General features: G+C 34.4%; 7 protein-coding genes across 31 annotated transcripts; 5 read left to right on the top strand and 2 right to left on the bottom strand.

The window, feature by feature from the left end:
- The first annotated feature begins 45,317 nt into the window (after window positions 1-45,317).
- Hdc (histidine decarboxylase) lies at window positions 45,318-75,460 on the top strand. The gene is made up of 18 exons (XM_089648253.1): window positions 45,318-45,345; window positions 52,601-52,773; window positions 54,241-54,354; window positions 55,174-55,296; window positions 55,855-56,023; window positions 57,459-57,568; window positions 62,387-62,526; window positions 63,829-63,918; window positions 64,511-64,581; window positions 65,390-65,409; window positions 66,557-66,655; window positions 68,217-68,295; window positions 69,440-69,604; window positions 70,962-71,069; window positions 71,423-71,593; window positions 72,100-72,264; window positions 72,416-72,538; window positions 74,703-75,460. Exons 1-18 carry the CDS (start codon window positions 45,318-45,320, stop codon window positions 75,458-75,460), a joined length of 2,706 nt encoding a protein of 901 aa, XP_089504379.1.
- Window positions 75,461-127,361: 51,901 nt separating this feature from the next.
- On the top strand, window positions 127,362-217,492 carry LOC149410455 (uncharacterized). Its single transcript, XM_089648252.1, has 5 exons — window positions 127,362-128,559; window positions 186,043-186,154; window positions 195,256-195,509; window positions 209,169-209,336; window positions 214,911-217,492. The coding sequence occupies exons 1-5, from the start codon at window positions 127,362-127,364 to the stop codon at window positions 215,138-215,140; spliced, it is 1,962 nt and encodes a 653-aa protein (XP_089504378.1). The 3' UTR covers window positions 215,141-217,492.
- An 8,979-nt stretch (window positions 217,493-226,471) lies between these two features.
- On the bottom strand, window positions 226,472-321,551 carry PIP5K59B (Phosphatidylinositol 4-phosphate 5-kinase 59B). Of its 11 annotated transcripts, none has more exons than XM_089648020.1 (21): window positions 321,257-321,551; window positions 321,079-321,116; window positions 318,081-318,186; window positions 315,419-315,630; window positions 312,685-312,849; window positions 312,411-312,563; window positions 309,138-309,290; window positions 308,828-308,970; window positions 305,404-305,454; window positions 302,719-302,811; window positions 298,427-298,559; window positions 292,319-292,406; window positions 289,480-289,542; window positions 281,120-281,191; window positions 265,015-265,053; window positions 260,943-261,116; window positions 254,913-255,085; window positions 254,336-254,433; window positions 253,737-253,852; window positions 252,457-252,554; window positions 226,472-231,075 (listed from the first exon to the last, which is right to left on the bottom strand). In XM_089648020.1, exons 1-21 carry the CDS (start codon window positions 321,360-321,362, stop codon window positions 231,064-231,066), a joined length of 2,286 nt encoding a protein of 761 aa, XP_089504146.1. In that variant the 5' UTR covers window positions 321,363-321,551; the 3' UTR covers window positions 226,472-231,063. The 11 variants fall into 11 exon arrangements, with proteins under 11 accessions (XP_089504146.1, XP_089504147.1, XP_089504143.1 ...); XM_089648021.1 differs by having other exon boundaries at window positions 253,746-253,852; XM_089648017.1 differs by lacking the exon at window positions 226,472-231,075 and adding an exon at window positions 244,651-247,860.
- Window positions 321,552-321,689: 138 nt separating this feature from the next.
- On the top strand, window positions 321,690-326,586 carry LOC149410453 (uncharacterized). The gene is made up of 4 exons (XM_089647978.1): window positions 321,690-322,569; window positions 324,189-324,305; window positions 325,556-325,651; window positions 326,390-326,586. Exons 1-4 carry the CDS (start codon window positions 321,850-321,852, stop codon window positions 326,528-326,530), a joined length of 1,074 nt encoding a protein of 357 aa, XP_089504104.1. The 5' UTR covers window positions 321,690-321,849; the 3' UTR covers window positions 326,531-326,586.
- Window positions 326,587-329,488: 2,902 nt separating this feature from the next.
- Window positions 329,489-338,854, top strand: LOC149410452 (uncharacterized). The gene is made up of 5 exons (XM_089647868.1): window positions 329,489-330,249; window positions 331,861-332,152; window positions 332,954-333,070; window positions 338,089-338,178; window positions 338,549-338,854. The coding sequence occupies exons 1-5, from the start codon at window positions 329,642-329,644 to the stop codon at window positions 338,669-338,671; spliced, it is 1,230 nt and encodes a 409-aa protein (XP_089503994.1). The 5' UTR covers window positions 329,489-329,641; the 3' UTR covers window positions 338,672-338,854.
- Window positions 338,855-349,012: 10,158 nt separating this feature from the next.
- Window positions 349,013-492,204, bottom strand: tou (bromodomain adjacent to zinc finger domain 2B toutatis). Of its 15 annotated transcripts, none has more exons than XM_089647984.1 (49): window positions 491,501-492,204; window positions 445,295-445,410; window positions 439,708-439,830; window positions 437,591-437,788; window positions 429,039-429,293; window positions 428,008-428,094; window positions 426,084-426,257; window positions 414,834-415,024; window positions 413,505-413,626; window positions 412,329-412,346; window positions 409,930-410,023; window positions 403,402-403,533; window positions 402,455-402,611; window positions 401,802-401,963; window positions 399,732-399,872; window positions 398,550-398,687; window positions 398,046-398,159; window positions 395,455-395,615; window positions 394,651-394,840; window positions 394,166-394,290; window positions 393,088-393,215; window positions 389,763-389,898; window positions 386,179-386,265; window positions 383,425-384,183; window positions 380,807-380,872; window positions 379,150-379,194; window positions 376,957-377,010; window positions 374,795-374,964; window positions 374,289-374,437; window positions 372,392-372,508; window positions 371,794-371,940; window positions 371,216-371,534; window positions 370,270-370,555; window positions 369,839-370,051; window positions 369,119-369,252; window positions 368,062-368,240; window positions 366,713-366,886; window positions 365,391-366,603; window positions 365,145-365,274; window positions 364,788-364,943; window positions 362,928-363,204; window positions 362,489-362,619; window positions 360,000-360,121; window positions 359,212-359,377; window positions 358,019-358,149; window positions 357,319-357,929; window positions 355,983-356,094; window positions 355,610-355,753; window positions 349,013-354,594 (listed from the first exon to the last, which is right to left on the bottom strand). In XM_089647984.1, exons 3-49 carry the CDS (start codon window positions 439,808-439,810, stop codon window positions 354,453-354,455), a joined length of 9,060 nt encoding a protein of 3,019 aa, XP_089504110.1. In that variant the 5' UTR covers window positions 439,811-439,830; window positions 445,295-445,410; window positions 491,501-492,204; the 3' UTR covers window positions 349,013-354,452. The 15 variants fall into 15 exon arrangements, with proteins under 15 accessions (XP_089504110.1, XP_089504111.1, XP_089504112.1 ...); XM_089647985.1 differs by having other exon boundaries at window positions 358,019-358,146; XM_089647986.1 differs by having other exon boundaries at window positions 409,939-410,023.
- Window positions 492,205-533,489: 41,285 nt separating this feature from the next.
- On the top strand, window positions 533,490-550,849 carry LOC149410450 (cytochrome P450 9e2-like). Its single transcript, XM_089648251.1, has 10 exons — window positions 533,490-533,728; window positions 536,801-536,950; window positions 537,464-537,627; window positions 539,499-539,620; window positions 543,190-543,408; window positions 543,849-544,080; window positions 544,801-545,022; window positions 545,469-545,569; window positions 549,283-549,451; window positions 550,677-550,849. Exons 1-10 carry the CDS (start codon window positions 533,490-533,492, stop codon window positions 550,847-550,849), a joined length of 1,791 nt encoding a protein of 596 aa, XP_089504377.1.
- The last annotated feature ends 10,456 nt before the right edge of the window (window positions 550,850-561,305 follow it).

The following is a 561,305-nucleotide window of genomic DNA, read 5'->3' as shown; positions in this document are numbered from 1 at the left end:
ACCTAGGTAGTCATGACCCCCCCTGGGCTGGGGCCCAGTGGGGGGGTCATGACCACCGTGACCCCCCCCCTGGATCCGCCACTGATTCTGTGTACGTTTTTTTATTGCAAAATAAGGAATTATACAATTTGTTCAAAGAAAAGTCACCATTTCAATGACAATCCTTTTTCAAACTTTCTTCAGGCCGGTAGATACCATAATATTGATTATTCCGATTTATACGATCGTGCGAACTCTGGCGTGATAAAAAGGTAGTATCCAACACGGCCACCATGTTGAACTGGAACAGATGATGAAATGCCCAATGGTCGAGGTAAAATAGGACTTCACTGAGTGAAATAACAAAAAAAAATTAAAATATGTAAATAGATATATTTATCATTTATATTTATCGTCATATCTTACGCAACCTGCTATAAACTGTGTGGGTACATAAAATGTATAAGTTTTGTATATTTATGAACGCATATTATGTGACTTTTGAAAACAGTTGGCGATCACAGGTTTTGAATAGAACTGTAGGAAATATGTGAAAAACTAATTATTTGTCGCATCAAGTCATCAACTGCTAAGATATGAATTTTATTTAAAAACATTTACAAAATGTAATAGTAATTTTATCGCAAAATCACTCCAATTGGCACAGATTCAAGCCTATAGGGCCACACGAAGAAAAATGAGTATTGTTAATTAATTAAGAATCTCTTAAAATTATTCTTAATTCGATAAAAATGGCATATTAGGCCCTTAACGAAAGAATTGATCGGTTGCCTGATAAACTTTTACAAAATACGTATTATTATAGGTATGTATTATTAAAGCAAAAGCAGGCCCATGAACACTGTTCTCAAATATATTATGAATTTCCTAAACGTTTAACAGTAAACGGAATGCAATTTCGTTTTAATCGGATTACTAATAATTTGAACAGATTCTTATTAAATTAGCAATAGTCATTTTTCTCCGTGTAGAAATACTACAGAATCACATAAATAAAAATGAGGTCGTATTTAAAATAGCCATTTCAATGGCATCCATATGTATACGGCTCAACATATAATTTTCCCATTTTTACATAAACTTCACCCTTAATTCCTTGAGGGAAATTATCTCCCAGGACCTGTCACATTTTTAGGGGATGCTGTGAAAATAAGGAGAAGGAACCTGGGTTGTGGAAACCATTGATTACACATAATAACATAGCTTTAGAAAGAGTCACGGAAATGAGAGATCTTGAAATTATTATGGACGAAAAACTAAGTTTCAACAATCATATCCATCAAATTGTGAACAAAGGTATGAAAACACTAGGCTTAGTATTAAGAACAACTAAAAACTTTAATTCTTTACAAGCCATTAAACTATTATACTTATCTCTAGTAAGAAGTCTAATTGAATATAACTCAGTAGTTTGGTCTCCATCTTACAAAATTCACATTAACAACATTGAGCGAATACAAAAAAAAAATCTACGTTTTATAAATTTTAAATTAAATATCCCTGTCGAAGACTTAAAATACAATTTCTTATTAAATACTCTAAAAATACATACATTGCTTAGATAGACGTAAAATAAACGATTTAACGTTCTTATTCAAAATACTTTCTTTCACAATCTTTCACAGAACTTGAAAATGAACGTTGAAATTTGATGAATTGTTAAGATTCTCCGAAACAACCCGTCCTAAATTCGACTGTTGTGAACTCCTGCAACTTATAAACACACAGTAACAACACGACAAAATACAATATTCTACGGCAGCACACATAAGCGTAACTACATTGCCCACTCTCCGATACAACGACTTCACACCATGGGAAATCATTACTTGGGTGATGTTGACATATTCGTCACCTCAGTGCTTAATTGTCCAAACGACCATTTGCAAATTTTACAGGAGGAGGTTTTCTTTAATTATTTCAATGAAACATTATGACAGGTGTTTAAGATGAAGATATTTCCGTCAAGCTAAAGGTCTCATCAGTTGAAGTAATTCTTTGTAAATTGACTAAGGATAGTTTTTGATACTTTTTTTACATTTTAAAATGGAGATTGAACAAAAACGCACCACCAGAATTTTGTAAAAGGAGATTGAACAAACTGGAACTGGAGATAGGGCAACTTTTGCGTAGAATTTTCCGTGCTTGTTTGTTCAAACGACCACCTTTAGTTATACAGGGTGTATCGGCACTAACCCGACAAACTTTAACCAGCTATTCCTTAGCACATTTGGAGTAAAAAATGTTATGGGCACTTTGCTGTCCGGTAGCATTTTTTTTCAATTAAAAACAAAAAAAATTAAAATTTCCACACTACATCACTGTCATTGGCATTGCGTTTCGTGTTCAACAGCTGTTATAAGCAAGTATGTCAAAAAGCGTCTTCGCTCTTTCGCACACACTAAATAATAATAGTTAAAAATGCGACGAATGGTGCCGTGCCATTTCGTTGTGATTGTAGAAGTGCGCCAATATAGGTACACACGTGCATTATTCAACGGAATTCGAATAAAATATTTGCCAGATGGGTTTTCAAACTTTGACAAAGGATAAAACAGTGGTGACATGTGGTGAAAATATGAATAGTAATTTTTTATTAAAAAAAAACGTTACCGGACAGCAAAGTGCACATAAGATTTTTTACTCCAAATATGCTAAGGAATAGCTGGTTAAAGTTTGTCGGGTACGTGCCGATACACCCTGTATACAGGATGAGTTTATTTTCAATATTTCTATTTTGGATACTGACAAATCGTGGTGGATTCTATATATATATTTATAATGGTGATTTTTTCTTTGTTCGTTCCTTCTTATTTCCTATACCTTTTCTATACATAAAAGTGAGCTCTGGCGTTATGAAATTTATATACAAACTCAAATCTTATTTCCCATACCACTCTACCAACTGCGATAAAACTTTGTAACTTTGAGTTGTGCGCATGCCCGCGAAGGTTTCCCTATATTATATTGAACTATGGCGTTGTGAAATTTGTATAAAGATTCTCTTATTATTTCCTATATCATTCATCCGATTGCGATGAAACTTTGGTGAGTTGCTTTGCGCACGCCGGCGAAGGTTTCCATACATAAAGGTGAACTCTGGCGTTATGATTTTTGCATTCAGATTGTATAAGAGGTGGCGATCGAGTTGTTATAAAAACGTGTGCATTATTTCTTTTAGCTTAGCAGTAGGGACTGAAAGAGGGAAGGGTGGGGGTAATCCGTGAGGGGGGAGGGTTCGTGGGATGCGGGACAAATATTTCTTTGAGTGGCATTGAAACGCGTGCCAGGTACTCGACAGTTCCATTATAATAATTTACTTCCATGATAATAATATATTAAACAATGTCCAACTTTTTTTTATTTCCGACCGTGACCGGGTTTAGCCTATCAACCATCTTTAGACTTCCATCTTCGTTGTTACGACATAGCAACGAAAATAGGATATCCATATAATTTGAATAAAATCATTGCATTCCACCCCTTTTAATCCCCCTCCCTAAATTTAATGTATATAAACCACAGTTTAAGGAATATCTGACCAGTATGAAGATGACCTCAGTAGGCTGAATCCCTTACACCTCACAAGAGCGTCCCTGCCAGTGTACATACAGGGGAACTATGTAACCACCTGGTTGGGCGGTGTTATGAGGCGGGTTAAGGTAGGGGCTGTAGGAAGGGATTTATTAATGCGGGCCTTGAAGAGGCTCGGATTATAGGAGAGAGATGCCGGTAGCTCGTTCCACATACGAGCCGACTTACAAAAAACGAGTCGTAAAAACGACCCGTTCTCATGAAGCTAACGTCAACCGTAAACGGGTGTTCCGCTCGTGTCTGTCGAGTTTCGCGCACGTGCACCGGTGCATTAGGGATCAATGCTGCTAGCTCCTTGGAGCAGGCCCATTGAAATACCTGTAGAACAGACACAGCATGCCCACATTGCGTCTGTGGAGTCAAGAACTGTCAACCAACCTAAATGATATTTTTGCATACGGAAACACTGATTTGGGGATAGCAACCCGAAAGCAGAGCTCGCTGCTAATTCGTTACCGACCAACATTCCTGTTTCTCCGGTCTACCCTGGCAGTCGACATTTCTTGATTCCGACTAAATCCTTCTGATATTAATTTCGTGTTATAGTGTAACGTGTTTTCATTAAACTTAAATTATCAAACTACATCTTTTTACTTTATCACAACCTACACTATACACATTAATTGGCCAGCTATAAAGGTAAGCATATAGCGCCAAACGTCTATGCATTAGAGAAGGCAATCGGTCTGTTAACAACGGATTGTCAATCAGACGGATCGCCCTCCTTTGCACAGATTCAAATAGGTTAATTAAGTATTTTGGGGCACCAGCCCAGAGGTGGCTCCCAAATTCAACTGTTGGGCGGACTTGAGACTTGTACAGGGTCAGCAGCTGGTCACTGTTGAAGAATCTCCTAGCCGTGTACAAGACGTCCAGCTTCTTGGAAGCCTGATTTACTTGGGCTTCTATGGATCCCCGATACTTGAGCCGGTCTGATATACTAACTCCAAGCATTTCAATGGAGTCTTTATTGGGGAGAGTGCTCCCATAAAATTGCACCAGACTTTATCTTCAATATATCAACGATAGCGTCGTCATATACTTTCATGATGGAGACTTTATTACCTTTCTTTAAAGAAAGGTCATCATATAAAGAAGGTGGATGCGAAGTATATTGATCTCCCTCTTTGCCGAAATCAGACACGCTTGGGTTTTTGAGACGTTGAAACTGACCAAGTTGGCCTTACCCCAGGCACGAACCATCTCGTTTTTACTTCAAAACTCCCCGAGCTGTTCGGACATCATTGGTGAAAGAAGCCTGTCAAAAAGATAACCCTCGTGAACGGTGCTGTCATCAGCGTAGCAGTGAATTGGTGCACATTCAACGAGATCGTTGATGTGCAACAAAAACAGCGTCGGTGACAGCACAGATCCTTGTGGCACCCCCGCATTGATTTGGTGCGGTGAGGAAGAGGAGCCGTCAACCACGGTTTTAATTGTTCTTCCCCTCAGAAAGTCTGCAGTCCAACTATGCAGGGTTGGGTGGATCCCATACGATGGTAACTTCCCTACAAGCGCCCGGTGCCAGACTCTGTCAAATGCTTTGGAGATATCCAACCCAACGGTTTGGGTTTCACCAAAACGCTCCATGTACCGCCCCCAAATATGCGTCACATATCCGAGTACATCGCCACTTGATCGGTTTCGACGAAATCTATATTGCCTATCGCTTAAGATATTGTTATTCTCGAGATATGTGAGCAATTTGTTGTTAACCACATCAGAGGGTCAGAGCTTTTGATTTTATCTTTAACAGAGCTCGTAGTAAACCCAACGGACTATACATCTCTTGGTGTCTCAAATTTCTTTCAATTAAGATATGCACAGCATCGACCTCCTGGACATTACCGTGACCGGGTTCCGAAAATTTTTGGATAATTTCTATTATGTTCTTTGAGTCTTCACTCAGTAGAAATTTCATAATTGCCATACTCATGTGAGAATTGCGATTTTGTGGCACGCGCGAATCTGACCATAATATTAATTTATTAATAGTGGATGGTAAATGTTCTATAACGCTCTTTAAAATTTTTATTAAGGTGCTTGCCAGATCGTCTCCAGTTCTGCCATTTGTTGTTTCATCCCACAATGCGTTAGTTGCCGACTTATTTATATTGCAGTGTCCTGTTAAATTATATACTGTTAATTTGCTTGAGTAGTAAAAACAAGACACTGTAGCTTTTGGTAGGCTAAATATGTTTTCAAAGTCAAAGGTAACCACGGTTGTATCTGCATTCATATTATTATCTCTATCTTTGGCTCTTTCTTCGTTTCCTTCTATTTTGCGCTTAATGTGCTCCTCGTGTTTATGCATCATATCATCGCTTGGATTTTTTTGAGCTTTAAATTGTGAACACATATCACAGACATCTTTTTTTGGGCGGTGAAAACTTAAGTTAAACTTTTCATTGAACATTTTCCCGTATATGTTTTCATTTACTGGATCTTTATGTTTTTCCACATATAAAGCATACATCTTCGCAACGCTCAACTCACAAGCCAAGTATTTACGTTTGGAATTCTCTCTACAAAAATGTGACTCTTGCGTTGGGAATGACTGAATGTGACTTACCACCTCTTCAATTTTTTCGGTGGATGTCTGTTTCTTAGGGTGTTTTCCTCTAGCGGGAGTGGGTACTATATGCAAGCATTTCTTATTTATTTTATCATGAAAGTAATAAATCCTGCGCGCTGAAATATCTAAAGTTGTACAGAAAAATGTTTTACATACTCTCTGTTTAGGACTGTTTGGAGTCAAAAAGTAATAATTAAAAGTATGTTTCCTTCTGCTTTGTTCCTTATTTGTTCTTTTTCTATTTTTTTTGTTCTGTATACTTTTTGTAATATTTATTTTTTTGTGCATCAGTAAGTTTGTAAAAGGCGTTTCTTATTTGTTCTCTTTGTTCTCGAGAAAAAAGTGAAGTGCATTTATACGATTACAACATTACCAACAAGTCTAGTGTTGACGTATTTCTATGTCTACATAAAATTATTAAAAATTACCTAACAAAACAATAGTAAACTAAGTTTAAAGTGCTCTTTTCTTCTAAATCGTAGACCGCGCGTTTAACCAGCTAATTTTTATTAAGTGGAGTGGCTTGTTTTAGTGTTTTTTTTTACCTTCTTTCCAAAACTGCCACGAAGTGTCAAACTCTACCTACTGGAAAAAAAAATCAACATTATTTTTCTCTTATTCCGCTTCACGTGACGCAATAGTGATTACCGATTATTATCTTATCCACTTAAAAATAACTCTTTGTACGTAAAGATCGCATTAAATAACATAATCATGAATACAAAGTGCATTGTATGCGAAAAAAACATTGACACTCCGTCAGATTTTATATGCTGTAGTGTCTGTGAAATGAACTACCATCTTGGCTGTGCGGATATTACTGAAACCACACGCCGTAGTGCAAGAAGTTTACAATGGAAATGCAAGAAATGTAATAGTAAAAATGCTAAAAATACCAAACCAAAACAGACTAATAACGATATACTATTGAACAACGAGCAAGAACCGCCATCTATCATCAAACAAGCAAAACAGTCTACTCAACTGCCGAAATCTGCAAACCAACCAAACGACACGGACAACTTAACAACCACAAATATAGATGGCGCTAATGGTCTTTTAACTTCTCAACTGTTTATTAAAGAGCAGACTGATTTCAAAACATCCATTATGAAATTCGTGGAAGACAAATTTGATTCATATGTACGCAAATATGAAGCTCTCATCTCACAAAATAACGAAATAATAAAATCTATCCAATTTATGTCAGATCAGCAAGATGACCTAAGAAAACGTATAAATGTTATCGAAAAAACTCAACAAATAGCCAATGAGGAATTAATTACACAAAAAAATCATAATAATATGCTACTAAGTACTATCTCTAAACAAGATGAAAAAATCGATAAATTGGAGTATTTAAGCCAAATCTGTAATATCGAGATAAGAGGTGTTCCGGAGTCCGACATTGAAAATAATGCAGAAGTACTCAAAAAAATTTCTAAAATTATCAACTACGAAAATACCGGCGTGCATTCTGTATTTACAAAAATCTACAGGCTGGGACCGAAGTTCTCCGACAAAAATCCAAGACCTATCGTAGCGACGTTCAACACCACAACATCGCGGGATGACTTCCTATCCAAATTCAAAACTTACAAAAAATCCACAACCACTATGACAAATAAATTTCCGCCAAACACATCTATGTATCCGATCAATTAACTCAAAAAGGAAAATTTTTGCTATCTCAAACAAAAAATTTTGCCAGAGACAATAATTACAAACACTCTTGGTCCACTGGAGGGCGCATTCTTTTGAGACAAACGGATACTTCCAAGATAATTTCTATAAATAATATTGCTGATCTGGACCGTGTTAAACGTCAATTACTGTGACTGACGATACAAGGTACTATGCTGCTATATCACTCCATTATACCAGACATTCATGATTGTATTATAAAATGCTTCTACCCGATATTCTATTATACTCAATGTGTATTCTTACTTTCCCTAATGGCTATTGGTATGTCTTCTAATATTATGTCACATTGCTTTCGAACATATATATATCTCATCTATTGCGAAAATACATAAAGACATTCCAATAGCATTTAAAACTCATAAACAATCTTATTGCAAAATCATATGCATCTTTTCATTCGCATTGTGGTATGTTTCGCTTGTTAATTTAGTTAATATCTTTTGAGAATCAAGTATATAATCTAATTATCACTACTTTCCTGGCAACTTTTTATATGAGTCATAGCAATAATAATTATATGTGTACTCAATATAAATTCTTACACTCCGAACTAGATTCCTCTGCTTCTATCATAATAACCTTAAAAAATGTCTTATTTCATATTGTATTGCTCAATATTATCACCATACAAAAAAATAAGAAAACAATTTTTGTCATAAAAAATGAGTGATATAGTGAATAAACAACTATGTACAAGTAGGCATGTGTATATGTGTGTATGTATGTATGCATACATATATATATGTGTATGTATGTATGTATACATATATATTTGTATATCTTTGTATGAATATGTATGCATCTATAAATATGAATAAGTGTGTGTGTGGATGTATGCGTGTACACGCGTATTTACGCGCTCATACATGCATGTACACTTACACAACCAGAAAAGAGAGTTATGTATTTGATCTTTTCCTGCATAATAGCATGTCTTAGACTTCTAAATTTTTTAATTTTTTTGTTTTTCTTTTATTTTTATTTCTTCTTTATTCTTTTTATTTTCCTTTTTTTTGTCTTCTGCTTTCTACTTTAACATTTTTATATTTTCTATTTCCATTATAATTCATTCTAATATAATCTTTCATACTTTAAACATGTATAAATATTTAATTCATATGTTAACACTAGACCTCACATACTAACTATATACCATTGGTCGCCACGAGACAGGCAGTCGCCTAGTGTGGTGATTTAATGTATCACATGTAAGAAAATGTATTATTGTATTATCATGTATTCTATAAATAAAAAAATAAAAATAAATAGTGGCAATTATTGTCACATCCAGATTTTACTTTTTTCTCTGGTCTTAATTTCCCTTCAATATTTATATATTCCTCACCTTCTTCTCTAAGTTTTTTTAATATATCGGCTGATATCTTTTTTTTCGCAAGTTTTTATATGTGCCGGATCTCTAGTAACAAAGTATATACAAAAATAATGCATCTTTACTGTCTTTAGTATTTTTATCTTGTAACAGAACGATTATTGTAATAATTGCTAATCTTGCTACTTACTATTCTTACTATATTTTATCTCCTTTGTTTGAAACTCGAGTTTTTTCAGTACCCTTTAAGAGGACATAAGACGTCAAAATAATATCAGTTATGGGCGTTTTTAGTGGGCGCGGCTATAGCCCTTAGAGTAATACTATAGCCCAAAACATTTCGTTTACGCCCCGCGTTGGTCAAAATTTCGCACAGTGCGACATAGTTTGATTTCACACGGACAAGTTTTATAATTATAAATTTAAAATGATAATAATAATTTTCATTATTGTTGGCATTAGTTAATGAATTGCATAATTTGCATGGTGTTTTGAAAATCGTGGTATCTACATACAGTATATAATCATCTGCAGTATGCAAGGCATCCCAAATAATCATAAATCACAAATACTTTTTTGTTACTATTTTTTTTCTTGATAGAACAATCCCGATGAGTTAAAAAACTCACTGTAGGACGGGAGGAACTTACAATACATAGGTGGGAGTAATTAGGTACAATTTTACATTGGTATTTTGATATCAAAATTATAAGTTTCACATACGAAACAGTACAAAAATAGAAAAATAAAATATTTTTACTAATAAAACTTTGACATAGAAAATAGTTCGTACATTACAGTTTTTTTACATCTCAGATTTTAGATTTTATTTCTTGCTAGAGCAATCCCGATGAGTTACAGAACTCATTGTAGGACGAGAGGAATTTACAATACATAGGTGGGATTTAATGGGTAAAATTTTATGTCAGTATTTCGATATCAAAAAACCTTCACCGTCCAATGCTTTGTTTTTCTTTTGAAGTGGAAAAAATATGTCATCGGAAACCAAAATGAATGTACTTCTTATACTCCAAATTGAATAAGCTCAGGAATCGCTGGAAGTTTATCGAGTGCGTATACATGTATATACCTACATATTTATAGATATATAAAATTAATTAAGCTGTCATTTTACAATTATGTTCTGTAGAAAATTTAGCCCAAAAATTTACTTTTAAGTGTTTATTTATGTAGTACCGTCTCAATTCCGTTAAGCATTTTCCTTGGTGCCGTCATTTTGTTCGGGATAAAACTCATTTTGTCTTCTGTTTTCCCATATTTAACTGAAACGTACGTATATATTAGCCAAGAGATTTATTATAAATTGGTTCAATTTTACCTTAAATTTGAAAATCATTTCAACCTAAGTAAGTGCAGTAACTTGGGGAGATAATTGTACAATTCTATCTACAACGAATGATCTAACAATCTAAACTTAAAAGATGAATAACTCTTTTTAATATTCGAATGACTTTAGGTACTTTATAGGTAACATATGTCTAATTGTCTGTATGGAGAAAAACTTTCGATGTAGAGTATTTGTTTTATGGAAAAAAAACTTTCGAATTTCCAAAATTTTATACCGGTCACTTTGTATAATACCTTATACTAGGGCAGACCCAGTTAATTCTTGAAAAATCTGTTTGCATTTTAAAGTAAAGCAATTTTTGGTTAAAATATTATATTAGGTATTTATGGCATGTCTGAGTTCTTCACAATCAGTTCCAATTTTTCTGTGCCCAAAAATTGGTGTGACTGAAACTCAAATAATATAATTTATATGTTAAAAGAAACTACATTGTTTATAATTATTATATTTGAAATACTTTTTATATGAAATAAGTTTGACTTGATAATCATTTTTAGGTGTGACAATTACAAATAAAAATAGCACATAACAGCGGAACTTTTTATTCAAAAAAATATTTAAGGTAATATTTAACTATTAAAATAAAGAAACTTAAGAATTAAAAAAACTTCTACCAAATAAACTGTTTTCATATTTTTTTAACAATGTCCAAATTTATCTGAAACATGACCACTGTGCACATTTTAAGTATAAACAATTGAAAAAAAATAATGTTTTCTTTTATATTGGTGAAACATAAAAAAAACCTTTACTCACTTGACGAAGGAGTTAAATTATAAAAAACAGAAAATTTCACTAATAGATTTAAAAGTAATCGTTTGATTAAATAAATAAATACGTAAAAGAAATCACCGTACATTCGGGCCGGAACAGAGACGACCTTTCCGGCATGAGCTCTGGCCGACACTGAGCTGGAACGGTCTAAGTACTTCAGCACCTGCACACGAATACAGTTGCGTGCGTTACAGTATTAAAGTACTTACGGCTGTGTTTCCTTTAGCGGTATAGAAATTGGAAATTTCAGAGTGTTATATTTTAATTAATTCTTATGAATACATTAATAAAATCTCTAATGTTTCTAGAGGGATTCGTCGGGAAGTTACTAATTCATCGTCTACAAAAGTAAAATCTGGTGCTTGCCGCTTATCCTACAACATTTTACAATTAATAAAATGTACATACCTTTTTACATAGTATATTTAATGATAATGTCCTGTTTTTATTAATCTTAAATATAAATAACTTGCATCCCTTCGAATCCCTCTAGAAACATTTAACATTTTAGTAATAAGCTCATCAGAAATAATTAAAATGTGAGCGTCGGGGCAAATCCCCGTTATCAGGGTATTGTGTCACCTTAAGGAAAAATTTGTTCATTCCGTAAATATTATTTTCCTTGCAAGTTTCTCTTTGTCTCGTATCACTCTTAACAATTTAAATACTCTAAATAATGTATTCTTACCTTCTTTAGTAGATTTCTCTTGTATGAACATAATTTTTATAATCACTGCTAATATTGTTGTTAAACATTTTCACCATATTTTACTTCTTATCATCCAAACACATTATTTTTTAACATTATTCAAGAAAAAAATAGATCATTCTGTAAATATTTTTTTCCTAACATGTTTTTGTATGATCCATACAACTATTTTCCATTTATTAACCATTCAAATTAACATATTCGTACTTTCTTGTAACAGCATAACTACTGCAAAAAATGCTAATCTATCTTGTAATTACTCTTACCATAGTGTATTAATTTTGATAAAAACTAAAGACTCTTTAATATTCTATAAGAAAACAGTAGATCATTCCATACGTATTGTCCTACTCACATGTTTTTATATGATTTACACCACCATCAATAATGTATTTACCCAAAATAATGTGTTCATACCTTCCTTAACAGATTCCTCTAGTTTTGACATAACTACTGTCACAAATTCTAATGTTTTACCCTATCTTTCGATATTCTCACCATATAAACAAATAATACCACTTTTATTAACACGAATATTTCTCACCAGTATTAATATTTGCGGTTGTTTCTTGACAACACTTAATAATTTACCTCAATACTATTTAAATCTTGGAAAGAAAGTTACTGGAAATGCTCCAACTCTGTTTTAATTACATCTTTGTTCACTAACCTTGTTCTTATCTATCCATCACACTTACCCATACTCTTCATACATGCTCGTGATACAATTAGCTGGTACTAGTCAAACGAAATGATTGATATTAATCTACAAATAGAAAACTACGGTAACGTGATTTCTCCTGAAACCAATGATGCCTCAAAGTGCATAAATATTCTAAAACCCTATAAACGATTAAAAATATTCTCAACAAACATTCGAAGCATTGATAAGAACTATAATGACCTTCTTGTAACACTTGCCGATTTGAATAATATTTTTGACATAATAATTTTAACTGAATGTTGGATCAAATCAAATTACACTCACAAAAACATTACAGGATTTACAGTTTTCAATACACAAAATAATAAGACACAGTCAGATGGAGTAATTGTCTATGTAAAATCTGAGCTGGACCCGATTATCTCTGAATTAATCATTGATAATGCCAACTGCCTTAAAATAAAAACCATCCAAACCACAATTCTTGCACTATACAGGTCACCTAAACACCAAAATATTTCATCCTTCCTTAAATCCTTAGACTTGGCCTTATTTAACTGTACACCAAATGAAGAGCTAATGGTGATCGGTGACATTAACATAGATTTACTTAAACCAAAAGCATCACAAACTCTCGACTATAAAAATCTCATGACTCAACACGGGCTTATTTCTTATATTAATGCTCCTACTAGAGTAACTGATACTAGTAACTCATGTATTGATCACATATTTCTACGAACAAAAAAAAATGCAAAGGGAATTATATATCAATCAACCATAACGGACCATTTCTCAATAGCAATTGGTCTTATGCATAATAAACCCACTACCAGAACGTCACGTAGTAATATAAAAAAGAAACACATTAATCTCGAGAAACTAACTTCTAAAATTATTTTAGAAAATTGGCTCTCCACTCTAAACTCCACAGACGTAGACATTGCTTTTAATACCTTCTCTGAAACTCTCTTGCAACATATTGAGGATGTCACTTTAGAATCTCATGTGAATAATTCAAAAAATAAAAAACTGAAACCATGGATAACAGATGGTCTAATTTTTTGTATTAAAAAACGGGACAAGCTTCACAAAAACTTACTCAATAATCCAGACATTCAAGCCCAAATATTTTATAAAAAGTACAGAAATATATGTAATAATATCATTAAAACCACAAAAGAAAACTACTACAAAGAAAAACTGTCCAGAGTCGGTAATAATAACAAACAAATTTGGAATATCGTCAAAGAAATATCTAACACTGATCACCCAGTACAACCAATCAATAAATTAAACATCAACGGCCAAGACACCTCCCTAAATGACCATCCAGACACTGTGACCAATCACATAAATGAATACTTTTGCAATATCGGTAAAAATCTAGCATCAAAGATTTTAAATAAGACATCAACCGATGAAAATGCCCTTGCCGACATTATCAATCAATGTGCCAGTGAAACAGATAATATACTCACCTTAAACCCGACCAACTACGATGAAATTTCTCAAACCATTAGACAGTTAAAGCCCTCTCATTCGTGCAATCATGACAAAATTTCCTCAACTATACTAAAAACAGTTGAACCCTTTATAATCCATCCATTAGTACATATCATAAACCTCAGTCTCACTAAAGGTGAATTCCCAAACAAACTCAAACTTGCCCTAGTTCAACCAATTTTTAAGTCCGGAAATCCTACTGACATAACAAACTACAGACCAATTTCTATATTATCATCACTATCAAAAATTATTGAAAAAATAGTAAAAAAAAGACTTATCGACCATCTTACAAAATATAACATACTCTCGTCAAACCAGTATGGCTTTAGAGAAGGACTCAATACAGATTCAGCTATTTTAGAACTAACATCACATATAACACAAGCCTTAGACAAAGGTGATAAATGTCTGGCAGTATTTCTGGATTTAGCTAAGGCATTTGATACAGTATCTCATCCAATCCTTCTAGCCAAGCTCAAAAAAATCGGAATAAAGAGTAAGGCATTTGATTGGTTCAAATCGTACCTCACAGACAGAAAGCAATGTGTTAAGCTACCATCGCATAAACCATCCCATTCAACTAACATTAACTTTGGTGTGCCACAGGGCAGTGTACTCGGTCCCACACTTTTTCTCATTTATATCAATGACTTATGTAAACTATCTATTATTGATGGCAATATAATCACTTTCGCCGATGACACTGCCCTAGTACTAAAAAGTAAGACATGGGAAGAAACATTTCACAGAGCGGATCTAACATTGAAAATTATTAAACAGTGGTTGGATGATAATCTACTCACCTTAAACATAACTAAAACGAAATATATAACGTTTAGTCTTAATATTCCGAGTCAGCCTTCAATCAATCGTACACTAAAAATACATTCTTGTAGAGATAACTCTAGTTGTCTGTGCAATCCACTAGAACGAGTAGATTCCATTAAATATTTGGGTGTAATAATTGACAATAAACTACGATGGGAAGATCACGTAATAAATGTTACAAACCGTATACGGAAACTGGCATATATTTTCAGGTCATTACGAAATATTCTAAATAAAAATACACTAAAAACGGTATACTTTTCTTTATGCCAATCAATTATATCTTACGGTATAATAGTCTGGGGAGGATGCTCTAACACGATATTAGATCCATTAATTAAAGCTCAAAAATTGATAATGCGGACTATTTACAAAGTACACTATATTCACCCCACGAAGGACTTATTTAACGACTTCAAAGTACTCAACATAAAATCCTTATACGTCAAAAACATATCCTCCTACTATAAATTCAAACATACGAAAAAAAATATTTTTGAATCGACCCATAATACAAGATATTCCAACAAATCGAATTATACTATTCCCCCAATAAAAACCTCAATGGCACAAAGACAATTTAACTTTCTTGCTCCAAAAATATTCAATAATTTAACGTTAGAAATAAAATCAATAGCCAAATACGACAGTTTCAGGAAAGCGCTCGGGGATTTTTTGATGTGTGATTGTTATAGTGTTAGTAGCCTATTCCAAGTACTCAGATAGAGGTGTATATATTGTTTATATGCGTGAGGATGCGTCATATGGGTGTATGTATACATGTGCTGTTATATGTATATAGGTATGTCTGCTGCTATATACACATGTGTGCTTGCATGCACACATATTAAAAATTATATATATAATTATGTACATTTTTACAATCTAATGCTAATTTACTTCTTTCTAATTTCTATCTTCTACTTTTTATTACAATTTTTCCAAAATTTTAGCTTCATCTATAGTTACTAATTTCATATGTTTACACTAGATTTCATATTTCATACAAATTAATTACACTCAATTGGTCACCATGAAACAGGCAGTCGCCTAGTATGGTGATTCATTATATCTACTTTATATAAATTTCATAATAATGTAACATGTATTAAATAAATAAAAAATAAATAAAAAATATTTCTTTTCCATTTGTCCGTTTGCCTTAATCTTTTTCTCGTTGGTGATATTATCTGTTTATTAATGTTTGTTTCGTTATTTACAATATCATCGTGTTCATGTAAACCATCATCGGACAACGATGGAATATTATGTGATGTTTCTATAGGAAGGAAAATAACATTATTTTGACAAACAGGTTCAGGTTCACCGGGTCCATCGTTGTTTTTGTCGTCAAAAAACAATATTTTTTTCACTTTTGTGATCCTGTAGACAAAACACACAAAAGTGATGAGAATCAACACTAATAATACAACATTCTTACAAAATCTGATAGTACTCATTTAGGTAATTATTCCATAAGCCGCCTACTTTTTGGTATAACTTATTGAAACTACACTTCGCTTCAACAATAACTATATGAAACAACTATTTACAAGCACAAAATAGGTTATTAGGTTCGTGGTTTGGGTAAATTAAGTAAATACATCACATTTAAGCAATAGGCGGCTTATGGAATATTTACCATTAAAAAAAAATTAAAACATAATTCTATTTTTTATTTTTTATATATTCAATAATATTATTATTGGGTTTATAAAAACAGTTTATTTTTAAACAAGTTCTGCTGTGTAATTATTATTACGCGTGACAGCTGTTTCGCCCTCTGAAGGCATTATCAAACCTTCAGAGGGCGAAACAGCTGTCACGCGTAATAATAATTACACAGCAGAACTTGTTTAAAAATAAACTGTTTTTATAAACCCAATAATAATATTATTGAATATATAAAAAATAAAAAATAAAATGGAGTTCTACAAATTAAACTTAATAACAATAAATACATAATTCTATGATTAGGTACAAAGGTAGGAACTGACTTACCAAGCCACAAGTAACTTTTTTAGATTTTATTATTTAGGGTGGATTTCATAAAATATAATATGTGATATTTACACAGAAAAAATAAAATTTAGTACTCGTTTTCGTTTTTGCCGTCAATTTCAAATTCATTCATCAAACTTCAACTAGGAATTGCGCCTAAACAGTACGCGTGGCCAAAAAACTAAATCACTTAAATTATATGAAATTTATGCAAATTATTTCAGTGAATAATATACCTATACATGTTTTTTTTGGCTATAAATTAAAATCCTACCCTTTTTGTTGGTAATACTCAGATTCGTAATCAAAACCCCAAAACACACAAATGAGGCAAAAATCAGAATTTATTATATAACTATAATTTATTATATAACTATAATTTGTTATATAACTACAATTTATTATATATCTATAATTTATTTCAACAAACTGCCTAATCACTTGTCACGTAACGAATCGGACACGTTCAAAACTCCCGCGAATTCAAATCAGTAAGCGGTGGTTGTTACCATTGTCACGGCCAAGTTGGTAAAACTGCTCCACGCCACACTCGCCGGCATTCAAACCACCAACGGCCTCACTCACAATCTAGCTTTGGCCCTGCCTACATGTCTGTTCTGCTATCAACGAGGACGCCGTGTTTGCGCGCCTAAATTAACGGCCGCGTTGTACAAGTATTTTCAAAGCCTGTACCTAATCGCTGTGCCTACTCACCATGGAGAAATGTACGCGTAATAGTGCGTACAGTACGGAAGATAACCCTCCTTTTGTGGTTCATCATGTACGCGAAACCTACTACAGATTCATGTAAGCGGACTAACTATCTTTACCTTTTATGTGCCTTTTGTGACTTGATCCATGCCTACACCCACGCTTGCCAGCCAGAACCTAAATTATCAAGAGAGATTGTTCCTAACGAAACGCTAGGGATATTTAGGATGTAAATGACCCATCTCATTTGTGTACCTGTTTGTAATTGTGCTTTGTGAATATACCATCATACCCCATTAATGCGTTTCCTTTGACGAATTCGAAGTGGTTTGTTTGTTAATCAGTTCCCCGTGTAAAAGCAGAAGCTGACCTGACCCCTGATGATCATGACCTCACCTTCTACCACCTGAGCTAACGCCGATATGTACTAAGGCACCCTTTTTGCAATGGACCTCTCACAGGGAAATTGCGCCCTTTTACACTGTCGCCGAACATGGGGCAATTTTTTTTTGTCATCCCTTCATAAGCCAACAATAGACTACCTCGTGTTCGTCAATTGAAATTCTATTCATGTACATTATTCTTGTAACAACATGTGATTTCCTTAGCAAATGTCCACAAACCGTTTTTTTTGGCGCGCTCGCAAAAAACTGGGTCCACAAAATGGTGGCCGCGCGTGCTCACACCTTGCCGCGTATCGTGAACACTCACGACAACTACAAACAAACACAACAGAGTTGTTTTTGTTTCTGAACAAGCAATAAACATCACGAATTCGTGTTTTTTTATTTGTTTTCAACGCCCATTTCAAAACCGTAATGTTCCCTTTCACATAGCGAACATTACCAACAAATCACCTTCCTTCAACTAGTGTAAATAAAAACACGGGTTTGTCTCAACACTAATTATACATTTATTCCTAATAAATTATAGGTACAACTGTTTTTTTCCTCTAGTGTGCAAATACGAGTGTTAACCTTCCAAGTGCCTTCGACGAGTGTTAACCCTCCAAGTGCCTTCGACAAGTTTTAACCTTACAACAAGTGACGTGAAAAGTGAAATTAAATTCATTCATTTTCTTCAACACCCTCAATTTCAAATCAGTAAATCTGTGGTCAATTTTTTCTCAACAAGTGAAAGTGACTAGTGAAACTAAAAAACACAGTTTTACAAAGCAAAGTCCTGGCCAATTTTTCTTCTCAACAAATGAAAGTGACTAGTGAAACTAAAAAACACAGTTTTACAAAGCAAAGTCTTGGCCAAATTTTCTTCTCAACAAATGAAAGTGACTAGTGAAACTAAAAAACACAGTTTTACAAAGCAAAGTCCTGGCCAAATTTTCAAATTTCAAAACACTTCAAAAAAATTCCGGAACACAACCATCTTCCTTCTTCAAACATCAAGCAAACCTTCAAAATGGACTCACCCACTGTACCCCCAGAAACTACATTTGGTGTAATCACCAACATTTTCCAATCAAAAAGAGAAACATTACTACAAGCTCTTCGTAAGAGGGACCTGTCGCCAACTGACAAATCAACGAAGTCGCTTGTAAATTACGCCTTGTACTTCAACAAGAAATACATCAGGAATTTACGTTTTAATTGCCCCGAACCAGTGGAAGCAAAAATAATTACACCAGTACCACCTGAGTCAAAAAACATACCAGCACCGGTCATTCCACAAAATAAAAGTTACGACCTATCATCCTGGAAAATTAAATTCAACGGTCGCACCGATGTGGAAAATTTTATTGACAGAATAGAAGAAACTGCCCAAGTCAGAGGAATTCCCATAGAGATCCTACATCGCAACTTTATCGATCTCATTGCACCCGAATTGCTCTCGTGGCATAAATCACAGAAAAAAAGGGCAGATTCTTGGCCCAAACTAAAATCAGCCCTCATCAGCAGCTTTGGAAAAAAGGAAGCCCAACACAAAATAAAACTGTCGCTGCTTGCAATCAAGCAACTTTCAAATGAATCAGCTGCCAACTACATACAAAGAGCTGAATTCATAAACGCCAGGCTCTCTTCACCTGTTTCGGACAACGAACTGCTGCCGATTATAATCGATGGTCTCCTCCATAAATATGAGAACATCATTACTTCACAAAAAATCCTCAGCATAAACCAACTCAACGACGTTTGCCTTCTATTGGAAACATACCAAAACAGAAGAAAAGACTCTAACGATGCAAACGAAATCACCAAACCAAGCAGATCCTCTGATATCAAACCAGAATATAATGAAAGAAAAACCTGCTCATTCTGCAAGAAAACCGGTCATTCTCAAACTACTTGTTTTAAGCAAGCTAACCTCCAAGAACCCCGAGACACCAGAGCACCTAAGAGGCATTCTTCCCAAAATCGCTCTCAACCTCGTGACAATCTACGAGAAATTTTCAAAAAATCAAGACACAATTACGAGAGATTACACGCTCCCAATAAAGTTGTCAAACCTCCACCGGACTTTTCGAAACCCCCTCCAAATTGGGTAAACAAGAAACAAAAAAACTAATACCCAACCTCTCGGGAATCCATTTCACTCCAAGGCCTAAGGAATGGATAGAGTGGTTGAGACACGTAAAATACTTCAACCAGGCCTTACATCTTTCAACTGTTAGTTGCAAAGAAGCTCAAGACGGAAGACCCTATGCTCAATTCTCCGTCAATAATGTCACCTTTTCGGGACTTATGGATAGTGGCGCATCTATTAGTTGCCTCGGCAATAATGCACACATACCTTTCGTCAATTGCGGATTTAGAATCAAGATGCATTCTACACACGTCACAACCGCAGACAACACAGCACAAACTGTCACAGGTTCTCTAGCACTACCTGTCAGTTGCGGAAACAAAACAATCACGATCAACTTCTTAGTGATTCCTTCAATAACCCAGAACTTTATCCTCGGTGTAGACTTCTGGAAGGCCTTTAATGTCGCCCCCCAGGTATTTAACACTTGCAACAACACCTCTCACTCCACACAAGTCAGTGAAATTCGTACAGTAATACCTTACGAAAATCTAAGTTCTGCTCAGTCACAACAATTAAAAAGGATGATCAACAAATTCGAATCAATATCCTTCGAAAAATGCGGTTTAGGTCTAACTAACCTAGTCGAACACCACATCAAAACCAACGGACCACCCATCAAACAAAGGTACTATAACCTGGCTCCCCAGAAACTTAAACAATTGGAAAAAGAGTTAGACGAAATGTTGAGTTTAGGCGTTGTAGTTCCTAGTAGAAGCGCCTGGACCAACCCAACTCTACTTGTATCAAAAAAGGACGGCTCTGCACGATTCTGCATCGACAGTAGAAGGCTTAATGCTTGCACTGAGGCTGACGCCTATCCACTTCCATTTGTTCACGCCATCCTCGACAAACTACGAAACGCCAAGTTTATATCCTCAATTGATCTAAGCAAAGCTTTTTGGCAAATACCATTAGATGCTGCATCTTGTGAAAAAACTGCGTTTGTCATACCAGGTAGAGGTATGTTCCACTTCAAAAGGTTACCATTCGGCCTCAAAAACAGCCCTGCCGAACTACAAAGGTTAATGGATAAGTTATTCGGCCCAGAATCGGATAATAACTTATTCTGTTACCTAGACGATCTCATCATCATAACTGACACTTTCGAAAAACACATTGAAATGCTGGAAAAAGTCTTCCAACAACTCAAGCTCGCCGGTCTCACCATCAACTTGAAGAAATCAGAATTCTGCAAGTCCCGCTTGCGTTATTTAGGCTTTATTATCGACGAAAAAGGTCTGAGAACGGACCCAGCTAAAGTCGAAGCCATGGCAAATTTCCCCAGACCCAAAAACGCAAAAGAAGTCAAAGGTTTTCTAGGACTGGCCGGTTATTATAGAAGGTTCATCAAAGACTTCTCCAACATTGCAGCACCCCTCAACAAAATCACTGGTACGCGCAAAGGCATCAGTAATTTCTTATGGTCTCCTGAAACCGAAAAAGCCTTCATCACTTTGAAATCTGCTCTACAAACAGCACCTGTGCTGAACTGCCCTGATTTCACACTTCCTTTCACGCTCCATACTGACGCTTCTAATGTTGGAATCGGCGGAGTACTAACTCAGGAATTTCCCGATGGAGAACACCCTGTAGCTTACTTTTCCCGAAGTTTAAACAAACACGAAAAGAACTACGGAATAACGGAAAAAGAGTTACTGGCAGTAATGGATTCTATTCACCACTTTCGAGGATACATAGACGGCAGCAAATTCACTGTAATTACTGACCACAGCAGCCTAAAATGGCTAATCTCCTTGAACAACCCATCCGGTAGACTCGCTCGTTGGTCATCACGCTTGTCTCAATACACTTTCGATGTCATACACCGCAAAGGCGCCGACAACATTGTACCTGATGCACTCTCAAGAATCGAGCTTGCTCTCCTAAACACCGAACCAACTGCTCCCATTTCTTCCACTAAGGACACCTGGTATCTAAAGATATTCAACGGTTGCATTAACTCTCCTCAACAGTTTCCCAATTTTATCATAAAAGAAGGACAATAGTACCGTAATTGCAAACCTCCTTTATCTATTCTCGAAGACCATGCCTGGAAACTGGTTGTTCCTCCTGAAGAAAGAGAACAAATAATATTCAACAACCACAGTGCCCCGGAATCCATACACCCCGGAACCTTCAAGACATATAAGAAAATATCCTTGAAATATTATTGGCCCGGTCTTTTCAAACAAGTGCGAAATTATATTTCTAAATGCGACACTTGCAAAGCTTATAAACACAGCACTGCACCCCCTGCTGGTCTTATGGGTAAACCCAAACGCGCCGATAGACCACTGCAATCACTGTCAATGGATCTTATTGGACCTTTCCCCAGAAGTTATGCTGGACACATGCATATACTCAGTATAGTGGACATTTTCACCAAATATTGTTGGATTTTCCCTTTAAAAAGAGCCAACGCATCTGCAGTCGTAAGCCTTTTGGAAAAACACATATTTATACCTTACGGAACCCCCCGTACAATTATTGTGGATAACGGAAAACAGTTCATCGCAACCGAATTTAAGGAGTTCCTGTCCAAATACGGCATTAAGGACATTTTTTATAATACTCTCTACACACCACAGAACAACACTGTAGAGCGTTATAACCAAAACATCAATACTGCCCTGGCTATCCTAGTCGATAAAGACCAACGCACTTGGTGTAAAAACTTGGAAAAAATTCAAGCAGCTATAAACAACACGGTAAATCTTACAACCGGTTACACCCCATTCTTCCTCAAACACGGCATGGAACAAATTGTTCACGGCTCTCTACATTGGAATAATGATTTTCCATCATCGGTCCCCTCATCTGAAGACCCTGTAGAAACATATGCCCACCGTTTAGAAGAACTCTCTGCTATCTACAGCGAAGTAACAGACGCTTTATTACTGGCCCACCAAAAAAGTGCGGACAGATACAACTTACGCAGGAAACATGTCACTTTTAATAAAGAGGATATTGTCTGGAGAAGAAATAACACATTGTCACAAGGTGCCATGTACTTCTCTGCCAAATTGGCACCCCGCTTTATCAAGGCTAAAGTACTGAGAAAAATCTCAGATTTGGTGTACACCCTGTCCGACATTTCTGGTAAACACATAGGCAACTACCACATAAAGGACATTGTCAAGGCTGGAAATATGGAAACAATAGAAACCATCACTCCTGTCCCTACGTTTGTACCTCATTGGCAGAAACAACCACTGCCATACACTACAAACTTTTCTTAAACAACTATCTATGACTTCTACTATTGATCTCACAAGCCGTCTACCATAGTGTTATTCGTTTTTTGTTGAAATCATTAGCCTTTTTAACCACAATGTTCTTGATTTTCATAAGTTAATCATCCATTATGGTTTGTTGTAAGTAAATCTTACACGACAAGGTACATAAGTGTCAATTGTAACCTTGACCTCGGTACACTATTTCTTTGTATATAAACTTTTGTTACTATTCTTTTTCTCACGTTTCACTTTTTCTCATGTACACACCTTTTTTGAAACTGATCATTTCGGAAAAGAGACACCTCCTCAATGTCGGTTTGTATTTTTGGGTACGCGCGATACTCGAAAATGTTCTCCATTTCCTGTTCCCAACACACAAGTTTTCTTGACATATCATTATATTTTTTGCTCTTGTTCTTCCTATTGTCCTTCATATTTGTTCTAATGGGTTCCATCGTATAAAAACAATGACCCTTTTTGCAACATGCACCCAATTGAGGTGAATGTTCTACCCCTGTAATTTGTAATCAAAATGCGTGTGTAATTCCAGTTCGGTATCGTCATTTGATTCAAGTTACACAGGTGTAACAAATATAAGTTACAATTATCATGTTAAAGTTTTTTCAGTTTTTCCAAAATTGAATGGCGCTCAACTATCCCATTTGCTCTTGTCTTTTTTCAGAATTTGACATTGACACTTCATTTCTGAAAAAAGTTGTTGTAAAGAAAAACAAATTGCATTTGTCTTCCTAATCAATAACATTGTACCATGCATAACACCTTTCGGTCACATTGAGTATGTAAAATCATAGGATCTCAACTTCCTGACCCAAATCTGTTATTTTGTCGCACTTTTTTGTCTTGAATGACATTAATTTGCCTTGTTAAAATACACCAAGCCAGGTCACTCATATTAAGTTATCCTGTGTCTCAAGGTGCCCTCCTTTTTGTATATAAAAATGTATAACATGTAAAGTTCACAACATTCGTGTTTGTGGCAATTGGTAACACCAAGCGTGTTCCCTTGCTCATTTTGTTTGGTCATTTTAAGTAGGTAAAACCCAATCAGGTCTTAAATAAACCACTACAAACCTTTATATTATAAGCAAAGAATATGTAAAGCCAAACAGGCCTCCTTTGCTATATATATATTATTTTTTTGTCTTGTATAAAAAATTCTTGTTCACATATGTCTTGTATTATGTCATCACTTACCGTGTAAACTCAACTTTTGGTTGTGTCATCACAGTATATTGTAAGCAAAGAGTAAGTAAAACCAATAGGTCTCTTTCGCTATATTTGTGCGCTGTGTAAGTAATTACTACCATCACACCACATGTCTTGTACAATTGTATCTGCTTGTCATGTTACTTTTGTATTATGCTGGTACCAATAACTATCGACATCACCGAGTATGTTTATTGTGTATTTTGTTCATATGCCGTCTGTATTGAAATGGAAACTTCTTTATCAACTTAAACGTAAATTTGTCTTCCACCATGATACGAGAGATCGTTATAAAATCCACCATGATACGAGAGATCGTTATAAAATCCACCATGATACGAGAGATCGTTATAAAATCCACCATGATACGTGCGAACGTTATAAAATCCAACGCTATACGAGAAGCTCGTCATAATCACTTAATTCTTTCGCCAATACAGCGAATAGGTAATTTGTCTCAATGTTTTGATATAAATACCTACTGTCTTACACCCTTGCAATACTAGGCTCGACCTTTTTTTTCAAAATCGTTCAAATTCTAACATGATACGTGAAGACGTCATAATACTTACCGTGATTCGTGTGAACGATATAATATCAATTGGCCTTTCTTAATTAAGATTGCCACCTGTTTATACTTGAACTACCTGACGTAGATCATTTTACCCGGATATGTCTTGTCATTTTTAAAATATTTGACACTTTTGTTAAACTTGCCAAACAGCAGGAAATTTCCCTCTTGGAAGAATTTAAAAAAAAAAAAAAATAACATTGAAGCTGTGCATTCAGCAAATTTTGGTTGAACTGATGCCTGTAGACTTCTTGTAACTAAACCCAAGAACTATCTACTATCCATTGACCATGGACTAATCATCGGCTTCACTTTTGATTATGAGGTATCGTGTCGTAGGAGGTCAATCGGGACATGACACAAAAACACCTAACTCGTCGGCTGGGAAACGAATAAGAAAACTCCCAGGTTTGTGAAATTTGAACAAGGGTCTGTCATTTTCTCACAAATTTGTAGAAGATTAAATCGACCCCTAGTCTTTCATCCAATACACATGAAAGACTAGAATTGTATTATGTTATATGTTATGTTTCATCACACCTTCTTGTAAATGTAATGAGTCGGGAAACCTGCTGTCAAATATATTTCGCTCTCTCCTGAAGATCGAATCCGGACTCTAGCCAGTTTTCAGCAGATTTCTGTACTCAAACATCTTCTTTCGTCATCACTTTCACCATGTACATATTGTTAAAATTATTCACGGATTTGGAAATAGTACGATAAGCATTGGCTTATCGTCTGTCAAACAGGACAAACCTCATCCACGAATCTTTTTTCTCACCCCTTCTTCCATCATCCCTTCACCTTTCAATGAAATATATTCACTACGTTTTCTTCCTTGAAAGCCTTACGTTGTTACCGCTTTAGCGATGACATTGACCATGAAAGGTCAATTGCTTTCAAAAAAGTTATTTTTTGTCTCACTGCACAAACATGTTCTTGTATCAGTGGATTTGTATTCAGTACTATTGCACTGAATGGACTATACAGAGTCACCTCTTGATACGAAAACATTTTTTTTTTCACATTTGTAAAATATCAACTAGTTAGGAACATCTCTACCTTTCTCTTTCTCTGGTTTCTGGCAAGCAAATCTCTTTCTTCTACCCAAGGCACATTTGTTTCTCTCCAACCATTTTTGCATCATTGGTCTACCAGGCAGGTAAACTTCAAGAATTTTGTTCTAATAATAATTCACCCCTGGACTAAAAAGAAGCCCAGCAGCCTCTCTCATCACCAGCTGAGCCCTCTTCATTGCCGCCTTCACTACCGTCACGGAGGTCCCCTCTCTTCAGCCTCGTTATATAAAAAGCACCCGACCACACTCAACTCAATCAAGTGTGAGCCGTTTGTGCAGTTGCGAACAAGTTGTCTCACAATATAATGACACTTTCCAAACAACAACCTCCGAGCATGTCAGCTCCAGGTTAGTTGTCCGTTCCTGCCAAATCAACAGTTGTCTTTTGCCCCATCAAGCACTGACACAAGCACTGTCTTGCAAATACTAAAACATGCAGACCAACCAGTCGCCGTTCATGCAGACTCACCAAATGCCGTTTGTGCATACTCACCACCAACCTCCATTTGGCACCAACCTATGTTACTCGCAGCCCTGCACGCTTTAATAACCAGTACAACCTTGCTTACTACCAGCATGGACCCACTCTGGCACCTCTACAAACCTGAAGCACCTATTTTGACCTTTGTGATAGTAGAACCCCTCCGCAACAACAAAGTTCCACACCGTGTTCTTTTCCAAGACCCTAGTGTTCATTTGAGTGTAATCTCAAAGGGTCATGTGTTAGTGAAAATAACAAGTGCTACGCAAACTCCAACCCACTACGCAAACAAACTACGCTTCGCAAATCTTAGCTTCCCGGACCAATGATAAACTTAGAGTCATTTTTTTTCTCTCTCTTTCAAATGTCACTGTATTTTGTCTTGTCTTGTCATGTCACTATGTGTTTTAATGTTTGTCATCAATTAGCTAGCACACCCAACAATCTCTCTCTCTCTCTCTCTCGCAAGCCAGTGGCATGTTGTAAGTAAAAGAGGATTCTTAAGCCTATTGCTTCATTGCCACGTCGCTTTTTCTCGGGCGGGCGGGGATGTGTCACGTAACGAATCGGACACGTTCAAAACTCCCGCGAATTCAAATCAGTAAGCGGTGGTTGTTACCATTGTCACTGTGCGCGCGCACCTGCCTCGCGCACGGCCAAGTTGGTAAAACTGCTCCACTCCACACTCGCCGGCATTCAAACCACCAACGGCCTCACTCACAATCTAGCTTTGGCCCTGCCTACATGTCTGTTCTGCTATCAACGAGGACGCCGTGTTTGCGCGCCTAAATTAACGGCCGCGTTGTACAAGTATTTTCAAAGCCTGTACCTAATCGCTGTGCCTACTCACCATGGAGAAATGTACGCGTAATAGCGCGTACAGTACGGAAGATAACCCTCCTTTTGTGGTTCATCATGTACGCGAAACCTACTACAGATTCATGTAAGCGGACTAACTATCTTTACCTTTTATGTGCCTTTTGTGACTTGATCCATGCCTACACCCACGCTTGCCAGCCAGAACCTAAATTATCAAGAGAGATTGTTCCTAACGAAACGCTAGGGATATTTAGGATGTAAATGACCCATCTCATTTGTGTACCTGTTTGTAATTGTGCTTTGTGAATATACCATCATACCCCATTAATGCGTTTCCTTTGACGAATTCGAAGTGGTTTGTTTGTTAATCAGTTCCCCGTGTAAAAGCAGAAGCTGACCTGACCCCTGATGATCATGACCTCACCTTCTACCACCTGAGCTAACGCCGATATGTACTAAGGCACCCTTTTTGCAATGGACCTCTCACAGGGAAATTGCGCCCTTTTACACACTATAGATTAATTTGTAAATCTCAAACGGCTACATACAAATACGGATATTATGAAAATTTCGAATTGAAATACTAAGTTTAATATGAATCGTCAGTCAACAAAACCAATTTTGACAGCAAAAACTTGCAAAAAGTAGAGTCTGAGCGAAAACAGAAAAGTGAACACGCTGTATTACACAGTTCATTGCAATGTAAAAAACAAAACAAATTTGGTATTGATAGAGATATTTAAAACTAACACTTACCGCTCTATTTCCGCACTGCTGCGTATGTACCTATGCACTTTTGTAATTAGTTATTGACATTTTCCTGTTGTTTTGTCAATCAAAAACTCCTTGGTATATATTTAAATGCTTTTTTACTTCCGCGTAACACCATAAAACAAACACCGTTGGAATGTAAAAACATAAGATGGCGGCATCACGTGATGCTCGCGGCGTGCTGTAATTGGTCGGTTGGTGGAGTTTGAACAAACTAGCACGCAATTTTAATTCTCGACTCTAGGGAGTTTGGCCTAATAAGGAGATTGGCCAAACAAGGACTCACTTTTAGAATATTGTTGTGGACATTGACATTTTAAAATGCTTATAATTAATTGTAGCAGGCTGATAAAACTATTTTTTCTTCATCGAACGACGCGTAATTTGATCCTTAACAATATTGCGTTAAAAACTCATTTTCGCTAAAATGGTCGTTTGGACAATTAAGCACTGGGGCGACGATATTCAATACCAACTTGGCAAGTTTTGTGGATCATTTAAAACATTTATTTCAACAATACTCCTAAACACATCATGTAAACCTACAGTTATCTGTAATTTTCTGTTTTTGTTTCTTGTGTTTGTATGACTTGTTGCATAGCTTTTATCAAATGTAATTTTATTCTTATTTTTCATGTTTCAAAGTATCTGTCAAATTAAAATTATACTACCAACCATGTAAAAGCCCTCTGGGCGTTAAATAAATAAATAAAATAAAAATAATTCGGTGTATTTTGCAGCGTAGTGGAAGCTACTCTCAACATCGCCCTGGGTGTATTCAGAATTAAAACATTTCTTGAAAAGACTTTTGTGAAATGGATCCTTTCTGAGGAAATAGCAGTGTAAGGTTAGGAAGCGTTTTGGAGATGGTACTCATAAAATTAACATGTAGAATTTTAAAAAAAAATGGTGTGTTCATTCTTACCTGGAAAGCGAAAACTCCGATATCATTGACTGAAGACGAACTTACTCGTACTTTTCTCGTCAGGATACTTCAACAAGGCGCTAAGGCAAAACCTATAAATAAATGTGAAAAAAATATTAATTAACTCTTTAAAAGATTCGATAGTTTAACTGGATGATGAATATGTTGGGGCAAAATTTTGCAGAGTGGAAGATAACCTCAGTATCGTCCTGTTGTAAGACTACCATTTAGAATTGAAACGTTGCATGAAATGACTTTGGCCGTCTTTGATGAACAGATCTGAATATCCTGGTATTTCCCCAACTTCCTCTTATCTATCTTCTTCCTCTCCCCACTACCCACAGCCTTAAAACGTAGCCTAATTGGAGATTTTATAGTCTCAAAATTATTATATATCAAAATTCGACGCCAACCTTTCAAGAGCTCACGACTTATCAGAATAATGTAATGTTTGGAAAATTTACACCTTTGGTCAGTATTTTTAATGCCACAACTATAAATTTAAATATTTTACAATTATAATTTCTATCATGCAATCCTGAATGAAACATACTGAACAAATATGTATTGCTGTAAATAACGAAGTTTTTACCATAATACATCTTTTGTAAAATATCTTTTAAAACATAAAAAATATAAATTTGTTTGACAAGGATTAAACCTTTCACCCAGGAACTAGAGTCAACAACTCTAAGTTTAAGACCGATATTTAATGCCTGTATTAACTGCTATACTGTAATTGAATTTTAGAGAAACGCGTGTTAGTGCGCTTGTGTATACGTGATTGTCACCAAGTTTATAGAATGCATTGCCATCGACAATGAGTTGATCTGACGAGTTTCAGTTCGATCGGATGTCGGGAAGTGGGTTAATATCCACTTCCAAGTTTTGCATTTATTCTCATTTCTTATTTTTTCAGAAACAGAAGTTTGGATATTACAGGAATTTGGAATAGCGACATCAATGATATAGGTTAGTTTTTTTTTAAATTTTGTCATGTAAAACTATATCGGGTCTATTATGACTAATCGTTTGGTCTGTTAGTAAAGTTCAATCATAATATATTTTATAAAATATATTTTCTAAAAATGAATTTGGTTCGTATTCATAATATGGTACCATATTACGGCAATCAATCAAGTTATGTTTAAAAAACTTTAGTGAATTATTTTTAAAACTTGATTGTGCTTAAATGTATACTCGGACTATTATAGGACTGTATAGGTTTATTATTATAAGTTAATTATTATATACTTCAATTAATGTAACTTTTTTCAAAACACCTTACACACTTATAAAAGCAGAAATTTAACATCAAGTAACGATATGGTGGGTTTTTATCACACAAAATAAAATCCATTGCCCGTATACAATAAATTCTTTGTCCGTGAAAAATCAATCAAACCTTATTCACTACCCCCGCAACAAGTTCCCACAACCCCCGCTAGGGGAACTTTTGCCTATAAAAGGACACAACGAAACAACTTGTTGCTACATTTGAATTCATTTGTCGAGCGGCGATTTTCACCAGGAAGTGCATCCGTTTTCTAAATAAATCCAGATTTTTCAAACTAGTGAGGACTTCGGCTGTATTGAGAAGAGGTTAGTAATGTAATTTATTTATATATTTATTCTCACCTTGAAGGCTTTTACATTTATACATTGTTATAATTAAAATATATATTTTATAATTAAATACTAAATTTATTTTTTAAATATTTATATTGTGGGATCAGTAGGATTTGTAGGTCTAGTGAGAATTCTACTGAGCCAAACCCTCTGATATGAAAATATCTGGAGTCGGTGAATTATTTTCCCATGTGTTCTCTGGTGAGTTGACGTGTTGTTCTTGTATTATTTTTTTTATTTTTTATTTTTTACAGTATTACCGCACAAGAGTCCCAACTGCTCCCGTCTGGAGCCAGTGAGACTATGGCATCCCCAATTGGGGTATGTTGTGAGGCTGAGGGTATTGGGGAGGGGAGGTAGATGGGGAAGAGGAAGGTGGGGAAGTACCTGGCTATTCAGATCTGGTCACCAAACACGGCTAAAGCCATTTCAAGCAACGTTTCAATTCTGAATGGTGGTCTTACACCAGGGCGATACTGAGAGTATCTTCCACTCTGGAACGTGCCGCAAATATACTATATATTATTTTAATTAATTAATTGTGAAATAACACAAATTAATCAAATAAAATTTATTTGCGCACGCCGGGTTCGAACCCGCGACCTTCGGATCTGTAGTCAAAAGCTTATACCACTAGACCACGCCGGCCGTCATTTTTGTCAATTTGGTATTTATTATAGGTGGATTGACTAGATGATCATTTTTGGAAAAGTGTGTGGAAGGGTTTAGTTTTTCCTGTGGGGAAGATTTCACCCGGACATTAAGTCGGAATTATTTAGGCTTATATTTTTATAGCGCCGTTTTCGTGAAAAATCACCTCAAGGGCGCTGTACAATATTAAATAATAAATATAGTTGGCCTACACCTAGAATTCAGAATAACTAGTGACTTACATCTAAGACCTATAACTAGTGACTTACGACTAAAGCCGTTAACTACATATGTAGAAACTTACAACTAACATACTAACGTTTAAAAATACATAACTTAATAAATTGAGTATGAACTATATAAGCAGTTACATTACAAGTTACCATAACGGAGTTCTGTTGTACAAAGAAGTTCAATAATTGTATATCGTAACAATCTAAGTACAAAGAAGTTCAATAATTGTATATCGTAACAATCTAAGTACAAAGAAGTTCAATAATTGTATATCGTAACAATCTAAGTACAAAGAAGTTCAATAATTGTATATCGTAACAATCTAAGTACAAAGAAGTTCAATAATTGTATATCGTAACAATCTAAGTACAAAGAAGTTCAATAATTGTATATCGTAACAATCTAAGTACAAAGAAGTTCAATAATTGTATATCGTAACAATCTAAGTACAAAGAAGTTCAATAATTGTATATCGTAACAATCTAAGTACAAAGAAGTTCAATAATTGTATATCGTAACAATCTAAGTACAAAGAAGTTCAATAATTGTATATCGTAACAATCTAAGTACAAAGAAGTTCAATAATTGTATATCGTAACAATCTAAGTACAAAGAAGTTCAATAATTGTATATCGTAACAATCTAAGTACAAAGAAGTTCAATAATTGTATATCGTAACAATCTAAGTACTTAAGATTCTATGAAAATAATTAGAGAGCAATAACTTTGTTATTATCTATTTAAACGAACAGTTTGTTGTAAAGCATGTTTGTACTGGGCAAACATTTATTACGTCGAATTGAGTGTTTTACAGAACATAGCTATGTGCACAAGAAGAAGTATGAAAGATATATCGAAAGTTTTTCAATGGAGTTTAATAAGAATTTAATAACAGCGCCCTTGAGGTGTTTTTGCACAAAAACAGCGCTATACAAGTCATCCAAGTATTATTATTATTATTAAATCCAATAAAACACTTTGTTTATTAACCACGACTTTATTATTATTACATCTACCGGTTTCGCTACGGTCGAGCTTCATCAGGATGTGAAATATAACTAAAAAGTTATAGTTTAAGTTTAGTTATATTTCACATCCTGATGAAGCTCGACCGTAGCGAAACCGGTAGATGTAATAATAATAAAGTCGTGGTTAATAAACAAAGTGTTTTATTGGATTTAATATATAATGTCTAACCACAAAGTGATTGCTTCCTACGAAAAAAAAAAAAAAAAAAAAAAAAAAAAAAAATTATTATTATTATTATAAGTATACTCAAAAATTGATCCTTAAAGTTAAAAAAAATTCTGTTATCCATCCAACCTACTTTATAAGGCATGTAATATTATGTGCATAAAACAGCTATATATCACTCAAATACTTTGTCGATTTTTTATCAATATTAAATTTGCTGAAAGAACACAACAAATGCGGACAACTAGAATTAGCTCTACATTGAACTTTGTGGCGGTACATACTAAAACTTCTTTTGGTCAAAGAAATTATTTATATCAGGCACCACTTGTGTTTAATATTCTTCAAAATCATATTAAGTCTACCAATTCCTTAATTAAATTTTAAAAAGTTAATTAAGGTTTTTGTATTGACAGACGATTGTCTTAATATTTTTTCATCCTTGTCCTTTCAATAATAAGATTTTATTTAAGTCCCATTTGCTAAAAACTGAATGTCACCCTATCTGTCTTTATTATCTACTTTGCTTCTTCTTTTGAATAATGATTAATGATTAGTTATGGTTCAAATATTGTTACAATATACTGTCAAATTACCCATCTGGTAACACATCTGATACTTATTTTTTCTTTAATATTGAAATATTTTGTGTTTGTATGTAGAATTACTTTATGTTTGTGATTACTCTTATGTTTGCTTCACTCAAATGTAAATTGTTAACCTCGATACAGGCTTAATCCTAGTGAGGTTGGTGTTTGTTGTGAAAAAGTGTTTTATGTATAGTGAGATGCAATAAATAAATAAATAATATAGCAACACAATAACGTGGTTTAGGTAAGTTTGTCAATATAATTATAAAAATAAACATGAACAGTTTGTTATTTTGATGTATCTCATAAGGTTTAGACAGCGTTAGCGATTTAAGCACCCGAAAATATTTTTTAATACTTGATTTCAAAACATTGACTTTTCTCTACATTTAATAAATATAATATGCATGTATCGTATATAACTATATAACTCTAAATGATAGTGACAACCTTATCAAAATACGTTGTGTAGTTTAGAAGAACTAAGCGCACAAACGAACGGACGCGGATAGCGATTTTATTTTATACTATTTAGAGATTTGGTTTCAAATCTAATCATAATTCAATGTTTTACGTAAGATTTTTTTTCATTATGTTGCCTACGTAAATTTGAGTTATTTATTAACCTTTTTCATAGCCATGCTCATCTAAAGTTAACGTGAAGGGAAATGAGATATTTTTTCAAGAATTAATATCAATTTTTTTAAATCAAACAACACGATTTTTTTTATTGTATTTTTTAGAAGATTGCTAGTTTTTATAACACTTTTATGAAAATATTTAATTTGAATTCCGCACAAGAGTCCCAACTGCTCCCAACCGTCTGGAGCCAGTGAGACTATGACATCCCCAATTGGGGTATATTGTGAGACTGAAGGTAGTGGAAAAAAGAAGGAGATGGGAAAGATATATGTAGGGGAGTACCTGGCTATTTAGATCACCAAACACGGATAAAGCCATTTCAAGCGATGTTTCAATTCGGAATGATGGTTTTAAACCAGGGCGATGCTAAGAGTATCTTCCACGCTGTATAGTATAAAATAAATACTTCCAAACGATTGCTCCGTTTTGAGAAAACTCCAGAACCAGGAGAGTCGTCAAATTAATCATATCTAAATACTTTTTTTTTAAATCTTAGCTAGTAATTAATTTTTTTCAATTTCATGCCCATCTGAACTTATACACATTTCAAAATTTGTTGACACAAAGTACATCTGAATTAGTATAATATCACAAAACAAAATAAGTACTTCACAATTCAAGATGAAAATTAGTAGATTGGGAATACACGGTATTCTAAATAAATTAAATAAAACGAAGTACAACTTGACAGCATTTTTCTGCTATCCGAGATAAATTACGTAACGTTAAAAACGCAACTTATTCTATTTATTTTCATCTTTATCTTTACTAACTAATACAGGTTCCATCGATATAGTTTAGAAATTTGAAAAAAAAAACTATCTGCTAATTCACTATTAATTAATGTGATTGAAGTAGGTACTTTTAAAGCATATTTTTTTTTAATATCCACACAGAAGGCTCTGAGGAAAATAATTTACATCGGGACCTATGTCATCTTTGGAGGATTCTGTGTGGTGGGTCTTTTTAGAAATTAAGAATAGGATGTTCTGGGATGGAAAACGTGTGAGAGGTGGGAAGAAATCTGGGGGTTAGTATGTCCAGGAATGATGTGTTATTCCATCCCTCCCACGCGATGCAAGACGATGGGTCGAGAGAGTCCAGCAAAAGACGTCAAAAATAGACAGCAGACAGTGTCTATCGGATGTATAATCTAACCTTGTTTTATTTAATTTTTTTTAAATAAAATCTAATATTCCCAGGTTTCGAATAACCTGACAATATTTGAAAATCGCCTACTACCATCACAGTTAGCGGAAAATTTTGCTTGTGTTGAAATGGAGGACTAGGAGCCCTTGGATTCCTGCATTATACGGACAACCTAAAATTCACAAAGATAATATCCCCATACGTCCCGTCGTTTCTTTTATAAACGCCCCAATGACAATACTCGCCAAAAAACTTAACTTTCTTTTCAAACAACATACTAAATTCTCCCCAAAACATAGCGTTAAAAATTCTGTCGAACTTGTAAATAAAATAAAAACATAAATCTACCGCACAATTGCCAGTTCATATCTCTAGACGTAGTAAGCCTCTTTAGCAATATCCCTATTCAAGAATGCCTTAAAATCATTGAAAATATTTTAGACTAATCTAATATAAACCCAGTTACTAAAAAAGAATTATTCGATCTATTTAAAATTTGCGTGGAAACCAACTATGTACTTTGAGTTTAACAATAAATTCTATCAACAAAACGACGGATTACCAATGGGATCACCCCTCAGTCCACTTCTTGCAGAAATATTCATGGATTACATTGAAAAACAAATTTTAAATTCAATCTTTAGCAAACACATAATTTACTATGTTCGTTATGTTGACGACATTTTGGTCTGTTGAAAGGTACCAACAGACAATTACATCTTTTTGTCACATTTGCAAACTCCATCAACCGTAAAATCTGCTTTACGGTTGAAAGAGAGTGTAATAAGAAAATTAACTTTTTAGACCTAACAATCGGTAGAGAAAATAATAAACATACGTTTGAAATTTTCCGTAAGCCTACGTATACAGACACGACCATCAATTATAAATCTTTACACCCATGGTCACATAAAGTATCTGCCTACCACGCAATGATACATAGGCTTAATAACATCCCACTCGACAAGAAAGCATACGAGAAGGAAAAAAATACAATCCTAACTTTAATAATTTAATTTCTAACATTTTACTTAGAAATCAATTAAGAAATCAGTAATTGAAATTAAAATACATATCTACAAATAATATAAATGTATCGTCTGTAATGGGCTACCCACAGTTTGATAATGCCTTCAGAAGGCGAAACAGCTGTCACGCGTAATAATAATTACACAGCAGAACTTGTTTAAAAATAAACTGTTTTTATAAACCCAATAACAATATTATTGAATGTATTAAAAAAAAAAAAATCTAAATTTAATGTGAAAAACGAGTAGGTGGTCAGTATCATTGTCATAATCATTTATCGATTATTAATTTCTATTAATTAATAATTTGATAGCATCCAGCATTCATAATTATAATTGCATACAGCCGTTTCGACCTTTAAGACCATTTAAACAATGATATTTGTACTATGTGATACCTAACACTGATGTCAAAAGGCGTGGATAGATCTGGTAACTCTGTCAACGTTGCTAACTTTGTCCGCCCTGATAATACTAAGTCAAATAATGCATTTAGTTCTGACGCGCCGCGCATATTGGCTTAACTGACCCTACTTTACTCTGTTGGTGCATTCTAATATGGCTTAATTGGATAGGAAAACTAAAGGAAATTAAACCTTCAATCCATTCATGGTCTTAGAACCTTGTATATAAAACGTATGACGGCGTTGATGGAAAAGGTTCTAAGACCATGAATGGATTGAAGGTTTAATTTCCATTTTTGGTCTTAGAACCTTTTATATAAAACGTATGACGGCGTTGATGGAAAAGGTTCTAAGACCATGAATGGATTGAAGGTTTAATTTCCATTCATGGTCTTAGAACCTTTTATATAAAACGTATGGCGGCGTTGATGGAAAAGCTTTAAGTTTATTGTGCGGCAATGAAAACCTAATAAATATTTTTAAATATTAGACAATAACATTTGTCAAATTATAATCAACACCTTTGCCATAGGTCGCCCAAAGTGGTTCGCTACGTTTAGTTGCTTAGCAGGGGTGCCCGGGTTCATGGGTGAGGTTTGTTTCTCTGAATTTGGATGATATTACAGCAGTTAATATACTAAATAAATGTCGGTCCTACTCATTCGGGATTTGGCTCAATTGTTAGCGCGGTTGAAGTCCCTGCAGAGGAATATTCATTCCTCAATGAAATCAAAAAATACATCAATAAAAAAATAGATTTACTATTATGTAGTTTATTTTTTTAAATTCACGTGCTTGATCTACAGGATCTCTTGTCTATTCTGGACAGGCGTCTTAAACCACTCGACCATTAGGACCTATTTATTAAGCGTCAGGTTTGTCGATATCATATTTCAAATTCAGAATTAAAATATCATATTGCATCTAATTTTTCCCTTATTTTTATAAATGATTACAAAGTTTTTAATGAAATTAGTTTGCAATCTAGACAGTGTCTCGGATAAAAGTATCCGATTTTTTTTATATTTACTATAATGTATTATAAATTCACGTTCCCAATCATGTTGGCCTAGAACACCGCTGAAGGGTAAAAGTCAGAAAAAAAATTTTTTAGCGCTTGTTTTCTTTTTCATACAAATTTCAAAACCATCGGTGAGTGCGAGATCTCACTTAGGTTGATTTTCATTTTATTATTTGATTGAAAACTATTTTATTGAAAATTATTTTACCTATTGTTAAATTTAAATTATTTTACCTATAATTTTATTGAAAATGATTTAACCTATTATTTTATTAAAATTATTTAACCATTTATTTTATTGAAAATTATTTTACCTAGTATTTAATTGAAAATTATTTAACCTAATATTTTATTGAAAATTATTTAACCTTTTATTTTATTGAAAATTATTTAACCTTTTATTTTATTGAAAATTATTTAACCTTTTATTTTATTGAAAGTTATTTTGCCTAGTATTTTATTTAAAATTATTTTACCATGTAATCTTTATTTCGGTAGAGCTATCGTGTTAAGTAACTTTTTAAATGAAAACTATATAGGTAATTTTCCTAGCTACAGTGGTAGGTACTTTTAAAATGGCTGACACTGCCATTCATTCTGACAGCTAGAGTCAACTGGGAAGCCATGCAAATGCCATCGAAAGTCGCGCCTCGGTGGGGCACTGGTAAAAACAATTTTTCATCCATCATCAACCCTCATTTTAATTTTGTTAGGTCATTGCCTTTTTCTAAATTGTTTCTATTATTCGATAAGAAAAAAACATCATTGTAATCTTGGGTAAAGCCGTGTGTAACTACTAATTGTTTATTTGTAAATTCACACAAGAGATGAATAATTTACTGAGTGAAGGTAGGTTAAATGAAAGTAAATAAATTATCGTCCATATAAATCAAAACTGAATGCTGAAGAAATGAGATCCCTGAGGCATATGTGTGGTAAAACCATGTATGATTGTGTGAAAAATGTGGAAATCCGCAAAGAGTGCAAGGCTGATGTCAACGTAATGAGTAAGATTAAGAAAAGGACGCTTAGATGTTTTGGGCATGTAAAGCAAATGAGGGAAGAAAGGAGTGTAAGGGAAATATATGACGCAAATGCGAATGGTGGGGAAAAATTCGGGGACGTCCGAGGAAGACATGGCACGATCAAGTGAATCAGATACTCGAGTCGGGCCATGTCAAGAGTCAGAACAATAGTAAAGTATGTATGAGACGATGTATGAATGTGAATGAGGCAAGAAGTGTGTGCCAAGAGGTGTTTGGCGGTCCTCCGTTCTTTCTGCTTACCCTTGCGGGGAAATGGTATGATGGTTAGTTAGTTAAATAAAAGACAATATCCTTATGTGTGCCGTATGGCCTCAAAACTACTGGATCGATTTCGCAAAACATTTCAAATTTTGTTGTTGGCCGTGAATATCTAAAAACTTACCATTTCAAATTTTGTTATTTTCTTTGGATTTTGGTTTTCGCTTGTGTAATTATTAGTTTGTTAAATAATATTATCAGATTGACTGAAAATGCAACGCTCTTTAGCGTTAGATGCCAATGATCTATTCACATTCATTAAAATAAATTAAAATGGGAGATCTTGCTGAAAAAGTTTATTAATAAGCCTGTAGTTATAAAATAAAAGATACAAATCAATATTGATTGATATCGAAGAAAATAAATAATTACAATTAATTGTGGATGTAAAGATGAGTTAACACCATAAATTCACTTTAATCCTAGATTACCAAAACCAACCACAGGTGCACGTTTAGAATACAGGGTGATTATTACATTAAAAATAAGTTTTATTATATCCACCATCCTCTTTCACAGTCTGCTGTAGACTAGTGCTTCCACCCACAGAACCTTCATTCTCAAAAAATCTCGTTGTTAATTTTTCACCCAAAACTGTTTTACGATATTTTTTACATACATCTAGTAGAATCAAATTTGTTTTTGTGTACGATTGCAAAACTTGAAAGTAGGAATTACCCCATTTTCCGACATACGATCAAGCTGAAGCTCGACAGATAGATTCATTATCGATCACAATGCAGTCTTTCAACTTCTTGTGTCAATCACGTACTCATTACATCCAATATTACGTAACGTTTCAGGACTTAAAAATACTTCATACAGGTTATAAAACATCACAAATCAACAATTTTTTAATTTTGTAAACAAGAAAAAAATTTAATTCCGAAACAGATATCATTAATGGTTCTTGAAAATCAACTGTGAAATTTGTTGAATTGTTAAAATTTTCTGAAACGACCCATCCTAAGTGACCAGTTCATGCACGGGAGCCCCATCGAAGCCAGCGTCAAGTTAGCCTCTAAGAAACTGGGCGTACTGTACAGGGCCAGCAGATATTACAAAACTGCTTACACTTTACAGATCGCAATTGAGCCCCACGGTCGAATTTGTCAGCTACCAAACACCTGACAAAAACCCTAGACGCTGTGCAGAAACGGGCGGTCAGTTTGATAGAGTATCCTATCTTAACAAACAGATTGCAATCTTTAGAAAACAGGCTTCGGGTTGGAATGCTGTCCTTGTTCTACGGGTATTTCAATGGAAGATGCTCCGAGGAACTAGCGTCATTGATTCCTTCAGCATCATTGCCCAGTCGGAAAACCATTTTATTCTAATAAATTTAAACACATTTGAAATTTTTCATATGAGAACGGGTCAGCTCAGCTGTCGAACAATTTGCTGGTCTCTTCCCTATTCACTCCTTTTTTTAACCAAAAAACCCTGCACACAGCATCCTCAAAGATGATATAGGCCCTAAGGGAAATTATTTTCCTTGAGTGAATATTATCTGCAAAGTATTAGAATAATATTAAAATCCCTACGATGTTCAAAATACCTAAAAAGAATTAAAATCAAAGAGGAGTGGGGAGAGGAAGGAGATGAGTTGGAAAATGTTTAAGGAAGTCCACCACTGCTCAAATAATATAAAATGCAATTTCAAGTAACTTTCCAGTTCTCATTGTGTGAAACCCTTGGTACCCGTGTTATCTTTGAGGTTTTTAAGAAAACAATGTATGTCGTGTTTAAAAACTACCATCATGTTCATATAATTCTGAGAAATACATTTAACAATGTAAGTCGTGTTTAAAAACTACCATCATTTTCATATAATTCTGAGAAATACAGTTAACAAAGTCGTGTTTAAAAACTACCATCCTGTTCACATAATTCTGAGAAATACATTTAACAATGCAAATCGTGTTTAAAATCTACCATCATCTTCATATGAATTTGAGAAATAGATTTAACAATGCAAATCGTGTCTATAAACTACCATCATGTTCATATAATTCTGAGAAATACATTTAACAATGTAAGTCGTGTTTAAAAACTACCATCATGTTCATATAATTCTGAAAAATACAGTTAACAAAGTCGTGTTTAAAAACTACCATGCTGTTCACATAATTTTGAGAAATAAATTTTACAATGTAAATCGTGTTTAAAAACTACCATCATGTTCATATGAATTTGAGAAATAGATTCAACAATGCAAATCGTTTCTATAAACTACCATCATGTTCATATAATTTTGAGAAATACATTTAACAATGTAAGTCGTGTTTAAAAACTACCATCATGTTCATATAATTCTGAGAAATACAGTTAACAAAGTCGTGTTTAAAAACTACCATCCTGTTCACATAATTCTGAGAAATACATTTAACAATGCAAATCGTGTTTAAAATCTACCATCATCTTCATATGAATTTGAGAAATAGATTTAACAATGCAAATCGTGTCTATAAACTACCATCATGTTCATATAATTCTGAGAAATACATTTAACAATGTAAGTCGTGTTTAAAAAATACCATCATGTTCATATGAATTTGAGAAATAGATTTAACAATGCAAATCGTGTCTATAAACTACCATCATGTTTATATGATTTTGAGAAATACATTAAACAATGCGAGTCGTTTTTAAAAACTACCATCCTGTTCATATAATTCTTTTTAATGCGAATTATAAGATTACTTTGAAACAGAAGTTCAGTATCATGTAAGTTTTCTTTCCGTGCTATCGTCTGTCTATTCGAAAACTGTGCCTAAGAAAGTAAATTGTGAATTATTTAAATAAATGATCTATTAATTCTTAATTTCTGTGTTACCAGATTGTTAAGTTTAATAATAATTTAAGATTTTAATTAACTGTGCAACATAATTAAGTTTTTAGCTGCCATATAGATTACATTATACAGGTGGAAATTACCTACATATAGTAAAATTTGGAAAAATAGAAAAATGGAAAAATAGATGGAAAAATTACACGTTGAAAAAAAATACACTTTTTTAAATGAAAGATGAAATAATAAACATGAAATAAAAATTTCATACGTTTTGCGTTGAATTTTGTAAGAAGGTGTTAATATATATTGAAAAAAAATCTTTCTTTATTAAAAACAATTTTTTCTGTTGAAGTTAACTTGAAGTGTAATTTTTAATTAACTAAATCCATACAGGTACTTTGAAATCAGTATTTTTTATAAAAAATAATAATAATACAATTTCAATAAAAAAGTAAAGATTTTCAAAATCCATGGATCAGCGATGAAGTGTTGTACTTATCTGATAATAAAACTGACCCCAGTCTATGGAACATAGGTAAGATATCAATTTGTTCTTTATCGTTTTTTCGTGTTCAAATATTGGTTTCTGGCGTTGAAAATACAAACAAAAATATATATACCTCAAAATTTGTCATCGCTTACGTAGGAACCTATATTAAAGGTGCTTCAATATACTTTATACAGTGTTCATTAGATGCTAGACTTAAAAAATCAACACGCCCATGGTATGAAATAGTATTGTAAAATCCCAATAAATATACAAATGGCTTCATACGTATGCAAAGTGTATTTCATATAATAATAATAGGTAATATTTTTTACATTTTTTTTGTCATGGCAATTATTAAAACGGTTATTCTGACAATAGATAGGAATATGAGTAAAAAATATTTACATTTAAAAATATATTCATTTATATCAAAAACACTGATCCTGAATATATCGTTCTTTAAAATGATTTAAAAGCTTTACTGTGTGTGTATAAGTTCCAACGCATACTTTGATAATGAGAGAGAAAGGTGACTATACAGTTTTATATTGGGTATGGTGATTGGTGATCTGAGTTTTTGAGATGATTTGTGGTTGTCTTTTTAGTTTTATTGATTGTTTTAACTTACATCGTAGTATCTCCTGACATTTTAGAAGGTTTCGTTAAATTGAAAGAGGTAAAATTGAAGCTATTCCATAATAAAATGCAACTCAGATAACTAGCGCACCGCGACTAAAATCGCTTACATGCCAATTTAACGTATTTGTAAAAATGAGTAAGTAGGAACTCATTTCAAATTTACGTAAAATTTTAGGGTATTTATGGTTTCTACAGTTTGGCATCATCGTCAAAAAATCATTTAGGTTATTTATGGTTTTTACAGTTTGGCATCATCGTCAAATAATCATTTAGGTTATTTATGGTTTCTACAGTTTGGCATCATCGCCAAATAATCATTTAGGTTATTTATAGTTTCTACAGTTTGGCATCATCGCCAAATAATCATTTTGGTTATTTATAGTTTCTACAGTTTGGCATCATCGCCAAATAATCATTTAGGTATTATTAAAATATTATCTGGCATATTATTAATTTTTCCCATATTTTTGACAGCCATCTCTTTGAATGATTTACAAAGTTATAATAAATACGAGATAGACTGAAATGACAGATAATATTTGGGTCCCAATGGTCGAGGGTTAAAGACGTTGTCCTGTAAATAACGAAAGAGAACTTAATTATTATTTTTGTTGGTAAACTAATGTTTTTAAGACAAGATTTTTTATGCATAGCACAAAGGGTAACAATTATTTTACAAGCAATAATTATTCGCCTGAAACACTCATCCACATTGAAAAATCTCCTGATAAAATCCCTTCGATTTCCGGTCGACAGCTCTGACCACTGAGCTATTGCGGCTTATCTCTTACCCGCGAAATAATTCAATATATACTAGTGTTTCATTCAACAATTACTGCTTGTTACATTTTTTTTTTTTTTTTTTGCTTGTAAAATAATTGAAAGAGAACTTGGTTTTGGTTACGGGTTGAGACCGTTATCTGATTATTTTTCTGTGTCTTTTTCTGTTTCATGTTTAGTTCAGATTTATTAGTATTATTTTCTTCTTTAATATTAATAATTAATAAATTAATAATATTTTTTTTCCTTTTGTATCTTTTTTGCTATTCTATATTCAAAACTGTTTATAATAATATGTGGCGTCGAGAATAATCCATTGAATAATTAATAATAAACCGCTCGACCTACTTAGTACCTACTCCCGAATTATGTACCTGCAGTCCAAATCACATCGTAAACAAAGCAACCTACGTACTGCAAGTACCTACTTGTCTACCAGGTGACAATACGTCACGGGCCGTCTTACACATTACGAGAACTCGCCAGAAGGAACGAGTCTGCCGCCTATGCATAATTGCCGCGTTGTCGAAGGTTCCTGAAACATACAGTCTGTGCGAGTGCCTAGGATTTAGTTGCCATCCACCTACCTACTGCTACCGTCGGCCGTGTAGTATAAATAAGCCCGACGCAGCGAGTCAGTCAGTCAGTCATCTATCAGCCGTCAGTTAAATCAACGAGTGATCACCCGCGCTCTTCTTACTAGCGCGAAGGACAACGTACCCGGCTTCGCCCGTACCATCATGGACTCTATCGGGACATCATCTTAGCGCCTTGTCCAGATCGCCGTTCCTGGCAAGCGCTACTCGGATTACAAGCGCCCTGGTTCCAGTGTCTCTGACCAGCGCTTCTTCCACGCTACCATGACCACCACGAGGACACGCAGCATCCTCACTGGTCACACCGTTCCCGTTCAACCGCCTACAAGGTCCGCCGCACCTTCGGCCGTCTCGTCAGCACTGGAGTGCCTGAAGACCTACGTTCTTCGCCAGTGCCTGACCTTCATCGAGTCCCGGTCACCAGCGCCCGGCGTCGACTCACTGACCCGCGCCTGACCAGCACATCACCGCAGCGTCCGGAGTATTTCAACTTTTGTCCTACATCATCTTCTCGTCACGGCAACTGACTCACCAATAAACACTGTGACCTTCACGACACGCCTTTTATTTTTGCCTCTACATTGATCCCCAAAAATATTTAGATGATTTGTATAGCGGCGTTTTTTGTGCAAAATCACCTCAATTTAATTTATGTTAATGATTCATATTGATAATATTATAAAGATACTAACCAAAAAATATATTTCAGATTCCAAGCGTTCAGAGGATAACCGGCGTACATAAAAGAAACTATGGATTCCAAAGAGTATCGACAACGAGGTAAATATATCTTATATTTTTTTCATTTACATGACTTGAACATTGAAGAGGAACATTGTCTGAGCATAATTTCGGCTGGCATTGACCATATGAAAACCTTACGTTACAACCCCTTAGGCAAATTTATTCGGTTCTGCGAACAAACAGCACCCGTATAGTCAATTTGTTTGCTTTTAGGAACAGCTCATATGGTCTCATGGAAATAGTTGTGTCTCCTTTACTGTCATGGTGAGAAATATAATCTAAACGGTGTTAGAAAGAAAAAAAACCAAGCTTTATATTCAAATCTAGAAGTTTCACAGAAGAATTCAAATGTGCACTCCTTCTGTGAAACCAAAGATTCCGACCGCAATTTGAGAAAAATTTATGAAACTTTCTAGTTTTTTTTTATTTATAATTTTTGTATGGAACGATAAAAAGCGATTCGACTGTAATTTTTATAACACATTTATATATTATCTAAATCGGCAGTTTTCAAGTGTACCTAGCAATACATTTAAATGTATAAAAGATCACGGAATACATATAAAATTGCTCAGGTTGCTAAACTTGCCGGAAATCGGCAGTTTCCAAGGGTACCTAGCCACACATTTAAATGTATAAAAGATCACGGAAAAAATATAAAATTGCTCAGGTTGCTAAACTTGCTGGAAATCGACAGTAAAGATCACGAATAAATATAAACTTGCTCAGGTTGCTAAACTTGCTGGAAATCGACAGTAAAGATCACGGATAAATATAAACTTGCTCAGGTTGCTAAACTTGCTGGAAATCGACAGTAAAGATCACGGATAAATATAAACTTGCTCAGGTTGCTAAACTTGCTGGAAATCGGCAGTTTCCAAGGGTACCTAGCCACACATTTACATGTATAAAAGATCACGGAATAAATATAAAATTGATCAGGTTGCTAAACTTTCTGGAAATCGGTAGTTTTCAAGGGTACCTAGCCACACATTTAAATGTATAAAAGATCACAGAATAAAAAATAAATAAAAAAAATTAAATAACTTTTGAGTAAAACCTCAAATTGTAATATTAAATTATTGAAGACAATATTTGCGATTCTTAAACGAAAATTTGAAACAGAAAAATCAGAAAAACATTCTGTCACATCTAGGACTCGAACCCAGGACCTTTGCCTTGCCGGGGCACCGCTCTAATGAGCGAGCTAATGGGACTCTATCTCCTTCGGTCATATTTAACTGTATCATACTTTGAATAAGAACTACCAATATTATCTTCATTTTTCTCACCGTTCATTTTTACCGTCAGCTATCTTTATGTATGATCGCCAGATTCAACTCGAACTAAATGCAATCTATACTGTGTCTTAGATGAATATATCTTATTTTTATTTTAACGTGCGACATCTATCCAATTTTCGTTTAGGAATCGCTAATATTGTCCTCAATAATTAAATATAAAATGGTTCAGGTTGCTAAACCTGCTAGAAAATGGCAGTTTCCAAGAGTACCTAGCAACACATTCAAATGTATAAAAGATCACGGAATAAAAATAAACTTGCTTACAGTTGTGTGCAAACATATATATTTGTAGAATTCTCCCTTTTCTCGGTTCCCAGAATATAAGGTTAAAGCGTATTAGGGACAAATCCCGCGTGTTTATGTTCATTGATTCTGTGACACTGCGAAGCTGAAACGATCTGTGAACGAATGAATTCCAAATCTCATATCATTGTCTGCACACTCAGGGATAGTCAACTTTTCTAAAAAAAACTGTAATGTACTGGTGTACTCTTTGGTTATCTTTTTAGTATGAAATAAACTTGTTATCAGAAGTATTCAATAAATGCTTTGGTTCTTCAAAGAATATTTTATTTTTGTAAGATAATTACAATGAATTTCTAGCAGGACATACGTTCGTTCAATCAGAGGATTTGAGTTATTCTAATGAGGGATGCTACTAGAAGTGAGCTCCTTACCTAGTGTTTGACTAGCATCGGCTGTACCATTCGGGTACAACCGACATGCTATCTCTGTCAAATGGTTCAAGTACCGTCATCTATGGAAAACCCTTAAAACTACGTTAACTGGATAATAATATCTAAACTAAACTACAACCAAATAAAAATTGTCCATGTGAATCTTTCTCAGATGCTTCCCGTTACAATAATAATAACAAATGTGCCTGAAAGAAGTTTAAAAAAGAAGAAGAGGAGGGACTTTAAAATACCTATCCCACTAGCAATAGAGAGATGGGTATTTTAGTTTTGTTTATACATATATGTTATCGGGAACCGAAAAAAATGCCTGCGACCAGAAAAAATATCATGTTTAGTTTAAAATTAGGGAAAATTAGATTGTTTTAAAAATACTTTCCATTTCTCATAAGTTTGTAGTATTCCCGATTTTCATGGATTTTTTATTCTGTACACATTTTTAAATCTATAAACAGAAACTAGCTCAAATATTTCATTTGATACTGGAAACAGTTTAAAATGTGATTTCCTCGAGAAGGCAGATTTTTTTTTGAGCATTTAAATTTTTTTACTGAATTTAGGTTGTATTTATAAGATCCCCTCCAACTTTTAATGCCATAGTTAACAAGGCCACAGTACACATTTTTTACAGTAATTTAATAAGCAGGTATAAAAATACTGTAGGAATTAGCAGTCTTGATATCGCGATTAAGATTTTTACGCTGAATTCACCGCATTAACATGCTTATACTGATAAATTATTGTAAAGAATAACAATGAAGCAAAAACTTAATAACAATATCAATTACGTGTCCGCCCCCGAGTTGAGCGCCCCTTACCAATATATAAACTGTAAAACAGCACCTATGGAAAATAAACCCGGCGAGAAATAAATGGAGCAATAACTAACTGTTAGCGCATTTGCCAGACGGGAACAATGAAATCGTGTATAAATTTTTTTAAACCCGTTTACTCGGAATAAATATTTTATTTTTTTCATCGGAACATCATATAAACATTAAATTACTATGACAACACCTTAACGAATAAACTTTTTTTTAAACAAACTAACTTCCTACATGTGCAATTAATTTTTACTTAAAGCGAAGCTTAATGCTAAATTACTATTTTGATTAATCTTTATAACGAATTGGTTTACATTGTAAATACCAAAAAATATGCTTTAGATAAATTTAAGGTTTTCCTATCGTTTCTCTTGAGTAGAATACAAATAAAAAAATAAATTACTCCATAAAAAATACAAAATACAATATTATAGCTAAAATTGTCTGTGACAGTTTCACTTGATCAACCTTTTTGCTTTCTTATAAAATTATTTACAAAATAAATAAAATAACGTTTTGTGCTTGATATCGAACGTTTCTAGACTCCGTTTGTCAAGCAATTTTAATGCCTATTACCTACAATATAAGGTATACCAAGAATATACACATTTTTGGCTTGTAGCTTCCTCTTAAGGCCCATGTAAATACGAATGTTAGAGGGAGCGCGCTAGTATTAAAAAACGATAATAATTAATATAAAACACGACTCGTTTGAAATAGAACACAAAACTCTCTTTTAATGCTTTAGTTGCATTTTAAGATACGCTGTGAATTTTTTCATGCGTATTAAAAATTAAATAACAGAATAAAACGTGTTTTAAATAATTTTCGGAGCTTACTTTTCAATGTTTTTCTATCGAGGGAATTTCATATAATTAACGTTTCGGCATAACACATGTATAGATATTATCTTTAAAAACATATATTTGTTTTGGAACTTAAAAACTTAAAGAGTTAACGAGAAACTTGGTATAAATCGGTAGAAATTAGGTATGCGTAAATTTTTTTCTGAAATCACAAGATTTATAAGTAGGTACTTCTTTACTAGGAAAAGTGAGTACCTATTGCTAAATAAATAAGTTTGTGAATTAACAATTACCGCCAGCTAGCGATGAAAGAGTGAAGATGTTTTGACAGTTGGGAAATTTAGCTCATTCTATAACAAGCTCCTTAAAATTATTCGTAATCTGGTTAAAAAAGGGATTGCAGGTCTTGAATTAATGAATGAATTAATAAGTTTCCTGATAAACTTTTAGTAAATGACGAATATACACGGAGAAAAATTATCATGTTAAAAAAAGTGGCAGCCTGCCAACTTCCTGATAAAATGTTAGTCAGAATATATCGAGAACACGTGTAATTTTCCTAAAGATATCATGACGGAATGTGACAATATCAGTATGTCAATGTCAATCAGTATTTGTATGAGCACGTGTACCGCCGTTTTCATAAAACATTCACTTTTCACTGATACTTTGTTGGGAACTCTTTCAATCCATTCGTTATCGGTCTGCAGTCCCATTTTTAACAGGAAAGAGAATAATTTGACAAGAAATTTAATAAATTAACAATATTTTATATCAGTAAGTTTTCTCCGTGTATTATTACAATGTAATACTTTTGCATTTCGTCATTATATATTATCAAAGCAAATTCACTTGAGCAAGTGTTCCAATATATTAGGATTAAAAGTTTATCAGGAAATGGCCTGCAATCCCGTTTTAAACTGGATTATCTATTTTAAGAGATTTCTAAATACTAATTTTTGTATCTACTAAATTATAATACTATATATTTGTATAAATTTAAAATAAGTACAAATTGCTAAAAGAAACGTCACTATCTTAATGACATTTATACTTTTAAAATTGTCTTGAGGCAGGCAATAAAAAAGTCCAAATAAATGACGATTTACATTTAAAAAAATAATTCATACTGAACCATTGAAACAGTCACCAACTTCAAATGGAAACGGAACAAACAAACAAAATTTCAGACAGTTAAAATTCAAAACGGTCGAGTTAAAACTACGCTTAGTCAATTGAAATCGGTTGAGATTCTGTTTTTCATAAATTGGAACAGATTGTGGTAACAGTTCAGAGATGCGATAAGGTGATCATTTTAATTAATAATTATATTATATTTTTTGAAATGTGCATTTCATTTGTTAAAATTTGTGAAAGATATCGTAATGTTTCATGTTTTCTAATGGTGTTCATTCGAAAATTAAATTTCTGATTGTCGTTAAAATTGAGAAAGCTTGTTCAGCTTCAGCTTCGCAAATCATTCAATTATAATATCCCGTGATTTGGCCCTGGTCTGCGCTATAAAATAAATTAAATTCTGGAGAATTCTTCTAAATTCATAAGCCCCACGCTAAGAAATAATACGCCTTTAATTTTTTTTCGTATTTTTAATGATTTTCAAATCTTCCCCATTTGGTCCATTCTAATGACTTGTTCCATCCCACGTAGTCAATTTAAAACGTAACAACTTCCTTCTTATTTACCCCACCAAATGGGATTCCTTTGTACGAGATACATCCTTATCTGGACTCCTTTATTTTAACAACTGATCGATTGTCGATGGGAAGTCTAAGGTTCCTTAGAAAAAAGAAACTTAACTTCGATTGTGACAATGTAACAATCGTACGGTCACTTCTCTGCGAAAGAAAAGTAACAATTACTATTTTTGCGAATAATAAGTGGAAACCCAGTTTGGTTATATCTATTACTAGCTGGAGCCTCCGGTGATGCCCGGGCTTTACACAAAGATTTTCGAAATGTATTATTTTTTTAGCAATGAATGATGATCAATGATCTCCAGCAATGCTTCGCTATTGTTAATGTCTTTCTCGGGCGCTTCTCTGAAGAGAAGCTTTGGACTTCCTCTACTCTGCCATTCACTACTGTATTCCATAATATTACTGTTAAAAAACTACATTACATCGGCTTTTATTCAACTCCGTATCTCATTGCAGTGCAGATATATTGCATTAAGTATTCCTCGGGCACCCCCAATTTTTTATGTCATTTAAATATCTCTAAATACCCCTGGCACTAATAACAACAAACTTTTTAATTTTCATCGATGTGTGGCGAGTACTTTTCGAGTTTTGGGAGCTCAAACATAATCAGGCAGAATTTTTATATATTAAGATGGTCCCGAACGTTCCAGACTATTTCCAAACATTCCAGAATGTTCCGGGATGTTCCGGCATATTGTGGAATGCTCTTGAATGTTCTAGAAGTTTATATGGATGGGGAATAGAGAGCTACCACACCTCATAACTCTTTAGATAGTTCCGGGACTCGTTTCTGACTTTTAGCGGCATACACATTGTACACTTACTTGTGTAATATATATTGATAATATTTTATTGGTTATTTTGTACTTAGGCGCTATTCCACACGCTCAATGCAAAACAAATGCAGCATCTAATTCGCCAATCAGCTGTGATCTTCTTACATTTAATAATATTTGTCTAAACTCGAACATCGATATTTTTCGGCTTCACTGCCCAAATTTAAAAGGAGCATCATGTCAATAATATTAACTGTTTAATGCGCATACATATACACACACTAACACATTAAAACAGAGATCTATACAGTAGTGTATACGTCACACAGTAAATATACAAACATATCACAATAAAGAAATATACATACATTATAAGTCAATACATGGAAAGATATCTTAGGTAATTTACGAGTACAATAAAAATATATAAATTTGTTTAAGACCACTTTAATTTTAATTACACTCTACCGGTTTCAGAAGCACCCTTCCTTCGTTAGGAGAATATTAAAACGTTAAGTGTTAGTTAAAATTAAGTTGGATATAATTATTAGCCTAAAACACAAATATTAATTGAAAAAAAACGCCTTTACTACAAACATTAGCGGTTAAAAATAAGCCCAAGTGGTTCCGTGCTCCTGACCGGCAATCAGAAGGTGCGGGTTCAATTCCCGTCGGCGGCATTTATTTTTTATCGGAAGATTTTTTTCAATTTATATTTGTTTTTCAGGCTAATACTTATTGCTTATATAAATTTGTTAAATAAATAAGCTATAACACTTAGGACGGGTTGTTTCACAGAATTTGAACAATTTATCAAATTTCAAGTTACGTGAAGGTTCTATTCGTATTGTGTTAATAAATCATTACTGGCCAGTTCTTTCACAAAACTGAAATAATAACAGAAGTTGAAGGAAACCTTCACATAACTTGAAAATCAACCATGAACTTTGATGAATTGTTCAAAATTCTGTGAAACAACCCATCCTTAGAGTTAGTACGATTGCGATCACGTGCGCGAAATTTGATTCCGTTCGCGTCATTTGTCTTCCGGCTATGTAAACAAGTCAGCTCCGCCAGAGTTTGCACCAAGAAGGAATAGCGAGAGTGGAAAGAATAATGTGTTTCTGCTTACATTGTTTTAAATAGATACCTGTTTACTGTTTAGGCAAGGAGATGGTGGACTATATCGCCGACTACCTGGACACCGTGGCTTCCAGGAGAGTGTTTCCAGACGTCAGGCCTGGCTTCCTTCATGCCATGCTTCCAGAGTCAGCTCCTCTGGACGGAGAACCCTGGGACCAGATCATGGCCGACGTGGATAGGGTCATTATGCCTGGGGTAACAAATGTTTTTTGATTCAAATATCATTCGGATTCATCTCTATATATCCAATTACCTGAACACCGTAGCTTTGATTGGCTTATTTTAATATCATCGGATCATTCCAATCGCAGTCCTTCCCAAACATAAAATCACGATTACCATCCTACAAATTATCCAACAATCAACCCACACTAATATCAAGCTACTTTACAATCAAGACATCTACAACCACAATACTCGGAATAACAATAAAATCCGCATTCCTCTAATACACACAAAATATGAGATAAAATCTGTTAACTATATTGCCTACACACTCTATAACTCTCTTCCAGATATGTATAAAAACAGCCGGCATTTGAAAAAATTAAAAGAAAAATAAAAGTAATGATTAAAAGAAAAAAATTAAGTACATGTAAAAACGAAAATACGTAATTCTTTTTTGTTGTTTGTTTTTGGGGTGTTATGCCGTGTTGCGCTAACTCCTTCTTTAGCCGACGTTTCGGACAGCGTTGCAGTGTCTATCATTAGGGCAGATCCGGTAGATCCGAAGATGTTCTTGTCGTTTTGAGTTTTGTCTTGTTTATATTTCTCTCCTTTTCTGCCCACTGTTTTTGTGATCGAGCATAATCTATTGCCTTTTTCCTACCTTGGATTTGGGCTTATGTGTATATCCCTGTTTGTTTTACTTAACCTCCCTTTTTCTATTTTTGTACTGTTTTGTATTTGAACCTTATAATTTTGACATCATAACACCAATGTAAAATTGTACCTTTTCAGTCCCACATATGTATTGTAAGTTCCTTCCGTCCTACAATGAGTTTTGTAACTCATCGGGATTGCTAGAGCAAGAAAAACAAATAATAAATAAATTAAATCTGTAAGATGGACTGTTGTTCTAGATTTTGACTAACGAGAACTACCATCTTCGGATTGAATAATTAGATAAAACCGTCAACAATCAGAAAAACTGAAGACATTTTAAAGAGGCTAGTCATATATCCTGAAGATGTTAGTGATAAAGGGGATGAAAGATAAATAACGAGATGGAGAATACATTTTTAAATGTCTTGATTTGACACTACAAAAAAGTCTCCAATTCACAGTTGATATATGTGAGCAGTATACAACACAATTTCATAATATCGACATTCTTAACAGTAAATAACCTTACAGGTAATATCCTTCGGAAATATCGAACCAAAGTAATGCGTATGATCACAAATTAACGCATGAGCACAAAACGTATCGAGAGCAACTCCTATCCTAATCCGATATTCCTGTTCCCTTTACATCCTTATTAGTTTTAAGGCAAAATAAACCACCAATTTCTATCCATAATTAGTATAACAAACTTTTTTGGTTCAACCTCGTATTAATGTATCTTTGTATTACAAATTAAAATTGGTTTTATTCTTACAAAATTAAGAAATTAATGTTTATTACAGTGAATAAGTTTTGAATACGGTTACGTTGTTCTAGGTAACCCATTGGCAGAGTCCTCATATGCACGCTTACTTTCCTGCCCTCAACTCATATCCATCTTTACTGGGGGATATGTTAGCCGACGCTATCAACTGTCTTGGCTTTACTTGGGTAAGTTCAAATACCAGAAGAAATCAAATACAACTAATAATTATAGAAATCAATCATTATGCTCTTTTTTCGAAATATTTGCTGTGCTTTGAATCCTTACATCTTTACATGTTTATAGCTGGACGAGATTTGTTTAGTCCATAGTCCAAAATTATCCACACTATTCGTTTTACAAGGTATTTATACTATATAGAACAAGTATATGTACATACTTGTTCTATATAGTCACCCCCCTTGTCAATGCATTTGGTCTAGTGGTCTACATGCTTGGGTATTCTTTCCAAAAAGTTTTTTTTTGGTTGGTTGTAAAGCATCCTTAGGCAACTCAAATATGAAGAAAGTCGAAGAGTCCAAGATCTGAGCTGAGGATGTTTCAGTACCCAGTACCTCAAAATCTATTCGCCATCACTGATGTCCAAAGAAGACCCTACCTCACCGATGGTAATTCTTCTATTCGCAAAAACTGTTTCTCGAGCTGAATCTTGCTGTCCGTGGTGGAGGTTGATGGTTGTCTGCTCCTTCTTCGTGCATCACACTCACCCGACCACTTTTAAACTTCTCGATCCACAAAAAACCTATATCCCCGTATGATGATAAAAGTCTGTGATGAGTTTCACTCCCTATAGCACTCACTTCACTTTCATACCCTGAAACCAGAGAAAAGGGATCACTGCTCGATATTCCTCCTTGGTGCAACTTAGTGTAACTGTTGGCGTAGCGGACGTGTTTAACTAACTAACACGCGTAATAGTCGGAAGGCAAATTACGCGATCGGGATCAAATCTAGCAAATAACATAATTAGACTTTGTTCCCTTTAGGCATCTTCTCCGGCCTGTACTGAGCTGGAGACCGTGGTAATGAACTGGCTGGGCAAAATGATTGGTCTCCCTGATGAGTTCTTGCAGCTCAGCGGAGAGAGCACTGGTGGGGGAGTTATACAGGTAAACTTCATTCTCAACCTAATTCCCGACATCTTCAAATCTTACGACCACTAAACTTGGCAAATTCCTTTGCTAGAGTTGTCAAGAATACAGTGTCACTATTGTATTATTAGTTTTCAGAAACACATTATGTAGTTCATTTCTCACTCTCCTGGCTTCCAGGTTTGGTTAACATGGCAGAAAAAAAATACCCTTTTATGGACTTTTTATTTGCATTAACCTCGCAATTGATAACGTCCAGTTTTCAGATCATGTTATTGTAATTATTACATAGTCTGTTCAAGGCATTTTATTTTGAAATTTATATGTAAATAACGCATCTGTGTGATACCTTCGCATACTAAATGAATTCATTTTTAAGTACGAAGCAGCCTAGTTAAAAAAATCTTACAAAATTCTGTTTTGAACTGTTCCTATTTCATTAATTATTGAAGACAATATTAGCGATTTCGTTAATATTGTCTTCAATGATTAAATATTACAATTTGAGGTTTTACTCAATAAAGTTATTCCGAAAAATAAATGTTCCTATTTCGTTAATTTTAATAATTTCCACAGACAACAGCCAGCGAGTCCACTCTGGTGTGCCTCTTGGCAGGCAGGACCCGGGCGATAAAGAGAATCCAGGAGTCGAACCCTGAGCTTGAAGATGCTGAGGTGAACGCTAGACTGGTAGCGTACTGCTCTGACCAGGCCCACTCCTCGGTGGAGAAGGCTGGACTGATTGGTATACCCAACAATTTTGATTTTCGATTTTATATTATTTAAGAGTTCGGTTGGCAGATTACCCCAAATCAAATCAGTTCTCGGAGAAAAATCAGATTCGTAGGGAGAGCCACGCACTTCCTTATTATTTTTGATCAAATTATCGACATGTTTTTTTAATTTCCTACAACGCTCTTACAAGGTTTTTTTCACTGAAAATACATTATATAAACGGTACACTTATAACGATCTAGACCCCGATCTGTAATGTTATAAAAAAATGCTGTACAAATTGAATAAAACATATCTGTGCTGAATGCAGTGACTCCCGTCGACTGGCTGAATATTGCTGTATCACACTTTTATCTCCATCAACTCTCTCCTCCACCGTACGAAAGAGTCCTATTTTATTTTCAATTTTTTATTTAGACACCGATCTGGCCTTTACATATAAGGATATTAAAAAAATAAAAAGAATACTAAGTAATAATAAACTAATAATCTACTATTTTTCTCTTTACTTTGGATTTGTTGCAAGTTGATTCATTTTGTTCCATTTGTTATAAAGAAAGCAATGCTTAAATTAAATATATCGACAGAGCAAGATTAATTTCCCACACGATGTTATCTCTGTGAACAAGATTTGTATATTAGATTAGTGCGAGAAGCAAACACATTAAAAAGAGCATGGAGTCTGGTCTTGGATTTATTGGGTACGCGATAATTTAACGTACAATTGACCAGGCCAGGGTTTTATAAATGTTCAAAGGATAACAAATTATTAAACATTAATACCCTTACAAATTGAAAATATCTCCCGAGTAAAAATAAATGCCGCCGATGGGAATTGAACACGCAGCCTTTTGATTGCTGGTCAGCTGCTTTAAACCACTGAGCTAGGTCAGCTTATTTTCTAGTATTCCATTCAACAATTATTACTTTCTACCTTTTATCACCTGTAAACAAGTTAAAAAAAAATTGTTAGTGCAGAATTTCGCACTAGCTGGTTTTACATCATATTTTATCTACCTTTGTTGGTGAAATATATTAGAAATAATTGTATAAAAGTTCGTTAATGATTTTCAATAAAATGGCTATTGACCACATCCACTTATCTGCAAACTACAGAATCCAAAAACTACCAAGACGTTTCGAGACGTGCGTCGTGCATAGAGTGCGAGAGAATTTGAATTAGAGTATTTAGCAGACAGTTTTTCAATTATTCCCACTACACAAAAGCCATGCAGATTGCAGCGACTTTGAACGAAAGGCGTCACGGATGTTGTATCGTTTTTCCAACCTCGAAACCGTTTGATTCCCCTTTATCATTTATTCCTATAATTTAAAGCCTTGTTCTCAATTTTAGGATCAACTGGTGTCAAGAGTTGAATTGTTTGTAAGTTCAAATTCAAATTTACCGATGTTTTTTTTACAATATAATGTGTTTGTTTCAATAGGACTTGTAAGGATGCGATACATAGAGGCTGACGAGAACTTGAGCCTCCGAGGAGAAAAGGTCAAGGAGGCTTTACAAAAGGACAGGGCCAAAGGATTAATACCTTTTTGGGTGAGTGATTTTTCAAATATTATGCCTATAAAATAAACCACTGAAGACTAGTATAATTCATCATTATAGAAGAAGATAATATTAATAAATCTTAACGAAACAACAAACAGAACAAGACACAGAAAAATAAAGAGATAACTAACTTAGGATCTCTCTCTTACTGGGACAACCTCTTTGACCTCCCGACCATGGGACCTATGTCGATCTCATATTTCTAATTTAGAATTAACAATATCATCTTGCAACAATTTTTTCTCATATTTTTGTCAGCTATCTTTTTGAATTATTACAAATTCTAAACAATTGGTTTGTTACCTAGATAGTGTATTTGATAAAAATTTCTGATTTTTATTTAGATGGGGGAAATCGAAAAAATATCAAATTAGCCTGAGGAGTTTTAGATTTTTTTTTAAGTGATTTTTTATTTTGAATTACGGTTATCTTTGTAATATGCTTGCAAAGAAAGAGGTCCTGTTTTTCATATCTTATTTGTACGAAACATTCAATATAATATTTTTCTATTCTGGTTTTGAGATAATGAGTAAAATAATTAATTTGACAATCAGATTTAAAAGCTTTTTCATCTCGACCACAGATGGTAGCAGCGAGCGCTTGATTAGTTTCCCATTGATTGCAAGGCTTTTGTCGTTGAGGAGAGGAGACCGGGGTAAATGAATATGTGTATTTTTTTATTTTTGAATTTTAAAAGAGAATATAAGCATTAACACGTTATACATATTCTGATACTATTTGAATTCCTACTGCTGCTATCATTGTCAAATCATTGTTTGTGCAGTGATGGAGGACTTACCTACTATAGCTTAGACCCATGGAGGAAAAAAAGAGATTGAACCCATGATTGAGCCCACAATGCCTGGGTGAAAAACCGAAGTTTTGGACCACTCGACTACTAACTGGTTATTTTTTGATTTGTCTCTAAAACCCTTTAGATTCTTTCAATATTGATCACCTGTTCAATATCGATGACCTTTTTAATATTGATGATCTTTTCAATATTGATGACATTTTCAATATTGATGACCTTTTCAATATTGATGACATTTTCAATATTGATGACATTTTCAATATTGATGACATTTTCAATATTGATGACATTTCCAATATTGATGACCTAAAATTTAAAATCTGAGGGTTTTCAAAAGAGATATGAAAACGATGCTAAGGAACGGCTGGCTTCGGCGTTATAAAATCTTTACAACATTTTGTTTCTGGAATATCCACGCTAACGCAAATATTGAAAATACCCATTTGTCTCTAAAAAATAAAAAAAATTCATAACTTTCAATAATTGTTAGGTAAAAAAGTGGTCTCAAAAACTAGTCTCGAACCTTAGATTCCTACCTAAAACGTACAAATGCAAATTTCTACAAAAAGTTTTCAACTCATCATCACAAAAGTAACTTTAACCAGCTGACCAAAAATGAGGCAAATAACAATTTTCTACCATTGTTTGCCTTCTCTCATTCTTCTTGAGCAAAAGCATCAGCATCGAACACCTTGACAGTATCAGTCATCAGAGCAGACCATAGACATTCAAATTAATATCTTTGGGGCAGAGACTATTCTTTCATGGACCCAAAGAGCCCTGGACAGAGCAATCGTGGATTTTGTATGAATGACATTGAAGCCAAATCAAGGGTGAAGGGAAATTGTCTGGCAGCCATCTTGTATGACTAACTTTTCAACTGACTTGTGTGCAAAGTGGTGCATAATGAACGATTATTATTTTATTTTTGTATTTACAGCTTATAATTTTTTGGTGTATTTGATGAGACAGGGAATGGAATACGTCATTAAAAAATTTACGTAGCTTTTGGCATTTTATCATGCATTCCACTTCACCCGCGGCTTCAAATTGTTCCGTCCAAGGCTTTGTAGATCCATGATAACATAGTGTTATTATGTTATGTTAAAAATTGCTAATGCTTTTTTCGCGGTAAAATGTGATAAGTACTTTTCTATGTTTTTGCTTTCATTATTCAATGTTATTAATAGTGCTAAAATTATTCTGTCGTCATAAGCAAAATGCAAGTTATACCACAACGATCACAAAACAACTAAATATGATAAAATGATTACTTTTTAGATTTCTTAATTGATTGAATTGATAGAACTTGGACTGTCCAATTAGGAAGTTACCGTTTTAGACCATTCATATTTGATAAACAGAAAGTTCTATTTAAAGTAACAAAATAAGAAATTTTAACAGAAAATAATAAACAGAAATAAGATTAAAATAAAATTACAGTCGTATAAGTACCTACCCATGTATCATAAAATGTGTTTATAATGTAGAGCTGATCGGGGCCGGCCTTGAGCCAAACAGTGCGCCTGGCGCAAGTAAAATTTGGGCGCCCCTTGTCAAAACCAATAGACGTCTAGGTAGGTGATCACTGTAATCAATAATATTCGGATGATTTTTATTATTGTGTAGCGCCGTTTTCATGAAAAATTATTCTCAGGGGCGATGTGTTAGGACTGTTCGGTATTATCAGCGCCTTGGAAATTCGGCGCCCGGAGCGGACTGCTCCAAGGGCCGGCCCTGGAGCTGATGATATTAGAAAAATCATTATATGTGAGTAGTATAAAATGATAAATTGCTACAAAAAACAAATTACTAAATAAATTTTAGAAGCAGTAATTTCGGAAAGAAAAAAAATTTTTAAGGGTAAGTACCTTTATGTTTTTTTTAATTACCAAATAGTTTATTTATAACTCAAAAGATATACGAATTAAGTGGGATAGTCAATTTATTGAATTTATTATAGTATAATTATTTTTTACAGTGAATACTCTACAAAACGTCTTACCCACATCTCCCCTAAGAAATCAAGAAGCAAGATACAAAGTACTTGTTTATTTCGATGCCGGGAATAATAATAAGCGTCTAATAAGTCAACTTCCCTCAGGGACCTATTAGCGCAGTATCCCCTGTGCTATTTACTATTGACTGTGTTGTATAGGCGAGGATTAAGGAACGAGCTGCCAGCGGTAATAGGGCGCGGGCCTCTGTCGGTTAGAGTTGGAACCTCTCAGGAAGGAGGGTCTGTTTTATTGCTGGCTTTTAGAGGTTTATGTTTTTTCTTTAGTATATTAGCTAATTTTATTCTGACAACTTTTCATTTTTATATTAAGAAGTTTGTTGAGCTTGTTTAATACTTGTTCGAATATAGTCTGGAAGGTTTGATAGAATTATTTCGCCCGCCGTGGAAGAAAAGTGGACAAAGACAACATTCTCAGTCAGTTTAAACGGTTGAATTTTTTATCAACATTATCGATGATTTGTCAACTATCAAGACCGTCCGAACCCAAGATAAAGTTGTCTAGATTATAAGTAGACAATTTTTTTTTTCGCAATTTTGAAAAAAAAGATATATTGAGCAGTGCTGGCTATATCGATAAACTAACGTCATCAGTTTAGTTTTTCGTATCTACTCTTCTATTAATGACATTAATAGCATAATAGATAATTTTTTGGTTTTTCTTTATTCATTTAAGTTTTTACGAGTTTTTCGACTACCACACTAGGCACTTGGTAGTCGAAACGGTATTGATAATTATATGTTGGTAGATGGTGGTAATAACCAACGTAGATTCGTCGATATACTAACGAGTTATTGGTCAGTGGAATTAATGCAATGACGCCCTCCACGTTTGTTAGACTTACATCGAACAGAAATAACAATTATCTGACGATTTTTTCAGTACAAGAAAGTTAGAGCATATTCTGACCGTCTAATGGAACAAAACGTTTATTGCAAATACGCGAAATATTTGTCGTTTTATATTTGTTTGTTTTATAGCTACGATGTCCGTAACCTACTTTATAGCCACGATGTCCATAATCTACTTTTATAGCAACGATGTCCATAATTTACTTTTATACCCACAATGTCCGTAATCTACGTTTATAACCACGATGTCAATAATCTACCTTTTATCTTTACTGTTCATCACTTGGAAACCTATGTCCAGATGTTCTCCAGGAGCTCACTCGAGTGATTTTAGGCATTTTATGCCGATTTTGCCAAACGTCTTGAGTGATCGCACGCCATAATATGTCATTATTGACTCGCAGAATTCGCGCATTAACGAGTTTTTTCAATTCAGATACAATATTGAGACATTATAATTACTAAATATTAAGCTTTTGTAAAAAAAAACTGTCGTCACTTCATAAGAATAAACAAAGATTGACAGCTGGTTTGACCGCCAACCAGAGGCGGATTTGCCCTTAGGCCTGTGTAGGCCCGGGCCTAGGGCGGCCAGATATTAGGGGCGGCCAATCGTGACAAAAAAGTCACAGATGATAACAAGAAATTACTTCCTAAGTACCTAAATATTCTACGTACGAAATAGCGATATGCAAGAGCGTGTTCACACACAGCACACAGCGCGCCCCCACGCCCCGCAGCCGCCCTCGCCACAAGGTCAAAAGGCCTCCCTCACCCAGTCTCTCTCGATCCGGCCCGCCACACAGCAGGTGGGCAGACGTATCCGCCGCCAAGACCTGGATAAATCTCACCCCATGAACCATGAATGATAATGGCAGGAAAATTAAAACGGTTTTGACCCTAGGAACTTACTGAAAAGTTTGGATACTCCTGGTCAATATGATGGGTACTGAGAAAGGGGCGGCTACATGGTCTGGGGCCTAGGGCGGCCAAGACTGCAAATCCGCCTCTGCCGCCAACACATTAGAGTCAACGGCTGATTAGATCTTACCTCTCATTGGGCCTACGTTTGACCAAGCCTAGTATGACTGTACTATGACTGTATATTTATCTTTATGTTTAGCTCTGTGCCTCACTGGGCACAACCGGGGCCTGCTCCTTCGACAACCTGCAGGAGATAGGGCCTATCTGCGAGGCGGAGGGCCTCTGGCTGCATATTGACGCGGCCTATGCCGGGAGTGCCTTCGTGTGTCCAGAATTCCGGTGTGTATTCATTTAAGCATATCTCTGGCTATAACCTTGAAGCCATTTAAACAAGTTCATCAGTAAATACTAAGACAGTGACAAAATAATATGTGATATCCTAGAGGTTACTCATAGGTGGCACTAGATAGTAGTTTAAAAAGTTACTCAGAGATGGCACATAGCTGTCGATAATGCAGGGACTGCGACCATGATAATACTATTGCAACCTCAAGGTCGAGACCCAGAATAATTCCTATCGCCTGCTAAATAAGCCAAGAGCTTGTTGTTTTCCATGACAAATAAAGTGTTGTTGTCCCCATAGTTTTTACAAAGAGTTTGTTAGACAAAGCCGGAGTTACAACGTAATACAATGCGATAATATTTGTGTTGGTATTCTTATGTTATTTTATCATGTTTTGTGTTTACTTTCGTTTGTAATGTTTATGAAAACTCTATCATTAAATATACACAAATAGTCTAAAAAAACTAAATTACTAGAGAACTCTTAAATATTTCAATTTATGGGGACATATTTCAAACTATATATGTATTTGACAATGTAAATTGTGCACGTTTATCTAAGTACCCAGATATACTTAAAAATATTTGCTTGGTACATGTACACGGTATCCGGAAACTCGTAGCACAAACGGAAAATCATATTGTGATTCGAATTTGTAATAGGTATAGGTATTTTTTTTAATTTGATCTTTTGTTTTTGATTAAAGAGTCGGAAGCAGGAATTTTAGGACAGTTTTTTTCAATAATCGGTATTTGAGACTCATTTGTTTATTTGTGGTATGTTAAATAGGTACATAATTATCCATGTCCTAATATAATCCTTTTGCAGTGTGTAAATATTTCCGCTTAGAATTCAATTTTAAAAATGTTAACGTATTATTAACATCTCTATTTTTATTATCTCATATTCATCGTAGTATTACTATATCTTTCTAAAATTATTTATATCATATTGTACATGTTTAACCATAGCAAAAAATAAAATACGTTAAGATAGGTAGAACGAGTTTTATAAGGACTCAGTTGATGCCACATATGACACAACGTTACTCTACCTCTATTATTATTATTATCTCTTTCTAAAACTGTTTATATCATATAGTACATGTCTAACCATAATAGAAAATAAGATACGAGTTTTATGAGGACTTAGTTGGTGCCACATATGACACAACCGCTATTGATGTTGTGTGCCAAATACGGTAATATTTGACAGGTACAAGGAAAAACCTTTTTAAAAAATAATGTCTGTACCAAAAATATTTAATGCAAGATTAACTTTTGTGAATTTTGAAACAGGCATTGGATCAAAGGTATAGAACTGGCGGACTCCATCGCATTCAACCCTTCCAAGTGGCTGATGGTGCATTTTGACTGCACCGCTCTTTGGTAAGAATATCGTAATGTCATCACAACAAAAACTAAAGCTTTCTAAAACCATAAATTATCAAATGATTTGTATTTGGTTGGTGATATTATGACGTAGGTTCCGCATACGCAGTTTCCTAGCCGCCAACGCAAACTGTTTCGGAGACCCGGAAAATCTTAGTAAAATTGAAGAGAGTGACGTCACAGCCGTCTTCCCAAGGCCGACCAGAGTCATATTACGAAACCAATGATCCAACCGAAGCTAACTCTATTGTTTGAAATAGTCATTTCAAAATATCATAAAACTTATTTTAAATATATTTTTTAAGCCAGTAAAAATTACATATCCACGTTCGAAGAATTTTTTTCCAACGAAATAAATCTTCCTAAAAGAGCCCCAAAAATCATTTGCTCAAAAGATTAATGAAAATACACTAATATTATAATGTTCTAGTCATTTGCATGTTGAAATGGAGACCTTCTTGGAACGTAACATCTAAATAAGCATCTGATTGCCTGATTTAGTTGCAAGTCCAGTCTCCTGTACGTTTTCTCCGTATTTTTTTCTGTAATTCAGTTAATGATGAATAAAAAATTATGTTTATTATTTCAGGGTTAAAAATAGTAAATCACTCCACAGCACTTTCAACGTTAATCCAATTTATCTGCAGCACGAAAATACTGGTACGTTATATATAATTATATACCTTATTTATTTTTTTATTTATCACGCATTCCTTCCACACATGGACAATGTTAAAATTCCTATTAACACTGACTGCCTGTTTATGGCTATGGTTATGCACATGGAGAAGCTTCCTTGTTAATTTATTAAAAATCTCTTCAAATTATTTGTATTTTCCTATTAAAAACGGGACTGCAGGCCTTTAACAAATGAATTAACAGATTTACTAATAAATTATCACTAAAACACGAATGCGTTTACATATTGTGATGTCGGAACTCGTGTTCATAAAAATAAATATACTCTCGCATTTCGTCATTTTATAATAACAGGATAAACGCAGATGTATTAACACGTGTTCCGATTTGGTATGAAAGCACTTATGGATTTAAATGGCCTATTATCGCCATTTTAACAAGATTTCAATAATTCGGCAATACTCATTTTTCTCAGTGGCAGAAGAAACACCGCCAAAATGTATTATACTTTGTAAAATTTGGACACAAATCAAGATCATAATTTAATAAACTTAATCTGCCACATTGAACAGTAAAACCATAATGAAATGGGGTTCGTAATAATGATTTTACAGGACTGATTCTTTATTTTTTCTGGGCTTGTAAAAATACTCGAAGCAATGACCAAGATGTAAATAATGGTCAAATTTTCAAACCAAAAACCCATGATTTTGCATTACTTATAATACAATTTAAGTACGGTTAAAATATACGGTTTAATTAACAAAGGAAAATCATAAATAATTAAATTGTTAATCAATAACTTGTAATCAATAAATGTTTTTTACAGGTCATGCTATTGATTACATGGTAAGAATTTTTTTTTCATTTTCTTGAAGTACGTAGAGCTTTTCAGCCTTTGTAGACTATACGCCACTGCTCTCTAAACTAACTAATGATTTATTTGCAAAATACATTTAAAATAACGATTTTCGATATACCGTCAACATGACATGTTCGTTTTTTTTGTGAATTCGGCGGCGTTGACATCACGCCAGGCAATGTTGGTGACAGCCTTTCGGCCGTTGTTCCCAACTTTTTGAACGTTCAATCTCAGGCCTCGATCAGCCAAGTCATTTGCTCAGTAAAGTTCAAATCACCGGTTTCCAAAAATCTTTACCTTTGATTATCTTAAATGGACCGGCCCTCTTTCACAGACAATAAAATGAAATCAAAGTTAAAATTTAGAATGTTAAATTAACATTGAAGATTTTATTGATTGTATTTATTATTAAAGGATATATTTTTTAAATACTGTAATATTAAACCAATATTTTATATTTAAAAAAAAAACTTATGTGATATGTTAAAAATAATGTGTTACCTTGACTTTAATGCACCGTGTCTTGGCATCGTCAATATTTTTCACTCTGTTGACGTTTTTTTATAGCTAGTCATTTACTGAGGCAAGTTTAATCCGCTAGTTTGGCTTCTTTAAATTAGTTGATCGCTCAGTCGTCCTTTTCGTTGGAAAGAGCGTAGTTTGTCTTTAAGCTGTGTTGATTTTGGCTCAACAGTTGATCAGTAGGATTGGGAACAACAGCCGTTAGAGCATGGATATCATGAATCATAGTTCCATAGTGACAGCCATCTTACCAGCCAAAAGCTTTTACTATGTATTAATGATGTAGTAGCCAATTGGAATGCGAGGTTTTAGATTGTTTTTTTAAATCAACAATTATGAATGTAAATATTAAAATTACACATTTTAAGTACGATTATCAGAATCAGAAAAATAAAAATTTGAAAATTTTCCACACATTTTTAGCGGTTTTATTTTTAGTTTGCGAAAATACCATATTAAGCTTCAAATCGTTCAATAAAACATTTCAGTTACCCTTATGCTATAACAGATTATGAATTTATTTTATTGTACGAATACCAAACTATCAACATATTCAATATCCGTGTTAAAATAAAATTATTTTAATGATTGCTTTTAATTAATGTATTCCAGCATTGGCAGATCCCACTTAGCAGAAGGTTCAGGGCCTTAAAACTGTGGTTTGTGTTAAGGAACTACGGAGTTAAGGGACTTCAGAAACATATTAGAGAGGTAGGTATTAAAATATTTTTTTTAAAAACCAACGATACTTGAAAAGATGTGGAATACCACAGGGAACAGTAATTATCCACATTTAAAATTTTCGTCATAAAATTAATCAATTTCAATTGAAATCGTTATTTTCATATCATAATATGCAATTACTTAAGTTAACAAGAAATTTGAACAATATTTAGTGTATTAAACTGTTATATTTTGTTTTTAGTATCTCACGGGAACCCACTTTTTAATATTCATGTACACGCTATTGAAAGAATGCAAAATAAATTTATTTATTTTCTATGTTTTAAAATAAGTGTTCCAGCAATTTTGTTGAACAACAGCGTTATTTTAAATGAAATGAAGATGCTTAAATTCTCGGACAGAAAATTTCACTGACTTAGTATTTCTATATAAAATTCTAAAGTATGCATTTGATAGTCCAGAATTACTTGCAATAAGCTTTCGGATTCCACTGCGTAAGTGTACGAACACAAAGAACGCGTGTTCCGGCTTTCAGATTACCAGCACTCAGTGCTTGAGTCCGCCGGAGAAGATAGGCGCCGAGTTGTGGACACATAGAACGCCGGTTAAATCCGCGCCATTTGCGCGGTAGCCTGATAGCAGCTGTCAGTTTTAACAAAATTTCAAGCTCGTCGGAAAAAGATTTTTTATTTTTGTAGAATTCTTTCCTGAAATTTAGAAATAAAACAATTGGTACTCATCCAATTAATAGTAGTAGAAAAAGTCATGGTGAATTTATGAATTTTATTTATTAATGAAAGATTTTTTAAATATACCTTATTTCACTCGTGACATTTGAGGTTATTATGAAATTTTCTTAGTTCGTACTTTTGTTCGTACCGTTTTCATTCATATCCTTACTGACAACATCCTTGTCGACAACATTTCTGTTGCTATGTAAACTTCTTTTATCCCAGATCGGCGATTTGTTAAAAACAGCAGCAATTAGTAAGTCGCTCATTTTGACAGGACTTGTTTATTTATGTTTTGACACTAGCTTCCAAAACAAGCTTCACTAACCGGCCGCACCGGCGAGTAGGAATTAAGAATTCATTCCGGTAAAGCTTCACGGCGCGCCAGCGCGCGGACACAAGTCTGAACCTGCCTTCACTATGTGCGTTCTCACAAGTTTAGATACAAACATTCTTATCGGCGCGCCTGCGCCAGTCGGCCGCTTACTCGCCGGCTAATCTGAAAGCCGAAACACGCGTTCTTTGTGTTCGTATACTAATGCTGGAAGTCGGGATTTAAATCAGTGCAGACATTCTGGGACTAACTACCATATGTATTTCTCATTTCCTAGAATACTTATGGAGGGAAATAAATAAAATTATACCGAGTCAGTATAGTCATTTAACAAATACTGAGGTTGTTACTGAGTCAGTTTAGTTATGAATAATAAATGCTGTATAATTTATCGATATCAATAAAAGTCCCTAAAAAGGGCGTTAATAAACAAATAATAATAACTCCGCAGTTGTTTTTATGTGACTCAATATTATATTGTATAACGTAGGTAAACATATAAAATATCTAATCGTATTTACAGGGCGTGCGACTGGCTCAGAAGTTTGAAGCTTTGGTACTGGCGGATCCTAGGTTTGAAATACCAGCTGCGCGACATTTGGGTGAGATTAATCATAAATTGATATATTATTTATAAAATTATATACATTATTATCAAAGACTTTAATAACTTAACCATAAAATTACTATACACATCTCTGGTTCGAAGTAAGGTAGAATGTAATGCATGCATTTGGTGTCCTTATTTGAACTCCCTTGGCTCACAAATCGAAAAAAGAAAAAAAATATGTAATCTCCTTTTATTGTATAAAATTGTTAATTCAAGGTTTATATATGTTTGTCACTGCAAATACCTCCAAAACATACTAGATGGAATATGTTATTTCATAACAATAACTTTTTGTTCAATTCTGTTATGGAGATAGTACATAGGCTAGGCAATGATTATTTTTAAATTTGAAAAAATTGTTCATATTAATAACGAATCATAATTTAGGCTTAATATTGCTTAATTATCCAGCAGTAATTTATTAAAATTTTCATTGTTTATTACACTATTTAAATTTTAACAATTTTTTAAAGTTAGTGTGATAATAAAAAGTTTATTGTATTTTATGCATTATTTTTCGTTCTTTTTATTTATTTAATTATTGAAGACAATATTAGCGATTCCCAAACGAAAATTTGAAACAGAAAAATCGTAAAAAGATACGGTCACATCTAGGACTTGAACACAGGATCCTCGCTTTGCCGGGGCACTGCTCTACCCACTGAACTAATGGGACCCTATCTCCTTACGTCATATTAAACTGTATCAAACTTCGAATAAGAATTACCAACATTGTTTTCATTTGAATTCGGCTGCTATCTTTGTGTATGATCGCAAGATTCAACCCGAAATAAATGCAATCTAGACAGTGTCTCAGATAAATATATCTTATTTTAATTTTAATGTGCGACATCTATTGACTTTTTCTGCAAGGCAAGTGTCCTGAGTTCAATTACCTACTGGATGTGACCGTATCTTTATCTGTTTCAAATTTTCGTTTCAAAATAATTAATAATTAAATATTACAATTTGTGGTTTTACTCATTCAGTTATTTCAAATATTTTTTAATGTTATAATTTTGTTTTTAATTTAGGGCGTTAATAATTTTCATTTATAACATTTTGATGTATTTTGTAACATCTGATATAAAGGCGATTGGTTATTTTATTTTCACTTAATATACGTATTTATTAAGGCATGGTGGTATTCCGTCTCCGTGGAGCCAATGAGCTTACTGAACGTCTTCTCAAGTCCCTGAACGCTCGCGGGAATATCCACTGCGTGCCAGCCTGCTTGCATACCAGATACGTGATTCGCTTTACTGTCACCTCTGCCAGGACTACTAATGATCACATCATTCGTGAGTATTTCTACTATGCCTTTTCTATTCTATTCAATTAATTTATGATTATTTTTCATAAACATTCTGAAATTGTTCATTTAATTCAACAAGCTTGTCTTAGGCTGCTTCATTGGTACTAAATTTGTATGTCAATATACAAATTGATTCTGTTTAACAGCAAGACTGTCTCCCCACCGGCATTAGTCGTGCAGGGTAGGAGATAAAACAATCTATGTCGGTGACAATGATAACCATCGGAAACGTAGAAATGAATGCTTTCGATGATAGTCTAGTTTTCAAACCATCCACGAATCAGTCTGAACTAATGTGTAGCAATGTGTGCATCCCTTCCGACGTGTAAATGGTTTATTCCGAGCATATATATACCACAAGAACAATAACCAACGGTCACTACAAAGTACTTTCACTACATACCACGTCAGCTCAAAGACAATTTTTCTTCCTAGCTCCTAAAATCTTTAACCTTATCCCTGAAAACCTATAAACCGTGAGTCAACCCCATTCCTTTAAAAAACAAATTACGAAATGGATCCTTACACACGGAATACATTACAACTACAATACCCATTCATTCTACACTATATCAATTTAATCACCTTTCAGACAAAACACAATATATCCTTATTCCCTAACTAAGCGGTATAGTATGTAGGTACATAATTAATTAGTGTGATCTATTTACTAATAATTTCTCAACTTTTGCATCTTCTTATAATTCTCTAACTTCTCCATCCTCTTTTTGCAACCCAAACTAGCTGTACATCATTTTTCATATTTCTCTATTTTACATTATAATAATGTATGGATTCTATGTCCGCAAACTGTAAAATTCACCCGCCATAACACAGGGTCATCCCTAGCATGGAGGGTGAAATATCACAAAAAACCACATGTACTCTCTAAATCATGTATCAAAAAAATAAATAAATAAATATTCATAAGACAGTCGGTAGGATTGATACATGACAAGTAGCCATACTCTGCTCAGGTAGAGAAATATCATAAATTTCTATCTGCCCATGGGTTATTGATTATAAAAAAAACTCCTTCACAACAAAATGTTGTCTTTATTTAAACTAACAACTCTTATAGATAGGAAAAGTGTTTGGGACGGCCTGGAGGCTAATGTCCTCTCTATTATGTCCTCAAAAATTTATCTGATTCATGAAACCTCACGAATCTTCGTACCTTGGTGTCCACCAAGGAAATGCGACCCTGTGTACTACCGACGTCTATCACTTCTAAGACCTATCTACACTAGATAAATATATCTCTTGTAGCTCAAACTATCATAATTATGGTAAAAAATGAAAGTGTTGAATGTGAAATGAACTTAAATACATGATGTTTGCAGAGGACTGGGCAGAGATCCGCACAGTGGCCAAAAATGTCCTTATCGATGAATACGGAGCAGAAGACGGCAACATTCAACCAATCAAGAAGAATAGAGTCACTCTCAAAGGTAACAAAGGATATATCTTACTACCTACATATCAAGACAAGTTGCTAAAAATTGTCGTATGATTTTTAATTTAATAAGCTAGGTAGCCACAATCAACTCTTCAGCCAAGCGAAGAAGATAGATCATTTCTCCCGCATGAAGAACTTTAATATTTTAGCTTCTCCTTCATTGTGGTGAAGTCATAATGATCAGTCACCCGATCGATTATCTGCCGTTAACTGTACTTAATTTTATGCTTACAGCTTTCTCCCGCATCTTTCCCGACCATAACACAATTTTCTACTAATACTCAATCCCCAATCTACTAATTGCACTCCCTCCCACCTAACTACACCTGATCCGTCGCATTGCAGAGACCCGGGAGCTGAACTCGGCTTTCGGCACCAGCCTGCTCTTGGCCAACAGTCCTATGAGCCCAAAGATCGTGGATGGTAGCTTTGTGGCTATCAGGGACTATGGGGGTCTGCTGAACAAGTTTGCAGACACGTTCAGCTCGCTACAAATCGAGCCTAAAGATAGTCCAGGTTGGTGTTTCTATTTTACTGTCTGTACTCCTTCCTAAAACTCCTTGCATTTAATATTGCTAAACACATTTTTGAAATTTTCATATTCATTAACATAAAATCAACTTTATCTAGGGTGTAGATAGTCAACTTAGCAGCTTTTAGTCAATGCCATTGCCAATTGTTGACATGCTAGCAAAAGTCAACTTATCACCAATAGTGTTAAATTGATAAAAAAAAACCTTTATCGCGTCAATATTAGTTCTTTGTTGTCGTGCTAGTCGTCTAGTAGAAATATGGTACAACATGTGGGCTCTTCGAACGAAATGATTCGTGTTTTATCCAACTTCCCGCGCAAAGAAATGTGTAATGGTTTTTTTTTTATTTTATAATTTACGAGCACTGGTTTTGAGCTATCATAGGATATGGTTAAAATCACTTACTGTTAATTCGTACTAATATTTCCATGCAATGAAGAAGTTTAAAATGTTCACATGTTGATGTGTCTTATAAGACCTGTGTTGCAGCCATGAGGAGGCGCATCCGTGGGATAATGACCACGGGCAAGCAGTTCTCCCTGGACTCATGCATGGACATGGTTCAGGGCATGCTGGCCTCAGCCGCAGAAGGGCAGGATCTGCCACTGATGAATGAAGAAAAGGAAGAGCAGCACACCCCACACACATCTGGAGGTATGTAAGTCCAGTCAGATCCTAGGCACGGTACTTAGACATGGTGTAGGGCATGCTGGCCTCGACTGCAGAGGAGCAGAACCTGCCGCAGATAAGTAAATAAAGCGAAGAACAGCACACCCCGAATACTTCTGGAGATATGAACGACCAGCCAGATCCTATGCACGGTACTTAGACATATTGCAAGGGATGCTGGCCCCAGCCGTAGAAGGGCGCGAGCTACCACTGATGAGTGAAGAAAAGGAAGAACAGCACACCCCGCACACGTCTGGAGGTATGTAAGTCTAGCCAGATCCTAGGCACGGTACTAAAACATGTTGTAGGTGATGCTGGCCACAGCCGTAGATGGGCACGACCTACCACCGATGAGTGAACATAAGCAAGAACAGCATACCTGCACACGTCTGAAGGTATGTAAGTCCAGTTAGATCCTAGTCATGTTATTTAGATATGGTACAGGGCATGCTGGCCTCAGCAAAAGAAAGATAGGACCTTCCGCTGATGAGTAGAAGGAAGAGCAGCATCCCGCACACGTTTGGAGGTGTAAAAATCCAGCCAGATCCTTGGCACGGTACCAGTGTTTTTGACGATTCTAAGCCGAGGACAGCATGCACGGTACCTAGACATGGTGCAGGGGATGCTGGCCTCAGCCGCAGATAGGTAGAACCTACCGCCGACGAATTCTCTAAAGATCTAAACCAAAAAAATAACGGGATAATAAAAAAAATATAAATACAGAAGAATAATTATAACTGGCAATAATAATTACCTACTGAACAAAATGTCTCTAATGAAACTTTCAGAAAGAATAATAAGCACCGACCTAACACTATTACGTAAAATACTGCATTACTAAATTGACTGTGCTGAATTGATTCAATTCTTCAACACCTGGAAAAAAATACAATAAGCAGTAATCTTTGATTAAAGTACTAGTACATATTAAATTATTTGGCGTGTTGGAAATCAGCCGACGTAGCTTAGTGGTCCAGAGCACCTGACCGGACATCAGAAGGTGCTGGTTCAATTCCGTCGGCGGCATTTATTTTACTCGGGAGATATTTTCAATTTGTATTGATATTTCAGGCGACTAATTATTGCTTATAAATTTGTTACTTTTTTTCATTTATGTTTACATTTTCCTAAATTATTTTAATTTTATGTGTAAGTATCTTATGTTTATTTATACTTATTTTTAGTATTATGTATATGGAAGTATTTACAGTGATAAAAAACTTGTAAAAACATGTTGTAAAAGCCCACTAGGGCGTGTAATAAATAAATAATAACAAAGATTGAGCACAACCTAAAATGAAGGTAGAAAGAATTTTGAATTCGGCATAGATACATATTATATGTTAATTTAGTAATGCAATAACACACGTTGATCAAGCTTCATGATTTAAACACTGGCTTTATAGGATAAACAAAAACTAACTAGCAATAACGAAATCTTCACAATCCAATTAATTAACTCATAAATACAAAACACAAGAAATAACAACTAACACATATTTTGGGAACACTAGATCTCAGGGACAAAAACATATCCAACAAGCAACTACAAATACAACATTTGGGCAAAAAATCTTCTCATACTATGGTACTAAACTCTACAACAAAATCCCACTCTCATTCAAAACTAACAACAACATTATAGCTAATAAAAAGCTGGATACAAAACATAGGAGGATCAGAAAAAGAAAATATACACCAAATACACACTGAATCCGAAACCACTCAAATGCAGTAAAAAACATGAAAGGTACATAGCTATTTCAGAAAAAACACTAAATAATATATTTATAATTTAGTACTTCATATTATCCATACTTCAAAATGTGTCTAATGTAAATGAGATCCTCAGCACGGGAGATCCCAATCACAATATCATTAAATCTGGTTGTTACAAAAAATGGAGATGAAAACAACTATTTTCATTTTTGTTGTTTGTTTTTGGGGTGTTATGCCGTGTTGCGTTAACTCCTTCAAGTAAATAAGCACAAACTCGACAACCAACAAATTACACATCTTCGGATCTATCGGATCTGCCCTGATGATGGACACTGCAACGCTGTCCGAAACGTCGGCTAAAGAAGGAGTTAGCGCAACACGGCATAACACCCCAAAAACAAACAACAAAAATGCTTTTGGCCGTGAAAATCTAAAAACTTACCTACTATTTTCATTTTTAATTAAAATATACTTTATTTTCATTATTACTTATATTTATTTTCTATGTATCATAATATCAGTAAGCACCTTATTATGAAGGTGCCCCTTTAAATAATGTATTTTCTAGACGCTAACATACTATCCTGCTATGCATGATCTAATAGCCTCCATATGCTAGTCAATAATTACTAGCTTCTGCATTGAGATATAACAAAACCAACAGTTCACACAATTTTGTAATAATTACATTCTGTTATTTTCAGGGTCTAGTCCCGGAGATAAAGTCTCCGCCAATTCTTCACAAGAGCCATCTGTGCAAGAAGATCTAAACTACCAACAGCTTTCCATCATAGATTCAAACCAACTTTCCGTTCCCTCCCAGTCCGGTCGGCATTACAGATCGCGTTCCGTCGACACAACACTTCCTGGATACACCAAAAATCAAAGCTTTGAAAAATCGGATGTAATTATTTTGCCTGAATCCCTTAAGAACTTCGAATCAACTGATGCTTCATTGAGCAAAGATGTTGACACCATAGTTTTCATCAATAATGAAAATAATGAGCTTGCAAAATTGTCCGATAGAGGTCAATGTGATGCAGAAAAGACGAATGGAAATAAAGAAACATGTAATGAAGACATTTTAGTTCGTGGTTCTGCCGCTAAGAGCGTTGTTCTCAATCCAAACGTCAACATAAAACACGCGGGAAACGACGAATCTACGCAAAACGTTGAAAATATGTTTAAAAAATGCGAAGATGATGAACGTAAATTCAATAAACTCATGCAAGAGGAAGAAATGGACATGTTTGTTCCCATTTCTGTTAGGGAAAAGAGTACGGGTGGATATATTAAACGTTTTTTTCAGCAGTTCAGCGAACAATCTTTCGATTCTGAGGGAAAAGGCGATGCAACTCCCGGCATGTCGAATGAAAAAGCTTCACCAATTAGAAAGAAAGTTGATGATATCTGTAAGAAGTGTTTGCATTACAAAGGTCAAGTCAATAATAATAAGGAATAAGATCTAAAATTCTAGTTGAAGTCAAATATAACGTCTTTTAACTAATTAGATTAATTAACTAAACATCGCCAAAATAATTACGTATCTCTCACACAAAATTTCTTCCAATTCTCTCGATGAATGCGACGTTTCCAGTTACCACCTGAAAAAAAATGCCTTGAACTATAAATTCAAGGTACTAAAACCAACGCAAATTTCATAACTTTGGACCTTTCCGTAATTTAATTTTAAGAATATTTAAATATACTAGTAAACATATATGCCATAAAGTATGTCTGCTAGTTTCCAGTTTAAAAAAATCTATGTCGCTCCATTCCTTAAAAAAAATGTTTAGTATACCTAAATACAAAATGCATGTTTAGCTTATAAAATAATATAAAGGTAATATAAAATATTTCTTGTGAGTCTAAAATGCATTGCTTATATCTTTATAATTTATTTAAAGTAAAATGAACAAATAATATAATTGTTTTAAGATTATGATTTGCAATCACATTATGCAAATGTTTTTAATAAATAGAGTTTTAAAATTTCCCAGCAACAAATTTACCTGAATTATACCAGAAATTTTAAGATATTATTTTATGTGATGTTTATGAATTGAATTTTCAGAAAAAATAATATTTTACAAATATGAATGTTGTATGTAAGGGTAGGAATTAAGTGCTTGAGATTATAAATTAGTCGTATAAATTAATATATTTTCAAAAATGTTTTAATTGTAGTGACGCAAAACGCTTCTGCGCTCTCAACTGCTGTGTTTGACTAATAAATCCTTGTAGATTATATATATATATTTAATTCAATTAATCCTAACATATTTACTATAGAAAATAATAATATAATTATAACGTTCCATTCCAAAAATGATTATAATTTACTTGTAGCGATGGTTCGGGAGGTTTAGCACGGACGACCGATAAACCGCTATGTCATTACGATAAATTCAGTCAGTTATCGATATTTGCGAGCACGGTTAACGATTGATAAGAAATGTTTTGATGGCCGATAGACAATTTTTAGCGCGGCCTCGATAGTGTCACATAAGCTTCGTTTAGCTGTCAATATACACACATTTTTTTTAATAATGTCGTTCGTTGTACAAAATTACTGGTTTATTAATAAACGGAGTCGAACTAACGAAGCTCTTAGAATTGAAAGAAGTCGTATAATTGAATCCGTTTGGGCCGATGAACCTATATTGATTCGGGCTCGGAGAAACGAAATTTGTTTACATGACAATTTTTTAATAAAGACTTTATCAACTAATTAACTCAATTTTTAGGGTCAAAAAGTAAATGCGTAATGGCAATATTTTTTCGTAGCTTTCGACGTTTGACGTTTGGGAAGTATATTTCATAACAGATGCGCCAGTGTTGCCAACGTATATCAATTTCTTAGTTATTTCCTTATCTATATTGGTCTGGCTATCAACAGCGCGACCGTGCTCGGGAAATCGGTATTAAGTCATTGGTAGCTACGCCTATCGATCCGATATTGTAAAGTTATCGCTTTCATTGTGCTAGACCCCAGAATATTAAATGTATTTTAGGAAAGTATAATTTGTTGTGTCTCCGGGTTTCTCACTATTTTTAAATAAAACTGTTCAACAAAACACTGTTTCAATGTATGTTTCAATGTTATAGATTGACAACGGGCTCCGATATCTTATCCACTCGAGTGATTTTCGGCATATAATGCCGAGTTTGCAAAACGTCTTGAGTGATCACACGCCATAATATGCCATTATTGACTCATTTTTACGATTTTTTTAATATTTTTTTCAATAATCCTAAAATATATGATAAGAGGTGAAATAAAGGTGAATTCATTGGCTATATAGAACTATAATCAGTTTATTTATCTCCGTATTAAAATTCAGACGTATGATTTATTGAAATGAGGGCGAGAATTCAAAGATTCAACTCATATTCCAGTTATTGACTCGAACACTCGAGTGGTTAATTAGCAGAAGGTTTGAATTATATGTACACTGACCTAAAGGTTTCTACCTTATTTAATATACTCTCCGTATCTACAATACTCATCAGCTAAACGCCATCTATGGGTGGGCTCTTACACTAATATCTAGGATATTACAGTTTGTAAGAATCTTGTTCTCGTAAAAAATTTCAAACAACTTAACCGCAGTATTGGATCATTTTCCCTAAGTACCTAGTAGACGCGAAGCTGATAAGATTCTATATTCTTAAAATTGTATTTATAAAATTATATTCATAAAATGTATTGTTCTCTATTGCAAATTATATTCCAAATTATATCATGTATGTGTAGTGTAGATAGGTGGAACTGTTTTTGTTAATTATGGCTAGCTGAAATAAATGGCATCAATTAAAATACAATGATTTGTTTTATCTCATTATACCCCTATCAATGATTATACCACTTTCCCGCAAAGAAGATGGAACTCCAAACGACACAAATTCCATTCTTAGGGGTAAACGTAACGTACGTTATAATCTACGCGTTCATAGATGGCGTTAATTGAATTATTATATGAAAAAACACATTTTGAAAGTTATGCCTTATAATATCAAGACGAATTATTTGTTGGGAACATACGCAATATGAATATGTACCTACCGGTGATTCAATCAAATGTTGTATTTGTATGTCTTTTTATACGGACAAAACTATTTATTAATATTCATATTGCGTATGTACGGGCGCAAACAAGTAATTCATCTTAGTATTTTAAAGTATAACTTGGAAATGTGTATTTTAATAAAATATTTCAATTAACGCCATCTATGGACATGTAGATTATAACATACGTTACTTTTACTCCGACTGTTGACCAAGATACAGAGTAATTGAGGCCGTCATATATAGGCTGTCCGGGGGTAAAGTGGGCTAACTTTGGGGGGGTGACGGCAGTACAAGTAAAAAAAGATTGATTCGAAAACTTTTTCGAAATTCCAACGTTTTAAGGTAGTTTTTAGGTTAAAAAAAAGTTTAATTGTTAGTACGGGAAAATAAAGATTCCTCTAAGGAAAAATATTTTTGTATTGGAAATAAACATTATTTTTTTAACTTTTACCTTCATGTAGAATCACCTCCCGAAGTTAGCGCACTTTACCCCCGGACACCCTGTATTTTCCTTGCACTCTCTATTACCTAAAAACTAACTGTTATACTCGGTGTCCGAAAATCAAGAACTGGTGAATTTAAATCATATCTGGAGTTGATTTTTTGGTTTAATTTTTTTTTTGTTTTTCGAGTAAATGGAGTGCTCAAATATCAGATTTGTTTTCAAAGTGATATAGATTGACCGGTTTCCCGCTTATACCACGAGTTTCAGGACAACGTGTATAATGGTGGAAATTATGTTTCAAGTAGAAATTAATAACAAGTGACATATATTTCAATTACATATTGCAGTTTTGTAGTGTATACCTTCTCCGGAATACTGTACTTAAATTTTTGTAAAAACGTTCGGCAATATTGTAGTGATGTTCGCCGTTTATTGGTTCATATTATTTATGCGTTCAATTGGTTCATTTTGTTCTCTTATTGAGTGATAGCAACTGTGTTGTGTGTCATTTCTTTATTGGTTTTTATTGTTTTTAATAAACACGCTACGATATGCCGAAAGATGTAGAGAGAGAAATGAGGATAATGCTGTATAATTTCTAAGGAAGGATGTGAAGATTATTCCACTGGTTTCAAAAATTATGTGCAAGAAACAATTATTTTATATTCCGTGTGGGGGTGTTTTTCAAATGTGGATTTGAGTGAAGTGAACCCATTTGTTTTGTGTGCGTTACCAATGGCGAAATAATATTATGCCGGGAGACAGTGGAACTAAGTCATCATTTAAGAGTGGACGATAATCTCAAAATCGCCCTGGTGTAAGACCACCGTTCAGAAACCGTTTTAAACATTCCTTGAAATAGCTTTAACTGTATTTGGTAACCATATCTGAATGTTGTTGACCTGAAGAAAGTAAGGAGGAAAAGTGGAGAGGGGTATACTATAACCTGAACGATTGTTCATCTAAAATGTTTTGTGTTGGTTAATCTGTGGTTTCGAGGGAACCATTGTTTTTTTTATTATTATTAATAGTTCATTTTATTAAATATATTTCTTTCTATTTGTTTATTTAAATGTAATAATGTTAAATGTCCTGAGGCATTTGGGGTGTTGAGGGCTTACAAAAGTGGTGGAGCGAAAGAAGAAGAGGAAATTTAGAAAGACTATGACTTTTTTTAATTTTTTTTTTTTTGTAGTGAATACCTCACAAGAGTCCCAACTGCTCCCGTCTGGAGCCAGTGAGACTATGGCATCCCCAATTGGGGGATGTTGTGAGGCTGAAGGTAAGTGGGGAAGGGAAAGAGGAAGGTGGGGAAGTACCTGGCCTTTCAGATCTAGTCACTAAACACGGCTAAAGCCATTTGGAGCAACGTTTCAACTCTGAATGGTGGTCTTACACCAGGGCGATACTGGTAGTATCTTCCACTCTGTAACGTGCTGCAAATATACTATATATTATACTATATATTATTTTAATTAATTAATTGTGAAATAACACAAATTAATCAAATAAAAATTATTTGCGCACGCCGGGTTCGAACCCGCGACCTTCGGAATGGCAGTCCAATGCGTTACCACTGGACTATGCCGGCCGTCATGACTATTCAGACGCAGTCATTTTTTTACGTTAGCTCCACATAGTAGGACTATTTCATCGTTGGTGATGCTGTGTGGAGGGTATTTGTTGGCACCTTTCCTTCTGGAGAGTGTGAGTATGTGGTGTGGATAGGAATCTGAGGATCAGTGTGTCCAGGAGTGACGGATCTATTTATGCATCCCTTGCACTGCAGTGCAAGGCTATGGGTCGAGATAGTCCTGCTGGAAGGGTCAAAAGATTCCCTCGGCCAGATTCCCAAACCGGCCCGCAATGCAGTCGGCGGGAACACACATCCGCCGCCAAGACCTAGAAAAACCTCACCTCATGAACCTGGGCAATCTTACTAAGTCGCCAAACGTAGCAAATCACTATGGCAGAGGTGTTGGTTACCCAATTAATGGTTCCCTGGGCAGCAGACCCACACCCACCTCCCTAATTGCCATTTCAAACAACGATTCGATTCTAAATTAAACAAATATTTTCCATTCTAGAACAAGTTGGACGTTGGTATTCGAATGGTAAAATGTACCTGAAAAGTTTTAAGAATTAGGGTTTGGTTGGTTACCAATAATTATCGATGGTTAGTACTTTCCTATAATTAATCGAGTCTCTCCAAACCTTCGAAAGGCGGAGTAATTCTATCTAATAAAATACTTACTATGAAGATTCCCAACTCATATTGATAAATTACTGGCGTTATACCAAGTAAACCAGCGATCAATATAACCTTTTTGTTTATGTTGTTTAAAATGTGTTTTTTTATTTGTTCCACGTTTCCCACGTATTTTTTACATTCACATGAAAGCGAAATGCACGTGAAAGGTACAAATCACGTAATTGATGCGTTTACGATTATATTTGTCTCGTGGAATCCTTTCATACGGAGGTTAAATCACAAACTCAGTGCTAACTTTCAGCTGGTTTCCGGAAATATAAAAAATATTGATTTCCGAAAATCTGTTATTAGACACACTTATTCAAAATGTTGGCATGAAATAGATAAACTTTAAATTAACCGCGAAACATTTAATTCACCGAATCGAAGTCATTCCGTACGTTATATTTAATATTTTAAATTAAGGGCAAAAACATGGAGGTGTTTTTAAAATAAGCTATAAAGGAATCCGAATTATGCAAGGTGTCCGGGGGTAAAGTGCACTAACTTCTAGAGGTGATTCTACATGATGGTAGAAGTAAAAAAGATAAATATTTTTTTTTCCCATACTAAAATGTTTTTCCATAGAAGAATATTTATTTTCCCATGTAAACAATTTTACCTAAAAACTACCCTAAATCGTTGCAATTTAAAAAAAAGTTTTCCGTTTTTTCTACTTGTAAAATCGTGTAAAATCACCCGCCGAAGTTAGTGCACTTTACTCCGAACATCTTGTATGTTAAAAATGTGTGTCGTGTGACAGCAAATACTTTTAATCTACACTATTTTTAACATCGAGAATTATTAATGATGTATTATTCATTGAATTAGAAGATAATACTAATAAATATAAACGAAATATGAAACAGAACAAGACACAGTAAAATAAAATTAAATACTTAGTAGGTGTGCCGGGGTTCATGAGGTGAGGTTTGTCAAGGGCTTGGCGGATGCGTTTGCTCACCTACTGAGTGGCGGGCTGAATCGGGAGAGATTGGTTGAGGGAGACCTTTTGACCACTCCAGCCGGATTCTCTCGATCCATTGCCTTGCACCGCTGTGGGAGGGATGGATTCATAAATGGCCATTACTCCTGAATACATTGACCTCAGATTTCTACCCACCCATCATACCCTTTTCGTTCCTAGAACTTCCTATCCGTTCTAACAAATCCTAACAGATACTAACAGATCCTGGCAGATCCTACCAGATCCTAACAGAACCTAACAGAACTTAACAGATCCTAACAGATCTATAATTTGTTTTACAGCTGAAAGTTTTGTCTTTATATTCATTTTTCTATGTTCTGTAAAAAACCCAATCGGGCGTAATAACGGTTTGCTAATTACTATAATGCTTTACAACAAACTGTTCGTGTTTCGTTTATAATTATGTTAACAAACTTACTATAACTACTTTATTTTATTACCATAATAAACTTATCAAACTCCATTATACAACTTTTGATTATATCTTTCATACTCATCGTGTGCACCTTTATACGCTGTATTAATTTAGCTGTTCTATAAAACACCCAATCTGGCGTAGTAAAGTTTTGCTAAATACAAATTTTTCATGTTTATTTTTATAAACATCAACAAAATGACTGCCCATTGCTCTGTAACTACTTTTACAGTTCCTTAAGTACTTATTTTGCACTCGAGTCATTTATATACAATTATTTCAAACTCCTTTGTACAACAGAGCTCTCTATTTATTATTGGATAATTTGTATAGCGCCGCTTTTGTGAGATATCACCTCAGGGGCGCTTTACAGTTGATGCAGGTATTACAGAAAATATAAATATTACAAAAATAGAGTGAAGTTAAGTTAAGTAAAATGAAGTATAGGAACAGGTGACACGAAGATAGAAGATGGAGACTCTGCAGCAAGAATCCTAGGTGGTGAAGAAACTGGGCCAGCCGCTGCAGCGAAAGAGTCCACCGCGTCCACCAACAGTGCCAGCACGAGGTTCGTCATCCGTCCAGGTATGTGTCTGCTGCTAATAAAGCGCTGACACACTATCCTCTCACAGATACCAGACCTTGGCAGCACCGCTGTGACGTTCTACGAAGATAGAAGATGGAGGCTCTGCAGCAAGAATCCTAAGTGGTGAAGGATCTGGACCAGCTGCTGCAGTAAGAGAGTCCACCGCGTCCAACAACAGCGTCCAGGTATGTATCTGCTGCTAATAAAGCGCTGACACCTCACATAGATAAGAGAACCTGGCAGCACCGCTGTGACGTTCGGCAAGTCCATCATTTATCTCCATGTAATCCTGTTCCTGGTAATTGTTGAAGTGGTGCATTCTGTCCGCAATAAAAAGCAACGGATGGGGTAATAGATTACCCTGGGCTTAGTAAAAAAAAATTTGCAGGGTCCAAGCTTGCCCAGTTTCCGAGAATTTTGTTGAAAACATCTGGAGTGCATTTACCGATCGCCGTTCGTTTCGAATGTCCAGTATTTTTGAGCAAATTTCCGATTATTTATTCACTTTTAAAACACTGCACTCAAATCACATATTATAAAGTTCTAAAAATTATTAAGTTTATTTTTATTTAAGTTCAAATGTTGATTGATTGATTTTAAAAATAATTTCAAAGGGATGTTGCCTCATTTTCCTTGAAAATACTAAAAAAAAACACAAAGCGGTTGGAGGAAGCGTTAGGACGCGTCCTGCTGCCACGAAGGGCGCTATACTTATCTCTATGTCAGTGTAGTATTTTGTGTTTACTACACTTTTACTGAAGCTCAAAGCTCGTTATGTGATTGAAACTACGGTGGTTCGTATTCAGATTTATTACGATAAAATGCTATTACAACCGAGCTGTACAATCTTAGTTTGGTAACGTGTGCAGGGTAAATTTCCGTCTCGCGGCTGGCTCCGCGCAGCGCTCGTTGTTTACGCGACTAGATCGGAACCGCTCGGCCTTTCCGAGCGGTTCCGATCCGCCTGTTCAGTGTTGCTCTACACTGCAGTCAGCCTGTATTGTACCTGATTATAATGTTTATACTCAATTTATTATCTACTATACACATATTATACTCCTAAACAGAGATGTGCAAAATCGGTACCCAAAACCATTTGAAATGCAAAATGGAAATGGGTCAAAACTTTTCCATTTGAAAATGCAAAATGCAAAATGGTTTTTAGAAAAGCATTTCAAATGCAAAATGCAAAATACCTATTTTCAAAATGCATTGAATATGCAAAATGGTTTCTCATGTCAAACAATTAAAATAATTATACAATTTTTTCATTTAATAATGGACATAAATGTAGAACAAACATATTACATGATGGTAAATCCAAAAACACCACGACTACAAATTATGAAACCACAAAAAAATTGCGCGGTACTAATGTTGCTAACGTAAAAACATAGAAACTGCTATCTAACATTTAATATTACAGCGTCATGGCCCCATGTTCAGTATTTTTTGTAATAGTATCACTCAATTGCCAGGGCTCCTACCAGGGAGCAACTTGACAAATGTAAATTATCTCTCATAGCGAGGTTGAGGACCGACTATTTGGGGCTTATGAAAAAAAGATGAGTGGAGATAGTAGGAAGAATGTTGCGAAAGCATTTAAACTGGAAAATGCATTAAGAAAAGCATTTAAAATGCAAAATGCAAAATGGTTTTTAGAAAAGCATTCAAAATGCAAAATGGAAAATACCCATTTTGCATTTTGCATTTCCATTTGAAATGGATTTATTTGAAATAAAGCACATCTCTGCTCCTAAACAACTCAGCTATTACAATGTATACACGTAAATAGCTTTGAGGAAGTGAATAAATAAATAATTAGATAAATTTCTAAGATTGTAACAAAAAAACCCAAAATCATGTAGCAACGAAACTAGGTGTTTAATGTTTTCAAAAAATTAGAAGGCACGAATTAGTGACACATTGACTGAAAAAACTGCATACAAAGGATACCACGCGTCCAAAGCGACACTCTCGTGGAAAGCTGACACTGTTCTTGAATCAGATAGAATACAGTACCAGCCCAATAGCTCGTTAGAGATAATAAAAAACTCTTCTTTATGTTAAGGTCAATGCTCACAATGAACAGATTTACAATACTGAACGTAACCCTTCGGCTTCCATTTCTAAATATTTATTTAAATTTGACTTTTGTTTTTCGGTGATAATTTATTGTTTTAATCTAAATCTTGGAAGCGGAAATTAACCTACTTCTTGACTTCCGATCGAGCTGAAACTTGTCAGATAGACTCGTTTTTGATGAAAATGCATTTTATCAAATTTTGGTGGTAATCACGTACACACACGCGAAAATATGCGCATTTATCTGAAATCGGGTGACATTACAGCAGTTGATATACGAAATAAATTCCGGTCCTACCCGATCGGCCTTTGGCAAGCTTAAGAAACTCAGGTAAGAAGATTGAAGAAAAATGTGGTCAGAGCTGTCGACCGGAAATCGAAAGGACACGTGTTCAAGTCCCCTTGGCGTCATGTATCTTTTATCAGGAGATTTTTCAATGTGGATGAGTGTTTCAGGCTAATAATTATTGCTTATAAAATAATTGTTGCCCTTTGTGCTATGCATAAAAAATCTTGTCTTAAACATTAGGTTACCAAAAAATTAATAATTAATATTTGACAAGTTCTAGTATCTTCACCAAAAATGTAGACAATTTGTCTCGACGCCATCTAGTGAGAGAGTTAGCACTTACAATGCCTTTCTCATATAAAATAAAGTTGGTTGTTTCAGGTGAAAAAATGTAACAAGCGGTAATTGTTAAATGAAACACTAGTATATATTGAATTATTTCGCGGATAAGAGATAAGCCGCCATAGCTCAGTGGCAGAGCTGTCGACCGGAAATCGAAAGGACACGGGTTCAAGTCCCGTTGGCGTCATATATCTTTTATCAGGAGATTTTTCAATGTGGATGAGTGTTTCAGGCTAATAATTATTGCTTATAAAATAATTGTTACCCTTTGTGCTATGCATAAAAAATCTTGTCTTAAACATTAGTTTACCAAAAAAATAATAAAAAATAAAGTCTTTGAGAATTTCAACATTTCAACTATAAAGTCGATTTTATTTGAATCTATGGAATATTAATAATAAACTGCCGAACTGTGAGCTCAGGCGTCACTAAATTAGCACTATAGCCTTTCTGTCAACTCAATTTTGTTAAGTCACAGCGACATTTTAATAATATTCATGCTATCTGGCTTTGAAATATTAAATGCAAGGCAGCATTTTTTACATTAACTCCACATGGGAGGCCCTCAGGAAAATAGTTTCCCTCAGTTATCTTTGAGATGCTGTATAGTGAGTCTTTTTGAGGAGATGAATGACTGGACATGCGTCTTGAAGAGACCCATATTGTGAGAGGGAGGAAACACAGAGGCTGTCAAATCATTCTACAGCCGCGCTGTTTAACTTAATAACGAGTCGTGAAAACGGGCCGTTCTCATGTGACAAATGTCAACTGTAAGCAAATGTTGAGCGCGAGTTCGACATATCAATGACGCTAGCTCCCCGCAGTATTTTGATTGAAAGACCGGTAGAACGAGGAGATAATTTCCACCTGACGCCATCTTCTAACCTATACTACATCCATATCAAATTTTAGAACTTAAAATGATTGTGTTAAACAATAAAATTCGGACCGAAAATCTGCAATGCGAGAGTTTTTGATGAGAAAAATAAATTTGAATCATAAAGACAATATTAGCGCCTCTCAAATAAAGATTTGAAACAATAAATAAGAAAAAATATTCAGTTACATCTACATTAGTAAAAAAATCAATAGATGTCGCACATTAAAATAAAAATAGAAATATTTATCCAAGACACTATCTGGATTGTATTTAGTTCGAGAAGAATCTTGCAATCGTATGATTATGTATATAAAGATAGCAGCCGATAATATTTGCGTTAAGAGAACGAAGATGATGTTGGTAGTTCTTGGTCGAAGTATAAAACGGTCTTCACTAATATTGTCTTCAATGATTATATTACAACGTAGACTTGTAAAAAAATCAATAGATGTCGCACATTAAAATAAAAATGCATTTATTTATCAAAGACACTATCTGGATTGTATTTAGTTCGAGAAGAATCTTTCAATCATACATGAACATAGCAGACAATAAAATATGTCTTAGTAAAATGCAGATGATGTTGGTAGTTCTTAATCTAAGTATGATACAGTTATAATGCTGAGTTCCTGGGTCTTTCCGTTTCAAATTTTCAAACGGAAAATATTACACTTTGAGATTTTACTCTTTAAGTTATTCCAAAAAAAAACAAAGATGTCTGCTGCCGTAAAGACTTTTTTTAATATTATTTCCAAATAATGTAAAATGTTGCAATGTTTTCGTTTCTTATTGTGGTTTTGGTCATTAGGTCTGATTGGCTTGGTAATCTAGTAAGCACAAATGTTAACAGTTGGATTGGAAAGGGTTAACACGCCACAAGTCTCTACTTCGACAACAATTGGCGTCGATTCAACCGTGAAATTGTTCGACCGAACCGTTTCACAGCCGTAGTGCCAGACACAGACACCTCAGCTGTTTATCCACAACACTTTTCCAATAACAACTAACAACCAATAACAACTTACAACAACTGACAACAGAACTGTAAACTGAAAGGTGTAAATGAATTCAATTTTAAAATGGGGGCCAGCTAGGGTTGCCAGCTCCCGTTTTATGAATTAGAGGATTTGATACGATTAAATAAAGGACATATGATGAAAATAAAGGACATCAATATTTTTTTAATAAAATGCTCTTATGGTATCAGTAGTTGCATTTATTAATAAAAAAAACAATGTGAATACACAATGTTAATCGAAGCCAAGTAGGTAGTACGACCTTAATTATTCATTTTGCATTTAAAGTAATAAATAAAGTTAATACTTGGTATTACTTTTGGCTGCTCTAAGAGCTTCTTCGTTTGCTATAATGAAATTATAATTTTTTTTGCATTTCATGTTGAAGTTCGACTTTATTTGTAGTTCTGCTTTTACAGTATCAATATTTAACTTATTTCGGTTTTTGGTCCACGTATTCGTACACAAGGAAACAATCCTTTCGGATTAAGCATTAGAAACGGGGATGGAAAATACGTATTGTATTATTTTTAGCAGATTCTTGTTTTCATCCGTAGATTCGAATTTCAAGAATATTTTCACATTTATTATCGTCTATAATTTTCGTCAGGAGAGGCTTTAATATACAGAACTCTTCATACAATGCATCAATTTACGCTGATTCATTTATTTTTGCCAAATTAAACGATAAAGTATTGTCCTCTATTGAAGATTTTAAATTAGAGGACAAGATCAATTTTTGGGTCTGAAATAGAGGACGTCCTTTAAAATAAAGGACGTCTGGCAACCCTAGGGCCAGCACAGGCAAAGTATCCAGTGAGGCCCACATAAAGTGTTTGAAAATGCATAATATTATTTTATCAATAAAAAAAACGTTGACAATGACTCACGGTAAAGGTTCGAAGGACTTATTATCTATCAATTAAATCTCACAGAAACACTATAATATTTAAAAACAGAAAACGAAAAATACTCTCGTCCAGGCCGTCGCAAAGTGGCAGGGCGCGCCCCTACACCATACATGGAGAATTTCCCTCAAGCCACCGTTACAAAGTGTTAAATAGATTCCTAATTATTATTGGCAATAATTTGCCTAAAATTTCCATACAAATTTAAAATATCGCCCGAGTAAAAATAAATATTTACATGTGATAAAATATAATAAGCAATAATTATTCGTTGAAATTATTGCTTATTATATTATATTGAATATTGAATTATTTGGCGGATTGGGAATAAGCCGAAGTAGCTTAGTGATTCAGAGCACCTGATCGGCAATCAGAAGGTGCGGGTTCAATTCACGTTTGCGGCATTTATTTTTAATCGGGAGATATTTTTAATTTGTATGGATGTTTCAAGCTAGTAATTATTGCTTATAATAATTTGTTATCCTTTGTGCTATGCATAAAAAATGTAGTTTATCATTAAAAAAATCCAAATTATATGCATTTCATTTTCTATATTCAATTTTATATCTTGTATTTCATTTATATTATACATGGTTTTCCAATAAGAGGTGTTATTTTGAATAGCCCGCTATTTCGGTAGATGTTACTTTTGAAGCTGTAATTTTTTGACATTTGACAAGTAGAAACTACGTTATTAATAAAAATGGAATAATACACGCTTCAACAACGCATTGAAATTATTAAAATTCACTTGAGTGAATCAAATGCAAATGTTCTTGAGTGATGATGCCCGTTTCCACCTCGGTGGCTTCGTCAACAAGCAAAATTGTCACATATGGGGCTCGGAAAACCCAAGAGTTATTGTTGAAAAGCCTCTCTATCCTGAACGTCTGACTGTTTGGTGCGGTTTATGGTCCGGCGGAGTCATTGAACCATACTTTTTTGAAAATGAGGCTGGAGCAACAGTTTCGGTGAATGGATTGCGCTGTCGAGAGATGATTAATGATTTTTCATGGCCAGAATTGGATGGTATTAATCTGAACAACGTTTACTTTCAACATTCGGTGCTACGTGCCACACAAGCAAAGAAACCATTGATCTTTTACGATCGAATATCAAAATAACACCTCTCATTGGAAAATCCTGTATATGCTCTTATATGGCAGACAGAGTATTACACTCACCGCTCTGTTCGTAAGAAATAAACAAACATTTTTATCATTAACTAGCTTACTATCCACGCCGTATCTGCATAGAAGAAGGCGGAGAGATGGACCGTCACACTTCTTGCTTCATTCGTACATAGGTTCATACAAAATATAATATTATTCTTACCATAGAATTTTTGCTCAGGTTATGTTGTATTATGTAGTGTTTTTTTTAATACTTCATTCAGGCAATGCCTACTATCATCAGAAAAAACTGTGAGTCCTCAGTTGGGTTGTTGGTTAGTTGGAATGATTTCACCCGCTGATTGTTCGGCGATAGTGTTTTGTGTGGACCTCTGTAGAAGTGAAACCATTTGTCCCGACACTGGGACGTGTGAACTTAACATCCAATTGAAAAAAAAACAAAATCATCGAGCCTGCCGTTGGGGCAGGGCAGAATGACTCTCGGAAACCGACAAGAGCCGAGCTGCCCAGAACGCTGCGAGCATCGAGAAGGAATCACTTCAAAGTAGCTGCATAGTTTGTGGCAAAGGGTCAAAGGAATGTGTGAAATGATTTGTGACCGATACTATATTCGTTTTCCTTTTTTATTAATGGGCAAATAAATGCTTGGCGAAGGGAACTTTTTTTATTATTAACGCAGATGGAGTTTTCAAACGTAAATACTAATAATAGTAATATCACAGTAAAACAGAGTGCAAGGTATCAGTATCGTCCTGGGTATCGATTCTTCAATCCAGGTCGCTCGCGATCGTCTTCAAAAATAGATACATTGCTCGACATTCTTATTCTTGAGTCTCGTTGATGGTATATACGAATAGCTGCCCAAAATTTCACTGTGGTAAATGATGGTGCAGAGTCCCCATACACATGAGTCCAACTCATCTTTGATTTAGGTAGGCGTATAGCCTTTCAAAAACAAAAATTTTGTAACAATTCGATCCTAATTTTTTTCCATTTTCACAAAAACACACACATCGACTCACTCAAACGACTGTCAACTAAAAACTTTGCCTCCAAAATGGCCGAAACTTTGGTGAGTAACTATCAAAAAATGCACAACTACATTCACTAGCTTTTATTGACGATTACCGCCATCTTTGCGTTGAGGTCGGAAACTTTTCAGACCACCCTCGTACTTACATATACTAAAAGTCGTTCCACTCGAACAACGAGTGGGTCGAACCAAACGTTGTTCGAGTGGAATGACTTCGTCGTATTCAGTATTGAAACGTTGATTGAAATGGTGACCAGATCTGTTTAGCCAGGTATTTCCTCACCTTCCTCTTCCTCACCTCCTAATCACCCTTCTACCTTCAGCCTCGCAAAATACCTCAATTTTGGATATAATTATAATAAACCTCCGGAAATAGTGATAATGTCACGATAATTGATTTAATTCACTTTATTTTGCCATTTTGACTGCTTTATTTAAGAATTTATTTGCTCGTTGGGAGCGGCTTGGTGCGTTGTGCGGGCATCATATGGACATAGCAATACAATCGAATATTATGGCTCGGTTAATTTGAAGGATACTAGGTTTAACCTTAAAAAGAAATGACGTCTATTCTTCATCCAAGATCCAACTAAAGCTGTGGAGTGACTTTTCTTTATATATATTATGTAGTTACTCGAGTGGTTCTCAGATCCAACCTCTGAAGAAATATAACAATTTTCTACCTGAGATCACTTAAACAATGGCAGATAATTTAAACCATTAGTGTTTTTTACACTTCAAACTATCATCTTTAATTGAATGGATCATTTCTCTTTTATTTCCTCAGAAGCAATTTGATTTTTTTTTCTCTATCCAATGAACTTTAATATCTCACTTTAGCAGTTTTATTTATTTGTTTAATTGATAGTAATAATTTCACTATAATTTATATTTTAATCAACGTGTGAATATAATTCCCTGGGGATTCGTATAGCTTGGTATTCTTTCTGAGTTTTTTTTTTATTTTGGTTTGTAGGCGCTGCAAATGTTGTCATCAATACGAGATGTTTTAATATTGCTATCAATACGAGATGTTGTCATGTTGTCAGCAATACAAGATGTTGTCACGTTATAATCAATACGAGATGTTGTCATCAATACGAGATGTTGTCAAAAATACGAGATGTTGTCATCAGTACGAGATTTTGTCATCAATACGAGATCTTGTCACCAATTCGAGATGTTGTCAACAATACGAGATGTTGTCATGTCGTCATCAATACGAGATGTTGTCATGTTGTCATCAATACGAGATGTTGTCACGTTGTTATCAATACGAGATGTTGTTATGTTCTCATCAATACGAGATTTTGTCATGTTGTCATCAATACGAGATGTTGTCATGTTGTCATCAATACGAAATGTTTTTATGTTGTTATCAATACGAGATCTTCTCACGTTGTCATCAATACGAAATTTTGTCATGTTGTCTTGTAAGTTTTATTATTATTTCAGTTACAAAAATCAAATTTAGATTTCGTCAGTATACTAATACATTATCCCCTTTCCAAACACGATCCTCGCATTACGGGAAAGGAACGAAACAACTGCATGCGGTGTTTCACGCTATTTGAGGTTTCTTTGTTCTTTTCCCACCAGTAGAAGTTCTGCTCGGCAGTTCGGCTCGCGTATCTATACGTGGCACAACGTGAATGATTGTAACGGCCTTTATCATACCAACGCTGAACCGGCGTATAAGAGTTTAATTGCACAGATAAAAATGAGTATGGCTGGTAAGTTTTTTAGATTCTCACGGCCAAAAGCATTTTTGTTGTTTGTTTTTGGGGTGTTATGCCGTGTTGCGCTAACTCCTTCTTTAGCCGACGTTTCGGACAGCGTTGGCTGAGTTATTATATATCATTTTAAATTATCCATCAATACATTTCTTAGTAAAATATTAGACCATTATAAATCTGTACATGTGTTCATGCAGCTGTGCTTTCCTGGTGAATATAATGAGGAAATACCACAATATTAGAATTTTTATGAACACGTTTCCCCACATCGTAATAAGATATTCCTGTGTTACCGGAAGTTTGTTAGGAAACCTGTCAAATCATTCGTGAAAAGCCCACAGTCCCATTTTTAACAGGAATACAAATATTTTGACCAGATATTTAATAAATTAGCATTACCTTACACATCCTAAGTTTTCTCCGTGTTGTATGACGGTATGTATTTGGCAATAAAACATTATAGGTATTAGATGTATTATATTATAACAAGAAATAGCCCATTGCATTTATCATTGCATTTAATCTAGTTTGGTTTAGTTGGGAAATGAATACATTTTAATAGAGATTTTATATTTATTTTCGTTGGAATTGAAGATATCTACATCAGAGAGAATGTTATTATATGTTGAACACAAGCAGCTTATAGGGCAAGTATTTTGATTTGGTTCTGTTTTATAGTATTTTTAATAAAAAGATTACACGAACGCGTTTATACTTTCACTTCAATTCGGTTTAATAATTATTTTGTACCTTTAAATATGACTGCGTCAGATCAGTCGTCTTGGCTTCAAAACCTGTGACGTTTCAGCTGCAATTAATCGGCATTGATGATGGAGAGTGCACAGGAAAAAATTTTAACTCTTGACAGGCCAAGATGCCAAACAAAACGTCTGTAACCAAGTGGGTCTTTCGACGACCCCATGATTTTTGTCTTATGGGCTTTTAAACTGTAGAAATCCCTATTATTCAGTCAATTATTAATGGTAACTTATGTATTTGCGTAGGAATACGTAAAATACTAAAACAATATATCAATTAGCTAATATAAATAGGATATTAATTTTGGGTACTACTTACTCCTCCACTTGGCTGCGGAATAGTTAAAGAATTCATTAAGTTTTAGTAATATTTTTTTCTATTTCTAAAATTATTATGTTCTTCATTCTACTATATAAAATGTTCTCACTAGCTATCTGTTGCCAATTGAAATTCCTTCTAATTTTAATTATTTTATATATTTATTTTCTACCGATTAAATTTCCTTTGCAAATCCGCCTAGTATCTTCGTTGCTCCGTACACCAACGACTTAAGCCTTAATGTACTCAAAGCTGAGTACCCATTCATCACACATTGAAAAAAAAACTAGAATAGTGATCTGTATTATTTACAGAAAACTGATGTTTCCTGTTTATACAAGATCTTTCGACCGTTAAGCGTTCTTTAATTTTTACACAGCTGATAAAAAAAAACATTTACGCTACAAGGCCTATGAAATGATTAAACCAAATAAATGAAAATATTTGATAATTTTTGCCAAAAGTAATAAAAAATTGAGCTTTCTTCGGGCACAAATCACATTTCTATGAGTTTTTCCCTTCGGTGGTCGCAGCAATGTATATATTTGTTATGCAAATGCGTTTTTTTTTCAACAATCAGTTGAACAATGGAACGCGTGTGATATAGGCCGGGTTAGGTTGATAGTCTCCATTAGTCATCGTTTTTAAAACACGCGGTGAGAACTGAACTTTAAGTCTATTTGACGGGTTCAGTAGACAATGTAATGTATTTATACACGTGTTTTTGATAAAATCAGATCGAGATATACTAAAGGCCGCTTTCACCAATCAAAACTGAGCAAAACAAAAACGTAAAGAATGTCAGAAGACCGAATTCCATTGAAAATACTGAATGTGATTCCAAAGTTTGAATGAAATACACAAATACTGAAATGAAATGCTGAGATGTTGCATATCAAATGAGATGTTGCGCAAACGGCCTGCAATGCCATTTTTAACCAGATTTCCAATAATTTGAAAAGATTCTTAATAAATAAGCAATACTCATTTCTCTCCGTGTATTATTGATTATTTAGTAATATTATGAATTGTGTAAAATTTAGATGAGTCTCATGTCGGTAAAAACCCAACGAACGTTCAATAAATACCCGTTTACTTGTTTTGAGAAGTTTCGCCAATATTTTGCCGGCGCCGTTTGGCTCAGGGCAGTTCCTGACACGAACACTATACAAGACAACATAATAGACAAATCGCGCACTAATACAATAAAGATTGAAAGTGGTAAGAGAAGCATAGGCCATGAGGGTATCCAAATTTACAATCTCCTCCACAATAGCCTCTAAACGGACGATGGATCAATCTTAAAATAAATGAACAAAATTATAATGTCCTCTAATGTAGAATAACTGTTAAGATAAGATATTATGTGTTATAGTTCTACTAGCTGACTTTTACCCGGCGTTGTTCGACTTTTCGCTACTTTCAATAAATATAATATCCATGTATTATATAAATTCCGAAAAAATTCTTTCACTCTCAGAAATTCACTCCGTGGCATAGTTTAGAAGAACTAAGCGCACACACAGTCGTGGATAGTGACTTTGTTTAATACTATTTAGAGATGCCAATCTATTGTCACGATTACGATTTTAATAAAAGTTTTTTCCGTTTTTCGTTAATTATGATCTGGGATGTTCCGGGATATTCCCAAACGTTTTCAAGACTATTCCCTAATATTACACAATGTTCTGGAATGTTGTGGAATCCTCTAGAATGTTTTAGGCTCGTCTAGACATTTTTAGAGGGCGAAACTTCTAGCCCTTATATCTTCAAAAGCACGCGCTTTAAGTAAAACCGGGAACATTCTTCATGGATGGGGGATAGAGGGCTACCACACCATATAACTCCCTTGATGGTAATGGGACTCATTTCTAAGTCATATTATATAGCTAGTGTTTATATAGTAAGTTAGAATTTTTTATATTACTCTATAATATATAAAAATAATCAAAAAAAACTATTAAATTAAATAAGAATTTTACACCTACCTACCTAGCTTATCACTTGTCTGATGATTTAATACTTATCAGTTGTAAAGCCGTGTTTAGTGATCACACTTGAATAGCCTGATACTTCCCCACCTTCCTCTTCCCTCCCCACTACATCCAGCCTCACAAACATATCCTAAATTGGAAAAAAATAAAATAAAGAATTTAAAAAGCTTAGCATGCTAACTTTAGAGTTGTTTATAAATGAGATAATTTCATGCAACTGTATTCCATTTGTAACTAAATCGAATTAAATATTAGGAATCGAAATAAATCAATACAGAAGCATTTTTTATACGAAAAAATATCATTTTGATACTGAGTAATACTTTCTTATACCAATTCAAGACAAGTTGTTCACTAAACCTTCGTGAAAGGTCCGAGTGAAAAGAAACAATGGCGAATGCAAAATCACCACAAGAACGAGCGAAACAAGCATACATTATCATACCCATCTTCAATGCTTGCGACGAAATTCACACCACGATGAATAATCGAAAGAGAATAATCAAAAAGGTTTGTAAATTAAATGAAAAACAATTCTAATTCCAGAACAAACACAAAGATTTTGTTACTATTTCTCTACTTTGATGAAATTTCTTTTCAGATTGTAGATCGTGTGATATTCACTCTCTCTAAAAGTCTTGAAGTAAAAAAATTATATCATTTGCTCTAATATTTAAAAGCATTGCAATGAAAAATGTATCCTTTTCATAATTTTTTTCATTTTATTTGTTTTTGTTGTCATAATGAAGATCGTGTGTTATTCACTCTTTCTAAAAGACTCTGAATAAAAAAGTTAAAATATTTGTATCAATGATTAAAGTGCTTTCTCGCAATTTTTGGCACCTTTTTATATATTTGTTTACTTTAAGTGTATTGAATTGAATTTTTTTGTGTTATTGTGATGGTTTTCACTCTCTCTATGGTTTCTGGGATTTTGTCAGTCAGTTTTGTTTTTTTACCGAGCGGGCGGATTGCTCTGAGCAACTTGTGCGCGGTTTTTGGTTTCGTTTTGATTTTGGATTGTGCTTTTACAACCGGATGGACGTTACTCAAAGAGGTAGGTTTTTTCAATCTATTTACGTAAATACATTTAATGAAGTGTCGCTTTGTGACATTGAATTTTTCAATGTTGACAATGGATTGAAGTTCAGTCAGCTTAGATGCGAAAAAATGACGGTTGAATCAGAAGAGAATGCATTAGAAATGAAGTTGAAATTTGTGGGAAATTATGTGCGTTCTTTGTGGCAGATCACGATTTAAAAACTCTTAAATGTTAATTAAAAGTTACCTCGGACTTTTCGCTAATTATCCATTTTTAATTTTTAATAATCTACATGAATAAAAAAACAAAACACTTGTTTTGTTCAAAATTGTTTGCTTAATCTGCTTCCAAGCGTCAGGATCCAGAGACTATATCATCTCTGATAGGGTAATTTGTTAAGGCTGGAGACAGTGAGTAGGAAGGAGGCGGGAAAGAGGAAGGTGGGAAAGTACCTGGCTATTCAGATCTGGTCACCAAACACGGCTAAACCCATTTCCAGCAACGGTTCAATTATGAATGTATTCTTACACCAGGGCGGTACTGAGAGTATCTTCCACTCTGGAACGTGCGGTAAATATACTTGACGGCCTCCGTGGTTGGGGGGTAAGCCTCTCGACTAGCAATCCTGAGGTCGCGGGTTCGAATCCTGGCGTGCGCAAGTACATTTTATTTTATTAATTTGTGTTATCCCGCAATGTATTGGTTTAAAATAATATACACTCTCAATTCAGGCTCAAGGCCGGCTTTAACATGCCAACGTTAAACCGGCGCGGGGTGTAGGAATGTTTAATTAATTAATTGTTTCCAATAATAACGAAACAAACGTAGATTTTTAAGTTTCATACAAATTATATCAACGAACGGTTAAGCGACAAACTCGTTTTCGAAACGTTTTTCAATGACCGTATTGATGAGATGACAAATGGTGTCGTTATGATTTGAAGTATCATAAAGTTAGAGAATTTTAAGAGCTTGATAAATAATTATGTATTTGCTCGTTGTTTAGCGACACTGGTTATGATTACGTTACCCGCATCAGAATTCTTGAGGTTCTAAATCAACGAAGTTGTAAAACAATAACTCATTTGTCAGGTTTTTTGTGGTATAAATTCATTCATTTTTTGATATGTTGGTACTTGCAAGTGACAGTGAAGTTTTATTTACAAAACTCATTTTAGTTTGAGACGAAATAAACAAAACCATAACCAGTAATTAAAGTAAATTTTAAGCAAGACAAAATCAAAATGAATCGATATATTTCTTTATCAATTAAAGTAAATCAAATTTAATAATGTTTGTTACATAATATTGTTCTACAAGTATTTTGGTTAATCACAAATAAATGTTGCCGTTATAGAATCAGCAAAAAATACTTAATTCAATAAATTAAAACAACACAATCGACCTGATTGTGTTATCGCAAATTAAGACTAGCCTTGTGCGCCGCGAATCGACCTCCGGAGATTGTTCATGCCACCGAGATTGCCTGAGATCTGTCGCGGCCCTGCCAGCTGGTTTTAACACAATAAGGAAGCAATATTATGTTATGGTATTTAATATTCTATAGTAGTTGTAGTAAGTTTATTACTTTTTTTAGTTTCTTGCTCCTGCATTTTTCCAACCGTTTGCTTAATGGCAACTGTAAATCTACTAGTAGGATGAAAAGATTTTAATGTAGGTATCTATACTAATGTTTTCGTATTTAAAATTCAATCCTTTTCTAAATAAGATGTCAAATTATTTTTAAGAAAGTTTCGACAAGTATAAGTCGCTAGTTAAGCAATATTGTGTTGAGCTTTCTCCAGTATTGTTTCGGCTTTGAAATTGAAAGCAGTTGCGTTAACTGATTGTCGTGAAAAATATTGTCATTACTGTGTAGAATATAGTGTTGTGTACATAAAAAATATTTTCCAATAATGAAGTCTCACCAAATTTTCTTCAATGACGAGTATGTGACTGATGTTGTATTCAATGATTCGATGATAATAACAGTACATTTTGATCAAATATATCTTCTCTTAAATTTCTGAATCCCCAGTTAAAAATACCAATAATATCACGCCACTGGTCCTGCGTAACTCAGAAACTCGTAATTGCCTTGAATATAAGTGTAATTATCAAAAATGAAACTGAGTGTGCGAAGAATTCAGACAAGGAATAAAAATTTTAAGGGACAATTATATTTATCGTAATTTAAAAAATTGGAACTGATTTGTGAAGAATTCAGATTACGTCGTAATTTTTCACGGGTCTGCGCTAGTAAAATACATATGAACGTATTTGAAAGGTGCATACAAGCGTAGGAAACTTCAGAAATAATTTTTTCGTGTTGATCACAGTGAAACTTTTTTTTTTTTTTGACTTCTCAAATTTCCATGCAGAATTTAAAAATGACATTACAATCTGAAAATAAATCCGTTGATTCTATTCAAAAAGATCTGTGTAAATTTTATCATGGTTAACCTGCCGTTTGAAGGTAATTCACACCTCAAAAAAAATTATTTTCACCTATGGGTAAGATTAATTTGTTTTCAAGCACGTGTGATTTTTGCGAGCACATACATACTGAGTATATTTCTGTTCAAACTTGTAAGGATAGTATAGATAGAACTGATTTACTTAACCTCGTTTAATTTCATATACCTACGAGAGCTACTCGTTCCAAATCCTGTTTAAATGTAAAAAATACGAGGATTCAGCATTTCAAACACTCGCTTGTATCTAGATTACATAATAATTTCCCTCGGGGCCTATATCACCTTTGGGAATGGTGTGGGGAGGGTATTTTTTAAGGAAAGGAAGTAGAGGAAGTTCTGGGAAGGTAAAATGCATGATGGTTGGATAGGAAGCTAAGTATCAGTGTGTCCAGAAGTTCCTACGCACAAGACGATGGGTCGAGAGACTAGTTGGAGAGGTCGTAATGGATACGTAAAGTTGCGGACCTATTTAACCGCACCGAAGGCTATACTATCATATATTTTCAATCCATATTAATTTAAACTAAGTCGAATTATATATTTTGTATTTTCTTGGATCTTTTACTTTAAAATCCTTCTAGAGTTTGTATTCATTTTATACTTTCTGCTTTCATTGTACGATCTAATATCACATTTAGTTGTTATTATTTTTATCATTTTCTTATGCTTGTATAATTTAACTATAATATGCAATTATTATTTATGTTATATTTATACCGTTGATATTAAATAAATGCAACTCTTTTTGGAAAGATGGTCATCAAAGAAATATGATTCTTTCAGATGTCGAATAATGCTTACTTGATTTTGTATTGCGTGCCTGGCTACATTCTGAACATCACTTAAAGGTCTTGTAAAAAATATAAGCAGATATTGAGTTCTGTGACATCGGATGTTATTCCTCTTATTGACTAGTACTTGTATGTACCAACGCGTCAACTTTACGTAAGATTATCGACATTTTCCCATGAAACCTGAACTTTGTAGAGTCGTGGCTACATTTTACCCTGTCCTAACTCTCGGCATTTCCTGTTTGAAACGGGAAGTAGACACACCATACGGATGACCAACATCCGTTTCCTACTGGATATTGGATAGCCTCCGGCAAGTGGCGGCTGCCATAACCTGATAATATATTTTCATAAGATCTTACATAGTGAGAGTAGTCACTCTCGTAGATCTCGCAGTCAAGTGTTAATCATTCAGGAAATATCCATGCCTCAGCCATTAGAGCCAAATAGGTTATGATGGCTCGGGTAATTTAATTGACTTTTGTTAAATGTCAAGTTGTGTTGTGCAACTAAATAAATACCTATTGTGTAATAGCTTCTGTTTATGTGAACTCCGAGAATTTATTTAGTACAATTATTATGTACTAGCAGTTAAAAACCCGCTCCACGGGTTTTTCGCTGCTAGGCCCTGCGGGCGGCACTTGGTTGGGCTTCGCCCAGTTTCAGTAATACTAACAACGGTTAACCTATAATAACCCAACCTAACCTAACCTAACTTATCATTTTATTATACATTTAAGTACATGTACAATTTATTATACATATAAGTACATGTCAGATTAGAGATTTGTTGTCTAATTTTACAAACAAAGACAAGCGCGAACTTCATATCCGTGTTGTGTAAAATGGCGCGAAATTATTATTTACGTAAATAATATTCAATATCAATATTTTTTTAAATCGTAAATGCAAACAGTTGTTGTTATTGTCATTAAGTGGAATCAAATGTTTGTTTTCTTTTAAAATGCGTATTAAAACGGTAGATTGGTAGTTAGAATAGATGAAATTGTACGTATTTGTTATGAATTATTTCAAATGAAATTATTCGCTATTGTGCCGCCAGAGGTGCGCTCTGTCGGCCAATGGGGAAACTACCCCTGCGGCCGGTAAAGCAGGGATTGAATTTCTCAAGGAACCGTAGAATGCGTGATCTTTTCCTACGCGGAATTTACCCGAAACACACGATTTGAATTCGACCAATCAGAGGGCCTAAACCATCCAGACGATGGCATAATAATACTATCAGATTAGTGTCGTGTGGGATATGCTTTACTAGTTCCGGGGAATATATTCTGTTAAATTAGTCAGAATAGGCTGGTTTTTGGAGACCCTTTGACCTCTCTCCGGTCTCTTTTGACCCATCGCATCGCCTTGGGGGATCCAGTGGGATGGATAGATTCATACGTCCATCACTCCTGGATACTCCGACCCCCAGATACCTACCCACCCTCTGAGAAAAGATCCTCCACAAAGCTTCCCCAAAGATGACATAGGTCAATAGAAAAATTATTTTCCTCAGGACCTCCTGTGTGGAGCTAATCTAAAAAAAATCTATAGGACCCAAAAAAAAAAATTTCAATTTTGTCGTATTCTGAATTTATCAAGAAGTAAATATTTTCAGTACTTGGGGAGGGTAGAGTTATTTGATAGATATTATTTAATACAGATCGATTCCCCAAAAGTCCTTTCAGGATAACCTAAATTATATCGTATGTAATTGTGTAAAAAAATAACTTACATATGGCACAACACTCTCGTTTGGGGTAATGTATTACCCCCCTTCGGTATGGGAAGCTTAAGAGTTAAAACTGCAACCAATACAACTGTGATTGTAGTGAGTTTGGGAGATGTTTTTTTTAAATATTATTCTTATATATTTATTACTATACGACAGTTTATTCATCCTTTTAGAGTACAATTTTCTCATTCTGACACTCTTAACATCTGGGATGATAATTATGCATAAAAAATATTATTTAAAGAGGAATTAAATACATCCATTGTTTCAAATATTACATTCATCAGCAGCATTTTTCGTGTGATGCTATGATATATTGAACAAGTCGTGGTGAAGTTTTCATGCACAAGCCATATCATTTCAAGAGGAATAGACTATCAACAGATTTATGAATTATATTAATACTAAGGATTGCAAGATTTGCATAACGTCTGGTTTTTTAGTCTATATCTGTTTGTTGCCTTAAGTAAGTCTATATGGTACATGAACCTCGGATAAGTTCCATGCGTCCGCATATAGACGTACCTGAAAACTGGATATATTCCAGCATATTTATGGATTTGATGCGGAGTCCACATACCTCTAGCATACTCCAGCTTACTTCTTATGCCGCCATCGAACATAGCTATCAAGCCTATGGTCATTGTACGGGGCGTGTTTGCCTGCACAAGAAAAGACTGTAAATTATAAGCACCGGCACACATCAGTTCTCAACCTGGGCAATGATTTAAGTAAAACACCGTGAGGTGTTCTATCCAAATCATCATAAAAGAAAGACGATTCAAATCAAAATTCAAAGTATTGCACTGGTATACAGAACGTATACAGGGGTTTAGCTTAAAGGTACTTCCTATTTTTTACAGCCAACCCGGTAACAGATTGATGCATTTTTCAACTGGTAAATATTATGATTTGGAAAAAGGGGTCATCAAACTTGCAGTTGTGCATTTTAGCTGCAATTGATTTTAAATGCAATAAAATAATTTTTCATGTTCGATACAGTCATTGAACTTTGCAGATATTCTGATAAACCTCAGAAGTTTGTAGCATGCTGGAGTAATCAGTGATGTGTGGTCCGAGGACGTTAATTTGTGGGTGAAAGACAAAACCGAGATCAAAATTTTGTGGGCGAACTTATTAGATGAAGAGATTCATCTTATCGTATTTTATTTAATCTTCTTGATAGTAATCACAATTACTCATTGCAATAGCATCCTTAACAACCGACCCAGTTGCTTCACAGACTCTTATATTTGCGTAAATTCATTACACTGAGTACAACTTCTCCATTGTTAGCTGTTTCCCAATGGTGTCTTTCTTGTCCTCAATTCGCTCTGCAGCCCGAGGACAATGGACACGGAAGATGCCACCAAATCTATCTGCCTACCTCGTTAGGTAGTTGATATTAGACCACATTCTCGACCACTTGTGCGGCAATGTAGAAATGTCAGACAAACACCAGATATCATTATTTATTAATCAGGTCTTTGATGACGTCTTATGAAATTGGGTTTCAAAATATTTTAGATTGCAACTCTAAAACTAAAAATTTAACTTCTTATTAAACACCAGAAAAAAAATTATTATAAGGTTTTCAAATTTTTAATTTTTCAAGCCTCTTAAAAACGCACCAAATCTGTGGACATGACGTGTGACGTCACCAGTCTCAAAATCCTACGTTTTTTTTATCATTACTTTTATAAAATATTAATTATAATAGGCGCTTAAATAATGTTTCAATTCCACCAACACTGAAACAACAACAAATATAATTTTTAAAATATAAAAAAATACTTTCATTGGTTCAAACGTGGACATTGTAGACCACAGATATATTACTCAAGTAGACTGGTTGTGATGTCTGAATCAACATATTTAGTCGTACCAACCAAACGATGTGTTTTAATGCCATGGTTTTTTAATCGTTTTTAAATGACTACTAGTTTGTTAGTATCTATTGGAATGTACATATTTTTAGTCATAAAATTTTTCACCAGAGTTCCTTGTTTTGTCACAGGAGAATCATCGTGCTTTATAGCAAAAAAGCCTCAAGCTAAAAAACTCTTAAGGCACTGGCCAACGGGAAATTTTTTACAGGTAAGTTATTTCCGTCAAGATTTTCATGTTCTCGATCAAGATTGCGCTAGATTGTCGTATATTGCCTATTCTTGTCGTGTGAAGGTGAGTTCGCATGGCTACCGATATTACATCAAAATTGCCAATATCTTATTTCTTTCTCGCTGTGTTTCATATGTGTGTCTCTGTTTGCCACTTTCCCGCTACGACAACTATAATAATTTCGAACGCGATTAATTTTAGTAAATTATTTCGCGATTTTTGGTTTCAAGTTTATACAAGTTTGCGGAGTTATTCCGGTAGTGTTTTTATTGCATACATCACGGCAATCTTTTCGACCAAAACTGTGCAATGCCACCAAAGCAATATATTGTTCGGCAATAGGTAATGATAAGCAATCTATCTCGCTCGTTTACCAGCTCCTTTAGATGGTGAGCTTTGATGTCAAGACATTCTTATCAGAACCCTGTTTGGAACAAATACTCTGCTTTATGTCTTATTTTTCATAGATAATTAAATACTTCAATGCTTCGAAGCTCATGATGGTATTAACAATTCTAGTTGAGGAGTTGCGATGGCCCAGAAAATACTGACAGGAACAGAAAAAATGTAGGGCCGCAAAGTTATTGGTAAAAAAATAATGAAAAGAATAGAAGAATAATAAAAAAGATTCGATTTGATTTAGGTACATTGTTAGGTTAAATTTTTTTATAAAGATTTAAGAGTACAGTGGAAACTATCAATATCTCTTAGGGAATTGTAAGTTTTGTAGATACGTCTGAGTAAAGAATTTTGGGCGTATTTTGATTTAAAATTTATGTGTAAAATAACGTAACGATCTAGTATCGCGTTTAGGGCAACGAAATACAATCTTTTCTAATATCTACAGCTGGTGAGTCAATCACGCAGTTCACGATCTTATACAAAAACAGTTCGTCAAATATTTTTCTTCATTTGTAAGGGGTTATATGGTTACACCGGTGATTTTCAAAGCGATACGTCAGATATATATATTTTTTAATATTTTCAATTCGGTTTATATAAATTTGGTATTGGGGATTCCAGATGTCAGAATCAAATTCGAGATAAGATTTTGCGTATGTCATATTTATCAATTTTCCGGGAAATCGACAGTTTACATTGATTTCAGTTTGTACACAAGTATTATATAGCCAAAATAAAACCAATTATAGATTTCCTCCTTGTGACTTTACCTCTACTGAGACAGCATTATAAGGAATAAGTAAATTAAATTAATAAGAAAGAAATATGAATTCAAAAATTTATACATAAAGTTTATATAAAATGAAAAATTTACAAAGCAAAACATTTATCAATACATTTATAGCTATGGAGAGAGGTTGTAGATATAAATCAAATCTAATAAAAATAGACACATAACATTATTCACAAACCATCAGAAAAATATTATTTTATGGATCTCTTGTATTTGGTTTGGTTCTTGTATAAGTTCGCAACTGAAAATATCAACCTTGGATAATACGCTATTGTAATTATTGCATAGTCTGTTCAAGCAAGAATTCTGCTTAGAGTTCGTTTTGCATTGATCCACCCTGAACAGGACAGAAGAGCGTGTTGAACACGCAGGTACATATATAGTAGTACAAGTGTAAATGGTTTATTGAATGGTATTGTGATGCGTAGAATGAAGCCCATTTGCTTGTAGGATTTTTCTAAGATGTGTTCAACATGATCTTTAAATAGCAATTTAGAGTCAATTAATACTCCAATGTCGCTGATTTTTTCAACTCGTTAAGGGGGGATGTGGTTCTGGTGGTAAGTATGGATGATTGGGTGATTTTTACGTGAAAATTATATCGAATTAAATTTATTTATGTTTAGATATAATTGATTTTCTATGCAGTTTTCATTATCTTTTTCATATCTTTTTGTAATTTTATATTTAACCCCTCCAGAGTTTGAGGCTCATATGACCGGGCGTTAATATTTTATGCGAGTATTTTTTTTATCTTGTTAAAAAAAAAATTTACTTCAGAAAGGGAAATAATAATTTTTCCATTTTGCTTCAAATATTTATAATGGAATCCATTAATAAAATCCTAAAAACACCCAAATGAAAAATTTTTAAAAATGAAAATGTAATTTTAGACAATATTTTTTTTATGTTAGATATTAAAATTTTATTTTTTGTAATGTTTAATTTAAATGCATTCATCTTAACGATAATTTTATCTAGTTTCTAAAACAGTTTGTTTTTGCGGAATTTACATTTTAAATACACAGAAAACATTGCAAATTCAACATATATGATGAAAATACTGAATGGATAGAAGATTTTCCCCAACTTGGTTTACCAACTTTGTGTAGTAGCTGTTATCTAATATCTCTGACTCTAAATCGGTGCAACTTCTAATTCTGATTGATTTATGGCTAAAGAATCAAAGAACTTATTAATCTGTGAGAAATTGTCGTGTGCTTTCTCCAGAACAAACAAAAAAGTATGTTTGTTACGCATTTTTAAATGCTAGAATCGCAGACCATTTTCGCATGAAGGTATGAAATGCACCTGGATGTCGTAAATCACTATTATCGTTATTAATTTGTGGGTTAGTATGCCGTATTGCGATTCCTCCTTCTTTAGTCATCGTTTCTTACAGCATTAGTGTCCATTATTAGGGCAGATGCAGTGAAGTGTGTTTGCAGAGTTGATTCCGTATTGTGCGCGTTAATTATTATCCTAATGATAATTATAATATTTTAGTATAATAATTAGTTAAATTAATGTGGTTTTCGGCGTTTATTATTGATGTAGTCATAAAAATCAAGTACCAGAAACCAAGAACTGAAGCTATTTTAATTCCCGAGACAATGAATTAGGATTTAAAGAAAGTTTGAAGAAATATGATTTGGCCAGGTCTACTATACATTTTTTAAAGTGAAGGTATGATCACACTTTAACGAATTCTGTATTCAATGTATAGTATTGTTGTAAATAAATAGATGCTTTTTGGCAACATAGCAGTATTCGCCAATCAGGCCAATTTTTTTATCAAGGATGGTTAGGTTATGTTACGTTATTTAAGGTTGTGTTTCGTTAGGTTTGTTGTTTTTCGTTTTTTGTTCCACTTTTCACCAATGTTCTGTATTTATCAATGTCATATAACCATAGATCACACTATTCATGGGTTAGTAATGCTGTAAGCCAATAGATGTCGTTGGGCAACATAGCAGTATTCGCCAATTCGGCCAATTTTCATCTCAAGGAAGTGTCCATTGTCTGCAGAGAAACAAGAGATACAACGGTGAATTAGTATCGCCACGGACCTATTTGTCCGTCAAAGCACTATTGGCAATGGGGGTACCTAATGCTATGCTAATCCTCACGGCGTGTTTCCTGTCTCCTAGAGGCAGATCGGACTGATCACTAATCAAAAGGTTAGGGTCCATTACTGTGGTTTAGTTTTAGAAGAACTTGTGGGCAGATAAATAATGAATGAAAACAGATTTAAAAACGTTTATAGCTCTTATTTATAAGTATAGTATAATGGTAGTTAAAACCCTTATAAACTCATTTGCATAGTTTAGAAGAACTAAGCGCACAAAGAGACAGACTCGGATAGTGAATTTGTTTTATACTATTTACTAGTTGACGAGTACCCGGCGTTACTCGTAGACTTTTCTCTATTTTCTATAAATATTATGGTTCCATGATAACTCAACACAGTGACAATTCAACACACTTTTAAAAAGTGATAAAAAGTCTTTAGAAACGATGAAAAAAAATAATTTTAACCTAACCTAACCTACTTAACCTAGTTAATAAAGTTTTTGTTTCATCACTTTCCATGACTTTATATAACTTTTTAAAGATGTGATGAATTATCATTTTGATGATTTATCCGGTTACCAAATATAATATGTAGGTATTATATATTTATTTTTATTTATTTATTTATTTACTATACGCCCATAAAAGCTTTTACAAACATTTGATAATATGAACATAACAATTCAGTGAAACAGTAATCAATATTGCATTATTATTTGCATTTAAAATTCTACATAAACCAAACAGAAGAAAGGTATTATGCTAAACTTAATTGTTATTATTACTGAGGTATGTTATTATAGCCTTCTTGTTACTATAATGCTTGCAGTTGAAAACATATACAATTTCTGAGAAAACATTGCCAACTGCATGCAATCTAGGTACAAGCGAGTATCTAAATGACTCAGTTCTTATATTTTTATTGCAATTAAAATGAGTTTTGGATCGACTAGTTTTTATATGGTATATGGAACGCAATTAGACTTAATAAATCAGGGCTGTCTATAATACCATTAACAATTTTATAAATAAAAATGATGTCGGAAACAAGTCTTCTATCTGCGAGTTTTAGTGAGTTTAGTTCTTTCATCAAGTGATTGTAGTTTATTGTTTCAATTTATATTAAAACCTTCCGGAAAAAATTATCTAAATGATTCTTAAAACCTTATCAAAATCCATTGCGTAGTTTAGAAGACCTTAGCGCACAAACAGACAGACAGAGATAGCGGCTTTGTTTTATACTATTTAGAGATATAGATACCAGTGTATTGTCACGTTTACGAATTTACTAAAAGTTTATCTGCAAACGGCCTGTAATCCCGTTTTTAGTTGATGTTCCGGGATGTTCCCGGACGTTCCAGACTATTCCCAAACATTCCAGAATTTTCCGAGATTTTCTGGTATGTTGTGGAATGCTCTCGAATGTTCTGAACTGTTCTAGAAATTTCTAGAGGGCGAAACTTCCTGCCCTTATATCTTCAAAAGCATGCCCTTCAGGTAAAAACGGGAACCTTCTTCATGGATGGGGGAAAGAGGGCTACCACACCATATAATTCCCTTGATCGTACCGGTACTCGTTACTGACTTCTAGTGGCACGCACTTTGTACCCTTACTTTTATAATATATATAAGTAGTTCTGTGAACACGTCAAGTTTCTAATAAAACCAATGTTTCCTCTAAAATTATAAAACTTGGAAATAGATACTTTAATAATTGTCCACATAATTATAAATCATATATATCGCTCTGCAATCTTCGATAAATATATTATATTTATTAGGTGAATATGTTATTGCTTGCCCGAATTTGAAAAGATATTTTGTATGTGAATACCGCACAAAAGCCTAAACTGCTCCCAACCATCTGGAGCCAGTGAGACTATGGCATCCCCAATTGAGGCATGTTGTGACGCTGAAGATAGTGGGGTGGGGAAGAAGATGTAAAGAGGAAGATGGGGAAGTACCTGGCTATTCAGATCTGGTCACCAACTACGGCAAAAACCATTTAAAGCAACGTTTAAATTATGAATCGTAGTCTTAAACCAGGGCGATACTGAGAGTATCTTACACTCTAGAAGGTGTTGAATTTTTTTTCAAATAAAATTTACTTGCGCATGCCGGGATTTAAGCCCGCGACCTCAAGCTTGCTAATCGAGAGCTTTACCCTTCTACCACGGAGGCCATCAATAATGGCAATTGAACAATTCGTCAAATTTCAGCGTTAATTTGAATATAACTATCACAGAAGAAAATTAACTCCTGAAAATTAACATTTGATGAATAGTTTAAATTCCGTGAAACAACTCACCCTTAGAAATGCATTACTTACTCTTATAAGTAGGTACCAATTATGTAAAATTGTACTTCATTACTCAAATAGTTTTTCTAAAGAATTCATGTTAATTAAAATCAAATAAAAACAAAGGCGTTTTTATTTCGAATATGGAACGATTCAATTTGCATTTGAAATTAGAATAACATTGCGAATTTGAAAATGGAATAATGTTTCGTAATTCAAACGCTCTTGAAACGAAAGGAAATTCGACACTTCTCATAGAAAGTTTCGCCCGAGAGAGACGGCGCCATAGTAACAATCGTTTATCCCTCTCGCACTAGAACATTTTCACGACATTCGTGGGAAAGAAAAACATAATATTTATTTATTGTAAAATAATTTATTATTATTCTTTCGCCATCTGTTTCCCTTCACAACTCCCTTCAACCTCGTAACATACACCAATTATGGATGCTGTAGTCTCACTGGCTCCAGTATGGTATTCACATAATAAAAAATACGTAAATAACATCATCAATCTCACTAAACGATATAATATGAGAGTAAGGGAGCCAAAAAACATCATTTTATAGCTTTGTTACTTTCGCACGATCACAAAACCTGAAGAAATGCAAATTAATCAGTCAAAAACAATCTTTCCTTCAAGAGTGAGCGAGAAAAACTCAATATCATACAGCTTTGTCCCTTTCGCACCCACTAAAAACTGTAGAAATGCAGATTCACTTGTTCAAATCATTTTATTATTTTTTCGTTCCATTTTTCCAGCGAGTGCGAGCGAGAGATATGTATGTTTGTATCGCGCCATCCCCGTCACTCTTTACTTTCTTTCTGTTTCATAACACGGCCATGACATTAGCGCCGTTTTCACATTTCAAAATGGCGCAGGTAATGAATGGCTCAATAATATACGGTGATTTTAATTAAATGTTTTATTATGTATTTAAATGCGCGTGTTGTGCAATACTTAATGGTTGTATACGTTTCTACGGATTTTTTGCAGATTCACTTAGCGTCATTTTCAAATTATTTATATAAAAATACTATAAATATTGTAATACTAATAATGTTAAGAAAAAACTGTTTGCAGACAAATTAATATATAACCCAAAATGGCAACCGCCGTCGAATTAAAAAGAAACGAAAGGTGATTATTCAATTTAAAAAAAAATTTAAGGTTATATCCATCATATCATTGAAGAAGTAGATAAAAAACAGAACAAGAAAATAAAAATATAATGATCTTAGCTGGTAGTCAAACCCAGGATCTCTGTATTACCGGGACAACGTCTTTACCCACTCGACCATTGGGACCTAATTATTATACTTCAAATTTTACGATCTCATATTTCACATTCAGAATTAATCATGATATCTTGCAACTAATTTTACACATATTTTATGCAGCTATCTTTTTGAATGATTGTAAAGAATTGTTTTGTAACCTAGATATTGTCTCGGATAAAATTTTCCTATTTTTACATACATGGGAAACATTTGGATTTTTAAATGAATGAACATTGTATATTTAATATGAATAAAAATAATAATCTTAATTTTTATCCGAGACACTATCTGGGTTACAAACCAATTCTTTAAAACTTTGTGATCGTTCAAAAAAATGTAGGAAAAATTAGTTGCAAGATAATATTGTTAATTCTGAATTACCTACCCAACGAAAAGGAATCTTTAGAACAAAAAAACTAGCTAACTGACATAAAGAATTGACATTAACAAAACTCTGTTACAACACAACTACACCACCAGAACAATAACCAACGTTCACTACAAAGTACCTTCACTACATACCACGTCAGCTCAGACATTTTTTCTTCCTAGCTCCTAAAATCTTTAACCTTATCCCCGAAAACCTAAAAACCATGAGTCAACCCCATTCCTTTAAAAAACAAATTACGAAATGGATCCTTACAAACGGAATACATTACAACTATAATATCCATTCATTTTACACTCTATCAATTTAATCACCTTTCAGACAAAACATAGTATGTACATAATTAATTAGTGTGATCTATATACTAATAATTTCTCAAATTTTTCATCTTCCTATAATTCTCTAACTTCTCCATCCTCTTCTTGCAACCCAAACTAGCTGTACATCATTTTTCTTTTTTTTATATTATAGTAATGTATAGATTCTATATCCGCAAACTGTAAAATTCACCCGCTATAACACAGGGATTATCCTATTATTTTTTTTTCTTTTTTTTTCTTTAACTTCCGATTTAGTTGTCCGGGTTAAATCTTCCCCAAAGGAAAAACTTAACCCTTCCACTCACTTTTCCACAAATGATCATCTAGTCAATCAACATTATGTAAGTGCATTATATAAGCAAAATAAATACAAAACAATACAAGAACAACACGTCAACTCACCAGAGATCAAATGGGAAAATAATTCACCGACTCCAGATATTTTCATATCAGAGGGTCGGCTCGGTAGAACTTCTAACAGGGCCTATAAATCCTACTGATCCCTCAACATAAATATTTAAAAAATCTTTTGTTATCCTACATGTATTCAAAATGACCGACTTTTGCATCTTTATATATAATTTTTTTGATAGATCTAATACGCCTAAATTTTTAATTAGAGAGCTAGGTACTAGCCAGTAGCCGAAATAACGAATGGTAATATTTTTATAGTCTGAGAATGCCAAATTCTTTTTATTTCATTTCCTAAATCTGTGTATTTTCTTATTTTTTCACTAAGGGCCCGTTCCCACTTCCGTTTTCAAATCGGGGGCGGGTCCCGTTTTAAAATCGGATGCCCTAGTGGCTGTAGTGGATGTATGGAGCTGTTCACACTTGTCCGACACGATTTGAAAACGGATCCGACATTTTTTGTCGGATGGCTCGCCTACGCAGCGCGTCCGTTTTCAAATCGTGTCGGCACACGCTCGCTCATAGTGTTGTATGGAGCTGTTCACACTTGTCGTCCAGTCGTTCCGGCAGAGTCCCCGCCAAACCCCGACCCCTCCCCGCCCGCTCCCTGTCGCAAGGAAGCAGGCACGCTGCGTGCTTGTATTTGGTTATTTTGTTAAGTAAATAAATCAAAACTACAATAATGGATAAGGAAATAAATCCCGAAAATTTAATACCACTGGTCGAAGAAAGAGTATGGTAATATTTTATCTTTAACTAAATAAAAACAAAACACTTGGTGTACACAACTTTTGTACATCAAAATTATTATTTTATTTTATTTAAGTTTACTTTTTTTTAAATTTTAAAGCTTTAAAGAGATGCACGGAAGAGCGTATTAGTTAAATAAACACATAATAAAAAATATTTGAGTGTTTATTGTTTTCTTACTTTAAAATATCGATAGCCTTTCTTCAGGACAAATGCACTTTCTCAATTTTGTATTTTGATATGTTAAGCTCTCTGAAACTCATTCCAGTAGATGGTTAAAGGAAGTGATAGACATTCTCTTAAGCCATTAAGCGCCCTTGAGGTGATTTTTCATGGTGAAAACGGCGCTATATAAATAATCCATTCATTATTATTCTAAAATAATTAAAGAACTTTAGTTCATCACTTCTTAACTCACCAATTAACACTTGGAAAATTCCTACAGAAAATCATTCGGCTATGATTGGGTGTACTCAAAATTTTCTTTTCACTTTTTTCCTTCTATTTAATAAGTACCACATGACAACAAGAGCTTCATCGTCGTCCATTGCGCACCATTACTGAATAATGAGCAAATAACATGTTTTTGTTGAATCGACAATTATTTTTTTTCGTAGAGTATGGTCCGTTTTTAAAACGGATCCGTTTTTAAAACGGTAGTGTGAACAGGGCCATTGGCCGTCCGTTTTTAAAACGGGACCCGCCTCCGATTTGAAAACGGAAGTGGGAACGGGCCCTAACAGATTTTTGAATATTACAGGAATTTGGAATAGCGACATCAATGATATAAGTTATTTTTTTAATTTTGTCATGTAAATTATTATTATTATTGTGATTTTCATATCTAATTATTTAATGAAATACATAAAAAAAATTAAAACCCTTACATATATAATGCGATTCGCAGTTCAGTCAGTAAAATGAATAAATGAAGTACCCTAAAAGTCAGTGTGTTTAAAAAATCATTTCTTTAAATATAACTAGCTCTTCTGGGTTAACTACATAATGGCAGATTTCATATATTTAAAACATATATATATAAACACATCTGACAAGACGTAACAATTTACAAAAATATAATTTTGCAAGAAACAAGTAACTTTTGACGAAAATATAAACATAATAACTAAAATAAAATAACTTTGTTTGAATACCACTCTATTGTATATATTTATAACCAACCGGTTTCAGTTCAACCCCAACCTTCATCAAGGATAATAAAAACATATTAAATTGTATACAATAACATAATCAATATGTTTTTATTAACCCTGCTGAAGGTTCGGGTTGAACTGAAACCGGTTGGTTATAAATATGTACAATAAAGTGGTATTCAAACAAATTTTAATTATTATAATTATGAATACCCACAAAGTGTTTGCGAGAAATAGAAAAAAATATATATACATAAACAGATGGCCAGTGTATTAAATGTTTTTTTTTACTTGTTGTGAATACAATAGCACCTTCCCTAAATCACAAAAAAAATAACGTTACACAATTTACCGAAAATTAAACCTAGAATTTCAGGTCCCTAGTTATGAGTCACTTTAAACTTTGCCACCCGATATCTCGACCACTTTATATAACTAATGGCAATTTGCCTCTATAATTATTCACAATAAATGGCAGCCTTCACTGAAACATTATTTCTCTGTGGTAACAATAACGATCTGCCATTACCCAACCAACCAAGCAATCAAATAATAAAGTAACCTACCAACATGAACTTGGTGCTTGAAGAATTTATTATAAAATCATAATATTTTTTCATCAATTTTCGAAGAAATCATTTATTGGATAAGCAATGCTCTTGCCATAAGTCACCCCAAGTAGTTCTCTACGTTTGGTTAATTAGCAGGAGTGCCCAGGTTCATCGGGTGAGGTTTGCGTAGGTTTTTCGGATCGGGAGAGGCTGATTAAGCGAGACCTTTTGATATCTCCATCCAGACTCTCCCTCGACCCATCGCCTTGCAATGCAGTGAAAAGGATGAATTCATTCGTCCGTCGTTCAAGAACACATTTACCCCCGGATTCTTACCTACCCATCATACTATTTTCCTGCCCAGAACTTCCTCTCCTCCCTTTTTCAAAAAAGACCCTTCACACAGCATCTCTAGAGATGCCATAGGTCAGGTCATAGAACTTAAAAATTAACTTAGTTTATTTATTTATTTATTCATGCCTTGAAGACTTTTATATGTATGCATTGTTATACGTACGTTGTTCAGGAGTACAATAGGTGTATAGTACATAACTTAACTGTATGAGTATGAACGATATATGCAGGTACAATACAAGTTATCATAAAGTGTTCTGTTGTACAGAGGAGTTCAATAATTGCATACAATAACAAGCGTACACAAATATGAAAGTAGTTACAGACCGATGTGTACTAAAATTAACAGTTTGTATTTAGCAAACCTTTATTACGCCAGATTGGGGGTTTAACAGAACATAGCTAAATTAATACAGCTATAAAAGTTGCACATGAAGAAGTATGAAAGATATAAACATGTATTGAAAGTTGTAAAATGGAGCTTGATAAATTTGAATCGTTCAAATTCTGTGTAACAACCCGTCCTTAAGGGCGAATATTTGACAATGAAACTTTCCCGACTTTAAATCCTGACATTATTTATTTGAATTTATCATACTACCATCTTGCTTGTGCAATAATGGATGTGACTATTTGAGTTCCTCACAATACCTTCATAACGAAAGGAATACGTCGTTTGTGCAATGATGTAGGATAATATTTAAATTTCTCCTGCTGCAATCACTGTAAGCTGAAATTTTCGCCAATCGTCACCAAACACGGCTAAAGCCATTTGAAACGAAGTTTCAATTACAGCAAGGTGACACTGAGAGTATCTTCCATATATTATTTTGAATGATTTGAACCCGCGACTTACGGATTGTTAATCGAGAGCCTTACCCCAGAGAGAGTCATGATCGTCTTTGATTCTGGGTTAATAGTTGCCTCCCAAATAGCAAGTACGTTAATTATAAACATCAACATTGATAGGAAGGCCCGAACACACTATTATAGTCTCAATTGATTTCATACACTTTATTTTTCCCTTTTGATTGCTTAATTATTTATTTGCCCGTCTGGGGCTACGAATGATAAACACTAATTTTAGATCGAACGGAATAGTTATTGCGTAAATCTTTATAACTGTATTTTTTCACAACAGATGGCACGCGGCGCATTATTGAAGAAAGTTTGGCGGGAACTAGGCAAAAAGGTCAAAATGGCGACCGTTGTTTCTGACAGCTGTCAAATTTGAAATCAAGCCTATTTAAACTATATGTTTCTGGTTTCCACATGGGTGAAACAACTTGAAACTATCGTCCTACCGCTGATAGCTCCATTTGGAACCTTTTTTATATTAAATAATGGTCACCGAACTCAATGAAAATTCAACAAACCCAAAGTCATAAAGAGTCATGAAGCAAAAGAGTACTATTCAAATCTCTTAATATGTAACAACCAAATGTAAATACGATTTTATATGTACTTACTGTATTTCTTTAATAAAAAATAAAATATAAAAACTAGGTTGAATATGTTAGGTTTTTAGGTTAGATTTTCATCACTTTTGAATGGTATGTTGAATTGTCATTATATTGAGTTATCATTAAGACTTTTTAAATACGTCTCTTATTCATTAGAAAGAGGGAGGTGTCGATGTAACTTGGGAAATAAGGTTGGAAAATACCTTGCTAAGTTCTGGTAACTAAACATACCCAAAGCCATTCCAAGCAATGTCACAATTTTGAATGATTGTCTTGCACCAGGGCGATAGTCAGATATTATATATATTACTGTATCTATAAAGATCGTTCTTTCGAGAAAAAATTTGGACGGGTTGTTGAATAAGAATTTTAATAATTCATAAAATTTCAAAGTTTATTAAAAACTTGTATGAATGTTCTACTCAAGTTCTGTTTTAATATCGTTATGGGCCAGTTGCCTCACAGAACTGCATTAATAACAGAACTTTAATAAATAAAAGAACTTGAAAATTAACTTTGGAATTTGAACAATTCATCAAATTTCACAGTTAATTTTCAAGGACTGTGAAGGTTCTATTAATGTTCTATCATTATTTTAATTCTGTGAAGCAACTGGTCCACGTGGATATAATAACAGAACTTCAATAGGATTTTCACAGAACTTGAAAATTAATTGTGAAATTTGATGAATTGTTCAAATTCCAAAGCTAATTTTCAAGTTCTGTGTAAGTTTTATTAAAGTTTTATCAAATGTTCTGAAACAACCCATCCTTAGTCTCTTGAAAATTTACTTCCTTTTACTTAACTTAACTTCACTTTATTTTTGTAATATTTATATTTTTTGTAATACCTGCATCAACTGTAAAGCGCCCCTGAGGTGATATCTCACAAAAGCGGAGCTATAAAAATTATCCAATAAATAATAACCTTTAAATATCTAAGTATATACATAACTTGAACACAATTCAAAATCAAAAAGACCATACATAAATACGAAATCAAAAAGACCATACTGATAGTACCCATAAGAACGCCTTCGATTGAAATTTTCAATAGTTTTGATGTACCAAATGTACAACAAATATATGCTAAAAATATACTTTTGAAACTATTCAAAAATACTGAATCCTCTACAATACCGCGTATTCATCAAACTAGGTCAAATCACAATGACAATCACAATATTCCAGGTCATAAAACGACATTCGGAAAAAGAAATAATATTTATTTTGCGATGAAACTCCACAACATTCTTCCCCCTGATATAAAGCGAATAGAGAGTTTGAATGATTACAAATTAAGAATAAAAATCTGGCTGAAAGAGATTAATGAAAAAAACATTAAAAACCAGAAATGATTTTTTTTTTTTTTTTTAATATATACAATAATATTATTATTGGGTTTATAAAAACAGTTTATTTTTAAACAAGTTCTGCTGTGTAATTATTATTACGCGTGACAGCTGTTTCGCCCTCTAAAGGCATTATCAAACTGTCTGATACAGGGCATTATCAAACAGTTTGATAATGCCTTTAGAGGGCGAAACAGCTGTCACGCGTAATAATAATTACACAGCAGAACTTGTTTAAATATAAACTGTTTTTATAAACCCAATAATAATATTATTGTATATATAAATAATAAAATGGAGTTCTACAAATTAAACTTAAGAACAATAAATAAAAGAAATGAATATCTTTAGTTCGCCCTAGCACAGGTCACCATAGTAAGGAAAACTAAGAAATACAATTTACTATACATATATTTAATATTATATTTTGTATGAACAATGTTTAAATAGCTATAATAAAAAAATATATCTTTTAGAATGCGTTAACATTTGGAGAAGACAAAACAAATAATTTTACTCAAAAGTTGCAGATTTTTTTATATCCATGTGATATAGATTCACCAGCTTTCCGATTGTATACTAAACACAGTTTGTATATTAAACACCAGTTGTATATTAAACACCGCTTGTATATTAAACACCGCTTGTATATTAAACACCGCATGTATATTAAACACCAATTGTATATTAAACACTGTATTTTGTTTATTTTAAATTGCTTGTTAATATTAATGCATTTCACGAGATTGAAAATGTTTAAAAAAATCGTTTAAAACTGTCTGACCACTGTTTAACGCATTGAAGGATTCCATTCTATTTACGACTCATACTTATTTACTGTACAAAAACTTTGCATACTTATACATCACAATAATCTGTCTTCCACATCCGACAATTTCTCAACAGCATACTAAAATATCACTTGGAATTCTTGGGTAACGAAAGAGACAGCAGTAGGTATTACTCATGCTTTTCTCAACTTGGGTTTAACCCGTGTCCGTGAGTTTATGTCCAAACTATACACAACTGATAAGTTAGTAGTTAATAACATATGGGTAAAGTAAAACTTCTGTATGTCTCATAATGGCGGATTTGGGATGTTGGTACACTGGCTGGTAAAACCGAAGAATTTTGTAATCAATGAATTAATGGCGATTATTTTGTGAATCATAATAATATTTGTTATTATGATGTAATTTTTTAGGCCGAAGTCTCTTAACTAAATCTTTTAACGCGCGTTTCCTTAATTATTAACAGCTTTTTCAACGGTATATTTGTGGATGTATGCATATTCGATTCGTTACATTTGAAGCATGCTAGGAATACAAATCTTCAACTCTCAAACAATATACAAAAATAAGTACTTTGAAATTATAAAAAATATGTTATTACACACAATATTATAAATTTAAATGAATTAAATTTACATTTTGAAATTTTCTTTAAAATGATACCAACTCTGATAAAAACGTCGATTCAAAGACTTAGGACGGGTTGTTTCGCAGAATTTGAAAAATTCATGAAATTGATTTTCAAGTTCTGTTATTATATCATTATTGAATTCGTAACTTTATTGGTTACTAGCTGAATTCCCGGCATTGCCCGGGTTTTTGGCAGAGTTTTTTTTTACATCAAATTTAGACACTAATATTCTTCTTATTATGAACGTCAAGTGTGCAAAATTTCATTAAGAAATATCAAAATTCTGCTTCAGGGGTGGAAAATTGGATGGGGCTAGTTTGACCTTATTCTTATTTTTTAAGGTTAAGTGTGCGAAATTTCATCAATCTCGAAATAAAATCATGCCACCCGGGACATTCTTCTTTATAAAATATAAACATATAGATAAAGAGAGGTGGACATTATAAAATGAAAAACCGTAACAAGAAACACCACAGTGGGTTCGACACAACTTCGTCTTTGTCAGGGCATATGCACGATGTCTGCAAACTCGCACTAAATGAGGAAAAATTGTTAATTCATGTAGCATTTGGAGTCGAGTATTACTTTTTCATTTGATCTTTCGGTTTCGATTAAATCGATAGAATTTAAATAATCGATAGAATTCAAATAATCGATAGAATTCAAATAATCGATAGAATTCAAATAATCGATAGAATTCAAATAATCGATAGAAATTAAAATAATTGATAGAATTTAAATAATCGATGGAATTTAAATAATCGATTGAATTTAAATAATCGATAAAATTAGAATTTATAAGCTCGAATTTGAAAAATAAATCGCACGCAATATCAGATGTTAAATGGCCTTTAAAATGCATCGAAGCGTCGTTTTCTGACTCTTTAATGTCAAAAAAAAGTTTTTTTTAATTATTAGACCGAAAAAATGTTTTTTGGGTTTTCTGTGTGACCAGCTTACCGGTTGAAAATAAACTAAGGAAAATCAATATTTAGAAATTACTACGTATAATGAAACTGAAACATATTTCAATTGAATTGTGATTACTTTTGTGATTACACTGATTGAGGCAGTTTTAAGAGAGGCGGGGATGATGGAAGACAAAAATTTGTGGACTCAAATCAAATATTGAAAAAAAAACCTTTGAACCCACAAAGCATGCAGCTGTCCAGTAGCTTCAAAACAACCTCTCAGTACTGCGAGAGAACAAATAATGCTACAATGATTTCATCTCCGTGTTCTGTGCTTGGCGGAGAAAGTTTATTTTTCACGGATAAATCAAGAAATGATTTTACACGTCATGTTTGCCAGTAGCTAGTATTATTATTTTTTTCTCGTGTAAAGGGGCGTTCTTACTACATAACCGCGCTTTAGCCATAACTTTATGATCTCACGTGTGTGTATTTATATTACTTGCTGTGTGCTGTAATGCTGTATCCTAGTAATGCTCACCCCAAATTCAGGTTTATTTTTTTAATGTTTTTTGCTTTCACCCTTCAATGGCGATCTACGCCATTATTTCAAATTATGAAGACAGAGAATGTAAATATATATTTAAATGGTCAAATTTTGTAGGCGTCATCTTCTAAACCTATACAAATCTCAAGTACGCCCAACAATTGAATTTGTGAAACACCTCTGGGCTGGAGCCCCACAATACTTGATAAAACTACTTGATTTTGTGCAAAAGAGTGCGTCCGTCTTATTGACAATCCATTGTTAACAGATTGTCATCTCTAATGCACAGACGCAATGTGGGGATACTGAGTCTGTTCTAAGGGTTAATGGAGCCTGCTCTAATGCGTGAAACTCGACTTACAGGAGCGGAACACCCATTAACAGTTGATATTGGCTTCTTTAGAACGGGTCGCTTCTTCGACTCGTTTTTGTTTAAGACGACTAGTATATGTGCACGAGCTACCGGCATCTCCTTCTTCATGTAGTCCGGGCCTCTTCAAGATCTTCATTAATAAACCTCTTCTAACAGCTCCTTCCTTATAACACCTCACAACGATGCCCGATCGGATCGCTACATAGCTTCCATGCTTTTACCCTGTAAAAAGGGATCTTAGGGACCTTAAGGCGATCTTTTGAGGTGTCACATTGTAGATTGAAGTCGAGTTCAGACTTAGAAAGATGAAAGGATATTTGTTCAGAGAAGGACAGCCAAAAAAATATACGATCTAAAGTTCCCACTTCTAGAGACCACAGAATGTACAGAAAGGCGCCCGGAGTACTCCAATTGTACAGACACAGAGCCGGCCCTGCATTTCACTGCACCAGTGACTAGTGACCCAGCAACCAGGCACAATTTGGCGATTGATTAGCGTCTATTTCTAATGAATAATATAATGTTTTAGTTTAAAAAAAACGTTTTAAATGCGAAAATCACAATTTACGCGAAAAACTGTTCGTTTTTATCTACATGTAATTGAATTTCGCTTTAATTTTTTCATGAATACACGGAGAAAATTTACTAAAATAAAATACTGATAGTTTATTAAAAATCTGGTCATATTGTTATTATGTAGTTTTCCTGTTAAAATCGGGACTGCAGACCTTTAACGAATGATTTGACAGAGTTTGCAACAAATTATCAGTTAAAAGAGAATGTTTTATGAGGACGGCGGAACACGTGTTCATACAAATAATGATATACTGATATTGTCGCATTTCGTGATATGATATGTATCAAGAAAAGAACAAGTGTTCTTTATATATTCTGAATTACTAATATTTTATCGGGAAATTGTTTTAACAGGATCATTTTGCTCCGTGTGAAAGCAAATCTGGTGGAAATTAAACTACTTCCCGACATTAATTTGATCAAGCTGAAACTTGTCAGGTGGGCATGTGACTTCTAACGCACATTACAGTGCATTATAACGCACACCTACGCAGTTAATATTAACGTATGTACGCAAAAAATAAATAAATAATTATTGGTCTTTTTTTAATTTTTTTATTTGTTTTCGGGGTGTTATGCCGTGTTGCGCTAACTCCTTCTTTAGCCTGGATATTACTGGTCTTATCCAATCGGGTTTGGCGTGATTGGTAGATTTGTTAACTCCAGTTTCTGGGTAGGATGTTTCAATCCTCAGTCAAAACCAAAAAAATATATGTATATTATCATATACATATATTTAGTAGAAAAAACTTTGTTTTCTACGGTTTAATATTTGTATATAAAAAATTACATGTTCAGTAAATAACTTATTTAAATTAAAACATGATATTAACTGCAAAAATATAATAAATAAAACTAATGAAAAATTGTTCACAATATATTTTGTAAAGCTTGTGTGATAACTAATTAACAATCACATTGTATTTTATTTTTTAAATATTGTTTACTTATGTTATACTGTTGTTTTCAATATAATTTATAATCTTTATTGTAAATGTAGGTTTACCCAATAAATGAGATATTTTACCATCTTTCAAGAAGTTTCCACTAAAACACTCAAAACATGAACATAAAACCTTTAAAATATTGTTAAATATATATATTTTTTAAATTTGATTCGTTTAAGGCGATGCACTACGTAGTAATGAAAAATCATGTGTTTTTGGTTTGAAAATTTAATCGCCTAGAAATGTTTCAGATGATTTAATTAAATACTGCGAGTAGAACACATCTTGGCCTTTGAAATAATCGTAAAGTATTTTTTAGATAAGTCTTTTTATAAGCCCAGAAAAAAATAATGTATAAGGCCTACGAAAACTGCTTTAAAGTTCAAACTCTCCTACTTACGAACCCATTTTCGGTTATGATTTTATTGGATAATATGGCAAATTAAGTTATTTGTAAAATGATCGGAAAAAAATAAATATTTATGCCTGAACTTCCACAAAATAAAATAAAGGCAGTTTTTGGCCATTTTTTTTCTTGCCTAAATCAAAACAGCTGGATGGTGTTAATCTTGAATTTAAGCCTTATCGCCATCTACGTAAGGAGTGTTATTGATGGCGGCTCAATTCAAAATATTACACGACGTAGTGCATCGCCTTAAGGCAAATTTAGCGATCGCTCAGTTGGATTGGTGAAAGCGGACATCATCACAATCCATAAAGCACACTACCCCACTTGCCGTGACCCACCATGCGTACGTAACAGCCTAAAACCGAGGCATCTTTTAACACATTTACGTGATTGCATAACTACGCATGGCATTACGAAAACTCTCCTATGAATAATGTATGCCCTGTGTCCAATGTGTTATTAAATATATACACAATACTCACTGGTTAGTGGCTGGCATAGTGAAGAAATTAAGAAAAAGGTTTTTAAAATATTCAACTGTACAAAGTAAGAGGTAACGTTTCTCATTATTTTTTTTGTACCCGAGCTTATAAATGGTTCGGGATAAAGTTTCGAGGTTGTAAATTCTAGCTTACCTGTTAACTAGGTGCATTAAAAAAATGGATATTCTATTGTTGTATTATTATAAGTATTAGTTTTACTTGATCGTGTTATATTTCTCGGGCATCCTCGACTCCTTCAACCATTCACTTCCAAGTCGTGCATTGCTCTCACACTTCTTTCTTCGTTTATCACTGACGCATCATTTTATCACAAATATTTTTTTATTCGCTTCTTTTCTACCATTTACTTCATGTAATATCATGAAATCCACATTTTTACTACCATTTCTGCCATTTACTTCATGTATTTTCATGAAATCCAGATTTTTACTACCATCCACTTCGTGTAATATCATGAAATCCACATTTTTCCTACAATTCACTTCATGTAATATCATGAAATCCATGTTTCTACTAACATTTCTACCATTCACTTCATGTATTATCATGAAATCCAGATATTTTACCACCGTCCACTTCGTATAATATCATGAAATGTACATTTTTCCTACCATTCACTTCATGGAATATCATGAAATCCACATTTTTATTGCCATTTCTATCATTCGCTTCATGTAATATCATGAAATCCACATTATTACTACCATTTCTACCATTCACTTCATTTAATATCATGAAATCCACATTTTTACTACCATTTCTACCATTCACTTCATGTAATATCATGAAATCCACATTTTTACTGTAAAAAAACATTATATCGAAAATAATTCTATTTAATGTAGTTTTCGACTTCATATCTCGTTTCAATGCAGAAATATGACTTTTGTCTTCCTTGGGCGTCCCCGAAATTTTCTACCTTTTGCTACTAAATACCAGATGGTTACAATTCAAAAACTACATTATTCGACTCGGTATCCCAATCAATATAATGAAGCCCTGGTGAAAGAACACTATCCAGAATCGAAAAGTTTAGCCGTGACCAGATCTGAATACCAGGTATTTCCTCAGCTTCCTCTTCCACATCTCCTTCCCTCCCCACTACCTTCTTTCCGCAACACACCGCAATTGGGGATGCCATGGTGTCACAGGCTTGGGATCAGTTGGGACTCTTGTGCTACTCACAAAAAACTAGGTAGAAAATTATCAGACAGTTTAACAAAAAATATCTCTCAGCTTTCCACGAATAAAATTTTCTTTTCTTCACGCGTTAAAGTCAACTAAAAAGCCAATAAAGTAACACGTCCATTGTTCTTCGGTCGTGAGATTTATAATTGAATCATATTTATTTAATTAACGCGCGATGAGTTTTACGGTGTGATCCACCCAGTGGGAGGGTGGGAGGGGGGGGGGACGCGCATGCGCATATGGCGTAGCTCGTTAACTTCTTTCTCGGTGACCTTCTGTCTGCTTTCTTTTCAACGCCTCGAGGCTAACAAATACGTAATGATAAAAAATATATTTATTTACAACAAAGTACCTACCTACCTAGTAAGTTATAAAATACTGTAGAATACAATTTTTAAAATTTAATTTAACTCCGTATTTTTTTAGTTTGTCAAAATTTATAACAAAAAATTACGCTTGCATACACAGGTAAACGAATATTTTTAGTTTGGATTTTTTTGACTGAAATTATTTTTGGAACATTTTTTATCCATTTTAACATTTTTAAACTTTGTATATACCTACAGAGATAGCATGAAAAAATAATTTCCACGGTTGGGAGCAATTGGTCTTGCGCAGTTTCACCTAAAAATAAAGAAAATTTAAATAATTAACAAATTAATAGAAATAAACTAAAAAATTAAAACATTTATAGAAAATAAAAATAATACAGTTACATGAAAAATTCGAATATTTAAAAGAATACTGATGGAAATAAAATTGTGTAATATTTATGTGGTTTGCTTTTAAAGGAGCCAGTGTCAGTTTTTCAAATTCACGAGGCCTATACAGAATTTCTATTGTAACAATGGCACTTGAAAGCCGAAAAATTTTTTCTCACAGTCAAAAAATGTTCTTTTAAAATTTGGAAGACAACACAGTTTTGTGGCGAAATTTAATAAAAAAACATATATTTAAATCCACAGATTTTACGATGTGTTCATTTTTTTCAAATGTACCTACGTAATTATGCACTATATTTATCTCAAACATTCCAGACTTTCCCAAAGTGGTCGATTTCGACCTGCAGTGGTCCATGAGAACGACAAAAAATGGGGGTGCATGAGATGCATATGGGGGTGCATGAGATGCATATGGGGGTACATGAAAGCCGTTTAAGACATTTTTTTAGAAATGTGTTTTTGTGGTTTCACGTGGAATACGAGACATTCAAATTATCTTGTGGGGAATTAATTATTACGAAATTCCCTAGCCACCCCCTCCACATAGATTTGAAAATATTGTGGAGAATTGGGGAATTTGTGTCTTCTCTGATATTCTCTAGCGACCCCCCCCCCTCCCATTGGATTTGAAAATATTGTGGGGAATTGGGGAATTTGTATCTTTTCTGAAATTCTCTAGCCACCCTCTACCAATGGAATTGAAAATATTATGGGGAATTGGGGAATTTGTGTCTTCTCTGAAATTCTCTAGCCACACCCTCCCCATGGATTAAAAATATTTCTTATAATCGGGGAATTTGATATTCTCTGAAATTCTTTAGCCACCCCATGGATTTCGAAATATTGTTGGGAATTGTGGAATTTGTGATTCTCTGAAATTCTCTAACCACCCCTCCCCATGGATTTGAAAATATTGTGGGGAATTAAGGAATTTGTATCTTCTCTGAAATTATCTAGAAGAAATAAATAGGTACATTATATTTTTTAATCATTCATCAAATCATTTCAGCGAAAATTCATTCAGATTAATATTTCGATTTCAAAGTGTTAAGAGTCAATAATTTTAATAGAAAATTTATGTTTTTTTTTATTTCCTTGAAATGGTTAATACCATATTCAACAAACATAATTTTAATCATAGAATACATTTTTTGTTGCATCATGTTACTGACGTGTCTTTAATTTCTTTGTTTCAGATATCCAGTCTCCAAAAACACAAACAAAATTAACCACAATCTTCAAGAAGGTTTTTAAAAATAGAATAAGACGTAAAAATAAAACAGATCAATTAAAAATCTAGCTTAAATTTGTTTACTGTGGTGTAAAATGAAAATAACTTTAATCGTATTTCAAAATTGGAACAAAAATATTTTAAATTTGAAACACAAACTACTGTGTTGCTATTTACAATGAATTTGGTGTTATGTCGGTGTTGCAATACGCAAAAATAAACACATCTAAAGTGACACCAAATACCGTATTCACTTTCTCTGCAAATATTGGATAAGAACCACCAATGAAAAGCGGAGATATTTGGAGAACCAATTGACACAGTGATGTCGATGAATCAACACAATTTTAACGGTTAATTAATATAACGGATGGAAAAAATGATGTCAGATAAATTTGATTTGCATCAAAATTGAATTTGAATTGTAAAAAAACCAACAAAAACAAAATCACTCGATATTTCCAGTAAGATTCTATTTTTTAAACTAAGTAAGATTTTATGAAGCTCGGAATTGTATTTGAAAAATTTGAGACGGAAAACACAGATTTTTTGATATGACAAGGAATTCGATCAGATACAAGGCTGATTGAGTGGAATATCGTGCTGATTGGAGTGCACTGAATACAGTTGCAGGTCTTCAATGCTAGCACTCGCATTAAAGCGACGCACGTCACCACGGCGTTATGTCTTTGAGTGCGGCGTATAATAATAACGATATGCCGTAACGTTGTCTCATCAGCACACATCTAAGCGTTGCACAACCGAAGAAAAAAACGCTTTCCTACGAGCTTTCGCAACGGAACAAAACCGAAAGTCACCTCCCCCTGCAGTTCCGACAGTTGATTTTCGGCCTCCGCACCGCACGGATGTGTCCGCAAGTTGAAACATAACCTCACTCGAAGTCAGTCAGTTGGCGAAAGTAAATCCGAATGAAAGTGAGCGTACCGGTCAACCCGTTGTCTCTTCTGCGCTTGTGAGAAAGTGGATGACGTTTTAACACGCGTGGTTATGCAACTAGCTCGCTGGTCGATCATAAGTCCGTAGAGGAAGTGGATTATCAAGGATCCAAAAGAAACCAAGTGACACAATAAGGAAATAAAGGAAACAGTAAATAATATAATAAGGAAACAAAACAAATTAGTGCTCTTCTAAAAATATTATAAGAAATGGTCACTTGGATTCAGATGATACAAAAAGCGGTTTTTAACTCAAGGAAGCCACAGATCAATACTTTACGGAATTGATTACGGGAATTTAATATATAATAAGAATTAAGTAAAGATTTTAAGGAATTGTGGGTCTTTTACACACAAAGGAGATGGTAAAAAATTGTGACACATGGATAAGTGATTTTTAAAACAACGAGGTTATTTTAGATTGAGAGGCATCGAAGGGCAAACTGGAACATAATACGGGTATTTGAGTCATAGTGTGATTGTTTTTAATAATCTAAATGGATGAAATAATAAGTGTTTGATTTTATTAAGGGATACAGTGATTGACACAATAGTTAACAACAAAGTGAATGATGTTGGGAGAAAGCAGATGGAAGGTTCTTGTTTTAATAGCGGGTCTACTGCTGGCTCAGGCCATTGACAGTCCTGGCAGAGGGTCACCACAGCTGAAGGAATTTAGGCATCTCAGAAGGATTAATTTACAAAGTCCTTTTAGACAGGAACCCTTCGCAAGACAGAAAACGAGAGAAGCGAGATCCTTCGATGATCAGTTTTTGGAAACGACTACTGTGTCAGTTCTGCTGACAGAAACAGGACTGACTGAGTTCCAAGAAGATTCCATAGGAGCAAGAAGATCCCAGATAACCTTCAGGGATGAAGGGTCTTCAGAAGATGTCTCTTACAGAGATGAGCCAAGAGAGTTTAGACCCAGTCAAGCCGGACCTAGCGACGATTACATTAATCCGTCTCCAAGGAATCCAGAAGATTATAATCCTTCTTCGAGAAATCCATCGAACAACGTCCCTTCTCAAAGAAATCCTAAGATAACCTTCCAGGATGATTCTGATTATAATGACGAGAGAACTCCAATGCAAGAATTCAGCAAGCCTGAAAGCCAAGGAGATCAAATATCCAAACCTTACACAGAAGACACGTACAAGTCGCCTCAGGTCGGTTTCGTGTTACCAAACCGAGAAAACAACCAACGAGGCTATCAAGATGAATACAATCAAAACCCTAATCAAAATAGGTTTGTGGACTATCCTTCAGTATCTCAGAGAAGTCCAAGAAACCCTACAAGTGTGGGTTTCCCTGGGGTTTCAAAAGCCTTTCATCCACGATACCCTTTCCACAGCCCTTACTTTGCACCCCCGAAATCATTCAGCAATCCTGAATACGAAAACTATTACAACAACGGAAACAATCACCCCAACCAGGAATTCTCACCAATTGTTAAAAACGGATATTTCAACCCTGGCTTTTCCCCTAAATCACCGACAGCGCAACCCTTGTGGAAATCTAGAACTCCGAGAGTAGTTTTTCCCTACGCAAACGAGAATGGACCTCCTTCCTTCCAATCGAATTCGCACCAAGGAGGAACGGGGAATTCTTTGGCAAATGGCATCAATTACAATAACGACAACGTAGTGTTTAGGGATCAAAATTTTGGATTGAACGATCTGTCTGCAATTCAGGACATCAGGGGTGACTTCAATCTACAGGACATTGGAACTACTGGAGCAGCACAGGAGGACAACCTTAAAGACAGAGGTAGGAATTAAAAAATTAATAACACCAAATATCTTTAGCTATAATAGTCTAATCTTATTTTATTTTCCGCTATCGACTTTGCACAATGTATGAAGCTTTTACCATTTTATCATTTCTTTGTTTAATCTTAAGAATTCTTTCAGGCCTTTTCTTGTGCTTACATATTCAGTTTTCTCTTTTATTTAAAATTTCTTTTAGACAATATAATTTGATTGGCTTCCGTGGATAATTCATTTCACTAAATTGGTAGACTCAGCCAGAAATATGCAACTTTAAGCGGTTATAGAATAATTTTACTTTTTCCTAACTTTTAGATTTTTTAAATTCAAACGTATTTGAAAACAGATTTCTAAACCATTTACGATTAAAATTTCTGTATCTGTTTCTTGATTGTGTTATTGTTTATAATAATCTCAATACATAAACTTAATACATAATCTATTACAGACAAACTGTTAGAATTATTCACTGTCTAATACCATCTCGCTGTGTTTCTAAAAGGAGTAGGCAGAGAAGAGAAACAAATTACAAATCTTTCCTGATGTTAATATGTGTCGCTGTTTTAACAAAAATTCAGTTAAAAAATAGCTACTTTTTTATAATAAATCATTTTCCTTTGAAATAGTTAGTGCTTATTAACTGTTATTAATCTTTCTTAAAATAAAGACATAAAACTCCACTACTTTCGGTCCTGACAAATGTTCAAATCTTCTTCAAATTCATACAACGTAGCTTTAATTGTTTTCAGCATTTTTGTACTATAATATCATTACTTCGTGGATTATTTCAAATATTCTTTATGTTTCGTGATTTTTCCGTTCTCGTGATTTTTCCGTTATCATAAAAAAAATTGTGTAGGTTTACAAAAGTATAGAGGAAATAATGATATTTTATAACGTCAAGGACTTTTATTTATCTAAATTTATGGTATTAACGCTGTTTCCGACACAAAAGAATGTAATAAGGAAATTGAATGGCATTTTATTGTTATTGTGAATTACATAATACATAATTAATATAGTATATAGTATTTGTAGTATATAGTATTAGAATTTGTCACTTTTAATTTTTCGAAGAAAAGTTCTTCTCAATACATTTCATATTGTAGTGGCATTATTTATTAAATTAAAAGACAAATAACTTTTTGACATCATTTTATTTTGATACACAATCAACAAGTTTCGTGAACGTTGTTCACTTTCAGGAAAAACTGTAGATTGATATTATTATTGATATTGAATAGTATTATTATTTCATGATTTTTATTATCTTCAATAAAGCAACAGAGTTTTTGTTTTAGTCAATTTTTTATTACGAGGGGATAGGTAAAACTTTTTATTTTTTGATTCAGCACTGATAAAGGAGTTGATTTTCACTCTACATTTTTTAAGCAAACAGTTTACGTTTATTAATTTGCTGTTTGAAAGAAATTTATTTATTTATATTTTACGCCCATACGGGCTTTTACAAACATGTGATATAGATAATAATTTAGTTGTACTACATGAAGTAAAATTTGCTTTAAAAATTATATAGAACCCTTGCAGAAGAATGCTAATCTTAATTGTTACTATCGAGGTATGTTATTATAGCCTTCTTGTAATGAAGTGCAGTTGAAAACATCAATGAAAAGTATTCCGAACTGCCTGCAATCTAGGTACAAGCTAGTATCTAAATGAGTCAGTCCTGATATTGTTGTTGCAATAGTAGTTCTAGTTAGTATATTGAAGGTGATTAGGGCTCAGTATATCGGGGCTGTCTATAATTCCATTAACAATTTTAAAAATAAATTTCTATCCCCTGGCATTGAACACTTGATCCATATAAGTGTGAACTATACCGATTTAACTGCATCACAGGCACAATCAAGAAACAAGAAAGCATTTCGATATTTGAATACGTATAAATAATTTCAGTAGAAACACGCACAATTTGAACTAACTTCGCTCACACGGATACGTCAATAACAAGTTTATAATATTTTCTTTGAATATAGTTACCTACTTAGAGATTTTCAGAGTTGTCAATTAACTTAAGATACATAAGAAAAATTATCCCTTAACTCTTAATTCTTCCTTGCCGGTGCTGTAAACTGATCCAGCGCTCGGTGGATTTCTAGCACCGAAAAGGAAAGGTTAAAGTCGACATTAAACTCTGAGGGAAATAGGAGGCCTATAGAAGGCACATAAGAGGCCTGGGGATCAATACAGAAAAAAATGAAATTAGAAAACGTTATTAAAAAATATATAAAATATAAATACGTTATATAAAATATTCAAGATTCATTCTACTGTTTTACATTAGCGCTAGACAGAAAGCCTTAGAAAAATAATTTTCCTAAGAGCTTATGCCAACTTTGGGGATGCTATGTGAAGGGTCTTTTTAAGGAAAGGAAGGCGGGAAAGTTCTTTAAACTAAAAAGGTATTAAATATTTGTAAGAATCTGGGGGAAGTGTATCCTGGAGTGACGGATATATGAATCAATTCATCCCAATGTGATGCAAAGCGATAAGTCGTGATAGTCTTGCTGGAGAGGTCCAAAAGTCTCCCTCAACCAGTCTCTCTCGACTACCAAGATTTATACAAATCTCACACAATGATCCCACACACCCAACCCTTCCTGCTACATCACCAAACGTAGCAAACCACTCAAGGTGACCTATGCCGGAGGTGTTGGTTATCCAATAAATGTTTCCCGGGGAAGCTTAACATATTTCGATAACACAACCTTCGTTTATTAAAATGTTTCGCTGGTAGTTAGTTAGTGACAGTGACTGCGATCGACCATCGACATTTTCTCACCAGCCGACTGCTCGCACGACTGCGCACCAATCAGCCACGCATGACTGCTGGAAAATCCATGTCTCCGGTTTGAAATACCAAATTAATACATCCATTCATTCTACATACTACGCTGGCAGCCATCACGTACCAACTTTTTATCGGCTTGATAACAACCACCAAACTATACTGTTATACGTTACAAGCTTTGATTGGTTTCATTTCCTTCAACGTGTGACATGCAACTAAACGTTCTTTTATGAAATAAGGAAGTATTATTTTACGTGTGCGTTTATGTGGATTATTGATTTCGAACAACAATTTAGCATGATCTGGTGTGCAACAAGCACTAGTTCGTCCGGAGTCAAGTTAAGAGTCAAGAAAAACACCAATTAACTAATTAATCAATTATAACGGATTTCATGTTGAAGTTTTATTTTTATGTCGGAATCAACGGGTTTGATTCCAGCTTAGTGAAAAATTATCTAAACATTGGCGCAGACCCGTGAAAATCCGGACTTACAGGCAGAATCACAACAGAAATTATATTTTTCATTTGATGGTTGTGATAATGACCGTCAAGTTTGGTAGCTATTAAACTGACGCCACAACTATTATAATATAAACAGAGATAGAGATCACTTTTTATATTACGTTATCGTAATTTTGTATATGTTTGGTAAGTTTGTAACTCGATTCAATATGTTTATTTCAGAGCTACGTAATTTTTATGTGAGTTGAAAAATGCTCCCAACCGTGTGGAGCCAGTGAGACTACGTCATCCTCAATATGGTTATATTTTGAGGATGGAAGTAGATAGAAAAAGGGTGGGGAAGTACCTGGCTATTCAGATCTGGTCACCAAACACAGCTAAAGTCATTTCAAGCAAGGCTTGATTCTGAATGGTAGTCTTTCACCGGGGTGATGTATCGTTACTCCTGGGACGCATAGGTTTTTTTTAAGAGAGACTATAAGACCATTGTAAGTATTGACCATTGTAAAACTGAAGGTATTGGAGAGGGAAAGTATATGGGAAAGAGGAAGGTGCGGAAGTACCTGGCTATTTAGATCTGGTCGCCAAATACGATTAAAGCCATTTTTTAAATAACGTTTCAATTCTAAATGTTGGTCTTTCACCTCCGATACTAAAAGTATGTACCACTTTGGAACGTGTCGCGAATATATAATTTTTTTCTATAATACATATAATAATAATGTTATGGGGTGTGAAATCGCTGATATTTCAGAAAGTCGACCAAATCTTGCCAATTTGAACAATATAATATAAAGACTAAAGTTTTTTTTTCCTTCTAAATAATGGTTACTTAATTCTTTGAAAATTGTCGTAATTCATAAAAATGTCGGTATTTTCAATATCACGTGCTGTTAACTTAATCATTACATAATCTGATTGTATTATCATAATTACTGTACAGTTTAGGATTATTGTAAACGGAAGTGGCGCCATCTGTTATTTTCAAATATTATACAGTGCTTATTGAAAACATGTTTTAAATCTTACAAAAAATCCTAAAAGCCGAAAAGTCGTCACTAAAACTGACAAGTGCATTTTACATTGAAAAGATGAAGAAAAAAATGTTGTTTTTGCGGCCCTGAACTTCTGAATTCCATATCGAATCTTATAGGAATTTTCTCATTTACCAATGCTACTGAACTTCGCTTGCATTTTATTAGTTCAAGTTTCTTGCAAAACGAGAACTTACCGATGCTGTTGGTAACTCGAGCGGAATTACAACACAAACCTTAGCTGAGAACCGAATTTATTTTTTATCAAGCAGTATACAATCAAAACACAGACAAACTTGCATGTCAGATTTTAGAGATATTGATAGAAATAACATAAAAACATACTAAATACATTCAAAAACTGTTTATTTTTCATAACATATTTCAGTTAAAAGATTGCTCTGAAAAGCAGGACTAACTTGACCGAACGCCTCGTACCGCAGTGGGGGCAAGGATCCATATGTCCGTCACTCCTGGATACCCTGATCCCTAGATTCCTACCCACCCCTCTTACCCTTTTCCTTCCCAGAACTTCCTCTCCTTCCTTTTCTGAAAAAACCCTCCACACAGCATCCCCAAAGATAACACAGGCCTTGAGGAAAATTATTTTCTTCAAATTCTTCGGAAATCCCGAAGTATAAATCATTTTAAAAGTAGGTAGGTAGATATAATTTGAGAAATTTGAAAAATATTCAAAAATAACCGGTCGGTGGCTGAGTTGACATCGTAGTGTGTTCAATTCCTCGGCTGGCTAAATCCTCCATCACAACACAAGCAACATTTTCAGCTTACTGTGGTGGTAGTAGGAGGTTTTCAAATATTGTCAGGTTATTCGTAACCAGGGAATTTTTGTCTTTCTTTTTTAAAATAAAAAAAAAAATAAAAAATTCTGTGCACTTAGGACAAGTGGCTTCACAGAATTCGAACAAATTGTCAAATTTCAATATTAAAATTTAAGTTCTCTGAAAGTTCTTTTCAGGTTTGTGTTATTTTCCAAGTAGGTACTGTTAATCAACATTATGAAATAATAACAGAACTTGATTTTTACTGTCAAATTTGATGAAATTATCAAATTCTGTAAAACATCACGTCAGTAAGCGGCAAATTTAGAAATTGCGAGGGGATATTCGAAAAATAAATAAAATTATTAAACCGCAAAATAATGTAAGTATTACTTTTAAAATGTTATCTTTTTGTCAAGTAGTCATGATGTGATCGATTGTCAGGTTATTATGCCGTGTTGCGCTTCCTTCTTCTCTAGCCAACGATTCGGACTATGTTACATTGTCCGTCATCTGGGCAGATGTGTAGATTTTAGTGAAATGTGTGTTTAGGAATGTAGAAGTGACATCGTATTGCGCGCGTTAATCCTCTCAAGGTCGATATTTCAGTATAATATTTAAAAGTAATGTGGTTTTCAGCGTTATACACATCTGCCCTGATCAAGAACACTGTAATGCTAAATGCAACACGGTGTAGTAACCTAATCATTAATCACGACAATCCTTATGTTAGGCCGTGGAAATTTTAAATAACAATTACATTGATTGTTTAATTTTTGGGTTATTTAGAAATTCGTTTATGGAAAATGGAAAAAAAATCATAGATATTATTTAATACATTTTCACGTGCTGTTAATTGTAATTGAATGTAAAAATGTAATGTTATATTTATGCAAGATCTGTCTCGTAATTCGCTAGCTATGTCCATAACATTGAATATGTACTGCTTTCACTCGACCATACTACATAAGTACTGGTTCCATACAGAGGAGCATGTTATCTACTTGGGCGGAATAACTGCAATGATGAATTATTGAAGAGGATATGTTTAACCTCGGTTTTAGTAAGAGAGAGAAAGAGAGCAATTTGGACGAGTCCAAATTGCTCTCTGGTGCCAGATCAATGCGCCGTATCTAAAGATATTGCTTTTTGACTTTGAAGGGCTCAATCAATTCCATTCGTGGAGTTACATCATTGCAACTTAAATTACAATGGCTTTTCAAGTTTCGACATGGTCGAAAAAGGGTGGCTCCGTAATCAGACACAGCTTAGATGTTGACAGGACGATTTTTTCAATTGAACTGAAGTTACACTAAGTCGACATAGGAAAGGTAGGAATTGGGTAGGTGGGCAACAATAAGATTCATCAAGGAAATCAAAGGAAAGGTGTAGGTAGTACGATGCTAGGTATCAACACCAACATTCTGTTAGGACGACCCCATAAATACGCTGTTTTGCCATTACATCGCCGTTGCGTGCGGGAGATGTTTGAGATGTAGCGTTCAGGTCCAGTAAGAAAATGGTGAAAAACAGAAAACAGTAACAGAACAGTGACGAAACAGAACAATGATGAAACAGAACAGTGGCAAAACAGAACAATGACAGAACAGAACAGTGATGAAACATAACAGTGGCAAAACAGAATAATGACAGAACAGAACAGTGACAAAACAGAACAATGACAAAACAGAACAGTTATGAAACAGAACAGAATAGTGACAAAACAGAACGGTGGTAAAACATGATAAGACAAAACTGTTATTTTTAAATATATTTCACAATTTAAAGCATGAAAAACAAAGTACATTCTAAGGCAACATCACGTTCATTAATCAAATGCATTGTACATGTAGTTTTGTATTGTTTTGCGTATGCAATCTGTCTACCGTAAGTTGATCACAGAATGACTGTCTATAGTTAGTAATAAGAAAGATCATTGTAGACATGTACTCTATACTTGTACAGCGCCCTTGATGTGATTTTTTTCTTTTTTCTTTCAAATATTATTATTTACTCATAATGATCATTGCTGAAGACAGAAATTTTTTGAATTTTTGTAAAATACCGAATATTATCGGAGATACAACTCAAATTATTTGAATTCATTATCTTTTTACGAATTGTAATTCGCGACGTCACTAACGGTCGTTTTACCAAAATTCACTTTAAAAACTATTTTTTTTAAATCCGAAAACTAATTTTACTGTTGTTATATAATATTATGAAAAATAATAATAAATAAATTAGGAGACAATCTCATGATAAAAATATAAATGATTTCATCCTTCACCTGCGTCCAACACTTCTGTAATCATCGGTGTTGGCTGGCAATTGTGTAAGTTGTATAAGTTAGTACCGAGAAGCACCGTAGGTAGGTACTGACAACAGCGGGACACTTCACTTTCATTTTCCTCCACTTCGTTTCTCGCTTCATTCGCGCCCCGCGCTTGACCTTCGCTTTTTTTTAAATCTGACAGTTCTTTTTTTAAATTTAAACCTTTCAACCAGAATGTTTATTTTGATTTCATTATTTTAACCTGTGTCTATATTTTAACCTTCTGGAGCCAGTGAGACTATGGCATCCCCTGTAGGGTATTTTCACTGTATTGTATTTTTATTTATATTGACGAATAAATTTTCAATTTATTTATTTATTTTTATTTATTTTAATATTACATTTAGTTACAATAGTGAGGTATTGCCCATCTCACTACGTGTGGAACGCCTGTGTCGAGATGGCAATTTACATAGTGGTTGTTAACTAGGTTTTAGCTAATACAATATTGTGAAAATGCCAGATAAAATCAGTATTTTTTTTAATTTTTTTTTTTTTAATTATACAATTTAAGAATGAATGTTGAAGGTGGAGGCGAAGCAATAATAAATTAAATTAATTAATTAATAAAGTTTCAGTTTGACCAAAAGGCGTATTATACATATATATATACACAGTAGGCACAATTTTTAGTACGTTATGAAATAGTTCAATGTATATTTTTATTGGAGGTAATCAATGATTTTATTTTTGAATAATGTTTTGATTTGTGTGTTTCTAATGTCAACAGGTAAAGAATTGAATAGCTTAATAGCATTGTATTTAAAGCTTTTTTGTCCATAAGAGGTTTGACAAACTGGGATGTTTAAAGATTTTACATGTGAATGTCTCACGGCTCTAGTGCTTGTTCGTTCTTCATACATATGGGTATTTTTAAATTGATGAAGCGGGATGTTTTTTTAATATAATCTTTTTAGGTTTGGAACATTTAGTGTCTTAACCCTTAAATGCATACTGTTGCAAAACTGCAACATACCGTTCAAACCACCTTTAACTCTTTGGTGTATACTTAATGCATGCCGTTTTAGAATTATTAAGTTCACGGTAATATATTTTATCGAGTGGCATCACCTTTTTTTTTCTTTCGCGAATGTCAAATGTCACTTTTTCTTTAACAAAGTGAAGATTCTCGAAAATTGGTTGGAGGTTAGAATTACAGTTTGGTTTTGCTGTTATTATTTAAATTTTCTTAGGTAAGTAGATGCAATAATACAATACTTATATGTAATAACTCGTATTTTTCCGGTAGTTTTGAGAATTTTTTTAGGTTTTTTATTTTTTTTTTCATAGGTAAATTGTTCATATTATTTTTTATTAAATACATGGTGTTGTAAATCTGCAACAATTTTTTTTTTATCAAATATCATTAAAAAATTACAAAAAAAAAATTCTTTATATTTCCTTGCATATGCATGTAAATATCTACAAAATATATTTTTTTCCAGAAAAATTAATAAATCATGCATTTAAGGGTTAAAAATAAAATCAGTATTCGTTCTTAATGGGACTTTTAGAATAACCTTCAGAATAACTCAATAGTAAACTAACTAACTTTCTTAGAACGAGAATATATGGAACAGTGCATTACAGATAGTCAATGCCCCGCCAATTTGTGTGAAATTGCAAAAAGCCTTGTAAAAAGGTGTGTTCAGCATGCGCCTGCCTACCAGCTTCGTGGGTGCCAGATCCATAGAGGTTGTTTTGAGGAGACCCTTTGTCCTCTCCAACTAGTCTCTCGACCCATCCGGGATGGATATACTCATATGTCAGTCACTGATTCCTATTCACCCCTCATACCTTTTACCTTCTCAGAACCTCCTCTCCTTCCTTTCCTCAAAAAGACCTTCCACACAGCATGACATTATTTTCCTCAGGGTCTCCAGCTTTTTTGTTGTTGTTACTACTAAAATTCTTATAATATTTTTAAATAAGGGGTGCTGGTTTTTTGTCTTCAGAACAAACATACAGGGTGAAAAATGGGTTCCATGATAACTCAACACAGTGACAATTCAACACACTTTTAAAAAGTGATATAAAGTCATTAGAAACGATGAAAAAAATTTTTTTTTTACCTAACCTACTTAATCCAGTTAACAAAGTTTTTGTTTCATCACTTTCCATGACTTTATATAACTTTTTAAAGATCTGATGATTTATCATTGTGACGATGTATTTCCTGATAAAATATTAGTCATTCAGAATATATCGAGAACTTTTCCTAATACATATCATGAAGGGATGCTACAGATATCAATATGTCAATATCAATAAGAGTATTGAAATGAACACGTGTTCCGCCGTCCTCATAAAATATTCACTTTTGATTGATATTTTCTTAGGAACTATTTCAATTCATTCGTTATAGGCCCGCAGTGACATTTTTAACAGGAATACGAACAATTTGACAAGATTTTTAATAAATTAACAGTATTTCATATCAGTTTTCTCCGTGTACAAATAGGTTTTTTTGTTTTATAGTCTGCTCTTCTTTATCTACCAGAAAAGGCATTTTTGTTTTCTATTCTAATCTGATATAAAATTCTATTGTTACGTGTATCACCCAAATCTCTTCCACTCTGTTTGTGCCATCATTTTTAGCATCAAAAAGAGACATAACAATGAAGGATTTCTTTTAAAAATAATCTAAGTCTAGAGTCTACAATGGATCACTGATTTTGTATTTTTTATCGTGTTTTATGATGAAGACTTAAAAAATAAATAAATTCTAAAATATCAAAAGCAACATGATCTAAAAATCTAAACACTCCGGATGAGTTCTACCTCATAAGAATGGCAATATTTTTTGTGATACAAATGTAATTCCACAACCCGCACTTAAAATTTGTTAACTCTGTGGAACTGCACTCGTACCAGTCACGCAAATTACAAGGACATCAAGGGTGGTGTCCTATTTATCTTTATCACCATCAATTTCCTTTGGATTAACAATAGGGAACTCTTGTAAAAATCCAAATATTCAAATAAATACTTACGATCCTTCCTTTTCCCATCTTCTTCCCTTCAGCCTCATATCAGAGCCAATATGATGAGAGCCGAAATTATGCCATTGACCAACTGGCTCCGGAATGATTGGGACTTATATGTGACATTCACATGAAAATAAAACGGTGAAAACGCCAAAAAAATACTAAATATTATAACCGTGTTTGATGACACGATCTGAATACCCAGGTAATCTCCCCCCATCTCCTTCCCCTCCCTGCTACCTTAAGGCTTACAAAATACCCCAGTTGAGGATGCCATAGTCTCACTGGCTCCAGCTGGTTGAGATCAACTGGAACTATTGTGGTGCATTCACATAAAATGATATTAAAAAGTGAAAACTTGCTTTGTATGGTGAATTAATTTTACAACTTACCCCTACCCGGATATAGCGTGATGGTACCTTATAGCACCAAAAAAACGCAACATTGTTCGAACTAACAACATTTTTTAATTGCGGCTATCAACAACATGTTGAAAAAGAAATTGACGGAATAACAAGCCATAGAAAACGATAACACAAAGAATGAAAACATATATCTGATTCTGTGTTCAGTTATTAGTATTTTTGTATCGGTGTTTTGCTACAGCTGTTTGTAGGTAGGTTCCCCAAAGATGTTTGTATCCGAATGATAATTTACAGGGTGGTACGAACGTATTATAATTTATCATTGAACACGGAAAATAATGAATATTGCTAATTTAGTAAGAATCTCTTCAAATTACTGGTAATCCGATGAAAAACGGGTTTGCGTGCCGTCTCCTGATAAACTTTTAGTAAATTTCGAGTAAATCGGAACACGTGTTAGCAATACTGAAAGAATCGTTCCCATTTCCATTGATTAAAACGCCATTGCATTCACCCAAATACTTAAAAAATAACAACGTCTATTTTAGCCCTCTGACCTATATGTGTCGACTATATAATAAGATATAGTGTGCTGAAGTAGACATTTTCGTTGATAATTTACAAAGATTTAGAAAAAATGTTCTGCTTTTGCCAAAAAATATGTTGCGTTATATTACGTATTACTTACGTCTCCAAAGAAGCGAAGCTAGCAGTCCACAATGGAGTGCTGGTACCTACCCTAATGTATGGAAATGAGGCACGGAACTGGCAGAGAAAGGATGAAAGTAGACTGAATGCTGTATAAATGAGATCCCTGAGGAGTATGTGTAGTAAAACCATGTATGATCGTGTGACAAATGTGGAGATCCGTAAAGAGTGCAAGGTTGATGTAAGCGTAATGAGCAAGATCAAGAAAGTGACGCTTAGATGGTTTGGGCATTTAGAGCAAATGAGCGAAGAAAGGAGTGTAAGGAGAATATATGATGTAAATGGGAATGGTAGCAGAAGTCGGGGACGCCCGAAGAAGACTTAGCACGATCAAGTGAATTAGATACTTGAGTCGGGCCATGTCAAGAGTCAGAATAATAGAAGAGTATGTATGAGACGATGTATGAATGTGAATGAGGTAAGAAGTGTGTGCCAAGACCGAGTTGTTTGGGGGTCCGTCCTCTCTGCCTATCCCTGCGGAGAAACGGCGTGATGGTTATTTAGTTAGTTACTTACGTCTCTATTTGTTTATCTTGTGTCTCTATTTGTGTCTCTTTTGTATCTTACTGTTTTAAACTATTCGTCATTTGAGTGAGCTTTCATATAATTTTGTATTTTTATTTGTTTTATATTCTAATCTTTATTTAGACGTATGAAAATTATTGAATTCTACGTTTGAGTAGATTTTTGTAATTGTTGTACCTATTTGTATATTAACTGGGTTTCAATAACTGGATTGTTCTTACGTAAGTGAAGTTAGGTGAAAAGAGTTTATGTTTTAGTCTATGGAGATTTTCCATGAGTTTAGAAGTTCATGCTTATGCATATTTCATAACGCTAGAGCCCACCATTCACGTGTTATTACATATGAACATATTGTCTGTTTCGTAGATACATGTCGTGTGTGACAACGGTAAATATCGCCGAAAAACAACTTCATCAAATTAAACTCATGGAAATATAAAATTAAGGAATGAATTAATTTATTAATGAATTAATTGAAGGTCACATCACTTTGCAGTAACCCTGTACCAGAACAATAATACGTAATTCTCGTTTATGATGCATGCATATAATTTCTTTAGGCGCCATTTCAAGACCTCACAAACACACACATAAAATACAAGAGCATAAACATAAAATATATATATACATACACATAAAATACACATACAAACACCAAGCCATTCAAAAAGGCGGAGAAAGTTGATTTAGTCCAAAAACCAGCTGACTCATCCATACAAAATATAAATAAGACATTGGGGCGAACTACAAACCGACTAAACGCCTCAACGTTGTGTCCTAAAGGCGAATCTGCATACAGACCGAGAGGCTGAGCAAGCTTGCCGCAACAGAAAGCTGTGGTGTAACGCTATGAGATAATCGAAAGAGTTGGGAGTGATTTTGAATTTGAAAGTTGAGCAGAATTGGTGACAATCGATGACATTTAATGATTTTTTAAAATTATCTGTATTGCTTGTAAGAAAGTACGCAATCCAGAGGTCGCGTAAATCAAATTGAATTTTGTCTCAGCCAAAAAACCATTCCACGTACTTGAATAAAAAATTATCGTTTGTTTTTTTTTTCTGGCGGTCAGTTTTGGCGTGATGAAATTTACTCAGCAGATCTGCCTGAAAGTTGAGATCAATTCGCAAATTTTTAATTCACCCTGAGCTGTGCAGCCTCGAAATATTCGTTTAGTTGTCAAAACAAGAAATACTCCACATGTTTTGCTCCATATTTTTCTAATGTTAAAAAATAAGAAAATGTTAAATATCCTCTTGCATAAGATATCTAGGCCTCCGGCAGATTAAAAATAATGTAAAACTGGTCAGTTGTTTATAAAGTTCATAGAAAATAGTATAATACTATTAAGAAACACTAATTTAGGTTGTGACTCCGTCCATCTGTTTGTAACTCCGGTTCAATGAACTCTAGCACTCGAATTTTCTTTGCATTTAAAAGCGTCATTTTCAAAATTAGAAGAGTTTATTTGTAAAATTCTAATTGTAATTTTATTGCCATTTTCAACATTGGAACTGATTTGTCGACAATTCAAACTAACTGAGGTATTTAATGATAGTCAAAACGTAAACCTGTCGGAACCAAATGCCAGGAGCACATAAGGGCTAAGGAGCGTAGGAGCACATAAGCGCTAATGTCACTATTATTCTTAATATACAATGTCAAAACGTGAACCTGTAGGAACCAAATGCCAGGAGCACATAAGTGCTAAGGAGCGTAGGAGCACATAAACGCTAATGTCACTATTATTCTTAATATACAACGTCAAAACGTGAACCTGTAGGAACCAAATGCCAGGAGCACATAAGTGTTAAGGAGCATAGGAGCACATAAGCGCTAATGTCACTATTACTCTTAATATACAACGTCAAAACATGAGCCTGTCGACGAAAACAAAATACGAGGAGTACAGAAATATGATTGAGTATTTCTTTTTGGTTATTATATAAACATTGCTCAGTGACAGTAAAGTTGTTAAAAATCACGCTACGAAGTAACCATTCGACTAACTAACTATCACACCGTTTTCCGCAAGGATAGGCAAAGGGCGGGGACCGCCAAACAACTCGGTCTTGGTACATACTCCTTGTTTCATTTATATACATACTCTTCTGTTATTCCAACTCAAGCACTTGATCGTACCATGTCTTCCTCGGGCATTCCCGACTTCTACATTTCACATTTGCGTCATATATTCTCCTTACATATTTCTTCGTTCATTCGTTGTACATGCCCATACCATCTAAGCGTCCCTTTCTTAATCATACATGGCTTTACCACACATACGCCTCAGGAAAATCATTTCTACAGAATTCAGTCTACCTTCGTCCTTCCTCTGCCAGTTCCATGCCTCACTGCCATACATCAGGATAGGTACCAACACTCGATTGTGGACTGCTAGCTTCGCTTCTTTGGACAATGTTTTGTCAGCGCTAACCGCGTTCAGTTCTCCATTAATGGAGTTACCTGCATTTACCCTTCTTTCAATATCTCTATCAGCCTTCCCATCTCTCATTAAAACATACATATTTTCTTTCCTTTTTAATATTCCCGTGATGCATGAAAAACTTAAATTTCAAGGATAAGGTTGCAACTACCATTGCCAAAAGTTATTAAAATTTGAAAAATGATTGAAATAACTTCTGGATTATGTAGGTGGGAAGGACAAACAACATTATTGTTAATAATGTTAAGTGACGGAGCATTAATTTAAACGTTATCATCCTACACGTATTGGCGCTAGGTCATTGAATTTTATCGTTTAAATTTTGACTTTGATCATTTTTGGCATTGCTACAATGCCTAACTCGCAAATTAATTTCTGACGTATGACGTTCAAATTAGCGACATTGAATTTTTTAATGAAATTCGCAACAATTCGTTCCCTTATTTGATTTGTATTGCATATCGTAGCTAGCAGTGAACTTGAGAAGTGAATTTGCATAGATTTTTCCTGTCTATATCAAATTTCTAGAATAACTCTTTTTATCGAAGAAAGCAAACACTTTTTGTTACATTATATAAATGAAAAAAAGTTCTTTGTTTATATAACCACTTTATTTGATTTATACACGTCGACCGGTTTCGGTTGATCTCAGCCTTTATCAGGACAATAAACATATAAACAAAGTTACAGTACAGAGGAAGATTATAAGGTAAATAAAAGAGAAAGAGAAAGCATATAAAAGATGGAGAAAGCATCAGACACCGGCTGGTAGGGAGGGGGTTACATAGGGAGGAAGAAAACAACTTTAAAATCGGAACGTTTGTTTAAAATTTGGAAGTTAAGCTCTTTTTCGCTCGTAAAGCTAATTTCTTGATTAACCGTGTAGGGCATCATGGTAGAAGTAAAACAGAAAAATAAGATATACTCGTATATAATTTATTTATTTTCCAAAAAAAACAATTAAAATTTTTTACCTGAAAGCTACCTTAAAACATCGGAATTTCGAAAAACAAAAAATCTTTTTTACTTCTAAAATCATGTAGAATCATCCCCCGATGTTAGCGCACTTTACCCCCCGCGGACACCCTGTATACTGAAATAATAATGTAGCGGATAATGAACCTTGTTCATGAATGGAATTTTTTTATGTGAGTGCCGCACAAGAGTCCCAACTGCTCTCAACCATCTGTAGCTCGCATGTAGTAAAATAGTGTCGAGAGTGATGAGATAGAGAGGAGGAAAGTAAGGAAGTACATTGCTAATAGGATCTGGTCACCAAACACTGCTAAAGCCCTTTTCAACGCAAAGTTTCGATTTTAAATGATCATCTTTCAGAAGGGCGATACTAAAAGTATATCATATGTATTATTTTAACTAATAATTTTCGAAATAACACAAAATTAATCAAATGAAATTTACTTGCGCACGCCAGGATTTGAACACGATATCTACAGATTGGAAGCCACGAATATTAACCACTCAACCGTAGAGACTATCAAAATTGACACGAGCTGAATAGCCAGATACTTCTTATCCATCCTCTCCCCCCGTAACGTCCATCTCAACATTCCAGCAAATTGGGGAGGCAATATGCCATGCTAGCAGAGATGTGCAAAATGGGTATCCAAAACCATTTGAAATGCAAAATGGAAATGGGTCAAAACTTTTCCATTTGAAAATGCAAAATGGTTTTTAGAAAAGCATTTCAAATGCAAAATGCAAAATACCTATTTTCAAAATGCATTGAAAATGCAAAATGGTTTCTCAGGTTTAAAATAATTATTGAAATTGTAAACAACTTTGTCATTTAATAATGGACATCAATGTAGAACAACTTGTGGAATAACAAATCATACATACTGATATGTACTGTGTAAAAAACAATTGAATTTGAGTGGAATATAGGATTCAACAGATCTGATAAGTAAGCTCAAGAAAGTTAAGACTGAGGAAAGAGATATTCTGGTCAGCTTTGACGTCGTGTCACTTTTCACAAATGTGCCTCTAGAAGACTCCATGACAATGCTCAGGGAGATATATGAGGAAGACATTTGCAAACTTTTTGAACACTGCCTCAAAACGGGATACTTTGCATTTCAGGGTGAACTATTTGAGCAATTGGAGGGAGTTGCGATGGGCAGTCCGTTATCGCCAGTACTAGCCAACTTTTTTATGGAGAAGTTTGAAGAAGTGGCACTCGACACAGCTTCGGCTGTCCCTAAAGTATGGTGGCGCTACGTCGACGATGTCTTCGCCATTTGGCCTCATGGAACGGAGAAACTAAACGAATTCCTGGACCATCTTAATTCTCTCCACAGCAAAATTAAATTCACAATGGAACTGGAAAACGAAGATAAAATCCTGCCCTTTCTAGATGTGGAGGTGATGCGGAAACACGATGGTAGCCTAGGGCATACTGTATATAGGAAACCAACCCATACGAATCGGTACTTACACGCTGATTCGCACCACCACCCAGCGCAGAAGAGAGGACTTATCCATACATTGGTGACCCGAGCGACCAGAATATGCGAAGAACATAAAATCGGAGCGGAACTTACGAAGCTGACCGATGCACTGGAGCGTAACGGCTACCCAGCAAGTCAGACAAGGCAAATCATAAGAGCCAAATCTGCACCAAACGAAGACAGAGTTGAACAAGAGTCGAAAGGCTGTGCCTTCCTGCCTTATGTGCACAATGTGACAGACAAAATTGCCAAGCTTTTGAGAAAGGAAAATATCAAGACTGTCTTCGGAACAACAACAAAGATACAGGACTTACTGAGGTCTGCAAAGACTAAGTTTCCTCTGGAAACAGATGGAGTGTATAAACTCAGCTGTTCCGGATGTGACAAGGTCTATGTAGGCCAGACAGAGCGGACTATCTCCAAAAGAATTTCGGAACACTTCAGAGCTTGTAAACTCGGCCACCCTGACAAATCGGCAATTGCCGAGCATTTGATTGACACCGGGCATTACTTTGGATTTGTTCCTGAAATCCTGGGGAGACCGAAAACTTATAGAGCACGGCTGATTACGGAGGCCATTGAAATTCATAAAAATCCCGTAAACATCAATAGAGACGATGGAGCTAAGCTTAATAGTTCTTGGTATCCGGTAATTGACGGATACACCAGAGCTAAACGAAGAAAACCACTTTAAATAAAAAAAATGATACGTTAATGTTAGCTCAGAGGGTTGGAGCTGGCAACACGGTATCACAACCTCATACTTAAGCTCACATTTTAACACAACCTCAAATAAGACATCTGCCCTGATGATGGACACTGCAATGCTGTCCGAAACGTTGGCTAAAGAAGGAGTTAGCGCAACACGGCATAATACCCCAAAAACAAATAACAAAAATATAAAATGTTGTTTTCTAGTGCGCACCCATTATTTGACCATAGATTGTCACAGAAAACTCCAAGCAGGCGCACTAGAAAACCCACAGATAATATAATACAACTTTGAGAAAACCAATATATATTCTATATTATGTAGGTATTATGTAGCCTTAGCCATTATTAGATTTTCGAAGTACGACCTTCTCAAAAACATCATCACTCATCTTTCTTCTATGAAGTCTCATGATTATACCTCCATTTGAAAAGAGACATTCAACTTGTGCTGAACTCGGAAGACAAGTATTGCATTTGATGAACATGTGCTTAACAGTAGGGTAGTCATGAAACATTTCAAAATCGGTTCTTTTGTCTTGAAGGTATTGCAAGGCTTCTAAATCTGGAGTTCCTGCTGTTGCTGCGGAAGAATCAGATAAATCTTCATTATCTTCGAAAAAAATAAGATTCATCTTGTACTATTAGTTCCACTTTGTGGATTTATACATAACATTTTTGGTACTTTCTTTTAATTTCCTTAGTTGTAGTAAAAACACTGAACGGACTCTGTCCTTCTGTTCTTTAGTTGTGTAGGTACTTCATTTTAAAAAATGGATGCGACACTGTAGCACGAATTTTAGGTACTCGTAGTAGCGACCATGCTTCCTTTTAAAACCTTTGAACAAGTTGAGTAAGTGGCCGAAACATTTCCATTCTCAATGCTGCCAATGATGGTAACATCTTTGTAGCAAATACTTCATATTTGTGGTAATGTATTGATATCTCTCAAAAAAAAAATATTTGTTTAAAATGCAGTTCGTACATATATTTATATAATGAAATAAGATAAGCAATGCCATTCAAATTATCCATCCAAATCCATCTTCACTTGTATATTCTTAAACTACTGAATATACTAACATAGCATTCTACAATTCTAGCCTAATATATTGGTTTTCTTTAGGAAGCGTGCATAGGTAGATAGTTCGACATGAGATATAATAATAACAATTACAGTACTTACATGATTTTAAATTCAAAAACACCACGATCACAGATTATGAAACCATTGAAAACGCAAAAAAAATTGCGCGGGACTAATGTTAAAAAAAAATAAAAAATGCTATCTAAAATTTAATATTACAGCGTCATGGCCCCGTGTTCACTATTTGAATCTGTATTTTTTAATGGCATCACTTAATTGCCAGTGCTCCTACCAGGTAGCAACTTGACAGACGTAAATTATCTCGCATAGCGAGGTTGAGGACCGACTGATATACTGGGCCTATGATGAAAAGATGAATGGAGATAACAGGAAGAATGTTGCAAAAAAGCATTTAAAATGGAAAATGCATTGAGAAAAGCATTTAAAATGCAAAATGCAAAATGGTTTTTAGAAAAGCATTTAAAATGCAAAATGGAAAATACCCATTTTGCATTTTGCATTTCCATTTGAAATGGATTTATTTGAAATAAAGCACATCTCTGCATGCTAGGCACATGCACTTGCGCAGTGATCAAATTTTAAAATAAGTTTCTTACACTCGGATTCATTCTTGGCTGGATTATGGGAATTAAATCATTGTACTTAAGTTCCGAAACCATCCCTTTCTCTTTTTTACCTATTGTATTTTTTAAGCTCTCAAATAATTTCTCGATTATTCAGTCGGTTGGTTCGCTGACAAAGAGGTGGGCGAACCAACATCCTGGACTGATCAAACGAAATAAATTTCACTTACCTACTTATTATTGTGATAGTGGGTGGAGGCTTTTGTTTAAATGTTTTATTACTGACAGGCTATCAACAAAGCTATGTTTCATTGTGGTGATGCAGAAGAAAGAGTGCACCACATATCTTATCCCGGATACTTGGTAATTGGGCACTTATCGTTTATCTGACTTTTACCAATGATTGGGTGAAGTTTGAAAGGGACTGAGGGATCTGTTAGTGTAGATCTTAACCCGTAATGTGCCGATAAATCCACCGTGGATTTCTGATGACTGTACCCGTAGTATGCCGGTGAATCCATCGTGGATCACCGCACTTTCCTCGATGTTATTGAATTTTGTAACATATTGGCATACTTAAGTATGTTTTATTCAATTATTTTATAAGCAATAATTATTAACCTGAAACACTCATCCACATTGAAAAATCTCCTGATAAAAAATACATGACGCCAACGGGACTTGAACCCGTGTCCTTTCGATTTCCGGTCAACAGCTCTGACCACTGAGCTATGGCGGCTTATCTCTAATCCGCGAAATAATTCAATATATACTAGTTTTTCATTCAACAATTACTGCTTATTACATTTTTTCACCAGAAACAACCAACTTTATTTTATATATGCTTTTATATTTTATATTTTATAAAGGCATTGTAAGTGCTAACTCTCTCACTAGATGGCGTCGAGACAAATTGTCTACATTTTTTGGTGAAAATACTAGAACTTGTCAAATATTAATTTTATTTTTTTTGGTAAACTAATGTTTAAGACAAGATTTTTTATGCCTAGCACAAATTATTGCTTGTAAAATAACTGTTACCTTTTGTGCTATGCATAAAAAATCTTGCCTTAAACATTATTTTACCAAAAAAAAAATGTTTTATTCGCCTGGCAAGGAAATAATGTATCCTACTATCTAGACGCTCGCATCGAGAGCAAATTTATTCAATTTAATTTTGATATTTATTTACTAGAAGTCTAATAACTTTTTTAAAATTATAAAGTTCACTTATTTCGCTTTATGGAAAATATAATAAAACCCCACATTTTTAATAATTTTTTTTAAATTAGAAAGAAAAAATATATTTCCAAGTATAAATAGATCACGTGGAAAATATATAAGACAGATATGCATTTTTTTAATATATAAAAATATCTGGTAAGACGTTACAATTTACAAAAACATATCGCAAAAATCAAGTATGTTATTAAGAAAATAGTGTCAGCCCGCGTACGACCGGTGATTGGTATTTTATCCCTGGTACACGGAGGAGAACAAGATCGCAGGAGTTCAGCATTCCAAGGGTTAATGAAGGAGGAATGTCGTTTTTTAAAACATCCTTCTTGTTCTTATTTACACGTTTTTAAAGTGAAGGAATGCGCATGCGTTTCAGTGTGGCGACTAAAAAAATGTTGCCATCGTTCAAAATTAGATTGATAATAATAAATAGTTCCTACGTAAGCATAGACGTACATATCCATCCTGGAAGAGCTAGGTATCCAACTGAGAACTAGAATCTAGAGAATTTCATGGTCCCTGACAAAGGCAGGGTAAGCAGATGACAATCACTGGTGTGTTGGAGTGATCAAGCATCACAGAGGGGCCTGGTTCGCCAGTGCTATTGGAGTGGGGATCACAATTTTACTGTATCTCCGGGTTTTCTCACAAACTCTCTAATTAAATAAAACACTTGAATGTGATAAATTGACAATGGGCTTTGATATTTAATTATCAGGCGGATGGAATAATATGGACCCCGACCTTGAGGTTCCCACCTTATTTATTATACACACGGTCCCTACAATAATTGACAGCTAACGCCATCTATGGGTAACGTAATAGACCAATCTAGTGCCATTTGTGGGTGAGCATTACAACAATACTCAGTAATCGAGAAACAGTAAGCTCGATTGAGGAAATGCGTATTGCCAAAATCAACTGAGAACTATTTATTAATATGATTATTTTATAATAAAAAGTTATTCATGTGTCTTATGTAGTCTTATTCATATAATTTGTGCACACCATTTTTAATACCTCTTGTAACACAATCTTAGCATACCAACATCAGATATTGACGTCCTGTTTTAATTCGACCATTTGGCATTTCATCTATGGGTAATTTTGTTTGTTCCGTTCGGGTTACGGCTCAAGTTGGTGGCCGTGTTGGATACTTCTTTTTTATCCCGCCAAAATTCGCACGATGATGGTTCCTACTACGAGCTGTTAAATCGAAATAATAAATATTTTGGTACCTATTGGAAAAAGAATTATCACCGGGATGGTGACATTTCAATGTACAAATTTTAAAATTACGTATTGGAAATTTTTAGTTTTTTTATTAAATAAGAGAATATAGGAAAAATGCTTATTGGACGTGAGGTTTACTGTTCACAGAATTTACACAATCATTCTGCAAACAACGAACAGATTAAACTCCAGCTTTCTGCTTATAGTCATGCTGGTAAATAGAATGTTTTGGAGCTCCATCCCAGAGGTGGCTACTAGATTAAATTTATGCACGTACATGAGATCTTTGAAGTGTTATAATTGAAGAATTTGCACGCGAAATAGTATATTAAAGTATAAGTGGATAAACAGGTCTTTAAAACACGCGCGATTTTTCGAGCACGACGGCGTAGCCGAGTGCTCGAAATAAAGCAAGTGTTTTAAAGACCAGTTATCCACGAATACTTTACGCTATTTTTTTATTGGTACACTTTGAAAACATAAATATTGATAGTATTATTAAAAATTTGGAAATAAGAACTATTAATGAATTCGTGATGTGACATCACAATATCTTGTTGTCATGGAAATGAAAATCACAAACATTAATTTGCAATCTGTCACATAAGATTAATAGTTGACACAAAGATATTAGAAGAACGAGATATGCTATGTTGGCCGCCGGACCGTAGCCGGAGTACTACCTAATTAGGGTACTTTGAACGGTATCGGGACGTGTACGCACAGAAATCTGTTCTATGTATTAGTGCGGATACCTTAGCGTAAGCGAAGGTTTGCAGTAGTATTGGTGAACAAAACCAGCGACACTCGGCAAAACAATTCCACACAGTATGAACTGCTCATAGCACATCTCGAGTTGACATCACAGTTTTTACTAGTTGTTGTGTGTTGTAAAATGAGTTCTAACATTCATAATTTAAATACCAAAGCAGAATCAGACTTCACATTTTGTTGATTTGTTGATGTTGCCATGGTAACTTTAAAAAACGCGCGTTCCATAAAGTGCGATTTAAACACGCTAGAGCGTACTTTAAATGAGTAAAAAAGGGCACCAATAAATTTTTTTTAATTATTAACGTTCTAAATTTAAATGAAGAAAGAAAAATGAAGTTAGAAAACTTCATTGGTCTTGTATTGAAATTGGAATATATTTTAGACACTGGCAAGATCTTGTTTGTCGCTACACAGAGACGCATGCGCGTTCGGGCGAACCAGCTGTGCATCTTCAATTAAAACACGTAATTCCAACATAACAACCCCTCGCGTTTTCCAAAACCTTTTTATAAATCGCTTTGTTAATTTTGAGTGTTGAATAAAGTTAATCTTTAGAAAAATATGATCGCTTCATTTAAAACGCATCCTTAGCAGTAAGCATTTTTCGTCTAAACACTTCCGTGATAATAGCGCAGATCCGTGAAAAATCACGGGATATTATTAACTTAAACTTTTAATGCAGGCAGAGCATTGCACACACCGCTCTGTCCAGCTGAAATAAACATATTATTATTATAATTCTAAGATTTGTGAAAATATTTATAAAATATTTGCCTATGGATTACTGCCTTTCTATAACAAATATTGTAAATTTTCTTTATAATTTACTTAATACGTTTTTATTGAGAAATTGAAAAGACGATCAGAAATTTACCTTTCGAATGAACATCATTAGTAAAGTTAATAAACCGCAAAATTTGTCAAAAATTTAAACAAAAGAAACACTTTTTTTTTTAAATTATATATTTATTAATTATTATTAATTGTATGCAGGTACCCACTCTACAGCTTTTCTGAAAATTTAACACAAAAATTAAACATAAATTCAAAGTAAATTTGAGTTCATTGAACATGAAAAATATCACGCACAGACAACCACCCAAACACATAATTTAAACATAATCATTAATCTTCAATCAAAATTATGTTATTACATTTTATGTGTTCGTTTCCATGAGTCATTAAACAATTTAATTAATGTTTAACTATTTTCAAAACAACACAAACACTTTTTTCATCACTTTCTAAATTAAAAAAAAAACATTTAATATGACATGACGTAAGGATGACAGTGAAATATCTATCAACTTCTTAGAAAATTGATGTTTTTATTCAACCAATCAAATCTGAACACAATGATAGTTAATCATCGATGACATCACGGTATATCCTCCTCTGGTATGTAATCAGTGATCACAATACTAAATGTTAAACTCTCACTTTCTAAAACTCGATGGGATGCGGGATCTAATATTGTACAGTTTTATAATAGATGTTTATGGTTGTGTAATTAATGTATACAAAAATTTTCTCCGAGTGTTTTGAAAATGATTTGTTTATGTAATATTTATCGGTTTGTGGTCGACTGGTCACAATCTTGCGTTCTTATCCAAACGTCGCGTGTTCTAACTAACTAACTAACCATTACTCCGCGGGGGTAGCCAGAGGGGATGGACAATAACTCGGTATTATGACACCCTCATTGCATACATCATCACACATCACCCTTCTGTCATTCATATATTTCTCCTTTCGTCGCTAACTAAATAAGAGTTCTTTTCTTAATCTTAATCATTACGCTTACGTGGGCCTTGTATTCTTTGCGAATCTCTTAATTTTTTACACATTTATACATGGTTTTACCATACGCTCGCCTTAGAGATCTCATTTTCACATCATTCTGTCCACTTTCATCCTAAATCTGCCAGTTCCTGCAATACATCACTTCAATACATCAGACTGTATACTAGCACTATTATGGACTGCTAGATCAGAAGATAAAATTATAATAATAAAATAATAAGGGTAGGTATGAAGCAGGATCAGTATGTCCAGGAGTGACTGACATATGGATCGCGATGGGTCGATTGAGTCCGCTGGAGAAGACAAAGGGTCTCCTCTACAGGTCTTTTCCGATCCGGCCCGCCACACAGTTGGTGGACAGATGCATCTACCGTCAAGACCTGGAAAAACCTCACCCCATGACTCCAGGCAAATCTACTAAATCACCAACAACATCGGGGTGACCTGTGGCAGAGGTTTTGGTTGTCTAATGAATGGTTCCCGAGGCGGCTGTACCCACATCCGTCTCCCAAATTGAATTTATACGTTGTTCTCGCGTAACTTCAGTTCAACCAAAGTAACGTAAAATCTAGCCTCTAAGCTTTCTGGAATTCCCCGTGAGTTCACTTATCGAAGCCTATTCATGGGTTCAAGATACGTTTACAGGCCTTTGACGTCGAATTCAATACCCGCCTACGCAATAAGATGAATACACTTGTAGGCTTATTTCTTCAATGTTATTTTTTCTTTTCTTTTTTACATTAACCCCACAAAAACAATTTCCCTCGGGGTCCATATCATCTTTTGGAACGCTGTGTGGAGGGTCTTATTTAAAGAAAGGAAGGAGAGGAAGTTCGGTAGGAATCTAGGGAAACAGTGTCCAGTGGAAAGTCCAGGAATGACGGACATATGAATATACCACTGCAGCGCAAGGCGATGGGTCGAGACACCATTTGGAAGTCAGAGGGTTTCCCCAAACCAGCCTACCCGATCTGGCACACCACGCAGCTGGAGGGCAGGCGCATCTTGAACATGGCCGAGGTGTTGCCTCGTCAGTTCTAAACTAATGCTTGTGTTATTTATGAGTTGTTGCTGGGTGAAGATTGCGCTGTTGATAGCTAACAACCGATAGGAAGTTAAGAAAAATAAGTAACCGGTGTTTATCAGGAAACAAAATCAATGTTTTTAAAGCGTAGGAGCCTCTGGGTAGTTCTCAGAGATTCATACGACTTCACTGTAATTCTGAATATATAAAAAATGGTATAAATAGGATTATTTCATATGCAAGAAGTACCGTACTTGCTAATAAACTAGATTAGATAAGAAGAGTTTGTGTTTGTTTAAAAGTGTGCGATTATAAATAGGTACCATTAACCAAAATTTTCCATCTCTAAATGCGAATATCAATATAGTAAAAGTGTTTAAAATGACACCCCGGCCCAGGACTTTAAAAAAAACGAAAAAAAGAATCTTAATCCGGTAGAATATGTATTATTTAATTAATCGGGTATTAATTATCAACTGACTGAACTCCATCAGCTGTTGCACAAAATCGCATTGAACACAAATAGTCCAAGCTTGGTAGAAAATATTTTTTATTTTGAGTAAAGTTTTGATGTTGGGAATTCTAGTGTACCTGAAAACAGGGTTTATTTTTAAGGTGGAGATTATATTATTCTAAACAATTGAAAACTTTACACTTTATAATTTTTTTATTTCACTTGATCGTGCCTCGTCTTCCTCGGGCGTGACCGATTTCCACCATTCACTACTGTATACCACATTGATACTACTAAAAACACTACATTTTATCGACATTCATTCGACTCTTTATCTCATTCCAGTGCAGATATATGCGTTAAGTCATTATCAGGCGTCCCCACTTCTTCTACCATTCTACTCTCTAAACACTCCTAAAAATAATAAGTACAAACTTTGAAATTTTTAGCGAAATCGGTCCAGTAGTTTTTGAGTGTATAGGGGACAAACAAACAAACAAACAAACATTTATTTTTTAACTTAAACAAACTTTAAATCGGTAATTTAGTATAAGTGGTCATGTTCTTAAAATTATTCCTACAGTGTGCCTTACCCAATACAGATCTAATAATAAAACACTAAATGTACAGTTTATACAAAGCGATGACAAAATATAGAATAACAATAACAGCAGGACAGGACAAAACAAGGACATAAAAATTAAAACAAAATATAAAACAGGAGGCAGTTTATGAACCTCATTGCAAAATTTAATCATAATATCAACAACTCTCAATAAAAAAAGAAGAGACGAAGGCACCGGAAATAAAAGAAAAATATTTAAAGTAAATTTGATTGTGTTAATTTGTTTTGTTTCACGATTAATTCATTTAAATAATATAAAGTATATATTTTTTCTGCATATTCAAGAATGGAAGACCACTATTCATAATTGACCAGATCTGAATAACCAGATACTTCCTTGCCTTCATCTTAACCATCTCCTTCTCTTCTCACTACCTTCAGCGTCACAAGATTGTCACCAATTGTTTAACCAGACCCAGACAGTTTAGAGCAGTTGGAAGTGTTTTGATACTGGGATAAGATCAAATAATTTAAACTGTATTCAGAGTCAAGAAGCTTAGCGATCTTCCCTGGAGATCATCAGAGATGAAAGTAAGAAAATACAAACTTTTCTATTAAAAATACAGTATCTATTCCACGTAAGAATTGTAGGAAGTGTCTATTTGAAGATTCCACTTATACTAGAGGTGTGTTTGTTGTTTTTCACGAGCCATAAAGATTCTAATTGCTCGTACCTTCCCACCGATTATTATTTACGTAAGGCTGTCCATAAAAACATTCATAATTTCTCCGATTAAATAAATCAAATTCGATTTCTTTTATGAATAAAAATAATTTCATTTACATTTGTAGAATAACAGTGGTGTGAATAAGTCTGTATCGTACCGCGCGATACCTTTTAACAGATTATAATATATATTGTTGGCATTGTTGCTAATCTTTTATTTTTTTCTCAAAGCACACTTTTTAATCACTGACTAACTTAATCAGCAATCAATTATCGTCTTCCATTCTGGTTTAATTTCCCTTTCTTTTGTTTCTGTCCGCTAATCTGACAAAATAACTATTTTATTTTGTTTCTATTTGCTAATCTAACAAACTATAAAATATTCCATATTTCAAAAAAGCACTAACTTTGTGGCTCTCCGTAATTTACTATATACGCATACATTTTTTTCGATCACGTTATTTTAATTACAAGCAACCGTTTTTTTTAAATATTCTCCTGGTGAAGGGAGGGTGCTTATCAAACCGGTTGAGTTGAGTGTACCTAATTAAAATAAAGTAATATTTGTTTTTATTTTGTTGCTATCCGCAAATTTGACAAAATAACTATTTTCTTTTGTTTCTATCCGAAAATTGGAAATTTCATCCATGTTTTTTTAAAAACGTGTTCAAACATGTTTCCAAAACCTCACTTTCTCAAAAATACCCCTGCACAACATCCCCAAGGATGGCATAGAACGAATTTAATTTCCTCGGGGCCTCTTGTGTGGAGATAGTATTTAAAAAAATATTTGTTTCCTGATGGTTAATCCGAATTTCACGACTTTCACAAAGGCGATGCTAAGAGGATCTACCACCGTGTGCGACTCTTTGTATAAATATAATTATTCTGAATACTTTCCCCGTCATATCCTTGTCATGGTAGTTTTCTAAGTGTAATAACCTGGTTCTACATCATCAATGCATACGTAACAATGCAAATTTCACAAACGAAATTAAGATATGGATTAAAGAACGAAATTACAAAATAAATGTATCTTTAAAATATACATAAATATACCTACATAATACACATATTATATACACAACCAGATCAAGAATTGTATACATATATTGCTTTTTTTTAATAACTGTCTTCATTATTCCATTTTTACTGCTTTACTTTATATTATTTTATTCAAATAGATAAATAGGCTATGACTGGACTAACTCAAAGCGGAACATTCGAGACTTATTCACACCACTTTAATATCCAATATGGCTAACTATTTCCACACCATCCAACTGCCCGTCGACTGAACGCCGTTTAAACTGACTAATGATTTAATAGCTAAATCCATTGCATCACAAGCCATAGCTTATCCATTAAAACTAATACAGGATGTGTCGCGTGTGTCCATTGGGTACACAGTACACAGGTATGTTGGTAGATACAAACTGTAGAGGTAGCTAACGGTATTACTCAATAGAAATACATAGATTAAAGTCTTAAGAATATGAACGGCCACTTTCTCTCGCAATGGGCGTTCTCTTCTTTGTGGTCTGTTCAATTCAAATGTCAAGATCAATGGTATGAATGCAATTTCCTGATTTTACATCTGAAATACTATTTTAGGAGCATTATAATTTAGCTACAGAAGACATTATAAGAACTTATTTAGTATTGTATTGAATTATACACGGTCTCCGGGGGTAAAGTGCATTAACTTCGGCAAGTAATTTTACGTGGTAGTAGAATTAAAAAAAGAACACCTTTTTTCGAAATTTCTATTTTTTTATTCCAAGTTTAGTAGACATGTATATATTTTGTACATGTAACCAACTCGGTACCGCCACACCGGCAACCATTTATTGGATAACCGACATCTCTGCCATTGGTCACCCCAAGTGTTTCGCCACGTTTGGTGGAGCAGGGGGTGCTTTGTACCGTCCCTGATCTTCCTCCCCTTCCTTTCCTAAAAAAACGCTACACACAGCATACCCAATTATGACATAAACCCTGAGGAGAATTATTTCCATCAGTTGTGTGGAGCTAATGTAAAAACAAAAACAAAAAAAAATACAGTGTGTGGCAAGTCTACGCACGACGGAAGTGAAACTTTTAGTATTCTTCTCTCTCTTTTCATTTCATTCTCTCTTTTTTTCTGTCTATTGACATATTTATAAGTAGCATGTGATAAAAAAAATTAAAAGTTATAAAAATATGGGATTCGAACCCGGGTCCTGCATAACGAGTGTCGAACGCTCTGCCTCTAGACCGCGAGGAGAGGTATCTCGCGCGACGAGAACCGCGTATACAACGTGTACTCCTCAATTGACTTGTCCCGCGTAAATTTTCGTTTTCAAACACGGCAAATGAATAATATCACATAACGTCTTGTTAACGCTTTTTATAGGGTCGAATCGAAGATATATCGGCAGTGTGAAGTCATATCTGTCGTTTTTCAAAATATTTCCGTATATTTGTCCGTTTCGGAAAAGATCTATCGTGTTTTAACAGTCTCATACCCGTATGGTGTCTGAATTCGAAAAACATTTCTAAATTGTGAAAAACTCACTTACGGCTGTGTTTTTTAATAAAAAAAACTTGTCACGCACGTCTGCGAGGGTAATTAGTCGCGTTATCGGCCTTTATTAGTAATTTTAATGATTCAAAATAAAAATAATAAATCAAAATACCTAGCGACTCTACCGGCTCGATTTGTAAGCTATATTTCGACCAAAATATCATATGGTCAAAATATCTAAAAGTCGCAGCACGAGAGCATTTTATCACTTTTCATCGTACTAAAAAAATCACAAAAAGAAAAAAAAAATAGTTAAAGCGGGGATTCAACCTCGGTTCTTCACGACGACAGTCGGGCGCTCTCCCTCTAGACTGCGAAGCTGAGTTTGGAGAGTGACCTAAACTAGGTATACAATATTAGCTAGGCTCCTATAGCGAAATGATCACGGTTTTTCGTGACGGTCATGAGTCGGTTTTACTCCGGTCCTCGAAATTGCATGACGCGCGTAAAGAAGTTTCATTTCAAAACTTTTTATCGTGAAAGCTACTGTAGGAACTATTAATAATCTAAATTTAGACACTGGCAACATTTTGTCAATCGCCACACTGGGACGCATGCGCGTTCCCTCGAACCAGTCTGTGCGTCTTAAGTACTTGTCAGAAGTGTATTCAGTAGAATAAAGAAATATATATAAACTGAATAAAATAAAGAAATCTTTAACATAATAATATCGCTTTATTTAAAACGTTTCCCTAGCAATAAGCTTCTATCGGTAAACCTTACCGATAAGTTGATAAATAAGTGATAAACGCGTTATTGGCATTCAATTAAGCGATTTTATTATTACTCTACCATAAAACTTCGGAATTTCGTACAAATTTATTCTTTTTTTTTTAGATTTTGATAGCACAAATAGATCTGATTCAAATAATACATAGGTACGCAAGATTTGTGTATTGTTGTGTATGTATAAACTTCCTAGAGTGGTGGCTTTGAAAAAACAGACTAGTGTTCGTTTTTTCATTACATTGAAAGGGGTTTTCTGGAGGAGACCCACCACTTCCCCACCCTGTTTTAGGTACTGATGGTACCCCTTCAGAGCTTTCGCAAGGACGCTATTTTTTTTGATATAACGAGTCTACATTTAAAATTTCAAAACAAGACCTCCAAAATGTCCATGCATACAATGTTATTCGCAGTATGCAAGTGCTGCGTATTAGTAACTTGTTAGTAAAATCTACTCTATTCGGTTAGTTTAATAGGTCATATGTACAAGGTATCAAAAATAACAGGTAAAAATAATAATTTACAGCCACCTGCAAAAATTAAAAATTATGAGACAAAAGAAAATGGTGAAATGTACACCTCATTTTTTGTGAGGGGGTGTCGTCACTCGCTCCCAGGCAGTCCTAGGGGGAGAAAGCAGGGCATTGGATAGGTTTCACGAGGATCAGGTTCCGCGCCCCTAAGCCAGGAAACCGGTTATGCCTCGACGAAAGATGTAGGTTGGGGTTGGGGTTGGTTTAAAGACCATGAGGAGAAAGCGTCGGAGAACCTGGAGGCAGGGCGGAAGGTTTAGATGGGAAACATCTTTTGGCCTAGGAGAGAGTAAGACCCACTTTTTGCGACAGAACGACACTCTTACACTCTTTTTTCATTCGGCCAGCTTCTGTTTGGAGCCAGTGAGACTATGGCATCCCCAATTGGGGTATGTTGTAAGGCTGAAGGTATTGGAGAGAGGAATGAGATGGGGAAAAGGAAAGGTGGGGGAGTATCTGGCTATTCAGAGCTGTTCACCAAACATGGCTAAAGCCATTTTAAGCAACGTTTCAATTCTGAATGGTGGACTTACACCAGGGCGATACTGGGAGTATTTTCTACTTTAGAACGTGCCGCAAGTATACTTTATATTATTTTTAATTGTTAATTTGTGAAATAACACAAAAAATCAAATAAAATTTACTTGCGCACGCCAGGATTTGAGCCCGCGACCTTCGGATTGCTAGTCGAGAGCCCAACCCCGCGACCACGGAGGCCGTCTGAAATAATTTTTTGACTTTTTGGAGTTTTGTGCTTCCTCCTCCTTATTTTTAAAAAATGTATTAACCTTTCGGACAGCCTTGCTGTAATCAGCATCAAGACAGACTATAGATTCTGGAAGGTTGTCAGAAAAAAACTTACAAATATTACACGATAAATGTAGATATTTTGAAGATACGTTTCTATAGATATTCGTTCAATTGAGCGCTCGGTTCCTGGTTCCTTGCCATACAGACGGATAAGAAAAACAATTACAACGAATGCTTTTTTACTAATTGCGTTTGCTAGCTAAGTTCTCCATCATTGCACAATTAACAGTTTCCCACTATAATGATGGTAGTAGGAGTTTTACAAATATTATCATGTTATTCGTAATCCGGGGATGTTTGTCTTTCTTTTTTCTATAGTAGAGATTGTTCATCTTAACACTCCCGTTCCGAAGGGGGTAATAAATTTCCACTAAACGAGAGTTTTGTACGATATCTAAGTTGCTTTTGACATCACGTACTCTATGTATAATTTAACTATTTCTAGAAAACTATTCGGTAAATAATCTACTGTTAAACTTATTAGATATGAGCTCATCAGCAGAATGCTCATTAAATAATAATGGATCAGCATTAAAAAAAATTATTCCGTTAATATTTACCGCAAACGAACCGGGAGTGCGGTCCTACAGTGTAAAAGATGTATTAAACTGCAAAGGGATATAATAATAGTGTGATTTGAGTTATTTTCGATTTCGTACAATCTCTTTTACCGTCTTATAATACTTAATGATTTAGCGCTGGGCGAAGATGGATGATTTCCGATTAAAACGTTTGGTAATAATTAATATAGGACTGTTACTGGAAAGGACAAGAGGGTCATTAAGAGACACGGTCGCTTCATGATTTTATGGGGGTCCCTAATGACCCCCTCTCGGATCGTGCGTAATTATTTTCCTGGAGGTACGTAAAGGTTAAAGGCGTCCTTGGCCACATCAGTTAGTCCCATAGCCTGTAGCCATGGTGTAATTAATATTCTCAGCGTTTCGAGACCCTGTCATGCTTCATCAACATCATAATCTCCGCCTACGCTATTTCAGCTTCACTATTCTAACCCTTGACCTTTTACTAAACAGTTCTTCTCTACAATAATTAACAAACTAATAATTTGAATAATCTACCACATTCCTTACTCAACTGCAGTTGCCTATGCATGGGGGAAATAATTATTAAAGATTAATATCAAATTACTGATTAAATTTTCGATTTTTTTTTTTAAACTAACCCTGAAAAAGCCTGTTTCAAATGGTAATTTAGGATGCTATGCGGAATGGGCGTGCCCTTGCTTTAAGGTGTTGATTATAAACGTCAAAATTCTCAGGTCTGGGATATTGATGGAATAACAGAACATTTATTGTTTTGGTGTTAGTTTTTATCTTACAAAATTACTAGGGCGATAATGTGGTAATATGAAATTAAAACAGGTTTAATTCCCGGATAGGGAACTTTTTTGTCACCGAATTTTACCGATTTTCACACCTTTGGACAATTTTAAAGTTTTTCAATAGTATTACCATTCAATTTAAATGAACGGTTTGTTTATAAACAAGGTCTGCTGTGTAATTAAAAACTGTAATTATTAGGCTGTTTCACCTTATGAAGGCATTATCAAACCGTTTGATAGAAGCCTATAAAAGTAGAAACAGCTGTCACGCATAATAATAACTAGGTACACTATTGTTATTAATTTTAACAATTTTTCGTTAAAATTGACGCAAATTTCACCTCATTGAATGAATTTTGCAATTTTTTACAAAAAATTACGATTTATGACGTTATTTAACAAAATTTCACGATATTTTTTTTTGTGAATACCCCTACGAGAGCCATGTCTGGAGCCAGTGACACTATGACATCCCCAATTGGTGTATTTTGTGAAACTTACGGATGTGGGAAGGGGAGGGAGATGGGGAAGAGGAAGGTGGGGAGTACCTTGCTATACAGATCTCATCACCAAATACGACTAGAGCTATTTCAAATCTGAATAATTGTGGTCTTCCACTACGGCGATAGTGAGAGTGTCTTCCACTCTGGAACGTGAAGCAAATATCATAAATACTAATCAAATATACCAATCAAAATGTTCAAACCTCATTCACATTAAAAAAAATATTTAAATTTTTGCTCAATTATGTTTTATCTCAAGTAAACTACTGATCCCTTGTCGAAATTACCCCCAGATAGCACTTCTTTTAAAGACTTCCTGATTGTAGACAAAGCTTGCGAACAGAATGACGAATAGTCATTCTCCATAATCGATTACAGTCCGTGATGGAACCAACTTACTTCCTCAAATAAAATATTGCCTTATTACACGTTGTCCCGTTTTGCCTGTACAATAAATGCAACGTGTACGCCATACTAATATTTATTTGCTTAATGCAATCGAAGATATTGTTCACAATCTTTTTTTAAATTATGATCACACTCGACGATGAATTCAGTATGTACCTACAAACATTAAGTTTTTTTTCAATAAAACCTCATAGTAGGCCATGAGGAAAGTAATTTTCCTCAGTACCTTTGTCGTTCTTTTAAATGCTGTGTGGGGGATATTTTTTAGGAGAGCAAAGAGTGAACATGGATCTTGATGATACCCATGTTGTAGGAGTCATAAAAACGACCCGTTGTCAAATGTTAGTCGTATCAAATTCATTGAATTAAAAATTATTCGTTTACCTGTCTAAAGAGACAAAAGGCAACCAAATACAATAATTAAAACCACACAACCAAAAACAAACTGTCTAAATTCTAAAAAAACCGGAAACAAACTCTCTAAATTCTAAAACCACACAACCAAAAACAAACTGTCTAAATTCTAAAAAAACCGAAAACAAACTCTCTAAATTGTAAAACCACACAACCAAAAACAAACTGTCTAAATTCTGAAGAAAAAAACAACACAAACGTTGAGCCCTGGGTCATGAAATTTGCACAAATTTTTCTATATCAAATTTCTAGGTTGATGAAACTGTTCTTATCTTGCTATATTATTTTCATAGTGAGCTATGGAGTTACTAAATATCTATTTAACTTTACGAATAAGCAACAGCCCATGTTTTCTCCATGATTTATTTCTATCCTGCAAAATTCTCTAAGATATTTCACCACTTCCCAAGTAAACAGTTGATTAACGCTACTCGTCGAGTAGATAATTAATTAAATGTTCCATTACTTCTGTTAAGCCTACCCGTCAATTAAATTTCTATTTTCACCGTCTTGCTAATCCTATGATTAAAGTAACTTGACGATTAGTTACTCAGAGGTTGTGAAATACCTACTTGTTTTCTACAGCCCACTGGCTCCAATCAATATTAAAACTAATAGGGTTTATGTTTAAAAAAAATACATTTTTATTTAAAAGAACTAATATCTGAATAGCCCTCATGGATTTTCACTCTTAATTATTTTTTGGCGACCCCATGACCGTGAGATCCAAAGTGAAGGTTCTAACCAATACGCTACGGAAATCAAATAGTTTCGCAATGAAATATGTATTAAAAATGCACATCCAAGCGGAACAAATCGAAGGATGATGGAAATTTTGACAAAAATACTAATTATTTTTTTACGAAACAAGGTCTTCATTATCATTCAACAAAGTGCTTACGCTGTGATTACTGATTAGTAACGGAGAGCCAGATTTTCAAGATAGAGTAAACAGTTAAATTACAAATAATATATTTGAATATTTACATAGACAGAAATGTACCGGCACTGTTTAATCTTCCGGGCTTTATCGGTTCCAAGGCTCAACCGAAACCAGTCAGTTAGCCTTTCAGATGCTGGACGTACTGTACAGGGCCTCAGATTCTCTAATCGTAGACAACTGTTGACCCTGTACAAACGGTAAGTGCGCTCATCTGTTGAATTCGGCAGCCACCTCTGGTCTGGAGCTTCAAAATATCTGTATTAACAAAGGAATTGCAAATCTTTAGAGCACAGGCCTCAGGTAGATGTGCTGTATTACAATCGATGATTCTCCGAGGAACTAGGGTCAATGATCCCTTCGGCCTCGGTGTATAGTCGGGAAATAAGACAAACACGCGCCCAACATCAGTGCATGGTTGATATTTTTCACATGAGAACGGGTCGCTTTAACGACTCGTTTTTGAGTTCAACAGCTCGGTTTTGGAAAGACTTGTCGGCATCTGCGTTTCCTCCCGCCTACAATATGAGTCTCTTCTAGACCCATGATCAGTCCTTCCTCTCCTCAAAAAGACCCTCCACACGGCATCCTCAAAGATGATATAGGCCCTGAGGAAAATTATTTTCCACGTGGCCTGTGTGGAGTTGTTGGAAAAAAATGAGAATAATTTCGGATTTCTAAAAATCTTTTTTTTTTCACAAGGGATGCGGATTTTCGGATTTTGAGAAAGAGTTATTTGCAACACAAATAGGAATGCAATACTGAAGGGGTCCACACCCGAACAGTGACTTAAAAATTAAATAAACGCTTTAGCTACCACTTATCACTGCCCTTGCTACTGGCTACGTGTAAACTAGGCATTAAGTCACTACCAAATAAATGAAAATAAAATTTATAAATAAGTCTGCCGTCCATTTGTCAGGACTGAAACGAGTGGCGCTGTAGCTTCTCTGCGTTCTCTTAGTTGCGAGATGGTGTGTAGATCAGAGTTGGTCTAAAGCCCGATGGGTAGGACGCTCGGCTTGCTGTCGAATGGATCGAGTTCGATTCCCCAGCGGGTATTCCCTTTTAAACGCAAATTATACCTAATTTAGATTTAGATTGTAAAGTTCTTATATCAATTGACTGTCCAGAACTAGTTGGATGCACCAGCGATTGAACATGGCGTGAGAGTGAAAGTTTAAGTAATTTATACCAATTATTATTGGTAGATACTAATCAATTATTGATAGATTATACCTTAGACTGAGTACTGATTGGTAATCGCACCTAACTGCTGTGAAACATAACATTACTATAATTAAAAACATTTATTAATTACGTTGCATTACTGGGGCTTTATTTGTTCAATTCATATATGATAATATAATGGTTCTGTTATGCAGATAATTTTACAAATATAAATTCTTTAAAACGTGTTGAAAATCTACAAAAATGCTTTTGTTAGCCTGTGGTCTAACAGAAGGACGAAAGTAGGATAAATGCTGATGATTAAGATCCCTGCGACACAATTCAAAGAATGCACGAAAGTATCACGAATGAGAAGATGAGAAGGAAGCATAGTGATATTAATAAAATCGTACTTTTAATGTGTTTAATGTGTTTGATAACCCGCTAAAACACATCACGATCATGGGTTTACATAATAAAATAATCTTGTATAACAGAACCTTCAAACCATTATTTTGCGTTTTAAAATTTGATATTTTTGTGTGAACCAATTTAATGAACGTTGCATGTATTAAAAACCATTTGAAAATTATTTTTCCATTCCACAGCTCTACAAAACAATTTCTTTCAAAATAAATCCCTGTCATCGGAATTCATTTTACTTCTCTTTCTTCTCACACTTTCTTTTCCTTTAAAACTCTCTCAGAAAACAACGAACGAGCTTCAGCAACAAACACTCAACAACGAACATCACCAAGGATATCGACTCAACAACGAACCCCGATAAAAATGACAACAACTCTTGAACAACGCGCTAGCAAAAAGGCAACGGAGTATCAGAACGAAAACAAACGAAAAACAGACAAATTTAAATTTCAGCCAGTGAAAGTAATTGGTAATCAAAGTGAAAGGACTTTTTTGAACAACAGTCATATTGAAAATGAAATGTTTCTCGAAAGGGAGAAATTTGGTAAGGACGTTTACAAAGATAAAGATGAAATTATGTCACTGAGTTCACAAGTATTATCTTCGAGATCTGATGTTTTTGAAAGGAGAAATTCTGTGCTCGTACAAGGTAAGCAAATGTTTTTTCCTAGACGTCAATCTGATGATCAAAATGTCAGATTAAACAGAGCGATATTCGCCCAAAGTAATAATATGAACATTCAAGGTTCAAGGAGTCCAAAAACACTACAGTATCTATTACCGCACTTGACAAAAAATGAATTAGGTTCTTTAAAACACCTTGCAACTAATCCACCATTTGATTCATTATACCTTGAAGGAAGCGAACAGTTTGAATCTAGCGAACACCTTGAGATTAAGCCATCTTCTGATGCTGCAAAGTTCCTTGCACCCAGCGTGCCATTCGAATCCGCAAATTACCTTTTAGCTAATCAGCCACCAGAATCTACCAAATACCTTTCTCCAAGTACGCCATTTGAACCACCTAAATATCTCGGAGCTAATCCACCATTCGAACACCCTGCAGCAAATCAGGTATTTGATTCAAAATACCCAAATCCATCGTATAAACCAGAAGAAGGAATGAATGACTTCCCTTCTACTGAGTCAAATGATTTAACAACAAGACAAAGACAGGGGGAATCTCAAAAATGCAACCAAGGAGGAACTTGCGAATTCTTCTTATATTGTTGGATGAGTGGAGGTCTCTTGGACGGCAGCTGTGGGGGTCTTTTGAAAGGTTGCTGTCACAGATTAGCAAAAGCAGGAGCCTTGGGCGTTCAAGATTCAAATGACGTGAATTATTTAAACGGTTTGGATGGAGATGACAAACTTAAACCACTAGAATACGGACCTGTGATCAACGATAATCGTAAGTCTATACACGAAAATGAATTAACTGTAATGTTTGGTGGAAGAATATAGAATACAATAATAATTAACATTTAGAAGAGGTTAACCAAATACTGTACATAGATACCATATATATCAATATCGGATAATTTTGTAATATTTAAAAATACGAAGTAGATTGCATAGCTAAATAACTTTAAATCATCGTCGATAAATGTGATCTGCACTGAACCTCGCTAGTAAGTTTTGTATAATTTTCTTATCATTTGAATACGTATCGATTGTTTTCACTTAAAGGCACCTGAGTTTTGTATAAATTATTCAACTATTTCTCATTTTCTCTCTATTATGCAAAACTACAGTTTTTTAAATTATAATAATTTTTTTCTGCTATTTCGAAATTGGCACTTTATCTGAGTTTTTGATAATGCTTCTTTCACTTTGCAACCATTTTCTAATTTACATGTCTGAATATTCATTCTCATAAAATCGTTGATTCTTCAATTTGTTATAAAATTCAACCTGTAACAGGTTTAATCAGGTTTAAATCATCAAGCGCAAATCAGTACTAATGCTGTCCACTATTTTCTATGTCCGTGCGTTATAATTATGAACATATTGACTACAAACAAATAAGAAAATGTTAGAAGGTACGTGTAATATAGACAAAAGTTTTAAAAATTCAATAGACGCGTCGTTTCACAAAAATTCAAATGTAACATTTTCGTCAAATGGTCTTTCAGCGCCATTTTGTTTTCTTGACAATTGACAGGTTTCCGTTAAATACCGATTAAGCAGAAGATAACTATCATGTTGTTAAGTTTTTTAAGCTTAATACAATTTGATAAAAAGCAGAAACGCACCTATTATCGGCTTTTTTCAAACGTCGAACAACAAAATGGCGCTGAGTGACCATTTGATGACTCTGTCACTGTTCCAGATGTTTTCTTCATTTAAACATAGTAGGTACCTAATAATGAAAATTTTATATGAAAATAGAAGACAGCATTTTTTTAAATCATTTGTAAATATGTAAGAGTTGTCATTTGTAATTTGGTTACATATTTAGTACCTTCAAATATTTGTAGTTATATTGTGTAGTCATCTTTAATATTATATTTTATTGTATATTAGCATGTAGCATGTTTCTGTAGTTTGTAGTTTTTATTATTTATTTTTTATTCTAAGTAGATACCATAATATTTTTGTAAAAGAATCTATATTACTTATAATGTAATTCTCGTTACTTATATTATTTGTGTTTGTACGATACAATCAGCATCATTACTGGTTGAATTCTTTCCTTTCTTTTCAAAATTAGGTGGATTTTTAGTGTTCAGCTTTTAATGAAGCTCTCTGTATCTAAATGTAGGTAACGATAATTTCTTTTCCAAACGAGCAAATTATTATTAATAATACTAATTTCTGTTGTGACTCTGTCTGTAACTCCGGTTGAATGTATTCTAGAACTTTTGCTTTGAAGTTTGGTATGGGTAATTTCACAAAATTTGAACAATTCAACAAATTACTAAGTTGATTTTCAAGTTCTGTGAAAGTTCTGTTATTATATAAATTTTGCCCAGTTATTTTACAAAACTGAAGTAATAACAGAACTCAAATAAAACCTAAACAGAACTTGAAAATCAACTTTGTGATTTGAAGAATTTGAACTATTCTTCAAATTTCAACGTTCATTTTCGGGTTCTGTGAAAGTCCCAATTTGAAAATAAACTTTGAAATTTGAAGATTTGTTAAAATTCTCCGTAACAACCCGTCCTTAGTGTAAACATTTTTGAAATTGGAAGTGTTTGTTTGTAGAGTTCAGACAAGCGACAAAGTACCAACCTATAATATAATATTTTCAACAGGAAATTATTTTAATTGCCTTTTTCAAAATTGGAACTGATTTGTCGAGAATGAGGTCGTCTCCTACAACGAAATGTCATGTTTTTGCAAATGTAACATATTGATTATTGCATATTTTGAATAGGACTTTTTGAATTTTTTTTACAAATACTGATACTAATATAATAAAAACACATCCTCAAAATTCGCAGAACATCTCTTGGTGAATAATCATACCCCACTTAACAACAAGGGTCCTAAACCATTGCATATAGAAAAAAAGGGCATTAGATTAAATTTACTTGAACAATTAGAAATCAATAAACGAACGAATGACCCAAATTTAACACTAATTAATAAAGTACGGAAAATAATTTACTCACCACTTCTCAGTATTTTCACAAAACCCAAGCAGTATAATGCACCCAAATAATTCATAGCAATAAAGTCATTAGTAAATAATTAAGAATTCATTACCATTTACTGAGGGGAAAACATAGATTGGTTTAACCAACAATATATCATGTCATCGGTTTAAACAGTAATAAATCAATGTATGCACCTTCAAAATTTACATTTGAAATAGTATAAATACGTCGTCTCAATGTGGACTAACCACAGTTTGAAAATGGCCTTGTAAGCCGAAACAGCTGTCACAATAATAAAAAACCAAAACACTTGCAGAACTTAATAATAATATTATCAAATTTAATCTAAATTAAATTTATAAAAAAAATTAAATGGAGTTCTACGAATTAAACACAAAAACAATAAATAAAAAATAAAAATAAATAAATAAAAAAAATGCTTTAAAGTTCAAAATCTCATACTTACGAACCCATTTTCGGTTATAATTTTATTGTATAATGTGGCAAATTAAGTTATTTATAAAATGATCGAAAATAAAATTAAATATTTATGCCTGAACATCCACAAAATAAAATAAAAGGCACTTTTTGGCCTTGTTTTTTTCTTGTATAAATCAAAACAGGTGGATGGTGTTATGTGGGAATTTAAACCTTATCGCCATCTACGTAAGGGTTGTTATTGATAGCGGCTCAATTTAAAATATTACACGACGTAGTGCATCGCCTTAAAGTATTTAGCCGCTGACGAACGTAAACGTTGCATGAGCGCTAACGAAGGTAGCGAGGGAAAAACTAAAGTTTGTCACGACACGTAGAAAGTGAAAATAATAATATCATACGGCACGACACTGCACGAAATCCAACGTCAGATTGACGGCTCTCTGATCTCGCAACATACCAGAGTAGATCATGTGTACTGAGGATTGAAACTGTATCAAGTCTCTCACACCCAAATCAGTCTTACTTATAAAGATTCCCCAATACGCCGCTGTAGCGTAGGTATAGCTATACGAAGAAGAAGGACGTTTTCAATTTCTGAGGCGGGCTTAGGTACCAACGCCATTATTGGTTAACCAACACCTCTACTATAGGTATATTGATTATTTAATAATAATAATAATACTTGGATGACTTGTATAGCGCCGTTTTTGTGCAAAAACACCTCAAGGGCGCTGTACAAACTTATAATACATTTCTACAGTGATCCATGTTATTACTTAACTATTTATGGAGAAAATATACAGTACAATACTTACCTGGTAGGTCACTTGAGATTAACACTTAATTAACATTTTCTAATTGTTTATTGGCGAAATTTAGATACAGGATTTAGGACTTAATTGATAGGACTTATTTAGCTAGGATGCCCGGGTTCATCGGGTGAGGTGTTGACATGCCTACCCACCAGCTGAGGCTGGTTTGGGGCGACCCTTCGATCTCTCTAACTGGTCTCTCGATCCATCGATATCGATCTCCATCGCGGGAGGTATACGTCCGTCACTCCTGTACCACTGATTCCTGGATTACTACCCACCCCTCATACCTATTTCCTTCCTAAAACTTCTTCTCCTTCCTTTCCTGAAAAAATACCTAACAAACATCATCCCCAAGCGCTCGGGTTAAAATCTTTATCATAATAATATTTCAAAACCTCAAGAACACGGTCATTTTCGCATTTCGCATTTTGTTGCTAACTTCACGTTTCTTCAGATGACTTTTTTGAGGAAAGGAACGATAGGAAGTTCTGGGAAGGAAAAGAGAAAAAGGGGTCGGTAGGAATCTGGGGGTCAGTATGTCCAGTTGGTGGGCAGATGCATCTGCGGTCAAGATCTGGACAAACCTCACCCCAAGGACACGGGCACCCCTGCTAAGTCACCAAACGTCGAAATAATGCAGAGGTTTTGGTTATTCAATAAATGGTTCTCGGGGCGGTGGTACCCACACCCGCCTCGCAAATTCAGAAAAATATGTGGGAAGCTTCACGATTTTCCATTTGAGATTGCTCAAATTTTTCGCACTTGACTTTCAAAACAAGAGAAATGAAAGGAAATGATATTTCAAAGAACTACCTTTACCCACTTTTTCCACCACTTGAAACAGAATTTTGATTCTTTTTGATGAAATTTTGCACACTTGGCGTTCGAAATAAGATGAAAATTACTGTTTACATCTGATTTAGAAACACTGTGAGTAAAGCCCCGACAAACCTTAAACTAATTAAAATACAAAATACTTAATAATTGATTGTGAAGTTTGATGAATTGTTCAATTTCTGTGAAACAACTGGCCCTTAGTATTATTTTAAACAATTCGATTATTTGGTGAATATGTAAGATTACTTTGTTAGTGCAATCTTGTGTAATTTATACATTAATGTAGGGTAAATGGTTGTTTATTGGTTATGAAAAATTAAAACACGTTTATTTCTAAGGCGGTAAGTAAGTCGTCATTTGTAGCGATGAACACATATAATAAGCGTAATACCATAACAAAAGGGTATAAACCAAAATGGATAAAGCGATACAGTCTACGTGGCGTGTTTTTGTCTTTGAATCTCCGAAAAACCTTCTGTGAGATTTTGTTGTTGATTTTTTGTTTTAATTGAGAACTTTCAATCCAACGTATATGTTTGTTATCTACTCAAAGCATTTCTGAACTTTTACTTAACTTAGTAACTTTTATGGAACCGATGATTAATAGCTTAAAATGACAATCTCTAATAGCATCAATATGCAAATTAGGTTATGCAAAAATAATTTATGAGGAATTCGTTGCACGCATTAACTGATGACAAAATGTCCTCGGCGACGTTCAACCCATGAGCAAACCGGTCAAACGCCAGATCTTAATCGTATTATTTACTAAATTCTAACAATGATTCATTGTGTAATAGATTTGCCATCTCTGTGATAATAAAGCTACCTATACCGCCGCTGTAACTAAAAATACAGTGTCTTCCCAGAGACTCCCAAGGAAGACACTATGTTTTTAGTTACTGCGGCAGTATACCAGATATAGCGTCTGCGCTTGAGAGTTCCTCTGCAACAGGGGTAACGACAGAGAGCAAAAGAGGATAACACTTATGCGAAATAGATTTTCAAAAGTAACTAAAATGTTATAGTAGCCAATTGGCTAACATCATTATTGACCTTGAACGCGATGATATTTATACATGAAATAATCAACAACCTTTTACCAAAATACTACTAATAAAATAAAATATATATTACGAGAACATTCACAGACATACCACAAGAACGTGCAATGAAATTAAGCTACCAAAAATCAACAAAGCTAATACACAAAATAATAATTTACCATGAAAAGTAACTAAAATGTTAAAGAAACTAAATTGACTTTGAACGCGATGATATTTATACATGAAATAATAAACAACGTATTACCAAAATACTTTTCAAACAAAAATATATGCAACAAGGGCATTCACAGACACACAAGAACGTGCAATGAAGTTAGGCAACCAAAAAGGGACAAAACCTGTACACAAAATAGTTAACTATAAAAATGAATTCAATATTACAATTCGCTGCCGGCAACTTTAACTCTTGACAGGCCAAGATGCCAAACAAATTCTGTAAACAAGTGGGTCTTCCGACGACCCCATTCATTTTTCTTATGGGCTTTTAAACTATAGAAATCCCAATGATTCAGTCCATTATTAATGGTAACTTATGTATTTGCGCAAAAATACTAAAATGAAATGTCGATTATTTACTCTAATATAAGGAGGATAGTAATTTTGGGTACTACCTACTCCCCCACTTGGCTGCGGGAGAGTTAAAGTCTGCACCGATTGACAGATTCAAGCTGGACTGTAGGAGCCATGTTAATTAAAATAAAATTAAAAAATTTATTCATGTTTATAACAATTCATTAGACATTTTTTGTAAACTTGGATGTACAAATGACGAAAATAAAATTAATAACTGAAACTCTCTGAAAATCTGTTAGATGCGTCGGTTATGAGAAAGAGGGAGAGATAACAATTGATCTATCAGCGTTTCGCCTTTACTGGTGTATCTTTCATTTGGTAGAACACACGACCATCTAGCATACAAACTGGTCACGCAATGTATCCGATCCGGAGACAATCATTAAATAACTCATTTGCATACGTACGTTTGTGTTATTTAATTAGAATTTCGTATTGGCTTCACGTATCAATTGTTTTTGTATTCTGGGAACTGCGTATTAACATCTTTTAAATTTGTGCCCGAGTTGAATAGCATATCGAGTTCCTTTTCGGCTAGGGAGGTTAGGTTCAAATAGGATAATAGAATGCCAACACTTTCCTTACAATGCACGTGTTTTGTTTCTTTTCGTCACTGTTATTATCTTACTTTGTTTGACATCTAATATTTATGAAATCAGTAACTGCTCCTAACCGTCTGGAGCCAGTGAGACTATGGCATCCCCAATTGTGGTATATTGTGATGCTGAAGGTAGTGGGGAGGGGAAGGATTTGGGGAAGAGGAAGGTGTGGAAGTACCTGGCTATTCATTTCTGGTCACCAAACAAGTCTAAACCCATTTCAAGCAACTTTTCAATATTGAAAGATGGTCTTACACCAGCGCGATACTGAGATTATATTCCACTCCGCTTGTACCGAAGCCTCGTAGACTACGTAATATTTTTTTTTAATTTTATCATTATTTGCGTTAAGAGGAAGCTACAAGCCAAAAATGTGTATATTCTTGGTATACCTTATATTGTAGATAATAGGCATTAAAATCGCTTGACAAACGGAGTCTAGAAACGTTCGATTTCAAGCACAAAAGTGGTTTTTATTTATTTTGTAAATAATTTTATAAGAAAACAAATAAGTTAATCAAGTGAAACTGTCAAAGATAATCTTAGCTATAATGATGTATTTTTTTAAGTTGTTTCCTTTATGCGTTCATACATTTACTATTGAAAAAATATTGTTTTTAGTATTTTATATTTATATTTTTATTGAGTAATTTATAGGAAAACCTTCAATTTATCTAAAGCATATTTTTTGGTATTCATAATGTGCACCAATTCGTTTTAAAGATTAATCAAATTAGTGATTTGGCACTAAGCTTCGCCTTAAAATAGACGTGGCGTGATATTTAATAGCTATTAAAACAGAAAAAAAAACAAACACCATTTGTCTTCTTGTTTTTGAAGCCATGGAATGAAGCTTATAGCTTATAGTGTTTAGAAATCTTATCGTCAGTAATTTAAATATGTCATTCATTCAAAATTTGAGAATGAGGTGTCTGTCTTCAATAAAATCCGACTGGTCTTTTTACCGTTGTGCAATTAACCTTAACTTTGTATTGTACGGACAGTGCGTAATTAGGAACCGGGTCAATTCGTCTATTTATATGAAATCCCACCAAGTAAGGTGATTTAAGATTTTAGAATCGCCCAGGTGTAGGAGAGGATTGGCAAATTGTTAAATTGAAAATCTCACGCGAAACGATAATTTAAATGTACGTATTTTAACCCAGTTTTTTGTTTTTCTCCCAGTTTCTTCCAGATTAAACTATACTGCAACACTATTTTTTCTAAATTTTATTGTTGAAATGGAAAAGTTAAAAAATAACGATTAATTTGTTATATTTTGACAAAGCTCACAAGAAACACAGATGTCGCATATCAAAATTAAAAATGGATATATTTATCCAAGACACCATCCAGGTTGCAAATGAACTCAGGTAGAATCTTGCATGGAGAAAACGTACTGGTCAAATTATTCGCTTTCCTGTTAAAAACGGGACTAAAAGATAATATATGACAAATTTTATAACAAACTATCGGTAAGCACAAATATGTTATAAGGAAGATGGTACACGTGTTCTTCATAGCAATCATATTTTCGCATCTCGTCCATTATATCAATTCGGACAAAACCACCTGCGTTGAACACGTGTTCAGACATATTCTGAATGACTAATATTTTATTATGAAATGATCATGCAGTTACATTTTTAACATCTTGATTTAAAAAGGCGTACTCATTGTTCTCTATGTGCAATCACGTTTAAAGATAGGAGCCAAAAATTATGAGGTAAGAAAGTGAAGATAACGTTGAAGGTTCTTAGTCGAATACAGTTAAATATGACCTAAGGGTTGGATTAGCTCAGTGGTAGAGCAATGCCCGGGCAAGGCTGAGGTCCTTGGTTCGATTCCTAAAAGCGACCACATCATTTTTACATTTTTCGTTTAAGAATTGTTCAATGATTAAGGACAATATTCAATTTCCGCTTTGATTTGAATTTTCAATCATCTTTCAAAAGTACCTTTGGCAACTACGAGAAAGTTGAATAGATTACATTTCACGTCAGAAAGTTGTTAGTATTATTATCGGCAATTTCCCTTCTCTGCATTCCCCTTCCGAGATCCGCGGTGAAGTGCGTTATTTAGGTATATTGTGCGTCAAACACCGATTTAGCTAAGTGTGTGCTGTAAGCAATGCAGGTGCCACTGCAATATTTAAGGAGGATGTGTTACTATGATGTGTGGAAGAGAGAGAAGCACATTCGCAGAAGGCAGATTAGTTGTTGTATTTTAAGGTATACAAATGCAATATTGGATGGAATCACCGATACAATATTGTATTTGTATGCCTCTCTTGAAAGAATTGCGTTTTTATACGGACAAAACTATTTATTTATATTGCTTATATACGGGCGCGTAAAAATAATTCGTCTCAGTGTTTTAAAGCATAATTTGCAAAAAGTATGTTTTTATAAAAGAATTAAATTAACGCCATCTATGCACGCGTGAATTATGACGTACATTGCGTGTACGTACTAAAACAAAGTGCCTATTGCACATTATTATTTTTATTTTAGTTTTTCTTTATTAGTAAAACTTTTGTACGTGCAATTCAGGTTTTACAATTGATTAATACTACTCTTCCATTAGAAGCATTTGTATTTGCATAGAAGAGGAATATACATTTTGTATGTGCTTAGAAGAGTAATGTATATTTTGTATGTGCATAGAAGAGGAGTGTACATTTTGTATGTGCATAGAAAAGGATTGTACATTTTGTATGTGCATAGAAAAAGTGTGTACATTTTTGAATGTGCATAGAAGAGGAGTGTACATTTTGCAAAAAAATAACAGTTTGACAATATATATGCCACATGCTTAATATTGTAATGGAGTAAAAAAAAATTATAATTATAGTTTTTGCAATTTTATGTGGCCAGTTTCCCGGAGCCTGTAACGCATCCCAACATTTGGAAATTTTGTAATTGATATTAAAACCCGGTCACTACACACAGCTAAAGTCATTTAATGCTAAGTTTCTGTTCTTATTAGTGATCTCTCACCATATAGTGAAAATTATTACTTATTAATAATAATATCAAAATGCTTATTTATACATCCAGTCTGGAGCTCCCAAACGCACTCAAAGTCAAATAGACCACTAAGCCATGTAAACCGTCAATGTAATATTAATGGACACAATACGGTCTTACTTTAAATAACGACTAGTTTACGTAAAACTATTTCATCTTTGAGCTGCATCCGCTGCGCATAGTTATCGCACCTTTATCCATCATAATAATAAAATTATATAAGAGAAAACTCGTATTAAACATCTGTTTCTAATCAATTCTTGTATTAATTATGACTTGCCTACTCATGGGATCGGTTCTAGTAGGCTCACCATGTTTTCTTCAGAGAGTTGCAAAGAAAAATCATACCTTAATAATTGAAGACTATGTTGGGATATCGACAATTATTATCACCTAAGGAGTTCCCCAGGGATCAACTTTTGAACCACTTCTATTTCAAGTTGTTATTCAATAATATTTTTATGGTGTTTATTTATTATACCAAGATGGTAAACTACCCTCGCATGACACCACAATTTTCAACAAATCTCTTAAACGGTTAGCTCTGGCGTCATGAAATTTTAACATAAGATATTTCAAAAAGAAATGCTGAAGAAAACTAGAATATTTGCAACTGTTAATTTTCATTATGAGACAAAGAACTTAAGGGAATTCAATTAACTTTTCATTAATTTTTAACGATACTTAGTAGTGTTCAATACAGAGTAAGACAAACTTTCAGTGTCCACCCTACCAAGAACTCAGTATCCAATATCCATGACTAAGTTAGTGTCCATCGTTAAATTAAAGACGTATTCAAATAAATTGATTTCTCTTGGTCCATAAACTATCAGCTTCTGGTCACACTAAGACCATTTCCTTTCAATTAACGGCCGTAATGATCAATACAGAGCAAAAGCAACTTTCGATGTCTACCCTACCAAGAACTCAGTATTCAGTATCAACAACCGGTGTCCATCGTTAGATTAGTCTTCAGTCTTTATTCTTTAGTCTGACCACAGCTGCCGTGCGAATTGCACCCATGGACATCAAAGTATTATTCAATTACATTTCAGTTGCGGATTTCGAATTAAAGACTCGGGTGTGAAATGTGGTAGACTTCAAATTAATGTATTTAATTAATTAAATACTGTGATACATATAATTAGTAAACAAGTGATATTTAAAAAAAATAATAATGGTGAATTCTATTAAATTTTAATAAAAAGTGAAAAAAATAACATTAAAAAACGTGAAATTTTAAGTTTCTAGTGGGTTTAAAAATATTTTTATTATTTTATTCTTTTCATGGCAAGCTCCATAGCTCGTGATAGGATTGACATTGGAGCTTAAAATAGTAATCTTTATCTAAAATGCGCGTATGTAAAAGGCGGTATAATTTTCATGACGTCAGAGCTCAAAGTTCGCTTTCGGTGTTTCGGAAAAGTTTTGGATTAAATTTGTGAAAGTTCATAAATTCACAGGGCCCTATTTTGCGAAATATCCCCTTCTATACATGAGGACTGGAAACTCGTAGTACAAATGGGAAACTGATGAATATACTTCACATAGAGAATCCAAAAACTTTTTTTTCATTCTTAGTGTTAAAAAACTTTTAGAGTCGGATCTACGCGTCGACACATTTCAACAGAAATTAAACAGCTGATCTTGTATATGATCACCGTATCTTGATCGATAAAATATTTCTATGATATATGAGGTTAAACTTCCAAAACACGACAGCGCAGATGCAAAACCAATAGCTGTCACAACCCTGTTTCTACTTATCAATTAATAAAATTATTTAACAATATGGAGTTAAAGCCATGTGTCCAAATGTCGAATCATCAAACATTTACGAGAAATTAACAATATCTAACAGTAATACATATTTTCAATCAATAATAAATACATAATAATTAAAATGTAAGACTGAATAAACATGCGACATTTTCACGTAATACTGTTACGTAAAACAAGAGAGATGATAGATGCCGAATAATGTATGCCATCTTAAACTGTATGAAAATCGGTACTAACTACCAAAATAAAACACGTCCTTTTTTCATCCTGAATCGCTAGGAATAGACAAACTGGGTGAAAAAAGTATAGTGTAAAGCAGTCATTAGATCTGCTTTGACTGTATTTAAGTAGCACCAACCCCTGATTCCGGAAATGAAGGTACTGTATTTACTGAACCGGAAACAGAAATCTTACATAACGCCTCTATGTAATGATAGGTAAACTACCTGATAGCAATACGTCTTACATTGCCAGAACAGGTTATGGAATATTACGACAAGTTAATTAGACAGGGGGCGTTAAGCGCGTGGATTTTGCTTCGGAAAATTTTTTGAAACCCATTCTTAATGGTAGCGTTTTTGACTTTACAGAAACATTATAAGAGGGGGGTTTAGTTCTCAGTTAGGGGTTGAGATGTCATTTTTGTAATCAGTTTATGACAGTTAAATGGATAGATATTCTAAAACTGTGTTAATTCGGAACACTTTAGTAAAGAAAAACACTCCAGTTTTAAAAAATGCGTCTGAGTTTATTTACGCTGGAATAATTTACATGTTGACTTTGCACTTTTTAAGGCAAAGCTTAATGCCAAATCACTATTTTGATTAATCTTTATAATGAACAGGTGTACATTGTGAATACCAAAAAAATGCTTTAGATAAATTGAAGATTCTCCTATCGTTTCGCTTGAGTAGAATGCAAATAAAAATATAAATTACTCAATAAAAAATGTAAACTTCTAAAACAATTTTTTTTCAATAGAAATGTATGAACTCATAAAGGAAACAACTTTTAAAAAATACGATGTTATAGCTAAGATTATCTGTGACAGTTTCACTTGATTAACTTTTTTGCTTTCTTATAAAATTATTTACAAAATAAATAAAAACCAGTTTTGTGCTTGAAATCGAACGTTTCTAGACTCCGTTTGTCAAGCGATTTTAATGCCTATTACCAACAATATAAGGTATACCAAGAATATACACATTTTGGCTTGTAGCATCCTCTTAAAGGACGGCTCGGTCCCCGGCTAGTTCTGAAAAGAACCGCTTTGTTCCGCGTACAAAGATACGAGAAGTAATTCTTAAAGAAGCTTCTTATATTTATAAAAAATTGATATAATTAATACAACAAAAAAGGCATTGGTAGAGTTCTGTATTAACAGGGAACCACTGAGTAGTGCCCTAATTTATCAATTGAGAATCTGCCTTATAATCAATGAAACATAAGTTAGACGAGAGATTTCAGTCAAGCTTCAAACCTTATATCTAAATAATTGCAATATAGAGGGCAATAGTAGTTACTTTTTAAACATAATATTAGTACTTAATATATTTTTTGTAATTATCTAATTTCGACACATTGAAAAAAATGTACCACGCTAGTTGGCGAGTTATTTTTAAAAAATTCTCGATTATTTTACTCTTTAAATTGTGTAATATTTGGTATGTTTTATTTTAGAAATAAAGAAATTAATTCTTTATTGTAAAAATAGCTCGAATTTTGCCGAAGAATGCTTAAGAAACATAGGTGTTACAGATACTGTTGTGGAATTATTAATATACAATGTTTCTGAGCTTAGAATACTTTAGTTAACCAAGTAAAGAGATTTCATATTTCGTGCTTGCTAGTTGCTAGCTGGGATGTGAGAGAGAGAGAGAGGTGAAGCTAATACATGGGCGTTTATACAACTATAGTATATCTGTCTCGCTCTACACTAACGAGGTCCAACACCTCACTTTGTTTTCCCAAAATAGAGAAAATACAAAAAACCTGAAAAAAAAAATTTTCATCCATTAGATTTTTGAATAACATCTAAATATATATATAAGATAATATTTAATGGACATTAGCTATTTTCCTCTCCTTATAACTTGTAATACAGTATAGCACTATTTCCAAACGTTTACACTTCAACATCCTTTAAGGGCACTGAAGAGAAAAACTGAAAGAAGTATATTATGGGCGTGTCGATGTTCAAATTTTTGATTGATCAAACATTAAATATCGACATTTTTTCTTGAACAAATTGTGAATTTCATAGGTCTGTGTAGAGCCTTGGGGTCAAAAGATCTTATATAAATTAATGACAGCAGTTTTCTTTAAAATCTGAATAGATTACACTTCTGGGTATTTTCTGTTCATCGTTTGCAGGCTTATCTGACCTTGCTTCAACGCGGATCAAACGCATCTGCCTACCCTCGCGGGCTGAGAACTCTGTATTCACGGTGTCCCTCAAGGTTTATCCGCAATCGTGCCGATCTGAGAGATGCGAGGGATAGATTTATCACCAAACGCCGACGTACAAACGCTAGTTTTTTTGTATTTTAATTCAACGATCACGTAGAGAGATTTATTCGGAACTACACAGAGGTATTAGCATACCGCAAGTGTCAATGGAGTTTTAATTCAAATTGGCAATGTTAACATAATCCAGGGACAAAATTGGAAATAAATAGTATTTAACCATGTCCGTTGCGTGTAATCAAATCCTGTGAAATTATTGAGACCAACGTTGAATTTGCCCTAACCTAGCCTTACTTAACCTTTGTATCTTGTGTGTCTAGTGGTATTATCTAATTTCCGTAATAACTGATTTCCAAAAAAAAATCTGATATATTATATAAAGTACTATAAAAACGGCATAAACAATATATAGAAGCATGAAGTTAAAATGCTATGTTATACATGTTTACCTAAATTATTTTAGAAAATATTTGAGGTTATACGAAACATTTTAAAGGTCTCTATGGAAATTTTGTGATAAGAATGATTTTTTTTTCATTTCTTTTTTAATCATAATTTTAACAAATTATCTTTGATTTAAATATGTAAACTCTATCTAATACATTAACGGTCTATCTTTGACATTTCTTTGGGACTAGTACATCAAGTTTAGACGTACTAATATCGGTAGATGTTTATAATTTCGTGATAAAAAATATCCTTGTCAACTTAAAATTCTTTTTCACAAATAGTAATCGATGGGGTCTTTTTGAAACTTTCAACTATGTTTTTGCTTACCACGGCAGTATAATAAATAAATCGTATTTATTTATTAATGAATGCGTTTAACGAAAGGTTTCCGAACAATTAAACTGTTTCAAAAACAGGTTTCCGGAAACCCTCTACAACACTACTCACATTGCTTTAAACTCATTAAATGACTTTATTTTCAATAATCAACAGGTAAATAAATATGACCAAGTGAAAGTGAACAGTACCTTAATACATATAAATAAATAAATAAATCTGTGATAAAATGGCGAAACATAATAATATATTAGTGACAGCATTATTAGTGATTTTTGGTTTTGAGGTTATATTGTGTTCGAGCAGTTCTAGTGTTGTGGACAGATACAAGTTCCTACTGAGAAGAGAGCACGGTATCGGAGTCGAGGGAGATCAAGTGACTTTACTGTCTCCAGTTCCCAAAAAAGAGGGTATGTTAAAAGTTTTAAAAGGATAACTAACTGCACGACCACGAATCAAAATTTAGCGATGTTTTTTTCGACCGTTTATTGGATAACCAACACCTCTGCCATAGGTCACCACAAATGGTTCGCTACATTTGGTGACTTAGTAGAGGTGCCCTGGTTCATGGGGTGAGATTTACCTGGGTCTTGGCGGCGGATGCTTCTCTCCACCAACTGCGAGGCAGGACGGATCGGGAGAGACTAGTTGAGAGAGAAATTTGATCTCACCAACAGGACTCGAAACATCGCCTTGCGCTGCAGTGGGAGGGATATATTAGTCACTCTTGGACTCACTAACCCCCAGATTCCTACCCACCTCTTGTACCTTTATCCTTCCCAGAACTTCATATCCTTCCTTTCCTAAAAAAAACCTCCACACAGCTCCCCAAAAGATGACGTAGGGCTTGACGGAAATTATTTTTCCTCAGGGCCTCCTGAGATCAACACGTGTTCCAACATTGTGATAATACATTCGAATTTTACTAAAGTTTATCAGCAAACCTGATAATTCATTTGTTTAAAGCCTGCAATCCCGTTTTTAACCGGATTACCAATAATTTGAAGAGATTCTTACCAAATTAGCAATACTTATTTTTCTCCGTGTCAATGGTAACTTGAAATGATTTTAAATTATGTTCCTGTTAGTACCTACATTGCAATGTACTAAGTAACGTACAGCGCAAAATAAAATTAATTTCTAAGAATTGCATCATAAAAAAAAAAATTGTTACTCTTAGAATTAAGATTGCATTTATGGAGCATCTTTAACCTTCCTAAAACGTTAACATTTTTTTTAATTGTCGTTATCATAATTCTTGATTCGTAGAAAAATAATTACATTACTGAAAACAGTGTTCTACAATCTTTGAAAGACCTTTGACAGTAGTGTATAATTTTAAGTTGCATTATGTCAAATTATAACGTGCTTTGAGGTCATTTTACCAGTTTTTAATAGGCTTCATTCTCAGAAAGGCTTTGACTGTCCTTGAAGTTATTATGTAGATACGTGTAAAGCGCTCTCACTATTTTGCGACGTGACATTGCAGATTAAATTTCTCTAGAAAATTTTTTCTTTGACCGCTCGTTGAAATATTTCAATATTGAAACTTTGCTACGCTGTCGGTCAGTTGTAATCTCTGAGGATATATTTTATCATACAATCAATCCATCTATCTATATAAATAAAAATTTTAAAGTTCGTTTGTTCAAAAATCTAAAATCTCAGACGTAAAAACATGCTGTTTTGAAAATCAGCTTAATTTTTACAATATTTTTTTTAAACAGTGCCATCTGTTGGACGTAAAATCAACACGCGCTATTATTTATCTATATGCACAGACAGACTGAGCCATGACTAATTAATGATAGAAAACAATATTATCATAGTATAAAACATATTATGCAATAACACTAATTAAAAAGTAATATATTAAATCATTAACGACTTGAGGTATATTCACTAAGTTATTCCACTATAAAAAAATATTTATCCTAAAAGTCAATAGATGTCGCACATTAAAATAAAAATGGATATATTTATCGAAGACACTATCTAGATTGCATTTCGTCCGGGTTTATCATGATTTAAAGATATTTGATTAATATGTTGGTAGTTATCAGTCGAAGTATGATACAGTTAAAAGTGACGCAAATTGATACAGTCAAATTAGATCAGTGGTCAGAGCACTTCCCCGGCAAGGAAGAGGTCCTGGGTTCAATTCCTACATGCGACCGAATACCTATAACCTGTATGTATTCAGTTATACATACAGGTTATAGGTATACATATTGACATTGGGTGCAAGTAATACATCCATATATAAAACGTGGTAGTAGAATGAAAAGTGATTAAACTAAATTCATCGCCCCCAAGGTACCTACCTATTTTATTTTAAATGTATAGGTATGTACCTTGTACAGATGTATAAACGAATCAACGAAGGCGGGGTCGTCGCTGCTGTTAATATTGTGGCTACTAGTGCGAAAAACATTAAACTTTTTACAATTTTAGAGTTTTACGTTTGATTCTCTAACTAGTAAGATTTTACCATTTTAGGACAGTCTATAAGTCTATAATCATATTACAAGTATTACCAGCAAAGGATTAGGTACAAATCCTTGGATTTATTCTCAGAATCTCAAAAGACTTTAATAACCTAAAAACCATAAAAATTTTATGCACTATCTTGTTAGAAATCAGGTAAAATTTATTTCATGCCTTCAGACCTTCAGTTATTGATAGAACACGTAGACTGGGCAATGAACTTATAAATAACGCTGATATTTTCGATTTAAATTTTGATATTTCCAAAATAAAACTGTATTTGAAAATGTCATAAACTAATTAATGTAGCTACACGTAGAAAATTGAGTATTGCATATTTATTAAAAAATCTCATAAAATTATCGGTAGTTAGATTAAAAACGGGACAGCAGAACGCTTCCTGATAAACTTTTAGTAAATTCGTAATAATATCGAAACATGTGTTAATGCGCCTGCGCTTGTTTTAAAAAATTTATATTTTGTTTTCATTAATTCAGGGCCCATGTCATCTTTGAGTATGCTGTAATAATAACAATATAATTATTTTTAACACATGTTCCGACATCGTGATAATTTATTGTTATTTTACTAAAAGTTTATCAAGAAACATATTAATTCATTCGTTAAGGGCTTGCATTCACGTTTTTCCCGAAAAGCATTAAGATATTCTTAATAAATTAGCAATATTTTTTAATCAGTATGTTTTTTTTTCGTTTAGTATTTTTTTCTCTTCCCAAATAAAAATATGCAACTACTTAAAAAATGGCTAGACTACCATTCACTTACATTAAATGCTAATAAAACCAAATTCATCACTTTCAAAACAAAAAAAACAAAAAAAAAAAACTCTGAAGAAAACCTTAACTTGAAAATTCATAGCCCGCATCATTGTAATTGTCCCTCATTAGAAAACGTTGACCATATAACGTATCTAGGTCTAAAAATAGATGGAAATTTAAAATGGACCAATCACATTAGCTATTTAGAAAATAAAATTTAAAAAATTAAAAAACTAAGTTATTTTTTCAAAACTATCAGAAATGTGCTCATTAAAAAAGACTTAATCAAAATCTACATGGCTCTCTGCAAATCACTGTTAGAATACGGTATTATCGGATGGGGCAGTGCAAACAAAAATATACTAAATCCACTAATTAAAACTCAAAAAGCCATAATGAAAATTATACTGAAAGTTCCTGTAAGAACTAGCACTGAAGAAATCTTCACTAATCTTAACATCATGTCAATTAAACAACTATATTCTAAAACTATACTCATTTACATTCATAAGTACAAAACCCAAGAAATAACAACAAACACGTTCAATAGAAACACTAGATCTCATGTTCAAAAACATATCCAACAAATAACTACTAATACAACTTTGGGGGAAAAAAGCTTTTTATATCATAGTATTAAACTCTATAATAAAATACCACTCACACTCAAAAACCTCGACACTTTAACATTTAAATCTCAAATAAAAAGCTGGATACTTAACATAATAGAAAATTTACTGAGATCCAACACAGACTAAAACAGAATCAACTGAACTATACCAAAAAACACTATCTTACTTATTTTAAAATTACTTAAAAAAAATATACTACATTATACTTTTTTGTAATATTAATTTCTTATAATTAAATTATAATATGTAAATGACATCCTCAGCACGGGAGATCCCAGTGAGGATATCATTATATCATCTATGTGTTAATAAGAGAAGAAGACAATAATTCATTATTATTATTATTACTTATACTTTAAGCAATATTGGCATGCATGACACTAGATATGAATTAATTTTCCTTTCCCTCTGCTGATTAAAGTTTTGCGATTTCCTTAATCTGGTTTGCTGTAAGTACAAAATTACTGATAATAACATGCGGCATGCTGTAAGCTTTTTTATAACTAACCCAATGCTTCATATCCACAATAATGTATTAACTCCAACACCCCCCAATTGCTGACAACATAATATCTTAACGTGTCTATTTATGGAATCTAACCTTTACCTTTCTCACCTCCAGGCTGCGGAATCTCGGTGGCCAAGCAGGCTGCCCAGAGGCGTATAGTGGGAGGAGACGATGCTGGGTTTGGTTCTTTCCCGTGGCAGGCCTACATCAGGATCGGCTCCTCAAGGTTTGATAAAAAAAACTTCGAAATTAAAAATCACTAACAACTTGTAAAAAAAATCAATAGATGTCGCATATTAAAAAAATATATATATATTAATGCAATACACTATCTAGATTTCAATTTAACTCAGGTAGAATCTTTCAATCATTCGTAAGGGTAGCAGCTAAAAAAATGTGCGTTAAGAAAATGAAGATAATTCTGGTAGTTCTTAGTTATACAGTTAATAATGATGGAATCTGGAATTGTCGAAAAAGGTAGCGTCCAACTGAATTTACAGAGAGATGAAATACCAAACCGTCGAGTTAAAACAGGACGGAGAAAAATGAGTATAGCTAATTCATAAAAAAAAACTCTTCATAATCTGGTTAAAAACGAGATTGCAAGACGTATCGGAACACGTGTTCATGCACCTGCACCGTACATTGATAATATGTAATGAGGAAATCCGAAAATATTATGATATTTATGAGCACGGGTTCCGACATCGTGACAATAAATTACTCTTTTACTAAAAGTTTAACAGGAAATCTATAATGCATTCGTTAGGGGCCTTCAATCCCGTTTTTAACCGGACTACGAATAATTTGAAGAAATTCTGAATAACTTATCAATATTTTATATCAGTATTTTTTTCCATGTACGCTCAATCAATAACTAAAGTTAATTCTATAGATAAGTAACGTTTTTGAAAATTGAAATATTTCACAAGAAATTTACGAAATATACAAACATGAACCTTATTTAAAAAGCTTGCAACTTTTCTTATTATTTAAAAAATATATATATTAACTAAACCCAAAGCCTTATGGAACATTTCTGCTAAATTTCATTACAGTTGTTTGTTCCATTCACATTTAACAGCCTTACAACTAAGAACACAAATAAAAAAATCAAATAAATCAATGTTATTATTAAATTCATCTAAATTTTAAACATCTTGGTAGAGTCGAATCTCTTCTCATGCTAAACAGTGCTAGAACATTTCTCTGACAATGCAGAATACTAAACACTAAACAATAAACATACCTTCCATTACTTCTACTGCGGTAGTTTTCAGGCAAAACCATGTAGGAACATTCCGAAGGGTATTTAATCATTATTTTTTTTTAGATCCATTCATAGATATTTGCTGTCTCCTCAAGAAGTTCTTGAAGTTTTTTAAAATGCATCGATTCTTATATCACTTTTGTTTTCGGTAATGAATTGATGCAAATCTTAGAAGCCGAAATTAACCCACTTACCGAAATCCGATCGCGCTGAAATTCTGCAGATAGACTCGTTGTCAATGGCAATACATTTTATGCACTTTTGGTGGCAATCGCGTACACACACGTGGACATATACGCATTTCTTTGAAATTAAAGTAGTTTAAAAATCTCAATGTGATGTAGTTACCCGTTTCTAATTTCCCGCTTATGCCACTAGTTTTCTGATACCTTATATATATATTTCATCTCGTGACATGTTAAATCGTATATTAATCTTACCTAACCTAGTCTAATATTTATCTATCATGTTTTTTTAGATATGTTTAGTGTGACGTTTTGTAGAAGTTTGTATCCCTATTTCAGGTGCAACACGTTAACGTCTCTATTCGAGCTAATTGGATGGCGGCAGTGTTGGATAGAGAGGTAATAGAACCAGTGTAGAACAAATCTCCTCAAAACGTATAGAATTTCTGTTGGTACTTTCATAGTTCTTGCAGTGAAATTTCCTTACTCTCTGGCTCTCGTAGTAGAATTTCTTTACCTGTAGGGTTCGGTGGATTTTTTTTATATTTCTATCTTTCGCGATAAGATTTCTTGGCTCTTGCAGTACACATACTTTACTTATAGTCCTTACAATAGAATTTCTCTACTTTTATAATCCTTTCAATATCATTTCTTTACTTCCACAGTTCTTGTAATAGACATTCTACACTTTTATAGTCCTTTCGAAGTCATTTTGAAATTTGCCTATTTAAATCAAATTAAATTCACCTTTCATATCTCCATAATTTTAAATGATGGCCAAGAATACCCTTGAAGGGTGAAAGCCAGAAATAATAAAACAAAAATCATTTCTTTACTTTTACAGTTCTTGGAGTAGAAATTCTTTATTTTTATAATTATATCAAGGAATGTTTTTACTTTCACAGTTCTTGCAGTAGAAATTCTACACGTTTATAGTCCTTTCAATACCATTTCTTTGCTTTCACATTTCTTGCAGTAGAAATTCTTTACTTTTAATTATAGAATTATCTATGAAGAAATGTCGTTACTTTCACAGTTCTTGTTGTATAAATTCTACACGTTTATAGTCCTTTCAAGATCATTTCTTTACTTTCCACAATTCTTGCAGTATAAATTCTTTACTTATATATTTATATCAAGGAAATTCTGTACTTTCACAGTTCTTGCAGAAGAAACTCTTTTCTTTTATAATTTTGTCAAGGAATTTCTTTACTTTCACAGTTCTTGCACTAGATATTCTTTACTCTTATAATTCTATTAAGGAGTATCTTTACTTTCACAGTTCTTGCAGTAATAATTCTTAACTTGTATAGTCCTTTCAATGGAATTTCTCTACTTTCACAGTTCTTGCAGTCGTATAGCTCTTTCTTGTATAGTTCTTTAACAGTACACTTTCTTATCTTACTTAGTTCTTGCACGAGGATATATCGACTATAAGCTTTCTACTTTCTTCTAAGATTTTTCAGTAACAATTTTTATTTCACAACACCATCTAAGTTTAATATTTTCAGTGTAAATTTCAACGAATATTTCCGCATTGCCAAATTTCTCTGTCAGTCTAGTTATGTTTAACTTTTCTCTTTCTGTTGACTTTTGTCGTAGATTTGTTAGAACACGTAGTATGTTATTTCTTCTATCCAACACGCTACGCCTTTGGTCGCACATTTGTAGAACAAAATGTTTGTCTTATTTATTTAATAGGTAAAAGAAAGGTACGTAAATACTACATTTTTTATTTAACTGTATAATGGTAAATGCATTGCTTCATTGCATTATTACACTCTGGCAAGGTTTTTATCATAGAAAAAATAAATAACCCTCAAACCAGCTCAGTCTAGAGCAATCACCCGATTAACGGAAGACCCCGATGATATATCCCGGTCGCAGTAAAAGTCCTTTTTTCTAGGGTGTTTTTGTAAAGATTATATGATTTTATATTGGTTACAGTCAGCAGAAATCACCTTAATTTGACCGTTAATTTTGAGCAATTCTTGTATTGTCTGCCCCCCATACTGTTTTACCAATTTTTTTCAAAAGTTATATTATCGAATAATACTAAATTGAACTAATCATTCCCACAACATCAATAAGGTTACTCTGCTACCCTTACATAAATTTCCATGTGTCTATCATTTTTATTTGCCAGGAACTTGGCGTTTTATGTTAGATCTTCAATTGAATCTGAGGTTTCGTAAAAGTTTTACAAAATTTTGATAGCTCATGTGAGTGCAGTTACAGTAAGTTAAGGAGTTTAACAAGTTTGTTGGACTTTAGGGGTTATTACATTTTGTAGATTATAACTAGCATCTATTAATATCAATCTGGGAGGCGTGTACGGGCACGCCCCGGCAACCATTTATTGGATAACCAGCACCTCCGTCATAGGTCACCCCAAGTGAGGTTTGTGCAGGTTTTTTTTTTATTTTTAATATTAACTCCACACAGGAGGCCCTGAAGAAAATAATTTCCCTCAGGGCCTATGTCATCTTTGGGGATGCTGTGTGGAGGGTCTTTTTGTGGAGAGGAAGGAGTGAACATGAGTTTTGAAGAGTCCCATGTTGTAGGAGGGAGGAAACACAGAGGCCGGCAGTTCGTTCCACAGCCGAGCTGTTGAACTTAAGAACGAATCGTAGAAGCGACCCGTTCTCATGTGACAAATGTCAACCGTGTACAAATTTTGGGCGCGCGTTTGGCGTGTATCCTGACTACGCACCGGTGGCGAAGGGATCAATGACGCTAGTTCCTCAGAGCGTCTTCCATTGTAATACCGATAGAACAAGGACAGCATACCTACCTGACACCTGTGCTCTAAAGATTGCAGTCCGTTTGTTAAGATTGGGGAATCTATCAAACGGACCGCCCGTTTCTGCAGAGAGTCAAGGGTTTTTTTCAGGTATTTTGGGGCTCCGGACCAGAGATGGCTGCCAAATTCGACAGTAGGGCGCACTTGCGATTTGTACAGGGTCAGCAGTTGTGTACTATTAAAGTATCTGCGGGCCCTGTACAGTACGCCCAGCTTCTGAGAGGCCAACTTTACTCTGGCTTCGATGGAGCCCCCGTACCTGAGCTGGTCACTTATAGTTACACCAAGCATATCAATGGAAGGCCTGTTCGGAAGATTGCTTCCGTTGAAAAAGACTAGATTATCATTTGGATCCCTTTTAGACGTAATTTTGGCGACAGATGCGTCTGCCCACAAACTTCGTGGCGGGCTGGATCCGGAGAGGCCGGTTGAGGGACCTGTTTGACCTTCCCAACCAGACTCTCTCGACCCATCGCGTTGCACAGGAGTTGGTAGGTTGTCGTACGTCCGTCACTCTTGGACACACTGACCCTCGAACTCCTGTCCACCTCCCATACCTTTTTCCTTCCCAGAACCTCATTTTTTTCCTTTCCTTAAAAAGACCTTCCACTCGGCATCCCCAAGGACGACATCTGTGTGACCGCCAAACAACTCATTATTGGCACACACTCCTTGCTCCATTCAAATTCATACACATCCGTTTATTATGCATATTATGTAGAGTTACGTAGATTACAGATAACCTGAGTTGCCACGGAGAATTTAATAAGTCGGTAAAAGCATTTTGCAATAAGGGAGGGCTCACATTTCTGCCTCTTCACAGTCTGATAATATTATAATGCATGATTCTTAGGCTTTATGGACCGTTGCATTGACTATTTCCTGGGCCGTTTTGCCAGTGAAGTGTGCAAGCTATTGTTATCTGACAGTAAACAGAGCGAAAATCTTAATATTCACAATAATCCGTGAATTAACCGACGTAAACGAGAATAAAGTTACGTCATTACTGATTAGCATTTGTACGAACATATTAAAATCATAAGTTATTCAGCTAATATTTTGTTTGCATTTTCAGATACTAGGTGAGGTAAGATATCAGACACTATGTAAGATATCAGATAAAGGTGAGGTAAGATATCAGACACTTTGTAAGATATCAGATACAGGAGAGGTAAGATATCAGATACTAGGTGAGGTAAGATATCACATACTAGGTGGGGTAAGATATCAGATACTGGGGAGTAAGATATCACATACTAGGTGAGGTAAGATATCAGATACTAGGTGAGGTAAGATATCACATACTAGGTGAGGTAAGATATCAGATACTGGGGAGTAAGATATCACATACTAGGTGAGGTAAGATATTCAATACTAGGTGAGGTGAGATATCATATACTAGGTGAGGTAAGATATCATATACTAGGTGAGGTAAGATATCAGATACTAGGTGAGGTAAGAGTGAGCATAAAAAGATCTCCCAAACAGCAAATGGGCAGTAAATAATAATTTAATGCAGATTTGTTATCTACAATATAGATACAATTGTTTTCGTGAAGCAAAACTATTGAAATTAGTTAATTAATTACGCAAAATAAATAGACTAACGCCAGACATAATTCATCTGCAAATCCTTTCTTGGATTCACTTCAAATCCAACTTTTCATCGAGCAATTTTACAAATATTTATTTATTTGCTAGCGCCCTTTTTAGACGTTTTTACATACGGATAGTTAAAATTATACAGTATTAATTATAGATAACTAAACTTCCCCACTAACAATATTTTGTATTTGTTAAGTGATTAAATGAAGATGTCCACTGACTCGGTATAATTATTTACCTCCATAAGTATTCTAGGCAAAGAGGAATACGTATGGTAGTTAGTCCCAGAATTTCTGCACTGAAATAACTTCCAACTAGTATTACGTAGTGGAATCCGAAAGCTTATCAATACAAGCAATTCTGGACTATAAAATGCATCATTTAGAATTATATAAATATCAAGTCAGTGAAAATCCTTCTGTTCGACAATTTAAGCATGTTGATACCAGTGTTGAGTGTTATAATTCATCGAAATTGCTAGAATACACATTTTACAACTTATTTTCCGTATTCTTCCAATGGCTTGTAGGTACATGAATCTTGTAATGTGGGTTCTGAACGGGAGAATTGTACTCAAGTTGACTTCTAACAGAGGCAAAATACAGGGTTTTCCAATAAGAGGTATTATTTAGATATTCAATCGTAAAAGATCAATGGTTTCGTTGCTTGTGTGGCACGTAGCGCCGTCTTGTTGAAAGCAAACGTTGTCCAGATCAATACCATCCAATTCCGGCCATAAAAAATCATCAATCATCTCTCGTTAGCGCAATCCATTCACCGTAACTGTTGCTCCAGCCTCATTTTCGAAAAAGTAAGGTCCAATGACTCCGCTGGACCATAAACCGCACCAAACAGTCACACGTTGAGGATAGAGAGGCTTTTCAATAATAACTCTTGGGTTTTCCGAGCCCCAGATGCGACAATTTTGCTTGTTGACTAAGTCACCGAGGTGGAAATGGGCATCATCACTCAAGATGATTTGCATTTGATTCACTCATGTGAATTTTAATAATTTCAATGCGTTGTTGAAGCGTGTATCGTTCAATTTTTATTGTTGGCGTAGTTTTTACTTGTCAAATGTAAAAAAATGACAGCTTCAAAAGTAAAATCTACCGAAATAGCGGGCTATTCAAAATAACACCTCTTATTGAAAAACCCTTATAACAGTTTAATATCAATAATTGATTCAGATTTCAACATTTCTATTAATTTAGTCCGTGAAAATGCTTCTGTCTGACAAATAAACATATTTTTTTGCATTTAAAAGAGTGTTGCCAACTAACTAACCATCACGCCATTTCCGCGCAGGGGTAGGCTGAGAGGACCGCCACACAACTAGGTCTTGGCACACACTTCTTACCTGATTCACATTCATACATACTCTTATATTATTCTGACCCTTGACATGACCCGACTCGAGTATCTTTTTTTTTTTTTTTTTTTTTTTCTGATTCACTTGATCGTTCCATGTCTTCCTCGGGCGTCCCCGACTTCTGCTACCATTCGCATTCGCATAATATATTCTCATTACACTCCTTTCTTTGCGCGTTCGCTCTATATGCCCAAACAAAAGCATGAGTTCAACAAAATTGCGAAAATACCCATTTTACAACTAAGAAATTGTAAGATTATATTCTGTATTATTTATTTATTTTACAAAAGCGATAGAGATAATTGCAAAAAAAAATTGGCGTAGTTAATACACCTATAAGGTTAAACGTGTGACAGAAAAGGTTACACGTAGGTACATACAGTTAAAGATTAAATAACATTTCGTACTAAAATCCGTAGTTAGTTAACCTAGGAAGTCTTCCCAGGGGCATAATCAAAAGTATGTGTTGGCGGCCTCGCGTGTAATTTTCCGGCACATAGAATCCTATTTTGGCCAGAATGTCTGGTATTGATAATAAACTGTTCAAAAGCTTATGAGTTATCAGCAGTAATGTGACATCCCTCCTAGAACCAAGGCTGCAGCTAGCTAGCATTCCCGAGATAACAATATCTTATAAAAGTACTAATTTTCTAAATTATTAACCAAAATGTGGTACGGTTTTTTTCTTCCTGAGTGTGGTATTTTTTTTAAATATGTGTTGCTCACAAAATTTCCTAAACAGAAAGCGAATTTTATTTTTCCCGATATCTTAACCAAATATATGTTTTACATAATTAAAACACGAATTTGAAAAAGTGTTTTTATCGTCTGTTAGTTTTGATTGTCTGTTAGTTTTGATTGTCTGTTAGATTTGATCGTCTGATAGTTTTGACTATCTGTTAGTTTTGATTATCTGTTAGATTTGATTGTTTATTATTTTTTTATTGTCTGTTAGTTTTGATTGTCTGTTAGATTTGATTGTCTGTTAGATTTGATTGTCTGATAGTTTTTACTGTCTGTTAGTTTTTATTTTTATGTTAGATTTGATTGCTTATTAGTTTTTTTTGTCTGTTAGTTTTTATTTTAATGTTAGTTTTGACTGTCTGTTAGATTTAATTGTCTGATAGTTTTCACTGTCTGTTAGTTTTGATTATCTGTTAGATTTGATTGTTTATTAGTTTTTTTTGGACTGTTAGTTTTTATTTTAAAGTTAGTTTTGATTGTCTATTATTTTTTTCTTTTAGTAACTACTTTAGTTGATTAGTACCTAAAGTGCTACGAAAATTGTCAGAAAATCTGGATATCTGTATATTTGGATATGATTGGAGATTTTCACGGCCAAAGTATTATCGTGATTTATATTTGAGGCATTATGCCATGTTGCCCTACCTCCTTCATTAGCCAACGTTTCGGACAACATTACAGTATCCAACGTCAGGGCAGTCAAGATGATAATTAACATACCTGCCCTGAGTGTGGACATTGTGACGCTGTACAAAACATTAGCTAATGAAGGAGGCAGCGCAATATAAATAAATCACGATAATCTGTAGATTTGTAGTATAAAATTCGGAAAACATTAAAACCTACCTTACATTTTATAAAACTTGTAAAACTCCATTGTAAAACTTTCGATAAATCTTTATATATTTCACGCTTCTTCACGTGCACCTTTTATCGTTGTATTAATTTAGCTATGTTCTGTAAAACACCCACCAATCTGGCGTAATAAAGTTTTGCTAAATACAAACTGTTCATGTTTATCCACAAAGTTACTTCTCATTGCTCTGTAACTACTTTCATAGTACCTACCTTAAGTACTTATTTTGTATTTTTGTTATTATATGCAATTATTTGAGTCCTTTGTACAACAGAACTCTCTATGGTAACTTGTATAGTACCTGCTTATATAGTTCATTAAGTCGTGTTCTATATACTTATTATTGTACTTCAGAACACCTTACATATAAAATCATCCAAGGTGTGGATAATCAAATCAATTTTCAGGCTACATTACGACAAAACTACGATTATGTTTTATAACCTTTCATTAAATAATTTCTTGTCTTCATTCACACCACGCGTTTTCCAGATGCGGCGGGTCACTCGTGTCGCGCCGCCACGTGGTGACGGCGGGCCACTGCGTCGCACGCGCCACACCACGCCAGGTGCACGTCACGCTGGGAGACTACGTCATCAACTCGGCCGTGGAGCCGCTACCCGCGTACACATTCGGCGTGGCGCGCATCAACGTGCATCCTTACTTCAAGTTTACACCGCAGGCTGACCGCTTTGATGTGGCCGTACTGACGCTGGACAGGAATGTACATTACATGCCACACATTGGTGAGTCTCTTTTTCTTCCTATGCGAATGCCGTTACAAGATTCACGGTCGTCTGTAGCAGGTTGGACCATGACTCAGGGGTGTTTTCATTGTCCGCATTCTTACTGCACACACTTTATGTCGACTGCTTACTGACCCGTGAGGGAGCGTGGTTATTGAAAGACATGTTTAAATCGTCGCTCCTGCTACTCTGAAAAGTTATTGAACTGAAACATAATAATTTCGGTTGTCGGTGTATGCATGCGTGATGTGATATACTCATATGAACTTTTAATTATGAAAATTGGAACTGATGAGTATTATAGTGATTTGTTTTCGGTGTATTATGCCGTGTTGCGCTACCTCCTTCTTTAGTCAACGTTTCGGACAGCATTGCAGTGTCCATCATCAGGGAAGATGTTTAATCAATAATAATAATAATGTACACATCTGCCCTGATGATGGACACTGCAATGCTGTCCGAAACGTTGGCTAAAGAAGGAGGTAGCGCAACACGGCACAATACCCCAAAAACAAATCACTATAATACTTTTGGCCGAGAAAATCTCAAATCATACCTGATGAGTATTAAATCATATCACGCAAGCAATAAAGTATGCATAGAATTATTATATTAATCAAGAAAAGCGTTTGCCGTGAACATGCCATAACATTATCTTTTCACGTGTGTATGATTATGTTATAGGAGAAAGTAAGTGCAATCATAACACTAGAGTAATAACGAATAACACCCAATGGTTTACTCATTCCACTCGGACAGATAGCAAAGAGCTACAACATTATTATTATTGTACACTATGAGCTACGAGTATGTTTGCTTTAACCCTCCGGGTGCTGGGCTTTTTTAAATCGTTGCTTGTGATGCCAGTATGCCATACCAGAAATGTCACCGTTATTCATCTTTCTCTGCCAAATGGTAAAATTGATACATTGTTTTAACGTGATTGGTCTCCCAAGTAATCTAATGCTGTAATTCAGTTTAATATACATATTTAATTTTTTGTGACGGCTGTCACCAACGCCGCCGAAATCCCAAATAACAACGAACATGATGAAACATGGATGAAAGTAGATTGAATGCTGTTTAAATGAGATCCCTGAGGCGTATGTGTGGTAAAACCATGTATGATCGTGTGAGTAATGTGGAGATCGGCAAAGAGTGCAAGGCTGATGTAAACGTAATGAGTAAGATGGTTTGGGCATGTAGAGCGAATGGGCGAAGAAAGGAGTGTAAGGAGAATATACGATGCAAATGTGAATGGTAGCAGAAGTCGGGGACGCCCGAGGAAGACATAGCACGACCAAGTGAATCAGATACTTGAGTCGGGCCATGTCAAGAGTCAGAACACTTGAAGAGTATGTATAAGACGATGTATAAATGTGAATAAGGCAAGGAGTATGTGCCAAGACCGAGTTGTTTGGCGGTCCGTCCCCTCTGCCTACCCTGCGGGGAAACGGGGTGATGGTTAGTTAGTTAGTTAGTTACAACGAACATGTCGTTTTGTCGGCAAATCGAAAATATCACATTTTAAATCGTTATAGACAGTTAATTCCTCAACATAAAAATAAAATTCTTTTGCCAATACCGTATTTCATCGGAAGAACGATCAAAACAAACCAAAAACACATCGTGACATTGCTGGGTGGAATCAACAAGTTAAGGAACACTACAAAAATTCCAGATCGGCGTTGATGGAGTGGATTAAAAATGGGAGACCATCACGGACGTATATAAGGGGGGGGTCTTGGGGGTCCGGACCCCCCCCATTGCACCGCGCCGATTGTAGAATACGATAGTTTCTTAAGTCCGCCACAGTGCGGGGAGCGGGGGAATGGGCAGAACGGCGAGAACAATTAGCGTTATGTTTACGATACGTACACTGCTCATCTGGGAAATCGGTTATACGCATAGACATATGAATATTAGTAGACCTGCCCTAAGTGATTAAAAGCGTATTATCCCCACTCCCCATACCGGTTCCATTGAGCCGGCTGGGCTCGCGTATGGCCTCAAATGAAATTTGAAAACGTGACGTCATCATTCTTGTGCGAACTATGGTCGAGGCATCATCGGTTCATTTTACGAAATAACACGTCAAAATGTTGACTTGTACTATGAAAACTTGTAAAAATAGATGTGAAAAAGAGAATAAACCCAATTGTCGTATTACATTCCATATATAAGCATTATTTTACTTTATTTTAAGCATATTCACATCGTATAATATGAATCAGTTGTTACTATCACATCGAGAAACGTCTGGACGCGAAACACAAAGCTGGTTGGTTGCTGGGAAGTAAATTATGAACATTTATAAAAGTGTCTTAACTAAATACTCTGAAACTAACTACGACTCTGCAAACAGAAGAAATTTACTTTGACGAATTTGGACTTCGCAAATTAGTTCATAACGTGGCGAGTAATTTGCGCTCCCATGTAAAAATGTCTATTCATTTAAATGCAGATTTTACTTTTAAGAACTAAATGGTGATATTATAATGTGAGATGCCTATTTACTGTCAGATTGATTTATTGACGAATCACAGTCAGCTTAACCCCCTTCGTTCTTCAACAGTTGATTTTACCCCTCGCCATTATCTTCTCGTCTATTAATTCCTATGTCTGTGGTTATACGGGAAGATTTTTTAGAATTCATCCACGTAGAAGATGTTTCAGCTCAAGCTTTGGCAACGACTATTATATCACATCTCTTATCATATAATTTGGATATGGATAAATGGATTGGTCAAGGCTATGATGGCGCTGCAGTGATGAGCGGCCGGTTACGGGGCGTAAGAACAATAATCGCAGAGCAATACCCGAGAGCGCAATTAGTACACTGTGTTGCTCATGTTCTCAACTTAGTTTTAGCGCATTCATGTGAGATACCAATAATACGTAACTGTATCGGAACCATTAAGAGCGTAATAAACTTTTTTCGCCTATCACCGCTTCGCGACGGACTTTTGAAGAAAATTGCGGATCAAATTAATTCATCTCATTCAACGCTTATCTCTCTTTGTGAGACACGATGGACCGAGAAACACGTGGCTGTCGAAAGATTTGCAGAAATGGTTCCTTACAATATGACCAAAGTTTAGAATAAATTATTTGGTTATGTGATTAAATAAAAGGTGTTTCAATTTTAAAACAAATTATTTGTTCTTAAGATGAAAGAGTATTTTTGTTTAGTGTACCTTAACAAATTAGGTATAAAAAAAAGTTATTTTGTTTTCCACCTTTTATTTTATGTTATTTCTTTTTTTATGTTATAAACGAAGCGATTTTATTTAAATAAGGAGCGATAATTATGTTATGTTTATTTTTAGTTCAAATATCAGAGACTGAATGATTTATATATATAATATTTAAAAATAAAGGCTGATTGATTAAGACTGACTATTTTTTTCACGAAAACATGACCTTATATATTTTTTTTTAATTTGCGGACCCCCCCCTTATCAAAGCTATATATACGTCCGTGGAGACCATTACATGGTCCCATTGCGGATGAAAGAAAACGAAAAAGGAAGGAGTTCAAAATAGCTCTTAAACACTGCCAAAGCTCCTCTGAACCAACAAAAATGGATGATATCGTAAAATCACTTGACACGAAGCAGTTTGCCCAGTTCTGGAAGAAAAGCAATAACCTGATCAAACCAAAAAATCGAATCGCCAGCCAAATTGATGGATCTACAAACACGGAGGAAATTGCTAATACTTTTAGAAGAACCTTTGCAGATATTTCTGGAAATGAAATACCGTCTGTCCCTGATATTATGGAATTTGATGGACAAAACGTTTACCTCTCTGAAAGCAGTATAATGAAGGCCATAACAGGCACTAAGGCTGGTAAGTCTCCGGGACATGATAACTTAAGTATTGAACACATAAAATACGGAGGTAGATACATACCCAAACTACTACACATACTGTTCAACGCAATACTTAAACACAACCATATACCGGGTGCAATGACGAAAACGATTATAACTCCAATCCTGAAATCGGGACAGCCTGACATGACTAACTCCAGCAATTACCGGCCAATATCTTTAGCAACTATAACTGCAAGATTATTTGAAAGGGTAATATTAAATGAGATAAATGATAAACTAATGTCTAAAGATAACCAGATGGGATTTAAATGTAGACTATCCACTAATATGGCAATATATACTGCAAAGCAAATAATAGAATTCTACAAGAAACGAAAAACTACCGTATACGGGTGCTTCTTAGATCTAAGTAAAGCCTTCGACAGGGTCTGTCATAAAACATTATGGGATAAATTGAAAGCTAGGAATATACCTACCTCATTTATAAACATACTATCCCGATGGCACTCCCAGCAAGAAAATTTTGTACGGTGGGCAAGTACATACTCCCAGCCGATATATTTGCGGTCAGGAGTAAGGCAAGGAGGGTGTATGTCCCCCATTCTATTTAATGTATACATGGACGAGTTGTCAAGTCGCCTGGACATCAGAACGGGCTGTCGTGTTAACAGTATATGTATGAATCATATAAGCTACGCGGACGACATGATCCTCCTAGCTCCGTCGATCAAGGGATTAAGATTACTCCTAAACATTTGTGAAGAATATGGAAAACAGCATAATATGATATACAACCCGAAGAAGACGGAATTGATTGCGTTCCACCACGGAAAAAGTCAAGATACAAGTAATATGCTCCCCGTATACCTTAACGAGGCAAAAATAAATACATGTTCGAACGTGAAATACTTGGGGCACATTATTAATGAAAACCTATCGGACGATGGCGATATCGAACGACAAAGGAGAAGCCTTAGCATAGTTTCTAACATGATTGCCCGCAGATTTTGCAAATGCAGCAATACCGTTAAAAAAATACTGTTCAACGCATTCTGTACTGGCCTGTATACTTGTGAGACATGGTGTCACTACCGAACTTGCTCGATGGAACGACTCCGAATTCAATATAATGACGCCTGTAGAATAATATTTGGATACCGAAGATACAGCAGCGCATCGACAATGTTCACGGAACTAGGACTGAATGGATTTGCCGGCCTGATGAGACACCGGGTCACTGGAGCCAGGATGCGGCTAATGGCCTCTGCCAACACGTTGGTGACCGCAGCCTACCAGCACCAAGCGCCACTCCTGAGTGAGCGCTGGGCCCAAGCGCACTCAAGACCACACCCTGCATAGTTTTCCTTATTTGATAATTTATTATATCTATTGTACAAAAAAAATGTATATCTATATGGGACGTGTGGGATTGCACAAACCTCCCCACATCCTGGAATAAAAAATATTATTATTATTATTATTTTTCAAGAATAAAAAAACCCTTTGCGTTTTGACATTATATAAATGAAAGAAAAAATACCTTATTTTGAACCACTTTATTAAGTTATATAGGTCGACCGGTTTCAGTTGCACTAATTCTTCAGGACAATGGACATGGACGTGGATAATGGAACATGCTAGATGCAAGACAGTTTATATTTCCATTGTCCTGAAGAAGGTTGGGTGCAACCGAAACCGGTCGACCTATATAACGGAATAAAGTGATTTAAAACAAAGTTTTTTAAAAAATTAATATGCTCAAAAAACATTCGTCGTCTGCAGTTCGTGCCTATCCAACGAACGACGATTTATCGTTTACTGGCACCCGGAGGGTTAACTTCGAGTGTGTTCACTTTTAACAAGAACTTTACGGCATTCTAATGGCGTTCCGTAATCATCGTGAATTATTATTATCTACTTATTGTCATGTTACGAGTGTTTAGTTTTGCCCGTCCAACGTGCTTTGTCTCCGAATGAGCACCCATTATGTCTTCAGCTTAGCGATAAAGTGTAATGGCAGTTCAACACTGAAGAGATAACCGATATAAGTGCATTTTGCATGTGCCTGAAGTAAGCGCAATTTTTCCTCACTTCTGGCGATATTGATAAAAAAAATCACAGTAAAATTGTAGAATTCACAATAACATACGCGCAAACCATTGAAATAAAAGTTCATACAACGAGATGGAAAAACATACACAATATAGATTATTAGGTTCTAAGTTTGTATTAATTTTATTTTTCCTAACCTTCACACAAGAAAAACATGGACGCCGAGGCTGTCAAAAACCGTAAAATTTTGAACTTTGATTGAAAAAAAAATTTACGTTCGATGCATCATTTTCGTCTCCGCCGACATAAATAGTCGTCTCTTGTAGTAATGAATCTGAAACCAAATGTTATTTTTTTTAAATTGCTTATTAAATTTCGTAAATTTAAATTTTCAAATGTCGGAATTCCTCCTGGTTATCGAACAGGGTCGATTGATTAAAGGATTTATCGATAATGTCGGTAAATTGTCATTGTTCTAGAGCTTTACTGCCGATCGTCGACAAACAACAGCTCACAACATGTTCTTAATGTTTTCGATGTGAACTATTGTTTGTAGGATGACAATTTATCGACATTACAGATAAATCCTTTATCGATTGACCGTGCTAGATGCGCTGGAACAGATAAAACAAATGAATGGGCCTGTCTGGGGCCCAGGTTTGAAAGGTCTTATGTAAATTGGTTTACTTTTGAAATCGGAATAGTTCACACTTCTAGGGAATATGTGTTCAATGTTTTGCAATAATGGTATGGCGTGTTGTCTATCGGGACAACAGTCGTCTGGGCAATTCTATTATATAAAGTAACTGCTTTAAGATTTGTATTCTGTCTGCGATTCCTTTGATGTGGTTTAGATTTAAGTCTCTGTAACAAATTTAAAGGATAGGACCTCACATGCAATGTTTCACGTTCATACGGCAAAACTTCAGTGATATAAATCTACAATTTTGTGCGAATACTAATAATTTGGGAAGCGGGAACCATTTATTGGATAACCAACACTTACTTCTGCCATAGGTGATTCGCTACTTTCGTAAGTTTGTAGGGGTGCCCGGGTACATGGTGTCTGCTCACGTGGTGGACCAGATCTGGAGAGACTGGTTGAGGGGGACCATTTAACCTCTCTAGAATGACTCTTTCAACCCATCGCACCGCAGTGGGAGCGATGGATACGTCCGTCACTTCTGGACCCTCTGATCCCTCATACCCTATCATAGGTCACCTCAAGTGGTTTGGTAAGTTAGGTGACTTAGCAAGGGTGCACGGGTTCGTGGGTTGAGGTTTGTCTATGTCTTGGCAGCGAATGAGGGTGGGCCAGGTAGAGGTCTCTCTCTTGAGGGAGACCTCTACCTATCAACTGGCACCGCAGTGGGAGGGATGGATACGTCCGTCGCTCTTGGACATAATGACCCCAGATTCCAACCCACCCCTAATACCTTTTTCTTTCCCTGAACTTCCTCTCCTTCCTTTCTTCCTTCGACACCGTTACCTTTAAGATGACATTGGCTCTCCTGTGTGAAGTTAACGTTAAAAAAGGATTTTATAAACAATCATAACATAAAAAAGAAAACTAGAATTGCTTTCAACACAAATTTGAATGTAAACAAAAATGTTCCATTCTCACTTACAGTTTTTTACACTCGCCTTACATCGTAAATCTCTAACCCATTTGAATTTCATAAACACAGTTTTGTATTTGTTGACCGATTGGACAAATATTTGAATAACGAAATACGTCCAAAATTCATTTCTTGTTTTCTTCTTTAATGATATGTAAATATTAAACTAAAATAGTGTAATATTATATTAAACATCTTTTGATAATAATAATTAATAATCACTGTATGATTACTTGACTAAAACTAACCAAAAAAATAATACAAATATGTTGAAAATTTATTCGATTATACGAATATGAAATGACTTTTACACGATTTATGAAGATATTACAAGAAGATAAAGAAAAAGCTGTGACCGTCGATACTAGAGGTATAATAATCACAAAAGCACTCGCGTAGTATGATTGTTGGATGGCAAATGCGATGTTGCTGGATTAAAAAAACAGGATTAAAGTTTTATTAGTACCAACTCGAACACAAGCTTTTACAGTCTTTATACAATATTTAACAAAAACACTATTGAGGTGATTATTTATTATTATCTTACCCCGCTAGGCGTTGCTATAGCTCAGTATGTCTGTGCAGATAGAGAAACAATAGCGCGTGTTGCTTGTTTTCTAAAAAAATGTATGTTTGTCCAACAGATGGCGAGGTTTTTAAAAAAAATCATGTTTTTACCTGTCACAGGTGACGTCTATATAATATATATAAAAGCACACACGTATTCGAATGCAATGTCAAATTTTCAAAGCAATCTGTGAAGAACTTTCGAAGATTTAAGCTTTTGAACAAACGAACATTAACATTGTTGTATATAATGTGGATTATAGATTATAAATTAAGGCTGTAAGTGTGTAATTTAACTATGGGTAATTCTATTCCTGTGTAATTTTGTTCACACGTAATTCCGTCCGTGTGTAATTCATCAGTGGCACGTGAAATTGACGACTGTGTAATTTCATCATGTAACCCTATATGACTAAGTAATCCCGGATTATTGATATCACAAGACTAAATACTGAATGTCATTCAGGCTTCAAGACAAACTTTCCTTGCTTCTAAAGAACATCTAAATACATATATTATGACCTACATCCTAGAATTTTAAGAATACTACTGAATAACGACACACTGCCAATATAAGAGAGATATTCCCACGGTTGAACTAATGTCGTGAAACCAACAAAAAATCCATAATCCCGGGATTAAGGCAAACGCAGCACCGGGATTATGGTGTTGAAAAAGGTCCGGGATTCCATACCTATCTAAGGGTTTAAATAAAGCTTTTATTAAATTGCCTATTGGTTGCCTTCATGAACTATAAGACCTCCTCCAACATCATTAACAAGTTAGATAAACAGTGTTTCTTGTTTTAAAACACAAGTAAACAACATTAGCAGATTAGATAAGCATGTAGCAAGAATACCAAGTGCCTTTGGTCATGCCAAAGCTATAAAGAGTTCAAAGTACCGAACACTTTCCCTGCAGACAGCATCCAACAGCCACTCTCCTTTCGGTTTCAATGATGCCATCTTTCACTGAACCGTCTTCACTGTATTTTATTGCATATACTCGTACCATCACTTTTTGAAGTACCTAATAACTTGAAACTGAAAGTGAATTGGAATTACATCTATTTGTATAGTTCGTTCCCTTCTAATGAAGCATATCAGATCTAGCAGAATTAAATTGGAAAAGAAGTTTGATGTTTCACGAAGTTAATAATTTCCAAAACATACTATTTATATATATATATAATATAATAAAGTTATATAATTATTATAACTTCCATCGGAAGTTCAGAATTTAATAGCCTCAACATAGTTCTATGCCATATCAAGAATCATGAAATTTATTCGATCATGTAAATTGGAAAATATTTGAAAGTGTAATTTTGGACAAAAGGCACCTTTTAAAAAACTTATAAATTATAATTACAATATTTTAATATTGTAATTTTAAAAACAGATGAGGCAAAAAATGACAACATTATGTGAGTCAGAAGCCTCGTTAATAAATAAAATTAAAAAAATAATAACAATAATATAGTGTTTATTGCCTTAATTTTTTGTAACAAACAGAGTTAATAATTTCCTCACTGGGATCTCCCATGCTGAGGATTTCATTTACATATTACAAATATAATGTTTTTTTTAAATAATTATAAATATAATATTATGAGGTATGATTTGAGATTTTCACTGCCAAAAGTATAATAGTGATTTGTTTTTGGGGTATTATGCCGTGTTGCGCTACCTCCTTCTTTAGTCAGCGTTTCTTCATTCTCTCTTTAATTTCTTACATACCTCTTTGATTTCTTACATTCGTCGGTCAGGTTTTTCCATAAACCTAAAAACGTTGAACAACAAAAAAAACAATTGTATTGAATTTTTTTACACAAAAAATAAATTTAAGTTTACAATAACCAATTTTTATTGGACAACTTTTGAAGATTGTACCCATCAATGTAATATATCACTGACAAAGATAATATTAACACATCTAAACGAAACATGAAACAGAACAAGACAAATAAAATAAAAAGATAACTGTCTTAACTGAGAATCGAACCCAGGATCTCTATCTTATCGGGACAACGTCTTTATCCACTCGATCATTTGGACCTAATTATTATCCGTCATTTTTGTCGACCTCATATTTCAAATTCCGACTTAACAATATTATCTTGCCACTAATTTCTACCAAGTTTTTGGCAGCTATCTTTTAGAATGAACATAAAGTTCTAAAGAATTGGTTTGTAACCTAGATAATTTCTAGGATAAACACATCCGATTTTTATTTATATGGGATACATATTGACTTTTTCTAAAAGTCTAAATGATATTATTATTTTTTTTTATTTAAATAATTAAATTAATTAATTAACTAAAAAGGTTTTAAAGGTTAAACCCATCAAAGTAGAAGAAGATAATACTAACAAATGTAAACGAAACATGAGACAGAACAAGACGTATTTTTTACAATAACCCGCTGATTTATGCTTTACGATAATTTCTACACAATACGAAACTGTAGAAAATAGAATTATAATGTGTCTACAAAAAATTCCTCGTTTATCCTTATCATATAATTCGTTGTTTTCTTCTCATTTTAAGACCTTGCTTCTGGTCCCACGATATTTAAAACTTTCATCGAATTATAACACTTTCTCCAACAAAAATCTGTGAAATATATTTTCTTTGTTTACTTAAACTTAAACCAAGCCCAATATTTAGTTCAGAAACTGCATAACTATGTGCAATAGTGCATTGTCAAAAATGCCCCGGACAGATAAGGTAAAGAATGCAGAGATTCTTCTTCGAAATATTACATTTAAAAAAAATCAATCTGTAAATTTTTTTTTTACTATACTAGAAATTTTTTAAATGTCCTTAAAAAATGGTTTGACTGAGAATTTAAACTTTCTACCCAGGAACTGGAGTCGACAAATCCACTCGCAGGACCGATATTTATTTCGTATATTAACTGCTGTAATCGCTGCTGTATATTTCGGAGATATGTGTGTATATCCGAGTGTTTACTTGATTGTCACCAAAAGATTATAGATTGCATTGTCATCAACAATGAGTATATCTGCTGAGTTTCAGCTAGATAGGATATCGGGAAGTGGGTTAATTCCCATTTCTAAGATTTGCATTAATTTATTACCGAAAACAAAATTGAAATTTAAAAAGGAAACTCCAATGGTGCCGAAGGCATCAATGATGCTAGTTTCTCGTAGTATCTTTCAATAAAACAACGGTAAAATATGTGTAGTTATTGTCCAACATCCGATTAAATAGGGCGAGGTGGAAAAAAAGGAAAACAGTGAACTGCAAAGTGTATTTCTAGGATATTGTTTCAACTATAATTCCTAGCCTACAGCCCACTGCAAACTGAAATGTACAGTTTTAAGCAATTGTGACTACCTCACAGTATACTGCAATGTATAGTTAAATAAACTTATGACTATGCATCTTACAATCCACTGCAATGTGTAGATAAAAAGAAAACACCTACTACATTATAGTGCACTGCAAACAGAAATATACAGTTCAAAGCAATAATTGTGACTATCTTACAGTACACTGCAATGCATAGTTTAAAGGAAAACTGTAACAACCTTACACTGCCCTGCAATCTCTAAATACTATTAAACAATGTCGCTATCAGTGTCTTGTGTGAAAAATATGACTTAAAATTATTTAAGAGCGTACTGCAAAGTAAAAGACATAAAATTTAAAAAAGAAATTGCAGTGTTTAGTAAAAAAATATAAATTTATTGGATTTGGACAGATTTCGTACATTCTGATAATCTCCGTGAAATTATGTTTCATGTAATTTAAAATCTATTTGTTACTACGGCTGTGAGAAATTTAGCATATTTTCCGTGCTCTGTCGCTTAAAGAATTACGTAGAGACCTTAATCTTGAAAGTCGTCAAGGCAGAAAATCGAAAGCAGACAGAATGCAATGGGAATGTCATCACCACAACATCTCTAATATTAAATGTTGTAGCTACATAATATAATAAGCTGTGGATAATACAGATAATACTGTAAGTAAGGTGTACTAAGCCGATGGAAGCATAATGAAAGAGATTATAACCCGGATACTGAGATCTGAGATGACTTTGCCGTATTGGGAATATGAGAAATGTGACAGAGAAAGTGAAATAGGATTATTTTTTTGTACACTAATCTATTATGACTTGATAGAGCTTGTTTTGTAGCTGGCTTATCCGATAATATGGTGATTATCGAATCCTGAAACTTATTGCAGTGTCACTGTTGCAAGTTTTAAGTTTTTGTGTGAGGGAGGGGTTAATGTCTTGCCATTTCTAATACTGCATCTTACGTAGGCGAAATCAATCGACGCAGTTAGAATCGATTAAGAGGAAGCTACAAGCCAAAAATGTGTATATTCTTGGTTTACCTTATATCGTAGGTAATAGGCATTAAAATCGCTTGACAAACGGAGTCTAGAAACTAATAAATAATTTTATAAGAAAGCAAAAAAATTAATCAAGTGAAACTATCACAAATAATCTTAGCTATAATACTGTATTCTTTTAGTTTTTTCCTTTACGCGTTCATACATTTCTATTGAAAAAAAAATTAGTAGCTTACATTTATATTTTTTTTTGAGTAATTTATTTTTTATTTGTATTCTACTCAAGCGAAACGATAGGAAAACCTTCAATTTATCTAAAGCATATTTTTGGTATTCATAATGTAGGTACATCAATTCGTTAAAAAGATTAATCAAAATAGTGATTTATCATAAAGCTTCGCCTTAAGAGAAACACACAAGCCTAAAATACATATAATGTTAGTATGCCTTATATCGTAATGAATATAGGTAACAGGCATAAAAATCGCTTGGCAAACGGAGTCTAGAAACGATTTCAAGTGCAAGTATTTGTACTTCGCGCTTATATTTTGTATAAAGTAATTGTACTGGACACTAACGCTAGCAACGTCGTCGGCTGTAAATTGGCTGTGACTTCCCCTTGAGAGTACCTTGGGTAAGGGTTTGCAAATGAAACACAGACTTCGCGAATGTCGTCGGACAATTACCTAGCCTCGATTCTCGACGAAGTCATTCCACTTGAACAACGAGTGGTTCGAACCACTCGTTGAATGATTCTTGACGTTTATGGTATGTACCTTCGACGAAGAATAAGAATATCGACCAATGTATGTAACTTTCGACGGCCCGGATTGGAGAACCGATATCGTTTGGGCCAGTTACTTGCCTATTTATTGGGCTAAAATTAAACAGTTTCTACACGTGTTCATGTGGAACAATTATTCTCATCTCTAAACAAGATGCGTGGGAGCATTGAGAAAACCAAATCCTATTTAACATATGATACGTGTCCAGTGATAAACCTCATAAAGAATTCGTCATTATTAAATTATATTTTAGGTACATCCATCTGCTGTCCAATATAGAAAATAACAAATTTATTTGATTTCTACTTAAGGGAAACGAAAGGAAAATCTTCAATTTATCTAAAGCGTGCGTGCGTACGCTTTGGATAAATGTACGCCAGCCTAGGAACGTAGTACTGCACACGTTGCGTGCATGGGCCCAGTATGTCCTTACCTTTATGAAGACGTATTAATGTTTGTTTTGTATTTCCAGCGCCAATCTGTCTGCCCGAGAAGGGTACAGACTTCCTGGGGCAGTTCGGCTGGGCGGCGGGCTGGGGGGCCCTGAGCCCGGGCTCCCGGCTGCGCCCCAAGACGCTGCAGGCCGTCGACGTGCCCGTGCTGGACAACAGGGCCTGCGAGCGCTGGCACCGCGCCAACGGTGAGATTGCATTATTACAATATTACCTGCTGCTACTATAATACAAGGTGTAACCACGGATTAACAGCATGTAACCAAGGGGTTTAAGCAGCTGTGCGCTGATGTAAGACCACCATTCAGAATTGAAACATTGCTTGAAATGGCTTCAGGCAACCACCTTCCTCTTCCTTATCCTTATCGCCTTCCCCTCCCCGCTACATACCCTACAATTGGGAATGTCATCGTCTCAATGTGTTTTTATATATATTTGTTTTGAATATTAATAGCAGATAGAACTTTGTTGTTCCAAGGGTATAAGATGTTTGTCTCCTGCTTGCGCGTTGGGTTGTATGCACGTATGACAAAGGATGCAACAATATAAATAAGGAATTTGAGACAATCCCCGCATATCATTGCCTACAATTAGTCATTCAGACCCTGTCAAAACTAAAATCATTTAGTGCGGTGGCGTTTCGATTTAAATTCCCGGCGATATTTTACGAAACACGATGTGTAGGGAAAAGTGGGGTTGGTGTGTACACTTTTTAAATACATCAATTTAAAATTGCATTTATACTATTTGAAGATTCACCTGAAATACCTATACAAGTTGAAAATATCTCCCGAGTAAAAATAAATGCCACCAAAGGGAGTGGAACCCGCAACCTTCTGATTGCCAGTCAGGCGCTCTAGACTCTAGACTACTGGGCTATTTCCGCCGTCAGCGGCATTTATTTTAACTCGGGAGATATTTGTGCCATGCATAAAAAACCCTGTCATATAAACATTAGTTTTACATTATAAATAATCGTATTTTCTTCTCATCTCCTGTAAAAATAATCGTATTTCCTTCTCATCTCCTGTAAATGTTACGTATTTGTGATGATTTCTTTGAATAATTTGATAACTAATTAAACTTTGTCGTATTTTAAGTAACGCTATTCAGTTTTGCTAATTGACTAATTTTCCAGTATTTTTTTTAAATAGCCGCCACGGGACTCGACACTTGCAGATGTGAAATACCGAAATTGATTTTTATTGAAGGAATTAAAATTAAAGTAAACACGACTTTATATTTTTGATAGTAAAACAATTCTTATTATTAATCAATCAATTATTACCAAGATACACAAATGAATATATTACAAATTAAAAACTCATCATTATTTAGAATAGATCCATTGCCAATTGTAGTGAGAAGCAAATGTACCGCACAGAGCTTTTGTGCCCGGGCGGAAAGAGCCGCGTGTCACGAGGCTGGCCGAATCTGGAGTCGTTCGGTGCAAGAGCGTCGTCCCGCCTTGCCACGCTTGTTACGCAAGAGTCGGTAATACCCCCTAGGCGCGCAAAAAGATACTTCACATCAAAAATACACAACAGTAATAATACATAACAGTACAGTAAGGTAAAGTAAAGTAATATAAACAAGTGTATTTGTCTTTTGTTTAAATAAATAACATTGACTAACGAATCTCCGAAATTTTATCACCTGTAGTAGGGGTCCATAAGTCTACATGTATAAATAAGTAACAACATAGGTTAGGTACCTACGCGTAATGACGACACCAACGCAAGAAGAAACTGACAGCAATTTAGTATTTTCCTCTCATCTTCTGAAGTATGTGCAAATGCGAGGTGTTTGCGACGATTTCTTCAGTAATTTGACGTCTCTAATGTGATCCACTGCGGGTTACTCACGGCGCACGTCTCACGCTCCGTGATAATGAAATGGAAATTGCGTTTTTCTGTCACCGCCGTGCGACATTCATGTGTGATTATCTGCGTCGGAATAATAATTGCCGTAACTGTGACAATCACAATACAGTTTATTGTTCGGCCACTTTCTGTCGCTGGTAGGTGCAGAGACAATGTGCCATTGTGTGGCAGCAAGAGGCGAAATTGAAGTTGCCTACAAGACGGATGATTGTTGAGTTGTTAGAAGCAATAAAGCCAGGCGCTTCCAATGTCATTTCGAAATTAAATGCACCCATTACGGCGAGGAATTAAGTGGACTACGAATTTTGAATTGTTTTGACTTCTAAACGATCTCAATGGGTGGCGTCTTGAATCATTTTGCGGGATGGGTTAGGTTAGTTTAGGTTAGGTCTTTTATGTTTTCATACGTGACGTGTGAGAAGGGAGATTTTTATTTAAGCGTTTTATCGTATTATACGACGTGTATCTGGGACTCCTATATGTAAATACATCAGTAAACCCTCGAAAGGTTCAAGGTGTTTAATCATATTAATTAATTTAGTAAAAATGCTATCCTCAGTTTAAAAAAGAGTATAATTTGAACTAAACAAAGGCAAATCATTAAAGAGCACACTTTCAAAAGTATGTAAGCACACTGACAGTTGTTAAAATATTTTAATATTTGAAACTGTTATTTCGTGGTGGAATTCCATTATAAATATATATAAAGAACACAATTTTAAACTTTTTTCCACTTGTTTTTATTTGACCGTGACCGGTTTCAGCAAAGGTCAAATAAAAACAAGTGGAAAAAAGTTTAAAATTGTGTTCTTTATATATATTTAGTTGTTAAAATGGCTTTGAAATAGTTTGAAACACCCGCCCACAGTCCCCTCTTACCCCGAAGTAAGCCTACGATACAGTACACTTCTGCACAACTAATAATCTCTTTAAAATGATTCTACTGTATATGTTTGTTTCTTAAGAATGACCCCAATAGATAACCCTGAGGAACACCGCTCGCCTTCTACTGAGGGTCACGGTAAATGGCATCAAACCCCAATCGGATGCTAAAGAAATAAGGTTTTTCTGCTGAAAAAGCTGCCTTTCCGGTCTGTGTGTTATTCTGCTGATGAAATTGTCATCGCCGCTAACAATTATTGTTGTTGTTAACTTGTCAACTTGGTAAATCTCTATTTAGTGACAATGACTTGCAGCTCGTTGCTTGTCGACACTGATATGATATCTTCCCGTCACTTTCCAGTAGACACCGTGATAATAATAGTTGTCTGGTCACGATTGCTGCTTTGAAACCAGGGCCGGATTAAACCTAGAAGAGACTTCAGGCTCCAGGTTACATCATTAATCCTGTTTTAATAAAAACTGGAGGTGCCGAATTTCAGGACGAGTGTAAAACTTACTAATTTTCTATCATACTGAACAATAATCATAATCTGCTGAAATGATCAACATTATGATCAATGATCAATATCTACGATAGATGTGACTTGCGCGTGTATTCTATCTATGTCAAATGCATAAAATATCCGACAACAGATAAAGGCGGTCTACTTAAAATTGGGTCTATTTAAAATGGGGTCTACATAGAAGATGGCCTGTGGCAGAACAACGTCTGCCCGAGCCCACTAGTATTTTACAAAAGCAAAATATTTCCATTTTCAAAGCCAAAGGTACTGTATTTATTTACAGAAAAGTCTCCTATAATTTATTTTTTATTGTAAAGATCACTTATTTTGGTTTATGGAAAATATGAGAATGTTTTCGTATTTCTTTATTGAAATAAGGAGCTATCCTGGGTGAAATACATAAGATAGATACACTTTTTATAATAACAAAAAATATATGGTAAGACAGTACAATTTACAAAAACATAATTTACTAAGAAAATAGTGTCAGCCGGGGAACGGCGGACGATTTTCATTTTACCCCTGGCACACTAAGGAGTCCTACAAGGTGACACTGTCAAATGGCTAAGGAATTTGTGTGTATTTCCGCGTTGCAATAAAATCCATATAAATTGAACATTTCTGAACGTATCCAATAACTGAAAACTGTTTTTGAAAGCTAATAAAATACGCTTTCAAATTGTATTATTTGAAGTAAATATATATTTTGAAATATTCAAAATTTTAATGCAAGCATAAAAAGTTTTTAAAATGGTTCACCTTACGTTTTTTCCTATAAAAACTGAAAGAAAATAATTGATAACGAAAAAAATTACCTATTCTAATAGTCAAATGTATTATTATAAGCGGTGACCGGATAACTCGTCAAAATGACAATTCAACACACCTATGAAAAGTGCTATAAAGTTATGAAAAGTGATGAAACAAAAACTAGGTCTCCTAATTTTCCTTAATTCATTTTTAAATATAGTTTTGTCGAAAAGCCATCATCATTATGCAAATCAGGCAGTAGCAGTGGGCACCTACTCGAAATCTTAATTGCTTAGAAATTTAGAGAGAGGTGTCTTTACGAAATGCAAAACAAATATTAGTGAACAGCGAACAACGAACTTGCTCAATGTTTTGGGAATTTATTCATAAAATTCATGTTTTTTAATTAGTTTGTTCAGTAAAATAGTTTTTGTGTTTTGCGACCGCCAGACCAGGCACATTCATTTATTCTCACTTCTATAGTCCCATGGGGATTTTACATTGGGTACTTAAAAGGGACACAGTTTTTTACACATGAGTTAGTAATAAACAATAGTTTACAATTACATACCTTTTTACACATAGGTTAGTAATAAACAATAGTTTACAATAAAACACGTTTTTACGCATGAGTTAGTAATAAACAATAGTTTAGAATTACGAACTTTTTTGCGCATGGGTTAGTAATAAACAAAAAATTACAATTACATACAATTTAACACATGGGTTAGTAATAAACAATAGTTTACAATAAAACACATTTTTACACATGTGTTAGTAATAAACAATAGTTTACAATAAAACACATTTTTACGCATGGGTTATTAATAAACAAAAATTTACAATTACATAAATTTTAACACATGGCTTAGTAATAAACAATAGTTTACAATAAAACACATTTTTACGCATGGGTTAGTAATAAACAATAGTTTACAATTACGAACTTTTTTGCGAATGGGTTAGTAGTAAACAAAAATTCACAATTACATACATTTTAACACATGGGTTAGTAATAAACAATAGTTTACAATTACATACATTTTAACACATGGGTTAGTAATAAACAATAGTTTACAATTACATATATTTTTTCAAAGTAATAATAATCGAATATTTTCAGAAATATTATTTTGACATGAAAATCATTTAGGTAAGTTTTAAACATCGATTTTTTTATGTTAAAAATGTCAATATCATTTGTATAGTTGTTTGCTAAACTAATTAGGCGAGGCCAAAAGTTGGTAACTCGATTTTATGATTTTTTGAATTAGCGATGATTTTAATGTTTACATATAACAAACTATGTCTAGAATAAGTTTTGGTCCCCTCTTCCTTCATTAAGTTGGTTTTTAGTTACTACTTTTTTTATAAAACTTTGTAAATTCATTTTTTTATAAGTATTATTAGACAAGAAAAATATAATAAAAGCACTTACAAAAATAAGCATGTTTGTTTAATAAACAACACTCTATAAAGTTTTTTTTAAATGAACACTAAGATTATTTCGTAAAACCCTGATTTAAATTAAGATTAAACAGTGAATTTGAGCTTACTCCAAAACATGTTTTTGTAAGTTAGCGGCTTTTAGCAGTAATCCCACGATTTGTTTGTGAACGGTGACATAGGTTCTGATGCTAACATAATGACCTATTTCATAACGTTATGTCTTCTAATTATTTATAAATGCAAAACAACTAACTAAAGATTTGTCTTCCCCTAGGAATCAACGTGGTGATCTACCCCGAGATGCTGTGCGCAGGATACAGAGCGGGAGGCAAGGACTCGTGCCAGGGGGACAGCGGGGGCCCCCTGATGCTGGAGCGGTCGGGGCGCTGGTACCTTGCGGGGGTGGTCTCAGCGGGGTACTCCTGTGCCAACCGACAGCAGCCAGGCATCTATCACAGAGTTGCACACACCGTGGACTGGATATCTCACATCGTGGGGCTGTGAGACAACGAATGAAGCATATACGGAGTGTTTAGCTTCGTCCAGAAAGTCAAAATAATGCACAACACACATTCCCAACTAGCAAATTAATAATTAAGCCGTCAAAAGGGCAAAATCAAGTCTCTGGAATCAATTGTGACTATAATAATACATTTGAGCCTTCCAAAAATGTGTTTAAGCGTCTATTGCTTGATAATAACTTGTTCGCACATATCTAGCCCATTCGTCGCATGTCTCTTGGAGTCTGGACAAGCCTAATGACTTTTATGAAGGTTTTAGTACATAGTTGGAAATGGGAAGTTTTAATACGAGTTGTTATTATTATGTAGGAAGAGGAATTAAATAAGAGTTTATGTGATAAAGTAGGAGTTTGAGTAAAGATTTTAGTGAGAAACATGATAACAATTTGAAGAGTGCGCTTAGGTTGTTCAAACCAAGGATCAGCCCTGAACCAAAAGGTGCCTGGCGCTAACCTCAAGGGCGCTTTGTTAGGTGTTAGGTATTATCAGCTCCTTGGCAAGACGGCACCCAGAGCACTGATTCATTTGCGCCTGAACAGCACCGGCCCTGTTCAAACCATAAATGAGTTAGAAATAAACTCAATATTTTTATGGATGCAAAGAAAGAAGTGTTTATGGACAGTCCAAACCTCAAATAAACCACGAAATTACTCAGAATGGGTAGAAACAAGTCAAGTAAAGTGCTTCTGGGTGGTTCAAACCCTCAATAAGCCTAGAATCTACTGAATACTGATAAAAACAAGGAAATAAAAGTGCTTATAAAAAGTTTAAACCTCAAATGAGTCAGACAAATAATACTCAATTCACTGAGGAAGTTGTTAGTACTATTAACAGGACACTGCCACTTCAGGAGACACAATATGCAGCTGTGAGGAGTGGAAAGTAACTTTAGGACGTTCAAACATGATGAAGTAACACCAATTCTATCGTGCCAATGCCCCGCCTTGATAGATGACAAGAAATGAAAATTCTGGATAACAGAATCAAAATTCAGTTAAGGAGGGGGTTTCCATTGAATAAAAATACCAATTAATGATTTTTTATGAAAGCAGACCTGCGTAAGCTAGGTACGTTTAAAAATGAATAAATTAAATGTGACAAAACTTGCTCTGGAGCGGAGTCAATAAACTTTAACCCGTGCTGGATGCTCTAATGCTGTAAAAATCAGTGTGTTTTAATAGTGAATAAATGGGATGTAATTGAAAAACTTATAATATATTATGAAACCCAGAAAATTTATAATATGAAACCCAGTGACTTACCAGTGAATAAAATCTGTAAAAGTAGGTACTAGTCAACTCAGTACCCGCTGTAGCATTCAAACTGAGCCCAAATTAATGCTGTTTTTTCATTCTAACCACTTATTCATCTACCACATAAACAAAATTAATCACTAACAATATTTAAATGCTTTCATCGAGGATTTTGGGTTCTCAATGTGATGTAGATTCACCAGTTTCCCGCTTTTACTGTGAGTTTCTGAACACTGTGTATAAGTAACTAAATACAAAGTTGAAACAATGAAAATAATTACCATGACGAAGTGAAATGTAGAACAAGATTACATATTAACTACTTATTCATTAAAATAAACCAATAGCTGTAACAACAAAATTAATTTCAATTTGTACATAGGGTAATATACCTTAGCCATTGAATAAAAATGGTGTCACTAAACAGCCAAAATTAAATACTCTACAAATTACCGTGATTTGTTTTTGGGGTATTAATGCTGTGTTGAGCTTCCTCCTTCTTATATATCCTCTTATGTCCGGTATTTCAGTATAATAATGAAATAAATTAATGTGGTTTTTGGCGTTTAGTTTTGGTGTAGCTATCAAGTATCGTATACCAAGAACGCTTAGCCCCGTCGTCTCTTTTCAATAGTAATATGTTTTTGGCTAAAGAAGGCGGAATCGCAAAAGGGCATAATACCCCAAAAATAAATAACAATAATAATTTTACATCAATGATTTATTTTTTCATTTCAACTCATCTTCTTTCCCTCTTCCTTTTCAAGTGGGGACTCGTAGCTTGGACAAGATGCTTCCAGGCGTCCCTGTCCAGTGCTACTAAGACTAAAGGATGTGGGTTCGAGTCCGATTTACTAATGTTACCTATTTTCTGTGCCTCTATCTCTTTCATATTTTCACTGAGAGTTGATTGATATTATCCAATGATTAAAAGTGATCATATTCATTTTTGATGAAATAAAAAAAAAACTTCCTATGGTTTTGAAAGTCATTTTTAAAAATTATGGTTTTGAATGTCGTTTTTGGACATTAGGTTTTGAATGTTATTTTTTAACATAATTGTTTCGAAAGCAATTTTTTAAAATTATGGTTTTGAATGTCATTTTTAAACATTATGGTTTTGAAAGTCATTTTTAAACATCATGTTTTTGAATGTTATTTTTTAACGTAATGGTTTTGAGAGTCATTTTTTAACATTATGATTTTGAATGTCATTTTTGAACATAATGGTTTTGAAAGTTTTTTTCGAACATTATGGTTTTGAAAGTCAAAACACTTTTTTTTGATAGCTATTCAATTTTGATTTTATAGAGACAATATTTTTAAATAAATTTTTATAAGCACAATAAATAAAATGAGACAATGAACCTTATTAACATTATTTTAATAAACTAATATAATATTGTGTTTTATAAAAAAAAATTATTCAATAATTTTATTTTTTTATATGAAAACTATTTATGTGTTATTCGTTTTCGTTCAACTATTTAATATTTAAACAATATTTTATAAATAAACCAGTGTTATGAAATAAGGAATGTAAATACATACTTTGTAGATATCTAAGTTAAATATATCATTTTTTACTTTTACAACCATGTATATAATATTATTATTTCTTCTGTAAATATGTTGTTTATTTTTTTTATTATTTTTCAATAAAATGTTTTGTAAATTAACTTTTTTTTATTATTATACCTAAAAACTAGGAGCATTATCTTCATCTTCTGTTGCCCACTCCTCATTTCATGTTCTCAATAAAAAAGGTTATGCACCAATATATTACGGAGAAGATCACACACTTGGAGCGTTCTGATAGGCAGAAGTCCTCGCTTTCGGAGTATGAAAAAGTGCATTGGATCTCCCACGAGTATACTTGTTAGGTACATACATACATTGTCATCAAATGGTCAAACAGTGCTGTACAATTTTAAAGATCAATACAAATGATTTTGGTAAAACGTGGACCTATTAAGCTCTGGACGAAACTATTCAAGATAAATTTGAAGCAGCGGGGTGAGGGGGAAGATGTATGAAAAATGCCAAATCTAATTAAAAATTTTAAAAACATCCCTTTCCCTCTCATCAAATACGTTTAAAAATATATAAGTACATGGGTTTTTAGATACCTGTAGTAAAAAAAGGTTTGAAGCTATGATATCAAGATTTTTCTCAATAATAATACAACTAATTGTCAATAGATGTCTCTGTTGGTATCTTTGATTTATCAATAGTGAGGTAGTAGTAATTTCCTGTTTTAACATAGAAATCATTTGCTTTTGTTAAATACAGAGTCAAATTTTATTACTTCTAATTTTGGAACCCGAGAGAACAACAATTTGAGACCAAGGCTTCCTACTGTTATATTATTATAAAGCAATTGATTGGATAATAAATGGTATTGACCTGTTGAAACAGTGACTTTATTTAACAAGCGCCATTTCTTTTCACATTTGAAAGGTCCCCGTCAAACACTTATTCTAGGTTCGTTTCTGCTTTTAAATAATTTTTTTCAGGATGAGTATGAAAGGAAAAATATGAATAAAATAAATATTTAAAAAAAAACATAAACCCTTGGAAAGAAAAACATTTATTCAAAAAAATATGTTTGAACGTAAATTAAATATTAAAACATTTAATAAAAATATCATATGAAACATTTAAAAAAATAATAAAATACTGGGTAGTTACTCTGTAATATTGTCAAATTATTATTATTGTCATAAAAATAAATAAAATTAATTTCTTAAAAACCAATAAAATTGTAGAGCAATCAACAGGTTTTTATTCCATAAACAACAAACATAAAATAATTTTTTTCATATTTTGGCGTGAATGGTTAACTGGCTTGCGGATAGTTTGTTGTGTGGCCCTGCCGCTGAGAGCTCCACCGTAACCTCTCTTTCTGTTACATGCATTGTTTGAGAGGGAGAGGTTATAATGACGCCACCGCGGTATCAAGCAACCACAGCTCTATCCTATTTGGAAATTAAAATAAGTCATTTAGAGATAAAAATTCATTAAAGAATCGAATTCTAAGCTCTAAAAAAATTAATTGTAAATTTGGTTTTCGTAATTTTCTAAGACATTTTCTAAAAACTTATATAATATCCATGAAGATGATTTTTTAGACCATCATTTTGTAACATTATGATTTTGTATGTCATTTTTTAACATTATGGTTTAAAAAGTAATTTCTGAACATTATGGTTTTGAATGTAATTTTTTAATATTATAGTTTACATTTTTTTAACATTATGGTTTTGAATGCCATTTTTTAAACATTATAGTTTTGTATGTCATTTTTTAACATTATGGTTTTGAAAGTCATATTTTAACATTATAGTTTTGAAAGTAATTTTTTAAATGTTGTGGTTTTCATAATAAAACATTGTTTTGGGAGTCATTTTTTAACATATAACTAATAAATTGATGTGCCATTCCATCAATATTATAATGACTTTACAATTATCATTGACTAATTGTATTACAAGTACAGTATAATAATTAACACCTTTTGGTAACAGCTTTACATTGACTAGACTAGCTTACAATAATTTATAATAATATGATGATTCAATACAAATCTCACATTATTCCTCTGAAAGTAATTGACATAAAATCCTACAGAACTACAAATTTAAGGGGTCATTCAAGAGGTAAGAATTATAAAATAATATTTCTGTTTAATTTATATAATACATATAAAAATTGTCGCAATTTTTAGTTATCATTAAAAACAAATGTACCCACACTATGTCCAATAAGGAATAAGTTAGGAAACTAATTTTATACTACTTAATCATGGATTTAAAAATATATTATTATATAAAATGAAATTCTTTCACTGGAAATATCACAAAGTAATATGCATTCTTAAAAACTATAGGAGCTTATTTAAATGCAAAATAATTTTAATTCACATAAATTACAATATAATCTATGTGAAAAGGTGGTTTTTTCATATATGTACGTATTATGGTAGAATGGGGTAGTAAAAGATTGGTAAAAAAAATCATTTACGATGAGTTACGTTGATTTTTTTAATGTGTTTTTAATTAAAAGACATAAATTTAGTTAAGAAGTTATTTTAAACATGCCTAAGCAAATGAAACGCTATCGAGTCATTACAGCATTACAACGTCATCATAGATTATTCTATCTCCTTGCGTAAGCAAATGAACCGCTATCGAGTCATTACAGCGTTACAACGTCATCATAGATTATTCTATCTCCTTGCGTAAGCAAATGAACCGCTATCGAGTCATTACAGCATTACAACGTCATAACAGATTATTCTATCTCCTTGCGTAAGCAAATGAACCGCTATCGAGTCATTACAGCATTACAACGTCATCATAGATTATTCTATCTCCTTGCGTAAGCAAATGAACCGCTATCGAGTCATTACAGCATTACAACGTCATCATAGATTATTCTATCTCCTTATTTGACTCTCCTGAAATAGGACACCTTCCTAGTTGGACAGTCAAAAGCTTCCTTGCATATAATGTAATGAATATTATAAAAAATAAATAAATAAAATAAAATAAATAAATAAAATAAAATAAAATAAATAAATCGCGAGTCTATTTTTAACAGAATAGATAAACGTCACTACGCATCCAGTATCTTTGGCGTTTGTATAACTTTTGAATCTATCAGTGTGGACAAATACATTTGCAAGTACTTTTGTATCTTCTACAAATGTATTTCTTATGTTTGTTAAACTGATTAGTTTGTGATGTATAACAAAATTAGAAATAAAAGTAATAATTACTATTATATTACTTGTGATAGTTTTAGATTCTGTAGAAAAACTTACTTATAGGTAACTTAGTGGTGTAATGCATACACATTGGCAGTTAGCAAGCAAATGGGTTAACAAATTGAACAACATTGTATAACAGTATGATAGAGCCAGGAAACTTCCAAGACTTTTAAATATAATAAAATAATTTGGACAAAAAGGATGAAAGTAATGGTAACACTAAACTTTTTAAAACTACTAAGCACATTAACCTTTACATATGTGAAGGTAAAAATCACGCATCATCTGAAGGGAGGTAACTAGGGCGCCCCATATATATTGCGGAGCAACCGTGTATTTTAATATTCCTTTTACCCTTTCCTGTAACTCAGATATTAGTTACTACCTATAGTTTTAACTGGAGACCATCTTGGCCCATCAGTCAATCATTCTCTAAGTAATGTAAAATGGTAAAAAAAGATCTAGCGTAACTCAAATCTGGTACTATTATTATCTTAATGACTGTACAGTTTAGGATTGTTGTAAACAGAAGTGGCGCCATCTGTTATTTTAAAAAATAACCATCGATTTTTCAAACAGCATCCCCAATGAAAAAATATCTAGAAGATACTTACAAAACTTACTCCAATTTTGCGATTTTCCCTGTTGAAATTTGTTCCGAAATCAAAAATATTCCATCTTAAAAATTTCCAAATTTCACATAACAAAATCAAAAAGATGTTTTTATAAAAAAAAAATCTGACACATTTACCTACCAATTTCCGAGATAAAATTTCCCGATTTTTCCAATTTTCCCAAAAGAATTTTTTTGAGAAAAATAAAAATTACCCAACATGGAAATATTTCCAGGCTTCACAAAAATAAATAAATTCCGGACCTACTTTCTGACTAAGAATTTTGAGTTAGTGATGCAATTTTGTAATGAATTGTGTATTGCTCCTATGTCAATAAAAAACGACTCAAATATTGTCTAGTTTTGCAGGGAAACTGCATATGAAAAGTGTTAATTTTTAATTAGGAATCAGTGAATTTTGAAATATCTCACTATAGAAATGGGTCTAAAATGCTTGATAGTTCGAAAACTGTTCACAATCTCCCCACAATGTTTCCATAACATATCATGATATTAGTATGCGTGTGGCAAATATGCAAATAGTTCGTTATTTTAATTGAATTTGACATATAACATCATTGGCAATGTAAAACTGCCGCTTGATCACAATTGATTCGGTATTGTCTTTTTTATGAAGCTTTGTAGAATGTTTCTAGAAGTTAATTTTCTATGTACATATTAACATCATACAGATATGTAACTAAATTATCCTAAAATCAATATCTTTCTCACTGGTATGATAAAAGATTCTCTTGGTAAATAGTACCATAATATAACTTAATGTCCTTTCACTTTTGAGGTATTGAATGCAAACTTACATATTTCTACTCTCTCTTCGGTCATGATGATGGACACAACAAGAATGTCTGAAACGTTGGAGGAGGAAGCACAACAGCTCAATACTCCAAAAATTCAAATCATCTTGCTTACTAAGTAATACCTCGCTTAACAAATCTTCTGAGAACAAGGTCTCGTTAAAACAAAGTAAAATAAAAAAGCGCCTGTGATTTTTCACAAAAACGGCGCTACCCAACTTATCCAATTTAATATTATTATTAAAAGAGACACAGATTATAATTTTAATACAAGGATACACAATTACTATTATTAAGAAATTGTAAATTTAGAAGACAGGGAGTGCAAAACAAACAAAAAAAATTATACACTTCAAATAATTCACTTAGGCCCATTGTCCACGTAACCCCACGTCATACGCACGCTTTCGTCAATTGACGATTACAAGACGAATGCTTGCATCTTGCGTAGAAACAATGAAATCTGTGTCCACGAAGCGGCAACGTTGCGTCATGCGTTCGTAATGCGGTGCGCGCGGCAACATGTCACTACTCGACCGACCGCATTGCAGTATTTTGTCTTTGTATCAGTGGTCCAACAGTAGAGACTAAATTTTGGTACGTATGTTTAGTCATTCGGTAAAATGATTGAAATACAGAATCATCTTCTGATAACTCTCTGGCAGCAACAAACAATCTACAATTTATATTTATTTCGATGTATGGATGAATCCAGTACTTTCTTTGCCTGTTTCGTCGTCTTCTAATAAAATTGTATGCTATAATCACTTCATCGTCATCACTTGACATTTTCACAACAAAAGATGTGCTTTCTCGATGCTAGTTGAAAGAAAACTGAGACGTTTTGTAATGTGACTGACTATTGCGTGAAGCAGCGTGGACACAACAAATATGCAAAATACGCCTATCTTCATTTGTAGGTTACATGCATCCTACAAAAGACGATTGTGTGGACAATGGGCCTTATTCGGAACATTTTGAAGGAATAGGAGGTAATTATGGTGTACAGTGCAATTGTGAATGAATGAAAAATAAAAATATACACAAATATCACATTACATACCACGGTTAACTCTATTAAATTGTTGTATTGTATTACAAATAATTATTTTAGCAACAACTATTATTTTATTACGTATTCGAAAAAAGAATTTACTTTGTGGCTTGCCATAAATACAATATACACTGTGGGACAATAAAGTCGGGTGTTTGACTTCGTTAGTGTAGAGCGAGACAGATATATTGTTGTAGTATAATCTCTCTCTCACATCCCAGCTCGCAAATAGATAGCTCGAATCCGTAATCTCTTTACTCGGTTAAATAATAAACTTAATTAATCTAAGCTCAGAGAATCATTATATTAATAATCCCGAAGCATTAACATAATAGTGGCGCAGCCATTTTAACATTTATAATATAATAAATTTGTTTTAAATAACTTTATTTGATTCTAGCAGTTTCAGAAGTGCCCATCTTACATTAGGAGAATATTAAAATTGTAAAACTTAATTTGATAAATCTACAGAAAAGTGTGACACAGTTAAATAAGCACTTTGTATCAGTTAAATGGAAAATATTGCATTTTTATAGTTATTTTGTTAAAATTAAAATCAATTATTGTTCACTTGGCAGCCATTGTTATTGGTGTGAAAATTTGAAGGATAGCTTTTCTAACTAACTAAATAACTAACCATCACGCCGTTTAGGCAGAGAGGACTGACCGCCAAACACACTTCTTGCCTCATTCACATTCATACATCGTCTCATACATACTCTTCTATTATTATGACTCTTGACATGGCCCGACTCAAGTATCTGGTTCACTTGATTGTGCCATGTCTTTCTTGGGCGTCCTCAACTTCTGCTACCATTCGCATTTGCATCATATATTCTCCTTACACTCTTTCTTCGCTCATTACTCTTGCTTTTCCTTCTCTTATTTAACCTAAAATACGTTCCCAGTTTGGGTCTAATTCAATAACAACATTAACCGGTCAGCAACGTAAGCAGATATACACGATAAAATAACGATAGCAGTCAAGTACAATAAGCGTGTTTACACGTCAACGCGTGTGTTTCCACAAAAATCGTCATAACTCCGTTATTCTTCTAGTGACATCCCTAAAACAAAAAGTAGAATATTCGTATTGAATGAAGCTTCACATCTCTATTCAAAGTTATCCATAGAAACCCGTAAAAAGACCTACTCAGTGGAAGCAAATTTTACCCGCCAAATCGTAAAACGACGCCAAGAAAGCCGTTTGACGTGCCGACCCGCCTCGCAAGTTTAATTATTTTTTTAAAAATATATTTTGTATGAAATGGTCAAAAAGTGAAGTGACAGAATTGTTTATTGTACATTTGTACGATGAAATAAGTGTTTTTTTTTTACATTATCCGTGATTTTAGTATCGTTTTTACATAAAACATTACAGGTGAGTCATTTTTACAATTTTTTCATGTTTCCATTCTAAATTTAAATATTTACAAATGTTAATATTTATTTATGATACAACAATTTGAAAGCCTATTTTGTAACCTTTCTAAAACAGTTTTTACTATTCGGCTCCGTTCAGTAATGTTTCATTTATAGAGCTTTGATTGTGAGGCGGTAATAACACAACGTTTTCGTGAAATTGACATTTCGGTAAAGACATCTTAGCTTCAAGTTCGCGAAAAGTCGGAGGGGTTAAACTATCCTAAAAACCTTTTTTATAATATTATGCCAAAGGTAGTGAAGAAAAGATGTTAGATCAGATTTTTTATCGAAATAGGTATCAAAAGGCATTATTTTTTTATTTTCAATCATTGAAATAGTTGTTTTTCATTGTTACAAGGTGTTTTTAAAATATGTCTAAACCGTGTCCCACTTTTCTGTATATTTTTACCTTAATTTTAAAATTCTCCTGATGAAGGAATGCCACTTCTGAGCAATGTGTCCAAATAAAGTGGTTAAACAAATTTATGTGCTTATATTGTAACAATTTTATTGTTTGTGAAACATTAAATTATTTCCTAATTTTTGAAAGTAGTCATACGAAAAAATGGGCATATTTAACGTAGAGAAGCTTTCAAAATGAATTTATTTTTAAAAATTCAATGAAAGTGGTAATTAAATTATTAACTTCATTAATATACATAATATGCCAACATCTTTTGTACTGTATCCATAACTCAAGTCATTTCTACCTTTCATAACGAAATTTATAATAACACACTTAGGCCAGGAAAGGTAGTTCTACCCGTTCGGTCGATTGATACTTAACGGAGGGAAGGGTAATTCTACCTTTTGCGCCCGCCTCATTTCAACAGCAGAAAAGTCGGAATTATTCAATGTATTTATATGAATATTATATACCAATCTCTTTGTAAAGGTCCCAACTATATGTACGTAATTATCGAACCGTAATGCAAGTCTTCTTTTTATATTTTTCTTTGTGCCTTTCGTTTACATCGGTATTTCAACAAAAGGATAGTATATAAGTTTTTATGAGCGTAAAACCCGATTCAAATCTTTATCTCTGTTCCGCAGCCACTCAACTCCTAAGTGCAAGCGAGCGAAAGTTGTCAGGCGTATTTAAAGAAAGCAGGTATGGGAAAAAACCGATAGACGGACGGTAATAAACATACTACAAGTGATTTGTTTTTGGGGTATTTTGCCTTGTTGCGCTACCTCCTTCTTTAGCCAACGTTTCGGACAGCACTTGAGCGTCCATCATCAGGGCAGATGTGTTATCTGACAAACAAATCACAAACAAACCAAAAACAAATCACTATAATACTTTTGGCCGTGAAAATCTCAAATCATACCATAATACAAGGTTAATTGAGTTGCGTTTCCAATAATATTCGATTTTCGTTTCATACTTTTATAGCTTGGGTATGCTGAGTTTTGAAATTCCGAAATTTTTATTAAAATACTTTCGTAATTTTCGAAGATATAGTCATTTAAAACAAATTAAATTAATTAATTTGCGCGGGACCTTTATTTTCGCCCGAAGACAGCGTAGCGCCAGTGCAAAAAATACCTGCCAGAAATGTGTTAACAAAGTAGTTCTCTGAACCCATCTTCTTTAGAATGGAAAATAGAAAACATAATTATAATGTATGTTTTATCTTTGATTAGGTAACTCGTGCGCAAGCAATATTATACTAGCGAAGATCCTTTCCATTTTCTGATGACATCAGTCTTTTCAGCTAATTACTAAAGGTGAGTCTGGAAAAGAAAAACACAGGTATTGAATGCAAACTTACATATTTCTACTCTCTCTTCGGTCATGATGATGGACACAACAAGAATGTCTGAAACGTTGGAGGAGGAAGCACAACAGCTCAATACTCCAAAAATTCAAATCATCTTGCTTACTAAGTAATACCTCGCTTAACAAATCTTCTGAGAACAAGGTCTCGTTAAAACAAAGTAAAATAAAAAAGCGCCTGTGATTTTTCACAAAAACGGCGCTACCCAACTTATCCAATTTAATATTATTATTAAAAGAGACACAGATTATAATTTTAATACAAGGATACACAATTACTATTATTAAGAAATTGTAAATTTAGAAGACAGGGAGTGCAAAACAAACAAAAAAAATTATACACTTCAAATAATTCACTTAGGCCCATTGTCCACGTAACCCCACGTCATACGCACGCTTTCGTCAATTGACGATTACAAGACGAATGCTTGCATCTTGCGTAGAAACAATGAAATCTGTGTCCACGAAGCGGCAACGTTGCGTCATGCGTTCGTAATGCGGTGCGCGCGGCAACATGTCACTACTCGACCGACCGCATTGCAGTATTTTGTCTTTGTATCAGTGGTCCAACAGTAGAGACTAAATTTTGGTACGTATGTTTAGTCATTCGGTAAAATGATTGAAATACAGAATCATCTTCTGATAACTCTCTGGCAGCAACAAACAATCTACAATTTATATTTATTTCGATGTATGGATGAATCCAGTACTTTCTTTGCCTGTTTCGTCGTCTTCTAATAAAATTGTATGCTATAATCACTTCATCGTCATCACTTGACATTTTCACAACAAAAGATGTGCTTTCTCGATGCTAGTTGAAAGAAAACTGAGACGTTTTGTAATGTGACTGACTATTGCGTGAAGCAGCGTGGACACAACAAATATGCAAAATACGCCTATCTTCATTTGTAGGTTACATGCATCCTACAAAAGACGATTGTGTGGACAATGGGCCTTATTCGGAACATTTTGAAGGAATAGGAGGTAATTATGGTGTACAGTGCAATTGTGAATGAATGAAAAATAAAAATATACACAAATATCACATTACATACCACGGTTAACTCTATTAAATTGTTGTATTGTATTACAAATAATTATTTTAGCAACAACTATTATTTTATTACGTATTCGAAAAAAGAATTTACTTTGTGGCTTGCCATAAATACAATATACACTGTGGGACAATAAAGTCGGGTGTTTGACTTCGTTAGTGTAGAGCGAGACAGATATATTGTTGTAGTATAATCTCTCTCTCACATCCCAGCTCGCAAATAGATAGCTCGAATCCGTAATCTCTTTACTCGGTTAAATAATAAACTTAATTAATCTAAGCTCAGAGAATCATTATATTAATAATCCCGAAGCATTAACATAATAGTGGCGCAGCCATTTTAACATTTATAATATAATAAATTTGTTTTAAATAACTTTATTTGATTCTAGCAGTTTCAGAAGTGCCCATCTTACATTAGGAGAATATTAAAATTGTAAAACTTAATTTGATAAATCTACAGAAAAGTGTGACACAGTTAAATAAGCACTTTGTATCAGTTAAATGGAAAATATTGCATTTTTATAGTTATTTTGTTAAAATTAAAATCAATTATTGTTCACTTGGCAGCCATTGTTATTGGTGTGAAAATTTGAAGGATAGCTTTTCTAACTAACTAAATAACTAACCATCACGCCGTTTAGGCAGAGAGGACTGACCGCCAAACACACTTCTTGCCTCATTCACATTCATACATCGTCTCATACATACTCTTCTATTATTATGACTCTTGACATGGCCCGACTCAAGTATCTGGTTCACTTGATTGTGCCATGTCTTTCTTGGGCGTCCTCAACTTCTGCTACCATTCGCATTTGCATCATATATTCTCCTTACACTCTTTCTTCGCTCATTACTCTTGCTTTTCCTTCTCTTATTTAACCTAAAATACGTTCCCAGTTTGGGTCTAATTCAATAACAACATTAACCGGTCAGCAACGTAAGCAGATATACACGATAAAATAACGATAGCAGTCAAGTACAATAAGCGTGTTTACACGTCAACGCGTGTGTTTCCACAAAAATCGTCATAACTCCGTTATTCTTCTAGTGACATCCCTAAAACAAAAAGTAGAATATTCGTATTGAATGAAGCTTCACATCTCTATTCAAAGTTATCCATAGAAACCCGTAAAAAGACCTACTCAGTGGAAGCAAATTTTACCCGCCAAATCGTAAAACGACGCCAAGAAAGCCGTTTGACGTGCCGACCCGCCTCGCAAGTTTAATTATTTTTTTAAAAATATATTTTGTATGAAATGGTCAAAAAGTGAAGTGACAGAATTGTTTATTGTACATTTGTACGATGAAATAAGTGTTTTTTTTTTACATTATCCGTGATTTTAGTATCGTTTTTACATAAAACATTACAGGTGAGTCATTTTTACAATTTTTTCATGTTTCCATTCTAAATTTAAATATTTACAAATGTTAATATTTATTTATGATACAACAATTTGAAAGCCTATTTTGTAACCTTTCTAAAACAGTTTTTACTATTCGGCTCCGTTCAGTAATGTTTCATTTATAGAGCTTTGATTGTGAGGCGGTAATAACACAACGTTTTCGTGAAATTGACATTTCGGTAAAGACATCTTAGCTTCAAGTTCGCGAAAAGTCGGAGGGGTTAAACTATCCTAAAAACCTTTTTTATAATATTATGCCAAAGGTAGTGAAGAAAAGATGTTAGATCAGATTTTTTATCGAAATAGGTATCAAAAGGCATTATTTTTTATTTTCAATCATTGAAATAGTTGTTTTTCATTGTTACAAGGTGTTTTTAAAATATGTCTAAACCGTGTCCCACTTTTCTGTATATTTTTACCTTAATTTTAAAATTCTCCTGATGAAGGAATGCCACTTCTGAGCAATGTGTCCAAATAAAGTGGTTAAACAAATTTATGTGCTTATATTGTAACAATTTTATTGTTTGTGAAACATTAAATTATTTCCTAATTTTTGAAAGTAGTCATACGAAAAAATGGGCATATTTAACGTAGAGAAGCTTTCAAAATGAATTTATTTTTAAAAATTCAATGAAAGTGGTAATTAAATTATTAACTTCATTAATATACATAATATGCCAACATCTTTTGTACTGTATCCATAACTCAAGTCATTTCTACCTTTCATAACGAAATTTATAATAACACACTTAGGCCAGGAAAGGTAGTTCTACCCGTTCGGTCGATTGATACTTAACGGAGGGAAGGATAATTCTACCTTTTGCGCCCGCCTCATTTCAACAGCAGAAAAGTCGGAATTATTCAATGTATTTATATGAATATTATATACCAATCTCTTTGTAAAGGTCCCAACTATATGTACGTAATTATCGAACCGTAATGCAAGTCTTCTTTTTATATTTTTCTTTGTGCCTTTCGTTTACATCGGTATTTCAACAAAAGGATAGTATATAAGTTTTTATGAGCGTAAAACCCGATTCAAATCTTTATCTCTGTTCCGCAGCCACTCAACTCCTAAGTGCAAGCGAGCGAAAGTTGTCAGGCGTATTTAAAGAAAGCAGGTATGGGAAAAAACCGATAGACGGACGGTAATAAACATACTACAAGTGATTTGTTTTTGGGGTATTTTGCCTTGTTGCGCTACCTCCTTCTTTAGCCAACGTTTCGGACAGCACTTGAGCGTCCATCATCAGGGCAGATGTGTTATCTGACAAACAAATCACAAACAAACCAAAAACAAATCACTATAATACTTTTGGCCGTGAAAATCTCAAATCATACCATAATACAAGGTTAATTGAGTTGCGTTTCCAATAATATTCGATTTTCGTTTCATACTTTTATAGCTTGGGTATGCTGAGTTTTGAAATTCCGAAATTTTTATTAAAATACTTTCGTAATTTTCGAAGATATAGTCATTTAAAACAAATTAAATTAATTAATTTGCGCGGGACCTTTATTTTCGCCCGAAGACAGCGTAGCGCCAGTGCAAAAAATACCTGCCAGAAATGTGTTAACAAAGTAGTTCTCTGAACCCATCTTCTTTAGAATGGAAAATAGAAAACATAATTATAATGTATGTTTTATCTTTGATTAGGTAACTCGTGCGCAAGCAATATTATACTAGCGAAGATCCTTTCCATTTTCTGATGACATCAGTCTTTTCAGCTAATTACTAAAGGTGAGTCTGGAAAAGAAAAACACAGATGGCGTTAAATCACCCAGCAACACAATACTTAAAATTATTCATAATCTGCTCGTTCATAGATGATGTTAATTTAATTATTTTAGGAAAAAATACTTTTGCAAGTTACGCTTTCAAATATATTGATAATAGGTTGCGCATGTACATATGCAATAGTTTTATCCTTATAAATACTTTCAAGAAAAGCATGCAAATAGAATTTTGGAATGAATCACTAATGCAATATTGGATATGTATGCCTTTCTTGAAACAATTGAGTTATAATACAGACAAAACTATTTATTCAGGTTTCATTATAACTCGACGCAGTGACCTTTAAAAAGTGATATAAAGTTAATGACTTCACTTTTTAAAACACCGGTTACCATTTATTCATATTAATATACTGTATGTACAGGAGCAAATAAACAATTCATATTAATATTTTAAAGCAAAACTTGCAAAAAGTGTTTTTACCTAAAATAATAAAATTAGCACCAACAAGCAGTTTATGAATAATTTTATGTTTATCCTTAAACATGCATATGATACAATAAGATATATGTATTATAAAGGCTTAGACACATTACCCTATATTATGCGCGCATAATTTGGGCGTGGCATATACATATTATATGTTGGGGTGACACTACACTATAATCTTCCTCAGGAGAGGAGGTCAGATCAACTGCAAACTGCCGCCGAGTATCATTTCTTTGTATGGGATCTGTCACTTTGACAGATGACAGCCGCATAATTACGGCGCTCCGTAAATTGTTCTGAACCCCTCTCCTGCCGTAATTTTCAAATATAGCCCGGCTAGCAGATCACAGCGCATATCGTCGCCATGCCAACACTTATAGCTCACCATCTTTGTAGGTGTGACAGGTCTGTATGGGATTGTATGGCGAGCAATATGGAGTTATGTAAAACGATTTAAACTTATAGCGTAATCTGTCACCCCCTTAATGTGAGGTTAAGTAGGTAGGCAGGATAGAATGCAGTTAATTATTATTATTACGAAATAAATAAAATTGTATGGCAGCCTATAGGGTTTACTTCTTTTACATGGATGGATTAAACTCTCCCACACTAAATGTGTTTTCTAAATTTCGGGTTCTGTCAATTTTTTCTATATTTGTAGTAAAAATAAGTAAAAATGTGGTAAACGTTTTTGACAACATTTATCATGTTTGATGTTAAAATGTTACTATTCAGAATTATTAATGTTCATTTTAAGTGCATATACCGGAAAGATAATTTTATCCAGTTTTTAAAACAGTATTTGTTTTCATGGAAAATTAAAAAATAAGGTGCATACAGCACATTTGAAAATCATTGGAAACATTGTAAACTGTTCGAAAATATTGAAAAGCCTGAAGTGGTTGTTAACGCAACTCCCTTTAATACATGTTTCTGCAATCCTCTACCCAACTACCTGTCCCTGTCTGACAGTGTGGAGTACGTACATCGGTGACATTTGCAACAATTCATTTATACATAACCAGTCAATTTGGGAGGCGGATATGGGTAACGCCGCTCAGGAAACCATTTATTTAATAACCAACACCCCTGTCATAGGTCACCCCAAGTGGTTTGCTTCGTTTGGTGACTTAGCAGGGGTGAGGTTTGACTAGGTCTTGGCGGCGGATGCATTTGCCCACCTTCTGCGTGGCGGGCCGGAACGGGAGAGAATGATTGAAGGAGACCTTTTGACTTCTCCAGCCGGACTCTCTCGACCCATCACATGGCACTGCAGTGGAGGGAATGAATTAATACGTCTGTCACTCCTGGACATATTGACCCCAAAATTCCTAACTTTTCCTTCCCAGAACTCCGTCTCCTTTCTTTCCTAAAAAGACTCTTCACACAGCATCCCCTAAGATGACATAGGCCCTGAGGGATTTTTTTTCCTCAGGGCCTTCATGTGGAACTAATGTAAAAAAAAAAAACGTATGTTAAGAAAACTGGTACAGTGAACATATCCCTTCAATGCGTTTAATTCGAGTCTTTTACGAAACTTTGTACAGTGATGACCAAGCAATGTCCTTTAAGTCCATAATATCGATCGAAAAGACCAAAGGTAAGACAGAATCCTTTCCAATTCTAACTGTTAACCACAGCTACCCCAATAGTTATGTTAAATATTTATTACAGTCCACAATAAAACCACAAATTAATTCACATATATTATTGCAACACCAGGGATAAAGCCAGGGCAACACTGGGGATTTTCAGCAAGTAATTTGACCAACCCCTAACCATGATTGTGAAAAAATGCATGTAAAATGGCAAAACAATGATAAAATAGAAGCGATGAATGTGAAGGGATTTAGTAGAAGCGTGTACAAGTGCGTAAATGTTTAAAAAGAATGTTCAAGCGATAATAAGCACCTTTTTTGTGCCATTATGTCCTTGTGCGTTAGTACAAAAAATAAATAAAAGTAAATAATAACAGGTACTACATAATATATGTAAATACTTCCTTATACAAACCTTTTCCTTCCAAATTAATCCAATGGTTTTCCTCTAAGTGAAATAAATATGCCGATGTTTTGATGAAGGATGGGGAGAGAGCTATTTTTTTCAACCTATCGAAGCTTTTGATATCAGATGTCAATTCAATTTACAGTACTTTCTCAGTAATTCGCCGTCCGATTATCCAAAAACTACTATAATCGGTCGTTATTTTTACTAATTGACAGCACAAAATCATCAATAACTAACTGTTGGATGTGTTTTTGTTTGTTTTGTTCTGCCACGTTTTTTGTTTAATAAGTTTACAAAATGGAGTCTTCTCGCAAGTGTGAAAATGACGCCATAACTTTAAACCAAGAAATGAAAAATTTATGAAAGATCGATAGCGGAGTTTTTTTCTTTTTTATTAACAGAATGATAACAAATAATGCATATTGATAGAAGTAAGTAAGAACATTAGTAAGTGTACAGGAGATAGAGGGTTATTAACATTAAGAAAAGTAATAACAACCAAGTAATAACATACCAACCGTCCAATGTACGTTCAACGTACAATACGTCCAATACGTTATTTCAAATGATCTGAATAAGGGAAAGTATATAATATGTGTTTCAAGATGATAATTCATAACTCTCTAATTGAGAATAACTCGTGTTTAGGGAGGGAAAAAGCGGTGTTTGTTTGTTTTACTAATGATGTTTTATTATATAACATATTTTGTATGTATGTGGTATTTATAATCCACCGCTTTCACTAATTAGTCACTTTCCCAGTTTTTGGGGTGACGGATTACTGAGAAAGTACTGTAATATTATTTGAGAGATCTCTAATATTTAATGTCTTCCACATTTAAAAGAGTGTTTAATCACAATTTATATGCCGTAATCATAGATAATAAAAATAAAGGGAGATATGGCGTAGAAGACTGATGATTATTGCCGACTATTGTGTACTGTTGCCGAATGTCACCGAGCTGCGATCAAACTGCACGAACTATCGAAACAGCTATGAAAAGAAAATTATTAATGTGTAGATAGAAACAAAGGCAAGTCGCTACTTGTGTGTAGATGCGATTTGTAGTAGTATAAGGAAATCTCTTGGGTGAACGATGTGCGCCCCAATGACTAGGACGGGGGTGGCAAACTGCGGCTCTTAGGGTGACAACATTTCTACTTCTAATATTTTACGATTGAAGAATTACCTCAATTCGGTAAAAATCTAAATATTATGTAATTGAAAAAAGTTTAGTCGTTGAAAAACTTACAACTAAAAATGAGGAGTAAAAATAAAATTATATCCGAGGGAATGAATGTTGTTGCTATTTATCAATCGTCCTGTTCAAAAACACAAAATTTGAGTTAAATAATACATAATATGCAGCTGTATGTAAAAGTGTAATGTAAAACTGTACCAAATACCTAGGGGTAACTGGGCAACTCAGGACAGTGGCAATTCAACACACTCTTGAAAACAGTGAACGTGAGTTGCCGTGGAACCTACATAAGATTGCTTAAAAAAAAAAACAAGGTACTTAGAAATATAATATTTATGTGAATTTAAAACTGTGCTATGTTTAGGACAGTTTTACGCTAGGTAGAGGATATGTGTATATTGTACCAGACGATACAGCTCCTGTGATTATTTCATAGTACAACATCGCACGGTAAAATGCAGGTGCGTAGCAATAATATTTGACTTATGGCAACCATTAGAATATTAGTTTTCTGATTATCTAAAAATAAGTATTTGTAGATGTCTAACTAATGAACTGGATGATTTATATACAGGGTGTATCGGCACGTACCCGACAAACTTTAACCAGCTATTCCTTAGCACATTTGGAGTAAAAAATCTTATTTGCACTTTGCTGTCCGGTAACGTTTTTTTTAATAAAAAATTTACTATTCATATTTTCACCACATGTCACCACTGTTTTATCCTTTGTCAAAGTTTGAAAACCCATCTGGCAAATATTTTATTCGAATTCCGTTGAATAATGCACGTGTGTACCTATATTGGCGAACTTTTACAATCACAAAGAAATGGCACGGCACCATTCGTCTCATTTTTAACTATTATTATTTAGTGTGTGCGAAAGAGCGAAGACGCTTTTTGACATACTTGCTTATAACAGCTGTTGAACACGAAACGCAATGCCAATGACAGTGATGTAGTGTGGAAATTTTATTTTTTTTTGTTTTTAATTGAAAAAAAATGCTACCGGACAGCAAAGCGCCCATAACATTTTTTACTCCAAATGTGCTAAGGAATAGCTGGTTAAAGTTTGTTGGGTTAGTGCCGATACACCCTGTATAAAGGTTAATAGTATTTGTAGATGTCTAACTAATGAACTGGATGATTGATATATAAAGGTTAATAGTATTTGTAGATGTCTAACTAATGAATTGGATGATTGATATATAAAGGTTAATAGTATTTGTAGATGTCTAACTAATGAATTGGATGATTGATATATAAAGGTTAATAGTATTTGTAGATGTCTAACTAATGAATTGGATGATTGATATATAAAGGTTAATAGTATTTGTAGATGTCTAACTAATGAATTGGATGATTGATATATAAAGGTTAATAGTATTTGTAGATGTCTAACTAATGAATTGGATGATTGATATATAAAGGTTAATAGTATTTGTAGATGTCTAACTAATGAATTGGATGATTGATATATAAAGGTTAATAGTATTTGTAGATGTCTAACTAATGAACTGGATGATTGATATATAAAGGTTAATAGTATTTGTAGATGTCTAACTAATGAACTGGATGATTGATATATAAAGGTTAATAGTATTTGTAGATGTCTAACTAATGAATTGGATGATTGATATATAAAGGTTAATAGTATTTGTAGATGTCTAACTAATGAATTGGATGATTGATATATAAAGGTTAATAGTATTTGTAGATGTCTAACTAATGAATTGGATGATTGATATATAAAGGTTAATAGTATTTGTAGATGTCTAACTAATGAATTGGATGATTGATATATAAAGGTTAATAGTATTTGTAGATGTCTAACTAATGAATTGGATGATTGATATATAAAGGTTAATAGTATTTGTAGATGTCTAACTAATGAATTGGATGATTGATATATAAAGGTTAATAGTATTTGTAGATGTCTAACTAATGAACTGGATGATTGATATATAAAGGTTAATAGTATTTGTAGATGTCTAACTAATGAACTGGATGATTGATATATAAAGGTTAATAGTATTTGTAGATGTCTAACTAATGAATTGGATGATTGATATATAAAGGTTAATAGTATTTGTAGATGTCTAACTAATGAATTGGATGATTGATATATAAAGGTTAATAGTATTTGTAGATGTCTAACTAATGAATTGGATGATTGATATATAAAGGTTAATAGTATTTGTAGATGTCTAACTAATGAACTGGATGATTGATATATAAAGGTTAATAGTATTTGTAGATGTCTAACTAATGAACTGGATGATTGATATATAAAGGTTAATAGTATTTGTAGATGTCTAACTAATGAATTGGATGATTGATATATAAAGGTTAATAGTATTTGTCTAGGAGTGACTACACTAAAAAAACATGGTAATTTTTATAATAGTTTTAATAACTTTTCATTTTTTTAATATTATAATGAAACAACACGATATCTTAAGTCCAATAAATAATGTACAAGTTTATGAATGTCAAAAACATTATACACACTTAAAATGCTAGCAATAATAATAATATGACAATTATGTACTCAAAATGATTTAAAGGAGTAAATTAATAAACATTATATATCATAATAAACATTATACTATACGCACAAGATTCAATAAAAAACAAACATGAGAAAAAATAAGACATTTAATTATTTTATATCGTTATAGAAGAAACATTAAAAAAATCTCCCTTTTAGCTAAAATGTTTTATTTGAGAGGTTATATAAATGTTATAGAAAGCAAAGAGTTATAATTCTAAAACAATGGGGATCTCTAGAAGAAAGCATAGGATATAATTGCATCACACTTGCTGCTTTCAAAATGAGGGCTTAATTTCTTCCAAGATGTAAGCTAATTTTTTTCTGATACATTTTTGTAAGCAAATCTTAGAAAAAAATTATTTTTATCCAAAACTTAGAAATCCGAATATTCAGTCATCTATACATGCAGTTCAAACTGTTACACAAATCAAAATGAAAAATCTGTATCTTTTATATATTAGATAGACTGTCTACGTAAGTTCAAGTATGTATGAACCAATAATTTAAAAATACATAATTTTTTGCGCTTTCAGTTGAACAGCGTAAGCCGCATTGATTATTGCTGTCAAATATTTAAATTGACCAATAGACTGCTTGTATTCAGTCAACATGTTGACTGTCGCTCTGACAACGGAGAAGAGTGGGAAATGCAGATTTTTTCCTGACAAATCATTTCTGTAGCGTTCGTTTATGCTTTTAGTCAAACATTTTGTGGTTGTGATTTGAGATTTTCATGGCCAAAAGTATCATAGTGATTTATTTTTGGGGTATTACGCCATGTTCCACTACCTCCTTTTTTAGCCAACGTTTAATACCGCAAAAATAAATCACTATGAAATATTTTATGATTTAAAGTAATTAGATATGTTGGAAATCGGGAAAATAAAAATTACACATTTGTGAGTGATTTGTGGGGGGGTACTGACGAATAAAAGTAAATACTGTTATCGCGAGAAGAATCTTAGGAGCGGTGCGAGAGGGAGAGGCATGGAGAATCCGCCACAATAAGGAGCTATATGACATCTACCAAGCTCCCAGACTCTCTACTCATTTACGGCTCCCAAGACTAAGATGGGCCGGACATGTGCACCGAATGCCAAGCACACGTGTACCAAAGAAGGTTCTAACAGGACACCCGGGAGGCAAACGAAAGGCGGGCAGACCTAGGCTGAGATGGGAGGACGATGTCAGGAAAGATGCCAGACTACTACTCCATGTTGCAGATTGGAAGACGACGGCCGAGGACAGAGGGCGGTGGAGGCTCATGTTAAAGGAGGCCAAGGCTCGAAATGGGCTGTAGCGCCATTGAAGAAGAAGAAGAAGACTGTTATCACGAGTAATCGCGTGATTGGCACCCCGCATACTCACTCAACCTGTTAAAGTCAATACTGCAAATGAACCATCCCCAGTACGTAAGCAAGCAAGAATGCGTATGCTAGATATGTTTTTTGTCCCTCCTGAACATTTTTGCGAATGGTTCTTCTGCGGTATTGGACTAATACTGACGATATGTAATTTAACAAAATATTTTTATCACAAATATTTTCACTATTGCTGAAATTACCATCACAAGGGCCAGAAGGCACAGGAAGAAGTCTTTGAGAAATAATAATACATACAGTTATATTGTATTGTGTATGAATTATTAACTATTTCCACACATTTGTGTAAGGGGGAGAATTTCACAAATAATAATACATACAGATTTATTGTTCTGTGTATAAATTATCAACTACTAGCTGACGTGTAATGCGTGATGTTGATGTTGATGCCCGGTGTTGCTTGACTTTTCTCTACTTTCAATATATAGTAGTAATTCCATGTATTATATAAATATATATAGGTATAAACCTTCCAGAAGAAATTCTCTAAATGATAGTGAATACTCTATCAAACTCTGTTGCATAGTTTAGAAGAATTAGGCGCACAAACAGACAGATGCGTATAGTGACTTTGTTTTATACTATTTAGAGATCCCAATGTATTGTCACGATTACGAAGATACTACAAGCTTCTCAGGAAACGGCCTGTAATCCCGTTTTTAGATCATTATGATCTGGGAAGTTCTGGGAAGTTCCGGGATATTCCCGAATGTTCCGGGATGTTCTCTAATGCTGTGAAATGCTATTGAGTACTCTCTAATATTCTGGACTGTTCTAGAAATTTCTAGAGGGCGTAACTTCCAGCCCTTATATCTTCAAAAGTTTGCCCTTCAGGTAAAAACGGGAACCTTCTTCATGTATGCGGGATAAAGGGCTACCACACCATATAACTCCCTTGATCATACTGGGACTCGTTTCTGAGTTTTAGCAGCAAGCACATTGTACACATACTTTAATAATATATATTGATTTCCACAAATTCGTGCAAGAGGAAGAATTTGACAAATAATAATATACAGTTATATTGTATTGTGTATGAATTATTAACTATTTTCACAAATTTGTGTAAGAGCTTGAATTGATGTGGCTTTAAAATTCAAGATTCCTAGAGTTAAAAAATATTTTTAAATACTTAATAGCTTTTCTTAGGCTGGCATATTTTTTAATTTATTAAAGAAGCTGTCTTTTTTTAATTTTAAAGGGAGATTTTTCTAGTACATATTCTAAGAACAATCAAATGGTTACATTTCGGAAGCATTCTTACACTCTCAATGGATACATACAATTTTATAAAAGGAATAAATAAATAGAGCTACACAATAACATACACTCGGGTAATGCACCCGGTGAGGCCCACATCGTCAAATGTTTTAAAGAAATGTTATTGAATCAAATAAAAATAGATGAACATAAATTTGAAGAATCGAATGGTTTGTATTGAGAGACCTGGAAGCAAATTCAAGGTAATTTATCAGTAAGTGGGTAAGGTAATTTTTTCATGTGAAAATTTTTGCAGAGTTTTATTTTAACTTAAAAATTGTAACTTTGTGTACATCACTTTAATATAAACAACTTGTTAACTAGTTTCAATAAAAGTACAGGTTTACAGGTGAAATGATTGTAAACAAAATGATTGTATACAAAATTATCGTAATCAAATGATTGTAACTCTCAAATGATCGTAGGCAAATAATAAGCAAATAATAGTGTCACGTTAAAGTAAAAAGATTTGATATAATTTACGTGTAATCATTTATTTTATGATATAATGTACAAGATAACTAAACAATACATTTTAATACTTGTCGTAATCATATTAAATGCTGGTTTTTGGAAGTTTATATCACGTAAATCTGTACACAATAAATAAGCAGTAAACAATAAATATCAAATGGTAATTTACGATCAAATGGTAATACGATCAAATGGTGATTTACGATCAAATGGTAATTTATTATCAAATGTTAATTTACGATCAAATGGTAATTTATGATCAAATGATAATAATGACCAAATCGTTACTTAAGATCAAATGGTAATTTACGAGCAAATGGTAATTTACGATCAAATGGTAATTTATTATCAAATGTTAATTTTTGATTAAATGGTAATAATGACCAAATGGTAACTTACGATCAAATGGTAATTTATGATCAAATGGTAATTTACAATCAAATGGTAATTATGATCTTTTCACATACGATCTGTTGCATACAATCATTTGATTATAACCAAAATATCGGTTACCATCTACCCTAACGGTTGTGTCGAAACCAGTTGCATGCTTTTGCAAAAATAAATATGTACACAAAGTTAAAGAGCTTTATTTAATAAAGTCAAGTAATCGCAAAGTTACTAATTTTCAAAATAATAATAACTTAAAATTTGCAGATGCATTTAATTAAACTTATACTTTTACAAACAGCGAAAAAGTATGAAATTCAAAATAAGTCAGTAAATAATTATTGAGTGGTAATTTGAAAGTGATTTCAGTTATGCATGTAACTATTTGAACATTTTTCAATCTATGACAAATTGAGAATTAGATGATTCTAAGACTAAGAGTGCACAAGTGACTTTTGTCACGGCAACAGTTTTACGTCACTGTTTTAAAATCCATTGATATATATATAAAAAATCTCCCTAATGTCACATCGACACATGCTCGCACCTCCATAAGCTGCAATGGATTTTGAAACAGTGACGTGAAACTGTTGCGGTCACAAAAGTCACCAACGCACCTGGCCTAAGTGACAGTTGTCTGCAGATCCTAGTATGACGACTGTTTGGACAAATTTTCGCTGCTTGCTAAATACACCATTGAATGAATGAATGAATGAAACCTCTTTTATTGTCAGGTTGATGAAGTTTAAAAATTGTTTCTCAAAGTCATATTAATATAGTACTTATTTAATTTTAGATTCAAGCAAGTAGAAAATACAACACCAGAAAATATTGATCTTGACTAATTTATAATTTTATAAGAAATTTACATGGAGTTTGACTAAATTTGATATGAAAATGATGGAAATAAATTAAAAATGTATTTGAAAAAAACACAAGTAAATGCTAGCTTTAATCTGTAGGTTAACTTTACAATACATAGTACAACTGAGATTTAATTAAAACACATCAAGAGATTCCCATGTTATTTGTCTTTTGAAATTGAAATGCTCTTGGAATGTAAAAAAGAAAAATGGCCATTTTAAATGCATATCTGAATAAAATACTACACAGATTTATAAAACGATTGAATCACAAAATTATATGTTATCAAATATAATATAAGAGTGATTATACTTGAATTGAATATGACACATTTTAAGGGTGGACACAGTTGAGAACCTTGTGGAACACCAGTTTGACTATTGAAATGCTTGGAATCGGAATGTTATATTACTTCTTTCAAATTCATTAACACAAGTATATTTGATATTGTTAAAATTATTTATCAACATACTGAATTATTTTAATATATTTGTTTAACTTTAAGTGGATAATGTAAGTATGTTATTCCAACATGGTTTAACATAATACATGACATATATAATACGGTAACGAGTTAGCAGGTAGGAACATGTTATATTTTTCTTAGCTACATATTTAATTTGGTATAGGTTTCAATTGAATTAGAAAGAGGTTATATTTGTAAAATATGCTGATTTTCTGAATCAAAGCAAACAATATGGGCTTTTTTTTAAATAAAAACAAATTAAATTATTTAACCAAAAATTTTATGTAATTTATGGGAATTTAACCCAACGACCCCGTGACAGAACTGATTTTATGAGCATGGGTTAAATGGTGAAAAAATAACTTTCCAAATGGTTATAAACGTTTTTTTTTTTTTAATTGCCTGCCCCGAAAAAACAAGAACAATTAAATAATTATTTTGATAGTATTTCTTGCTTTGGTTTATATTATTAATAGTATAAATATATTATACAAATAGTATGTAATTATACAATACTTTTAATGATTTCTTCAACAGTAGGTACTTAACAAATTAATATCCAAAGCGGTAAACACTTAGCAATAGCATTAGAAAATGGGGTTTATTACGTATTCTAAAGATGTTTCCAATATTGCATATCATTTAAAAATCTTCACATTATCATCTTGTAATAATATTATTAACGAAGCTGGATATTCAGACATCAAAATAACCTTCTCTAGGTGGCTGTCGAGTATGTGATCCATCTGCCGCTATCTTCGTACAAAGATTCACTAAAGCACATACGTTGTGTAAAAACGTGATAGGTTGCGTTGAAAAAGGCAGCATTGAAATGGTTGAAATAGTGAAATGTTCAAACGTTTGCAAAAGGTTTACGTTTTTACAATGTATTTTCAAAGAGACAAAAAGTTGGAATGTTAACAAACTTCCAGCGGAAAGGGTAGTTCTGGCTTTTACACCGGTCGCAATTGAATGGCTGTAAAAGCATTGCTGTCCGATAATTCTATATGAATATTGTACAACACTCAAATTGTAATATAAGAAACATTGTAAATACATTGTAAATACAAGTCTCACATTATCGTATCTTGTCCCTTGTGTGGAAAGATATTTAATCAATAGGGAATTACACTAATCCTGTAGAGTGGGTAGTAAATCCTCAAACTTATGGCAAAGGAGATGCGGAAATCCTTCTTTTTTGTAATGATTTTTGCAAAAGTATAAGCCAATTTTTTTGTTAAAACATCACTGAATGGCCCAAAATTGACTTTAACTTCATTTTATGGATTTGTATTATACAGTAGGTTTTAATTTCAGGCAGTACTTTTATACTTGGGGTGTGGTGACTAAGTAAAAAAACTCATTTAAATATATGCATTATTTTCAAAGATACAGCAGTTTAAAGCAAAATCCTTTTTCTCTTAGATGGGACCTTATTTTCCCCCTGCTTGAAGTGTGTTAAGATTATCATATACGAACCTGTTTTCTTTCATACTTACAGGTACAATTTGAAAAAATGGTGACAGTCGATGATAGTTTGGTAAACGGATCTGTAGCTAAATTCAGCCTATATAATTTTAAATAGCCACAAAACAACTTGGCAAAAAGCCAGCTGTGACTCCAGTGTGAACATTTCAGTCTGACTCCTTACAAAATCAAAATGACAATACATATTGAGTAATTGCATTGTACTAAAACATTCCCATTTTGAACGAAGCTGAGAAACGAGAATGAGTTTAATATTTACTGTTAAACTTCCACTCTTTTTAACCTTTTAAATGCCAGTAGGTAGAAGTGTAGCTGTGCACAGCAGGCCAAGAATGCGAGTTAACTCGCTCCTGGCACAGAAGCGGTTAATAAACAACAATTTTCTGTTTTATTTCATGAGGTAAAGTAAAATGAAGTGAAATAAATATATGTAATTTAACTAAGAAATATTGGAAACATCTTTGCATACAAAACTTCACAACAGACACATATTAATAATAGTGATATAATTCATTTGAAATACAATAGCTAAACATTATGTACTAAGTTTAAGGTAGTTTGAATTACACAACCACGCTTTAGTTGGTGCGCAATGCTCGGGACATTTAATGCAGTAGCGCGAGCACCGGACACTAGGCGCGTGTCGCATCGTGTAATCCATCTAGAGGACAGTAATTTACACAAGACACCGGATTCACTCATACCTTGCACACGATGGAATATGTTGATGGTTTTACACAACAAACTTGATGAATGTCGAATTTTCACACAAGATCGAGACTAAAACATAATATTTTATACAAGATCGCAGGTAAGTTGTTGATTTTTTATGTAAGATCTGAAGTAAAAGAGTAAATTTTACACAAGATCGAAGGTAAAATATGACACTTTACACAAGATCTAAGGTAAATAATAACAATTTACAAAAGATTGAAGGTAAAAGATGACACTTTACAGAAGATCTAAGGTAAAAGATAACATTTTACACAAGATTGAAGGTAAAAGATGACACTTTACAGAAGATCTAAGGTAAAAGATAACATTTTACACAAGATCAAAGGTAAAGGATGACATTTTATGCAAGATCAATGATAAAAGTCGACATTTCAAACAAAGTTCATGGTAAAAAACCATCTTGCATAAAATTCAAGATAAATTTGACTAACTTACGAAAGGTATAAAGAAATAGGGTCAATTTACACAATGTTCAGTGTAAATTAGTCAAACTTACCGAAGATGCGAAGTGATTTCGGCCTAAGGGACAGTAGTTTACACAAAATACAGATTAAACACAATACATTAATGCAGGAAGACCTAAATTGGACTCGAGAGAAGAATATTACGTTGATATGATGTAGAATGACAAAACTATATTGACATGTTTAGAATTTATGTTTATCACATCCGCAGTGATGAAAGGATTGAAAACCGAGTTTGTTACAACGTTTATTTGCAAAGTGATCACCTGCAGGATTGTTCTGGAAACAATTACATAGCAAACCTATCAACCTTGTTGAACGCCTCAATTTATCAGCATTTAGATAAGAAAGTCTTATATAAAGATCAATTTGGAAGAAGTTTCTTCAGTATGAAGAAAGAAACAGGTGTAAAATAATTCTTCAATTATTTTGTGATTTTGTTTCAGTACCTAAATTTAATTTGAACATTTTCGTAATAATGTTGTGTATTATTTAATAATATTGGCACTTACACGTTCGATACAAAAAAGTGCTATAACATACATTCAAAAATTAGCAAATAAATTGGGTGTTTTCAGGGCGTCTTTAAGGCCATTTGGTATTACATATTAATCCACGTGGAACAATAATGACTTTCAACCTTAAGTAACCTTTCCACCACGTTTCTGATTTTAACGCATATGTGAGCGTTGCGCCGAGTGCACGGTTTATTCGCGCAGGTATCTGTGTCCGCAGCGGCGGAGAGGTTAAATGAAACTCAAAGAATTATAAGAGAGAAAGCTTTAAAGAGAAAATCTATTATAAGAACCCCAAAAACAACCAAAGAAATAGAGAAATTATATACCACGTAAGTGACCTTTCTATACAATTTTTTGTAATAAAGTTTATTTTTTCAGCTTAACCCCCAAGGGTCGGAGCCCTGCATTTGCAGTGTTGAAGAATCGTACCCATGCACGGAACAAAGCACTGCAATTGCAGTGTTGTCCTTATACATTCACTCTACCTTCGGATATTACCTTTACTAGATTAGTTAGACAAAAATAAAAATGTAACTTTATCAAGTATGGTATTGTCTACGTATTGGCTTTGACAAAAAGCCTTTTCATTTAGTGCAATTTCTTGCCGGCCCCTACGGTTTAAAGATGAAAAAACTTTTTATTTGGGAAAATTGTTAAAAAATTTGCAGATGGTCTCTATTATAGGTATACCTACTTTTAAGTACCGCCTTTAATAAATAAAGAAACTAAATGAGTATTTTACGATTTACAACACTGAAAAACAAATTTTATTTGTTACAATCAAATCACTGGAATTTAGAATTTGAGTTACAAAATACCTATAATACGCAGTGCACAAAGATAAAAATTACAAATTTATGTAAAAGGCAAAAAATATTTTAATGGATTAATATTACTGTTATCACAAAAACAAGTAAAGTTACTTACATTTGAATATTAATGATGAATTAAAACTAAGTGATGATCACCAGTGTAAATTATATGATGTGAACGATTTAACGATGCTTACCGATTAAATACAATTTGAATGTTATGTTTTAAATTTTGTATACCTAATTATTTACAATAATTCAAGCTAATGTTCTGTAATGTTATGAAAGCATTCTATAATTTTATAGAAATGTTCATAAATGAATTCCTTAATGTTACAGAAATTATTCACGCCATTACAGGACTGCTACGGAAACGTTACGAAAATATACCACAATCTCCAAAAATTTTCCATAACATCGCAGAAATAACATTACAGAAATGCTACGGAAATCTTCCACAACTTTACGAAAATATTCCATAATGCTGGGGAAACGTTCCATAATGCTACACAATCGCGAAATCAAAATGTAATAAAAATGAACACGTAATAATGAAGCACACACTCAAACACGCTGAAATGTTTTAACAATTTTTATTAAATTCACATGCCAATACTTTTACGCGTTTTTTTTATTTTGCCAATGCCAACAAAACTGAAATCTTGGAAAAAAATATTTTCAAGTGATGGGTACCCTATTGTAATGTGTTAGTAATAATCATTATGTCATTTTATAATTTTTCGTGATGTTTCAATTTGTAGGTACTTCTAATGTTCTAGCATTCCACAATTACAGGATCCATATTTAATTTGTTGATTTTCAGTGTGTCCTTATAATATTCTAGCATTCAACAAAGATTTGACAGGATCCATATTTAATTTGTTGATTTTTAGTGTGTCCTCCTAATATTTTAGCATTCCATAAAGATTTGACAGGATACATATTTAATTTGTTGATTTTCAGTATATCCTCCTAATGTTCTATCATTCCATAAAGAATTGACAGGAACCATATTTAATTTGTTGATTTTTAGTGTGTTCTCCTAATGTTCTAGCATTAAGATGTGACAGGATCCATATTTAATTTGTTGAATTTCAGTATATCCTCCTAATGTTCTAGCATTCCATAAAGATTTGACAGGATCCATATTTAATTTGTTGATTTTCAGTGTGTTCTCCTAATGTTCTAGCATTCCATAAAGATTTGACAGGATCCATATTTAATTTGTTGATTTTCAGTGTGTCCTCCTAAAATTCTAGCATTCCACAAAGATTTGACAGGATCCATATTTAATTTGTTGATTTTCAGTGTGTTCTCCAAATGTTCTAGCATTCCATAAAGATTTGACAGGATCCATATGTAATTTGTTGATTTTCAGTGTGTCCTCCTAAAATTCTAGCATTCCACAAAGATTTGACAGGAACCATATTTAATTAATCGATTTTTCAATGTATCCACCAACTGTTCTAGAAAGCCATAAAAATTTGACGGGTATCCATTGTTTTAATGTTTCAACATTCCATAAAGATTTGTGGCATTTAATGACAAAAACATAATAAAAATCCTAATATAAGTATGGCAGTGATAAAAGGTTACAACACTATTTCCTCTTCATATTATTCAACCAAATCGCTCATCATAAATCTCAGCATCATTCATAATCAAAATCCACACGATTCTTAAGAGTTTGCTGTAAAATTAATTAAAATATTCATAGTTTTGTTACAATTTGAGAAAACATCAAGAATTGTGATGAAGATTTGTGACAGAAAAAAATTGCATTCAATAATATAAATATTCAAAATCATTTTAATAAATTAGTTTTTTTATGTAATACATATATGACATCAGATTAATTAGCATTGTAAAAATTAATAATTAGATGAAATAATTTAAATAGTCAAATAAAATTTATAGACAAAAAGTTAAAAAAAATTATGATTACAAAATTAAATTGGTTTAAAAAATACATAATACATTACAAAATAAATTTAATTAAAAATAGTATCACATGTTTAATATCGAATTAAAATCATAAAAAATAAATAGCAATCATTATTGTATTCAATTAAAAATGCACAGATTGAGTTGGTTTAGTATTAATAATGATTGGTTATTAATATAAACATTTGTTTTAACACATATTCAAGAAGAAAAAACATCATCCAAATAGCAGCGTCCGAAAAGGGAATGCACAAAAAAGAATTATTACATTATTATAAAAATAAACTTAAATCTAATTACATAATAAAGTACTAAGGGAAAGGGAAAATTTGGAAAAGATACTAATCAAAAAATTGTCTATGGATAAGTGAAAGAAATTTAAAAAAAAAACTAATGTTTACCATAGAGATGACATCATTCAATAGAACTTAAATAGGGGCGCCACTGAATAGAAAATCAATAGAAGTGTGATATATACCGATCTGTAATTTGTTCAATTTTGGGAACAGCTCACATGGGCCAATAGAAATAGTTGTGTCTCCCTTACTGTCATGGTTAGAAATATGATCTAAACGGTGTTAGAAAGAGAAAATACCATGCTTTATATTCAAATCTAGAAGTTAACCACAAAATAATTGAAATATGCACCTATATGAAACAAAAGGTTCCGACCGCAATTTGAGAACAATTTATGAAACTTTGTAAATTTTTTATTAATTATTTTTATATGAAACGATAAAAAAGTGAGCTGAAAATAATACTTGTTATACATTTGTCAAATAAAATGTAATTTTTTCGGTTGTTTTAGTTCAGTGTTTAGACGAAAAACATAAGGTGAGCTATTTTAAAAAACAAATTTGAATTGCATTCAAAATTTAAATTAAAAGTTAATTTCTAACAATAAAATTTGAAAGCGTATTATTTGACCATCTGACAGCGTTTTTAAAAAACAAACAGTTAATATGCCAGAGGCCTGAAGAGTTAAGAAAAAAAATTGATATTTTAAAAAAATTTATTAATTTCACCTGAAGTAAGGTATGATTACCTTACCTCAGGCACACTGACATGCCCACTACATACTTCCATTGATTTATCTCTTCAGTGAGTTGCAACACGCTGAATCAGCACTGATGGGATCTTTACGAGGTTTTTAATTTCAACTTTGTGCAATCACAATGATTCTCAATGTTCTTTATATGAACCCAAAAAGCTTCCTTTGACCATTGCGGGCGTTGTTCCCAATCGAACTTAGCGACAGTTGAGCTAAAATTTTGTCCAAATGCACGAATTCGTTGTGTCCAACCGTGAAACTGAAAACCCTGGACAGAGCATTAGTGCAATTTTGTATGAATGGCATTATAGCCAAATCTAGGGTGAGGAGAAATTGCCTGGCAGCCATCTTGTATGACAAACTTTTGAAGTGATTTGTACGCAAAGTGGTACATAATGAACTATTTAAACGAATTTTTGTGTTGTTAATGCAATTATAACAGCTTATGATTTTTTGGGGGATTTGATGAGAGTATAACCTACACTAGTCTTCCCCCTCACCCCGCAGCTTCAAATTGTTCTCTAATAACTCCATCCAGGGCCTTTTAGGTTCATGTGTCCAACGCAGTCTAGTGTAACTTACACTAATCGGTACAATCAGTATTGATGATCTTTTTAAACAAAGATGAACATTCCCAGGCTAGGTAAATATTGCTTGTGCAATGATTGAGCACTTAGGCCCTTCTTCCTCGGGGATAAACAAGAATTCGAAACTCACGTTTTGTAAACACATTGTAAACAACTTGTCGCCCACAATCCGTTTATGTCGCTACTGAAATGATGAGATCCGCGTCGTCACCAATCAGTTTTCAAAAATTGTCAAAACTAGAATGCTTTAATAATCTCACTCACAACCAAACAGTTGCTGTAGCTGTCATTTTTATATCCTGTCTTTAATTGTTGACTGTTTTGTTCGTAGCGTTGATCTAAAGCACGCTCATTATAACAAAATATCTGACACGAGTGACGCCATGTTTAAAGTCTCGTGAGTCAGATCAAGGACCGTCGGACATCGCCGACAAGTTTTCGGCAACGTATGCATGTGTACAAAATTCCATGCAAAAGTGTGGCGGTAGTCACCAAGATACTTGAATCCTCATGTATCGGATACTTGTGTATCCCTGTGGGAGAAGGGTCTTAACCAGCAAAAGATTTAACCTGTGAAACTAATAAACACTATTCGTTCTGCTCAACAACAATGTTGTTTGAAATAACATTGCAAAAGGAATAAAAATTCATTATAATTCTGAACCTCTATGATTTTAAAATAGATATTATATCTTATTCTTCTATATAACAGGATAATTGGCCTAAGCATTGGTAACATTATGGGTACACGCTGTAATCATTTCTTGACCCTTGGGAGACTTGGGGGAATAGTGATGACACTCTTGTTGAGAATAGATGTTTTTTATATATATCGGCTTGGTGGCATACAAGTTGTGGTGCGGTAAAATTCAATTTGTCTACAGAAAAATTACAGAAAATAATATATAAATACCGTATTTTTCAAATACATAATAACATTGTAATATATTAAGTATGATAAAGTTCTTGTTAAAAAAGCTCATTACGGTTAGAAAATGAGTATGACATATTAATGTTAGTCACAAAAGCTTAATAAAAGCATTATTAATGGTTTGTAGGCACAATATATAATTAATCTGTTGCACTTATAATTATTCATGTATTCTTCATTAACTTTGGGGCACGATTTTAATTAAGTAATTGAATAATTAATGTTATCATGCCTGCACACCAGATAAGTAAGTTATTAGTGACAAATTGATCAATGTTTTAGTCGGCCGATGATTTTAGTGCAAAGTGCGATGAATATTAACTACTTGTTAACTACGATGTTTATGACAAACTCTAAATTTACGACATCTATTGATACGGGTAGAAAGTTATTTATTCAATTATAGGAATTTTTCGGATGTGTTGTAACTCCGGGATTTTCTCACAAACTCTTTCAATAAAAATACCGGGGTTAAAAAAACACTTTGGACTTTGTGATATATAGCAATGTGATAGATAACAATGAGCTCTGATGGCTTATTTAGCCGGCGGTAGGAATTATTCTGGGTCTCGACCTTGAGGTGGCATCGCATTTATTCAAGTCTCAATTTCGCATTATCGACAGGGTATCTATGGGTAACCTCTTGAACTAATATCTAGGAAATAAATGAAGCAATGTAACTTTGTTGAATAACCACAAAGTTATAGCTATTTTCAAAAGCATAATATCTAGGATATCACAAGATGTAATACCGAAATGCCTGGCAACCAATCTTCTATTCCTATATCTTGTATTGAAAGACATTGTATTTAGGTATGTATGCATGCTGACTCTTGACATGAAGTGAACCATCGAAAGAGTTTAAAAAAAACGCATGTACCTTCTAAATGACATCAAAACAGAATTGCTGAATTTTTTGTTTACAATGGTGTGACCTCGTTTTGTTGTTCTTTGTTTTCTTTTTTAGGTAGTACCAGCAAAATATGACAAAAATCCGTGTTATTAAGGAAGGTTGAAAAGGGGATTTGCTAGAGTATTTTAGTTAAAAAAAACTAATGTGTTTCAAATTGACGCAGTTGAGAAAGGTAGAAACGGAGTAGTAATTATTATTAGGTTGCATAAGGTTGATAATCATAATGATGAAAAACTTCAGAATGTTGAATACAGCACACACTGAATCACAAATGGTTGATTATTTCGGAAATTTAATGTGAATAAGATGAATGATCTGTTCAGCTTCGTAAATCCCTTGTTAGATCTGTTGTCAGTCTCTTTATTAAAGAATGGCACGACACGTATGATAAGATGACAACATTTATTGTAAAGCCATCATATATGTATGTTTAGTCTTGTTATATATGATTGTGTCGCAAACCTTGTAACTGTGTAAGTTCAAGCTGTTTATGAGATTTCAATAGCACAACACATGCGATAACACAAAACATTTGGTGTAAGACTCATCAAGAGTTGTCTAGATTTGTTACGTATGAGTGTGAGTTGTCAGCAAACCTTGTAAATATGAAAATTCAGACTGTTTATGTAATTTAAACGGCACAAAACGTATGATAACATGAGACATTTAATGTAAGAGCTGTCAATTGTATTTAGATCTGTTAGAAGTGTGAGTTGTTGCCTGCGAACCTTTAAAGATGAAACTTTAATCTGTTTACGTGATTTGAATGGCACAAGACGTATGATAACACAAAACATTTGGTGTAAGGCCATGAGACGTGTTTGTTTAGTATGGTTACATTTGATTTATGTAGTACGCACCATCTCACTGGTCAGGCAGTTGATGGCTAGCTCCACAGCGGGGGAGGGGGGAGCGGGGAGTTTCCTCCCACCAGCAGCCAGACGGGCAGGAGTAGATCCTGAATAAAAAGACAAAGGGATTTGAAACACTTTTCACAATCTTAGAAACATATATGTTGACGGGAATGCTGTGATTGTTTTAGCGATATCTCGATCAATGACAATGGCACTGGTGCGGAGACATAAATAATAGAAACAAGGACCAAGAACCATTATTAGTATGAAACTGGCACACAATGCGTGATAATAACACTGTTCACCCATAGTATCTACGCACAGCGCCCCGCCTTTGTTTCCACCTACACACAAAATTCATAACTTTCATCGACTCCACCCCTTTGACAGTTCGTGGAGTTTAGTTATAGCTCGACGACAGTCGGCACGCTTCCATGCCATATCTCCCTTTGTTTCTATCATCTAAGGGTTCAGAGCTGGAATACAAAACAAGTGCCTAAAATCTGTACATGGTTGACATTTAACATGCCTTTTTGCTACTGGGGATATAATGTTATATAGCCAACTCTCTACTACCAATTTGAAAGTATTTTTTTAACGTGATCCCTTTTCAACAGCGCTCCTGTCTTACTGTGTATAATTAGGATAACTATACTGTCACTAGGAGTCGGAGACAGTGTCGGTCTGGAGTCTGTTTATTAATGGGGAACTGGCTAAATAACTCAGCATCCAACTTGGATCTCCAACACTCTTCCACAATATGAAGAGGAAGAAAATGAGGAACTTCGGTCTCTATGACAGAAAAACTTTATGAGGCCGGCCATGGCTCAATCAAAGCTTTATAATGAAACCTAGTTAAGAGAAAACAAAAGCAGGCGTTGAAAAATTTTAGAAAATAATAGGTATATTATTTAAAAGATTTATTCTGAGCAGAAGGGACAAATGCACAAGGGTCCTAACTCCTTTAAGAAGTAACTTATCGAAAAAAGGCACAGCGTTGAGTGATCGATATCTATATTACATAAAAAAAAATTTCGTACTAGTGTCAAAATCCAGTGGGGGAATACGTTTGTATGGACAAAACGCTGTCCGCGTTTCCTCTTAACCTTTGCAACGCAATCTATCCTGTCATGTGTTCTAGTAAAATTTCATGGATCGCAACATACGCTAGACCCACGTACGAGGATAGCCGCCGATGGATCAGGTTAACAAATTATGGCCGTATGCTGGTCCCGCCAGGTTGGCTGCCGACTGGTGGCTGACTGACTGATGTATTAATAAGGAACCTGGGTCACCGCTAGAGCTGGACTCGGTGAAGCTTGGAGTGCCCTCGGTCCAGGTGGGGGTGGATCCCTCCGTGGAGGCGGGCGGGGTCCAGCAGATGCCGCGCACATCGCCGCAGCTGTAACCAATTATATCAACTTATTTTAGACTGAGAACAGCGAAGTCCTGTTTTAACTCGACCGTTTTGCATTTCATCTGTTTGTAAATTTGTTTATACATTCCATTTCCGATGATGGGAGTTTTAATGGCACATTAAAGATTCTCTTTTCAAATATGAAATCGTCGTATTTATTTGGACTTTCTTATTTGCATTTTTTCAAAATAATGGTACCTCTGAAGAAAGTTTGAAAAATAATTATCATTGAGTTGGACAGATCGTAATAAAAAAATGTCACTTAAAATATATAGTTTATAATTAAGGTAGGTATTTAAGTACCTACTTACAAATCTTATGATTTCAGAGGAAATTTGGGTTTTAATTTATTATACAAGAGAAAACATACTCTTTTGGACTATTTTTCACAGAAGTACTACATAGTTAGTCAAAGAGAAATGGGTGTTCAGTATAATCAGTAAAGTATTTGAATGTTTTCCTATTCACCTTGAATTTCCAGCTGCGATGGAAGAAGCGCTGCTCGCCGTCAGCACGGAGCAGGTGGAGGTGGCGGCCGGCGTCATTATGGAACTATCACCTCGCCCCTACAAAACATACTGCATTATAATATTATTCTGGATTGAACATTGAACAGATAATCCCAACAAGTCTGTGATCCATGATTAAGATATGTATTTGAGTGTCTCCTATTTATGTAAAGAAGAGTGTCTTTGCTATTGATGAAATTTTGCACACTTGGCCTTCAAAACAAGAGGAAGTTCAATGTCTACAAAATATGAAAAAGAAGATTATTTATATATCCCTCATATCCACTGCAAACTTATGACAATTCATACAATACAATATGTCTTTTAGATGAAGTGGTGAAGACAACGATACAGAATAAAACGTTGCTTGAAATAGTTTCAGCCGTGTTTAGTGAACACATCTGAATAGCCAGGTACTCTCCAAACCTTTCTCTTCTCTTCCCACTCTCCTCGCAACAATTTTTTTTTCATAACTACTTCAAACTCTATTGATGACAATTGAAACCATAAATTTTCAGATTTGAAAGAGTAGATACCTTCCGGGCCAGGCTGACGCTGGCCGAGCTGCTCGTAGTCGAGGTCGAGTCCGTCCTGGAGGATCCGGCGGCCCGGTGTTGATTCCTGCCCTGCTGCAGCTCCTGGTCTCGCCGGCCCGTCACAGCGTCCTCAAAGGGAGGAGGCGGGGTGCTGCTGCAGGAGGGCGGGGGGCCTACAACGGGAAAGGGGGTCACTACAGGAGTAGGGCCGACTAGCGACTAGCCGCTTATGTTTAGTTCTAGCAAGTGACCTGAATGTTTTTCATCTTTTGCACATGAATTCCGAACACTTCCCTCCTTACATAAAAGGGGCGTAAATATAAAGCCGAGTTTAGACCATTATCTAATCATTTTTCGATACCATCCACATTATCATCACAAGTGTTTAATGTGATAACGACGTCTAAAAAAATTTTTGTACATAAAATTAACATCCAGTTAAAATTTCAAATAAATCACTGAGTCATATTGAATCAATTAGCAATGAAAAACAATGAGTCCATTTTCTGACATTAAAAATCAATTCATGACATTGCTAAATTAGCTTAGGTAATAACAGTCTAGGCATGTTCAGAATTCGTGACAATTAAGATCTCCACACTTCGAAAATCTCTCCCGATTTATAAGTAAGAATAATTACTTCTAATAGGAAACTGAAAGCAGTAATTATGCAAAACAAGACCCGCATCAACCGGGAAGCCAAAGTTGAAGGTACAAGTGAAATTGAAGCCAAGCCAAGATTGTAATAGATAATGAAGAGGAAAGAGTTTTAGACATCGGTGACAGAACCAGAATAAAATAAAGCGAAAAACATTAAAAATAATTTTAAATTCTATTACAATAAATTTTGTTATTTTAAAAAAATATATTTTTAAGGTTAAATGCGATGGTCGTTATAATCTACGTGTTCATAGATGGCGTTAATTTAATTACCATTTTAAAATACGCTTTTTGTTATGCTTTATAATATTAACCACTCAGAACATTAGAACGTCAAAAGACGTAAATATGATAATAGCGGTCAAGACATTAGTACGTCTTTTCACGTAAACGCGCGAGATTTTACAAAAATTGATTTATTTCCATCACTAGTATACGGATTGCCATGATTTAAAAAACAGAGTATCGATAATGAATAACGCTACGCGTCTGCATTCAAGAATATCTATGGAATCTAGAGGTGCATTATCTAAGTCGATTGGATTTGTCATCTTGTTCGTTCATAATTTATTGCGTTTTTAAATAATTTATTAAAAATATTTTAGTTTGGACGGTTAATATTTTGAGGTGACTAATAGTTTTTAATTATATTTCTTCAATATATAAAGTGTTATTTCTTTATGATACTCAGAAAACAGTACATTTTTCACAGCTTTGAAATAATGGTCAGCGATTTTTAGATATTTTTGACGTTTTCAGAAAATGTATATTTAGAAACGCAAATATTTACGTACAACAAAACAATACGATAGTGAATTTCATAATCTTTCCAAAACAGTTTTTAGAATGAGGCTACGTTTCCCAAAACGTGAGTTATGAAGCTTTTAACAAAACTCGTGAATAACACAAAAATTTTCGCGTTTTGACAGTTCGCAAAGGAACACAAAGTAAATAAAAGTCCTTTTCTGAGAGGTTAAGATGAATTACTTGTTTGTACATACGCAATAAAATAAATAGTTTTGTCCGTAAAAAACTCAATTCTTTCAAGAAAGGCATACAAATACAATATTCTATCGATGATTCAATCCAATATTGTATTTGTATGCCTTCCTTGAATAGTTTTTATACGAAAAAAAAACTATTTATTCATATCGCGTATGTAAGGGCAATGAATAAGGGCGCAAACAAATAATTAATCTTAATATTGTAAAGCACAACTTGCAAAAAGCGCATTTTAATAAAATAATTAAATTAACGCCATCTATGAACGTGTAGATTATAACTAACATCGCGTTTAACCTTAAATGATTTCTTTGTGGTAGAAAATATACAATAGGTACATTAGTTATAATTAGTTACAATAGCTATTAAAGTATCAATTAATTTTAAATAATTATTAATGATGTTTATAATACAGTTGGGAGTGAATCGTGTAATCATAGATTAAATGTCAAAGCTAATTATAAACGTTTTTTGAGGTTAGAAATCAAAATATATATTTATCAATGTTCTTTTCATTCGAAAAAGTTGAGTAGGAACGAAACAATGTCCAATCCTCATTCAAATAAAGTGAGTAGGAACGAAACAATGTCCAATCCTCATTCGAATAAGGTGAGTAGGAACGAAGCAATGTCCAATCCTCATTCGAATAAGGTGCGTAGGAACGAAACAATATCCAATCCTCATTTGAATAAGGTAATTGGGAACAAAACAATATCGAATCCACATTCGAATAAGGTGAATAGGAACAAAACAATGTCCAATCCTCATTCGAATAAGGTGAGTGGGAACGAAACAATATCCAATCCTCATTTGAATAAGGTAATTGGGAACAAAACAATATCGAATCCACATTCGAATAAGGTGAATAGGAACAAAACAATGTCCAATCCTCATTCGAATAAGGTGAATAGGAACAAAACAATGTCCAATCCTCATTTGAATAAGGTGAATAGGAACAAAACAATGTCCAATCCTCATTCGAATAAGGTAAGTAGGAACAAAACAATGTCCAATCCTCATTCGAATAAGGTGAGTAGGAACGTAACAATGTCCAATCCTCATTCGAATAAGGTAAGTAGGAACAAAACAAAGTCCAATCCTCATTCGAATAAGGTGAGTAGGAACGTAACAATGTCCAATCCTCATTCGAATAAGTGAGGAAATTTATTTTTTGTAAAAATGGGGGGATTGTTGAAAGCACAGTTTTGATAGGATAGTCCTTTGTATTGAGGTATAGCAGGCTCCCTTAGATTGACTAGTAATGTGCCAATACCCGGACCAAACATTGCAGATCTATCTTTTTAATGTGGTTTACGTGGGTAATAATAAATTTATTAGTTATGTGATAATATGTACTATTTAGCGTTTGGATATTGAAAAATCCAATTTATCCATACATGTTTTTTCATCCAAGATTACTGATGGTATTAATTTCTATTTTTGGATTGTACATATTTCATTTCTGCTTATTCAAAATAAATACAATATTAAAAAAATATATTTTACACATGGACAGAGAAAGTCAAAAAGTTAATATTTATGAATAGTAGAGAATAAAATGTAACTTACCAGGATCATCCTTAACATAATATGGTCTTAGTTTACAAAACTAATAAACTTTTATAAATTGAAATTATATTGATAGTTTTATAATAATAAAATAAAAATAAATTATACATTGTTACATAACTTAAAATATCATTCATTCAAAGTGTGAATATATACTTAGTATAATTTACACAGTTAGTGTGGATGTATGATTTTGTTGGTAGATTTTCAAAACGTTACTCAAAAACTTGACATATTTAATGTTTTATCAAGCTTAATTTGTAGAACTTTAATTTAATTTTAAGTTTTTCTGCTACACATTTAGTATTATTCAATTGATAAAAAAAAAACAGTATATTTATAAACAAGTTCAGCTGTGTAATTATTATTATTATTCGTAACAGCTGTTTCGCCTTCTGAAGGCATCGTCAAGCTGTCAGAAGGCGAAACACTGTCAGAACATGTTTATAAATAACTGTTTTTTATCAATTGAATAGTAATATTATTGAACTTGATCAATAATTAATGCAATGAAAATTTTGTCGAAATAAAAGTTAACAATCAAATCCAATTATTAGATCAATGAAAAATTGATTGCAAAAATACAATTATTGATTAGGTATCATTTGGTAATTAAATCCACCCTAGATTTCTGCACACAAATTTTACTCTTGTGGAAGAATTCAAATGATTTTTTTCTTCAAATATAATCTTCTATTTCAATCTGCATATGATACGGCTGGTGTACAATCTCCTTCTTTGGTCCCGTAGGTTTAACATCGACCTTTTCAGTCACTTTTTGGCTCAGCTTCAACTGGCTCATCGCCCCTTTCTGCTGAGAGCCATCAGCCGCAGATATAAGGGTAAACCTTTGAACCCTGTCTGAAACAGTACCCGGATACACTTGCACATTTCTTCCGCAAGTATTTATCTGTGTTTCAGATTCGTATAGGCAATGCTGGCTTCTGAGACTGCGCGGTAGAGAAAAAGATTTATGCTCAATGTTTGGAAAATTTTCCGTATTGGCAACTCTGTCAAATTCCTTGGTCAGACCCGAAACCTTGTTTTTGGATACTTTAAAAGAATTTTTAGAGCTTCTTACACTGCCTTGTTCCGAATCTGACTCAAATTGTTTAAGTTGTTTTTGAAACCAGTTGATTTTAGTCTTCGCAGTATTGCAGACATCACTCTTGTTATTGGTTGGATTGTTGTGTTCTTCTGAATAGGTCTTAATTTCGAACCTTGCGGAACCCCTCTTTATATTTCCAAGTGGTGCCATAGGTGCCATGCGTTTTTCTTTTTGTTTCATTTTTATCGGAAATTTTTTGGCGATCTCACCGATGACGGCAGATTTAGCATTGCTGTGATGTGATTCATTTTGTACTCCTTTTTCATCTTTTTTCATCCTCTTAACGTCTGACTTATCATCATTTTCATCCATTTTAGGCCTCCTTTTAGAGAATCTGCTAAAGTTATTGATCATGCTTTTAAAGACACTAGAGCTGGTGTATTCTGGACTTTTCGTATTCCTCAAATCTGCGCTGGAATTAGAAATAACATCTGGTTCAACAATGCTTGGAATTGGTGACTTGTACCCTTCGAATCCTGGCGTTGCATCATTCCTTATATCAGTACTTGTATCACCATTATCCCTATGCTTCTTTCTCATAAATTTGCCCATACCAAAAGTTTTAGTAGAAGATCCTTCTGAGTCTTGGGGACTGCTAACGTTCACCCTTAAGTCTTGGTTCATGTTGAAGTTCTCCATTTGTCCTGTTTGACTCTTCAGTTTATTTTCTTTCCCAGGATATAAGAAGGACTTGTTAGGTTCGGGCATACCTTCACTATCTTCAACTCTTGGTTTGAGATTGGTATTGGTAACACAAAAATCAATATTGTTTTCCAAACTCTTTGAAGAATTGCTTTCATCATCAGTGGCGTTTGAAAAAATGTCATGATACATTTCACTATCTCGGCAATGTAAAGTCATTTTAGGCAAAGATATTTCATTTTCAAAATCCTTTTTTTCCAGTCTTTTAAATGGAGACCGTGTGCCGTGGTCGGAAGTAGGATCATTAGTCATCAAAAACCCATCCGCTTTTTGCATGTAAAAATTATCATCAACATCAATTCTATCAAGAGCATCAATTTTTTTTACTGTACCTTTTAAATCTCTCCGAGGTGGTTTTGGTAAAGGGGACAGAGCAATTGGCTTAGCATTGAGAATGTGCCCTTGATGAACGTCTACACTTTCTACTCTTGAAGTGTTAGGGTCAACTTTCGCAACCGGTTTCAAGGAACGAAACCCCATCTGTAATTCGGCACTACTTGGTTTTTTGATTATAGAACTACTATGTGTTGGTTTATCGCCAAGATTTTTGGATTCTTCAATGGGTGGTTTAATGGTGAATTTAGGTGGTCTTATGGTAAAACCGCCAACTTGCGGTCTGATTGCGAAACTACTACCGTCAGTTTGCCTTTCGATGAAGCCGCCATCATCATCGTCATCGCTATCATCATCTCTTGCCCAAATGTCTTTCTTCCTGCCAAAAGCGTGGCCAAAATCGGCTTTGAAACCGCCTGAATGATCTTTACTGAAGACAGCCGAATCAGAAACCTTGCCAAAACCGGCAAAATCACTAGATTTACCCACGACAAAAATGCTGCGATCCTTACCCTTGGCCGCAACTGACGTATTAGCGTCAAAATCGTAATTCTGCCAGGGTTTCTTACCAGAATCAGCATCAAATTTATAATTATCCCACTGTTTAGTATCAAAAGCGTCCACATCGGACGTGAAACCATAATTTTGATGATCACCTTTTGCCTGCGACGATGAACCGCCCCCGCCCCTTTTAACCTTGGGCGATCCTCTGGGAGGCACGGGAGGGGGGACTTTCTGCTTTGCCAACCCTTTTAAGACAGCGGGATACGGCAGGCGGCCCTCGCTCGAGCTCTGTTCATCTTTCGGTCGGTCTTTTTCAGTTGGACTGACTGTTTGATTTTAACGAAGGTTTGAATAAAAATAAACAAGTAACAAAATAATTTTTTTGGAAATGGGGTAAAAAAAATTATTTATTTTTAAATCGGTGACAATGAAAGTGTTATGGTTTTAGAATATGCAGTTTAATTAAAATTTCACAAAAATTGTATAATTATATTATTATTAAAATTGGCAGACGATAGTTATTTATAAATGCAAACAAATTGGCACATTGTTTGAGTATATTATGGAATATTTTAGAATTTAAAAAAAATGTTAAAATTATTACACGATAATAAAATAAGTATACGTTATGTTTAATTGTTTAAAAGTCATTATTGTATAGTAGTATAATGTAGGTATAGTTTAAAAGTCATTTTCATTTAATATATCATCGTAAATGAAAGTTATTAATGATATCATAGCAGTTATTTTTAGGTAATAAGTACATTGTTTAAAAGTCGATATTCATACATTATCATAGTATATAAATATCATAGGGTATAGCACGGAATGTGGAAGGAATTTGAGAGATACAATGGAATATATCATTGGATATCATGTTATATAGAATAAAGTTGGGGAGATATAGTAGTATATGGAAGTAAGTGGAGAGATATCGTAGTATATAAAGTAATTAGAGAGATATTATTGTATTGGAATACAATTTGGGAGATATCGTAGTACACGGAAGTAAGTGGTGAGATATCACATTATATGAAAGTAATTGGAGAGATATCATTGTATTGGGACGCAATTTGGGAGATATCGTAGCATATACAAGGTATTTTATTGAATATGAGATAGTTATCATAGTATACAATGTACGAGAATTAATATTATATATAATCGTATTGTTTAAAAGTCGTTATTTGGCAGGAAAGGTCGAGTTTTTCGGTAAATGTATTTTTTCGAAACAGCTTGATAGTGTCCATAGTAGATTGTGTGTGGAATATAAAATCAGTATGAGATTTCATAACCATAGGGATATTTTATATTCATAAGAATTTTAATGATTTTTTATAAGGAAATTTTAGGAATAAATGATAAGTTGATTTTAAATAGTTTTCATGTTAATATAAATAACAAATATTTGTTTATGTATTATATGCATTGATAAAAGTATGGATGAATTGTGTTTAAAATGTTAATATTTTATTCAGACAGATAAGTACAAAAAGCGTGTAATAGAATATAGTGCAACAAAAAGCCGTAATAAGCAAGAATAAAAATGATGGAAAAAAATACATGTAAAGTAAATTGCAGGTATTGGTATAAACATGGTGATCATTATATAAAAGTTTATACAATGATTATACAACAGATTATACATACAGTAGTAGAGTATTTAGATAGACAACCAAAGTTAATGGCAGCATGAAACAAGAAATACACGACAATATAATGTAAGCAACACACGGATTATATAAGTCACGTTTAGGAAATAGTATGACGCCACTTACATTACATAACTGAACCAGGCTCTCCGTATTAACACATTCACGGACACATCGTTTATTGACATTGTTTTATAGAAGACGTGATACGACACAATGCCTATTGACGTCGTTTTAGGGGAGATACAATATGATGCAGTGTCTATTGACATCGTTTTAGAGGAGATGTAATACGACACAATGCCTATTGACGTCGTTTTAGAAGTGACGCAATGTCTATTGACGTAGTTTTAGGGGAGATACAAAATGACGCAGTGTCTATTGACATTGTTTTAGAGGAGAGATAATACGACACAATGCCTATTGATGTCGTTTTAGAGGAGATACAATACATTGTTTTAGAGGAGATACAATACCTTGTTTTAGAGGAGAGGTAATACGACACAATGCCTATTGACGTCATTTTAGAGGATATCTTGTGATATGACATTTGTATAGTGTCACACATGACTAATTTTCATAGACTTCACAAAATATGTGCGTCATGTGACAGCATGGGTTGTATCACAAACCTCTGTTTCCAGCAAGTGTCCGTCAATGTGTTAAAAAAATGTGACTGAGAATATTTTTTTTGAAATGGGATTTCTTTCATATAAATAGTTAATATAGGAATATTAATAATAGAAAATCGGAATCAGGCTATTTTATTTAAATGACTGATTCAATTATTTACTATATGTAAGGTTCATGTTAAAAGTATGGCAATTATTAATAATAATGCAGTTAATAAGTCAGTGATGTCATCCAACGAGTTTCCGGAAACCCTTTGTTCAAAATATGAAATTGCCGGAAACCTTTCAGATGTCTTCATAAATAAACTTTTATTTGCCAGCGATGTCATATACAGCCATTTCTTAAGTAATACTTTAAAAATTTAACGCTTTTAACTTCTGGAAAACCGATCGCGCACCAGTGACAAGAATTTTTTCACGCCGACAAACCGTTCATGCGCTGCTGCATTGGAATTTCGCCTTAGCTGGAATTATTTGATATGCGATTTAAACCTGTATGCCATGAGAAATTACATAAATTTTTTTAACAGAATCGCTTGCACTTGAAACACTTTGGAGTTTATTTTTAATTTCCAAAGGTTAATATTAAATTGCTTTTAACTTATTTTGAAAGCTGTTGTGAAATTAGATGACACCACTGATAATAGTGCAATACTTATTATAAAGGGAATGAAAAGAAGCGAATTTTATTTTAAAGGGTAAACAAAACATATGTTATAATCTACGCATTACTAGATGGCGTTAAATTACTTATTTTATGAAAATACACTTTTTTAATGTTATGCTTTAAAATTTTACAAATTATTTGTTTGCGGCCGTACATACGCAATATGAATATAGATAAATAGTTTTGTCCTTATAAAAACTCAATTCTTTCAAGAAAGGCATACAAATACAATATTGTATCGGTTATTCAATCCATCATTGTATTTGTATGCCTCTCTTAAAATAATTGATTTTTTATATGGACAAAATTATTAATTCATATTCATAGGGCATATGTACGGGCGCAAACAAATAATTCATCTAACATATTGACCGGTCGGTGGCCGAGTTGACATCGCATTTGGGTCCCACCCAGGCGTAGTGTGTTCAATTCCTCAGCTGGCTAAGTCCTCCATCACAACACAAGCAACATTTTCAGCTTACTGTGGTGGTAGTAGGAGATTTTCAAATATTGTCAGGTTATTTGTAACCCGGGAATGTCTTTTAAAAAAAAAATAATAAATAAATAAAAAAAATAAAATAAATGAATAAAAAATATATATATATGTATACCGGTCAGTGGTTGAGTGGGCATAGCGCTTGGGTCTCACCGAGCGTCGCGTGTTCGATTCCTCGGCTGGCTAAGTCCTCCATCACAACACAAGCAACATTTTCGGCTTTCTGTGGTGGTAGTAGGAGATTTTCAAACATTGTTGGGTTATCCGTGACCCGGGAATGTTTGTCTTTCTTTTTAAATTAAGAAATATTAAGCATAACTTGCAAAAAGTGTATTTTTGTAAAATAATTAAATTAAAGGCATGTATGAACACATGCATGAATTTTAACGTATGTTACGTTTACCCCTAAGCAAAAAGCTTTGGCATCTGACTTCCACAGTCACATAGAGAGCTTACTTTTTTAAATTCAATCAAAATAATGTTTAAAGCCGGTTGGTTTTAATAACACAGGCAATAGTCTCAGATCTACGTTAATTTAGCTTTAACAAATATTACAAGAGACCAAAAATAAATTTCGAATGAAGAACATATTTGAGAACTCAGTCTAAAAGATCTCACTTTGCATGAGATAAAGCTATTTCATTTCGCTGCTTCAAATTTAAAAAACATTTATTTTGATGCTTTCAAAAAATCACATCAACTCGTATGAAAAAGTTGATATAATAGTCATTTTCGCTTGCATAATAATAGGTAGCTACGACAATTTGACTTCCTCACCTGTCTTGTTGGCGCTCATCCCGCTCGAACTTGCAGCTCCTGAAATGACCAACAGATGGCAGCATGTTGATATATATGAATAAGTTAATATTTAGCAGAGACACAAACCATTTAAATATGTATTGTTTTTATTCAAACCTTGTCCATTCCAACGACGAAAATAAAAAGGAGTTTTAAAGAAAAATCTATTGCACTATGAACACATACTTGACATTTCACCCTCAAACTGGGTCTTCCAATTTTATTTATTATTTAGCTACTAAATAACACTTTTTTAAAACTTTGGTAAATATACAGAAAATATAGACACACTTTATACGCACATTTTGTTTTTAAAATACCTTGTAGTAGTTAGATAATAATGAGAATTAACTATTTCAGTTTCCGTAAATGGAAATAATGCATTTCAATAGTTATTTTGTTAAAATATTGCATTTTAATAGTTATTTCGTTAAAATAATGCATTTTAAAAAATAAAATAAATATTATTTTTATAATAATGCATTTAATAATTTAAAAATTTATTTTATTTTTATAATAATGCATTTTCGTTAACATTACAACTGATTTTTTACTTAGAGGCTATTGTTATTGATGTCAAAGTTTTAAGGTTTTTTTTTTTTTTCTTGTCTTATTTACCAAAATATGAACCTATTACTCTAAAATAGGTTCTTAGGTTGTTAGTTTAGGTTTAATAAAAACATAAATAAAATAAAAAGCTAGCCTAAATAAAACCATTTAAAATTATTACATCAAAACATGGCGTAAAGAAAAGACGTCAAATTATCCAATTTTTTTGACAAAATATCTATTAAAAAGCATTATTTTCTATTTTTTAAACTGTAATACTTACCTCTCATTGTTATCTAACTGATATATAGTGGTTTTTCTATTAAAAGTGCATATAAAAGTCCCTATTTTCTCTAAATTTACCAAACTTTTTCTAAATTGACTACATCAGCATTGAAAGCTTCAATATAAATAGTAAATGCAATACAACCTATGATATGTAGCTACAAAATTATAATAAGTGCTAAGAAAACAACTTTAATCAATTCAACGCATCTATTCCACCATGCGGCACGTATCGACACAATTTATGCGTTTTATTGATACTTCATGGATCACACACGAGACATTCGCGTATGGTGATAGCCGCCGAAGGATCACGTATACGACAGTTGCATAGATAGGGTTAAAAGTGCACTTTTAGAAATAAGATGATTTCATCTCAAATTGCTCCAAAACAAATTGTTAAAGTCAGAAGTTTAAATTTAGCATAATGACGAGAGGGGATACAAAAAAGACAGTAATAAAAAAAACATTTTATAACAAAATAACATTATTTAATATTGGTAAAAGGAGTAAAATATTACAATATATTTTCATTATTTTAGTTCAGTTTTTTTCATTTTATTCATATTGCAAGTGGCATTATATAATAATTTGTGGAAATATCTACAGAAATGCTTGGCGTTCCATCCCCTTTTGCTACCTTTAACCACTTAATGTGATGGTACTTATACCAAAGTATTTTTAAACACAAAAATACACAAATAAATATCTTTAAAATGTCAATTTTTATAGCAAAAACTACTCACATATAGAACCTCCACAGACGAGAGACTTTAGTTACGGAGACATTTGCGTTGCAACAGTTGCAGGCATAAAAATCTATTACGTTATATGGAATTGCCATGGAGGTGCGCCACACAAAAGATTTTTAGTTCTCCACGGCTGAAGGATTATTTCTAAAGTCTTCGAGACTGTTCCAAATTCAAATTTTATATCTAAAGTCTTCAGAGACTGTTCAAAATTCAAATTTTTTATCTAAAGTCTTTGAGACTGTTCGATATTCAAATTTTATTTCTAAAGTCTTCAATGACTGTTCCAAATTCAAATTTTATATCTATAGTATTTGGAGACATTACGAATTAAAATTTTACACATACTACCATATTTCCTCAAAGTATTTACTACCCATACATGAGTGTTTTTATTTTTATATAACAAAATAGTTGCCGCAACTAAGTCTTTCGTGTGCGCACTCAATTTGAAGACTGCAACAAAGTAGTTGCCTAACTAAAGTCTCTCATTTGCGGGCGCCCTAATAATTCATTACTTATTGTACGCAAATACAATCCTGAAACAACTTTTAGCTAAAATAATATAATAAATATTTATTTCTTTGATTGCAAAATTACTCAAAAATAATATCCGAAATGGCAAAATAAATCTTTTTTGGAAGTAAGTTAATTTTCGTGTAAAAACTCGAATCTTTTTTCTTCTGTGTTGATAAATAAATTCACACTAAAATATATTTATATCCGAGTATAGACAACTAACTAGTGATCATTATGAATAACAAATCCCCCCACACAGCATTCCCAAGGTGCAGAGTTAATGTAAAAAAAAAATAGCTGCAAAATGTGATTTATACCATTACAAATTATTTCAAATTAGATGGAAAAAATCAATTAAATAGCACCCATGGGGAAAATACTGAGAATCGTTTTAATGATTTAACAATTTTAAATAATATCATTAAAATATGGTTACATTCATAGAGTTGATTTTGTTAATAAAAAATATCATAAACAGTTTATTTTTCTTCTATTTAATGGAGGAGGGAAGATATGAAAAAATATCAATTCTTTTCTAAAGAAGATTACATATATTCTTAAATTATGATATCTTTTAGAAAATAATACAATGTTATTTTAACATAATATTAATAAATTTTATTAAAATATAATACATATAGTTCTTACTATGTACTTTATCAAATGATTAGTCAAAATACTGTATTAGCAATGAGCCGCAAAATTTAGTTAGCTCTTTTGATGGCAATATTCGTACGACTCTCAGTAAACCATGAACGGTTATTCTTTTTTTTTAAAGAGATATTTCAGAAAAATAATGCCATTATAATCCAATATCCATGTATTAATTGTTATTACATACTCAGAGACGTTAACGGCGTTTGACAGTCCGATATATGGACTTAGACATATGTACTTTCTAACTACCTGGCATCATATTTTTCTCGTGGTACGAGGCGGCATACAGGTACCAAGAGTCGTACGGTCATCCTTGCCCTTACGCTGGGAAGCTGGGAGCTGTATCAGGGGAGCCGTATCGTGGGAGAGTTTTTTGAAAATGTTTAGGCGAGTCATATCGGGCGAGCCCAATATGCTCATTGCTCATAAGTTCAATTGAGTAGATGCTCAGTTTGAGTTGTACAAAAATATTGAGCTGGTACCGTGACTTCCGCTCTTAATAAAATGGGTCATCATCATCAGACCCATCGCTGCTAAGTAATAAATAGATAAATATATTTTTACATTTTCCCAAACAATTTAATAAACAAATTGACACATTAGAGTAACAGAAATCTGTGCAATTTTATAGTAAACAAAAAAAAATCCAAATCAAATCCAATTTAACTGTTTGGGCGCTATTGTATCAACAGTTGATATGGAAAGAAAGCAACATCGGTTGCTGATAAAACTCCGCGGCCATAAGGTTAAATGAAAGTAAATAATATTAACTGACTAGGCGTGGAAAAGTTAAATCTACTCCAAATAAATAATAATTCAAGCAATCCTATTGTTTTGTATTTATGCACAAGGACGTTGTTTATTAAACAAATATGGCTAAAAATAAATCTCATAAAATATACATGTTATTAATTTTTCACAAAATAATAAATATAAAAATTTTCTTGTTTCGAAAACAACAAAAAAACTAAATACATATGTTTTAAAGTAGTGATGGGAGATGTTTTTTTTTTTCTATATTTGGTTCCAAAGTAATGTTAATACTTTTTTACAGTCTTTTAGTGGAATTATCGATGTTAAAACAACTAAATACTTTTTAAAGCAGTAAATAGCATCTTGTTGCAAAAATATCTTCAAGAAACTTCAGGCTTAAATTTTCTATTATACATAATTACATTTTTATAAAATCATTATTTCAAGCAAATATTAACTTATAATATTTATGTACAAATGAGGTGCATTAATTGTGGCAAAGATAACGATGTCAAGCAATGTCGAAAATTAATTAAATATAGTATTCAAAGAGCAGATTAAACATATTTACGGGTTACAAATAACCGGACTATATTTGAAAAACTTCTAAAATGATGGAGGACCACCCTGAACCTGATTCATGAGTGAGAACCCGATGCGTTTGTTAACTCAGCCACTGACTGGAAGGATGGATTATAAATTAGGTTTTGTTGTTTATCAACGTTTGATTGACATCGGTGCCGTCGCTTCCATACGCCTCAAATGTATTTATATAATTTTCTATAAACTGCAGATAATCAATATAAGTAATAAATTCATAATATACAAGTACAATGGGTAGCCCAAAAACCAGACGTAAATTCAGATTTTTGAGTTCCGAGGATGCAAAAATATTATGTAACACTGGCTTTTGGACATTCCCGTACTTCATCCAATTGAATTAACATTTCCATGTCTCTTAAATTATTTCTTGAAATTTCAGTGTTTATCAAAATTTTCCGATTCGTTATTTCGTGCTCGTTCATATTCGAGAAATTTGCTCGTCGTATTTTCATCTTTGTTCCGCCTTTCCTTTCGCAGGGAACTATATGCATATGTTTCGGATATCGTTCCATCTCCTTCATCGGATTTAGAAGTATCCGCTTCTCTTAATGATTTAGAAGTCAAACGTCTATTTTTCCATGATACTTCGAGATTTGGTTCCAATTCGTCGTTTTCTGCAAAGTCAGTACATGCTTCAATATCGTCCATTATATTTATTCTATTTTCTTTATAAGGTATCACGGCAAAATCGTCGTTGGAACATTCTCCCTCAAACATGTTCATGTCTTCCCTAGTTTCTACTACATCATTTCTATACTCAACTATTACAAATTCTTCTTCTTCTTCTTCTAGTTCTTTAGTGACGTCTTTAATTTGTGAATTAATGTCCGGTTTGTCCATTTCCACGCTAACTTCTCGTCCTTCGCTGTTTAAAAGTCTGATTTCAACATCGTTTTTACTGTTAACTGAATCTTTTTTATAAAGTGCAATGTCATCTGTATGCCTAGGACCATTATTTATAGCAACTTCAACGGTATGTTTAACAGTTCCAACATCATGAAGAGGAATTCCTTCACTACCTCCAGTAGCCCAGACATCGTGTTCAGGTCTTTCAACATCACGCTTAGTCCAGACATCATCCATTGCTTTTCCTACATCGTCCATAATTTTATCAGCATCTTGTTCAACAGTTCCAACATAATCCTTAGTTCTTCCAGCATTGTTTTTAGGTTTGACAATATCATTTTTTGGAGCATCGTTTACATTTGCAGCAGCTTCTTCTTCGTCAGTGCCGCCAAAGAACTCGACGAAGACTTTCTTCAAGCCCCCGAAGAATCCCCTCCTTGCTTTGCTTTTCGCCTTATTACCATCAGTCTCGGACTTCTTTACAACGTCTTCTATTTTCTTAACTAATGGTTCATCTTTTACTTGTCTGGGTTCCTCCACATTGTCCATATAGGGCATATCCTTCATAGCCTCTGCTATACTACTGTGACTACTCAAATTACTTCTACTCCTCAGATCTTCCTTTCCGTCTACTGCAAAGGATATTTTTCTCGTACCACTTTTAGGGTTTTTCGGAGTGCTGGTGTTATGCCTATAATCCAACGATTCGTCAGCTCCAAAAACAGAATCTTCTTCTCGGGTATCAAATCTACCGTCAGTAACATCTGATCTATTATATTTATCTAGCGTATCTTCGTCCGATTCAGTTTTTGGTTCATCGCCAATTTTCAAGCCGTCATTGGATCCTTCGATGCTCTTTAACCTAGTCTTTAACACATCGGAATAAGAATACGGAGACGGGACCCTGGAGCTCATGCTGCTATCAGTGTCAGAAGAGAACCTCCGCCGAGGGTACTCAGGACTGAGAAAGGCCTCGTCGGGGGAATCGGGCAGATTCCTGGGTTTGACAGGCTCCACCCAAAGCACTCGGGGGAATTGCTGCGATTCTTCAGTACTTGGCTGGACTGAAGTTCCCGCCCCTGTGAAAGCATTTCATGCAATACAATCTCCATCGTCTGTTTGTTTTGGTTATTTGGTTTTTAGTTGTGTTTTGGTGTACAGTTACTTTCCCTTCACATTCAAGACTGTTCATTAATATTATGTAATGTATCTACTGCATAATCTTTGCTAGTTATGTTTTAGTAATTGCCTGCAATTAGGACCTCAATTCTAGATTACTTACAGCAACAAAAAGAGTTTGAATAAAAAAATGTTACTGAAGCACATATCAGAATTAAGTCCGTAGGACTCACAATAAATTAAACTATCAGCTCTCAGTTCATATTTAAGTAACACAGAAGTAAAAAGTCTAGTCATCATAATTTCTTATTTATATACAAGACTTAATAAGAAATCCTAGTTTTAAATAAGAAGAAGATCTATTGCTTGGCAAGACATAAGCACATAACATACAAATTTCATACAGCCATCACATATAATAATAATCTACCAATACCTTTCATTATTTTTACCACATTGTTTCTCTTATTCACTGTTGATTTTTCCATAACACCATTATAGCCACACTTTCGGGTAAAATACAAGTTGCAAAACGTAAAACACAGAAGCGCACTTTTCCCAAAACCATTTCGTATTCACATGAAGGTTAAAGACCCGAAAATATCGTTGAAAATATTTTTTTTTAAGATTAAGTTACAATGTTATGATAGACGCAAATCCATGATCAGGGGTGAAAGTTTTGTGCAATAAATGAACAAGAACACAGATATTTCAATAAATTGTGATTTTGAAATTCAACCTTGACCCTTGGAATGAAATCATTACGCAGCCCAGTGAAAGGAATTTTTGAACCCTTTGCACGAATTAATCATCTGTTTATCGTTTACCACCTACTCCTTAAATAATTAATGATTTATATCATAAAAGTAGGTATCAAAATAAGAAGCCTCATAGGAAGTAGACAGGATTTAAAATTTTTACGGCCAAAAGTATTATTGTGATTAATTTTTGGGCTTTTTATGCTATGTTGCGCTTCTCCCTTCTTTAGCCAACGTTTCGGAAAGCATTACAGTGTTCACCATCAGAGCAAATGTGTAGATTGTGCTGAAATGTGTGTTCATGTACCGTGTTGCAAGCATCAATCCTCTTTTCGTCTTTATTCAATTATTATGTTGAAATCCGGCCCTAAGAGGATTGGCACTTGCAACACAATGTCACTTCTACATACATAAAAACGCACTTCATCACACAATCTACACATCTGCCCTGATGATGGACACTATAACGCTGTCCGAAACCTGTAAAGAAAAAGGAAGCGCAACACGGATTTAACCCAAAAATTAACCAAGATAATTATAAAAGGTATTAGAAAAATAAATAATTGTCACTGTGCCGTATATATTAGTATTATATGAGTTCAGCTTTACATGGGAGTAATAAGGTTTAATATAAATCAAATACAATTAAAATAGTGAATTCATGCTTGGAAAAAAAACGATTGGTTTCATAAGATTCTTACATGATATTTGGAAACCACAAACCATCTCCTGATCAGTAAAGCTTTTGAAAAACGTAGTTAAAATAATTTATGGCAATAATTTGGCTAAAAAATATATTTAACCCCCTGAAATCACATGCTTTTTAAAACAACATCAAATCCAAGAATTTATTCTTCAATAACCATATATGTATATGAAAATAGAAAAAACTAGATTTATAACATTCCATAACCGTAATTAAATTGAGAGCCTTTAGTCTATCTAAAGAAAAAACATCCGGACATGATAGTTACAGTATCTGTTGCCGCTAATTTTAATTATTTTACGCCATGTGAACACTTGTGATACATATACAGGGTTTTCCAATAAGAGGTGTTATTTTGATATTCAATCGTAAAAGAACAATGGTTTCGTTGCTTGTGTGGCATGTAGCGCCGTCTTGTTGAAAGTAAACGTTGTCCAGATCAATATCATCCAATTCCGGCCATAAAAAATCATTAATCATCTCTCGATAGCGCAATCTATTCACCATAACTGTTGCTCCAGCCTCATTTTCGATAAAGTAAGGTCCAATGACTCCGCCGGACCATAAACCGCACCAAATAGTCACACGTTGAGGATAGAGAGGCTTTTCAACAATAACTCTTGGGTTTTCCGAGCCCCAGATGCGACAATTTTGCTTGTTGACGAAGCCACCGAGGTGGAAATGGGCCTCATCACTCAAGATGATTTGCATTTGATTCACTCAAGTGAATTTTAATAATTTCAATGCGTTGCTGAAGCGTGTATTGTTCCATTTTTATTAATGGTGTAGTTTCTACTTGTCAAATGTCAAAAAATGACAGCTTCAAAAGTAACATCTACCGAAATAGCGGGCTATTCAAAATAACACCTCTTATTGGAAAACCCTGTATAATTTATGTTGCACAAATTACATTAAAATGAAGCATTTAGCTTTAAAAACACGCATTAAGCCTAATTAAATAATTGGTAAAATATACGAGCATATTATTTTGCGGTTATCACAACATATAAATGAATTTGAGGTATCTCAAAGGTTAAATACAAATGTTACGATTAAACGTAACGTATGTTATAATCTAAGTGTTCATAGATGGCGTTGATTTAATTATTTTATTAACCCCTCCGAAAATCGCCATGTAAGCACTTTAACTGTCTTTAACGAAATGACATTTTACGAAAACTTTTTGTTATTACCGCTTCACAATTAAAGCTCTATAAATGAAACATTTCTGAACGTAGCCGAATAGTAAAAACTGTTTTAGAAAAGTTACAAAATAAGCTTTCAAATTATTATATTACAAATAAATATTAGCATTTTTAAATATTAAAATTTAGAACGCAAACATTAAAAATAGGTTAAAAATGACTCACGTCATGTTTTTAGGTGAAAATGGTACTAAAATCACAGATTATGTAAACAAAAATATTTATTCTATTGTATATATGTGTAATAAACACTTTTATCACCTCATTTTTTTATCATTTCATATAAAAATATTTTATAAAAATTTAATATGTGAAGCGCGCGGCGCTACCGGCAGACATTTTGCGCGGGTAAAAATGTTGTGTCAATTATGCGACTGTCAGCAGATTCCTGTTTTGTATTTCCATAGACAACTTGGTAGTGATGTGTAGCTTGATCTATAATCGACCTTTTAGTTTTTGTTTGAGGGATGTAACTAAAATAATAACGGAGTAAGAACGATTTCTATGGAGAGACACGCGTTGACGTGTAAACACGCTTATTGTACTTGACTGCTATCGTTATTTTATCGTGTATATCTGCTTACGTTGCTGACCGGTTAAAATACACTTTTGGAAGTTATACTTTAAAGTATCAAGACAAATTATTTGTTTGCGCCCGTACATACGCAATATGAATATGAATAAACGACTTCCAATAGTGTATTTTAATAATAATAATAATAATAAAATTAACGCCATCTGTGAATGCGTATATTATAATGTATGTTTTGTTTAACCTTAAGCGCCTAGAAGTACCTACTAAGTATACTTTCTTTATATCAAAGGAGCTTAATAGTACGCCTTTGAGGAGATTTTTCACGAAAACGGCGCTATATAAATTAGCCAAATATTATTATTATTACTTACTATTTATGCAAGCTGGATTTATAATGGAGGAATGAGAGGTATGTATGTATATGGATGGGAAACCTACAATACAGATTTAACCACTAAACTAGAGATCAATTTGGAGATACGTTTATAAGATTTTTTTTATCTACCTTAACCCTTTGCACTCCTAATTTTTTTTTTAATTACCTACTACCAACTCCTTAATTAATTTACAAAAAAGGGATAAAAAGTGGCCTCAATAAAAAGTTAAACAAAAATTTTTAAAATATGTAATTTTTATTACTCTTTCTTTACATAGAGTACAAAAAACATAGAAATATGTAAAATTAACAACTTAATATGCCCTTATTCACTACTAACGAAATATTTGCTACTAAAAACAGTAAAAACAAATGTAAATACACAAACAGAACAAAATATTATGTGATAACAAGTGAATAGGTATAAGAATCCTTTGTTATGTGTTGGGAGAAATCCCTCAGCGCTTCCTATTGTTACGCAGGTAGACAGGCAAGTACCTACCTACTTACATGCGTCGCAACCAAATAACTGCGCAGTGCATTTACAAGGTTAAAAATAATACGATTTTAAAAATTATCTAAAAGGCGAAACTTGACGAGATATATGTATTTTGCGTATTCGGAATATTCAGAATGAGATATAAAGTGTTTAAAAGAAAAAAAAATACATTTGATAATTTAAATTATTTTTCGAAATTGCGTTACTATAATGTCGAGTATGACTCGACATAGGAGTTGGTGTAAGAAATATAATGTCGAGCCACACTCGACAAAGGAGTGGTATGAGTTAAATACAGGAAGAAACCCATTATGAAAATTACATAAAACTAAAACCCATTTTTATATTTCTGAAATGAACAAGGTTGAATTTTACTAATTTCATATACCAACAGTAAAGATTTAAAAATTGTAATAAAATATCAAAAAATATTATGAGAATAACTCTCTAAATAAAATAGTGCAGCAATTTTTTTTTACTACAATTATTTTTTTATGTGCAAATGAAACACCCTGTACCAAATAGTGCCTCAAGTACAAAAACTACAAAACAACATGTACATGAATAATTTCACTAAATACAGCATGTTGTTTTTATGTACAACAATAAGTGTGTGAAAACATAACTTACTGGAAAGACAGACTCATAGAAGGAAAAAATTGAAATTATTCATAAACTGCTCGTTCATAGATGGCGCTAATTTGATTATTTTAAGAAAAAAATTTTTTTTTTCATTTATGCTAAATGTTGAGATAAATTGTTTGTTTGCGCATTTACATACGAAATACATATGAATAATAGTTGATTTGTCTGTGTAAAAACTGAAATAAAAACAATGTTGTATTGATGATCCAATCCAATATTGGTTTTGTATTTGTTTCTTGAGAGAATTGAGTTTTTACACAGACAAATCTATGTATTCATATTGCGTATGTACATGCGCAAACAAACAATTCTTCTCAACATTTAGCTTATAACTTGCAAAAGTGTTTTTTCCTGAAATAATTAAATTAGAGCCATCTATGAATGCGTAGATTATAATGTATGTTTCGTTCAACCTTAATAAATGAAGACATGTTTTATTAAAAGTGAGTCTTCTTATTAATCGTTTTATACACAACAATTATTATTATAAATAACGGGCGAGCGTAGAAAAATCAACAGAGAGCAGAATAATAAAATTAGAAACACGTGCAGTAATGAACCAAATTATATGTGATTGATGGAATAACAAACAATATTGAATGTGCGCAAATAATGCGATACCATGTATGATAAATAAATATGAATACATATTACCAAATACCCTATAATATTAATAATACGTCCAACTCCAGCGAAATAGTGGCAATATCAACAACTCTGGCCGCTAGAGGAGCTGGTGTAGCATATTGACTTTGACATTCCTTTCAATGGCGGAAAACTGAAATTATTTAGTACTTGGTGGTGATGTTTTGCGTTTTCTAATCATTATTTTGATCAATATTGATTAAAAAATATATAAAAATGTCCCAAAAAGTACGTTCTGTGTTTGCAGTTTACAGATGTAATAATTACAAACAACAAAAACACTCGTTATTTTTTAGGATGCCAAAAAACATTAACACGTTAGTTGGTGAAATATTATACGAGTTCATTAAATCCTAGCAAATATAATGTTCTTGATTACGTGAAAAGTGTTTACATTTCTAAGTCACTAAAAACAGTTAATATGGTCGCTTTAATATTTTTTACGTAAGAGTATATTTTTTACGCATAAAAAGCGGTAAAATAATACATAACAGGTGTTACTGAATTTTTTTCTCGATTTCTCTAATTTATTAATGTAATTTAAATAATTTATTACATACATATAAAATACATTAAATGTATCAGAGAACCCAGGTGCACAACTCATGCCGCCTAGAGGTGTAGCATGTTGCCATCAGAATGAATGGGAAATGTTACTAGTTGGAGGAATTATTAATATTATAGGGTAATTGATATTACTCAGAAGTGATATTGTGCTTATTATTTAACATTCATATAAATCATTATTATTGTGACGGTCTGCGCAGCTCCCCCAAGTACTCAGCCAATAGGCGTATTGTGCGATATGGTAATTTTCGCCAAAGTTTGTACATTGCGTTTTTGTCATGTCTTCTCATTGTTATACAGGGTGTCCGGAAACTCGTAGTACAAGCGGGAAACTGGTGAATCTACATCACATTTGGAGTCGATTTTGTAGTATATATTTTTTTTTATTTGAGCTTTCGTTATCGAGTAAATCGAGTTTGAAGTTGATTTTTTTTATTTATTTTTTTTATTTTTTTTAATCAAATTCTTATAAATTATTACTGAAGATCAAAGTACCCAACTAATTAAAACTATTTGAAAGTAAAACAAATGAAGAAACTCGGATTTGAAGCATTATTTTGAAATCACCCTTCATTTAACCCGGTGTAATCATAAAATATTTCTGCTCTGCAGGGTTAAAACATCTGTTATTCAACCCTAAACACCAGAAAAAACTTTAACCCTAAAATAGCCGAAAAATATTTTTTTTTGGTTTTTTTTTTTTTTTGAAAATGCTCAAATCAAAAAACTTTATGTTTTTTTGGGTTCCCCATGTGGTGTAGATTCTCCAGTTTCCCGCTTGTACTACGAGTTTCCGGACACCGTGTATATTAAATAACACTGGAAATTAATACGCTTTTAACGGCATATTATTCAGTCACAACTGTCGAAACTGTATATATTATTGATTAAATATTTAGATCATAGACGGCCTTCGCGGTCGAGGGGAAAGGCTCTCGACTAGCAAACCGAAGTTTGCGAGTTAAAATCCCGGCGTGCGCAAGTTAATTTTTTTGATCAATTTGCCTTATTTCACAATTCACTAATTTAAAATAATATATAGTATATTTACGACACGTTCCAGAGTAGAGGATACTGTCAGTATCGCCCTGGTGTAATATCACCATTCAGAATTAAAACATTACTTGAAATGGTTTGATCATGTTTTGTGACCAGATCTGAATAGCCAACTTACTTCGTACTTCCCCACTTTCCTCTTCCCTTCCCCACTACCTTCAGCCCTATAACATACCCCAATTGGGGATGCCATAGTCTCACTGGATCCAGACGGTTGGGAGCAGTTGGGACTCTTGTGGTTTCACATTAAAAAAAGTAGTTTGTTTTTATCATGTCCCACATCTACATTCAATTAAACCTTTAAAGACGGCTAATATTTCGTAAATATCTCAAAGCCAAATATAATATTGAAAATTATATTTGAAATAATTGACAAGCATCTACAATGTCAACGTTTTACTTAGAAATTTTCATAGACAATATTGTAATGCGGTCGAAACTTCTAAAACCTAGGTCTATACACTGCATATTGCAGTGCACCTGAAGGAAGTCATAATTTCACTGAACTGCTATTGTAGTTGGTCGTATCCTAAGGGTTAAACAAAGTCTGTTTTAGTAATTAATTTATTGTGTAAGTTTTTAATAGCTAACATTATATATATATATTTTGGAAAATATACAGTTTTTACGTAAATTTGGATCAACATTGAAAAAATTCACATTTGAGAAAGAATCCGTTACTTTTAATCCGAAACTGTATTGGTGGAAACTTATCAGTGCTACGTAAAAGTAACAGAATGGAAACTTATCAGTGTTACGTAAAATTAACAGAATGGAAACTTATCAGTGTTACGTAAAAGTAACAGAATGGAAACTTATCAGTGTTACGTAAAATTAACAGAATGTAAACTTATCAGTGTTACGTAAAAGTAACAGAATGGAATACATAAAACCATGTACAAACTTTGGCAAAAAAAATGCCCATATCCCTTTTTACCTTATCCCCCTGACAATAGCCCGACCCCTTTCGTGGTCGTCCACCAGGATTGTCGTTGGGTATTTAACAATGTCTCCTAGTTCTGCTTATACAACTTTTCTTCAAAACATCGGCACATTAGTACAGGCAGTTAACGACAGAATAACACGGTAGTTAAGATATTATGTTAACCTTTACACTACCGCTTTTCGACATAATGTCCGTAGTCCACATACAAGTGCACGTGAGTGGTTTTGCGGATTGCGTGGGATAGAGAAAGAATTCAAGTAATGTACTCGCTAGGTTTTGCGCACCGAGAAGAGCATCAAAGGATTCCTACAGTGGGATTGCATCGCAACGATACTAATGCTACGTCGCGGTCGCTAGTAAGCTTCAAGGCGCGAAGTGGTAGCCTGTCATCTTAGTATCTTGCCAAAATTCAAGCTTTAAAATGATCCGAAATAATTGTTTTGATGTAAGTAAGCGGCGCTATATAAATTGTCCAGTAAATTAATTAATTAATGATTAATTCATTTTGGTGACAAAGACAAAGAAAGCATTGACTTTTTTTCTATTAGTAGTTTTTTAAGTGCGACTGTTTCTTAATATTCTGCTAAATATACTTTTTTTTAAATAACTTCCATGGCAAAAATTCCAAGCAATCTCAATTCATCGCATTCAATACGGATTCATAAAAGACTAACCATTCATAATAGTATATGATTCATTTGCATTCAACGGGTTAATAATGTGTGATTGTGTATAAAAAAATATTACATGAAACAATAATGAAAATAATAGTAAAATGAAAAAATATACCACATCTTTGAATAAATAAATAACTAATTATTGAAAACAATATAAGCGACTCTTAAACGAAAATTTGAAACGGAAAAAGATTTGGTTGCTTCTAAAAATTGAACCCAGGACCTTGCCTTGCCACCGAGCTAATAAGACCATATCCCCTTTGCTCATATTTAACTGTACCACACTTCGACTAAAAACTAAAAACATTATCTTAATTTTCTTACGAAAAATCTTGCAATCGTACAGAAAGATAGCAGCCAATAAAAATATGCGTTAAGATAATTAAGATGATGTTGGTAGTTCTTAGACAAAGTATAATACAGTTAAATATGACCGAAGTCGATAGGGTCGAATTAGCTCAGTGGCAGACAAAGCCCCGGCAAGGTTGAGGTCCTGGGTTCAATTCCTAGATGTGAACGAATCTTTTTCTGATTTTTCTGTTTCTAATTTTCGTTCGAGAGTAGCTAATATTGTCTTTATTGACTAAATATTACAATTAGAGGTTTTACTCAATAAGTTATTCCAAAAATAAATAACTTTTAAAGTTTAAAAATAACCGGAGAAATCAAAAATAAATTGCGGCAATAACAGTTCTTAAACTTACATAATTCAAAGATGTGATATAAAGGTTAACACACAAATACAATGATACCTAAACAAATTATTATGAATGATGTGCTACATAACTAATTATTCATATTGCAGTGAATAATAAAAAAATGGCAAAATAACAATAACGTCTCAATTCAAAGAATAATTTTAAAAACCCAGTTTAAAAATTTTTTTTTTTTAAATTTAGCAAACAGGACATAGTAAATATCTCAAATATCCAATTTAATTTAATTTAAAACTATCAAAAGAACTATGACATAAATTAGTCAGTCTCACCTTTAGAACTCGTATGTGAGTCACAAGCCCAAAGGGTTTCAGTCTCACCCGTGATATCAACTTCCAAACCCGTATGTGAGTCACAAGCCCAAAAGGTTTCAGTCTCACCCATGATATCAACTTCCAAACTCAAATGTGAGTCACAAGCCCAAAGGGTTATCAGTCTCACCCGGAATATCAACTTCCGAACTTATATGCGAGTCGCAAGCCCAAAGGGTTTCAGTCTCACCGATGATATCAACTTCCGAACTCGTATGTGAGTCACAAGCCCAAAGGGTTAACTCTTTCAGTCCGGACCTTTTACTTTTATATTAAAATACTGAGTAATGTTATTATTCTTTGACAGCTATGAGACCACCTTGTGAAAAGGGTGTGCAGCGTTTACTTAATGCAACACATACCTGAATCGGGATCTTCGTGTGGTCTCAGCGGCCGTGATATGCTCTTTCTTTTGGAGGGGGAGTGCTTCAGAGCTACAAGTAAAATAAAAACATTATAGAAATTGCAATGATTATATATTTTAAGATTTTTAACTTATCAAAAAAGAAATAACATGAGTTGAAATACAAACAGTTCAATGAAATATTTTAATTACATAAGATATATTTTTTAATTCAAATGCGACTCATATATGAGTCGACATTTGTAGTGGGACTCATATACGAGTTGCACCAGCTGAAAGGGTTAACATAAATAAAATGTAATTTACCATTATTGTGTAGGACGAGAAACATTCAGTATATTAATAATGATTAGTAAATAACATAATTTTCTGAAAAATACCAGTTTGTCCAGGGTTTTGCCACTCAGAATCAATTATTAAATTGTAAACATACAAATGATTACCTATATGCAAATAACTTTTTAAATGATCCCCGAAAGCATTAAAATAATGTAATTTTTTTAAAAACAATATTCTAACTAACCTGTTTTAAATAGATGTAATTTACAACAAACAAAAACAATCATGCAGTAAAATACCTCACAGAATTAAAAACATAAATGCAGTTCCAAAAAGTTTAGAAATTACTTTTTAAATACAATGATTATTATAATTTATTTTTGTTAGAAGAAGAAGATAATACTAATAAATCTAAACGAAACATGAAACAGAATAAGACACAGAAAAATAATAAGATAACGGTCTCAACTGGGAATCGAACCAAGAATCTCTGTCTTAACGGAACAACGTCTTCAATCACTCGAACATTGGGACCTAATTATCATACGTCATTTTTGCCGATCTCATATTTCAAATTCAGAATTAACAATATAATACTGCGACTAATTTTTCCCATATTTGTGGCAGCTATCTTTTTGAATAATTACAAAGTTCTAAAGAATTGGTTTGTAACCTAGATAGAGTCTCGGTTAAACAACTTGTCTTTTAAGGCGATGCACTACGTCGTGTAATATTTCGAATCGAGCCGCTATCAATAACACATCTTACGTAGATGGCGATAAGGCTTAAATTCCCGCTTAACACCATCCGCCTGTTTTCATTTATGCAAGAAAAAAACATGGTCAAAAAGTGCCTTTTATTTTATTTTGTGGATGTTCAGGCACAAATATTTAAATGTTTTTCGTCATTTTATAAATAACTTAATTTGCCACATTATACAATAAAATCATAACCGAAAATGGGTTCGTAAGTAGGAGATTTTGAACTTCAAAGCAGTTTTCATAGGCCTATGCATTATTTTTTTCTGGGCATATAAAAAGACTTATCTAAAATATACTCAATTATTTCGAAGGCCAGGATGTATTCTACTCGCAGTATTTAATTAAAGCATCTGAAATATTTCTAGGCGACCAAATTTTCAAACCAAAAACACATGATTTTAAATTACTACGTAGTGCATCGCCTAGATATAAACTTCAAAAGTTAATAAAAGAAAATTTGTTCCAATAAAAATAGAATATGTTTGTTAGTTTCATTATATATGTATTATTATTTAACTGAAGTTCAGTCTAATGACTGACATGGTTGATTCACGGGTAGCACAGCAATACAAACTATTCACACTTCAAACAATGTGTAAAAAGATCAACAGCTTAAAAACTTTGTGGTATTTGGTTCCAGAATATTTATTTGGGAGAAGTAAACGTGGAAAAATTGTGTAAGGTGAAAAACGACAACCATATTAGGCAAACGGACTGACTGTCCAATCTACAAACATAATAAATAAGTTTTAAATATAAATAATATTGATTTCATTGTTTACTATTTTTTCAATCAGCGAACGAAATCGAAAAACTTGTAGGGTAAACTAGACTGTGATAGTCCACAACTAGTAATTGCCCACAACTAGTGATTGCCCACTCTCACTTATATTGTCATTTTCTCACTAATGTGGGTAAATATTTCAAATCTTAAAAGATTTCAACATTTTTAATTTAATGTGAATTGACAAACTGCAACAATGGCAGAAACATTCATTTTGTTGAAAAAAGAAACTAGATTTTTTGAAGAGCTTTGTGATTTTTTCAATGTTGTTCATTTTCTTATAATATATTAACGTTTTACCTATTACATATTGACTGTGTTTTGGTAAAACCCTTCAAGCCCATTGATGGATTATATTTTGAAGAGACGTGAAGTGAAAAAATAGATTCTACTTTTTTACCTCCAGTTAACCTCTAATGCTTCCAACGCTCTAACTAAAGCAATTGAATCCAGTCTACGTGCACCGCTCATCATGTTCTAATATTGGAACACGTTTCGATGAGATATTAGTGTGCAATTATATTAATAATAAGTGTTTTATTATCTTCTTCTTTTATGTAACAAATAGATATAATGATATCTTCCCTGGGATCTCCCGTGCTGAGCGTAGCGTCTATAGCGTCTCTAATTGTATAGCTATAACAATTTTATAATTGTTTAAGCCACATTTTGGGAAGGTTAATTTTCAGTGGTTTCCTAAGTTGTGGCGGCTCTGCAGTTGTGACTTTTGGGTGTGCTAGAGTGTTAATATTTAATAAAATGGCATTATTGATATTGTTGTAGTCTGAAACGTTTTTTTTTTTTTTTCGAAAATTCGATTTTATGTATGATCAAATTTTCGAAATCAAATCAAATCAAAAGATCGAATTTTTGAAAAAAAAATAAAAAAACGTTTTCGGCTACAACATCAATAATGCCATTTTATTTTAATGTTAGCACACTACTACTCCCAAAAGTCAGGAGCCACCACTGCTTCAAATTTATGAGTAAAAAATTTTGCTATTTCGAGAAATTACTCAACCCTCAAATATCTCATATTTATAAATAGAATTGCATTACAATTTTACATCAAAATTTAAAAAAATAAATAACCACTTTCAGATGTACAGTTTGGTTTGTACTTCGAGATTTTTAATTCATTTTATATTCTCTTGTAAAATTTTCATTTTTGGCTTGAAGGGTTTTACCTAACCACAGTTGAAATGTTCAGGTTGTTTATTTATTATTATATTTAACGATTTTTATCGAATCACTAAAATGGGCAATCACTGTCATTATTGTGGGAATCAAGTGGCCAATCACTGTACATTAGCTATATGTTTTTTTGTTCATTTAAAAAATATTGTCATTTGGTTATGGAGTAATACAATCGATGGAAAGATTTGATAGGTAATTAATTAAATATTATGAAACTTTTTAATGTTTTGTAGTATGGCGGGTAGGACTAAACCTACACATTCAAAGTCAAAATTTATCACAAGTGTAACTCATGTTTGTTAGATACGCAAAGTAAATACAACAAGTGATTTCAGTGCAAGGGTTTAAAACACTTCTAACTAACATTGACACACGGGAATAGAAGAAAGAAAAGAAAGTAATGTAAGGAAATGAAAATATGTTTTTTTTTGTTGTTTGTTTTTGGGGTGTTATGCCGTGTTGCGCTAACTCCTTCTTTAGCCGACGTTTCGGACAGCGTTGCAGTGTCCATCATCAGGGCAGATCCGGTAGATCCGAAGATGTAGACACATCTTCGGATCTACCGGATCTGCCCTGATGATGGACACTGCAACGCTGTCCGAAACGTCGGCTAAAGAAGGAGTTAGCGCAACACGGCATAACACCCCAAAAACAAACAACAAAAATGCTTTTGGCCGTGAGAATCTAAAAACTTACCTGAAAATATGTTGCCCAAGAATCATTAAAAGAATTTTGTTTTCGACACATTAATAATAATCAATATTTTAACATTAAATCGAAATAATTTTTTAATTCTACAGATTTAATTTTAAAGGATCGAAGAGAACAGCTTATTTTAAAGGTAACTGTAGCATTGAAAATTAGTTGTAGTTTCAATATAGCTTAACAGATGTCAGCGGTGTGTAAATCTAAGTTATTGATATTTATTTTATGTAGTTTTAAGATGTTTCCGTAGGTGGCAGTAGTGACGCCACATGACAGAGACAGCATGTTGGCTGTACCCGAATGGTTACGAGTACAGCTGATGCTAGCCGATCTCCAGGCCGGCAGCTCAGTACAAGTTCCCCCCCAGTAGTTTTTTGAAACTACAACTATTTATCAACACTACAGTTACATATAAACATTAAAAGTATATAAATTATTTCTACACATCTAGTTGCAACGGTCACCAACACAAACAGATATACTTACTGAATCCTGTTTGTCCGTTCATATTAATATTTGCCGGAAAAGAAGCAAGGTTATCGTGTTAGCCAAATGTTACAAGCATCTTTAAATAATCTAATCGCTAAACCTTCTTAACCTTTTGGACGAGTTAATCAGCTCAGGTTTTATAATACCCGAACCCGGAGGATTACCGACGATAAAAGTTACCGGATCAAGGGTTGATACAAACGCGGCCAAAAGGTTAACTAAAAACAGTGGAGAAACAATAATGATTAAAAACGTTTACATCATTTGTTTTGGCAGTTATTAGTTTCTATGTAAATTAACCCCTCAGGCATTTAACATATTCTGTCAGAAGGTATCAGAGTACCGCTTCACAATAAAATCTAAATAAATGGAATAATACGGGCATGTGCCTAGTATGGTGGCTGTAGAAAACAAAAAACTGTAATCATTTAAATTTTTATGAACAAAGAAACACCAAAAAAAAAAATTATATTCCATTCCACAGAATTTTGTTTTAAGAATGGTTCACCTTATGTTTTCAATAACACTGAACTAAAAGTACTGATAAATTGGTATTTTAAACATTACTGTCACCTCATTTTTTTTTCATTTCATATAAAAATTCAGTTTTATAAAATTTTCACAAATTGTGATCGGAACCTTTGATTTCACAGAGGTGTAAATATTGATTCTTCTGTGGTTAACCTCTAGATCTGATTATAAAGTGTGATGTTTTCCGTTTCTAACACGGTTTAGATCATATTTCTAACCATGATTAGTTGTATTAGAAACCATTATGAGCTATTCCCAAAAGCGAACAAATAAGCCTGAGAGGTTAACTACTAATATACATATAATAATATATTCAAGTATAATTTCAGTATTGAGAATATTGAAACCTATCAATGACTTAAATAAATTAAAAAAAGTGTCGAGTTAAAATACATTAACTTTCGTAGTAAATGTTGCATAAAAAAATTGTATATATAATATTATCACATAACATCTAATACATAAATCAATAAGTTGTGTTTAGGAAGTATTTAATGTAAGTTGTCAGTTTTTGTTTTACAACTAATTAACAGTGTATATATAATTATTAGTTTCAGAACCATGCATAAATGTCCACTCTATAAAAGTATCAATAAATCTTAAAATAACATTTTTAAATAATATTATTAATTATGGGTTTTGATTGAATAAAAATTATAAAAATGCAGGATTAAAGATTTTTATAAATGGGATAATAATAAATTCTAAATGGCAAAACCATGCACAATCACGCCATAAAAAAATTTAAGTTACAAATTTATTAAAAAAATTAAAAATACGATTGGTTGAAAAATAACTTTTCCCTTTGGCTAATGCCTAGTTCATACGAGGACAAGGCAATATTTTAGTGTACCAGCCCTGGACACATTGTCACAATGAACAAAGAAATTGTCCTAGAAGGTGATCGGATAATTCATCAAAATAACAATTCAACACACTTTTAAAAAGTTATATAAAGTCTTGAAAAGTGATGAAATTAAAACTAGGTTGAATAGGTTATGTAGGGAAGGTTAGTTTTTTTTCGTTGCTTTTAATGACTTTACATCACTTTCCAAAAGATGTGTTGAATTGTCATTGTGTTGAGTTATCAAGGAACCGTCCGTGTTACAATAGAGATAGACCGGCAGGATATCTCCGCAGGACAATGTCTTACCCCCTCCACCATTAACCACGTACACTCGCACTTGGACAAGACAGTAGGACAATAGCAAGTCGCTTCAAGCGTACGTATCTCGGCTCTTGGCGTTTAGATCTCGTATTTAGGGTTAAAAATGTTTCATAAAGGGAACAATACATTTTGGCATAAAAGACCTAATGTTTCTCGCGAACTCGCGCATAATGCGTCGTCATGGATCCATTTTTGCAGAGTTCTGCATTTGAACTACGGTTGAATTTTTGTATATTCCCATTGTCCAGTCATGCGCGGACGAGGTTGTTCACAGAGCTGTGACAGGACAATATTGAATAGTTTTCTGTTTTGTCTTCGTGTGAACTCGGCATAAATATCGATTTATTTTGAAGAGGAGATTATTAACTGAAGGAATCATACATTTACTCAATTCAAAAAAATTTGACACCCGAGAAGATTTTTTTAAAACCAATCGTAAATGTTATCTAATGAATTTAACCATTTAAATGCCAAATTTTCCATAATATTTTAACTGAGCCGTTCAACAGGTCAAATAAAAACATTACAGAAATAGAAACTAAATGCTACACATCAGTTTTAGTTAAGATTATATATTTTCTAAGTGGGTACTACATTTACAAGGTGATGAATAATAAAAATTGTAAGGATGCGAAAAAAAAATTTAAAAATACCAAAAAATGCAAATCATTATTTGAGAACCACTGGAATTCTCTACAAAGGGGCTTAAATTTCAACAGAATTGATTAAAATCTATATACAGGGTGAATTATACTAATTAAATGTCATCTAAACTGACATAAATGAGTTAAATAATTTACAGTAGTGTCGTCGATAAACACCATTTCTTTTGTGGTTTTCAAAAAGATATGCAAAAAGAACTTAAAATAACTAACTACACATTGGAAATCATATAAAATTGAACAAAATTATTCTTGCACAAAAATGATTCGCCGATATCATTTTGTTAAAAAAAAAAAAAAACTTTTAAAATAAAACCAATCGGCAAATAAATTTGAAAAACGTTCACAAAATGAAAAATTAGAGCCAAAGTTTGCTGTCACATTTTTATTTGAAAATACGGAATGACATTTTACGGACACATTCAAAAGCGAATTTCAATCAATAAAGCCCTTTACTGCCGTTGAGAAGCCATTATCGTAAAGGTCCAAATTAACGAAAAACATCACAAAACCCAGACTGGAATGTTTATGTATGTTTATTACAAACAAAAACATTTGGAACATCATCAGGTCAACCTTTGTTTCTGGGCTTTAGAATCATTACCGCTTACTACACAATTCTATTGAAAACAATCATGCATTCCTCCCTAGCGTTCATATATTTATTATCATTTTATTTATGTAATTAGTTTTATTGGTCTCATTTCTTACATGCAAAGGTGGGAAAGATCTTAACATTGCCATTTTTAAAACATGTTTTACTTGACCAGCACAAATTCCACATTTGTAAGATGATATTGTTCAAAAAAAGAGAAATTAAAAATAAAATATATTTTTCACTAAAGAAGAAGATAATACTAATAAATCTAAACAAAACATAAAACCGAACAGACTATGTTCTGAGAACAGAACAGAAGCAAAAGACACAGAAACATCAAAAGGTAAAGGTCTCAACTGCGAATCGAACCCAGGATGTAGTGTCTGACCGGGATAACGCCTCTAACCACTCGGCCATTGAGTCCTAATTATTCTACATCATTTTTGTCCATCTCATATTTCAAATTCAGAATTAACAATATTATCTTGCAACTAATTTTACCTATATTTTTGGCAGTTATCTTTTTAAATGATTACAAAGTTCTAAAGAATTGGTTTGTAACCTAGACAGTGTCTCGAATAAACATATTTGACTTTTATTTATATGGGACACTTATTGTTGAGAATGTTACCTTTTTATTTTTCTGTGTCTTGTTCTGTTTCATGTTTCGTTTAGATTTCTTGGTTTCATCTTCTTCTTTCATTAAAGAAATATATAATTCATCAATGTAACATTTTACATTGATGAATTATATATTTTCAGCTATATTCACAAGATACGCAAGCACTCCCGATGAGTTAATAAAATTGCATAACGAACCATGTAATTTAGACTAAAAGGAATAAACTTTCATCCCAATGGCTTACAAAGACCCTTTCCAAAACATAATTATGCGAGTTCCACAAAAAAAAAAACGTTTGAAATTTCAAAGCTTTTTCAAAAAAAATAATTTTTTTCTCAATACAACAAAATTAAAATTTGACAAAAATTATTGTTTCAGTAGTAAAAATAACAAATTTTTATTCTGGGACATTGTGACAATCACAAAAAAACAGTCACAGTACACCAACGTTTCATCCATATCCAAAAGAAAACGTGACAGTAAAAAAACAAAATGGCTTCCGGAAACGAAAATCAAAATGGCGGCGTGCACAATCAATTTAATTATGCGTTATTATTGTTACCTATATAGCTGGTGACCAGGGTTCGGAACTTCCTGTGGTTTCCCTTTATTTCCGGTAGATCAACTATAATATTATATTATTATTTTACAACAATGTCTTTTTCAAATGCAAACAATGATTATTTCGTACCTTCAAATGTGCGAGGGGCTAATGTTACAACACGGGGGACACACATAGAGATATGGTTCTGTTCCAAATTGTATTCAAAACGGTCAAATAAAACTTAAACTCACTTAGGCTTGATATGTCTGATTTGTACAAAAATTAGCACATTTGGAGTAAAAAATGTTATGGGCACTTTGCTGTCCGGTAACATTTTTTTTTTAATAAAAAAATTATCATTCACATTTTCACCACATGTCACCACTGTTTTATCCTTTGTCACAGTTTGAAAACGCATCTGGCAATATTTTATTCGAGTTTCGTTGAATAATATATGTACGTATCTACATTGGCGCGCTTTTACAATCACAACGAAATGGCATGGCACCATTCGTCTCATTTTTAACTATTATTATTTAGTGTGTATGAAAGAGCGAAGACGCTTTTTAACACACTTGCTAATAACAGCTGTTGAACACGAGAAACAATGCCAATGACAGTGACGGAGTGTGGATTTTTTTATAATTTGTTTTTAATTGAAAAAAAATGTTACCGGACAGCAAAGTGCCCATAACATTTTTTACTCCAAATGTCCTAAGGAAAAGCTGGTTAAAGTTTGTCGGGTACGTGCCGATACACCCTGTATATATTGAACTTCATTATTGTAAAATATCCAAGACTGAAAGATATCCAAAAGTGGAAGATATTAAAATTGGAAGCAACCCAAAACTGGAAGATATTCATTTTGCTTTAGGATATTACTTATATTACTGGGATAGTTAAAAACAAAAATAAAAATGTCGCTTTATCAAGCGTGGTATTGTCTAAATTTTGGCTTTAACGAAAATGTATTTTTATTTATTGATATTCTTGTCAGCCCCTGAGGGTCAACTATAGCGCAGGGAATGTTTATCGAACACCTACGGCATCATAAAATATCCATTTTAGTGTATAAACAATAAGAAAAAACACCATATTGTTTGTTCTATATTTTTCAAAAAGTGTTTGAAACTCGCATAGTAACTACGAGACATAATGTTTATATATTTTTCTTATAAAAAACCCTAAGAATGCATATTTGGAACAGAACCCGCATAGGAATAAAAATCTTAAAAAGCCTTACATGTATAAATTGCTAGCCAGTTATTTTGTGTAGACTTTTCTATGAAGGAATTCAATTTACATTACGGGGTACAGATATTATTCAATTTCAAAAGGGCACAATTTTAATAACACACAAACTACGCCTACTCCATTTATTCCTCAGATGACAGAATATTTCAAGATTGTAATGTGTAAAACAATGTGATGTTTGATTTAACGGTAGTGTTGGAAATACAACCAAAACTTTAATTATTATTATATTGTAAAAATTATACCTTCAATAGGATTTAATTTTTTTTTAATTAAAGAAATATAATGCACACATAAAGATCTCGTCAAGTTAATTTCTTGACCCTGACAAATTTTTAAGGTCTATGCATACTAAAACATAAAAAACGTGGTATGTAACAAGGAAGATATAGGGTTCTCATGCTTTTAGACATAAAATAAAGAAGAATGCCATATAGATTTGAATGGAAATCAATGTCACCACCGACTTGGTACTTCCTGGTTCTACCCTATTGAGCACGCACTCTATCTCACTTGCATTTGTCTGAAACTGTATTGCCTGATTGCCGTTCCATTTGAATTTCATAGCAGATAAGGAAAATTATTTTTTTAAATAATTATGATTTAATTTTGGAGGTGGGTATGGGTACCGCCATCCCTGGAACCATTTATTGGATAACCAACAACTCTGCCATAGGTCACCCCAAGTGGTTCACTACGTTTGATAACTTAGCAGGTGTGCCCGGGTTCACGCGGTGAGGTTTGCCCACCAACTGCGTGGAAGGCCGGATCAGGAGACTGGTTGAGGGAGACCTTTTGATCTCTCCAACAGGACTCTCTCGGAACATCACCTTGCACCGCAATGGGAGGGAAGGATTAATGCTCCCGTCACTCCTGACCAACTGACCCCCATCCTTCCTTTCCTAAAAAGACCCTCCACATAGCATCCCCAAAGATGATATAGGCCCTGAGGGGAAGTATTTTCGTTGGGGTCTCCTGTGTGAATCTTGTGTAAGTAAAAAAAATTTGAGAACTTGAGAATTACTGAGAAATAATTGTCAAAGTAGTCTCTCTCTAAACTCAAGAAAAATCGAAATCCTGTTGACCTCAAAACTGAAATTGAATTGAAATATTGTATGAAAAAGAGTTCCTCTTCAACTTACAACATTAAACAGTCAATGTCAGACATGTTAAAATCATGGCAGTTCAAATGTGCATACACACCCCCTTACTTATAAACGCGGTATGAATATTATGGGACACATAAGGTCAGAACAGTGAAAAACTTGACTTATTATGATGGCGTTTGTTTGGTTAAAACGGTCTTAAACCAAGCTCAAGGCTTGCTTTACCACAGCAACACTGTACGGGCGTGTGAGAATCTAATTAGTAAGACGGACATGATATAGCACGTTTTTGATGTTTAGTGAATGCAGATCTTAAATCGTCAATAAGCATTGGAATATTAATAAATAGACAAAGTATAATATCACTATAAATCCCATCTCCTGGTAAAACAAGAATGTATTAGTATTGTTAGCAGGTTGTTAATACAGACCAAAATATTAGTGTATTTATAATATATTATTATTAGCAACAGTGGCAACAGCCGTGCGTGACTTACGTGATGGGATCTTGGTGAACACTTTCTTGGCCATGAAGTCCTGAAACCGCTGTGCATAGAAGCTGGGCCGATGTACCGATACTGTGTCCTGAAATTAATATATTTATGTGAGGGGCAGAATATTAAAAGGCCTCTAAGCTGCAGAAATGTCAGCTTCATTATTGTAAAATATTTAAGACTGGAAGATATCCAAAATTGGAAGATATCCAAAAATCGAGGACGTCTTTTTTTATTTTTTTTTTATTTTATTCACATATAAACCCGCTAAACTACTTATGTAGTTTGTCAGCAGGGACATAGAGACAACATTTATAAAATCATAAGATACAATTTGAACGGTACATAATTACATAAATTGGTTACATTGCAGAAAAGTTTAAATAGCAGCATAAAAAGCCTTATATAATAAGCAAGTAAAAATAAATGTATGAACAAATTAGTATTATCAACAAGTACATCAATAGTTTCATAAATAGAGGTAGGTAGTCAGGTATTACAAAATAATTGTTTTTCCATTTTCTAACAATATGAATTCCATTTCGGGGGCATCAGTATAAATCATTATTATCCAATAACCATTTCCTTAGATTATATTTAACATTAGCAGTATACATGTTATTATTTTTAATTGTCATTGGTAATAGGTTAAAAATTTTGGGTACTATATAGTTTAAAGTTCTTTCACCATATTTATTAGTACATTTCGGAACTACCAGTCCTTCATTTTGAGAGAATCTTGTGTTATGTTTATGGCAAACTCTTTCCCTATACAATGAATCAGACAATATAACATGTTGACTTACAATATTATAAAACAATAATCCTCTGACAGGTAAAATATTCAGACACTTGTATATTAATTTAACCGGTCAGCAACGTAAGCAGATATACACGATAAAATAACGATAGCAGTCAAGTACAATAAGCGTGTTTACACGTCAACGCGTGTGTTTCCACAAAAATCGTCATAACTCCGTTATTCTTCTAGTGACATCCCTAAAACAAAAAGTAGAATATTCGTATTGAATGAAGCTTCACATCTCTATTCAAAGTTATCCATAGAAACCCGTAAAAAGACCTACTCAGTGGAAGCAAATTTTACCCGCCAAATCGTAAAACGACGCCAAGAAAGCCGTTTGACGTGCCGACCCGCCTCGCAAGTTTAATTATTTTTTTAAAAATATATTTTGTATGAAATGGTCAAAAAGTGAAGTGACAGAATTGTTTATTGTACATTTGTACGATGAAATAAGTGTTTTTTTTTTACATTATCCGTGATTTTAGTATCGTTTTTACATAAAACATTACAGGTGAGTCATTTTTACAATTTTTTCATGTTTCCATTCTAAATTTAAATATTTACAAATGTTAATATTTATTTATGATACAACAATTTGAAAGCCTATTTTGTAACCTTTCTAAAACAGTTTTTACTATTCGGCTCCGTTCAGTAATGTTTCATTTATAGAGCTTTGATTGTGAGGCGGTAATAACACAACGTTTTCGTGAAATTGACATTTCGATAAAGACATTTTAGCTTCAAGTTCGCGAAAAGTCGGAGGGGTTAATGTTACTTCTGTGTTGATTGTCATATTTATGGATTAACAATTTTATAATGGAGTTTTGTAATGTTTGTATATAGCTTATATTAGTTTTACAAGAATGTCCCCAAGAAGTAATTCCATAACGTATAGTGGATTCAGCCAGAGATAAGTAGATTAACTTTAAAGTACTTATAGGCACGAAATATTTTATTTTATAAATCCTACCCACAATAGCTCGTAGACGTTTACAAACATTAGCAATGTGTATATCCCATTTCATGTAGCAGTCAATAGTAACACCCAAATATACATAACTTTTGACAAAATCAATGGTTTCACATGAACAGGGCTGTGCAACATTTTTATGTATGCAGTCAAATGTGTGTGTATATAATGAAGGAATTACATTACATCTGGCGTGTGGAGATCTGATGTCCATAATTTTAGTTTTTTTGGCGTTTATAAAGAGGCCTGCATCATGCGACCATTTCAGTAGGGCAATAAAATCATGTTGCATAAGGTTCATTGCAGTAACCAGATCTTCGTGCGATATTACGAGCGCCGTATCGTCTGCATAACAAACAAACAATTTTCTCATAATTGAGACATAAATAATATAAAGGGTTGGCCCTAGAATTGACCCCTGTGCAACACCTGTTGAGATATATTTTCTTTTGCCAAATTTTTTAAGAATTTTTACTCTTATTTGTCGATCAGTTAGTAAATTTTTTAATAAAACTAGCAGCTTTCCTCTAATTCCTATTGCCTCCAGTGTTTCTAATAGTTTATTTGTATCAATGGTATCAAATGCCTTAGAGTTATCTATGAATAAAACCAACACTTGTTTTTTTAGATTTAATTCATAATTTATGTGATTTGAAAATTCCTGAAGCAGCATTTCCGTACTTTTTTTCTTTTGAAATCCATATTGGTTGGGATCCAACAAAGAGAAAGATTCTAGATATTTATTAAGTTTTATGGAAATGTATTTTTCAAGTATTTTTTCTAGGGCTGGCAATATGCTTATTGGCCTATAATTTTGAATATCTGTATGTTTGCCCCCTTTGTAAATTGGCCTAATGATGCTACTTTTTAGTTCATCTGGTATTACTGCTTGCGATAAAATTAAATTGATAAAGTGTGTTATAACAGGCCCTAAAATATTAATATGTGTCTTAATGTCAAACATTCGAATGTTGTCAATCCCTGGTGACTTTGAATTGTTTAATTTGCTAACAATAATATTGATTTCTTGGCAGGTAGCTCTGGGTAGGTACATACTATGTTGCACTTCATTCGGCCTGACGGTCGATGCTAAATAATCACATTTATGTATCATAGAGCTAACACTATTTGTAAAATATTCAACAAACTTATCTGCTACGGTTTCTTCATTATTCGTATTTAACATATATTTCGAGATTATTTCGTCACAACTACTTTTGGACTTGCGTCCTAATAATTTATTTATTTCATCCCAAGTTTTTTTTGTATTTCCAAAATAATTTTTGAATTTATTGTTAAAAAAGGTAGACTTACATTTAATAATTTCTTTTGTCACCTTATTTCTGAAAGTTTTATATTCCAATTCAAAGAATTGATTGCTAGGAAAATTCTTCCACCTTCTGTACAATGAATCTTTTTTTTTAATGTTTTCTAAGATATTAGAAGTTATCCAAGGTTTTATTGACAGAGGTCTTTTTTTGGGTTTATAATTCATAACGATTTTACTCTGTTCATACAAATTCTTAAAGTTGTTTTTAATTTTACTATATAGTATATTGCAATCTTGTTCCTCAAGCAAGGAGTGCCACTTAAAATTATGAATGTTTTTGTCGATTTTGTTTTGCGATAAAAACGAAATTCTTTCCCCGTGTTCTGGGGCTTCTTTCCTTGCACTATATTTAATATTAACTGCAGTTAAAAAGTGATCTGCTATAGTAATATTATTACATACACATGAGGAAAGAGAATCGCTTTGTTTACATCCACTGTTAAATCGGACAAATATGTGGTCTAAACAAGTACGAGTAACTTTTCCTGCTAAAACTGCTTCTCTAGTTACGTCACAAATACATTTGATTAAATAATTATCCGACATTATATTTTCATATGCCATAATAATAGGGTTTTGACAATTTAACAAGTCTAGATTAATATCTCCTATAAGTAAAACATTTTCTTTGGGGCTTATAGTATGCAGAATGGCAGATATTTCATTAAGAAATTGTGGTTGGCTACAGTTGGGGGGGCGGTATATTGCTATGATGTTTAAAATACTCTTGTTTGGAAGTGTCATAGAGCCAAGCACACATTCAAAATGATTTGTTTCTATTGTTTTCTGTTGAAATGTGAATTCATTTCGAACATATAGCAATATACCTCCTCCAGATTTTTTAGTTCGGCAATAGTTGTAACAATTAAATCCAGGAATATTATACAGACAGACAAGATTCGGTGTTATAGCTGTTTCACATAACATTAACACATGAATATGCTTCCAACAAGTATTTAAGTAGACATTCAAAGTATCCCAGTATTTATAAATCGATCTAACATTCAACTGAAACAATATTAATATTTTCCATATTGTAGTTGCTATGAACCTTTAGCCAATCACAGAAATTATGAGTATTTTCATAATCTACCTCGTCATCTTCTTCAATGTAATTAGACGCCATAATCAATAGTTGCAAAGTCCTTGGCAAGGGCAGCCTTGTAGGCCGGGCAGGAGTCCTTGTCTCCAGTCGGATGTGCAGCGGGCTTCCCAAATCTTGTACAGGTGGCGCAGACAGGCTCGGCGGCGGCTTTTGGGCAGTTTATCCGGGCGTGACCTTCGCCTGCGCAGTGTCCACATCTTTGCTGGTCCTTGCAAAACTTGAAGGAATGTCCGATCATTTGGCACTTGGAGCACACTGTAAGTCCAATGAAGTCACGAACACGGCACACATTCCAGTCCACAAAGACTTTCCCCTGCTCCACCAGCACGTGACGAATGTGGGCAGGAACCTCGAAGACCCGGTGGCAAGTTGATCCAGTTCGAGCGCCAGCAAGGTGACTTAGCTTGCAACTTTTTACTGCGAAATCTAGGCCTGCTTTGTCCTGGGTTCCTGCTAAGGCATTTTTCAGGAAGCACTCGTCCGTTAGGTCACGAGGAACGTTGAAGAAGATCACCCTTGGAAGCCGTTTTGTTGGTAATCGAGCGCTTAGAGTGTCCGAGTTTGCTAGACATGGGGTTTTCAGAATTTTATCCTGATCTTCTTGTGTTGCAGTATGAATTACAACGCCTTTGTTTCGAATGCTCCTAATGCCCGTCACACGGATTCCAAGTTCTGATGGTCGTAATGTATCTTTTAGTAGCTGTTTCGTATCGTCGCTATCTTTTGTAGAATCCAGCTTTGGGAAGATGCATACAGCAGGTTTGGGGGTCCCAACGTTAAGTCCTGAGCGGTTGATTGATGGTATCATCTTCTGTGGGCCATTTTTCACAATATCGGCAAATGATAGGCTTGCTTCCGCGGCATCGGCTACTCTACGCATCACTGGTCCTAGATCCAACTCCAACTGCAATATTTTTTCTAACCTGTGTTGGTTTTCTGCTTTTTCAATCGCGATCTCTCCCTTTGCCACTATTAATTTGGCATTGACTGTTGCCAGATCAGCTTTGAAGCCCTCTCGTTCCAATAACAGCTGTGAAACTGATCTGAATACAGCGGATACATATGCGCTTATCCGCAGTTGTTGATCCTTTGAGACTCTTGACTGCTTTTCAGCAAGGACATCTTGGAGTGCTCTTAGACTTGCTTCAGTGTCGTTCAGTATCTGGACTGAGGACACTGGGATTTCACTCTCATTTTCAGACACGTCGGAATAGTCCAATGCCCTGTCAGATTCCTCATCTTCAACCACTGGAGAAATCATTCCCGGGGCCTTTTTTTGTAATGGGGACGTCATCATGTCCAGCATTCTTTTTTTACGCCGATGGCAGCATTCATCAGGCATCGGTGGGATGGACATTTCAATGAGAACAAACACACAATCTTAGGTTGTTTTAAAACTTTCGATAAAAATGTTTAGAATCCGCTAGAATAGTATTATTTTATTACTGTTTTATCAAATAAACTTTTTTGGCACTTAAATTTTCCATATAGATACTGTTTGCACACGAATTCGGAGGTTTTTTTTAGTTTTTTTGCAAGAGCAAAGTGTAAACACGAACTGTTGTCACTGCGATTATTGTTACATGTATGTATCTAAGACTGGAAGTTATACAAAATTACAAGATATCCAAAAATGGAAGACGTCTAAGACTGGAAGTTATTCAAAATTGTAAAATATACAAAATTGAAAGACATCTGAAACTGAAAGATGTACAAAAATTTTCAAGGGTAGAAGATATCCAAAATTGAAGGATATCCAAGACTGTAAATTATGAAGACATATTATAGACTAAAACTGTAAGATATCTGAAACTGGAAGATATCTAAGACTGTAAGATATACAAATCTGTAAGATATGCAAGACTGGAGACACAACCTTGCTCAATGAAGACAATAGTACTCACCCCGTCGTGTATCATGGATTTCCATGTGTGTTCCAGCTTCTTGCGGAAGCGGTAGGACTGCAGAATGTCTATGACTCCCACGTACAAAAGCAGGCGCTCTCCTTTGCCATTTCTGGCCGGAATTCCTCCCGGACTGGAAACATCACAAACAATACATTATTACACGTGGAATAAGAAGCCCGAGAATCCGAGATAAACTAAACAAAGGTCATGTATTAAGAATGCCAGAAGGTCTAATTTCCAATGTTATTCCAAAAGGAAGACGTCCAAAGTTGGGAGAACAGCTCCAGAGATGCGCGACGAGACTTTGGGCATGCTATGGACGAAGGCTGCTGAAGTACCATAAGACAGGGATCCCTGGAGGTGCTGCATCTAGGGTTTGCAAATCCCGCATTTTTTAAAAAATCCCCTTAGATCCCATGGGATATGCGGATTTTTTACTAAGGGGTATTAAATTGAAATATTGCCAACATTTCATAAGAATTTATTTTATTATTTGATATGAATTATCTTTGATACTAGTATTAACATATAAATATTCAGACCGATATTTCTGAAAATTTCAAATTTGTTCTTATTAGTGCCAGGAGTGTTTAGAGAGTGGTTTGAATAGTAGAATAAGTCGGGGATGCCCGAGGAATACTTAACACAATATCAATAGCACTGGAATGAGATACGGAGTAGAATTAAAGTTGTGTAATGTAGTTTTTTAACAGTAACATTGTGGTATACAGTAGTGAATGGTGGAATAAGTCGGAGATGCCCAAAAAAAACATTAGCAAAGCATTGCAGAGTCCCCTAGTATATTATAAAAGAAGACATTGAAAAGGTAACAAAGTCATTTAGGGGACTTTTCATGTCAATCACCTTGGTATGGTATCACACAAATAAGATTTCTCTACATGAGGGAGTACGGCCACTATCCATGGCTCTACCCGACGAACTTTCTTCTAGGCATGCTGGGACTTCACTCCTCGCTGCTCAGAAAGGAGGGGTATGTCGCTACCCACTTATTCAGACTGCTGCGAGGCTATATTGAGAACTCAGCCATTGTCTCTATGTTCCAGATGACTATCTTAGACAACTTCATCATAGATTATTCTATCTTCCTGCCTGAAGAACTAACCCGCCAATGGTTCTCCCGGTAGGGAGGAGTATATTGCTCCTGAACCAAATCTCCTCCGAGATTGATATATTTGGCGTCAGTGAGGAGAGATTCAGAAGGGAAATTCTTCTGATTCTTGAAAGAGTCTCTCCACATTGACGAGATCTTTCACCACTGCCTGGAATTTTTTTGGAAATTCCACATTTCTTGAAATTTATTTTTTTAAGTATAAATACTTGAAAACAATCTTTTGTAAAAAATTTATGTAACCTAATTTCTTATATGTATTAAACCCTAACTTGTAATTGTGTAAGAAATTAATAAATAAATATTATTAAATAAATAAATATTATTATTATTATTAAATTCCAGCATGGATGATAATAGAAATGTTTCCGGAGACCTTTAACTTGTAAAAAGAAAATGTCTCCACAACACGATCGGCGTTCGACTCGTTAATGTTGTGCATGCTCTCCGAAAAAGTAAAAGTCCTGACAATTTAATAGCGGAATAACAAAATCAATCAATATAAATAAAAATGTTCGTTCGTTCAAAATCTTAAATCACCGAAAGTTCTTTATCGATATAATAACCGATGTTACATTTGAATACGCAAGTGTTTTCATATACCTATATTATACAGGGTATATCGGCAAGTACCCAACAAACTTTAACCAGCTATTCCTCAGCACATTTGGAGTAAAAAATGTTATGGGCGCTTTGCTGTCCGGTAACATTTTTTTCCATTAAAAACAAAAAATAAATAAAAAATCCACACTCCATCACTGTCATTTGCATTGAATCTTGTGTTCAACAGCTGTTATTAGCAAGTGTGTCAAAAAGTGTCCTCGCTCTTTCGTACACACTAAATAATAATAGTTAAAAATGAGACGAATGGTGCCGTGCCATTTCGTTGTGATTGTAAAAGCGCGCCAACGTAGGTACGTACGTACTTTATTCAACGAAACTCAAACAAAATATTGCCAGATGGGTTTTCAAACTTTGACAAAGGATAAAACAGTGGTGACATGTGGTGAAAATATGAATAGTAAATTTATTATTAAAAAAAAATGTTACCGGACAGCAAAGTGCACATAACATTTTTTACGGGTGAAATGCAGATCACGCCAAACTCTGGGAATTGAATAAAAATGCACTTTCTAGATGAGAAAAGTGTGTAGAAACTCATTAAAAAAAGAATTAAGGCGCGGAAGAATAAATTGAGGGAGATACAGCCGATCAAAGTTTAATAAAATTGCACTTCGCGATCTGAGGGTAAAATTCGGTTTATGGGAGTATAACCGAAATTGAACTTGATTTAGACTAATTTAGGGCTGGGGAATCCGAATCTGAAATTAGGTGGAAGAATTAGGTGGGGGTCGGCACTATTAACTGAGTTATAGGGTTTTGAAACTTCGTACGCGATACATAGGAACCATGTTTTATTTATCAATTATGACTTAAGAAAATCAAATTAACAACTATTTACTTTTGAAATTTCAGTAGTGCCAACCAAAAAAAAAAGTGTTGCCATATAATAATAATATTTTTTTACAAAATAGGTTAGGTGTTTAGTTTGGGTTAGAGTAGGCAGAAGAACATGGGAAAAAGGTATTAGAATTAAATCACAAACCAGTCTATACAAACCTAGCGTAGCCCACAAACTACTTGAAAACTGGGATATAACTCTAAAGGGGACGCGAGCAGGCGTTATTAAAGGGGCAATTTTGTGTAACAGGAAATAACATGGAAAAAAGGTATTAGTATTAAATCACAAACCGTCTATACAAACCTAGCGTAGCCCACAAACTACTTGAAAACTGGGATAAAACTCTAAAGGGGATGCGAGTGGGCGTTATTAAAGGGTCATTTTTTTGTTATAGAAAATCACAGTTAGGTTAGGTTATATATATACATAAATTAAGTATTTACAAGATTTTAAATAATAAACTACCAATCTGGCAAATGATATTTAATTTTCAGAATTTTCCATGCATTGATATTATTATATGGCAACTAGGTATTTTATTTTTTGGATGGCACTACTGAAATTTCAAAAGTATTAAAAGTTTTTAATTTGATTTTCGTGACAAAATACGGCGGCGGACTGTCCGAATATGGTGATAATATCAGATCGCGAAGTGCAATTTATTAAACTTTGATCGGCTGTATCTCCCTCAATTTATTCTTCCGCGCCTTAATTCTTTTTTTAATGAATTTCTACACACTTTTTTCATCTAGAAAGTGCATTTTTATTCAATTCCCAGAGTTTGGCGTGATCTGCATTCCTCCCTTTTTTACTCCAAATGTGCTAAGGACTAGCTGGTTAAAGTTTGTTGGGTACGTGCCGATACACCCTGTATAGAAGTCACCTGTGTCAGGTAAATACATGCTTTTTTTAAAACACAGCCATCTGTTGGCCAAATATGCTTTTTATTAACAGTGCCATCTGTTGGATGTGAAAGCAACACGCGCTATTACTTATCTATCTACACAGAGAGACAGAGTGGGGTACAGCTAGTTACAAATAATAATAATCATAATGAATTACGTTAGCTACGGAATTAAATTGCATAAAAAATGACACAGCTTAAATGGGATTGGACAGAAGAACATTCCACCAATTATTTTTTAATATCTGCCCAAAACAATAATTAACACATTTTGATCGGGCAGTTTTTGGCCGCGTACTAGTGCTGGTAACGGGTGATTTTTCGCGTAATTTCGCGCTAACGTAGACCTCTAGAAAAATTGCGATAACTTCAAAAATATTTGTTTGATTTCAATAATTCTTTTTGCAAATTATTTATTTTATTTCATTTTATTTTATTATATTTAGAAATGTATTCTTCATCGTTAAACTAGTGCAGAATTTCATATAAAGTAGGAAAGTTTTGAAAAAAATAATATTTTTTTTACATAACATCCTTTATTTTACAAATTATACACAAAAATTATTTCTAAATGTAAAATTAAAATTATTATTGCATGGCTACAACCCTACAGACGCTATATAGCGAAAACTCAAGTATATTGGAACCCGTATTTTAACGTGACCCGCGCTCCACTAACAATCTATCAAAAACGTATAAATACGTGATCCGCTCTCTAGCATTAATTTGCTAAAAACGTATTAATACGTGATCCGATTACAATGTGTTAATAAATACATAATGGCAATACTTACGGAACATCCTCTTCTTCATCTATGGGTTCACTCTCTGCCTGAATGCTCTCCATGGCTGTTGAATGCGCCACTAGCCGCTGTCTGTTGATCGATCTATGGAAAAGATAACCATAGATAAAAACAAAAACGATCCATAGAGAAAGAACAACTAGTCAAATCGACTATTTTACCCATTGATTTGACTAAGGAAACGATGCCGTAAAATTCTGGAAAACTGTACATTTTATAGAAAAAGAATGTATATACATTTATTTGAAAATAAAACATAGATAATTAAGTAGATACAACAGATTTCCCTCTTCCATTGAAAAATTAATATATTTGAGCATTCTTTGTAAGAGTATTGTTATTATAATATACATGGTGTCCGGAAACTCGTAGTACAAGCGGGAAACTGGAGAATCTACACCACATGGGGAACCCAAAAAAACATAAAAAATTTTTTTTTTTAGCATTTTCACAAAAAAAAAAAAAAAACCAAAAAAAAATATTTTTCGGCTATTTTAGGGTTAAAGTTTTTTCTGGTGTTTAGGGTTGAACAACAGATGTTTTAACCCTGCAGAGCAGAAATATTTTATGATTACACCGGGTTAAATGAAGGGTGATTTCAAAATAATGCTTCAAATCCGAGTTTCTTCATTTGTTTTACTTTCAAATAGTTTTAATTAGTTGGGTACTTTGATATTCAGTAATAATTTATAAGAATTTGATTAAAAAAAAATTAAAAAATAAAAAAAAAATCAACTTCTAACTCGATTTACTCGATAACGAAAGCTCAAATCAAAAAAAAATATACTACAAAATCGACTCCAAATGTGATGTAGATTCACCAGTTTCCCGCTTGTACTACGAGTTTCCGGACACCCTGTATATGTGCATGTATTAAAAATTTAAACATACATAATATAATATAAGGATATTTATGTAAATTATTGGATAAGAAACGTATGAATACTCACCATTTAATAATTAAAAGCTAAGCAGTTATTTGAGATGATACAAAACATGCGTTCCTGCTAGGTGCTGGCAGTGAACACCGAGCTCTCAAAGATATTAATGTTCATTCCCAAACCATGTTAATCCCAAGGTACCGGCAAGAAAACTACAATTATTAAAAATATATTTTTGTTGAGGCCAACAGGTAGACAATATCATACGATGAGGTCACATTTTGATTTTGTCTTTAACAAACCCAGTAGAAGTAATATCCAAAGACAAAATGAATATATAAGATCGACACTGCAATTGCATTGCTTCCTGACGTGCGTGGGAACAATTCCTCAGCACTGCAAATGCAGGGCTCCGGACCCAAGGGGTTAATTTATCTCCCAAACTGTGTTAACATTTCATATTCAATACAATCTCGATAATCAAAATTAATTTAATTATTTATTTGTAATTTATGTTTTTTTTTCATCTTTGAACATAAACTCCACGAGAGACCCTTGTCATTGAAATCATTGTCTGTTTGAGGAAAGGAAGGAGTGAATCTAGGTCTTGAAGAGACCCATTTTGTAGAAAGTAATGGAGTAAAAGATCCACTCTAACTTCATGCAAAAGTATGAAACAGTGAGCTTTTTCTGTCTATATTTTCGAGATCAGCCCAATTGTTTTCTGCATTACAGTGTCATTTCCATCACAAGCTAAGAATTTTTAAACTAATACAAGATGATAATATATTATTAAAAAAATATTTTTTTAACATTGGGTCAAAAGCATAGGTAAAGCTGGATGGTATCCACTAAGAAGTAATTTATAAGCATGGTCAAAAAGAGATTGAATTATCGAGGTTGTACTAAAATTAATATTATGATTCCATAGCAGAGAAGGTCAGGACAAAAAATACACATAGAAGCTGCAATATGCACAAAAAAACCACAATACACATTCAAAACAACATTAAGTGCCGGAAACCCATGCAAAAAGATGTCACCAACACAGAAATAACCCTTTGTAGACCAGATAAGAACAATAGAATAAGTAACATTAGATAGCGTGTCTTTAGAAGAAACATTGTGAAAGAAATTTAGAAATTTAGATGGAAGAAAAATTATTATTACAAAAATTTATCATAATATTATTTTCATGACAAGAAAAAAGGAATTTTCATGCAATAGAGGTATTATATTATTTAATCATATTTATTATTTACAAGTAGCATTGTTGCTTTTGAATGTTTTTCATTCACAGCTATCGTCTAGTCTATTTCTAGTAGTGGGAAGTATTTTACAGAACTGAAGTATTTGTTTCCATAAATAATAATGTTTATGAAGTATTAGATGCGTCTGTTAGGGTATTTAATGCTTGGTTTTGTATTGTAACACGAAAATCATTATTCAAATTCCATCTTTCACAGAAAATGTGTATTACTTAATAGCAGCGACAAGAAAAGAAGAAAGAACAAAGTGTGTTAAAATTCAACATAAAAATTTAATGATATATTGAAACAATTTAAAACTTATTTCAATATATCGTTTTAATGGAATTCCACCACGAATTGTCGGTATCAAAAATAGAATGATAAAAGTGGAGGGCTTGGCCGGCAGAGGATGACAATAGATTCTCGTGTTATGCTACAATACCAAATGACAAGATGGCCGCCATTATTGACACTTAAGATGGACGCCACAGGACAAACACAGGCACAATTGTAACAATCCCCCAACGGAGACGAGTGAAACGTACTGTGTCCGGCGAACTTGGTTGGTGAAGTCTTCCTTGGTTTTCTGTTCAGATCTGCTTACCGTCACGCGGGCCGGAGAGGACAGTTGGAGTTGGTCGGTGGAACATAATGGATAATCATACATAAGCATCTCAAAAATACAACTAGATTGGAACAAAATGGACACGGGTCGGTGATAGAATGGCAAAAGACATTATTTATTGTATTTATTTTTAATGTATAAAACCAACCGTTTCGGTTTCGTCTCACCCTGAATTTGAAAGAATTTATTATTATATTTATTTATATTTCAATTATTGAAGCAAATAAGGTTCCATCGCTAGAAGTTTACATTCAATTATGTATCAGTAGCTAGACAAAAAGAAAATTCAACTAGTTTTAGGAACATAAACTGCTGGAATTATGTTTTTACATGAATTCAGTAAATAAGTACTCCATACAGTAGTATAAATTATCTTTAACCCCCAGAGCAATTTTGGGAGATATTTCTCCCAGATGTCAAACACCCTTGTTGTGTTTGCATTCAAAAGTTTACATGAAAATTTTGAATTAAGTCTATGAAACAACATTTGCTACTTGAAAAGTATTTGTCAAGGTTAGCAAATTTTATAACAGATATTTTTTTATGAAACAAAAACATTGAAGTGATAACAACTTTTATAATATCTTTGTCTAATTAAATATGTTTTTTAGTATTGTGTAAAGTCATAATTACAGTTTACACGATAAAAAGCCACTGAAAGCATCTTTGAAAACTATATCTAAGTTTTAATATTTTTCATTGCGTATATGTGAATTTGTTATCTTAAAATCTGAAAGACTCTTTAATCTGCTTTGAAAAGTAGTGTTTTATTTTGAAACGTTCAAAAACAGCGAATTTACTTGAAATTGAATATAATGCAAAGTATTTCCCGTGCAATCCGCATTTTGTGGGTCCGAGAAATACTCTAAAGGGTTAAGGGATGGTAGTAATTTTAAAGAAAAGTTAACCTTTCTTGTCTTCAAGAGACCCATCGTAGGAGAAAGGAAACACAAAAGCCGGCAAATCATCTCACAGCTGAGCTGTTCAACACAAGAAACTGTGTCGTAAATACAACACGTAATGCTGCAAATGTACTCAGTACCTCGTACAAAGGATAACACGCTTTTGTATCCCTAGCTACGTCGGGACTCCAAAGAAATTAATGATGCAGACAAGAAGAAAATGCATGAACAATATTTAATCATTGAAGACAACATTAGCGACCCTCGAAAATTTGAAACAGTAAAAGATTCGGTCGCATCTAGGATTTGCACCTAGAACCTCAGCCATGCCGGGGCTTTGCTCTACCACTGAGCTAATCCAACCCTATCTCCTTCTAGTATGATACACTTAAATATGACTGAAGGGGATGGGGTCAGATAGCTCAGTGGTAGTGCAAAGCCCAGGCAAGGCTGAGGTCCTGGGTTCAAATCCAAGATGCGGCCGAATCTTTTTCTGATTTTTCTGTTTCAAATTTTCATTTAGGAGTCGCTAATATTCTCATCAATGAATAAATATAACAATTTGAGATTTTACTCATTAAGTTATTCCAGAAAATTAAGGATAAATAATTATTATGCCATTTTACCACTGACTCAGAATGGATGCTGTAAATCAGTATTATTCAACCAAGGGGACTTTCCTACATGATGTACGATGTTTGACCAAGAAACAAGAACAATGTAAACGTAATGCAAATTAAATTACATACATATATACAGTTTTGTCATAGAACTTAAAATGCCCGACGTGAGTTCCAAGTTAACGAAAAATAATGACTATGGTTGGATTGTTTCAAACTCTCGTCACATTTGAAAATCGTCAAAACGACCATCAGCGTTGTTTAAAATTTTTGGTAAATATACAGAAAACAGGGACACGGTTAATACGCACTTCTAACAGAAAAATCACGGCGTATCAATTAACGAGAAATAAGTATTAATTAACGAGAAATAAGTATTTCAGTTTCCGGAAATGGCAAATATTAAATAGCTATATTTTAATAGCTATTGATAATTTGACATCTTTTCTTTGTGCCAGGTTTTTCGATAATAATTTTAAATTGTTTTTTTACTTAATTTATGTTTTAATTAAACCGAAACTGACAACCTAAGAACATATGGTTTAAATAAGAGAAGAAAAAAAACTAACTTTGAAATCAATAACAATGATTGCCAATTTTTTAACAAAAAAATTGAATATAAATTAAAGTTTAATTTTTAACAAAATAACTATTAATAAATATGTATTTTTTTCTATTTCCGGAAACTGAAAAACTTACTTCTCATTTTTATTAACTACAAAGTACATTTTTTAAAGGGCGTATTAAGCGCGTCGTTTAAGCATAGAAGGTCACTTGGAGTTAAATATAGTACACCTAAATGGTTGAATAACACTCTTGTAAATAACACAGAAATTATTTATAATGTTTCTGAAAAACAAATAAAATTGAGCTGAGCATAAATCAAACGACAACAAAAAACTTGTGATAAAAACAGTGAAATTTGTGCTGTAATTGCAAAATAAATTAAATAGAATAAAGCATACTTTATAATGTTGATAGCCCCTCACTGCATTTTTCTTAATATTTTGTGTTTAAACCTCAACAAACATCAAAAATTAATTGACAGTTAAACGTCAAAACTGCAGAGAGAGGAATATTTGGCGTTTTATAAGAATTTTATCATAGCAAAGCCTTCCACGGGTAAAATACATTGACAATGACAATAATTGATATTTTACAAAAAGCCCATAAATCATATAATATAATATTCTAGCTTACTTGTCGGGCTAAAATGACTTTATCAACAGCTAGCAAATACATAATCATATGTCGGTTTTTTTAGTGAATGTTTTTGATGATTTGTAAAAGTAAAGCTTTAACATTAACTCCGCACAGCCTATGTCATCTTTAGTGATGCTGTGGGTCTTTTTGAGGAGAGGGAGAAGTGAATATGAGTCTTATTGAGACCCAAAGTTCACAAAAATAAATGCGTGTGTTCTAACAAAATACTTACTGTGAAACTCCTCTTAAGAAGTTTTCCAAGGCAACGGGAAAAAAAACTTTAAATTTTGGATAAATTGGGACATTTTACAAATTCAATTTTCAAGGGACTGAAAAAAATCAAACTTCTTAAGTGTGAAAATATCTTAAGTGGAAACTTCTAAAGCGAGTTTCACTGTAATCTTAACTTTTCAACTTTAGTTTCTTGTAATGGTTTACCGTAAACAACACGCAGTAATGCAGTGATAACTCCACCATTCTGTGTGATTTGCAAAATGAATAGTACATAGTAAGTAATCTGCGTGTTTGCATAGTGAGTGAGTATCCCTAACGATCCTTCACCACCATCAGCAGCGGCAGTGCGGCTAGTGTGTTTAGTGTGTACGAGTGAGGGTCTGACCTGGTCCTGGTGAGCATGGAGCGCTCGCCACCACCGCCACCCCCTTCCTCCTCCACTCGCCCCTCGGCCATGCGCTCCTCCGCCTTCTCCCGCTGCGCCCTGTCCAGGTTGTGCACGCCCACCAGCAGGGAATAGTCCATGATCTGTAAAAACAAAAGTCATCCTTTCGTTTTTCTACTCGAGCAATAGCTACCCAAATTTGGGTAGTTATCGCTGAGCTATAATAATAGCTATTGCAAGCACACTGGCAAGCACAAATCTCTTCAACTATTTATGGTTTCAAAAGAAGAGAATGGATGGTGAAGGTTACCTTGAAACTCTCGAGGACCCGGCAGTCCCGCTGGATGGTCTTCACGAGCGCTCCGTATGTGTCGGCCTCCAGGAACAGGCCATGTGGGTGATGCTCCATAAAGTCCAGATCCTTGTACGTCGGACTTTTCTTGTTGTGTTCTGATTTAGAGGCCTGGAATCGGACAACACAAATTATTAGTGTTGAAACGTCAATTATCTACAGAGAGCAGAGCTGAACAGCAAGTATTTCACTCTCTGTTCTGTCCTCTTTTTTTTAGTATATTATATTTAGTTATAAAATCTAACATTTTATACCTAGTTACCTTTACTTCCAAGTTTGCCTGCCTCTGCTTTTGGGGGTCTTAAAACCTTATTAAAATGTTGATTACAGAGTATGTTTTTAAACCCAGGTTCAGAGAATAATAAACTTTCCATATTCCTTTTCGAAGAGCCAACTTAACCATTTCAGAACCTTTTGTGCGAATGTTTCGACTATATAACATCCACTGTAGTGGCAAGATTCTGGACATAATAGGGAATTCTCTTCACACCAAAAAATCACTTATTATTAATTATTCACACGTAGAAACACTTCAGACACAAGAATATATAGTTTTTATAATTTTCAAAAATCATTTATTAAAGTTATAATGACTTTAAAAACAGGCGCGAACGAAATATTTCAATGCAGCTAAAAACGCCCGGTGATTGATCAAGCGTTCAAGGGCGAATGATGACGTCACTGTTGACCGGCCTGAGTAGATCCTGCAAGCCGATGGCGGCAGCGGCGGCAAAGGTGTGACGTAGCACTTGTGACGTAGCGGTCAAAATGGCGCATGACCGTTTTCAGAGCCGAAATAGCACGCAATTTTTAAAACAACTACAAAAAATTGAAAATGCATTTAAAAAAAAAAGAAAAAAAAGAGGCACATAATAAAATAATTATCTTTATTGAAATAAATTATTTACAAAATGCACGAGAATTCCCTATTAACAATAGCCCCCAGAACTTTACAAAATTTCTCCAATCTCTTGTTTTCACTTGACCCTAACTTTATTGTTTCTTGTTTTTGTTTTTGTTTTACATAGTACGAACTCTTTGTTCATAAATCCGTTAAATTCTTGTAAGGAAGTTCCTTGACGCACCGTTTCGCTTGGTGCCACTGCATTTGCATCCGCAAACACAGCCCACCGGCACAAAGCAGCTAAACGACGCGCCCCACGTTTCCCCACCAGTCTAGGTACCACCATCTTAGAGACCGGACGCTTGTTGTGCTCGTCCCGAGCCATCGTAGTTCGCGTGGTTTTCAGACCATGCGACGCCGTGCCAAACTCTATTCCGAACAGAATGGAGATGTTCTCTAGTTTACTGGAAGCTATACCACAACATAGGCCAATATCCACCGCGGGTCAGGCCTGACCGCGCGTGTTGAGATGATACTCAGAGCCTGTTGTCATGCGAGTCCGCTGTAACTTATTATCTTGTGTGTGCCTTTCATAATCAACTTAACGTTTGCCACCAGAGAGAGAGATCATATAATGTACCCGTTGGTTAGATATCATGTGCCGTGCCTTGAACGATTATAATTGTATGTCCCGCCTATGTATGCCATGTCCTCGTTGTATCATTAAAACCATTTCCATCACCCGCTGTTTTATTTGACAGAGGATTTCCAGGAACCCTTCTTACCAAAGGTGTGTCAGAGAAGTAAGTCTTAGACAGCCCATCCCTGTGCTTTTGGAGTATTCACTCACCTGCCGACCATGAGCTAGTCAAAGGGTAAAGTTGTGTTCCGCTCGCCGAATTTAAACGCAACAATACTTACCCCCTATTTCTAATAAATGTGTTTTAAATTTTACACACTTGAGAAATGACAATTTATGTATGGTAAACAGTTGTTTGCCAGTTAAAATTAAAATGATTAGTAAGGCCCATTGTGGTAACACTTTTAACCCCCCGGATCTATACAAAAAATATCATGTCATCAAACACTTTTTTTAAATAGATTTGTTGTTTTTAAATGTGTCCCAAAATGAAATCCTGCCTGTGACAACACTTCCAGATTTTATTATTACAAACGTTACTGTTTTATTCGTACATATTGTTTACTTTTGTGTATATTACGGAATGAAACTCTCTTAAGAAATTTTCCAAAGGACTGGAAAAAAACACTTCTCAAGCAGGAAAACTTATATGTGGAATAAATTGGGTCGTTTTTAAAAATCAGTCAGAAAACCAAACTTCTTAAAACATGAAAACTTTTTAGGTGGGAACTTCTTATAATTATCCTCAGGATAATTTGTTTACTTTTAGGAACAGCTCATAGAAATCACAGTGTCTCCCTTACTCTCATTGTAAGAAATATGATCTAAACAGTGTTAGAAAGAGAAAACATTCCACTTTACATTCAAATGTACAAGTTAACTCCTGAAAATTATAATGTGCACAATGTGACCGCAATTTGAGAAGATTCATGAAACTTTGTGAATCTTTTCACAAATTTAATGTAATTCAATTTTTAATGTTATTAATACAAAATAGACAAAATGTATTTTTTGCTAACAGTAATTTTAGTTCAGTGTTTAGATGTAAAAACGTAAGGTGAGCCGTTTTTTAAAATTTTTATGTTTGCATTAAAAAGAAATTTAAATTCGAAAATTACCTATTTAAATAAAAATGTAAATGTTCATTTGTTCAAAATCTTAAATCTCCAAAAGTTCTTCAACGATTGCTATGAAATTTTGACACAACTTTGCATTCGAATAAGCGCGTGTTTATATATACCTGTAACAGATAAAGATATGGTTTTTTGAAAAACAGCGCTATCTTTAGGACGTAAAGCAAAGCGTGGCGGGGTACAATTAGTATTTTTGTATTCGACAATAAAATATGAAAGCGTATTTCGTTACCTTTCAAAAACTGTTTTTAGTTTTCGTATACAATAAAAACTACTTCATGTATTTGGATTTTATTGCAGAGTGCAAACATACTCGAATTCTCCGACCTTCTGACAGCGTCTTTGAGAAACATAATGGGGGGTGAGGGTTTCACTGTAAATCATATGATACCTTTCAGACCACTCTTCATGACTTTGTTATTGTCGAACATTAATTCATCTTTCATCGTAAAAAGTGATAAAAATTTATTTTCTTAAATATCTTCTACATAATACATAATCCCAAAGAGCTCAAAATGCAAGTGTTTAGATTTAGGTCTTTTAATTTAAGTAACCAAATGTAACAGCTAGATCTTGTACTGTTGCTTTCCAATAATGATAAACTAAATAATTACCTTTCGTTTGTATGTGGACCCCTTCAGATCGTACTTTTGGTGCAGCTTAACGACGGAAGGCAGAAGATTGTTCATGGCCACCAGGCGGACGTTTTTACTGTTGCACTGGTAGCAAAAGAGACCGAAGAACTTGGGCAGGAGCGTGCGGGGATTCTGCAAATTGAGAAAAGAAAAACGGTTCAAAAATAGAAAAGATAACTTGACATCACAGTATAGCAATAATATAACGACAAAAGAAGAAGAAGACGACAAAAGAAGATGCCAAAGATCAAACCTGGTTGAGGTTCATGTAGTATCCGGGTAGCAGCTTCTGCAAGAACTCCCCCTCCTTGTGCTGGACCGTCTTGATGATAAACTCGTCATCATCAGTCAGGTAGAAGATGCTTCCACTGGCTCCGGGGTTGGACAGCTCCCGGAGGGGAGAACTGCACATGGACATCTGGAATTAAAACAGAACAACAACTTTAGTTTAAGACCCGGAATTCCATACTTCCATTAAACACGTTTAAGTTTTTAAGCTCTTAAAAAATATAAGTTATTTTTTTAAGATAATCTCTATCCAGATGCTGAGTTCAAAAAGTAATTATTTAAAATTCTGTTGACATAAAAAAAAAAATCGCAAAATATGCTCCAAAAATTATTAAAAATCAACCATCCTACCCAGGAACTGGAGTCGACAACTCTACCTACCTCGCCAAATGCCAATCGGGTGGAACCATTTATTTCTTATGTTAACTGTTGTAATGTCATCTGATTTCAGAGAAATGCATACATGTCGGTGTGTGTACCTGATTGCCACAATTGATAGAATGCATTGTCATCAACAACAAGTATATCTGCAGAGTTTCAGCTCGATCGGATGTCGGGAAGTGGGTTAATTTCCGCTTCCAAGATTTGAAATTGTGTGAATGTGGACATATTCAAACAACAGAACACATCGTAGAAGAATATCCCTTCATCAGTTTCCCTATGGAACATCTGTGCTGAACGAAGTGACTCCTGACGCCATAGACTGGCTGAATAATCTCAGTATTCCACTTTGACCGCCACCAACTATCCCCCACCATACGTAGAAGAAGAAAAAATGACAAAAACGGCAATTGTCATGGCTGAGGAGTTTAACCCAATCAGTATTCACATACAAAGGAGAAAGAATTAACTGGGCTGTATGCCCCTTCTAGGATTTTCAATCCTGCAGGATTTCAGCAATATTTGATAAATTTTCAAGTGCGAGATTTGCGGGATTGCAGGTTAAAAAAAAATGACACCAAAAATGTGCAGTTTTCATTTGCACGTGCTTGCAAGTTACGAAAAAATTAAACAATACCAAAGATTATTGACCTCAAATAACTGGAGTCTTGTCAGTGACAGTTATATTTTCTCGGAATCCCACAGAATTTCTAAATTCTATCTCAGAATCCAACGGGATTTGTAAAAGGTGCGGTATTTTCAAGCCCCCTCCCTCCTTTATACTGATGACATATCACTCCAAAACGGAAGAAGGGAATCAAACCATATTGGTGCATTGTAAAACAATAGCTGACACAATGCGCAATTTCAAAGGAATTAGCGCTAATTTCCTAAATTCATTATCAGTGCCGAGATAATAATATCTTAGTTAATAATAATAATTAGTCAGGTGTCAGAGGCGGTGACCGGATAAATCATCAAAATGATAATTGATCACATCTTTAAAAAGTTATATAAAGTCATGGAAAGTGATGAAACAAAACCTTTATTAACTGGGTTGAGTAGGTTAGGTTAGGTTAGGTTAGGTTTATTTTTTTTTTTTTCATCGTATTTAATGACTTTATATCATTTTTTAAAGGTGTGTTGACTTGTCACTGTGTTGAGTTATCATGGAACCGTCAGAGGCAAGCTCACACGCTGGCCGTGTGTAGATAAAAACTACACACTGCAAGGATGGCTCATTCAAACCAGATAACATGGGGATATTAGTCACTTAGCTAATCTTAACACATTGTTTATGGTAATTACAATGGGCTGGGTGCAATTTCACAGAATATTCTGCTAAATAGACTTTTTACAGGACAAAAATAATAACAAAAAACAATTTTTCATGATCTATGCTGTGACACAAAGTGTAGCCCATTCAGCATACTGGGTGTGATGTTTAAATTTGAAGCCAGTTATAAAAGCAGAACTTGTTTTTATTCCATAATAGGCCAGTTATTTCAGAGAACTTTAATAATAACAGAACTCAAATAGAACGTTCACAGAACTTGAATATTAACTTTTAAATTTGATGAATTTTCCAAGTTTCAAACTTACTTTTAAAAGTTCAATTATTTCAAGTTCTGTTATTATTTCAGTTGAAAGAACTGGCGAATAATGATATAATAACGGAACTTGAATGAACCTTTACAGAACTTTAAAATTTGACAAATTTAATGTTAATATTCTGTGAAAAAATCCATCCTTAGACTGGCAATTCAATTAGAACTTTTTTGTTGTTTCTTTCTTCAGCTTTCTAACAAAAACTATTATTATTAAATTTAATTTAATTATTTTTTGTTCATCCAGTACACCACTACACAAGCAAGGGTCTCTTTAAAATAATTTACCTGTAAACCTCGGATACCCGTAATTATTATCAATTTAACTAACTAACCATCACGCCATAGGTATAAGGGGTAGGCAGAGAGGCTATCCCTGGAAGTCTATGAGCGCCACAAAATCCTTGCTTTATTCACATTCATGAATCGCCTTAAACACACTCTTCTGTTATTTAGATTCTCAACATGACACGACTCAAGTGTTTGATTTTCTCGGTCGTGCCACGTCTTCCATTGGCGTCCCCAACTTCTTATACAAATCACTTTTGCGTCGTATACTTAACCATTACCCTATATACAGTTTTCAAAGCATAAAGGTTAAAATCGCATTGCAAAAAATTCTAGCACGGATGATAATAGAACGGTCTCCAGAGCACGACTGGTGTACAAATAGATAATGAAACAGAATAGAAAAGATCAATAATTCCTAACCAGAAAGTCATCAGGCTGTATGCCGAATAGATCTCGGAAGTATCGGAAGGCGATGGGGGCGTAGGTGCGGAAGCGGAACTCCGAGTAGTGGTGCGCCGGCGTGTGGTTGGAGCCCTCACTCGGGAAGTTGGTAGTCTCCACCGTCATGAAGTCCTGCATCAACAGGTCTCGCTCCGGCTTTGAGGCCAGACCTCCCACCGCATGCTGGATCCCTGGACATTTCAACATACATCAATTCTTAATATGTATTAGTTTATTAAAACTAACTTATTATTACTAATATATTATTACTAACTTATACTTATTCGTTTAGATTTATTAGTATTATATTCTTCTTCAATGATTAAATAAATAAGTGTTTTGTTTTGTCACTGATCTGTTTGTCAAGGAACCCATTAGGATTACGAAACATGAAACAGAACAAGACACAGAATCTCTATCTTAGCGGGACAATGCCTTAATCGACTTGGCCATTGAGACCTAATTTTTTTAGTGTAAAATGGCTGGTATGTGGAACGAGTTACCGGCATCTGTTTTTCCTCCTTCATATAATGCGGGACTCTTCAAGGCCCACATTAATATATCCCTTCCTACAGCCCCTACATTAACCCGCCTCACAACGCTGCACAACCGGGTGGCGACATAGCTCCCCTGCCTTTCCACTGTACAGACAGTGGCGCTCTTGTGAGGTGTCACATAAAAAAATAAAAAATATATATATTTTAAATTTAAAAAGACAGACTAAATAATAAATACAATACAAGATTCGAGCACCGAGACATTTGACACTATTTCGTAGATAAAATAAATATGTTTGCAAGTGACGAAACGACAAGCTAGAACAATATTTAGATACATTATACATATTAGGAAATCTTTATAAGTAAGAATGAATGTACATAACAATTCTTCAAGGCAATTGAACTCGTACCATTGAGATTCAAACCCAAATGTAAATGCATCATAGTATGAAGGCTATCAATGATTCAATCAAATGTTATTGTCTTACTCTCACAATGTTACTCCCACGTTTGGCCCCGGTTCCCTATTATTTTTCTGATGAAATTAAAAAATATGAAATTAGTTTCTACCGGTCATGACTGAGCTTTTGTCTCTTATTAACTAAGGAGCATCACAGTTTCTGCCAGACAATCAGTGGTTCTTTGGGCGTAACTACGCAAAGGCATACCTGGTAGCGAAGAGTCGTTCATGAGCGAGCTGCAAAATTTTTTTTTGTTTTCTTTAAAGAAAGACAAACATTCCCGGGTTACGAATAACCTGAGAATATTTGAAAATCTCCTACTACCACCACAGTAGGCGGAAAATGTTGCTTGTGTTGTGATGGAGAAATATATACAATATATAATAATATATACAGTAAGAAATATATACATGAAAAAATATATACAATAAAGTGATATTCTAATTATTTTAAGAAGATATTTGCGGCTGGCTATAAGCGTGTGATTTAAGATACACACAATGACTGGCATAGCAGTACTGCAGTCATTCGAACTATGAATTGTACCGAATTGTGTCTTGTGAAATTACACGAGACACGTTTTACCCAAGGTCATTTTGAAAGCTCATAACTTCGTCCTATTTGGAGATATTGAAAAAGTAATTTTACTGTATTTATTGATTACTAGCTGTACCCCGCCACGCGTTGCTGTGGCTCAGTCTGTCTGTGCATATAGAGAAACAATAGCGCCTGTTGCTTTTACGTCTAACAGATGGCGCTGTTTTCCAAAAAGCATGTTTGTCCAACAGATGGCGCTGTTTAAAAAAAAACATGTTTTTAACTGTCACAGGTGACATCTATATAATATTTGAATGCAACGTTATTACAAAATTTCAAAGCAATAGGTGAAGAACTTTCGGAGATTTAAGATTTTAAACAAACGAACATTTACATTTTTATTTATATACATAGATTTAAATATAAATTATAATCAAAATAAAAATAATTAGGAGACAAACTCATAAAGAGTAACTTTCTTAAGGCGATGCACTACGTCTTGTAATATTTTAAATTGAGCCGCTATCTATAACAACCCTTACGTAGATGGGGATAAGGTTTAAATTCCTGCTTAACACCATCCGCCTGTTTTGATTTATGCAAGAAAAAAACGTGGCCAAAAAGTGCCTTTTATTTTATTTTGTGGATGTTCAGGCATAAATATATTTTTTTTTTTGATCATTTTATAAATAACTTAATTTTCCACATTATACAATAAAATCATAACCGAAAATAGGTTCGTAAGTAGGAGATTTTGAACTTTAAAGCAGTTTTCAGAGGCCTTTAAATAATTTTTTTTTGGGCTTACAAAAAGACTTATCTAAAAAATACTCGATTATTTCAAAGGCCAAGGTGTATTCTACTCGCAGTATTTAATTACACATGTGAAACATTTCTAGGCGACCAAATTTTCAAACCAAAAACACATGATTTCGCATTACTACGTATGGCATCGACTTAATAAGAAAATAAATTCCCGACTTTGAGGAATTTATACCCCTATTTTACCTCAGTTGACCTCTAAGTGAACCAAGATTCCCTACGGGAGACATACTGGGTAGCAAGCCTATCACCTGCGCTGTGAACAAGTGATTTATTAATCAATTGATATATTGAGTATTTATACATATGTATTATACTAACCCAGTTGAATAGAGCCCATGATCTGCGTGGTGACGATCTTCTTGTAGGTGATCTGGCCCCCCACCCCCACCCGCCGATGCCCAATCTTCCGGTCTGACTTGTGGACCTGCCAACATACATACAAACGTAAATTACATTCAGATACAAGGGGCTAGTGGGACTATTAACAAGACATCACCACTTCAGGGGACACACGACTACCCGTGACTCTATCCTATCGACATTCTTTTGTGTATGCTCATAATGAACCATCGGATCAGAGGAGATGTACACATTGTTACACATTTCTTCAGAATAGTTCGTGGATGATTCGAAATGGGGAGCATTCATTTCTATGTTCCCGATAGTTATCTCCGTCACTGACAGCATAGACTGTTCTATCTCACAGCCTGCAGGACTAACTTGACAATGGTCATGCCAGCAGTGAGAACAATCTTGCTATTGTTGATACCACAGACATCCAAATTAATAGACTTGCCCTAACATGAAATCTGGGTATCGTTTCGACGAGCTTGCCGAAGAGCGGGCATTGAAATAACCAGAGCCTATGCAGAAAAGTATAGTGAGGTAATGGTTTGCAGCGCAGTCCATTTTGGGATCTTTTCTGCGCAGAATCTGAATGTTAGTTTTTAACCGAACCACCTGGCGTAGCGACGCTATAAATGAGTGAGGTGGGTAAATTATAACACATTTGTAAAAGTGTAACAAAATAAATAAAAATTGTAAACAAGCCTGAACTTTTGTTTATCCGATTTGGAATATGTAGTTAAGTTTTTAAGCCAGCTTTTTCGTGCCGTTGTAAAAAGGACTAGTAATTGGTAAGCAGATTTTATAATCGAAGACCGAATGGTGGTATTACAATGCGAGTTGCCTGTATACTAACAGATTCATTTATTGACAAATCTTTAATTGAAATGTCTATGGTTGATACCCACTGTTTATAATTACATATTTATTTAAAAACTCTATAAAATGTGCAATTTTTTAATGTTTTAAAATAATAAACTGTATTGAATGCAATTCGAGGAAAAAAGCACAAATGAAGAAACACACATTCACCGATGGTGCCAAAAGTTGCACGTTGATGTGAAGAAGGCTGAGATAGCCGGGAGGCCAAGTTGTGGAACCAGGAGACATAACTAAATACCTAACCATTTAATACCCAGTCCATTTAATAAATAACTTTATTAAATGGACTGGGCTATACTCAAGTTAAGGGAATAAGTCAAAACATGAGAGAACAATCGGCAAATGGCCCGCTCTGGAGTGCTCACAATAGATTGGCTCCGTTGTAACCTCTCTCTTTCTTACAGACGACACCTGTATCAGGAAAGCAGGTTACAACGGATCAATCAGGGACAAATCCATGGGATCATTTTTGCATTTCATCTGCTCTGAATTATTTAAAAGGTATGTTTTTACTACACAGTTCAATGCGGAGCAGAAAAATATATTCATTCCTAACGAGAGAACTTCAAAAACATATCCTGAAGGTTTTTACAATTTTAAGTTTGTGACGGCCTCCGTAATCGAGGGTTAAGGCTCTCGACTAGCCATCTGGAGGTTGCGGGTTAAAATCCCGGAGTTGGCAAGTAAAATTTATTTGATTATTTTTTGTTACTTCACATTTTATTCATTTAAATTAATATATATGTATAGTGTATTTGAGACACGTTCCAGAGTGTAAGATACACTCAATATCGCCCTGGTGTAAGTTCACCATTCAGAATTGAAACGTTGCTTGAAATGGCTTTTGCCCTCGTTTGTTGACCAGATGTAATAGCCAGGTATTTTCACACCTTCCCATCCCCACTACCTTGAGATTCACAATGTACCCCAATTTGGGATGGCATAGACTCACTGGCTCCATCCAGACAGTTGGGAGCAGTTGGGACTCTCGGTATTAAAATGAAAAATATTTTTTAAATGCATAATGTAAATAAAAACGTTCCAAAGAATTCCCATTCTGTACCAACCGAGGCAGTATACTTGAAACATTATGGTAAAATTTAGTTAACAAGCCTGTTCATAAATTAGCACTAAAAAAACAAATGTAAAATTATCATTTTTAGGGTTTATGATCTTTTAAAAATTTTAAACTGAAATATGTTTCTTTAGCAATAATAATAAGACAACATACCCCACCACAAAACATTACTCTTGGGCGAAGTTGAACTCATTGTGACATTAAGCGCCCCTTATGTAAGCTTGGACTCTAATTTCTGTCTACGCTTTCTTTGCAATGTGTTAAATAGGTACTCATCGCTCAGCTTATTTGTTATATTCCAATCTCGAAATGGACACACAGTGCCATCTCTGGTAACGAACGTGAACTAGACTAAATATTGTTTTAAGAACAATAGAAACAGGGAGTTTCTTTAACCACTAAGCTTTACATTATTACTTAAAATGAAGGATGTCAGAAATAAGAGATTATGAATATGATTAGACCTACTGTATAACAAATAAAAATGGCTTTTTTTAGCACATTTCAAATACTGAAATTAATTTATATGGAAAAATATAACTGAAATTAAATTATATTTATCACACAAATGTTTACATAAACTTTCATAAATATTTATTAATTGTATAAAATATATTATTATTGACCTAATTATAAACTAATGTGGTCAAAGATAATAATATAAACTAAACCAATTATTGTTTATAATTTGCTATAATAGTTACACAATACTAAGAATGTGACAAATTGCGCTATATTATTTCATTTGTTTGAATACAAAGTTCAATTAAAATGGTTAAGCTGATAAAAAAATAGCGGACAAGCGAAATTCGTGGTCAATATTTGTTTTGGTATTTTTAGTTTATTTAGTTGGTTCGTAATTCTTATTTATTTTGTGATTTTTCGTGAGTCACCGTTCAGGAGATATGTCAACAGGATTGTCAAATTTTGACAGAACGTCTTTTACAAAATAACAATGCGAGTGCTTTGAAGGGTTTAAATAATTATACAAAAGTAGAAGGAAACACTCACGTCATTTCTATCACCGATTGAAGCCTCTTTATCTTTATCTGAAATAAGAAAAAATACAGTTTTATATTTCGATAGTTTGCAAATCTATCGAGGAGAATTAGGTCGGGGATTAGTCAGGGATATGACACTCACTCGTTTGAAAGGTTGCGGTTTTTAAATGAGAATACAATGGAGTTACCTTCATCTTCAGATTTTGTCGAGTCTTGTGTTGATGATCGATCGTCAAAATTTCTTGGAGTGAATGTTTCAACTGCCATCTCGATATCGGCTTCTCCTGAGGCCATCTTGTTTTGGAAATATCACCCACTTTTCGCACTTTAAACACTTAAAACTACACCATTAAGCGTAGAACTAACTAATTCCTATCTTACAGTCGAACAACATGGAAGTTATTAATTCAATTAAACTTTTCCACCACTTTCACTCAAAGGACCTTCCTTCCGAAACATCGATGAAAATTCATGTCTGTTCGATAATTTACTCCCTATTATTATGTTATATGGCTGTTAACTTAAATATTTTACAAACATGAATATTTCTTCGCAGTTCTTATCTCACCACGAGACGAAGTTTGACAAATATTTCTATCTGGCAACCTTTTCAACCCAACGTGAAACTACGGTTTGGTAACCTAACCACAAAATAACTGTCATTTGTCAATTTAACAAGTTGCGTGGTGCCTGCATGCTTACGATTTAAATTTAAGCCGCCTGGTTTTAGTGGATAAAAGCAATCATAAAATTTTAGAGCTCATCAATCAAATCCCTCACCATGACTGCGGAAGAGGGTTTGTTCGAATTCAAAAAAGTTAAATCACGTCAAAGTAAAAAACCGAAGGGAGGCAAGAAGCAAAGCAAGAAAGTCAAAGGTGCTCTCGCTGAAGGAGAAGACCTTGGAAACCTTGGAAATGTGGACCCAAAAGGAAAAATCAACAAAAGAAAACGCAACAAATTCCCAACCAAGCCTCAAATATCAGACGGTAACAAGAAATACGATCTCAAACAATTAGAAGATAAAATCGCAAAATTAAATGAAGTTCCAGAACCGAATAAAAAGATTCGTAAGAAGTTGAGGCAGCTAGAACACTTACAAAGGAAGATCACGCAGATAATTCTGACAAGACAGACATTAGCTGGAGAAGAAGCTGCAGCCGCTGAGAGACTTTTTGTTACTAACAAAACAAATGATAGCGATGATGAAACAAAAGGTACCGCTGATGAAGTCGAGGATGGTGAATCTGACGCAGATGAAGACGACGAAATGGGCGAAGATGAGGAGGACGATGAAAAGGATAGTGATGAACTAATGGAAGGTAGCGAAGATGAAGAAAAAACCACAAACGGAAAAGCGAAAAAGTCAAAGAAATCTAAAAATGATGATGATGATGAGGAGGCAGGAGGAAGCAGTGACGATGACTCTGATGATGATGACAAGCTGAAGAGATTTGTAGTTTTTGTGGGGAATCTCGGAAAAGAAGCAACAGAAGCTGATGTGAGTATAACGTGATCTAGCTCTAACCCCAAATAGTTTTAACTCATACCACTCCTTTGTCGAGTGTGGCTCGACATTATATTTCTTACACCAACTCCTATGTCGAGTCATACTCGACATTATAGTAACGCAATTTCGAAAAATAATTTAAATTATCAAATGTATTTTTTTTTCTTTTAAACACTTTATATCTCATTCTGAATATTCCGAATACGCAAAATACATATATCTCGTCAAGTTTCGCCTTTTAGATAATTTTTAAAATTGTATTATTTTTAACCTTGTAAATGCACTGCGCAGTTATTTGGTTGCGACGCATGTAAGTAGGTAGGTACTTGCCTGTCTACCTGCGTAACAATAGGAAGCGCTGAGGGATTTCTCCCAACACATAACAAAGGATTCTTATACCTATTCACTTGTTATCACATAATATTTTGTTCTGTTTGTGTATTTACATTTGTTTTTACTGTTTTTAGTAGCAAATATTTCGTTAGTAGTGAATAAGGGCATATTAAGTTGTTAATTTTATATATTTCTATGTTTTTTGTACTCTATGTAAAGAAAGAGTAATAAAAATTACATATTTTAAAAATTTTTGTTTAACTTTTTATTGAGGCCACTTTTTATCCCTTTTTTGTAAATTAATTAAGGAGTTGGTAGTAGGTAATTAAAAAAAAAAATTAGGAGTGCAAAGGGTTAAAACTATCTGGAAATTTCTACAATAAGATTCCTTCATATTTTCAGTTTATATTTTCCTAACCACCTTTAATAGGCACAGATTATAGAAATTACACCTGGTTTCAATTTAATCACTGGGTTTTGTTTCAATCTAAATATGCGTGAGGGTATTTTAAGGAAACGGAGAGGAAGTTATGAGGGGTGGGTATGAATCTAGGGATCAGTGTGTCCAGGAGTGAGTGGCGAATGATCTATCAATGATGGGTCAAGAGAGACAAGTTGGAGAGGGGAAAAGATCTCCCTAAACCAGGCTCTCCCGATCCGGCACGCCACACAGCTGGTGGACAGGCGCATGCTGAACACACCTCCCCCGATAAACCCGAGCACCCCTGCTAAAGCACCAAATGTAACCAACCACTTGGGGTGACCTATGGCAAAGGTGTTGGATATCCAATAAGTGGTTCCTGGGGCGACGGTACCAATCCCGCCTCCCAAATTTCACATGTACACAACCCAAACTAAGAACCTACTTTGTGCATGTAATTAGTTGTTTATTGTGATATTTGTTGAAACAAAGTGTAATTTCCGTGATCCTAGCCTAAAAGTGCGGCAGTTAGGTAAATATTTACCAAAATTTCACTTAAAAAATATGACGAGAAGAGCGTTTGAAAGCAATATAAGTTATTCAAACATCAGTTTTTAAGCACAACTTTATTATCTTCCGATTTTTTTAAGGAATAATAAATAGGTAGCTCCATGATGCTTTTACAATGCCCACATTGCCAGTGGAACCCAATATATATTTTTTTAAATTCCATTCTTAATTTAGTAGAGGTTCCTGCCTACCATGACAACATCATAAAATGCCGTGGCTAACTGGCTGTGAATGTAAAACCACCTTATATTTTGATAAATCTAATTTATCTTCTTTTTGTTTTCAGATTAAAACACATTTTGCAAAAGTTGGCAAAATAAAATCTGTCAGAATACCGGAGAAGAAAGAAACTAGAAAGAGTGGTTTTGCTTTTGTAGAACTGGAGGACCAGCTCACGTACGAGGTAATTGATATCTTTCATTATATTTTGAATCCCTAAACCTGATTCTTTCTTTTCAAATCTATGTGCCCTACTGTTGAATTTACTGATCTGAAGTCCCCAGATATCTAAAAAAATAGTGGATTCCATGCAATGATGGGTAATCTGTCATAATGGATTCTCCTGTTACAATCTTTAAAACAATGTTAACAGGTGGGAATTCTTATGTTCGCATTCATAACCAGGAGACACGCCAAATGAATTTGTCAACAAAAAATTGTCCAACATTCACAAGCGTAGCCAGGTTGCATGTAGATGGTCTATGCTAAATAAAAAATGTGAAACTTTATATTTTTACAATACAATCAGTACAATGTCTTCGATTGTTGGTTTGTGTAAATCTTAGTGTAGTAGGCACATTTAGGTAGGGTAACTTATAAGGCAAGTAATATCACTGTTAAAAAATAATTGCACTCACGGTGATAATTATTATGTCGCAACATTCACAAACACAAAGGACAAAATAACTTTGTTCAATGAAAAATTTAAGTTACTCAGTCAATTGTCAACTGATATAAGCTCGGTGCGGCGTGATTTGGTACAAAAACATGCCAAGGTTACCGATTGCAGTGTCATCGGTGGCGGGCGGCAGCACAACAAATTCAAAATATTTCTTTTTTTTTTAATAACATAATGAGTAAAACCTCAAATTTTAATATTTAATTATTGAAGACAATATTAGCAAATCCTAAACGAAAATTTGAAACAGAAAAAGATACCGTCCCATCTAGGACTCAAACTCATTAGCTCAGTTGGTAGAGCGGTGCCTCGGCAAGGCAAGGGCCCTGGGATTTAATTCAATAATTAAATATTAATATAATATTTGAATTTTTGGGGGGTTTGAACCTCCAAAACCCCCGCCTGGCTACGCCCGTACCAACATTATTGGATAGTTTGGTTGTGAAATGATTTACCTGCTTTTGCATTGCGTTTGTACTACAACACGGGTCTCTTCAAGACCCAGGTTCCCTCCTTCTTTTCCTTAAAAAGGCCCTCCACACAGCATCTCCAAAGATTCCTCCTGACATTTTTTCTGGATAAAATTTTTTTTTAACTGCAAAATTACATTTTACACATTTTTCGCTTTAATATTTTCCTATCTGTGTAGTTCCATTTTTGTGAACTACCACCTCAAGAGTGGTAGGAACGAGGAAAACAATTTATTTTTATTTGTTTTATTGGAACTATTAACAATAAACTTTGTACGCTTACAGAAAACCCTGTCCATGCACCACACCATGATGATGAATCGCAGAATCAATGTGATGTATACACGGCCCGATAAGAACTTCGACAAGAAAGAAATTCAGGTTAATTTTAATTTTATTTATTATCAACCTTCCTGATGTCATAATGTTAGCACCCCAAAGGCATTCACCCCACTGGGAGTGTCATAGTCCTCAGTCCACCGACTCAGAGCAGTTGGGACTCTTGTGCAGGATTCACATTTTAGAGATTTATAGCATGGAGCTTATATGATGAGGAATGTATAATAGAATAATAGTAGACTTGCCCTAATTCAAACGGCGGTTTATTATACTTGATACATACAGGTAAAAACTCCATTATCATAAAAGTAATTATTTATTTTTGAACAATACACGGTGTCCGGAAACTGATAGTACAAGCGGGATACCGGTGAATCTACATCATATTTGGAGTCGATTTTGTAATTTGAGCTTTTGTTTTCGAGTAAATCGTGTCCTAATTTTTATTTTTTAGTTGCCGAAAAAAAAGGTTTTTTTTAATAAAAATGTACAATCATAAAATATTCACCAGTTTCCTGCCTGTACCACTAGTTTCCGGACACTATGTATATTATAATGCATTAAACAATTAAGGTCAAGATAAATGTATAATCGAGATACACAAGTAAGGAAACAAGGCGAAGAGATGCAGCTCGTCTGAGTCTGGAGTCACCACGTCGCGAATGCCATTGTTTTTGAATAACAACGTCTGGTACATTTTCTACTATTGCTGCTAGGGGCGCTAGTATATTGTAAGTTAGGTGTTTTGTTTGCTAATAATAAAATTATTTTCTTTTTCAGAAAAAGAATGCCAAGATCGATGCAATGCGCAAGTCGGGGCAGCTGGCTGGCAGCGTCCCCGAGCACCAGAGGAGGAGCTTCCGGAGGAAGAAGAAGAGGCTCGCCGAGGCCAAAGCTGCCGAGGACGCTGAACGGAGATGAGGACATTACCTCAATATCTCTCTACTTATAATCTGAATAAAAAATTATTAAATTGACTTGTTTTCATTTATTTTCTTATTATAAAAGGTAATTTCCACTTATTATTTCATGAATTTAATTTTACGCCTAGCTGGGCTTTTAACCTTTTAAATGCCAGTAGGTAGAAGTGTAGCTGTGCACAGCAGGCCAAGAATGCGAGTTAACTCGCTCTTGGCACAGAAGCGGTTAAGAACAGAATATTTTAAGTGTGAAATAACAACTACTAAACTAAATCTGAAACAATATTAGTAAAACATGTAACGGTAATATAAAATAATTTTTAATAGGTGGTACTTTAAAATTTTTTTTTTTTGGTACAGCTGAGGTGAGGTCTACTGTTTTTTTTATAAATTGATTGGATTGATTGACTAAAGAGTTACAGTTATTAAAAAAAATGAAGTCGGTAATACAGATTTCACCAAGAAATTTGATAAAATATCACATAATAATGAACGTTTGGAGTTCGGTGTTGGATGTTGGCCTCAGTGTAGTAGTACCATCAAGGTTTTGGAATTCATGGCCTTTGGAAACTGATGATAATTTCAATATCTGGAACAGCTACTGCTACTTTTCCAGGCTGTGTTGTCAGAATGGCGAAAAAATTTTGAAGTGAAGGGACCAGTTAGAATAATTATATTCGACTTGACTTCGAACTAAAGAAGAATATAAGATTTTTAATGTTGAAATATTTCGAAAGTCTCTGCCATTTCGAAGAATGAAACCAAGCATTTTTAAACCGTTAGTGGTTCGCATGGCTCCTGTGATTCCTCAGCATGCAAGTCTCTGTAGGTTGAGTATGGCCATCACTGTTTTCATTATTGTTCTCCTCCACCAGACCAAGGCTGCATGCATGATTCTTGGTTTTACAACTGCATCATTTTAAGTTTGAGTCCCCAGGTTCTGCCGCAGATTCTCTTAACTGCATACATTAGAGCACATGCCTTTCTGCCTGCAGTTTCCACCTGGTTTTTCCAGCTCAGTTTAGCATCTATGATGACTCCGGGGCACTTAACCGTGTCTGAATGTTCTAACTCCTTTCCATAGAAGGTTGGATTGCTCCATCCCTCTAATTTCCTTTTGTGAGTAAAGATTACCAGTTCTGTCTTGTCTGGGTTGGCTAAAAAGGGAAAGGGTGATAACACCCCTCCCTTTGGAAACCCTCGTGTCACCAATACTCTAATGTTCACCTCACCCCTTGTCACCGTGAGTATCCGGCTTGAGAGCATGTTCTTCAGCCATCTTTTAGTGGTTTTGTCGAGTCCATGTCTTTCTGCCGCTTCATTGATGGATTTAATAGTGGTGCAGTTGAATGCTCCCTCTATATCCAGGAAGAGTCGCCTATTTCAATTCGTAGAGAGGCTGTTCTCTCAGTGCCCCATCCCTTAAATGCCTCTCCATAGTCTTTAGAAGAAATGAGGTGAGACTAATTGGACGAAATGCGCCAGGTTGGTCATAGTCGATTCCCCCCGGTTTAGATATGAAGACTACCTTTGTTTTTTTCCATGATATGTTAATTTATCCGAGGGCACAGCATGCACTTACAATTAATAAATTGTAAGAATTTTCGCTGTATTCTCTTAACATTTTTATGTGAATTTTATTGTGAGGTGACCAAATACCGGTATTATACTTTAATTTGCTACTAACTAACGAGACAAATAAAATTTTCACGACAGGAAGTGTCTAATTTTAGTTAATATCTCCAGTTGTATATGGTCTATCACATGTTTGAATAGTATTGGAGATCTGTTATGACCTAAATTACTATCTTGTGATAGGCTTATAGGATTATTTGGATTTGGTTGTTTTCACTTTTAAAAATAGTTAGTTTTCTTTCTCACAGATAGTTAGTGAATCAAATTGGTAATTTTCCCTGTATCCCTAAGGCCTTTAGTTTGCAAAGAAGTAATTTATGTGATATTTTATGTAATGTCTTAGTGAAATCTGTATTGCAAACTTATTTTTTTAAATAAATTTAACTCTTTAACAATCAATTTATAAAAAAAACAGTAGACCTCATGGACCTCCTACATTATTATTACAAATAGCTGTGCCAAAATAAAATTTAAAGTACTTACCTATTAAAAATTATTCATGTGGCAACCGGCAATGCGATAAACCTAACCAGTGTTGCCAAACGTACGAGGTTCCTCGTACAAATACGAGATTTGTGGCCTTCCGTACGAGGTACGAGGAGACTATCAACCTCGTACAATTATGTACGAGATTTTGATAATTTGGCTATACGAACATTTTACATCACTATTATACCTATAACAGTAAAAACTACTGCCATCTATCAGAACTTGAAGGAACTTCTTACACCAAAAATTACATTATTTGTAATTGTGCCGTATTTGCGCGATGATTGTCTATGGTAGTTATCCCACCAACCGAGAAATCCCCGAATAATAAAAATATTGAAATCCCTGAATAATAAAACAGTTCGTTCGTTCTTCGCTTCGCAGTTAATTGAAGTTTTTGAAAAGAAGAAGATTTTTATTGTTAAATACCTAGTCTTTTCGTTGTTTCGTCCAATTGTTTAGCGGTGTAATAGAAGAATCGCTATGAGTGATAACAACGAAAACAATAACAATAAAGATTTTTTTAATACCACACAAAGGGATGTTTTATGTAGTAGGAAACTTGCAATACTTTATTTCACTGAGTAAAAAGTCCTAAATCCTACCCCCCCCCCCCCAGAAGCGGGTTTTGTTTGCCAAGATCTTGTCTTGTTCAAGGTTTGCAAAATGTAGGGAAATTCTAGGGGAATTTCGCCTCGAAATCTGGGGAAATAATTATTTTGGGCATACCATCTCTGGTACGAGGTTTGAAAGTCAAAGTACGAGATTTTTAGCTGCATCCGTACGAGGGAATTTTTTTTACGGTTGGCAACCCTGAACCTAACCTATAATTTTGACATGCGCACTTTTTCTCTGCCTCTGTGTGCGTCAAACATCTAGCTGCCGCGTGTTTCAATTTAATTTATTTGTTTCTATTTTGATTACATAAAGTGCGCTCAGATAAATAAACAATCATTTTTATTCAACTGTGTTGTGAATAACAATCAAAATGGGTAAAAAGAACAAGAACCAAACCTCCCCAAAAGGTAAAATCGCCGAAATTACGCAGCAGAAGGGTGGTTCTGCTATTGTTAAAGGGGGCAAGGACAAACCCAAGTCTCCCGTAGTTTCTAATCAGCAAAAGAATAACAAGAAACCCGCTAATCCTCAATCTCCAATAAAAAACAATAAAAACACCGATCTACCTAAGAAAGTTGACGAAGCAAAACTTAAAGAAGCCGCAACAAATATCGCCGGTAAGAAGAAAAAGAAGCGTAACAAGAAGAATAAGGGAGTAGCTAATGGAGAAAGTTCACCCGCACCGGTTCCCAAGAAAGAAGCACCAGTGAAGACAGCGAAAGCGCCTGCAAAACCCGCCGTAAGTGCTGAAACTGGAGAAGGCGATAGCGTTGACAAAATTACTGATATTTCAAAGAGAATTAAGAATAGGTGTAAGTCTAAAATAAGAAAAGAGATTGCTCTCAAAGGAAAGTCAAAGTTAGGATTGGCTGACTCCAAGCTGGTTGCCAAGAAGTTGGCGAAATTGAAGAATAAAGCCGAACCACACAGTCTTGCCGCCCAGAGAAATATTGTCATGCTAGAAAAACTTCTGAAAAGGTAAATATACTTCCTTCCCAACCTTTGTATTTATATTATGAATTCTTATTTTTATCGAATTCGTATAATGTTTCTAAATGTTTATATATTGAATTCTATCTTATCAGATAGGTTATGTGGCAACACCGATCGGCCCCCTTAGCGCACTTGCTAACTGTGGCCTTTGCAGTGTTGCCAGATGAATGTGATATTGCCGGGCCAGCGAGTGCCCGCTTAAACATGGCGGGTACTTTTATGAACTTTGGCAAACATTTCCCTGTTTTGTTTTAACATTATTGTTAACCGCTTCTGTGCCAAGAGCGAGTTAACTCGCATTCTTGGCCTGCTGTGCACAGCTACACTTCTACCTACTGGCATTTAAAAGGTTAAGCCCGCTCAAAATGGTTCCCACAATTTTTATCAGAGGAATGCAACATTGTGGGGCGATACCTCTAACTAAGTCAGTTCAACTTACCTAAACCATCACCCTAAGTCCCGTTTATTTATTTTATAACAAAATATACAGTTTTAAATATTGGTTTTGAAGTTAGACATTTTTGGTTTGAAAATTTTTCAAAGTGCAAAGAATACATTTTAGGTGTAAATTTTCAAGTTATTATGCTAGCGTATAACCATTTTTTAATGTTGATATTTATATCCCGGTCATAATTACGACCAATTTCTTGTAATTTTAGTCCGACAATATTAGAAACGGTTATTTATAACTTGTAATTATTGCAAAATTATAATAACAGTGCGCTATGCTGTGATTGGTTGTAGGTTGTAGGTGTCGGCCATTTTGTAATTCTCTTCGGTGAATAATGGAGGGGGCCAACGTAAATACTGAAGCTGTTTGGACTTGTGGCTCCGGGTGAAGAGATAGATGTTTATTTTTAGACGTTTCAGGATCTGTTACTATATCAGCATGTAATTCTCTTTATAATTACATATGGCATATCATTTGATAGAGTTATTTTGATTTTTTAAATGTGTCGGCGACACGGTATCTAGAGATTTCAGGGTCAGAGTGTTCTTTCAATTTTTACGTAAATATGAATTTCATTGAAAATGCTGGTATGGTTCTGGACATGTATGATACAAAAATGATATTACAATACATCTTGACCCATTATGGTCTCAAAAACTTTAAAGAAAATGTGGCACGTAACAACACTTATGTTTCCAGTAAATTCTTAATTTAAATTTTGTTTATGTATGACAGAGATTGACATTAAAATAATGTGTGTATACATGAAATAGATATAGGTTCGGGTGGCGTTTTCGTATTCATATAAAAGTTGCTGCAAATACTACATTCTACATTGATTAAGGTGACAAGAGACACTTGCACTAAGCCCGTCGTCCCACGGGTCGGTAACCAATCAACATACACCGAATGCTGTAAGACCCTTAAATTAAGTTCGCTGTAGTAAGGTAATGGTTTGCAATGCAGTTCGTTATTTGACACAGGGTTTTATAGCATTTGGTTTACTCTTGTGTTGCTACGTTCGCTCTCTTCCTTTCTCTAATGGCGCTTTAAACCTTCGGCAAGCTATCGAAATATTTGTATTATTTATAATAATAAGTAATTTGTTTTTTTTTTACTAATGAAATGTAATTCTTTATTACTAGGTTACAAAAGGCCGAAAAGAAACAACACAAAGGTCCCAAAGACCCCAAAGATGCATCTGCTGCCAAGAGTGCATCCGAAGATGAAGAATCTCTCGTTGATGATGATGAGGACATGGAGCAGGATTCCGATGACTCTGCGGAAGAAGGAGCAAAGAAACCTGCCAAGCCCGCCAAGAAAATCCAAGCTGCAAAGCAAAACGGAAAGGCCGATGACGCAAAGAAGGGCAAACCTAAAGATGATAAGTTTTTCCTTTTCGTTGGAAACCTGCCCACCGACATCACTGATGATATGGTATGTTTTTAACATTGTCAGAACAAATAAATCATAGCATATATTTGAGGTAACTCACTACAAGAGTTTCCTATTGCTAGCCTTTTCAAATTAATCTTCTCTTATGCTATCACTGACTTACGATTACCATTACATCATCATGATGGGCGTTACAGCCCTTGAAAAGTCCTGACTATCTATATCTACTTCATTATGCCTAAGGTTGTGTTCACCTGTCTCCCCACTGTACAGCCACCAAAGTTTACGCCTCCCAACACTCAAAACTCACTCATTTTCGTAGGCGGGTATGAGTACTTCCGCCCTGGGAACCATTCATTGGATAACCAACACTTCTGCCATGGGTCGCCATGGCAGAAGTGTTGAAGAACCTTTGCAAAGGTGCCCGGTCCACGGGGTGTGATTTGTCTAGGTCGTAGCGGCGGATGTGGCTGCCCACCAACTGCGTGGTGGGCCAGATTGGGACAGGCCGGTTATGAAAAACCCTTTCATCTCTCCAGCCGGACTTTACCACTCATCTCCTTGCACCGCAGTGGGAGGGATGGATTCATACGTCTGTCACTTCAGAACCACCTTCATTTCCCTAAAAGATCCTCCACACAGTATCTCCAAAGATGAGAATAAAAAAATATCAAGATATCCTTGAGGGAAATAATGTTCCTCAGCACCTCCTGTGAAGAGCTAATGTAAAAAAAGCAAAAGCCTCTTTGGAATCGGCTATCTTCAATCCTGCCCAACGGAGTCGTTCCAGGCTTATGAATCTTGTCATTAATATTTATATATACTGTATTTATGTTTGTCCAGATAACCGAGCACTTCAAGAGTGCAGGAACACTCCAGAAGGTGAAAATCCCCATTCCCAGGAGGAAGAAAGGCAAGAGATTCGCCTATGTACAGTTTGCCGATGAACCTAGCAGACAAGTAAGACCACACAAATCATTTTTGCTGTATTGTTTTATTTTTTAGTTCTGACATGGCAACACCGATCGGCCCCTTTAGCGCACTTGCTGACTGTGGCCTTTGCAGTGTTGCCAGATGAATGTGATATTGCTGGGCCAGCGAGTGCCCGCTTAAACATGGCGGGTACTTTTATGAACTTTGGCAAACATTTCCCTATTTTGTTACATAACTGTTGCTAAGCCCGCTCAAAATGGTTCCCACAATTTTTATCAACCCGTAAAAAACTCAAGTTTTTTTTACTATAGTACATCTATCTTTATTAATATAATTATTTATTTGTTTGACTGAGGATTGAGCCTTCCCCTCCCAGAGACTAGAGTCAACACCGCTAACACCTAAGCCAAATTCTAATTGGATAATACCGACACTTATTGCGTATGTTAACTGCTGTAAATTTTTATTTATTTAATATAATGTCACCAATTTCAGAATAATGCTTGTATGCACACGACTGTGTTTATTGTTTATTGTTGTTGTTATACGCCCATAGGGGCTTTTACATAGATTATAAATAAGTTTTACATAAGTTATCGAGTTAGAATTTATACTAAGAGTTATAAAAGTGAAGAATTTTAAAAAAATATACAAGTAGTTTTTGAAGAATATGGCGTAAAGAAACATTTTAAACAACATAATATTTAACAATAACAAAGAACAAAATATAATATAAAACATTACAATAACATATCTAATCGTTAAATCTATTACAATAATTTGTATGATTCCACAAAGTGTTGGTTTAATTTGAATTTAAGATTATAAAGGGAATCATGGAATATATCTATAATACCACCAAACTTGTTGCCCAAATCATGCATCCTATTGGTAAGTGAGTTTGACTGATAGTTGGTTTTATATGTGTCGCAAAAGAATGTTGTATTTTGTCTAGTATTTCTTGTCGGTACATAGAGTTTAATAGCAGCAACGATGGCAGGGCTGTCAATAAGGTTGTTCATGACTCTGTATAATAAAATTAGGTCTGAAATGGTTCTTCTGTCAGACAGCGTAATTAAATTAAGTCCATTCATCAAATTTACATAATTAATGTTTTCTATTGGAATTTTAAGCTTGAAATTTAAGTACCTAAGAAATTTGTGTTGAACCCGTTCTAATTTGTTAGAGTGTACTTTATAGAAAGGAGACCAAATAGGTGAATTATATTCCACTTGGCTTCTAACTAGTGAAATGTAGAGTGTTTTCATGCAATCCAATGACTTAAAATCAGTTAGGGTTCTACAAAGGAAGCCAAGAATCTTTAAAGCCTTATTAGTTATATCATCTATATGCGCTGTGAATGTTAAGTTTGATTCGAATATAACTCCCAAGTCACGAATTTGTGATACTGGTGTTAATTTAACATTATTTAAATTATATTCATGTAAGATATGAGAATGAGTTCTGGAAAATCGTATTACTTGACATTTCTCAATGTTCAAAAATAACATATTTTGTTCGCACCATTTAAAAAATTTATCTAAATTAGCTTGTAAAATTAGGCAATCATATATAATTTCGTATTCTTTTAAACAATTTTAGATCATCTGCAAAAAGTAGGACTTGTACATCTTTAAATATGTTTACAATGTCATTAATGAATATTAAGAATAATATTGGGCCAAGGTGGGACCCTTGCGGGACACCACTTGTGGCCTCGAATACATAGGATTCTATAAAATTAATCCTGACACAAAGAACTCTATTACTGAGGTAACTAATAATCCATGTCAATAAACTACCTTTGATGCCTAACAGTCGGAGTTTGGATATAAGAATATGATGTCGAACCTTATCAAATGCTTTACTGAAATCGGTGTATATAGAATCCACTTGTTGTTTCAGACTGAGCGATTCAGATATGTAATTATTGTAGATAGTTAAATTACTTAAGGTAGATCGACCTCTGATAAAGCCATGTTGGTTAGGAACAATAATATTGTTGATAGGTTTTACAATGGTATCTAATACTAATGACTCGAAAAGTTTGGGTAAAGCAGACATAATACAAATAGGTCTGTAGTTAGATATATCGCTTTTATCGCCTTTTTTATGAATGGGCGTTAAATAACTCTTTTTCCACAGAGCCGGAAAACAGCCAGACGCTAAGGATTTGTTAAAAAGTTTATGTAAGGGATATATCAAACTATCAATGCAAGTTATTAAAAATATGGGAGGAATACCATCCGGTCCAGCAGATTTATTACTATCTAGTGCTTTTATGCTTCTTTCTATGGAATCTAATTTTATGAAACATTGACTTAAGTTTAATGACTCTTCCACTGACGTACTGGAGACTGCTTTGATGGGAATATCTTTGTCGTAGACACTTTTAAATGAGTCAGCAAAAAGATTAACTATACCCTCAATACTGTCGGCACATTTTTCTTTAAAGAACATGCTATTAGGATATCCACAGTTGTCTTTTCGTTGAGATTTAGTAAAATTCCAGAATTTTTTCACATTGTGATGATGTACCTCATTTTCAATTACGTTAACATAGTCACTATAGCACTTTATTGATAATTCTTTACATTGTTTTCGTAGTTTAGTAAATGCTATATAATCGTTAGAATTTCTGGTATGTTTATATTTTCTGTGGATACATTTTTTTTTATTAATTAAATTAGTTAGTTCCCTTGTAAACCATTTCGGATAATTAGATGATGTAAAGCTAACCTTGGGAACAAATTGTTCTATAGAGGTATTTAAAATCGAGTAAAAGTATTCTAATTGATCATTTATATTATTTTCCTCATCTAAAAAGGACCAATCTGTTTGGGCAAGGTACTCCGTAATATGATGGTATTCAGCTTTGGAAAAGTTATACGATGGGACACTTGTTTTTTTTGAAGATGTTAAAGGCCTATTTGTTATGATAATGTCCAACGGTGGGTGGTGTTGATCTAATGGTAATAATAATTCGTCGGATAGCTCAACCACTATTTTCGAATCACTTGAAAACACTAAATCCAACATTCGATTGTTAAAGTTGAAAATCTTGTTTGATTGAGTTAGTCCCAAAAATAAAGACATATCACGAATTTCACTACATTTAGCACACTGTAAATCGGCTTGGTTTGTAGCAGGTCCGTTGTCATCTTGGCTGGTCCAGTTAGGAAGGTTATAATCACCAGCAATAATGAATTTTGCTTTAGGATATTTGAATTTGAGTACTTCTATGTCCTCATTGTGATTTTTATACGTTTGCAAATCCGATGCAGGTGGGATATAGACACAGCCAATAATAATTTTTCCATTAGGTATATTGAGCAATACAAAAATTTGTTCAACACTTTTGTGTTTTACCGGTAATTTAGTAGATGATATATTCTTGGATACGCACAGCATCACACCTCCTCCGTTAGACTTTTTGCTCGTAATAGAATTTCGATCAGAACGATATGTGGTATATTGATGTAGGCCTAATTCTGACGAGCTGATATCAGCATTTAACCATGTTTCAGTTAAAAACAGAATATCGTGTGAGAAGATTGGGGAGTTAGTTTTAAGTTGGTGCAATTTTGTACGCATTCCCCGTACATTTTGATAATATCCTGTAAGTCTAGAAAATCTGTTCTGTTTGTTTTTTAGTTTTTTGCTTGGGTTTTGATGATTTTGGGAATTCCGTTGAAATGTTTGATTCGTAAATCGACTTCGCCCTTTTCTTTCCTCTCTTCTAATTCCTTCCAGAGGTCAGTTAAGTGATTTCTTTGTTGTAGTGTCCTGTCAGGTTTGATTATAATTCCATTGGACAGAGTAGTTTTGTTAAAGAGTATTAGTTTCGCCTGTTTGACTTCATCAAATTCTAATTTAATTGGCCTGGTTTTGTTTGGAATTTTACTTCCGAGCCTGTAAATTTTCACATCTTCTAGATTGAACTCGCTATTAATTTCACTAATAGCTGCTAATACCTTTTTTCCATCCTCCAAGACGCTCACTGTAGTTGAGTTCGAATTACACTCGGGGACGTTGAGTAAAATTATGTTCTTCGAGCGGGTCTTGCGTTCCTCTATCTCAGCGAGCACCTCACAAATTGGCGTTGTTTCCTGTGGTAATACTTTCTTTTCAATGATTTTTTCGAATGTCATAACTTTTCCTTCAAGAACTCCAACAGTTACTCCTAGGTCTTGCATAGTTCCAGATAGATTAGAAAGTTTACTGAGTATTTTTGCCATTTGGTCTTTTGTTATTTTTAAGACAGGATCGGTAATGGCATTGTGGATGCTATTAATCTCCTCCTTAGCTTTGTTTAGGAAAGCAATTGCTTCATTATTATTCATTTCGAAAGTTAAATTTAAATTTTTTTTTTTATAAGAAAATAATATGAGTGACAACCCTGCTCGCAATGTACAGGTAATTAACTCAAGTAGGTAGCGGGAGCGTCCACAAGTGTTATCCAGTAAGTGCGAGGGAGAGAATACCTTATCCTGTTACTTGTTAGAGCGAGACGTAGGGAACACTGTGCACAATTGATTATTAAACAAATTGATTTATAAATTTTATAATAATGGTGAATATTTACGATGATTTCGAAATGATTATTAATAAATAAACGTAGTGCACTAAATTATGTTGCAGTATACTGAAACTTGTTTAAAAACACTGTTTTTTTTTGTTCTATTTATAAGTTTCTAGTAAGACACAGAAAAAACTCGACAGCTGTCAGTGATGTGTGCATGAGTGCCACTAAAAGTTGATAAAATGTATTGCCATAGACAACGAGCCTATCTGCCGTGTTTCAGCTCGATCGGATATTGGAAAGTGGGTTATTTTCCACTTCAAAGATTCCATTTCATTCCTCCAAAAAAACAAAATCTCAATTCAAACAGATATATTTAAAAATGGGCCCAATTTTACACCCCAATTAATTTAAGGTTTTCCCAAGTAACTACATAATAGTTTCACTTTAATTAAAATGGAATCCCACCACAATGAATTCACCATTTAAAAATGTAAATATTAAATATATTTTATTATTCCAGAAAGCCCTCGAGCTTCACGGCAGTCTGATGGGAGAGAAGAAGATCACCGTCCTATTCGCTGATAAGAGCAAAGGGAAATCCGGTCTTATGGTGAGTTCAGATAATAGTTTAAGTCATTAATCCACAAAGATTAAGTGGCAACACCGATCGGCCTCCTTAGCGCATTGCTGACTGTGGCCTTTGCAGTGTTGCCAGATGAATGTGATATTGCCGGGCCAGCGAGTGCCCGCTTAAACATGGCGGGTACTTTTTTGAACTTTGGCAAACATTTCCCCTTTATAATACATAATATTTATTAGTATTAATTCTATCTCTGATCGAATTAATTTTATCTCTGATTGACTTAATTTTATCTCTGATTAATTTTACAACAGCTAAAGCTTCTTTTTTACAACATTAACACATATTTTTTTTCCTTTATACATAGTTGAAATTTGAACAATATATTTTATTTTTTCAGAGTAAGAATGCAAAACTGAACGCGACAAGGAAACTAAATTTACCCACAGAAGCCAAGAAGACTGGAGCAAAGCCTAAAAAGAATAAAAATAAAAAAGTGAACATGAAGCCCAAAGTGAAATAAATACAGAATAATATTTATGTGAGACAAGTTTGTAGGAGTCGGGTTTTGATATGTATTATTAAACCTGTTGTTTACAAACTTGATTTGTATTGTTATGGTTTTATTTTGAGACTCTTCGATTTAAGAAAAAAAACTCTTTTATTTTGCAATGTTGAATAACATAAAATATTTTTATTATACAAATTTTGTGTTTTATTATTTTGGTATCGTATGTGGGTCAGTTTTTCATACATTTTCAGTATTGCCCTGTTGAAAGACCACCTTTCAGAATTGAAACAGCTTGAAATGGTACTGACCATGTTTTGTGACCAGATCTGAATAGCAAGCGGAGGTGTGTTGTTCCACTCGATTTACGGATTCAAATTTGTCATTTCTGATTCTGCATTCAGCCGAATGGACTCGCTTCATTGGACTTACTCCTTTGATTCCTTTCGGTCTTCCGGGCTCGAATTCCACCGAATCCGGTGGAATTCGAGCCATCATTAATCAACTCACTGTGTCATTTTGCCGGACTCATTGAATCAGCTGGAACGAAACTCATTTGAGTTCGTTCAGCTGAACTCGCCGGACCTGGTGGTACGCCACAGTGTTAGCGAACGATAGGAATTACAAGAGTGAACAATCAGATTTGCTTACCTTAGACATGGAATATAACTACAGGCCGGTAGCCGTATTATCAGTGCTACCAAAACTATTTGAAAAAATGATTTGTGACAAATTAAGTCTCCAGATTATGCCATTCATTGGAGAAAATCAACACGGTTTCCTTCCAAAGAAATCAACAGTCACAAATCTGCTTACTTTCTCGAGATTGGTAGCCACCGGTTTAGACTCAAGGCACCAAACAGATGTAGTTTACACCGACTTTGCCAAAGCATTTGACCGTGTTAACCATGATATCTTACTGAGGAAAATGTTTAAACTAGGCTTCGACCTACCAACACTAAACTTTTTCTCATCATATTTAAAATCCAGAAAACAATTTGTTTCGGTAAATGGACATAATTCAAAAAAATTCTCAGCGAAATCTGGAATTCCTCAAGGGTCTAACCTCGGACCGCTGTTGTTTCTAATACTAATAAATGACATCCAAAACTATGTTAAGAATAGTAAATGTCTACTGTTCGCAGATGACCTTAAAATTCTAATGGAAATAAGCTCCCAACAAGACTGTCTTAAAATGCAAGCTGATCTGGATGCACTGAATGGTCGTTGATAAACAAATTAGATTTCAATACAAAAAAATGTGTCACTATGTCTTACACTCGCTCTTTAAACACTATACTTTACGATTATAAGATAAAGGGCGAAACACTATCACGTGTAAATTCCGTAAAGGATCTCGGTGTCGTCTTTGATCCCGAACTGAAATTCTCTGGCCATATATCGCAGCTCACTCAGTCTTTCTACAAACTTCTTGGGTTCGTCATTAGGACATGCAAGCAGTTCAATAACCAAGATGCTATGTTAGCATTGTTCGATGGCATACTGAGAAGCAAGCTGGAGTATTTATTTATTTATTTATCGTTTCTTTACATTGTATCTTTTTTTTTTAAGTTATAATTTTTAACCTCTCTAGGACAAGCCTGTGTTGAGGTTAATAATTTTACAAAATATTAAAAAAATAGTACAAAGATTATAAGAGATTTAAAATAGTACAAATATTAAAAAAAATAATAATTCAAATATTAAGATAACAATATTGTTACATTGACGTTTCTGCGAATTGGATACCTACATGGTACCTATCAGCCTATTCATTACAATATAATGCTGTAAACATGTAGGGTGACCATGATATTTAATTGCAATAAAAATGTAACAAACTATTATTTTTTTTTTTTAAACAGAGAAGAAAGAAAGAGAGAAAAAAAACATTTACATTAAAAAAAGAAAAGGATGAAAAAATTAACTTATTCAAAATATTATGCCACAATTTAAAAGGACAAAGATGAAAGAATATGTTGGAAATCCTCGGATGGCAGAAATAATTTAACATTCTTTTTAAATGTACACAAGGAATTTGACGATTTAATGTGATCTGGAAGGCTATTAAATAAAAGTGGAGCCTGGTACAAATAATGTCTCTGCCCAAATGAGGATTTAGGGTGAATTGCCATAAAGTTCAGACCAGAGCCAATTCTTATAGTACGAATTTGTTGCGTTCTTTTAGCAGAACTAATATTGTTAAAAAATCTGCATAACGTTTGTAGGATAAATAGTTATTTTAAATTCATGATATTACATTCCTTATAAAGTAACTGTGTAGGATATGTAAATTTTTTCTTATACATAACTTTGAGAATCAGTTTTTGGGCAATATTAAGTGGTTCTATTACAGTCTTCAGGCAGGAACCCCAGCACACTATATTATATGAAAGTAGGCACTGAATTATAGCAAAATACACTGTTTTTAATTTTTCCTTGTCTAGTACATGTCTGAGATCTTTAAAAATATAGATAAGTCTCCTAACTTTATTTACTAACATTTCGACATGATCATTCCACCTCAAAAATTTATCAATTTTTACCCCCAGGTATTTGAGGCTGTCTACACTTTCCAAGGGGTTGCAGTTACACGTTTGCACACAATTGTGAATAATCAAATTATGAGAGGTAGATGGCTGACTTTTATAAGAAATGCTAAAAGTGATGTATTTGGTTTTTTGTGTATTTAAAGTTAAAATATTATTACTCAGATAATTATTAACTATTCCTAAACCTGTATCACATTTTTCAAAAGTTTCACTCCAATTTTTACCCTCAAATATTAAGGCAGTGTCATCTGCAAAACTAACAATGTTACCTGGAATTTTTAGACTGCATAAATCGTTTATATAAATAAGAAATAATATTGGCCCGAGTACACTACCTTGTGGTACTCCAAATGAGATAGATTTACTATCGCTTAACATTTTATTTATTTCTACTTGCTGTGTTCTATCACTAAGGTAAGATCTGAACCAACCCATAGCTGTATTATCAATGCCTAAAGATAATAATTTCTTAAGAAGCAACTCGTGGGAAACCGTATCGAAGGCCTTTGATAAGTCTAAAAATACCGCTATAGCTTTGTTGCCATAGTCCAGTGCGTTTATAACTTTGGTCAATACCTTTAATATAGCATCACTCGTACTTCTGTTCTCTCTGAAACCAAATTGGCTGTCGGAGAGTATTTTGTACTTTTCTAAAAATGATACTAATCTTGACTTAGCCAGTCTTTCTATTATTTTTGAGAGAGTATTGAGCAAAGATATTGGTCTGTAATTATTAACATTTTCGTGATCTCCACCTTTGAAAAGAGGTATAATCTTGGCATTTTTACAATGGGAAGGAAATATGCCATTCTTAAAACTAAGATTAACAATATGAGTTATAGGACCAGCTAACTCATAAACATGCTGTTTATACACCATTATACTTAAGCCATCGATACCACAGGAAAAAGACATTTTTAATTCATTTATAACTTTAGTAACTTCAAAAATGTTAGTAGTTTTAAATTCAAAACTATCTCCTGTAACTTGAGTACCAGGTTTAAAATTGTTAACAAGATACATTTCGTTGGTTTTATTAGCACTGCACAAGTTTTTTGCGTATGTAGGACCAATATCACTGAAGAAGTTATTAACATGGTTGGTAATTATATGTGGATCCTCCTCCAATGAGATAGTTTTGTTATTGATTACTAATTTTTTTATGGACACTTGCTCCTTTTGAATATTTATGGCTTCCTTTATAATCTTCCACTGTTGCTTGTTATTACCGTTGACTTTATCCAGTTTCCTTCTGTAATACGTTTGCTTTGTATATTTTATAATTTTTGTACACCAGTTTCTGTATCTCTTATAATAAGCCAGCAGTTGAATATTATTAACCTCTCCTCGACATTTGTTGTGCAGTTTGTCGCGGGTTCTAAGGCATTTGATAATTCCATCATTTATCCAAGGTTTTAAGTATTTGATGTTATGTTTTACACTTTGTACCGACGAGCAACTTTCCACGTGCATTTTTAAACATTTTACGAAGTTTTCAGTAGCTGAATTAACATCTTGCGATGACAGGACTGACTGCCATGATTCTTCTTTTAATTTAGCCTTCAAAAGAAAGTTATTTATGACTTTCTTGATTTTTTCATTTTCCTTTGCTATTTTCTTTTGTCTAAAGCTCATAAATCTCAGCAATACCGCATCATGATCTGTTATGTCAGTAGTGAAGACAGCTCCCTGTGGTTCAAATTTAGATTTTACCATAATGTGATCGATGCAACTTGAAGCAGTAGACGAAACTCTTGTAGGTGAAATTATAATAGGCTTTAAGCCGTGAAAAGCCAAAAGTGAGAGGTATTTTTGAGTTTTTATACTGTTCAAATCTAATGTATTAATATTTATATCACCACATAAAATGATTTCCTTATTTTGTATAGATGTAGAATCAAGTAGGACACTCAGTGATTCAAGGAAACTATCTATATGAGTCTGGGACGGAGATCTGTAAATGGCTATTAAACATATATTATTCGATATCTGCATTCTTAAGCAGTTTGCTCCAGGGAAAACAATTTCCTCAACAGTCGCCTGAACATTTTGTTTCACGTAGGCAACTACACCATCGTTTTGCAAATAGTTATTATTTGTATTGTAAACTGTGTATCCTGGGATGCTAGGTATATTGATCAAATTTTTTAGCCAAGCTTCTGTAAAAACTAATACCTCAGGACGATGTTCTATGCCATCAAGCATAGTTAAGGTTTCATCAAAGTTTTTACTTAAACTTCTAATGTTTAAACAAACTAAAGAAAAGTTTGAATGTTTCAAAAAATTTTTGCAAGTAAATGAATCTTTAATAGTTAAATTAGGTTCTGTATTGTCATCCAAATCAATGTTTTTTCCTAAATCGATGTCCATTTTTAATATATTAAATATTTTCGGTGCCTTTTACCATACAACTTCTAAATTCTATTGAGGTCATCTTCGTGTTTTATTTCTTTAATTTTTTTTCCTTCATCTTCTTTCATTAGAATTGATCCATTTTTCAACCAAATATATTTGTATTTTAATTCTCTTCCCTTTAATTTGGCTTTCCAAAGCAGTTCTTTAAAATAAGGAGATAGCGATTCTCCTAGGAATATCATTTTCTCACGGTTTGAGATCACCTTCTTGTTTGCCAATAATTTTGATCTTGTTTCTGGATTTCTAATTTTTAAGAGAATTTTTTTCGGATGACCTGGTCTTCTGTCATATTGTCTTATTGCTGATGTAATATCCTCTGTACTTATTTGGATATTAGCACTTTTTATTAGGTTTATAGCAGTTACTTTGGGATTTTCATCTGTCTTTTCCTCAATTCCTGTTATTTCAATACAGTTATCGAGGTTCGACTGTTCTAAACAAGCCAGTCTGGTTTCTAGATGTTTAATAATTTTACTTTTATTTGTCAAATCATTTTTTAAGCTTTCGACTTCTCCTTTAACTTCATTCATGGAGTCCAAACGAATTATTATGTCATCATACTTTTGACAAATAAATTCGGTAGTTTTTTGAAATTCAGACATTTTTTTTTCAATGTTTTCGAGTATTTGGGTTTTGAGTTTCTCCAGTTTTGTGTCTACGAAAGACGCAAATTTAGTAAAAGTATCTTCTTCTGGGCTAGTGTCTTCGGGGGCAGTGTTCATTTTGTTTTTGGATCTTGTAAATGTATTTAGAGTATCTTGTTGTTGAGAGCTTGTTTTTTTGTTCGAACTCATGGTCACCCTTGCAGTAGTTTTGGTAGAAACAATAAGATGCGCAAGCGCCGTCAAAGCGAAACAAGCAAGCCGAATGGCCCGAGTATGCGAGCGATGTTTGGGCACCGTACCACCAGAAGTACATTGAAATGATAGAGCAAATCCAGAAGAAATTCCTCAGGTATGTCTATATGCGGACGCATGGAACCTATCCCAGGTTCATGCACCATATCGACTTACTTGAGGAAACCAATTCTGTGAGTCTGGAAACTAGGCGGAAAGCAAGCCTAGCCACTATATCTTTCAAAATTTGGAACAATTTTATTGATAGCCCATTCCTCTTGGGATGCTATGATTTATATGTACCAGACCACTACAGCCGAAGTCGATACCATGACTTATTTAGAGTACCAAAAGGCAAAACCAACGTCCTGGCAAAGCATAGCATGACGAGGGGAGTGGTGCTGTTGAACGAACTAGCAAAGAATTTGGATGTAAATGACTGTTCTTTAAACGACCTAAAACAATTATTGAAGAGTCACTTACCCAAATGCTGATATGATGTAAAATTATACTGTTTGTAAAATTGTACCGTAACTGGAACGAATGTTCTGTTGTACAATAAAAAAAAAAAATATATATATATGAACCTATACAGGTCAAGGTCGAGGGATTTTTGCGAAAATTGCATACTGGAGCCAGTGAGACTATTGCTTCCCCAATTGGCACAGATTGCTGTTGGCGTTGGCATTGCTGGAAAGCGAATTTGCTCCATGCAGACCAACAAAAGGTAAAAAGCAATTTTTATTTTTTTTATAGGAGATAATGCACTTTCTTTTTGAAAAAATTTTTTGTCAACCAATATATATATTTTTTTACATTAGGTCCACACCGGAGGTCCTTGGGAAAAAAATTCCCTCAGGAATTAATCATCCTCAAAGATGACATAGGTATGTCATCTTTGAGGATGCTGAGTGGAGGGTCTTTTTTATAGAGGAAGTTCTGCGAAGGAAAAAGGTATGAAGGACGGATAGGAATCCGGGGGTCAGTGTGTCTAGGAATGACTGATATATGAATCCATCCCCCCCACTGTAGTGCAGTATCTGGAGAGGTCAAAAGGTCTCGACCAGTCTCCTGATTTGGTAGGTGGGCAAACACATCCGCTGCCAAGATCTAGACAAACCTCAACCCGGGCACCCCTGCTAAGTCACCAAACATAGCGAACCACTTCGGGTGGTCTATGACAGGGGAGTTGGTTATCCAATAAATGTTTTCCAGGGTGGTGTTACCAACACTTCCCTTGGTGTCAATTTCACATCCACCCACAGTTCGGAACGAGTGAGTGTAAATCCACAGTCGTTCCACATTATACAGGGTGCAGCAAAACAGATTGCAGTTTTGAAGATCTATTAAAAAAAAGCACAACTTATATGAGGTTTATTATATTTTATTCGGTACATCGTACCGTTTTATGCATCAAGTCCTAAAGATGACAGAAAGATGATAGCCCCCAGCAGCGATACATTGAGAAGGCGATTTCTGAAGATTTTGGCACATCTCGACGGGTATAGCAGCAATTTCCTACCCAACTCGATGCTCGAGTTATTCCAAAGTGTGAGGCCGATGTTTATAAACAATTTCCTTCAGGTAGCCCCACAGGAAGAAGTCGCAAATGCTCAAATCAGGTGAGCGCGCGGGCCTCGTCACTACTGAAAAAGGTTGACCTCGCATGTAAAGACTGGACATTTTCAAGAAACATACGGATGGCGAAGCCCCCGTGTTGTCCGGACCAAACCGTGGTAACGACTGAAAACGGCACCACCCTCCCAATTTTTCATCCCAAAAAAATAAAGTGCACATCAAAATCAATTAATTACATCAATAGTATTGACTAGTATATAATAATGGAGCAGAGTGTTTCACTAAAACAACACTGATTTTTTCCAGTATTGGTTTACTATTGAATAACACTGCCTTTTTGGATTATAAAGATGGACTGGTTATAATAATTGGATGATTTGTATAGTGCCGTTTTTGTGCAAAATCACCTCAAGGGCGGGTTATCAAACAACTATATGTGTAGGGATGTTAATAGGAAAGTATACTACATAAAAATTAAATTAAAAACTAGGTCCAGGGGTAAGGCTCTCGACTACCAAGTAATGATTTGAGATTTTCGTGGCCAAAAGTATTATAGTGATTTATTTTTTGGGGTATTATGCCATGTTGCACTGCTTCCTTCTTTGGCCAATGTTTCGGACAGCATTACAGTGTCCGTCATCAGGGCAGATGTTTGAAATAAATAAATCACTACAAGCACAGACATAAGAATATATAGACTAGAAATTAAAGGTGAGGGGTAAAATCAACTGTTGAAGAACGAAGGGGGTAAAGCTGACTGTGATTCGTCAATAAATCAATCTGACAGGATATAGGCATCTCGCATTATAATATCACCATTTAGTTCTTAAAAGTAAAATCTGCTTTTGAATGAATAGACATTTTTACATGGGAGCGCAAATTACTCTCCACGTTATGAACTAATTTGTCCAATAATAAGTCCAAATTCGGCAAAGTAAATTTCTTCTATTTTCAGAGTCATAGTTAGTTTGAGAGTATTTAGTTAAGACACTTTTACAAATGTTTCATAATTTACTTGCCCCAGTAAACAACGATGAGCACACTTGAGAATCGCTACATTGTGATGTGATAGTATATGTTTCTAAAACTGATCCATATAATACGGTGTGAATAAGCTTAAAATAAAGTAAAATAATGCTTACTTATGGAATGTAATACGACAATTGGGTTTATTCTCTTTTTCACATCTATTTTTACAAGTTTTCATATCACAAGCAACCATTTTGCCGTGTTATTTCGTAAAATGCCTCGACCATAGCTCGACGCTAGTTCGAACAAAAATGATGACGTCACATTCTCAAGATTCACGGGAAGCCACACGCGAGCCCAGCCGGCTCCAATGGAACCGGTATGGGGAGTGGGGAATAATACGCTTTTAATCACTTAGGGCAGGTCTACTAATATTCATATGTCTATGACTACAAGGCTTTCCCTGTGTTTGGTGATCAGATCTAAATAACCAGGTACTTCCTCACTATCCTCTTCCCCATTACCTTCAGCCATTCATTCATAGTCTCACTGGCTCCAGATGGTCGGGACTCTTGCGCGGTTTCACATAAATATTTAAAAAAAAAATTCAATGCGCACTCTTCGGCGGTCAACGTACGACTGATGTCATAGTTTGTGGTTTGCCTCAAGCTCGACGAAATGATACCCAGATATTGCGTTAGGGCATTTGACGTCAGTGTTCGTAGGCAACTAGGAAACTAACAAATAAAATGACGATATAATAATATGGCATACAATTTCTATTTTTTAATACAAATAAATTCAAAATCCTTTTACATACAACCATATATTTTTCCTTACATATTATAATTTAATGGATATACTTTACACTGCACGTAACAACACTTTACCAATCCTCTTTACATCTCTAGTGAGCCACCGAACTAAACATCCCAAATCCTTCTACAAACTTAAACCTAGCTTTGTATTATCATATAACATCTGTACGGGGAGAATGTTAAACAAATTAGTCAAAAGAATTGTCCCTTTATCATTATTTAACAATTATTAGCTTCTTCTTATCAACTTGCAAACCTAATTAAAATTACCTACATTTTATTTGTAGTGCATCAATTTGAAAATTACAATTTATTTTGTATTTATTCAGAATTTCGAATATTCGTACCGAGCATTACGCTTTATAAATAGTGTACTTTCTTCTCGTAATCGTTATTGTTTATTGACACTTTTTGATAAAGAATTTCCACATATTTTGTATCTTCAATTTATTTTTTCGTTTAGAAGCATTTTATTTAGGCTGTGAAATCCTTTGTTCAAGAGTTTGAGTATTTCATTATTAATAATTTGTTTTACATCATTTTCAAATTAAATATTATGCAAAATATTTCACTATAAGAATATTGCATTTTATTAGTTAATTATATTAGTTTATTCTTTTTATTTTAATTACTTAGTACTTAATTCATTGTTTAACCCTTTGAATGCTATCTGATACGGGACTTGATTATCATTGAAATATTCACCATGTTCAAAATGCAATGAATATTGAGAAAACTGAAGGTTCCGTAAGAGTGTAGGGTCTGCATTATGAATTAAATGCTGCAAATCAGCAAAATACATTACTATTAGTACACTAGCATTTAAATATCATTTACAATGAACAATTATTATCAATTCATTCAATTATAATTGTTATCTTCCAATCGTATTATTTGTCCAATCCTTAATTCATTTTAATTTACAAACATTTACTTAAAATTACATTATGTATGTATACATTTGTACTGCACCAAATGAAGTCATTCAGACAGTAGAAATAACCAACCTGAATATTTTTTTATGGAATATTTCATCGTATAAATTATTATTTTAGATTCCTTATTACAAAATACAATTACAATTTTAAATCGTCAAAAATGTAATAATTTCACGATTGTGAATACTCACTAACCGAAAAAATTATATGCAAAAGTAAATAAATTAAATATTTTTACTTTTTACATAAACTTATATTCTCGATACACTTCTTTGTGGTATGTTAGAATGATGAAATAATAATGATGTTGAAGGAATGATTTTGTATATTTTGGCTATTCATCGTAGGCAATAATTCATTGTTTTACTTAATTACTAGCGTTGGTGACTTTTTACAAGTAAAATATGTGAATTTCACCCAAAATATCTAGTGATAAAACCTACCTAAAATTGATAATGAAGTCCACTTTGTTATCCACTTCTATTCTGTCTTCCAAGTGTGGTATTCTTGCAATTGGAGATTATACATAATGGCATTGCAGTAGTCTACTGCCAGAAGTCACTAAGTGATAGAGTCAGAGATCACAATCTTCCTATTTTGTCATGCTTTATTCAGTAAATAAGTCATCATGTCGAATAACACATTGTTAATAGCTAATTTAGCGCCCTTATAGTCACTAAAAATTTATGATAATAGCAAGAAATGAATACCAATTGTTATCACAAAATCACTAAAATATGACTTATGAAATTGGGATATATGTAATGTGTAAAAATGCACATAACATATGCCTAAAAAAAATATTACTATTCGTTACATGATGTTTGTTTAAAATCACAAGGGCAGTTTTTTTTTTTTTTTTCTATTAACACACTTCCTACGGGAAGGGTAGTTCTACCTTTTACGCCGGCCCTACTTGATGTCGGAAAAGGCAATGCTGTCCAATAATTTTATATCAATTTCTTTGTAAGGGTACCAACTATATGTAAATGTATTTAAAAATGTGAACCAAATCTTCTAATGCTTGTCTTTTGTGTGCAAGAATGTTTTAATCAAAAAGAAACTATATTTAAACCCGTAGAACTGGTAATACATCCTTACAGTTATCGCACTGGAGATGCGGAAGTTTTTTGCAATGATTTGTGTGAAAACAATATTTTTTTTGTAATGTTATAAAATACATACATTTTTTACAAATAATGCATCATTAAATGGCCCACCACTTCAGTTTATTACAAAAGCAGGCTTTAATTTCAGACAATAATTTTATAGTTGGGATCTGGTGAGTACTACGTAAAAAATTTACGTATTGTTTTCAAAGATAAGCTGTTTCAAACAAAATCGATTTTCTCGAATGGGACCCTTGTTTTCGCCTGCTTGAAATGTCTCCGGGCGAAAATAAAGGTCTGGCGCAAATTTCTTTAATTTGTTTTAAATCGCTATATCTTCGAAAATAATGAAAATTTCTGTGTTGTAACTCAACATACCTAAGCTATAAAAGTACTAAATGAAAATCGAATATTATTTGAAATGCAACATGTAATATGTTTACTACGGTCTGCCTATCGGTATTTGCCCATACCTGCTTTCTTTAAATACGCCTAACATCTCTCACTCACTTGCACATAGGAATTGAGTGGCTACAGAACAGATATAGAGATTTGAATCGGGTTTCGCGGTCATATAAACCGTCATTCCAGTAATTGGATTATTACAATAACCAATAATATACTATCCTTGTGTTGAAATACCGATGTAAACGAAGGGCACGAAGATAAATATAAAAAGAAGACTTGCATTACGATTCGATAATTACGTACATATAGTTGGGATCTTTACAAAGAGATTGGTATATAATATTAATGTAAAAACATTGAATAATTCCGTCTTTTCTGCCATTGAAATGAGGCCGGCGCAAAAGGTAGAACTACCCTTCCCGCCGTTAAGCATCAGTCGACCGAACGGGTAGAACTACCTTTCCCGGCCGAAGTGTATTAATATGCATTAGTTAAAATAGATAAATAAAGAGCATTTCTCAGAATCAACATTTAATCACTTAATGACTTCTGGCAGTAAACAGACTAAACAGTGTGACGCGGATATGACATCAATTTGTTGAGCCTTCAAGTGAAAGTTATTTTATTTAGAAACTTGTGCTTTTTCAGTGAAAAGTTTGAGGGCATCTTTGGATCATCAAACTTAGGACTATAATCCTGTCAACACAACCAAAAAAAAGACACTGCGATGAAATCTATAGGAAAGATTTTCCAATGGATTCATTCCAATGTGTGTATCGCAATTTCCCTAAATACAAAAACACTTAAACATTAATTAAGATTAGCAAAATGAAAGAAACATATATTGTCAGGTGTAAACGAAGCATGTTGAAAATAAAATAAAACAAAAGTAGTTTAGGAAATGCAATGTATTTAAAAAAAATGATGTATAAACAAAAACATACAATCATGAATGATAAAAGTAAAAAAAACATTTAAAAAATAAAAAAAATATTTTTCTATCGATTAAATGTATCGGACACAATAAGGATAATATTATGCGTTTCTTAATTAAAAATTCATTTTTACTCCTATTTATAAGTTAAACTATTTTTATGAGAAGTTTAATCATAATATAACCTACAAGTACTAAAGATAAAAAATATTTTCAATACCTAAGTTACAAAATCATTGTTTTTTAAACTAAATAGCTCAAGTCGTAAATTGTAACAACTGAAAAGTACTTAAATAATATTAATTTTTCGTGTTGTAAAGCGACATTCATTTAAATGTTTGGAAACATTGACTTTCAAAAGATTTAAAATCCCAAATTCATATTATGTAAGAAAAGAAAACAAACTCTTTTAAATATGACAGTCGAGTATTTAGGCTAAAACTAAGAGAAATATTATGGCAAAGTCTTTTAAATTTTCATTGTATGTTTTATTTTGTAAAAATAATAATGTGTTTCGGGTGATTAACTTCTCAAGCGCCAAAAGTACCCATACGAAAAATTTGTATTCATCGACCGCCTGAATCTAGAAACAATACTTCCGTTGGGATTTTTACCCTGGGTACACTACGGCACATAATGCTGTATAAACTAAATAATAATTTACCGCGAGAAACAGCGCGAGACGCCGCTTGTAGTTGCTTCGTTCCTTTCCCATAATTCGTGGCTCAGCACTTGACAAATATCTCGAGTTTATACGCAGCCCTAGGTCGCGGGAGCTATGCATTTCAAAGGTTAACAAAATATGTTGTAATACAGATTTTAAAATAAATACAAACATAATATAAATAATAAATTGATGATAATTTAAAAAATTAACAAAAAATATTTTTTACGCAAATTAAAATTAAGTATAAACAATTTTAATTTTGTAAAAATGCTGCCAATTTTTCACTCACAAAATATCTCTCATTTTAAGTACTAAATTACATTGCATAAATAATAATAAATGATTTGCAATTACTAACTCTCGATTTAATTATTTTCTTCCAACTTAATAATAAAATAACATTAATTGATCATTGGGGTGACTTTTGACACATGTAAAAATCAGACCGTTTAAATCAGAATTTAAGCAGAAAAAAAAATCACTGACCATTAATGCCCACAATACTTAAGACTTACATTCATTATTGGAATTATGCACACATCTCATTTCTTACCCATGTGCGAGTCTTTAAATTTATTATATATAGACTAACAGCAAATATAATGCCATTTATTTATTTCAAATAGCGCAATTCTAACTCACAGATGGGTAGAAAACTACACACTACTTTGACTGTTAAAAAAATCCATTAAAAATATTTGCCAAACTTTGAAAAAATATCACTTCATTATTACAATTTTTTAATTCTAAAGAATGCTTATCAAGCGTACGCAAAAGAGTTCAGCATGTTAATCAATTATTTCTTTATAAACTTATTACTAAAAAAATATACTTAAATATTCATTAAGTATGTATGAACAAAATCAGACTACAGTGCGATCACAAAATAGCGCATTCTCTTAAATTGTACTCGTTTATAATTAAACTAACCATAATGCTAACTGTACAAGCATTTCGGGGACACCCTGTGGGGCCCATCTGGTGTGTGCGTTTCGTCGCTTCCAAAACAACTGTGCACAAATTATAATTAAACATACATCTCTAGTCATTTTAATGATTAACTAATTCCGAGTTCGTTAAATATTAATCAAACAAAAATTATGCAGCTGGTGGAGGTATCTAACCATACAGATCTAGTCATCTCGTAATGGTTTATTCCAAAACCTTTACATATAATATTAAGAGAATTTTCATTCTTTATTAGTGTAAGACCGACCAGATCTGAATAATAAGGCGTTCCTCTGCCGAATTATTCCATTATATCCTCCCATCAAAGATGAAATAGATCCCTAGTTCTGCCTGGCTAAAATCTTGGTATTTTTTTTTTTTTTTTAATAATTTCATAATATTCAAATGATTTTGATTGATGATTCAAAACATGATCGTAAGCAAAAAAAAAAATACATTAAGATCTGCCAAATATAATATACACATATTTTTAAATAAATAAGACAAAAACGTACAACAAAGAATAATATATTAAACCTAAGGAAAATAATACAGTACCTAGTCTTATTTTTAATACAAATTTTGTCATATTAAAATAAAATAAAAACAATAAATGCATTGTTTTTTTTAACTCTTTTAATTATTTGTCATGTTCCAAAGAATACTTCTTTCCATTATTAATATTATTTGAGTAATTATTAAACATTTGTTAACCTCTTCACTCGCTACGACACATATTATATGTGTGAAATACAAACCGTGCTCTCAGCGCTATGCGTACTTATAAGTGTGTTCATTTTCATAGAAAATGTATGAATATCATAAACAGTGCCGCGTACAACCGTCATCCTATAAACATCAGGAACGCGGTGAAAAGGTTAATGCCAATCCTCATTTTTAGTATGACTCTCAATTCTCAATCGGCAAAATTTTACATTAAACAAGCTCCATGTTAAAGTCAGCGTTGCCCGAACTTTGCGCAGAGTTTTTTGAAATCAGATGTAGATGGTAATTATTACAAATTTTCCTTTTATTTTGAATATCAAGTGTGCAAAATTTCATCACAAACTATCAAAATTCGGCTTCGGGGGGTGAAAGATTTTACGAAATCTCATGTAGACCTTCCTCTTTTTTTGAAGGTCAAGTGTGCAAAATTTCATCAATCTCAGAATAAAACAGTATAAAAAACAAAGACACCCACAGACACTCTTCTTTATAAGTTAATATAGATGTACAATCTTTCTGCATAATTGAAAAGTGTAGTTGTGGCAACGAACGTAGAAAAGTGTGATCGTCGTGACGAACGTAGAAAAGCATGTTTGGACGCATAAATCAAACGGTTGTTAGATTTGTCTAACATTGTCTGTGAATGTCTAATAGAATTAAACTCACTTTAATTTGTTTAGACGTGTCAAGCCCGAAGTGTCTCGTCTCGTTGTCTTGGGTTATAAGTATATTTTCGTCAATAAAAGCTGACAAAGTTTGCCCAATCATATTGCATAGATGTTGTGACTTAACCAAATTGGTTCAGTAGTTTTGGAGGTGAGGTCATTTAAACCCGTGTTACTAATGTCAAGCTGTGGAGTGTTACTAGTGTCAAGCAGTTTGATGTTATATGCAGTATCTAGACATTAGACCAGCGCTCCTCAAAGAACCGCCTCATGCCATGGCCGGCTCGCCCCACGGGACTCTCGTCTTCGTTGAACACCTCACAGTTATGGAATATTTGGCGTACATCACCAGCGAACTCCTCCTTTGTCTTGTAGCTGTGAAAAAATAACATTTCATTAGGAATTTAAGCATTTTTTTTAGCAATCTTGAAAATCTAATTAATAATGAAACCATTGTAGAGTTCTTTAGGTACAAAAGGCTGGTCATGTGGAAAGAATGCCAATCGGCATGTCTAAAATCATGATCAAGGGAGCGTCCCAGTGAAAGCACAAAGGCAGAGAAAGAGATGGACCGACTGCTTGGAAGATTGGAGCAGTATGGGAAAGCATGATCACTAGAGAAGGAAGGCTAGAGTCAGGATAGGACAGAGAAGAAAGGCTAGGGTCAGGAGCAGAGAGAGAAGAAAGGCTAGGGTCAGGAGCGGACAGAGAAGAAAGGCTAGGGTCAGGAGCAGAGAGAGAAGAAAGGCTAGGGTCAGGAGCGGACAGAGAAGAAAGGCTAGGGTCAGGAGCAGAGAGAGAAGAAAGGCTAGGGTCAGGAGCAGAGAGAGAAGAAAGGCTAGGGTCAGGAGCGGACAGAGAAGAAAGGCTAGGGTCAGGAGCAGAGAGAGAAGAAAGGCTAGGGTCAGGAGCAGAGAGAGAAGAAAGGCTAGGGTCAGGAGCAGAGAGAGAAGAAAGGCTAGGGTCAGGAGCAGAGAGAGAAGAAAGGCTAGGGTCAGGAGCAAAGAGAGAAGAAAGGCTAGGGTCAGGAGCAGAGAGAGAAGAAAGGCTAGGGTCAGGAGCAGAGAGAGAAGAAAGGCTAGGGTCAGGAGCGGACAGAGAACATATATACATATTTCAACAGATTCCCCTTGATAAAGTTAATGAGGGTTTTCATTGAGTATTTAACAAGGTCTTCTTGTTCTGTAGAATGTCTCCTCAGGTATCTTAGTCTTCTTCCAATGAAGACGGGCACCATATGATGTGAATCGGTGTTCCATTACCCTCTTCACATTTTTAAGAATCTACTAACAGTGTGGCTGTCAAAAATGTAGACTAGGAGAGTGATGTAAAGGTTAGGTAAGGTTAATGAAGACTAGAGGGCTGTAAAGGTAAGGTTAGGTTAACAAACCTGCAATCCTGCAACTTTCTCTTGATGGTGGACAGGTCCATGGGTGCGCGAATGACCTTCTTGTAGGTGGGGAACTGCTTGGTGTTGACGGGCAGCAGGAAGGGCCACGAGTCGTCGTGGATCTCCATCTCCTCCAGGAGTGCTCTACAATACAAAAAATACACACCAAACATCACTTCAGATCTGCTAACTTATACATATAATATGGGCAAAAGAGGAACTAACAAAAAAATTCAGATAAGATTAAATATTTGTATGTAAAACAGTACTGCATATTTTTAAATTAAATTGTCGTGAAGTCAGATAGTAAAGCTAGTTTATTATGCATAATGTAAAGTTATCTGATGGGCAGTTATTTAAAAGTAGAACTTACTTGCAAAGGGCCAGTTCCTTGTTCAGTCTTTTGTGGGATCCCCTGTCTTTCTTGGCAGAATGTCTGCCCTCGCGTTCCCGTGGGGAAGCTGGCATTGCTTCATTGCCTGCACCTAAAACGTTTGTAGTTGTACTATTTATAAAATTTATGTTTTAACCCTCCCGCACCGGAGGGGGGTAATAAACATTCCCCAAACGAGAGGTTTGTGCAATATCCAAGTTGTTTTTTACATCACATACTTGATATATAATTTAGGTAATCCTAGAAACTGTTTAGTAATATATCTGCATTTAATTTTTTTTTATCCCATTACTATTTAAGATATTATATTTATCCAATTTTGACAAATTACTCCCCTCTCCCGAATCCCCATTACTATTTTTTTTTAATCCTCACCGCAAACAAGCCACATATTTAGATGTAAAATGTCCATTTTACTAGAAGGGGCTACAATTTTTTTATTTTTTTATTGTTGATACATTTTTTTTACAATATTTCATATTTCAATTTAGTAATGTTGGCCTCACTGGGTTGTTTACCCGTGCTGAGGCCCCCATTTTATAATTTAAGAATTTATACATTTAAAAAAAATAAAAGAAAAACAACATTAAAATAAAGATAAATTTAAAATAAAAAATAAAGATTAAAAATTAAAATATCAACAATAAAATGTATTTTGAGTTATGTGCGATTAGACATGATTGTTCCGCGATATATTATGGGCAGAGATGTGCAAAATGGGTACCCAAAACCATTTGAAATGCAAAATGGAAATGGGTCAAAACTTTTCCATTTGAAAATGCAAAATGCAACATGGTTTTTAGAAAAGCATTTCAAATGCAAAATGCAAAATACCTATTTTCAAAATGCATTGAAAATGCAAAATGGTTTCTCAGGTCAAACAATCAAAATAATTATAGAATTTTTAAACAATTTTGTCATTTAATAATGGACATCAATGTAGAACAAACATATTACATGATGGTAAATCCAAAAACACCACAACTAGTTATTCCCGCATAATTTATGGGGGACCCTCGTGACCCCCTTTCGGGTGATATTTACCTTTAGGTACACATAAAGATTAAACGAAATAAAGATTGTTGTTCTTTTTTGAGTATTTTAAGGATAACCGGTGTTATGGCAGACAAAGTAGAAAGGACAATATTTTTTCTTCGTATTTTATTTGTTATTTGTCTTGATGCATTCTTGGTTGCTAAAATGAAACATAGATGCACACAGATAAAAAAGCTCACAATCCAAAAAAACAGCCATCAGCTGCAGAATCAGAGGACTGTTTCGAACTGGACAAAAGGAAATCAATAAATAATCTTACCTTTATAATCCTCGCTATTATTCCCCGAGTTGGAATCTCCCTCCACCGTGCCGCAAGAAGCCTCTCCATCCACACCCCCATCCTCGCTGTGGCTTCCCGCCTTGCTGGTGTTGTTCTGCTGCCTCAATTGCTGCTTCCCAATACTGTTACTGTTATTCTCCTGAGAGTTATTCAACATTGACTCTCCGTCAACAGACAGATCCTCCAGCTCTTTAAAGTCATAACAGCTATCATCTACACTAGCCACAGCAGCTGCTGTATCATTCTTAGAATCCTCCAAGATGGATAGACCGGATTCGTCAGCGTTATAAATGTTGTCTTTATCGTTGCTTTCCGCATATTCCATCGAGTCGTTGACCAGTTCCGAGTTTTTGTCTGGCGTTGTTTCCATGTCATTGATGGTGGAGTTCAAACTGTTGTTGATGGCTGCAAAGTGTTGTTTTGTTGTTGGTGTTCCTCCAATCCCAGGTTCCGTGGTAGCGGAGTTGGAACCGGGTTGGAAGTGTTTCTCCGGAGTGGATTGGACACTGCTTAAGGAGGATTGGTTGAGCATGGCGGAGGTAATGGCACAGTCTTCCGTCGTAGTGGTGGATGCTTGAGATGGTGCAGGGCTGGAGGAAAGATATGAAATATAATATTTTTAATAAAAAATTAACATATTTTCCACAGTACATTAGTAAACATTGATAAGTATTGTTACCTGGGAGGCTGCATGTTGTCAGAAAGGCTGTCTTGCTGCACAGCCTGCTTGGGTTTCTTGGCACTACGGGGTTTCTTGGGCGGAGCGCGCGTCACGCACTTCACACAGTACCACTTGCCGCGAGGCACCTGCTCCAGGGCAGATAGACACATATACCATTAGACACCATATCAACGTAAACCATACAACAAGGCAGGATGGGTGATTGATGCAATTTAATAAGGCGGGAAATTAATAAATGAGACTAAGTAATCTTAACTAATATGAAGTAGAACAAAAAATTATAAAATATATTATTGCAAAGTAAAATGTTTGCCAAAGTTCATAAAAGTACCCGCCATGTTTGAGCGGGCACTCGCTGGCCCGGCAATATCACATTCATCTGGCAACACTGCAAAGGCCACAGTTAGCGAGTGCGCTAAGGGGGCCGATCGGTGTTGCCACATAACTTATCTTGAATTATTTATTTATTCATATCCAATTGACAAACAATAACACAAAAAAAGGAAAAAACAAGATGTTGACAATGGTGAATTATAACCATAATTAGTTAATTGGTGATGGAGCAAGAGCAGTGATGAGGGATGAGTTGTAGTAAAGTAGACGAATCAATAATACAATTCAACTGTTGTTGAACAGAATTGGTGAATATGGACAGCATAAAAAGGAGACCAAACAACATAAGCATATTCGAGATGGAGACGAACCAGGGAGCAGCAGAGTTCTTAGGATATTTATGTTTTTGAAGTCAGAAGTAATTCTATCGATGAAACTAAGTAGTTTGAAAGGTTTATTAACAATTATATTCATATGTTCCATTATAAATGGAAAACTTTCTAATTATGAGCTCTGACATCATGAAATGCACAGATTTTTCAATCTGGAATTTTTAGATTAATACAATCATTTTCAACTCAAAATTTCATTTACTTCTCATTGTTTTAAAATTAGCATGAGCATATTTGAAAACACCGAAATAATATAAAGTAGAAGAGATAGTTTTCATTAAGCAAGCGCTCAGGCCACAGGCCGACTCATCTTAGCATTTAATTATTTATTTCTAGATGTTTCACATTATGGCATGCCTTATCTTTTTGTCATAGATGTGGTTTGTGAAAAAGAGAGGGAGGTTACAGTGGAACCATCACTGGTCTAGTTTTACACGTCACATCATACAATGAGTATAGTATTACCTTGCTAAGTGGGGGATAGTGGCAGTCCTGGTGGTAGGCGCGGGGGCACAGGGCGCAGGGCACAAGGCGGCCCCCGCGGCCCGAGGGGCAGCCGGCGCCCCCCTTGCCTCCGCACACGATGCACACGCGGTCTCCTGTCGCCTTGTTGAGGCACTCGTAGCAATACCTACAAAATGCAAACAGGCAGTCAGTGGCAGAAAATAGATATAAAGGTGACAAAATTAACAACTTTTGGTTATGTTTCCAGAAACAGGTAGTTTGTTTCATAGATTTTCCGATCTTAACAAACAGATTGCAGTCTTTGGAGCACAGCCATCTTGCGAGAATATACAGTCGGGAATGGCGCCAAACGCGGGCCCCAAATTTGTACACGATTGAGGTTTGTCACATGAGAATGGGTCACTTCTATGATACTATACTGTTAGCAATAATGAAACGCTAATAGATGTTTATGATGAAATACTTTAATGTTGTCTCCACGGTATTACAATCAATAACTTTAAATGGTGTGTAATGTGTGTATTCGCTCAGCGTGGCTGTGCTTAAGTGTTGCTCGCTTCCAATCCTTCTTCCTGCCGGGGGGGGGGGGTCGCTCCCGCCTAAAACCAGCAGCGCGTCTGCCGGCCGTACCGCAAACCAAGTGTAGATCCCTGATTGGCCGACAGCGATGAGAGTGGTGCCTCTGGCGGCCAATTAGTAAACTAAACTCTGTGGCGGCAGTATTTGAATGCGCTGCTAACAATACTATACCATCAAAAAGTTAAAAGCAATCAATAAAATGAGCTCACCAGTCACCATCAGGTATCTTCTCCATCTTGGGCTTGAAGCAGTAAGTGTGGTAGCCCTTGTCACAGCCGTCGCACAGCAGCAGCTTGTCCTCCGAGTCTCCGCTCTGGCAGAATTGACAGTTCTAAGGCAGAAGGAAACGGGCATTTGTACCGGCCATAGAATACGGTAGCTCTTGGGTGTCTACAACGGTCGATCGATAAAACCCTATATCAATACGATATTGACTAAATCCGTCGTCTATGTTTGTTATCAATATTTGCGAGCACAGTCAACAATTGATAAGAAATGTTCCGACAGCCGATAGACAAATTTCGGCACAGCTTCCATGGTGTCTCTCACATCTATTTGAATAATGTCATTCGTTATGCAAAATTACTAGCTTATTAATTAACGGAGGTGAACTAACGAAGCTCTTAGAATTGAAATCATGTATATGCGGTGAGTTGAATTCGTTCGAGCCAATGAAGTTACCTTGGGTCGGGCTTAGAGAAAGGAAAGTTGTTCAAATATCAAATTGTGGCTAAAGACCTCATTAACTAATTTCACTTTAAAAAGTATATGCGGACTGCCAATGCATATTAAAGTTAGTACATATTTCTATTCAACATTGTCAATTTATTCATATTTTTACGTAGCCTTTTGACCGTTAGGAATGTCAATCCATAGACAGATTGGCCAGTGTTGCCATCTAAAACGATTTATTTATTTTGTGTCAATATCAGTTTGGCTGTCAACAGCGCAACCGTGCTCGGGATATCGATATAAAATTGACGGAATAATTGATTGAATTGATTTAGGTCTATCGATTATATTGTTATCAAATTTGATCGTTCTAGACCCCTTGGTAAGAGTGTCTATAAGTTGATCATCTATATTGTCTATTTCTATCACTTTTACTTGTAAACCTACGGTAGGGCTAATCAGTCTATTAAATATCTTTGTTTTAATTAAGTCGTTCTCATTTGTACACACAATATAGCAGTAGCATAGTGTACGTGCGTTATAGACGATCATCCTAAAATGCTTGCAATAAATCTTCCTTCTCACACGTCTTGTATGAAAACGAGAAAGAAAGAAATTAAGGATTTGTCAGTTATAAAAATAAGAAGAAAATATGGAACGCTTTAATTCATAAACTCTCACACGTTGACGTAGAAATTTAAATTAATCACATTTTTTCGTTTATATTTTTACCTTAAAAATATAATCACATCATCGTTATAAATACTACACTAAAAAGAATTGGAACCATTTTTTTTACCCGATGGGCATATAAAAGAGTAAAATAAAATTAAAATAAACATTACTATCTACCATGTTCCTATCCGGGAGCCTTCGATTTTGATCAAAACTGAATGCAAAAGTCCATTGCGCAGACGAAAAATTGAGTTTTTTAATGAATAAATAATTGAAAAGCCACAAACAACAGGTTTTAGAAAGTTTGGATAAAGTACTGTTTCACCCGTGAATATAGTTACCCAGAAAATTTAAACAAGGCCTTATGTACTATATATACTATGCTCCTACTTCTATTGCATCTAAACTAAATAAAGAAATGTTACATGACACTAAAGCGAAAGACAAAAAAAAGCAAAGATAATTCAAGCTTTCCTAAAAACCTTTGAGAATAGAGTAACCGACACCTTTTTAATAGAAGCTCTAGTATTTTTAGTTTGTTAAAAATAGCGCCATACTGAAAGACATGTTTAAATACGGGTTATATTATAGAAAGCAAATTAAAGGGGACAAGGAATGTCTTTCACAAATCACAAATTTACACTCAAAAGTTTGAAATACACTGCAAATACTTTTCAGACTTTCAAACACTTCCACAGGTTTGACACACTCTCAACCACTTCCACAGGTTTGACAGACTCTCAACCACTTCCACAGGTTTGACACACTCTCAACCACTTCCACAGGTTTGACAGACTCTCAACCACTTCCACAGGTTTGACACACTCTCAACCACTTCCACAGGTTTGACAGACTCTCAACCACTTCCACAGGTTTGACACACTCTCAACCACTTCCACAGGTTTGACAGACTCTCAACCACTTCCACAGGTTTGACACACTCTCAACCACTTCCACAGGTTTGACAGACTCTCAACCACTTCCAAACCATTTTTTTTTTATTTCATGCAATATAATTTTTGTGTTATTTTGCCCATCATATTAGGTATGTCCCTGTGTTATGGCGGACAAAGTCCAGCCACGAAGTCCAGAACCAACCACAAGCAACCACATTTACAGATTAAACAGACCTGCAAATATTTTCACGGGAATGACGGACTTTCAACCAATCCCACAGGTTTGATAGCTCATTATAACTCATAACCACTTTCAAAAATTTGACAGGCATTCCCTATAAATACAATTACAACCATCCACCCATTCTCCATCTTGCGTACAGGGTGTTTGTTGGTAGTTTGGGTAGGTGAGGTGAACAGAAAGCGCTATGTACATGCGTGGGCCGGGATCTCACCGCCTTCATGATGGACTTGTCCCAGGCAATGGCCGCCTCCAGTGCATGCAGCACCATGGCTAGCTGCGCCGAGGTCTGGCAGCGAGCAGTACCCTCGCGCCACGTGGCCAGGCCGCGAGGGATTGTTGCGCCTGTGAAGAGATAACCACTTTATTACAATATTTGTACTAAATAATTGTGTAATAATATGATATGTATATTGAGCACGGAAAATTAATATCTTTAAGTTTATCGTAACAATCGGTCGGCGGAAATACACCGGCAAAATTACGCTCCGAAGATTGAAGAGTAACATGAATAGTACTCTCTGTATTTAGGTCCATAGGAAAACGTATTGCCCGCAGAGTCAATTTGTTCACTTTTGGAGACGTAGAAATCGTTTCGTCTCCCTTACTGTCATGGTGAATGAACTTCATTAAATGTCATCATGTAAATTTACCTCTAGCGTCCTGCTGGTCTTCCTCCTCCTGCACCTGCTGCTGCTGAGGCGCCTCCTGGGTGGGCACGGGGGCGCCGGCCCCCAGCGGCGGGCGCAGGTAGCGGCGCTCGATGGCCGCCTCCAGCTGCAGCAGGCGGGCGCGCGCCACAGCCGGGCCTGTCTCCCCGGAGCCGTCGCGCGGCGGTGTGGAGGAAGGCGAGGGGCACGTGCGTGGTGGAGGCTTCCAGCCCTTGATCTGCATGGAGGCAGCAGCCACGCGGTCTTCAAGGGCTTCAATCTGAAATTACACCAAATTAGAGTTGAAATTTTTATTGCTATGTATTTTTTTAAATTACATAATTAATCTTTTTGAAAGAATACTCAATTTCGGAAAGGCAGAGAATAATAATCACAGCGCAATATGCCAAACAATAGTTGATCCTGATTGATATAACCCGCAAGTATCCTTCAATTGATTGTCTTACATTAAATGTTGATCTTTCAAATTACGTTATAATAATTTTAAGTAATTTTCCTGATAAACCCAATGTGTAAACATCAACCGCTAGACAAATCAGGTTACCATTTTTGACACAGTGATATAAATTTATTCATTAACTCCCTTTTTAGGGTTTTTTACATACGAATAGTAAAAAATATACAGTATTTATAATACATAACTGAACTGCCCAGTAACAATCTTTTGTATTTGTTAAGTGATAAATTGAAGATGTCCAATGACTAAGTATAATTATTTCCCTCCGTAAGTATTCTGGGCAATGAGGAATACATATGGTAGTTAGTTCCAGAACTGAAATAAATCACGACATCTAGTATTATGTAGTGGAATACGAAAGCTTATCAATGCATTCGATATACAAAATCTACTAAACTAAAACTCGGAAATAAACAAAAAAAATCATAAAAATGGACGAGCCCAAGTGTGTTTGAAATTGATATACATATTTACAAAATTTACTCAAAAGGTTAATCCAGGGGAGGAATAACGGAAACATGATAAAGGAAGCAGCCACAATCAGAAGAAAAGACCAGTGCATTACAGATAGAAAACGTAGTGAAATTAATTGGACTAAATTTACCAACAAAATGATTATGTGTTATGTTTATTAAATTAAAGAAGCTGCATTATTGCACTTTTAAGACTATTTTTTTTTATTATTAAAATTCTAGTAATAATATCAATGTTTTACAACCTATCTTACATATAAATAAACATGTAAATGTTCATTTGTTCAAAATCTTAAATCTGCCAAAGTTCTTCACTGATTGCTTTGAAGTTTTGTAATAACATAGCATTCGAATACGCATGCGTTTTATAAATCTATATTGTATAGATGTCACTGTGACAGGAAAAAAAGTTTTTTTTTTCCTGTTCGACAAACATTTTTTTTCTAAGAGCGCCATCTGTTAGACAAACATTTTTTTTTTTTTAAAGCGCTGCAAAAGCAACACGCGCTATTGTTACTCCATCTACACAGACTGAGCCATAGCAACGCGTGGCGGGGTACAACTAGTAAAATAATAAATAAATACAAACAATTCTGAATTATTCATAGGGATGCTCTTGTGTAGGGTCTTTTTGGAAGAAAGGAAAGAGTTAACAAGGATCGTGAAGAGATCCATGTTATAGAAAGGAGGAAACACACAAGCAAGCAGATTATTCCAAGGATTAACTGTTGAACAGAGGAATGAGTCGTAAAAGTGATAAATGCAAAAAAAAAAGTTTGTTTGGTTGCCTCCACAGATCAGTTAGTTGACCAGTGTAAAACAGAAGCACACTAGCGAAGACAGACAAAACCATCTGATTTCAATCACGTCTGGAATAGGTACATGATAAGTTTAGAATGTGTCTGAGGTTACCTGCTCAAGGAGAGAGCCGTCTATCCTCCGGGCAGTCTTGACGCTGAAGCTGTTTGTGGAGTCGGGACTGGGGAAACCCCCATTCAGGGCGATGACTCGATCCAAGTGGGAGATGGACAGCTCAGTGGCCAGAAGATCGCCCTTTTCTATTGTCAACTGGAAATTAAATTATTATATTTATTTATTTAACACTTTATTCAGTGCATTCATCACATTTGTTAAGTTTGCAATGTTATTAAATAAAAACCATAATACAGGATACAACTTAAAAGTGGCTTAATCAATACAATTCAATTGCACACCAGAATAAAACATAATTTGTTGGATGGTATTGTAATATTATTGCCACGGATATACCTTATTGTTAGTCTGCACCAGTCCCATGAGGAAAGAGTTGTGTAGTTCTCTCTCTCTCACTCCCCGGGGATGCAGCTTGGACAATGTCTCTTTCAGTTGGTCTACGTCCGTCACTTTCCACCATCCGTGTCTGCAATGTAAATAAGCAATTAGTTTTAAGGCATTAGAAGAAAAGACATTGGGCTTCAACCAACAAATTCATTAGATATGGATAAGAAATATCACAGTTGATCAAGACTTATTTACCGTAGATCTTTTGGCACATAATTCCCGTCCAGTTTTTTGGGTAGTCCATTCAACTTGCAATACTCCAACTGTTCACTTTCTTCTTGCGTCATCTGCAGCGGCGCCGGACTCTCGCAGCTCACATACGAAGTTAGCGCCGAGAGATTCATTCCAGCGATACCCAGCTGGCAATTGCTGTTGTTAACACCTCCCAGCATGTTCCCGTTAGTAGTGGTACTGCTGGCTACACTCGCCGCTTTAGATTTCGGAGCGCCGCATTTAACAGGAGTTTTTTCAGGATCGCTATTCTCAATACAGTTAAGATTTAGTCCCGGTTCCAGCGAGTCTAAATGATTCATGGAAACGTCTTTAAGACCGTTTTCTATGTTGATTTGATCGCTTGATTCGTTTGCTACTTCCTGTTTAGGATTAAGGGTTTCGTCAATCATTTCTTCGTCCAATCCGGACATTGTAAGTGTGCAATCTGCATGGTAGAAAGTATTCAACATGGGTGCCTGTGTCTGGCCGCTATTGGAACTAAACAATAGGCTAGGATTAGTCAATAGATTTAGATTGTTACAAACGTCCCAACGATTTCCTTGACTCAGGATGACTTCAGAGCAAGTTTGCGTGTTGTCTGTGTACACGGGATTTGCGTGCAATGTTGAAGTATTTAATAAGCCTCCATTCATTTGATTAACAATTCCTTCGAGGGACTTGAAATCCTTACTATCATCGATACCGTTAGCGTGTGCACTATCAGCGAGAGGGTTTTCTTTCCTTAAAATGGAGAACCATTTTCCCTCGGCCATCTTAGCTGTCAACATATTAGCTGCAACTTCAGGATCGTTACTTTCATCTTTAATCTTTTCAGGAGCAATATTTTCTAATTTTATGTCGACTTCAGTGTTATTTTCTTTCGGGGAGACGACCGAATCGGCCAACTTTTTCAATTCCTCCAAATTATTAGTTATTAAACCGTCTTTACTTTCTGACTTAATGCCCAAATCTAAAATGCCATCACTGTTAGTTTCCATCTTGATAGTTGGCTCCTGTTTGATTTCTGTATTATTTGAATTTTCCTCCACGTCATTCATTGCGTACACATTTCTCTTTTCAGACTGTGGTTTCTGAACCAAGAAAGCAGTGGGAATTGAATCTTCGATGTCCAGCAGATGATCTTCAGCCACTTTTTGCTGCTGAATGTGTTTCTCTTCCATTTTGATGGGAGAACCTACAATAAAAATATATAAGTTGATTGAGAGAAAATTAACAAATCTAAAACAATAAGTTATGAGCACGAAAGAAAGCATGTTTTCGGTAATAAATAAAAGAGAACCCACCTTGAACCTTGTTGTGCCCCATGTTGGGTTCGTATTTGATGATCCTGGTGTGGTCTCCGAGGTTGAGCTCCGACTTGATGCTCCGCAGTTCCAGCTCATTCTGCAACAGCCTCTCCGAGTTCTTGGCGAGGTTGTTGACCTCCTGCGCTGCTTCCTCCGCTTTAGCCTTTTGACCTACAAAAGATAATGAGAGATAAAACAAAGCATTTCAATATCAGTGCGGCGCACTTCTGAGCTGTCACACCGCATTCTTCATTCTATCATTCTCAGTTCTGCAGGCCAATTATTACTTTTGCGACCAGAAAAAATTCCATATGCGAAAGAAGAAGGGGTTGAGTAAAAAATTACGAAATTTGTTTAACCTCTCAGACAAAGACTTTTATCTACTATGTGTTCCTTTGAGAACTGTCAAAATGTGATAATTTTTGTGTTATTTACGAGTTTTGCTAAAAGCTTCATAACTCACGTTTTGAGAAACGTAGCCTCATTCTAAAAAATGTTTATGAAAGATTATGAAATTCACTATTGTATTGTGTTGTTATACGTAAATATTTGGGTTTCTAAATATACATTTTATGAAAACGTCAAAAATATGTAAAAATCGCTTACAATTATTTCAAAGTCTTGAAAAATGTACTTTTTTCTGAGTATCATAAAGAAATAACATTTTATATATTGAAGAAATATAATTAAAAACTATTAGTCACCTCAAAATATTGACCGTCCAAACTAAAATATTTTTAATAAATTATTTAGAAACGCAATAAATTATGAACGAACAAGATGACAGATTCAATCGGCTTAGATAATGCAACTCTACGTTCCATAGATATTCTTGAATACAGACGCGTAGCGTTATTCATTATCGATACTCTGTTTTTTAAATCATGGCAATCCGTATACTAGTGATGGAAATAAATCGATTTTTGTAAAATCTCGCGCGTTTACGTGAAAAGACGTTCTAATGTCTTGACCGCTATTATCATATTTACGTCTTTTGACGTTCTAATGTTCTGAGTGGTTAAATTCAATTAACTTCCCAATCCACAAATTTCAATTAATATTTGTACAGCGACCTTGAGGTGATTTTGCACAAAAACGGCGCTCTACAAATCATCCAAATATTATTTTTTCCCAACCATGTTATTTGACTTAAAGTGATTTATTTTTTTGAGTATTATGCCACTTTGCACTTCCTCCTTCTTTAGCCAACGTTTCAGACAGCGTCACAGCATTGTCATCAGGTCATTATTTTGGTTCCACACCAACAAATTGCCCTCCTTTCAATCATCTGCGACCCAATAATGATGGATAATATTATAATGTAGAATAGAATGATGGTTTAATACCTTTCTTGTTCCTGACGTTGCGCCTTCCCGCCGCCTTGCATGCCGCCTCCTCCTCGTCTTTTCGTTTGGCCCCCTCCTCCACGCGCTCGTGGTACGCCACAATCTCGGGCTGCGACGACTCCATGGCCTCCACGTACACGCCACCACACTTGCCCAGCGACCAGTAGCGGCGCCAGTATCTAAATACACACACATTCATTATCAGTACAAACAGACTGAAGTTCAACAAACAGTTCAGAATGGACTAAAGAGCAATGTCTACAAGCTGGGTCTACATTATTTATATCTCAGTCTGAGACCATTTTGCTTTGGATTAAGCCGGGATCCATATACATTAAAATCAATAGACTTGCCCTAACATAAAATCTGGGTTTCATTTCAACGAGCTGGAGGCGAAACATGTGACCATATTTTTGGCACCAGAAGGGTTTGAGAATGCTTTGAATAAACTACAACATCAGTCCAGAAAGCACAGTCCATTGTGGGACTTTTCTGTGCAGAATCTGAATGTTAGTTTTTAACTGAACCGCCTTGCGTAGCAAAGCAAAAAATGAGTGAGGTGGGTAAATTATAACACATTTGAAAAAGTGTCTAACTAAAGAGTGTAAAAAAAATATTAGATTTGGAAACAAGGATGAACTTTTGTTTAGCCAAAGTTAACTTTCTTACGCAGCCAGCAATTTGCACGCTATTGTAAAAAGGACCAGTAATTCGTAAGCAGATTTTATTTTCGAGGACTATAAATAGTGATTATTACAATGCGAGTTGCCTGCATATTGTCAGATTCATTTATTAACAAATCACAGGAAGGGAGATGTTCCCCTTACTTGATTAGCTGGTCCATCAATTTGAATGTCGATGCCGGGATCACACCTGATCTATTCTATGATCCAATTCATAGATTCTAGTGAGATTAGGCATAACAATAGAAACCCAAAATTGAATGGACTTACAGACTTTAGACTTTTAGACTTTTGTTCTTAAATTGACCATAGATTCTTATAGAATATATCAGGTCTGAATTCAGCATTACATACGGTGGTTAAGGTTGTATTACCTATCCTGTCCATAGCAGGTGGCCCTCAGGGAATGTGCTCCGGCTGCCAAGCTTTGGAGTTGGGCATCAGACTGTCTAATCAGCTTATCCAGTTTCCTGGCCAGTTCCTCAGCCGGAAGGTTCTTGTCTTCGTCCTGTGGAGGAAACAAACTTAACATTTAGATTGTATGTAATATATTATTCCAGAAGGAAGATGTCCAGCGGGCTGCCCATAGAATAAAGAATGACACAAGAAGTGCCTTGTAATATTTCCTTAATTGAGGCTTAAATTTCCAATACAAAACTGCGTTCATGAAATTCAAATGGGATGGAGATCTACGATATCAGTCCAGTGTAAGTGAGACAGAGCTGTTTCCATTTGAATTTGTACGGAAGGTATTTCTAGTTTACTTTTAATTCTATAGGGCCGCCCCACACAATATTTGCAGAAGCACCACCAGAGGTTATGTGATTCTTCACAAGAGCACCCCAATCTGTACAGCATAAAGACAGGTGAACTATGTGGCTACTCGCTTGGGTAGCATTGTGAGGCTGGTTAACATAGGGGTTGTCGGAAGGGATTTATTAATGCGTGTCTTGAAGAGGCCTGGAATATATGAAGAAGGAAGTAGCGCAGACAGAGGTGCCTGGAGGGGCCATATCGAGCAGATGGGTCCCTGACCCGAATAGGACAATTGGCAGAAGTGAGATGAGATGAGAAATTCCCGAGTGGATGCGTACCTCTTCAGGCTGTGTGCCTTCGCTCTCCACATCGCTGAGCATAAGCTCGGCGTCTCCCGCCACGCTGTCCTTGTCCGTGTTGTCTTTGGCACCGTTAGCCTTCACCAGGTCCAGGTGCTGCTGCTCCTTAGCCAGCGCCAGGGCCTCCTTGGCCGCGGACTCCTTGAGGTACTGCGAGGCCGGTGGCGCTCCCATCAGGGCAGAGTCCTCAATCTGGAGTTATAAATGATTACACGGTCGATTAGTCATGTTCAATAATGTCTTTGGTTCCCACAGAAGACAATATTGTCCTCCTTTACAATGCTGGCCGTTAAAATTTCAGATCCAAGGTTAATTGTAAAAGTAATAGTTTTCTAGAAGGGTAGACGTGATTAAATGAGCCACTCGTGTATGTTTGGGAAACTCTATTTTAGTGACCTATAATAATCTACCTCGTGAATATCATCATGGTTCACGTCCTCCGCCTTCTCGGTGATCTCGCCCGTAACGTCGTTGACCAGCATCTTGTCGTCCATGCTGTTGATGGCGTCTTGAGCCGAGGAGATGTCCATGGGCGTGTCGCCGGGGTGCGAGTTGGGCGTGTTCAGGATGGAGTTGGCGGCCGACACGGCAGCCATTTCGCTCTCCTCCACCATTCGCTGCATGCGTTCCAGCGCCAGAGCTTGTTGTTTCTCTGCGTTTTCCAGACGGAGCTTGCGACTGTGCATCATTTTAATTCTGAAAAAGAATACAGATAAATTAATTCAATGGTCTAGATATTATTTCCTGTCCATTTAAGTCATGGAGTCATCGTTGACACCTTTGTCACCGGTTGGCAGCGGTCATTTTAATACTCAACGGCTTGGCTGAGTTAAGACTGGTTGGTTTTCGTGTTTCCTCTCTCCTAAAATACAGGTCTCTTCAAGATCCAGGTTCACTCCACCCTCTCCTTAAAAAGACCTTCCGCACAGTTTCCCCAGGTCCTGATTTTTTTCTACATAGTTGCTGGCTTCTTACCGTCTGCTTGGAAACCCCAGACATGTAGATAATTCAGTTCATGGAGAATCTGCTGAACACAGAGAACTTGACAGATGGTGGTATCTTGTTGGATTAAGGTTGTTGCACACGTATCAGCTTGGCGTCGGATCAGCATTGCCTCAGCTTGAGCCGTTCAGAATTCTTTGTATAAAACTCCATACTGCAGCACACACTCACCTCGGGACAAGCTGGTCAAATGACATGAGGACAGGTGGTGCTGATCCGATGTCGATGTTATGTGTTCAATAACCTTTAAACTGTCATGCAGTAATGAATCGGCCCAAGGCCACAAACATATTGCGCTAACCAGAGGTGGGTAGGAATATTTATATGTAGCAGGTGGAGGGAGAGAGAACTCACTTCCTCAGCTTGGCGTCCATCAAGTAGCGTTCCTTCTTCATCTGGCTGAGACTCTCGAGGCTGGCGTCGATCTGACGCAGCACGGCCTTGCTCTGCAGCAGCTCGTCGCACAGCAGTGCCAGGATGCGGGCCTTGCTGGTGGGGTTGAGAGCAAGGTACGGCCGGCGACGAAGCTTGTCCGCCAGGCGCCACGTGGGGTTAGCGTGCAGGTGAGAGTAGTACACCACGTTGCGCCCATTGCACGAGGACTGGAGCGACTCCGCATCGCTCTGGTGATGGTCGGCTACTCGCTTCTCTCGGTCGCGCTCGACGTTGATGCCTGGAAAGCCAATAGTTTACAGTTTACAATCAGAGATAATAGAAACAAAGGGAGTATAGCATGCTATGTCCAAACTGCCCTAACTACAAAAGCGGCGGAGACAATTAATGTTAAGCATTTGATGTGTAGATAGAGAAAGTAGTTTCAAAAGAAGAAAAATACTGTAGTCAAATGAACGTAAACAGTTTTGCGCGCACTTGGGGCTTTTACACTGCAAGTAAGTTCAAAATATTAAGAGGGATAAAAAATAATATCTTACCAGTCATTGCTTTAATTTCCCCCGTGGCGTTGGCGTACAGGTATATTCTGAGGACCTCGCTCACGTTCGCCGGCGTGATCTCGTTTGAGCGCAGGGTCTGCCCTAGGATGGTGGTGTGTCTGCCTGGGTGAGGAATACCCGGATCTTCTGCAAAAATAACAAATTACTTAATGACAGAACAATAAAATAACTTTTGAGGATTTAGATTATCATTCTTTTATTCACTAATTTGTCCATTCTGGAAGAGCTAATCATCCACAGTGATAGGCTTTCAACTGCCTACAACTTATCCTATGATATTTTGTAAAAAGAACCCTAGCATAGGGAAAATCATGGTCACTGGCAAAGTGTTTAGCAGGAGAAGCACAGAAATATCACCAATGGATTGGAGTCATCAAGTATCGGAACGTCGGTGTCCGCAGGTCTCAGAGCAAAACCACAGTGAATGGAGGAACCTCGTTCACCAGAGATATTGGAGTTGGGGAAAGGATCCTCAGCAATAAGGCTAGATGGGGACTCCCAAAGCAGACGATGTTGCTGATCTGGAGGTATTGGAGCGGTAATGGCATCATAGTTAACTTTAGCAGGATTTATTTACCTATGGCACAGACCAGCAGGTGGGTGAGGATGGAGACCAGCTCCTCCTCAGCATCTGTGCAGCAGTCGGGCAGTAGAGACATCTGCAGCGTATTGAGGGTGGGCAGCGACTCCATATCTGGAAATTATTCAAGTATCACCGCTAGTTACACTTTCACTGTTTGTGTATGGTCTTTTGAAAAAGGAGAGGTCACCATGGAGCTATCAGTTCAGTTAATGCATGATAATTCATACATTTGTCTGCTTGACGACCAATTCTTTGCATATTCAACTATTATTTAATCTGATCGGCTGTCACATGTGTGATCCATTACGGCTTTCTTTTCAATTCAATTCCTTAGAGAATTACACAAAATATAAACAGACTAGCTGACGCGTACCCGGCGTTACTGGGGTTATCCTTACGAGATAGACATTCACCATTGAGGACTTTGCTGTAGGTCTTTTGAATATGTACAATTGCGTAGTACATTATTTTAATGTATCCCATGAGGTTTAGCCAGCGTTAGTCAGTTAGACAGATTCGGATAGCAACTTTATTTTATACTATTTAGAGATGTATCAGCTATACTAGTAGTAAAGAGCTTGCCTTTTAACCTCTGGAACACCGGATCAGAATCCTCAGATACCTTAACACTGGCCAAAAATTTTCAGAACCTCACGAAAATCACCCGGGTTGACTTTTGCTCAAATATTGGAATATAAACTATGATTTTAGTTTTTGTGATTGTTTTATGTTTACCAGGTAATAATGTATTTTATTATTGATATATATTTAATAAAATAAAATAAAATACTTCTTGTTTTAAAACCACAAGTTTTTAATAATTTTTAGAACCGACCGGTTTTGCTTTACTCAAGCATCTTCAGGGTACAAATTATTACTAGACAAGTACAAAGTGTGAACATATACATAAATCAAATTTTGAGGGAGACAACATGATATAAATATAACAAACACAGAGAAAGCACACAAGTACAAAAGACATGGGAAAAACCGAAAGATAATAAATGGATTATCCATTAGTACAGGGCTTCCCAAACTTTTTTCAACTGTGACGCCCTTGGGAAGTTGCCATATTTTTGCGACCCCCCCCCCCCCCCCCCGGTCATTTGTACCAAGCGTAGTATTTTGAAGCCCCCCCCCTGAACTGGTCACGTGTATGGGTACGTTACCTAATAACAATTTGTCAGAAAAACTCCAAATAGTATCTAAATTTTTTATTAGAAAATAAAGAACACAACATAAAAACAAAAATGAGGCAAAAGAAAAAGATAAAAAAGCAATTTTTTTCTTTGGTATTAATGAGAAGGATGTGCTTGCTTTTCTGAGCATAGTTTCTCAAAACGAGTTTGAAGTTTCGAAATCGCCACTCTCGTCTCTGCCTCTAAATTTATTTTTGATCTGTACTTATTCTTAATTACTGCAACTGCAGAGAAACCTGTCTCACACAAGTATGATGTCGCAAACGGTAATAAAACCCTTAACGCTGCAGTGCTGATGGAACGATATTCTCGCTATAAGGATTGCCTCACGACGCCCCTGGGATGATCCCGCGGCGCCCCGGGGCGTCGCGACTCACAGTTCGGGAAGCCCTGCATTAGTAGATCGTTCATTCTGGGCATACCCAAAAGAAAGTCGGTAGGATAGAGCCACTCCCTGATGTAGAAAAATCTCAGAAATTTCTTCTCAACTCTCTCCAACACGAGGGAATACTTTACCTGGTGTGGGATTTCCAAATTATCTCAAAAAATCTCCAAATTCTCCGTAAACGGACATGGAAGTTTCACTTAAACACATACATGCTCTGTTTGCTTGCGATGAAAAGGTCAGCATTATAAAGGTTAAATGTTTTTTGGTATTAAATTAATATTTAACAACAGTGATGATAACTTACCAAAGCCAAGAGTCATCCCAAAGTTGTGGATGAACTCGAATACCATCATGATGTCAGCCATGGCCTGACCGGGCAGCTTTAGGCCGGGGATCCGGTTAAAGGTCGGCAACGGCTTCTGGTCTGACAGAGTCGAGTCCTCTTGTGGTTTCCTGAGGAAGTACGTATGTATTCAAATCGGTGACATTTTTTTTCTGTATAATTTTGAGTCAGACGAGTCCTAGCAAACATGTCCCAGACTTTGGTAACTCACATATGAGTTGCAATTTTTCTGAACACCAATAGATAATTATGCAAAAATAGAATAATTTCATCTCGCTTCTTACTCAACTCTCAACAAAGGATGCATCCAATATTTTATAATTTATGATATGATATCCAACAGTTATCTGTTAGTCGTACACAAGTTCAAAGACTCTTATAATAATAAAATAATTATATAATTTAAATGAAGTTAATTGAACAATATTAATAAAGTAGTTACAGCGAGAATAAAATGTGTGTATTACCTGAGTTCCTTGAGCAGCTCGAGCTCTTTCTTCCTCTGCTCCAACTTCTTCTCCTTGAGCGAGAGCTTGTCCAGCAGCAGGCGGTGCTTGCGGCGCTCGCGGTCCTCGTAGCGGCGCCGCCCGTCCAGCTGCTTCACCAGCGACATGTGCTGGCGCCGGCGCTCGCGCTCCTGCAGGCAAGTCATAGGATAGGCGTCACAGTCAGTACGGGGTAACTTATGGTATTGAGGAACATAACTTAATTGATATCATCAGAGTAGAGGAGGGACGCAACCTAAATTCTAGGACAGTAGATACTAATACTGCCATCATAAGCAAAAAGGCAGCTGGAAATTTTCAGTGGTCACATTTAATTAGGGAGACAGGTGTGGGTACCGCCACACCGGGTACCATTTATTGGATAACCGACACCCCTGCCATAGGTCACCTCAAGTGCTTTGCTACATTTGGTGACTTAGCAGGGGTGCCCGGGTTCATGGGGTGAGGTTTGCCTGGGTCTTGGCATCGAATGCGTCTGCGCACCAACTGCATGGCAGGCCGGATCAGGAAAGACTGGTTGAGGGAGACCTTTTGACCTCTCCTATCAAAACATTGCCTGGCACCACAGTGGGAGGGATGGATTCATAGATCACTCCTGGACACAATGAACACCAGATTTCTACCAACCCCTCATTCCTTTTTACTTCCCAGAACTTCCTTTCCTAAAAAGATTACAGACCCCGGGGGAAATTATTGTGTGGAACTAATGAAAAAAAAAAAAAAATTAAAATTCTGATGTATTTTCATTATTATAAATAAGTTGATAAACATGAAGGATCTTGTATCAGAATGTGACCATTGAAAATTTTCAGCTGCCTTTTTGCTTGTGACGGCAGAATAGTGCCTCCGCAACAGAATGCATCTTGTTTAAATTTGTATGTTTGGATTTCATTGTGCACATATTATTTTTTTCTGAATTTTCATATTACGGATAAGATTTAGCCCTTTACAATATGGTAAGATGTTGAGTGGGGTGACATTTTTCCAGTTTTTATGTGAGATAACATTAAATAGCCCGCCTGGTATGTGACAAAAAAATATAGTCAAGCTTTGTTAACTCCTCAGGCCTCGAGCATATTCTATCAGAAGGTCCAAGTATTTCCGCTTTGCAATAAATGGAATATTTTTTAATGTATCCGAAAACTGAAAATGTGATGAAATATGCTTTCATATTTTATTATTAGAAATAAATATATATATTTTTTAAAGCGTTGAAATTTTGAAAGCAAACATAAAAAAAAATTTAATGGCTAACTTTACGTTTTTTGTAACTTAAATTACTTATAACGAAAAAGTATATAAAAACAAACTTATTTTATTACAAACATTAACGTCGCCTCACTTTTTGTTGTTACATAAAAAAATAATGAATAAAAAATTCACAAAGTCAAAGGGGCACATTTTAATTCTTCTGTGGTTTGAACATAAAGCATGGTGTTTTCTCTTTTTAACACCGTTTAGATCATGTTTCTCACCACAACAGTAAGGGAGACACAACGAGAAATTAGCCTGAAGGGGTAAATACAAAGGTGCAAACCCTACTTTTATAAAATTGTAAGTGAAGCTTGGAAGACAACAACACTAATAAAATCAGAATGAGGGATTAATGACACAAAAGCATAAAATGGATTGACAAAAACAAAATTATATGACTTCAACCAACATGGTGACAAACGTGCATTGAAAGCAAATAAAGAAAAAAACCACATTAACGGCTACTAATGAATAAGACCTTAATGACGAAAAGAAAAATGTATCTTTGCAACCCTATGTCCTAACAATAACACAAGGAGCCAAGTATTTTACGCAGACAGAGAATTTAACACCTGTCTTTTTTTGTGAAAAAATATATATATTTTAATAAATAAATTCTTTTCATATTGAACAAAGCAAAACAGCTACTGTTAACCAATGTTCACTCATAAAAGATTTTAATAAAATCCAGAAACATCACCCAAGCGACTCATTTTTGAGTCCCTTGCGCCATGTGCATATGTAACATAGGACTCACATTTGAGTCACTAGCGATGTAAGGGTTAACAAAAAAAAATTATACAATTTTTTTTTGTTCAAGGTTTAAGAGCGTGCATTCAACAATGTACGTGCGCTAAATGACCACGTACCAATTCCACTGTGTATATGAGCTCCCTCTGCTTGCCAACTTCCGCCATGTAAAGCTACGCATCACCAACAGACAATACCAAAACATGTACAACGGTTTGTCATAATCAAATAATACAACAAATCAAAAGATCAATTTTCTGTAATTTAATTTACTGAAGTGCTATACATATAAATATGATAACTGAAACTAGTCGACTTATTATTCAAATTACAATACTTTCATTTTGTTTTTGGTTTTCGTGATAGCCGTTTCCCCGGTATGGGTTTTAAATTCTACCATATTTTTTTATCCCATGAATCCCATTTGGCGATTTAAAAAACTTTAATAAATTTACCTGTTGTTCCATATGAAACCGGCAGCAACATGTTTAAAAGAATCTACGACTGATGGCAAGTCTACTCAAGAAACACAAACACGGTAATCACACGCTAAGGTTACTAAAAGCTCTGGTAAACAAGCAACTTTTTACGACAATTTCTCGCCGGCAAGGTGTTTCCGTCAAGATTTTCGTTTTGTCGGTCAAGATTGCGTAAGAATGTTGTGTATTGCCTATTCTTGTCGGGGTATTGCCCTTTCTTGACGGTGAGTTTGCTAGGCTACTGATATTACGACAATATTTCCTTCTTGTTCTGTTACGTTATGTACGTCTCTTTTCGCCACCTACCCACTATCAAAACTGTCATTGTTGTAGGAATTCGCTTTTTAATATTATTATTATTTAATGAGCAGGCACCATTCTGCTGATGCTCTGATATCTGATTTCACAATAAGTTTAACAGTAACAGAGTTAATTTAAATTTAAAATAAGTTAATCATTTATTCTCTCTAAATAAGAATCCCATCGAGCTTTGACCGTTTGAGTGCTGGACCTTTTTTCATAATATATTTACTAAAATTGCGTGTTAAAAAATTGTTGAACGTATTTTTGCTGTGAAATCACAGTTCGCAATTCACTGTTTTTGTAATTGAAATAAGCGATTTAAATAAAAAATTATGTACACCACACGCACGCCGAACTCTCAACGTGCAAAGCAACGCACCGCGGACGCAGCGCACCAGAATACATGCGTGTCGTCTATATATTGACGACACGCAATTTATGATAAATATTCGTTTGTCGAAATATCGATGATCCGCATTCAAACGGTTAAATTGGTTTACATTAGTAGAATCAACGACATACTGTGGAAGTTTGTTGCATGCATCCACTACTCTATTTGCAAGATGTTGAATGGATGCAAAAGGTGTATTATTCTTTTTTTGTGTAAATTTAGGGAGAATTGTATTTTTGTTGCTGGTGAAGATTTCTTGGATGCCAGGGCAACTATACCAGGGCAACTTGGATGGCCAGATAAAATTTGTTAAAGTCTCAATCAAGTCACCCGTTTCTCTTTTTCTTTAAATGTTGGTAACCTTAGTTTGTCGAGTTTATTTTCATATTGCCGGTCGTTCAAAACTCATGGTATTTTTTTAAATTGTCTCTGTACCTTTATTAGATATATTATGTCTTTCGCAAAATATAGACTCCATATTTGTAAAGTATATTCCAGGTAATATGTCTTTATACATTATGGCAATATTGACGGCCAACAACTTGCCCGGCAAGACTTGCTCGTTTACCAGCACCTTTACTTCTAAATAAATATTCTCTTCAACATTGAATGCAGCCGGTCTTTGGTGGTGATCCTAATACGTATTACGAATTGAGTCATTTGTATTTTGAAAGTAGAACACAAATACATTATTCAAACATTTGAAATAGCTACATAATGAAAACTGAGCCCACAGCCAAACACCTCGAACTTGCGTAAATTTACAGTTAAACTAAGAACTTGGGCATTGCTTCTTTCATTTTCATTAGAAATACATTCTATGTTATTTACATATTACGTATCCAAAATTTTGAAGTTTTCTATGAAGTTAACATAAGTAATCTACAAACTGTGAGTTACATAGCAGACCGTTACAGTGCAATAAGACTTGCAATATTTAAAGAGAATATTTTCCCTAGCCTAGAAGGTATAATAAAGAGTCACATTAATAAATCTTTAATACATGAAGGGAACTACGTGTAACACATAACACAATGCCGATTCATTTGGGGGAGAGAGAAAAATAATATAAAGGTAAAAAGACATTTGACATTCATACTCATAAAATGAACTCATTAAGAAAAAAGCACATCAGTTACCTGTTCTTTTATCATCACGGCCTGCTGTCGCTTGAGTTCTCTCTCCTGTGAAAACAAAATAACCTTTTACGATTTTATTGATATAAAAATATTTTTTTCTTAAAATAACCAACATTCCAATAACTTGACCTCTCCACGGGGTTCTTGAAGTACATAATTTCTTACTCTTCTGAAATAATACCATCTTTTATCCCCACGCACATAAAAACCTGGACGCTAAACCAAATATAAAATTTATATATTGGGCCGATTGGGTTTTTCACCAGAAATACATACATAACCTTAAAATACTTGTCAACCTCAGATTCATAGAGCACTATCGAGGTGCATTTTTCATAAAAATGATCAATTTATTATTATTAATAATTTTCCCAAATACACACACTAAGTGTACACGGGCATCGTTAATCCCAACCTAAAATATGAAATAATTCATATGTATTTGTAATAAGCATTAACTTTGTGGCTTGCCATAATTTCCTGTTCCGATATTTTCCTGACGAAGGAAGGGTGCTTCCGAAACCGGTAGAGTGTAATTAAAATTAAAGTGGCCTAAAACAAATTTATATATTTTTATTGTATGAAATGATTGTTCTTCTGCTACACTGTCATACTCTTACTGGTAGCTTCTTCAACATCCTAATTAAACAGCTAATATAATACCTAACAAACATTACCAACATAACACAATTACCAAACAATACTGCAATATCCCAAATCATATTAGGCACTACATAACACAATGTACCAAGGGAATAATATCTCGTTTGTCGAGCAATCCCAGATAATCTCCAATTTGGGAATCCAATTATGTTTTCTAATGAATTCTGACCATTGACGTGACTGTTGTGATTTCCAATGAATTCTGACCAATAATATGACTGCTGACATTGAATGAATTCTGACCAATGACGTAATGCTGTGATTTCTAATGATTTTTGAGAGAATCGATTCCTTGTTCAATGACATTTCAAAAGAATTGTTTCAAATGATTTTTGACAGATTCGATTCCTTGTCCGATGACATTTCAAAATGATTGTCTCGGACTTTGGTTTCGAATGGGTTTTGACAGAATCGATTCCTTGTTTGATGATATTTCAAAACTATTGTTTCGAACTTTGGTTTCAAATGATTTTTGACAGAATCAATTTGTCCATGACAATGAATCGAAATATTTCGATGGTCAAAAAGATCGAGTAAGTCATCGATTGTGCCCATCGCTAAATAGTGAACATCAGATCTAAGATAAAAGATCAAACTATTCTTTGATTCACTCTGTTAAATTCTTCACATATTTACAGCTGTTAAAGTCGAATGCATAAATATATGCATGTAGCGCTGGACACACGTTTTATTCGAGCATACAAATGTGTTCATAGCGGAGTACAGGTTAAAGATTTTTTTTTATTTTTTATTAAATATCAAAATAATATACAAAAAATCAAAAAGTCCCAATAAACTACTTTAAAGTAGTTTGTCATTGGGTGCTTTTAACTTAAACAGATATATTGGAATATGGTGTTGTTATATTTCACCTTTTCACTACATATTCAGTTTGTAAACGCAAGTAATGCCAGCATTAGCGCCTTTAGGCAACAATGTCAGTCAAAAGGTTAAAAACAGAATATTGGCTTGAGAATATATTTATTCTACAAACCTGCTGCTTTCTCGATTGATCTTCCTGTCTTTGTTTCTCCAAGTCTTCCTGTCTCTTTCTTCTCGCCTGTGATGATTTCAATTATATTAATTTCGAATCATCAGTAGCCATCCAAGTAGCAGTGAATATGAAACAAAAAGAAAGTTGTACAATATTATAACGACAGCACTATATACTATGACAATTAATAGACCAAACTTTCAAGAGTATGACTGACAATACTGACATTATAAGACTTTATGTAAATAGTTGCTTACAACTTTAGTAAAATTGTTTTAGGTTTAGAATACTTGCTTATGTTTCTTTGACTATTGCAAACAGCTTTTAAGATTTTATAAATAATAGAAATAAAAAGGAGAAAATACATTTTTATATACTTACATTATAATAAATTTGCAGATAAATCAATATCGCAAAAAAATGACAGTAAAATTAGTAAGAAATTTGTACAAGGGATATTTTTTAAAGCTACCATACAATTTTATAAATAGAAGTGTGTATAATATATTGAATAAATATTTGTACTGACTGACATGCTATTATAATATATAATAACTGAGTATATTTTGGGTATTATTTAGGTGCAAAGCAGCATGCATTATAAATATGTTAGGAAAAATAATAAAAGTAAGGATATTGTAATACAGTTTTAACATTCCCCTGGTGAAACACAAATGCAATAATATTATATCAATTTAACACAGTCAAATGTTTAGTTTTGTTTAAATTTACAATCAGCTGAAAAAGTTAATTCTGAGACGGGTTTAGTTTTCCAGTAAATGAAAATAATTCATTTTGTTGGAATTTGTTCAATTTTGAGATACCCGTAGAGTCAATTTGTTTGCTTTTCGGTTTTCAGAGCAACTCGTATGGGTCTCATAAAAATATCTGTCTCCCTTACCGTCATAGTTACAAGTATGAACTAAACGGTGTTAGAAAGAGAAAAATACCAAGCTTTATATACAAATATAGAAGTTGACCACAGAATAATGTACATCTCTACAAAACCAAAGGTTCCGACCGTAATTTGAGAAGAATTTCTGAAACTTTGTGAATTTTCTTTATATGAAACGACATAAAAGTGAAGAGACAGTAATGTTTATAATACATTTGTCTAATGTGTTTAATTTTTCAATATCAGTAATTTTAGTTCAGTGTCAAGATGAAAAAACACAAGCTATTTTTTAACCTTTTTATTTTTGATTTTCAAATTTGAAATTTTCAAAAATTATTTTTATATCTAATAATATAATAATAAAATTTGAAAGCGTATTACATTACCTTTCTAAAACAGTTTTTAGTTTTTTGATACATTCAGAAATATCCGATTTATTTGTAATTTAGGATTTTATTGAGAAGCGGAAATTCTCCAAATTTCTGAAAGCATCTTTAATCATGAAAGGGTTAAGCATTTTATTAAATTTTACATTCATAACACTGCTAAATCTCAAAAAGATTATGGTTTATTATTGAAAGTTGAATTAATAAAATATAGGTGTAATTCATAATTGCCCAGTGGAACCGTTAAAATCAATGGAAGTTTGTTTAATTAACAGGATATTGGCATTTTCAATACCAAAACCTTTGAATTCGACCCAATTATTCTTAAGTTCCGTGACCATTCAAATGCTCGATTGTTTTCAGGGCTTTTATGCCATATACTTGTCGAAAATGACACCAATGAATATGAATATGCATGATAAAGATCCAATGACATAATAACCCGACATGACAATGGGCAATCATATTTACTAAAAGCTTGACTCAGTTTTCCTCATTTTTGAGTCACTCGTATAAGCTAGTTACATAAAAATAACATACACAAACATAAATTTTTGTTAAACACTTTTTCAATACATATATTTAAAAAAAGCCGGTCCCGATTGCAATGTGTACGTCTCCCTTTCCCGTTTAGAAGTGTGCAGAAGATTAGAAGGACAGACAAGAACAGACAGACAGAGAGACAGACACCCACCCGACCAAACCAACCCAACCATACCATACGCATTCACTTCTGACCATTGTTAATAATAAATAATACATATATATGTATGCATTCGCATCACCATTAATTTGTATAAATATATATATAATGGATTTCCTTACGAACGTCACGGAATTGACGGAAAGCGCACCGCTTGCTGTGGATTGTGAAGTAGTACGTATTTTTTTAATTAATTCAATAAAAGAAAAATTTTGACAAGTGAAGAGATATTTCTCCATCAATTAATAGGTTTTTCTGTCTCGTCAAGTATAAAGACGGGTTGTTTCACAGAATTTAAATTTGAGATCTGTTATTATTTCATCATGTGCCAATTATGTCACATACATTGATGAATTGTTCAAATTCTGTGAAACAACGTGGCCTAAATATCATTTGGAATAGATTCTGGTCCAGGGTTTAGTATAAAGTATATAAATAATACTAAAGCCCTGCATCTTGGTCACGTTAAATACTAGAAAGCTAATATGATTTGTCTATTTGTGGTACAGTTCACATTCCACAGCCGGGATGTGTCTTCAAATTAAAATACGCACATTAGTCCATTCCTTGCATTATTTTAGTAGTGCTAGTTATTAAGATTCTCCATTAAAATTGTCTCATGTGACCAACATACCGCCAAGACCTCAGCTGCCATTTCTTTCTCAGGGGACACCTTCTCCGTCGAGGAACTGTCCATCGTCACAAAATCCTCATCTTCATTATCAACCAGATCTATGACTTCGATACTCTCCGTGGCTTTGACCTCCTCCACCTCTGTCTTGTGCGGGGACAGCAAGTTGGGCATCAGCATCAGATTACTCGACATGTAATTGTTCTTTGCGCTCAGATACTTTTCCTCCAGCACCTTCAGATCGTCTGCGGAAGCTTTGGCTTTTGCAAGATCGAGCGTTTCTTTGGTCCAATCGCACTGCCCCGATACGAATTCGCCCATTCGCGAGTACGAATCCAAGATCTTGTTCATTAAATCTTCTTTGTGTGCTTTAGGGTTAGTTACTTTGATGACGGAGACGGCGTTTGATTTGTAGTGGGTTTTGGGTTCCTGCTTGACGGGGATCAGTTTGAAGTCTTTTTTAGCGTCGAGTTTTGATTTGGTCGGTGAGAAATTCATTGCGGCGCTTTCGGCGAAACATTTGATCTTGTCCAAGGCGTTGTATTCGTAGTCTTTCCACTGATTCTGAGTGGGAGGGTTTGCTGGGTGTTGTTGGGTGGAGACCGGGGTGAGGGTAAGGCTCATGGAGGGCATGCTGACGGATATCGGTCTGTGTGAAGTGGAGGAGGAAGCTATCGCCTGGATGTTTTTCCAAAATCCGATTGTCGTCTTTTCATTGGCGTTGAGTATTTTGGTGTTCCTGTCAGCATGCCTTAATTGGGCCTGGCCGAACCAAATAAAAATGGATAAGAAAAGATAAAATAATAAAGTTATAAATAATATATCATAAGGTAGTTATCATTTTATTTAACGCTGGATCAAAAAAAAGGGTTACAAATATATTAAAAAAAAATTATTCATGTTGTGGTTATTTCTTTTAAATGTTATTTTTTTAATTTAAATCTGTTTAAAGCATGCATAAATTTCAAGAAAAATATATATTTCTAATGTAATAATAGATAGATATCTAGGTTTATTTGGGCAATCACACACATACTCAAAAGCTGGCATAATATTGTTTAATAATATTAGTCAAATCATTCACTAGATGTCGACGATACACACCATATTAATTGAAGAGAATAATAAGTTTCCATTGCGTAAATGCAATGGAAACTTATTTAGTTTGCGTAGAAGTCATGAAGAATCAATCACCAATAATAATTTTGAAAAAAATCCTAGAGTTAATAAGAAAGCTTCAGAAGCAAATGATTTTTAATACAAAATAGCAACTCAAAGGACGGTGGTAAAATAATCATTATTTGTATTAAAAGCAAGATAAAGAACATTTATTAGAAGAAGGTTTTGTTTACATTGCCAATATTTCCTATATACCCCTGTTGGGTTGAAAGAATTCCACAAATAAAATACAACTGTTTATCTTAATTTTCAAAAAATATAGCATTCAAAATATTGATAAACCATAATATTTATATTAGATTGGATACTTTGTTAAAGACAAATACACACAATAGGTACCTACATGTGTTAAGCCAAAACACTACATATAAAAATATTAAAGTTTTTTATAGGTTTTTATATAAAGAGAAAACATTTAACTAGAAACCTAGAATACCAAGAAGCTAATGAGTTAAGAATGTTAGAGAACCATATAAAATTTACTAACATTATTAGAGAACTGAAACTCAAAGTTCTTAGAATGTTAAATGTTTTGGAAATCAAAGATCTAATACTGTTCAAGAACTGGAATGCATTCTAATAGTTAGGTACATGAACATTAGAGAACTGGATATCAAAGTTCTCACACTGTTAGAGAACTGTAAATTAAAGTTCTAAGACTGTTAGACAACTGGAAATCAAAGTCTTAACACTGTTAGACAACTGGAAAACCAAGTTCTAAAAATATTAGACAACTGGAAATCAAATCATAACACTGTTGGAGAGAACTGGAAATTAAAATTCTAACACTGTTAGGACGGGTTGTTTCAGAGAATTTGAACAATTCTTCAAATTTAAACGTAAAATTTTAAAATCTGTGAAAAAATTTTCAGTTCTATCAAGCAACTCGCCTATAATGATATAATAACAGAACTTGAATATGACTTTCACAGAACCCGAAAATGAATGTTTAAATTTGATGATTTGTTCAAATTCTGTGAAACAACCCATCCTTAGACAGCTAAACATCAAGTCCTAACACTGTTAGACAACTAGAAATCAGAGTTCTAAAAATGTTAGAGAACTGGAAATCAAAGTCCCAACACTGTTAGACCAACTAGAAATCAAAGTTCTAAAAATGTTAGAGAACTGGAAATCAAAGTCCTAACACTGTTAGACAACTAGAAATCGGAGTTCTAAAAATGTTAGAGAACTGGAAATTAAAGTTCTAACACTGTTAGAGAAATGGAAATCGATGTTCTAAAATGTTAAAGAACTGGAAATCAATGTTTTAAAATGTTTGAGGACTGGAAATCAAAGAAGTATGAATGTTAGGGAACTGGAAATAAAAGATCTAAGAATAATTCTATAAAGGGAGAAGAATCAAAGGTCTACTAGAATGTTAGAGGTGGTTAGAACATAGTTTGAAGATATGAAATAAAAGTAGAGTATATAGTGATCAGTATAAGAAAGACAATCTAGCAGAAAGTCAGTGTGTTTGTCTGTGTGGGTTGAGTCTGTTCCTACGGCTAGCTGGAGTGAGGGAGATAAGGGGAGAGGTTGGATAGAGATCACAACAACAAGAACAGGGTCCAGTACCTCCAAGAGCTGCAGGCTGCGATACTCCTTGTCGCGCCGCGCCTGTTCCGCCCGCTCCGACCGCTCTTGCTCGCGGGCGAGGCGTGCCTGGACAATACACACTCATATGTTACCTTTCTATAGCCTCCCACCAGCCAGCCACCTTACAACACTCAGAATGGGTTGTTTCGCAGATTTTGAACAGTTCATCAGAAATCTAAGTTAAAGTTTAAGTTCTGTTATTATTTCATCATGGGCCGGTTGTTTCACAGCACCTGGATAATAACAGAACTTGAACATGAACTTCGAAATTCAATGAATTGATCAAATTCTGCGAAACAACCCGTCCTTAGCTTGAGGTGTTTCAAACTCTCCTCACATTTAATTACCATTAAATCAATCATCAGTTATTTTCAACTTTAAGCAGTTCCCGTTAAACGCAGATTCTCGGGGCCCATTTCAGTTTTTGATCAAATTGTGATCAGCTGACAAGTATAACAACATGACCGTTAGGTCTGACAGTCTATTGCAATTTGATCAAGAGCAATAATAGGCTGAGACCGGGACGGTTCAAATGACAAAAATTCAAAATATAGTGCCGACTGTCAATTTTATGGTCATCAAATGTTACGGAGTTTAAAATGTCCAAAGCTTAGTCAAGTTCTTGCTAAATTCTTTTTTAGGCTCACTAACTCTTGTGCTAGTTACCAACTTATTTCAGAACATAACAATTAATATATAATATAATAAGACACCAGGGTTCAATTATTAATTTAATTTTATCCATCTGTGATCATTGTTTCAACTACTTTAATATTCTCACAGCATTATATTATGCTGCTTGACTTTTTGGGTGTTGAATCACATTTGATTGTTTCCTTCTTTTTGAGCCAATGTTTCGCATAGCCTTGCAATTGCCTTGGCCTCCCTGGTGGAGGGGTAAGACTAGCGAGCCAGAGATCGCGGGTTCGAATCCCGGCGTGCGCAAGTAAATTTATTTGATTCATTTGTGTTGACTCACAATTTACTCATTTAAAATAATAGATAGTATATTTGCAGCACGTTCCAGAGTAGAAGACATTCTCATTCCTGGTGTAAGACCACCATTCAGAATTAAAACGTTGTTTGAAACGGCTTTGGCCGTGTGGGGACCAGATCTGAATATCCAGGTACTCCCCACCCTATCACCTTCCCCTCTACACTACCTTCAGCCTCATAAAATATCCCAACTGGGGATGTCATAGTCTCACTGGCTCCAGACTGTTGGGAGCAGTTGGGACTCTTGTGCTGTATTCAAATAATTTCTTTTTTTTTAAATGACGCCCACTATCCTGCATACATTAATCCTGATAAAGGCATCTGCAAGGTTGTGCGAAACGTTGACTTTACAAGGAGGAATACGGCAAACATTATTGTGATGTTTGTTGTGGTGATTTTTGAGATATCTACAAAGGAGTGGTGTTTCAAAATATGATGTCTTCTTTCATAACATAATTTAACAAAAACAATTCAATTGAATAGGTGCGTATCATCAAAAACAATCTAGTCTTAAATTAAATATATTTTAATAAAACTGCCACTATAACTAACTTTAAATGTGGATATTTCTCAACCAAAATATTCTTACAGATCATATCATGTATTTACAGGAATTGGCGGGAGAGAATACCACACAAAAATTTAACTAAATTAATAATAAAAAACATACATAATAAAAATTGCAGAAAACAAAAAAGTTAATTTGCTTAAAAATCCAGCTCTTATAAAACACTTCCATTCATATTAAATTTATTGGTAACATTATATGGTTAAAAATTTAAACTAAAAACAAAACAGCAGGACAAACACAGTGCAATGTTAGGTTATGTCCAAATTTTCACTAAATAAATCTATTTAATGGGGCATTTAAGACAACAGAAACACGTACACAATAAAAATGGTTTAATTCCGTATTTAGAATGTCTCTACACAAATGATTTGAGATTTTCACGGCCAAAAGAATTATAGTGATTTATTTTTAGGGTATTATGCCATGTTGCGCTACCTGCTTCTTTAGCCAAAGTTTCGGAGAGCGTAACAGTGTCCATCATCAGGGCAGATGTGGATGATCATCAGCCCTGATGACGGACACTCTAATGCTGACTAAATAAGGAGGCAGTGCAACAGGGCATAATACCCCAAAAATAAATCACTGTAAGTCTCTACATAATTACATATTAATCAACTACCCACTAACTATTTAGCTAAATAAAACGAAAAAAAGAAAAAACAAATTGATTTGCACTAGATAGTAAAAGTGAGTCTCTATCAATGAACAGTACTTAAAGTGATGTGTGCTTCATGCAAACTGAACAGTCCTAAAAAAATGTATTAATAATATTATAATTATAAATACTTTACGGCCCGTCCAACTATTTATTTAGGACCGGACCAGTTTCACACTGTTACGAGCATCTTTGTACTAGTTCATTTGTAATTTACTCCAAGTAAGGTGCATATTATGTAATAAACTGAAATCTCGATCCATCATTCTCCGAATAATCGTTATTGATTATTCATACAAAACTCACAAAAAAAAAGATTGCATCGATCATTCCTCGATGCATCGTTTTACCGCATTAATCATTAAAAGCAAGCAGTTTTTGTACTAACTATTTTACGAAATACAATCAATCGTTTTGCAAAATATGAAAATATAAAAACGACATTTCGAAGCAAAACGCTTTGTAAACAACGAGCGGAATATTCGAAATCTTTGACATTAGTTATTAATTGGGTTTTTATTGGTTGAATTAATTAATTGAATTTACATAAGCTAAGATATTACCATATAAGTTTTTCTTTCATGCTTCCAGAACCTTCACTGTATTTTTTCAATTAGAATTATTCTTTTCATCTTATTGCTAAAATTTAGAAAATTTGGAATGCATAATCTATGCGTAACTATAACCTAAAGAGTGCTAACCCTATAGAACTACAGTATAGGTCTAGAAAAAGAAAAAGTGACGAAGAGAGTCTTCTTCTACCATGTATAATTTTAGCGGTTCACAAATTTAGAGTGAAACCATCAAACTAGAGTATTCTGTAGAGGGTGTTAAGAGACATACCCGACTTACTAAGGTTATTTGGAGTACACATTTTGGTCTCCGTTGACTTTTAAAAAACCAAAAACATCAGTAGGTATTGGAGGGTTAGGGTTGGGGTGGGGATTGTACGGTTACTCGGTCGAGTGACCAGTGACGACATGTGAAAGAAATTTTTACTAGTGTACAAAAAAAAAACAAAATTTTATTAACTTTTTTATACTTCAAATAGCGTCAGGAATCACTGGTTACAGTAAGCCAGACACGTCTCTTAACATCCTATATAAACAATATACTATATTATGTTAGGTTACACTAAACCAACCATAAATAATAGAAGCAAGGGAGATGGGCCATGAACTATTAACGCACAGCGGCGCCACTCCTTTGTGTAACACACCAAAGGTGTAACTTTCACTGGCGCGGCCACTCTGATAGTTTGTGCATATCTCCCTTTACTTCTGTTATGTCAGGTGAGACTAAATGAACAGTAGATATGATGGAGAGTGTAGTGTGACCGACCTGCTCCCTGCCCTTGGCCTGGTCCTTGCGAGCCTCGCGGGCTGCCTGCTGCTGGCGCGCCAGCTCGATGCGCTGCTCCACGGCCAGCGAGGAAGTGCCGCCCGCCGTGCCCAGCGCACGCCTCGCCTCCTCCAACCTGACAACACAATGCACACCTTCTTACTTCAACTCATCACTTGCCAACCAAATAATTCACAATAGAGTACCAGAGTCTGGCAAACAAGATAATGCGCTTGATGGTCAATACGCAGGAACACCATATGGTAGGAAGTGGAGTCCACCAATCACCAGGCTGGATTCCCCAAACATTCCCAATTGCTTGGGCAAAGCTCAATAGTAATCAAAGCGTAATAAACAAGGGACCAAGCGCATTCTTTAGTTTGTCAAGCTCTGCACAGTATGTAACTAAATTCCATAATAATATAGCTAAGGACACATTGGGCTCAAGTACGCAACACATTTAGTCATATGGACAACTTACAATCCATACATTTTCTATGAAAATAGATGCTTTAGGAACACACTTGAGACAACTCAACATAATCCTACGCTCCCCACACACCTTATATCTGTGCTCTTCAGATCTTTGTGGAGGGGATGGCTGTAACGCCTTCCAAAGCATATGACCAGTGTATTTTTAAATATAATATTTAAATTTAATATTTACGTACATAACGCATCATTTGATTTGATATTTGCTTGTACATTTATGAAAATATTAATTTGAAACTAATAATCTTAATAAGTCGTCCCCAAATTCACTTTCAGAATCACAAGACATGAAGAAAGATGAATAGAAGAAGTCTATACAGAAGAGAAACACATAATCTAAAAAATAAACATCAAACAACTGATGCGCCATGTACTCAAAAACTAGAAATAAACTGGTCACACACATGCCTTCCAAGGGGTGACCGTACTTAATTACGCAGGAGGACAAGTGAAAACGTCGGCCTGGGAATGTAGCATCGTGGCACAAGTGGGTACGTAAAATACGGGAACGTAAAATAATAACATAATATAATAGGGTTTAAATATTTAATGTCGTACATTAAATGTAAAAGGAACTGATTGCAATTTTTCGAGGGTTATGTTGTGAAATACAAATTTTAATACATAGGTAATAAATTGTTATATTAGGTTTAAAAGTTAAATATAAAATGACTTTTTTATAAATGAAGAAAATATACAAAAAAGCCATTTTTAGGGAAACTTAACTGGAGAGCAGAAAATCTGTGTGTTGAATGTGTTGAAGCGAAACAACAAACACTCACGAATCTATATTATCATGAAATTTGCACAGCTTTTCTGTATTTTTAGGCCAACACAACTATTTTTAGCTCACAATGGCATTTCTACAATAAGTTATATATCGAGCTTTGTAAGATTCATTTACCTGTAAATTACTAATTACACTAGATTCCTTCTATTAGGTTACCCATAGATGGCGTTTAGCAGTTGAGTATTGTAGAGACCGGATGTATGATAAATAATGTCCATATTATTCCAACCACCAAGATATCAAAGCCAATTGTCAATCTATCACATTAAAGTTCAAAGTGTTTTGTTGAGCCGGAGTTTTATTTAATAAGAGAGTTTGTGAGAAAACCCGGAGATAAAACACCTCACAAAGAAATTAGAAAGGCACTATGGAAGCACTTTAATTGACATAAATTTGGTGACAAAATGATTCATAAATCGACAGCTGGAAGTCACTCATAATTTTTGTTTTAAATTACAAAAAAAGATAAAATAGGTTCTGTAGCAAGAAAAGCATGATTTGGTGTTTGCAAATGATACATATATACATATTGATGGCATTTCTGGTGCATATACAGTCGATTCCGCTGAATTGGGGCTCAAACATTTCGTCCCAAATATGCGGCTGTCCTGCATGTGTTTTTTTTTTTTTTACATTAACTCCACACAGGAGGCCCTGAAGAAAATAATTTACCTCAGGGCCTATGTCATCTTTGGGGATGCTGTGTGGAGGGTCTTTTTGTGGAGAGGAAGGAGTGAACATGGGTCTTGAAGAGTCCCAAGTTGTAGGAGGGAGGAAACACAGAGGCCGGCAGTTCGTTCCACAGCCGAGCTGTTGAACCTAAGAACGAATCGTAGAAGCGACCCGTTCTCATGTGACAAATGTCAACCGTGTACAAATGTTGGGCGCGCATTTGGCGTGTATCCCGACTACGCACCGGTGCCGAAGGGATCAATGACGCTAGTTCCTCAGAGCATCTTCCATTGTAATACCGATAGAACAAGGACAGCATACCTACCTGACGCCTGTGCTCTAAAGATTGCAGTCCGTTTGTTAAGATTGGGGAATCTATCAAACGGACCGCCCGTTTCTGCACAGAGTCAAGGGTTTTTTTCAGGTATTTTGGGGCTCCGGACCAGAGATGGCTGCAAAATTCGGCAGTAGGGCGCACGCATGTGTTTCATTTTCTCTCCAATATGTTTTATTATTATAACTTTTATTTGAGTTCTCTAGAATGTTTTTATTATTATTACATTTATTTGTGTTCTCTAAAATGTGTTCTATTATTATTACATTTATTTGAGTTCTCTAGAATGTATTCTATTATTATTACATTTATTCAAGTTCTCTCGAATGTGTTTTATTATTATTATATTTATTCGGGTTCTATCGAACGTGTTTTATTATTATTACATTTATGCAGGTTCTCTCGAATGTCTTATGTTTTTATTAGAATTGTCCGAGTCTTCACAAATATGAAAATATACAGAAAAATAATTTAAACAATCAAAGATAAGTACAAAAAAAAACCATGAACAATCAATTACATATTGTAATAACAGTAATCAAAAAGATTACTTCTTACACGCACGGCAGTGTACTGCGAACTGAACAACTTTACATTGACGAATGTCGGCAGATAACTAAGAGCCGGCTTGTCGAAGTCTACCTAATTACTGCTGCTCAATGAACTGGGAACTGAAGCATATCCCCTCCCCTCCCCTCTCCCGCGCCTTATTCCGCACGCCCGCCAATCTTAAATAAAATTTGTTTACTGTGACACATTTTGCATCCATTTCAGATGGGAATTTGCCCCAATTAAATGGATTGGTGTTCCAGATAACTGAAGTAAATTAGTATCAGTTTATTTATTAGGTTTCTGTTCCTTGGGTTTTTGGCCCAAATAACTGGCTGTCCTGATAAACCGGTACACCAATTAAGTGAAATCGACTGCATTACGTTTAATGATATGTTTAGAACTGTGCGATAGGAAGTAGGCTATGGAAGTGTGCAGACAAAGCGCGGTGTAAAATAAAATGATTGACAGAAATAGGACTGACTTACCGTTTGGCGACCTCCGTCTCCGACATGCCCTCCTGGCCGCCCACCTGCAGGAAGCGGCCAATCAGCGGGCGCGACGAGAAGCTGAAGTTCTCCTTCTGCAGCGGCGGGCACGGGCTCTTGTCTAGATACTGCGCAAAGCATTTACAAACATTCATTAGTCCAGGAACCGTTAACAGGTATTAAATTGTGCAAATTAACCTCAAGAGCGCATTAGTTAACTTCATTTTGTGAAGGTGGTAGATACTGTCAATAATGCCCTGGTCAGAGGCCACCATTTAGAAATCAAACATTGCTAGAAATGGATCTAGCTATGTTTGGTGACTAGCCTTGAATAGCCAGGCACTTCCCAACCTTCTTCTCCCCATCTTCACTCCCTCTACTCCAGACTACTCCAGAGGCAGATCGGTGAATAAGTGAACCGATAGCATTATCTTTGTCGATTGTCAAGTTTCTAAAGAACTGTCAAATTCTAAGGAACATTATTTTTTAAAAGGACGTAAACCATTTTACTGATGAAATCTAGGTTTGGGAAATGCTAGGCATAGGGATTCCACAGGGATACGCAAATATCTGTTGCTAGACGATTCAAGTATCTTGGAGACTACCGCCAAACATCTGCGCGGAGGTTTGCACATAGACACACATTTTCAACATTTTGCAAACTCGTCGGTGAAGCCAGTCTCCCGTCTCTCTAGTAAAAATACTAGTCTTATCGTCACTATTGTGAGACATTTTGTAGCAATGCGTGTGCTTTAGATCAATGCTAGTCTCAAAAACAGTCACAGCTTCAGCAGTTGTGAGTGATGTTATGAAAGCTAGTTTTGATGTTTTGAGAGGTGGTGGCGATGCGGTCTTGTGCTTTCTGTAGCGTCGTGTACGGACTATGCGCGACAAGTTTTTTGCGACATGAATACACAACATCCGTATCATATACTTGCGTATTCCTGTGAAAGAAGGGCCATAAATAGAAGAGACAGAGAAGATAATGGAAGAAGCTTGGGAAATGCCAACAACTGCTGAAGACATTCAACATTCCCTATTGAAGATGTAAGAAATAAATAAAGAAATATGTGCTTACATTAGTCAGTTCCTGTATGCTTTTCAATTTAATGTTGGAATGTGGTTCTGGCGGGCAGTACGTCACATCTCCCTTTATGCTCCCGTTCTTGGATAGTCCTTTCATCAAGGTCTCTCTTCTCCAGCCTGGGGACAATCATTGCAAATGAGCATTTGAGAAAGAAATACATCATTTTCCAGACTTAAGGAGTTACAGCTCTATCTATATTAACCCGTTGCGTACCAACACCGTCTCCCTGTACGTGTGTACGACATTCTATGGGAGTTCTATGCCTTTAGATCAAAGGAAAAGTTCATTTTTATAGATTCATTTATGTTCTTTTAGTAGAGAAAGCCAGAATCAACTCTTTGAACCAAATTAAATGATTATTCAATACTGAATTGACAGAGTCAGCACCTTTCACTACTTCACTAGTATTTACAAATAAATCTACAAACTTATCTTTGCAGTTGGAGGATATTGGTTCATTAGAAAAGAGCACCTACCCATGGCAAGTGGTAAGCGCAGCATAGGTTCGGCAGCGAGGGCGTCACTGCCGTCCGAGTCGTCGGCTCCCGAGTCGGACAGCGCGCCGTCCGAGTCAGTGGCGGACAGCTCGGCCGGCATCATGCCGCCCAGTCCGGCCGCCATGTCGCCCATGGCAGCCTTCAGCTTCTCCTGCAGCTCGGGGTTTAGCTGGAATTTATATAAAGATTAATGTCATGGCGATGGTAAATTTCATAATGTTAAACAGTATCATCACAAAAAAACAGCGTTGTAAAAAGTGAGTTTATTATTCATCTGCAATTTCTAGATCATTGCCACCATTTTTAGCACAAATTGTCAATTCCATCATGAGCTATAAAGCTTTCAAATACAGTCAAATCCGCTAATAAGGTTCCCACAGAAAAAAAAATTTCAGCGTTAAAAATTTTGTAGTTTTTAAAACTGGAATTAAAAAATAGCCCATTACGGAATCCACATATATCATAAAGTTTCCCCACAAAAGATATTTTTTCCGGACCCTTGAAAATCATTACAAGGTGTGTTGTGGAATAATTTGCTGGCCTGTTTCCTCTCTCCTTCAAAATGGATCACTCTTTCCTTTCCTCAAAAAGACCATACCCACACAGCATCTCTAAGATGATATAGGCATTGAAGGAAATTATTTTTAAATTGTTCAATTGTTGAAAATGTGTCGGCAATTGCACAATCCGTTAACCATTTGAAGGAATGCGTAAAAGCAGGTGTTCAGTAACGAAGGGCATAATAGAAAAACCGTAATTAAAATCAGTGTTCGTTGTACTCACCAAGTCAGCGGCCTCCTGCAGGTACTGGTGCGCAAGCGCGGGCCGGATGCCGAGCGCGCGAGACTGCGCCAACAAAGACGCCACCGTGTTCTTCTTGGGTTTCGATACTCCGCGGCCCAGATTCCGCGGCCGCCCCTCCTTCGTGGAGTGCCACGGGCCCACTGGGGAAAATGAACAAGTGGTGTTACAGCATTATTTTAAGCTATTACGAGCTTTTAGTATCAAACTCAAACTGCCATTTGCTAGCAGAGTGACTTACCCACTTACGCTCTAGACTACTTTATGAATTTGGAATGAATCAATTTTTTTTTAAACAAATAGGAATCTTAACCAGTTGACTGGTTTTCACTCAAATTTGAGCGGCATTTTTTACAACAGCGCTCGGCGCTCTCTCACTTTTGAAAACTGTAAAAAAACGCTTGCTGTAATAACAGTGTAATTGCTACTTTTTATTTCATGAATTTAGCCTCTCTGATTTTCTAGGAATCATTTTATCTGCGCACGTCGAAATTCATTTTCGTTCAACGGCTACTAAAAAAGAAAATATTTGAATTTTCAAAGGAATATAAAGATTTCTTTGAAAACACCTTTTGATTATTAATGTTAGCTATTCTGTGTAAACGTCTTATGATATAAAAAATAAATATATTATTCATAAGAAATATTATCTGGTAAAAATGGTTCTGCAAATTCTCACCCTACAGTTGTAGGTATTTTGACAACTTTTCTACTCAGACGTTCAAGAGTTTAAGCATTGGGCAACTTCTGACGTCAAAACCTATGATTTTTACAGATCGTATACTATTAGTCCGAATCGATTTACTGATTCAATGGGTTAAGTGTGAGTGTTGTGATGTTGATATTATGAATCTTACATAATTGAAGCACGCTATTGACTACGCTAGTGATGGATATTTAGGAAGTTTAAAGTCATATCAATAAAAGGTATGCAAGGAAATATATAATATAATAATTAAAATAAAATAACTTTGTTTAAATACCACTTTATTGTATATATTTATAACCGACCGGTTTCAGTTCAGCCCGAACCTTCATCAGGGTTAATAAAAACATATTAAATTAATTACAGAGGTGTATGGGTACTTATAGTTAAGCTGGAAGAGGGAGAGAGAACATCAACTCTGGTGGGGGTGGAAGACTTAGGTAGGAGAGAGGGGGTAAACATAGGTGCAGGAAATGGAAATATATTTAAAATGGGGCTGTTTGTTAAATCTAATTGTTTATTTAGTAAATTGATTTTATTGACTTTAAGGGATTTTTTTATCTCGAGTGCTTCTAAATTGTTGAGGCGTATACCTATCCCGTTTCTATGTAATACTTCTACACCTGAAGGCTTATCAAATGAGTGATCTTTATCTATTAAATGTGTTGCAAATTCCGAAAAACCTATGTTGTTTAAGCATCTCAAGTGCTCAACTACCCGCGTTTGAACATTTCTTGCAGTTTTACCAATGTAAAATGCTTCGCAGTCGTTACATTTAAGTTTATAGATGCCAGAATGACTTAAATTATTTTCTTTATCTTTTGAGTTAATTAAAAGTTTACCTAGGTTATTATTGGTATAAAAAGCGGCTTTAATTTCTGTTGGAAATTTTAAAACACATGAGGACGAGAAATTATTAATGTATAAAATTCTACGCCAACCATGGTTTTTATTTACTGCGATGTTGGGGATACTATTGTACAGGAATTTATTACAAAATATGAGTCGTTGTTTTTTTGCAAGGATTTTATCAATTAAGGTATGGGTATATCCATTATTTATGGCGATAGATTTGATTATAGAGAGTTCAATATTGAAGTTAACTTTAGATAGCGGAATAGTGACAAGTCTGTGGACCATAGAATGGAAGGCAGAATGTTTATGGGAAATGGGATGGTTAGAAGTACTATGAATGACTGTATCGGTAAAAGTAGGTTTTCTATAAATATTAAAATTAAATTTATTATTAATAATGGAAAGGGATAGGTCTAGAAAATTTAAACTGTAATTAGTACCTATTTCTACTGTAAACTGAATATTTTTATGGAACGAATTAAGGAGGGACAAGAAGGAATTAAGTTGACGTTCTGTACCTTTCCATATGCAAAAAATGTCATCAACATAACGTTTCCACATAAAAACGTTATTTAAAAGAGGTGAGTTAGAACTAAAAATATTTTTTTCCAAGTTATCCATGAAGATGTCAGCAAATAGAGGACTCGTAGGAAGACCCATGGGTAGTCCGTATTTTTGTTGGACTATAGCGTCATTAAATTTAAAGTAGTTTTGGTTAAGACAGATGTTAAACATTCGGGCAAGATCGTCAGAAAGATCTTTTGGTAGGTTTGAATTTGTTAATAAATTAGACAGTATAGTTCTACGTTCGGGTACAGGTAGGTCTGTAATTAATTTAATATGTTTTTATTAACCCTGATGAAGGTTCGGGCTGAACTGAAACCGGTCGGTTATAAATATATACAATAAAGTGGTATTTAAACAAAGTTATTTTATTTTAATTATTATAATTATGTATACCCACAAAGTGTTTGCTACAAGTGAAAAATTAAATATATAATAGTCGACTCACTGTCGCTGTCTTCACTGCCGCTGGGCGTGGGGCTCTCCTGCCCCTGGGGCTGCGAGGGCGAAGGGGAGGACTCCTGGATCACCCGACGTGGCTTGGCCCCCGGCTTGCGACGGGCTGTAAACAAAACAACAAGATTATATTAGTCATTGGTGATCATTCAATTATATAAACTATGATTTTTTTAACATTAACTCCACTTAGGAGGCATGTCATCTTTGGGGATGCTGTGCAGGGGTTTAAGGGAAGAAAGGAGAGGAATTTCGGAATTTGGAATTTTGATACCTGAACAGTCCCCGTTAAATGCCGATTCTCGGCACGTTTAAGCTTTTGGTCAAATTGAGCATACCAATAATCAAGCATAACGGTCATGTTGTTACGAGAAGGAAGGCCGTAAGACCCATGATCATTGGAATTTTTTTCAGTTCAATCAGTATGTTTGGTTACATGTTTATTCAGGTGTCAGATTGTAAAATTGGTAAAATATTATATTATATATATACTTACAGACTCTAGAGGGTGGTTGGGGTTGTGCTCTGGCTCCCAGGGATGCCGTGATACTGCTCAAGGAGCTGAGAGCACTGGCGGTTTCATCGTGATCCCGCATCCGAGACGAGGATCCGTCTCTTCCTGATGATTTCCAATCTACAAATTCAAAACATATTTTATAATTAATTATATATTCCCTGCGAAATACAGGTCCAATGGGGTCCTACACAGATTATATTAAATTTAATATAAGATCCGATTTCTAAGTGTTAGACTTAGGACGGGTTGTTTCAGAGGAATTGAACAATTCATCAAATTTACGTTCATTTCCGGGTTCTGTGAAAGTCCTATTCAAATTCTGTTACTATATCATTATAGGCTATTTGCTTGACAGAACTGAAATAAAAACAGAACTTGAAAAAATCTTTCGCATAACTGGAAAATGAGCGTTGAAATTTGATGAATTGTTCAAATTCTCTGAAACAACCCGTCCTCAGAATTGCCCTGGTGAAAATCACCATTCAGAATCGAAACATTGCTTGAAATGACCTTAGCCGTGTTTGGTGACTACATATGATTTTTTAATTTTTTTTATCTGAATAGTGAGACTACGGCATCCTCAATTGGTGTATGTTGTGAGGCTGAAGGTAGTGGGGAGGGTAAGGAAATGGTAAAGAGGAAGACTGGGGAGTAGCTGGATATTCAGATCTGGTCACTAAACATGGCTATGGTGACCATACACCAGGGCGATACTGAGAGTATCCTCCTCTTTGGAACATGCCGCAGGTAGGCATACTATTTATTATTTTAAATGAATAAATTGTGAAATAACACAAATTCATCAAATAAAATTTACTTGCGCATGCCGATTCAGAACTGAAGTAGCCAAATAACCAGGTACTTCCAAACCTTCTTTTTCCCCTTCCCCTCCCCACTCCCTCCAGCCTCAAAACATAGCTCGATTGGGGATTCCTTAGTCCCAATGGTTCTGGACAGTTCGGGAGAAGTTTGGAATCTCATTTGGCATTCACATAAAAATTTAAATAAAACTCTAACATACAAAAAATCTCATTTGCAGTTAGTTATTACTTTTCTGTGACAATATGGAGATAATAATTGAATTGAGAAAGTGTTTTATACATCAGCATACAATAATTATTAGGTTAGATTAAATTGAATCCAGTAGTAACGGCAACTCACCCTTTTCGCTACTTCTAGAAGTGGTGCTAGGTTTGAGCGATAGATTAAGAGGCGTATCATCTTCGTTGACCGTGCTGGCGGGCGACTCGTCTCGATGCGGCTGGGCAGGCTGCTGGGACGGCTTGGAGCTCAAGTTCAAACCTTGACAAAACAATAATCAAATTAACATTATCACATAAACAGTTAGAGAATATATCGGAATATTATACTTTCTCGGTAATCCACCGCACTATTAGCCGACAACTACTAAAATCTGCCATTATTTGTACCAGTGAAAACTAGTGATGCCGCCGGGTACCCGGTTCTGACCCGGTTCCCACAGGACCCTGACAAAAAGAACCGGCTTTAATTTCAAGATGTGTAATTTTTTTGAATTGATTACGTGATGAATGCTGTTCTATTTATTTACGACCTCTTGATATTTATTTTGACTGTAGACACAATAAAACAATGGTATAACGAGCTGTCTTGTATTTATTTCGTCGAAACAGTTGTGTCTCGGTATAATAACACAATACGTTTATGCATCCGGTGCTGTGAGTCACTGTCATTTACGACCGACGCTTGGACGTCATGTGCCAATGATGGGTACTTGGCGGTCACGGCGAAGAAAATTGGGGGGGTTTTTGAATGTTTAAAAACCCGGGTACCTGCCCGGTTCCTTAAACGGGTACCCGGTTCCCGAAAATGAGACCCGGCGGCATCACTAGTGAAAACACAAAATCAAGCTCTATAATTCGCCAGTAATCGTATGTCAAATTCGGTTGTCCGCCGCGTGCCTAGACTCGAGCACCAAGCTTTGTACACTGACGGGTTAGGCTATCTCGCTTTTAGGGACTAGTTATAACAAGCAAAAAAACTTCCTTGCAAATGGAGTATTGGATGCATGGAACAAACTTCCACATCATGTCATCGATTTTACTAATGTAAACCAATTTAAAGCTCGATTGGATTCTTATTTGGAAAGAAGAAAGGATTAACTTATTTTGAATATAAAACAACTCAATTACTGTTTAATTATTGTGAAATCAGATATGAGCGCATCAGCAGAATGCTGCCTGCTCATTAAATAATAATAAATAACTATATGGGCGCATCCCTCCGCAAGTTTGTCCAAAACTCTTTGAAAACAAGATAAAGCAAGTGAACACGACGCGCATTGTGTTGAGTGACCGTCATGTCATTGTTCGAGACAGAGAAGAGAAGAGAAATAATCGGTGTTTTGGTAATAGTATACATATATGCGTCGGGAAACGCTTGCTATAACTAGTCCCTTACATAGTCAGTTAATATACAGCCATTTTACCAGTCACCAGGGTTCATTATTGCTGTTTTAGGACATTTTGGTTAGTCCTTAGAGTATACTAGCAAGTGTCGCATGTATTTCTGTTCAAAATAGGTCCATCTATAAGTTCTTAAATCTTCCCTAGAAAGCAAGCACACGATTTAATCCAATTAAACCATGATATATGATACTAGAGTGATAGATACTCCCAGTATCGCCCTGGTAAAAGACCACCTTTCAGAATCAAAATTTAGCTGTGTTTAGTGACCAGGGGGCCCCTACTCTATATCTTTCGGGTTAACAAACCAGTAAGTTAGGGGTTTAACCTTTCCTTGCCGGTACTGTCAACTGAGTGAACATTGTCTCTGATTAATAAAATATCTCTCTAAATATACTAAATACAGAGTTCAAATTTTAGGTATTCATCCACAATATATTTATGAATTGCATTAAGTAATTACAATATATAAATATTTAACGAGTACGAGGAATTTTTGAATATCGTAAGGGAAGGGTTAATACGGGTTTGTGACGTGGCTAAACCGGCGGCAGGAAAATTTCGAAAGATATAGAGTAGGCTCCCAGATTTGAAGAGCCATGTACATCCCAATCTTCTTCTTCCCCATCTCGTTCCCCTCCCCACAAACCCTACCCTTCAGCCTCAAACACACCCCAATAGGGGATACCATAGTCCCATTGGTTCCGGTTAGTAGTGACCAGTTGGGACATCATCAGGATCATGTCCTGCAATTGACAATTGATGTTGCAATGAGTGCAAGAATTACCAGTGTCCTGCGCCGTGCTATTGGTGGTGTAGGAGGGGTATTGCGACGAGGACCTGCCGTAGCTGGAGCTGCCACCAAACTGCTCCGCAAACTGCTTCTCCAGGGCGGCCAAGTTCAAACCGCTCTGGTTGGCTATGGACTGCAGCAGCTCCTTGGACAGACCTGGGGAAAACACACACAGTGGTTAAAAATTGGTTCTTTTGAAAATACATCATAAATTATTACTAGTGTAGCTATTTCTCAGCTTCACCCGAGTTTTTCCAGATCACAACTCATGATGAAAATGAGATTACTGAAAATAGTTGTGTTGTCTAAGAGATTCCAGACAAGAAAAGGCTATGTAAATTTCATGACATCAGAGTTTACTGTTTGAGAGTTAGGTTGTTAACGGAATCACAAAAAGGTAACAGAGATAGAAAGCACAGTTTAACGCTTTGAATTCCGGTGACTCACAAGAGTCCTAGCGACTCATATACGAGTTGCAATGTTTCCGATACGAAGCATGTTAGCCTCCAGGCTGTCCTATACACTAGTCCCTTTTTTTCCTATATTTTGTCTAAATAAAGACACAGTATATTGTTATAAAGAAGGTGTAATTATTTACAAGAAGCATTCAAAGAAGGAGAAAATGAAGTAGAAGAATAATAGGTCACCGGTATAGCCGCTCATGCTGAAGGGAGTGCTGCTGCGAGGATCTGATGCTCCGGAGGGCAGCTTGATGACCTCCACCCGGTCTGATCCGGAGGCCGATGTGGCAGCTGCGCTTGAGGAGTTCTGGTGCGCCATCGGCAGGTGGCCATACTCGGAGTCCTGACCAATATATTACTTTTAATTCACCACAAAACTATTAAGCACTGCAAAACATGGAGAAAGAGCGGCAAGCCAGTAATGATCAGGCAGTAATTACAGCAAGAAGTAATTTCTTAATCATAAAAGCTAAGTAATTCAATTTGTTATAATACATACATAAAGGCATACCATTTAAAGAGCGCACTTTTGAATGTTTTATGCATACCGATAGTGGTTCCATGATAACTCAACACAGTGACAATTCAACACACCTTTAAAAAGTGATATAAAGTCATTAGAAACAATGAAAAAAAAAATTAAACCTAACCTAAGCTACTTAACTCAGTTAATAAAGTTTTTGTTTCATCACTTTCCATGACTTTATATAACTTTTTAAAGATGTGATGAATTATCATTTTGATGATTAATCCGGTCACCACCGATAGTATAACGAGCATGCATAAAACTAGTTCTAACTAGTTTTGAACACCCACTGACAGTCCCCTCTTACCTCGCAGTAGCCCCACGATACAGTCCACCAGTTGTGGAGCGAAACTTTATTTGTACCTGTATAAATTCAATTTTTCATAGTAGTTACTACCTGGCTTAGCACGCTTTAACACTCTTTTTCTTATTGAACAATGAATATTTTGTGGCGTCAGAGATTTTAGTAGGACACACTGATTTTCTACTAAATACATAGTTGTTTGCGAGACAAGGAATGACCATATTTATTAAAGGTCAGCACTCAAAAATACACAATTTATAGCCAGTAGTACAAGGGAAAGAAGATGACATCAATTGAACTCACCAGTTTGGGCCTCTTGGCGGGCCCGCCTCGTTCCAGCTGGAGCCCCGTGGATGACAGCGCTGGCAAGACGGAAACGTGTGGCGGGTCCAGCGAGATGGTCTTCTTGCGACCGCGGTTCGTCGTGCCGGGGACCTAGCAATGTTTCATAGGTGGAAATGTTAAATATCTTATTTTTAAAGACAATTCTGTGATGATGGTAAAATAACACTAAGAAGTAATAACTATTATTAGCTATTTTGAATGCATGCATTTTGATCTTTGTATCTAAAAATGTTTCAAATTACCACCAAGGTCCAGTTGTTTTGTCTGTAGTATAGCTATAGCGGTGGTTAAAATCAGTAAAGCGGCCAAAGCTAATTATTGTTTGATTGAGAGTTACCACCCCAGCCAGGAGTACTCCTGTTCCGGTGCGACTGGTACACCAGGGGCACGGTTTCATTAGGACTTGGAACACACGCACCGAGGATGGAAAAGAGGTTGGAGTTTAATCAGCAGAGTTCAGGCAACCCAGAGCCAATATTGGAATTATGGGACGGATTAATATTACACATGTCTCCATCTTTTCATATTTTCTTCCTTATTCACACTTCTTCTGTTCAAAATTGAAAATCTGTTAAAATTGATGGTTTTAATTGTTAGAATGGGAGTTAAAAAGTGTTGGCAACTTGAACCAAATCATTTACTATGGAGTTTAACCGTTCATTGCCGGTTCTGTCAACTGGTTTGAAATATCTAATTATTTCAATATCTCTGTAAATACAATAAACAAAGAGTTCATATTTTAAGTGTTCCTCGGCATTACATTTAGGTATTGTATAAAATAATCAAAATATATAAATATAGTATGTGTATTTTTATAAAATTATTTATAGAAGGCAACAGAAAAAAATAAATTGTCCAAAGAATGGGAAAAGTTAATTAATATTTACGTATGTCTATACTGAATACATGTATACATACGTATGTATGTGTGATAAATTGATGAGTGGTGTGATAGTGAGCAAGGGGTACAGAGTTTTTTCTCACCATGCCACAATGAGCTGTTGTCAGTAGTAGCCGGCGGTCTGCTGGCTGTAATGGTTTGTACCATGCGTTTTATGCATGGCCGAAATTTTTTCCTCGTTTTCAGCAACAATACTTTTAATAAATTGCTTTACATAAGTAATGACCTCATTTTTATCCAACTTAAAAATGACAAAATTCTAAGGGCGGCTTGCACCATAAGTTAAATTTGATTTAAATATAATTTTAAACACATTATTTGATTTAAGTCGACTTGGCGTCTTGCACCACAAAATTTAATTCGTTAAATGCGTTTAAAGAACTGTCAAAGTTAAATACCCAAAAGCGGCTGTTTAACTGAGTTAAACGTGTTTAGCCCTACTCGTAAAGCAGTACTGTCAAAAATATTTAGGTTATCTCTTCGATTTCTGATTGTGTTTAAAATCTATCTCATTTTAATTTGTATTCACAATGAACATTTGGGATATGTATTCTGACGATCATGAAGAAATTATGTTATTGAAATTATAAATAACTTAAATAAATTATAATATAGTCAGAAAAGAAAACAAGAGAACAAATTTATTTGAAACACTCAGTGCCAAGAAGTTTCAAAGAATATTTCGTCTCAGTAAAGAAATGACATCAAAATGAGGTGCTCGTCACTTGGAGCTAACACTCCTTATCGAGGAGTACTTTGCAAGGTTGTAAACTTCTAATCATACCTACAGCATTCTTATAATACTTTAAAACAATATAATATGTAAAAGAAATAAAAAAAAAACCAAATTACTCGGATAATTGTTTTATTTTTAATTCCAACAACAGAAGCTCTTTTTGTATTATTTCATCATTATGTCTATTTGCTTTAACTTTTTCTTCATAAAATAAATGAACACACTATTAAACCACACACACAATCACAAAATATTTTGACACTTCAAGTAAAATGAAACATCGTAGCTGTTTTATTTACGCGTAAATGGCGGTAAACACGCGGTAACTGTTTTACCGACGCGTTAAACGCGTTTAACTAAAATTGCCACCGAACTGCGTGGTGCAAGACGCAACTAAACGCATTTAAGTTAAATGTATTTAGGGTCTTAAATACGTTTAGTTAAATACAATTTAAGATAAAATTTGCGATAGTTGGTGCAAGTCGCCCTAAATGTGTATCCTGTGTACTGAGTAAGGGAAGAGTTAACCACCGCTATGCACCTATTAAACAACCAGTCTTTAGCGAACATCCTTCATTATAGTGATTCTTGGACTTTACTAAAACTTTCACATTTATGAATTACAATGCACAGAGAATTCATAAACTACAATTTTCAGATGGCAGGATGTCTAAAGGCAAGTTAAACTGGGCTTGTTGTTGTTCTTGTTCTGTCAGTAATGTTGATAGACAATTCGCTGGACAAAAATACCTGTGTTTTAAGCAATAACATACGAAGAAGATCTTCTCCCGTGATTTCTGCAATCCCTCGGCCATTTACTTTACGCCTGAAAACTACTAAAAGCACATTTTGAAAATTCAACAATGAAAGCAATTTAAATAGGTCCGCAGTGATGTAACATCGAAATTGAAGCTGATTGCAGGAGTTTAATTGATAAGTTGTTAAAAATGTTGGATATTACAAGTTAAGTACATAATTATGTAGATGTTAAAAGTTAAGTATGTTTATATTATTAGTTAAGTATGTAGATATTATAAGTTAAATATGTTGATATTATAAGTTAAGTATGTAGATATTATAAGTATGTAGATATTATAAGTATGTAGATATTATAAGTTAAGTACGTTCATATTATAAGGTAAGTATGTTGATATTATAAGTTAAGTACATTCATATTACGAGGTAAGTATGTTGATATTATAAGTTAAGTAAGTATGTAGATATTATAAGTTAAGTATGTTGATATTAAAAGTTAAGTTTGTTGATATTATAAGTTAAGTATGTAGATATTATAAGTTAAGTAAGTATGTAGATATTATAAGTTAAGTATGTTGATATTAAAAGTTAAGTTTGTTGATATTATAAGTTAAGTATGTAGATATTATAAGTTAAGTAAGTATGTAGATATTATAAGGTAAGTACATATGTTGATATTATAAGTTAAGTAAGTATGTAGATATTATATTATATTATAAGTTAAGTATGTTGATATTATAAGTTAAGTAAGTATGTAGATATTATAAGGTGAGTATGTTGATATTATAAGTTAAGTACGTTCATATTACAAGATAAGTATGTTGATATTATAAGTTAAGTAAGTATGTTGATATTAAAAGTTAAGTATGTTGATATTAAAAGTTAAGTATGTTGGTATTATTAGTTAAGTATGTAGATATTATAAGTTAAATATGTTGATATTATAAGTTAAGTATGTAGATATTATAAGGTAAGTATGTTGATATTATAAGTTAAGTAAGTATGTAGATATTATATTATATTATAAGTTAAGTATGTTGATATTAAAAGTTAAGTATGTTGATATTATTAGTTAAGTATGTAGATATTATAAGTTAAATAAGTTGATATTATAAGTTAAGTATGTAGATATTATAAGTTAATTACGTTCATATTACAAGGTAAGTATGTTGATATTATAAGTTAAGTACGTTCATATTACAAGGTAGGTATGTTGATATTATAAGTTAAGTAAGTATGTAGATATTATAAGTTAAGTATGTTGATATTATAAGTTAAGTATATTGATATTATAAGTTAAGTATATTGATAGTAAAAGTTAAGTTAATCTCTTTAACGCATAATGAGTGCCATCTCTAAACTTTTAAAGGTGTCAGTGGCATGTACAATTTTTCCCTCTCGCTTCTTTAATTAGACATCATTTTCTTCCAAAAATACTTTTCATGAATATTTTTTTACATTATATGATAAATAAAACACTCCTTCGTCAAAAATCTTAACAATTAGTTCCAAATTTGTAAAAAAAAAAACCTATTTTAAAAAGTGAAAAATTATTTTTTTATATAAAAAAAGTTAAAAAACATAAAATTTTATTTTTCGATGATTCATTGGGTTCTCGAAAGTGACTTTTGAAACATGTGAATCCTTTTTTTCACAGGCAGAACGAACATATTCTTTCAAGAATGTTTTGATTATCAAGGGATATGACTCATCTGATGAAGATCTGATGGTAAATTAGTAATGCTCATTAGCCTAAGGATGTGTGGTTTTATCAATTGCATAGGAGCTATACCTTTAAAAACAGTGTTGATTTTAAATATAATTTGTCTCATTGGTGCCAGCAATGTTCAAAAGGGAATAGAATACGCTGAGAGGCCATCTGTTACTCTTCCTGGCAGTATATGAATATATAGTATCTCATAAACCAAACCATATCAACAGCCCCTTTGGTCAAATCACAGAATGTCACCATTTCTGCTTTAGCCATTGTCTCAGGGTCAATTTTATCATCTTCGTGGAAAGTACTAAATAAAATCTTTTATCTCTTTTTTTCGGTACATAAGACACCAGTATCATTTTATCACCCAATTCAAATATACTTGACGTCGCCCTTTCCCTAAGGTCCACGAAAAATGACGGTATCTCACTTTTGTTCATTTGTAGAGTTCCTACTATCGTAGTTTTATAATTATTCATCAAATTTTTAAATAGAGGAGTAGATGTAAAGTAATTCTCAAGAACCAATGAGGGATGCAACTCCAAAACAGCCATATTTCCTTCAATTATCAATCCAAATATGAGTGTAAACAAAGTGAGATTTGGTAAAAACCCATGGTATGCCATGTGTTGCTTGACATACGGCCTTCTAAATCCTCCAGCATTTCGTCTATTGTGACGTATTCCCCTACTTGGTAATTCGCGTTACAACCATAGAGCTACAATTAGTGGCGCCACTGCGTACTAATATCTTGTCCAAACTTGTTCCACTATTAGAATGCGATAAGCGGTGCGCGTAGACTGAATTCGATAGTTTTAGTTAGAGCGTTGGGAGAGTTGGAGGTAAAAAAGTGGAACCAATTTTTTCGCATCATGTCTCATCTAAATATAATACATCGATGTTTCCTCAAAAAAAACTTTTTGAATAAGGACAACCCTCTGTAGCAGGGATGCCTAGGTAATATCTTCACTAATCACTTCTAGTTGCATTGAAATCCTACAGAAATGGTCAGGAAGTTGGGGGGAAGCGACATTATCACGCATTTATTACATTCCAGACAGCTTAAACGTTTCGGTGAGGGAAACCCTCAAAACGCCACTAACTATGGGTTAAAAAATGATTCTCATTAGAAAAAGGAAATATCATTTACGAGTTTCATTTTTATCAACCTTTAAATTACAAAGCACAAATGCAAATTATAAACAAACTAAAATAAATTTTTAAGCATGCCTGAAAATATATCATATATTTTATTGTTAGTTTGGTTAGTTGAAAATAAGAACTATAAAAAATGATCAAAAAGCATGCAGTAAAATAAAAAGACAAACATTCATAATTATAATTCAAGTGGTTGTTATTAAAAATGTTTTTAATTTTGTTATCTATGTAAAATAAGTACTTTTTTCTTTTCAATATGAAAAGCACTCTTTGGCAAACTACTACACAGCAGTTTATTGGGACTTTTCTCTTATGTGTAATATTGGAACATTACAAAAACAAACTTCTTATTCACAAAAATAATTCAGTTTCATTGAAAACAAATAAAACAACCAGTGTATAAACATTATATCCTGATAAATCAAGACCAGTGGTGCACATTTCTTGGTACAAAAATTTTCAGTTGACATATTTATAATTCGTTTTCAATCTTTGATTTAAGTTTAATTTTAACTCCCCGAGGCTAGACAATATAGTATAATATATTATAGTCTCAGGTTTCTTTATTGTAGTACAAAAATTGTCAGATTAGAGATTTACTTAGAAATATTCTTGCTTGACATTAAATTTCAAATAGATTCACTGTTTTTTTAATGTATATTAGTAATACACATACAAACCGGTTTTATCATATGTGTGAAAATAATAGAAAAGAAGATAGAAAGAGTTTTATAGTTCTATGAGGACTAGTGACACATATTATGGCAAAACATGACTCGATGGCTATTGATGTTTGGTGGCGAAAACCCCACTAGGTGACCTAAAGGGTTAACGGTCAGCTCCCAAAAATACACGTAGTCTGATGCACGAAATGTTACGACTGATATATCTGTAAATTCTATACAGGTAGTTAGGAAAACGTATAAGGTTTCCAGTGAAAGAAGTTCTTATACTAGTAAGCATTTAAGTTCAATATGAAATAATTGAACCTTAAAAAAAGGATACAAATTTTTCATATCCGATGTGTAAAATTTGTATTATCATTGGCGTTTGACAAGAAAAACAACAAAGCATTTTGACAACCAAGAAAAAGCATGCGCCATTTTACTCAGACAACGATATAAAAATGAACAAAGTGTTTAGTTCTAGTTATTTATTAGATTAATGAAAGTGATAGTGTAATGAGGCAGGCAATAGTAATGAAATGTGATAGCGAACCTTTCTCACCTTTGGGCCCACGATGCTGGATGTGTACTTGATGATCTCCGTGTCGGGGGGGAGGCGGACGCCGCCCAGAATGGACGCGCCGTCACTGTGGGGTAAAGCCAACATTAGAATCACGGGGTTTGAGCCCTTGTAAGAGCAAGTTTGCGTCTGAGAGTTTGCTATCTCTTGACAGTGCCGTTAGATAGAACCTTGTCAATCCATGGTAATATGGTAAAAAGGTACAATTTATTATAATATATATATAAGATTCATATACTATTGTTGATTGACATGTTGGCAGTTGTAATAATTGTTGATAACTACTCGAGCGATAGAGATTTAAGAAACATATAACCATTTGAGCGATTGGTATATTTAATTACCACATTATTTCATTTATGATTCCTCAAAATATTAATAAGGAAAAGTATGAACTGCTTTCTATGGTTTAAAGTCAATGAATCCACCTACATTTCGGTTCCATGATATTTCATCAAAATGACAATTAAAACACAACTTTAAAAAGTGATATAGTCATTAAAAGTGATGAAACTAAAACTAGGTTAAATAGTTACATCTGTAACTGCACATTATGACAAGCGATCGCTCAGGTTTTTACAAATTTGCCGTATATGCCAAGAATCGTTCGAGTGGATAAACTGCTTGTTGTCTTTTAAAGCCAATGAATCCAACTATATGGATATACTACAACTACCAAATTTTGGGTAGCTATCGCTCGAGTGGTTAAATAAGTTATTGGTTTTCAATTATTTCATTATATCTACTTTATGTAAATTTCATAATAATGTAACATGTATTAAATAAATAAATAAAAAAATAAAAAATAAAAAATAACTATAAGTAGATTTATAAATATTTGTATAAAATAAGGTCTCCACTTTATTCTCTTCATTGTAAAGCGCTCTTGTGGTAAATTTATAATGACGCTGATTCAATTGAACACAGTTGAATTAAAATGGGAGAATTTGCGAAAATGGAATATGATAAATTAAATGGCACAGTTGGATAGGAAACTTCTGATTAAATCATAGTTGGGTTAAAATGATGAAATGCTTCTAACAAGACACGGAGGGGAAGGAAATGGGAAAGAGGGCTGGGAAATTCCTGGTACTCAGATCTACAGACTAAATGTTAGTCTCTCACCACCAGAGTGATACTGAGAGATTCTTCCACTATAAATAACCTATTTAATTTATATTAAACTTGTACATATTTCTAAAACAACCCCCTAACAAAATTCATTTAATTTCCTTCACTGCGTTTCAAACCCGCAACCTTTGAGATTAGAGTCAAGGAGCACATTGCTATGTCCAGTGTTGCCACTATAGAGATATTGTGGCAAGTCAAAAAAAGGGCAAATATCTTGCTATATTAATATGTTTGTTTGTTCAAAATCTTAAATCTCCGAAAGGTCTTCACCAATTGCTTTGAAATTTTGACATAACGTTGCATTCGAATATTATATAGATGTCACCTGTGACAGGTAAAATCATACTTTTTTGAAAAACACGGCCATCTGTTGGAGGTAAAAGTAAAAGCACTTTGTATTGTTTCCCTATCTGCACAGACATACTGAGCCACCGCAACGCGTGGCGGGGTACAGCTAGCAGGGAATAAATGTGCGCAAAACGTAAATACAAAAGGTAAAATAGCAAGCTCTCTCTCAATTTTTTTTTTTATTATTGTCAGTTGCCTTTCATTTTTAAAGGGCCTTTATTTTTCCTAATATCTTATTCCTAGCATATTTTCAAAATCTTAGTTATACTAAGTAATAACAAATAAAGTTTAACGTTGATTTTAACTACTCAGAACATTAGAATGTCAAAAGACGTAAATATGATAATAGCGGTCAAGACATTAGAACGTCTTTTCACGTCAACGCGCGAGATTTTACAAAAATTGATTTATTTCCATCACTAGTATACGGATTCCCATGATTTAAAAAACAAAGTATCGATAATGAATAACGCTACGCGTCTGTATTCAAGAATATCTATGGAACGTAGAGGTGCATTATCTAAGCCGATTGAAACTGTCAAGATGTTCGTTAATAATTTATTGCGTTTTTAAATAATTTATTAAAAATATTTTAGTTTGGACGGTTAATATTTTGAGGTGACTAATAATTTTTAAATATATTTCTTCAATATATAAATATTTTTTAGAATGAGGCTACGTTTCCCAAAACGTGAGTTATGAAGCTTTTAATAAAACTCGTAAATAACACAAAAATTATCACGTTCTGACAGTTCTCAAAGGGACACATAATAAATAAAAGTCTATGTCTGAGAGGTTAAGTTACCCAAGATATAATATAAATGGAATGGTATTTTATGAACTAACTAGTATAAAAATAATAAAGAAAGGGTGATAATTACTTATTGACATACCTCCCTTCCAATGCAGCACTGTTAGCATTAAAATAAAATACATTTTAAATTAATTAAAAACATATCATTAATAGGTACCCAAAAATTAATCATGGTACTTAATTTGTATACTAGAAAACCTGAGAGGGAACATTATTTTTGTTCAAATCTTTTTTGGTGTGCTGCTTCTCCTGCTACCAAAATGTTAGGTTAACTAGTCTGAAGAGCTACGCATTCAAAATATACTGTCAACTGTCTGCCTACGTCTATCCTAAGGGCTGAACCTCGACTTATGGGAAAGGAACGAAGCAAAAGGAAATGGCGCGAAATGCCATTTCCGTTTGCTTCGTTCCTTTCCCGTAATTGTGGCTCGTCTGTGTTTGGCAGGAGAAGCAGAGGAAGATTACCGATGTGTTTGATGGATCAAGTATTACAGATATGATTTAAGATTTTCACAGCCAAAAGAATAGTCGTCATTAATTTTTGGGTTATTGTGCCGTGTTGTGCTTCCTCCTGTTTTAGCCAACGTTTTGGAAGGCGTTACAGTGTCCATCATCAGGGCAGATATGTAGATTGTGGTGAAATGTGTTTGTATACCGTGTTGCAAGCACATTAATTAGTGAAATTAATGTGGTTCTCGCTTAGCTCCATCGTCCCTATTGATTTAATGAGGTTTTGTGGATTTCAATTTCCTCCGTAATTAGGTGTGCTCGATGAGTTTTAGGTCTTCCCAGTATTTCAGGAACAAATCCAAAGTAACGGCCAGTTTCAATTGAGTGATCGTCAATTGCCGATTTGTCCAGATGGCAGACTTTGTAACACTCGAAAGTGTTCCGAGATCCTTTTGCAGACGTATGTTCTGCCTGACCTATATACACCTTGTCACATCCCGACTAGCTGAGTTATACAATCCATCTGTCTCTTCGAAATGTCGGCTAAAGAAGGAGGAAGGGCAACACAAAATAATAACCCAAAAAATAATCACGATAAGTATTATAGACATCCGAAAGTCAGTGTCCGCGACTCTCCTTGCAGCACAGAACCGCGAGGAGTGGAGGTGCTTTGTTCTCCATGGCAATGGAAGTGAGGGTCATTAGCATCAGCAATGAGGCAACAAAGAATGTTACTCAAAACAGACTAGTTAAAGATTGGCTGAATAGTGCGTAACGATGAATGATCTATGACGACAATATATACCTTAAAATGGTGTGCGGCAGGTTGGCCAGCGAGTCCAGTCCCGAGTGGCGGTCTTTGTCCGATAGGCCGGCAGCGTTCATACCCGCCAAGCCAAAGGGGTTGCCAAACAGTGCCGAGGAATTCTGCAACAGGAAGGCAAGAGTTAGAGAAGATAAGCATTGATCAAAAAGTAATTACATATATACGCTACTAGTATTTGAAGATTTGTATCTTTGCTAAGTGGAGAAGTGCTCTAACTAAACCAATCACTCAGCAATCGAGACAACATTGGACAATGCTTATAACTAGGGGTCAATACTATGCTAGAAGTGCCTAGATAAGTTTTTCGTCATGCGATTTAGGTACCAGAAAGTACTCTAAAACGTCTATACGTATGTGAGGTGCTCTAGATTAATGAAATGGTGACCTAATTAAAAGACGAGCCAATTATGGAAAGGGGAACAAACCATCTTGCACAGAGTGCGGGAGGCGGCGTGACCGTCCCATTTTTGGTGATTTGTCACTTCTTCGTAATATAATAAATCGGTCCTCAAAAATAAAATCTGCTAACGAATTACTAGTCTTTTTTACAATGGCGCACAAATTGCCGTTCTGAAAACCTTTGCCTTACTTTAACTCTGCGCAGGTTCTGGTTATTTGAACGTGCGCTCTTCTGCGTTCAATGTACAACTGATATCATGGTTTATTCAGAGCATTCTCAAACCTAAAAATATAGTCACGTGGTTTGCCTCCATCTCGGAGAATTGATACCCAGATTTCATGTTAAAGCAAGTCTTTGGATTTATCTAGTAAGAAAAAATGTGGTTAATCCTAAAAAATGGATAAGCAATCTTCATTCCAGGGCAATTTACAAATTTGACGAGGCCACTTCTATCAAGCCCCACATATATACTACCTAATATTTTATTAGTATTATTTAAAGTTTTCCACAATTAGGACCGACCTATATTTCAGCTAACACATTATTTGTGCAAAACGCTGCGTGTTTGGAAGTTAATTCTCACTTTTCACATTCAGTGTTGAAAGAGACAGATAACTTTCTGATATTACAGTTCAGGATCTAAATTCTACACAATATTGATATCCACAAGTTTCTCTTGACAACAGAGAAGATCATAGGCAAGTTAGATTAATCCCGAGGTAAAGGAGCGTAAAGAATTGGAAGAGTACTATAGACAAATAGAAGAAACAGTTGGTCGATAGATAGCCCGGTGGATAGGATGCCGTCACATGTTTAATATACAGGAATGACTTACTTCCTTTTCAGAGGTTATACTCAAAAGAAAGGTCCAAATCACTTGCATTAATTGTTATTTGAATACAACCCACCTTCCCCTGCACGGCTTGCTGGTACGCTTGCGCCATGAGCAGGTCGCCGCGCATCATGAGCTGCTCCTTCTCCTTGGCAGCGGCCGACTGCCCCTGGGAGGGCGCCGGTGAGCCCCCTTTAGATGACACGCCGGCCAGGTAGGCTCCGCTGAGAGCCGACGCCTTTGCCGCCGCTGACGACGAGGATTTCCCTGCGTAATTTAAGGTCACGTATGCTGAGTTTTTTGTTATGATAGTTCTTATAAGGTGTTTAGATTTTAAAAATAATAAGTGCACATGGATACGTGCGACAGGAATTTTATTAACTTATTAACAGACTTACATCCAATTTACAAAATAGGTAACACGAAATAGAAGAAGAATGTAAGGATGATACATGGATTAAGCAAAAACAAATAAAGACAGAAATAAATAGAAGTGACACAAGTCAAGTCAAGACCTCGCTAGAAGTCATAACAATTATAACACTTGCTTAGTCACAAACAAAAATCGTTTAGACTTATACCAAAAAAATCATGGTCTTGTTGAGTTGACCAGCCTACACATTCTGGACAGTGGTGAATAGTATCCATAATTAGTTGAGTGTTTATTGAGTAAGAACAGATAATTATTTGTGAATCTACGGGAGGGATGAGTAGCAAAGTATAGTTTAAAGAAATAAATGATCAGATTTGATCCTAACGTCGGTTTTCTAAAGGAGAAAGTTTTAGAGTTAGTTCAATTTCGTCATATGAGTAATTATGATTGCCTCTTTCAAATCCTAACCTCCTGGCAACCTCTCTTAAGAACTCCATTCTCGATTCTCCACAAAGTCATTCCACTCGAACAACGAGTGGTTTGAACCAGTCGTTGTTTGAGTAGAATGACTTGAAGTTTGGCATATGTAAGTATGTACCTTCGACGAGACTCAAGAATAAGAATATCGACCAATGTATGTACTTTCGATGGCAATTGCGAGCGGCCTGGATTGGTGAATCGATACCCGGAGCAGCGAGCACCCTTTTGGCTGGGGACCGACGAATCCGCTCGCTAATTTCGTCATCATATTTTATTTAAAATCTGTAGCATTCATCCATGGACCATAAGAAACCAAACACATCTTCCGATACTGGACTTTTTACTATTCTAAAACTATCTTTTTTTTTTATTTTTTTTTTATTATTTATACCCGCTAAACTGCTCAAGCAGTTTGTCAAGAGGAATATTAGTGGAAATCAAGCCGAGATGATTTGCCGCAGACAAGCTGTTCTTCAAATATCTAGGATTCACGCATCACACCTAGGGAATGCAATCCCGGTATACCGGGATCCCGAAATACCGAAATCCCGCAGACATTTTGCGGGACTAATCTCGGTCGAAAATTTTGCGGGATCCCGCTGGACTGGCGGGATTACAGAGAAGCGCAGCTCATACATACTGCTGACGCTGATGATCCTTACGATGACGATGACGACACTTCTCTCGCTAATCTGGAGATAAACGCAGCAGCAGCAGAAGCACCAATGTCACTTCAAGACGAACTCGAACTTACTTTGATTAGTATGAAGAGTTCGAGATCAACAACCTAGATCTGGTAATATGAGCAACCTTGAGGTTTTGATAAAGAAGGAAATGAATTACTTCGAGTCCTGTGGATTAAAAGGCACATACCTTCAATTCACTTACAATGCGCTAATGACTATTGTGCCAACCAGCGTGGAGCTTTTTCAGCCGCTGGCTACCTTGTGTCCAATATCAGAAGCCGTTTATCAGATGACACGATTAACGCTTTAACTTTTTTACGAAGCTATTTCCAAAATAATGTTTAATTAAACTTATGATGCTCATTATACAAGAATATTGTTTATCATGTGAACGTTATTATTTAAACTTAAGTTTCAGTTTCAGTGCCGGCAATCCGGGCGTTTATTTTATTTTCATTTGTGTACATAGATTTCTTTTACATACCTGTGACTAGGGAATGCAATCCCGGTATACCGGGATCCCGAAATACCGAGATCCCGCAGACATTTTGCGGGACTAATCTCGGTCGAAAATTTTGCGGGATCCCGCTGGACTGGCGGGATTACAGAGAATTACCTTCAATTCACTTACAATGCGCTAATGACTATTGTGCCAACCAGCGTGGAAGCTGAACGAGCTTTTTCAGCCGCTGGCTACCTTGTGTCCAATATCAGAAGCCGTTTATCAGATGACACAAATAATACTTTAACTTTTTTACGAAGCTATTTCCAAAATAATGTTTAGTTAAACTTATGATGCTCATTGTACAAGAATATCGTTTAACGTGTGAACGTTATTATTTAAATTTAAGTTTCAGTTCAGTTTCAGTTTCAGTGCCGGCAATCCGGGCGTTTATTTTATTTTCATTTGTGTACATAGATTTATTTTACCCACTTCACTAGACAAAGTCTGTTTCGAGGCGGGTATGTTATGTAAATTTATGTCTTATCTTATTCTTTGCCAATTTATGACTTAAACTTTACCTATGTCTAACTAAAGGTATACCTATTAATAAATCATTTAAAATGTCCCAAAGAACTTTAGTTTTATTATAGGTATAAATTTAAAACTCTAAAAACAAGGTTGGTAGATCGAGGTCTTTATTATACGATTGATTAGATATCTAAGTCCACTTGCTGGATCCCGCAAATACCTGGATCCAGCGGGACTAAGATTGTTCAGTCCCGCAAATACCTGGATTGACATTTTCTTGCGGGATTGCATTCCCTAATCACACCATTGTATAACTAAGCGAACCCCTTTTTGTCAGACAGTTTAAATTTAAGGTGCAATATTTTTCAATACAATTCTTAAATGTGTAACGCTTTTTTCATTCTGTTTACAAAAACCCTATTCTTTACAGATCAGATGCAAATATTTTGCACTGGAGTACTCACGGCTTATTTTTGCAAACCTTGACAAAATACATTAGCTTGTATTGTTAATATTAATTTATTTAAAATTGTTGCAACCTTATCCTGCGATATAAAAAGCATTACAAGGAGACGAAACGACACAAGCATATAGTAAAGAGTTCTTAGTAATATATAATAATGTCAATACTTTGCATCCGTCTACCAAATTACACTATTCGAAGACAGGGTTCTATAAGCCATAATGAAAATTATCTTAATGAAAGTCCCTGTAAGAACTGGCACTGACAAAATATTAAACAAACTTAATGTCGTGTCACGTATACAACTCTATATACATATCTTTATAAGAAATGTCTCAATAGGTATCCAATTCTCTAAATACAGAGGTAACAATGCACTAAGTTTCTCATTGCAGTCTAAAAGACATTCTCAGTATTATGACCAACATTGGAACTTTGATTGGATGAAAACCCAAATGGTTTAAACCAAGGCTGCCCAACCTTTTTAACAGTTGGGCGAAATTGACGATTTTGAATCACTGGCAGGCCACTGAATACCTGACGGTTCCTATTTCCACAGGGTGGGGGGGGGGGGTGTGGTTAGAGAATTTCTATAAAACATAATTCCCCACAAACATCATCATATGTGATTCCCCACAAATATGCCTAAATAGCGATAGATCGCCTTCGTTGGCAACACTGGTGACCGCGCGCAAGCTGCATTGTTTGTTTTACCGCGGGCCCGCGACACTTTTTCAAATTGGCGGATTGGCGGGTTTTTTGAAAATGGTTCACGCGGGCCTGTGGTTGGACAGCCTTGGTTTAAACCAAAGGTTCCTGATCATATTTGGAGTTAAAAATATTCATTTCATTTTGCTGTTTGATGATATTTTTTTCCACACATCGCAACAGATAACATGATCACGCGCTCTGTCTTGTCTGTACGGTGTTGCTGGAACGAGACGGAGTGCATGTCACTGGGTACAGCAGAGCGGGTGAGTTAGGTTGTACCAAGTGGCGACTTGTGATGGAAATTTTTATTTTTTATTTTAGGCTCAAATTGATTTTTTTCGAATTTTACAGATTAATTTTCGTGTGCAGACGAAAATAAATTTCTAATATTTATTATTATTCATTAACGCCCTATCGGGCTTTTACAAAGTAAATTGACAGTTTATGTATGTAAGTGTAAAATAATATATGGATAATAGCATAACTATCTTGTCTATGGATCGTTCCTCAACGAGTTACTCTTCATACCGCTCAAGCAAAATATATGTTTTATAGTTTAAATATAACATGTTTTAAATAAAATGTAATCTCATAAAGTGCGCGATCTCAAACTATAAATAACACAATAATAATAAATTAAAAACACTTTCATAAATCGTATTATCCAGTGATATTTAAATTCCAGATAGTGACAGTTACTAAATTCAAACATACCCACAATACTAAATCAACATGTCGCTCGAAGAACTTAACCAAAAATTCGTGGTAACGATGAATGAATTTGAAAATCGGCTCGATAAAGTCAACAAAAAACCCGGCAACCCGAATTGTGACCTCACAAATCTCCGTGGAGACTTCAATGCATTTAAATTGAAAATGACATCGGAGATGACGGCTCTTCAAGAGAGTATTGCGCAACTTGAGCTTCGTGTGGATGCCATCGACGCTGCTTCTAGAAAAAATCTGTTACTTCTACATGGCGTGAAAGAAGATGGACCAGAAGACACGAGATCCCTTGTGACTGCGGCGTTGACCGGCCTAGGGTGCCACGAAGACGCCATCAGGGGTATCGTCTCCACCAGAAGACTTGGTCGCATGAAACCAAATAAGAATCGACCCATTCTTATTGAATTCCAGCGCCAAATCGACCGTCGATCTGTATGGGAGAGGAAGAAAGGGCTGAAAAACTCCTCTCGTCTACTAACTGAATCCCTAACAAAAACACGACAAAAACTCTTTTCCTCTGCACGTTCAATCTTTTCAAACAACAAGTGTTGGACCAGCGACGGCACAATTGTGGTTCTGCTCCCTGATGGCAGCAAGCACGCCATCAGTACCCAAAAGCAGCTGGATGTCGCTGCCGCCCTTGTGACCAAACTATCAGCCAGCACCAGCACCAGCACCAGCACCTACACCGGCTCCAGCGCCAGCACCAACACCAGCACCAGCACCAGCACCAGCTCATCCAACACCTCATCCATCACACCCGGTCCCCATCCTCAACACGATGGCTCCAAGTCTATTGGCCTGCGCCCCAGAACAAATACTAAAAAATAAGTGTATAAAAAAAAATATGTTTATATTCGCAAAGCATTTATTTCTACCAATGAGTTGCTTTCATGCATTATTATCTATTTGGCTAATTAATGGCTAATTGGAAATAATTTTCTCCCAAGGAAATAATAATAAATTGTGTTGGGTAGGCAGATAATTAATTTTATTGCAAAATAACTTATCCAAATGCTACTTCCATAACCACATTAAGTCATTGAGGTATGTATAACCCATTGTAATTAATAACAACTAATTATATTGCATTTGGGTGGGTATTTCGATACTAGGAATTTGGCCTGCTTATTATTCTTATTTCGATAAAATTTTCTTAAACTCATTATATTTTATTATTTATTATCCTGTTTCTTCTATAACACGGGTATTTATCCCTTATGTTCTACACAAACCTATAGTATCAATTGTATATTATTATGCACTTGTGGCCATAATCTATTTACTTACCTCTTTATTATTTACTGTGCGCAATAATTAGAGACACATACCTATATTAATATATCAACAAAATAGTAGTGACTGCACCCACAGACGTGAACTATAGTTCGCGGCGTCTCGATACCTACATTTCATTTGTAATTTATAATATGATATGAAGATTTTCATTCATATTTTGATGTTATAAATTGAATGTAAATCTATCTTTGTACTCTTTTTAACGCACGTGTACAGTTTTTATTGATACATTTAGCATTAAAATTAAGATTGCCTCTATCTGCTGTGACTTCTTTTTATGATTTGAAGTTTTATATATACCTATACCATTATATATTTTTAAACATATTGTCGCCTCCAATTAACTTCATATATACCTTTGTAATTTGTTATTGCTTTGAAAAATTTATATAGGTATGTGACGTATTGAACACTGCACATACCTACTAGAAATATTATTATATTTCACTATCCATAGATATAAAAATAATTTAAAAAATATGTTCATATATAAATGTATATGTACGTATCTCTTACCTGTTTATTATTTACTCAGCGCAACAGACACACAAAACATATATTAATTTACGTACTTTTATAAATAAGTGAACTCCACCGCGAACTATACACACAAACTTTTAACTTAGCGTCTCGGTACCTACATTTCGTTTACAATATGATATTATGAAGATTTACATTCGTATTGTGATATTATTATGTGAATGTAAGTCTTTCTACTCTATTTTTCATATTATGATGTTATTATATAAATGTAAGTCTATCTTTCAACTCTATTTTACGCACGTAAACAGTTTTTATTGATAAATTTAGTTTGCCTTTATCTGCTCTAACTTTTTTTTTTTTTGATTTGAAGTTTTATATATACCTGTACCATTATAAATTTTTTAATCATATTGTCACATTCTATTAACTTCATAGATGTCGTTGTAATTTGTAATTGATTTGAAAAAAAAGTATGTAGGTATATGACGTATTGAACTTTGCGTATATTAAAAATATTATAATATTTCACCAATGATTAAAAAATATATAAACATATGTGTGTATGTGTATGTATATGTATAATATTTACGTGTATTTCACAAGTAACTCACGACTCACATATACCAACAATTCACTTAGGTATCTATGATGTAATTTAGACAATTAATTTTAGACATGTTTATATATCCTATATATCTTATAAATTAATATTTTGTTTATGCTAAAAATATTTCTTTTAACATACAACCGTACTATTAAGATCATCGCGCACTTCTTGCATTTTTATTTTTATTTAACCTTCCGTTGAATATAGTAATTTATATGTTTTTTTTTTAATTAGTTTTTTCTATTTCCTTATATTTTGTTATCTTCTTATATTGTTTATAATCATATGTTTTGTAATTCTATAATTCGTCATGTAATCGACGTATTATTTATCCACAACCTTACACCATTCCCCCATTCCACTCTCACTCCCCCCCTCTTTCCTAACATGCTCTCCGTACTTGCTGCTCACATTTATATTTCACTATTTCACCAGTTTAGTATAACATCATGCGTGTCCTTCATAAAACTCTGCATTTATTATTTGTTTTTTTTATCTCTTATCTTTACCAAAATTATTTACACTTATAGAAAAACTTACATAATTCACGATGATTACTATTATGTATCAAAACTGTAGAGGACTACGCACTAAAACAGACATATTTCACAATAATATTTTATTGAATGACGATTGTTACATATTCGGTATTTCTGAAACTTGGCTAATTAATTCTATTTTAGATCCGGAACTGGCACCTACAGAATTTTACAGCGTTTTCAGACGGGATAGATCAAATAACATTACAATTAATAGCATAAACAACCAAGAAGATTCTCGTCGAGGTGGTGGAGTGATGATCATAACACATAACAATCTTAACGCTTACCCTCGCGAAGAATTGGTCTGCAATGCTGAATGTATCTGGGTAACTATTCCCCCTTCTAACTATACTTCCAAACGCACTATCCATGTAGCCTGTGTTTATCTCCCACAGGGACAAGGGTATGAAACTGCACTCAATTCATTCCTTTGCTTACTTGCTAACGTAAAAGATCAACATCCCGATGACATTTTACTTGTAATTGGAGATTTTAATATGCCCACCCTAACATGGAATATACATAACAATGATTTACACTTGACACCTGAAAACTTGAACACAACTAGTTCCTCACTTGCTGACACAATCCATTATTCTGAATTAAAACAATATAATTACATAAAAAATGCAAATAACAGAATCCTGGATTTAGTTATCTGTAATGAGGAATGCCAAGTATATCGTGCATGCGATCCTCTTGTCAACGAAGACTCGCACCACCCATCACTCAAAATTATGCTAAAAATCGATATACTTCCTATTATTCACGCCCCACCTAAAGAAATTTATCAGTTTACAAAAGCCAATTACGAGCTAATCAACCAACATCTGTCAATGACAGACTGGTCATTTACTCAGGAAAATTCGGATATTGACGTAGTAGTCGATTCTTTCTACAACATTTTAAACAGTACCATCAACCAGTTTGTCCCTAAACGTATCATCAAAAAGAGAAAATTTCCAAACTGGTATTCAGCTTCTCTAATTAAAATCATTAAAGATAAACAAAAACTCCATCAAAAATGGAAATCCAATAATAATCCAGTAGACTACATAGAGTTTTCAATCAAACGTACCCAACAAAAAAACTTACAGAAGCATTGCTTTATTCAGTACATAAATTCAGTTGAATCTAATATTCTTATAAATAATAAACAACTTTGGAACTATGCTAAAAGCAAAAGTAAAACAAATGGCATCCCACAAATCATGCACCTTAAAGATGAGTCAGGCACCGGTGCTCAACAAGTGTGTCAACTTTTCTCTAAACACTTTCAGTCCACCTACGTTAATGATAAGGACACGAATGATCCCAGTATAGTCGATAGTTTTACCTATATGAATAATCATAACCCGATTGGGAACGTACAAATAAACAATTTTTTGATCAATAAATACCTGAAGAATTTAGACATTAGTAAGGGTGCTGGCAGTGATGGTATATCGCCATACTTTATCTCAAAATGTGCAAAAAATCTTTCATACCCCCTAACTAATATATTTAGAATGTCACTAAAAGCAGGAAAATTTCCTACAAAGTTTAAAGAAGCAACTATAATCCCTATTCATAAAACAGGTTCTAAAAGCAACATTGTAAACTACCGCCCAATCTCAATTCTAACTGTATTTAGTAAACTCTTTGAAAAAATTGTCTACGATCAAATTTATACAACAATTGTTCGCAACATACAAAACCAACAACACGGATTTCTACAAAAAAGATCGGTACTAACAAATTTGGTAAATTTCACGGAATATTTAACGAGCAATATGGACAATAGAAACCAAGTAGATGTAATCTACACTGATTACTCTAAGGCCTTCGATAAAGTAAACCATTTCATTTTAATTAAAAAATTAAGTCAAATAGGCATCCATGGTGATTTACTTCGGTGGCTCACTTCATACCTTCGGTGCAGACTTCAATGTGTATCAGTTGCGGGAACTAAGTCCAGTTTCTTTTCCGTGCCCTCCGGTGTACCTCAAGGTTCTCATTTAGGGCCATTATTATTTAATGTGTATATTTATGATATTCACAAATGTTTTTTACATGCCAATTACCTAGCATATGCAGACGATAAAAAAATCTACTTAGTTATCAAATCAATCGAAGATTGCATTAAACTTCAAGAGGATCTCAATCGTCTTTTTAACTACTGTGAATCAAATAAACTTGTAGTAAATACCTCAAAGTGCAATAAATTATCATTTACACGTAACAAAAATAAAATTTCCTTTGATTATACATTAAACGGGACACAAATCAAAGAAGTAGATTCTATCAGAGACCTTGGGGTAATACTGGATGTGAAATTAAACTTCATTCAACACACTGATGCAATCATCAACAAAGCCAACAAAATGCTAGGATTTATAATACGTTTAACGAAACCTTTCCGCAACCTTAAGACTCTATATTCCCTTTACACAGCGTTCATCCGTCCCCACCTAGAACACTGCACACCGATCTGGACTCCTTTTTACCAAGCCCACATTGAAAGAATCGAAAGAATTCAAAAAAAATTTTTTAAACACATTAATTATAAACAAAACTTACATTTCTCAAATTACGCCGATTCTATTAATTACCACAAATTCAACTCACTTCATACACGACGTTTGGTTTTTGACCAAATTTTATTATTTAAAATTCTTAACAATGGCCTCGACTCACCAGAGCTAATGAATTTAATAAATATTCATATTCCAACAAGATCAACACGGCAATCCCATTTGTTTCATTTACCTACATGTAGAACTAACTTTAGAAAAAATTCACCAATTCCACGTATATGTGCCCAATATAATACTAAATTTCAAAACATAGATATTTTTAGCAATACACTTCACAAATATCGAATAGAAGTAACTCGTACGATCGAAAATTAATACTATAGTATGGAATGTATCCAGAGCATCTCCTATCCTCATCCTAAATTCCTATTCCTCCCCTCCTCACCTAAAATATATATATATATTTTTTTTATTTTTATTTTTTTTTTATGCAATAAAACTCCATCTCCAATCAATATTAATATAGGAGACTTTTTTGGCTTGACTGTTTTTAACATGTATATATTTATATTTGTATTTTATGTATAAGCTGTTTGTCTCTTACCTTTACCAATAAATAAATAAATAAATAACTAAATACAAAAAAATAAAAATCAAATGATAATACTAAGATTAACATAAAATCTAAATAAAGTTTCAAGTATAAAGTATGCATGTACATTGTATATTCTCGTATATGCATATAATTATTCATGTTTGTTGCAAAACCAGTAAGACTGAAAACATTAAAATAATTTACTCCTAAGGTAATTAGAAAATAAATATATGTAATATACTGATATGTATTATAAAACAAGTGTTTAAAAAAAAAGAAGAAAAATAATGTCTGTTGTATCTATAGAGAAAAAAACTCATAAGTAATGGCAAAATACCAACGCCGTAATTAATATTGAATTTAAATAATAGTACTTGAAATGGTAAAGTAAATCAAAGTATAATATACATATCTATGACCGTACATGCATACAGTAATTAATATGCGTCCAAAAAAATAAATAACTAATAAACTAAAGAGTATGTGAGTTAAACGTTGGAAGGTATAGAGACAAGACTTTTTTTTTAAAGCTAATAAATAATACAAGTTAATAACTAGCAAATAGGTCTGAAATTAGTTGCCTTTTGAAACTCATAAAGTTATTAACACCAAATATATCAATAAGTTCACAGTGTTTGTTTGCAAGGTGAGAAAAAATATCATAGTTCAACTTTATTTATTTTTAATTATCGGAGTTGAACTTTGGGTTGTTAACAACATAATGATACATTAAGGGCCTTAATATTAAACATGTTATACACAACTGATAAAAAACCATTAATATATCATAAATGATTGTTTTATCAGAAGTGTAAAATTTAAAACACGTTTATTAGTAAGGGGTAATTTTTTAATTAAAACTAACTACTCACTCGAGTGTTTACTGCTGGAAGACGATAAAAGAGGCTGCGGCGAAGCGCTGGACAGCGTGGGCGTCCGGGAACCCGCCAAACTGTTCAGTCCCGCCATGGACGATAGGCCGGACGGCATGCCGAGACTGGACGACATCGAGGGCGAGGAGGTCTTGGGCATCCCGTACTGGGACCCTGCAACAACCAAAATCATCACTTCAATTCCCACCTAACAGAATGAGAGTCGTGCAAACTTTAAAGCGCCAAAAGTAAAAGAACCGAGACAGAACTTCAAAGATTCAACATTGCAACATTCACAAATCAAATAATTATTGTTGATGTACAATCAATGATTCATTGCGTGTGGATTGAAGATTCAAAGTTTGCATTTCATTCACTTTCCTATAATGATAATATTATTATTGTAATGTGACAAATCTGATATAAAAAAGACAATAAGGATTATGTGAGAATATAATAAATCATATGTAAATAAAAATATAGGAATTATATCCAGCTTCATGACAGACTTGTGTTCTGTGTTGTCTTATTGAAATATAACATATATGTAATTGAGGGATTCCACTAACCTGCTAAACAATGCGACTGAGTTGCGCGACTTTGTTGCGGCTGTTTGCATTTCTCTCGCAATGGATTTCTCTCGAAGAAGTGGAATGTAACTTAATACCTTCTAAGCTGTTTAAAATACACACAACAGGACAACTTGATACACCCCATATTATTATATAATGAGCAGGCAGCATTTTGCTGATGCGCTCTACCTTATTTCACAATAAATTTAACAGTAATTGAGTTGTTTTAAATTTACAAATAAATTAATTCTTTTTTTATCTCCAAATAAGAATCCAACGGAGCTTTAAATTGGTTTATACTAGTAGTATCGATAACATGTTGTGGAAGTTTGTTCCATTATTTTACATAAACTCCACACAAAGGACTCTGTAGAAAATAATTTCCCTCGGGACCTATTTCATCTTTGGGGATACCGTATGGAGGGTCTTATTGAGGTGAGTAAGTAAGGTCTTGAAGAGACCCATGTTGTAGAAGGAAGGAAACACAGAGACCGGAAAATCGTTCCACAGCCGAGTTGTTGAACTCAAGAAAGAGTCCTAGAAACGACCTGTTCTCATGTACAAATATTGGGTGAATGTACGGCGTTTCTCCCGACTATGCACCTGTGCTGAAGGCATCAATGAAACTAGTCCCTCCATCGTAATATAGGTAGAAGGACAGCATTCCTGCTTGTGTTCTAATGATTAAGAAACGGTTCGCCCGCTTCTGCAAGCCAAGGGTTTTTCAAGTATTTGTCCCGGGTATTTCAAATCATAGTATTTTCATTCTCTTCGATTTGCCCTAAACTAAGATAAAACAGATTTCTAAGAGTGGTCAGCATAAAAATCACAGAGTTGCCCTGGAAAGGTATTTGAGTCTCTATCTTTTAACATGACCATCAACCGCATATTTTGACATAGATTGCACTTTGTTGAAATGAATACCACACAAGAGTCCCAACGGCCCAGAGCCAGTGGGACTATGCAGTCCCATTGGGTATGTTGTGAGGCTGGAGGGTGTGGAAAGGAAATGGGGGGAACAGGAAGGTTAGGTTAGGAGTTACATATCAGAACTGTCTAAATACGCGGATTATAGTTACGTTAACGCACATTTAAAAATAAAGACTATAGTTCCAAAGGTCTTTACTCAAAAACGCATGCTACCAAAATATTAATGATAAATATAAAACGGTGAAAAATCATAAACAAACAATCTGATTAAAAATACATCATAAAGGCATACATCAAACAAAACTTAAGTTAAAAGTATTTGAATATGCAACGCCGAGGTTTATAACGAATAATCTAGTACAGGTAAGACAACAACACAGAGCACAAGTATTTCAGAGGCAGGTTTATCATTCAGGTATTACCGTAGTACAGTAATCCCTCCATGTTAGCGAGGCTAACGTTCCCGCAGTTAGCGGCGTAAGGGGAATTCGAGGACGCAGATGTCGGTACTAGAGGGAAAATAACAAGGAGTTAGGTACAGCAAACTGAGAAGGTAAATATATTGGAAATAATTATTACAATATTGTACGCACAGGTAATATAAGATATTGAACAATTCGTCGGCCAGAACTTACTGACAGAACTCATTAACTAACAAAGTGTTTTTTTTTTTTTTTTTAAAAAGAAAGACAAACATTCCCGGGTTACGAATAACCCAACAATGTTTGAAAATCTCCTACTACCACCACAGAAAGCCGAAAATGTTGCTTTTGTTGTGATGGAGGACTTAGCCAGCCGAGGAATCGAACATGCGACGCTCGGGTGAGACCCAAGCGCTATGCCCACTCAACACTGATTCTAATATCGTCATTATCCAACAATATTTTGATATTGAGATAATCGGCTTTATAGTTTCGGCTACCTTTATGGGGCTGACAGATTACGCTATATGCATCATGGCTTGGCCTATTTCACCATATCGCTCGCCGTACAATCCAAACGTAACCGAATGTAACATAGTGACATAGCGACCGAGACTGTCACAGGCTTAAAATCTGCATTCTCACATTTTATCTGTTTATATTGTTGCTCTACCCCTTTCTTTAGCCATAGTTTCAGACATTGCTATTATTACAATATGTAATTATTGCACATGATGATGGACACTGTAACACTGTCCGAAATGTTGGCTAAAGAGGGAGGTAATGCAGCTTGTCATAACACCCGAAAAATAAATCTCCATATCTTAATGCTTCAAGTATCTCAAAAATATGTGTTTGGTGATTTGGTGACTTTTGCCTGAATGGCGACGATTTCAAAATTTGAATTATAATATTTCAATAATAACATCACAGATCTGCACTGGTAAATAATGTAAGGTAAACATAGTTCACTGGGTTTATCTATTCAGAGCCTAGTGAATTCGGCATCATGTTTCACTTAAAAAACTCACTCATGTTCTTGTCCTTGTCCTTGTTCTGGCCCCTGTGTTGTTGGCCCCTCTGTCCCGCGGGCCGGCCTCGGGCGCCCCCCTGCCTCTGCTGCTGGGCCTGGGCCTGCGCCTGCTGCTGCTGCTGGGCCGCGGCCAGGCCCGCCGCCAGCGAGTAGGGGTCCTGGCCAGGGGGGAAGCCGCCCAGGCCAGACGCCTGCAGGCGGGCCAGATAGTCCTGGGCCGCTAGCTGGGAGGCCATGGACCACCATGCCGCACCTGAACATTCATTTATCAACTATGTTTACAACAGATGGTAAGGTTGATAACTAAGTCTAAAGTCTTATTAAATGGTGTTTGAAAGAGAGAGTACGAAAACAGTGTGCAGGATAAAAAAATGACAAGTGGATGATGATTACTTTGGGCAGGTGAATAAGTTTGTGTATTTAGGAAATATGTTTACATGAGATAGAAGTATGATATGTTTACATGAGATAGAAATATGAAAGAATACCAGAGTTGTATATTACATAAAACTCCATTTAACATAGGTGAATCCTTGGAACAAGTGAATGAATTTGAGTACTTAGGAAGAATATTCGGAAAAGACGGGAATTATTATGAAGACATTGAAAAGGGTTCTGTGTGTAAAATGTGGGAAATTCAATGATCACCAATATTAATTAATCACTAAGGTACCGCATGTTAAACTGTTTTGGAGTGCAAATCGTTATTCCCATTATTTTGACGTGCTAGCATATATGTATCTGTTTGTCATAATATGTACACACAATGATATAATAAACATATAGACACGTTATTGTCTCAAAAAATGAACACAAAATATGGCAGGTAACTTTTCCAATACATTCTTAATTCAAATGTTCATGTATAACACAATGACAGTGACAAAGATAGAAATTCAGAGAATATGTGTTAACGAAATAGATATAGGAAAGGGCAGCGTTTACATACTTAAAAATTGCGTTGAATACTACATTCTACATACAGGTGTGATTTAGATGACAACACACTTACTCACTTACACTAAGAGGAAAGTGGAACGCTGTAGGGGACAACCTACTGCAAGTACAATAATGATACAACCTAAAGTCTTTCTTATACTTATCTGTTGATATATTCGCTATCTCACTTTCTCTAATGCTGCTTCAAATTTTTGAGAAACGAACAAAATAATTGTATTATTTATAATATGCAATAATGTTATTCCTTGGCTTTTACTAGTGTTTGTAGAGAAATGGAACAACTGAACACTTTCTCATTACATACTAGTGATTTTTGTACTCACTTATTTAATTTGGTTGGAGATAGCAGTTTAGTACTAAATCGAAAGTACAGCAATTACCGTATCTTTTGTTTGCCACTTTAAGATCTCTATAACGTGGCAAACAAGTTTTCAAAGTCGCTTAATGATAGTTTTTATCGTGTAAACTATTATCGCGGCAGCACTAATAGGTTCTAGAAATTCAATACATACAAAGGTATCACATTGGAACCTACGAGTAAGACGGTGAATGTACGCTGCAAGTACCTATCTAGAACAATAGCGAAGCCGCCAACCTACCTACTCGCGATCGCCGGTTTGTTCTCGAACAAATGCGCCCTATTTATAACGCGGTATTAAATTAGGCAAAGGTATTGCAAAAATTATTGTGAGTCACTTTTTTTCATTTAAAATGAAAATACATATTTATTAAAAAATTTGTAAAGTTTGACAAATACATAACATAATTTTTAACGACTTGATTACAAAACATTGATTTGGCTCTACTTTCTACGCTCTACCTACGGTTACATACCTGTAATATTATACATAATATATCGTCTCAATTGGACAGGGTTCTAACTTCACTTGACCTTATTCTGAGGTCGAATCTTGTATTTTAGTTTAACATAATTAAATACAGGGTTTTCCAATAAGAGGTGTTATTTTGATATAGCGCCGTCTTGTTGAAAGTAAACGTTGTCCAGATCAATACCATCCAATTCCGGCCATAAAAAATCATTAATCATCTCTCGATAGCGCAATCCATTCACCGTAACTGTTGTTCCAGCCTCATTTTCGAAAAAGTAAGGTCCAATGACTCCGCCGGACCATAAACCGCACCAAACAGTCACATGTTGAGGATAGAGAGGCTTTTCAACAATAACTCTTGGGTTTTCCGAACCCCAGATGCGACAATTTTGCTTGTTGACGAAGCCACCGATGTGGAAATGGGCCTCATCACTCAAGATGATTTGCATTTGATTCACTCAAGTGAATTTTAATAATTTCAATGCGTTGTTGAAGCGTGTATCGTTCCATTTTTATTAATGGCGTAGTTTCTACTTGTCAAATGTCAAAAAATGACAGCTTCAAAAGTAACATCTACCGAAATAGCGGGCTATTCAAAATAACACCTCTTATTGGAAAACCCATTTTTCAAATGCTAAATGTTGTGATGAACTTGCCCTGGGATAAATTTTTTTTATTATTGATTTATTATGGTGGGAAAGAAATTTTCAGTTGATCTCACGAAATAGAGACTTCCAGATGTTGGCGTCAAAGTTATTCTAAGAGCAAGTGCTTAAATTTATGGTAGGAAAAAAAAAAACTTGGAACATGCCCTGTGTTCAGCAGAAGACCTCCGGGGTGGTGCTAAAATTATCAGATTTAGTCCAGTGCAGTAGTAATGGGTTTGCCAGTGTAGGGGGCGGATAGAAAAAACCCCTAACAAGATCAATAAGAAACAATTCAACTAGGTTGAGCAATGCTACTAAGTGACTTTTTAGGTAGGAAATACGCCGTTAAATATAGTTACGTAATTTTTCTAAGGATTTAGACGAATCATAATTATGAATAGCGAGGTAAATAACATTTTAACAGGACGAGTTTGGAATTTGCCTAAGTAAATTAAAATCTCGCAAGAAGATTTAAAAATAAAACTATTACATCATAATTATTTACTACATCCTAGAATTAGGTTGGTAATTTGAAAAGAGGCTAAAAACTGGTAGGCCGACACGCCACTGGACTGGAAGGGTCAAGTTTCATCCTTTGAACAAAGAATTGGACAGTTTACTTGAGAAGTAACAATTTATTGGTTTTGAAACGATTTAAATTAATGTGACGGGTTCTAGAGCTAATAATTGATGGGGTTTCTGTCCTTGAATACACGAAATTTCGAGAATTCAAAAGACATAAATTAGATATCGCATATGGCGAAAGGCGGGGTTGGTTTGGGAAGGGAGTCTGGATTTGAAAGCGCGGAGAGACGGTCGAGACAGTTAGCGTGGAAGAACGGGAGAAGGAAGTCGATAGTCGTGGTTAGAAAGAGCGGTTCAAGATAGTCAGGTTTTGAAAACGTTGGGAGGCGGTCAAATAGAGTCAAGGGGGTCAGAGATTCAAGGTTTGGGAGACGGTCAGGGATAATCAGGATCGGTCAGCGTTTTAAGATAGTCGAGTCAGTATGGGTAGTCTAACAGCATGGGTATTTTACTGCATGTGACTGTTTGTTGGTTGTAGTTATTTGGATTGTTGACACTAAGATGAATTGGTAAGTCTATTATAATCTAATTACTAACCCTTATTTTCCTTAATGTAAACCAAATAATTCAATAGTATTTTGAAGTAAGAGTATTTAACTTGAATACTATAGGTAATTATGTTAAAATCTTCAACAGAAGAATTGAGTCCGGACCCTTTTAGCAAGAGGGGCCATAAATCACCTATTGTGTTAAGGCCGCTTGGGCACTTGGTTAGTTTTAACACTTTAGATTATCGAACAATGCGCATTATTTGGGTTATGAGCTAGACCAATTTTTGCAATTTAGAATGATTTAATAATTCTCCAGTAGTTATATTTAGCGTCAAAATTTATAAAATATAAACCATTGTAAGTATGCGATGTTTTTATAAGTCGGCGAACGGTTATTAGTCGAAACAATCAGATACCTATAGGCGGAATGGTAACGAATAGAACGGTTAATTATATGCTTCAATACCTGTTCTTTAACAATAAGTTATCGTATTCTCCCTGGACATCCAATATATTTGGTATTATCAAAGTTATTCGCGGAATTAACGCAGCGGATGGAAGGTGGCCGCCGAGAGAATGCATCTGTCTGGCATTCCTATTCTGTCAAGTGAGATTTTCATTTTTCATAAGTTTGGCGGGGACGAAGGGTACGAATTTTCCGTAGGCTGTCCTATCTTATCAAAGCGACAAAAGCGAAGGGAACGAAATTTGTGATTGGCTTGCCTAATAGGGAATTTTGTGTTAGCAAAGTCGATAACCCTGGGTACCGAGATATCGTCTATTTCAGTAGAGCAGCGCCGGCCTTTTCCCGTGCTCTTGGTGTGGTTGAGTTATTCCCGTAAAAGCATCGGTTTCTGTCGAAGGTGTTGGAGGACCAGCCTGAGATGGTTACCCTGAATAGACCCCTGTTTCGAGTATTTTCAGCTGGTGAGAGGACGCTTTCACGGAGTTCCAATCGAAGGGAACGAAGATTGCTAATGGGCTTTCCTACTTGAGTTAGCTTGGTAGACGAAGGAACAAAGCGGATAAGGGCTATGCTATTCTTGTCTGGCGTATGGGGAGGATTTTCTCGCTGACAGAACGAAGGGATCGTGACGAATATGAAGTTGTTTCGGCGATTTATGACGTCCTTCCTGTCAAATTCAATAAATACTTACCCCACTATAGGAAGAGAAGTCATCCAGAATTAGGTTGGGAATTGACTCCGACTGAAACCGTTTGAGCTGACGGAGATCGGATGATTTCAGATTCACGACCTGATGATTCCAGTATCCCTGATCCTTAGCGCCGGAAGTCGAGGATATCATTTTCTACCATTCTTTGATATTTGAAGCGAACGGAGGGTAACAAACGATAGAGCGAATGACCATGACTTTAAAGTGGGGTAAAATCTCCCGTCTCGGAAACATTCGTTATGTCGGATGGACGCCCTCATTCAAATTAAATATTGAAATGACTATTTTGAGTGTGGACGAAAGGCTTGAAGTATGTTCTGTATTGTACATATGATAAATATGTGTCATTACCTCTACTGGAACGAGAAGCTGTATAGACTGGAGCCAGGAGCTATTTGGAGTAACGTGACTGCAGAGGCAAAGACGAACAAACTGAAGCTGAATTCATCATTATTCTTACGAGCGTAAACCAGAGGGGTGTTCACGGGACTTCCGAACCCCTGACGTTGCTGATGCATAGCACTTCAGTATATTTTTATGTTTGAGGTTAGTAGAGTGGACTCCTAACTTTCGGCATGCTGGCGAAGCTTAACTCATCATCGATTTGGGGGAGGTTGACGCGACCTAAACCTCGCGCTACCCACGTGACCCAAATGGTTCCTGACATCAGGCTAACATGCCACCGGACCGGAGCAGCTCCTTGTACCTAACGGTATAAGATGAATCTTCTTCAATCATCATCATCATCAACATCATCATTTACCAACAAGGACCCACATCCCACCTTCATCACCCTCCGGCAGGAGGCAAAACATGTCATTATTTCATCTGTCGCTGAGCGATATTCAATTAATTTCTGGAGGTGTTGGGATTGGACCATCAATTTGGCTGCTCTCGAGCTGGTCACGTTGATGGATGGGATTTGGACGGAGACCAATCGAAAGCAACACATGTTTTGTCTATAGCTATTCCCAAAAATACCTACTCATAGAAATAACTCGCAAAACTAACAATCCATAGTCAAATCATTAACCTAGAATCTTGTGCATCTTGAATTGAATTGTCTATAGGGAATTTCATGTACCTAATTGTAATTAATTGTCTCATTATATTAGCACATTATCGACTGCAGCAACCTGAAACGTTTGGGCGAGCAAACAAGGTAGGAAAAGGTAGTTAAAATCAGGGTAGTCGGTCATTGTCTTATTTTCAAACCATACAGAATGTAACACGCCTCATCTAAAAAGAACCAAAGTTACCACAACCAATTAAAAGGATCCTTCAATGAATTAATCACTGTTGAAACAAAAAATTGACACAACGTGACATATTAATTCGTTAAGATTGAAGGGTTGATGTACCGCAAGAAGTTGCAAATCAGACAGAAGAAATTAGATTAATCCAATTTAAATAATAAAAACCGAGGCGGAATTTAAAAACATTACAATGTTGTTTCATTAGTCCAGTCAGTGGGGAGTTTTACCTTGCAAAAGGTTAGGTAGTAGCGATTTTGATATATGTTGTTAAGATTGGGACTCTAAGGAAAAAAAAAAGTTTTCGACCTTGGGAGGGTCGAGCTCGACCCGCCATCTTGGATTGAAGGTGCCAAAATTTGTTTTTTTCAAAATAATTGTGAAGTGGTCGTTTTTACAACCAAATTGTTGAAGGCAAACTTAAAGACAACTAAATTACCTACATTTTTTGTAGAAAGTTTTTTTTTGTAAGTCTAATAAGTAACGAGTTACAGCGGTTGAAAGAAGAAAATTTTGACAAAAAATTGTAAAACTCCAGTTTTCTTGATAAATTTTGTATTATGGTATTTTTTTGTAAGTCTAATAGGTAACGAGTTACAGTGGCGGAAATGTGAATATTTTTCTAAAAAATGATGAAATTCCCAACTTTGTGATTTTTTCGGGTTATTCATTACATAATTATAATAATTTTGTAAACTCATTTCCACACCACCATGAGGTATAGAACATGGCGCATTTTTTTATTGTGTTATCTCCAGTAGGTCTACTCCACAGATATACCAGCGATGGTAGATTTCGAAATTATGTTACATTACTATGAATTATGTTACTATAAATTATGTTACTTAATAACAGTCTTCGTCACCAATGTCATCATCTAACTCATTGCCTGTGATACTGAGATTCTGGGCTTTCATTGACAAAATCTCTTCTTCTTCGTCCTCGACATCGATGTGAACCTCTAGCGAATTTCAGCATGTTTGACCATTACAGCACCCACATACAATAGAAATTAGAACACTTCAATCCAGCTTTCGTGCAGCTACATGCAACGCCGCATCCTTTTTTACAATTGCATGAAATAAATTTTAATAAAGTCTCGGGTGCTGGTTTCTTTGTCATTCTTACTGGAACAAGCCCGTTGGTGTCACGTTTCCAGCCCCAGTTTCTGGATTTTTTTGGATTCCATACCATTTTTGGACTTGATGGTACGTTCTAAATGCATGGTACCGTGCAGCGTCGTTCGTTGGTGACAAAGAGGCAAGATTGAATTTGCTTTTTGTTGTCGACTTTGCGAAACATTTGTAGCGGACTTCTTCCAAGGTTTCCTTATCCATGTCACCCCCGTACAAAGCAACAAGAAAGCGTGTTCTTGCAACTGCTATGTCTTCTGGTGTTGCATCATGTTGTTTGAAGATTCCTATCATGGCATTGAGTCTTGTGTCGTTTTGCACAAGCGAAGAAAATTTAGTTTTTCCTCGGTTGAAGAAGGACGATGTTGTATCGCAGCCGCTAAAGGCATGAAGAAACAGAATATTCTCAGCCGCCTCTTTGTATTTCATACTATTCGCGGAATACAGTCTTTCAAAAGTTTTGCCTCTCCCGGGTTTGCGAAGATATATACTACTTTTGGGTGGTGCTAATGCTGTCAGCAGAACTAGGAGATCAACGTCTTCGCCAATAATGAAAACAGCGTCATATGATGACAATCAACTCATCAGCATCTTCTTCAGCCTGCTTAACTGTAAAATCATCCTGTATAAATTGCTTTGTAAGCATCGAAATCAGACGGACTTTGTTATTTTCATTGGCTAAAAATCGTTCTTGTGAAACTTGAACTGGCATTGTTTCATCGAAAAGAACATCTGCAGACATGAGCATCCAGGCAACGTCCTGTAACCAGGACTCAATCAGTGTTGCCAAGTCAGCTGTAGACTAGGATCCCACTATAACAAATCAACGTCATCGAGTACACGGATGATGCTAAAGTATATTGTAACGTAGAAATATGTTAAAATGATATTGTGTAATATGTTCGTACAAAATTTATAAAGAAAACTGGAGTTTTACAATTTTTGTCAAAATTTTCTTCTTTCAACCGCTGTTACTCGTTACCTATTAGACTTACAAAAAAAAACTTTCTACAAAAAATGTAGGTAATTTAGTTGTCTTTAAGTTTGCCTTCAACAATTTGGTTGTAAAATCAAGCACTTCATAATTATTTTGAAAAAACCAAATTTTGGCACCTTCAATCCAAGATGGCGGATCGAGCTCGACCCCCCCAAGGTCGAAAACTTTTTTTTTTCTTTAGAGTCCCAATCTTAACAACATATGTGAAAATCGCTACTACCTAACCTTTTGCAAGGTGGAGCCCTTTTTTATCCCCCACTGACTGGACTACATAGAATTATTTCAAATTTTTTAGGAGCATCTATGGTAAACTTTTAAATGCTAATGCTAATACAAAGTGTGATGTTCTCTCTTTCAACACTGTTTAAATCATATATTTCACGGAAAACTTAAAACAATATTATTTTATTGCATATGTCGATTTGTAATTTGCATTTTATTTTGAAATACATAAGCAGGTGAAATGATTTAATACTCACTGGCGGCAGGGTGCAGGCCTAAACTTGCGGCCTGGCTAGCGGCCACCGACAGCGTGGAGTTGGGAGGGTAGCGGCCCCCACCCCCCTGCGCGCCCCCGGATCCCCCGCCGGCACCTCCGAGCATGGAGAAGCCGGCGCCGCCACCTGCGCCCCCATAGGCGCCGCCTAGTAGCGCGCTGGGGTCTCGGCCCCAGTATGCTGGGGAAAAAAAGTACGGTTAGGAAATTGTAAACATTAATGAGTACACATAATAAATAAGTCACATAATATGTTTTGACCTAACCTAACCTATTCCATTGCCTCATTTCTCTCGCACGGGTAGAGAATACGAAATGCAACATAACACAACACCTTTTGCTTCAATCACAATCATATACTGTCTCATGCACTGTTATATCAACCCTTGATTCAAGTTTTTGAGCGGAGCGGACTCGACTTTTACTCCCATTCAATTTATAAGGACGGGTTGTTTCGGAGAATTTGAACAATTCATCAAATTTCAACGTTCATTTTTCAGTTATGCGAAAGATTTTTTCATTATCTGTTTTTATTTCAGTTTTGTCAAGCAAATAGCCTATAAAGATATATTAACAGAACTTGAATAGGACTTTCACAGAACCCGGAAATGAACGTTGAAATTTGATGAATTGTTCAAATTCTCCGAAACAACCCGTCCTAAGAATACTCCAGGTTAATTATAAGATGTAAAGCAACAAAATTAAGGTGAATATCGGCTTTTTATTCAATCTAGATGAGCTAAGTTATATAAATTTCTCATGAAACATCTATTTACAAAGAAAGTAATATTGTTAAATGCTTTTCAAAACACAAAATTGATTTTACTTAAAACTGCACTTAACAGATGTATGCACTAGGCCATCTTTATATTCTCTGCACTTTTCGTCCACCATTCTGCTCTGCTTGTCTAAACCATCCAAGCATTCCTTCCTTAATGTTATTGATGTCATTTCTTACATTCTTAGTGGAATCTTTTCATAATTAAGCGCATTGTAAGTGACTAACTAACTAACCATCGCAGGGGTAGTAGTAGGCAGAGAGGTGGGACCGCCAAACAACTCAGTCTTGACACACACTCCTTGCCTCATTCATACATACTCTTCTGTTATTCTGACTCTTGACATGGACTGACTCGAGTATCTGGTTCACTTGTTGTTGCCATATCTTCCTCAGACGTCCACGACTTCTTATACCATTCACATTTACATCATATATTCCCTTTATACTCTTTTCTACATGTCCATATCATCCAAGCGTCTCTTTTTTAATCTTACTCATTACACTTACATCAGCATTGCATTCTTTATGAATCTCCATTTGTCTCACACGATCATCATGTTTTTACCACACATTCTCATTCCTACAGCATTCAATCTACTTTCATCCTTCCTCTGCCTGTTCGATGATTACACTCGCTGGCATACATCAGGGCAGGTACCAGCGCTCCATTGTGGACTGCTTCTTTGGACAGTTTTTTGTTAGCGTCAACCAGGTTCCATAGTTCAATAATGGTGTTTCCTGTATTTACCCTTCTTTCAACATATCATCCTTTCTTAAACATGCATACTTCCAAAATACACAAACTTATCCACCTGCGCCAACTATTTATCATTCACAACTATATAACACACTGTTTTCATACTCTCTCTCTTTCAAACACCGTGACTTTAGACTTAGCCCGTCGTCCCACGGGTCGGTAAGCAATCGACATAATCCGAGAGCTGTAAGACCCTGTGCAGAAAATTAAGTTCAATATAGTAAGGTAACGGTCTGCAGCGCAGTTCAGCGTGGAACTTTTCAGCATTTGGTTTATGTTGATTGCATACTGACCCGTGGGACGACAGGCCTGCATTCATCATTAACTCATTCTTCATATGTACTTAGTTCATTCTAAACACAAGAGACCTAGATCTTCCACACTTAGTAAGGAATCTATGTTCTAATTTATTATAAATTAAAATACCAAGGCTGCTTGAACCTACAGGAGCAAATTAAAGAGCAATAAAAGCATCCGTCACTAAGTAGCTTGGATAAAATTCTGTATGAGGAAAATAAAATGCCAGGGTATCATGAGTTAACAGTAGTAACTTAGTGCTAACCTCCGAACAGCGATGCGGCATCCAAGAGGGAGGAGGCGTCGCTCCCCTTGGATTCTCTCCCCCCTCCATCACCCCCTCCAGTCTCCCCATTCTCCTTCTCCATTGTCAAGTCCTCAGGCTAGTCTGGAAGATGAGATATCAAAGGTTATTTCAATGCAAGATTTTTATTATATTCAATAAACTTTATTAATTACATTACATTGGTGATGTACTGTGCCTGTCTCACAAGGAAATCCTGAATTGAGAGCAGGTGCAGTTTGAAACATAAGAAGTTTAGAATAAAAATAACACAATATTATATTCAAAAGACAATCAGTATTGTACCACTAGAAATACATACATACTTTTAAACACGTTTCAATAAAATTTTTGATATTTGATCTGACTTGGCTGATGATCCAAGACTAGGTGTCTAATTAATATTTAAAATAATTTGTGTTCTGTCTAATGACCAGTGGAAGTGCGTTGTATAGCTTTGTTCCAAAGTATCTAAAATTTCTTTAGCCAAAAGTTGCCATAGCGTAAGGAATAAGTAAGAGATTATACATATATTCTAGTGTCACAAGCAGTTTGAACATTGAAAAAACATTTATCCGTTTTGAAGAGGTATGCAAGTATGTTTTTGGCATAAAGTTGCCAAAACACAGATCCTTCTATAGTTTTAACACTGTTATTATTCAGTGCCATTAATCCCCGCTAAACATCGATTCTAGGTGCGTTTCAGTTTTCTATCAAATTGTAATAAGCTGGCAAGCTTAACAACATGATAGTTGCCCTCTTGGCTGATCTCATTTTGTTCAAAAGTTTAAATGGACTTAGAATCGGCATTAACGGGAAAACTGTCAAAAAAAACAAAACTGCGCTAAATGGCCATTTTATGACTTTGTTTCACATGATTTCAGCAAAACTACAGGGCATTAGAATAATCTTTATAATTAGTTTCTGAGCTTCAAAGATCGGATCAATGGCGGCAGTGTTAGCTGGCAAGGATACTGAAGGACTGAGAGACGATAGTGCTTATGCAAGACTGACAATGGTAAATCCAAAATACTCGTAGCCCACACAGCTTTGACATTTAATAGAAAATGCGAAAAAACTATAGGAGACAGGCAATCTCTATCTAATGCTTTTTAAATCTTCCTGGCCAGTGCTGTCCACTGATTTTTTTAAATTTTTTTTTTTTTTTTTATGTGACACCTCACAAGAGTGTCCCTGCCTGTGCAGTGTACAGACAGGGGAACTATGTCACCACCCGGTTGGGCGGCGTTGTGAGGCGGAATAAGGTAGGGGCTGTAAGAAGGGATTTGTTAATGCGGGCCTTGAAGAGGCTCGGATTATAGGAGGGAGGAAAAACAGATGCCGGTAGCTCGTTCCACATACAAGCCGACTTACACAAAAACGAGTCGTAAAAACGGCCCGTTCTCATGAAGCCAACGTCAACCGTGAACGGGTGTTCAGTTCGTGTCCGTCGAGTTTCGCGCACGTGCACCGGTGCATCAGGAATCAATGCTGCTAGCTCCTTGGAGCAGGCTCCATTGAAATACCTGTAGAACAGACACAGCATGCCTACATTGCGTCTATGCATTAGAGAAGGCAATCGGTCTGTTAACAACGGATTGTCAATCAGACGGATCGCTCTCCTTTGCACAGATTCAAGCAGGTTTATTAAGTATTTTGGGGCACCAGCCCAAAGGTGGCTCCCAAATTCAATAGTTGGGCGGACTTGAGACTTGTACAGGGTCAGCAGCTGGTCACTGTTGAAGAATCTCCTAGCCCTGTACAAGACGCCCAACTTTTTGGAGGCCTGATTTACTCGGGCTTCTATGGATCCCCGATACCTGAGCTGATTTGACATGTCTACTATTATTTCAATATCTCTGTAAATATACTAAACACAGAGTTCTTTTTTCAAGTGTTCCTATGTATATATATATAAGTATTATTAACGAAACAGAAATGCTTTGTCTAAATATTCGTTAATATATATTTTGTATGTCTGCGTGTGTTGACAACTTGCCGAGTGATGTGGTAGTGAGCGAGAGGCGTACGAGGTTTCGCCCACCGTGCCACGAGGTGCGGTTGTTAGTGGTAACCGGACTGTAATGGACATATCATGTTTTCGTGAATGAATGCAAATCTTGGAAGAGGAAATTAACCCACTTCCCGAAAATCCGATCGAGCTGAAACTCGGCAGATAGATTCGATGTTGATGACAATGCATTATATATACTTTTGGTGGCAATCACGCACACACATGTGGACATGTACGCATTTCTCTGGAAATTGATGACATTAAAGTAGTTTTTATACACAACAAATGTCAGTCGTAGCAGAAGTAGGGGACGCACGAGGAAGACACGGCACGACCAAGTGAATCAGGTACTTGAATCGGGCCATGTCAAGAGTCAGAATAATAGAAGAGTATGTATGAATGTGAATGAGGCAAGGAGTGTGTGGTGTGACCGAGTTGTTTAGCGGTTCGTCCTCTCTGCCTACCCCTGCGGGGAAACGGCTTGATGGTCAGTTAGTTATAAATGTCGGTCTTATCCAATCGAAATTTGGCTCAGTTAGTATTTATTTTAGCTGATCGTCCCAGGGGTCGGTGAGCAATCGACATAAACCAAATGCTTTAAGACCCTGCATTGAAAAGTTCCACCCTGAACTGCGCTGCGGCCCATTACCTTACTATAGCGAACTTAATTTTCTGCGCAGGGTCTTGTAGCATTTGGTTAATGTCGATTGCTTACCGACTCGTGGGACGATGGGCTAACTCTTAAATCCCAATTAAAAGAAATATCATTACCATTGGCACTACTACAGTCCTAGCTGCCTGTAAGTAATGCCTAATGCTGGTAGATGCGCTGTTCCTCTCCACATCACCCAGTCATCCATGGTTGTCTTTTTTGGAAGCCACTTTTCTCCCCTGCCTAGCGGAGCCGTCCCAATTAATTTTGTAAACCTTTTTATTAAGGCGATGCACTACGTAGTAATGCATAATCATGTGTTTTTGGTTTGAAAATTTGGTCACCTAGAAATGTTTCAGATGCTTTAATTAAATTCTGCGAGTAGAATACATCTTGACCTTTAAAATAATCGAGTATTTTTTAGATAAGTCTTTTTACAAGCCCAGAAAAAAATAATGTATAGGCCTATGAAAACTGCTTTAAAGTTCAAAATATCCTACTTACAAACCCATTTTCGGTTAAGATTTTATTGTAATGTTGCAAATTAAGTTATTTATAAAATGATCGGAAAAAAATTAAATATTTATGACTGAACATCCACAAAATAAAATAAAAAGCACTTTTTGGCCATGTTTTTTTCTTGCATAAATCAAAACAGGCGGATGGTGTTAAACGGGAATTTAAACCTTATCGCCATCTACGTAAGGGGTGTTATTGATAGTGGCTCGATTTAAAATATTACACGACGTAGTGCACCGCCTTAACAGAGTCAAGCATCTTAAAACAGTTGGCATTACTTATGACAGTAGTAACGTGTCTGTCAGAAACCATTTTCTTATATGGCTCGAAAATTTCTTCCTAGGTCATTCCTTAAAAAACATCCCTGTCACTATTCTTTGTGAGTTTAGCAAAGCATGTGTGGTGTAATCTGCCAAGCAATATTTCAGCTCCTTACGATGGTAGCAGATAGTAAATATTGTCTGGTTATCCTAATTGCGATGACCATACGAAAGAGATTGCATGTTCAAATCAGCATATAAGACCGGAAATTGCATTTGTGTCTGCTCTTAGCTATAAGGACAGTTGCATTGTTGTTAAACTGGATAAATGCAAGTAACTTGATTGTAAAGGTGTTCATATTCAAGACTAATAGAATTCACAATTATAAGGATATGTTCCTGATATGTAGCTCCATTGCAAACCTCTCTGTTCCGCGCAACGTTTATGAAAGAGGTTGTAACGGAATCGTCAGCAGTCTCAGCATTCCTACATTAGTAAATGTAAATGACACACTAATAAAAACAGTTTAATTGTTTTTTCCTCATGTGCACTGGACCACAAAGGGGAATACTCATCGGTCATACAAAAAATGCCTGAGATGTACAAAATTGAAATATACGCCAAATTGTACTTAAAATAAAATGAAACCCGTTACAATTTCAATGATTATCTAAAATCACAGAAACTATTCAGGATGTAGCTGTAGTTGTTGTATTGCTTAATTGTTTTAAGCCTACATAATGTATAAGTATAGTGAGGAAATCTATAATTGGTTTCTCAGTTAAGTAAATTGCACATGTATAAACCAACCAAGTAACTGTTAATTTTCCTAAAATAAAATATATGATTACGATAAGAACATGATACATGATTTTTCCTAAGCATGAGTGCGAATTCGTAACATTAAGCTGGAAATTAGTCAACACGAATGATCACAGTAAGAACATGAGAAAGGATTTTGCTTAGTATAAGATAGTCTTTTTAAGCTTGACTTTTGTGAACATGAATAGTTACACTAATAAAATGAGAATGGTTTATCCTAAATATAAGTGATGATGTAGATTGTCAAATTTGACTTCCATAAACATGAATAATTATAGTAAGAATTGTTTTTTTTAGTATGAGTGCTAATGTTTCTAATTAAACTTGACTTCTGTGAACATGAATTATCGCAGTAATAACATGAAAACGGTTTATCTTTAGTGTGAATGCGAATGTGAGACACTAAGTTTGTCTTTTGTGAACATTAATAGTTACAGTAAGAACATGAGAATGGTTTTGCCTAAGTATGAATGCGAATGTTTGCCATTAAGCTTGATTTCTGCGAACATGGATAGTTACAGAAAGAACACGAGAAAAGATACGGGTTTTCCTTAGTATGAGTGTGAATTTGTCTTATTATGCTTGACCATGAATAATCACAGTAAGAAAATAAGAAGAAAGTTTCCTTAGAATGAGTGAGAACGTGTTGCAAAACTGTGACTTCTGTGAAAATGAATAATGACAGAAGAAAATGAGAATAGTTTATCCTGAGTCCTCGTATGAGTGACCACGTATGCCATTAAATTTGGCTTGCGTGAACATCTAGAATTACAGTAATATGTAACATGATAACGGTTTTTTGCTCGGTTTGAGTGCGAATGTAAAATTAAGACTTAAAGAAGAAACTTACACTAAGAATTTGCAAAGAAACTAACACAAAATATCCTAAAATTACTTTGCATGCCAGAAAATGATTATTAACCTTTCCCTCAACTTATTTGGTGGAACGTGGTTTTAGCGCCATAAGCGATTTACTCACTAAAAAACTAAATCGATTGGAAATAACTAATAGAGGGGACCTAAGACCGAAATTAACTATGTTAGATCCGGACATAAAATTTCTTTGTAGCAAGCGTAACTGAATTTAATTTCAGTTGTAATATTTGTATTAGAAATGGTTTTATTCAATTTCATAAGGGGTTCATATGTTTACAAACATATTAGATTATGATTTAAAAATTTACCTGCTGTTTCATAAAAAAAGATCCCGGTGGGGCATCTGACTTTTGAAAAGACTATGGTGGGGCATGGCATAAAGAAGGCTGGGAAACACTGTGATTAAAGTGACGATTAGTACTTACGATGAGAGGATAGAGGGTCTCTTGCCATCCGGAGCCATGGCGGAAGCTCTGTGCTGCAGCAGCATGGCTCCTGTCAGCCCCGTAAAGGTGTCATGGTGTATTTTCAGGAACAAGACCTTAAAAAAAGGAGAAAAATATTATAATATTGGACAAAAATTACAATAGGCTGGTCATGTGTAAGGTTGGCGTCCATCCTGATATATCAGGACTGTCACTGTTATCGAGCCCTCTACATCTACACCATCATGCCAAGAGTACACGGAGAAAACGAAACGCAAAACAGAGCTCCGTCTTGGCACCATAGGGCTATACAAATAGAAGCACTATTGCGTACTAATATCGCGTTTAAAGGTGTTCCACCATTAGAATGCGGGTAGACTGGTTTTTAGTTTACGGTCGTTCTGCATTAGAGCGTTGGAGGACAAATCGGACGACGTGGAACCTATTTTTTTGCTTCGTGTCTCATCCAAATATAATACATCACACACTTCTACTTCATTCACACATTACCTCATGCATACTCTTCTGTTATAATCTCGACTTAAGGCTCCGTGGTAAGCGTTCAAAAGGAAGAAGAAGATGGTTTGAAAGGGAGATATGTAAACACGAATGTTAGAAGGAGCGCGCTAATATTAAAAAACGATAATAATTCAGTGAAAATATTTAATAAAACACAACAGGGGAAAAATTTCTCGACAAATTCCTAACTTAAATTTAAAGATGCACTGTTCATTTTTTCAAACGTGTTTTTAATAATTTTCGGAGCATGCTTTACGATTTTTTCTATGAAGGGAAATTCATATAACTACCGTTTCGGTAATTATATGAATTTCCCTTTTGTATTGATATTATCTTCAAACATAATATATATATTTAGGAATTAGTTTCAAGATAAATCGGTAAAAAGTCGGAATGCTGGGGCTGAAGGCGATGCAATGCGAAGTAATACAAAATCATATGTTTTTGGTTTAAAAATACGATCGCCTAGAAATATTACAGATGCTTTAATTAAATACTTCGAGTAGAACACATCTTGGCCTTTGCTAAAATCGAGCTTCTTGTGCGGAAAATAAAGTTCTTTAGATTGTGATCGTAAAACGTTTTAATATTATTGTGACTGAACTTCACAAAATAAAATAAAACATGCTTTTAGACGATGTTTTTTTAATGCATAAATCAAAACAGGTGGCCGAATTTCAACCTTATGACCATCTGTGTAAGGAGTGCTTGATTTAGGTCCCATGATAACTCAACACACCTTTAAAAAGTGTATGAAGTCATTAATATCAATGAAAAACTAACCTTGCCTACGTAACCTATTTAACCTAGTTTTTGTTTCATCACTTTTCATGACTTTAAAGGCGTGTTGAGACATTTTGATGAGTTATCCGGTCACCCTTGATTTCGCCTGATTCCGAATGTTACTACACACCAAGGTGTAGTATCGCCTTAAGTATTTCATCCAAGCGTATATTCAAATCTATGAAACACGCTCAATTGATCTAGTACAGTAAAAACAAAAATTGTAAAGGATACCATCAAAATTAAATATATACTAAACATTATCAGAAGCGACAAAAAAGTAGGAAGCAATTTTTTTTTCAGTAAAAAATAACCTAAAAAAATCCTTGCTTGGCATTGAACTCTCTGTGTACATTACTCCTGTGAACTTGACCTACCTAATACCGACGTTATGTACCATAGTACATAGCCACCATATTCTGGTGGCTGTACAGTGTACATTTACTGCAGAACGGCGTACATACTGGTACATAGTCTACGCCACGTGGGGCGAAGCATTCTCATCGTACAGGGTGACCTCAAAATAATATTTACGAAAAAATACTTTTTTTATTATAAAGAAAAAACTTCTTTTGGACTGAAGTACAAACAATTCACGAACGGTCGTGCAATTTACATTCCTTTTTCTGTCTAAAATTTCTAAAACGTCATGAGCTTGTGGAGCATTGAAATTGTCTGTAAAACTGTAAAATAAAATCAGAAAATACGTCATATTGTTCGATTTATGTAAGTACATTCCTTTTTTGTTTGGATTTCTAAATAGCTATGGGGATATTGTCATCATAATTCATAATCTATGGGGAGCATTGAAATGTCCATTTAATTGTCATAAATAATAAAATATATCAACTTTGGGGGTACTATTGATATATCTATTGACTCCATTTATAGAACTAAGCGTAATCTATAACAAAACTTGTTGAATCCTACAAATTAGAGAAGCGTTGGTAAATAAAGTTTCAGTGATTTGTCTTGTATGTAGTATTTTTCTAGTCTATATATTATTTTATCTGACTAATACATGGTTTCATATTCAGTTTATCAGTTTTCAGTAATATTATGCTTGTATAATTTTCGATAGCTCACTACTAGAGGTATATTCTGTTGATTAGTTCATGCAAAATCCCGGTCTGGGCGTAAAACCAAATAATATAAAAAGTTCTTCACAGTTCTGCACAGCTAGTATATGTAGTAATAAAGGTAAATCTAGGTGTACATACTTACTATATTGGTTTATATTTCCCAAATTGGGGTTTTCACGATTCTATCGGATCGTTACGTTTCCCTTTAGAAGGCTTAAGGCGATGCACTACGTCGTGTAATATTTTAAATTGAGCCGCTATCAATAACAACCCTTACGTAGATGGCGATAAGGTTTAAATTCCCGCTTAACACCATCCGCCTGTTTTGATTTATGCAAGAAAAAAACGTGGCCAAAAAGTGCCTTTTATTTTATTTTGTGGATGTTCAGGCATAAATATTTAATTTTTTTTCGATCATTTTATAAATAACTTAATTTTCCACATTTTGCAATAAAATCATAAACGAAAATGGGTTCGTAAGTAGGAGATTTTGAACTTTAAAGCAGTTTTCATAGGCCTTATGCATTATTTTTTTCTGGGCTTATAAAAAGACTTATCTAAAAAATACTCGATTATTTCAAAGGCCAAGATGTATTCTACTCGCAGTATTTAATTAAAGCATCTGAAACATTTATAGGCGACCAAATTTTCAAACCAAAAACACATGATTTTGCATTACTACGTATGGCATCGCCTCAAACGTTTCGATCTCAGTTGAAACTTATTAACGTATTTGTAGAGCGCCCTTGAGGTGATTTTGCACAAAAACGGCGCTATACAAATCATCCAAATATTATTATTATTGAACAACTTCACTTGAAAGGATATGGACAAGTGTGAACCTTCTTTCAACAAAGTCGCACAAGTTTTCAATTAGAAATCCTATCGTTCAATAAAAGTTGATCAACTAAATATATAAATAATATGATCTAAACCAGTGGTTCTTAATCTGGGTTCGATCGAATCCCAGGGGATCGGTGAGTTAGTCTCGGGGGTTCGGTGGAGGTCAAGACTTATATGATTCACGGTGACACGCCCCGCTTGTCCATCATTGGCTGCAGGCTGCAGGTGATAACGCAGCGGTAGAGCTTGCGATTACCGGTCAAGATGACCGCCCGAAAATGACCATAATATGTTACGTGTAAAATTACGCGAATTTCTGAATTGGTTTCTGAAAGGCAACAGCAGAAGTCAAACTGATTTAAAATAAATAATAATTAATATGTTTCATGTTTTGATTTAACCATTAAAATTTAATGTTTTTATCTTTGTTTTTTTTTCATTTTGTACACCTATATATAAATATATACCATGTTTTGAATTTGTAAAAATCGAATTTTATTTTTCAAATTAGGAGGGGTTCGGTGAATGCGCATATGTAACTGGTGGGGTTCGGTACCTCCAAAAAGGTCAAGAACCACTGATCTAAACGGTGTTAAAAAGAGAAAACAACAAGCTTTATATTAAAAATAGAAGTTAACCACAGATTAACTTAAATGCACTCATTTACAAAACCAAAGGTTCCGACCGATATTTAAAAAAAAAAAATTATATTAAATTTCAAAAAATTGAGGTGGCAGTATAATGTTTACAATACATTTGTCTAATAAAATATGTAATTTTTATTTATTTAGCGTTTAGACAAAAAAACGCAAAGTGTTTTAATTTTAATTTTCAATTTTTAATAATCCAAAAATGATTTATTTATTTCTAATAATAAAATATGAAGGCATAATAAAAGAATAAAGAAATATGAAATAATATAGCGTATTTCATCAGCTTTCAAAAACAGTTTTTAGTTTTCGGATACGTTCAGAAATATTCCATTTATTTGGATTTCATTGCGAAGTGAAAATGCACATAAATGTATCCGTCTTTCTGACAGCATCTTTAAGAAATATAACGGTCAATATGCCAGAGAAAGGTACTAAATCATAAAAAAATCGTTTAGTTAAAAAAATAAATAGTACCTACTTGAAATCGTTAGAAATAAAAAAAAATACACTAGACGCTTACAACATAATATTTATAATATTTATTATCTTTTGTATACATTTGTTTAAGAATTTGTTATCAAGAAGTATGACGTGTCGTAATATACAACATTTTATCCCATAAAAACACACGTAATACATATTATTTATTACACAATAATAAAAGTTTCTACGCAGATACTATATTTAGTAAGCAGACGCGAGACGAACCTTGAAAAGTACAAAAAAACAAAAAAGTATCCAAGACACTTTGTAAAAAGATGCAACCATTACTACTTTACAATATTCCATTTTGATACGTTGATTTTAACACTTTTTATTCGTGGGTGTGTTTAGGAAGCTACTATAAGAAGTAAATTTCAAGTCTAGACGGTATTTTCTGAATGATTTTAAATGACTCACGGTAGTATGTAAATTTTAAACCGAACTTAAATTATCGTAATGTTTTATGTCAGCTATTTTAATCTTTTTTCTACGATAATAACAGTGTGTAATTTTTTTTACACTGGCTCCACCTCCTGTTTAGGAAAGTAACTAGATGAGGTGTACCCGATCTACTTTCTATAAATATAATATGAACTATATGGTGACCGGATAAATCATCACATCTTTATAAACTTATACAAAGTCATGGAAAGTGATGAAACAAAAACTTTATTAACTGGGTTAGGTTAGGTTAGGTTATTTTTTTTATTTTCACCTTTTCTAGTGACTTTATATCACTTTTTAAAAGTGTGTCGAATTTTCACTGTGTTGAGCTATCATGGAACCGAACTATATGTATATTATATTGACTTTTATCTATTTTTGTTGTTTGTTTTTGGGGTGTTATGCCGTGTTGCGCTAACTCCTTCTTTAGCCGACGTTTCGGACAGCGTTGCAGTGTCCATCATCAGGGCAGATCCATCATGATGGACACTGCAACGCTGTCCGAAACGTCGGCTAAAGAAGGAGTTAGCGCAACACGGCATAACACCCCAAAAACAAACAACAAAAATGCTTTTGGCCGTGAGAATCTAAAAACTTACCTGACTTTTATCTACTTTCTATAAATATAATATCATCTTTGGGGATGCTGTGTGAGGGTATTTTTAAGGGAAGAAAGGAGTAACTGCACAATTCAACACACCTTTGATAAAAACCCAGTGATAAAAAATCATTTAAAGTAATGAAATAAAAACTACGTTAAATAGGTTACGTACGTTAGGTTTTTAGTTTTTTTCATCGCTTTTAATGACTTTTTATCACTTTTTAAAGGTGTGTTGAGTTATCATGGAACCGGCCGCCACACAACAGCTGACTTCTGACAGATAATTTTAAAGAATTTATCAAAAAAAAATGTTGTGATTTTTATAAAAAAATAGTTTATGATCTTCACATTGATATTTATATTATTTATTAGATCTAATCAAATAATTGTTGTGAAATGTTAATTAGCGCGCATGACAATAAATAATTAGCAGTGGCGGTTCGTGGTTTTTTTAACAGGGGGTTCAGAAATTCAAGAGAAGATAAACATATCTAATTAAAATTTACTTACTGTTGTCCTTCGTCAAATAGTCGAATACGGCAGCAGTCACACAACTTAAATAAAGTTAGTGGGAGGGGTACCTACATATTATTGTTTTTAAATCACTTTACCTAGACACAATTATTAGATAATGAGAAAAGTTTTATAGGAATTAAATTGTTTAATGTTTTTATAGCACTCAATGTAGGTACGTTGCTAATTATTATTGTTTTTTAGAGAAGAATAATTTCGTAGAATATATAATAGATATTTTAAAACATCAAAAAAACAAATAAAGGTGGCACGAAATAAATTTAAAAATAGGTAGTAGATTTACAAATGCCATAAGCAAACGGTTGGAGAAATGCAGAAACAAGAAAACAAAAATATGTACAAAAATGACTACAAAGTTAAATACCATAATATAACATAAAAAAATAACACTTAACTTGCATCCCTATGGTTCAAAGGTTAAACGTCGGCCGCGAAGTTCTCGGGTTTCTTCGGTTACATTCGTCAATGTTCGGAGGTCACGTGATATCACAACGCGTGTTCGGCGCACACAATTTGTCTTATTTTTGCAAAGAAAGACCAAATTTTGTATATATCACCGTCATAGGGTCTGTACCGGCTAAGATTATTTTGTATGGAGAGTTTGGCGCGGATTTTAACTCGCACAAATTTGGAATAGGCATCGTATTTTTCGGTGGCGCGGGTTTTGAAGGCGAAATTTTAATAGCGTGCTATCTATAATGTGCTTATATTATTATAAAACAAGGATGTTTTATTTTCTCATATTTTTAATGGGGGTTCGCCGCACAAACGCACTTTAGAGAAAACCGCCACTGATAATTAGTGAACAAGATTAAGAAAGGACGCTTATATAGAAATGTGGAACGAATAGATGAAGAAATAATGTAGATTACACAAGGACAGTCGATGGAGACATGAAACAAAGAACTGTGTCTAATTAAATCCTTTCATAATCAAACAATATTTTATATTAGCACTGGTCAGACTCGAGTTCTGCTAAATGATTAATTTTCCCAACAATCGAAATAAATAATGAACGAACAATAAACTGAGCTGACCTAGAAATTCGATACTAAAATGTGAATGCAAATTTCAAGACGCTCGAGCTAACCGTTAGTGCGTTTTCAGCAAATATAATATTATCTGGTAATTGATAATGACTTGGTAATGAATGGTAGCAGAAGTCGGGGACGCCCGAGGAAGACATGGCACGACCAAGTGAATCAGATATTTGAGTCGGGCCATGTCAAGAGTCAGAACAATAGAAGAGTATGTATGAGACGATGTATGAATGTGAATGAGGCAAGGAGTGTGTGCCAAGACCGAGTTGTTTGGCGGTCCGACCTCTCTGCCTACCCCTGAGGGGAAACGGCGTGATGGTTAGTTAGTTAGTTATCTGGTACTTTGAAGATATTTTATGAGGAATACAACTTAGTTCTGATAGTTGTCATAAATGACTCAAGATTCTTGATAAACTAATAATTATCATTATTTAATTGTCTAATATCGTGCTAAAAAGTGACGATCATTATTATTTTTTACTAGCTGTACCCCGTCACGCTTTGCTGTTGCTCAGTCTGTCTGTGCAGATAGAAAAACAATAGCGCTTTTATTTCAAACATGTTTTTTATCCGAACATGTTTAAAATAAACCGAAACACCAACCGTACCACGAATTACGGGAAAGGAACGAATCAACTGCAAGCGGAGTTTCGCGCCATTTGCGGCTGCTTCGTTTCATTCCATAAGTTGAGGTTCAGTTCGGCTCGCGGATGTATTTGTGGCATAACAGATTACGCAGTTTTTTTACCATACGTCACAGGTATGTCACAGGTGACATCTATATACTATACAAACACAGGCGTATTTGAATGCAACGTTATTACAAAATTTCAAAGCAATAGGTGAAGAACTTTCGGAGATTTAAGATTTTAAACAAACGAACATTTTTATTTATATAGATAGATGAAGCCAAATCGGCCTAGGTACCGTGGAAGAAAATTTATATAGATAGATGAAGCCAAATCGGCCTAGGTACCGTGGAAGAAAATTTATATAGATAGATGAAGCCAAATCGGCCTAGGTACCGTGGAAGAAAATTTATATAGATAGATGAAGCCAAATCGGCCTAGGTACCGTGGAAGAAAATTTATATAGATAGATGAAGCCAAATCGGCCTAGGTACCGTGGAAGAAAATTTATATAGATAGATGAAGCCAAATCGGCCTAGGTACCGTGGAAGAAAATTTATATAGATAGATGAAGCCAAATCGGCCTAGGTACCGTGGAAGAAAATTTATATAGATAGATGAAGCCAAATCGGCCTAGGTACCGTGGAAGAAAATTTATATAGATAGATGAAGCCAAATCGGCCTAGGTACCGTGGAAGAAAATTATTACCGCTAACCCTTTCAGACCGTAATTAAAACTGGCAGTGTTAGAACATATTTGATGCTCGATAACAATTATTGGTAGTGTTATTTGAAAATTTAGTTAAGAATTTATTGCTAATTTCATTTGAAATAAATTAGGTCTCAGAGGGTGTGTGTCACATAAAATGACAAGTCGCACACCGGTAAGAAAAATATAACATTTTATTAAAATTAAAATAATTTAAAAAAAAGATTTTAAAATTTTCAGTAGAGATTGACATCGAGACCAAAATCACCTTTCAAAATATGCACATGGCTACCAATGAAATCCAATGACAAATAGCGCGCAAAGCCAGTAATAATTGAATAAAGAAATCCGCCAATTTTTATTCACCTAGAACGGGAGTCAAAAAATTCTTAAATCTATGTATATTCCAGAGATGTGCTTTATTTCAAATAAATCCATTTCAAATGGAAATGCAAAATGCAAAATGGGTATTTTCCATTTTGCATTTTAAATGCTTTTCTAAAAACCATTTTGCATTTTAAATGCTTTTCTCAATGCATTTTCCATTTTAAATGCTTTTTTGCAACATTCTTCCTACTATCTCCACTAATCTTTTTTTCATAAGCCCCAAATATCAGTCGGACCTCAACCTCGCTATGAGAGATAATTTAAATTTGTCAAGTCGCTCCCTGGTAGGAGCCCTGGCAATTGAGTGATATCATTACAAAAAATACTGAACATGGGGCCATGACGCTGTAATATTAAATATAAGATAGCAGTTTCTATGTTTTTACGTTGGCAACATTAGTCCCGCGCAAATTTTTTGTGGTTTCATAATCTGTAGTCGTGGTGTTTTTGGATTTACCATCATGTAATATGTTTGTTATACATTGATGTCCATTATTAAATGACAAAATTGTTGTTAAAAGAAAAAATTCTATAATTATTTTAATTGTTTGACCTGAGAAACCATTTGCATTTTCAATGCATTTTGAAAACAGGTATTTTGCATTTGAAATGCTTTTCTAAAAACCATTTTGCATTTTCAAATGGAAAAGTTTTGACCCATTTCCATTTTGCATTTCAAATGGTTTTGGGTACCCATTTTGCACATCTCTGGTATATTCAAATACACATGAAAGAGAAGTTCAAGTTATTGCCATAATGCAATGTATGTTGACTGAGATTTTTGCGGTTAACGTGTAGAGCAGTTGTTTTCTGTCATGCTTTGGAAATACTTTATCACATAAAAACTCTTAAAGACAGCAGCTAATAAGCGTGTTTTTGTCTCCTCAGGCTAAGTTGTTCGGTTTTCAGAACAGCTCGTACGGTCTAATAGAAATCCCTTACCGTAATTATTAGAAAAATGAACTAAACGGCGTTAGAAAGAGAAAACACCAAGCTTTATATACAAATATAGAAGTTAACCACAGAATAATTAAAATATACATCTCTATGAGACCAAAGGTTCCGACCGTAATTTGAGAAAAAATTATGAAATTTTGAGAATTTTTCGTTAATTATTTTTTATGAGAAATGACAAAAAAGTGAAGTGTCAATAATGTCCAATAATCTGAGCAATTAGATTTTTTTAAATTTATTTCATCGATCTATTTTTAAATATTTTATATGTTTGATTTCAAAATCTTAATATTAAAAAAATACATGTTTATTTACTAACAAAATTTGTAAGCGTATTTTATCACCTTTCAAAAAACAGTTTTTAGTTTTCGGATACATTAAGAAACATCCCATTATTTAGATTTTATTGAGAAGCGGGATATATATAAAACACAAGGCCTGAGGGTTAATTGAAAAAAAAATTGTTCCAAAGTAGTCACAATAAAATGGATATACCCATAGACATATGAATATTAGTAGACCTGCCCTAAGTGATTAAAAGCGTATTATCCCCACTCCCCATTCCGGTTCCATTGGAGCCGGCTGGGCTCGCGTATGGCCTCAAGTGAAATTTGAAAACGTGACGTCATTATTCTTGTGCGAACTATGGTCGAGGCATCATCGGTTCATTTTACGAAATAACACGGCAAAATGTTGACTTGTACTATGAAAACTTGTAAAAATAGATGTGAAAAAGAGAATAAACCCAATTGTCGTATTACATTCCATATATAAGCATTATTTTACTTTATTTTAAGCATATTCACATCGTATAATATAGATCAGTTTTAGAAACATATACTATCACATCGAGAAACGTCTGGACGCGAAACACAAAGCTGGTTGGTTGCTGGGAAGTAAATTATGAACATTTATAAAAGTGTCTTAACTAAATACTTAAACGAAATATTCGACTCTGAAAATAGAACCGAATTTTTTTGCCGAATTTGGACTTCGCAAATTTGTTCATAACGTGGCGAGTAATTTGCGCTCCCATGTAAAAATGTCTATTCATTCAAAAGCAGATTTTACTTTTAAGAAGTAAATGGTGATATTATAATGCGAGATGCCTATTTACTGTCAGATTGATTTATTGACGAATCACAGTCAGCCTTACGCCCTTCGTTCTTCAACAGTTGATTTTACCCCTCGCCATTATCTTCTCGTCTATTAATTCCTATGTCTGTGGATATACCCATATTCATTTACTGGACTCTTGTACGCCCGTAGGGCTTTTTTACATTGGGTACATGAAATGGTTGCAATTTTTTATAGTATTAGAGTTAGTAAATAAACAACGGTTGCATACTAATAATTACTTACTTTACCATGCGTTTAATAAAATAAAAGATTTATAATAAAATTATCAGAAATAATATTTTGAAATGAAAAAACGGTTAAGGTGTATTTGAAACATCGAATTAGTTATGTTAAAAATGTCGATATCATTTGTATATTCGTTTGCTTATTATTTTAGGCGAGGAATATAAATAATATCGGTTTTTTAATGCAAGATAACAACATCTAATCATCTTTTGAAGGCGGTGATCCAAATGTATAATTTAATATGTACACTTCAAAAGAAACTGTATTGCAAAGAGCCAGTAGAACGATGGCACTGAGGGATGTTTGTTTTAAAGGCAGAAAAGGAAATAAGGAAGAAGATACAGGTAAAGAGATATTTTATAAATAATATCTGATTAAAATATGTTGCTCTATAAAGAAGGGTTGTTTCAGAGAATTGGAACAATTCATCGAATTTCGAAGTTGATTTTCAAGTTCTGTGAAGGTTCTATTCAAGTTATGTTATTATATCATTATTGGCTACTTGTTTCACAAAACTGAAATAATAACAGAACTTGAATTGAACTTTCACAGAACTTGAAAATCAACTTTGAAATTTGGTGAATTGTTCAAATTCTTTGAAACAAATCATCCTTAGGACGGATTGTTTCGGAGAATTTGAACAATTCTTCAAATTTAAACGTTCATTTTCGGGTTCTGTGAAAGTTTCTTTTAAGTTCTGTTATCATGTCATTATAGGCTAGATACTTGATAGAACAGAAATAATAACATAACTTGAAAAAATGTTTCACAGAACTTGAAAATCAACTTTTAAATTTGATGAATTGTTCAAATTCTCTGAAACAACCTATCCTTAGTGTACATGGAAGAAGTTAGTTATACGGAAGGATTTAAAAAATATGTGCCCTAAAATAATAAAACTCCCGTTGAAGTTTTATAAAACGCCACAAATATAATCTTTGATATAATTATGAATAATAAACAAGTAACAAATAATTATAAGCAATAATTAGTCGCCCGAAATATTAATACAAATTGAAAATATCTCCCGAGTAAAAATAAATGCCGCCAGCGGTAATTGAACCCGTGCCTTCTGATGTCCGGTCAGGTGCTCTGTATCCACTGAGCTATGTCGGTTTATTTCCAACCCGCCAAATGATTCAATATGTACTAGTACCTCAATCAACAATTACTGCTTATTATATTTTTTCCACCTGTAAACAACCAACGTTATTTTTGTAGGAAAGGCTTTGTTAGTGCTAAATTTCTCACTAGATGGCGTCGAGACATATGATATCTTCATTTATTAGTGAAATATTTTATTTTATTTCGGGCGACTAGTTATTGTTTATAATTATTTGTTATCCTTTATGCTATGCATAAAACCTTGTCTTATAAACAATGGTTTATCATTAAAAAAAAATAATAAAGTATATTAAATTTTTATATGGTTAAAATACCTTTGTCTATCTTAGTATCTTAGTAATTTCGTCTGGCACGAGAATAGTTCTAAATGTGTATATTTTGTCCGTTTAAATGTAATTAACATGTCTCGCTTATAAATTTAGTATTTATGAAATTTTAATGGGCTGTTATAAAATAATGTATTCACTCGTTCCATAATTCTTATAGATTCTATATATACCATAGAAAATCCGATAAATTTAATAGAAAAATTATTTCAAGAAACTAGATTTATTTATTTAGTGATGTGTTCAACTTAAATACAACAATATAATGTCTCACTTATGAGATTCTTAGACGCCGGTTTAGCCGACCTTAAGGTTAAACGCAACGCTCGTTGTATTCTACGTGTTCACAGATGGCGTTAATTAATTATTTTTGTTTAAATACGCTTTTGCAAGGTATTGCTTTACAGTATTAAGACAAATTATTTGTTTGCGCCCTCATATACGCAATATGAATATGAATAAATAGTTTTGTCCATATAAAAACTCAATTCTATCGAGAAAGGCATACAAATACAATATTGGATTGAATCATCGGTAAAATATTGTATTTGTGTGCCTTTCTCGAAAGAATTAAGTCTTTAAACGAATAAAACTATTGATTCATATTCATATTGCGTATATACGGGAATACCTTGCGAAAGCGTATTTTTTTTTTTTTTTTTTTTTTTTTTTTTTTATTATTCAGTAAATTTTATGTATTACAATTTTTGTATACTTAATAACTCCCACACTAGGCTTATGCCCGTGTTGTGGTACTCATAGGTAATTCTATAAATTCAAAATATATGTTTTTTATAAATATATATATACACATATATATACATATATATACACATACATACACATATATACACATATACACATATATATATACATACATACAATCTATGTATATATATGCATACATGCATATACACAGACATGCACACATATACATACATACACAGACACACATAAATGCATATATAAATACATACACAGACATACATAAATGCATATATAAATACATTCATATACATCTATATATGAACACACACAAACGTAATGTGTATTCACATATATACATACATATATAGATACATGGTTAATTTTATTATAATGGTTTAAAAGTTAGGAACTCATGTATTCTTTAAAAAAGGCTCGTCCCCTTTCAAATATCCAGTTTTGGACACGTATAATAAAAAGGGATATAGTATTAGTTGATTTTATGTCCCTGTCCAACGCGTTGTATATTTTAGGGGCGATGTACCAGAATTGTCGTTGAGCGAATGTGGTTCTAGTTTTTGGGACCACGCATCCCAGATTTGATGAAAAGCGGGTGTTTACTTGGTGTTGAGGAGCCACTAGCAAGTCATTTTTTCGTATGTAGCATAAGCTTGTCTTAATGAATAGCTGGCGAATGTCTAAGACCCTAATTTTGGTAAATAGTATTTTGGAGGGATAGGTAGGATGACATTTAAATATAATTCTGAGAACTAGTTTTTGTACTGTAATTATTGGATTAATGACGGATTCTGCACAGCCACCCCATCCCAGAATACCATATGCTGCTATCGATTGAAAAAGGGCAAAATATACGCTTTTTAGAGTCGTTAGGTCTAAGATGGATCTAAGACAGCAGAATATGTGGGAGAGTTTACGAAGTCTTTTTGTTGTTTCTTTTATATGGGTTTCCCAGCGTAGTTGGTCATCGATTATTATTCCCAAGTATTTAACTTCCTTTGAAGATTTAAGAGTTGAGCACGTGCATTGAATATTAGGTGAGGTTTCAGGAGTCTGTATGTTGAGTGAGCACGAGTGGATGGTAGGTTTGGGGCAGTTATTGGGAAAGCTATGTTTGGGTATGGAAAACGTCATGTATTGTGTTTTGTCGATATTAAGTGTAAGGAGGTTTGTGTCTAGCCAATGCTTAACTTTTGTTAGGCCAATATTAGTTTTTTTTGTAACTGATTGCCATGTTTCATCTTCAAATATTAAGACTGTATCATCGGCAAATGAAATTATCTTGCCTCCAATATTCATAGTGCATAGTGTGTTGATATATATGAGAAATAGAATTGGCCCTAGTACACTACCTTGAGGGACCCCATAGGACATGGATAATTTTTTGCTCATATATATTTTGTCAGAGTGGATAAGGGTTTGTTGTGTACGATTTGTTAAGTAGTTTTTAAACCATGTGAAGGCTATCCCTGTAATGCCGATCTGTTGAATTTAAAAAAAATGAATTAATTAACGCCATCTGTGAACACGTAGAATACAACGAGCGTTGCGTTTAACTTTAAGCCGGTTTAACCATCATAGTGTGATGTAGTAATAAGTCAAGTTTCTCACTATTCTGTCCTTACTTTTAAGCTCCGCGTAATATAACATAACCTCATTTATAAGTGTGTATACAATTATAACTAGTCCTGTCTCTAAATAGTATAAAATAAAGTCGCTATCTGCGTCTGTCTGTTTACGCGCTTAGTTCTTCTATAAATATAAAATATTCTAAGAATATTAAAACAGTTTTAATATTCTCCTGCCGAAGGAAGGGTGCTTCCGAAACCGGTAAAGTGTAATTAAAATTAAAGTAGTCTAAAACAAATTTATATCTTTTTATTGTAAATTATTACGAGCCACGAAGTAAATGCTTATTACAAATAAGTAATATTATAAATGCCAAAGTGTGTATATTTGTTTGTCCATCTTTCACGTCTCATACATACTCTTCGCGTATAGCGCCCTTCGTGGCAGCAGGACGCGTCCTAACGCTTCCTCCAACCGCTTTGTGTTTTTTTAGTATTTTCAAGGGAAATGAGGCAACATCCCTTTGAAATTATTTTTAAAATCAGTCAATCAACATTTGAACTTAAATAAAAATAAACTTAATAATTATTAGAACTTTATAATATGTGATTTGAGTGCAGTGTTTTAAAAGTGAATAAATAATCGGAAATTTGCTCAAAAATATTGGACATTCGAAACGAACGGCGATCGGTAAATGCACTCCAGATGTTTTCAACAAAATTCTCGGAAACTGGACAAGCTTGGCCCTGCAAGTTTTTTTACTAAGCCCAGCATAATTTATTACCGTCGCCTTTTATTGCGGACAGAATGCACCACTTCAACAATTACCAGGAACAGGATTACATGGAGATAAATTATGGACTTGCCGAACGTCACAGCAGTGCTGCCAGGGTCTCTTATCTATGTGAGGTGTCAGCGCTTTATTAGCAGCAGACACATACCTGGACGCTGTTGTTGGACGGGGTGGACTCTCTTACTGCAGCAGCTGGTCCAGTTCCTTCACCACTTAGGATTCTTGCTGCAGAGCCTCCATCTTCTATCTTCGTAGAACGTCACAGCGGTGCTGCCAAGGTCTGGTATCTGTGAGAGGATAGTGTGTCAGCGCTTTATTAGCAGCAGACACATACCTGGACGGATGACGAACCTCGTGCTGGCACTGTTGGTGGACGCGGTGGTCTCTTTCGCTGCAGCAGCTGGCCCAGTTTCTTCACCACCTAGGATTCTTGCTGCAGAGTCTCCATCTTCTATCTTCGTGTCACCTGTTCCTATACTTCATTTTACTTAACTTAACTTCACTCTATTTTTGTAATATTTATATTTTCTGTAATACCTGCATCAACTGTAAAGCGCCCCTGAGGTGATATCTCACAAAAGCGGCGCTATACAAATTATCCAATAATAAATAAATAAATAAAACGGAGCGACCGATCGGCGTGTTATTTTACAGAGGGATTGTTCGACAGCCTCCGTGGTCCACTAGCAATCCGAAGGTCGCGATTTCAAATCCCGGCGCGCACAAGCAAATTTTATTTAATGAATTTGTGTTTTTTCACAATTAATTCATTTTAAATATTGTATAGTATCATTGTGAAAGATACTTGCAGTATCGCCCTGGTGTAATACCACCATTCACAATTGAAACGTTGCTTGAAACGGCTTTAGCCGTGTTGGTGACCAGATCTGAATAGCCAGGCACTCCCCCACCTTCCTCTTTCATGTATACTTCACCTCCTCACTACCTTCAGCCCCAAAACATACCCCACTGGCTTCAAACGGTTGGGAGCAGTTGGGACTCTTTTGCGGTATTCACATAAAAAATAATAAAAATTTGGAGGACTGGGAAGTGACATAGGCTACTTTTCATCCCGGAAAAATATTTCATTCGATAACTCATCAAAATGACAAATCAACACACCATTAAAACGTGATAAAAAAAGTCATGAAAAGTGATGAAACAGAAACTAGGTATATATATTTTTTTTTTTTTTTTACAGTATTACCACACAAGAGTCCCAACTGCTCCCGTCTGGAGCCAGTGAGACTATGGCATCCCCAATTGGGGTATGTTGTGAGGCTGAGGGTATTGGGGAGGGGAGGGAGATGGGGAAGAGGAAGGTGGGGAAGTACCTGGCTATTCAGATCTGGTCACCAAACACGGCTAAAGCCATTTCAAGCAACGTTTCAATTCTGAATGGTGGTCTTACACCAGGGCGATACTGAGAGTATCTTCCACTCTGGAACGTGCCGCAAATATACTATATATTATTATTTAAATTAATTAATTGTGAAATAACACAAATTAATCAAATAAAATTTATTTGCGCACGCCGGGTTCGAACCCGCGACCTTCGGATCTGTAGTCAAAAGCGTATACCACTAGACCACGCCGGCCGTCAAAGATATAGGTATAGATTACGTAGGTTAGGTTTGTAGGATATTTTTTTCAATAACTTTTAATTAGTTTATATCACTTTGTAAAGGTGCGTTGAGTTATCATGAAACCGATGATAACATTACATTATTGAGAAAAATGTAGGAAATAATTAATATGCAAAGATCTACATAATATGGAATAAATACATCAAATGCCTCGTAGGTCAATTGCCTGCCCAGAATTTTTAAAACATGAACTATTCACTCCGATACAACAGTTTACACTCCCGTGCGTCGTTTGCACAATTATTTAGGAAATATTTACAAAGATGTAAATAGGAAGTTACTGAAATGTTTATGAAGATTTTTTCGACATATGTAATATTTAATTCATCAGTATCGATGTAACAATACATTGCTGGTGTAATTCGAAAGAAACGTATCTGCATTTCTCGTGTTTTGAGAAAACAGGGTCTGAAGATTATTTAAAGAATTTTCTAAATTTTGAAAAATCAAATTTGTAACAGTGATTTTTTTAAATTAAAAAAAAAAAACATTTTAATTTGTAATAATCGCAAAGAAACATATCTTATTATTGTAAGCAGATGTGGTCTTTTTACACATCAAAATTGTGGTGAATTCGCGGATATTTCTACATTTTTAAATCAAAATCGCAATTATCGCACATGTTGTTATTTTAAATTACATCTTCACGATAACTCAACACACATTTAGAAGTGATGTAAAGTCGTTAAAAGCGATGAAAAAAATCTATACAACCAACCTACGTTACCTAGTTTTTGTTTCATCACTTTTCATGACTTCATCACTTTTTAAAGGCGTGTTTTATTGCCATTTTGATTAAGTTATCCGATCACCGTCAAATAGGTTAACTCTGAATTGAACTATGTAGTTTATTTGATGATACTATCTACTACCTAGTGCTGTTTCGAGATTAATTTAATTTTACTAGTCTATAAATAATATTCATTTGTTATTTTTGTGCTTATTTTTATATCTTCAAAAAAATATTATTTTTATTATTTCATGGGAAGATTAGTCGCGTTATAAATTATAAAGATTCGAAATGTTACCCCTAAAATTATAATAGTTAAAATAATATTATTATAATTTTATCAGTAGGATTTATAGGCCCTGTTAGAAGTTCTACCGAGCCGAACCCTCTGAAATGAAAATATCTGGAGTCGGTGAATTATTTTCCCATTTGATCTCTGGTGAGTTGACGTATTGTTCTTGTATTGTTTTGTATTTATTTTGCTTATATAGTCGGTGAATTATTTTCCCATTTGATCTCTGGTGAGTTGACGTATTGTTCTTGTATTGTTTTGTATTTATTTTGCTTATATAATGCACTTGCATAATGTTGATTGACTAGATGATCATTTGTGGAAAAGTGTGTGGGAGGATTTAGTTTTTCCTATGGGGAAGATTTAACCCGGACATAAAATCTGAAAAAATTATTATTATGGAACCGAAAAGAGTTTTTTTTTTATCGAAACATTAAAATAATCTCAATATAGTATAAAACAAAGTTGCTATCCGCCTTTGTCTGTTTGTGCGCTTAATTCTTCAAAACTACCCAACGGATTTGTACAGGGGTTTTGACTATCATTTAGAGAATGTCTTCCGCAAGGTTTACGTATTTAAAACATGCATATTATATTTATATAAATTAGAGAAAATTCGATGTTTTGTAATGAAGTCGTAAAAAATTATTTTCGGGAGCTACACTGCTAACGCTGGCTAAACCTTATGAGATACCAAAATAATAAAGTACGGAATTGAATATCTTAAAAGGGCCTACAAAAGAGCCGATGGTATATGTCTCCTAAGGATAACCCCCAGTAACGCCGGGTACACGTGAGCTAGTATTTTTTTATAAAATAGGATTTGGTAATGTGAGCCTCACTGTGTGCAATCGTACTATATCTCTAATTACTACACTTTAGTGTGTGAAATATTAGATAATCAATAAAACCATTATAATTATGATTTTGAATCTAGATCCGGCATAGTCAAGTGTAAGAATGCATAAGTTAAATAAGTATGTATACGTATTGTATACGTACGTATGCGGAGTTCAGCTGTCCCACTATAATTGTATTGTCTTCAGTTTCGTGAGAACTGAGCGGACGGAATAACGGATAAGTCCGAAGTTTGACGGAATGACCCGAAGAGCGTTGAGCCAATGCTCGCACAATTCGTCACAATATCTCACCTCAGTTGGACAAGGTTCTAACTGACTTTTTTTTTCAACGATGACCTTTGAATGCAAAACCATTTATTTTACTCATTTCTATAACCAAAATAATTTTCAGACCCATCTGAGCTGTATTTACGTAGATCTTGTATGATGAAGTTCTAACATCAAGTTTTTAAAAGTTCAATTTATTTCACAAGGTTCTAATGTCACTTAGAACCTTTCGCAAATTGTCATTTTGCTTGGATCTGAGAGTTGATCGTTTTTACGAGGAGCAGTTGTGTAGTTCGTCACTTTAGTCGGATAGGGTTCTAACTTCGCCTTACCATGTTCCAAGGTGTCAAAGACGATTTCTCATAATTAGAGACACCCATTTATAGTTTCATTTTTTAAGAAATGTAGCATTAATTATTGAAAAAATAGCTATAATATTGCGTTTTCATAGCGTTTATAGCTAAATAGGATAACGCCAAGGAATGGGGGTCGGCAAGAGGGGAAAAAACAATTAAATTAGCAAAATCACTTAAAACATGTTTATTGTATTATTGACTGAAACTCAACATGGCACATGTTTCTACAGTAGAGTGTGTCATGTTCGTTCTACGACCTGTCAATACAAGATTATAGCGACTAAAAAAATTTTCTGCGTCAACACTATTCACAGGAAAGACACCATTTATCGCTTTAAGAGTAAGCTACAAGCCAAAATACTTGGTATACCTTATATTGTAGGTAATAGGCGTTAAAATCGCTCGACAAACGGAGTCTAGAAACGTTCTATTCCAAGCACAAAACTGGTTTTTATTTATTTTGAAAATAATTTTATAAGAAAGCAAAAAAGTTAATCAAGTGAAACTGTCACAGATAAACAATAAGCTATGATACTGTATTTTTTTAAAGTTGTTTCCTTAACGCTTTCATACATTTATATTGAAAAAAAATTTTTTTTAGTAGTTTATATTTATATTTTTTTATTGAGTAATTTATTATTTTATTTGTATTCTATTCAAGCGAAACGATAGGAAAACCTTCAATTTATCTAAAGAATATTTTTTGGTATTCATAATGTACACCAATTCGTTGTAAAGATTAATCAAAATAGTGATTTGGCATTAAGCTTCGCCTTAGTGCTATGAATGGGTGCCTCTACTCATAATCTATTTAATATTTTCTGATTTTCAAGTTCAATCTTGTGTAAAGTGTTTTTAGTTATGTTTACATATGTTAAAAGGAAAATATTCAATTAGATGGTGGCTCTATCTTTGAGTGGCATTAGGGAAATATACAGGGTTTTCCAATAAGAGGTGTTATTTTGAATAGCCAGCTATTTCGGTAGATGTTACTTTTGAAGCTGTCATTTTTTGACATTTGACAAGTAGAAACTACGCCATTAATAAAAATGGAACGATACACGCTTCAACAGCGCATTGAAATTATTAAAATTCACTCGAGTGAATCAAATGCAAATCATCTTGAGTGATGAGGCCCATTTCCACCTCGGTGGCTTCGTCAACAAACCAAATTGTCGCATCTGGGGCTCGGAAAACCCAAGAGTTATTGTTGAAAAGCCTCTCTATCCTCAACTTGTAACTGTTTGGTGCGGTTTATGGTCCGGCGGAGTCATTGGACCTTACTTTTTCGAAAATGAGGCTGGAGAAACAGTTACGGTGAATGGATTGCGCTATCGAGAGATGATTATTGATTTTTATGGCCGGAATTGGATGGTATTGATCTGGACAACGTTTACTTTCAACAAGACGGCGCTATATCAAAATAACACCTCTTATTGGAAAACCCTGTATTTAATTATGTTAAACTAAAATACAAGATTCGACCTCAGAATAAGGTCAAGTGAAGTTAGAACCCTGTCCAATTGAGACGATATATTATGTATAATATTACAGGTATGTAACCGTAGGTAAGTTGGTGGTTGGTACTGGGTACTGTACTAGGCATTCGCAGCAGCAAAGGTAATATTGACGGAAACTTTCTCCTACCAGCTTAAGTACAATACGCAGAGTTATCTCGTTGTTATATTCGTGTGTAGGTACTTTATCGGCTGGTTTCTTTGGTAAGAGACAGTTAGTAATGGGAAAGTAGTTCAAACTCATTATTATTATTATTACGGTTCAGTTGGTCCCCGGTTGACCTGTCTATGGTGGGTGTTTGTGTTTGATCAGGTGACCAAAATAATAAAATACATAAACATTGTTTATACATTAGTAGCTGTGTGATAAACGAAACACTGTCACTTAACCCTCCAGGCCTCTGGCATATTTACCGTTATATTACTTGAAGATGCTTTCAAAAAGAAGCAAAATTTGTGTGTATTTCTGCTTTTTCAATAAAATCTAAATAAATGGCTGAACGTGAAATTTCAGAAAACTTAACTGTTTTTGGAATTTTATTATTAAAAATAAACATTTAATTTTTGTTCATATGAAGCAGATACTTTGTGATGGGACATTATCTAGCTATATGTATAAATCAAAATACAAATGTTCGTTTGTTCAAAATCTTAAATCTCAGAAAGTTCTTAACTTGGATTGCTTTGAAATGTTGACACAACGTTGCATTCGAATTCGTTGCGTGTGTTTTTATGTACCTATATTAGATAGATGTCTCATGTGACAATTAAAAACATTTTTTTAAATAAAAACAGAGACTATTGTTTCTCTATCTGCACAGAAAGACTGAGCCAAAGCAACGCGTGGCGGGGTTACAGCTAGTAATATTAATATATAAACATTCAGCCTGCGTATGTTTGTGCTCGCAAAACTCGAAAGGCAGTCCACCGATATCGCTGAAAATTTCAACGTTTGTTCTTATTAGTGCCAGGAGTGTTTAGAGTGGTTTTGACAAGATAGCGGGGACGCTCGAGGAATAACGCAAAATCTCTGCACCGGAATGAGATATGGAGTAGAATTAAAGTCGTGTAATGTAGTTTTTTAACAGTAACATTGTGGTATACAGTAGTGAATGGTGGAACAAGTCGGAGGCGCCCGAGAAAGACATTAGCAATAGCGAAGCGTTGCGGGGTACACTTGTAAAGCATAAAATAAATAATTTGATGAAAAAATGGCTAACGTTTTTTTGTATAAAATTAATGATAATGAAAAAGATATATACCTACATATTTTATTAGACAAATATACTATAAACATTACTGCCACCTCAATTTATTGTTTTTTCATTTAAAAATAATAAATTAAAAATTCACAAAGTTTCATAAATTTTTCTCTAAAAATTGCGGTCGAAACTTTTGGTTTCATAGAGGTGAACATTTAATTATTATGTGGTTAACTTCTACATTTGAATGTAAACTTTGGTATTTTACTCTTTCTGACATCGTTTAGTTTATATTTCTAACTATGAAGGTAATGGAGATGCAACGATTTCTTTGAGACCATGTTATGAACTGTTCCGAAAAGAAAACAAATTGACTCTCGGGTTAAATATCTGTCTGTTCCCAAAACCGAACGAATCAGTCTGAGAATAATAATAATAATAATTGGATAATTTGTAGAGCGCCGTTTTTGTGAAAAATCACCTCAAGGGCGCTGTACAATTTATTTCCTAGGATCTACATTTGTTATTTAGAAAAGATACCAAAACATACTTACCTGGCAAATCACTTCCGACAAACACACTTATATTAAAAAGTTTATGCTTATAAAAGATAGAACTGCACGCAGAGGACACTATATCAAAAAACACTGGTCGTCGCATGATCTTAAGTCTGCTATAGTTTTTATTTTAATTTAAATGTATTTTAACTGTCTTAAAAGCCTACAAATTGTTAGTTGTTATCATTTTTATTTATTTATTTTTAATTATTATTTTTATTTTATTTTTAGTATTTTTTACATTTTGTTAATTTAAATTGCCGTCAACTGTGAAAGTGGAGGTTTCTGAAATTATGGATACGACTGTCTGAAAAGGTGCGTGAGAAGGTGCGTGGTATGTATAACACAAATTAATGTGTCCATTCTGGAAGACAGCTCACAGCTGGCTTTCAACTGTTTGCCTAAAACGTATTATAAGATACTTTCGACAAGTTGCTCGCCAAACTGAGGACTCCAACCTGGAAAAGCTCATAGTGTTTGTCGGGAGAAGCAGAGGAAGGTAACCAATGCGCTGGAGTGACCAAGTATCACTGGCATTCGGTACGTCTGTGTACGCAGCTCTCCAGGAGTGAAGGAGCATTGTCCACCATGGAAACTGGAGTTGAGGTCATGACCCTAAATAATGAGGAACCGACCTAAGAAGAAGTTACTTAAGGCGATGCACTACGTAGTAATGCAAAATCATGTGTTTTTGGTTTGAAAATTTGGTCGCCTACAAAATTTTTCAGATGCTTTAATTAAATACTGCGAGTAGAATACATCTTGGCCTTTGAAATAATCGAGTGTTTTTTAGATAATTCTTTTTATAAGCCCAGAAAAAAATAATGTATAAAGCCTATGAAAACTGCTTTAAAGTTAAAAATCTCCTACTTACGAACCCATTTTCGGTTATGATTTTATTGTTTAATGTGGCAAATTAAGTTATTTATAAATTAAATATTTATGACTGAACATCCACAAAATAAAATAAAAAGCACTTTTTGGTCATGTTTTTTCTTGCATAAATCAAAACAGGCGGATGGTGTTAAGTGGAAATTAAAACCTTATCGCCATCTACGTAAGGGGTGTTACTGATAGCGGCTCGATTTAAAATATTACACGACGTAGTGCATCGCCCTAACGTAGATCTAATTTATAAGAACAAGCCAATCTGTTTCGGCACTTCAAAATATTATATACATAACTATAATTTATATCCTGTTAGCGTTGAACTTTTTATAAATCAACATTATTATAAATGTAATGATAGGAGGAATAGTGGAGACTGCAACTTTGAATCATTTTTGGTGATAACAAATGGTATCAATTATCAATAAGGTAACTAAAAAATATAAAAAGCCGTTTGTATAAAGCAGCAAAAGAAACTCTCTATACATACGTTAAAATATGTGTTAAAAAATGTTAAAAAACATCACGTAATAAATAGAAATAGACTAATCACACACTATATATAATATATCTTCCATTATTCTAATTATTGCTCATACACAACAGCTCAAGTTCGACTCTATCATAAGATTGTAACGATTAAAGATCACAAATTAATACATTAATGAGATATATTATAGACATAGACAAATCACACACTTACTTTCACATATTTTTTGGTTCCTTGGAACGGGCAATTTGCCTAGTTAGGAACCAATAATTTCTAACAATAATCTATAATCACTAAAAAATATATTTTAATTATATCTTGTATCATATTGTACTGTGTGTAAATCTAAAGGAATAAATAAATAAATAAAAATACGCGATCCAAACTGCCAAGATGAACCTCAACTTATGGGAAAGGAACGAAGCAACCGCAAATGGCGCGAAACACCGCTTGTAGTTGCTTCGTTCCTTTCCCGTAAGTTGTGGCTCAGCTCGCGTTTCGGTTCGTAAATGTATACGTACCACAACGTATACATTTGCGACACCTCTGACACCAATCAATTTTAATTGCGTTTTCCGATTACAATTTATAGGCAAACGCAAAAAAAAACAATTTCATCCTATCCACTAAAATACACATAATAAATAAAAGAAATAACTCAAGAAGCTTGGAGTACTTACGTATTGATTTGATTTGAGGACGTCAAAGCCAGGAGAACATTTATTCCTAACGGAAGCCGTGGATCCTCGGTACAATTAGAAAAACGGATAGAAAAAGGAAAGGGACGAGCCTAATACCTATTTATATGTATAACATAATATGTATGTACATAAATATAAATAGTTTGCATTTATTATATGTATTCATAGACATAAGTATGTATACAAGCATACGTTACTTAACTGGTCATTCACGGATAAAAATGAGTATTGTTAATTCATTAAAAAATCTTCAAATGATAGTAGAAGTCGGGAACTCCCGAGGAAGACATGGCACGACCAAGTGAATCAGATACTTGAGTCGGGCTATATCAAGAGTCAGAATAATAGAAGAGTATGTATGAATGTGAATGAGGCAAGGAGTGTGTGCCAAGACCGAGTTGTTTGGCGATCCGTCATCTCTTCCTACCCCTGCGGGGAAACGGCGTGATGGTTAGATAGTTAGTTATCTTCAAATTAATGGTAATCTGGTTATAAACGGGATTGCAGGCCGTTTCCTGATTAACTTTCCTAATGTATCGGAATATGTGTTCATGTGTTCATTCGGCTTGAAAATACAAGGTGTTACGGGACGTACTTGACTTACTATATCCAGTGATTCCTGAAATTATTTGGAGTAAAAAGTCACCGGAGTCCAAAATTTAATTTGCATTTTTTTACTGCAAATAATGTCAGGAATCACTGGTTAAAGTAAGTCAAGTACGTCCCTTAACACCCCGTATACAATAACGAAATGCGGAAATATTAGGATTTTTATGGACACGTGTTCCGACATCGTGATAATACGTTCGCATTTAACTAGAAGTTAATTTGGAAACCTATCAACTCATTCGTCAAGGGCTTGCAATCCTGTTTTCAATCGGATTACGAATAATTTGAAGAGATTCTTAATAAATTATAAATATTCAATATTAGTAATTTTTCTCCGTGGAGGCTTCATAGGCACTCTACTTTGCAGGCGGTCGAGAAGAACAACTAACAAACAAAAAAGGATTTTTTTTCATTTATCTATAGGCCTGGTCTTCTTAGATGTCCACAAGATAAACCTCCCTGCAGACTGCCGAGATAAGTACGTCGATCTGTACCACCTAACCATCAGCTTTTAAAAATGTTTCCAGATTATACGCATAACCTAAAATATTTTTTACGACGATTTGATCGTACCCTTTTCACCCGCGTCACCGATACTAAAAAGCGGCAAGCCCACCAGGTAGCCAAGTAGATGCGTAGGTAGGCACTAGGCACTGCCGCTTTGAACTCAATCGGTACCTACTCAGCGCCAACTGCAGAACTCGGATGGACGGACTGTTTCTTCGACTGGCAACATTTACTTTATCCATTATAATTTCGAATTGCACTACCAGTTCTTATTTGATCGGTCGCGTTGTTTTTAGTTCTCGCATTGGCCGTTGGGCGTGCCCATTGCCCATGGAAGGACCGAACGAGTTTTATAATGCTATTATTATTATTTTATTTTATCTGATGGCTGTGACGAGATTATATCAACGAATTCTCGGAAGCGACACTTATTCTTCTCGCTACCTGGATGGTCCGGGGAAGGGGGGATGCGGATAGGAGGCAGTCATTGTTTTTTTTACAAGAATGTGGGGAATGAAGGCAAAGGCGGGAGAAGCGTTTTGGAGATAAGGGAATAAAGGAAAGTAGATTGTTTCAAGTAAAAGTTTTATTGTTGTATCGGTAGGACTTTTAGTTACAAGTAAATGATTTTTAGATTGGTGGTATTTCGGATTGAGCTAATTACATTTTTCTACAAACAGAAAATGGTTGCTGGTGAACGTAAAAAAATAACATAACATAGAATACTTGTATTATTGATTTTATTCACATACTAACGTAGACCGGTGAAAACTCACGAGATTTATGATTCCAATTTAGAAATTTTTTTATAAACATCTTCCCATATAAATAAAAATCGGATGATTTTTATCCGAGACGCTATCTAAGTTACAAACCAATTATTTGCGATAATTCAAAAATATAGCTGCTTAAAATATGGGAAAGATTAATTGCAAGATATTATTAAGTCTGAATTTGAAATATTGATCAATCGACAAATATGACGTACAATAATTAGGTCGCAATGGTCGAGCGGATAAAGACGTTGTCCCGGTAAGACAGATCCTGTGTTCGATTTCCAGTTGTGACCGTTATATTTTATTATTTTCTGTGTCTTGAACCGTTTCATGTTTAGATTTGTTAAAATGATCTCATTTTTCAATAAAAAAATGTATGTTAAAATATTATACCTACTTTATCGCTTGTCTGAATTCTTACAATTTTGAAAATGACACTTTAATTCAAAGCATACAAATTGGAGTTCATTGAACTAGATATCACACAGGATTTCATACAACGAACAGACAACAGAATTCAGTATTTTTGATGTTAGGTAAGCATATTTACTTACCATAAGGTTACAGACCTATTTACGCTGAGGCCATAAGAGGAACTAACGAACGATATTTTAGCGCTGGTTGCCCCCAACACCTACCATGTGCAATAGCAACGCCCCCGAAGGCATAAATATTTATGTTTGTACATCTGCACACATTTTTTTTCATCTTAGAATTAGTCGTTTGGAAGAAATTGTTACTTGGCAATAAGCCAACCTTCCACAATTCAATTGAATTGATATAAAGTGAAATAAATTAACAAATACCTTATAAGCAATAATTAGTCGCCTGAAATATCAATACAAATTGAAAATATCTCCCCAGTAAAAATAAATGCCGCCAACGGGAATTGAAACCGTGCCTTCTGATGTCCGGTCAGGTGCTCTGAAACCACTAAGCTATGTCGGCTTATTTCCAACCCGCCAAATAATTCAATATGTACTATTACCTCAATCAACAATTACTGCATATTATTTTTTTCCATCTGTAAAAAAACAACTTTATTTTTGTAGGAAAGGCTTTGTTAGTGCTAAATTTATCACTAGATGGCGTCGAGACATATTATATCTTCATTTGTTGGTGAAATAGTTTTTTTTTAATTCAATTCCCGTTGGCGGGATTTATTTTTACTCGGGAGATATTTTCAATTTGTATATATATTTAAGGCGACTAATTATTGCTTATAATTATTTATTATACTTTATGCTATGCATAAAACCTTGTCTTATAAACATTCGTTTATCATTAAAAAATAAAATCAAATAAATCAGGTTGACATCCAGTCTAAAGATGGCCTCATAAGCTAAAACCCGTAACAGTACAAGAATAAAATAAAAAGTGGATAAAAGTTTAAAATTTTAAATCGTTTTAATAAATCATTACAAACGGTCCCGCGGTCTTTGGATCAACTATACATGGCTAGATTCGTAGGCAAAAGTCAAAAATTCTGTACAAATATTTCTTAGGACGGTTTGTTTCACAGAATTTGAACAATTTATCAAATTTCAAAGTTAATAATCATGTTCTGTGAATGTCCTATTCGAGTTCTTTCACTATCCAAATACTGTGAAAACATCGGTCCATGATGACATAATAACAGAACTTTCACGGAACATGATTTTAGACTTTGAAATGAATTGTTCAAATTCTGTGAAACAACCCGTTCTTATTAATGTTTGAAAACAAAAACTGGCATTACAACTATCATAAGGAAATTCATTTTTTTAAATGCACTCTATTCTGCTTATCTATTTGGTTCAAAACCTTAGGGGATAGAATGTAAATTTACAACAACAAAAAACATGGTAGGTCTCTCCGAAGCTGGGAGCATCTGGCGAATTACGCATCTGTACTGTATGGCATTATTATAATTTGAAAGCGCGAATTAAAACATTTGAATCTTACCCCAAACTAATTTAAGGGTGGCTTTACCTACCCTCTAACTAAATAATAAACCTAGAATGCGTTACAAGCCTCTCCCTCTTGTTTCGTGCGTGTATTATATATTATAAGGTGGTTCGAAAGTCCTAATTATGTTGTCGTTTTTTTAACATTAAATTTTAAAATTTATTATATTTTACACCCAGTTGGACTTTCAGATTATAAGAACAATATGCACCTAACGAGCTATCGAAAATTATACAAAATATTCAAAGCATAACAGTAATGAGAAACTAAATAATATGTTAAACAATTTTAATTATCTGTGTACCGTTTCGAGTGTTAAACTTATAATTTTGATCAAAATACCAATGTAAAATTGTACCTATTAACTCCGACCTAAGTATTGTAAGTTCCTCTCGTCCTCCAATGAGTTTTGTAACTCATCGGGATTGCTCTAGCAAGAAATAAAAAATAATAAAAACATTTTAAAACATGTGGCGTAAAATAAAAACAATATTATAAGACAAATCACTAAAATCGCCTACGTCCTTATAATGTGTATGGGCCAGGCAAACAATAATAATATTTGAAGAAAGAATTAAAATTCTCAGATAGAGGACTTGTTTCCGACTAGACTTTCATTTTTTTTTTTTAAATTATTACTGGAATTATAGACAGCCCTGATTTAGTCAGTCTAATCACCATCAACTACTGGATGGAAAAATCTTTTTAATTGCAACTTCAATATCAGGACTGAGTCATTTAGATACTCGCTTGTACCAAGATTGCATTCAGTAGGCAATATTTTCGCAGAAATTGTAGATGTGTTCAACTGCACGGAAGATCAAGAAGGCTATAATAATATACCTCAATAATAATAATAATAATTAAGCCTAATACTATTCTTCTGTGTGGGTTCTATATAATTAAAAAAAAATACTTTTTATTACTGTTCTACTGAATTATCATGTAGGTACCTATTATCATATGTTTGTAAAAGTCCATATGGGCGTATAAATGATTGTATAGCGCAGTTTTTGTGAAAAATCACCTCAATGGAGCTGTACAAATATGTAATACAATTTCATAACCCGATGAACCCGGAAACCCCTGCTAAATCTCCAAACGCAGCAAATCAATGGGGTGACCTATGGCAGAGGTGTTGGTTATCAACAACAATCAAGTAATCACGGTTATAGCATATTTTAACAATCAAGTAATCACGGTCACAGCATATTTTAACAATCAAGTAATCACGGTTATAGCATATTATTTTAACAATCAAGTAATCACGGTCACAGCATATTTTAACAATCAAGTAATCACGGTTATAGCATATTTTAACAATCAAGTAATCACGGTCACGGCATATTTTAACAATCAAGTAATCACGGTTATAACATATTTTAACAATCAAGTAATCACGGTCACAGCATATTTTAACAATCAAGTAATCACGGTTATAGCATATTTTAACAATCAAGTAATCACGGTCGCAGCATATTTTAACAATCAAGTAATCACGGTCACAGCATATTTTAAGGCTAGCTTTAGACTTGTAAGTTTTTTCGTAAATTTGCGACTTCTAGCCAATGGGCATATTGGATTTTCAAAATGCAATATGCCCATTGGCTAGAAGTCGTAAATTTACGAAAAAACTTACAAGTCTAAAGCTAGCCTAACAATCAAGTAATCACGGTTATAGCATATTTTATCAATCAAGTAATCACGGTCACAGCATATTTTAAGAAATGTTTTTTTAACTCAACAAACAATAGTATGGTATTTTTCCTTATTTTATGACAGTTTAATGGATATTACAAAACTCTATCGCATGATGGAAATGATGAACCGAGCTGAAAGAAGTTGCACTTACATAGATATTGAGAAAAGGTAGGAATGCACCTGGTTCTTGAAGAGAAGATAAATCTTGTTGTTTTAACTCCACACAGGAGGCGCTGGGGGAAATAATTTCCATCATTACATATGTCATATTTGAGGTTGCTGTGTGGAGGGTCCATTTAAGTAAAGGAAGGAGAGGAAATTCAGGAAAGGAAAAATGTACGAGGGTTGGGTTGGAATCTGGGGGTCAGTGTGTTCAGGAGTGACCCCCCCCCACTGCGATGCAAGGTGTTGGGTCGAGAGTACAGCTGGATACTGGTGCGGTGGTGGAGAGGAGAGAGAGGAGAGATATGAGAGAGAGGAGAGAGAGGAGAGAGAGGAGAGAGAGGAGAGAGAGGAGAGAGAGGAGAGAGAGGAGAGAGAGAGAGAGAGAGGAGAGATAGGAGAGAGAGGATAGATAGGAGAGAGAGGAGAGAGAGAGAGGAGAGGGAGGAGAGAGAGGGGAGAGAGAGAGGAGGAGAGAGAGAGAGAGAGGGGGGAGAGAGAGGAGAGAGAACGAGTCGTAGAATTGACTCGTTCTCATCCGACAAATGTTAACCACTTGTTCGTAGGCCTCGTTTAACCTAAATAAAATATAACATAATAGTGTAATTTAATCATAGTTTTGAGTTATTTCACAAAATACTATATTTAAAAAAAAACTATCCAAGAATGATCATTATTATAACACGACGAGAATGGAAACCCCGAGATCGAAGAAAACTCGTAATGCGGTAGCTGTGTGTGCCCGGGGGCCTTTTCCTCTTTACAATATTATCGCAGACACTGTGTGTGTACCCACTTACTTACATTAGCACACCTACCACCTACTACCTATTACAAACACCACTCTCATTAGCCCCGGGGCGACGCCGTTAATAGGTACCGCACTGTATAGCTGTAAACTGCATTGTAATACATACTGCCTATTTTGAATTACCTGTCTTTATTTTGTACCAGAGACAGATAGATAGATATTCACGCTTTTGCATTATGTAGTCAATCAATAATTATTAAAATTATCAGTAGGTACCGTAATATGGGGTTGACTTTTGAATTGGGGGCGATTATGATCATACCGGATTATTTGCATAATTCTCGCTACAGCTCAGAAATTACTGATTTTTATGGATACGGATACAATTAGGCTTCGAAAATAAGTATCGAATTGGTTAGGTTTTTATTTTTCTAGTTGTATTCAAACATATTGTTGGTTCAATTGTGAAGCCGTTTTTTTTAAGAGTTTTTCAGGCAGAGAGAAATTTAAACACATTTTAAAAATTCTCTAACGATTATAATAATTTCGTGTCATTTATATTCTAAATAATATTGATATCGAAACTACTTGTGTGGTTCAGGTGTTTAACTCTGTCAGTGTAGAGCTAGACAAATATACATATTATAGTAGTATAAAAGTCCATGTATTAGTTTCATCTCACCGACATCCCAGCTCCCATCTAGAAAGCACGTATCGTAATCTCTGTACATGGTTAGCAATAAACTAAGTAATCTAATCTCGGAGTATCATTTGATGAATAATCCCAACACATTATAATAATAGTGTCACAGCCAATACAACATTTTCATAACATCATTTACGCTGACGATACAGTCCTACTACTAAAAGCAAACACCTGGTCAGAACTAAATATCATGGCAAATACAGATATCAATGAACTAAAATTATGGTTTGATGAAAACCTGTTGACTTTAAACTCTAAAAAAACTTATTATTTACCATTTTTCATTAAAAAACAAGAAACACCTAAAGAAATAAACATAATTATCCACTCTGTGAAAAATACAGAAAACCACAAATGCAATATGTTATGCACAAACATAGAAAGCAAGACCGATATTAAGTACCTAGGCATAACAATAGACCAGCGTTTAAAATGGTCCCCACATATAAATATTCTGAACAACAGAATAAGGAAACTAACATATATATTTAGATGTTTAAGAGATATTTTAAACGAAAAATTACTTAGAACCACATACTTCGCTTTCTGTCAATCAATTATACAATACGGCATTATAGGCTGGGGCGGTACATATAAAAATCAAACTCAAACAATTTACATATCACAAAAACTAATAATAAAAACCATATTAAAAAAACCCTATTCATATTCGTCCGAACTTTTATTCAAACAATTTAAGGTCAGAAAATTAAGTGCATTATACTTCTACCATGCAACATTACAAATTTATAAAAACTATATTCAAAATAAAATTGCACCCTTTAAAAATAACAGAAATCTTAGACAAACGTCAATACTTCCTACTCCTAAATGTAAAAAAACAATAGGACAGTTCAACCATGAATATCTCGGAGTTAAATTTTTTAACTCATTACCAGAAAAAATTAGAAACATGAATGCAAATATAAACGAATTCAAAAGCCACCTTAAAAAGTATTCCGAACAGTTGAACTGAATCGTACCAAATATAAACAAATATAACAACACCCCCATACACACAAGCCCTGCTTATTTATGGGGGTACATCGAATACCTACTTATATTATGTAATTAATAACCTACTATATTGTGTAATTATATTATGTAATTGTTATATTATGTAATTCGTGTATCTTTTTTTACTAATAAAAAAAACTAAAAAAAAAAAAAAAAAAAAAAAAAAAAATAACAACTTGAATATTTGATCTCGCATTTCTTTGGGATTGGCGTAACATTGTAATAAGCTTATAAAAACGGAACATCAAAGTCTTCAGTCGCCCCACTCCGAAAAGTTACGTTGATCACTAAGTAATGTTTGACTCCCAAACACATATGTTATTACGACAGTAGTTATAGGCCTAAGTCGTAAGTCACTAGCTTTAGTCAGTAGTTATGGGCCTTAGTCGTAAGTCACTAGACTAAGCCTTAGATGTAAGTCACTAGTTATTATGAATTCTAGTTGTCCAGCTGTATTTATTATCTATATAAATAAAAATAAAAATGTAAATGTTTGTTTGTTCAAAATCTTAAATCTTCGAAAGTTTTTCACCGGTTGCTTTGAAATTTTGACACAACTTTGTATTCGAATATACGTGTGTTTTCATATATCTATATTATATACTTAAGTCACCTGTGACAGGTAAAAAAGTTTTTTTTAAACAGCGCCTTTTGTTGAACGTAGAAGAAAAACGCGCTATTGTTTCTCCTATTTATTAAATTTTTTTATAAAATTTCTTCTATTTAATAAATATATATGTACAGAGCCCTTGAGGTGATTTTTCACGAAAACGGCGCTATATAAATTAGCCAAACATCATTATAAAATTTGTTTTAAATATATTTATATATGCAATAAAAATTACATCAAATTTTCCGACACAAATGTTTTTATACAAAAGTTATTTAGTTTAAAAGTTAAAAATTGATAAGTCATCCCACTTTACGGTACATAATATTTTCTTAGTGCCATTTTGCGAAAAAGTATTGCTTCGGATATTACGATCTGTGGCGATATAAAAAACGCAATAGCCGTTGAACAGTAGATACATGAAAATTAAGTGATTGCTAAAATAGTTCCTAAAATTAAACTTTTATTATTTGTCTAGGGAATAGATTACGGAGCCAGCGGAATAATTGTTTGGTAATGGGACTGAAGAAGTTCAGCGCCCTTGAGGTGATTTTGAACAAAAACGGCGCTATACAAATCATCCAAATATTATTATTATTATAAGAGTGAGGTTGAGGTGAGATAATACGGTAAATCATTAGATGGCGAGTTTAAATGTATTTATGCACACCGATAGTGGTTAAAATTGGTTCAAAATAGTTTGGAACACCCGCCCTCACTCCCCTCTTACCCCGCAGTGGTCTTACGATACCCACTACACGAGCAAGCATCTTTAAAATGTTTCTAAGATACCTGGCTATTCAAATCTAGCCACTGAACATAGATGAAGTCATTTCAAGAAACGTTTCGATTCGGAATAATGCACGGAGAAAAATGAGTTTTGCTAATTAAAATTATTTGTAATCCGGTTAAAAACGGGATTGCAGACCCTTAATGAGTGAATTGATAGGTGTTCCAATAAACTTTTAGTTAAAGAGGAATGTATTATCACGATGACGGAACGAATGTATTATCACGATGCGGGAACAAATGTATTATCACGATGTCGGAACGAATGTATTATCACGATGTCGAAACGAATGTATTATCACGATGTCAAAACGAATGTATTATCACGATGTCGGAAAACGTATTCATAAAAATCCGAATATTTTTGCATGTCATCATTAATTATTATCTTTGCAAATGCAGGTGCATGATATATTATGACCATACTATCGGGAAACTGCCTGCAATCCCGTTTTTAACCGGATTACCAATAATTTGAAGAGATTCTTAATAAATTGGCAAAACCCATTTTTCTCCTTGTACTCCTCTCAGCAGAAAGATACAAAAGATAATATTGTCGCAATTATGAATTTTCTTTTGAAACACGAATTAATTTTTTAACCTTTAGTTACGACTCCTAAGGCCCAGTTGTTACTCAGAAATTCAAATTTAACAATGACGACTCAGCGCCGTTTTTAACATTTGAAAGAACCCCGTTAAAAGCCGATTCTCGGCGCGTTTCAGCTTTCTATTAAATTGTAATAAGCTGATAAGCTTAACAATATGATAGTTACCTTCTGCTCATCACATTTTGTCCAAAAGCTTAAACGGACTTAACGGTAAAAGAATTTGAACAATTTATCAAGTTTCTGTGAAATTTCTATTCAAGTTCTGTTATTATTTCATCATGTGCCGGTTGTTTCGCTGTACTTGGATAATAACAGAATTTGAGTAGGACTTTCGCTAATTGTTAAAATTCTGTGAAACAACCTGTCCTTAGAATCAGCATTTAACGGGAACATTTCGACTGTTAAAAAGGCAAAAATGGCGCTGACTGGCAATTTGTTGACTTTGAATTTCTGCTAAACAACTCGGCCTAATGTCAGATAGCCGCACATTTTAACGTACTTACCGAACGCACTGTAATATTTAAAAAAAATCGACAACATACACACGACGCAATAATGATTACTAGTGTTATTCATAGTTCACCCCCTTTGATTTAGGATTTCGCCGCTGTGGGGATGGTGATAAAAGAATTTTCAAGGAGGCGGTTTACAGTAAAGTTGCGCGTATATGTTATCCTTCCTGATAAAGTTTTGATAATTCGTAATAACACGCGTTGGTCTTAATAATACATCGTCAATGACCTACAAACCCGTTTTTAACCGGAATGCGAATAATTTGAAGAGATTTTTTAATAAATTAGCAAAATATTTGATCAGGAAATTTAGTCCGTGCACAAAAACCCCTTCCGTTTACATTTTAAATACAAAGTAGTTTATTCCCAGTCGTCCTCGCTAGCGCACTAGGTATTCCTGGACTGGCTCTGACTGACTACTCTAGGGGTGTTACATCATCATTTCCTCGTCTTCATCTTTGTTGACTGTAACTTGTGTTGATGTTACTTTACAATTTTAAAGATTTCCTCATCTTCGTGTTTAATTACCCATATTTTGACTGTCGTTTGTAAACTTTTTTATCTCCATGGTGTATAATTTAATTTGGAAGGGCATTAATTATATAGTTATTTAGCATGGAAATTATATTTTTTCTGGGCAAAAGATGTATTTAATTTTGGGACGTTGGTAGTTTTGAGGTTTTCGTCCTTGTAGCGTATGTGTGTTGGTCAGTATGGTGCTCATTGTTTCCTTTAACTTCGGTTGAGTAAAACTGTTTTATAATATTGAAAATATTAAAGTTTTAAACTGTATTATGGGTGCTTTCAGGATTGTTTTTATTATTACTTTTGTGTTTTAACTCGCTACTTCACGTGGGTGGTGGGTGTTTGAGGCAGATCCCCATCTAATAATCCAGGTACATACAATGTTCAGAGCTACAAGCATTTTTGTCAGTTTGATTAAATAGCTACAATTCTTGCGTGTTCAGGGTACAAAGGTGGTAAAATTCCGTATAATTTATTTCCTTTCTAATGCGAATCTTAAAAAATGTACCGTTAATCAAAGATGGAATTTGATTTAACAGCCATAAATATTTAAAGTGAGCTGAATGCTGAATACTAATAATTTCATCGGTTTTAGAGTAGTAGCTACAGCGTAGGATAAAATCATTTGGCAAGAAAATCTGGACCACGATAGAGTTCTTTATTAACGTCATTTTTAGGTGCTTTTACAAAAGAGTAGTAAAAATTATACATTATTTAATATGCATAACTAAACTGCCTCAGTAACAGTTTTTTGTATTTTTTTAAATTTATTAAATTTAATATAATTACATTTAATACAATATAAGATATGGGTAATCAGCTTGTTTGTAGGTTCTACCATGTAATGTTATAACATAATACACATTAGCTTAAGTTTAAATATTAATACCAAATATAATGTTTAGGATAGATAAACGTTTTGTTCATTTATTAACCACTTTTTTGTCAGATTTCGTTAAATTTGTTATAAATCACAGGTATCAAATAGTCAAGTGTTCTGCTACCATACGTATTTGATATTAGTGGAATTTTTAGGCCTTTTTTTTCAGTAAATCTTGTTTTGTGACTATGCACCAATGGCTTTTTGTACGCATTTTCTCCCGCATTATCCATAATTATAATAAACCAGAGAAGCCCTTTAATTGGGAGTAGGCCCTCAGAGCCATACAGTAATTTTAAGTTGTTTCATGACTTAAATAATAAATTGTGATAAATTAAAGTTATCCACTGACTCGGTATAATTATATCCCTCTATAAGTATTCTGGGCAATGATGAAAACATATTATGGTAGTTAGTCCCAAAATTTCAGCACTGAAATAAATCCTGACTTCTAGTATTACGTAGTGGAATCCGAAGCTTATCAATGCCTTCAATGTTGGACTATTAAATGCATTATTTAGAATTTTATATATAAGAAATGTTACTCTCTCAATGAAAATTCTTTTTCCGACTTTCTTTAGGCATTTAGGTACCATAATATTGAGAAAAAAAACACTCAAAGATAAGTCCAACATAAACACGACGCTTTCACATTTGTAAATAGAATCTTTACCGAACCAATAAAACGGCCACCGTCTAGAAACGGAAACGGGCGTACAAACAAATTTACAGAAAGACGAAATGCAAAACAGTCGAGTGTAGACAGGAAAAATATTGCGTAGGTAGGTACATCTTATATCTATATCTAACACATAATAAATACAGTTTTGGAAAGATATAAAGGTATCAAATAAAATTAAAAAAACGACAATTTCTGGCATGTATGATTTGAGATTTTCACGGCCAAAGTATTATAGTGATTTGTTTTTGGGGTATTATGTCGTGTTTCGCTACCTCCTTCTTTAGCCAACGTTTCGGACAGCATTGCAGTGTCCATCTCAAGTCTATTACATACCCGCCCTGATGATGGACACTGCAATGCTGTCCGAAACGTTGGCTAAAGAAGGAGGTAGCGCAACACGGCATAATACCCCAAAAAAACAAATCACTATAAATTTCTGACATGTTCGTTATCCTGAGGAATAACGCGTGCGCGTAGTTAATGGTCTCCGAGATATTTCTACAAAACAACGCATGTTGACGGGTATAATTAAAGTTTAGAGTATAGCAGAGATATTTGCTAGAGAAATTGGCTAGATGCAATAGAAGTACAATAATCTAGCTAGGAATGGATTACTATTACTAAAAATACTCATTCCGATTGTGGATCTGTCTGTGAGAGATTCTCTGGTTCAATGAACTTGGAATTGTCTATTTAAGCGCAATTTTCAAAATTGGAACTGTTATATATCTCCCTTTAAGGCATAGACTGAGACGGGTAACCTGATAATTCACACACCTTTGAAAAGTGATAGAAAGTCATGAAAAGTTGTGAAACAAAAACTGAGTTAAATAGGTTACGTCTGTAGGTCAGTTTTTTCATCGCTTCTAATGACATATCACTTTTAAAAGCTGTGTTGAATTGTCATTGTGTTGAGTTATCATGGAACCATTTGATGCCTAAAATTATGTAATACAAAAACAATATTGGGTGACCAAAATGTGTCTCTTAAAAGAAATGCGTTTTTATACGGACAAAACTATTTATTTATATACATATTGCTTGTGTATGGACGCAAACAAATAATTACTTTTCATATTTTAATGCATAACTTGCAAGAAGTGTATTTCAATAAAATAATTGAATTGACGTCGCATATAACGTACGTTACGTTTACCCTTAATATTTTGAAGCATAACTTGCAAAAAGTGTTTTTATCTAAAATAATTAATCTATGAACAATGAACGACTAGTTTATGAATATTTTTTTACCCTTTAAATACTTGACGCAATTCAATAACAGTTCTGCGCAGGCACAGTTATATAATCCGAAACGGGGCGCGCCATCGCTCTACGAAGTGACGGATTGTTTTTTTCGCCACTTGATGAATTCAGGGTCCCCGGTTCGTGTCCCCGAATTCACATCCAGCATTATAATGAGCCATCGAGTCGACATGCAATAGGGAGAACGACGCGATTAACTCACTGCATTGTTCAACGTTGATTTCATCTCGATGGGGTGGACCGAACATGGGAACGGTTTATCCAAAATTCGTGCAGTATAATATGACAGATCACTCTGTAGTCTGCAACAATATTTTCAGCGTGGCACCATCGACCATCACCAGCGCCACTGTATGTACAGTGTAAAGGCAAGGAACTATGTCGCCACTCGGTTGGCCAGCGTTCTAAAACGGGTTAAGGAAGGGATTTATTAATCCGTTCTCATGAAGCCAACATCAACTATGAATGGGTGTTCCACTCGTGTCCGTCAAGTTTCACACACTTGCACTGGTGCATCGGGAGTCAATGCTGTTACCTCCTTAGAGCAGGCTCCATTAAATACCTACAGAACAGACACACCAATAGAAATATAAACAAACGACACTACAATGTACCTAAACTTATTACTACATCAGCACAAAGACAATTCATCACCTAGCTCCCAAAACCTTCAACCTTCTCCATGATAAAAAGAAACTCCACTCCATACTTTCAAAACACAATTAACTCTATGGATCCTAACATCTGTAATACATTTCAATTACAAAACCTATCTATCACCTAATCTTCCTCCACACATCTCTCACGTTTCTCAATTGACTTAATTAATATAAAAAAATAATAGTTATCAATGTTTAATTAATTACTGAATGATTACTTATCACATAAAATATTAACCGAATCGGAATTGTATAATTTACTAACCATTATGTGTATTATTAAAATCTGCAATCTGTAAACTTCACCCGCCATAACACATGGGCATCCCCTACCATCCACCTAGCATGGCGGTTGAAATAGCATCTATCTTCCAATGTAAATTTTATTCAAAATAAAAAATAATAATAATATTCCCAAAATACCTGAAGAGTTAATAATTTGACAAAAAAAACATACCGAAACATGATCGAAATTGCTTTACAGCAGTAGACCAATGACAAATAAATGTAAAAGTAATTTATCTAACTATCACGCAATTTCTCTGCAGCGGTAGGCAGAAAGGTAGGCACAGACTCAATCTTGGCAAAAACTCTGTTTTCTTTTATTCCGACTCTCGACATGACCCGACTCAAGCATTTGATTTACATTGAACGTGTAATAATACTGTGCATATCCGTTCCGTGTGTCTTAGAGCCCCTAATTCAGATGGGAGCAAAAAGATTTGTTGCCCATAAATTGAAATAAAATTTGAACGATGGCTGTCATTATTTACAAACTAGGGATAACTTCAGTCTAACGAATTTTTTGTAGGCACCTAGGCACCTTTGCTAGGCAAAAACCAAATACTAAAATATTTAATTATTTTTTATTTATTTTAATTTTATTTATTTATAAATTATTTATTGGGATTTTAAAAAACGATTATAAATTCAATTGAAAACAACAAATAAAAAAGATTTTACAATAAAAAAGTATGAAAAACAATATACTTGTTGAGATTATCACATTATCTTTGAAGAACCCCCAAAATTGAGTAAAATAAAAAATACAAAAAAATTAAAAAGATTTTGTGAATACATGGCCCCGTCAAAGATAGTTTAAAAGGGAAATATGTAAATATAAACGTTAGAGGGAGCGCGCTAATATTAAAAAACTTTCATAATTATAGGAAAATGGTGAAATTATTTAATAAAATACGACTCGTTTGAAATGGACCAAAAATTATCTGGACAAATTCTTTAGTAGCATTTAAATAAACATTGTGAATTTTTTCATTCCTATAACATATTTCGGAGCTTACTTTGCCACTTTTTCTATAGAGGGAATTTCATATAATTACCGTTTCGACATAACAAATGTATAGATATTACCTTAAAAATAATTTATATTTTTTTGGAACTCAAAAACTTGAAGAGTTAAGGCAAAGCTTAATGCCAAATCACTATTTTGATTGATCTTTATAACTAATTGGTGAACATTATGAATACCAAAATATATGATTTAGATAAATTGAAGGTTCTACTATCGCTTCGCTTGAATAGAATACAAATAAAATAATAAATTACTTAATAAAAAATATAAATGTAAACTACTAAAAAAAATATTTTTTCAATGTATGAAGGCATAAAGGAAACAACTTTTAAAAATACATTATTTTAGCTAAGATCATCTGTGACAGTTTCACTTGATTAACTTATTTGCTTTCTTATAAAATTATTTATAAAATAAATAAAAACCAGTTTTTTGCTTGAAATCGAACGCTTCTAGATTCCGTTTGTCAAGCGATTTTAATGCCTATCATCTACAATATAAGGTATACCAAAAATATACACTTTTTTCGCTTGTAGCTTCCTCTTAATGAGAATTTTTTTATAAATCGGTAGAAATTGGGTATGCGAGGGCATAAGCATAAGGTAGCCGACACATTACGCTATACACATCATGGCTTGACCCATTTCAGCATATCGCTCGCCGTACATTACAAATGGGAATGTACGGCGAGCGATATGTTGAAGCAATGAAAATATAGCGTGGTGTGTCACAGACATAAATTAAGATTACTCGTTATTTTTTACATTATCTAAAAATTGTTGAACTAATGTGGCTATGAATGTATCAAAATTTAAATCGAAAATATCAGCGACACATATTAGTTAATTGCCCAGTCTTATGTTTTCTCTCCATGACTGAATTGAATACTAACTGCATATGCGTACTGCTATCAGATGCGGTGCAAAAGGGAAGAAGAAAATTACTTCTATTCTTCAATTTTGAATGAGAATAATTACATGGTCCAATTACGATGACTTATTATTTAATACATTATAAACTTAATATGAATAGTCCTTCAGGAAGTGAAGTGTTATATTATTGTTGTTTATTGTTTAGTAATATTAATAATTCTCTAAGGACGGTAAAAATGTAGGTACTTACTATTTTACTACCTACTCATAAAATCAACAAAACAATAGTGTTACAGGTATTGATAACTCGAGCTATTAGCTGACGAGTACCCGGGGTTGCTCGAGGTTGCCAATGATTTGTAGTTAAGTTTTGAGGTTCTGAATTCTAGGATAAATATGGACATTCTCTACATTCTATAAATATAATATAAACCTTCAGGAAGAAATTTTCTAAATGAAAATGAACACCGTAACAAATCCGTTACGTAGTTTAGAAGAACTAAGTAAAGGTAAAACATTTGTCCGCTCAACAGCTGTTGATTGAGAGTTTAGATTAAATATATTTAAATCGGTGGCAGTAGTAACGCCACATGACAGAGACAACATGTCGGCCATACGGAATACAATAAAATAATAGAATAGAATAAAACACCCATAAAATTATTTATTATTGCTAAAGGATTATAATATTATGATTTACGCCTGTTACTGTTTTATTTGCTCCGAACGTTTCGAATTTGACGTCGTTGTGGCCTGATCTCAAATTTCATGTCATTTCACCATTATGATTGTTATAACTCGGAATCGTAGCTGCGAAAGAAAACAAATCGGTAATAAAATAACATCAAAAGAATATTTCGAAACATCAATTGATTATGAAAATGTTTCGAATATGACCATCACTATTTTCTACGTAGAAAGATGGCACATCATCAAGTAGGTAGTTGGGTTAGGTTTGGTGACACATTATTTTGTCTACACTACACGCATCAGTTCTCAGATGACACACGAGTACAATTTGACTCGCTACATAATTATGCAGAAGTTTATCAAATGAACGCTCCCATGGGTACTATTTATCTACAAAACAAGATAAAACATATTACAAGATATGTATGATCTATTTCAAAAGACGCCTAGTTCTCTATCCTATTTATTTAATAAATTAACAAGGCCGTAAGATGTTTCATTGCACTCATTAGTGTAGTCATTAGTCATTGTCATTACATATTTATAATAATAATATTTTTATTGTTACTGTCGAAAACAAGTCTTTAAAAACAATATTATGTATTACGAGCAAAGAAACTAAATTGCTCCGACAGCACTCTTTTCGAAATCGGTCTGTGTCTGTAATCAGTTAGGTTTCTGGAAAGTTTTTCCATGCTGCCAGTTATCTTTCAGAAATAACTGTCGAACGAAACTATTGATCATCAACCTATTCGTGTGTTTGATTATTTAAACATTCTGGGTATTTTTTAGATAAGACTTGGGTCGTATATCATCGAATCATTCGAATCTATATGTATGTAATAATCAAATAAGCAAAGAAAAAAAAGCACCTGAAATAGTCATCCAAATATAAAGCGAAAATTCAATTCAGAATTAGCAAAAATCACAAGCAGAAAATCTGTAAACGGTCAGTTTTTGTAATAAAATTGCACAGCTTATTATGCCTGGAACTACTAGGTCAACGCAACCAATTTCAGTTTGTAACGAAATTTCCGTAGTGAGCTATATTTATCATTGAAATATCCATTTTTGGTATTATAATCTTAGTTATAAAAAGTGTATTTTTACATTTTCCCTTAATTTTAACCGTAACATTCAATTTTCACAACTCTATCTTCTGTATTAGCCTCAGTTATTAACTCTCAATTATTATTCAATAGAAACCAGGAAACGTGTTCTAATAATAGAAGCAAAACGCAGATCTCCGCACGAAACCGTTCAGAGAAATCTAGTCACCCTTTTTACACGGAATCGGCTCCGCCAGACAAACCGGTAAAAATAAGGCATGAAAATCAATGAAATGTATCAACTACCGATGTAAAATAGACCTAAAAGTGTGTCCCCCAACGGCCGAGACGAGGCGACACAAGCAGTACAGACGCAAATTGACGAAACCGATTTCAACATTATTTCAAATGGCCGCGCGTCGTGGATAATACACCTGAATAATATTATTATATACGCACATATTATAATAACATGATGGACGCTTCTAGAAAGATTACCGCGTTTCGTGTGAAAGTCAGAAACAATGCCCGTATAGTAGGAGGCGGAATATTATAATGTACGTACAAAGCTAGAATAATGCCTCTTCCATAATATTATTTACGTGGCTGCGCGGGAATCGTGAAAGTTCGCGTGCCATTCGCACAAAATCCATTTTACTAATTTGAATTTAGAACTGATAGTTGGATCACAATATCAAAGATATTTATTAATTAATATTGATTAGGGTAGGTACCTAATACCTACCGAACCATTAATAAATCGATGATTTGTTTCACGAGAGAATAATTTAATATTTAAAACCAAAATGGGTAGGTACCTAATTCAAGCGTAATAAAATAAACAGTACGATCCCAAGAACTTGGTGAGTTACCTATTTTGCTTTAGATTTTCGTCGACAAAACTTCATATTTAAGCACACGAAATGCATTTATTTATATGTAGTTGATTTATGTTGAACTTTGGATGATACATATAAAATCCCGTCAACTTTTAATCTGTGGAGACAACGAGAAGTAATATAAGAAATTATTCATTACAAAATAATACTAAAATTAGAATTTAATTTGCATAACGATAGGAAAGTTAAAAGTTAAGTTATTATGTCCAGGGCAAGTAACCTATCCCGTCACCTTTAGTGGGGTAATAATTGTAAAATGTACACGAAAATCAAATGGAATAAAATGTCAATCAACAATAAATTGTGGTATGTGTGAGAATAAAGCTAGTAGGAGGGGGGTAAAATAGAGAAGAGGAAGTTTTTCATGATCACCAAACATGGCTTAAACCATTCCATGCAAGATTCTGAATGATGGTCCACCACAGGGCGAAACCGAGTATCTACAACCCTAAAAAAACTTCTTGCCAAACTTAACAATACTATTATAAAGCGATTTATCGAACTTATAACAGCAGCTGCTAACATTCGTTATTTATAAGTAGGCCATATTCAAAACAATGTATTTTTTTTAAAAATTACATATTATAACATAAGGCACTTCAAAAAAGTGGTACATCGCATGATTCGATTAATGGGGTCAGAAAACTGATGAATGTAGTAAAAAAATACATACATCCAGAGAGGATATACTCTCAGTATCGCCCTGGTTAAGGACCAACATTACTTTAGTCTTGTTTATTGACCAGATCTGAATACCCAGGCACTTCTCAACCTTCCCCTATCCCCCAACATCGCATGTTTCAATCAATGGGGTCACAAAATTGACGAATAAGGAAAAAAATGTTAAAATATTATAGATTTGCGATTGGCTGTTTCTCAATTTGTGTGTGCGTGCTTTGATGGAATCATGACGACATTTGATTGTACATAATAACTATCATAGTAGTCATTTATTGAATAACTAGATTGGCAATAGTCGCAAGAGATCGCTATGCATTATTTTATTACGTGTATTGTTTTATTCGGTCGCCTTGTCGGCACTGGTCGAGACAAAGAAATATCAGCCTGATAAGCGATCGATCTAGCAGGCGGCTAAATTTAGGCACACGGCGCAAAGGTGTTCGAATGGACCACTAACAACATTCAGAAACCAATACATTATATTATTCTTATTATTAATAAATTGCGGCTGGGCACCGCGGCAATCAAACAAGATGATGCATCATTTATAATTATTATAAGGCCAACTGAACGCCATTTTTAATATAAAGCAATGGACGTGCACTGTTTTGATTGACAAGTTTTTGTTTATATTACAAATAATAACAATTAATGACACCTCATTATGAGTGGCGTTACATTATCGCTTATTAATATTATTATACAATTACATTTATATAAGCATGCGGAAGTGTTTTACTGTAATTATTATAAGTATAAGTTAGTAAGTGCGGAGGATATAATGCCATATTTAGGTGACATTGCTTTAGAGCTTCTTCAACGTGCATTCGTTCCGGCTTGCGAGGTTACCCATATTTACGCTGTTATATCATTATACAAATAGTGAAAGTAGCTTGGATGCAAGTTGTGTTGAATAATTTCAATAACTTACCGGTTTTGTTTTGAAATATCCCTTTCTTTGAGGTGCTAATGGCGATTAGCCGATAATCGGACACAGCGAAGGATGGTGATGATCTTCCAGCGAAGTCTCCAGAACTATTTAGTTGTTTTGTTTATTTTCTTTAGCGGTAGATCGCCGCAATTGGCGTCGAAGATTCACCACAATTTAATAAATTGCACAACACGAATCCGAAGTCGGAAAACAAAGCATTCGGCCGGGCGACGGTCACACAAGACGAGACGAATCAGATGTGGACACTATTAGCATTAAATCACTCAAATCTGCCGAGGGCACTGACACTATGCTTATTATCGTGCCAAATCACTCGGAAATCGCCAATCCGCTGGTAATTTGGTTATGTTTTAACTGAAGGAAGGAAACGATTGCATTTCGACGAAGGAAAGATCCCGACGCGACATGGAACCGGACAACATGCCCGACCGTATTTCACTTCACACAGATACACGGCACATAAAAGAGACACATCGAAAAAACAATAAATTATGTCAACAATTCGTTTGAGCCACACGTGATGAAAATCGAGTATTTTAACGAGATTTAATGAGATTAAGGGCCGGCGGTAAATATGGGAGGGTTTAATATAAATAAATGGCGTTATTTGTCGCGATTACAGACCAAATAGTCGAATTCGGGTGTCACTGGGAGGAAAGACAAGCGGTCGGAGGCTTGTTGCAAGATGGCTCCTATGTACTATGGCGAGTATAATAATGTGAGAGAGCTAGTGATGTGTGGCGGCCGTCGAGCGAAAGGCGGCGGAACGGACTTTGAATGGTGACGTCACATATCAAAATAATCGAGTTTCGATACGGGTCATTTTTAGTTTCTCATCAATAGTAGTACTTGATTTATGGCAATGAAAACCTTTTGTTTCTCGGTTACTGTTATGAGCTATAAAAAAATGTAACAATGTAATTTTGGAAGATTAGCAAAAATATTTTGAGTGACGAATTTTGGGATAGAACAATTAACAATTTTGTTTGAAAATTCAAATGATATTACGTCTACCTTTTTGCTCCCAAATTGTTTTTTCTGAAGAGTAATGCTTGTGTAGTTATTAATTATCTTCTGGAATCAATTCACTTTAATATATGACGATATAATATGTTTAGTTTTAGAAAGCAAGAATACGTATAATTATTTCGAAATGTTTGGGATGCATAGGGATACTTATCTTGCTAGGGATATCCTTTGTTGAAACAGGCTACAAATATTTTTATAAGCAATTAATAGTACTGCAGAGTCTTCATCTTCTATCTTCGTGTCACCTGTTCCTATACTTCATTTTACTTAACTTAACTTCACTCTATTTTTGTAATATTTATATTTTCTGTAATACCTGCATCAACTGTAAAGCGCCCCTGAGGTGATATCTCACAAAAGCGGCGCTATACAAATTATCCAATAATAAATAGGTACGTTTTCGATGCGTTTTATTTAATGCAGTGTAAATGTGAAAACAACCTTAACATTTGACACGGAAGTTTTTATCTCAAAGTTAAAAGTACCATTAGTGTTATGTGTAAGCGACTAGCAATCTTTTCGTTAAGTTAACTCAAAAAAAAAACGTGCGATCCCGCCACCATCATTATTTTATTTTGTATAGTCCCGTTACTGAATTTTCAGATTAATGCAACTTGTTCGATGAAATCGAAAAGAAGTATGGAGATAATCTTGTGGGAAACGAAAAATTTCATCGGAAGCCTTTTAGTAGTCAAAGTTCATATACTCTAATGTATAGTCGTGAGCTATGGTATAATAAGTTTAATAGGATAATAAATCTACAGAAAATCTACCATGAGTTTAGTACAATAACATTTTTGTATGAAATGATTTATTGAACGATCGTATTTAATTAGCCATTTGGCATTTCATCTGTGTGCAAATTTGTTTGTTTCGTTCCGGTTCCATTTCAAGGTGGTGGAGTTGTTGGAGATGGTACATTTTTATTGAAGAGTTTCAAGTTTGCATGATCGTGGCTCCTACTATGACAAATTGGTATAATTCCTTATTGGAAATTTAAAAATAATAGTTTTTTTTAATATTAATGGTTTATAATTAATTTAGCTGATATTTAAGTACCTACTTTCACATCATACGATTTCAGATGATATTTTAGTTTTGATTTATTAATAAGAGAAATTTAGAAACACCCTTTTTAATAATAATAATATGATGATTTGTATGGCGCCGTTTTTGTGCAAAATCACTTCAAGGGCGCGGATTTGTTACGAGGTCTACTGTTCACAGAACTACCAATTGGCAAGGTTAACAGCATCAGGTACACGAAAGTTATGACTATTTTATAATATATTTCGACCGCTTGGTGGCTGAGTTGAAATCGTGTTGGGGTCCCACCCAGGCGTAGTGTTCAATTCCTCGGCTGGCTAAGTCCTCCATCACAACACAAGCAACATTTTTCGCTTACTCCGGTGGTAGTAGAAGATTTTTAGCTATTGTTAGATAATTCGTAACCAAGAAAGTTTATTATTTATTTGATAAATTAATGTTTTTAAGACAAGATTTTTATTTATGCATAGCACAAAGGATAACAATTATTTTTATAAGCAATAATTGTTCGCCTGAAACACTCATCCACATTGAAAAAATATCCTGATAAAAAATACATGACGCAGGCGAACAATTATTGCTTATAAAAATAATTGTTACAAGAAAGTTTGTTTTTGAAAAAAAATAACAATGTACGTGTATAACATGAAACCCAAATAATGTTGAATTGATGATAGACGTTATTACAACGCGTAGAACAGCATTATTTTGACATTTGCTCTTCAAAGGACGATTTTTCTAAACATTCTCTTAATATTTGCATTAGAAAAATAACATAAATAATCGTTGATTTTATCCGGTTAAATTCATTCAATTATTACTTAGTCCCCGCCATTCGATTATCTCGATCCCTTTGGCCGAGCCATCACTAGTCAGAACGCGTGCAAGAGAGACGCAGCTACGCCCGGCGCCAGCTCGGTGAGCGGGTGCGAGTAAGACAGCCGGGTGTCACTACCCCCCGCCCCACCTATATTACTACATAGCACCGATACAGTACCTACCGTACCTACTGTACCTACTCCGTATGAAACACAAACCCGTCTCACACGGGTTATTTGAAGAAACATTAAGGTGTACCTACTTAAAATAATGACGATTATACATGGTCGCGGTATTATACCTACTTGTTTTTTTAAATGTTTTTATTGAGTTTACTAAACTAAGAGGTCGCTTGTGTTTTGTATGTCCTGTGAGAGATTTAAACATGAATGCATAAAATAATTACTGAAATTGATGTGTATCTAAGTATAATAATCATATTGTTATTTTTCAACATGGTACTGTTGAGATTACTAGCTTTGATTACAATTTGAAAAGTTCTGAATCATTCAACTAAAACTGGATTGTAAAACTCTGATCTAGTTTGTAGAATTTCTGAAATAGTAGGGAACCCGGCTTTGGGATTTTTATTGACCATAAAAATTTTCAATAATTTATGTCTACTTAAGTAGGTAATAAAAAACATGCCATTTATAACTGATGAACCATATATTTTTTTTAAATATAAAATTATGGGTAGCCACTAAAAATAATGGTAGATGCGTGGAATACAAGTTAATAGTACTTCATGAATTGAACGTTAAATCGCAAGAATTTGTAATTGAATAGAAACCTTAACAATGAGAAGGATGTTTTAGTAGTTATTTAAGTTCCAGGCGGTGTGGTGAGTATAGTGGGGCGTGTGATACGGGCTCATTCGTCTCATTCCCCGCGGCCTGCGGCCAACAACTGATGGAACCCCTTGCCGCCCGCCTTTCCCCCCATCTTCTACACTCAAAAGAGACCAACCGATCCCCATCCGCGGCTCAAATCCACCGATATTACACGTAAAATGGACTCCACCAGTCGATATTCGCTACTCTACTATACAATCCCCCCGCGACGAGGACGCCGGCCGCCATTTTATCCATTCCATCCATTGCCATCCATTTCATCCGTTTCCAATGCGAAGCGCGGCAAACAATATAAACACACGACGGTGACGAGGCGAGCTGCCGAGCTGCGGGCTGCGACCTGTCACAATGCGCCCGAACCTATGCTAATGGCTGAAACGCACTCCCCTCGGCTTCACCACGAGGTATTGCACATCTATCCGGGCTAGAATTGTCCCCCGGTCACAACGGCGGCAAAATATTACCATTATCTCACTTCCTTTGGAAGATATCCTTAATTTCTTGGAGTTAATCAACCCCCCAGCCCACCATCTCCCTCCCCCCCACCCAACTACACACACACACGTGTTTTGCGTTTCTCTAAAACCCACGACAAACTTAACGCATACAAACTGAAATTTTTAAATATTATTTCATTCCAACAAATACTAGGCCTATAAACCCAATTTCCTTTGTCTGCTTGCTCCAATCTGCATGATAAGTAATTCCTAAAAACGAGCGTTAACCAACTACTAATCGACCAATGACGTGCTAAAATCATTGATATTAGATAAAGCTCATTGTTTCTTTATTGTTTGACGATTAAATATATGTAGTACGGTTTTATAGCCGGAACATCGCTCTCTGTGGGTAGGGAAAGAGCGTCGCTTTAGCCTTTAGCCTGGGTTTATCGATTTTTCAAGCTTGCGTCCACAAACACAAATAAATGCCAGCTAGTAGCGACTATGAGGTACGCCGGCCGAGGCAAGACCGGAGAATTCTTTATTCCCGAATCCGGCGAAATGATGCGACAGCTCAAAACATCTAAAAAATTATACATTATCAACATATTATACATGTTTTCGGGCTAGAATTTCCTTGCCAATGCAACGGTAACACTCCCGACCCTTAAAAACTAACATATTCGAAAATATCTTAGTTTTTTTGCTGCGGTACGTCGGCCGTCTTGATCCGGGAAATGTGAGCGCGTCACCAAATGACCTCTTTTGGCACGACAAAATGACTCACATAAAAACACGATATTGGAATGATAGTCAAATTGTCCAAAATATTACGAATAACGGTTGTATCATATATGTTTTCGGGGTAGAATTTCATTGCCGATGCAACCGTGATAGTGCCGACCCATAAAACTGCTTATCAAGCTAGTCGTAGCGGTTTTGAAGTAGGTACTTATCTCTTCACACTCAAATGACCTCTTACGACACAACAGTGAGCAGTGAGTCAGATATACGAGCGCGGTATTGGATTGATTCCAACGAGGCGGTAATTCCGTGAAATTAAATTAAATATGTATGCGGAAAGGATAGTATTGTATTTTATAAGTATTTTAACAATAAAACAACTTTTCCTGGTAATTTAGTTTATCTTTAGCATATGAGGAGAACATCTGAGCATCTCAGGTGCAAATATAATAGTAATTGAGGGCGTCGCTAAAGTAGATATTGAGCTTGAGATCATCCAACAAAATGCGGTTCTAAAAATAGGATCTAAGTAGGCTTGTTTGTTAGATGTAAGTCACTAGTATTAAGGCAGTAATTAGTCTTAAGTTACTATGCATAAGTCTTGGATGTAAGTCAGTAGTTATTATTAATCCTAGTTGTAAGCCAGCTCTACTTTGCGCTTAGATGATTTTTCACGAAAACGGCGCTATATAAATCAGCCAAATATTATTATAATATTTTGGTCGCCTACATCTGTGTATAAGTATCTACCTTCTAGTATGTTAATCTAAATGATTGATACGGATGTTTTATGTCAGTAATGCACAATGTGCTACCCTCTAGCCCGTTTCCCAAGGCTTACTTGGCTAAATAAATATACCTACTGCTTATATTAAGTTCCATTTATTATTTCATTATTATTAACTATTTTATCTTAACTTTTCCATATACATTTATAATATAGTTATCCCTGTAGGATAACCAACACTTTATACAGGGTGTCCGGAAACTCGTAGTACAAGCGGGAAACTGGTGAATCTACATCACATTTGGAGTCGATTTTGTAGTATATATTTTTTTTATTTGAGCTTTCGTTATCGAGTAAATCGAGTTTGAAGTTGATTTTTTTTTTTTTTTTTTTTTTTTTTTTTAATCAAATTCTTATAAATTATTACTGAAGATCAAAGTACCCAACTAATTAAAACTATTTGAAAGTAAAACAAATGAAGAAACTCGGATTTGAAGCATTATTTTGAAATCACCCTTCATTTAACCCGGTGTAATCATAAAATATTTCTGCTCTGCAGGGTTAAAACATCTGTTATTCAACCCTAAACACCAGAAAAAACTTTAACCCTAAAATAGCCGAAAAATATTTGTTTTTGGTTTTTTTTTTTTTTTTTTGAAAATGCTCAAATCAAAAAACTTTATGTTTTTTTGGGTTCCCCATGTGGTGTAGATTCTCCAGTTTCCCGCTTGTACTACGAGTTTCCGGACACCGTGTATAATGTCTTCACGGCTTAAAATGTATTCAACTTTCTAATTTATATTTTAGTTATAATTATGCAAGTATCAAATAATATGTAAATACTCATTTATGTATCCAATACGTCTGTCTAAACACAGGTATATCCTAGTGAGACAGATATCGAAAAACACCTGTACAAAATAAATTATACAGGGTGTCCGGAAACTCGTAGTACAAGCGGGAAACTGGTGAATCTACATCACATTTGGAGTCGATTTTGTAGTATATATTTTTTTTATTTGAGCTTTCGTTATCGAGTAAATCGAGTTTGAAGTTGATTTTTTTTTTTTTTTTTTTTTTTTTTTTTTTAATCAAATTCTTATAAATTATTACTGAAGATCAAAGTACCCAACTAATTAAAACTATTTGAAAGTAAAACAAATGAAGAAACTCGGATTTGAAGCATTATTTTGAAATCACCCTTCATTTAACCCGGTGTAATCATAAAATATTTCTGCTCTGCAGGGTTAAAACATCTGTTATTCAACCCTAAACACCAGAAAAAACTTTAACCCTAAAATAGCCGAAAAATATTTGTTTTTGGTTTTTTTTTTTTTTTTTTGAAAATGCTCCAATCAAAAAACTTTATGTTTTTTTGGGTTCCCCATGTGGTGTAGATTCTCCAGTTTCCCGCTTGTACTACGAGTTTCCGGACACCGTGTATAGCTGAATAAAAAAAAATCTATGAAATGCGAAACGCTTGAATTTAGCTGGCAAAAGCCTCCCACCCACTCACCCTCCCACGAAAAAAATCCGCACAAATGTGAAAGATTTCTTTGACAACTTTGAAAAACCGTAATTGGTAGACAGATCTAATAGCTTCTCGTACTCTTGGTACCACTGACATTAATTAAACCCTCCTCACGCTCATCCACTCGTATTCACTTTCACGCTTTTAAATCATATAGCTATACTAACTAACTAACTAACTGACCATCACGCCGTTTAACTGCAGGGGTAGGCAGAGAGGACGGACCGCCAAACAACTCGGTCTTGGCACACACTCCTTGCCTCATTCACATTCATACATCGTCTCATACATAGGTACTCTTATTCTGACTCTTGACATGGCCCGACTCGAGTATCTGATTCACTTGATCGTGCCATGTCTTCCTCGGGCGTCCCCGACTTCTGCTACCATTCGCATTTCCATCATATATCCTCCTTACACTCCTATCTTCGCTCATTCGCTCTACGTGCCCAAACCATCTAAGCGTCCCTTTCTTAATCTTACTCATTACGCTTACATCAGCCTTGCACTCTTTGCGGATCTCCACATTCCTCACACGATCAAACATGGTTTTACCACACATACGCCTCAGGGATCTCATTTCAACAGCATTTAATCTACTTTCATCCTTTCTTTGCCATCAAGGTAGTTACCAGCACTCCGTTGTGGACTGCTAACTTCGCTTCTTTGGACAATTTTTTGTTCAGCGCCAACGGGGTTCAGTCCTCCATTAACGGAATTACCTGCATTTACCCTTCTTTCAATATCTCTGTCAGCCTTCCCATCTCTCTAGATTCTAGAACATACTTCCTAAACACACAAACTCATCCACCTGCTCCAAGTATTCTTCATTCACAACTATATTGTACACTGTTTTCGTACTCTCTTTCAAACACCATTACTTTAGACTTACATTCATCATTAACTCATTTTTCATGCATACTTCGTTCATCCTAGACACGAGAGATTATAGATCATCTATACTATTTTCAATCAGCACCGCATCATCAGCATATAACAGGCAACATACTTTCAAATTATACAAATTCGCGCCCAATCCCACCTCTTTCAATTCTTGCATACAATTATCCATGTATAGATTGAATAACCACGGTGACATTACGCAGCCTTGTTTAACACCTTTTGTGATATCAAACCACCCCGTAAAACCACCGTTCACCCTAACACATGCAACGCTTCCCTCATACAGAGACGCAATTGCCTGAGTCAGATTTGTATTCACTCCATACTTGGACAACACCTTCCATAGCTTTTTCCTGTCGACTCGGTCGTATGCTTTTTGTAGATCTACAAAGGCACAGAAAAGTTTCTGTTTTTTTGCCAGAAACTTCTCAGTGAGCATACGCAATGAGAAGATCTGGTCCATGCACCCCCTTCCACTCATAAAAGCACCTTTCACATCCCATATTTTATCCTTTGTTTCCTTTCTTACAATTTCAATCAAAATTCTACCATACAGCTTGCCAACTGAACTTAGCAGGCTAATAGCCCTATGATTCCCACATTCCATACGTGACCCTTTACCTTTGTATAATGACATGATCACAGCCCTTCTCCAATCTAAAGGCGTGTGACCTTCCTTTAAACATTGGTTAAAAAGATTGCATAACCATGTGAGAATTATACGGCTACCTCCTTTAAAATATATAATACTATTTCTTACTAATATCTAGTCTAAACGGGTTCCACTATTATAACGCGATAAGCGGTGCACGTAGACCGAATTCGGTAGTTTTAGTTAGAGCTTTGGGAACATTGTTTTTGAAACTTTCCATTTGGTTGAAATTCCATTGAAAATTTTATATTTAAAGAATTAAATGTTTATTTTTTCTGATAGAATTTGAAAGGGTATTTCAGCACCTATAAGAAACCATTTTTAGTTTTCGATACGTTTAGAATTATTCAATTTATTTGGATTTTATTGCTAAGCGTAAATACTCCAATCTTCTGACAGAATTTGCTGGCCTGAGGGATTAAACAAAAGGTCGCGACCCCCAGCTTGAGAAACGACGATGTACATTATTTTGCATCGTGAGGTTTTGGACATGGTAACATTGACAAGACTCGGAAAAAGGGAAAATGCGGAGGTTGTGGCAAACTCTATGTCTGCAATCGACCGAGGGCACTGAAATAGAATTATATAGGAAAAATCTAATTAACGAGGGCCTTTAGAAGCACAGCAATTTGTCCGACCACACGGAGAAAAATGAACACGGCTTATTTGTTTTTTATTATTTTTTGTATTAAAAAGACAGACATAAATTACCGGGTTACGAATAACCTGAAAATATTTGAAAATCTCCTACTACCATCACAGTAAGCGGAAAATGCTGCTTGCGTTGTGATGGAGGACTTAGCCAGTCGAGGAATTGAATACACTACGCCTGGGTGGGACCCAAACGCGATGTCAACTCAGCCACGGACCGGTCAAGATACTGTTAAAAATAAGACAGCATGACCATTTCCTAATAAAATATTAGTCATTCAGAATATATCTGAACACGTGGTGAACGCAAGTGGCCTTGTCCGAATAAATATAAGAACACGTATTCCGACTTCCTCATAACATATTCGTGCTTTACTGATAGATTGTTATGAAATTTGTCAAATAATTCGTTATAGGCCTCCAGTCGCGTTTTTAACAGGAAAACGAATAATTTGAACAGATTTTTAATAATTAACAATATTTCATATTAGTAAATTTTCTCCGTCCAGACTAGGGCGAAGAACTAGAACAAAGGGGGACAAAAAAATACTTACATAATAATAATTGCACGATAAGGAAAAGACACACGTCATAGAATAAAGAAGAACATATGAAAAGCGATGTGGTCATGTTTCCTGATCAAAAAGTCTGGCCAATCGGGCCTTAAATTTTCATTACAAGACTGTGTTTCAGCATCATTATAAAATCCAAATGAGATAGCGATATACGAAGTCAGACAAGTTGCGAGAGACAGAGCGCGTGCTAAATGGGCTAGGATCATTTGCAACATTGGTTTCAGTTTGCAACCATAAAGAACATTGTTATTGTTATTAATTTTTTTAAGTGTAGCAACTGTCCAGAGTTAGTGAGGATGCGGCATCCTCAATTGGAATATATGTTAAGTCTGAAAAGAATGGGTAGAATAATAGAAGGGGAAGAGGAAGGTTGAAAAATTACTGCCGTCGTTACTAAAAACACAGCAATTACCAAAACAAGCAAAAGTTAATTGAGTTACAAATTACAAATCAACCAAAAGCCATAATAAAAACCAGGTCATCAACAAATAAAACACTGGACATTCCGATAACACACACCACACACGGACAAAGACACTTTCAATACTACACAACCAAACTTTTTAACAGTATGCCCATTACTTTGAAACAATTAATGACTAAAAATACATCTACAAACTTTATCAAAAAACATATCGTAGCCTGGATAAAAAATCAAGATATTCACTTTATCCAAAAGATTATAATTCCAAACCAAACATAACCAAAATATAATAAGTAAAATTAAATATTATGCACGTTCTTCAAGAATTATACAAAAATACATACACTCACATATAAATGTGTGTTTTCATGTTTAAATATATGTCTGTGAAAAAAAAAAACTTTCTACTACAACACATAAATACCTGTCACACCTAATCACAAACACGTTAACACCTCAGCATAGGTTCTCCTAGTGAGGTGTTCACGTAACATACAATATCACCCACACACAGTTTTACCTATATCAACCTATGTTCTTTATTTTTTATACCTTTTTTCTGTACTTTTTTCTATGTACTACTATATAAACCACTGTAATCATTTGTAAAATGTGTATTCAAGAATAGACATAAATAAAGTATGGGAAGTTATTAAGTATTATTTTTTTATGTTTTAACATTTTTATTTTTTTTATTTCATGTTTTTGATGTTATCGCAATTTAACCGCTCTCGGTAAGTAAAGATGAATTATTCCTGTTTCTGTAAGTAAATACACAGTTCCTACGTTGAAATTACTGCGTGTATACGTACATTTACTTACACACAGGTTTTCTTTTCATCTACCATTTTGTAATACTTGCTCAGGCCGGAATATCTTTTAGTCATACTAGATTTATTAATAATAATACTAGGTTTTTGTGCTTACAACCACCAAATTTCCAAAACAACAACCACAAACATCATCACCACAACCACCAAACAACTACCACCACAACAACCACCACATTAATCCCCACAATAATCACCACCACAACAATCAAATAAAAATGATCTTCATAAATCCGCCACTCTTAAAATTGACATAACTGACTACTACCCCACTTTCTACGGCCACTATTTTCCAAATATGCCCATCCATGCTGAACAAAATAATCTTAACAAAATAATTACCAAAATCAACTATTCAATTCTGGACAACTTACTGACCGAAGAATCGTGGATCGCCGTCTTATCCAACGATAACCCAAATTTAGCTCTGAATAATTTCTATACAAAAATATATTCTAAAAAGTCAAGAACCAATAACACCACCAAAAAGTAAGCATAATCACATAAAACCATGGATTACGCGCGGACTAATAATCTCAATAGAACACAGAAACAAACTTTTCAAAATCTATAAAAATCACGAAAAACATTGCACATCCAACAATGTAGAACAGAACCAAACCAAATGTAATGAATATATTATATTTAGAAACTACTTAAACACAATCATAAAAAACCACAATACTACTGTACACAACTACACAATACGCACACCGATTAAAAAAAAACAAAAGTCATTAATGAAGTTACAAATAGAAATCAAAAGGTCTACAAAATTCCTCAAAAAAACATTACTGACAGTAACGAAACCACCGAAGATGCCGAGAGCATTGCCAACAATTTCAATCACTTTTTTTTTTTTTTACTGGCAATTTTTTTGATACCAAAATATAAGGCAGTAACAAAAAAATCCCACAAAGGCGAAGCCTGTGCGTGGGCATTATAAGGTATGTATTCAAAACAGTGCTGGTTACATTATCTATGGTTTAAATGAAAAAAGAAATATGGATAAAGAAAAAAAATATATAAAGTACATTTAGTTATTTTTGCGTATTTAATAAAAAAAACAGTTTAAAAAGACGTTAGACTTATTTTTTTTAAAATTTAGATTTAGGTAACATATTATCATATATAGGTATCATATTTGTAGTATAATTTATAGAAAAAATTCTCTCACTTCCAGATCCTTTTTTAATTTTTTACTTCTTTACAAACGTCGCCTCAACCCTTATCGATAATAATCCCAATCTTAGTATTCACCCAAAACAAACTCGCCCGGCCTTAAAGAGGCTAAAAATACTACCTCTGAGTTTTCTACATTCAGAGAAATAAAAAAAATCTTAAATCTTAAAACAAATTGATAACCTTAAAGAGAAGTCTGCAAATGGCCCGGATAACGCAATACCACAATTAAATCAATTAGAAAACACATAATCATCCCATTACATCAAATCTTTAATAGTAGCATCAGACATAGCATTTGTATTATACATCAATGATTTACCCGACAATTTTAAACTCTCCCACATCATTCCAATATATAAATCCGGATCCCAACGCAAAACAGATAACTACAGACCAATCACTCTAACTTCACAACTATCCAAGATCTTCGAAAAGTGTTTAAAACAACAAATTATGAATTTTCTAGAATCTAATCCAATCCTCTCTGCTAATCAATATGGCTTTAGAACAATTGACTGGCTGTACACCGACGACGCTATCTTTAGTTTAACAAAAAACATATACTCTAACCTAGACTCTAACACTAAGACTCTAACGATTTTCTTATACCTAAAGAAAGCGTTTGACACTGTCAACCATAAAATTCTATTAAACAAAATCTCTAACGTTGGTATCAAAAACAAAAGTCTCATGCTATTAAAAAGCTACATACTAAATCGCCAACAATCCACAAAAATTGGACCAACCTTAAGCACTTATGATCTAGTAAAACATGGTGTTCCACAAAAAACTGTCTTAGGGCCACTACTCTTTCTAATCTACATCAATGACCTATGCAACATATTAATACCAAGTAAAATTCTCTCTTTTGCCGATGATACTGCAATAACAGTACAAGGTAAAACATGGGAAGATACAATAAGTAAAGCCAACAAATGCATTGCAAAGATTGGCTAGACAGAAATCTTCTTAGTCTAAATTATGATAAAACCGTTTTTATTCCCTTCTATAATTCCCAAAAGGCATCCCCTAAAAATAATCCTAAACTGAAGTTCCATAATGTTAATTGTAACCCTGAGACATGCTCAAACTGCAAAGATGTAAAATTAGGAAATTGCATCAAATACCTAGGTGTAACAATTGACTGTCAACTCAAATGGACTTATCACATAGAAAAAACTGTCAATAAACTGAGGCACCTAATTTACATATTAAAACGCATGAGCAATATCGTTAACATAAGAACCGTGAGGCTTGTTTATGATGCATTGGTGCTTTCATCCATTTCCTACGGAATAATAGCCTGGGGAGGAACATACAATAACCATGTGAAACCTCTAGAAATTATTCAGAAGTCTATCATTAAGATAATGCACCAGATGACCAAGACATATCCCACCGATCAATTGTTTCAGGAAACTGACATTATGGAACTGAGGCGGATCTACTGTGTCCAATGTTTTCAATTTATATACACTCGTCCTTATAATTTCTGTAAAAATCCAAATCGTTCTAGCCAGAGACACAACATATGCGTGTACACAGTGCCTCACTGCAAAACTAGGCTAGCCCAAAGACACATTAACTATATTGGCCCAAAATTGTTTAATTCCTTGCCGTGTTCCATCAAGATGTGCCAAAACCTACATTCGTATAAAATAAATGTCAAAAGCTGGGTAAAAAGTAAATTGAAGTGAGAGATTTTTTTCTATAATTTATACTATATTTATATATATATACGATACCTAAAATATGCCATTACCATACCAAAAAAAAGTTAAATTCTTTTAAACTGTTTTTTTGTTAAATACGCAAAAACTCCAGTAAAATCATATTCCTCCAACAGTATGTACTATATATATATTATTTTTTTATTCATAAAATATATTTGAATACAGTTTTTTACATGATTTTCGACTACCACACTAGACACATATCCGTATTATTGTAGTCGAAATCATTTCATATTTCTTTTTATTTAAGCCATAGATAATGTAACCACCACTGTTTTGAATACATAACTTATAATGCCCACGCACAGGCTTCGCCTTTGTGAGTTTTTTTTGTTACTGTCATATGTTTTGTATATTTATATGTGTACCTACCTCTATGTATAAAAAAAAAACAAATAAAAAAAAAAATCACCACCACTACAATCTCCACCACAACAATCACCACCACAACCAGCACTATAACCACCACCACAACAACCAATTAAATACCACCACAGTAACCACCATAATAACCACCAAAATAACCAGCACAACCACCACCAAAATAAACAGCAAAATAATCACCATAGCAACCTCCAAAATAAACTCCACCACAACCACCAAAACAACCACCACAAAAACACAACCACCACAACAATAAAATAATATAAGTTGTATTTGCGGCACGTTGGTTAAATAGACGAGATTGAAAAGTCACTTGAAATTACTTTAGCCATGTTTGGTGGCTTCCTTCCTCGTCCCACTCATTTTGCCTAACAAACATACCCGAATAAGGGATGCAATAGTCTTACTGGCTCAGAGTAGTTGTGACGTATTCTCTTTTAACTTCCTTTTTACTTACTTAGAGGACCTACCATTGGTAAGTTCAAACAGAAAATATATTCAACAGATATTATTATGTTTTACAATGTCACGATACTAATACAACTTCCATCAGGGTTTTTACAAAAAAAATCAGTACATTACGCCAATTCTAAATATGCCAAGAGGTTAAATAAAACTGCAAAACTTTGACCCTTGATTCTGGAAGATGACTCCCTAGTGAATTACTGTGTATTTACTTACCACGGCAGGGTAGGTACCTAACTATTCAGATCTGATTAATAAACACGGCTGAAGCCATTCTGGAAAATGGCGTGCATGTACTCGCTTAACTAAAATAGTCCCGGTGAAAGGTCGTACGCACGTCATCGACTATCGCTCTCTTCCTCCTCACACGTCTTGCATGAAAACGAAAAAGACGGAAGATACTAGAACGATGACATCACTTACGACCTCTCTCTGAGACTACTATAATTGACGAAGATGATTCGTTCGTCAGCGTAATACCGTGAGCCCAAGAAGACAATATAATAAAGACAATACAATGTTGTCCTGTGAACAGCCTCGACCGCGCAGGTAAAGAAATACGACCTAAACTGTGTTAGAAAGAGAAAACACCAGACTTCATATCCAAATCTAGAAGTTATTAAATCTAGAGGTTCTGACAGCAATTTGAGAAAAGTTTCTGAAACTTTGCGAATTTTTTATAAATTATTTTTATATGAAACCACAAAAATTGAGGCGACAGTACATTTATCTAATAAACATGTTAGCCATTTTTGAACATGTTTAAACACATTAAATAATATTTAAAAAAGTATATGCTTTTCAAAAACAGCTTTTAGTTTTCGAAAACGTTCAGAAATATTCCATTTATTTGGATTTTATTTAAAAGCGGAAGTACACTCGAATTCTCCGAAATATAAGGATCAGTATGCCAGAGGCCTAAGGGGGTAGAATTTTGTCAGCTGATATATCAATTAGTTGGTTGTGAGTCTCAACAAGTAATTTGGCAGTTTCAAGATTTTCATCATTTGAAATATTTTTATTTTTTCAATATTTCGGTAATTGAATTTTCAATTCGCGTAAATAAGTATTCATGGTCTGCAACATGTGATTAACAGATAAATTTATTAACTTCATATTTATTAGTCTAATTAGTTATAGAAAATGTGTCAAAATTGTGTTTTTCAAGGCGAAAAAGCTAAATATCTTTCTACGTTCGTTCATATATTGCATAACTTTTATAAACCTTAAAATATATACTGAATGGGTCGTAAGGTTTTTTTACTTTTTTTTGCTTAAGGAGGCCGTAACAATAAAAAGGTTGAGAAACAATGCTCTACATCAGAGGTTCCCAAACTATTTTGCCCCTTAGACCACTTACCAATTTTTTTTTTCCGTAGACCCCCTGCCTGCCGAATATATTGAATTTTCCTAATACTGTTAACGTCGCATACGGTAATCATTTATTTTTTTAGTTAAAAAATATTCCCTTCCCTTGCCTGCCCAACAACCGGGTGGCGGTATAGTTGCTCTGTCTTTAGATTGTGCAGACAGGGGCACCCTTGTGAGGTATTACATCAAATGAAAATAAGCAGGATAAGCAACGGGAATTTCTTTCTGTAGCTAGCCCCACAGAACTGCCTCTTAAGTTCTTTGTCAGTGCTTATTCCGGTCAGTTCTTCTTGTCACATGATATCCAATTCTTTAACGTTGCATTTCCATAGTCAAAATGTCCTCAAACTTAGTTTTGAAGTCTGTGTGAAGTGTATTTAAATGTTGAAAGTCATTATTATCTTTGGACGTTTTTCACAAACAAGTTGGGGAACTAGGAAAATTCGCGGCTTCCAATGTGCAATGATTTGCTTGAATATATTAATTCTGACGAGAAAAGAAACGAAGACTCTATTTATATACCTCAATTAATAACTTGACGAAATATAAAAATACAAATATCAAATAAGTAATTTCTCAGTCTATTATATTTGTGTTAGGTTATTGTGTCATTTACGGAACTCTTAAATGTTGACTTGAGGTAAATGAGGGTCCGCTCGTATGTACCCCCATTTGAATCTTATGGACCCCCAAATTTTTTTCTCGCTGACATAGACCCCCAGCATGCCGATATCGACCCCTGGGGGTCCATATAGACCACTTTGGGAACCTCTGCTCTACATCAATGTACTCTATATAGCGAGTCCGGGGGTAAAGTGCGCTAACTACGGAGGTGATCCTACATGATGGTAGAAGTAAAGAAGATAAATAACTTTTTCGAATTTCCATTATTTTTTCCGCATTCAAAAAAGGATATATTTATTTTTCCATACAAAAAATTCAATTTCTTTTACAAAAAAACACCTTTCAAACATTGGAAATTAGAAAAAAAGTTATCCATGCTTTTTACTTGTACTGTCATTTAGAATCATCTCCCGGAGTTTGTGAACTTTACTCCCGGATACCTTGTATGTCACAGTGAAAACCCGTTTTTAGTTAGAACGTTTTCTTACTAGTTAAAACTAGATTACACTAAATACCTTTGTTACAACAAGAATTTACTGCTGAACAAAAATCAATATAAATTAAAGCTGACAAAATGTCTTTTGACAAAATGATACAGTTACAATTGTTTCGTAGTGTGTGTCAATAAGGTGCTTTTGTAAGAGAAAGGCTACCCGTGTAACATGAAATGTAAAAAATTACTTATTCCCTTTTTTATTTTTTTGGAAGGGAATGGCCGACAAAGATGTCGATGAGGTTCGCTATCCATCACATCGCCAACCCTTCGGTGGCGCAAAGAGGAGGACGGAACGTGATCAATGTCGAATTGGTACATGGAACATTAGAGGAGGAATGGAAAGAAAGATGAACGAACTATGTGATACAATGGTGAGCAAATGTTTGGACGTACTGTGTATAACAGAGAGTATGAAAAAGGGTAGCGGTACAATGCAGCATAATGATAGGCTCGTCATTTGGTCTGGGAGACCAGATACGGAGAGGGCTTGTCAAGGTGTTGCAGCGCTACTGTCTCCCAGAATGATTGAATGTATGTTGCAGTATGAATGTGTAAGTCCGAGAATAATGTGGATCAGATTTAAAATCGGTTTGACAAGGGTGTTTCTTGTTATTTGCTACGCCCCTGTCAATTCTGAAAGCGATGAAGTGAAAGATGATTTTTGGACTGGTGTGAATGATGTAATGAGACTAAAAAATATGAACGAAAGGATTATAATGGCAGGCGATTTGAATGGGTGGGTGGGAATTAGACGTGACGGATTTGATTCGGTCTTAGGTATGTTTGGGGATAAAAGAACGAATGACAACGGGAACAGAATACTTGAAGTATGTTTAGAGTGGAACCTGTTTGTGTCGAATACTTTCTTCGATCATAAAGGTATCCACCAATATACGTGGGAAAGAGGAAATGAGAGGTCAATTATTGATTTTGTAGTAATTGACTCTAGGTTGAGAGCTGTTACCGAGGACACAAGAGTTTTCAGAGGGGCTGAGGTCGAAACTGACCACTTTCTTGTAGTGTCAAGAGTAAACCTCTTTCGCGGTTGGCGCTCTAAAGTGAAAACGGTACTAACTCCAACAAGAGTCAAAATAGAAAAACTACAAAATGATAATGTGAGAAGTAAGTATATGAATTGTGCAGAGATAAGATTGAATGCGAAGGAAATGGATGGTCTAAGCATAGACGAAACATGGAACCACATAAAAGTGTGTCTTTGTGAATCTGCTAGGGAGGTTTGTGGAATAAGTACGCAAGGTAGGAAGAAAGGTGATGCATGGTGGGATGATGAGATTAAAGCACTGGTCTCAGAGAAGAAGAAAGCATGGTTATGTCTGATTGCGGCTGGCAGTGCTTCCAGCGAAGAGAAGTATCGAGCGAAAGAAGTATATAAGGAATGTAAGAAAAAAGTAAGAGTTGGAGTGAAAGAACGAAAGAAACGCCTGGAAGAGGAAGAAGGAATGAAAATGACAAACCATTTCCAAGAAAACATTAAGTTGTTTTGGAAAGAAGTCAAAAGGTCCCGGAGTGGCCCAGAAAACGGAAGCATGAAAGTGATAAAATCAAAAGATGGAAAAATGTTGACGAATGAGGAAAAAATAAAAGAGAGATGGATGAATTATTTCGAGGAAGTCTTCGAAAGCGAAGTGAGTGACAGTGATTCCAGCGGTGAATCAGATATGAATGACGATGGAGTGAATGTTACCGAAATTAGCATGGATGAGATAGAAAGTTCGATTAAATGTATGAAGAATGGTAAGGCTGTTGGGTTTGACAATATTGCTGCTGAATATTTTAAAGGAGGTAGCCGTATAATTCTCACATGGTTGTGCAATCTTTTTAACCAATGTTTAAAGGAAGGTCACACGCCTTTAGATTGGAGAAGGGCTGTGATCATGTCATTATACAAAGGTAAAGGGTCACGTATGGAATGTGGGAATCATAGGGCTATTAGCCTGCTAAGTTCAGTTGGCAAGCTGTATGGTAAAATTTTGATTGAAAGAGTAAGAAAGGAAACAAAAGATAAAATATGGGATGTGCAAGGTGCTTTTATGAGTGGAAGGGGGTGCATGGACCAGATCTTCTCATTGCGTATGCTCACTGAGAAGTTTCTGGCAAAAAACCAGAAACTTTTCTGTGCCTTTGTAGATCTACAAAAAGCATACGACCGAGTCGACAGGAAAAAGCTATGGAAGGTGTTGTCCAAGTATGGAGTGAATACATATCTGACTCAGGCAATCGCGTCTCTGTATGAGGGAAGCGTTGCATGTGTTAGGGTAAACGGTGGTTTTACGGAGTGGTTTGATATCACAAAAGGTGTTAAACAAGGCTGCGTAATGTCACCGTGGTTATTCAATCTATACATGGATAATTGTATGCAAGAATTGAAAGAGGTGGGATTGGGCGCGAATTTGAATAATTTGAAAGTATGTTGCCTGTTGTATGCTGATGATGCGGTGCTGATTGCTAATAGTATAGAAGATCTACAGTCTCTCGTGTCTAGGATGAACGAAGTATGCATGAAGAATGAGTTAATGATGAATGTAAGTAAGTCTAAAGTAATGGTGTTTGAAAGAGAGAGTACGAAAACAGTGTGCAATATAATTGTGAATGAGGAATACTTGGAGCAGGTGGATGAGTTTGTGTATTTAGGAAGTATGTTTACGAGAGATGGGAAGGCTGACAGAGATATTGAAAGAAGGGTAAATGCAGGTAATTCCGTTAATGGAGGACTGAACGCCGTTGGCGCTAACAAAAAACTGTCCAAAGAAGCGAAGTTAGCAGTCCACAACGGAGTTCTGGTACCAACCTTGATGTATGGAAGTGAGGCATGGAACTGGCAAAGAAAGGATGAAAGTAGATTGAATGCTGTTGAAATGAGATCCCTGAGGCGTATGTGTGGTAAAACCATGTTTGATCGTGTGAGGAATGTGGAGATCCGCAAAGAGTGCAAGGCTGATGTAAGCGTAATGAGTAAGATTAAGAAAGGGACGCTTAGATGGTTTGGGCATGTAGAGCGAATGAGCGAAGATAGGAGTGTAAGGAGGATATATGATGCAAATGCGAATGGTAGCAGAAGTCGGGGACGCCCGAGGAAGACATGGCACGACCAAGTGAATCAGATACTAGAGTCGGGCCATGTCAAGAGTCAGAATAATAGAAGAGTATGTATGAGACGATGTATGAATGTGAATGAGGCAAGAAGTGTGTGCCAAGACCGAGTTGTTAGGCGGTCCGTCCTCTCTGCCTACCCCTGCGGGGAAACGGCGTGATGGTTAGTTAGTAGTTAGTTAGTTATGTTATATTTGTCTTTTAGTGAGAGTCAAGCTACTTTCGTTATACGTTTCAGACTAACTCATATATTTTTAATGTATGATTATTATCATTTACCTTTTTTAAAATTAATACTGTCGACATGGATGTGTGATGTTCCTGGAGTGTATGATTATTTTTTATCACTTTAATTAATATTGACATAGTAGATGCGTGACAAATATTATCAAAAGAAAATAAAAAAAGTTTTTTTAAATCCCAATCAACACTTAATTGCTTTTGATTGAATTATTTCCCCCAAACAAGTTTCTGTAGTTTTTTTTAAATTTTTTTTTTTTAATTCTATATATAATTTACAGTTTCACATAATTATTTATATTTGTATTGGGTATATTTCAAACTTATAACCAAAATATGTTGTGTGTAAGGTAGGTTTGAGAAGGTGATACTGTATGTGAGTAATATTGTATGTTTCGTGAACACCTCACTAAGAGAACCTGTGCTGAGGTGTTTACGTGGTTATGTATAGGTGTGACAAGTATTTATGTGTTGAAGAAGAAAGTTTTTATTATTTATAAGTTTTAGTTTTAATTTTTATGGTTTTTGTAAAAAAAATATTCATAATAAATATGTAACTAGTTAAAACTAGTTTTACGTATGTTCAATGTTAAAACTAGTTTTGTCAAATGTTCAAAGTTCAAACTAGTCTTTTCTAATGTTTAAAGTTAAAACTAATTTAATATAATTTTAAAAGTTTAAACTAGTTTTATCTAATGCTTAGAGTTAAGAATAGTTTTATCTAATGTTCAAAGTTAAAACTAGTCTTTTCTAATGTTTAAAGTTAAAACAAATTTAATCTAATTTAAAAAGTTTAAACTAGTTTTATCTATAATTCAAACATGTATAGCAGTAAATTGTAGTTATAGTTAGGAAATTCTAGTTGTAAGAAAGGCTTTCAGTATAAACTAGTTTTAACTAGAGAAAACGCGTTCTGACTTGAAAACGGTTTTTACTGCAACATATATACATAACAAGCACGAGAATTGTGAAAAATGTTTTTTTTAACTTTAAGTTATAGTTAGGAAATTCTAGTTGTAAGAAAGGCTTTCAGTATAAACTAGTTTTAACTAGAGAAAACGCGTTCTGACTTGAAAACGGTTTTTACTGCAACATATATACATAACAAGCACGAGAATTGTGAAAAATGTTTTTTTTAACTTTAGGTCTAGTATTACATATTTATATTTTACATTGAAGGTAGGTACTTTCACACCCTTGACATATGCATCTTCGCCCCAGTTACCCTACGTGAAATAACACATACCTACCTAAATAAATAAAATAAATTTGCACTCGCTACCACGCTAAGCTTACGAATACATTTAGTTTGAATTTACCAATAAGTTTCAGAGAGTTAAAAGAAGAGGTTTTCTAATATTTGTGGTCAAATATGCATGACTGCCGTAGAAGTTCATTTCCATAGTTCTACTCAATAAAAATCATGAACCTAAAAAACCCTTAACAGACCAAATCTAAAGTGAGAGAATTTTGCCTGACAGTCATCTTTTATGACAAACTTTTGAGTGATTTGTATGCAAAGTGGTGCACAAAGAACTATTATAATTGTATTAGTGTGTTGTTGATTCAGTTATAACGGCTTTTTTGGGTATTTGATGAGATAAGTAATCCATCGCATCATTTCTTGGTAAAAATCATACCTAATAACCATCGGTAACCGGACAACTCAACTCAAAGACAATTTAACAAATCTTTAAAAATTAATAATATAATAATAAGTAATGAATAGTGATGAAACAAAAACTAGATTAAATAGGTTAGGTTAGTTTTTTTATCGCTTTTAATGACATTTTATCACTTTTTAAAGGTGTGTTGATTTGTAATTGTGTCGAGTTATCACGGAACCGTAGCCATTGATGTTTGGGGTAGTATGGGGTAATATGGGGTAGTATGGGGTAGTAATGAGTGGTATGGGGTAGTGTGGGGTAGTACGGGGTAGTATGGGCTAGTATGGGGTAAGGGATCGGGCGATAGGTAAAAAGGGTTTTTTTATTTAAAAAGTTTGTGAATATGGTTTTACTTTATTTGATAAAACCTCTATTTGCGTAAAGGAGAGTGACTGTTGCGGGCGGGCGGCTGCACGGTATCTATCTATCTGTTTGCATAAAGAAGAGTGTTATACAAACCTAGAGTTTTATTTCGAGATTGATGAAATTTTACACAGTTGGCCTTCAAAACAAGACGAAGGTCACTGTTTACATTAAATTTCGGAAAACCTGGGTAAAGTCTGGGCAACTCCGGGGACTTCATCTAGTTCTAAATATGGATAGCAAAATGTTCTGCGATCAGGGCGGGGGGGGGGGCGTGGATTTGTTTTTTATACAAACCTAGAGTTTTATTTCGAGATTGATGAAATTTTGCACACTTGGCCTTCAAAACATGAGGAAGGTTACTGTCTATATTAGATTTATAAAATCTCAGCGTAAAGCCCGTGCAACGCCGGGGACTTCTGCTAGTTCATATAATATTTATGAATTACAGTTCAAATAATTCTTCCTAGGAGCCCCCCTTTTTTAATTAATTCATATTCTTAGATACTTATCTGGGCGTCTCTACTGCATATAATATGCTCATTCTCTTCTCATCTGAATAAAATACCCATAGCATCAGTTAATTATCTAGTTCACTGGTTCAAATTCCTAATTATATATTTTTATTGTCTAATTGAATTTCTTCCATATTTGCGGCACGTTTCAGAGTTGCATATATTCTCAATAAGACTGCCATTCAAAATTGAAACCTTGCTTGAAGTACCTTTAGCAACACCTTGCTCTTACCCATCTCCTATCCCTCCCGTCTCTCTCCGACCCTCTCCGGACGGACAGTCGGGACTCTTGCGGTAAGTGCTTACGCGAAAAAAAAATTGTGACAAAAATTACACGCTCTTTCTATTCAATCTTTGTAAGCACCCCTTTCTGCATCTTGTCGTCATTCTCATCTACCGCACATTCATAATTATAATTGTATATATATAAAACCTAAATATGCATCTGTCTGTTGACAATATTTTTCTTCCTCAATCTATATGTCGGCCCACGCAAATGGCCAACGCCAATCGATAGCCATTAAAATAGACGAATTAGCCGGAATTAGTTGCCACCCCCGAGACAAAGACAATATCTCAATCCAAGATGGCCGCCTCCCTCTGTCAGATAAAATATGAACTATAAACTGCTGCGCGGGAGCCGCTAGCGGATCTAAAAAAAATAAAACACAATAGTCGGAAGGCGACTCGTAAATATTGATTTTAGCCAGGCTAGGCTCTGCGTAATGGTAGCTACCGCCGTAATAATATATATTTATATTGGGTAGGTATCAGAGTGTGGAGTACCTACCCCGTGTCTCCGCTACACCCCACTCCACCCCACTCCACCCCCATCACGGCCGATATAGGGGGAGAGGGGGGATGTTTGTTTGGTGCGAGGCGACAACTATGAATGGCATTCTGATCGGAGATTGGATAATTGTCGCAGGTTAAGTGTTTGCTTGGTGGAAATAATCTTTAATATTATTCTTCTGGTGCCCTTTCCTATAGGAGGTTAGGTATCATCAAGGATAAGAAGAACTGAGGAAAGAAATTAAACACCGTTGTATTTTAGTGCAAGGGCCCAGGAGAATAAACACGTATATAATCTTAGATCCGCGGTCACATTCTAAACACATCATATTATTGTGTTAGATCTTGTCCATTATAAACACATCATACGTTGGATCCGAAGTCATATTATAAACACATCATATTATTGTGTTAGATCTTGTCCATTATAAACACATCATATTATTGTGTTAGATCTTGTCCATTATAAACACATCATATTATTGTGTTAGATCTTGTCCATTATAAACACATCATATTATTGTGTTAGATCTTGTCCATTATAAACACATCATACGTTGGATCCGAAGTCATATTATAAACACATCATATTATTGTGTTAGATCTTGTCCATTATAAACACATCATACGTTGGATCCGAAGTCATATTATAAACACATCATATTATTGTGTTAGATCTTGTCCATTATAAACACATCATACGTTGGATCCGAAGTCATATTATAAACACATCATATTATTGTGTTAGATCTTGTCCATTATAAACACATCATACGTTGGATCCGAAGTCATATTATAAACACATCACACATCATAGTATGTTAGATCCTAGGTCACATTGTAGACATGGCGTATAAAGTTTGATGGTAGGTCATATTATAAACACAACATATTAAGTTAGTAGTATAAACACATCATACATTGAATCCGAAATCACATTATAAACACATAAAATTATGTTAGATCTTGTCCATTATAAACACATCATATATTGGATCCGAAGTCACATTATAAACATATCACATGTTACATCCGAAGTCACATTATAAAAACATCATATGTTGGAACCGAAGTAACATTCTAAACACACCATATTATGTTAGATCCTAGGTCACATAATAAACACAATATATTAAGTTAGATCCTTGGTCACATTATAAACACGTCATATTTTGTTAGATCCCAAGTCACATTATAAACACACCAAACTATGTTAGATCTTACCCATTATAAACACAACATATGTTGGATCCGAAATCACATTATTATGTTAGATCCTAGGTCACTTTATAACTACATCATATTCAGTTAGATTCTATGTCACATTATAAACACGACATATTTTGTTAGATCCTAGGTCACACTATTAACACATCGTCTTTAAAAGTTAGACTTAATGAAACATAATAAACACATCATATTATGTTAATTTCAAAGTAATTTTTCCATTTTTTCAAACAACGATATAGTCTTATTAAGTAATATAATATTCGTGTAACATAAAAATTTTAAGTACGTAACATACTAAAAACGAGTTGAAAATAGCGCAACCCATCTAAGCAGTTGAAATTTCAGTCATTTTTAAAAATTCAACAAATTCAGTGTTCAACTATCGATTCAACTGTTTTACGTAACTGCAGTAGAGCGATCAGAACCCCTTAATTTTGATGTACATATTAACAACGCCGAAGAGCTATAAGGGTGAAAATTAAATATGATTCAGTGAATAGGTCTGAATAGGTAGTTACCTACTTAGTAACATTATTGATTTTTCGTCGCATCGCATTAATCGCCTTTCCATGTTACATATATGAAACTCCCACTCGTCAAATTAATTAATATTATAGCAGGCTGGTGGCTATGTTTGTCTTGCGGTGACTGATTGACTTTCTGTTAGAGATATTGATAAAAAATTAAGTAGTTATTTATTAATTATTTTACAAGCAATAATTATTAGCCTGAAACACTCATCCACATTGAAAAATCTCCCGATAAAAGATACATGACGCCAACGGGACTTGAACCCGTGTCCTTTCGATTTCCGGTCGACAGCTCTGACCACTGAGCTATGGCGGCTTATCTCTTATCCGCGGAATAATTCAATATATACTAGTGTTTCATTCTACAATTACTGACAATTACAATATATACTAGTGTTTCATTCAACAATTACTGACAATTACAACATATACTTAAAAATAAAGTTGGTTGTTTCAGGTGAAAAAATGTAACAAGCAGTAATTGTTGAATGAAACACTAGTATATATTGAATCATTTCGCGACCTTCGGATTGCTAGTCGAGATCCTTACCGCATGACCACGGAGGCCGTCAAAATTGACAAACATTCCCGGGTAATGAATAACAAGACGTTTGTAAAAAATCATAAAAGGTTGCTACGTTGCTACGTTGCTACGTTGCTACGTTGCTCCGGGTTTTAAGCCTCCGCTTTCAGAATTTCTACCGAATCATAACATATTTCTCTTTAACTCTTTAAGTTTTTAAGTTCCAAAAAAAATGTTATTTTTAAGATAATATCTATACATTTGTAAATCTGAAACGGTAATTATATGAAATTCCCTCAATAGAAAAAAATCGCGAAGTAAGCTCGGAAAAATGTTAATAACAATGTTTATTTATTTTATTTAATGTTACAGGTATGAACAAATTCACTGTGTATCTTTAAATGCAACTAAAGCATTTTTGGAGAGATTCTAGCTCTATTTCACAGGAGTCGTGTTTTATTAAATAATTTCACCATTTTCGCTTAAATATTATCGTTTTTTATTATTAGCGCTCTCCCTCTAACATTCGTATTTACAAATCTACCTTTCAAACAATCTTTGAACGCTTACTACGGGGCCTTAATGGTTTGGAGTAAAGTTTTTTTTAATTCGACCACGTATCTCATTCTAATGCAGAGATAATGCTTTAAGGCGATGCCATACGTAGTAATGCAAAATCATATCGTGTTGGTTTGAAAATTTGGTCGCCTAAAATGTTTCAGATGCTTTAATTAAATACTGCGAGTAGAATACATCTTGGCTTTTGAAATAATCGAGTATTTTTTAGATAAGTCTTTTTATAAGCCCAAAAAAATAATGTAAAGGCCTATAAAAACTGCTTTAAAGTTCAAAATCTCCTACTTACGAACCCATTTTCGGTTATGATTTTATGGTATAATGTGGCAAATTAAATTATTTATAAAATGATCGGAAAAAAAATAAATATTTATGCCTGAACATCCACAAAATAAAATAAAAGGCACTTTTTCGCCATGTTTTTTTCTTGCATAAATCAAAACAGGCGGATGGTGTTAAGCGGGAATTTAAACCTTATCGCCATCTACGTAAGGGTTGTTATAGATAGCGGCTCAATTTAAAATATGACACGACGTAGTGCATCGCCTTAAGACATGGCGCTAAGCATGTTTTTCGTGTCCCAGGTGGTGGTATATATCGAATGCAACGCTGTGTCAAAATTTCAAAGCAATCAGTGAAGAACTTTTTATATTATTTGGTTTTACGCCCAGACCGGGATTTTGCATGAACTAATCAACAGAATATACCTCTAGTAGTGAGCTATCGAAAATTATACAAGCATAATATTACTGAAAACTGATAAACTGAATATGAAACCATGTATTAGTCGGATAAAATAATATATAAACTAGAAAAATACTACATACAAGACAATTTTTTTTTAAATATTTATGCCTAAACATCCACAAAATAAAATAAAAGGCACTTTTTGGCCATGTTTTTTTCTTGCATACATCAAAACAGACGGATGGTGTTAAGCGGGTATTTAATCCTTATCGCCATCTACGTAAGGGTTGTTATTTATAGCGGCTCAATTTAAAATATTACACGACTTAGTGCATCGCCTTAAGTCTTCCTCGGGCGTCCCCGACTTGTTCTACCATTAAAACCATACTGTAAACACTCCTGTCACTAATAAGAACAAACGTTGTAATTTTCATCGCAATCGTATGTATGGTATAGGAAAGCATACGGGACAAACACATACTGGGGGTCTGTAGGTAAAGTGATTCCACATGAAGGTAGAAGTAAGAATGATAAATAACTTTTATAGAAATTCCATGTTTATTTTCCCTTACAATTTTTATTTACCATGTAAGAATATTTATTTTCCCAGCGTAGGCGTGTGTCGAAAAAATAAACTGATTACCGTTTGCAAAAGCTCAACCAATGAACGACTTTGAACGACTTATTTTGGGGTATAGAGTGTTTTCTAAACTTATTAAAATAAGTTTAGATTTCGGTCGAAACCAAAACAAAATCGGAGATTCGGTTCCTTGGTACTTATTACTTACTACCCGGCTTCGTTAGTATCAAATACATCTACATATTCGGTTCTTGGTACTTACTACTTACTACCCGGCTTCGTTAGTATCAAATACATCTACATAATCGGTTCTTGGTAATTACTACTTACTACCCGGCTTCGTTAGTATCAAATACATCTATGTATTTGAATTCCAATTTTTTTTTTCGAGAAATAATGAATGTGAATGCTGGAAACGAAAATTAACCCACTTGCCGACAGCCTTACGAGCTGAAACTCGGCAGATATACTCGTCGATGACAATGTATTTAACTTTTGGTGGGAATAACGACACACACGCGGACGGTAACCGGATAAATCATCAGAATGATAATTCATCACATCTTTAAAAAGTTATATAAAGTCATAGAAAGTGATGAAACAAAAACTTTATTATCTGGGTTATGTAGGTTAGGTTAGGTTAATTTTTTTTTTCATCGTTTTTAATGACTTTATATCACTTTTTAAAAGTGTGTCGAATTGTCACTGTGTTGAGTTATCATGGAACCCACGCGGTCATATATCCATTTATCTGAAATCGATTGACGTTACAGCAGTTAGTTAATCTACGAAATAAATGTCGGTCCTGCCCGTTTGGTAGAGTTATCGACTCCAGTTCCTGCGTAGAAAGGTTCGATCGTCAGACAAACCAATTATATTATTTTTGATTACATTTTAAATTAGATATAATTTTCATTACGCCAGAGGTAGGAATAGGCAGGCAGTATAAAAGTGACTTCATGCGTTGACGGCCATTTAGGTCAACGCGATCTTTGAAAAATAACAACAATACTTAGGTAGGCACTACTTACGTAAGTAATATTAGGTATATATACTCGTGATTTACTCCAATGTTCTTACTTTCAGACCTGACTAAAATGAGAAAACGGGAACTACTTTATTTACTTCTCAACAAACCATTACTTTTTCACAATATCTAAAGCAGCGTCGTCCACAATTACACGGATAATTTTGTAGGTCTGTAAAATAAATCTTATTGCATATTCATAAAATCCTAAATAAGTGAAAAACAAATCCTAATTAGTTCTTTAAGATTTCCATACAAATATATACTTCCTCAGAGTGTAATTAGTAATTCCTTATTAGTAAGTAAATTCGCAACAAGGTATTTAATTTATGAGCAAAAACCGATTTTCGGCGATCGGAAATCATAGTTCGATAAAAAACAATAACAAAAATACAACACCTCGTAAATATACGATTTGTTAACAAAACATCCGTGATGTGTATTATCTTTCGGTTGATAATGTTGAAAATATGAAAATCGAATGAAATTGAATTTAGCGGTGAACCACATAACCTCAATCATAGGCTTCTCAATGACATTACTCAATGGTATAATATTATGGGCACTAATGACATCTATCGGTTATAGTGATAAATACATCATGAGAGCCATCTATGAGAAGAACGAACGTGATCTAAAATAATGGCAATAGCTTGCTTGCTTGGTAAATAGAATGACAAATAGTTCTCCGGTATTTCCATAGATGGCAATAATAAAGCCAAAATGATTGAAGGAAATTAGGAGGATAAAAAACTTACACGAATGTTCCAAAGATGGCAATAATGGTAGTCTAGTTAACAGTAGTTTTTTTTGTTTTATTGTTATTTATTAGTTAAATAAATAATAATCAAAATTACATATATAACTTTCCAACTACATAATTCAATGCATAATCATAGATATCACAATATTTTAGAGTAAACATCAATATAAATAATTAAGGAGGTATGTATTCAATTTCAACTTTATAGAAATATGAAAAGAAAAAAAAAAAATTTATTAGAAGACACACGCACAAGCTTTACGCCTTTGTGGATTTTATTAAAAAAAATATTTGACTACTACACAAGAGTCCCAACTGCTCCCAACCGTCTGGAGTCAGGGAGACTGGCTTTCCTAATCGGGGATGATGATTGTGAGGCTAAAGGTAGTGGGAGGGGAAGGATATGGGGAGGGGAAGGAGATGCGGAGGAGAAGGTGGGGGAAGTACCTGGCTATTCAGGTTTGGTCACCAAACACTGCGAAAGCCATTTTAAGCCACGTTTCAATTCTAAATGGTGGTCTTACACCAGGGCGATACTGACAGTATCACAAATATCTTCTATTATATTAATTGATTGTCTGTTTGTGGCGGGTCAACAAGAGGAAGATCACTGTATAAATCTGGTTATGAAAAACTTTCTGTGAGGTCCGTGCAATATACAGGGTGTATCGGCACGTACTCGACAAACTTTAACCAGCTATTCCTTAGCACATTTGGAGTAAAAAATGTTATGGGCACTTTGCTGTCCGGTAGCATTTTTTTTTCAATTAAAAACAAAAAAAATAAAAATTTCCACACTACACCACTGTCATTGGCATTGCTTTTCGTGTTCAACAGCTGTTATAAGCAAGTATGTCGAAGAGCGTCTTCGCTCTTTCGCACACACTAAATAATAATCGTTAAAAATGAGACGAATGGTGCCGTGCCATTTCGTTGTGATTGTAAAAGCGCGCCAATATAGGTACACACGTACATTATACAACGGAATTCGAATAAAATATTGCCAGATGGGTTTTCAAACTTTGTCAAAGGATAAAACATTGGTGACATGTGGTGAAAATATGAATAATAAATTTTTTATTAAAAAAAACTTTACCGGACAGCAAAGTGTACATAAGATTTTTTACTCCAAATATGCTAAGGAATAGCTGGTTAAAGTTTGTCGGGTACGTGCCGATACACCCTATACTTGATATTATTTTTAATGATTAAATTGCAAATAGCACAAATCAATCAAATAAAATGTACTTGTGCATGCCGAGGTTTGAACCCGCGACCTCCAGATTGCTAGCTGAGAGGCTTACCCCTCAAACACGGACGCAAATATAATAAAATATAGACGGTATACCTAGATACTTGCGGCACGGTCCAGATCGGTAGATACTTTCAGTATCGCCCTAGTGTAAGACCACCATTCAGAATCAAAACGTTACTTGAAATGACTTTAGCCTTGTTTGGAGACCAAATCCGAATAGTCCCCACTACCTTCAGCCTCGCAACACACCCCAATTGGAGATACATACGTATATAAAAATATTAAAATAAAGATTACCCAGACACAAAAAAATTCTATGAATAATTTTTGCTCATTTAAAAAGCTTTGTACAATAAAATCACAGGATATTGCCCAAAATACAACGAACGTTATAAATTATAATACTTACAAAGGGGTGACAGATTACGTTTTATATAACTCAATTTTGCTTGCCATACAATCCCATACACACCTAAAAAGATGATGTGCTATAAGTGTGAGCGTGGCGACAATATGCGCTGTGATCTGCTAGCCAGGTTATATTCGAAAATTATGCGACCCCCTCTAACAAAAACAGCGAAAAATTAATGACGTAGCTGTCATCTGTCAAAGTGACAGATCCCATACAAAGAAATGATATTCCAATATATAAATCTAAAAATTATCCAAAATGTTCATTAATTTCAGCTTAAATTGAAAAAATAACTGAAACTGAATAAAGATGGGTTGTTTCAGGGAATATGAATAATTCATCAAATTTCAAAGATGATTTTCAAGTTCTGTGGAGGTTCTATTCAAGATATATTATTATTTCATTATTGAGTTATTATAAGAATTTTATGGTGAGAAAATATTATTTTTCTTTGTAACAAATATAAAAAAATATATATGTATACATACATTCTCTAGAACTATTACATCAGCTTTCAGAATAATACCGTTATTAAAATGTAAAGTTGTATATTTATTGTAGAAACCATATGTATATATCTCTAATCTCTAAATAGTATAAAACAAAGTAGCTATCTTGATAAGCTTTAAACTATCATATAGAGAAATTCTTCCGGAAAGATTATATTTAATACATGCTTATTATATTTATAGAAAGTATCGAAAAAACGATGTTTTGTAATCAAGTAAAAACATTTATTTTTGGGCGCTTACTTTGCTAACGCTGGCTAAACCTTATTAGATACATCAAAATAATGTTCTAAGGAATTGTATATCTTACAATGGCCTACAGAAAAGTCCATAACTGTATAAGTCTATCTCCTAAGGATAACCCGCAGCAACGCCGGGTGCATGTCCGCTAGTTTCTAATGAAATATTACTGCACCAGCTGTCAGAATATTACTGTTATTAAAATGTATTGCGTTATTTGCGATGCTATTGTAATAAATCTAGGATTATTTGCTTGGTATTTGTATACGCTTATTGTTGCAATTTATTATTATATTCTAATCTCCTCAGCACGGGTAAGTCACCCAGTGAGGCCAACATTACTGGATAACTATGAAAGGTAAAAAAATATTGTACCAAAATAAAAATTAAATTTTTGTTAATTTTATCGGTCTCTGAATAAATCTATAGATTTGTATAAAAATCGGACCTCCGCCCGCCACAGACACAATTAATAGATTTTTTCTGTTGTTGTAGATATAGGCCAGTGCAATTAGCGATTCGCGATCGAAGTAATTCCGGTAGTCCCAATTTTTTTATATGTTATATAAACTGATCTCCTGATGTAAAATCTGAGTTTCCGACCTTGGCGCACCTGTGCTCGCGCCGCCATTTTGAAAAAACTGGCCGAAATCGGGCCAAAATCTAGTTTTTCCCAAATATCTCATTTTCAATGCAAATTTTGGCTAAAGTATTTTAACAAGTATAATAGAACATAAAATTACCTACAACTTTTGTCAAAACAAATTTCTTCTATCTCTAATAGGTACCGAGGTAGAAAGTCGTAAAGGTGCGTATATTTTTGAAAAAACAAGTTTTTTGCGCGACTAGGTTTGGTTTTTTATAAATACCTCGTTTCCAGTACAATTTTGTGAAAAATTTATTGATAATAATTTTGTAGAAAATAAAATTTCGTTAAAGAAATAGGTATATAATTTATATTTTTTATCTCTATTACGTATCCAAACTCTAATCCACCAAAACCAGGCCAAAAATTGAAACAGAGGTTAAGTGTTTTAAACTTGGCATTCCTTGATTTTATTTTTCTTTAACAATTATTGTTCTAAGAACATATATATGTTGACAACAATCGTCATGCCTGTGTCAGACCTAGCTATAAATATAGTAGGTAGACTATTTCAGCATATCGGTCGCCATACATTCCCAATGGGAAGATTACTAAAATTGGCCAAGCCACTACATTTGTACTCGCAGCTTGGTATGACATGCCTATCAACGTAATCACAACATACATTTAAGATTATTAATACAATTAAGATGATAAGGTACCTACATAAAAAAAGATAAAAAATTGGTATTTTCGTAAAATTAACATTTATTGACATTCTTTTCTTTATTAGTTAAGTTGTCAGCATAACAAAAAATAAAATTAATGGTAGATCAGTTTAGACAGAAGTACGAGCCCTTGACTATAGTTTCTTACTTCTGGCCCTGAATAGCTTCTTCATTTGTCTCATCACCCAAATTTGCGGCGACTGGGTCATCATATTTCTCGTCATCGTCATCAACGAAGGCTTCTACAGCATTCTTGCAGGAGTTGCCATTGCAATGAATGCAGAGTAGGGAACATTTCAAACCCGACTTTCTGCAGGTGCACTTTCCAGCGCAACCTTTTTTGCATTGACATGATATGAAGTTCAGCAAGGCCTGAGGTGCAGCTTCCTTCAACATTGTTACTGGAGTAAGTAACCCAACAGCATCCTTTTTCCACCCCCATTCAGTCGGATCTTTATCGTGACCAAGCCAAGTCTGCACTTGCAAGTATGTTCTTGAAGCGTGTTGCTGGACTGCATCTTTGGTGGGTGGTAGCCTGGATAAATTGAATTCGTTCTTTTTTACTCCTTTGACAAAAATTATGTACCTTAAATTTTCCAAATTTGATTTCTCGTTGCCACCATACAATAGTGCAAATAGTTGTTCGGCAGCCAAAGTGATTGTTTCTGTCTTTGCTTTTGGGTCTTGAAATACACGAACAAGTTCATTCACTGAGTGGTTCTTGAGAAGAATATTACAAAATTTGTGTTTGCCTTGACCGAACGGAGCTCCAGTTGTATCGCAACCACTTATGGCATGAAGGAATAAAATGTTTTCAACTATTTCAATGTGTTTAAAACATTTGCTCGAGTACAACGCGTTAGGTGATTTACCTTTTCCAACTTTTTGTTAATATACGTTGGGAGGTGAAAGAGCTGTGAGGAGTACCAGCAGATCAATATGCTGACCAACGATTATGACTACATCATGTTGAGATGACAACGAATTTGCTGTGTTCACTATGAGAACGTCAGCATCCTCTTCAGCTTGTACTGTCGTTATGTGGGATCGTGCAAATGAGGTTCTGAGTAGGGATCTCATTTCCCAGAAACTTTTCCTGTGGCACTTGTGGGTGCATGCTTTCAAAAAACAAAACTTCAGCAGAAGTTGTAACTCTGGCACGCCGTGCTCTTTCCACCCCTTTAGTGCTTTTCTTTTCCATAGAATCTGGGTATCCATCGAATACCACTACTGCATTGGATCCATAATGATTTTGTACATACCTGACATATTGCTGGAAAATTACTGAAAAAGGTTGAGCACGACTCCATACAACTTTGTGCAGTAAATATCCTCTATCAATTACGTGTATTTTACTGCTTCCCAGTTCTGTATTATTTGATAGAGGGTTGAATGATGGATAAAATATAGACTTCGTTCCTTTGCGCATGCCTTCCTCTGAGAAAAGAGACAATGGTACAGGAGAGAGTTCATATTGAATAGCATTGATGGATCTATTGCCATAGTCACACCCTGATTTTTGACACTGCTGGTCACCGCCGCAAGAGAAACTATCGCATCATTACGTTTTAAGTTTAGGTTTCCAAAGTTCTGGTTGATAACTTTAGACATAGCTAATTTCCCCATCTTTTCAGCCATGTGACAAGTGACTTTGCTATCCCCGATTGTGCCACTGCTAATAGACATAATCACGTTTGTTTTAGGAAATGGTTCATGGCAAGCAAATCAATCAATGAGAGTTTGGAACGTCTCGATCATCCCTCTTAATTCTTGTAGGCCTTATCTCTACATGTTGCTCTGACGTTCCTGATTCAATCCCACAGAATGACTCGATACCCCCACAAATGTTATGCAGATAAACGATTCGAGCAGTCCAACGAAGGATGGAACAGTCCGTGATGGGAACCGGAGGGGTGGAGTAGAAGGGTGGGGGGTAGCCCCCCCATACCGAAGTGCCCTCTAGTAAATTTATAGATGTATGTATTTAAAAATGCAAACAAAAATCTAATAACGTGATAATAAACCGTGATAGATTTTCTGTGCGTACCTACCTAGATTTGTTTATTCTTTATATCGGTAAAAAAAAACTATATACCTAAACATAAAAACTGCACAGCTTTTTTGAAATTTTATGTTCTACATAATTGGTATCAATAAAATTTTCATGAAATTGCACTGGAAACGAGGAATTTATAAAAAACCAAACCTAGTCGCGCAAAAAACTTGTTTTTTCAAAAATATACGCACCTTTAAGACTTTCTACCTCGGTACCTATTAGAGATAGAAGAAATTTGTTTTCACAAAAGTTGTAGGTTATTTTATGTTCTATTGTACTTGTTAAGATATTTTAGCCGAAATTTGCATTGGAAATGAGATATTTGGGAAAAACTAGATTTTTGCCCAATTTTGGTCAGTTTTTTCAAAATGGCGGCGCGAGCACAGGTGTGCCAAGGTCGGAAACTCAGATTTTACATCAGGGGATCAGTTTATATAACATATAAAAAAATTGGGACTACCGGAATTACTTCGATCGCGACCCCCTTTTTGGCGCTAATTGCACTGGCCTAATATAGTTTAGCAACTATGTTTTTATCATTTTATTATGCTCACTCGAGCGATGGAGATTTCCATCAACAATTCATCAATTCAAACTTAATATTAATACGGATACATACGAGTATAAACTGCTTAAATAGTTTATCCCATAATTGTACGTTGAGAGATGGGAAGGCTGACAGAGATATTGAAAGAAGGGTAAATGCAGGTAATTCCGTTAATGGAGGACTGAACGCCGTTGGCGCTAACAAAAAATTGTCCAAAGAAACAAAGTTAGCAGTCCACAACGGAGTGCTGGTACCTACCCTAATGTATGGAAGTGAGGCATGGAACTGGCAAAGAAAGGATGAAAGTAGATTGAATGCTGTTGAAATGAGATCCCTGAGGCGTATGTGTGGTAAAACCATGTTTGATCGTGTGAGGAATGTGGAGATCCGCAAAGAGTGCAAGGCTGATGTAAGCGTAATGAGTAAGATTAAGAAAGGGACGCTTAGATGGTTTGGGCATGTAGAGCGAATAAGCGAAGATAGGAGCGTAAGGAGGATATATGATGCAAATGCGAATGGTAGCAGAAGTCGGGGACGCCCGAGGAAGACATGGCACGATCAAGTGAATCAGATACTCGAGTCGGGCCATGTCAAGAGTCAGAATAATAGAAGAGTATGTATGAGACGATGTATGAATGTGAATGAGGCAAGGAGTGTGTGCCAAGACCGAGTTGTTTGGCGGTCCGTCCTCTCTGCCTACCCCTGCAGTTAAACGGCGTGATGGTTAGTTAGTTAGTTAGTTAGTTTTAAATCATAACTTTTTTTTATAAATTGGCAAAAACTGTCACCTAAATTTAGGCAATTGTATATTAATTTTAAATTATTTCTGATTGGCATTTGGTATACAATTCAGTTTTGAAATTTTCACTTTTTAATACAAAATGTCATTTCGTAATACATAACTTTTATTGAATTAATACAAAACAGCTAACTAGGTTTCGCTCAAGCTTCGTTATGAATTAGTTCAATAAAAGTGGTGTATTATAAATGTGTGTTTTTGTTATAAAATATGTAATGTCAATAGTTACACCCGAATAGATTATATAATTAATGACAAAATCAATGGTTCCGCATGAAAAGGGCCGTGAAACATTTTTATGTAGGTAGAATGTGTGAATATGTGTGCAACTCATAGACAATATATATGTCTGTGGTGCAACTTCATACTTTAAAATTGATTCAATGAGTGTATGGAGGCATCATAAGGATGCACTATTCCTGTATAAATTAGACAATAATATTCAATGCCCAGAGTTGCTAAACAAGATTCCATTCAATGTACCTGCGCGTTCAACACGCTCTTGTGTCCTGTTCAGGGTTGATCAATGCAAAACGAACTCTAAGCAGAATTCTTGCCTGAACAGACTATGCAATAATTAGAATAGCATATTATCCAAGGTTGATAACTTACCAAATACAAGAGGTCCATAAAATAATATTTCTCTGATGGTTTATGAATAATGTTTATGTCTCTATTTTTTATATCTCTATTTTGATTTGATTTATATCTACAACCTCTCCATGGCTATAAATGTATTGATTAATGTATTGTTTTGTAAATTTTTCGTTTTATATAATCTTTTGTTTTGTATAAATTTTTTAAGTCATATTCCTTTCTAACAAATTTAATTTACTTATTCCGTATTATGCTGTCTCAGTAGAGGCAAAGTCACAAGGAGGAAATCCATAATTTGTTTTATTTTGGCTATATAATACTTATGTACAAACTGATTAAATGTAAACTGTCGATTTCCGACAATTAATAAATAAATATAGCGAGGGCATTACATTATATCTGACGTGTGGAGATCTTATACGCATAATTTATAATTTACGACTTGTTAAAGTTACACGTGCATTCAATGAATGATGAAATAGTCCAATAAAAGTGGTGTATTACAAAGTGTGTTTTTGTATTAACTTGTTTAATTTTCAAGTACATTCAATGTTATAATTAGATATTCAAGTTGCTCATTTAGTCAGTATTTCATTGGAACTGGAACCGGTGAACATTTAGTTATTATTTTTCCTGTTTTGAGTTTTGACACGAGAACAATTTTATCAAGATTCATTGCACAAAGCAGTGGCGGCCGGTGGTCAAAATATATGGGGGTTCACCGGATTACAACATTAAGTCATAAAATAAATTAAATAAAGGTACGTACCTATTTATAAAGAAGTTCTATTCTCTGCTCCTTTTGTTTAGCGAAGACCTCTATCAATGCTTAACACTGATAGTGCGTTTAGTCTGTCCTGGCTCAACGTGTTTAAAAAAGATTTTATTCTTTTTAACGTTGAGAAACATCTTTAGCTTTCAACTGAGGTCATTCCAAAGGTCATGAATGGTGCACAAAAGTTTTAGTAATTTCACAGTCTCGGGAAAGTCTTCTAATAAACAAGTACTATAAAAAATTTGTAAAATTGATAAAGCGCCGTTAGCTTTTGAAAAATCGTCGCGGGCGTAAATTGCACAGAGTTCACTTTTACTGAACTTTATTTAGGAAGTCATACGTTTTAAACGTCACATTGAAATCATGTTCTGGGAAATTTGACCTGTATCGATTTTTATTAAATAGCTCATTATGGTGTTTAACTTAGGCACGGTAGCCTGAATTCAATTGCATTCTGATGTCAACTTTTCCTAAAACCTTTAAGCTCAAAACTTTTTGTAAATGTAAATGACAAGAATTATGTTTTTAGATTTTTTAAGAAAGGTAAGTTACATCAGTAACACCGTTGATTGTCCAAACTGAATCAACATCGTAAATTAAATACGTAAAACAAAATAAACTATTCAATTGATCACATGCACAGAGCTACGAAGCTTTGTTATACATTGTTTTGTCAAATGATCGAGTAAACTTCTTCGATCCAGATTCTCACTCTTGTTTTATTATCAGTTCAGATTTTAGGTGGACCGGCATTTTTTATTATCACTTTGTTTTCAAAACTCGACCTATTGTTCTTAATGTATTTCACATTCTTAATTTATACTTTGAACAAACACAAAAGTAATCATAAATTAGTATAACCTGCAATTGATATACCTTATTAATAATTGATATACAAGATCGATATAACCTGCAATTAAACTTAAAAACTTTCACAGAGTAAGAATTTTTTTTAATTCAACAGACCGTGCCCGGCAACGGCGAGTACTGACTAAACTGATAATAAGTAATCTGACCATCACTCATCTCTTAATGACAAATTTTATCTTAAATGCTTGTATCGAAGAAGCGAAACATTCGCTGAAAATAGCAGATGGTAAATTGAAACCACGATATCGACAATAACATTAAACATGCGCGTTTTAGTTTAACTTTCTACTGAATAAACCGTTCCTTCTGATGTGGTGGTAAAACCCCGAACGCCGTCCAAGATATGGTATTATTTGCAAAGAATAGTATGAACTGGTATGTACCCACGCTTTCGACTGTTCCACAGAATATGCGACAAGGCAGTTAAATTTTGGATCGCAATCGAAAACGAACTGCTACGAACATAGGAACAAGTCAATGTCGGTCTGCAAGTTAAGCGCGCTTAATAAGTAGGTACCTTTTGAATGAGATATTATAACCGAACCGAGTTTCGTATTGTGATTAGTCATGTCGGAAATCTTGTTGGTTGTTCGGCGCTCGGGAGCACATATTAGCTGGCCGCCACTGGGCCACAAAGGTATCATAGAATTACACCATTTATCAATTAATAAATAATATTGGTTTCAATTAAGTATAGAGGTACAATAATTAATACGGGTTTCAAATGAGGATAATAAATAATAATTAATCAAAGGTATATGTTTTTTTTGCCAACTGTTTTTTTTCGTATTTTTGTATTTTGTAAATGGTTATCGAATAGCCAATAATATTATTTTATAAGTTTAAAGAAGGATATTTTGGAAGGATTTTTTTCGCACTTAAATCTATAGCAATAAAAATCTATTTATTTATTAATCTTAAGTTAGTTCACATCGTCGTGTGTGCTAATAGTTTTAGAAACATATAAAAAATTACAGTAATTGGCAAACAATGGATCTTTAAATATTTAAATGTAAATACGTATTATATATTTCACAAAAAACATCAATATTTGAGGAAAATATGTTTTCTCAATTCTTCTTTAAACTTAACCATCTTCTCAATCTCAGTAACTTTCTTCGGGATTTTGTTATTCAGTTGGACGGCCTGGTACATGAGAGATTTCTGGGTGCTAGATTTTTTCTTTTTGGCAGTCTGATTTTCCTTGCATTTCTCGTCCCGTGTCCGTGTATCTCGTGATTGTAATTTATTTTTCTATTCAGTTCCTTAGACATCATCCCTATCTTAATATTATGTAAAAAACATAAAATGTATGGTTTGTTTTACCGTCATCAAATTTAGCTCATTTAACATGTCACTTATCTGTGTGTATATGTTGCGCTTGAGTATTCGCATTGCTATATTTTGCAGTATTTGCATTTTTTTCTTCATTTTCTTTCTTTGGAGAGAAAAAGAATACTTGAACATAAAATGTGGTGATATAATTGTATTATATATTATCTGACATGTTTCTTTATTTACTTTGTTTCGGATTCTGCCAAGGAATGAATTTTTTTAACAATTAATGATAATAGTTAGATAGAAAAATCTTCTAAAATGCGCTGTAGGTAAAATTCTCGACGTGAATTGTCATTTTCATGTATTAATAAATTTTACTTAATTCTGTTCTATGAACTCTTATAATTCAATTTATGATTTTATCTTATTGAGAAATTGCTGTGAAATAAGAATCTGTACCTAGAGTTTACTCAAATATGTTTTGTAATATTCAATAGAAAAATAGAATCAATTCGTTGCTTGTTTAGTGAGCAGATATGAATAGCCGGGTTTTTTTACTACTTTCCTCTTTCCCATCCCATTTTATTCCCCACTCTCTTCAGCTTCACAATATAATATTATAGAAATTGGAAAGCCATTCAGTCTCACAGGACTCTTGCATTTTACACGAAGTGAAAAGCATAAAACACGAAGTGAAAAGCATAAAAAGTCTCGGACGCTTGAGAAAAACACGAATCACTTAATTTTTTGAGGTAAAATGAGACATCAGTGATGAACGAAGAAAGAGCCGAGCAACACCGGGTACAAGTTAGCTAGTATATTTAAATAAACAGTAATCAATCAGATTTCTTGAAAATAACACCAAATTTTTTTCGACCGTGTTCCCTCACGAGTAATTGAGCAATATTAAATTTCGAGCGGAATAAATATGAAACGTTCATAAAATAGTGTTTTTCTGACATGTCATAAGTTACTTTATCTGTTGTTTGTATAATTCTGTTATGAATTTAATCTGTTTATTGTTATCAAGTTTAATTAGTAGAACTGCTTTTCACACAATCACAATTTAAAAAGAGAACAGTTCATTTGTAAAGAAGTTCTGCTGTATAATTAGGTGTGACAGCAGTTTCTGAAGGCATTATCGTTACGCGTAATAATACTTATACCGAAGTATATGTACCGGACAGCAGGTGGATGTACACACAAAATTATTAAAATAATTAAGGAAATGAATATTTCACAGTCCACCCTCACACTACTGCATGAGGATATACCAGAGACACCGTTCCCACCTCAGGATCTGCCAGAGGATTCCACGGCTGTGATAGAAAAGCCACAGCTACCGTTAACCCCTGAGGATATACCGGAGACACCGTTCGCGCCTCAGGATCCGGGAGAGGATTTCACGGCTGTGATAGAAAAGCCACAGCTACCCTTGTGCGGCAGCTTCACAAAAATGAAGAAAATGTACAGAGTGCAAATGGTGGTTGGAAGACCACCCTCACAATACTGGCTGAGGATAACCTGCAGACTTCGTTCTCACCTCAGCAGATTACGCCAGATGGATTCACGGCTGAGATGGACATTCCACAGTTACCGTCGACTTCTGAGCAGATAACATTAATCGGACGAAATAATGGTGATAACTTTGTCACTCAAGAAACAAGTGAAGAAAATGTTTATGTCAAGCCTATAACGGCGCACGAAGACACAAACCGTGAAATAATAAACAATAATAACGAGATTGTGCACGCGGCAGTTGTGCTTGAAGGAATCTTCCAATATAAACAATGGAGAGACTCAAATTGGTTCCTAGATACGGGACAAAGAATTGCCGTTGCTGCGAACATGAAAGAAATGTTTCTCCAGATGGAAATGAAAACAGAAGACCAGAAAAAGTTATTTCTGCTGGAGGAGAATCACCTGGAAAAACCATACAGATACAATATGACGAAATCTAAGTTTACTGGCGCGCAATACGGAAGAAGTAAATATCCTGACGCCATTGCGATACTGAGAGAATCATTTGTAATTCCCACTACTTCGTCTCTAAAAATATTGTTGAAGTTATACAAATGGCACGAGAGTGGAAATCGTTTAAGAAAAAGGTTGTTGCTGTACAAGCTGCTAACTTCATCTTCTGAGTCGAGGAATAAAAACACACAAGGCGTGATAACGTTTAAATAAAGATTGGATTAAATAATAAGAAACCAGATAAGATTCAGATAAACTCAATTAAAGAAGGTCACATGAGAGATAGTAATAACAATAACAATTATTCATTAACTTGAACTACAAACGAAAGATTTGTTTATTATAAACAAATACCACACATGCAAACACTTGACATGTGGGTCACATAACTCGATAATGGGTTAGAGGGCCCCAAGGCCACCCATTACTTAACAAGAGATATATTCATTCATTCTTCTGAAATATTTAGGACGATTACTTTAACGATCACTTGATACCGTGAAGAAGATATGGATTTTTAATCGACTTTTTCGACAACATAGCAACGACAGAAACTTCAAATAATATCTATACTTGGAAGATAACAACACACCTTAATGTGAAAACCTGTGAAAACCTTAGTTCTTCAACCCCTTAAGAAGATACCTTGCTGTCCGAGGAAACTATTTGGTGAAAAATACTTTTTCACGTTGGGGGTGTACCGGACAGCAGGTGGATGTACACACATAATTATTGAAATAATTAAGGAAATGAATATTTACTGTTATCACGCATTTAACGACGCCGAATCCCTTTTTATCATGTGTCAAATGGGATTTAACCGTAGTAATTAAAATTTGGTTATTTTTCTTGGTTCCTTAATGCTCTCATGCATCCTGTTTAGAGATAAGTAATATAATTGCTGTAAATTAACACGTGTTGAATTTGAACTCAATAAATATGCAAACAACAGGCCCAACAAGTCAGTTGTCCGACATTGGCAAGTTGTGTTTCTTTGCAAATCCTTACCCAAGGTACCCCCGAGAGGAAACCGGCATTTACAGTCGATGTCACTGGCGTAGATGTCCAGTACAGTATAGATATACTTTTTTTTTGTAAATTGAATACATAAAAGAGAAATTAAAAATTAAATTTCATAACAATAAATAAAAGTGTCAACATACGGATGAAAATATAAACAAGCATAACAAAATATAAACAATAAATAATTATAAACAAAATAAACACAGATAAGAGAAAATATAATAGAAAAGAACATGCATGGATTAGTAAATAAATAGTAATCAAATCATACACTGCAATCTCATACACTCTGTAAGTTCTAAATATACTGACCCCATTGCTACATTATTTTCAAAGTTTTGTTTCTCGATATAGTTTTGCGAATGTTGTATAATTTCAATCCACGATTTACGAAACCAATATACAAAACAAGAATTAAGGGCGGGTTGTTTCATAGAATTTGAATAATTCATCCAATTTTTAAAGTTGATTTTAAATTTCCGCGAAGGTTCTACTAATCATCTTAGTAAAGTTTTGCTGACGGTTTTAAACTTAGTAATTTGAAATGCTGGGGAAAGCAGCTCTAGTGATAAGTGAGGACGGAATATGCCAGTAATAGGACGGAGGCCACTGAAGTATCCCAGGACAGGGACGCCTGGAGGCTCCATGTTAAAGCTATACCTTCCCAACCCGAATAGGACAAGAAAATAATAATAATAATAATTGGATGATTTGTATAGCGCCGTTTTTGTGCAAAATCACCTCAAGGGCGCTGTACAAATTTATAATGCATTTCTACAATGATCTATGTTATTACTAACTATATATGGAGATAATATATAGTACAATACTTACCTGCTAGGTCACTTGAGATTAACACTTAATTAACATTAACTATTTGTTAATTGGATATAACTGGACATTCTCTCAGGAATGGTATATTTAATTTAAGGATATGACAGTTTAAAAGGTAAGTTTTTATTTTAGACCTGAATTCTGTTGAACTTGTTATGGATCTTAGTTTCGGAGGGAGTTTATTCCAAGCCTTCGGCGCTGATACTCCGAAAGCGCGATCACCAAACTTAGTATTTGGCTTGCGCTTAGGTTCCATCAGTCTGCCTACAGCTGCTGATATTGCTGATCTAAGAGTTGACTGCCTCAGACCAGTGTTTTCCGGGACGCATAGTTCAGAGATGTAGGGTGGGGCCATTTCATTGATAGATTTAAACACCATCCAGCACAATTTATACTGGATTCTTTCAGTGCACTTGAGCCAGTGAAGGTTACTAAGGTGTTCTGAAATATGCGAATATTTTGAAGAGAATTTGAATTTTGAAGAAGAGATGATATCACGAACATCGTAATTCTTATATTTTTATGGATAAGAACTCTCGGATAGAATGGAGTTTCATTGTACACAGTTAACAAATATTAAATGATTTTTATAATATTTCAGATGATGTCCATTCTGGTGATATTCCTTGCTATTATATATTTTGGCTATCTGGGCTTCAAATGGACAGCGTTCATCGTGTGGCTGTTATTTGCCTTGTTTTTATACAGAAGAAGGGTGAACAACTATTTCCCCAGCAAAGGGATTAAAAGCTTCCCTATTACTATTCCTTTCTTTGGTCACATGTTCAAGGTGTTCACTAAGAGAGAACACATCAGTTCGCTGACCAAGCGGTTCTATGACGCTTTCCCTGATGAAAAGTAAGTGTTTGTGTTAATTTGGAGAAATTTATGTCTTCATATTTTCAATCCTCATATTGGTACAACTATCTGATATGTATATATACTATGATGATAACATGTATAATTTTGCACAAGAAAAATATTTCAGAATTCAATTTTACAAAAATTTATGCAGCCTATTTTTATGCCCCACTATTGAAGCGCAGTGCGTTCGTGTAACGAACAATTCAATTTAAAATGAATTTTTCAATATTTTTCTGAGACAACGGTGATAGTAGTTAAATGTGGTTTGGTAGGGTTAGGCCTTTCAGATATACAAATTACATTATATCTTTGGTTACGTGGTAGTATTTACCATCGAGACAGCAGACATACGTTCCGGACCAGAAAACCCAGCAAGTCCTTAATCATAAAATGAATAACACAAAAAATCCTATTTTAAATGCAGCACTTTGTTTCACCGATGATGTGAAGTAATTTTGAACAATTCTCGACAAGAAAATTGAATCATAAAAAGAAATGTATTTTTAGATACGTAGGAATTCACCAGTTCACCAGGCCCTTTGTCATGGTCACTGATTTAGCGATAATCAAACAGATCACCATCAGGGACTTTGTCAGCTTCCAGGATCACACCGTTGCTATAGACGAGGAGATGGATCCGCTTTTTGGCAACAACTTGACAACGCTGAAAGGTGCGAATTTCATATTTTTTCCTTTTGTATTAAATTTATCTGTTTTGTTCAAATTCCATCACGCCAGACCAAAGCTCAAAACAAAAATAATAGACAATGGTAATGGCTACAAAGCATTTTTGTGAAGTTCGGGTTCTATGGCCAAAATTTTCAAAAATACATATATATATAATATTTTGCTGCTGTTGTTTTTCCTGAGCACACACAGGGTGTCCGGGGTCAAAGTGCAGTAACTTCGGGAGGTGATTCTAAATGATGGTAGGAGCAAAAAAGACAAATTACTTTTTCGAAATTCTAACTTTTTTTTCCATACAAAAAGACATACCTAATACAAATCCTTAGTGGTGGTACACACTTAGCCTATAAATTCGCTGTGTGTTTGTCGAGCACGAGACTGGTGACGTTGTTTATTATTTGCCAATGTGCTTCAAAATCGTCTGTTTGATGATGTTTTAAACCAAATTCGAATAACAAAGAGAACTGAACTAAAATAATAACACGAATTTACACTTTTAACGATAAAAACTACTAATTACTTATTAAAAACTTATGTCATCGCTTTTTTACTAATTTAATAGATTTTCAACATGTCCACCTTCAGCTTGCAGCAAGTAAAGTGATATTATTTACAACTCGTACGTTGTTGCGTATTTCATCTGGTGAATACGTAACCGAAGTTCTTCGACAGTATTTACTTCTTTGGCGTAAACTTTTTTCTTCATCGCACCCCAAAAGAAAAAATATAACGGCGTCATGTCTGGAGACCGCGGGGGGCCAAGGCGAATGACTCCCACGTCCAATCCAACGATATGGGTATTGTTCGTCTAGGTATTGACGAACGGTCAGTCCAAAATGTGGTGGTGCTCCATCCTGTTGATACCAAATTTCATGATGAAGTCTTCGTCCGCCAGTAGTAATTTTTTTTTAATAGATTTGTTTTGATTTGAATTATTAATTTAGATTGTTTTTACACGTGTTAATGTGCAGCAATTATTATTATCTCTAAACAGGATACATGAGAGCATTAAGGAATAAGAATATTAACCAAAATTTAATTACAACCGTTAAATCCCATTTGACACATGATACGTGTCCGGTGATAAGCCTAATAAAGGATTCGGCGTCGTAAAATGTGTGATAACAGAAAATATTAATTTCCTTAATTATTTCAATAATTATTTAGCTACATCCACCTGCAGTCCGGTACACCCCCAATGTGGAAAAGTATTTTTCACCAAATTGTTTCCTCGGACAGTAAGGTATCTTCTGAAGGGGTTGAACACGATGGTTTTCAAATAAAGTTTGTTGATGTCTTTCAACTGTAGGTATTCGTTGAAGTTTTCGTCGCTGAGAGGTATGTTGTAAGTATGTTGTCGTAAATGTGGATTACAAATCCTTATCTTTTTCACGGAATGAAACGATCATTTAAGTAATCAGCTTTCAGAAGGATTAATGAATGAATTTCTTGTCACGTAACGGGCGGCCTATAGGCCTTCTTCAAGTTGTGTAACCCACATGTATAGTGAATACATGTGAGGTATTTTTTAATAATATTTCTTTAAAGTAAAAAAATCACCTTACCTTACCAGCTGTAAAGCGCCGTAAAGGGGGGTAGCGGGTGTTAGTTCTAGGATCGGCCGGTCGGTTTCAAATGATCCAAAAGCAATAATAATGCAGTACGCACACGCCGCCCGGCGCAATTTTTCATTTGTAGCTGAAAAGTACATCTAAAAGTTGAAATTTCAAAAAGTTATTTAAATTTTTTACTTCTACCATCATGTAGAATCACCTCCCGAAGTTACTGCACTTTCAGCCCGGACACCCTGTATATTAATTTTGTTGTAAAAATCTAGATCACAGTATTTTTTCAGGTCAAAAATGGCGTAACATGAGGGCTACCCTGAGCCCTGCTTTCACCAACTCCAAGATGAAGGCAATTTTTGATCTTGTCACCGAGTGCGGAGATGAGATGATGTCATACATCGACGCCGAGATGAAAACGCCAAAAAGCAAAAGTATGTAACGTTCTTATTTGATAAATTTAATGTAAGAGTGATATTTTCTTCAGTACAGGTAGATAAATGTCTGCTTTACCGTAACTTTTTGAGAAATTAAAGCTAGGTATCATTGAAAAACTCCAAACAACATTGTTGTTCCTAACCAAAATGGCTTCATCACAGGTCGCTCTACCTTAAGTAATTTAATGATTTATGAAAATTACATATCTGAATCTCTTGGTCTCAATCAAAAAGTAGATTCTGTACAATCTTATATATTTGAGGCCATAAGTGGGGTTCCTCAAGGGTCCCACTTCGGCCCGATATTTTTTTAAAATTCTTTTCCGACTTTATGTTCGGGTTAAATCTTTCCCAAAGGAAAAACTAAACCCTTCCACCCACTTTTCCACAAATGATCATCTAGTCAATCTACATTAGGCAAGTGCATTATATAAGCATATTAAATACAAAAAATCCAAAATATTTAATATTTTTCGTATTATTATTGTTATTCGTCAATGACATTGTTCATCAATTTAATGATGTAGAAGTTCTGCTGTTTGCTGACGACTTAAACATATGTAAAAGAAAATAAGAATAATATAATAAAGAATAAAAGAAAAGGCAATCCTTGACTATAGTCAGTTCGTTCCTCTTTACCCAGAATCTCCGCAGTACATTGCCTTGACCAACTCTTTTTTGCCAGCCCTTACGCAAACATGTTAAAACTTCCTGAATAACCGTATCTGTCTCCGTTGCTGTGGAAATGAGTTTGACATCGATGTGCTCGCATTTATCTACATAACACACAAAATCTGATCCATAATCATCTTCAAATTTTTTTTGAAAATTTTCTACCGGAAGCCGGATAATAAAACTGCATGATTATGACATGACTTAACTTGCTCTACTTTATATGAAAATCCTGCCAGTTTGATTCCATAACACTGTAGCCTATTGGCAGCTAAAACCGGAATGTGTTTGTCTTCTCCTAAAATCCTCATTAAAGGCATGTTATCTGCGCATAAAGTAAACTCCCGACCGAATAGGTATTGGAAGAATTTATTCAAACCAATCACAATAGCTAAAGCTTCTAAATCTAGTATGCTATATTTCTTTTCTGCACTAGACAAACTTCTTGATGCAAATTAAATAGGCCTCATTGTTCCATCCGCAAATAAGTGCATTAAAACGGCCTCGAGGCCAGCGCTGCTTGCGTCTGTGAGCTAAAGAGGAAGGTTGGGAAAATAGTTAGTGAGAATTCTATGAGTACCCATTACATATTAGGTATAAAATTCCTATAAAAAATAAAAAATCCCAATAAACTCCTTAACACTGATGCACGTCGGATGGGTACGGCGCATTCTTAATTGCTTCTAATTTATCTTTTTGAGGTTGAATACCCCTTCCCGAAATAACGTATCCCAAAAACTCTAAAGAATTAATAAAAAAATCACACTTTTCAGTATTGACACACAAACCAAATTCTTTCAAACGCTCGCAGATAGCGCGAATATTATTATACAGATCTAGTTCATCGATTCCTGAAATAATAATATCGCCGAGATAAAAGGCTACCTCTTTTAATACTTGTAGACAACTTGCGATTGTTCTTGCGAAAATAGCCGGAGCTGACTTAAACCCAAAAACCAATTTGTTGTATTCAAACAAACCTAAATGGGTGTTAATAGTTGTAAACTTTTTACAAAGATCTGCTAATTCTAACTGTCAATAAGCTTGTTTTGAGCCTCGTTTCAAATTGGCAATACGTTGCTAAAGAACGAAGTCTGACAGCGAATTCTCTTATCGCTTCACCTTGATTTTGTCTCGCTAAAAAAAAATTCTCCCTTTCCTTAAAAAAATACCGATTATTGTTACGATGTTTGTCTAGCAGCGCCAAAAGTTTATCAAATGCGAAGTCCGTTACTTTAATTTGAAAACACAGATTAATTAGTAAGGTTAACGTTTCTGATTCGAGGAGATTTGATAATAAAGCCCTTTTTTCTCTGCATTCGCTCTCTCATCATTGATCACAAAAAATTGCTCTATCCGGAGTCGAAATATTCCCCAGTCTCCGGAGAGATGGTCGAGTGGTTTTCTGTTTTCTCTCAAAGAAAACAGAAAACTTATCTTAGGAGCTCTTGAAATTTTCCGGATGCCATTCGAATCTTGTTCCTTTGGTCTCTCCTGGTCAGATTTTTCGTCCTCTGATAAAAATCCAATAGTTCTTAGTGATTCAAAGTCCAAAAGTCCGATACTCCAATCCAACAGTCCTCAGTTCGTCCAAAGTTAGATCCAATAATCTACAACAGGATCGTCTCCTTGTTGATTACTATCTTGATCCTTAAAAAACAATAACAAATCTTCCTTTCTCCACAGTCCATGGCCACGGAAACAAATGCTACGAGGATTCTCCTTAATCCTGAGCCGAATCTCCTCAGATTTTTATTTGCTCAAAATTTCAAGTCACTCCAGTGACTTAGTCTTTCGTGCCCAGTACAAATTATTGTTGACACTCGTAACTTTCAACACAGTTTATACTAAAAAGGCTGCGCCAGTTGTTATATCTGCCTTTACTTATGCAGAATTCGGGTGTTGGGAACACTTTAAATTATTAAAAGGTTCTTAATATATAATTGCGCTTATTTACGTTACAATAAAAGGTCTGGCTTACTACACTGTTCGTTACCCGAGGGCAGGTAAATCTCTCAGCACAGTTTGTTCTCCGATAATATTGTCTCGCAAGTACCTGCTATACTCTAACGACATCTGATGGCCTCTGGCGTAGGCTTTATATCTACCACCATCTATCGATTAACTGCTCAACCTAATTACCATACATCACACTAATAAAATAAAATAATTCTAATATTAGGCTAAGCCGTCAATCTTTACTCATGGCTTCCCCAGAGATTATTATTATTGATGATATCACCATGACAGGAACTAGCTGGTTTTTGTAGGATCGGAATCCGGAGCTGTCTTAATGATGAAGACAACCAGCTCCTCTCAAAAGATCTTTCTTAGGAAATAGTTGGATTCGGTTTCCTCGTTGGCTTCATTTACCATTCTATGCACATGGACAGTCGATTAAAATCTTTGAAATCCATATTAAAAAATAACTATTTTCCCTGAATGGCTCAAATGAAACTGCGGTAGTACTCATTACTCTTCAATATCGGTAGCTCCGAAATATGCTACTAACGTCTTCTGACTCAAATGTATCGGCTATATAAGAAGGTAGAATTTGCTGACGTAGACATTTTCGTCCTGATGTTATTGCTCAAATATATAATATATGTATATTAAGCTAATTATATTGTGTATCACATTTTTGTCTCTTGTATCTTTTGCCTCTCTTTGTATTATTTGTCGTTAATTTTGTATTTTTACGAATCCTTGACTTAGTATGTTTTCATAAATTTATGCACCTATTTGTATATTGAATGAGTTTTTATAACTGGGTTGTTCTCGCGCAACTGAGAACATCTGTAAAACACAGTATAAATAAATAATGCCTCTACTTTTGACAGAACTAACTAATTCTAAGATATCTCAATATGACATTATGTTTTTAGACAAAGGATATATAGAACTAGACTTAAAGGACATCATCACGAGGTACACCAACGATGTGATAGCTACTTCCGCTTTTGGGATTAAGGTCAACTCTCTGAGGGAGAAGAACAATGAGTTCTATGAAATGGGAAAGGGATTTACTGACCTCACAGGATGGGTGTTTGTCAAAGTCTTACTCATGGTATTCATGCCGACTGTTATGAAGGTAAACCCATTAAATAAAATGTAAACATATCATATTATATGCAAAACAAAATATTTGCCAATTTTTTTCTAATTTTTTATACTCTTTCTTTATGCATGGCTATTTAGAATTAAACCCTGTTTCCAGAAACCTTAACTTTGAAAGCAAATAGTTGATACTGGAAACATGCCGGTCAGAAATTCGTAAAGCTGATTTTCCAACACCGAATATTTTTTGCTCACGTTTTTTTGAGTCTATCAGTGACTGTATACATTATTTTATTTGGACATATAGTATTACCAAGAATTCACAACAGTACGTCTTATGAGCAAATCAATGTGTTATTAACCAATGTTTACAACTTTTGATAGGGCGGCCCTTTCTCTGTATCCTCGTCATTAGGTATATTCTGATTTCCCATTGTCATCTTAAATTCTAAAAGTTTTTTATTGATTATTCAGTTGCTGGGTGTCACATTACTCTCCAGAAAATGTAGTGCATTCTTCCGAAACCTCGTTTCAACCACAATGTTGTATCGCGAGGAACAGCACATCTTCAAGCCAGACATGATCCAGCTATTGATGGAAGCCAAGAAAGGGTCTCTGAAGCACAGAGGCAAGGTGGAAAACACAACGAAGACAAGGTTTGAAATTGTCCAGGAATCTGCTTCGGGTCAGGAGTCTGTTAAAAGAAGTAAGTTTTCTAAACCCTAGAAAAAGATTATGCATCATTTGATTTGCCTTTGAAGTAAGCGTTATTCATGTATTCCTATGGAGACGGTTTCGATAATTCCTGTCCAATTGATTCATTTTGCCCTCATGATGATTTCAAATTCGACATATTCCTTTAATCGATCACCAGGAACGTCATTGGTAAGTTGTAGATGTCTTCCAGTTCAACAGCATGATTTTTCAGTTATCTAAGCCTTGATTTCATCAAGGCAGGAAATTTATACTTTGATAACTCAGTGTTATTTTTTCTACTTTGTTAATTGCATTACATTGATGATGTACTTGGCCTGTCTCAATAAGAAATCCTGTGTCGATGGCAAGCGCACTTTATAACAAAAGGAGTTTACAAACACAACATTACAATGAAATAAAATAAAATCAACATTGTATTATTGAAAATACATACTTATGAACAGGTTTTAATAAAGTCGTCTAATTTGTATTTAGAATAATTTGTGTTCTGTCTAATGCCACGTGGAAGTGCACTGTATAGTTTTGTTGGAAATAAGAGATTATGCATTTAGTTTCCTATTATCACGAGAATTTTGGACATTTTCAAAACAGCTCTGTGTTTGAAGATATTTACTATCTTTATCCTGATAGTCTTACCAGCTTTCTCAGTATTGATCACAATCTACCTATAAGTAAAATGGCGGAAAAATCTTGATTGATATTTTTCCAGAGTGGACTGATGATGAAATCACCGCACAGGCAGTCGTCTTCTTCCTGGGTGGCTTTGAGACAGCATCCAACCTGATGTGCTTTGCAGTTCACGAACTGGCTGTGAATCCAGAAATACAAAAGAAACTGCAAACAGAAGTAGACGAAGATTCAGCCAAGTGTGGGGGAAAAGTTAACTACACAGACCTACATTCAATGAAGTACATGGACATGGTAGTTAAAGGTATGTCAAACTATGAGGAGTTCAGTTTTATACTAATTTTAATCTTATTGTTTTATCTTTTATAAATCACTACACGAATTTATACAAATGTGAATTGAGTTTTCATTGAGTCTGAGGTAATTTTACAATTTTTTGCAGAATTTGTATTTTTGTTCCTTTGAGTAGTCTCCATTTATGAAGAAGTTTATTCTTGGGGAAAGATGTTAATTGATGAAGATGTTATGGTAGCTGTGCAGTGTGCGTGTTACTGACAGATACATTTTCAGTGGATAATTTTATTGATTCTCACTTTTTTTGGTGATTTGATTAAATGAAGTTGACTGTAAATTCGTTGACAATATTTAAACTTTTATAGTAAAGCGTTCCACATTTTATTTTATTTTTATTATATTTTATAGATCTTTTTTTATGTTTGAACGTGCTTTTGTATAAAAATAACTTTACAGAGACTTTGAGGTTGTGGCCACCTCTCATTCAACTGGACAGGGAGTGTGTCAGGAAATATACTCTGCCACCCCCAAATGATTCCACTAAAACGGGAGCCACCGTAAGTTTTACTAAACTGGTTATTCAGTAATTTTAAAAATGTTATATATTTAATTATTGTTGACAATATTAGCGATTCCTAAACGAAATATTGTCTTCAATAAAATATTAAAATTTAAGGTTTTATCCCAAAAATAAAATATTCATCCTTGACTTGCAGAAAAAGCTAATAAATGTCGCATATCAAAATAATAATAAGATATATTTATATAAGACACTGTTGAGATTGCATTTAGTTCGGGTTGAATATTGCGATCAAACATAAAGATACTAGCCAATAAAAATGTGCGGTGACAAAATGAAGACAATGTTGGTAGTTCTTATTCGAAGTATGATACAGTTATAAAGACCGTGTATTTAAAATTGCAATATTTTAATTTTAAACACGAAAAAATTTTAAACAAAATGTCACCAAAATTGTTTATATCGAAATTTTACATAATTAAAATATTAAAAAACACAGTTCTTTTAATTAGGGACTACACTTTCGCAAACTGTCAATTCACTTTTTAACTTGTTCATACAATTAAAAATTATAATAATAATTTCCGGACGATAACCAAAAAAATGACATTGTGACGCGTATATATTTTGAAATTGTATTTACAATTCCTATGCATAAGGTTAATGCATAAGGTTATTAAAAAACATCTCTTTGGTGAGATTCTTATAAAATTCACGCAGTAACTGTCAATTAAAAAATAATCTTCTTCTTAAAATAATTGACTCTTTAAGGCCCCATCTGTGCATCATGTGGGCACAGCGACTATTGGAGCACCTTATGGTGCTGCCACACGCAAAGCTCACATCAACAGATAATATAAAGCACAATAGCGCTCGCCATACAATCCCATACAGACCCGACACACGTAAAAAGATAACGCGCTATAAGTGTGGTTCTGAACTTCGCTAACCGAATTTATTTTACGTAACCGCTCCCGACGCGATATTTGAAAAGTTATGCGTCCCCCTCTCCGCCGTAAAAAGGAGAGGGGGTCATTTTAATTGCGGAGCTACCGACTAAGTTCCGTGTTCCCTTTGACAGCCATGACATAAGCAGCCTAATAATGCATTTCTTATTTATTATGTTAGCTCATATCGTCATGTGTGCTAGTAAATTTAGAAACATAAAAAAAAACTTTATTGGGCAAACATACTTAACATATATTTAAAATATAAATATAATCAATATTTGAATTTGAAGTAAACAAATTTTCGCCCTTTGACTTTGACTTGAGCTTATTTTACAATAATTTATTATATGTCGCTTTCGTCGATCGGCGTGCGAACTGCGAATTTCCTGATTCGACGGAGAGGTTATGTGAAAATGCGCTATTTACGCGCAGATTGTTTAAAATCTAAAAAGTTTATAAATAGCATTTATAATTATATAGTTGGCGGCATCATCATCTGAGGATGAGCTGTCCAACAGATCCAGCAATAGGCGACAAGTATCATCCATTTCGAAAACGTGCTCAAGCTGTCAGTAAGTAAAGTTGTCACTTTGACAGATGAAATTATGTTCCTCGGCCGCTCTCGAATTCAACTGACCCCCTCTCCTACCATAGGAAGAAATATTTGATAGCGTCGTGTGTCGGTAGAAAAGATGATGCGCTGTACATTAACTTTTGATGTGAGCTTTGCGTCTGGCAGCACCATTAACCTGTTGATGGCGGTCCTTCGGTGGGGTCCTGTATGAGATGGGCATTTCCCACGTTGGCCGTTTGCCACTCAAGTTTCCACTTCTGGGGTGAGAGGTAATCGGAGGAGCCTCTCTCCTTCCGCCCAGAAGGGCTTTCGAGACTTCAAGCGATTAAAAAATAATATACAATAAAAATATATAAATTTTTTTAGACCACTTTATTTTAATTACACTCTACCGGTTTCGGAAGCAACCTTCCTTCGTCAGGAGAATATTAAAACTGTTTTAATATTCTCCCGACGAAGGAATGTTGCTTCCGAAACCGGTAGAGTGTAATTAAAATAAGGTGGTCTAAAACAAAATTTATATATTTTTATTGTAAATTATGGCGAGCCACAAAGTTAATGCTTATTTCAAATACGAAAAATAATACGTCTGAAATAACCTAGCTTTTTTCGAAAACATGAAACATTTCCAAATGACATTATTAATGGGTTAAAACTGACAAAAGAAAAATATGTTAAATTATAATAATATAATACTGAATAGAATTATATTATTATAATTGAATCATTAGAATCGAAATTATGAACTAAAACATGCTTTGAATCGCATTTCTCAAACAAAACATCAGAACTGACATCTTACTCATATTCCCGGAAAAATTACGCCAGTCCGCCAAAATGCGAGACATTTTTTATTAGTAATAATTCGAAATAGAAGTTTTCGAAACAGTTGTGAAGTGAAATTTTTTATTAGTACGCCTGCGAGAGTTTATTTGTTTTTCTTTTTCGTTTTATTGTTTAACACAATTATTTACAAAAAAAAATAACAATATACTTATAGAATATTATTCTACGTCATAGCCTTATTTTAACATATTTCCATAATTTTAAATATTTTTTTTTACCAAAAAATATATCTAGCCGCCATAGCTTAGTGGTCAGAGCTGTCGACCGGAAATCGAAAGGACACGGGTTCAAGTCCCGTTGACGTCATGTATCTTTTATCAGGAGATTTTTCAATGTGGATGAGTGTTTCAGGCTAATAATTATTGCTAGAAAAATAATTGTTACCCTTTGTGCTATGCATAAAAAATCTTGTCTTAAACATTAGTTTACCAAAATAATAATAATTATATTGTTAACATATTTTTGTATTTTTTTTTTTATTATCAATATAAAGTTTTTTTACAGGTTTTTTTTTTCGAAGTCTGTCTCACTAGGATAAACCTGTGTCGAGAGAGTATAAATGATTAATGTTTTTTATTTATTGATTTTAAGTTTATTTTGCAGAACTCCATTATTATTTCTTTTATATATTTAATAATACTATTATTCAATTTATAAAAACAGTTTATTTATAAACAAGTTCTGCTCAAACAGATTGATAATGCCTTCAGAGGGCGAAACAGCTGTCACACGTAATAATAATTACATAGCAGAACTTGTTTATAAATAAACTGTTTTTATAAATTGAATAATAGTATTATTGAATATATTAAAAAAACTAAACTAAGTGGTCTTGATGGCAGTTGATTAACTATGATTCTTGTAATCATCTACTAAACAAACTTTGGAGGATTGTGACTATCGCCAATTTAAATGGATTGTTGGCTGGATGATTCTGTACTTCTCCAATCCGCAGAACCCAAGGTTGCGTGATTACTCTCGGTGTGTAAAATCAGAATTCGAATATTTTAAATTTGTTTTCATTTTAAAAAACTCTCGTTAAATAAATTTTATGAACAAAACAGATCTAGGGCCAAACCGGCGGCTGAGACCACTGGAGAGAGAATGAGAAGATTTCCGCGTGAGGCATCTCGCACGAGGTTGTAATGTTACCAGTCGCACGTGAATGTGGGGAACTGTAAATATTATTGTTATTTTCGGGAGATGTGAACTCCCTATAAGTTACCCTACAAAACTAAATGGTCTTGATGGCAGGTGTGATTATTTAAAACTTTTGTAAGAAATGAGTATTGGAAATTACGATTATATGACTCAAGAAGATCCGTCATAACATAACTATTTAGCTGATGTCACTGTCAAATACCTAACTATTTTTTCTAGTTAAACGTTGGTGATGGAATATGGATTCCCGTTAGTAATATCCACCGCAACCCTAAATACTTCAAGAATCCTGACACATTCGACCCTGAGAGATTTTCTGACGAGAAAAAGGACTCCACCAACCCTTTAAGCTATCTGCCCTTCGGAATTGGCCCTAGGAATTGTATTGGTAAGGGATTAGATTTAGATATTAAATATGACGAATGGAGAAATCTTAAATTTTTATTCCTCCTATTCGTTGGTTTTTTCTAATATCCCAAAAACATACAAAATTATGAATTTGGGATCGCAAATATAAATGCGCACTTGCTAAAATATTTGTGTAATAATCCTTAATATTAGTGGCATTAAACATTAGTCTATTAGCTTAATAATAATAATATTTGGCTAATTTATATAGCGCCGTTTTCGTGAGAAATCGCCTCAAGGGCGCTGTACAAATATATTTCTTAAATAGTTAATACTAGAACTACTGACTTATCTCCAAGAATTATATCTAGTGACTTACGACTAAGACCTATAACTACTATCTTAACGTCGTATATACTAGTATTTACATATTTAGCAACTTACAACTAAAATTAATATTAACAATCTAATCTTAATAACGCCAGAAGAAGAAGGTTCAATTATATGAGGGTGTTTTATTGTTAGCTGGATATATATGTTAAATGAATGAATAAAATCAATCGTCAATCGAAACCGAGTGCATGATAAATAAGGTGGGAACTTCCTAATCGGAGTCCATATTGATTTGCTGAGTTTTTTTATGATTGTTCCTTCTGGGAGTCTATGGAGTTCATAAATTATTAATTAATTAAGAAACATGTGTTCGATAAGTGAAAAGAAGGAGACAAATTATGTTCAATATTTGCAAAGGAGTTGATGGCAAAAGATATACTATTTTTTATTATAATAAGGCAGTAATTTCTTAACGACAAAACTATGAAAAGTTATGTAAGAACAACACAACTTTTGAATCTATATAAGTAAGTAATCATTGAAGAAGAACATACTCGTAACATAAACTCGGCAGTACAAGATATCAGCGCCCATTGTCAATCTATTATATTAAAAGTCCGAGTGTTTTGTTGAGCCGGAGTTTTGTTTAATAATAGAGTTCGTAAGAATTGCTATTGAAAGTTGAACTATTTTCAGTAGGGTATATTATGATTTGAGTTTTTCACGTGTTATCGTTATTCATTTCATTTGCTTTGAACTGTCCGAGTGTCCGTCACATCTGCCCTGATGATGGATATTGTAACGCTGTCCGAAATGTTGACTAAAGAAAGGGTCACGCAACGTGGCATAATAACTCAAAAATTAGTTGGGATAATATTAACAGTAGATTCTAATTATTCATAATTTCATTGTGTAACTTCGACTGTTTGCAGGTTCCAGGTTTGCCCTGATGGAGTCCAAGGCCATCATCTTTCAGATTCTGCAGAAGTTCACACTGGTGCCTACCGACAAGACCTCTTACCCCATGAAGACTTCTGAAGCTGCGTTCAAATTCGTCCCAGTAAATGGCTTCTGGGTCGGAGTCAAACACAGGGATATCAAATAGATACACAACACACACAGAAATGATATGTAATAATAATAGTTTTTTCCATAATATATGCAGGTGTAGTGCAATGCAATAATTCCATATTACACAAAAAATTAGACAAAATAATTGTTTTCTGTTTTCTGCCCAAAAATAAGTGTTGTGTATTGAGGATTCTTCTACCTTTGTCCTTCCAGGAGACACTGTTCGCCCCTGATTTCCAGATATTTATAAACTCTTCTTTCTTCTGTCACTTTCTATATTCTTGTTGTTGTTATTGTTAGTAATTTTGTGAATTATGTAGGAGGAGTTTATTGAAAAATTCCCCTCTGAACGAAGTTGGTGAAAATTTAGAAATTAAAGACTGTGAATCTGTCGTTCTAACTTCAACTAAAAAAAGGAACTTTAGCCCCTCTTACTCATTAAAAGTCGACTCGCCTTCAACTTCACAGTCCCTCACTAGCAATTTTTCAACCACCTCCAATAAACTTTTACTCTCCTCATTCCCGTGGTTATGCAGTGGGATAGGGTGTAATCTACCACAGTTCTGACGTATACAACGATGTGCAGAATGCGTTGGATATTATTATTTTAAAGTTTGTGCTGCAAAAGAGAAAACGCCTTCATAGCATACCTGCTCTTATGTATATCGCTCTTCTTCGTCTTTAAGCCTGCATATTAAAATGTATGTAATTTAAAAACGTATATAATTTATATAATATAGCAGAAAGTTTGCAAATAACTTGACAAACCAATTGTTTCCCTTTCTATAATTAAAAAAAATAATTATTTAGTACACGGAGTAAAACGATTTTTCAAAATACTGTAAAAAATGTGACTGCATGCCTATTTCCTAATAAAACATTAGCCATTCGGAATATATTTTAACATGTGTTCAATTCTAAAACATTATAATTTTTTAGAACACATGTTCCGACTTCCCCATCACGTGCTTTCACGTCGTTTGTTATGAAATCTGTTCTCATCCAAACTCATCCATCAAAGGCCTGCAGTCCCGCTTTTAACAGGAAACGAATAATGTTATTAGATTTTTAATGAATTTACAATATTTTATATCAGTAAGTTTTCTCCGTGTACAATAATAACTTTCCAAATGTGTGTGGTAAAAACGTGTAGTTTAGTATTGAATACGAAACGCAAAAACGCGTATCTCAGATAATAAATCCTTTAAAAAACCTATTTTAACGATTTTTCTATACAAAAGATGTACTTTTATTGGTGAGAAACAGGACCCTGATGATGGTTCACAGCCATATTATATTTTTATGCTCAATAAACCGATTTTGAACTGCATACCTACAATAAAGAATACAGGAAAATATTTGTTTGATGAAGCACGTAAACAAGGCACTTCTTACGTGATTCTTTATTCTATGCATAGTTTAAATAAAGTATTTATCATTCTTATATGTAGCACGGATAGACTTCTTTATTATATGCCTGATGAAACAATGAGCGCTGGGATATAAAAAACAACTTATGTGGTTTGATGGTGTACTGACTACTAATACTGCATACTGGAGCAATAAGCTAAACCTGGTAGATAGCAGAATGGAATTATGGCCTGAGTGCTCATATGAACTATGTGGTATGTGTCTTGACGGTGTGAATGCCAGTAATGCATAATAAAGCAATAAGTTAAACCTGGTAGATAGCAAAATGGACAAGTGGCCTGAGTGCTCACAGGAACTATGTGGTATGTGTCTTGACGGTGTGAATGCCAATAATGCGTACTAAAGGAATAAGTTAAGTCTGGGAGACAGCAGAATGGACTTATGGCCTCACTGGAACTATGCGGAATGTGTTATGAAGTGTGAAGGTCAATACTTTATACTGAAGCAATAACGTAAACCTGAGAGATGGCAGAATGGACTTATGGCTTCACTGGAACTATGCGGCATGTGTTATGGTAGTGTGAAGGTCAATACTTTTTACTGAAGCAATAACGTAAACCTGGGAGATGGCAGAATGGACTTATGGCCTCACTGGAACTATGCGGAATGTGTTATGAAGTGTGAAGGTCAATACTTTATACTGAAGCAATAACGTAAACCTGAGAGATGGCAGAATGGACTTATGGCTTCACTGGAACTATGCGGCATGTGTTATGGTAGTGTGAAGGTCAATACTTTATACTGAAGCAATAAAGTAAACCTGGGAGACAGCACAATACAAAAATGGTTTGACAGAGTATTAAACCTTCCTACCCAGGAACTGGAGTTGACAACTATTTCACCGTCTATTTTCATGCTGCAAAGTTCATTTATGTAAATAGTAAAAAAGAACTATATACTTTGGTTATGTACTGTGCCAGTCTCACCTGGCGTTGGTAGAAACCTCAAGGGCGCTGTGTTCGTTATTAGGCAGTGGCGTAGCTATAGCACTCAAATGGTGGGTTCGACCCAAGTGGAGGCAATGGAGAAGGGGGAGGGAGGGAGGGGGGAGGGGGTTAGACAAATTATATAAATTTTTTTTGGGAACTTTGTTTACCACGACTGTATTTTTTTTAATGTTCCTCTTCTATAGAAGCTGGCGCTTGAGTATAGAAATCGATAAAAGAGGTTGGAATGAAGGTTATCGTCAAACCATATTTTTAGATTAGTTTTATCTTCTGTGGCTTATAAATTTTGATTATTTTTTACAGAAGGACTGTCGCGTCGGCATAGATGAGATAATTTCCCCATGAAACGGCTGAACAAATATATCATTTACATAAAAAAAAATAATATTGGTTCTAGTATGGTACCTTGTGGAATACCAAAATTTGATAATATTTGGCTAATTTATATAGCGCCGTTTTCGTGAGAAATCACCTCAAAAGCGTGATGTTTGATATGATGAAACATATCGTCATATTATGATGCAAATAATATTGTTGGAATTTCCAGGAATGTAATCTACGGGTACCAATTTATTTTTCCCTACGCAATACAGGACCGATGGGAGGGGTGGGGGAGTTAACCCCCTAAAACCCCCTTTATACACATCCTTGGTGTTAGGTATTATCAGCACATTGGATTCTTGGTGCCTTGGTATGTCGGCGCACGGAGCATACTGCTCCAATTGCGCCTGCACAGGGCCGGCCTTTATTGTAAAAACAGTTCTATGTTTAAAGATATTTATTATCTTTATCACGATAGTCTTAATAGCTTCCTCAGTATTGATCACAATATACCTTGAAGTGAAATGGCGGAAAAATTTATAATTATGAAGAATTTTTATTACTGGGTAATTCAGCTTTTAATATAGATATTTTTTCAGAGTGGACTGATGATGAAATCGCAGCACAGGCAGTCGTATTATTCCTTGGCGGCTTTGTGACAACATCCAACCTGATGTGCTTTGTAGCTCATGAACTGGCTGTGAATCCAGACGTCCAAAAGAAACTGCAAGCGGAAGTAGACGAAGTTTCAGCCAAGTGTGGAGGGAAAGTCAACTACACAGACCTACATGCAATGAAGGATTTGGATATGGTGGTCAAAGGTATTTCAAACTGTGATGAGTCCACTTTATATAGATTTTAATGTCTTAAGTTTCGCACTGTTAAAGACAAACAAAGTCGTATCTATACTGATGTACATGCAAAAGTTCGAATTAATTTGTGCACACTTAAAATAATGGCTCAAATTGGTTTGAAATAGTTCACAAAAATTAAAGAAATTAACATAATGAAATGAACACCAATCATCCACTCATGTTCAAATGTTCTTGTGCACACCGATAGTACCCCTCGAATGTTTTACTAGTTTAGAACACCCTCCCGCAGTCCCTTTTTACCCCTCCAATGCCCAAAGATGCTGGGTGCGTATCGACTCCGTTTCAATTTAGACTTAGATTCATTTCTACTATGTTTTTTTGTATAATTTTTAAGCTTCCTAAACAAAAACGGTTTTGATCTATCCAGTACACAACTACACAAGCAAGGGTCTCTGTAAAATGATTCACCTATACACCATTACACAAGCAAGGGTATCTGTAATATAATTTACCCGTACACCACTATATAAGCAAGGGTCTCGAATGTTTTACTAGTTTAGAACACCCTCCCGCAGTCCCTTTTTACCCCTCCAATGCCCAAAGATGCTGGGTGCGTATCGACTCCGTTTCAATTTAGACTTAGATTCATTTCTACTATGTTTTTTTGTATAATTTTTAAGCTTCCTAAACAAAAACGGTTTTGATCTATCCAGTACACAACTACACAAGCAAGGGTCTCTGTAAAATGATTCACCTATACACCATTACACAAGCAAGGGTATCTGTAATATAATTTACCCGTACACCACTATATAAGCAAGGGTCTCGAATGTTTTACTAGTTTAGAACACCCTCCCGCAGTCCCTTTTTACCCCTCCAATGCCCAAAGATGCTGGGTGCGTATCGACTCCGTTTCAATTTAGACTTAGATTCATTTCTACTATGTTTTTTTGTATAATTTTTAAGCTTCCTAAACAAAAACGGTTTTGATCTATCCAGTACACAACTACACAAGCAAGGGTCTCTGTAAAATGATTCACCTATACACCATTACACAAGCAACGGTATCTGTAATATAATTTACCCGTACACCACTATATAAGCAAGGGTCTCCGTAAAATTATTTACCTGTAAACAGTTTTGAAAGTGCTTTTGTATAAAAATTGACTTTCCAGAGACTTTGAGGTTGTGGCCACCTCTACTTCAACTGGAGAGAGGTGTGTCAGGAAATACACTCTGCCACCCCCAAATGATTCCACTAAAACGGGAGTCACTGTAAGTTTCACTAAACTCGTTACTTAAGTCTTGTATCAAAATATTTACCAGTTTATAATACAATATCTTTGATCATGTACGAGTATAAACTAAATAAATTCGTTTATATTATCATGGAAATTGAAATTGTTTTTTAATCAGCATTAATAAACTATCAATTGACCAACTTTAATAAAAAAACTTTTTGTAAGAAATCTATAATGAATTACGATTACATGATCCTCTGTAATGAGGCAACCACTCAAGAAGATACATCATAACATAACTATTTAGCTGATGTCATTGTATAAAACCTACCCATATTTTCCAGTTAATCGTTGGTGACAAAATATTGATTCCCATTATTGATATCCACCGCAACTCTAAATACTTCAAGAATCCTGACACATTCAACCCTGAGAGATTTTCTGACGAGAAAAAGGACTCCATCAACCCTTTAACCTATCTGCCCTTCGGAATTGGCCCTAGGAATTGTATTGGTAAGACTTTAGGCTTTGACAGTATTTAGGCTGGCCGCATACATACGTTTTCCGTATTCGATTTCCGAATTCGTTTTCCGTATTCGGAATTCCGTGAGACTAGCGCAAACGTTCGTTTTTCTTCATTCGGAATGTATAAACGTCAGTACCAGTGATGCCAACAAGGGCGATATATCGCCATTTAGGCTACTCAGAGCGAGAATCGGCGCCGAAAAAATGTAAAAGGCGACTGGTCGCCAATTAAGCTACTCTTCAAAAACAATCTCTAGCCACCCCCCCCCAACCGAAAATTATCCAACCGATTTGTTGGTTTTCCTAATATTCATACGAAATTGTGTAATATCCTTAATATTAGTGTAAGAGTTCACCCATATATGTCGTTAGATGGCGTTTAGCTGTCGAGTATTGTAGAGACCGAGTGAATAATAAATAAGGTAGGAACCTCAAGGGCGCTATATGTGCTCAGTGTCAATGTATCACATCAAAAGTACAAGTGTTTTGTTAAGCCGGAGTTTTGTTTAATAAGAAAGTTTTTGAGAAAACCCGGAGACATAACAATTTGCTGTTGCAAATTAAACTATTTTCACAGTTTCGGGCAGCATTACAGTGTCCATCACATCTGCCCTGATGATGGACATTGTAATTCTGTCCGAAATGTTGTCTAAAGAAGGTGGATAATAATCCAAAAATTAAACACGAATATATTTTCAGGAGATTTGAATTATTTTTCGTGGTCTAACTTCATCTGTTTCCATATTGAAATCCTGTTAAAAACGTGATTGCAATCAATAAAATAATAAAATATTAGGCCCTTCAGAATATATCAGAACACGTGTTCATGCAGCTTTCCCTGATAAATGTTATGACGGAAGCGACAAGATTAGAATTTTTATGAATAGGTGTTCCGATATACTAATAACATATTCGTGTTTTACAGACAGTTTTTTAGGAAACCTGTCAATTAATTCGTTAAAGGTCTGCAGTCTCGTTTTTAACAGGAATACGAATAATCGTAACAGATTTTTAATAAATTAGCAATATTTGATATCAGTATGTTTTCTCGGTGCAGGTTCCAGGTTTGCCCTAATGCAGAGCAAGACCATCATCTTCCAGATTCTGCAGAGGTTCACACTGGTGCCTACCGCCAATACCTCCAACCCCATGAAAACTTCTGAAGCCGAATTCAACTTCGTCCCAGTACATGGCTTGCAGTGGCGGCTCGTGACTTTTGGGTTACTAGAGTGCTAATATTACAAAAAATGACTTAATTGATGTTGTCGTAGCTGAAAACGATTTTTATTTTTTTTTTTTAATTGATTTTTTGTATGAAGATTTTCAGGAATTCCGTGCGGCGCACGGCCATACTGAAATTTCCTGAAAATCTTCATACAAAAAATCGTTTTTTGAAAAAAAATAAAAAATCGTTTTCAGCTATAAAAACATAAGAAATGCCATTTTAATAATATTAGCACTCTAGTACTCCCAAAAGTCACGAGCCGCCAATGCTTCTGGGTCGGAGTCAAACACAGGGATATCAAATATACACACAGCACACACAGAATAGATACACAACACACACAAATAGATACGCCACACACATAAATAGATAAACAATACACACAGAATAGATAATTTGTTAAATAATAATGGTTTATTCCAGAATGTATGCAAGTGTAGTGCAATGCAATGCATTCCATATTTGAAAATAATTATACAAAATAACAAAACATTGACCGGAAGTGGCGTTGGCATCGTGTTTGGGTCCCACCCAGGCGTGGTGTGTTGAATTCCTCGGCTAGCTAAGCCTCCATCACAACATCACTAAAACTTTCCGCTTACTGTACTTTAACCTAACCTATTAACCATCACGCCGTTTCTCAGTAGGAGATCTTAAAAAAAAAACATAAAAACACAATCTAACCAACTAACCAGGGGTAGGCAGAGAGGACGAACTGTAAAACAACTCGGTCTTGGCACACACTCCTTGCCTCATTCACATTCATACATTGTCTCATACATACATCATAAAAACAGAAAAAAGTGAACAATTTTAATTACAAATATTTATGCGAATAGGTTTTTATGGAGAATATTTGACCATCATCGATTTTTGCGCTCGCTATAAATTAACAGGCCTTATTAATAATACATCCATTTAAGAATGTTTTTTTATCGATTTGCCAATCAAGATAATTGTTATATTTGCATTACTATGCAGATTTAGGTGTTGGGAACTCTTTGTAGATAGTAAAAGGTTCTTTATTATAATTGTGTTTATTTACGTTACGATTAATATGTCTGGATTTCGCTACACTGTTCATTACCCGAGGGTTGGTTATTCTCTGGTTCGAGAAGCTTGTTTCCTGTCAATATAATTTCACAAGTACTTGTTACACTCTAGCGTTACATCTGACGGTCTATGGAGTAAGCTTTATGACTAGCGCCATCTATCGCTTAAATACTCAACCTTATTACCATACATTACAATAATATATCACATTCCGCTCCAGCGCTGAAGGATTACGGTCTATGTTTTGGTGACAAGTGAAATAATAAGAATAGTGTACATCAATAACTCACCTACCCGGGCGATCCATTCCATCCAATATGGAAACACAACGGGGCCGGTTAATATTAGTAAGTATAGAAAAAAACATCGGTGAATTAATAATATCATTAAAATAATTAAATAATTTTCCGGACTGCATGGTATTAACAGAAACGCCTTTTATTTATTTATTTATTTAATACATGTTACATTGTTTTGAAATTTACATAAAGTAGATATAATGAATCACCATACAAGGCGGCTGCCTGTTTCATGGTGACCAATTGAGTGTAATTACTTTGTATGAAAAATGAAATCTAGTGTAAACATATGAAATTAGTAACTATAGATGAAGCTAAAATTTTGGAAAATTGTAATAAAAAGTAGAAGATAGAAATTAGAAAGGAGAAAGAAGTAAATTAGCATTAGATTGTAAAAATGTACATAATTATATGTATACTTTTTAATATGTGTGCATGCAAGCACACATGTGTATATAGCAGCAGACATACCTATATACATATAACAACACATGTATACATACACCCATATGACGCATCCTCACGCATATAAACAATATATACACCTCTATCTGAGTACTTGGAATAGGCTACTAACACTATAACAATCACACATCAAAAAATCCCCGAGCGCTTTCCTGAAACTGTCGTATTTGGCTATTGATTTTATTTCTAACGTTAAATTATTGAATATTTTTGGAGCAAGAAAGTTAAATTGTCTTTGTGCCATTGAGGTTTTTATTGGGTGAATAGTATAATTGGATTTGTTGGAATATCTTGTATTATGGGTCGATTCAAAAATATTTTTTTTCGTATGTTTGAATTTATAGTAGGAGGATATGTTTTTGACGTATAAGGATTTTATGTTGAGTACTTTGAAGTCGTTAAATAAGTCCTTCGTGGGGTGAATATAGTGTACTTTGTAAATAGTCCGCATTATCAATTTTTGAGCTTTAATTAATGGATCTAATATCGTGTTAGAGCATCCTCCCCAGACTACTATACCGTAAGATATAATTGATTGGCATAAAGAAAAGTATACCGTTTTTAGTGTATTTTTATTTAGAATATTTCGTAATGACCTGAAGATATATGCCAGTTTCCGTATACGGTTTGTAACATTTATTACGTGATCTTCCCATCGTAGTTTATTGTCAATTATTACACCCAAATATTTAATGGAATCTACTCGTTCTAGTGGATTGCACAGACAACTAGAGTTATCTCTACAAGAATGTATTTTTAGTGTACGATTGATTGAAGGCTGACTCGGAATATTAAGACTAAACGTTATATATTTCGTTTTAGTTATGTTTAGGGTGAGTAGATTATCATCCAACCACTGTTTAATAATTTGCAATGTTAGATCCGCTCTATGAAATGTTTCTTCCCATGTCTTACTTTTTAGTACTAGGGCAGTGTCATCGGCGAAAGTGATTATATTGCCATCAATAATAGATAGTTTACATAAGTCATTGATATAAATGAGAAAAAGTGTGGGACCGAGTACACTGCCCTGTGGCACACCAAAGTTAATGCTAGTTGAATGGGATGGTTTATGCGATGGTAGCTTAACACATTGCTTTCTGTCTGTGAGGTACGATTTGAACCAATCAAATGCCTTATTCTTTATTCCGATTTTTTTGAGCTTGGCTAGAAGGATTGGATGAGATACTGTATCAAATGCCTTAGCTAAATCCAGAAATACTGCCAAACATTTATCACCTTTGTCTAAGGCTTGTGTTATATGTGATGTTAGTTCTAAAATAGCTGAATCTGTATTTAGTCCTTCTCTAAAGCCATACTGGTTTGACGAGAGTATGTTATATTTTGTAAGATGGTCGATAAGTCTTTTTTTTACTATTTTTTCAATAATTTTTGATAGTGATGATAATATAGAAATTGGTCTGTAGTTTGTTATGTCAGTAGGATTTCCGGACTTAAAAATTGGTTGAACTAGGGCAAGTTTGAGTTTGTTTGGGAATTCACCTTTAGTGAGACTGAGGTTAATGATATGTACTAATGGATGGATTATAAAGGGTTCAACTGTTTTTAGTATAGTTGAGGAAATTTTGTCATGATTGCACGAATGAGAGGGCTTTAATTGTCTAATAGTTTGAGAAATTTCATCGTAGTTGGTCGGGTTTAAGGTGAGTATATTATCTGTTTCACTGGCACATTGATTGATAATTTCGGCAAGGGCATTTTCATCGGTTGATGTCTTATTTAAAATCTTTGATGCTAGATTTTTACCGATATTGCAAAAGTATTCATTTATGTGATTGGTCACAGTGTCTGGATGGTCATTTAGGGAGGTGTCTTGGCCGTTGATGTTTAATTTATTGATTGGTTGTACTGGGTGATCAGTGTTAGATATTTCTTTGACGATATTCCAAATTTGTTTGTTATTATTACCGACTCTGGACAGTTTTTCTTTTTAGTAGTTTTCTTTTGTGGTTTTAATGATATTATTACATATATTTCTGTACTTTTTATAAAATATTTGGGCTTGAATGTCTGGATTATTAAGTAAGTTTTTGTGAAGCTTGTCCCGTTTTTTAATACAAAAAATTAGGCCATCTGTTATCCATTGTTTCAGTTTTTTTTTTGAATTATTCACATGGGATTCTTCAGTGACATCCTCAATATGTTGC

Source organism: Hesperophylax consimilis, chromosome 27 (genome assembly GCF_061612785.1).
Source record: "Hesperophylax consimilis isolate HC1 chromosome 27, BYU_Hcon_1.0, whole genome shotgun sequence".
In the NCBI taxonomy this organism is placed as follows: Eukaryota; Metazoa; Arthropoda; class Insecta; order Trichoptera; family Limnephilidae; genus Hesperophylax; species Hesperophylax consimilis.
This window is presented reverse-complemented; position numbering and strand designations above follow the sequence as displayed.

What these genes read in the sequence shown, in the direction of transcription:
- Hdc (XM_089648253.1), top strand. Translation starts at nt 45,318, where the DNA reads ATGGATTCCAAAGAGTATCGACAACGAG. An exon ending in ACTGTCTTGGCTTTACTTGG is followed by an intron (nt 54,355 to 55,173) that starts GTAAGTTCAAAT and finishes TGTTCCCTTTAG; the next exon opens with GCATCTTCTCCGGCCTGTAC. An exon ending in CACCCCACACACATCTGGAG is followed by an intron (nt 72,265 to 72,415) that starts GTATGTAAGTCC and finishes ATGAACGACCAG; the next exon opens with CCAGATCCTATGCACGGTAC.
- LOC149410455 (XM_089648252.1), top strand. Translation starts at nt 127,362, where the DNA reads ATGTTGGGAGAAAGCAGATGGAAGGTTCTTGTTTTAATAGCGGGTCTA. An exon ending in GGACAACCTTAAAGACAGAG is followed by an intron (nt 128,560 to 186,042) that starts GTAGGAATTAAA and finishes TCTCACCTCCAG; the next exon opens with GCTGCGGAATCTCGGTGGCC. An exon ending in ATCAGGATCGGCTCCTCAAG is followed by an intron (nt 186,155 to 195,255) that starts GTTTGATAAAAA and finishes CGCGTTTTCCAG; the next exon opens with ATGCGGCGGGTCACTCGTGT.
- PIP5K59B (XM_089648013.1), bottom strand. Translation starts at nt 321,362, where the DNA reads ATGGCCTCAGGAGAAGCCGATATCGAGATGGCAGTTGAAACATTCACT. An exon ending in GGGTCCTCGAGAGTTTCAAG is followed by an intron (nt 308,971 to 309,137) that starts GTAACCTTCACC and finishes TTGTTTTTACAG; the next exon opens with ATCATGGACTATTCCCTGCT. An exon ending in AACCAAGTTCGCCGGACACA is followed by an intron (nt 302,812 to 305,403) that starts GTACGTTTCACT and finishes TCTTTTCCATAG; the next exon opens with ATCGATCAACAGACAGCGGC.
- LOC149410453 (XM_089647978.1), top strand. Translation starts at nt 321,850, where the DNA reads ATGACTGCGGAAGAGGGTTTGTTCGAATTCAAAAAAGTTAAATCACGT. An exon ending in AGGACCAGCTCACGTACGAG is followed by an intron (nt 324,306 to 325,555) that starts GTAATTGATATC and finishes GTACGCTTACAG; the next exon opens with AAAACCCTGTCCATGCACCA. An exon ending in TCGACAAGAAAGAAATTCAG is followed by an intron (nt 325,652 to 326,389) that starts GTTAATTTTAAT and finishes TTTCTTTTTCAG; the next exon opens with AAAAAGAATGCCAAGATCGA.
- LOC149410452 (XM_089647868.1), top strand. Translation starts at nt 329,642, where the DNA reads ATGGGTAAAAAGAACAAGAACCAAACCTCCCCAAAAGGTAAAATCGCC. An exon ending in CTAGAAAAACTTCTGAAAAG is followed by an intron (nt 330,250 to 331,860) that starts GTAAATATACTT and finishes CTTTATTACTAG; the next exon opens with GTTACAAAAGGCCGAAAAGA. An exon ending in AAGGGAAATCCGGTCTTATG is followed by an intron (nt 338,179 to 338,548) that starts GTGAGTTCAGAT and finishes TTATTTTTTCAG; the next exon opens with AGTAAGAATGCAAAACTGAA.
- tou (XM_089647984.1), bottom strand. Translation starts at nt 439,810, where the DNA reads ATGGAGAAGGAGAATGGGGAGACTGGAGGGGGTGATGGAGGGGGGAGA. An exon ending in CGGCAGTGAAGACAGCGACA is followed by an intron (nt 395,616 to 398,045) that starts GTGAGTCGACTA and finishes CATTTTCCCCAG; the next exon opens with TGGGCCCGTGGCACTCCACG. An exon ending in CCTGCTGGTCTGTGCCATAG is followed by an intron (nt 371,941 to 372,391) that starts GTAAATAAATCC and finishes TTATTTTTGCAG; the next exon opens with AAGATCCGGGTATTCCTCAC.
- LOC149410450 (XM_089648251.1), top strand. Translation starts at nt 533,490, where the DNA reads ATGAATATTTCACAGTCCACCCTCACACTACTGCATGAGGATATACCA. An exon ending in TCAGGAGTCTGTTAAAAGAA is followed by an intron (nt 544,081 to 544,800) that starts GTAAGTTTTCTA and finishes ATATTTTTCCAG; the next exon opens with AGTGGACTGATGATGAAATC. An exon ending in CCACTAAAACGGGAGCCACC is followed by an intron (nt 545,570 to 549,282) that starts GTAAGTTTTACT and finishes TATTTTTTCTAG; the next exon opens with TTAAACGTTGGTGATGGAAT.